Source organism: Thamnophis sirtalis, unplaced genomic scaffold (assembly GCF_051295495.1).
Source record: "Thamnophis sirtalis isolate CommonGarterSnake01/CBP01778 unplaced genomic scaffold, rThaSir2_p1.2 scaffold_7, whole genome shotgun sequence".
Lineage (NCBI taxonomy): Eukaryota > Metazoa > Chordata > Lepidosauria > Squamata > Natricidae > Thamnophis > Thamnophis sirtalis.
In genome coordinates this window covers 24,561,279-25,089,603 of record NW_028261387.1, presented here as the reverse complement: position 1 = coordinate 25,089,603, position 528,325 = coordinate 24,561,279, and the positions used below count along the sequence as shown (strand labels likewise).

Genomic DNA, 528,325 nt, shown 5'->3' with positions numbered 1-528,325 from the left:
GAATTGTCCAGGTAACAATGGACAATGCTTGGTGACATGTGCAAAAAATGTATATCAAGAGTATGACTTAATTTAATAACAAGAAGGAGACTTCTGACTTTACTGCCTATATTTCCAGCATCTCCTCCTTTCCTTGCTAATTGCTTCATCAGCATCTGACTAAGACGTTAAGAGAAAGCTTTGGAGATCTATCTACTGCAGGTGTCAAAGTCACGTTATCATCACATGACATATCAGGACTTTCCCCCCCCTTCGCTAAACCGGGCATGGGCAGCGTGTGACGCATCCGGCCCATGGGCCAGGAGTTAGATAGCCCTGATCTACTATGAACCTATTCCTTAATATTCATTCTGCTTTTACAATGTTCTTCTTGAGTTTATATGCTGCGATGGTGCAGTTAATGTGAGTATTGACCAAATTCCTGCCAGCCGATTTTAAATCAACAGTTGAATAGATATATTTAACTTGTGGTGTGTTTGTTCAAACTTATCTTTTCTCAAGGGATCAATTTCTACTCTGCAATGAATATGAGAAAACTGGGGCGTTGCTGTAGGAATCTTTACAGGATTTGTAGGATTCAACATTTTTTTTGATAGATGGTGCTAATGATCTTTGTTGGCCCATGTTAAGTCCTAAAAAGGTCTATAGGAGATGTAAAAACAGCATAACTTTGCTAAATTGTGGCAAGTTGCCTTATTTTATATAGTAGAAAAGGGATGAGGTGAGGTGGAAATGTATTTGAACAAATTAGTCTCTTACAGCGTTGTTATTTTCTCTTGATGCTTTTGATATCAAAATTATGTTTCTGATGCAATAGAATTAACGTCTACATATAATGCGATTTTTTTTCTGCATTCCTACAAACATACACTATACATTACCTGATACTTGGGGGTGGGGGTGGGGAATGGCAATTGCAATTAATATTTTCAAAATTGAATTGGCAAAGCTCCAGTGTTAGTATAGTACATTTCAAACTGTTAACTTTAAGAACTTTGTGTAGTTATTTTGTGACCTTTCTGCATAAAGTTTATGCAGGAAGATATACTACTACACAGTTCATTTTGTATATCTTTACAAGTTTAGGATGAAGATCTGAACCAAATCATATACTGTAAGCATATTTTTAAGTACATTTACAATTTTTCCCGATTGGGAAACTTGTTCCATCTATGTCGGTGATTAGCACCCTTTTAATAGGCCTACTAGAGATTGGTTGCAATAATTAAATTATCATTAGATATCAGCTGATGAAGAAATTACAATTACAAATCCTTGCTGCCTTCTAGTAGTAGTGCACATTTTTGAATCTAGATCTGGTAGCTTTTCCTGTGAAGATCTTCATATTGACCTTGTAATGATATACCACTCATTTTAAAGAACATACATTACTACATGATAAAAGACAATAGAAAGAAATTGGTTTTCATTTTTGTAAGAAATTTATTTTTACACAAAGCATTAAGAGGGAGAACCAGGCTGCCGTCCTAGGTCCATACTTGCCCAGGAGCAAATCTTCTTGAGTTCTGTGGATTTCATAAATTGTTACCCATGGGCCCACTTGCCTTTTTAAACTTTACACACAGATATTGCTACCAATGCACTATTTTGTTACTTGTTAAAATTAGATTTAAATAAGTACTCTAGTACTTACTTATGCGTGAGTGTGCAAATGCAAGTTAGTTACTCGCTGTTGCCTTTGTTGTTTTCACAGAGCAATTGAAGTAGATGCCAAAACATTAAGACCCATTGCATCACAGTAGAGTATTCTCAAACATTTAAAATATGAAGCTTGTGCTCATTGCACAATGTGCATGAAGTCTCCTAGAGTCATGTATATGTCAAACTTGTAGTATGTTCTACTTTAAAAGCAAAGACTTGCTTTTGGCTGATAGCTACTTCAGCATATCACTGCAACCATCATACTTTCATTTATTATTACTCTCAAGCATACTGTTGGATTTGTTTTATCTGTTGAATCTTTAAAAACGTTGCCTGCTGCATTGCCATTTAATCTTATTTTTTAATGATGTATAAGTATTTATATGAAGCAATACTTGTTGTCATGTTATTATGGAAGAATGAACATGTCTGAAACCAGCCCAAGGTTTTTACTTTGTAATGAAAAATAGAATGCCGTTTGGATTGGTTGTTCTGAGTGCTTCAATGTCTCTGACAATTCATTAATTGAAGATTCCATATATGTAGGTGCAATCTATCTACTGTATTTTAGCATGACTGGTTTTAGAACTTCTTAAGAAAACAAATTACCGATCACAGTATATATTTGGAAATATAGCTTTTCAAAGGTATTTTGGCATTCTTTTAAAAGACCTTGAATCATTTCCACCAAATTCCATTAACTCTCACTATTGATACTTCCTTAATGCTAACAATAAGTGAAATTCAAAGCATCACCCTTGTTGCAGCTTTATAAAGTTTATAGATTTCAATGTAACAGCATATTTAAGAGGAAAAAGAAACCATGTTAAATATTATATATATCTTAACTCTTTTGAAGATAACAAAGCATTGGCACAATAAGAATATTTTATGCACATTATGATGTAAGATGGGCAGCTATAGCTACAGCTTTTCATTGTAGAAAGAAGGTTCACTTTCTCCTAACCTATTTCTGCTCAATGTCTAATGTCACCAAGGAAGAAATGATAAAATCCTCTCTAGTTTCTAGAGTCTAGATTTTAGTTACTGTTTCTGGAAAAAGCTCTCTTAGTTGGTTTCTGTGATGGGTATATACATTGCACTAAATCAAGATATAATGGCTTGGTTCGAATGTAACGAACCCTAAGTCATAATGGGTGAATTCACATATCTTAGCCCCAAGCAACCATTTGGTTTAGCTTTCTACTCTGCCACAAACTTTTTTCTGCTTGGTGTCTAATTAGTGTCAGTTGATTATGAGCATCGACCTTAAATGTAGGGTTGGGTATGAAAAGCAGGTCTGGTTTTCAAAATTATTTAATATGGTAGAAAATTAGGCTGAGTTTATACAAGGGTGTCAAACTCAAGGCCTGCGGGCCATATCCGGCCCATGGGGTGATTAAATCTGGCCCATGGGGCCAGCCTGGATATAGCAAGGGACCAGCCTATGGTGCTTCTGGCAGCCAAAATGGGGCACAGGGGTGCATGTGCATAATTTAGCCAGCAGAGTGCTGTTTTGGCCAGCAGGGAGTCCATTCCATCTCCCCCCCTGCCTGGCCCACAGAAAAGAACTACAATGCTGATCTGGCCATCAAAGAAATCCAGTATGACACCCCTGGTCTCAAACATACTGTTGTTGAAGTCTGCATCTTTAAGCATCCTGCTTTTCATTGCAATGAACAATAAAAGTCATAAATGACATGGTATTAGTTGGTATAGTGGATTAAGGCATATGGTCAGAAACCAGGAGATTGTGAGTTCTAGCCTTGCCTTAGACACAAAGCCAATTAGATGATTAGGGGTCATTCTCCTTTCTCAACCTTAAGAAGCAAGCAATGGCAAACCCCTTCCAAAATATCACTAAGAAAATTGCAGACTCTTGTCCGGGCAGTTGCCAGAGTCAACACTGACTTCAAGACATTCACATAAATCTTCACCCGTCTTACATTGCAGCCAATGATCTAAGGAGGAACAAGTGATTACAGCAGACAACATTTGCTTATGTCACTTGGTCCATCCCAATGATCTGGAGATGTGGCCAAGAAAGATATATCAGTTGTAAACAAGTATCATTTTGTATCTTTGTGAAAAGAAAATGAACCTGAAAAATAAATACATATGCTGTATGCAAAGATAAACAATGACAAATCATGGTAGACAATGGTTTTCCAAATTCAGAATTGGACCTTTGTTGGAATGCTTCAGTTCACTTTTCTGATAATTACACTTAATTACACTTGTACATAATAAGTCAGTATGGATCCACTAATGGCTTAAAATAGCAGTGGATAATTGAATTCTTAGTATACGATGTACATACTAAAAGAGGAACATAGATTTTTCAGTTAAATGTTTACATGATTGTACGGGGGAATTAAGTATGAAAGGGCTAAGAACCATTACAGACATCTGAAATCAAAACAATTTGAGAATGGATTGGGAGGATCCAATGTCGTGACAATACAACGTGCAGTCTTGACAGTCCGAGACTGCCATTGACACTTTTGCCACTGGACGGTCCAGTTGGACCTAAACCATCCCGTAGAGATGGTGAACAGGAAGACAAAGCCTTGCTGGTCTCAGGGACATCGCAAAGTCCCTGATTGACCCAAGGGAAGAATTTCAAGCTGGCGGCAAACAGGCAGCCCTAGGCTGATGAAGTCGGAGACGGCTCCGGAAGGAAGGAAGTGAAAGTGAGTCCATTGGGTGAGGTTTTTTTTCCTATTCTGAGAATGATTGCCCAAAGAAACTTTTTTTAAAGATAAATTAGTCCTTTAAATAAAAGAATAAAGGAGCGAATTTAATTTTTATTGGACTGCCTTGGAAAGATTTTGTTTTTTTCTTTGTAATGATATTTTGTAGATTGAAGTGACCGTAATGTTTCCTGTTTCTTTTCTTAAAGTGAACGGATTGATTTTCCCCCCTCTATTCTTTGTCACCTTATTTTTTGGCTTGAACTAAAACTTTCTTTTTTATTTTAACAATTCTTCCTACCATTTGTTTTTAAATTCCATTAAACACAATTAAAGGCCTTTGTTTTTCATAAGCTTGAGACAAGTATGAAAAAGTGGAATCTGCCACTCGGAAGTCAGAGTCTGGAGGTTTTTTTTTAAACAATGTATCTTTCGTTCTTTCTTCTTTGATCTCACTGACTTTGTAACTGAAGGGTTTGCAACTTGCTTACAAAATCTGATAAAGAGCCAAGGGCACAAATTGTTCTAGCAGGTGCTTTGGAAAATATTTTGGCAAGGGAAGGAAAAGGAAAGAAAAAGATAGAACCCTTCTTTGAAGAGTACAAAAGAACTTGTGCTTAAGTCAAAATATATATAGCCACCAGGTGGCACCTGGGCCTTGGACCAGTGGGGAGGAGACAAGGGAGAGTGATCCAGAAACCAGGAGTGAGTTGTTCCTGGATGCATGCCATCGAAGAGCTACTCGGTGTCAGGAGCAATTACGCAATTACAGGAGGTAATTGCGCTCAGCTGATGGCCATTAGGCTCCTCTCCAGACTATAAAAATGACTGCTTGTGACACACCCTTCTTGCAGAAGTCTGACTAAAGAGAACGTAACTAACTTTGCATGCTGGATTGCTGCCAGGTTTTGTCTGTTAGTCTTGTTATTAAAGGACATTCTAATTAAGCTTGTCTCGGCTTTTGTTACTGGATGGAGGAGGGGGTCAGAATATATCTATACCTATATCTATCTATCTATCTATCTATCTATCTATCTATCTATCTATCTATCTATCTATCTATCTACACACACGCGCGCGCACACACACACACACATACACACACACACAAAAGGCTTGGAAGACTAGAGTGGCAGTAGCTATCAGATTCCTTTTTTCTTTTTCTCTCCTTTTTTTTGGAAAAATGGATCAATATGCAAATGAGGAAACCTTAAAATTTTTGAAATATCCTGGCTGGAATTCAAAATATATTGGAAGGATTTGGGAGATTTGAGAAGAAGTTGAATAGACTATTGTTTCTCACAGCAAAAGATGATGGGACCCAAAAAAATTAAAGAAGAGAATGAAAATATAGAAGATAAAGACAAGACAATAGATGAACTTATTAATGGAGCAAACATGGGTGAAAGTGGAAAGAAGGGAAGATGGAAAAGTGAATTTGACAATTTGAAGCTTTATCCCAGATTTCAAGATCTAGGAGAAAAAAAAGGTGATAATGATGGAGTTAAGAAGAGAAACCTTTTCAGAAATAAGTCTGACAACCAAAGACAAGCTAATTTCAATAACAATTCAAGAGCAACGAGATTATCTGAGAGATCTTTCAAGCAATAAAGTGCGGAGAGAAGTTTATAAAAACTTTATAAAGGAGTTAAAAAGACAATTGACACAACAACTGGCAAGAGAGATAAGACTGTTTTGCCACTGGAAAGATACAGGTTGATAATGAAACTTGATGATAGAAAGCTAGTTAATTTTTGGTGATTAATAAATAGGAATTTTAGTATTTTGTAGATTGTTTTAGATTGTTATTAAATATTTATTCATTAACATAATTAACTACGATAACAATAATGAAATGATAACCTTAACTAGTAAAAGTAACAGGGATATAAATTGTAAATTGGGACTTGGAGAAAAGACTTATAAATTTTATTAATAATTTTTTATTTAGATCTTGTTATAAAGGTGTGATTTCTTTTGGGTCTGATGAGAGGAGGTGTGATATAAATAGTAAATAATTTTTAGCTAACTACAACAATAAGAAGAAAATGTTAATGGATAATGTTTAATGATATATACATGTGTTGTATTGGTAAATGCAAATTGGATACAAGCTTTAAATAGTGAGTTGAGGAGAAAAGGGGGGGAAATGCTTAGATATCTTATTAATTGATTTTTTTTCAGAATATGTTATAAAGGTGTAATGTTATTGGAGGTTTATTGAAATTGCGAATGAATGCCAGTAGGTGGTTGTGTCTTTAAATACAAATGATTTCAGATAAAAGCACATTTAAATAATTGTAGTTAAATGAGAATTGTGGTACATTGATAGTTAAATTCATAAAGATTTTTGATTTAAAATGTACAATTCAATATGAATGAAATATAAGTAATGATTGTGGAAGAAACGCACGAAATGTATTTGTAACCAATCGACACGCTTTCTACAAGATGTAGTGAAGGATGATTCTTTTTTTTGTGTTTTTGTTCAATTAAAACAATGAAAAAACTTTAAAAAAACAATTTGCGAATGGTACTTTGAATGACACATTCTCTTATTAGACTCATATTTATCTCAAGTCACAAATACAGAAAAAGGAAGGGGAAAAAAGGAAATCAATATACAGTACTGTATTTTAAAAGTTGGATTAAATCTGCACTTGACAATACTGAGTTTAAATTCTAAGGATGAAATATTAAGTTTTCAATAGTCCTATTTTAACATAAGAAATTTTAGATATCTTGGTGAAGCCTTGAATATTAGATGTCCTCGCTGAGAGGTGTGGAAATTATAAAAATGTGCATGACACAACTAAAAGGTCAAGAGTCAAGGAGGGTAAAGGAAGAAAATAGCATAAATAATCTAGCTGGGAGAATTACGGCCAAGGTAACACATGTGACCATCTGCCAAGGGGAGATTCATGGCATCACATTTGCTAAAAGTTGACTCCCTTTACATGACTTACTGAAAGTCTGAGGACTAGTGAATATCACCATTTGTCTCTAATAACATAGAAAGTTTGTTTTTATTTTTGGAAATTTTGTTAATCCTGGCTTTCTAGTCATAGAAATAAAGCATGACTTAATACCAGCTTCATTTCTTCTACTAGAACAGCTTTAAAACTATAATAGACACATCTCCTAATACAGGTAGTCCTTGACTTACAACAGTTCATTTAGTGACCAAAGTTATAACAGCACTGAAAAAAGTGATTTATAATTGTTCTTTACACTTTATGACCATTGCAGCATCCTCATGGTCAAGTAATCAAAATTCAGATGCATGCTATTTAGCCAGTTCTATCCAGTTTGGGTGAACTGGTAGCGGTGGGAGGCTCCGCCCACCCACTCAGACATCATCATGTCCTGTTTTTAATGCTCTGCACATGTGTGGAAGGTCCTGTGCATGCACGGAGGAACTGTGTTACTAACTTAACAACTTCAGTGATGCACTAACAACTGTGGCAAGAAAGGTCGTAAAATTAGGCAAAATTCAGTTAACTGTCTCACTTAGCAACAGAAATTTTAGGCTCAATTGTGGTTGCAAGTTGAAGACTACCTGTGAATGACAAAGAGGTGAAAGTATGTGAATGACAAGGAAATATTTATACAAACAAGCTTTGAATCAATAATCAAATTTACCTTAGAAACTTTATATAATCAAATAGCATTGACTTCAGTAGTACTTTGTATGTACTGCTATGTATCTGCAATTTTTTAAAAAATGGAGCTGAAAGAATTTTATTTCTTCACCATGTAAAAAACCCTTTCATTTTGTAGTATTTATTAGGCTATCTATGGTTTATTAAGAATACCCATATCTAATAAGAAAGAGAATTCTCTGTAGAAATGTATGCTCTTCCTATCCATAAGCAAGAAAAATGTAACACTTTAATCCTGCAAAATTCTTTAATTTTTTTACTGATTTAGGAAGATGCATAGCAAATGTAACTTTTTTCTCTCTGCTACTAGACTATAGTTGCTAAACATGCTAGTTATTTTTTAGGCCCAGGTACATTTTAAAATGTTTTGGGATAGATTTATGAGAAAATAACAGAGAATAGCATCATGATTTCTAAATCATAACTCAGCATAAGTGAGAATTTGATCAATCTTGACGCAGCAAAGTCTTAGGGCTCCTTTTCCTTTATCTGATGTTTTTGTTGAAATTAACTAAATGAGCCAATTATCATTTTCTTCTTAAACGAACAGAAACAGCATCTATTGAAATGAACTGAGAACATCTTTTGACTCCAGATCCTGTTCCATGCCAGATTTTATTAAATATGTTATGTCTTCTTGCATCCCATTCTTCGTCTGGTTCTCTATAATACAAACTATAACCCAGGACTGTGCATCTCTCCCTACAAATTAGCATCGCATCGCTACCCTGGATGGAGAAACACAGCCTTTGTGACCTATGACTGGTTGTGAATGACAAATCAAAAGTCAGCATTTTAGAAATCAGCTGGGTTTTTCTTTTTTTTCCCCCAACTGAACTGCAGCAAGGAGAGGAAAGGGAGCATGAAAAAGTCAGAAAATAAAGGTAAGGAAAATCTATAACTGGGTACATATCCGATGTTGCAAACAAATGTTTGAATGTACGTACTGGATTATAGTGTTGGCTGTTCGTTCTGCTGAGTAACCTTTTTTAAAATGGCATTTTAGAATTCTACATCATCTTGAAAGCAAAACAAGCCTGGTTTAGAAATAAATGCAGTTATATAATATACAGTATAGCAGAGAATAGCCTGTGTATGGTGTCTTATCCCAAATCTTTGCATTTGCTATCTTGATGGACAAATTAGTACCATTTATTATCTATTTTCACATAACTGAAAAAATTTATGTTACTGAAGATGTCTTCAATCTGAGTTTGTTTGTACTTTAATGCTATCTTTATTACTACCAGCTGAGAATAATTGGATGGCTTGAAGTTTAAATAGTAACGGCAGCGTCGGATCTGCTGGAGATAATGATACTTCTTTTCCCTTTAAAAGGAAAAAACACAAATGATAGCAATGCTAAGGATTTTAAAAAAATACATTATGTCTGGATCATTTTTTATAATTGAATCAGTGAAATACTCTGAGATCAAACATCTTCGCTTTACAAAGCGTATCCTTCATTCCAAATCATAGATCATTTCAAAATGCAACCTACATTAATCCAGCTCTGAAATTCACAGCTGCTAAAAAAAGAGAGTGAAGGAAGAGGCTGCTTAGCAGAACGTAGATATGCAATGATGTGAAATAACAGTTCTAAGGCTAGATGGCTGTTCCCAAATTTGGTTAGGAAGAGCTGGGCCTTTGCCTTTGTAAGTCTTCCTATTTATAAAAATTAAATATTCCTCTAGCAAACAAAGAAATCTTATAAATTGAGATAATCAAGGCCTCCATCTTCTCCTGTTCCTTAAAGGGGAAGGGAGCTGTGAATCTCAACCCCAGCTTTATTTTCCTGATAAAAGCTCTGTCATTCTGGTAATTTAAAGGCTGCAAATTGCAGCTTGAAGGCAATGCAGAGATATGCTATATTTAGCCATCTGTGTGTTTCTTTTTTTTTTTAGGGGGAGGGAAAGGGAAGAGGAAGGTGGCATGATGTGCCACACAGCTGAGACAGTCTGCCTTTATAAATCTCTTTAATGAGGAACTCTAGCATGTTGCCCTTGATGCTTGTTTGTTTTCCTGCATGCCGATGGATGTGCAAGCAAATTGCTGATCCTTTCTGTGCAGAGCTTTTATTCAGCTGAAAATTAATCCACAGAGTAATAAGAAGGCCTACATATCATCCACTGTGGGAATCAACTAGCAATTGCTCTCCCCTCCCCACTCTTTTTCTAAGCAGATCTCTTCAAGTCGTTTGTCTTGGTCAAATACTCCCCCAAAATTGATTCTTAGCTTGGGATGGAAAAATAGATTTGAAAGTGTGAGTGAAGGAAATATCTCTCTGGTGACGATGATCTGAATATAGGTAAGTGAAGGGCAAATGGTTTTCTTATGAGATAGCTATCAAATGTCATGCCCTCAAATGTATTGGGACTGCATCTCCGGGCTGGAGGAGGCTGAGACATTGCAGGACAGCTCTGCTGCCCATTTGAGCAGAATTGAACCAGGAGTCTGTCTTCTTCTCTCCCAGGCTTAATAATCTCTCTACCTGGCCTAATATCACATTAACGAGGTCAGTGAAGAGGGTTGCTTAAAGAGTTAAGGCAAAGAGTACTGGCAGCCAAATCAAATGGCAGTGCTTTTTTGGAGTTGTACCATTTTAGTTGCCAGGGGTGCACCATGGAAGATTCCTTCCCAAATTCTGAATCCTTTCAGCCTCTACAAAACCATGGCATATTCAGAGAAAAGCCTCATCTTCTTTTGCTTTGCACATACGTTTTCATTGATAAGGCTCATCTTTCCCTTGTGATTTTTTTGGCAAGGATTTATGTGCAGCCTCCTCACCCTCTCATCTGTAGTGGTACAAACTCAATGGTAAACATAAAGGTAAATGCTCAACTTTTCCATGTACTTTTCCTGGCAGCAGTACAAGAAGATTAACAAGGATCTTTCCTCCGTTTTATCAGCCTCGGCTATGTTTCCTTAGCTTATAGGCTTGGAATTCCATCTTTGTCACTCCTTCAAAAATTAACCAAGCCTGACAATGCTTAGCTTTTCAATGAAAGTCAACCAAGTGCTACTTTTCTAATGGGGCATTGAATATGTTAACCAACCTAGCTCTTTTTCGGGATTTCCAGGGAATCTTCCCTGCTGGAAAGGCAAAATATTTAGTATTTGCGTAGGAGGGGGTCATTTTATCCCTAGCATGGTATGTGACTCATGGCTGGTTTAACAGAAACTTTTCCTAGGATTCTGAGAGGTGAGTCATTTGCTTAAGCCATCTGGTTGCATTACATAAACCTATTCCTTTTTATGGATGCCTTTGATAAGATAATTCCCCCCCCCCATTTTGTTAGGGTCAAAAGCTATGGTATTGCTATATCACTTGAATTATATAATTAATTACTGAATATATACATGAAGATGATACTGAGTAAATGCTCCTGGATTATGCACCTGGATGCTGGATTATCTGAACTTCAAATTGCATTTAGCCCCATAATTCTTTAGGGAAGTCACTAACAGATGCTATTAACAACTTATAGTAGTAAATGATAGATACATTTTACTCTTTCCTTTTACTTCTCTAAACATTCTAGTTAATAATGAATTATATTGCATCTCAGTTTGTTCTTCTGCAGGCAAAATATATGCAGTTTCTAAAATCATTCTTGATAGAACTTTTTTTCCCAATCTTCTCAAAATATTGATAGTCTTTCCTCTGAACGTATTGTGGTGGTAGGTTGCACAGTCAGATAGATGTTTATACTGGATTTGATTATTATTTTATTTTTATCCTGCCTTTATTACTGTTTATAAATAACTCATGGTGGCAAATATACTTAATACTCCTTCCTCCTTCTATTTTCCCTACAATAAACCATGAGGTGAGTTGGATTGAGAGAGAGTGACTTGCCCAAAGTCACCAGCCAGCCTTTATGTCCAAGGCAGGACTGGAACTCAGAGTCCCCTGGTTCCTATGCCAGCATCTTAACCATTAGACCAAACTGGCTCTCTTATTCCAATTTGTCAGTGTCTTTTTAAAGTTGCAGTATTCCAAGTGGGGCTTGGCCAAGGCAGAATAATAATATGTGATCGGTATATTGTGTCAAGTGTACTTCCTGTGATCTGGATTCTATGTGCCTGTTAATACAGTTAATAGATCTCAAAATAGCATCTGCCTTTTAGCAGCTGCATCACACCACTGTCTTATGTTCAACTTGTGATTTATTAGAACACCCAAATCTTTTTCACCTGTACTTCTGCAAAGCCAAGTCTCCCTCATCTAATATTTGTTTCCTGCATGTTTTTCTCCCCAGGTGCAAGGTTTCATGCATCTCCCTCATATCCTTTTCAGCCCATTGTTTAACCCTGTCTGAATCTTGTCTTTCTCTTCTGAAGCGCTAGCCACTCCTCCTATGTTTGAATCATCTGCAAATTTGATAATCATCCCCTTAATCACTTCATTCCAGGTCATTAATAAAAATGACAAATGGCACTGGGCATTGCACTTAATCTCTCTCTCTGCCCCCTCCATCTGTTTAGTTTTCACCTGTATCTCAGAAATTATAATAGTGCTTTGTAGTTTTATATGATTAGTTTTCTCCATTCTTTCTAATACTTTACAATTACTTCCATAGAATAGTTTCATCATATAATCTAAATCTTATATTCTGCTATTTCATTTTGCTTAGTTCAAAGTATATTATATCCACAGGGTTTCTCAGGCCATGATGGCAAAGTACATTATATCCACAGGGTTTCTCAGGCCATGATGGCATCAAGTCTTGGGGAATACACAGATTTATTTATTTAGAGAATTTATATAGCTGCCCAACTCATTTTCAGTGACTCTGAGTGGCTTACAAAAGATAAAACCCTTGTACAAAAACCAATAACTGATCTGTGACAACAATCAGACTAGCCACGTGATAGGTTCCATGTTATTCTGTGCAGAACCATATCTTAAGGACCTTGTGAAAGAGTGTCAAATTAGGGGCCAATCTTATCTCTGCAAGGGACATGGTGGCTCAGTGGCTAAGACTCTGAACATGTCAATTAGAAAGGTCGGCAAATCGGTGGTTCGAATCCCTAGTGCCGTGTAATGGAGTGAACTCATGTTACTTGTCCCAACTTCTGCCAACCTAGCAGTTCAAAAGCATGTAAAAATGCAAGTAGAAAAATAGGGACCATGCATCTTTGGCATTTAGTCATGCCAGCCACATGACCACAGAGATGTCTTCGGATAGTGCTGGCTCTTCGGCTTTCAAATGGAGATACACATCCCCCAATCAGGAATGACTAGCACATATGTGCAAGGAAAACCTTTACCTTTACCTTATCTCTGCAAGGATGATGTTTCATAGGGAGGGAATCATATCAGAGAAGGTTCTGTTTCTTGGTCATTTAATAAAATATTAAGAGCTTAAACCAGAGATTGTGGACTTCTTAACTAAAATAAATAACCTGACTTGACTCTTGGCTTCAGTAGTTGAAGACTGGAAGATGACTAACATAACTCCAGTTTTTAAGAAGGGCTTTCTAAGAAATCCAGGACATTATAGGACTGCCAGCTTAACATATCTTTCAGGGAAGATAGTGGAAATTGCTATTAAAGGTAAAATTTCCAAATAGTTGGAGAGAGAGCCTTATTTATTTGGGACAAATCTGTGGTAGCTCTTGTGGTCTGTTCTTATGTATGTATGTATTAAGTTTATATGTCACCCACCTCACTCTGAAAGATTCTTCTCCAACCATTCACAAATATATTGGAGACTTTGCTTGTATGAATGTCAGGACGGTAACTTCTCAGGTTATGCTTCTCTATTTTTTAAAGAGTAGGGATAATGTTTGCTTCCCTCTGCTTTTCTGAAACCCTGCTTTGTAGAGGAGGAAGAAGTGTTGGATATGTTTGCCGCTTTGAGTGATTTGTAAAAATAATAAAGACGGGATGCAAATAAATAAATAAGTAATAAGCTATAAACTGCTGTTAAAAATTCCCTTTGCTGGTTCTTTCACTTCCCTAGTCTGGCCCTGGGAATGTGAAGCTAAAGGACTTGGGGGTACTACGACACTGAACTTGTCAGAAAGCTGACAGCCTGGATTTGAGGCCTGAGTGCTATATTGAAAAGTTAGTGCTTTGTTTCCCTCCTGAGAGAAGACAGATGTAAAATAAGGTATTTTGTCTTCTTACTCTATATTACCAATTCACTTCTTTTTCCTCACAACATACCTCAATTTTATTTTTGATAGAAGTAAAAAAACCTTTAAAAAATTTTTGGGTACATTTTTCACAAGTCTTGGCTCATTCCACACTTTTAGCCCCGTGATGGCAAACCTATGGCATGTGTGCCACGGTTCCACCACAAAAGCGCGTAGGACAAAATCGCGCTCGACAAAAGCGCGCTGTGACGTCATCACAGCGCGACGAAAAAGATCGAAAAATGTAAAAATAAAGCGAAAACCTTACCCTAAGCCCCCCAAACCTAACCCTAAACCTAACCCTAAACCTAACCCTTAACCTAACCCTAAACCTAACCCTAAACCTAACCATTAAAGTAACGAAAAACCTAACGCTAACCCTTATCCTAACCCTAACGCTAACGCTAACGCTCTAAAGCTAACCCTAACCCTTAACCTAACCCTAACCCTAACCCTAACCCTAACCCTTACCTTTATGTGAATCGGCTTGCTTTAATTTAATTTTTATTAATTTTTATTTGAATTTTTCGATCTTTTTCGTCGCGCTGTGATGACGTCAAAGGCGCGATTTTGTCGATCACGCTTTTGCCGTCCGCGCTTTTGACGGGTCACGGTGTGCCACAGGCGGCATGCAGAGCCCTCTCTATGGGCACACATGCCGTAACCCAGCTCAGCATCACCCAGCTCAGCATCACCCAGCTCATGCACACACCTCCTGCTGGCCAGCTGATTTTTGGGTCTCTGCCATGCATGCATGAGGGTGGGGCGCATGTGCAGGACATGCAAGCACATGTGCAAGAGACATGCGCATGCACAGGGTGAAGGGGTGTAGTGCTCTTAAGGGTCTGTAGGGAGGTCTACTAGGCCCAAAACAGAGCACAAGGGAGTGGTGGTGTGGTATGGGTCCCCTGCGGCCTGATTTTGCTCTCAGGAGGATGGAGGGGGTGATGGCTTGTGCATGCATGGGTGGAGCACAGGGGGGAGCATTTACATGTGCAGGTGGTGGTGGGAGCATAGGGAGTATGTACACACATGCACATTTATAGGGGGCAGGGCACGTGCATGCTATCGCATGCACACGCTATCAGCATGTGACAACAAAAAGGTTAGCCATCACTGCTTTAGCCACTGTAATATAATCAATACAATTTTTGACAACTGCCTTATATCATTTTTTTGATTGCACATCACTATACAAGTCCCCTTTCCTTTGCAACCTTTTAGAAAGCTATATCTTCAGTATTTAATGGGATTTCTCATCCTTTCTAGACATGTCTCTCCTTTTGAATTTCATCAGTTGACCTATCTTCTACTGGAGTTCATTAAGTTCTAGTCTTTAAATTCTGATATACAAGTTTGATTCTTCTCTTGATTCAAAGATAACATGCTCATTCTCCCTCAAGATTCTACTGGTGGTCACCTTCACTTCTCCAAACCAATTCCTCTTTTTTTGTAAAAAAAAAATTAGGTCAGATAGCAGATTACCCTTTTGCTTATTCCATTTTCTGCCAAATGGAGTTGTTAGCAAGAGTAGACAGGAATGTGTTGGGTCTCTTGGTTGTTTGATTTCCACTCTGGCAGAACAGTTGAATCTCCCATTCACATGCTCTTTTTTTAAAAGCATGTCATCTGATGCATGTGAATGGGAGAATGAGGGAGAATGAGCATGTTATCTTTGAATCAAGAGAAGAATCAAACTTGTATATCAGAATTTAGGCCTTACCTATATTTTCTGTTGATCCGGCAATCAATAATAAACTCTTTAGGATGTAATCATTTTTGTTTCTCTTTTTTTCCACCCAAACACTTTCACTAGATTTGTGCTTTGAGTCATGCTTTTTTAACATAGAAGAAAACACCATACCTCCTCCCTTTCTCCTGAATTGTTCCTGTTGTTCAAGTTGCAACCTTCCAGGGTTATGTTCTGATCATGTGGGTCAACCCAGGAAATTTTTGTTATCTGTTTTCCTGCATTAGGATTTCCTCTTGATTTCCAATAATTGTGCATTGGAGTAGAAAACTCTGAGCTTGTAAATGATATCTCTTATTTCATGAGGTGTAGCCTTTACGTCATCAGGACTTCTCCACATTGGTAGCAAGGTTCATAGTTAAGAAACCTAAACTTACTTGTTAACTGTCAACAGCTCTCTTGTAATCCTTACCTGGAAGGATTGACAAAACTCCCAATTGTAATTCCAGATCCTCCACATTCCTGCCTCTTCTGGCAGTGAGGTTCGTGGATTTCTGAAGCTTTGGTTGTTTGATTGCAGAATTTTCATTACCCAACATCATCAGTGAGACTTCACCTTTCAACAAGTCAAAAGCCCCCTTTCCCCCATCTATCATGGCTTTTGGAAAACAATTTTCTTATCTGGTCAGCAGGACTCTCTTTTTCATCCACTTGGTCTAATAATGGAACATAATGAGAGAGAGTTTGGTATAGTGGTTAAGGTACTGGTCTAGAAGCCATGGGTTTGAGTCACGCCTTCCAGTCTCAACCCAATCCACTTTATAGGGTCATCTTTGAGAGACAAATAGGAGAAGGAAGGACTATTTTGTATCTTTGCCACCTTGAATTACTTATAAAAGTAATAAAGGAGGGATAAAAAATAAAACCACTCAATAAATAAAGTTGATAGTATAATCTCTTAACTAACATATTTTCCCCAGTTCTTCTGCCAGAATGTCTCTGTTGTTCTTACAACTTCTAGTAGACACTCTTGTGGTTACTACCTAGGCTGAAAATTGCCTCACATGTAGGTTGGACAAGGAGATCTTGGATGATATATGAGAGCGGTTTCAGCAAGAACCAAGTAATAGTTCTGTTCTTTTGCTTTCTGAATCTGCCCTATAACAAATATGTCTTGGGTACGAATATAACTCTATTGATCTGTTTTTCACATTTCATTGAGTTGCCATTTTGCTTGGCATTGTAAGGCTTGATTTAAATTCCTTGGTTGAAAGTATCTGACAAACGTGAGCAAATACAGCAGTGTTGTAAGACTAGACCATAGATAATCCATTTTGTGGCATGTTCTTGAGAGGGATCTGGAAGTATGCATGTGTGTAAGTATTTATAGTAGAAAACAGGCTTCAGTATAAAGTTCACAAATTGTTATATGGTGCTCTTTCTACTTTCTTTAATTTTGTTAAAGGAATTAAAGTTCTATCCTTATTATTTTTATAAATAACTCAAGCAGTGAACATACCTAGTATTCCTTTCCTCTGTTCTGACCTATGCTTCCTTAAATAGCATGAAGCAGAGTCTTGGTCCTGGCAAAACCTCTTTTATTTATACGACTGTGAATTCCTTTCATTCACAGTCAGCAAGTCTTGGCAAACAGTATTTCAGAGGAATATTTATCAACACAAACCTTATCTCGCTTGGAAGGCTGCCAGATAACTAGTTCCCAAATGCAGGGCAAGGCAACACTTGACACAGAGTCTCTTATAGTCACAAACAGAACTTTCGACTCTTGAAACGACCAAAGGAATGGATTGTTTCCTGCAAAAGTCCACTCTCCATTTTTCTCATCTTTTGTTTCCTATGGGAGGGGCCAAACAATTTGGGCTTTACTCCCAAGTCAACCCTGCTTTCTTAGTTCTTGTCTTCTGGCAGATCTGCGTATGCGCACACTGGGAATAGGCTCCAGCTGTTCCTCTGCCTCACTGCTGTCTAGCTCCCTCTCTGCCTCTGACAGAGAGCCCTCATCTGAGCTTTCCTCAGCCTCCAGGACTGGCCCATATTCCTCCCCAACCTCCTTACTGTCTGACTCTGTTGCCAGCTCTGCTGGCTGCCAGTGAGCCGCAACATCCTCCTCCTATTTTCCCCAAAAGAACAACCCTGTGAGGTGGGTTGGGTTGAGAGAAAGTGAATCTTTGGTGTTCTCTGAGCTTGGTTGTTTTCTTGCAAACATTTCATTATCCAAATTAGGTAACATCAGTACTAGTCACAACCAAGCTCAAAAAGCACTCTTTTCAATCCTGAGCTACAAATATTCTCGCCGGTCTTGTGATTCAATCAGTCCTGTGATTCAACCCGTCACAAGACCACCCGACCACCCAGAACCTATATAAACGAACAAGACACATCACCCCAAACCCTGCTGAAAATATTACCTAGTTTGGTAATAAAATGTCTAGGCGCCAAGCTGCAAAACTCAGAGGACAAACCTCTGCCTACAAATAATCTCCTTTATTAGATTCCCTCTCCTCCATGCATTCATGTTCTTGGAAAATAACTTAGCCTTAGTGCTATACTTGGAGATACAGTTATGTGGGACATTGTATCTATCACAGACTCATTTAAAGGCACTAAAAACCTAGTCATCACTTTAACAGAGAATCAGTTGGAATTACTGGAGAGGAGTCAGTATTCCACTCAAAACCACAATCGTTTTCAATCTTACAAAGCCATGTTCCTAAGTAAAGTCCCACAGTGCAATTTCCTCCAAGTAAACATATGGACCAGACTTCCCCAAACTGACTGGAGATAATGAAATAATAATTTACCACATCTGGAAGCTTTGTGTTGCTGAAGAATAATGCAGAGGAGGTTCCAATAGGCTTATAAGAAAGAGTTGTAAGAAAACCAAGGAAAGGGAAAATATTTTTAACTATAAGAGAACAGAAATATTTAAAGAAGCTTTCCTCAGTGTGTCCATAAATTACATATTCCAAGAATATGTGAAGAGGAATAATTTGCTAATGTAATGGGTAGATAAAATGTAAAAAACCTTTGGAGAATGTTTTACCTAAATTATACGGCTCTCAATCTATCTTGTGGCTTATCTTGTATTTTCTTGTTAGACACAGTTAAAGCAAAATAAATCTGAAGAAACACCATAAGTTCAGACATTAGTTGTTTTCCTCCCCTGCATATTTTGTCTATATCCCTTTTATTTTATAAGAACCAATAATTCCTTTTCCATGTTTAGTTAATTTGGATTTTGGGATAGTGCACATCAGAGGTGGCATTCAGCAGGTTCTGACCAGTTCTGGAAAACCGGTAGCAGAAATTTTGAGTAGTTCGCAGAACCAGTAAATACCACCTCTGACTGGCCCCGCCCCCATCTATTCTCTGCCTCCCGCATCACAGCTGATCGGGAGGAAATGGGGATTTTGCAGTAACCTTCCCCTGGAGTGGGGAGGGAATAAAGATTTTATAGTATCCTTCCCCTGCCATGCCCACCAAGCCACGCCCACAGAACCACTAGTAAAAAAATTTGAATCCCACCACTGGTGCACATTATATCAATATAGCAATCTTTAAAGAGTAAAATGATTTGGCACCAAAATCTTTTGTAAATTGCTGCTTCATGACAAAATTTCCAACAAAATTAATTTTCATCTATATTTAAAAGAATGAAACTAAGCCATTAGTACAGCCTTATAATGAGCTATAAAATTCAATAGTGGAACAAAATGGTTCCATTTAATAATTCTTTAAGAATTTATTGACACCACTATTAACACCCCCCCACACACATACTTTCAACTTGCCTTTCCTGGTATACTCCTTACCAAATTGCATTCTTTTGAATGAAGAGGAGAAATGCAAATTGAAATTACACTGTAGCGCTGGCAAATTTTAAACATTAGAATTCCTCTGCCTCACTAGAATGGCCAGATCTAAACGGCTTATGTTCCTTTAATAATTAGGAAAAGGGACCTGCAAGTGCTGTAGTTTCATGATAAGCTACATTTGGTGGATGGGTATCATACTCTGCCTCTATGTTTCTCTTTCAAAACTGCAAAAAGCTCAGGAATCCTACTCTTATTTAAAAAAACTTTGCCTCGTTGATTAAAAAAGAAAGAAAAATCTTGGTTTGGCAAAACAATGAAGACACACTAAAACTGGATGGGATGTTGATAATATTAGAAAAGAATTTTAGAAGAAGATTATAGCTGTTTGAAGAGGGAAAAGTCTGCTAGATAGCCAAAATGTTGGTTTCGCTCTCATCCGTTTTTCATGGGTCTATTCATCATAAGATGTCTGTAATATGGATTGTTTTTTTTTAATGGTTCAGAAATACACATCAAATGCTTCTTCTTGAAGTAGTTCAAGTTCTCACATGATCGGAAAGCAGCCTCTTCTAAGTTGGTGTAGTCCACATAAAGGTTACTATTTAGCATGGCTAAGTGTGGTATTAAAAGGAGTAGTAACCCAAAACATCTGAAAAACATGAACTTTGGAAAGATTAAAAGAATGTGTATAAAAGACCCATTTTTCTACAAGGATAAAACACCATACCTTGAAGCTCATGTTTCTTTAATTGCCTTACATTCTCATAATATGAAAATAGTAAGCTTCTTGGGGTTTCTAATTAGGACTGTATCAGTCTCACTGTGTCACTAGGATAGATGTCAATCCGGGGTGGGTAACTATGGCCCCTTTACGACCTGTGGACTTCAATTCCCAGAATTCCTGAGCCAGCCATGCTGGAATTTTGAGAGTTGAAGTCCACAGGTCATAAAGGGACCAGGAGTTGCCAATCCCTTTAGCCAGTAACAGCACTAAAAATTGTAATGTGGTTCCTTGCCCAAGATATACCATATTTTCAAAACAATTAAACCCTGACTAATTCTAGAGCAAGTACCACTGAATCTAGAGTAATTAACACTGAACAGATAAAAATAAAATGTGTAGTTATAGTGATCCATTCCCTGAGAACCCATTTCTAGATAGAATAGAATAACAGATTGGAAGGGACCTTGGAAGTCTTCTGTCCAACCCGGAAACCCTGTACTGTTCCAGACAAATGGTTATCCAACATCTTCTTAAAAACTTCCAGTGTTTGAACATTCACAACTTCTGGAGGCAAGTTGTTCCACTGATTAATTGTTCTAACTGTCAGGAAATTTCTCTTAGGTCACTTCTCTTCTTGATTAGTTTCCACTCATTGCTTTTTGTCCTGCCCCCAGGTGCTTTGGAGAATAGCTTGACTTCCTCTTCTTTGTGGCAATCCCTGAGATCTCGGAGCATGCTATCATGTCTCCCCTAGTCCTTCTTTTCACTAAACTAGACCTACCCAGTTCCTGCAACTGTTCTTCATTTGTTTTAGCCTCCAGTCCCCTAATCATCTTTGTTGCTCTCTTCTGCACTCTTTCTAGAGTCTCAACACCTTTTTTACAGTGTGGTGACCAAAACTGGATGCAGTATTCCAAGTGTGGCCTTACCAAGGCATTATAATGTGATATTAACACTTCATGTTTGTTAAAGAAAACCCATAGTTTTGTTGGTATGAAAATCATACAATACAAAAATGCCTCTGAGTGTGTATAAAATAGTAGATCCTATATAAGAGTTGAATATAGGGAGACTAAGCCCAGACTCAGATTATTTTTTTTCTGTCTGGATCTGCCAACTGCATTGTAAAAACCTGAATTTTGAAGATTGTATGCCATCTTTAATAATATTTTATTTGTTTCTGTTGCTAAAAATATTGATAGAAACATGGGAAGGGACTGGATTTGGGAGTGTTAACAGCTGAAAGTTTGGAAGCACAACTGGAGAGTCTTTTAAAAGTTGGAGGCAAAACTATCAGGTTATTTTTGTTAAGGTGCAGCTTGGACAATTATGTTAACAGCTGAGAGACAGAAACAAGTCTAGTCTGCAATTGTCAATAATGTGATATAAACGGGTCCTGAAATTGAACATTTGTAGACTGTAATTTTCAGGGAGCTGAATTCAGATTTTACATCTTGTAGATTAGTAACACCACTAAATAAATTAGTCCAGTCTACTATCCTACTTTGACAGTCCTCCAGATGACTGACCTGCCATAACATCTCCAACTGGAAGTCTATACTATAGAAATCTGATAGAATAGAGTTTTACCCAAGATTTTATACATGTTTATGAGAACATAAACTGCAAACATATCAATTGAATACTGAAATCTGATTGTTGTGCGTTATCCTCTCCCATTTAAAAATGTTAATATGAGCAGGGTTGAATCAAGCAAGGATAGGAGAAACATGAATGTCCAGAATGTCCCAGTGCAAAATGCCAGTCAATAATATTTTGGGACACTTTTTCTCTCTCTTAGAATCCTATGCAGAAACAGTGGATTTTTACCATGGGTATTTAAATTGTGCCTGCAGCTTGTTTGAATTCTACAGTTGTAAATTTCAATAAAAGCAAAACAAAGCACCTCTGAAGGTTTTCTAAAAACCAATTTTAATTAAATGTACTAGAATTTCTGACTGCATGAATGGGCAGGATTGGAAATGGATTAGAGATGAATTAAGCTATTATTATCAAATTTATTTTCTGCCCATCTTGCAGTTTGAAGTAACTCTGATCAAATATAAGATATATAAATTTATACAAATCCTAGGGATATAATTTTAAAAAATCCAATTACAATTAGTGAAACAGAAACCATTCCTTGGAAGATGTACTAATTATTAGAATAAAAAGACAGCATATATAGACCTTATGTTATTGCATCTTCTATTTACCCAAGCTAGCCCATCTGAGTAAAAGTTTGGATCTGCATTCCAGGTAACAGTCTCTTGCATAGACCACTAGCATTTATTGTGTGGATGAAAATGCTGTAACATTTTGAATGATATTAGTATAACTAACGAAAGTGACTTATAAAGAAAGCTTCAGTAGATACTTCTATTGCATATATTCACTGTATCTTCTATGTTTCTGGCTCTGATGATAGTGATAAGGAAAGACTAGATGGCAAAGAGTTGGCCAATTTCCCACTTTTTCTAGGATTCAAAGATAAAGGAAGCTTAGGCTATAAGAAAGGAATAGGGCACCAGTGAGGTTTTGAGACTTGATTATGTCCTGTCAAATTAGTGTTGACCCTCAGTGATCACATAGTTTTTCTCCAGGTGGATCTGTCTCAACTTGGTCTATAGGGCCTCCAGTAGTGCACTCATTGCTGCTGTAATTGATCCAGTTTGTTACTGCTCATCTTCCCTTTCCTTTCACCATTGAAATTATTATAGATTTCATCAGAGAGTTTGTCCACCGAATAATTTGTGCAAATTATAATAATTTGAACCTGGTCATGTGCACTTCAAGTGAAAACTCTGGATTGATTTGTTCAACAATTCTTTTGTTTGTCTTCTTGGTTATCAGTTGCATTTTCAAGATTCTTCTTCAACAAAAAAATTCAAAAATGTAAACAGCTCTTTCTACTCCACTTCTTCAAAGTCCAATTAATGCTTCCATAGAGTGGGGGGGGGAACCATTGCCTACTTGATTCCGACCTTGGATTTTTGAGTGGGATAGATTCTATCCACTTCCTGCCTGTGCCTGCTGCCTTTCTTTAACCTTGAAATATTGATTGCCTTGAATCGGGATGAAGATGATCTGCAGGGGGCCATGCCGCTTTGCATGCTGCCTGATCTTGCTCCTTTCTAGATCTCTAGAAGCAGCGGGACTGTGTGGAAGCCAAGCGGTAGAGAAGCGTGCGCAGGCACGCTGGAGGCCTTCTTACATTGCTTCCGGGCATCGCTTCCTGAAAGCAGTAGGCATTAGAGACTAAAGGGTCGGACTTCAGTGTCCGTAGCAGCAGGCAAGGTGTGCCTCCCAAGGCTGCTCCAATAGCTGCCAGGCAGAGGCGGGGACGGGAGACGAGAGGCGGGGAGGTCGCTTGCCTCCACCGCCTGCGCTCACACCCAGTCAGCCAGCAAGTAAGGCCCTTCTGGGGCTGCAGCCCCGCTCTGGGTGTGTGGCTGCTTCCGCCTCTAGGGGAAGGTGAGCTGTTTGCGATTCTCCCGCCTTTTATGTCCGCGGTGACACTCACTCTGTCTGACTCGCCCATGAGTCTCCTCGGGAGCTACCTGAAAAAGACCAACAATGATGGCTATGAATCTTTGCAGCTGGTGGACAGCAACGGTGACTTCTGCAGCAGCCGGGAGCGAACCGGCGGCGGCGGCGGCAGCGGCAACCTCGGCAAACAAGGGGTGATCCCCGCGGTGGTAGCAGCAGCCAGGAGCCCAGCGCGACAGCATCAGCATCAGCCGCTCGACTGCAGCACCATGGACAGCTCAGGTAGCAGGTTGACTGCCTCTCCGCGGGGAAGAGTGGGGCGGGAGAGGGGAGAGATGTACTTAGGGCCCAACCTTCCGGGCGAGGTTGGTGGGGGGTGGGATTGGAGCGGACTTGGCCGGGCCAGTCCGCCCTTTCTAAGGCGACGGCCTGCTTACTAAAAACCTACAGAGCTTTTAAGAACAGTTAATGAAGAAACCTGCTCATTCTTCTCACACTGTTCCGTTAAGTGCAAGGGGGGGGGGAGGACGGGCGGGGCGCAAAGGAACCGCGCCGATCAGTGTATTGTTCTCGGGCTGCGTGTGTGCTTGTGAATAAGTGGGTGGGTGGGAGAGAGGGAGGGAGGGAGATGCAGAGAAGACTGCTTCGGGCTATTTTGCTAGTGTGCCTTGGTGTGAGACGAAAACTATTAGCAATGACCTCTTCAGGGAAATCCTAGAAAAGAGCAAAATGTATATTTTCAAAAGTACTTGGTCTTTGGCAGTACATCTTCTACTTAAAGGGGTTTTTCTTTCATTGAGATTTATGGAAAGAAAGAAAGTGAATGTCTGCTCTGGGAAACTATCTGTATATAAAGCTGATGCTGCTTATACTATCTTGAAAATAAGGGTCATTTATTTGACTATTAGGCTCAGCCCTAATAAAAAGCAAGGATTTTTCTTTGTTATATTTAAAAGCTAACTGTCAGCCCCAGTTTTTAGTTTAATAGAAACTGAGTGAAGCTTAAAACCAAAGCAGCATGTTACTTTAAAAAAAATCCATCAAGTGACACACCTTTTTTCCCTCACTGCAAAAACGGAAAGGCATATCTGTCTTTATGGGAAATGGTGATAGACTTATAAAAATGTGCTGTACATCCAAATCTTTTATCTGTTTTAAAATCTCAGTTGGACAGTTTACAGAACTAGTAATAAGCTAGTCATTGTGATGTCCAACCTCTGATCAACCTGGATTGCTGATCGATTGCATCAATAAGCTGGTAGTTATTGATGGATTATCTGCTGTGTTCTAAAATTGGTTGATGGGCATGTTTTGTTAAATGACATGATTTCTTCAATGCCACGAAAGCTAGTACTGTAGAAATACACTATATTGCCAAAAGTATTCGCTCACCTGCCTTTACTCGCATATGAACTTACAATATTTAACCTGTGATTATGTCTTCCCGACTGAATTGCTGTTAGTATTTCCCCCCTGCCTTTGGATTCATTGTTGAGTCACTGACACTGCATTAGTGCCTATAATGTGGCTAGATATTTCCTTAGTCTACTCCATGCTTCATTCATTTTTATTATCCTACAGATCCATATCAGTTATAACGTGATGTCTCCAAATTAATGACTTTTTTCATTATTCTTTGTGCTAATTATAGTTAGTCTGGATTTTATCAGACTGATTTCCATTTATCTGTTCTGTATTAATATGAGTATTGGATAGATAATTTGTAACAACATCCATTGGACATCAGTCAGCAGAGATCTGGAGCATGTGGCATGTCCATATGGGAATGCATGGGGCAGGCAGAGGTTGAGGGGAGCAGGTAGTCCTGCAAGTCGCTCGGTTCTATGGTAGCTAAAGCTTTAAAGGCAATAACCAGGAAACTTGAATTGCACCTGAACATCTATTGGGAGCCAATATAAGTTCATATGCGAGTAAAGGCAGGTGAGTGAATACTTTTGGTAATATAGTGTATATTCATAGTTCTGTTTCATTTTTGATGAAGTCTTCTTTTTTCCTGACTAGAGAACATTTTTTGATGTATAAGCATTTTCCATCAAATGATGTGCTGCTGCTACATTAAGGGGGAAAAAGAGTGTCTTGGGGAGTTGAACCTCAAAGTTATCCTGGTTAGACTGAGAATTTTATAGTATTCAGTTATTTTAACATAGTGCCCAATCTTGTTGAGCTGTTAGGGGTATGTGCATGAGATGGAGGGAGTCTCAGGCTTTCTCCAAATTCTGAAACAGTAGGAATGTTGAATGAATTGCTTTATAAAACCACTCTTTCCTGGATCAGTTTCAAACTCAGTGAGAAAGAAATCGTACTGCTTTTCAAAATTTTGGCAACAAATATAAGGTTACTTCCCAATGAGCTGAGAAAATGCTACAAAAAGTTACAAGGAAAGCCAAATCTCATGTTCCATGTATAGCATTTTAAAGGATTTGATATTAACATTTATTTATATTGAAATAACTGTGATCTACAATAGTTACATTTAGTTTACTCTTGTAGAGGAAAGGGGTATTCTGTCACCTACTAATCATGATTTAAATGTATCTTTGCTTGCTAACAATTAAGCATTATCTTCTCTTTGAAATTTTATTTCCTTCCTCTTTGTTTGATTTGAAAAAATAGCGACAAACTAGACTTTGCAAATTCAGCAATTATGCAGACTCTACTAGTTACAGATTTTGAATTGATCTGCTACTTCAAGAAGGAATAAGATTAAAATAACTTTTTAAAAATCAAAATTTTACTTTGAAATGTATAGATTTTGCTTATTTAAAGATTGAAAATATTGATTGGAATTTTGAATTGCACAATGCTGTTTTGCAGTTTATAGGCTAAATGCTTGTATGGACATCATGGACAGTGATATCTGTGCTTATTTTCATATGTATGAGTCTGTTGTTATCATTCTTGATTTAAAGCTTTCCATGAAAAGGATAAAAATTACCTAATGGGTTTTAATATTCTTACTAGATCTTGTTATCTTTGATTATTTTTTGCAAATCCAGAGTTGCTGATTTCAACTCTTATCAAAGTTAACAATATATGCAGGGGAATTGTTGTTTAGCAACATCTAGAAGGTGACAGGTTCCTAAGGATACAGAAGATGATTGCCTAAGGACTGTGCTAATTATTTTAAGCAAACAGTCCTCCAATATTGATCCATAGTTTTTTTAATTGATAACAGTTAAACAGCTTCATTTAAAACAATTTGCAAATATTTTATAAATAATATTTTATAAAAAACCTGCAACTATGTGTAATTTTGAGTGAATTTCTTAAAACTACCAAGGGGATGTGTTCCCGGATGTTTACACTTTTGGGTAGATTCCAGTTTTAGTCATTTTGGCAATATTGGAAGACATGCTTTTGTCTACTTCCCTGGAACTTCAGGAATAAGGACACTCATTGGATGTTAGCTTTCACATTCTCATCATTACATAATTGTTTGTGTGTGTGTGTGTATCTGTGTGTGTGTACACCTTTGAGTCAGTGTTACTCCTGCTGACTGCCTTAACAAGTTTCCTTGACAGGTTTCTGGAAGTGGTTTGCCATTGACTGCTTCCTAGGCCTAAGAGGCAAGAATAGAACTCATATCTCCCTGTTTCTAGCTCAATGCCTTTAGCCATTACACCACGTGGACTCACTGGACATCTGTATAGTGATAAAGAAGAATCCTCTGTAAGGATGGGCAATCTTTGGTGGCCAAGGATGACATTTTAGGAAGAGGCAAGGGTTGCAGATTGTGTGGAGCAACCTCACATGTGTTGGTGAGATGGGTTTGAGGGAGAATTGAGATTTTTTAATTTTTAATTAAGATAGTTCTTGACTTAAACCACAATTGAGCCTAAAGTTTCTGCTGCTAAGAAGTTGTTAAGTGAGTTGGACCCCATTTTATGACCTTTCTTGCTACGTGTATCACTGCAGTTGTTAAGTGAATCATTCAGTCATTAAGTAAATCTGACTTCCCCCATTGACTTTGCTTGTCTGAAGACAGCTGGGAAGGTTACAAATGGTGATCATATGACCACAGGACAGCGCAACTGTCATAAATACATGCCAGTTACCAAATGCCCGGATTTTGATCGCATGACTGTGGGGTTGCTGCAATGGTTGTAAGTTTGAAAAACCACCATAAGTCACTTTTTTCACTGCCTTTGTAACTTCGAACTGTCACTAAACAAATGGTTGTAAGTTGAGGATTACGAAAATATACCAAAGTATCAAACCGTTCATAATGTCATAATATCAAGAATATGCTACAGTATTTTTGCAATCGTGGATAAAGGCACTTCCCAGGGCTGCACATACACCTCAAGGCATGAGTTGCCCAGCCTTGCTTACTCTCGCTGTTCAATTTGTAGGAATGCCAAGGGAATAAATGTTTGCCTTTGCATTTGCCTTTGCATTTGCCTTCCTGAATGTTTTCTATGTGAATTCTATGGTTGGTAGAATTCAAAAATAGTCATAGTGAATATGCAGAATAATAAAAAGATGTTAATGGTAGGAAAGTTAGCAATTTTTATTTAAAAATAGAAGCCTAGTACTGCATGTAGTAAGTATTCTACAGCTGAAATTGCTGGAGTTTTTCAGAGGTAGCTTATGTATCACTTGGGTATTCCTGCATTCATTATGCATGAATGTAATCCCCATACTTCCAAAATTAATGTCTATGATAACAGCAGCAGCAAAACCCTTTTCCAATTCTCAAGACTTATGTAAAAACTATTATAGATTTCAGTAACATTCACACTTAATAAATATGATGACTAAGAAGCATTTCTAAGACTGTAAATTGTTCCTCGTTCAAGCGTTCGTCATTGTAAGATTTATCACTTGAAATCAGATGAGGATGCTTTCACTTTTTAAAATTATTTCCATTTATTTAGCTCCATTCTCATTTTAGAGATGTCTGTTCTGAGCTATTCTATAGAGTTTATAGGCACTGCAATTCCAGCACTAATACCTAATATAAAAACTATTAATCTTTCATTTTATGATGTAGACACACATTTCCAATCACTCTTTTATTATATCTAATAACATGATTTCTGCAAACTGAAGGCAACACAGAAATAATTCAGTTGCTTAAGCTAGGTATCCTCTTACATACCGAAGTGCTTATTTCATTTTAGGCATGAAAACTGAATATTTCCACTGATAGCAGTGATGCAGTTCTAATGCATATTGACAAAACGCTTTATAGAATTGTTCCTCGGGAAAATCAATTTAGTATACTGATTAGATGAGATCCTCATATATTGGATTAAATGAACCTATTCTGATCTTGTGCTCTTCAAATATGTTGGATTTATTGATTGTATGCCATGAAACTGATGTCACCTCTTAGCATCACATAGCACACTTAGCACACCACCAAGATGATCTTTTCCCAACTTTTTAGGATTTCCCATGGTGCATCCATTGCATCATTGTAAATGAGTCCATCCATCTTGTCTTCTTCTCTGTCCTTCCACCTTTCCCACCAAATATGGAAAAGAGATTTGGGAATTAGAAGAATTAGATTTAAAAATGTATTGAGAAACTTACTAGCATATAAGAGCCACTGTATTTACTATCTTGGGATTGTCCTTTTATGGCGAAGGAAGACATATAATGTCTTCGTAATAATTGCTTTATTTTCAAGTATAAGTTATATAGTAGCAATTGTCAGCTAATAGCTCATCAATAGGTGTGTGACTTATAGTCCAACATAGTTGAAGGTATACAGGGTTGGAATAAACTGAGTTAGACCAGTATATCAATATTTTTCAGAACAAGGAGTTCTGATACTAAAAGTGCATTTCAGCTAAATCATAAACCCAGATCCTTGACTGTCCTAAAGTAAGCTGCTTCTAAACTCAATTCTTAAGTCTTTCTCAGTTTGCACCCAATTTTCCAAATTCTGCTGTGAATTACATTTTAAAATCCAGACAGAGGATTTTACATTTCTTTTTATTCTTGAAATTGTGAAGACAACCTCTTCATTGTAAGGATTCAGTGAAGTGAACTACTTTGAAGTGGTCTAGGATATTTTTTTTAAGTTATGGTCCTGGAAAAAGTCTTCGTTTAAAGTATGTCATTGGAAAGAGCCAGTATAGAGAGAATATAAAGAGAGCGTTGGTGGCATAGTAGTTAGAATGCAGCATTACAGGCTAATTCTACCAACTGCCAGCAGTTCGATTGTCCTCAGCTCAAGATTGACTCAGCCTTCCATCCTTCTGAGATGAATAAAACGAGGACTCAGATTGTTGGCGGTAATATGCTGCCTCTGTAAGCTGCTTAGAGAGAGTTGTAAAGCACTGTGAAATGGTATATAAGTCTAACTGTTATTGCTATTGTTATTGAAAAGCTTCCCAAACACTCTTATCTTTGAAAGTGAACATAGAAAGCATGGAAGAAGTGGCTGTTTTTAATGTTCAAGCAAATTCTCACAGGAGCAAGCTCTGTTTAGTTCCTCTCATGGAACCAACCCCTAGTCTATGAATTATGAACAACTCTTCATATTAAACCAAACAAGTAGTATTTCAGCATTGCCTTCATTTTAAAAAAATTCCTAGAAATATTAAGGTTAATCAAAATAGATTCAGAACAGGAAAATTACCAGATGATGGACTCATATTTAGAAAACATTACACTGAAGAACTAATGTTGACTAACTGAAATAGCTTTCAATATACTAAGGTGCATTAACTTTTCTTAAAAGGCCATTTCTAGAAGTTAAAATCTCTTCTGTCATAGTAATTGTTTATGAAGAAACTGAGAGATATCTCCATGAAAACAAAAGGCCTCTCTTAGACACTATCTCGTCTGTCTGTTCTCTTGGATAATTTGAAATGACAAAAGTCCATTTCTGAAGCCTCTTTGTTTTTGGAGCTGAATAACATTATCAGCTCATCCACATAGTTTTGGTCCTAGCAGCATTCTCATTTAGGTTCATATCACCCTTGAGTGTGTTTTATATTATGGCAATTTACACAGCATTTTTAAGCACAAAGAACGTCAGGTTTTTCTCATAGTTGCTATTTTGAAAATGTGTTTAAGGAAAATGCAGTTGTCCATTTTGAGAAAGCATAAAGGAGAGTTAAATAAGAGCAATGTTTGAGGAAAAAGTTAGTGAAAGGTTACTGAAGTGCAGAATTAGAATAACAAGTACGATCGCTAATCTTTCTAATTTTTTTTCCTCTGAATAATTTTTCCAGTAAGTTGAAACAATAAAATATTTCTGTATCTAAACATCTTAAATATTCATCACAAAGAATTAATATAATTAATATGGTTTATTCTAATTTTATAATTTTTACTCCTATTTACTCCTTCACTTTTATCTTTGTGGGCCATGGACAGTTTTATAATAGGAGCAGCATAGGAATTATATAAAGTGAATGAATGAATAAATAAGTTAGATGGCCATTGCAGCTATTATAATTCTCTGGAAAAAAGTTGGCACACAATTCTTCCTGAAAAAACTACAAGAGTCTCAGTTTTGTTCTCTTTTGTAATGAATGCCCAAATTCAAAGGTGCATACTCACTTGGATATTTGGTTATATTTTTCTCCTTTAGAAGGGATAAGGTACAGGGGTGGGCTTCAAAAATATTAGCAAGGGCTTCTCTGTCTGGTTGCTGGGTGGGCATGGCATGGTGGGTGTGGCCTAGCCTCCTGCAACATGGTGGGTGAGTAAGGTGACCAGATTTTCAGATTGGTAAAAAGGCACACCTTTGACCGGGGTGGGGGGGCTTGATTAAAAATTTTATACAGAGCAACAAAAATTTTCATACAACGCAAAAATAGTATTGTAATATTTTTTTATTTCAACATAACTACAATTTACAAATATAAATTGTAACTGTTGCCAAACATCAAAATTTTGATCATGTGACCATGCTGCTGCTGCAATGGTTGCTAAGTGTGAAAATGGTCGCTAAGTGTGAAAAATGGTCATCAGTCACTTTTTTCAATGCCATTGTAACTTTGGTCACTATACCATCTTTCTTGCCACAGTTCTTAAGTGAATAATTGCAGCTGGTATTTTGTATTTTGGATAGAATCTTTTTTAAAATAGTCTAAGACAATTTTAAAAAAAGAATCCACACAGAATAAATTGAAGTAAAACATTTCAAACTATTCCACAAAGAATAAATTGAAGTGAAACTATTTTTAAAAATTCTATGCACAATATATTTCAAAATATTGTCCGTAGAATTTTTAAAAATGGTTTCACTTCAATTTATATTGGATAGAATCCTTTTTTAAAATTGTCTTAGACAAATTTAAAAAAAGATTCTATCCAAAATACAAAATACCAGCTGCAGTTATTCACTTAAGAACTGTGGCAAGAAAGGTGATATAATGGGCTTAGTGACCAGTTACAATGGAATTGAAAAAAGTGACTGATGACCATTTTTCAAACTTAGCAACCATTTTCACACTTAGCGACTGTTGCAGCATCCTCATGGTCACACGATCAACATTTTGATGTTTGGCAACAGATTTGTATTTATGATGGTTTCAGTGTCCTGGGGTCATATAATCACCTTTTGACGAAGTCAAATGGGGAAACCAGATTCACTTATGTTACTAACTTATCAACTGCAATTATTCACTTAAGAACTGTGGCAAGAAAGGTGGTATAATGGGCTTAGTGACCAAAGTTACAATGGCATTGAAAAAAGTGACTGATGACCATTTTTCACACCTAGCGACCATTTTCACACTTAGTGATCATTGCAGCATCCTCATGGTCACGTGATCAAAATTTTCTTTACTGAAAATCTGGTCACCTTGCTTTTTAAGATGCTGTCTAGATTTGCCATAGCTTTCCTCCCCAGGAGCAAGCGTCTTTTAATTCCTTGGAATTGGGTATGTCTAGTTTAATGAAAAGAAGGACCGAGGTATTGTATTGTGGTTGCTGCAATTAATATACTTAATAACTCCATTTTTATTCTTTATTTTTTAATAATAATTTTCATAACAGTTGCTCCTGTTTTTGTAATTACTGTTTTATATTATTATTTTAGTGGATTGTTGTCACCCCTGAGAGTCATTTCTATTGAGATGTACACATTTGAACAATAAATGTATTTATTTTCATATTTAAGGAAAGGCATCATCTATAAACTAAGCAAAGGTGTAGCTTCCAAGATGTGCCCTTGGGATCTTGAAGTTGGTGGGAATCTACTCAGAGATTAATTGAGGAAAGCTTAATAACAGGGAGTTCTTAACTTAAATCCACACAGAATAAAACTATTTTAATAAATCCTATGCACAATAAATAAAATATTATTTTAAAATACATTAAAAAATAAAAGAAAAAAACCCACTTACCAGCAGGCTTGCACTCCAAGTAAACCCAGAATGATATAGATGTTAATTCAAAGAACTGAGCAAATTGAAATGGTGAAATTAGTCAGGGAAATATTTTTCAAAGAAGCTTTGCCACCATTTTTCGGAGCAGACCTCCAACCTCCGTGCCCCTCCCCTATGGAAAATCCAGGAAGTAACACTCGCGACCGCTCTAGCCATTTCCTGCAGCTCTATGGTACTAGATCATTTTTTTCTTATAAAATGAGGTAAAAGCGGCGCGGGGGGGGGGAGGTCCATTTTGTTGCTTTAATGTTTTAATATCTTCAATGAAAGTACTGAGACAGAGAGAGGGATTAGACAGGGTGTCTTTTGTCTTGTCCCGGTTAGGATTCCTTAAGCAAATCCACTGGGCTGTCAACATGAAGCCAGAAAATCAGGACTTTTTAAAAACGCGGCGGGAAACGAGACAAATTGTTATAAAGTGTGATTGTCACGCTGAAATCGGGATGTCTGGTCACTTTATGGGTGGGGGTGTTTTCACCTCCCCTCACTTTTCTTGAGCCTCCAGGAGGGCGAAAAGGGGCTCTGAAGTTCCTGAACGTCCAGTAGGCCTGTTTTTCATCCGCCCCGAGCCTCTGTGCATGCCCTGCACTTACCTGCATCCAAACCAGGCTGTATGGGGACTCCTGAAAGGGGAGGGGTAGTCAGGGCCAGCCAGGAGTGGGATTTGGGGGTTCTCTAAACTGCACAGAACCTTAGCTAGAAGTCATCCCGAACCCCTGCGTAAAACTGCAGCAAGTCTCTACATTATAGTTCCACCAGAATGAATGGCAGAGTCTTGTGCAAACAAACAACAACAAAAGGAATATTAGAGATATGTTTTAAGGATTGGAGTTGACAACTGCAACTCCATATTGTATAAATCCATGAATGATTGATAATTATGTCCCATCAACTTGATGTCAACTACATACGATTTTCTTAGGATGGCCTGCCACAACTTGGCCCTTTAGGTCTTCAGTTGCAATATTCTTTTTTTAAAAAATATTTTTTATTTCCATTTTCATAACATACACTCACATGTATACTATACATAGCCAGTATCATATAGTATTAAATAATAATTACATCAGTTCCTCTTGTCAACAATGCCCAGTAAAATAAAAACCCATTATAGCTCTTCTGCTCTCCATACACCTCTTTCTTCTACCTCTCTCCAACTTTCTATCTTCCCTCCATCATCCTTTCCTACTCTACTTCCCCTTCCTTTCTCCTTCTTCTCTCTCTCTACATTCCACTCCTCCTTATCCTCATCCTCCTCATCTTCCTCCCTTACCCTCTCTCCTATCCCTCTCTTCCCATCTTTCTTCTCCCTTCTGTTTCCCACTCCTCCTCTCATTGGTGTATTTCCGCTTCATGTCAATATGCTTAACATATCCTAGTTTTAAAGAAAATAATAATAATAATAATAGTAATGAAAATATAAGAGAAAACAGCATACATGTGGAGTCAAATTACATTAAAATCCAACACGTCTCATCAAACCTGATATATATCCCTCCCCCCTCCCCCCAACCCCCCCAGCCTCCCCCCCCCCCCCGACTTCCCAGAACCCATACACAGTATAGATTTTTAACAAAAGCAGTCTAAAATATATTGGAAAAAAGAATAAAAAATTGATAACATCTTTACATTGAATTTAGCTCCTCCTTGCTAAACTAACTTTAAACAATTTAAATCATTGCAATATTCTTCATTGATGCAATCAAATCTATCCTCTTTGTTGCTGATCACCCCCTTTTTTTCTTCCATCTTTCCTGACATTATAAACCTCTCTAGAGAGCTATATTTTCACATAATGTGTTTTAAATATGACATAGTGAGGCATGCATCAAGCAAGTTTTTCAAAAGCAGATAAATGAAGCCATATTTCTATTCATTTGTAGCGCAGAGGGGCGGGGGAGAAATTTGTCCTGCCAAGAAAATTATTATCATAAAGACTTTTTTATTCTGAAGTTTTTGGAAGATTTTATCTCCTTTTGCTACTTGTCTTTTGACAAAAAAAAATCCTTCACACAAATCATTTCAAAGTGATAACCTGGAAAGAAATCTTCCTGTAACAAAAACCACTAAGGGAGATGAAATATTATTATTCTCATCAATGAAGCTAGTGTCTGTGGTGATTCAGTTTCATGTTCATCCAGCCAAATTTTTGCAAATAGCAATCTATCCTTGATTTATAGAGGCAAAAAGGGGGTCTAAATATATCCCAGAGCAGTATTTCTTAACTTAATTCAATTGGACAGTATTTCCTAATGCCCTGAATAAATAGTGATTTCATTTCCTGAAATGTGTGATGCCACAGATATGGTGTATGTCTATGGCCTGATAGACAGAGAGCTATTTTCAGCTGTTTAACTTTGCAGACTGATAATTATTTAGTATTTATTTCCTTCATCCATGGCTGCTGTTTCACAGACAAGTGACTGAGTGGTATACAACAAAGCTAAAAGCCATGTATGCTGACAAATATTAACATTGTTATGTTTAAAAATGTTAAAATTATAAAAGGCAAAAAACTATATAGATCTACTATATATAGCAAAAAGCAGCTGTTAATTACACTGGAGCCATCTCAATATTTCACCAGTCCCCTAAGGTCCTTAGACTTGATGACATAACCACATCTTGAGGGACTACTGACAATTTAAAATGAATAAGGTCAGACTCTCTTTTCAGGAGAAGACTGTTCCATAAAGTAGGGATCCACCAAGCAAAGCTGCCTATTTGATGGGACCATTGCAACATGCCTACTTTGCTGGATCTAGAGCAGGGGTCCCTAACCCCGGGCCATGAACTGGAACCAGTCCGCGGCATGCTAGCAACCAGGCCACATAAACATATGAAGCCCCCTCTGTGGGACACAGGCAGCACATGAAACCACACCCTTTCCTGTCTGTGGCAAAATCTCCCTCCACAGAACCAGTCCCTGGTGTCCAAAAAGTTGGGCAGATAGAATCAGGGATATGGCCTCATATCATGGCTTTAAAGAACAAAACCAGCACCTTGAATTGGACCGAGAAACAGAGGAGAAACCAATGCAGCTTGTAGGCTAGCAGTGTGACTTCTTGAAACACACATAACTGCCCATGTGATTGTAATCTGTACTAGTGAAGTTTCCAGATACTCTTCAAGGGCAGCCCCATGTATATTCCATTACAGTAGATCAGCTAGATGGTGATTAGCATAGTATAAGTGACTGTGAGTAGAGACCATTGAGCTGGAAATGGGCACAATTGTTGCACAATGCAAAATTGTACCAATTCCCTTGTAGCCACTGCTCCTTGAATTGTGAGTCCAGGAGAACTGCCTGATTGCACACAGGGTCTGTTTGGGACAGTGCAACCCCATCCAAAGCAAAGATAGTATAGTCTCAGAACCAATGGGCCCCAAGGCCAGTCAGTCTTGTTGAAGCCTGTTGTTTTCCATTTACAGCCTCCAGGCAACAGTGTATTTCATCCAGAGCAGTGGTGAAATTCATTTTTTTTACTACCAGTTCCATGGGCGTGGCTTGGTGGGCATGGTAGGGGAAGGATATGCAAAATCTCCATTCCCAACCCACTCTGGGGCCAGCCAGAGGTGGTATTTGTTGGTTCTCTGAACTACTCAAAATTTCCGCTACCGGTTCTCCAGAACCTGTCAAAATCTGCTGAATTTCACCCCTGATCCACAGTATTATTTAGTTTGCTAGGGACAGAGACCTATAATTGAGTATCATCAGTGTAATTATACCTCAAATGACGACACCCAGTGGCCTCATGTAATTGTTGAATAGAAGCACAGAGAGCACCAATCCCTGTTGCACTCCACACAGTATGGGACGAGGGTGGAATCTTTCCCCCCAGTCACCACCAATTGGTTCAATCTAATGGGTGTGGCCTCCCTTCAATGGATGGCAGAGTGGTATCCATGGTAGGGAGCCGAGGTGGCACAGTGGTTAGAGTGCAGCACTGCAGGCTACTTCAGCTGACTGCAGTTCTGCAGTTCGGCTGTTCAAATCTCACCGGCTCAGGGTTGACTCATCCTTCCATCCTTTCAAGGTGGGTAAAATGAGGACCCAGATTGTTGTTGGGGGCAATATGCTGACTCTGTAAACCGCTTAGAGAGGGCTGAAAGCCGTATGAAGCGGTATATAAGTCTAACTGCTATTGCTATTGCTATAATCAAGGGCTTGATCTGACCATGACAAAGGGGGATCCCAAAAGCTCCCCCAGTTCCAGATCACTCCATCGGACTTCTGTTTATTGTAGGAACATTTTGCAAAGTTACTTGCTTGTGATTCAAAGCCACTGTCAAGTATTACAGTTTTTTTTAAAGTAAGAAAGTTCAACTTCACTTGAGATGTGAGGTTCTGTGGATAAAAATCTCTACCTTGGGATGTTATGATTCAAATGTATCCATTTGTCTGGGAACTCTCTCAGGACCTAAAACTAATGCGATCTGTTGACAGATGTTCTTATCTAAACCTACTCCTGCTGTGCCTGTTTCCTGTTGTTGCTTATTCTGTCTCAGATCAGTTCCATCTTTTTCAGCTCTAACTGGAAAAGAAAAACAAGAAAGAGTCCATGTCAGTACATCTTGTTTTAACAGGACAATTATGTTGTTGTGCTCTGTTTTCTCATACTATGGGTTACCCTGCTTGCTCCTAATGCCTCTGTTTTCTCATCTCTTTCTAATAAGTAAATCAGTGTAACTGATCTAAAATTTGCTGCAGTGGTTACATTTCTTGTTTTTTTGCAATGCCTTTGGTTTATTGAGTCTCCTTTTCCTTCTTTCAAGGTGCCTCATCTCCTGACCTGGAGTCTAGCTATGGGGGAGGACTATTGGACATGATGAAAGGTGGTGCAGGGAGACTCTTCAGCAACTTAAAGGATAACTTGAAAGACACTCTAAAAGATACTTCTACTAAAGTGATGCAATCTGTTGCAAGGTACTTTGAAACACACCTGTCTGAAGTGCTCAGCAAGCAACACAGTCCCTGTTAAGATGCCTTGCTATAGAAAATGATTAGATGTTAATAGGCTTGTGGAAAGGGAAATTTGATTATTGAGCAATAGAGTAGTGAAATGAAAAGCATTTTAATAATTAAACTCAATTAGCTAAAGTGAAACAGAATCTGTAACATGGTTACAGACAACTTAACTGTCTTACTTACTTACTTACTTACTTACTTACTTACTTATTTAACTGGTTGCTTTGTTCGGTGACTGTTTAAACTTAGGAAAGAACTGAAAATGTAGGTTTACTTTGGGTCTTCAAACTTGAGGCTATTGCAGTGTTCTTCTATTTCTCAAGTTTTTTCCTTTTCAGGACTGAATTGGCATTTATTTTCTCATCATGTCTCAGTGACTCTTGCATACCTTTTGTCAAAGCCATCTCTGCACGTTGTCACAATTAAGTTGTCATATTCTAAATCCATAGAAATACATGGCATAATTAATTCAGGAATGTTAGGCCCATGCGATTAGGTTTTTGAACAAGAACTGACAGCTCTAAGTGGTGAGAGGTTCCACTCTACCTCCGTGAAACCAAGGAGACACCCTTTGGAAATAAGACACTTTTCACAAGAATATATACTTAAATGAATGCTGGATCAGGACACAAAGACCCCTGTAGTCAAGGACAAAAATATCAACGTTGCTGCATTATGAACCATGTTGCCATTCTCAACTGTCACTGTTTCTAGTGGCAGATTGGGATCATACAAGCTCTTCCCTGCTCACAACCACCTGCCATGTTCATTCATTGATTATATGCCATCAAGTCAGTAATGATTCTTAGCAACTATATGCATAGATTTTCTCCATTACATATCCATCACACTCATAATATAGTATACCATATTTTTTGGAGTACAAGACACACCTTTCCCTCCCGAAAAAAAAGTGAAAATCTGGGTGCATCTTATACACTGAATACAGCATTTTTGGCATCCCGAAACCCCACCCCATTCACAAAAATGGATGTGCATAGCCTTTGAAGAGGCTTGTAGAGGGTTCCTGGGGGCTGGGGGGCAAAAGTGAATGAAAAAGGGGCTGTTTTTTGCTCATTCTTGCTCCCCAAGCCCCCAGGAGCACCCTACAAGCCTCCTAAAGGCTATGCATGCCCTTTTTATGGCAAAAGCCGGGCCATTTTTGCTCATTTTTGCCCTCTCCAGCCCCCAGGAGCACTCTACAAGGGTTTTAAAAGCTATGCCCTTTTTAAGACAAAAACGGGCCCATTTTTGCAAAAATGGGCCATTATTTGCTTGGTTTTGCCCCCTTCCCTGCCTCCAGGAGTACTTCACAGGCCTCTCAAACTGTCTGCATGCCCTGTTTTCACATAAACTGAGGCATGCAGAGGGTTTGAAAGGTCTGCAGAGTGCAAAAACTTTTTTTTTAATTTACCTCTTCAAAATCTAGGTGCGTCTTATACTCTGGTGCATCTTATATTCCCAAAAATATGGTGTGTGTGTGTGTGTGTGTGTGTGTGTGTGTATTCAAAATGTTGGTCATTACCAATTCATACCATAAGCCCCACTTATTTGAGACATTACCTGTCTCCAGTTGCTTCTGCCTATCCGTGGTATTTAGGCAGAGCAGGTGCATTTTAGGTCACCTCAATTAAAAGCTGTCATCTTGTGGATCAAGGAAACACACCTTCTCTGTCACTGCCTCTATCTTATGGTACAGCATTCACTCACAGAGACAGAAAGCTCCTGTTCTCTATGACTTTCAGAAGTACCTTAAGACCTGGATCTCTCCCCCTCTCTCTGTATCTTTGTGTGTGTCTCTCTCTATATCTCTTTCTCTGGCCAGTTGTGGTTGTGAGAGAAAAAGGAGTGGGAGGAGGTGAGTCCTCTTCTGGATGGCAAAAGTCCTTGGCTGGCAAATTTTAAAGCCATGACTGGGCACTGCGGGCCTGGGCCCCTTTCCATCATCCCCGCCTCCCGGATCCCATTCCCACTGCACCAGCCCTCGTGTTAGCAAAGATGGTGTCAATCGTGGTTGGGTTAGGCCAGTATCTCGGGGTGAAGAACAGGTTGTGTTTCTCTCCAAGTGATGGAAGCATGCCCAGCACAACAAGGGCCAGATGAAGCTCCAGCAAGAGTGAGGTGCTGGAAAATCAGCCCTGGCTATTTCTCCATCCCTTACCTTCTCAGGCCAGACAAAGAGTGACTGGGAGGGAACTGCGAGGGGTGGGGCTAGCCAGTGGTGGGATCACCTGACAGGGAGCCACAGCAGAGGGCCCAAAGAGCCTCATGCGGCTCTGAAGCTACAGGTTGCAGACACAGCCATAGGACATCAACAAGCACAACCAATGTTGCTCTACTGAAAGTTGGCTTAAAACCTGACTGGAAAAGTGTGGAACTTAACAGAAACAATGAATTATTCTACCATAGATTTTCAATGTGTCACAAATGGAATGGAGTGGAGTAGAGTTGAGTAGAATGGAATAGGCTGCTGAATAGTGCAATTAATATAGAATTCTATTTTTTTTCTCTCCTTATAAATGGAGATTTTTTATTAGGTAAAAAAATATTATTTATTAGGTAAATATTACTGTGTTTAGTCTTGATTGTAATAAGTATGGGAAATATGATTGGTCCCTAAAATATCCAGTGAATGTAAAAAAAAGGTGATAATAAAAGTGAATTCTTGATATTTTTTATCCGACAGTTGTATACGTCTGCATTAACCAGAATTTACTTTGCTGTTCTCTTCTGTTTCCTTTTATAGCTATGCCAAGGGAGAACTAGATATTTCTTATATTACCTCAAGAATTATTGGTAAGTGATCAATTATTTGAGTAATAAAGCAATGCAGCAATCTCCAACTTCTCATTGCCCATTTTATTTGGGTTTCACTTCAGAATATATGTTTGTCGCCCCCGCCCTCATTTCTTGATAGTGATGTCATTTCCGGGTGAAGGAGTCGAACTGGGATTTAGGAATCATATTGATGATGTGCGGACATTTCTTGATTCAAGACATCCTGATCATTACACAGTTTTCAATTTGTCACCAAAGTCTTATCGTACTGCACGTTTTCATAATAGGGTAAGTTTTGCTGGTGCAGTGATGTGACAAAGACCACGGTAAAGTTGTGATATTAAAATAATGTGTAGCTGGTGCCATGTCGATCTGCCTTCGAAAAGAAAGAAATGTCATATTGATGATCAGAATCAAGACAGATTGGGGCAATCTCTAAATTCCATCAATTTCATCCATCTTTGGATCAATATTTATTAAGACACTGTACAGCAAAAGTTAAAATGTAAAAAAAAAGATCAGAGTAGAATAATAATAAAAGAATGTTACTACCACCGATTTCAAATTTACAGTAAAAATAATTTTTTAAAATATACTTAATTTATTTCACTGAATGGTTAAATATTAGTGGCTAATCTCAATTCTGCAAACTATTTCTGAAATATATTGCCAAGAAAACTGCAAGGACAACTGCAGTTAAGTCACCAAAAATCAGGAATCAAAGGTATGCGTGCAAAACATGCACACATGAATCAGTTCTGAAGGTTAACTCCAAGGAATTCTAAAACTACTGTATTATAATAGCTATAGTAACAGAATCTTGAAGGTTTGATTGTTTCCTATGTAAGGTATTCCTGTAGAGAGGCCAGATTGTTTAATCAATAGTCATTAAGAGACATAAATGTTCACAAAAAATCTTTTTCTACTCTTTTGGGTTGGAGGGAGGGGACTTATCCATTTTTCTCCGACTCATGGAAGAATATCATTATACTAAAAAATTGCTATACTCTGGATCTTCACATAAATAAGGAGGTTTTCTTTCTTTCCACCATGTATAAGCAAAACAAGTCACATAACTAAAAAAAAATAAACTAATCAAACAAACACCTTGAAGTATTAATTAGCAGATGGAAGTTGCTAAAGTTGAGACTGATAACAGAATTTTAAAATCTTTACATTATCATTTTAATAGACACCTTACTAAATAATATTTCTAAATTAATAACCCATTTTCTTCATATTGCCATTAAATGGATTATAGTATGAAATCCATGCATTGCCTGTTCCTCTTTATGTCACTGGTTTGATTTTTGTTGTTCAGTTGCTTTGTCATGTCCAATTTTTCAGACCTCATGGACCATGGCATGCCAAGCTCCTCTGTCTTCCCCTGTCTTCCCAAGTTTGCCCAAACTCATGTTCATAGCGTCACTGACACTATCTAACCATCTCTGTCATCTCCTTATATTTTTGCCTTCAATCTTTCCCAACATCAGAGTCTTTTCCACAGCTTGCTAAATTTCTGAATTCACATAATGTGCTGTGATTAGGTGTAACAGCAGGGACAATCATTTGTTTCAAAATAGTAGGTGAAACCAAGGTGTTACAGCAAAAACCTTATCCTGTTTTACATTTGTGTAAAGGCCTTTTATCTCCTGCATTTTGAAGGTCAGGAGCAGGGGTGGGCTGCTGGGGGTTTAGACGGGTTCGGACGTTCCTCTAGTGAAGGTTCTGTGCGGTTCGGCAAATCCGCAAATCCCACTCCTGGCTGGTCCTGCCCATTCCTCCCCGCTCCTCCCACCCCTCCCCTTCCTGGAGTCTCCAAGTGGCCCATTCACCATGCCAGGTAAATACAGGGCCTGCGCGGAGGCTCCGGGCGGGGGGCAGAAATGAGCATACTGGAGGTTCTTGGAAACTCCATTTCCAACCCTGGGAAAAGCAGTTTGTGCTCTCCCAGAGGCTCGAGGAAAGCATCCGGAGTCTGGGGAGGGCAAAAAATGCCCCCCGCCATGGTGCAGGAAACCGATTAGCCCATGCCCACCATGGCCACACCCACCCAGCAACGGGGCAGCGAACCCAGGGCTGCAATTTTTGAAGCCCACCCCTGGTCAGGAGTTTAATCACCCCTGCTGATGAGCCTGATCATGCATACATAAATCATATTATGTGATGATATGATTTATAGAACATACTTGGGTCTTAAAATATGCCAAACTCAAAACTACCTGACCTTTTTCTACTTTCTTTTATACTGTGCAAACCCAGAAGATTGTTACTATTGTTCTGACTTGTTTTCGCTCTGTGCTTCTTTAGGTATCTGAATGTAGTTGGCCAATTAGACAAGCACCAAGTCTCCACAATCTCTATGCTGTTTGTAAGAATATGCATAACTGGTTGCAGCAGAATCCCAAAAATGTTTGTGTCATTCACTGTATGGTAAGTCAAGCAGTAAGTAACCATTTGTATGTAGATCTATATAGAAAAAAATATTTGAAATATAAAGCTTGACATAAATTAATGTCCTTTTAACGAATATAGACTGTTGATTTTTGGAAAAATACTGATGTAGAGTACAAACGATATAAAGAAAAACTAAAAATTGAAAATTGACTTGTGGCAACAATATGCGGAGGGCAGTGCTAAAGTCGACAGACACTGCAACATTTTGAGATATTTCTTTGTCAAATCTGATAAGAGCCTGTAATGCTTTTGAGTTTTCTCTTAGCTAGATATTTATAGCTTTACTGATGAAAAAGTGGAAGACATGGAATATCATGTTCCTGTAATTTTATTCCTGCAGTTTTTTGTATTTGATCCACATTTGTCTCTAATAAAAAAATCATCAATTTTCATTTCAATGGAAGATGTATTCCCTATAATGGTGTTTGCAGCATTTTATTTTTATAACTATTGTGAATAATAAATATTTTTTAAAAATGGACTGCTTAGTTTATAGGGTTGTGTTCTTAGAGAATTTAGAAGTATCTCAATAGTGCTTTCAGTATGGTAATTGGAAAACTTGGTATCATTTCCAACATCTTGCCAATTACATCATGAAACTCATGATACTGGTTTTTCATCACTGCTTTCTTCTGGAATGCTCCTTATTACTTTCAGAAAAGGTGAAAGTGCTGTGTCAGCATCAGCAATGGATCGTATCACAAATGTTATAGATGAAGAGAGACATCTTGAATGCATTGTATCAAAGGCACCACCACAATGCAATATCCATAATATGACTGGGTTTGGAGTCATATTATAGATACTGATGATCAATGTATCTTTGGGGAGTTTTATGTGGCTGTTCCTGGAAACTTTACAGATATTACTGGAGGAACAATTGTCCATCCTAATCCCTCTTTCAAATCTTATCTGAGAATGTTAGGAATGGATTTCCAAAGTGGCAATTCATTTGTTTATATAGAAAAAAAAGCAGCCTGACAGTATTTTAATACTTTATATTTTTGAACACATTAGAACTAAAGCAACGGCTGCTTAAAGTATTTACCACCTACTCAGTTGCATGGAGAGTCTTTGTATCAGACCTTTTAGTTCCTTGGAAAATGCAGTGTATTATAGACGTTCTTTCAAAAATTGGACTGGCATTTGCACTGAGTCAAAAATACCATGATCCATGTGGAGTGCTACTATATTAGAACATGTTTCCATAACTTTATTTTAGGTCTGAAAATGGCATCGCACCCTGCATGGGCAACACGGAATGTATGCACATTAGCCCTGAGCAGTACTTTAGATATCATTCTTCCTTTTACGTCTTACATAAACATTTGATATCAGGAGATGACTAGCAATTCTATAACAGTCTTGAATGTTAATTCTAGTAGGATCGTTTAAGTTGTTAAAATTAAAATCCAAACAATAAAATTCATTAATTCAATTTATGCCTTAATGATTGCATAGAAAGCAATCAGATGACCATTGAACTGTTCAATGGTTACAATTAACAGTTTGCTAATTGCTAAGGTCAGGATCTTAAGCAATCTGTAGAGAATTCAATACACTTAAAGCATTTATTTCAATAAGATAGGGGAAGTAGAGTATTTAGAGAAGTGATTTAATGGCGCCCACACAAAAGTTTGCTTGGAGTCTGAAAAGCAGAAAAATCAAAATAGAGACTAAACCCACTGTAAGGCTTCTTGCCATAATAAAGAAGAGATAGTATAATAGTGTACCATTAAGAAATAATTTATCCTTTTCTTGAGGATTTTAGCCAATTCAGAGAAAATGAACACACATATCGGGCAATGCACAACTACTCAATGTAATAGAGAATATAGCACTTTCATATAACTATGTATAATAGAGAAACTCAGGAAACCTAAACTCCAGGTAAAAAGTGTCTTCTGAAAAGGATCAGCAGCACTTCCAATTTAGGTAAAACATGAAAAATTAGTGACCTGTGCTAAACTGATTGTGCTAATCAGTTTAGCACAGGTCACTAATTGCTCATGTTTTATGAAGTTATTATGCAGTTCTTGATTTTTCTAATTTAGATAATTTTTGCTATAATGAGGATGAGAAAGAAGGTTTTTAAGGCAGAAAGAACATATTGGAAAGAGTGGAAGGAAGTACCAAGGGTTGTGCTGGTGAATGGTTGTTTAAAATAATATCATATCCCACATGTGAACACAAAAACTAAAATGATTTTTTAAGAAAAGATTAAGGAAGGAAAGCATTAGTTAAATAGCAGCACCCCTATATAATCCCTTGGCTTGATTGTTAATATCTTTCCTGAACACAATTTCAGAAGGGAGAGACATTTGCAGTTCTCCTATACTATGAATAAGGATGTTCAGATACACCAATACTTTTTTTTGCTAACTGATTTGCTAACTCTGTCAGTATTTTTCAAATTTCCCAGCAATCAATAATGCAGATTGGAAGGTTGAACATACCATTTTAGAAGTCACATCTACTCGCCATGGATTACTCTTCTTTTATACCTTAATGATACCAGAGGTTTCTGAGAAAAGGGTGTCAGAATGAGGGCATCCCATTTCTTTGCAAACTAAGATGACTTTGCAAGCTGAGCAAACTTCCCTTCCATCTTCATTGTAGAACATGGTTTTATTGTTGTTGTTTTGGCTTTATGGCTTGACTAGAATATTGAGACTAAGGAAATTATGGGTATAATTTAGGCCCTGGGGAAGCAAATCAGGTAACAATGGTTTACTTCCCTAAAACACAGTAAAGGCATTTTCATGGGATTTGGATTTTTGAGTGCAGGCTTCATAAAATTGTGTGCCACTTAGTTCTTCACTTGGCATATCAGGTCCTGCTCATCCATGATTCAATATTTTTTTCTATCCTCCTAAACCTGGAACCTGGCCTTTGTTCTCCAACAACAGTGATAATAGGAAGTTATTTTTAGTGAGCCAGCTAAGACCAAGAATAAATTTCAGTTGTCTTCAATCTCTGCACCCCTAAGTGATGTAAATATAATAAATATAGAACAATAATGCTTTCTCTAAGTAAGATCTCATATGCTTTATTCAGTTCTTCAGTGCGCTGCTTGGGGAGTTCAAGTAAATTTAGTCTATTCAACCAAGGACTGAGTTAATTTTCTTAACCATGCCTCCTCTCCTCATTGAGGTCAGTTTAAAAACTCAGTCCAGCCCAGTTCGGATGCGTGTTTGAGAAGTTCTCAGTTCTTGTGTGAATAGACTGAAAACCCTCCCTTAATCAGAATAGATTTTTTTTATTTTGGTCTTTAGTGTTTAGTCAGGTAATTATCTTTCATTCCTTTTGTTCAAAAATTGCTGGTGAGGAAATTTAGGGGCTTTTAAGCTCCGTATTGCTCGGAGAGCTTGCGATTGCCAGGGCGCTTGTCCAGCGGCTGCTGGCGAGCGCGGGGAAAGCAGGAGGCTTCCTGCTTCCACAACTGTCTTTTCCACCTTAATTGCTGGTCGGGGTCCTCGGCAGAGGTTCCGTTTTGTGCCCGACAGTTCCCTCATTGCCTGAAAAGTGTGGTGGCCATTTTGGGAGGCATTTTTTTTGCGCACCTTTTTCCCTGGCTGTTTCTGTTTGCTGCGCTTTCCTCCCAGCCAGTAGATAGCCGCGAGGGAGTGCTTGGCCTTAGCTCGGGCCTCCGGCGAGGCCTCCTCCGTCAAGAAGAATCCAGTGGACAGCCTAGGAGAGCTTTGGCCCCCTGGGCCATACTCCTGTCCATCGGACGTATCTGTGAGGCACCTTGAAACCACAGTTCATGCAGGTGTCAGGCCTGCTGCTTTGACAAACCCTCCATGCAACTGCAGACTGCGAGCCTCCTTCCCAGCTGAAGTAACCATGGCGGAAGGAGCCAAGAGGGCACAAGAGGAGCAACCATTCAAATGCACTAGGCCAGATCCCCCTGAGATGGAGGAGTGCAGGAAGGGGAAGGGAACTCCCAATCCCAGGGGCAGCAAAGCTTTATCCAAGGCCGAGGTCTGCAGACATTGAGCCCTTGAAAACTTTTTTGAGAGGGCCCAGAGGCCCTCTCTCTCTTTGGGCCATCAGTCCAGGGATCCTAGTCCTTTACACCACTCAGGAGATCCCAATTCATCCCTCCCCACAAAGGGACATATCCCCTTTTCTGGTAGATGAGGGGTCCCAGCCTGCTTCTCCAGTAGCCTCTCTGGCAGCTCTATTGGTCCAACAAGACCTGTGCATATTTCAGGCTGACGGGGTTATCCTCAGGTTGGATCCGGCGTTTTTACCTAAAATGAACTCCTTGTTTCATAGGACTCAAGAAGTGATTCTTCCCAACTTTTGTCCTCGTCCTCGCTATCCCCAGGAATGCACCTGGCACAAACTGGACATGCAAAGGACGATTCTCAGATACATCAAGAGGACGGAGGAGCTTTGCCACTCCGAATCACTCTTTGTTTCTTTTCAGCCTGGATCCATGGGACGCAAAGTGTCTCCGTCAACCATTAGCCGGTGGTTGAGGGCCTGCATTAAGTTGGCTTACCAGTACCAGGGCAGGGCGATATCACCTAGAATCACAGCCCACTCCATGAGGAGTGCCGCGACTACACCTGTGTGGGCAATGCAAACTTCAGTGGAGGAAATTTGTAGGGTGGCCACCTGGTCGTCTCCAACTCTGTTTATTAGACATTATCGCATTGACTCTTACGCTTGCGCCGAGGCTTCCTTCGGGAAGAGAGTTTTGTAATGGGTAGTTGCAGCTCCAGACACCCTGGGTAATTTTTCTTCCCTTTCTGGGATAGCTTGGATATGTCCCTTGCTTGGAATCTCCAAGCAGCGCACATGAGAATGACCATTGGCTTACCTGAATGGTTGTTCTTTGAGCGCTGCGGGAGAGTCCAACCCCGCCTTGGGCTTCCTTCTTTTCTCTGGATCGCCTCAGGCTGTGTGGAGCAATTCTTCTGTTGGCAGAACATATTGTAACGTGCGTGGGTTGTTGTTGTGAGGGAATTGACACGCAGGAGCCATGTGCAAGACAGATCTTTATTATAACACAGGTGACAAGCGATTCACGTGGGGGCACAACATAGAAAAAGTGTCCCAAGAAAGAAGGGATTTTGATGAGCCGGAGTCCACTTCCATCTGACACGGCTTCCCTTCAATCAGTATTTTAATATTGATTTTGTCCGTACCCTGTGAGGATGAGTTGATGGAGGTGTCATGCAGGGACGAAGAAGCTTGATTGATGTTAAAGCATTCGTCTTGACGCTGAGCAGGTTTCCGCTGCTGCGAGCTCTTCGGCGGGGGTGGAGGAGGACCATATGGAGGAGGTGGCTCGATTGCTGCAGAAGGAGTAGGAAGTGAAGCCTTGCAGACATGGGCTAAATGTCCTTTCTTTCCGCAGCGGCGGCAAACCGCTGCCTTGAAGGGGCAATTAGCCCGGGCGTGCGCTCCGCCACAGCCAATGCAAGCAGAGGAGTTTGAAGGGAAACGGCTGATGGCTTGACTCTGTCGAGGCTGCTGACGGCGGGGTTGTGCTCCAAGTCTATCTACCTGAAGTTGTTGTAGATAGTCAGGCAGGGGGGCTAGCTCATCAATTAGATTTGTAATGTACGTTGGCTGCTGGAGCGGAGGAGGAGTTGGAACGGTTGAGGCTTGAGTGGCAGGTAACCCTCCAGCAACCGTCATCTGCGCGAGGTAGCATTCTATTTCGTTGGAGGATGAATCTGCCAACTCCGCAGCGCGAGCCTCGTCTATGGCATAAGCTAATGTGACCTTAGGCTTGCCCAAAAGTCTACGCCTGAGAAAAATATCCTTTAGGCCACAGACGAATTGCTCTGCGAGATTTGCCTCAAGATCTGGGAACTCACACTGCGCTGCAGCAACTCTCAAGGCTTGCAAAAATTGATTTACCGTTTCTGCAGGCTTTTGGACTTGCCTGCGGTAAGCGAAGCGTCTGGCTATTTGAGATGGAGTAGGTGCGTAGTATGCCTGCAATCCGTCTGTTAGTTCTTGCCAGGTGAGGTCGTACACCGCTCTAGGGGCAGCAAAGGACCTTGCGGTGGCAAACATTTCTGGGCCACAAGCCGTAAGGAAGAACCCACATTTCCTCGCTTGAGACTGACCTTGACGGTTGTTAGCGATTAAAAGCATTCAAACCGTTCAAGAAATGCCTCCCAGGTTTCACCTCCAACCCCAAAAGGGGCAAACATTGGCATTCCGGCCATAGCAGTTGGTTGGAGAAGTGGCAGTTGGTTCCTTTTTCTTCTGGTTACAGGTCCCCAGTCCTCGTCGCCAGTATTATATCTTCAGGAATGAGACAGAGGCTCGTGTCCGGTAACTCTGTAACCAATTTATTTTAACACAACTTGTAACAGTAACAGGTAACAACCAGGCAGGGTGCTGGTTTAACAATGTAGCAACAGAAGGATGATCTGTGTAGAGAGAGAGGCAGAGAAGCAGCTCTAGCTGGACTGGAGTGTTCGTCTGCTCTGGTGCTGAACAACTGACAGTTTGAACGAGTCTGCCTTTTATAGTTCCTCAGACTCGCCCGGCAACTGACAGGTGCGTCTGATTGGCTAAGACGCGCCTGGCTGCTGCCGAGCTGTCATTCGTAACAGCGAGGACTAACTTTTACTATACAACAGAACACACAACATGGACAATTCCATCACAGGCTACCGCATTCATTTTTAAACTGATCTCAATGAGGAGAGGAGGCATGGTTAAGAAAATTAACTCAGTCCTTGGGCGAATAGACTGAATTTAACATTTGCTTGGACTCTCCTGCAGCACCCAGGTAAACCAACGGTCATTTTCTCTGGGGTCCCAAAAGGAGAAATAATGTGTGGGCCATCCTTGATTGTTAGCGCAACAAACAAGTATCTTATAATCCACATTTTTGTATACATGTCATTAAAATAATCAAAATAATACATACAATAACTCTTCTGTCATATTCCTGTCATTCCTATTTTCAGATTCCCAATTTCTAATATTTGATTATTAGCAGCATCCCCTCTTACCACTATGGCACCTACTTCTAGAGATTATCAAATCTGATGATGTCATAAGCAAATGACTCATTTGAGAACCATGACAGACGCATCAAGCAAGTTATTCCCCTTCTCCACCAACAGAATTTTGACAGCTGGCCATCAGAGTCCACCAGATTGAAGAGATGATACACCTGACATATCCTAGAATTGAATTACCGTATTTTTCAGAGTATAAGACACACCTTTTTCCTTCAAAAAAGAGGGTGAAAATCTGGGTGCATCTTATACAATGAATACAGTCTATCTGGCCTCCCAACCCCTCCCCCTTTGCAAAAAATGGCCATGAGTAGCCTTTAGGAGGCTTCCAGAGTGCTGCTGGGGGTTGGGGAGGGCAAAAATGAGTGAAAATGGGGCGTTTTTTGCTCATTTTTGGCCCCTCAGCCCCAGGAACACTCTATAAGCCTCCTAAAGGCTATTCATGTGCCTTTTTGGACAAAAACCAGGCCGTTTTGGGGAGGTCTGCAGAGAGCAAAAACTTTTTTTAAAAATTTGCCTCTTCAAAATCTTGGTGCGTCTTATACTCCCAGAAATACGGGACATTGGCATTGTTGCCACTTTTAATGGATTCTCCTGATTTGCCCCCAAGCAATTTCAAAGATGGTCACTTGCCACCAGAGGTAAGGCTGTCCCAGCTGTTGATGACTTTTTGTAAACCATATGAAGACATCCTGTCCCAAGGATGCTATTAACCAGATAAATAAATTTATCTGGAGGGACCTCTTCAATGCCAAGTGGTATAGGAATGCTAGTATACAGATCAACTGCCATATCCATGGAATTCCAGGTGGTCAACCTGGAGTAAAAGTCTGTATATTTATAATTCAGTTCATAATATTTCTATTTATTAGATTTCTAGTAATCAGCATTTTTTCCCCAAATACCTCTTTCTTTACCCTTCTGATTCATGTTATTGATTCATAAGGTACGTCCTAAAATAACAAAGAATGAAGTAAGACATTTTCTTCTATTTCTCCAAAGGCGCAACACTGCAACAGAATGATGATTCATAGAGTTCCATGTAAGGGAAACATCATTATTTCCATTTTGTAAACAGCCTTTTGACACTCAATTCTTTCTTGACTACTTGTGTAGTCTTGAAATTATAATATGGAGATCAGACAATCATACCTCACTGCCTTCTAGATACAGACTTTATAGTAAAGACGCTATAAATCAGAAGGTGCAGGGAAGCTCATTAATAATAAGACACTAGCTCTTAAAATCTAATCCAATTTGTATAGGGAAGCTGTTAAGACTCAGATATAGGCAGGTAGATTTGATTTCTCACTTCAGTATTGCCCATAGAAACTCCATGATATAGTAGTGTAATTGATGGAAGAGAATATTTGTAGCTCAGGATGCAACTGAGCAGTCCTTGGTCTTGCAGAAAACAACTAGGCTCGGAGAGCACCATGGACCATACAGTACTGTAATGATGACAAAACCTATATTTAAACACTAAAGAACATCTTACTAAAAGTTTATTCCCACAAGGTAAATTCTCATGGATAAAAGCTAGTCAGAACTATATCAGGATAGTGAGCACATGTCTATCATATTCCATCTTTATTTATTTAAATATTTTATCCCACTATTTTAAAAAAATGCACTTAAATTGTTGTATATTCCATACTTGTTTATTCTATACGACAGGCACAGTCTTCCCTATTTATCATTTCATATCAAACGTAAACAATGGCAAACTTCATATACAGTATCATATACAGGGGAGATATTCACTTACCTTCACTGCAAGTTTGCAAATGTGAGTGCACGCACCCCCTCTGTACATACGCACAGCCTTCCGCACATGCACTTTTGGTGAAAAACAGCCTAAATGGAATGCCATAGAACTGGGATGGGGGGAGGGGTGCACCCACAATTTCCGGTTCAGGCAAACTGGTCTGAACCAATAGAATGCTATCTTTATCATTACTCGTAAAGAATGGTTTGTGGTTTGGTGTGATGCGTGAATCAGACTACAATAATCTTGCTTGAGTGTGATGTGTAGCCATGGCCTTTCATAGGACAATGGAACTTATTTTATTTTACCTTTATTTTTCCTGAAACTCTCACAAATCCCTAAAATATTTTGTTTGTTTAGCAAATTTATATAGCCACTGATCCACCTAAGGAACTCTTGGAGGTGGATAGAAATAAAATAACCAGTGTACAGATCTACAAAAAATAAACTGGGTTGAAACTCCTAAAAATTATATTGTCAACTCATCAAACAAACCACATACACAGCCAACCTCCAACAACTTTCTGGCAGGGGAAGTACTGTAAAATCTCCATTCCCTCCCCACTCCAGGGGAAGGTTACTGCAAAATCCCCATTTCCTCCCGATCAGCTGGGACTTGGGAGGCATAGAATAGATGGGGGCATGGCCAGTCAGAGATGGTATTTATCGGTTTTCCGAACTACCGTATGTTTAGGACCATAAGATGCACCTTTTTCCCTCAAAAAAAAAAAAAAAGAGTGAAAATCTGGGTGTGTCTTATACACTGAATACAGCATTTTTTGCCTCCCGAAACCCCGCCCCCTTTGCAAAAATGGCTGTGCAAAATTTCTGCTACCGGTTTTACAGAATTGGTCAGAACCTGTTGAATACCACTTCTGGTCCTAACTCTGTATCAGCAATGCAGCTGAAGCATGCATTGCCTCAGTATGTAAGGGACAGCTCTTTAAATCTCTTTGAGTTGCTGCTTTGTTTATTGGGGAGAAACCACATATTCATCCTTTTCTGCATATGGCTTTCATGCAAATTATATACTTACTAAATTCTACAGCGGCTATATCCATTCTGATGCCCTCCAAATATAATTTTTAACTACCAATCTTATAATTTCTCACAGTTGACCATGAAGCATGGAATTCAAGAACATTGTAATCCTTCACATTTGAAGGCCATGAAGTTGTTTATCAGATTGCTCTGAAGATCAAAGATTCATGGAAAGGAATGTTACAGAATTATCTCCTTAATAGCGATATTAGATTACTCTGACTACATCCCACAGCTGGGAGCTTTTCTCTATCAAACTGATTATTGGAGTATTGGATACTTACTCTCTGTAATTTGAATGCTTCTGGTTTGTTGTGACGGACACACTCTAAGTACACTTTAATCAATGATGACTCACTTCTGGCATAGCTGGGAACCATTGGTAGGATGCTGTTTTCTTCCGCTGCACCTCTGGATTACAGTAGAGGAAATGAGAGAAATATTCTACCCTATTTGTTCTTCATCTTCTATTTGATGGACTTGCTTTGTTATAGTCTATCTCCAGCTGAGCCACAGTGCCAAATATAATCCCATTCTAGTTTTTAACTCGTTGTTGTATGTTTCCATCACACCACATAAGAAGGAAGTTTCACTGTCAGTGTCTAATGGTCTTTCCTTTGCATAGGAAGCACTTGTGTATTTCTAAATCTTTTTACACTTTTTTAAAAAAATCCTTTGATGCATTAGAATTGACCTAAGTCAAATGTTTGTTTCTGTTTAATCAGTGTAATAATCCTATGAACATTTTTTTCCCAGAGGGAAGCATCTCAAAAGAGCTTCTGCTAAGTTTCTGTTGTAGTTTTAGTTTCAAAGCATCATTGAGAAGATCTTGTTTATAAGGCTTTGTATGTGTTTAACAACAAAAAAAACCAAAAACCATGGCTTATTTGCAAGGTGAAATTTTCCTGATTGAGGGTTTTGCATTTTGTCTGACAGGATGGTCGTGTGGCATCAGCAGTCTTAGTCAGTGCAATGTTCTGTTTCTGTCATCTCTTCTCTAATCCAGCTTCTGCTGTTCAATTGCTAAATTCAAAGAGACCTGGAGTAGTACTCTGGCCATCCCACAGAAGGTATAGTAAATGTGTTTTATGACTGACAAATCATGTACAATGCATATTATATCAGGGGATACTAATTCACTTAGCAATAGCAACAGCACTTAGACTTACATACCGCTTCACAGTGCTTTACAGCCCTCTCAGCAACTTGCCCGCAATAATATGAACTTGGAAGGATGGAAGACTGAGTCAACCTTGAGCCTGGTGAGAATCAAACTGCTGGCAGTCAGCAGAATTAGGCTGCAATGCTGCATTCTAACCACTGCACCACCACGACTCTTAGTTCCTAGATCCAGATTTTAGTCAACCTCATCCCTCTTTGTGGTGAGTCAGTGGTTAGAATACAGTACTGGAAGCTACTTCTGCTGGCTGCAGTTCAGCAGTTCAAATCTCACCAAGCTTAAGGTTGACTCAGCCTTCCATTCTTCCGAGCTGGATAAAATGAGGACCCAGATTGTTGCGGGCAATATGCTGACTTTGTAAACTGCTTAGGGAGGCCTGTAAAGCACTGTAAAGTGGTATGTAAGTCTAAGTCCTATTGCTATTGCTCTTTAACACCAACAGCTACCTTTATTTTTGTTCCTTTGAATGTTGACTCCTAATGACTACCTAAACAAATCTCTGTAGTTTTCATGTCAAGATTTTTTGTCACTGTCTTTTCCCAGGGTTGAGATAGAGAGTGACTAATGCCAGGTCATCCATTTTGTGTTGTGCCTAATGCAAGAGTAGAACTCATGGTCTCCCGGCCTGGTGCCTTAACCACTATACCAGACTGGCTTTCTAACAGCTTCCTAACTGCACTGAAGTCAATGGGAATAGTTTTATCACATTTGGCTGAGTGGCTAAAGCTTGGCAAGTGTTTTAAAAAGTTTTTCAATGATAGTATGAAACATTCAATGTTATTGAAGGTTTTTGTACTTCTGGATGCATTCTCAAACATATATCAAGAGAGTCCTGTTAAAGTAAGGTTCTTCTAATTACGTGGCGGCAAGAATCCAGTTGTTCCCAAAGAATATAAATATTTGGTTTTAGACAGGAAGCCATCACCTTTTCAAAAGTAGAAAAATGTGTATTTGGACAGAAACATCTAGATCAGACTGCCTCAGCCTGATTCTATCTTCCCAAGTGGAACTCATGATGGAAGTCAGGGGTAGGCTTCAAAAATTTCGGCAATGGGTTCTCTGCCTGGTTGCTGGAGGGCGTAGCCATCGTGGGCATGGCCTAGTCAGCCTCCTGCACCATAATGGGGGGTGTTTTCGCCCTCCCCAGACTCCGGAGGCTTTCCTCGATCCTCTGGGAATGCAAAAACTGCCTTCCCCAGGCTTCAGAGGCCCTCCGGAGGCTGGAAATGTTTCTGGCCTTCTGAAACTTCTAGGAGGCCCACCCCCCCTCCTCAAGCCTCTGCGTGGGCCCTGCACTTACCTCGCATCCAAAATGGGCCATGTGGAGACTCCTGAGAGGGGAGGGGAGGGGGTGCGGGGCCAGTCAGGGGTGGGATTTGGAGGTTCTCCAAACCGGGCATGACGTTAGCTATGGGTTCTCCCAAACCCAGGCCAACCTGTAGCAGCCCACCCCTGATAGAAGTTAGGCTACAACACACATGGAGTGGGGACAATACCATTGGGAAAATTGATTCTATGTCAAGGCTGAACATGGGCTACATGCAATTTATTTTGGGACCAGTACTCTTCTGGGCCACTTGTCACCCAGCTTGTTGATGGATAGCTGAAAATAGGAAAGGACGGTTTCCAGAAAAGCAGCAGCAAAATGAAAATGAATTTATTTTGCCACTTTTGTATATTAAGTACTAATTCTCTTAGAGGCAGGGAGAGCTTGCTTCTGTAGTTTTTAAGTCAAATGTATCAAATCTATATTTTTATTTGTTTTCTTCCTTGATTAATTCATGATTTTTCACTGGATTTGCTCTTTTGACATTAATATTTGCAAGCATGCATTAGAAATTAAATTTTCTTGACTGCTGTTGAAAATCTTCATTATGATAATCAACCAAGTTCCCTGTAGAGCCAAAGTACATAGTCAGCAGAATTTTAGACATGTAGAATTTTATGAATCCCATTTTTCATTGCAGGTATTTAGGATATATTTGTGATCTAATAACAGACAAACCTGTCCAGCCTCACTGCAAGCCTATAACCATCAAATCAGTCCTTCTTAGCCCAGTGCCCTGTTTCAACAAGCAGAGAAATGGCTGTCGGCCTTTCTGTGACATCCTTATTGGAGAAACTAGAATATTTACAACATCACTGGAATACGAAAGAATGAAGTAAGCTCCTCTCTGTTGACTGCGCAGATAAAATCCCACTTTGGTTGTTTAATATGTACCTATCTATGGTAGCACAGGTGAGCTAATTCCACATACCTAGGCACCCTGGCTTTCAGTCAATTATGATTGATGTTGATTGGATCTCAGCAGCTACTGCTTCCTTCAGGGAGGTAGAAATCTCAGTTGCCTGAACTGCTTTGAAGGATATCCTACATCCAACCATCCATACACTCCTCCCTTTAGACTGACATCAATTAGCCAACCCTTTTATGCATCTAATGTACATGGATTCCGTATGATATTTTGTGTCTTCCTCTGAAGTTTTGCTTTTGCTTCTGAGCAGCTTGATTGTTACACATCTGCTAATACTATTGCAGTATACAATAATGTTTGATCATAAACAGCTTACATGCAGATGCAGTGAAAGTCATATGAGTTGTATAGTATTTACTATAGGAATTGTTGTCTGTATAATCTATGAATTAAACAGTTTTTAAGAATAGCCAGATCATTACATTTAGAAGTTGGAATAAATATGAACAATATTTTTATTTTAATCCCAGCACTGAGCTTTTTGACTCCACCCAACTTAACAATACTGAAGTGCAAGGTTCAACTGCTGGTTATGACGCTTTGTTCAATGTGAATTCTGTTATGAGTCTCATGAATACCACTTTAGGCAGAATGTTCTGCTTGCTTTTTTCCTTAGGGAATTCCGTGTTCAAGAAGGAAAAGTTGTTATTCCACTAGGAGTCACTGTCCATGGTGATGTAGTTGTTGCTGTCTACCATATGCGATCCACCATTGGGGGACGACTTCAAGCTAAAGTATGAATTGATATATCTTTTAAGTGCAAGGTTGAACATTCAGGCTGATCTAAAATATTTTAATAGTATGGTATAAAAATTGGATTTAAGCATATTACTCAGAAAAACTGTTAGAGTAATGAGTAGTTTCACCCTAGTTAAAATGGTTGGATATGAAAAAGCAATTTTGAAAAGTTGTGATGTTTCTTACTGAAATCCCTTTGGTAGCTGAAGGAATAAATTTGCTTAGTTAATGGTGCTAAAATATTATTAATACCAGTACTTGATGTCAGCAAATAGGAAGTGGGCAGATTCATTCATTACCATGGTTGCTGGAGAAAGAACACACATCATGCATATAGCAAGGGTTGTGTCAACAGTAAAATGAAAAATACTGCTTCCACAACCAGTCCAACCATTAAGTAAAATAAGAATGTGCTTATGGCATAATAGTATATCCCCCCCACCCCAGCTATCATGCCCTTAACCCTGTCACTGTCAAACTCAACTTTAGTTTTTAATCACTTATTGGGTGTGTTCTCAGTTAAGCAATGGAGAGGCCAATGGACACTGTTGTTGGGCTGTGCTTATTGCATCTGTTGGCTTTAATTCAGCTCTGGATCAATCAGAAAAATCCTATGATTCCTAGTTAACAGACTTAGAGAATAGTTATTGAGATACCTTGATCCTAAATTTAGGGAGAGGGGAATGTGTAGATGTGCCACTAGTCTGAATTTAACCATTAGCAAACAAATTAATGATTTACTGATTTATTTCCCACTTTTTAATAAATACCTCAAGACAGCAAACATCTCCAACACTTCTTCCCCCTCCTATTTTCCTCACAACCACAACACGGGGAGATGTGTTAGGCTGAGAGAGAGTAGACTAGCCCAAAGTCACTCAGTTGGCTTTCATGCCTAAGGTGGGGTTTGAACTCTGGGTTTGTAGCCAGATGCCTTAATCACTAGAGCAAATTGGCTCTCTAGACAAAATTTTTATTTCTTTATTGCGTCAATATGTTTTTGTTTAATCTCTCTTTAAAAATAGGATAAGCCAAGTACATTGACATACAGTGAAAATACACCAAGGGGAGGAGGAGTGGGAAAGAAGAAAGATGGGCAGAGAGGGATGGGAGAGAGGGTGGGAGGGAAGGGGAGAAGGAAGGGGGGGAGTGGATTTGGAGAGAGGAGTGGTAGAGGGGGAGGGGAAGTAGGGTAGAGGGGGATGATGGAGGGAGATAGAAAGTTGGAGGGTGGTGGAAGAAAGAGGTGTATGGGGAGTGGAAGAAGTATATTGGGTTTCTATTTTCTGGGGTATTGTTGACAAGAGGAATTGATGCAATTATTGTTTAATACTGTATGGTGTTGGCTATGCACAGTATACATGTGAGTGTATGAAAATGAAAATGAAAAAATAAAAAATATTACTCAATACAAAAAAAAATATGTTTTTGTTTTGTTTTGATGCCTATAGTAATAAAATAAAGTGAATTACAACTTTCTTGATAGTTCTTCCATGATAAAATATCTGAATTTCGTTATGGTTTTGTTTTTTTAATTTTAAAATTATGTATTTAACAATTCTTACAGATGACAAATACACAAATGTTCCAGATTCAGTTTCATACTGGATTCGTACCTCTGGGATCAACAACATTAAAATTTACTAAGTAAGTACTTCTAGGACATCAAACTGAATGAAAGTGGATATCATGAGATCTTATTGTAATAAATAGCTCACAAATCCAACAAGTGGAAACTGTAGATTTGATTTATTCAAGAAATATTTACTTTACCTTCAAAACAGGAATTTTTGAAAATAGGATATAGAATATAATTGTATAAGAATAATTACAACACATTAATGAAATAAATTGAACTGCAAAAAGTGAGTAAAAGATCCAACATTTCAAAATTAATTTTTAATAAATCAAACACAAGCAGATTCTAATAGACCTATAGTATAGTACCTAATTACAAGAGATATGGTGGCTCGGTGGCTAAGACACTGAGCTTGTCATCAGAAAGGTTGGCAGTTTGGCGGTTCGAATCCCTAGTGCCACATTACTCGTCCCAGCTTCTGCCAATCTAACAGTTGGAAAGCATGTAAAAATGCTAGTAGAAAAATAGGAACCACCTTTGATGGGAAGGTAATAGCATTCCATGTGCCTTCGGCTTTTAGTCATGACCACAGAGACGTCTTCGGATAGCGCTGGCTCTTCAGCTTTCAAATGGAGATGAGCACCACCCCTAGAGTCGGGAATGATTAGCACATATGTGCAAGGGGAACCTTTACCTTTATAGTACTTAATTATTGAAAAGTTTAGACCACATGGGAATTTAAAATTAATTTCAACTTATTTTTCTGCATCACGGTTGGATATCCTACATGATTCATGTAATATATGAGTAGTGAGCAAGGTTCAGCACTCAGAAGCCTGAAAACCAGTCCTTATATAGAGATGAATTTAGGTAATTAGAGAAGCTAACAGTGCTAACTCAGCCAGAGAATTCCACTTAAGTCCTTTCAGCTGCACTAATAATTCTGTTTCTCTTTTCTGTTAGCCGAAGAAGTCTGTCAGTGCTCAGGAGATAGTAACTGAGTTGTATTGGCAGAGGTGTTGAGTAGGCTACAAGGATCATAGCTTCTTCTGTGAATGCTTTGGTTGGAACATGGGTTTCTATAAAACTATCTCAAGCTGAACTAGGTTTTCATCAAAGAAAACATTAAATGTGAATGAACCTTTTTATTTGCTTTTAAAGGAACCGTATATATCTTTTCCTTCAGGCATCTTTGAAATATTTTCTGCATTTGGAGTTTAGGAATACATGAAGTCCAAAATACCCTTCTCTGTTTCCAATGAGAAATGCACTCCAAGGTCCAGATACTTAAATGTTAAATTAATTTTTATTGGGAAGTTCTATAGGACTTCTTGCTTATCACATGACATTAGTACTTTATTTAAAAAAAGAATTAATCATATTGTATAAGTAAATTGTCATTATTATATTCAGGCTCAAACTATGATTTAACAGGTGATCTTCAAACCATTTCTTTGAATTAATTTGAATCTTTAGGCCTGAGCTGGATGCATGTGACTCACCAGAAAAATATCCCCAACTCTTCCATATCATTGTGGAAATTGAAATTGATTCTGCTGATAGGCAGACTGACTTAACTCCTCCATGGGAGAATTTCACCACAAAAGACATCAACCCAAGCATTCTTTTCTCATCGCATCAGGAGCATCAAGACACCCTTGCTCTGGCAGGTAAGGAAGGTGTTTGTTTTATCTGGGGGAATAATCCCCAACCTGGGGCCCACATAGATGATAGTTCCACTTCATAAAATCCCCAGTCAGCATGGCCAAAGACTGGAGATTTCAGCTTTCATGAAAATATCAAGCTTGGCTACTTTAAATTCACTCATCTTTGATTTATTTGGACTCCTTTTACATTATAGGTAGAAGTTCTGTAGATGCAGTGCAAGATAACCTAAAGAATGTTGGCCAGGGTGCATTCTTGTCATCTCTCAGCTGGCAAGGTACATATGATTTCTCCTCAAGTAGTCTATCTTCCAGAATTCACAGTTCATTTATTAGTTTCCTTTCCTCCTTCATCTTCCTGCCTCTTTTCAGGGACCTCGTACATATTATGCCATAGTCCAGACAGGCATTCTTTAATTTAGACCAAGTTCCTGCATGTGCATGAAATTCAGTTCACATTTTTTGAATCAGCTAGATTTATTCCTGCTATTTGCACGCAGCAATGTATGGCTGCAAAATGAATGAAAAACACCATACATTCATTTATATTTTGGATATGCTCTGTGCATTGAGAATTAAGCAATATTACTTACCATATTTTTTTGGAGTATAAGACTCACCTTCCCCCCCAAAAGAGAGGGTGAAAACCTGGGTGCGTCTTATACACTGAATACAGCATTTTTGGCCTCCCAAAACCCCACCCCCTTTGTAAAAATGGACGTGCAGAGGGTTTGGGAGGCCTGCACTCTACAAGCCTTCCAAAGCCTATGCATGCCCTGTTTTTTGCAAAAAGGGCCCATTTTTTGCTCATTTCTGCCCCCCCAGCTAGCAGGAGCACTTTGCAGACCTCTCAAACTCTCTGTACACCCTGTTTTTCACTAAAAAACGGCATGCAGAAGGTTTGGGAGGCCTGTAAAGTGCAAAAACTTTTTTTATTTACCTCTTGATACTATCGTCCACAATCTGGTGGATTCCTTAGTCGCTGCCTGGAATACAGCGGCGGCGGGGGCTCTAAACTGGATTGCGCCTTTGCGACCTCTCCGAGGCAGCGGATCCAGGAGGGCCCCTTGGTTTACCGAGGAACTCCGGGAGATGAAGCGCCAAAAGAGATGCCTAGAGCGCCGCTGGAGGGCCAGTAAATCTGAGTCAGACCGAACACTGATGAGAGCCTTTATCAGAGCTTATCTTGTGGCAATACAGGCGGCGAAATGTTCGCATTTTGCCGCCCTTATTGCATCCGCTGAATTGTGCCCAGTCGCCTTGTTTAGAATAACCTGCTCCCTCTTGAAAGGGGGGGATGCGGATGACCCTTTACAAGGTAGAGCTGAGGAATTTGTTCAGTATTTAACGGATAAAGTCGCTCGGATTCGGACAGAGCTGGACTCCAATTGCATGGTACCAGCCGAGGTACCGGGGGAAGGTCTTGAGCATACATTATGGATTGAGTTTCAACTTACTTCTCCTGAGGAAGTGGACAAGGCCATGGGAGCGGTGACTGCCTCCACTTGTATACTGGACCCATGCCCCTCCTGGCTGGTCTCGACCAGCAGGGATGTGACACGCGGCTGGATCCGGACGATAGTTAACACCTCTCTCCAGGAGGGAATTTTCCCGCTCCTCCTAAAGGATGCGGTGGTGAGACCCCTCCTGAAGAAACCATCTCTGGACCCAGCCATTTTGAGCAACTATCGTCCCGTCTCCAACCTTCCCTTTGTTGGGAAGGTTGTTGAGAAAGTGGTGGCCTCTCAACTCCGACGGTCCTTGGATGAAAGCGATTATCTGGACTCCTTTCAGTCTGGCTTCAGGCCTGGTTATAGCACTGAAACTGCTTTGGTCGCGCTGATCGATGATCTCTGGTGAGCCAGGGATAGGGGTCACCCCTCTATCCTTGTGCTCCTTGACCTCTCAGCAGCTTTCAATACCATCAACCATGGTATCCTTCTGCGATGGTTGCGGGAGGTGGGAGTGGGAGGCACCGTCCTTTGGTGGTTCTCCTCCTACCTCTCGGACAGGTCGCAGTCGGTGTTGGTTGGAGGGCAGAGGTTGACCCCAAGGCCCCTCAACTATGGGGTGCCACAGGGTTCGGTCCTGTCCCCCCTCCTATTCAACATCTACATGAAGCCGCTGGGTGAGATCATACACCGGCATGGGATTAAGTACCACCAATATGCGGACGATACGCAACTGTATCTGTCTGCCCCGTGCCAACTCAGTGAAGCAGTAGAAGTGATGTGCCAGTGCCTGGAGGCTGTTAGGGTCTGGATGGGAGCAAACAAGTTGGCACTCAATCCAGACAAGACCGAGTGGCTTCTGATGTTCCCTCCCAAAGATTGGCCAAGTATTCCATCTCTCAGGCTGGGGGGTAAAATTATACGCCCCTCAGAGAGGGTCTGCAATTTGGGAGTCCTCCTGGACCCCCAGCTGACTTTAGAACACCATTTGTCGGCTGTGACCGGGGGACCATTGCCCAGGTTCGCCTGGTGCACCAATTGCGACCCTACCTGGATCAAGAGGCCCTTCAGACAGTCACTCACGCCCTTGTGACCTCAAGACTGGATTACTGTAACGCGCTCTACATGGGGCTGCCCTTGAAGAGTGTTCGAAGACTTCTGTTAGTCCAGAATGCAGCCGCGCGAGCGATTGTGGGTGCACCCAGGTACACCCACGTCACACCTATCCTCCGTGAGCTGCACTGGCTCCGGACCCGCTTCAAGGTGCTGGTCATCACCTATAAAGCCCTACATGGCATCGGACCTGGGTACCTGAGAGACCGCCTCCTGCCGATTACCTCCCTTAGACCGATCAGATCTCACAGGTTAGGTCTCCTCCAGATTCCATCTGCCAGCCAATGTCGGCTGGCGACCCCCCTGGGGGAGAGCCTTCTCTGTTGCAGCTCCAGCCCTCTGGAATGACCTCCCCGTGGAGATCCGGACCCTTACTACCCTCCCAGCCTTCCGCAAAGCCACCAAGTCCTGGCTGCTCCAGCAGGCTGGGGGGCTTGTGAAATATCCATCCCCATGGTAACTGTGAATGTTGCGTATTTTAAAGTGTTTTGTCTATTTATCCCCTTCCCTTGTTTATTGTAAGCTGCCCGGAGTCCTTCGGGAGTGGGTGGCATACAAGACCAAATAAACTAAACTAAACTAACTAAACTCTTCAAAATCTTGGTGTGCCTTATATTCTGGTGCGTCTTATATTCCAGTGCATCTTATAGTCCGAAAAATACAGTAATTATTATTGCTGGTATTGTCTGCTTTCACATGTGGCTGTTTTCCCCCCAAGGATTGTTTTTTTCTGCCTTAGAAGAACCACAAAGTTGCTAGCTAACATTAAGCTGTTTTTACTACTTAGATCAAAAGGCAGAAAGAACCAGTTCTCATCCCAGCTCTGAGGACAGGGCAGCACTGGTCCATGAAGAAAGCGAGCAATCCGATGATGAACTCTTATCCCTCTCCAGTCAGCACAGTGGCACTAGCACTGACAAAATTCACGGCACTTCAAAGCACAGCAAAAAGCCGCAAGAGCAGCCAGGCCCCCCTCCACAAGAGGATGCAGATCTTCTAGGTTTGGCCGGTACTCCTATGAACTACTCAGCAGCCCCCAGTGCACCACCATCTAACTCAGACTTGCTGAGTGACCTTTTTGGGGTTGGAAATTCTGGAGGATTAAACCAAGGCAGTCAGGGACCTGTTGAAGATGTCTTTCAGATGGGTGGAACTGGTTCAGCACAGTCAACTCCACGGCGGTCTGCAACTTCAGCATCCCCATCGTTGTCCCCAAGAATAGGAGAAGGTAAAAAAAAAAAATCTTAACCAGAATCTTAAAGTACTTTACAAACAAAATTCACTTTAAGCAATTGATGCTAATCAAGAATCCTCATGAAAAAGAGTTGTGTCTTCCTTTGGATTTATAAATTACTTTTCATGATTATTAGTTTGGACGGCTACTAACTGCTAGGTTTTAAGACATGTGGATAGAAGAATTTTTTGTATGTCTCCTCAGAACTCAGATGTAAATGCCTCCAATTAGTGCTGGCCAATTTTCCCTATTTTCTAGCAGTTTCTTCACTCCCTCTCTTTTATGCAACTCAGGAGAATCTGGATTTTTTTGTAGGATAAGCATAGTATTGCACTGGGAGGTAAGAGAACAGGAGAGTTTCCTTATGTGGATTTTCAATGCTTTCTAGCCTAGTTGTATATTTTAAGAGAGACACTATGAATATGTGCAATATAAGATCCAGTCAAGAATCACACATTTGGTTGTTTTCATCCCAACAAGTAATTCTTTAACAGTAGGAAGATAGCTAGGAGACAATCAGGACTGCAAGATGAAAAAAATCCATCTTTAACAAGGAATGATTTATTAGGCTCTTGCTGACTTTATATATTGCTACTCTGGTCACTTGGTTTCTGCAAAGAATTGTGAATTCTATTAACTAGAGGTAATGCTAACCAGGTATTATTTACCTGGATGCTTTCTCTAGCCTGCATGTATATGCCAAGGGAGCAGCAGGACATGTTATGACACCTACTGGCGCATCCTATGCCCTGCACATGTAATCATTCACCTTATGCAATTTGAATTGTCTATTTACATTGTGACAACAGCCATTCTGGATAAGTATTTGCTGAAAGCTGTGTGTCATCTATCATCACCACAGCATGGGTCTAGTGTTGTTTTCCTAATGACTGCTATGATCCCTCTTCTCCATTTTTAAAATTAGATTAAAAGAATTGTGACTCTTGCTTTGGCAGTGGTTCACCTTAATGACACAGTTTATGTAAAGTTCAGAATATTACACTATTCCTTTAAAATATAAGTATATTGCACAGTATTGGAATAGAAAGAAGAAGCATGTTCTTAGAATTCACTTTTTCCCCCCAGCATCTGCCTTTGACCCATTTGGGGGTAGTCCTAAGCAACCTGTCCCAGATCTTTTAGGCTCTTTCCTTTCATCAAATGCCAAAAGTGATCCTTTTCTTCAAGCAACAAGGAGTCCTTCACCTACAGTGCAAGGGGATCCTTTTAACATAGGTATGATGTTTTTTTTATTTTTGAATTATGATAAAAACAATTAATGGTGCTAGCCTTTTCCCCCTTGAAATGTGGGTTATTTGCAAATGGAAGGAATAAGATGCTTTATTTTCCAATTTCTTTAAATAGTACCCTGTTTCCCCGAAAATAAGATCTCCCCAGACAATAAGCCCAATTGGGCTTTTGAGCACATGGGCTAAAATAAGCCCTCCCCCCAAAATAAGCCCTCCCCTAAAATATTTAAATGCATGTGTAGCCAGTCCCCGCCATGCACCTGCCATCCATGTGGAACGGCCTTGCGGAGGCGGCTCCTGCAAACCCTAGCTACTACACCCCTTCTCTTAGTGGCAGCCACAAAAAGAGCAGCAGGCCCAGCAACACTAGGGCTGGCAAGAGTGTGCCAAAAACAGAGACAGAAGTTCTGGCCCTCTCTGGATCAGCTGTTCCGTAGGCTGTGGGCCACGGTTAAGGGGCCTCCTGCACCTCAAAAATAATAAGATCTTCCCGAAAATAAGGCCAAGCGCTTATTTCAGGGGTTTTTAAAAAAAGAAAATAAGACCCTGTCTTATTTTCGGGGAAACACAGTATCTGTTCACGAATGAAGGCAAATATATGTATCCCAGGATAATGTTGCGGGATCTAATCTGGGTTGGTCATTGGAACCAGAGGTTTAGTCTTCCAAGCTGTCAGTCTCGTGCTGTAGCCTGTTCTAAGGGAACTTCTGTCTCTGGTGATTGACCCAGATTGGATCCTTCAGAATCTGTTCAGCAGGAAAATATCCATGTTCAGAATAATAAACTATGCTGTTTGCAGGTCAAATAGCATAACATTATTATGATTATTAGTAATCCTTTTGGGAAAACACTCATATTTTTTTTAAAAAAATGTGAATAAGATCTTATTTACAAAAAATATGGAATCTGTTCAACCCCAAGTGATCTGGTTCAATGTTGGTAGATGCTTCCAAGCACTCAAAGTGGCATGGCTATGTGAGAAATTATTTCTTACATTAAGTCATTGACATTGTCTGTTGACATGAAGTAGAGGCCTTTTTCATACTCACAGTATCCAGTGCTTATTTCCCAATTTTCCCCAATATTTTGCTTTCTGCTTTTCACTCAATGTCATGGAGAAAATCTATGTGGTGGCAAATAATATCAATTTTCACCCAACAATCTGCTGCTCATTGGCACAACTGATATGTCTATATTGAGAACTACAGTTCACACATGAGCCATTCTTTGATCCTTGACCTTGCCAATATTTTAGAATGAGGTTATGCACATATGATCCCCTCCAGGATTTGTAGAAGACTATCATAGCAAGGGTTATGCATCCACAGCTAAGGACAAGGAAAGGATTGAAAAAATAAAAATCTAAAAGTGTCTAAGGTCCAAAAATACCTGAACACAATAGTCAACACTATTAGGGAATTGTGTTCCCTCAAAAATTATTGCAGAACGTTTTTGTTCATCCTCTTACTTTACACAATGGGGAAGATGCAAAAATGGTTGAAGGAGACAACATATTTTTCTGAGTAAATAAGTAGAATTTTGGCTTTCATGCATTCTAAGAAATAAATAAGTTGGTAGAGGCTAACGCTTTGCTTTGCAGCATGGAAATTTGCATTAAAAAACGTACTATGGAATTGAGAACATAGTAGTGCACTGGTATTCATTAGGACAGGGGTTACCAAACTTTCGGACTTTAGGGACCATTAAATTCTTAATTTTAAATCCGGCGGACCACTAATATGATCTGCCTAATGACCGACTGGGTGGGCATGGCTAGGTGGTCATGTGACTGGGTTGGTATGGCCAACTTGATGTCACTCATGTCAAGGGGTGCCTCATCAGCCTCTATTCATCCCTCCTCTCCCAGCCACTCTTTGCCTCCCTGCCTGGTTCCTTGGGCCCCAACAGGAAGCAGTTGTTGGAGCTAAGCAGCCACCATGAGAAAGAGTTGGCAAAACAGCTCAGTTTAAATTGAATCTGACCAAGGAGGTTCAATAGAAGCACCTCACTGAGGACTAGGAGCATAGGCTTTCCAAGCAGAGGGAAGACCTGCGGGAGTGCAAGGACAGGTACGGTGCCTGAAGGCTCAGCGGGCTGAGATGGTCAGCCAGTTCCAGGCCATGATGCAGTCCCACTGGAACAAGGACCTCCAGCTCTTTGTAAGTACCAGCGGTACTTCCCTCTAGCCTTCACCCAAAGCAGTGCACCAGGAGGCTGAAGCAGACCCCAAGTCAGAATTTCTGCTCCCCTCCGACCCACATTCATTCATTTATTCTAAAATGAATTTAGAACATTTTAAGTATTCATTTCTGGTGAGATTAGTACTCACAAGCTACTTATTCTGAGAAAGTTGTATATATATTTATTTAATGAGAAGACATGGTGAATTTCCCACAAACAATTGAGAAAGGCTAAAACAAATGAATGGATAACTGTTTATACTACTGTTTTAAAAATATTGCTAAATGGCAATGTTTATCTTTTAAGGTTCTTCGAATACACCAACTGTTTCCATTCAGCCAGATATTTCAGGAGACTGGGAATGGCCTAGTAAATCAGGTTTGTCTGACATTAATATCTGTTTAAGATGATTTATAGCAATAGCAATAACACTTAGTGCTTTATAGCCCTCTCTAAGCAGTTTACATAGTCAGCCAGTTGCCCTCAACAATCTGGGTCCTCATTTTACCACCTCAAAAGGATGGAAGGCTGAGTCAATCTTGAGCCGGTGAGACTAATATCTAATATGTTTAAGATGATTTATGTGAAAGGTGTTCAGCTAAGAACTGTGACATTTATCATCAGTTTCTAAGTAGTTGTTTGTTTGTAAGATTTATATTCCACCTTCCCTTCAATAGCACAAGATGACATGCTTAGCAATATTTGGGGTGGAGGGTGCCTTCCAGGGGTGGGTTCCTGCCAGTTCTAACCTCTTCTATAGAAGAGGTTCCACAAATCTACAGTGCCGTTTAGAACTGATTTCAGCTCCCTCCCCCCGCCCGTCGGCATATCATCAAGATGAAGAGTGAGAGGAGGAATTCTGGGAGTTGAAGTCCACAGGTCTTAAAGCTGTCAAGTTGGAACACCCCTGGGTTTTTTTTCTAAAGGGTTAGGGGTGCAAGGGTCTTCTAACTTGGCAGCTTTAAGACTTGTGTGTTTCAAATGCCAGAGTTTCTGAGCCAACATTTTGGTTGCTAAGGAAGAGCATTGTTAAGTGAGTTTCACCACATTTTACAAGTTGGCCATGGCCACCAAGTCACATGGCTGGAAAGCCACTCCCACCCACCCACATGGCTGGCAAACCACTCCCACAAAGCAGGCCACACCTACAGAAGAGGTTCTAAAAAAGTTTGAAACCCACCACTGGTGCCTTCACATTTGTATTGATTCCTGGTAATTGCTGGGAGCAGTCATTGCAATTTGCTTAGTAAGATTTTTGGAAGTGTTTTGCCATTGCTTTCATCCCAGGCCTAGTTCTTAGCCTGGTGCCTTCACCACTACACCAAACTGACTTTCTCTAAATGAAGTGGCAAAATAGGTTCCTATCAGGGATGTAAGAGGGGATCAGCCTCCAGCAATTGATATTGACGTTTTGAAAATATGCTTTTTCAATGGACACAACATATTTAACTTTAATATCTTAAATGTTGAAGAAGAATTGCCCAAGGGTATTACAGGAGTGCTAATGAAATAGAAAAAATATGATACCCAAAGAAGTATTGATGTATTACAGAGATTTTACAAAAGCATGTGTACTACAAGTTATACATGCTGCTATTTATAGTTGTCAAAAGCATTTTATAGTATATGAGCTAAGTTAGCTTCTTTATTCTCTTAATAACATGATTTAATGAAAAAGTAACTTGGGTGTTATTTTTTTCTACTCTAGTTGGCCAAAGGTTTTTTGGGTGCTTGTTGAGACTTGTTCTATGCTGTTGATTGAATATATCTTCAATACAGACCTAGAAAGACATATTCCCAAACTACAATTCTATAAATGATATGCTTTGCTTATGTTGAGTTAACCAACTAGTTTATGCAGTTGGATTGTGCTACTTTTAGCTTTGAGGTCATTCAATTGTATTTCATAAACATGCTTTTTCTCTTCTTACATCATCTAGGTATGGTGAGCAAATCAACTGCTTCCAGCCCTACAGGATCACTGCACAACACCCCCACACATCAAGCCAAACCACAAACTCTGGATCCTTTTGCTGACTTGGGAGCTCTTGGTGCAAATCTAGCAGGTTGACTGATGATTGCATAACCAAAACACATGTATATTCAGAAGTGCATGTTCATATAACAGTCTGCTATTATTAATGTCTGTTGTCTGCTTCTCCAGAATGAATAACCAAGGTGTATCCATGAACGACAGATAATAAAATGCTGCCACTTTCCCAGCTCTCAGTATTTCACTGAACTCTTCTAAATTTTAAATAAAACTATCATAAGCCATAAAGAGCCCAAAAAAGTAAAAAGAAAAGTGAAAAGTAGAAAAAAAAATCAAAGAACAAAAGAAATAAAGAAAAAGAAGTAACTTCCCTTCTTCGCAGCAAATATATACTTCAAAAACATATCACCACTTCTTAAAATATTACAAACCTCTTCACCTTATATCTCACCTCATTCTCAATAAACATAAAAATCCTCATCATTCTTCCTAATCAGTAAAAGTCCAGTAAGGTTTATCAGAAACAATCACCTATCTATTATAAACTTAATCTAATAAAACTAATAAGCCCACTTAATTTCTTACTTTTATATTTATATCTCCTTGTCTGTTCTTAAGCAAATCCCCCAAAACCTCACCAATCAAATACAACCAATAAAGGTTACCAGAAATGATACCACAACTATTTTAAACTTAATGAGAAAAAAAATTAAATGTAGCAAATAACCTCTTATCATTAAAACAAAACTTTGAAACATTATTTTCCAGTTCTAGTAAAAAAAAATCCTTTCAAGATTAGTAAAAATAACCAGAGCCTATTATATCATTGATCAAATAAGCCCATTTTATATTCTTTCCCCTTACTCCCCAAATCTTGATCTTAATAGGTCCCCTCAAATAATATCCCAGCATATGGTTTATTTTCATTCATTTTTCTATTCTCACAAAATCACCAACATTAACAAGCCCCTCTTGTAAATCCAGTATAAAAAGATTATACAAGTCATTCTTTTGGCCTATTATTCTCATATCCTTTTTAATTATTAAACATCACCTAGCTTTATTTGTAGGTTCAGTTCATCTTGCTCCATATCCTTCTTATAGACTGTCATTTTTTAAATCCATATTTAAGTCAAATTCATTCTCCAGTAAAAGTTATTTCACTTTCATAGCAGGGACGTGCAGTCACTAGAGGCAAGGGAGGCGGAGCCTCACCAGTCTCCTCAGGAAAAAGAAAGAAATTTAAATATTTTTTTTTAAATAATTAAAGCCAAGATAGTTGCTACCAGATTCCAGCTCACAGTGGCTTGGTGTCTGCTTAGTGTTAACCAAAGCAGGAGGCGAGAGAACTCGGGGCCTCTTTTCCATAAGGAATTTTTCGCTTTCTAAAAGTTAATAAAGAGTTAAAAGGCAAAGAAGTTCAGATGGAAAAGAGGCACTAATTCTCCCGCCTCCTGATTTGGAAGCAGCCAATCGTGTCTTCTTGAGCACGCTTACGTTGGGCGGGGCGTGCTTCAGAGGAGAGAGGAGTGGGCGAGAAGGAGGAGGCTGCCTCTTTGCTGCAGACCTGGGTGCTTGGCGGCTCCCGCGATGCAAAGTGCCCCGCTGCCCCCCCGCTGTCCCGGCCTGCGTCCGCTGCTTCTCCAAGCTCTGCCGCTGGAAGTCCCGGATCGCCTCTGGGGAAGGCTGAGTGAAAAACGGAACAAAGCTTCTCCGCGGCCTCCCAGCACTACGCAGAGGCTCTCACAGGAGCAGGTGTCAGCGGCTGGCGGCCTGGAGCGGCCCCGGCTGTGAGACAAGGGAGCACTTAAAGCAGCCGCTGCCGCCGCCGCCACCACCCCTCCTTCGCCCAGCTTGGAGAAGCAGCGGATGCAGGCCGGGACAGCGGGGGGCAGCGGGGCACTTTGCATCGCGGGAGCCACCAAGCGCCTTTGCTGCAGACCCGGGCGCTTGGTTGCTCCCGCGATGCAAATTCTCCCCCCCCCGCCGAGGCCGACCGCTGCCCTGCTGAGCCTCACCAGGTATCAACCTCACCGCACGTCACTGTTTCATAGCATCATCTAGCCTTTCAATTACAGCAAAAATGTTTTTTAAAGGATCTGCTGAATATATTTTTTCCACACACATCTTGCAGTATATCCATTATTTTATTTGCTTTTGATGCCCTCAAGTTTCCAACCTTCAAAGACCAAACTTATTACATTGTATGTTTTTTCAAGGAATGTAAATATCCACTGTTTCCCATGGGAAGGATTTTATAATCAATTTCAACGTTCTATTTCAAATCCTTCTGTTTTTTGCTATTTCCAAAAAATAACATTTTTTCAAGTCCTTAAATTCATATTCAAAACACTTCCTTCACTAAGGATAAAGAGACTTACCCAGTGAATGTAGTAGAAATTTGTCAGTCAAAAGGGTCTTACTATTTCTGCAACAGTAAAAAGATAATCAAAACATTGATTAAGAAATGAGACTCTGTTGAACTTTTGTCCTTAAAAGGCTGCATTACAACTGTAATCTACCCATCTACTCCCAACCACTCAACTCATAAACCATCTGCAAAATTGTGGTCCCTGTGGTCTACTCATGAGAAATGGTTATCCAGAATACATGTGGGTTATTATCTCATGATATCTCCTTTTTCTGGAGAGATTTTACCAGTGCAGATACAGCCTCCAACTATGATCTCCATCATAAATGCCATCCCATGTTGGCAAGACATCTGGCTCTGCATGGCATTCACCAGAAGTCTCAATTCTAGTATACATTCTAAGGAGAACTCTGAACAATTATCTTGTTTTGTCAGGCTTCTTGTCCATTCAAATGTCAATATAAAGTGCTTATGTGTTAGATACCCAGGACACATTGGGAATTTTGCATGTGTGTTGCACATAGGAATTGGCGGTATTGGACTTTGTGTTAAGGATTCCACAAATGATAGCTTTCAGGAGATAGCATTGACTATGCTGGGTTCTTTTGAAGCAACTCAGAATTTCCTGGGTCTGCTTCAATCTGTTATTTTCAACTTTAAGTGCTGAATTTTGAACAATATGCATGGGAGATTTTTCACCAATCTGTTTATTTATCTCTTGACATCAAGATATTATGTTTAGTTAGAAGTAAAAAAAAAACCAATTTCTTAAGGGCATCGTTTGTAATTAATTTACTGCTGGAAAAATAATTGAATCTAGAATATCCAAATAATTATAGTTCTATGACTTATTCCCAAAGAAGAGTCTAAAATGGGTGGAGTTCATTTTACTGGATTTTGACACGGATTCCCTTGATGATTATGCTAAGAGAGATAGAGAGTGATTATGATATCCTTCTATGTGAAGTGTTGTCTGAATTTGGCTTTGAAGTGATTTCCTTCAGATTTATATGATTCACCCCAAAATCTGTGATCATTAAAGTCATAATATCTAGTGGGAGGAATTCTCATTCGTTCATATTTTCAAATGCTAATAGATTATAACATATATATGAATAGTTTGATTAATGATCTTCACCAGTACATTATCTAAATGGTGAGCAATTAGGAGTTACATATCTCATTCTATATATCATTGTAGCTTTGGTTTTGTATGAGAAAAATTGCCCATCTTAACCAACACAATTAAAGAAATAAGTAAGCACATATTAATGCAATTAACAGATCATAAAATGTATGGAGTTATCCATTGTTCAATATCTTTCCAACCCCTTTTATAAAATGCTTTGCCCCCCTTTTTTCATTAACCTTTAAAGTCTACTATGATCATAACAACTACATTTATACTCTTCTCTGCTGTTTGCTGTCTTGTTTGTTTACATTTCCCATTCTTGTTGAAATAAGGGCCTTCTTTCCCGGCTTGGTTTTTTGCTGGTTTGCAGAATCAAGGCCAAATAGATAATTGATGTGATGTGGCATGGCTATTTGTAGTTATTATCTTTTTTATTTATGTCACAGTGTCATGGGGTTCTTTTACAACTGGAGGTGGAGATGGCACACAGAAAAAGCTTTATGCTTTTTTACTATTTACAGTGAAGGCATTTATAGCAGTTATTTACAGCAGATATATACAGACCTTTTCAGTGTTCTCCCCAATGTCAGGTTTCCTCCTAGTCTCCCTCTCTCCTCCTTCACTACCTACAGTAAGAGAGATGACCCCCTCCCTCTAGCTCTCCTGCTTCCTTCCCCTTTTCTGGGGTTACCAAGAAAGAATGAAAATAAAGGAATGGGCTGGATTTACTGTAATGTGCTCAGTATGGCTTGACTTTCTTCTGGATCTACTCAGCTACAGTACTACTACTCCACTGGTAAAAGAACCTTTCTCAGGATCCTCTACCTATCAGGCCTTCCTCAGAGGGCTTTGCCAATAACCCACAAACCTCTTACTTCCTACTTTGAGCCTTGTGTCAGGGTTCCAAGTAATGCACCCATAGAAAGTAGAACTCTGAGGCAGGCAAATTCCTCAAAGAACATCATATTGGCACAACTGGTGAAAGTCAACTCTAAAAATTCCCATGGCTTTCACCCAATTAAAAATAAAAGTTCCACATTTCCCCCAAGTCACTGGTCACACTGTCCAATCCAGGTGCTGGCTGGTTGCTTGGTTACTTCACTCCTCCCCTGGCCAACCACCTGTGAGAATGTCCTTGATTCCCACAGGAAAGCTTTATTGTTTTGGCTACAAAACCTCATCTAATTATCTCCGCCCTCCCTCTGTTTTGTGGCAACCCCGAAGCCTCCAAGTTGGCCTCAGCCATGTCCACTCCAGGGTTGACACCTTGGTGAAGATGTCTTCTCTCTGGGCCCTCATTTCTTTTCTTTCAGGGAAGTCCCCTGTGGATTTTGTCTCTCTCTCCCCAATTGGCAACTGCTCTGCACAAAACTTCACTGTCCAACTTCTGTCGCTAACTACTCTATTTTACACCACATTTCTCTCTTGTTTTCTCCTCTATCTCTCCCTCCCTCCCACTCCAGCAACATGTCCCTCAGAAACTGAGCAGGTGGGTACTCCCCCCCCCCCAGGGCTGCAGTCCCCAACACCCATATATCAGACTTGACTGATGGGCCTGCTGTCTCTACATCTCCTCACATCAGCTCCGGCTAGCAGTAGTGACAACACAGATGGCCTTCAAGCCCAAGGTTGAGCTGCTTCTCCCTTTTTCTCATTCCCTTTTATTGACTCACACCAGCAGCTACGCCAGGTCATATGCCACAAGTCAGTAATAGGGAAATGATACAAAGATGCAAGCAAAAGTAAAACATTAGAATTGCAAGTGGTGATGTCTTAAATATATTCTTAATGAATAGAATGATGCCTTAAATATGATGAACAAGTCTCTTGATTATACAGTACATTCAAGTTGTTTGGGTGACTTTAAGTTTCGCTCCCCACCCGCACCCCAAGCAGTCAATTAATCACAACTTCACCCTGCACTTGAAAGTAACAGGACATATCATTTTATTTGTTCTGGAGAAGCTGAAGGGTACAGCCATTCTCTACTCCTACTCCCAAATCAATTAGGAAATTTGCCTTGTAAGATCTGTGTGCCTATGTATTATTGTGGAGTATAATAATTGTCAGCATTTATAATCTTGGAAATGGGTTTTATTTACAGTTCCCATGACTTGATACTTGGTTATAGGTGTAACAATTCTCATTCTGGTTTCTTGCTAAGCCAAACATAACATTAATACACGTTGCTTTACTTCACATTCCAGGTTGTCCTTCCTTGGCCAGCAAACCCAATACACCTACAGGAATGGGAGGGGTTTTTCCTCCTATGGGATCACCACAGAAACCATCTCCCCAGCCAATGGGAGGTGGCAGCTGGCCACAGGGCCCTGGATTCCCTAGGCCTCAAACCCAGACTAAACCTCAACAAAGCATGCCTCATTCTTCTCCGCAAAATAGGCCGAATTATAATGTGAGTTTTTCTGCAATGCCTGCTGGTCAAAATGACCGTGGAAAAGGATCGGGCAGTTCTGGTAACTGAACTTTTAATTTTTTGAACTATGTTTAAATGCAAATAGTATGTTGCTTGATAGGCTACAAAGTGCAATATTTTCATGGCCAAGTCTCTGTTAACTATGATATAAGTGACATGTCTGAAATTAAACTAGACACTTCAGTGATGGCTACCTTTTTGGTACAGAGTACTGAAAGCATGCAGAACTTGCCCTCCCATGTATGTATGTGCGACCCCTGCGCATGCATCCCACCCCCTGCATGCGTGCATGTCTCCCACATGCGCTCCACCCCTGTGCATGTGTGGCAGAGACCCGAGAACCAGCTGGCCAGTGGGAGGCGTATGCCCATGCGTGGCGGAGCCAAGCTGGGGTGTGGTTCATGTGCCTGTAGAGAGGGTTCTGCGGGTCAGCTGTGGCATGCGTGCCATAGTTTACCATCATGGCTCTAGTTCTAAGAGTAGCTGTACATCAGCTTGCTCCAACCAGATGCCCTCTATGAGTTTTGGAAATACAACACTCCAAATTAGGAATTGTTAACAGGGATCTTGGAAGTAGCAGTCCTAACACATCTAAAGGGCATGGGAAGACTGAATTGCAGAGATTGTACTGCTGCTTATTATAATAAACCAATATTTCTCCTTCTTCCCAATGACTTGTAAGTGAAGAAACAGCAACTGATAGATTTCTGGATTTTAGATGGTAACTCTTAGCATTCCTCATTGTTGGCAAAGGCTGATGGGAATTGAATTTTAACAACATCTGAAGGCCTACCTGTTGCCCATTATTTTGAAGTGAAACTCAGTGAAACTGCTACCAGTTTTCCTATCTGCCAATGATATGGCTTTCATACACAGGGAGCTCTCATATTTGATAATATTATGTTCTACAATAAATTTCACTAGATGTGGAAAGAGAATAACAAAACCCAGGTATACCATTTTTACAGCAGTATACATGTAATTATGATTTTTTAGTTACCACATGTTCACATGAGTTTAAAAGAGCTGAACTTTTCAAAGACAAATGAAAATTAGATTCATATTATTTGAACTGCTGAGTGAGTTTAAGTTCAAAATGGGCCTACCTGATTAACCAGGGGTCTCCAACGTTGGCAACTTTAAGACTTGTGGACTTCAACTCCCAGAATTCTTGTCTAAAGGGAGTTCTGGGAGTTGAAGTCCATGAGTCTTAAAGTTGCCAATGTTGGAGACCCCTGTGATAAACCAAAGAAGAGGGATCTTACTCAGATAGATAGGCTAGATAAGGCAATATACGGAATGCTAAACTACAGGCAGTCCTCAACTTATGACCATAATTGAGACCAAAATTTCCACTGCTAAGTGAGACAGTTGTTAAGTGGGTTTTGCATTTGATGATCTTTCTTGCCACAGTCACTGTAGTGAATCACTGTAGTTGTTAAGCTAGTAACAGTTGTTAAGTGTATCTGGCTTCCCATTGACTTTGTCTGCCAGAAGTTCACAAAAGATGATCACATAACCCTGGGGCAATGCAACCATCATAAATACATGCCAGTTGTCAAGCATTTAAATTTTGATCACATGACCATGGGGATGCTGCAACAGTCATAAGTGTGAAAACAGTCATAAGTCATTTTTTTCAATGTGGTTGTAACTTTGTTCACTAAATGAATGGTTGTAAGTCAAGGACTACCTACATTACATAAAAGTTCTGTAATTGAATTTCCAGTGACATGCTGTTGTGGAAAGCTCTGCTAACAACATTAGCACTGAAGGAGAAAGTATAAATTCCCATATTTTTCTGTGCTGTAAATGCCTACACGTTATCTTGTTTGGCTTAAGTTTTGTGATACAGTAATTTGATCGTGTTAGAGAAATATTGAACTATATCAGATCAGAAATAATAATACTTATTTTTATTTTACTGTTCAGATCCTAAGCCCAAACTGTCTGCTGATTTTGAGGATCTCTTATCTGGCCAAGGTTTTAATGCGCATAGAGACAGAAAGGGCCCCAGAACAATAGCAGAGATGCGAAAAGAAGAAATGGCCAAAGAAATGGATCCTGAAAAATTAAAAGTACGCATTGGGATATCTTAGACATTTTTAAAATAAAGTTTCAAAGATGTATTAGGATGCAATATTAATTATGTATGTTGTACATAAATAATGTCAATATGCTATAGCAACTTATCAGGATATTTTGCATTGTTGTTGTTTTCCTTTTAATTTCAAAATCTTAGCATCCACATGGTGACAATGATGGTAGAAAGGAGGGGATAGAAAATCCCATTGAGATATTCCGGCTTCAGGAGAGTAGTTTAAGATTTCTATATGATGAACTAATCATGGTTGTTTTCTGGAATTTTGAAACAGTCTAAGCAAATTTAGTCTAATACAGAGTTCCCTGGAACCACCCAGATTGGCGGCTCAGAGGGGTGATTTCGTTGGAAGGGCAGGAACAGGTGTGCATGTGTGGCTGTGCACGTCCACGACATTCACAGTGATACCTGTGCGAGTGGGGCTGCAAGCACTGCAATGAGGCTCGTGCAAGCGTGGTGATGCTTGCACAAGTGGAGCCCTGTGCACACACACACATGCATATGCACTTGCTGGCCACTCATGCATCCCAGTGGCAATTAGGCCATGGGCCAATAGAGGGCCATGGCCCACAGGTTGGGGACTTCTGATCTACCGTAATAGGAATAATTACATCTGCCTGCTTAGCTGTTTGATTCAGGATTATATCTCTCTACACAGATCCTTGAATGGATTGAAGGGAAGGAGAGAAATATAAGAGCATTGTTATCTACCATGCATACAGTGCTATGGGAAGGAGAAACAAAGTGGAAACCTGTGAGCATGGCCGATCTTGTAACTCCAGAACAAGTGAAAAAGGTTTATCGGAAAGCAGTACTTGTTGTTCATCCTGATAAAGTAAGAAACAATGTCTTGGGATTTATGTCTTACAAAACTAATATTCTAGTTCTATGTATTGCTGCAGGCAACTTCAGATGCACAAACAATTATACATTGTTGTTACCATTATTACCTTAAAATATCAAAATGTTCTACATGAGAGGTTGTTTCTTACAGTGTATTGTCAAATGTGACTCATCTTGATAATCTTTCATTCAAACTAGATCTACACAGTCCAGGGAGAAGACTTGAAATCAATTGAGAGAGGTGGTTTAGGTGTGAAATCTCAGGATAATTTGCAGTATTTCTCTTTTCAATATTAAAAAAAGTCTAAAAAGTTCCAGTAGGTTTCATTTAAGTAGGAAAAATAAAAATTAGATTTCTTGTGTTTTAATCCTCACAATGAGTTTTTTTAATTAAAAAAATCGTGATTTGAAAAAACAATAGCCCCAGGTTAGAAATAAATACATAAAGCACTCCATAGATCACTAGGATTAAGGTTTGATTTTGTGATAAGCAACATTTTTTGGCCAATTAAGTCAACGTTGATTGGCAATCATTAGCCAACTGACAAGAGAGTTTTATATTGCAAGTACTTCTTTAGAATAAATGAACATGTACAACCTATATCAATCCCACTATAAATGAACATGTGCAACATTATTTTATTGTCATTTCTTTGTTGCTTTGATTAGTAAGACCTTCCTGAGATAATCAAACTTGATAAAATGTGCACTGTTCCACAAATGTATAATACAGCTTTGTGGTTTGATTTGTTTCAAAAACAAGATTTAGCCTATCTGTTTGTTTGTCATGGAATAAATCTATGGGCTTTTCTGCATTGCCTAGTTGTCCAATTCTTTTTGGAGGACAGAAATAGACAAGGTCACGCTCTATGAATCCTTACTCACTTTCACAGTGACCTTTGAGGCTCTGCTTCTGAAATAAACTTTTTCCTATTGCCTTGTTTAGAGGGGTTCTGTCAGTTTGGGATGAAGGCTTTAGTTGGCTTCAGGTTGGTCTTCATGGGGCACTTTAGCGAGGAAGGAAGGGCTTCAGCTGAGTATTTGCTCTTATATCATTTAAACCTTTCTGCTACTGTAACTGAAGCAATACCACAATCTATTACTCTTGCCTTGAAAGTCAAATTTTACTGGTTCATACCCCAACAAAACATTTTTAAAAAATTTATCGTTCTCTCTCTCTCTCTCCCTCCCTCTCTTTCTGTCTCTCTCACACACACATCCTCCTGTGAGGTTCCTAATTATCCTTTGGCTTTATTATATATATTTAAAAATAAAATGAAGTGTCACCATTTCACAATTTCCCACCTCCATCTAAAAATCTTTTCACTTCAGGTGACTGGTTACAAAGCTAAGCCCTAGACTTAGTGTTGTTGTTTTTGTTTTTAATTAAAAGCCCATGGAGAAAAATGGATTTGCCTAAGCAACCCCAAATTTCTGTTGGATATTTCTGTGTGCATGTACTTTACAAACGGATCTTTGTACTTATTGAGACCTGTTGTTTTGCTTTTCTTCCAGGCTACCGGACAGCCATATGAACAATATGCAAAGATGATTTTTATGGAGCTCAATGACGCCTGGTCGGAATTTGATAACCAGGGCCAGAAGCCTTTGTATTAGCATTTGTCCTCAGACGTTGCTGTAGATCTGTGCTAGTGCTTGTATTGTTCCTTGCCACATGATTTTCACAGCTGAACTGATGTCTGGCTGGAGATGTAAAAGTATTAATACTAGCCCAATTTTTTAAAAAATACTCTTCATGGACAGGAACAAAAGAGAAGGCTGATCTTCATGAATTACAGATGCAAAAAGAAAGGAGTTCTTGGGACTGATTTATAATGTTCTTTCAGATTTAAATAGGCATTCTAGTAAATTAGGATTGTTTGCCTTGGAACAAGTGAGATGAAATTGTCTCTTTGCCTTTAGCAAAAGGGACACTACCACTTTGGATGTGGCTTGATTTTGAAGTTTGTATCCAGAACTAACTGAAACTACGGTACATCTTCATTCATATGCAGTTATTTAAAACACTCTCTTTCTTATCCCAATTGGCCCTTAAGTTGTTTGTTTTCTTATGTTTTGGATATGTCAGATAAATAAGTTAATTATGTTGCTGGTAACTTATTGCAGCCTTAAGCGTAGTATTGCATTTCAAGTTTAAGATTTAAGCAGACATTCTTCACAATAGTTGAATTGGGAGCTGCATCTTTAAATAATCTATTATGTTAAATCAGAAACCTCTTGGAGATGATATCAAAATCAGTAGCACGTTGTGTTGACTGTTCTGCACTAATAGAAACTAAGGGTGTGATTATATTGCAAGCTTTTAAAATTCCCCATTGAATTATATTATCTTCTTACATACAGGTGAATCCTTGATTTTTCCTTTAATTTGTGTTCTTCCAAAATTTTAATTGAGTTCGATCAAACATAAGCTTCCCAGATCATTTTTAATACAACTTGAGTGCAACATAGGCTCACCTTCTAAGCCTCTGGAATTAATTTATTTTGTAAATTATTCAAATGATGGAATCTTATCTAGAATAGATATATTGGTTCAAAAAGCAATACAAACATCTGTATGGTACTTATGAAAATAAAAGTGGTTTTTTCCCACCTTCTTACAAAACTAATTTTACATAGTACTCTTTCCGCAGAGACACACGTAATGGCAATTTTTATTTAGGGGTATTTCCTGAATGAAATCCAATCACAAGCAATTATGCATTATTTTTCCTCGTAAACAACTCTCATTAAGTCAGCTTAAGTCAGGAACAACCGTGTAGACCTGGACTGAGTATTATTGATCTTGAAGTGACATTTGAAAATTGTATTTCTCATTTATTGAATGCATGGTAGCACTGCAGTCCTGTCACACACTAGAATCTATTATACAGCCTATCTTCTCATAAAGCTGTCCAGAGATAGGCCTAAAAACACTGGGTGGAGGAAAATTGTCTGTATTTTCACTAGGAGGCCAGTGGATAGGCAGAAGTTTTCACTCTTTCTTAAAGGAAGGAATTTCAAGGTAATGTGAAAATCTTTGTCTATTTAGTGTTTTTAAGACAATCTGTTTTTCTGTTCTGATTTTTTAGTGAGAGAAACCCTTTTCTGCAGATACAGCATGTCAACCAGCCTACATTTATTTTTATATTACATGCCACCTTTTTGTTGTATTGATCCATTATTTATTGCCATTTACTGCCAATGTGAATCAAAAACATCAAGTTCTCCTTTTATATATATATACAAGACATTAAGATGTTTGAAAAGTATAACAAACTGGATGTTATTTATTAACATATTATGAAATGTTTTGATCAAATATGTGCTGGTCTATTAAAAACATTTTGGAATGTGAATTATGTTCCTGTGAATGTTTTTACTCCTTTATTTTCCTCTGTAGATGCTTATGATGCTGTATATAAATAGATTTAATTAATATAGAAAACATTTTTTGAGATTATACCAATGATTAGCTTAGTGTATCAAATTTATTATTTTTATAAATCCAGCTAACTCAAGTTTATGTGAAACACAAAGCAATCCTTAAGTTTCATCTAATTCAGAATCATGAAAAGTTAATCCAGTTTCAACATTCCTCTAACTGCTGTGTTTTATGCATGAAGATGAGACTTGCTATGCGATCAAAACGATGGAGACCAGACAAGGTTTCCTCTTCTGTCTTTTTGATGCTATCAGGAAATAACACTTTTATTCAGGTGTATCAAGAGTTCTTTTTTTTCTTTTTGTAAATCTGCAGTAAACCCATTGAACTGTGAATAGTCTGAAAGATCTGTATATATTAAAAACTTCAAAGAACTCAGTCCATTTGATTTGTATTTATTCTTTGTGGAATAAAAGTTTGAAGATGTGGAAGGATAACAAGATGTACAGGTACATCAAACATGGAAATGGTCAATTTGAATCCATTTTCTTTTTAAACAAGCCCATAAAAGTCTGTGGTGATTAATCCCTCTCTACAATTTTCTGAATTTATATTCTGGGAACCTCCAAACGACAGTTCCTTGTTCAATTATTATTTCATGTAATAAAAATGATGCTGTCTTCTATCTATAGCTTTCCTGTGCTTTAACACTTTTTTTTAAAAAAATATCTTCCTTATGAAATAAAGGTTGCAATTTAACCAATGTCCACTGGGTATAAATGGTCAAAGCAGCAATAGATTAAATCAATATAAATGAAGTATTAATTCTTCTTCACAACAGTCTAACTCTTGAATATTATGCTGTCTGCAAAAAAGCGGGAAGTGAATGGACTTTTTTTGTTGAAGCCACTTCATTTTGTTAGGAGACAAATTATGCTGATGAAGTGCTTTTCTTATGTAGGTGTGGACATTTAAGGCAGGGAAACATTCACAAGCATATGTAATATTCATATTACAGGACCAGTTTAAAAAAAAATCCCAGGGTAAAATAGCCGTAATGCACAGATAGTACTGAGAAATAGATCAAAAAGTATAAAACGGGCATTTATAATTCAGGGATTTATTCTCTACAGCAGCCAATGGTAAGACTAGAACCAACCAATGGAAGCTTTATAAGGACAGATCTAAATTTGAAATAAGGAGGAATCTCCTGACTCTCAGAGGCATTAATAAATTGAACAACCTGTCCCTTTGAAGTACAGAGAGATCAGTGGACATTTTAAAGAGATGATTGCACAACTATTTGTCCCACACTGGACAGGGGTTGGATTAGAAGACCTCCAAAGTTTCTTCCAACTCTGAGTCTGTTTACTGAGAACACCCATCATCCGAAACTTAGTGTAACACTTCAAACTGATGGCATTGCCACATTAAGATCTTCACACTGCTCTAGAAGTAATCATTTTTCTTTCCCTGTCCTATCATCCTCTTCAACTGGGAAAAGAAAAAAATCTCTTTATGCTTTTCTAAACATTTTGATCATGGGTTAAACTGCTTTTGAGGAATCCAAAGAATAAAAACTGGAATTTCATTTCCTGTGCCATTACATATTTTTGCATAGGTATAAAAATACCAAATTATTTCTAAATATCAGCACGGGAGAACATAAGAATCAAAGTATTCTGTTGACATGGTGGCTCAGTGGCTAAGACACTGAACTTGTTTATCACAAAGATCGGCAGTTCAAATCCCTAGCACCGCATAATGCGGTAAGTTCCCGTTATTTGTCCCAGCTTCTGCAATACTAGCAGTTCTAAAGTACGTAAAAATGCAAGTAGAAAAATAGCAACCACCTTTGGTGGGAAGGTAAAAGTGTTCCATGTGCCTTTGGCATTTAGTCATGCCGGCCACATGACCATGGAGACGTCTTTGGACAGTGCTAGTTCTTCGGCTTTGAAACAGAGATAAGCACTGCTCCCTAGAGTTGGGAATGACTGGCACGCATGTGCGGGGGAACCTTTACCTTAACCTATTCTGTTGTACGTTAATAAAGCCCTGGGTGATTTTTTTCCCCAGACAAGGTTCCCCACCCCTCGACAAATTATCCCCCCAAACAAATACTTCTTAAAATTAAAACGAGACGTAAATTTATTTTTCTTGAAAACTCTGAGCTGACAGTAAAGCAAAAACCAGTTTCAAGAGGTAACTAGACTTTCTGGTTTTTCTTCAGCTCTGGCTGGATGGTGGGGAATGGAGGATTCATTCCCCACAATCCAGCCAGAGCTAAGAAGCTTCTTGGATGAGAAGCAAAACATCTTTGAAATAAAACCACTTGCCTCTTGGAAAAGCACCTTTGGGACAACCGTGACCTGGATGACTGAGAATCTCCACAGATAATTCATTTTAGCTTGCAAATTCTCCTTTCCTACCAAAAAGATGCTCAGACAAAAGTCAGACAGCTGGTTCTCAACCCAAGGGCTTGGCTGCACTTTAACAGAATAACAAGAATAAGAGAGTTGGAAGGGACTTTGGAGATCTTCTAGGCTGACCCCCTGCTCAAGCAGGAGGCCTTATACTATTTCGGACTTTAGTTCTGTCCTCTAAGCCAGTGGTCCCCAACCTTTTTATCGCCGTGGACCAATCAGCCTTTGATAATTTTACCGTGGCCCGCTGAGAGCGCGCAGGGGTGGGGGGGCGTTGTTCGCGGTTTCGGTGGAATACGTCGATGACCAGCGCTAGTAGTGTAGCCTTGTGCAGGCGCAGTTCAGTATGGCTAGCGTAGATAGCGTAGCACAAACTGCGCCTACGCAAGGCTACGCTACTAGCGCTGTCTACGCTAGCCCTACGTAGCTGCGCAGGCGCTCTTAGGTTTTTTTCAGGAATCGGCCAGCGCTGAAGCGCTGAAAAGGAATGAGAAGGGCGGCGCTGGACACAGGGGGGCGGTGGGCCGCTGGTGACGTCAGAGTGCCACCAGCGGTCCAGTAACACCCCTTGTGCCAGTTAGCCCTAATTTGCATAAAGAAAGAAACTATGGCCCCCGGCCGCTGCAGTGATCATGGCCCCCGGCCACTGCGCGGCCCGGTGCCAGGTACTCCACGGCCCGGCACCGGTCCGTGGACCGGGGGTTGGGGATCACTGCTCTAAGCAGATGCTAGATCCAGAGTGATGGCTGTTAACAAAGCAACCTGCACATACAACACCTGGTTTTATACTTTTCATGTATTATTACCAGTTGCATGATTGTTAAGTTACAAAACTCCCCCCCCCCCCGACTTCCACAGAACAGCAGTTTTATCTGTGGGCTGTCAGATTCCTGAATGTGAAATAACGTCATAAATACATAGTACGATGGACTTGCAGGGCCGGCGCAATGTGTAACATGTTCACAGGGGTGCAATAGGACTGGGTGTCTGTTAATATGATTTATTGGTTTAGGGATTTTCTGTCTCCACTGTGTGGTGTTGGGGGTGGTGATGCACTGAGGGAGCTCAACCAATTTCACTATAAATATCTTGTGCACTGAAAAATAAAGTATTATTATTATCAAAGGTACTAATTAGAAACTTTACCAAAGACATAACTAAGCCAGTACAATAATACCTACAAATGATAAAATGACAAAAAAAATCGTATTTCCTTAGGTAACACGATCTGTCATGGAGAGCGCCCGAGAGAAACAAACAATACAAGTAGAATTTATTTCTAATTTCTGGCGCGGTGGAGAAACAAGAGCTTCCTACTGAGAGAATTCCTGCCTCAAAACCAATGGAAAGGAGGACAAAAAAAAAACCTGCGAGATTTACTCGCAAGCTGGTGCTGTTCGAACACGAAGCAGCCCATCCGAAAGATTTCATCTCCCGAAAGATCTCACTCGATCCCCTCAGATCCCCGAAGCGGATCTAGGGATCATCTAGGGCAGTGGTCTCCAACCTTGGCAACTTTAAGACCTGTGGACTTCAACTCCCAGAGTTCCTCAGCCAGCTTTGCTGGCTGAGGAACTCTGGGAGTTGAAGTCCACAGGTCTTAAAGTTGCCAAGGTTGGAGACCACTGATCTAGGGGATTTGGGGATTTTTGTTACTGTGAAGCAACTTCTTCGCGTTTCTCCCTCTTTTTCCTCCCTCCTTGTGGGAAGGGGCAGGCGTTCTCAGTGGACCACGTGAAGAGAAGGCGGAAGAAGCTTTCCTTACACTCCGCCTCCGCTGCCTCGAAGTCCGGAAAACGATCGTGAGAATCGCCCCTTCAAGGAAGGAGGCATGGCGGGGATCAAAGGTACGAGCCGTTCCCCCCATTTCTCTGGGAGGGATTGTCTTGAGGAAGTCGTACGTTTCTCCTCATAGCGACCATCGCTGGGGCAACCGCATCTCTTCCCCGAGAGATCCCAAGATCTCTTTCCCTTCCCCATCTTCTCGCCGGCTACTCAGGCGCTCTTCGTAAAGGATTTTTAGTTTGGACGGCTCTTTTTTGCTATTCTGCTGTTGTTAGTGGTGGTGTCGCTTTCTCCTGCACCCTGCCCGGGGGGTTCCCCAAGGACATTACAGTCCCGCAGAAAACAGAGATCAAAGGAAAGAAGGATCCTCCCTCTGTCGTGCTTATTTAGCTGGTTCACGGGCAAGTGCACTATGGACCTTTGGGTGCCAGGCAAAGTTTCTTTGTTGATTTCTCCTCTTCGCCTAACTGGCTGGAGAATTCTGGGAGTTGAAGTCCACAAGTCTTAAAGTTGCCAAGTTTGGGGATCCCTGCTGTAGAAGCACTCCCTACTGCTCCCTTGCCTCATCTCCGCAGACTAAGACCAGTTTGTCCTATTTCTGTTCCACTTTGCAGAACTCTTTCTGTTCGTGGTATAATTAAAAAAACTCAAGCCAAAATCTAAGAAGAGACGTTCCCAATCAAGAAGGATAACTTTTTGCAAGCGTGGTCAAAGTTTGCTCCTTTGATCATCTGTAGTAGGTATGAGAGGCAGGATTTTTTAAGGAAAATATGAAATCATTCTATATGGTCGTTAACGGGATCATTTATGTCTCTGCTTAGAACTTCCATGATGCGTGCTAACATTATTTTTAAAGAATGTCAGCAGCCAGTGATTTTATAATTATGTTCATGAGAGTTGGTTATTAAAATTGAACTGAGTGACATTCTTTTTTATTTCCACTTTTACAGCTTTGGTTGGTTTATCATTCACTGGAGTCCTTGGTTTGACATTTCTTATGTTGGGATGTGCCTTAGAAACATATGGGTAAGAACATATTACTTTGAGACAATATCAGTTCTTTGCTATCAATCATGTAAATTCTGAACACATTTATTTGGCATAAAAGTTTATAAATTTAGTAGAGGGATACAATTTAAGTAGTAATGGTGGGATTAATACTTGGAAATGGTATGAAAAGAGAAAACTGAATTAGTCTGGCAAAAATGTATCAAAAACAGTGGATTGAATAAATGCATTTCATATGTGGATCAAAGAGGTGGGAATTGGGGAAGCAGTACAAAGTGACATATATACTGATAGTGCTAGGCTTAAAATAATTCATTTAGTGACCAACATTACAACGGAATGGAAAAAAGTGACTTAAGATTTGCATTTACGACCATTGCAGCATCCCTATGGTCATGTGATCAAAATTTGGACCTTTGCCAACTGGCATGTGTTTATGATGGTTGCAGTGTCCCAGAGTCATGTGATCATCTTTTGTGACCATCTGACAAGCAAAGTCAGATTCACTTAACAACCAAGTTACTAACTTATCAACTGCAGTGATATGCTTAACAGTTTTGGCAGGAAAACTCATAAAAAGGGCAACACTCATTTAACAACTGTCTCGTCTTAGCAATGGGAATTTTGGGCTCAATTGTGGTTGTACATCGAGGCCTACCTGTATTTATCACATGTGTTGAGATAGATATGTGAATGTGTACAGCTGCATTTTTGTATATGACAAAAGAAGTTGATATTGCATATGCATTTATTTTAAACTTCCTTAATCTCCTTTATCATTCTGCAGTACCTACTGGCCCTTATTTGTCTTGATATTTTATGCCATATGCCCTATTCCTCACTTCATTGCAACAAGACTAAGCGATGATACAGATGCAGCAAGCAGTACTTGCAAGGAACTGTCATATTTTTTCACAACTGGAATTGTGGTCTCTGCTTTTGGACTTCCTATCATTCTTGCACGTGTTGAAGTGGTAAGTCCTGTAATAAGACAATGAGAGTTTACATGTATGCCCGTAGAATTCTTGCTGTGTGGAAAGATTCTTAACAAATGATTTCTGTTAATTAGCACATTTATAACATTGTCAGTGAAAACATTGTATACCAGGTTCTTGATGATACAATAGGATGGGTTCTGAAAGACATTCATTCCCTTCATAAGTGACAGGAGACATTGCACAAATAATAAAGATTTCATGGTTGAAATTGTATTGCTGAGTTCATATTTTGTGCTAAAAGTATGGTTTAACAAATCACAACTTCAACCAAAAACCACAACATGTAAATCATGGTTTGAAATCATGGCTGGGTTTGTGATCAGACAATCAATACATTTTATTGAGAACAATATAACATTGCTTCAGGCAATAAGAAAGAAAATAACATACAGTATTAACAGGAAAAAAAATGACTTTCTGCTGTTTCTTGTAATATTGCTGTGTCTGGCAAACTGCAAAACAGAATTGTATCATTTGTTACTTTGAAACTTCCTCTGCAAGCAAAAGTTCAGTTAAAAGTTGTCTAGATTTTTGTATTAAGGAGGTGCTGTAGATAATCATTATAGTGTATGTAGTACAGAAAAACGGGTTACTATTTCAGTTCTGTCCCATGAATATTTGCTAAGAATTGGGAGGAATTGCTGAAAGGATGATATTAAAAAACGCAAGAATGAAAATTCTCTGATGCTTTTGAAGAATAAGTTGTTTGAGATGTTTTCTGTCTACGGATTAAATAACTAGTTCCTAGTTAGTATATTTGCAAAGATTCTATCTTGATGAGCAAAACTAGTGATATGTGAATCAACCTGTTTTTCAGCAGTTAAACTCATGCAGGCCCCACCTGTGGTTTATTGCATTTCATTATTTGCTAAATCATATGCCATGACTTGTTGACTACAATGGCCGATTTCTGCATTATGCTAAATTATAATCTAGCATACTACTACAGGAAGAAGAGTAAGAAAAGTATTCACATATTTACATGGTACAGTGTATATTTCTAAAGAGGTGGTGTTATTTATTTTCTTTAATTTTGGACTTTGAAATTTTTTTCCAGAATTTATATTGGAAGTTGCAAAACTTGATTTTGATATGTACTATCTCTTTCCCCCCCCACCAGTGGGAATAAGTGTACTGTATGAAAGGTCCTTGGTATTCTCTGAGCTTTGTAATTTTCTTGCAAACGTTTCATTAGCCAAACTAAATAATATCATCAGTGCACTGTATGTGTATATGTATTCATATACACTATATTGCCAAAAGTATTCGCTCACAACTGATTCTGATTATTTGGATGGGTGAGCGAATACTTTTGGCAGTATAGTGTATACATTATGTATATATGTATATAAGGGCATGGTAGCTCAGTGGTTAAAGATGCTGGGCTTGTCAGCTAGAAAGCTGACAGCCCATGTTCGAGACCCGAGTGCCCCTTGATGGGGTAAGCTCCTGTCCTTGGCCCAATTGCTGCCCACCTAGTAGTTTGAAAGCATGCAAATGCAAGTCGATAAATTGGTACTACTTCTATGGAAAAGTAGCAGCATTCTGTGTGCTTCAGCATATTGTCATGCTGGCCACATGACCACATGTCTTCGGACAGCTCTTGCTCCCACAAGAAACAGAGATGAGCATTTGTCCCTTCCCCAAATTGTACATGAGTGGATGGGGGAAACCTTTGCCATATATGTTTGCATGCATATATGCAGTATACAGTAGAACCTCTGGTCATGACCATAGTTCGTTCCATAACTTTGGTTGCAAAGTGATTTGGTCGTGACCCGAACCTAACCAAAATTAATGCAAAATTAATGCAGCGGCCACACAAGGTCACTATTTTTTGGTGCTTACAAAAAAAAAATGACACGGAAGGGGAAATCGGCCACAGCCATGTTTGATGGCCACCCGAGTATGTGTTCATGACCAGATTCAGAAATGTGAATTTTTTGGTTGGAACCCGATTTGGTCGTGGTCAGAAGCATTTGTGACCAGAGATTCTAGTATACTGTGTTGTGTTGCTATACACAACGATAGCCCCGATAAATTTTGGTTACATTTAGAATGAATGGAAAAAGCAACATAAGTAAAAATATATTTAGCATTGTTGCATTCCATTAATTTTACATATCCTATTATTCTTGGTTGTTACATTCAGTGATGAGTCTTCTTCCAACCCATTCACATTCTTTTCAACATTAATTCTGTGTATCTTTATTCATTTGTTATTTTTCAATGTTTAAAATCCTGCCTTTATTGTTTTTATAAATAACTCAAAGCAACAAACATACCCCTTCCTCCTCCCATTTTACCCACAATAATAAGACTGTGAGTTGAGTTGAGTTGAGCTGAGAGAGAGATTGATTTTAATGCTATTGATTTTGTTTGTCGTAATTTATTGAGTGCCCAATGGGATCATTTAAGCAATAAAATGCCCAGTAAAACAACCTAATAGATTTCTTCAGAGTTTTTTTAGCCAGTCTTGATGATTAAATAATGGCTGTTCTTATTAAAACGTAACTATATAAATGTATCTATACTTCTCATCTTAGGTTATAGGGTTGTTTCTCAATTTCTTCATTCCATTTTCTTGGTGTTAATTCTTTGACTTGTTGCAGTTTTAAAATGTCTCAGAGAATATTAACAATAACACCTAATATTTTCTGCTATACTTTTTGGCTGAGTGTATTTTTTTTTTCTTATGAAAGATACAATAGAAGAAAAACAATTCCACAGTCGTACCACTAGAGGGAGCTCTAATTCTTTCCTATTATTACTAAAATAAATTTAGTTCCTGGTTAAAAATATAAAATGGAGAAAAACATTTTCGGACAATTTTCTTTGGAGAGGAAATGTAAGCTCTGTCATATCCATAGAGCTTAAGATTCATCATAAGAAAATAAATTAATAAGGCATAACTTGATATAATGCTGTTTCATTGATGCATTTCTAAATCTTAAAAGCACATGTCATTTAGCTTTTACATTTTACAAGTGGAATGGAATACAGAATAACAGACTTGGAAGGGATCTTAGAGGTCTTCTAGTCCAACCTGCTGCTCAAGCAGGAGACCTATATCATTTCAGACAAATGATTGTCCAATCTCTTAAAAACATCCAGTATTGGAGCACCCACAATTTCTAGAGGCAAGTTGTTTCACCTATTTATTAATTGTTGTAACTATCAGGAAATTTCTCCTTAATTCTAGGTTAGTTCTCTCCTTGTTAGTTTCCATCCATTGCTTCTTGCCTTGCCTTCAGGTGCTTTGGAGAATTGGTTGACCCCCTCTTCTTTTTGGCAGTCCCTGAGATATTGTAACACTGCTATCATGTCACCCCTAGTCCTTCTTTTCATTAAACTAGACATACACAAATCCTGCAACTGTTCTTCTTATGTTTTATCCTTCAATCCCCAAATCATCTTTGATAAAGACGATAAAGCACATTTATCAGATTGGTATCAATGGCAGGCAAAGGACAATCTAAAACTTCCTATTTTCAATTAAAACTCCACTATTAAATGAGGTTTTCTCCGTACTAAGCATGTTTTTTATCCTTTTAGTCTCATAGATAAGCAGCGTCTCAGCTGTACTATGAAAAATAATTATGAAAATACCAGGAAAACCAGGTACAATAGCACAAAGTATTTAACTCTATTTCAATTTTGACCCAAAATATTAATAAAATAAAAATGGGGACATTGACAAAATCTTAATAAATAAATAAAAATGGATTATCTGGTTGAAATAGACAATATGTCAGGCTCTGTTTTGCTGCTTGCTTTTTGGGTGCCATTGAAATGGGGAGGGGGGCATAGTATTTGGGTGTGGGAAATATTCTGTACAGGAGAGACTGTAAGAAGGGAGTTGTTCTCACCATCTACTGTACATGTAGTGGGGAGAGGAGTTTCCCACCAAGGCCAACTGTCCGGCATACCAACCTGTTGTGACTCAGCAGAAGCTTGCTGTGAGTTGCGTCGGGATGCAGGAATAATGAGCAGCTGTTGCTCGTTAGGGTCATCTTCTGCAGATAAAAGACGGATGGTGCCACGCCTTAGGGGCAGAAGTCAACGTTCATGGTTCGTCGTTTGTCGTGTGTGGTTCATCATTTCGAGATTCAAAGAGGCACTTGGATAAGTGATTTGCTTTCTGTAAACTTGGTTTGCTGTAAGAGCTTTTTGTTTTTGCTTTTGCTGTGTAACTTTTTGCCAGAGGCTTTATCTACGTTTATTTTTGGGCTCGCAGCCAGCTTGAGCCAGGACTGATAAAGATATTTCATTTGAAGTTCTGTCTGGCTGTCATTTGTGAATGAGCGAAGAGGGGGGTCAGAACACCAACCTGATGATGATTTTTGAAGATGTCTCCCACATGACACCTGTGGAGTAATTGGATTGGACTATGGGTTAGAGTTACCAAGGGGTGGGGTTACCAAGGGGTGGGTCATACATTGATATCTATGCTTGCGTGCGCTTTTATCTCAGATCCAGATTTGCTTAGCTTCTATTTACTTATAACCAGTAAAAGTACTCTTAATTCTGCAAAATGGAGTTGAGTGGTTTCTTTCTTGGTTATTAAGTGAAGCAGCCCTGACATTAAGCTGGATCTCATCTCGCACCCATCCCGGAGCTGACACCTTCCGAGGGGGGTGCACCCAAAACCTAAAAGATGTCCCACCAGGGCAGCGATCAAGAAGAAGATATGGGAGCAGCTGCATCCTCCTGCCCTTTAGAGACGGAGCAAATGGCTGGCCTGCATTTGGAAGAACGATCCGTTAGGCCCAGGTGGACATGGGGAGTGGGACAGAAATATGACCCTGAAGAACCTCTGGCTGGAATTACTATGAGGAGACCGAGACGACAAGCGGCTGACTGGCGTGACCCCAAAGAGGAGAACCTTATGATGTCCCAGGTGATGAAACTCTTTGAAAGGGCCTGGGAGAGGCGCCGGGCCCGTGAGAGTGGACTGGAAAGAGAAGCCGATCTCCATGAAACAGAAAAGTATACAGAGCCTTTGTTCAACCTGAGAGAAGTTGAGGGTGGGGGGAGGGTATAATGCTGATTCCCCCCTACTGAGAGACTACAATAGATTTATGGCCACCCCAAGAAAGCGCTTTGATGATCCACTCACAGAGCGTAAAGCAAGAATCAAATTGAAAACTCTTACCCAGGGGAAGAGACCAGTAGCTGAATATATGTAAGAATTTCGTGAGGTATCAGCTTTTATGAGGGGTTGATCTGAAGAAGCATTGTTAGACTGTTTCACTGATGGGTTAAACAAAGAAATATACCAGCACTGCGTGAACCGGAGCCCCCCCCGTAGACTGCAACCCTGGTATGAGGTGGCTGCTGATGTGGAGATTGACTTAGCCAGAGAGAATTACCAGGAAGATAGTGGAAGCAAGAAAACTCCGCCTGCCAACCCCCCCCAGGAGCCCCCAAAAGAGGGAAAAGTGGATCTGCAAGCAAACCAAAACCCTTCGTGTGTTTCCGCTGTGGGAAGGAGGGGCATCGCGCCACAAATTGCCACACCAAGATGACCAAAAAGCCCCTTCCTCAGAGAGAGAAAAAGCTGGAAAAACCTCCCAGCAAGAGAAAAGAACCTGCCATGAAGGGGGAGGAAACTTCTCAGTGATTCCACCCTGTTGAGAGGGAGGAGGATTCACCCTGCTCTTTGGAAGAAAGCGAAACCGATTCTGATGACGGACCCCTGGTAAGTTCCCAATCGGGACCCATGACTATTCCAGTTGAGCTAAGGGTGCCCTCTTCTGGTGCACAAGAAAAAATGCTGGCCCTTTTAGATTCTGGATGCATACGCTGGATTGTAAGCCCAGAAATAGTAGAAAAACTGGGTTTGAAACTTAAAACTCTAAAAGTCCCAATTGCTTTTTGCCAGCTGGATGGGTCAATTGCAGGGGGGGGGAGCCCTGCTCATTTTGTAACTGAACCTATTGATATGTGGATGGGAACCCACCAAGAAATAATAAGTTTTATTGTGGCCCCAGGAATGGACCGGCCCCTTATATTAGGATTGCCCTGACTGCGTAAATGGAACCCACACATAAATTGGAGGAAGGGTTGGTTACGCATCCGGTCTGCTACGCCCCCTGAGAGAGAAGGAGGGGCTCCCAAACTGAATAATGCAGACCCCAACCTGGCAGCCAGAGGGCAAGAAAAAATTGAGGGGGAAGAGAAAATCCCGAAAGAGTACTGGGACCTGAAAGAGGTTTTCAGTGAAAAGTCTTCTGATAAATTACCCTCACACCGTGCCACTGACTGCTGCATTGATATTCTCCCTGGACTGAAACTCCCTAAACCTCAGATTTATTCAATGACCCCTAGGGAAATGGATGAATTGAGGAAATTTATTGACAAAAATTTGAAGAGGGGATTCACTGAACCTGCTAGGCCCCGAGTTGCTGCTCCTGTCTTGTTCAGAGAAAAGAAAGATGGCTCCTTTCGTTTATGAGTTAATTACAAGAACTTGAATGCGGTATGTGTCCAGAACCTCTACCCGCTACCGTTAATGAAGGACATGTTGGCTCAGCTGGGTAAAGGAAAATTTTTCACAAAATTAGATCTACGAGAGGCCTATTACAGAGTCAGAATTAAAGAAGGGGATGAATGGAAAACTGCTCTCAACTGCCCCCTTGGCTGTTTTCAATTCCGTGTGCTGCCATTTGGGCTACAGGGGGCACCAGCCGTTTTCATGCAATTAATTAATGAAGTTTTGCATGACCACCTTTACAAAGGCGTGATGGTCTATCTTGATGATATCCTTATTTACACGGAAATAACACGTGAAGAACATGTGAAGCTTGTCCGTTCAGTGCTAAAAAAACTCTGAGCAGCAGAACTATATGCTAAATTGTCTAAATTGTCTAAATGCGAATTTCATCAGGAGAAGGTGGATTACCTGGGATATCGCATCTCCCACAATGGCATAGAGATGGACCCAGCAAAGGTCCAAGCAGTCACTGAATGGGCAGCCCCTCGCACCCGCAAACAATTGCAAAGTTTCTTGGGTTTTGCTAATTTCTATCATCAATTTATTCCTTCGTTCACCAGAATTGCCCTCCCAATTATGAACCTCCTAAAATCAAAGGGGGAGGCCAAACCTAGACCAGGCAAACCCTTGAATTGGACTATGGAATGTCAAGCTGCGTTCGAGAAATTAAAATGACTTTTTGCAGCTGAACCAGTTTTAAAACACCCAGACATGGATTCGCCATTTGTGGTCCAGGCGGATGCTAGTGATGTTGCAGTGTGGGCGGTGTTGCTACAAGCAAATGCTAATGGAAAACTACAACCTTGCGCCTATACTTTTTGAAAGCTGAGACAGAGAGGCGATGGGCTATATGGGAAAAGGAGGCTTTTGCAGTCAGGTGGGCCTTAATGACATGGCGACATTTCTTGGAGGGAGCCAAACGTCCATTTGAAGTGTGGACTGATCATAAAAATTTGAAGGCGTTAAAGACTCCCCGGAAATTATCTCCCAAACAAATGAGATGGGCACAACATTTCAATAGGTTCGATTTCACTTTGAAGTATATCCCAGGAGGGAAAAACTTTATGGCTGATACTTTGTCCCGGCTTCCTCACTATAACACCTCAAAGCTTAGTGTGGTCCACCCAGTCATCCTGGCGAAAAGCCTCGCTGCTCCGGTTGTTACCAGAAGCCACAACAGTTCTGATTTGGAGGTCACAAAGGACCTCGTTTCTAAACTCAAGGAGGGCCTTGAGTCTGATGAATGGTTTAACCAACATTCGGATGAATGTACCATAAAAGATGATCTAGCTTGGATTGGGGCTAAATTGTATGTTCCCGCGACCATTAGGAGTCTGGTTCTTCAACGTGCCCACGATTCACGCATGGCTGGTCACTTTGGTTTTGTGAAAACCCTGCATCTCATTAAAAGACAGTTTTGGTGGCCCTCATTAAAGAAGGACATTGAGTCTTATGTGGCCAGTTGCCCCATATGTGCTGCCGCAAAACGACCATTGGGAAAACCCCAGGGTTTGCTCCAAGGCGTGGCCCAACCTTGGAAAGAAATATCTATGGACTTCATTGTTGAATTACCGGAGAGTCAAAGAAATACTGTAATTTGGGTCATTACAGACTTGTTTTCCAAACAAGTTCATTTTATTCCTTGTTCCAAGATCCCATCTGCTAAATCCTTGGCTAAGTTGTTCATTACACATGTATATCGTCTAGAAGGTGTGTCGGACCACATCATCTCTGATAGAGGGGTCCAATTTACCTCCTTGTTTTGGAAGGAATTTTTGAAGTTGATAGGCTCCACCCAGGGCCTAAGCTCCGCCCACCATCCTCAAACTAATGGAGCTTGTGAAAGGACTAATTCTGTTTTGGAACAGTACCTCTGATGTTTCATCAATTACCAGCAAGGTAATTGGGTGGAGTTGTTGCCTCATGCTGAGGTAGTTTATAACATCTCAGTGCACAGCAGCACAGGATTTACCCCATTCAAAATAGTGTGCAGTCATGATTTTGTACCCATCCCCGAGGTGCCACGGGAAAAACCACAAGTTCTGTCTCTCTCCAAGTGGAGTGACCAACTCTGAGGAATCTGGCCCTTGGCATACCGAGTGCTAGATGTGGCTCATCGGGTGCATAACAACTAGGCAGATAAGAAGAGAACGAAGCCGAAGAACTATAAAGTTGGTGATCAAGTATATTTGTCTACCAAATTTCTCCAGATCTCGCAGAAGTCTAAGAAAGTGGGTCCCAAGTATGTTGGCCCGTTCCCGATTGTGAAGGTCATAAATCCTTTGTTGGTATGTCTGGAGTTGCCTAAATATCTAAACCATGTCTACACGGTGTTTCGTGTCAACCTTCTGAAACCGGAACACACTTCTCTGTTGCGTGCCCCTTTGGCAGCTCCACCTGCCCCTCTTCTGATTGAGGGAGAGCAACATTTTGAGATTAAAGAAATTTTGGACTCTAGGAAACAGAGAAACTGTATTTAGTATCTTGTTTCATGGAAGCATTTTCCTCCCTCGCATGCTGAATGAGTCGATAAGTCTCATATGCAGGCTCCTTGGCTTCTACGTAAATTCTACTCTGCCTACCCCGACAAGCCTTGACCTCGATTGATTTTGTCCTTTTCTCCCTTTTCCCCTTCCTCTTGTGTTATGTTGTTTGTTTGTCTGTTTTCTTTTGTTTCTGCAGGGATGATGTCCTTTTCCTGAAGGAGGGCCGAATGTCAGCCTCTGTTTTGCTGCTTGCTTTTTGGCTGCCATTGAAACGGGGAGGGGGGCATGGTATTTGGGTGTGGGAAATATTCTGTACAGGAGAGACTGTAAGAAGGGAGTTGTTCTCACCATCTACTGCGCATGTAGTGGGGAGAGGAGTTTCCCGCCAAGGCCAACTGTCCGGCATACCAACCTGATGATGATTTTTGAAGATGTCTCCCACATGACACCTGTGGAGTAATTGGATTGGACTATGGGCTGGGGTTACCAAGGGATGGGGGTTACCAAGTGGTGGGTCATACATTGATACCTAGGCTTGCACGCGCTTTTATCTCAGATCCAGCTTTGCTTAGCTTTTATTTACTTATAACCAGTAAAAGTATTCTTAATTTTGCAAAATGGAGTTGAGTGGTTTCTTTCTTGGTTATTAAGTGAAGCAGCCCTGACATTATACTTGGGGGACTAATCACAGAAGCATAGGCTTCCCAAGGGGATTAACAATGTAAAAAGACTGAAAGCCCTTTCCCTTTAATGTGTATTACATGCATCTCATGCAGGTAAAAAAAGGGCAGGATTTTGATTATCTGGTCTTGTCTGCTATTTAGTCATTTTTATCTGCCCCACAGTACCCTGGTTCAAAGTTGTTTCTGAGATATATAGTTAATAAAGTACCACTGTTGTATAGACAAATACTTCTCATCTCTCTGTGATGGAGATGGGTGGATGCTAAATAAGATAGATGGATGATGAATGGATGGATGGATGGATGGATGGATGGATATATAGATAGATAGATATAGATAGGCAGGCAGGCAGACACCATGTTTCCACCAGGTCTTATACTAATTTTTCTACAAAAGATGCATTAAGGCTTATTTTCTGATTAGGTCTTATTTTGGGGGAAATACAGTATTAAAATTGTCTGGTTGACAGTCTTAACTGGGGCTTATTTTTTGGGTAGGTCTTAAATTATGAGCATTCATCATGCTAGGACTTATTTTCTGGTTGGGTCTCATTTTGGGGGGGAACAAGATGGATGGATGGATGGATGGATAGATAGAGGCATTGCTTTGATATAATTCATCCTCTTTATCTGTTGTCTGCCTCCCCGTTTCTTTCGCTTCTCTTGTCAGACTTGCCAAATTTAATAAATTTTCGTGGGGGGGGGGCGTTGTCCATCATCCCTGGAGGATAAAATGCTTCTTGCTTTAACATTTTTGAATCTTTTGAAATAATAGTTCTTTTATTTTGCTTTTTCACAGAAAAGTAAATGTATATCTATAAAGAAAAACTTGTTCTCAGGACAGGAGTTGATTCATGTGTTGTAGTGTGTTTGATTCCATGATACTCTTCATAGTATTTTGTCAAAGCATTAATGATTTGAACCTAAGTGAGAAATCTGTCATTTAAAAAAATGCTCTTGGTGCACTTTCTAATTATGGTATCCCAAATCCATTATGTCACATAATATCTTCTCCATTTACTTGTTTGATGTGAAAACAGAACATATGTCCATGTTTCCCTTCTCCCATTTTCTCCTGCCTTTGACATCACTTTGTTTGTTAAATTGCAATTTTCCGTGACATCTGAATTAGGGAATTATAGTTTAACAAAATTTGGAGGTACTGAAGTATGAAAAACAGAGATGAAGGATCAAATACGCACAGCTTGCTCCTGATCAAACAAACAAACAAACTAGGATAATTATGTCTGAATTAATGTATCTTTGACTAACCTACTCACACTTTTCAGAGTTTCTTCTTTTATAATTGCTGGCTGAAAGATTTAAGGCTTCCATTTCTGAAATTTTCCTTGAAGTATGGAGAACTGTTACGATCTGAAACATGTTTCCAAACTCTGTGGTTTTCCTATAACTACACATGTCTTATAACACATTATTACTGTATACCGCTAGAAACAAAACATAATATGATGAAACAATGTGACTGACCTCTTAACTTCCCCGTTTAACAGTTTGAGGCTTGGCATATTAACATTCTTGCACAATATTTAATAAAAGTTCTTCTTTTTCATGGGGATTGTTGCATTAGTTACAAAACCTTTAACTTTGGCACAAATATACATTCTCTTTACAGAAATCATGCCAGGCCACCAATAGATAAAAAAATTATAAGATAAAGAAAGATAAACAATGTCATGTCCTAAAATGATAATTGCTATGTTTTAAGAGTAGATTGAAATTCTTTTTTGTTGTTGTCTTTTAACAAACAACTAATTAATTTCTAAGTGAGTAAAAAATTGTCCAAAATTTCTAGCCAGTTGTTAATTTTGGGTACCATATTCCAGTACTTTATTTGTGTCCACTTGTTCTCTAAGGGCCTTTAAACTATCACTCACGGGTATTATTTTCTTCAACATATAGGTAGTCCTCAACTTATGACTCCAGTTGACCCTCAAAATTATGTTGCTAAGCGAGACATTTGTTAAGCAAGTTTTGTCTCATTTTACAACCTTTCTGGCCACAGTTGTTAAGTGAATCACTGCAGCTGTTAAGTTAGTAATACAGTTCTTACTGTAGGTGAATCTGGCTTCCCCATTGACTTTGCTTGTCAGAAGATTGCAAAAATTGATTACGTAACCCCAGGACACTGCAACCTTCATAAATATGAACCAGTTGCCAAGCATACAAATTTTGGTTATATGACTATGTGGATTTTGCAGCAGTTGTAAGTATAAAAATAGTCATAAGTCACTTTTTTCAGTGCTGTTGTAACTTCAGCCACTAAGTGAAAGGTTGTAAGTCGAGGGCTACCTGTTCATATATAACAATGGCAGCTCCACCTAATAATTTATAACATGCCAGCTTGATAATTCTTTCCCATAGCACAGGGGTCCCCAGCCCCTGGGAGGTCCACTACCAGGCCATGGCCCATTCAGAACCAGGCCACATGAGCAAAAGGCCAGTGTGCATGCACGCAGCTTGACTTGTTGAGCAGTGGGCTGGCACGCATGCACACACCTCAACTTGCACAAGCAGTGGGCTGGTGTGCATGCGCACCCCCCAGCCCATTGCTTGAGTAGGCCAGTTCCCCGCCCCCCCCAATTACTGGGCCACCAAGCCATAAAGGTTGGGGATCACTGCCACAGCAGCTATAGGTTGGAATCATGGAGAAAATGTATGCTATCTGTCCTCCATTTGATTGAAAAGTAGTACAAATTCTGGTGACTTACACTACTATTATGTATTATTGTTATGTTATTAATTTGTGTGTGATATTTACTGTATTTTACAGATTTGTACTGATAATAGGAAACTTCTGTTTTATGTTGTGGCTGATAGTTTACAAATAATTCTTCACAATTTGCTTTATGCTTTGGTGGATGAGCTTTCTTGTAAATTTTCATTAATTGCTCTCTTGAGCCATTCAAGGACTTGTAATTGTTTTCATGTCAAGTTTGTTTTAGAAAATTAGATGATGAGTTCTATAATGACTCCTAATTACATAATTAGTAGCTCTTTTGGTTCTTAAAGTTTGGTGTTTTATCTTAAGTGCTTTTACCATCATGATGTTGTATTTCTTTGGACTTCTCTAATGCTTAAAATAGCCTATATTTTGTATCAATGAATGAAAGGTTAATTTTATTTTATTTTCTATTTCAGATCAAGTGGGGAGCCTGTGGCCTTGTGCTGGCTGGAAATGCCGTAATTTTTCTTACAGTTTTAGGCTTCTTTGTTCTGTTTGGAAGAGGAGATGATTTTGCCTGGGAACAGTGGTAGAATTTACGGAGATATGAACCTACAGTACATATGTTATACAGGACATCCTTGATCTTTGTTCATTTACTTATTATTATTTTAGTGTATATATGGATATACTATGTATACATGCGCACATGTCAATGCATTTAGTGTATGAATAATTTGATCAGTATTAATATAAAGGAAATGTACCTTATATATTAATACCTTTATTTTATGGGATGTAAGTAAATTTCCACAGTACTGTGGGTGATGTTTTTATAATGCAAGAAAAACTATATAAGTAGGATTGTTTTATAATAATCGTGGGTTTTTGAATTAGGAATCACATTTGCAATTTGGCTTTAAAGCAGAATATTAAAAGATATTAATTTGTCTTCAAGGTAAACACATCATAATTCTTCAATATAAACTGTTTGCTATTCAAAGAATCAGCATATTAAATCACTCCGGTTTCATAAAGTTTTAAGAAGAAATTGCCAGATCAACTGAATATAGAGCAAAAAGTCATCTAGATATCCTTTTATCTTCTGCATGATTAAGAAAATGGGACACAATCTTGTGTATACCTGGATTGGATCCAAATTCTGCCACCAGTGAACAGAAAAAATACTTTCCTCCACTAGAAACTTGTGTTCCAGCAGAAGAACTCCACTTTTGCAATATAAAAAGATGCAGGAATCTTGCTTTATTTCTCCTGCAATCTCTAATCCCGCTTCTCACAAATATGTTCTAGAAGATTGAAAAGGTTTTCAGAACATTGGGAGATAAACACTTGGGTGGGTTATTGGACGAGATGACCTACAAGGTCCCTTCCAATGCTCTTAATCTGTTAAATGCTCCTATGGTCTCAGGGTCAGAAAACCTGTTCCCAATTTAATAATATCGCTGTTTGAGAATCCATGTATTCCTTTAAATAAGCCAGTTTTTATAAGAAGGAAGTTGCTAAACCATGGGTGCCTATCTGGTAGTAGGTTTCATTTAGTATAACAAAGCATATTTCTGAGTAAAGATGTGCCTTATAAATATTAAATAATTAAATAATTAAATTAAATAATCACTTTGCTTTGGTCTCTGTTGCACTGTAGAAAGCTACAGGGTATTGTCTATCCCCAAATAAGAATACAATTTGTACAGTGAAATGATCTATAAGTTTAATAATATTGTAAAGTAATTATATCACTTTTTAGTAGGTATTAGACTACTGGGTTTCCCTCCCCCCTTTTAAAATCGGAATATGCTCTTTTGAAGATGAGGGAAATCTGTTTTGTTTGTTTCTGGTATAAACTTAAGTAACTCCTTCGTTCCTGTGGATAAATTGTTTGAAACAAAATTGTAAGGTTCATAAAGATTCACAATAGCTTTAAGTAACAATCTCCAACTCAGTCTTCCTGCAACTATATGTAAGCAAATATGTATTGTAGTGGTTTTCATTAGATGATAGAAAAGCAAACTTCAAATTTGCGCAAGATTATTGGGGTCTAGGGAGAGAATGCTTAAATAATTCCCAGGAATTTCTCTATGTTGGAAGATATTTTGTTTTACCTGCAGTAAGCAAGAGGTGATATTCAGCCAGTTCTGACAGGTTCTGGAGAACCAGTAGTGGAAATTTTGAGTAGTTCCGAGAACCGGCAAATAGGCTGGCCATGCCCCTGCTGCCTCCCAGCTGATCTTTTGCTGCCCTGAACAGGAGAATGGAGCTGGAAAGCAGATTAGTGGGATGGGGAGGGAATGGGCATTTTGCCCATGCCCACAAAGCTATGCCCACAGAACTGGTAGTAAAAAAAATTGAATCCCACCACTGCAATAACCAATGCAGTTTTGAGTAGCCTTTTTCCTTTGGAGAAACATTGAACATAAAGAAATTTACGTAGTTTAAATACTCACATCTTAACCATCCCAGAAAAGAATGTTCTCCTCCTCCTTATTCATCTCATCTCATTTTCCTGTAAAAAGTCCAAAAATAAAAAGCCCTCTGTTATATTATTATTTTTTCCTTGATGCCCCTCCCCAAAAAATCCCACCCCCTGCCATTGGATGCCTTTCTGTATAGCCACTACATCCAACTTAATGGAAGAAACGTGCAATTCTTTACACATATGTATGAAAACTGCTTTGCTTTTGGGGTCTGATTTTGAAAAAATACGTTTTGCATTTTCAGACTTGGTGCATATAAAAACTTTATAATGATATTATAATCTGCATCATGTGAAGTACTGTGCAATATGTTTGTGACCTGAAACACATCTTTTTGATCTTTAATAAAATAAAATTTTAACATTTTTGTCGGGTATCCTGAATTACTTTGTGTCAACTTGCATCTGATTAGAAATGGCAACTAGTTAAAAATTACATTGGTCTTATGTAAAGTATATGCCAATAAAAACACCTTCTGTAGCATTTTTTTTCGCTATACAGGAGAGAAAATATTTTGAAACATTTCAAAGTCAACTTATTTGCATTTTCCTACCTAAAATGTGTATTTAACAAGAAGTATAACAAGTATATTCCATTTAGCAATGGTTGTTGGCTTTAAAATGATGCTCCTTTTTAATGTATCGTAAAATGGGCCAAAATTCACTTAATAGCAATAGCAATAGCAGTTAGACTTATATACCGCTTCATAGGGCTTTCAGCCCTCTCTAAGCGGTTTACAGAGTCAGCATATCGCCCCCACAGTCTGTGTCCTCATTTCACCCACCTCAGAAGGATGGAAGGCTGAGTCAACCCTGAGCCGGTGAGATTTGAACCACCGAACTGCAGATAACAGTCAGCTGAAGTGGCCTGCAGTACTGCACTCTAACCACTGCGCCACCTTGACACTTAAGAAATGTCTTGCTTAGCAACAGAAATTTGGGGTTCAATTGCAGTCATATGTCAAGGACTACCTGTTGTCAGGGTTCCAAATAGTATCCAAAATTAAATCAGAGTCCAAGGCAAAAGCATTGCTCCAAGTTCCAATTTATTAAGAGAGCCATGTTGGCACATCTGGGAAAACCTGAATCTGAAAGCTTCCCGATTTTCCCCACCCAGTTGAAAGTTCAAGATCCTGCCCCACACCCATAAGTCCATCACATGGTCCAATCTCGCACTGCCATGCTGGCAGTTCCACCCATCCAATTCCGGTCAGGTGCAGAGACAAAGGATGACCTTGGCTTCCTGGAAAGAATTTTGCTATGGCTACATAGTATGCAACTTCTTACAATCCCACCTCCCATTTTCCCACAATAGAAAATGCATAGCAGAATAATAGAAAGCGTGGCAGGCCTAAGATCCAAAAGAAAAGATGTCTGCAGGCCTGACACTAATAGGACTTGGATTGCTTAGTTGTGTCTGACATTTTGAAGCTAGTGACAATTACTGGGGATGCTTCTGGCTAGGCATACTTAGGAATATTACTTCTGTAACATATCGAGAGCCATAATCTCTATTCCTATTTAACATATTGATCAAATGTGTGATTTCTTTTAACATACAGCTTTCTTAAATGTAATTGCATGGAATCTAATGACTCTTAATATGCTGATGCACTGAAGTTGTTGGAAATAATCGTGATTTGAGATTTTTTCTTAGTCATTCAGTTGCTGATTTTAAAAGTATTCCAAACCTGTGATGACTAAATGATAATTATTTAAAAAATGTTTTTTTTAAATGGAAAATGCATGTTACTCTGGCTGTTTGAATAGACACTCTATGGGTTGCATTATTCAGATAGCCTTAAGACTAACAATTCAACAGTAATTTTTTAAATAAAGTAACTTGGCTGTTCATGTATATTATCAGTAAAATGAAGCCATGCCTCCTTTGGTTTTTTCATTTGGCATCTTGTGAAAGATAAGTTAATCATTTTTAATATTATAAAATCATTATTCTGATGATGAATTTATAAAATGTGTGCATTTCATGATGTGGCTCAGGGTGCTGTGAATTTGGTTTATAATTGTGGATTATTGGTTTTTGATTCAAGGTTTCCAGTCTCGGAAATAAAGTTTAAATACATTTTACAAGGTTTGAAAAGGAAGTCAAATGACAATTTATGTTTTCAAACAATTTACTGAAATTCCAAATATCACTCTTTGATTTGAACATACATTATATCTTTCAACATGTTTATTACGTTAACTGCACTCAGCCAATTTTACTTACTCAAGTATACCTCAATCATTTCCCCAAATAAATATTTGTTTTAACCTTGTAAAGTTGTGCCCTTTCCACTTTTATCTGCCTATACACATATTTATTATCTAATCAATTTAAGGGTAAGTAACGTTACACACAGTGCAAAACTTTAATAAAAATAGAAAGGTAAATTGAATGCAACTACCTGCTCCAATATTTAACTATTTATGAGTTTCTTACAAATATAAATAATAGAAAAAATGTAGCTAAAATTCATTTACGCCAACAACATTAGAAAGTATACATTTCCATATGCTTTTATTTTTGCAATTCATCCTTATGCTCATCACAATGTTACACTGCTTCATATATTACCCTCTTTGTTCTTTAAACCCCAGATATTGTATTTCTTTTTGAGTATTCCATTTACACTATCCAAATGGGATTTTCTTGGCGTTTCCTCTCAACCAATTGGTCTTTCTTCATACATTTATTTTGCAATCTAATCATTCATTTTTTTCTGTGTGCCAAAACCACATTCAAAATATGTCTTCCTTAATGGTGACTTGATTTCTGCCCCAATTTATTCTTGACCCAGTTTCCTCTTACTTACCAAACACATTTCTTAAGTGTATTAATCCCACCGCATCGTATATTAGGTTTCTCCTGCCATACCCAAATCTCACTTTGAAACAAGAAAGTGGACAGAACCAGATTATTATAAGCAATCATGTTTCCTTTGTTCAGACGACCTTCATTCCTTGCAACAGCTCACCCTTTCTACCATTATTTTTACCTCTTAAAGTTTCTCCATTTACTTTCTTATAAATATTCTGCTAAGCTATTCAAATTATCTACCTGTTTAGTATTTCGCCATTAATGTATTATTTGTGGTTTGTCCTATGTTACCTGTCAAATATAAGCATCTTGGTCTTTGATACATTTTTTTTCCAGAGCCATGATTTCCACCAAATAATCCAATATAACATTTGTTGCAAATAATTTGGGTTCTTCACTAAAAGCACAACACCATAAACGTACAAAAGTTCACATAACATGATCCCAACATATGATATGTATAATGTGACTGCAAGCATTTCTATATTTTCATCCATAAGTACATTAAAGAACAAAGCGGATGTCACATTTTTCACTCCCTAACGGTTGAACTGTTTGCAAAATTTTCCATTCCCATGCATTTATTACTTTAATAATTTACTATACTCTTGTCAAATTTAGCAATTAATTTTCAACTGCATATTCTATGGAGTCAACTTCATGCAAAGTATTCTATTATTCAGTCCTATTTGTGTGTGTGTGCTTGTGTACTTGCGCATGCACTTTCATGTCAGTCTCGACTCCTGGTGATTTCCTTGACAAGTTCCTGCAGTTTTCCTGGTAAGATTTGCAGACGTGTTTTGTCACTGCCCTTTCCTAGAGAGAGAGAATGACTGGCTCAAAGTCCCTCAGCTGGCTTTGTGCCTAAGGCAGAACTAAAACTCCGTGTCTCCTGGTGCCTTAAGGCACTCAGTATCTCCTGGTGCCTTAATCCATTATAGGCAAACCTATGGCACATGTTCCACAGGTAGCATGTGGAGCCCTCTCTGCAGGCATGCGAGCCATTGCCCCAGCTCAGTTCCATCGCGCATGTATGTGCAACTCCCACCAGCCAATTGATTTTCGATCTCTGCTGTGCATTTGGGAGATGTGTGTGCATGTGTGTAGAGAGGGTGTGGGAGGAGTGCATGGGGTGTGTCGCACCCCTGCGCCCTATGTTTGGTCCCAGGAGGGTCCCTTTAGGGAGGCCTGCTGGCCCAAAACAGGCCTGTGGGAGGGTATGGCATGTCCCCCTCCCGCCTGTTTTTCGTCCCAGGAGGCTGCAGGGAAGCCTGCTAGGCCCAAAACGGGACATGGGGGGGTGTTCATGTGCACATGTACAGGAAGGCGGGTACACGGGGGATTGCATGTGCATGCACGGGGGGGCGAGTGCAGGGGGGTGCAGGGGGTGTTGCACATTGCATTATGGGTGCGGGCACACGCATGCACACTTTTGCACACATGCATGTGCTTTTGGCACACAAGGACAAAAAGGTTAGCCATCACTGCACTATACCAACTAGTTCTCCGTATGCATTTTACAATATACTTTATCTAAAACAACAAATACAATAAATTTACTTTCTGAAGCATTCATTCCTTAGTTACCCACTGAATAGCAAACTTTGCGTATCTGTTCCCTGGCATAAAATAGACAATAGAAGCCAAAGCCAAGAAAGACAAATTTTTTAGAAAGAAACTGAACAGAGTTTCAACCTACAGAGGTTTCAAAAGGGACAAGAAGCAGAATTCAACATCTATTAAGATACTGAAGATGGAAACAGACATGGAAAAAGAAGAATGGTCTTCTAAACAAACACAGATGGAACTTCCAACCTCAAATTCATATGTTAAAAGTATGCTAATGGACAGATAGTAATTGAATCCCTCCTTAAAAGAACTTGTAGTATTAGAAATCTGTCAACCTTTACCGTCAGGTAAATAGAAAGCAGGACTAAATTAACTAATTCTACTTTATTATAAACCTACATCAATAGAATTTTGCAAATCTGACAGTAGAAACTTTCTGCCCGCCACTTATAACTCATTAGGACAGGTCCTTTCTGTAACCATTAAGTGGTTTTGGGCTCCTGCCTTCTTATTGGATTATTCCATCTCTCCTTATCTTTCCACAAGGTTACTCCTGCATTCCATAACAAAGACAGGTGGACTACAATGCTATGACAACAGTGCTACATTGGAACATCTGAAGAAATATTATTTGCCTGCAAGTTAGAAGAAACTGGGACACTAGAATTCAAACAGACAAGCATTTAGTACGCAATTATCTTAGACTTAACAATTGTTGAAAAGAAAGATAAGAAAACCTGAATATGATTTGAAATCTGCTCCAGTAATTGAAGACAGCAGAACTGAAGAGAAAGAACTGGAGAAAATCACAAAATATAAAGATGTTCAAATAGAAGGTGAACCACTGTGGCAAAAACAGCAAAGATACTACCAATAATAACATATACCTTGTGTCCAATTCTAAAGCAACTGAAGCACCACTTGAATACCACTGGCATTGACAAAATCATCATCAGTCATTTGCAAAAGGCAATTTTACTTGGAACAATTTTTACAACATATAATTGTGACTAAAAAGCAATTTATATAATCTTTTCCTCCTTTTGTTTTTCATAACTCTATAGATAGAATTTCATACACAATGTCAGATATTTTAAGTAATCAATTACCAAATATCTAGAATTTTTCTTCATCTTCTCAATGTTTGCATGAGATATTCTGATCGTCTGGTTACAATTCATATTCTAAATATGTCTTGTAAAACCTGTTTGCTACATGACATAAATATTCCTGTATCTGGGCAATACAAATAAATTCTATATTATCTATTTTCTTCAATGTCAAAAAAGATTTAGTTAATATAGAAGAAGAGCAAAACATTATCAGTACGTCAAGTTGTTAACACACGTCAAATGGCAAACCTCAATGATCTTTCTGTTTTGTTTCTCTGACAGAGAAATGGACATTTTGTTGTACACATCTCTAGAGAGCTAAAGTAAGAAATTATAACTTGCCAAAATGAATGTTATTGCTTACGCTAAATCTCTTTTGTAATGTGTAGATAATGAGGAAGTCTTCTAGTTAAACTCATTATTAGGAAGTGTAATATGTGTTTCCCTGTAGCACTTTTTGTAATTTCATTAAATCTGTGGTATTTACATCAGCTTTTTACACACCGTAGGTTTAACTAATCCTTCTTTTTTTAAAAAAGCTTTTAATGCATGTAGTATTGTACTATACCTTTTTCCAAGAAGAGCAAACATGATAGAGTAGTAAAATTTCCAGTAACCGAAACTTATTCTCTTCACAGTAGAATGTCAGGGTTCCAAATAACACCCCCAACGAAAGAAGACTCCAAGGCTTGAAGTTCTTCAAAGTTCCATTTTGTTAGAGATGTCATATTGGCACATCTGGGAAAACCCGAATCTGAACGTTTCCAGGTTTTCCCCACCCAAATGAAAGTCCAAGCCCCTGCCCAGCACCCACATGTCCATCACATGCCCAATCAGACATCTTTTGAATTGGGCCTTCATGCCTGTCATAGCAGTTATGGCCTTATCTTATAAAATACACAACCCTTCTATTCTGACAGATATTTAATTAGCTTGAAATGTTCCTTCTTCAGAAATTAATGTGTAAATACATGTACATGTACTATACTGTATACATTGGGTTAACTTCTACAAATTTTATATTCTAAAATGCCAGTAGTAGAACCAAAAGAGTAACCTAATAATGCACTGATGTAGTTCCTCTTCTGTCCACGTCTACAGTTAGGCTTGGAAACATGCCCAATCAGACATCAGTCTTATTCCGGATGCTCTGGCTCCAGAGCAGTCATTTGAAAATGGCCACCATCCCCGCCGCCGATCTTCAGAGAGCTTTGTTTCCAACCTGCTGGGGAACTTGCCTCACCCCCCCCCGCAGTTGCCCAAAATACTTCTCCTTATTCTCCGTCCTTTCAGGATGGTTCTGGTGCAAGAAGGACCTTTCGACGGTGGTTTGCCGGCTGGGTTTTCGCGTAGCTTGACGGAGCTCGCTATTTCCCCAGCCATTCTCGCTGCGAAGCTTCCAGGATCCTCCCTTTCTGATAAGCAAAGTCAATTGGGAACTTTGTTTCTAATTTAACTGCAGCCTTTCCCTTAACTGTGGCAAGAAAGATTGTAAAAATGGGGCAAATCTCACATAACAACTGTCTTGCTTAGTAATGGAAATTTTGGGCTTAATTGTGGTCGTAAGTTGGGGACTACTTCTATTCCTTATTTGAAATAAATGTACACGAAGAATTCATAAACTATGAGATTAAGGGACTCTTTTATAGGTGAGATATGCTAAATATTTTTCAATCTGCAAAGCTCAAGTATTAATATTATCACATACGTGCTGAATCCTTTCCTATCATAGTTTACACATGTGCCAAGATGGGGGTCAGGAATTGGTTGAGAGGATGACAATAGTGCAAATCTCTTTACAACAAGGAGTACTCCATTGAACCCACCATCGTATACAATTGTCTGTCCTTCTGCAAGATGCTAAAACATGTTCTGATGGCTCAGCTCCAAGATATTTGGAAAAAGTGGATTATTTAAATCCATTTAACTTTGGATTTAGGCTAAACTACAAACCAGATAATTATTTCAATGGATAATTGGAACCAAACAGAAGGAACCAAACAGAAGGAGCTTGATCCTGTTACACAGATGAACTTTCAACATATTTCTGTGTGCATATTTATGTAACACATAAAGGATGGCAATCAGCACCTTTGAATGCCAATGCAGATTAAAATGGGCCTCATGGGTTCTTAGCATATATGTTATATCCCTACTGGAGATTGCCTGCCTGGGTTCATGGTAACTTAAAAAATATAATATAACAATAATTATATAATAATCACTTCTCGGCCTTTTGGCTAAGATCAAGTGTGGATAACTGAGAAAAATAGAGAGTAGGAGGCAAGAGCGAGGTGAGTAGAAGCATCAAAGGAAGTAAAAATGAATATTTTTTTCTGAGTGTTGGGAAAAGTCACTGCTGTCCCACCTAGAGACTGCTTGAAAAAGCAATTTTGTGAGCTTTAAGAATTTAGCAAGGAAAGAACGAATAAATGTTTATGTAGGCTAACTACAATGCAGCATAATTTAAAAAAAGAGTCACATTTTTCCCAGAATGTTTCAGGATGTTTTATTTATGAATGTGCTGTTTTAAATTGAAAATTGACATCTCAAGGTTTCATTGCTCTCTTCCCCCCTTCCATCATTCCTTAATGTTTCATATGACAGTTTCACATAGTTAATTCTGCTTTGAAGACTATGATTGGAGTAAACGTTACTTTCCATGATTGGATTTTGTACTTTTAGTTTTTAAATGATCCAATCCCATGTGTGAGTACGTGCATGTGTCGTCATTGTATATTTTTAAAACTTTGCCCTTGATTTTTATTGTCCTTACAAAATGTTAATTTTATACAGAAATGGCTTTGCATTTTGAAAGGAAATGGCTTATTGGAAAGAAATAAACCCAATTTCTGAAACAATATTTGAATCTCAGCTACTTTAATCACTGCAATTGGGGACACCCAAATGGGGAACTAAAAAGGCAAGATTGCCCTGACTGAAGGCCCTTTTCAGATTTGAGGCTTTGATTGTTTTGATCACCATCTTAAAAAGCAGATTACACTAAATTTCTTAGTATCCACAATGAAAATTATAACAAAAATGTACTTAGGCATGTGTGTATATGAAATGTCCCTTTCCAGTATAAGAAAGGCTGGCTTTTCAATCACAATATCTTTCCAATAAATCTTTATTTTCAAGAACATCTGTTAGGAATAATATGGAATAGACAGCATTTTTCAAATTTACCCTACAAACATATGAGAAGTCAGGATACAGAATAGAGAATAACAGAGTTGGTAGGGACCTTGGAAGTCTTCTAGTCCAACCTGCTGCTCAAGCAGGGGACACTGTATAATTTCAGACAAATGGCAATCCAATCTATTCTTAAAAACCGTAGTAATGGAGCAACCACTACTTCTAGAGGCAAGCAATTTTCCACTGACACAAAATTTCTCTTTCATTCTAGGTTGGATGCCTCCTTGATAACTTTCCATCCTTTACTTCATGTGATTTACAGACTCATATCTTGATTTGAAGCAGATGGACTGAAGCTGATTGCTCTAATCAGAAAATAAATAACACAAATCTAGCCTGTCTAATCTCTGGACAGACAAGGGAAAGAAAGAAGCAGACAATTTATAAGATCGCATTACACAAAAATGTGAATAACTATTGCTGTGAAAACAATCCAAAATTTAAAAAACAAAAAACCAAGCCAGATATTTGATTTTAAGTAAATGCCTGCCAGATGAAGAATATGAAGACAAGTCTTCCTTTTGCCAGACATTTAGTAACCATGTTTGAGTGGGATAATTTGCAGGAGAGGAGACAGATGCAAGATTTGTAACTATAAAGGTAAATACAAACACAAGATGCTTGTTAAAGGGTTTAAACACCGCAGATCTATTGGAGTATAGAAAAAGGGAGGAAGTTAAAGCTTAGATGCCTACTTACTTTTTTCCATGCAACTCTCCTTTTTTCTTTTCCTTTTTTTCTTTTCTTTTTTTCTTTTCCTTTTTTTCTTTTTCTTTTTTTCTTTTAGTATTCATAAGTAACAAGGCAGTGAACACTTGGTATTAAGCTAAAAGATAAACATTTTCATGTTATAAAATAATACAATGTACTCTGCAACCTTTTATCAATCTCATATCAATGTCAACACTACCTGTACAATTTATGTAAGTACCATTTGTATTAGAGAACCCCCCCTCTCACACACACATCTACCTACCTACCTACCTACCTACCTACCTACCTACCTACCTACCTACCACCTATCTATCATCTATCTATCTATCTATCTATCTATCTATCTATCTATCTATCTATCTATCTATCTATCCATCCATCCATCCATCCATCCATCCATCCATCCATCCATCCATCTATCTATCTATCGATCTATCGATCTATCTATCTATCATCTATCTATCTAGTGTGTAAAGAAAGAAAGGAAATTATTAGTATATTTGCTTCATTAGGGAAGCATTCACTTATATCTATTCCAATTTTGTCAAACATTTTCTCAATAAAACTGATGCAAGTAAAAAATGCAAGTAAAAATGAGGTGGACACCAAGGCAACCTCAGGAATGAGACTGAATGGCTGTTACTTATAAGACAGCCTAGATTGATACATACTGACTTATGGTTTACCTTCAACCAGATAGGTACTAATGTACTCATTTGTATCAATTGGGAAATATCAGTATCATGTCCCATGTGAGACAAGTTTTTTCCCCTTTCCTGCTTCGACATCAGTAAAAAGAACCATAAGTACTTTGTAAGTGAGAGAAAGAATGAGTTCAAGAGGCTTGAGGAGTAATATGAACCAATAGAGAAGCAATCTTATAACTTGAGTTTCACAGAGAGGATAGGCAGATGTGGTCAGAACTGGTCTCAGCCAGAAGATACACCAAAAAGCAAGTCAAGCATACACAGGTGTGTCCTCTATTTACGGATTGACATGAATACCCATATGAACAGACAAATGCTTGAATCACATCCCATAAGCAGATATGTAAGATAACATAGTAGACTTTCTATGCAGTGCTTCAGTTAAATGGGGAATTATTACATCTACTGTATTTCCAATATCAAATAATAATCTTTAAAAAATCAAATGAAATATCTTTAGATTTATCTTGGACATAACATACAAGACAGGATTCAGTTCCAGAAGAGAAAAGCAATTTGAATGGTGCAATAACAGTAAAGTACTGTTTCCAATTCACCAGAAATTGGATAAATTATTGTCTGTTAAATATGGAATAAAAACAACTATGGAAATGGCAGGTTGTGAATTTTGTTTGCCAATTAGGAAAAACTGACCAGAAGAAAATATTATGTAGATAATTATGTATAGGCTTAGAGAATAAAATAAGTGGAAGAGACATAATTAAATGGGATTCATTCTAAAGCAATGATTCTCAATCTTCACAACTTCAAGATGTGTGGACTTCGACTCTCAGAATTCCCCAATCCATACATGTTAATGTTGCCAAGTTTGAGAAAGTGTGTTCTAAAATAAGAGCAACACAAAATATTTTACTTGACATATACCCAAATGCATGTTATGAATATTACACTGCCCAAAACACATGATACATTTTTAAAAGTGTAGAATAATTAATTTCATCTTGGGATCTAAGGTGTCAGATGTTAATGTTTGAAATTCTTTGCTTTTCCAGAATAAATACTGTATCCTTTTCCTTAGGACCACAAGTTTGTAAAGAAGTTACATAGCACAAATGGAGACAAGCATTGGAATTAACTTATTTTTTATTTATTAATCAAATTTATATAGCTGCCCATGTCATGGAAATTGATTCTGGCCAGCATACAATAATGAATTAAACAATAATTATTGAAAATAATTAGAAATTATAAAAGCAGTTTTAAAACAGAAAAACAGAATAATAGACTGAGGGATGTTAATAATAAGGGCACTATAATTGATGCTTTTTCAAGATAACTGTAAATGCAAGGCAAATAGATTTCTCCAAGCAAATGATGCAATAAGATAATTTGATAACAAAAAATGGAGGAAAAAGATCACCTCTCAAATGGAGGTGAGAGTTTAGGTACAAGAATGGAAAGAGAGCTAGATTAGGTTCTATGTATATCCTCCACTTTTGTCCCTACGCATTTACAGGAAAATAACAAGAAAATGCAAGTTAGCCCATTATAGTACTTACATTTGTCTGGAATTTCATTGCCATTTATTCTCATTAATTGAGATATGTTCTGTTAAATTGCCCAGTAACTAATTCATGTCAGGTCCTGGAGATTTTTTTTATTGGCAAAACTTTAAAAAATGAATATTTTTTTCATGTTATATACAAATTACATGCTTATTTGTTCCACAGTTCTTTCCATATTTTTCTGCCCAAACAACTTTCAATCCAGCACGTACATCTTATTAAGTCACAAGCAGTTTGTGTACAGCATGGACACAGAGTCTGCTTTTTCTACTACATAGCATGAAAATGCATATGAGGTGCAATGCTGGTTGAGATATGCCCCATAATTAAAGAATAACTTCCCTATAACAATAAAGCAAAAGACTACTAAGGATAAATGTTAATTAAAAATGGTTTCAAATTAAGAATGAACAGTGATTTCTTTGCTGGACTGCAGAAGCTGTACACTACCAAACTAAAAATTAAAGCTAATAACTACTATAAAGATAATAACCAGTAACTACTATTCTATTCATAAGTGAGGAAAAAATGATGGGGCTTAGTCTAAGGAGTAGCTAAGGGATTTGTAGAAGGCAACTTTTGTTACTCATCTCTCTTTTCTGGTTTTATTTCACTTTTCGTGAAATTTCTGAATCTAATCTTCCCAAACTTTGGAGCCTTCCTGATGGGTGCACTTTCACTCCAAAAAATCGAAGCAATAGTCACATTCTCTAGGAAATTGTGGGTGATGACATTTGGATGTTGCCTAAACAAAGATTTTAACCCATTTTGGGGGAACAATTTCCCTCAACATGTTCCCAGTTTGGTTTTGGTTTATTCAGAATTACATCTTTGGAGAGAATGGCCCCATATAACATTTACAGTCAGACTACTTAAGAATTCTACAGTCATATGAAATGAATAATTGGAAAGAAAAACTGTTGTACCATGAAGTGGGTGTCCAGCAAATAAGTCAGATGATTTGATTCTTTCAGGAAATGAGGTTTTGCAGGGAGGTTGGGCAATGTATAAAGTTAAGGACTGTAATACAATCTCTTTTACAGGAAAGCTTCTAGAAGCAGCATAGAAGAGATGGGGTTATTTTGGGGGGGGGGTGGCTTTTGGGGAAGAGGAAGATATTGGAGTGGAAGTCTAAGACAAGTGCTTCAAACCATGCAAGTTCCTAAAACATCACATTGCTGAAATTCAATATTTGACCATTGAATTTTCACAGCCGTATCTTGTGGTTCTAGAACAGTGGTAGTCAACCTGATCCCTACTGCCCACTAGTGGGCATTCCAGCTTTCATGGTGGGTGGTATGGGTTTTGTCCGATATTTAAGGACTTCCCTTTTTAAAATTTAATTGACTTCCCTACTTTATAAATCACCATTACTGTGGAATCTGTGGGCGGTTAGAAAATTTTACTACTAACAGAGATACAAAAGTGGGTGGTAGGTATAAAAACGTTGACTACCCCTGTTCTAGAAGGACCAGTAGTGACCTATAGGTAGCAGGTTGCCTTCCATGGTGTACAATATTATATCTAATAATCAGCATCATAAACAATCTAATTTGAGGATTGCATCAATTTGATCCAATCACAACTTTTTCAGTTTCTTCTTCTTGACTCATAAACTCAAGTATTTATGTTGCCAATTAATCATTTTGTCTTCATGACTAAACCACTCAATAATGGGTTTTCCCTTTTGCATTTAATTTATGTTCATTCTTGAGCCCATTGCCTTCAGTTTATTTTTATATTTCTCCTAATGTACCAAGTTGCCTTCTCTATTTAACAAAGTGGACAGAATCATACTCTTCTACGCTTCTTGTAGGCATAACTGGTCACAGAAATTACCACTTCTTTATATTGTGACTTATGAATGAAATGAAAACAAATCCCAGAACAGCAACAACAACAAACAACCAATTATATTATATAGAGAGAAAGAAAGCCATTTGGGCCAATTTCACATTAGACCTTAATGCACAAAATCAAATTGATTAGTATTTCCATTAAACTGACAGTTCATAGGCAGAGAGTAAACCAATGGTGGGATTCAGCCAGTTCGCACCATTTTGGGAGAACTGGTTGTTACCATATTTTTCAGAGTATAAGATGCACTGGAGTATAAGACGCACCAAGATTTTGAAGAGGCAAATTTAAAAAAAAGTTTTGCACTCTGCAGACCTCCCAAAATGGCCCCTTTTTCAAAAGAAAAAGGGCATGAATAGCCTTTAGGAGGCTTGTAGAGTGCTCCTGGGGGGGGTGCTCCCTCCAAAATGAGCAAAAAATGGCTAGTTTTTTTGCCACAACGGGCCCATTTTCTGTAAAAAAAGGGCCTGCATAGCCTTTAGAAGGCTTATAGAGTGCTCCTGGGGGTTGGGGGGGGGGCAAAATTGAGCAAAAATGGTCTGTTTTTCGCTCATTTCTGCCCTCCCCAGCCCCCAGGAGCACTCTGAAAGCCTCCTAAAGGCTATGTACGGCCATTTTGGTGCAGGGGGCGGGGTTTTGGGAGTAACTTTCATACAGTAACTTTCTGAGCAGTTTGGTGAACTGATTGTTGGAAGAAATCATTAGGGCAGAGAACCAGTTGTTAAATTATTTGAATTCACCACTGGAGTAAACACATATAATTGATCCAAAAATACACTCTTGGCGTGACGTACATTACATTTACCTCAGGGAGTAATCCTTTCTACTGCACACATGCTCAGTAAAAAAGGGGATAAAACCCTACTGCTTAAGCCCACACAAACAATATAAAACAAATATAAAACAGAAGCTATACCCCACCCCATCCAGTCAATTTCAAGCTTGCCTAGCAAAGTCATATCCCTATCCCAAAACAGCTTTTCCTTTGAGTGATACTCTCCAGATTTCAGCCTCTGGAGGTGATCAAGAAAGGGATCTCATCACCTTTCCAGCCCACAAGTATTACTCCAAGTTGCTGTCAGATGCCATCCATGGTTTTGCTTGGTTATCTATGCTGGCAGTATAAGTTTCAGTTTCAGTTTCAGTTTTATTGAGTTTGTATGCTGCCCTATTCCCGAGAGACTCAGGGCGGCTCACAATAAAAAAGGGGAGGGGATACAAAAAATAAAATAAAAACAACGATTTAAAATTCTACAACAGCCGTAACCTCGAATGGGGCTAGATAGTTCAACAGCCCCAGGCCTGCCGGAACAGCCAGTTCTTAACCGCTTTGCGGAAGGCCGGAAGGGTAGTAAGGGTCCGGATCTCCATGGGGAGATCGTTCCAGAGGGCCGGAGCAGCCACAGAGAAGGCCCTCCCTCGAGGAGTTGCCAGCCGACATTGGCTGGCAGATGGAATTCGGAGAAGGCCTAATCTGTGGGATCTAATAGGTCTTTGGGAGGTAACTGGCAGGAGGCGGTCTCTCAAGTACCCAGGTCCGATACCATGCAGGGCTTTAAAAGTAACGACTAGCACCTTGAAGCATGTCCGGAGACCAATGGGCAGCCAGTGCAGCTCGCGGAGGATAGGTGTAACGTGGGTGTACCGAGGTGCACCCACAATCGCTTGCGCGGCTGCGTTCTGGACAAGCTGAAGTCTCCAAATACTCTTCAAGAGCAGCCCCATGTAGAGCACATTACAGTAGTCCAGTCTTGAGGTCACGAGGGCGTGAGTGACTATTCGAAGGGCCTCCTGGTCAAGGTAGGGTCGCAATTGGTGCACCAGGCGGACCTGGGCAAAGGTCCCCCTGGTCACAGCCAACAAATGGTGTTCTAAAGTCAGCTGTGGGTCCAGGAGGACTCCCAAATTGCGAACCCTGTCTGAGGGGCGTAAGAGATGGAGTAAGTAGCCAATCTTTGGGAGGGAGCATCAATAGCCACTCGGTCTTGTCGGGATTGAGTGCAAGCTTGTTCATTCCCATCCAGACCTTGACAGCCTCTAGGCACTGGCACATCACTTCAACCGCTTCACTGAGCTGGCACGGGGTGGACAGATACAACTGTGTATCATCCGCGTATTGGTGGTATTTAATCCCGTGCCGACGTATGATCTCACCCAGCGGCTTCATGTAGATGTTAAATAGGAGGGGGGACAGGACCGAACCCTGAGGCACCCCATATTTGAGGGGCCTAGGGGTCGATCTCTGCCCTCCGACCAACACCGACTGTGACCTGTCCGAGAGGTAGGAGAAGAACCACCGAAGGACGGTGCCTCCCACTCCCACCTCCCACAACCATCATAGAAGGATACCATGGTTGATGGTATCGAAGGCTGCTGAGAAGTCAAGAAGCACCAGGATAGAGGAGTGACCCTTATCCATGGCTCGCCAGAGATCATAGATCAGTGCGACCAAAGCAGTTTCCGTGCTGTAGCCAGGCCTGAAACTGGACTGAAAGGGATCCAGATAATCGGTTTCATCCAAGGACTGTCGGAGTTGAAAGGCCACCACTATAATACCAATAGTTAAAACCATTAAGGTTTTTAAGTCATTCTTGACCAACCCATCATTTCTCGTATCTTGCCTTTTTTGGATGATGGAATTTAAGCCAGGTATGCCTAATCAAAGACGGTAAATTGGTCTTTAGGGTGGATACAGGAAATAGATATCAGTGCCAAGAAGAACTTTCAGTTCCCAAATATATAGGGCAGTGGTGACAACCCTTTTAGACACCAAGTACACAAACTGTGTGCACACGCATGCCCAAATGGAAAGATGTGCACGCATGCATGCATGGACACAGGCATGCATGGACACGCACAGATGTGCACATGCCCAGTAAGACTGAACACCAGCTGGCTGGTGAGAGGCAGGGCATCCCAACACTGGCAGCGCAGCAAGAGGTAAGATCTTTTTCTTTTGTGAGCTTCTGTTTCGTTGTTTGCAGGGAAACAGAAGCTCACGAAAGAAACGTCGTGGAGATCTTACCTGGGGCAACAGTGTGCGTGCCAGCAGAGACGGCTCTGTGTGCCACCTCTGGCAGGCGTGTCATAGGTTCGCCATCATGGATATAGAGAATACCTCTTCACAGCTGAGATGAAGAGGCTACTTAGAGAAAGTTCACACTCTACTTTTGTGGTTTCAGCTCATTTAAAATGAATTCATCAGTTCATATGATGAAAATTACAACAATTTTAAGGAAAGAAAGTGAACATACAATATACCAGGATTGTTAATGTTTTCTTGGTTGTGTTGTTATGTTATCCTTCCTTCCTTCCTTCCTTCCTTCCTTCCTTCCTTCCTTCCTTCCTTCCTTCCTTCCTTCCTATACTTCGTATGATCTTTCCCCTCTTTTCTTTGTGATTGGTTTCAAAATATAGCCAAAATACACCTTAACTAATGATCTGAAGGTTGTAAACTTTCAGAGGATTTTTTCATTTATTGAAAAATGAATTTGTTCTAAGAAAATATAAAAATTCATAGGCTAGGAATCTCTTTCTATATATTTGACTGCCAGCATAATTGCAACCTGTGATGCAAATGTTACTATAGAAACTGATTTCATTTAAAACACTGTAAACAAGCCTACTAAACACATGCATTATGAAGAGTTGTAAAATGAGCCTGGCTGGCTTTACGTTTTCCGTGCATTTTCCTGAATGACGTGGCCATCTTCTTTGTATTATAAAACTAGGTATTTATTCTTCCATTGGTGTTATATTACCCTTAATTAGGCAGGGCTTTTCACAAGTAAAGTAGAAAGAAAAAGTAATTTTCTCTGTAGCATTAGCATTACTGCAAGCTTACCACTAAAGCTGTGGTTTCTTCTTGTCTGAGGCAGACTGCAATTGCAGAAATGTGCCGAAAAATAATGTAGTTGTAAGAAATGATTCCCTTTGTAGGATTCTCCCTCACCGAATATATAGGGACAATTTTCATATTGACAATTTTCTTTTTCCTTAAATTCAAACTTGTAAATTTTCTACTTAAGAAAACTTCTAATGGTGTGGCATTTTTGGCAAGATAGATACAGCATTCAGACATAAGAATAGGGTGCCATCAGGAAGAAAAGAAGAAGATGCCATCAGAAAGAGTCAGAAATCAAGCAAAATATATGTATATTTTCCTTCTGGTAATTGACTGAATGATCTATTAAATAAAATAAATGTATACATTTACATGTTTGCTCTAATAGGAAATTGCTTCAGATACTCTGCGGTACAGAGACAGATATTCCTTTTTTAAAAATTATATGTTTCAGAATTCCATAACTATTAAAATTTCACAACAGTTAAAAGTATATGACTTTTGCAAATTTCTTAAAAGGGGAAGGAAGGAAATAGAAGGAAGGAAGGAAGGAAGGAAGGAAGGAAGGAAGGAAATGGAAAAGCAGAGATGATTATAGAATGAAGTTGCAGAAAATGTATGACAAGCTGCTATAATATGTTTAATGCTTAATATTTCAACAAATGCTGTCAGAAAGAAGACAAAGAGCAGATGAAAATACCTTTCTGCCTAGACTGTTTGGCTTCCAGTAGCTGTCATAGAAGTACACTGATTTTGAAAACTTAAAATGTCTGACTTTATCTATTCTTTGATAACATTCTGCTTCATGAATGAAGTCCTTAGAAAAACTCATAAAAGCTAAAACACTATAGTAAAGAACATTAGCATATATTCTTTCCATGAAATGAGTCACATACTAACACATGTGTGTGCACATTACAATAATGACAAAACATGATTGTGACATCACAAAGTAAGGTCTGCCCTTTCATATTTGTATCATGATATCACATGTACATAAGGACTGTTTTCATTGCAATATTATAATACACCACTTGCTTTCACCACTTGCTCCACTTTCATGAACCTGTGACTACCTATATAAAACAACAAGGAGTTTGTTTATCACATTTATATAGCTGCCTGTCTGGCAAAATACAAGATATAACCATATCTTGGCATCTCCCAATAAAAACAACACAAAACCATAACAAAGCTCAATTGGGACTAGAATGCTGGATTTTGAACAGGGATGATAGTTATGATCAATATTTTTAGCTGAGCAGAAAAATATATAAAGATGGGAAAGTGCAGATTCAGAGAGCAGTCAATAGCCAAAGAACAATATGTCAGGAAGCACTCACGGGAGAATAATTAGGAAGGCATAATCACATTCTAATAAGAGGTAAAATTAAAAGGGTTGAATTGGAAAGAGTCCAGGGAAAAAAATAGGCAGGCAAGCTTGGAGGAAAACTATCAAAACAATTTCACAGAATGTCTCCAGCATTTCTAGTAGTCCTAAGCAGAAATTTAAATACTGAAAACTCCTATTCAATCACACCCTGCTAGTGCTGTTCACAATTACAGGTAGAGTGGACCTCAATTTACAACCATTTGTTTAGTGACCGTTTCAAGTTACAGCAGCATTAAAAAATGACATAACTATTTTTCACAATTATGACCTTTGTATCCCCATAGTCAAATACCGTAATCAAAATTCGAATGCTGTGCTATCATTCCTGCACCTTCCTGATCTTTGAGTTTCTGTGAAGCAGCAGCAATACTGATTTGTTTAGGTGGCCAAACTATGTACCAGAGAATCAGGAAAGATGATGCTTTGTTGCGCTATGATTCTGATTTGAAGATCTGTCCCTCTAAAATTACCTGAGCTTACTTTTATTCTTTTTCTTCAGGTGAAGGTCTTCCGAAAAGGGCAATGAGCCCTGTCACCACCACCCAGGGGTGGGTTTCTCGGCCCGTTCCAACCGGTTCGATTGGAATGGGGCTGGCGGCATCCTCGTGCACGCGCGCAGTGCACACATGCGTACTAGTGTCTGTGTGATGCTCCAGCTGCTCCTGGAGGATCGCGCAGGCGCTGTATGCGTACTGCGCATGCGTGGAAGTGCAGAACTCATCAAAACCAGGTAAGGAGCGCGGGCGGGCGGGTGGGCCCTTCGCCGTTCCCGGAAGTTACTTACTTCCGGGTTCGCCGACCAACCAGTTCGCGGGGACCGCCGTGAACCGGTTGAAACCCACCCCTGCCACCACCCCATAACATTAAATTTGCACCATTTTTATGGAATGGAATAGAACAGAACAGATTTGGCCAAGTGTGATTATATGTACAAGGAATTTGTCTCTGGTATTAAAGCTCTCAGGAGAAATTCTCTGAGAAAAAAACTCAAACTCTTTTTTCCCTTTCTTTGCCATTCAGGTGCTGAAGTTTGGGTTGGTTTCTCTACCAAGTCACTCAAGGATTAAAGATCTCCAAAATTGTATAGTATTAAGAATTGGTAGAGTCTTAGTCAGACATACAGAGGCATGTTAAATAACATTCTTGGGCTGAAACCACCAATATATGTAAATAAGAAACATTACAGAGTTCATTTCATGCAATAAAATTCAAATTGTACAATTTACATCAGCTAATCCTTATCCTAACCCGATGTAGATTTCTCTTCCAATAAGATTTTTCCATATATTTTACCAGGAAACCAAAATAGGTCAGATTGAAAATGGAAAGTAAGTCCTAAAAATAATGAACTTCTCAGAATCTATTTCTGCCATTTATTTTACTCTTCAAAGTCATGGAGGCCTAAACCTAATCATAAATGGACTTCCATCCCACCCTAAGTCTAACTGTCTTCATAATGTTTGATTTCCCTGTATCAGCAGTCGCCAAATTCTCTGGCTTCATGGACTAGAGAGGGAGAATAACTAGAGTCCATGCCAGAGGTGGGTTTCAGTGGGTACACATCAGTACGGACAAACTGGTTGGTGAAATTTAGCATGCCTTCCCATACCTGATCTTCTGGCGGTCCCATATCGGAATGCTCCTTCCCCTGGCCTGCCCCCCCACTTATTCCCCCTGCCCGTCACCACTCACTCCCCCTGCCCATCCAGACCATGCTTGCCCCGCCCACCCACTTCCTTTACCCACCCACCCGAGGCTCCGAGGCTGCAGGCGGCCGGGGAGGTGGGAGAGAATGCTGCTCGTCTGCCTGCCCCCTCCAGAAGCAACCAGGCGGGCCCTGGGATGGTCAGCAGCCCACATGCCACTGCCATGTGACCACTCTGGGTGTGCAGCACCTGCCCAGCTGTGGCTGCAGCGAGCAACAGGATGCGAAGGAGAGGGCGTCCATCAGAGTATTCCAAGGTCAGTGGGTTGGTGGGGAGGTTGTATGGGGCTGGAGGCGGCAGGGAGGTAGGACATTGAGGCCACCTTGGGTGGCTGCAATGGGACGCAGCAGCTTCTGGGCGGCTGCTCCTTTGTGCCACGTTGCTGGCAGCAGTTGGCTTTCTACTGCCGATCCTTTCTCTCTGGGCATACGGGTGGGCCCTGGGTCAGTAAGCAGTCCGCATGCCATGTGGCGCTCTGGGGGTGCAGCCAAGAAGGATCACTAGGAGAATGCCAACTGCAGACGGGATTGTCCTCAGGTTGGTGGGATGGCGGGGAGATTGTGCGGGGCTGGACTGGAGGTGGCAGGAAGGCAGGTGTTTAGTCCTCGCAGTTACGAATGACAGCCAGCAACAGCCAGGCTGCACCTGATTGGCTCTGGCATGGCATGGATGAGCGCAGGCTGTCAGACGCGCGGCTATTGGCCTCCCTGCTTGACAGCTCCATATAAATATAAATAGGTCCCTGTCTACCGCTAACTTGCTTGTTGTACAGTTCTGTTAATAAAGACTGCTGTTGACTTACCTCAGGGGCCTCCTGCCTCATTCCTTTAGGGAACTTATTACTGGCGACGAGCTGGTGGGATCTACAGGCCCTGAGCAACACCCTAAACAGAGACAGACAAACCTATTATTGTGGCTCTCCGCGCTGCTGAGAGATCTAATCACGTCAAACTATGGCTGCTATTCCTCTGGGACCCTTTGGGACCGCCAGCGAGTCGTGGGCCGGGTTCCTGGAGCATTTCGAGTGCTTTTTGATAGCCAACAACAGATAGGGGTACTTGCAGGCATGGAAGTGTAGTTTCTTCCTAAGTGCCTGCGGCCCCAAAATGTTTGGGGGCCAGTGCGTGCAGAAGGAAACTGAGTCAGTCAGTCAATTCCTTCAATCTCTCAGAGTTGCCGCCATCCAGTGCGAGTTCCTTGATGTGGAGGACAACTTGGTTGAACAATTTGTTTGCGGCATGAGGGACATTCGCCACAAACGGCGACTGCTCACCAAGGCGGACATCACCCTGCCTCAAGCAGTTGACGAGGCTAGGGTGGCGGAGCTGTCAGAGCAGTTGACAGTCGAGATGGCCAGATTCATGCCTCCACCTCCAATGACATCCCCGCAAGCCTGCCTGATCGACGGGCTAGCCCCAGTGCCTGACCCAGACGACGAAGACCAGGTCGACTGCCTAAGAGCCATTCCTTGGCGGCAACCGCTATCTCAAGCCTGAGCCGCTGTGCCAGCCACCGCCTGCCCTTTCAAAGCACCAGTGTGCTGCCGCTGCGGCAAGAAGGGGCACCTGGCGCAAGTCTACTGGGCCACCCTGCCGCTGCCTTCACAGGCCGAGCCTTCTCTACCTGCCTACGGCCCACCTGCCCAGCTGAGAAACCAGCAACACTGCCGTCAGCAGCGCCACCTCGACAACTGCTTCACCATCGAGAAAGACCTCCCTGCCACCCCTGCAGAGTCGGTCAGTCAGGCGACGGCCGGCTCGAAAAAGATTACTGTGACTGTCCGCATCGAGGGGTCACCATGCCTGATGGAGGTGGACTCAGGGTCCTCCCGGTCCCTACTCTCTTGGGCCACCTTCAACCGCCTCTGCCCCGGCATCCCCAAGTCACAGCTGTCTCCTAAGGACACTGTACTTAGAGACTACCTGGGGACTCAAATTCCAACCCTGGGCTGCTGCGGGGTGTGGGTGCAGTATGGGGGAAAATGCTGCTGCCTCCCGGTCTTAGTTGTTCAGGAGCCGCTGCTGGCTCTCTTGGGCCTGGACTGGTTCACCCCATTGGGCCTCTCCCTCTCCGGGGTGCACCTTGCGGTAGACACACCCCCTGACATCGAGGGCATCCTGGCGGACTACACCGATGTGTTTGATGGTGAGCTGGGGAGGTATAAGGGGACGCCTATCTCCCTCAACCTAGACCCCCAAGTTGCCCCTATTAGGCTGAAGGCCCTCAGGGTGCCTTTTGCCTTGAGGCCCAAGGTTGATGCCGAACTTGACAAGCTGTTGGTGCAGGGACTCCTGGAACCTGTTGACCATTCGCGATGGGAGACCCCAATTGCGGTCCCTGTCAAGGCCGACGGGTCCATCAGGATTTGCGCCGACTATAAGTCGACCAGCATTGTCCCGTACTTCTATGACCTCCTGATCACTGCTACCAGCCGCTCAGGGCTCATCGAGGTACTGCGGAAGGTCCTCAACTGTTTCAGGGGCGCGGGTCTTAAATTGAAGCGCAGGAGGTTTTCCTTTGCTGTGCCAAGGTGGAATTCCTGGGCTTCATACTGACGCCCAGGGAATCCACCCCACCCCCTCTAAAGTCGCGGCCATCAGGAACGCCCTTGCACCCACCTCCAAGGTGGAGCTGAAATCATTCCTTGGCCTTTTAAATTTCTACGCGCCTTTTCTGCCAAACAAGGCATCACTAGCCAAGCCACTGCATTGGTTGCTGGACCGATCCGTGGCCTGGTGCTGGGGCAGCCGCGATGCACATGCGTTCGTGGCTGTCATAGCCATGCTGACGTCAGAGGCAGGCTTGGTGCAGTATAGCGACAGAATGCCACTGACGTTGGCATGTGACGCCTGCCCCGTGGGCTTGGGGGCAGCCCTGAGCCATGTCCTTCCCAAAGGCTTGAAGGCTCCCATGGCTTTTTATTCCCGGACACTTTCCTCGGCTGAGAGGAACTACAGCCAGATTGACAAGGAGGCTCTGGCTGCAGTGTCCAGGATTAAAAAGTTCCACGATTATTAGTATGGTCGGTACTTTACTCTCTACACCGACCACAAGCCGCTCCTTGGGCTTCTGGACGGTGATAGGCCGACTCCCCCCATCCTGTCCCCCAGGATGACCCGCTGGATGGAGTTTCTCGCAGGCCCTGGTCCTGCGTACATGCTGAGATACCATCCTGGCAAGCAGCTGGGGCACGCAGATGCCTTCAGCTGCTGCCCTCTACTCTGCTCTGACCCTCAACTGGTCCCTTGCCTCTCAGTCCTCTCCATTGCTGAGTTGGACCTTCCACTCTCAGTCACTGACGTGGCCGCTCACTCTGAAGCTGACCCTGTCCTATCTCAAATCATGGCATGGGTCCTGAGGGGCTGGTCTACAGGGGGCGTCTCTCTGGAGTTCCACCCCTTCAAAATTCATCAGCTGGAGCTGTCATTCCATTGCGGTTGCCTGTTGTGGGGCAAACCGGGTGGTCATTTTGCCCTCCCTCCGGTCCCAGGTCCCCACTCGTCTCCACTCAGACCACCCCGGGGTTGCGCGCATGAAGGCGCTTGCCCAGAGTTATGTCTGGTGGCCCCGCCTGGATGACGAGATCGAGGATTGGGTGGGGAGGTGTGTGCCCTGCCAGGTGCCCCACCCGGTGCCCCCCTCCACCTCCTCTCAGGAGTGGAAGTTGCCTCGCGGGCCCTGGTCCTGCCTACATCTTGATTTTGTGGTTCCCTTCCATGTCCAGGTATTCCTGGTTGTTGTGGATGCCTACTCTCGCTGGGTAGGGTTGGTCCTTATGTCCTCCACCACAGCGGAGAGTATGGTGTGAGCCTTGCGGCGCCTTTTCGCCACACACAGCTTGCCGGACATTGTGGTGTCTGACAATGGCCCACAATTATCATCCATGGCATTCCAGGCCTTCCTGGCTGCCCAGGGGATCTGCCACGCACCAGTAGCCCCTTACCATCTGGCCAGCAATGGCCGGGCAGAGAGGGCGATCTGATCGGCCAAGGAGGCTTTGGGCCGAATGGACCGTGGCGACTGGCAGGCTTACCTGATGGCCCAGCACTCCACTCCTTGCCCCATCACGCGGAAAAGTCCCACGGAGCTGTTGATGGGCTGGCACCTGCGGACTACCCTGGATAGATTACACTCACTCTATTCAGGGACACAGCCTGGCAACCTGGGGGCCCCTTCCCGTTCCTTTGGGGTGGGGGATTTAGTCTGGGCCAGGAATTATACAGGGGATCCTCAGTGGGTGCCTGTCACCATCACTGAAATAACTGGCCTCTGATCCTACACCACCACTCCTATAGCGAGTGGTGGTGCCATATGGACCAACTGAGGCACTGCCACCCTCCAGAAGCGACTCCTTCTGACATGCAGAGGCCAGCCGTCGTCGCCTTGCAGCCAGCCCTGGGCCAGCCACAGTTGCATTCCGATGCACCGATGATGGCCTTCCCCGAGTCAGGTCTCCCCTACCCAGTTGCCAGGTTCCAGCAACCCATTGCACCTTTTCAAGCCATTCCTGCAATGCCCAGTTCCTCCCAGTTAGTCCTTCCACTGTCAGGCCTCTCCAACCCCCCTGCTGCCTACCAGCCAGTTCATATTTACCCGCCTGTTCAGGCTGCGCCCCCTCTCTGCCCGGCCTATCTCTTCCAGGGATTCTGCCACCCGGACTAGGCCTCGGTGACATCACCCAGAGCTCCACTCCCTCCAGAGAGGAGCTACTATGGGGATTTCTTACCTCTCCAGCGCCACCTCTCAAACTGAGGCGTTCTGGGTGTGTCTGCCGTCCACATGCCTATTTACAGAAGTACGCCTGCGCCACGCCCAGCACATGTGCCCTCGCTGGGGGGGAAGAGGTGTTTAGTCCTTGCAGTTACGAATGACAGCCAGAAACAGCCAGGCCACGTCTGATTGGCTCTGGCGTGGCATGGATGAGCGCGGGCTCTCAGACGCGCGGCTATTGGCCTCCCTGCTTGACAGCTCTGTATAAATAGCTGTCAAGCAGGGGGGAGGTCCCTGTATACCACTAACTTGCTTGTTGTAGAGTTCTATTAATAAAGACTACTGTTGACTTACCTCAGGCACCTCCTGCCTCATTCCTTCATGGAACTTATCAGCAGGGCTCGAGGCTATAGCCCCCTGAATATCCTGCTGTCCTGGAACTGCACCGTGAGGTAAGTCAAGCAGGTCTTCCCTCCCCCTTCAGAGAGCCTGTGTGGGGAGAGAGGAGGCAGCCTGGTTTGAACGCAGGTTGGTGGCAGTGCCTCCTTCACTTGTTTGGGCGGGCAGAGAAAGAAAGAAGGCATGCGATAGCCAAGGGTGAAGGTGCTCCCCTTTGCCCTTAGTGGCGGGGGTGCTTTATTACACACCTTCTTTCTTTCTTTCTCCACCTGCCTGAATGAGCAAAGCAGGCACTGGGCCCAAACCACCCACTCACCCGCATTCAAACCAGCCCGCCCCTCCTCTCTCCCAGCATGGGCTCTCTGGATGGGGGGAAAGGTTCTTTCAAAAGACCGGCTTCTTTCCTCCCTCCTGCGGCTGGCAAAACAGACATTTTCACAGTGGCAGCTGAAGCACAATCCCAGGCAGTCAGTTCCAGTTCTCCTTTATTCAAGCATGTCTGGTTGCTGTTGGAGCCGCTTTGTTGAATGCGGCGTGACAGCGATGGCAAGAAGCGGCTGCCAGCGGGGAGGGGCCGATGCCGTGACGAGACGACGTGCAATCTCAAAGCTCTGAGATCACACTCGACACTTTTATTACTGGATGGTTCCAACGGACCTAAATCATCCCGAAGAGATAGTGAACAGGAAGATTACATCTTGCTGATCTCGGGGATATCGCAAAATCTCTGAGAAAAGCAAGGCAAAGTCTTCTGCTGGCAGTAAAAATTCCAGTCTATCAAGGCTGACAAAGTCAGGGCAATATGGAGGAGAAGTGTTAAGCTGGTGAGAAACTTTTATTGTTTTTAGAAAAATGGACTGCCTATAAAATTTAAAAACTAACTTAAGTCAAAGAATAGAAGAACTTAGTGGCGAATTTGATTTTTGTAATGGTTCTGGACAGTGGTTATCTTACTTTCTAAATGTTATTTACATGGATTGATTCTAAGTAAACCTTTTCAAATGGATGGATTACCCTAACATTTTTTCTGACTGTCTGTAAGCTACAAATTGGCTGTTTACATCTCGACACTTTTATTGCTTGGCTGTTCTGGCTTAAGATCTGATAAGATTGTACAGCTGTTCCTCTGTAGTTTGTTTTTGCTTGTGAGTGTGTTTCAATCTTGCTGAGCTTCTAAGAAAAAATACAACTGCGTATAAACATGGTGTCTCTTCAAGCGATACTTTTTGCTTTGAAGAGGGTGTTTGATACAGAGGAAAGAATTGAGAGAAAATTGGACTATTTGGTGCATTTGGCAACAAAATGTGATGAAAAAACTGAGGATGTTCATCAAATACAAAATAAGAAGATGGAAATTCAAAAAATTGAAATCGAAGACCAATATAAAGAGTTTGAGCCTGTTGATATTCGTGGCAATTGGTTTATTTCTGAGGGAGGAAAGAATGGAATATTTGAAGAGGAATTAAATGGAGAGAAAACTTATTTCAAAGGACAGGACATGGAAGGAGAAGAAAGCATTAAAGAACTTATGGACTATGAAATACTATTTGCAAAATATTTGATAACACTGCTGAGAATTAAAGACAAGCTGACAAAGGAAACAGAAGGAGGGCGTTAACATTATATGAGAGATACTACAAACAAGAAGGTGCAAAGAGGACTCCGTAAAGACTTGTTTAAAAAGATGTTTGGAGAATTGGATCCACAAATGGCAGTAGATATAAGATTGTTTTGCTATTGGAGAGATACAGGTTGATAGATGGAAGAGTATAATTCAAAATTAGCTAATCTTAGTTAAATCCAGTGATAATAGGTATAGTTAAATAAAAATTGATAATGATAGTAATGTATACAATGTTGAGCTGTTATGATAAGTAATAATTGGATATGAGAAGGGAAGATTAGAAATATTTTTGGACTATATATAAAAATTATTAATAACAATAATAATAATAAAAAACAAAATTAGACACAGTTAAGTTTTAACTAATAGGGGGAAAATGTTATGATATAGGATATAGTTAAATAAAGAAAGGATAATGATAATAAATTATACACATGGAGGATTAGAAAATTTTGGTATTAAATATTATGGATGTTTAGCTAAAACAGGATATGAGGATTTAATGTTAATGGAGGATTTTATAAATAAGTAAATGAAATGCCAGCATGTAGTTAGGTATTAAATAATTATAGTCAAATAAAAGTGGAGGCATAATGATGGTAATATAATAAATATTTGAGTTAAGATATTTGAATTAATATGAATTATATTTGATGACAGTGGAAGAGATGCACAAAAGCCTTTTGTAACCAGCTGATACACTTTCTACAGTATGTAAAGAAGGAGGATTTGTATGTTTGTTTTGAAAATAAAAATTTTTTTTACAAAAAAGAAAAGAAAAGAAGTGGCTACCAGCAAAGCTCTCAGCAATGGCAAGAACCCCGCCATCACACTGGATTCAGCAAAGCAGCTGCAGCAGCAACGGGACATGCTTGGGAAGGGAGAGCCAGAACTGACTGCCCGGGATTGTGCTTCAGCTGCCACTGTGAAAATGTCTGTTTTGCCAGCTGCAGGAGGGAAGGAAAGAAGCCGGTCTTTTGAAAGAAACTTCCACCCCTCCAGAGAGCCCATGCTGGGAGAGAGGAGGGGCGGGCTGCAGGCACCAGAGACTCCTTCCTCACCGCCGCTTTGTTTCAGGCTGATAAGTGGGAAAAAAGAGCAACTCCACTCTCCCCTCTCACTTTTCTCAGCCTACACCCTATTTGGGGTGGGGGTGGGGGAAAATGCCTTTTGGCTGCCCCTCCAGGAGGACCACCAGGTATCCTCCATGGATGGGAGGTTGAAAGGGCGACCTCAGGTGAAGAGCGCCAAGGAGTTTTAGCAGTGTGATACTGACTTCAAAGTCAGCGGAGGTGGTGTGTGGCTTATGTGCCATTCCAACTTTCCCGGGTGCAAAATGCTTTAAAAAATAAAGTTTTAGTTTTTTGGGGGGGGGGGTTGAAGGGTTAGGGGTGCAAGGGTCTTGTAACTTGACAGCTTTAAGTCCTGCACACTTCAAATGCCAGAGTTCCTCAGCCAACATGACTGGAAAAGGAATTGTGGGAGTTGAAGTCCACAAGTCTTAAAGCTGTCAAGATTGAACACCCCTGGTTTTTTTTTCTAAAGGGTTAGGGGTGCAAAGGTCTTGTAACCTGACAGCTTTAAGACTTGCATGCTTCAAATGCCAGAGTTTCTGAGCCAACATTTTGGTTGCTAAGCAAGAGTGTTGTTAAGTTAGTTCCACCACATTTTACAAGTTGGCCATGTCCACCCAGTCACATGGCTGCCAAGCCACTCCCACCTGATCAGATGATCACCAAGCCACTCCAATCCAGTCACATGACACCCAAGCCAATCCTACCCGGTCACATGACCATAAGCCATTCCCACAAAACAGGCCACACCTACAGAATAGGTTCTAAAAAATTTTGAAACCCACCACTGTTCCAGGCATGCCCAGATGAAGTTCACCAGCCCCATGCATGGCCCAGTTCCCAGCAGGCTGAGGACCTGTAACATTCTGCAGACCAGGTGTGGGGGAGACCCCTGCCCTTTATGAATTCATGGAGGCTTAACCCTAAAACTAAATGTATTTCTACCCCAATAGGATTTTTCCATGAATTTCATCAGCAAAGGAAAAAGAATTTGATTGCAAATTGAAAAGCCTCAGATAAACACATAAATCCATAATATGTTTTTGTCCTCTCCAAATTTACAAAGAGGCCACCAAAGCAGAATGAACTGTTTAATTGATGATATGTATTTTACATTCTGAATTCATGGAAATCGAACCTTAAAAGTGAGATCTAGGGCTAGTCCTAAAGTTAAGGGTAGGGCTAGTATTAGGGTTAGGATCAAGGTCAGGGTCATCTTTATTGTTAGGGTTAGGATTATCCCTGGGATAATTATGGAAATCTTTTTAAGATTGGTTAGGACTCTTATAAATTCACTAACAAAAAAAATCTTATGGAAAGAATAGAAATATTCTTTATGCTTAGAAGACCTCTTCCATTTCAACTCTACCTTATTTTGTTTTCCTGGTAAAATATATGGGGAAAAAATCTTATTAGAGTGCAAATCCACTTGGGCTTATTCTATGTTTTGGGCTTGGGTTTGGGGTTAGGGTTAAAGTTAGGATTAAAGTTAGCTTTCTGTTAGGATTAGCATTCAGGATAAGGTTAGGTTTAGGGCTAGGATTAGGCTTAGGCCTCCATGAATCCTCAGACTAAAATGGACATCTCCAATAGATATTAAATGCATTGGTATGTTTAGGAGACCAGTAACATTTTGATACAAATTTATCTTCATTTCCTGGTAAAAAGTATGGAAAAATCCCATTGGTGTGTCATAAATCAATTTAAGATTAGGGTATGGGTTAGGTTTGTGGTTAGAGTTAGTTTTTGGATTGAAGTTTGGCTTAGGGCTAGGGTTAGGGTTACGAGGGTGGGGAAATTTTATAAAGACAAAACAGAAAACCCCAAAAGGAGTTTTTCCAAAAAGCAAGTGGAATGTCTTTGTTTTTTCCTTGAAAATGTTTCATTTCTCATCCAAGGAGCTTCTTCAGTTCAATTCATTGGCGAGGTCCATTTTGCTCTCGTAATTCAGGGAGACATAACCCTGTGGATTTTTTCACAAATGGGGTTGTCCCATGTATTTTGCTAAGAAATGTAGATAAGGCAGGCTCAAAAAGTTTGTATACTCCTAAGCATACTGATGGGCTCCTAATCCAATGATGAGGTCCATTTTGCTTTCTGAATTCATGGAGACCTACCCCGAAAATAAAGTGTGGTTTTCCACAAATGGGATTTTGCCATGTATTTTTCCAGGAAATGCAGATAAGGCAGTCTTGAAAAGAGTGCACCCTCCAAACCATAATCAGGGGATCCAAATGCAATTGTGATGTCCATTTTGCTCTCAGAATTCATTGAGACCTAACCCTAACACTAATTTGATTTTCCATGAGTGGAATTTTCCCATGTATTTTGCCAGGAAATGGATCAAAAATACTTACCATCCTAACCCTAACAAACGGGCTTAGAATCCAATGGTGATGTCTGTTTTGCTCTGTGAATTAATGGTAGACCCTAACCCTAAGTGGAATTTTCCCGAATGGGATTTTCCCATATATTTTGCAAGGAAATGTACATAAGTCCAACTCAAAAGGTGTGCACCCTCTTAACCATACTGACAGCTCCGAATCCAATGGCAATGTCTGTTTTGCCCTGCGAATTAATGGAGAGCTAAATCTAAACCTAAGTGGAATTTTCCCAAATGGGATTTTAGCATGTATTTTGCAAGGAAATGTACATAAGGCCAGCACAAAAAGTGTCCCCCGCCAAACAATACTGATATAGATGAGGCAGGCTCAAAAAGAATGTACTCGCCTAACCATACCCAGGAGCTCTGAAAACATTCGTGATGTCCAAGGTCTGAGTTAACTCATATTGCAAAATGGAAATTGACATTGGATTTGGAACCCATCAGCATGGTTAGGCACATAAACACTGCCTCATCTACATTTCCTGGAAAAATACATGGGAAAATCCCATTTGTGGACAATCCAGATAGGGTAGGGTTAGGTCTCCATGAACTCGTAGAGCAAAATGGATCGCCAATGGATTCATAGCCTCTAGGATGGTTAGGAGGATGCATACTCTAAATCAATGTTTCTCAACCTTGGCAACTTGAAGATGTCCGGACTTCAACTCTCAGAATTCCAAAGCCAGCGAATGCTGGCTGGGGAATTCTGGGAGTTGAACTCCGGACATCTTCAAGTTGCCAAGGTTGAGAAACACTGCTCTAAATAATACAGGAATGGAAAATCCTAAGCTCTATTGTAGACCCATGTTTCTCAACTTTAACAACTTTAAGGTACATGGACTACAATTCTCAAAATCCCAGGCAGTATGAAGTTCACCCATCTTAAAGGCATTCTCAAAAACTTTGTATATTACTAACCATACTGATTGGCTCTGAAAAAATGGTTTTCAGAAACTTGCTTAAGCAACTTAAACTTGCCAAGATTGAAAAATGCTGATCTACAAATAGGGATTTTTCCATTCCTTTTGTACTAGTTCTTACTTACTTATGAGCAATAAAAATGCAAAATCCTCTTTCCCACTCCACCTCAGAGTAATGATAATGCAAAATCCTCATTCACACTCCATCCCAGAGTAATGATAATCCAAAATCCTCCATCCCAGAGCAACCATAATTCCCTCACCAACTTGATTTCCAACTCCATTCTCCTGTGTGCAGGGCAACAAAAGAAGACCATGTGACTACTAATTTTAAAAAAGTGCAATGAGACCTTCCAACTTCTCAGGAAAAATATATGTTAGTTAGAAAGTCTGATTGATTTTTTTTAACTGGTAGTCTCATGCCAGAGAATGGAGCTGGAAAGTGAGGGAATTGTGGTTGCTGCAGGATTTAGCAGGAGGCCATCCAGGCCAAAAACAGGTCGCAAAGAGTGTCCCAGTCTCTCAGATGATTGGCGATTCTGGTCCATTCACTGCCTCCCAACCTCCTAGCTGATGGGCATGGCTGGTCCATTTGCTGCCTCCCAGCTTCCCAGCAGATCGGTGCAACCGGTCCATTCACTAGAACTCCTGGGAGGAGCAGGGCCAGCCAGTGGTTGGATTAGCCAATTCTCTGAACTGCGCAAATCGTTAACAACCAGTTCGCCTGAACTGGTGCAAACTGTCTGAATTCCACCTGTGGGGTTAGCTCTCCATTAATTTAGAGAGCAAAATGGACATTGCCAATGGATTCGGAGCCCATGGGTATGTTTGTGCATGGTTTTTCAACCTGCCTTATCTACGTTTCCTGCAAAAACGGAACCCAGAAGAGAGCAGCTGGTCAGTGCGCATGTGCACAACAGAACCTGGAAGAACAGCTGGCTGCTACGCATGCCCACAGAGAGGGCTCTGCATGCTACCTCTGGCACGCATGCCATAGGTTTGCCATCATGGTTCTATAAAATGTCCAGAGAAGAACAATTAAAAAAAAAAACACCAAGGAGACTAGAAAAAAAATACTTACCAGGATTGGCTGTATGTATTGAATGTACTTAACCTGTGCCTATCATCTAGATTTTGATTTGACATCAAAAGAATTTCCTAAGAATAAGAACTGTTCAACAATAGAAAATATTGCTTGGGAGGGGTTACGCTGGAAGTATTAAAAAGAGATTAAAGCAGAGGTGGTATTCAGCAGGTTCTGACCAGTTCTGGAGAACTGGTAGCAGAAATTTTGAGTAGTTCAGAGAACTGGCAAATACCATCCCCATCAATTCTCTGCCTCCCGAATCTCAGCTGATCGGGAGGAAATGGGGATTTTGCAGTAACCTTCCCCTGGGGGGAGGTGGGGATGGAGATTTTACAGTATCTTTCCCCTGCCATGCCCACCAAGCCACGCCCACCAAGCCACACCATGCTTACCAAGTCGTACCCACAGAACCGGCAGTAAAAAAATTTGAATCCCACCACTGCATCCAAAAGCCACATTTTGGGGGTATTGAGATAATGGAGTCCTGTACTGGGGAAGGGGCTGAACCAGATATTTTCCAGGCTTCTTTCAATCCTTGTGTTGTATGATTTTATGATGTTTCATTGATAGTAATACAGAAGAGATTTGCTATTGCTTTCTTTTAGGATTCATCCTTCCTTCCTTCCTTCCTTCCTTCCTTCCTTCCTTCCTTCCTTCCTTCCTTCCTTCCTTCTCTAATGTATAGCCCCTGGATCTCTTGCTAAATGCTGATCCACATACTTGACTAGGTCTCCTGCTTATCTTTTGGGAAGAATAGCTAAGATCATCTAAACATCAGTACTTAAAACAATAAGTATAATATACCTCTCTGGGTTTGCTATGTCACATGTGTTTGAATTACTCAAACTGATTTATCGCCCACTTGTTCTGGAAGCAAAGATAGTTTCCCCAATATTTCACCTGGCTGTACATCTTGATTGTATCCTCAGTGGGATATTTGTGGCACTTCTTCAATCTACTCCATGTACAGAATTACTAAGAAAAATATTTGCTAAAGTGAAATGTAACTTGAAGGAATTGCAAGCCAGAATAAAACTGATTGTACTTATTACCTGGAATAAGTACAGCTGTTTATTATTTAGTATACAATTGTCTAAAGCTTTTTTTTCTTCCCATGTCTTCAACTGTGTTCAATTCTCAGAGACTACTGGGACAAGTCCCTGCAGTTTTCCTGATAAAGTTTTTCAGAAGTGGTTTGCCATTGCCTCCTTCCTAGGACTAGAAGAAAATGACTGACTCAAGATCATCCAGTTGGCTTTGTGCCCAAATCGGAACTAGAAATCATGGTCTCCTGGTGCCTATATTTGGGGAGTGCAGGGGATACAGAATGTTTAGATCATTCAGCAGCTGGAATCGGTATTGAATTCTGAATTTGTGCATATCGAATGTCCTGACTTGGTTTTGGTCATTTTTATAAACTTTGTTCCACAACTTAGTTCAATAAACATCAAACTATTGGAGTCTCTATATTTCAGTTGTGTCCTGTGGATATTTTTGATCTACTCAGCCAGATTATACTTTCCTTGTTGCTTTTCCATCCAACCCTTATTAACACATCAGTAGATATAGCTATTGTGATTGTGCTCCTGGCTCTGAAATAATGGTCATATCTAAACCAGGCTTGGTACTTTCTGGTAACACTAAAAGTGTAAAAATATGACCAAGGAATAAAAGTGCTAATTGAAGATTTAAAACCGAAACAGAGTGAAGAGCTTTAACATTCTTTTTGGACACCTTACTTTTGAGATAAAACTTTTAAGCATGATTGGTATAGATTTGTATGTATTTTTCATAATCAGTTACACTAGGTTAAAATTATTTATGATGACATTAAGTGTTAAAAGCTTTGGTTTGCAGATCTAGTCTACCTGCCAGTAATCTGATAATTTTATTTATATGAATGTACTAAGGAATGGGATTTGAACACTTCAGCCTTAGTATTTGAAACTCATGCATACATACAGGAATAAAGAGAGAGCAAGATTTCCAATTAGCCATAGATGATTAGACTCTATAAAATAATAAAACAACAGAATAGAAATTCAGATTATAGAAAAGCCTAATAAATACTTAAGCCAAGACAATGATGTTTATCATGCAGATTTAAAACCTTAAGAACTGTTTTGTACAGTTTATTGTAGTTGCCCGTTGTAAAACCGTGTCCGATCCATTGTGACCCCTTGGACAATGTTCCTCCAGGCCTTCCTGTCCTCTACCATCCCACGGAATCCATTTAAGCTCACACCAACGGCTTCAGTGACTCCATCCAGCCACCTCATTCTCTGTCGTCCCCTTCTTCTTTTGCCCTCAATCTTTCCCAGCATTAGGTGCTTCTCCAGTGAGTCCTTCCTTTTCATTAGGTGGCCAAAGTATTTGAATTTCATCTTCAGGATCTGGTCTTCTAAAGAGTAGTCAGAGTTGATCTCCTCTAGGACTGACTGGTTTGATCACTTTGGAGTCCAAGGGACTCGCAGGCGTCTTCTCCAGCACCATAGTTCAAAGGCCTCAATTCTTTGGTGCTCAGCCTTCCTTATGGCCCAATTTTCACAGCCATACATTGCAACTGGGAAAAACCATAGCTGTGACTATACACACTTTTGTTGGCAGGGTTATATCCCTGCTTTTTAGTATGTTGTCTTGATTTGCCATAGCTTTCTTCCCCAGGAGCAAACGTCTTTTAATTTCTTGGCTGTAGTCCAGAAGTGAAATCCAGCAGGTTCTGACAGGTTCTGTAGAACGGGTAGCAGAAATTTTGAGTAGTTCGGAGAACTGGCAAATACCACCTATGACTGGCCCAAGAGTGTGGTGGAAATGGAGATTTTGTAGTATCCTTCCCTTGCAACACTCACCAAGTCATGCCCACAGAACCGGTAGTAAAAAAAATGAATTTCATCATTGCTGTAGTCCCCACCTGTGGTGATCTTGGAGCCTAGGAAAATAAAATCTGTCACTACCTCCATTGCTTCCCCATCTATTTGCCAGGAATTGAGAGGGCTGGATGCCACGATCTTAGTTTTCTTAATGTTGAGTTTCAAGCCAACTTTTGACTCTCCTTCTTCACCTACATCAAGAGGCTCTTTAATTCCTCTTCACTTTCTGCCATTAGAGTGGTATCATCTGCATATCTGAGGTTGTTGATATTTCTCATGGCAATTTTAATTCCAATTTGTGATTCATCTAGCCCCACCTTTCTCATGATGTACTCTGCATATGTCAAATTGGAATTTGATTGTTCTTTCCCAAGTATTCTAATGCATTAATAACTAATCTAACATTACTTTTCATTTGTCTCCCTTGTATAAAACCTGTTTGGTCAGCGTGTATCAATTGTTGAATAACCAGCATTAACCTATTTGCTAATATTTTAGTAAAAATTTTATAATCTACATTAAGTAATGAAATAGGTCTATAGTTTTTGGGTTGAGTAGTATCTTGATCTTCTTTGGGTATCAAAGATATAAAAGTTGTCTTCCAAGATGGAGGCACCTTACCTTCGGTTTGAATCTTATTAAATAATTCTCTAAGAGGTTCTACCATTTCTAACTGTAAATTTTTATAGTAAGCCGCTGTCAAGCCATCCGTACCTGGTACCTTCCCTGACTTTAATTGCTTAATTACCTGTAAGATTTCCCCCGAGGTTATTAGTTGATTCAGTTTTTTCCTGTGCTTTTCTTTAACTAGGGGTATTTTCTCTTTATCTAAATATTTGTCTATATCTAAACCATTAATTTTATCCCCCTTATACAACTCTGTAAAAAATTCTCGAAATGCCTTTTGAATCTCATCCTGTTGAAACACTTCCTTCCCTCTATAGGTAAATTTAGATATATTTCGAGATTTCCTTTTTTTCCTAATCTGATAAGCTAACCATCTGCCAGGTTTATTTGCGTTGCAGAAAGTATTGTGTTTTGCATATAACAAACTAGTAGCTACCTGGTCAGAGATCAACATATCAAATTGAGATTTTAATATGGCAATTGCTTCCTTGACTTTTGTATTGCCTGGATTCAATGTTAACTCCAGCTCTTTCCTCTTAATTTCCTCTTCCAATTCTGTTCGTTTTACCCCTTGTTTATATCTATGTGCTTTATTTATATTTATCAGTACTCCTCTCATATACGCTTTGCTTGCATCCCAGCAAAGCAAAGAAAGAGGCTTTTGGCCGCTCTGGCACTATGTCTGCCATAGACGCGAGACGTGGGGAGTAGATCGGGCGGGCAGGGGGTGGATGGGATGGCTGGCTGGAGAGGGAGGATCATGGCCACTCAGGTGGCCCCCACCACCGCCGCCAGCAGCTTGGGTGTTCCGGCTCTGTCTGAGCTGAAGAAAGCGGAGGATTGTTCATCAGAGGCCACCGCCGCGCTTTGCTGCCTCGCCCCCCGCCTCATCCGATGAACAATCCACTGCTTTCTTCAGCTCAGATGGAGCCAGGACACCCAAGCTGCTTGCGGCGGTGGAGGGGCCATCTGAGCGGCCATGATCCCCCCTCCCAGCCAGCCAGCCCACCCATCCCCCGCCCAACCTACTTCCTGCCTGGCCTCATCTACATAAGGAATTTTTCAGCTTTTAACCCTTGCTTAACTCTGCTCAAGTGATCATAAAGATAGACTAAATGAGGCACGTGGTTCTCTCGCCTCCTCCTGCAGAGGGCACTTTTTTAGAGGCTTTTTTAAACATTTAAGCACTAAGCAGAGTCATCCACGGTGACTCTGGCAGCAACTACCTCAGCCTTTTTCCTTTTAATTATTTTTTCTTTTCATGATGACAGTGGTGAGGCCCTGCCTCCCCTGCCTCCCCTGACTGCATGTCCCCTGGATACTGCAGTACACCAAAAGTAAGTTTATGGGTAGGAAGGAGACAAAAGGCTTAAATCGTAAGTTGTTCTACTCAGTGTTTTCCATCAACTCTCTCTGTCTGTTGACTGTTGATCAAATATCATTTTCATGGGTCAAAAGTAGAATATGTGCATCAGGGGGTTTGAGTTTGAGTTTGAGTTTATTGGGATTTATAGGCCGCCCTTTTCCCTGAGGGGACTCAGGGCGGCTTACAACCACAAGGGAGGGGGGTGCAGTGTCAAAAAAACAAAACAAAATGTGAACAAAGAAAAATAGTAAAAACACAACTTTCGTTCAGCAATCAAACACTCGGGCGGGTGAATTGGAAACCTATCCCCAGGCCTGCTGGGAGAGCCAGATCTTAAGGGCTGCGCGGAAGGTCTGGATGGTGGCGAGGGTACGGATCTCAACGGGGAGATCGTTCCACAGGGTCGGAGCTGCAACAGAAAAGGCTCTCCTCCATGTGGTCGCCAGTCGGCATTGACTGGCAGATGGGATTTGGAGGAGGCCCAGTCTGTGCGATCTAATTGGTCGTAGGGAGGTGATCGGCAGAAGGCGGTCTCTCAAGTACCCAGATCCACTACCATGGAGTGCTTTAAAGGTGGTCATCAGTACCCTGAAGCGCACCCGGAGACCAACAGGTAGCCAGTGCAGCTCGCGGAGGACGGGTGTAACGTGGGCGAACCGCGGTGCGCCCACTATCACTCGCGCGGCTGCATTCTGGACTAACTGTAGTCGCCGGATGCACTTCAAGGGCAACCCCATGTAGAGCCCATTGCAGTATTCCAGCCTAGAGATCACAAGGGCTCGAGTGACTGTTGTGAGAGCCTCCCGATCTAGGTAGGGCCACAACTGGCGGACCAGGCGAACCTGGGCAAATGCCCCCCTGGTCACAGCTGACAGCTGGTGGTCAAAAGTCAGCTGTGGGTCCAGGAGGACTCCTAAGTTGCGGACCCTATCTGAGGGGTATAAAATTTGACCCCCCAGCCTAAGTGTTGGAACATTAGCCAAATTGTTGGGAGGGAAACACAACAGCCACTCGGTCTTGTCCGGGTTGAGTACCAGTTTGTTAGCGCTCATCCAGTTCTTAACGGCTTCTAGACCCTGGTTCATCACGTCCACCGCTTCATTGAGTTGGCACGGGGCGGACAGATACAGCTGCGTATCGTCCGCATATTGGTGGTATTTTATCCCGTGCCTCCGAATGATCTCGCCCAGCGGTTTCATGTATATGTTAAATAGTAGGGGGGATAAGACCGAACCCTGGGGCACCCCACATGTTAGGGGCCTCAGGGACGATCTCTGCCCCCCGACCAACACCGACTGCGACCTGTCCGAGAGGTAGGAGGAGAACCACTGCAGAACAGTGCCTCCCACTCCCACCTCCCGCAGTCGTCGCAGAAGGATACCATAGTCGATGGTATCGAAAGCCGCTGAGAGGTCAAGGAGAACCAGGATGGACGCATAGCCTCCATCTCTGGCCCTCCAGAGATCATCGGTCAATGCGACCAAAGCGGTTTCTGTGCTGTAACCAGGTCTGAAGCCAGACTGGAAGGGGTCAAGATAACTAGCTTCCTCCAAGGCCCGTTGAAGCTGGAAGGCCACCACCTTCTCAACAACCTTCCCGATAAAGGGGAGGTTGGAGACAGGACGAAAGTTGTTTAAAATGGCTGGATCCAAGGATGGTTTCTTCAGGAGGGGTCTCACCACCGCCGTCTTAAGTACGGCGGGGAAGTGCCCCTCCCGAAGGGAGGCGGTCACGACCGCCTGGATCCAGCCATGTGTCACCTCCCTGCTGTTGGCAACCAGCCAGGAGGGACACGGGTCCAGGATGCAGGTGGAGGCACTTACAGCTCGAATGGCCTTGTCCACATCCCCAGAGGCAACATCCTGGAACTCAACCCAGAGATGATTTGCCAAGTGGTCCTCCTGTGTCTCGGCTGGATCTACTGCGGTGGAGTCCAAGTCCGACCGAAACCGAGCTATTTTGTCCGCCAAGAATTGAGCATAGTCCTCAGCCCTACCCTGCAAGGGGTCTCCCGCATCCCTCCTATTAAGGAGGGAGCGGGTTATCCTAAACAGGGCGGCTGGGCGTGACTCGGCGGACGCAACCAAGGCAGAGATGTATGATCTTTTGGCAGTTCTTAATGCCCTAACGTAGTCCTTGGTGCAGGTGGTCAGAAGTGCTCGGTTCGCCTCGGACTTATCGGACCTCCACAGGTGCTGTAGGCATCTCCTCCGGCGTTTCTTCTCCCGGAGCTCCTCGGTAAACCAAGGAGGCCTCCGGGATCCACTGACCCGGAGGGGCCGTAGTGGCGCAATCCGATCAAGAGACTCCGACGCCGCCGAATGCCAGGCGGCAACCAGAGTCTCCGCCGAACTGTGGGCGAGAGTATCAGGAATAACCCCAAGCTCCGTCTGGAACCTCAACGGGTCCATAAGTTGCCTGGGGCGGAACCACCTGGTCGGTTCCTCCTCCCTACGGTGGGGGTTTGGCCTCCAGAAGTCAAGCCTCAGTAGGCAGTGGTCTGACCACGACAGGGGTATGATCTCATTACCCCTCAGACCAAGATCACACATCCACTGCTCCGAGAGGAATACGAGGTCGAGCATGTGACCCGCTGCATGGGTTGGGCCCCGAATTACCTGGGTCAAGCCCATGGCTGTCATGGAAGCCATGAACTCCTGCGCCCCATCAGAGCGTTCACCGAGCGATGGCAAATTGAAGTCCCCCAGAACTATAAGCCTGGGGAACTCAACTGCCAGCTCGGCTACTGACTCGAGGAGCGAGGGGAGGGATGCTGCAACGCAGTTGGGAGGCAGGTACGTTAGCAGCAAACCCACTTGACCCTTGAGGTCCAACTTTATCAGCAGGGACTCACACCCGACAAGCTCCGGAGCAGGGACCCTACGAGGTAACAAAGACTCCCGGATAACAATAGCCACACCGCCACCCCTTCCCTGGGCTCTCGGCTGATGAAGCACCTGAAATCCCTCTGGGCACATCTCTACAAGGGGGACTCCTCCTTCTGTGCCCAGCCAGGTTTCAGTAATACATGCCAGGTCTGCCCTCTCGTCAACAATTACGTCCCGGACGAGGGGAGCTTTGTGAACAACAGACCTGGCATTTAGCGACAACAGCCTGAGACCAGGGTCCTGACTGCTCGTGCCATCTGGTCTTGGAGTGGGACTCATAGGGCCGGAAGGAGGGATCTCTGTGATGTAGCGAACCCTCCTTCCCCGGTAATGGCTTGCCCTAAAGTCCCCGCCATATCTGCCCCTCCCTGTTATGACCGCAATGCTCCGACCCTCTCCCGTGGCCGTAGTCCCCCCAACCACCCCGGTGACCCCCGCAAATCCCGGCAGGTCCTCCGAGTCAATCATACCCAAGCTCTCACACAAGCAGTCCTCACGAGTAGTTAAAAAACACAGATTACAACAATAATAATAATAAAAGTGAGGTCATTCACACCATCCCAGACAATCTCATGCACTCAACATACCAATTTAAAAAATTAAAATTTAAAAATTAAAAGTTGCGCAAGTTGGCAAGTCCGTACTAAGCTTGTGATAGTCCAAGGCGTCCTCCACCCTCCCCTAGGGGGGAGGGGGGGAGAGGTACTCCACTCCTCTCCCTTCCTCTGGCAATTAATTGGCAGGATGGTTAAAGGCCCAGTTCCAGTCCGCTGAAAATACATAGAGGGGGGAGGATGGTGCTTCTCTCCCTCTAGTAGGATTGAAAAGTCCCAGGAGTCTAGATGGTTTAGGGGCCTGCCAAAGATGTTAAGTCCGGACTGCCAAACGTTTAGTAAAAGGCAGAGTCTGAGTGGCTGCAGTAGTGACACTGGAGCAGAAAGAGGTGACACTGATTGAACAGGTGTAGTTCGTTCATGCATATAAAAATCCGTATAAAAATCCGAGGGCTGCAGTTGCAGTAGTGGCCACTGGGGGGAGTCCAAGCTGCCAGCTCGTTGTCTCTCCGGAGTAATGGCGTCTAATACAAAATGATGATGACAATAGTGGTGACTAGTGCGATACTCCTGGAGTAGTAGCAGCAGTGGATGGCACTGGTCACCACAGGAGGCCTGTTGTTGGAATCCTTGAGTCCCAGTCTGAGCAGAAAGATGGTCAGGCAACGTGGAGCCTCGTAGGGACAGCGGCAAAAGCGGAAGAAAGCGCCGCGCCAGGAGGGAAGGGGGGGAGTCCACAGGGCTATGGTGGGGGCAAAAAGCCAGTCCCCCAGACCCGATAGACATCTCTCCTGGGCTCCCCACCCCCTCTTCGGGACACACACCAACGCCTCGGCACTGCTCATTTAAAGGGAAAATCTTCAAAGGGAAAGTCCAACGATTCCCAGGGCAACGAGGCTGAGACCGCCGCCTCTCGTACAAAGCCGTCTCCGCCGCTGCCGCCAGCCAGCTGTTTAAGTAGGTCAGCGAAAGAAACGGGGGAGGTAACGCCGTCCAGGAGCCGCTCAAATGCAGCCCCCTCCTCAAATAGTTACCTCCCTGGAGAGCCCAAACGTCCGTGCTCTGCAGGAACCCCTCTGCTTCCATGTCCGGGGTCCTGATCATCTGAATTATTTCTTTGCTGTCTTTCGGTAGTCGGAGCGGTAAGACTCAGCAGCCATTCTCATAAAAACATTTTTTTCCTCATAGGATCTGAATGCCAGTTTCCATCTGCAGTTCTTCTTTGTTAAAAGAAGTGCAAGAGCAAATTGCCTAGTAATTGTATTTGGACAAAAAAATGGACGCCAGTCATATATGAAACCCATAGACTTATTCCCTTCTCTTGCCAAATGCCAATGAAATTTTCTATGGGAAAAATTCAGGTTTGATACACCAGAAATAATTTCCATCAGATAAACAAATTACGTTGATTAAAAGAAAGAGGGAAAATCAGTGAATGCACAGCAGTTTTTTAAAAAGTTTTCAGGGAATAGTGAATGTGTTTTCAGGGAGTAGTGACAGTATAGAATGTCCACTATACTATGAAATGGATATTTTTTAAATAAACATGATCAATCAGTTGCCAAACCCTTTCAAAGCTCTTTCATTTGCTTGTCAACTTTCACTGATCTCTTCATTAGACAAATTAAGATTTTTGTATGCTTCATAGTTAAACTCATTGTTTTGAGTTTAACTATGAAGCATACTTAAGGGAATGTTTGTTTTTGTAGTTCTGCTCTGGATAACAACAGAATGTGAATGACAAAGATAAAAAGGGATGGTATTAAATTGGCAAAGATAAGTTACTAGTCTTCCATCCAGTGCTTGTTCTTTTGGGGTTGGTAAATGTCCTACCCTGTAACAAACAATATTTGAATTTATGTTACCATAGTTTTGTTTAAAGCAGCCTTCCTCAAATGTGAAAACCATTGGACGTGTTTGGACTGCAATTCCTAGAATGATGCCCACATCTGGAGTGTACCTTATTATAAAAAGCTGCTGTTGCTTGCTAATTATATAATTTAAAGTGCTCTCATTAAAGAATCCCAATTTTCACAAGAAGCCAAATATTCTAGGAACATGTTAGCTAAAATTGTAATGTTGAGTAGTTCGGCTATGGGACTGCTAAAAAATAAATGAAAGAATTTATTTAAAAAAAGCTTACCACATTTTTAAATATTAAACTTTAAAAGTGGTAATTCCTTCTGAAATGAAATCCCTTAAATATATTTCTGAGTGAATAATGTTATATTACTTTAAACAATTTCAAACAAGGGTAAAGTAAAATACACGTTTAAACATATTGTGTATCAACAGATAAACAACTAACAAAAGGAGAAAGGAAGAAGTTTATAAACTGTGGAAAAAACTGTTAGATACTAGAAACACTGGTAATGGTTTACACCAAGGTGCTCTGTTCCGGCGGGAGCAGAGATTCAATCTGACTGGTCGAAGGGTCTGACAGTTCCCTATAAAAGGACAGCTGTCAGACTGAACCTTTGCTGGATTGTACATAGTGGACTTGTGCTAATAAAGAGCTGTTTGTTACTCTGAAGCCTGAGTGTGCCTTCATTCACCCGATTTAACACTGGCGACGAGAATGGGATCGGAAGGCAACTAGGCAGACAAAAAGAGCACGACAATCCACCAAGTAAATCCAGCCCGGAGCATGGCACGGCATCGAGCAGCCATCTTTGAGCGGCAAATTCAAATGTGCTCAGGAACACAAGATGACAATGCACACCCCACTGACTCCGTACAACCCAGCCACCGAGCACTGGGAATCCTACATGATAAGGTTCGATTGCTTCCTCGAAGCCAACGACCTCATGGGCCTTTCTGAAGACTGGAAAAAGAATATGTTCCTGTTCCTGGACCAGAGGTGTTCGAGATGGCAAACGATTTGTCCGAGCCAACGCCACTCCAATCGGTCACTTAGTCAGTTCTACAACAGACACTTAGGACACACTACGCTCCAGACTGTCTAAATATGTCCTGAGGCACGAATTCAACATCCGTAACCAAAAAGAAGAGGAATTCATCAATGAATACATTGCAGCGCTCAGAAAGGTCATAGCGTAAGGGGCACATCACCAAGGTCTGCAGAAGAGATCGCCCCGCTACAACCTGGAAATCCAGAAGCATACTTAACTGCCAGCAGAGGCCCAACCAAGGGGTTGGCAGCTACCACCATGGTGAACAGAAGGCGACACTAGAGTCACCTACCACACCTCCAAGGGCCAAGTCCACACAAAGCGGCCAAAAAAGTTGAAAGTCACAGTCCTCATTGAGGACTCTCCCTGCAATATGGAGATTGACACAGGGTCATCCTTGACCATAATGTATTGGGCAAGCGCTCAAACAGGCTAATCCTAGCCTTAAAAAGCATCAGCTGCAGGTTCCAGACATCCGCCTTCATGATTACCAGGGGAACCAAGTCCCCATCGTGAGCCAGGGGACCTTCCGGGTGAGGTTCAAGACCTTCTGCAGCCAGCTACCAGTGACGGTAGTCAACCGAGACCTGCAGAGCCTTCTGGGGTTTAACTGGTTCGAAGCCCTGGGCCTAGAAGTGACCAGAATCAATGCCATACGAGATGAAAGCACTGAGGAATTCCTTAAGGATTTCGAGGATGTCTTTGGCACCAGTCTAGGTAAGTATGAGGGGACTCCAATATTTTTTTAATTTGGACCCCAATATAGCCCCCATCTCCTAAAACACAGGAGAGTACCTTTTGCTCTCCGCCCTAAAATTGATTTGGAACTAGACAAATTGATTGGCCAGGGAATCCTAGAGCTGGTAGATCACGCATGCTGGGAGACTCCTATAATGACATCTGTCAAGCCTGAGGGGTCTGTCCACATCTGCGCAGATTACAAGTGCACAATAAACAAAGCTTTGCAACAAAGCACTTATCCTGTACCCATTGTACAGCATTTACTGCACTCATTAGGCCTCAGAAAAGTTTTTGAAAAATTAGATGTGGCACAGGCATACCAGCAGTTGCCTGTAGATGGTGCCACGGCAGAGGGCCAAACCATCGTGACGCACAGGGGTGCATTCAAATGCACCCGCCTTCAATTTGGAGTTAGTATCACCCCTGGACTGTTCCAAAGCATCATGGAATGGCTTTTGCAGGGGATTCCAGGAGTTGTCCCCTATTATGATGGTATCGGCTGCAAATAAGGCACACTTATTTAAAAGATTGGGAACTGTTCTGACCAGAATCAGAGACAAAGGCCTCCGCCTCAAAAAAGAAAAATGCCAAATTAACGTGCCAAGGGTTGAATTCCTAGGGTACCTCATCAATGGCTCTGGGATTCACCCGACCAACAAAAAGTTAAGGCAATCCAGGATGCCCCTACACCTTGCAATCAGACCAAACTGCAGGCGTTCCTCAGGCTCCTTAACTTCTACAGTGTTTTTCTCAAGCAGAAAGCCAGGTTGCTGAGCCTTTGCATTGGCTTCTCAGCAAACATGCAAGTGGTCCTGGGTCAGAGCTGAAGCAGCGACATTTGCCGTGGTGAAGAAACTGCTGTCAGCAGACACGTTTTTGGTCCAATATAGCCAGACCTTGCCACTTGTCCTAACGTGTGACGCTTCCCCGTTTGGCGTTGCAGCCATCCTCAACCACTGCATGCCCAATGAAACTGAGGCGCCCATCACCTACTACTCATGAACATTGTCTGCTGCCGAGCGGAACTATAGCCAACTGGACCATGAGGCTCTGGCTGCAGTCGCCAGCATGAAATGGTTCCACGAGTACATCTACGGCCGTGATTTTGAACTTATCACGGACCACAAACTATTGCTGGGATTGCTGGCTGGGACCAGCCTATCCTGCTCCTTTGTCATCGTGAATGAACAGATGGACAATCTTCCTCACGGTCTACAGTTATCGCCTCGTCCATCGACCTGGTTCTACGTTGGGGCATGCTGACCCCTTGAGTCAATGCCCACTTCCTGAACTGCTTGCAGACCCTACCCTCAAGATGCCAGTCCTTCTCATTGACTGTCTTGAGGCTGGTCCTGTCTCATCTTGTGATGTCACCCGCCACTCAGCAAAAGACTCTACATTCCGATAGGTTTTGAACTGTGTGTGGAGGGGCATGTGGGGTCTGAATTTAAAATATTTTACTGCAAACGTGATGAACTGTCAGTAATAAATGATTGTTTACTGGGGGGGGGACAGACCGGGTCGTTGTTCCACCCAAACTGCGCATTGCAGTATTAGAGGCCTTGCACGTAGGGCATCCTGGAATTGTCAGGATGAAATCTTTGGCCAGGAGTAACGTGTGGTGGCCTAACATGGACAGGGAAATAGACGAATGGGTGGATACCTGCACACCATGCCAGGAGTCCAGACCAGCTACTCCAGAGGTACCCGCTAAGGAGTGGGAGCGACCTCAAGCACCATGGTCTAGGGTGCAGATAGATTTTGCTGGCCCTGTTCATGGCCAGACCTTTATGGTAGTTGTGGATGCCTACTCAAAATGGCTAGAAGTAGTCCTCATGACCTCTACCATGGCAGAAGCGGTCATCAAGGCACTACAGAGACTTTTCTCCACTCACGACCTGCCCAATGTTTTGGTCTCTGACAATGGGTTCCAATTTACAGCCATGCAATTTGAGACCTATTTAGCAGCATAGGGAATCAGACATGCCTTGGTTGCTCCATTCCACCCAGCTTCCAATGGTCAGGGAGAGAGAATGGTGAGATCTGCAAAAGAAGCCCTATCTAGGATGGGCCCGGGAAATTGGCAAACACGGGTTGATCAACTCCTCCTCATACAGCACATCACGCCAAGTGCTACCACTGGTAGAAGCCCTTCAGAGCTTCTAATGGGTTGCCGGCTAAGGTCCCACTTAGACTGGCTACACCCAAACTCTTCTGTCATGTCGCCCCCAGATTTGACCAGCAAAATAAGAAACTTTAGCATAGGGGATCAAGTTTACGCCCACAACTACGCTGGGGGAACTCTTTGGATTCCTGCCACAGTAATAGGCATCATCGGGCCTCGCTCTTAACTATTAGAGCTCGAGGACGGTCGAAATTGGACACGGCACATTGACCAACTCTGTGGCCACAACTCCAACTCCAGTTTTAGGCAACCAGAGGTAACTCCTGCACGAGTTAGCCAAAGCCCTACACAAAAGGAGCATGAATTCACTCCTTCCACAGATAACTCAATCCCGAAGGTACTAGGGCACTTAACTGTAATTGTTGCAGACCCACAGCGAGTTCCAAGCGAACCAGCTCCAGAAACTCCAGCCGCCGCCTGTGAGAAGTTCCAGGAGCTTCCACCAGGCAAAGCCGTGGAGACAACAGGTCCATCTGACCTGACTGAAGAACACCCACCAATTAACTGTGAAGGTCTGGACGAGCCACCAGAAAGCCCGCCTACCTGTGTGATTATGTCACAAGTCGGTTGAACCCATCTAAGAGGGGAGGGGTGTTAGATACCAGAAACATTGGTAATGGTTTACACCAAGGTCCTCTATTCCAGTGGGAACAGAGATTCAATCTGATTGGTCAAAGGGTCTGACAGTTCCCTATAAAAGGACTGCTGTCAGACTGAACCTTTGCTGGATTGTACATAGTGGACTTGTGCTAATAAAGAGCTGTTTGTTACTCTGAAGCCTGAGTGTGCTTTCATTCACCCGATTTAACAAAAGCTATACTTGCTTAGACAATCTGGTCATATTTTGGTTTTATTGAGGTTGACAGTTTTTTTTCTGCCCAAAGAATCTCTTCACAAAATAGAGTATGCTGATAGTATTTCAATACATTAAAATATAACTAGTTGAATCTCAAACATGATATTTGTAGTAATTCTTTAAACCATTTCAAGCTGATATCTGCCCAGAATCACTTTGAATAATTAGATTGGGGGGGGGGGATATAAACTTAATAAATAAATAATAAGGTTACAATTTCTTGTGAAGGGTCCCCGTTTCCTGTCATAAATTTAATAATGTGTAATATATAATTTTTCATAATTGTTATTGGTCTTTTGGTTTTAACAAAATTCTAAAAATTATCAGAAGATGCTTTTTCCACCCAGGAGTTATCCTAATTTGTTCCTTCCTAATTCATTTTAATAGATCTTAAGCAAAGCAGAGATATTTTATATTTCTCCTATTTTTTGGGGACATAAATCTAGAAAGCATTATAGGACTTTATTTTGTTAATAAACATATTTATTTTCAGGATGTTGACATGCGTATTGTTTGTTGAAGTCTTCTTCATAGCCTTATATTAGTATCACCACAAATCATGCAGTCACAAATTTTGTGATTTCTTGGAGCCAATGCTAAATTGAAGAAGCTTCAGCTCTTAAAGTTATTTTTTAAAATGCCATATTGTACTTTTGCATTCATTAACGTCTTGAACATTCAGAAAATAAAATTTTGTTGATTGTTCATATGCAACTATGAATAGGCTTATCTTGCAATACAATACTTGTTTAAAATAATGTATAAAATTGAAACATTATTAAGTATTGGGTTTTTTTATTTAAAATTCAATATACCCAAAAGCTATCAAAATAACATTTGTCCATTCTCACTTCCTCTAGATGGCAAGAAGTTATGTGTTATAGTAATAATTTCCTTCTCCTGAGGGATACAGAACACTACTTTTATTTTTCATTGTAACCCACTGAGAGATTTCAGTAATTGAAGAAGTTGTGTAAGGACTAAAACATACTAAAGGTTTAAGTTGCTGCTTGTGTGTATCTTTTTATTTGTGGATATAAATGGAGATGAAAAGTAAATGCAATTTAACATCAGGCACCAACACCTCTGATCATATTTTGAAGGAAACAAATAATAACTTCTGGACTGTTTCCTGTCATGTTCAATTTCTCCACACAAAGCAAAGAATTAGAACAATCAGAATTGATAGATCTAGAAATTTATTAATGAAAATTAGCGTTCAATTTATAGATAACATTTTCAGGTCTCCATCTTTTTTGCCAAACACATTAAAACTCCTTCCAAGTGTGGCATGGAAGCCTTCCGTGAATATGTTACTACAAAAGGAAATTAGAGTACACTCCTTAATTAACTTGGTGTGTGACTTAATTTAAACCTACTCAGAGCATTGCACCTATCATTAGGAGAGCATCTAACTATATCCAATGCCTGCTTTGAAGTCTTGGTAAAGGTAACAGGAAAAGTGACAGAAAATTATTCAGCATTTGTTTTTCAGAGTTTATATAAATCCTGAATACATTTGGTAATTTATCTTGTCCATTTTAAAGCACAATCTAGCATTCATTAACACAAATATAATTCACAGGAATTAAGTTTACTTTTTATTATTATAAATTTTATTTCCAGAGGCCTGACATGCTCCCTCATCATAATAGTGATAGGAGCTGTTTCAAGATGTGTGTTGGGATGATGAGTAAAGAATGTCAGGATGCCAATGTATATATGCCATGTTATGCCAGTATTATATAACCCCAGTATGATGGTAATCTTAGCTGTCCAGCTAAAACCAAGCAGGGATCTATATTAGGCAGTAGTGATATAGGAAGATGGAGCAGATAAAAACTTTAGTGACAGAATTACAGTGGAAACATGAAACCTAAGAAGTAAGAACTTGAGAAAACTGAACACAGTGAAAGATGTAATGAATTGACATCTGTACACATTGACATCTTAGGTACCAGCAAATTGAAAGGGAGAGGAACTGGATATTTTCAATCAGAAGATAATATTGTTTACTAAGGCCATAAAAACAAAGAAGAAACAGTTTTGCTTTTTAGGAAGGAGATAGACTGCTTGGATACAATAAAAATAATGACAAAATAATATCAAGTAGACTTCAGGGACCACTGTTCAATATGATTATCCTAGTTTACACTCAGTCACTTAATCACTGATGCAGGAAAGAGGGGTTGATGAAATTTATAGCTAAATCAACTAAATTCAACTGATAGAACATGTAAGCAAGATGTAGTTGGAAACTGGGGGTCAGAATAGATGTTGGAAATCACCAAGAAAATAAGGGAAGCCAAACAAAAAATACAGAGATCAGGAAAACTCTTAACAAAGAATTCCAAACTTCTGTTAAAAGGTACAAGGGACAGTGCAAGAATAACATCTGTAAAGACATTGAAGAAGGAAACAGATATGGAAAAATAAGGGAAGTCTTTCAAAAATTGGTTCTAACTTCAAGCTGGTATTGTAAAACATGCCAATGGACAGATAGATTCAAAGAAGATAGATGGAAGGAGTATGCTTAAATTCTGTGCAGTTGGGATATAACCTTTCTTAGAAGATATGTGCTATTTAGAACATCTTCTGGTTACATTTTTCTATTTGAGACTCATGCACAACTGGTGGATCCCCCTTACAGCTACTCCTTGATGACTAGGTGGCAGCTGTGGCCTGGAGGGCCCTTGCATAAGTTCATCTTCACAGATAATTTTATTCTCATTGATCTTGTGTACCTTTTGTTACCTAAGATTGTCTTTCATACCCTGGTTACCTCACAACTGGACTACTGCAATGCAGTCTACATAGGGCTATCTTCAAAAAACTATTAAGAAGTTAATCAGTTCAGAATTGTATGAGCAGAAACAAGCTGTTCTTTATGTCCATGTGTTACCGTTTCTTCACAAGCTGCATTGGCTGCCAGTAACCTTGTGAATGCAAATCTGGATACTGGTTGTTATTTATAAAGCCCTTTATGGCATAGAGTCTGTCTATTTGAAGAATCACCTCTTTCTAGTCATTCCTCTTAACAGTTACATTTGAGAAGAGTACATTTAGTCCAGGGATCCTGAGTTAAATGTTGTCATACTGTGAGACTCAGGAAACATGCCTTCTTTGTTGTTACCCATACGCTCTGAAACCATAACCTCCCATAGAAATATATGGCACTCATTCTTCTAAGATTCCCGGAAGACTCTTATGATGTGTCTCAGTTCCCAATTCTTGGAGTACTTTACTGTGAAGCCTTACCATGTTTTTATTGCTCTTGCTTTTAGTGGTATGTATGTTTGCTATATACCATATTTTTCAGAGTATAAGATGCACTCCCTCCCACGCTGTATAAGGTGCACAGAAATGTCTGTGCGCCTTATACAACGAATAATGTGATGGGGTCTGGGGGCTGGTGCAGCACCAATCAGCTGTTCTAGAATGGGCCAGGGCGGCGGTTGAGATTGGCCTGTGGTGAATGGGTCACGGTAAAGGGGCAGCAGCGGCAAATGGGCCATGGGAAATGGGTGGCGGTGGTAATTGGGTCATGGCGAACAGGCCAGATGAATACCTGATGGATGCTGGAAGGCAGAGATAGACTTTTTTTCTTGTTTTCCTCCCCAAAAGCTAGGTGTGCCTTATAGTTTGGAGCGTCTTATATTCAAAAAATATGGTAGCTACTTAATTGAATCATTAATTGATGAAATGAAAAAAATATACTGAACGTTCTTTCCTTATTTATTTACTCTGTATAGGGAGAAAGGCTCTATTGGGAGAAGATGTGATGACACTAATTGCTGAAAATGCAGATGATCTGGAAAATCTGGTAATGGAAGTCAAGGAGCACAGTGAAAACTTCTGATTAAGATTAAAATAAAAAACACCAAGGCAATGGCAACAGGTACAGCAACTTGTCTACAAATTAACAGTAAGATATTGAAGTGTTGGATAACTTCTGATGTTTAGGCTTGATTATCAACCAGCATTGAAGAAATAAGCTTCAGACTAGGATTTGATCTTGGCAAAGCTATTCAGATGCTGTGTCTACACCAGTGGTGGGTTTCAAAAATTTTTGGAACCTACTCTGTGGGTGTGGTCTCCTTTGTGGGATTGGCTTGCCGGCCATGTGGCCTGGTGGGAGTGGCTTGACAGCCATGTGTTTCCTTTCTTTCTCTCCTTCTCTCTCTCTCTCTCTTTTCTTCCTTTTGTCTCTCTGTCCCTTTTTTCTTTTTTTCTTTCATCTCTCTCTCACACTCTTTTTCTTTCTTTTTCTTTCTTTCTTTTTTCTTTCTTTTTCTTTCTTTCTTCCTTTCTTTCTCTCTCTCTCTCTCTCTCTCTATGTCAGTCTGTGTGTGTGTGTGTGTGTGTGTGTGTGTGTGTGTGTGGCAGTGGTGGGTTTCAAAATTTTTTGGAACCTCTTCTGTAGGTGTGGCCTGCTTCCTGGGTCCACTGGTGGAACCTCTTCTAACTGGTTCGGTAGATTTGACGAACCGGTTCTACCAAGTAGGTGCGAACTGGTAGGAACCCACCTCTGGTCTATATCTACACAGACACTAGTCCTTTAACTCATGCTAGGAATGCTACATTATTGTTGTTGAGCATAACAAAAGAAACTTGAAAGCTCGCTTTATCCATCCCTTCTTATGCCAAATAGATTCAAAGGTGGATTAATTTGAATATTTTCTGCCTTAAGTATTCCTGAATATCTTCTACAAGGTTGCTTTGCATTTATCTACAAAAGATCAGAATTGTGCAGTTTTGCCCTGTAGCATTCAAACAAAGTGAAAGTTTGAAGAAGTGTAGAAAGAGTATTGATGCTTTTAAATTTTGGTATTGGAGAAGGTTTCAAAGATAAGTAAGATAACAAACAAATTAATGACTGAAAAGGTCAATTTGAGGCTTGAAACACAAATGGCCTAGCTCAAACTATTATATTTTGGACACATTATATGAAGACTTATTTTAGAAGCTCCTTTAGGAAATCCATAATTCTTAAAACAGCAAGTTGGACAGACTTGATTACAGCAGCAATGGGTGCACTGTTGAACAACCTGAGAGGCCAAGTTGGGGACAGATTGTCCTGAGTTTGTCTCCATATGGGGTCATTAATGTTGATTCTGACATGATGGCATATAACCAATCGATGAAAGTTGTTATATGAATGGCTCTAAGTGATTATGGACCTATACGAACATCTTCAATTCATAATCACTTTCCATATTGCCTTTGGTAAGAAAGCAGTATGCATTTAAGTTCTTACTTATATATGCAAATAAACACTATCATGTGCATATAAATTATGCTATAAATTATTCTGCATTGCCTTGTTTTTCCAGGAAATTCTCTGTATGCTATAAATACATTAATAGATATTTGCATTGCATGTGATCTGTTCCTGGCTACAGCAGTATCCAAGGCATGTATTTGGCCTAAAATGACATGAGTTTCTGGGCACAAATGTGGAACTCTAGACAAAGATGTAGACATTCATTGTGCAAGAGAATAAACAAAAAGAGAGAAGGAAAAATGTTTAATATTTTTACTAATAAAATAATGTATGTGTGTGTGTGTGTGTGTGTGTGTGTATATATATATATATATATAATCAGCATAAATATAATATTATATATATATATATATATATATATGTATGTATGTATGTATGTATGTATGTATGTATGTATGTATGCTGAATTTGATTCTCAAATTATCCAGTATTTAACCAAAAATTTATCTAATCAGCATATCTTTATTATTATTAAAGTTAGTAATAATGTCATCAGTTTCATTTTACTTCATTTATTTCATCTCCATGGAGCACAGTGTTATAAGAAGCACTTCTCTTCTCATATTACTCTAGTAACATCTGCTTATCAATATTGAACGTGCTGGTGGATGAATAACCCAGCAATTGCTCCCTATTTATTTAACTTTTCTGATCCAGGAGATACATCTTAAAACCTATTGTGATCAGATAAGAGTTATTTGTATCAATGAGAGATAAGCAGGTAAGACCTTCAGAAAAATCAAAATCAGTTAAAATTCTATAACCCTCAATTTTCTGGGCAAGAATATTATCAATGGAAGTCTGCTATGAATCCAACTCATTACCTGTTCCAAGAAAAGAAGCAGAGTTGACTCCTATATTTGAATTATTAGTTAGTAATCTACGAATTGGGCTTAGGTTTCCACAGTTGAATATATTTAGAATTAGAGGCAAGGACTGTGGCTTTTAGATAAATATGCTAGAGTTGACAAATTTTGAAGTGATAACTAAGTTGATTAGTTAGCTCACTTATCATTTATTGAACATTACATTTTAATGACATGTCAGCTGTATTAAAGTGGTGAAATAGAGTCTCTGATATTGGTAGTATAGTCTATGTTAATAAATACTCGCCCTACAACCATCTGAACTGTGGTCATGTTAACTAGAAATTTTGTACTTTCAGTATATTTGGTGGATGTCAGAAATGAGAAGGCTGGTTTATATCTTCATGAGGCTCATGGAGTATCAGACTAATGATAAGAATAATGTACCACTACAATTCATTTGAAGAAAAGTGGTAAACTGTAAATTGTTCAAATTACCTTGTTATACAAAGTACTCATTTTAAACAGATTGTTTATATATTAATTGCATTTACAGTCAAACAGCAGGGTAAATAAAACAAATTGTTTACCTAGTGTGATGCTACAAGATGCATTACAATTTTATATAAATTACTGCATAATTTATATTTATTTTACCTATATTACAAAAATTAGATATTCCCTAAATAATGCAGGGAAAATACTGAATCATCCCACAATGACATATGATTTGAGAGAAGCAATATTTTAATATTTTCCATTACACTATAGTATTTTTGAATACTGCACATTGTAAAGTTATAAATAAAAATACTTGAATAAAGTACAATTTAATTCTTAACAAATGCTATGGATTTAAATCAGTCCATTTTGTTGGGGAATGAGATCTTTTGGGAGTAGAGAAAGAAACAGCATGCATGCATTCACAAGATATACAAGATGGTTCACCGACAAAAGGGCGACCGACAAAAGCGCGACCGACGAAACCGCGTTGACAAAACCGCGAGTTCTAAACCGCACCGATGAATGAGCGCTGAAGCACACCGACAACAGTGCGCCGACAGAAGTGCGCCCTAACCCTAACCCTAACCCTAACCCTAACCCTAACCCTAACCCTAAACCTGACCCTGACCCTGACCCTAACCCTAACCCTAACCCTAACCCTAACCTTAACCCTAACCCTAACCCTAACCCTAAACCTGATCCTAACCCTAACCCTTACCTTAACTTAAATCACACTTCTGTCGGCGTGCTGTTGTTGGTACGCTGTTGTCGGCACATTGATGATGTCGCGGTTTTAGCACCATGGTTTTGTTGGCGCGGTTTTGTCTGCGCGGTTTTGTCGTGCACGCATTTGTCAGGTCACGATACAAGACCTAGTGATTAAGGCATCAGGGTAGAAACTGAGAGACCTTGAGTTCTGGTCCTACCTTAGGTTTGAAGTCTTCTGGGTAACCTTGGCCCATTCTCTTTCTCTCAGTCCTAGGAAAAAAACAATGTTAAACCACTTCTGAAAAATATCAGAGGAAACTTCAGGGACTAGTCCAGGAAGTTGCCAGAAGTAAAACAAATGATTCAGAGGCACAATACGCCCTTTCTTCAATCATTTTGGACTGCAACTCCTTGCTTTGTGCAGTATACAACTTTCTTGTGTTGTTGGAAAAACTTCTAGTGATGGGGAGCCCATTACCTCCATTGATACTTTCATTATTGTCCTGATATTATTATTGGTAAAATTTCTCTAACTTTTCATCTGAATCTGTTTTTCTGTAAGCTATGGGTGTCAAACTCACTGTGTCACTTTGCTGTCATGTTTTGATGATGTTTTTCCCAGTGGAGCTGGGGTGAGTGTGGCCTGCGCATGACATATCTGGTCCGCAGGCCATCAGTTTGCTGCTATAAGCTAAGATCTTGTTTCCGGTTCCACCACAAAACTGTGTTCGACTAAAGCGCGCTCAAAGAAACTGCGTACCTGACATCATCACAGCGCGACGAAAAAAGCATGCTGTGAGCGCTAAAGCTAAAATTAACCCCTAAACCTAAACCTAACCCCCCGAAACCTAACCCTAAACCTAACCCTAAACCTAACCCTTAACCTAACCCTAAACCTAACCCTAAACCTAACCCTTAACCTAACGCTAAACCTAATCCTAACCCTTAACCTAATGCTAAACCTAACCCTAACCCTTAACCTAACCCTAAACCTAACCCTAACCCTTAACCTAACCCTAACCCTAACCCTAAACCTAACCCTTACCTTAACTTGAATCGGCTTGCTTTCAAAGCGCTTTTTAAAGCGCCCTTTTTTTCTGCGGTCGCTGTTGTCGCGCTGCTGATGACGTTAGCGACGCGCTTTAATCGGGCACGCGGACCGCGGTTTTGTCGTGCCACGCTTGTTTCCATGCCTAAATACAGTTTGCAATAATATTTGTACATTATTCCCCCCCCAAAAGACTAAATTAGTTTAAGACAATGAGTAGTTGTGTTCAAGGTACATCATTATCTTGAGAAGAGCTACATACTTTTAGTATTAGTTTCTACTGAGCTGTTGCAAGGTTATCTTTCAATGCAGCTTCTACAGGGTTACGCTATACAAAGGCTAGTCATAGAAACTGACTTTCTCACCTACTGGGTGAGAAAGTACTGCTGGGCAGCCTGAAAGGACCTAGACCATCTTTTCTGACATGTGAGGGCTATTCACTACAAAGAGGAAGTCTTGGAGCAAGAGGCCCAGTGGGAGAAAGAACTTCTAAAATCAAAACCATACATTCCCCAAGAAAGAGGCTTGATAGTGGGATTGTTATAACTGAATATGATGATACTGGATACTAGAGTGACACTTGAGTATTTTTGTATATGAAAGCCAGTTGGGTGACTGAGCCAGTCACTCTCTCTCAGCCCAACCCACCTCAAAGGGTTGCTGTTGTAGGGAAAATAGGAGGAGGAAGGTGTGCCGGATTTGTTCTCTACCTTGAGTTATTTGTAAAAATAACAAAGCCAGGAGATAGATGAGGAGATAGATAGATAGATAGATAGATAGATAGATAGATAGATAGATAGATAGATAGATAGATAGATAGATAGATATAGATGATAGATAGATAGATGGATGAATGGATAGATATAATGATAGATAGATGTTAGGTAAGATAGAGATAGATTAGATACAGTAGAGAGATAGTTTAGATAGATAGATAGATAGATAGATAGATAGATAGATAGATAGATAGATAGATAGATAGATAGATAGATAGATAATAGATAAGATAGATATACATAATGATAGATAAGATAGAGTACATAGATAGAGTAGATAAAAATAGTAGACAGATACAGTAGATATAGTAGGTAGAGATAGATAGATGGAGGGAGGGATGGAGGGATAGATAGATGGATGGATGGATGGATGGATGGATGGATGGATGGATGGATGGATGGATAGATGCAGACAGTAAGCTAACTACCAGGGCTCCAGCTTGACGGTTTCCCCTCTTAACAAACTTTTCGCTTTGAGGGACACACATACTTCATTTGTATATCATATCTGAAGATTATTAGATGGCCATATGAGGGATGAACACTGCTTCTTTTCATTATAAACTCAGAAAACTAACTCAAGCTGAGCATAAGACTTCAACGATTGCCTTTTCCATAGAAGAAACTTGCACACCTTAGCGTACGCGTTAGCAGCAGGTGCGCGTCAGACTCCGGAGGGGAGGGGAAGGCACACCACGCTCGGGTTCTCTGCTTTGGTATCGCGCAAGGGCCCCAAAACACAAATCTCTCCCTCGCTTTCTCCTTGCCGTCAGGAGCGAGTGAGGGAGCTGCCCAGGTAGCGCGAGCAGCCGCCGCCACCGCCGCTTTTCCCGCCCGCCGCTCGAGAGTCGAGCGCCCTCAGGGCTGTCTCAGCAGACGGCGCCGTCGCTAAGCTAACTGGCTGGGATAAAAGCCGGCGGGGGCTTAAGCAAAGGGGAGCTGGGGGGGGGAGATCCAGTATCCCGTGGCCCAATGGCGTGGCCATTGACAGGGGGAAAAACATTAGAAAGCGAGGAGGAGGAGGGCTCAGTCTCCTCAGCCTTCCCTCCCTTTTTCAGGAAGCCCCCTCCCGTGGAGGAGCGGTGGAGAAATGAACTGACCGTCGCAGCGAAAGGTACGCGTTGTTGCTCCCCCCTGCTTCCTTTCTTCCAGCTGCAGAAAGTCAGGTTTTTTTTTGTGGTGGGGGGGTAGAGACTGCGCTTGGGAGAAAAAGGACATTAAGGGGATATTTATATGTGCGTCGGTGCAGCCGCATCTTTTCCTCCGAACAGTTCAGGTAGCTTTCCAGCTACTTTTAAGCGAACTTTGTGTACCTTTAAAGAAAAGACCGATTAATCGATTATGAGACGATATGGGCCAGAAATCGTGGGGTAAGAGTGGTGGGCGTGAACGTATGGGTTTTGTTTTTATGGGTCTTTGGGCGTAAATAAAACTAAAACTAATATCTTTCTTCTAGAAAGGGAATATGCTCAGCAACCTTCCCTCATCAATCAAATGAGATGCGCATGGCGGGCTTTGGGAGACCCTCCTCCCAGATAAATGTGCTCTGATCTGACATTTGCCACGGGAGCCTGGGCATTGTCCTTTAATTTTCTTCCACAGGGCAGGCTCTTTCCTGTTATTTTGGAAAAAAGGAGGGAGCGGAGCGGGATGCTTTCTGCTCTGTCGTAGCTTGTTCATCTTAAAGAAGCACTTGACTTGCGGGGGGGGGGGGTGAGGGAAAAAGTTTTAAAGTTGGGCGAAAAAAAGGAGAAACAAACAAAGGGCTTGAGAAAGAAAGAAGAAGGAAGACAGGCAGCAGGACAGAGGTTTGGAAATCTGAGCAGGGCTGTTAAAGCTGATGGCTAGGTTGCTGTTTGAGTGGCTGATTTGGTTTACATCCCGTCCTTTCTCCAAGAAACTTTTCATAGTGTCTCTGTGTGGATCATTTGTTTATGTGTATGTGCAGAACTTTATGTTTATGTGTAAGAAGGATGAAGAGTTGAATGTGTGACATGGTAAACTCAAGGCTTTAAAATTCATCACACCTGAATGGTTTTTGACAGTAAATGTAAATCAATATTCATTTGACTGATGCTCAACCAAAGACTGAAATTTGGGTGTTTTTGATCCACATTTAAAAAAAAAAACCTAGATTGCTCTTGATTAGAATGTACTGTTGATTTTACATTGGTTTTGCCATCTTGTGCCAAACTGTTCTTTTTCATATATAGACATGTAATGCAAGAATCCATAAGAATGCTGAAATATTAAGGGTGACGGTACTTTCGAATTACTTCAGTTCAGAGGACTGAATATTTGAGCTCAAAAATTTTATAGATCCTTCACTGTGTTGTCAATCAGAGCTGAAGAAAGCCTATGTTGATTCTGGCAAACGTTCAGGGTTGAATAGTTTTCAGAGAATAAGTTGGCTTATATACATATATAAAATGGTTTGTTAATTAGAAAAATAACTTTTTCAGATTTATTGCAAACACGTTACATTTAAAACTGCCCTTCCTTTTGTCTAAGTAACAATCATATTATGCCAACACTGCCAAGTCCAGGGTCATTTAAAAAATGACGTATCACTGATTTACAAGAATGCTACTTATCACTATATTGATATTCCTTTTACCTTTTCCAGGTAGGTGGGCATATTTACTATGTAGTAGCTACCCATTAACATTATGGGGTTTATTTGTAGCCCATAGACATTCTTGGAAATGAAGATGATGCTGAAGGATGACATTTTCCTTTGCAACTTTAATAAAAATCTTTCTGGTATAACCTTCAGTGAAAAAAATCTATCCACAGTTTATGGATGCCTTAGATGCCATCTTGGAAACACTTACACTAGCTTTGGGTGAAAAAAAATAGATTTGACTAGTGAAAGATTCTTATGAGTGCTAATCATTTTGAGGTTGCTTGGGATGTTTCTATGTAAGTTTGTGTTCTGAGTTTGCCTCTTTCCGGTAGCCTTTAGTAATATTTTTTGATGCAATTAGCTCCTTCATCTCCAATGCTGAGATGAAACTGAATTAAAAAGGCAACCAAGGAATCGAAAGGGCTGTCCATTGTACCTGTTTTACCCATGCCTACTTCTAATGAGCTATGTACAACCCTGTGACTCACGTCAATGATTTATGGTATAAATTTGACAATTACATTATGTTTTTTGTTGGATGCAACTTCAGAAACATGGAGAGATTTATAAAATGTAAAAATATTAATATGAGTGCAATGTCATTGCTTGGAAGACTAATACTACAGGTACTTACTATCTTGTCTGAATGTAATTGGCCCTATTCACAGAACATTCTTGAACAAGTCATGAGTTATTATAATTCATACATATGTTCTGACCTAGCTAATTAACTCTGATAACTAATCCAAAAACTGTTTAGGACAAAACTATCATTCTCTGGTCAACGACATTGGGGGAAATGATTACCAGGAGATTAATTATCCCTTCCTACCCCTGAGACCAAAGAGAGGCCCCATGAAAATGGGGCTTCTCTAGGCACTCTATCCCTCACTTCTGTTTGTTTCTTACATCTGAGTAGAAGAAAATATGTCAGATATAGCCTCACAATCTCTTTTGCTGTGATTGGGAGGATTTATAAAATGCCATTTCCTAATTGACTGAATGATCCATGATTGCATGTCACCAGCTCATGGGAGTAATAGGATGAGTTGGCCAGTTGTGTTATACAAACATAGCAATAACGATTATGTTCTAGATATCTCTGTGTAGATAGTTTTATAAAGATACTGCAAATATTTTTTTTAAAAAAATAGAATAGCTTAATTAAGTAACAAGACTGTAAGATTTGAATGCTTCTTTGCACGTCTCTTTATAATATTTTTCATCTTTAAATCTTGTGGATCACAGATAAGCAAGTCATGTTAAGTCCAGTCAAACTTTATTACAAGTCACTGATCCAAACTTCATTAAAAAAATTAAAATGTAGCACATGAAAGGCTTAATAAGGTTTACTTTGCTATCAACAACACAAGAATTCTACAAGCTACAAATACAAAATTTGCAATAGCTTAGGATTGTTTTGTTATCTTGGAATATTTATCTAACAAAAGAAACCACATAAAGAATTATTTTGTCTAATGTGAAAATGAGCTTGGAGTACATGCAAGTAACACATTGGGATTACCTTGGTAAAAATTACCATATGGCAGATATGATCCCATGATCCAATGCTCCCATCTTTGCAGGGATAAAGTATAGGGCATTTTGAGGTCCTCCCCACCTTGCTATTACACAACAGTGTAAATGCCCTTCAAAGTTTGTAATTTGTAAGTTGAGCCAGATATAATGTTGGTTTAAAATGAGATTTGCTCTGCTCCAGTTAAGGTATAAGTGACATCTTGGAATAAGCAGCCACTTTTAATTTATTTTTAACAATATTAGAAGTTTATATAATTATTCAATAACATTGTAAATTATTCTTATATATCATAAGTTCTAAAATAATTGTCAAACGGTAAATTAACATGTACTATGGTTTGTGTATGCCCTTATGTTTATGTGATGAAAGGAAAATTCTTCTTCATTAGAAGAATTTTAATAATCTTAGTTGCCTGCATCTTTGTATGATAGTGCTGTTAGTGAATTCTTTGTCGGTTAATTTAAATTAATTTAAATATTCCATCTATTTATGACTTCATTATGGAAGAAAAAATCAGGGATGTTACAAACTATTTGTGCTTTGTATACATCTTTTTAGAACAATTAATGCATGCTCAACTCATTCTTCCCCACATTATTTTATCTTGGAAAATAAGAGTATGTTTCCTGATTGCTTTTATGCTTGCTCTTTTGAGCAATCACCACTTCAGTCTGCTGCCAAATAAAATGAGTTTCAAAGGAGTGATACTTCACTTCTGGGACGTTGTTGGGGAAAGCACATCCTTCTTATAAAAGCAGGAAAATGAAACAGGGTAATTTTATGTAGACATTGCGAAACATGGAACATATGAATGATTAGCTTTCAAAAGTCTTGCAGTCATATCACAGTGTGATGTTGACTATTAGAACATAACAAGTTCCAATTACTAGAAAAAGAAACTACTGGATAAAATTCAAGGGATACAGTGAGGAAAGAGAAAAACAACCCTTTCCCTCCCTTTCTGACCCAAAATAAACTGAGTAATTACAGTATAGACCAGTAGATGAAGTGTTCAATGGGGTGGTGGCTGATCTTGGTTGAACTGGACTCCTGGGCTTTTGTGGCTTTTGATGCCATCATCTATCAAATTCTTCTGAAGGGCTTGCCAGAGTTAGGTTTTGGCAGTGCATCTGCATAGTTGTTCTCTTTAACCTTGCTAGTAGGGGGTTTGTGTATCTGGCTGAATGATGTTCAAAGGTTAGAGTTGTTTTAAAAGAATCACATTTGGTGTCTGTGTACAGGTTCGCACATGGATCCATTTCTGTTATTTAGAAGCACAAGAATATTGTTTGGTCTGGAATGCCTTATACCAGTTTACTAGATATATTTTGCCACATAGTATTGTTACTTGAATAGAAACAGTCACTGAACATGGTTTGGGCACTTAAGTTACAACAAAATATGGCAACTGATTAATTGAGTGAATTTGGGTATCAGGATTATCTTATGCTACTAATATATTATCTTCATTTGCTCCCAGCCTTTATAATCTAAAGACTAATTTAAGATATTTGTATTAATAATGACCTTAATTGCTTGGAGACAGAGTATTTGAAGGAATGCCTCTTCTTGTATATTCCTGTCCATTCCCTGAAATTACCACTGGAGGTCTTGCATTGATGTCCTTCCATGCTGAAGCACTGGGGATACTATCATCAAGTATATTAGATTCCTCCTTTACTCTTTCCCAGATATTTTTTTTTTGCTATCATGTTGTCTTTTAAAATAATGCATCTATCTATGACAGTTTTATATGTTCTTGTGATTCCTTTTTTAGTTCTAATTGATTGCTGCTTTCTTATGTGCTGCTTTATGATGCTGCTTTTGTCCTGATTTATATGGATTTTGGATTCCATGATACTTTATTGTACAGCACATTAAGAGATGTTAGCTATAAAATGAATACATTTTTTGGTAAAGAAATGGAACAGGTCCATGATAATAGGCATAAAAGTACAGACACTTGTAAGCTTTCTGTAACCCAGCTTTCTGACTGGTTTGAACTGGCTGAGACAAAACAGGTGACCAGATTTGAGAATTAATAGATTCTTCATTGAGTGAATAATTGTCTGTGTTAGCTTCATCCTTATGGATGAATTACTGAAATATGTTCTAAATGATTCTGTTTTTAAGGTTAACTGGAAATTAAAATTGATCCTGCTATCACCTTGCTGATGGGTGTAGTAATTTAGTCAAGTAACACTGATATTGTAAGAGTTGCTTTGGTCATCAATAGAAATAAATAAAAATGGCAATCAAAGTAAATAAAAGTGGCAATCATTACTTATAAGCACCTTTATGGTTCATGTTCTTATATACTCTGGCCACAACAAGCTGGTTGGGTAATTAGAGTTACAGTTAGGGTTTGTTGATGTTATATTTGTATTGTTGAGTCTACATCTGGGATTCAATTTGGTGCAGTTAAGTTATCAGCCTAAAAAACTTGGGGAATTGTGAGTTCTAATACCTCATTACAGGTACAAAGCCAAGTGGGTGATCTTGGGCCATTCAATCTCTCTCAGCCCTAGGAAGCAAGCAATGGTAAATCATTTCTGAAACCTTTCTAAGAAAACTTCAGGGAATATTCCAGGCAGCAGCCATGAGTCAACACTGACTTGAAGGCACCAAAACCACAAAGCAACAACTACACCTGGGACAGCATATAAATCACATGAAATAATGATAAATTAATAATAAATACATTCTGAAACAAAATTTGCTATCTATGCTAACCTGACTCTGAACAGCTTCTGAAGGCAAAGGAACAGATTTGCAAGTGAATCAGTGCATTTCCATTTTTTATTATTATTGTATATAGTATATTACTCTGCATTTTACCGTGCCACTTTTTAAAAGTTCTCTAAATCCTAATGTGATAAAGACATAGAGAAAATAGTCTCTAAAGTTTTCTTGTATTGACTCTTTATAGTGTTTATAAGAACAAATTAAACCAAGAGAAAATTATAGCTTAATGAATCAAGATGACACGTTCCAGAGACTAAAAGAAAAATGGAAATGCAGCAATTAACAATTACTAGAAAGCAATTTTACAGAGAATAAAAAGAAAGAATTGGATTAAACCTTAAATTTAAATGTAACTCTTAAATTTAAACCTTATATGCACTACCGTATATTTGTATGATCATTTATTTATTTTTCAAGTGTATTAACCACCCAACTCTATTGTACTGATAGAATTTTGCATACCCAGCGAGAAATGGATTATATATTTCTCAAACAGAATCGACTGTATAGCAAACCATTTTGGAAGCAAAGAGAATTATAAAGCTGTTTTTCATTTGGCATGAAGATCTGTTGTTGAAACACAAATGTTATTAATAAAATCAAATGAACAAGCCTAAGCTCCTAAACCTAAAATAGATTTTGGATTCTAGACTTTGACTGATTAATTAAGAGTATTAAAGCATCATTGGATACAGCTGATTTTAACACTATTTCATACTGTTATGGAATATTGTATAATATTTCATATTTAGCACTGCAGTTCCACAAATACTAGATGAAGAGGATTACTGTTGAGTTTGAATTTATAGTGTAAATTGGCTCAATTATTTCTTAAGAAACGGGTGCTTAGTGGCATTGTTGTAGGAAGTTGAAAAGTTAAGATGATGGGCTTTTCAAGGCAGTTAAATTCCCGCTCCATTTATGCTGGTATTGATGTTGCACTTACATACAATGAGGTTTGTGCACCTGCCATCTTTTGACTTTTCTTTGCAGACCTACTGCCAGATCCAAATCTCCAAAATCATCAAGAATTGATTGTTTTTCAGAAGTAATCCAGGCTGATACATGAAATTTAAAGTTCAGTAATTAGCAATTTAAAATAATGATTGCATGAACAGAATTCCAATCATCACAGACTTGTAAACATGACCAAAATAAAATCTTACGGACTTGTAATGAATATTAAAATAGATGCTGATGCTGATAAAAATATTGATGCATTCAGAATTCGAATAACTACAACATCTTCATATATAAATTAAAGAAAACAAAGGAAATAATTTCTCATGCTATCTCACTTTTGAATCATGGTTATCCATGATTTGAAACTTATCCCTGAATGTTTTCACTGTTTATCAGTTGTAGTTTTTCTCTTTTGCTTCTATTTTCATAAAGAACATAATTTGCAATTATATCCAAACACGAAAACATTACATTGTCAAAACTAGAAATGCAAATCAAATCAAATTGGAATTTGACACTTGAATTTTCTAGAGACGAACAAATAGGAGTTTTGAGATATATATGGTTTTCATTATAGAGCAGAAATAATTGGAATATTATATGAAATAGAGGAAGGGAGGGAAAAAGTTTGTAATTACAAATATTCTTAATTGAATAACAAACTGTTAAAACTTTCCATTTAATATGGAAATGTGCAAATAATGCATTCTTAAATGAAAGGGGAAAAATTATGTGGCCAATTCCAGTCAATATTGAGGGAGGTAGAACACAGGGAAATAATGAAATTCAAGATAATGATTCCAAGTCCTTCAAGGCTCATGAGCCAACAAAATCAAGAACTGTTTATGTCCAATAATTTCTACCTGACCTATGATCAAGCAAATTGGGTGTCTTTGAGTTTCCATAGATTAAACAATGTTGTCTGCTCTAATTGAGGGCTGTAACTTTTCTGTTGCAGCACTTGATCTCTGGACCCTTCCCTTCCACAAGAGACCCATCCACCAACCATAGAGCTTAAAATCTGGCCATTCACCCAGGTGCTAGAGTGGCAATAAGCTTTTAGTGTTTATATATACTCTGGTCTATAAATGTCTGCAGCTGGCCATGATGGCACTCAAATGATGAAGCATGCATTGTGATGACATGATGAGATCACTGCCCTTTTATATATGTTGGAATCAAATATTAAGGAGAAGAATTTGCATTGTGATGTTGTGACACTTTTTTTTGTTATTTCACTTGCCACTCTCTGGATGCCTATGATCTGACATTGTTTCAGGTTCCCAGAACTGAATAAGACAAAGATTAAACTATTTATTGGCAAGATGCATCAGATATAGTAAACCTTTCTATTATGACAAGCTTGCTTTTATAATTTGTAGTTTTAAACTATTCAAAGAACTTTTCAATACTTTTTGTTATGTTGAGAGAGAGAGAGAGAGAGGCGGGGGGAGGGAGGGAGAGAGAGAGAGAGAGAGAGAACTAATAATATGGAACAGTCTAATTCTTGGAAGTCTGGAGTGACTCCCAGTTTCTGCAGAAATAAAACAACACACTCCCACATGTATTAGGAGTTGGATTTTATGTTTCAGAATTATCTATTTAATATTGAAAAACAGCTGTGACATAAAATTTGTTTTTCATGATAGCTTAGATGCTCACATTACTATGTTGCCAATCCATATTAACTAACATCTGTTAATATATTTATTTCATTAGTTGTAGGTAAATGAAAACATAATACAGTAGTTTTTCTGGAAATTGACTGCTAAATTCTTGCTCTTGTAAAGGTTGCATTTGATTGTGGGGAGGGTCCCCTGAGAAAGTGCTGTTCTGGTTTATGTGCTTTTAAAAAATAGTTCTGAATACAATTATTTCATTCAAACTTAGCTGAAATAATTGGTTAGCACAATTATATGAAAGTATGCATATGTTTTCTCTAAATAAAAAGGTGTATAGATTTTAATTAATTTATCAAATTTATATAGCTGCCCATCTCACCAAAAATGGCTCTGGGTAGTGTCCAACAACCAAATAAAACAATAACATAAAAATAATCATTATAAAAACAACCATCATAAAATATGAACACTCATTATTAAAAATTAAAATACTATTAAAAATATAAAAGCCATAAATGGAGAGAGTTAGTATATCAGCCACATCAACCACAATAGGGGAGCCACTTTAAAATGTCACCAGTTCCCTGAGACCTCATATCTTGATGACATAACCAAGTCTTGACTCTACTGATAAATCTTTTTATCTTGCAAAATTGTTTTGTTAGGGAAAGATCAATGGAACTAACCTGACTTTGGGAGGCAGGCCATGTTCCATAAGGCGGATGCTACAGCAGAGCAGGCATTCCTCTTGAGACCCATCAAATATAAGTATCTTGAGATGATACTTGCAGCATGCTCTCCTCGTCTGATCTACTGGGATAGCTCCTTAGATAATGGCCCCAGGCCATGAAGAGCATTCAAAGTCAAAACCAGCATCTTGATTTGCACCTGGAAGCAAATTGATAGCCAGCACAGTTCACAGAGCAGAAGTGCAAGATGTGCCAGCTTAGAGTGCATGTGCCACTGCATTTCATATCAGTTGAAGCTTCTGGATACTCTTCAAGAACAATCCTATGTTGAACACATTACAATATTCCAATTTGGAGCCAACTCGTATATGAGTGACCATAACTAGAGCCTCCCGATGTAGGAACAGGTGCAATTAGCTCATAAAATGAAGTTGCAAGGCCCTCCTAACCATGACTTCCACCTGCTTTTCTAGTTTAGGAGTACTCGAATATTGCACACTGGGTCTACAGTATCTGAGGCAGTACCACTCTATCCAACACCAAAGATAGTCCTAGAACAAGTACCAGTAGATTCCAAAACTCAAAGCCGTTCACTCTTGCCATGGTTCAGCTGAAGACCAATGTTTCCTCTCCAGACCCTCACAGCCTCCAGGCTCACTTCATGACCAGGTACAATACTGTGCCATCCATCCCCATCCTCTGAGCTAATCCAGAAGGATACCAAGTTGCTTAGAGGTCCAGTAATGCAAGGATGGGGGCTTAAAGGCCTTTCCATCCTCCCCAGAAATCATTCCAAAAGTATGACCAAAGCTGTTTTCATACCCTTTCCTGGTTTGAATCCTGACAGGAAAGGGTCCAGATAATCTACTTCATCCAAGGTCCTTCCACAAACACAATCTCAAATTTAGCTAGTTTTTGTCTTGATAATGGGAGATAAACTTAAAAATGTAAAACCATAGTTCCCCAATTGTTATTGATGTAAAGTACAGGATTAGATTTGACTCTACTGGTAAATCTTTTTATCTTGTAAATAGTTTTGTTTGTAATATGAAAAGACATCTAGGCATTAGTGGGTTATTTGTTTTCCTGCACTAATATCCTCCAAAGTATATACATTTTTGCAAATTAAAAATGTGAATTAATTTGAAGTAAATTTTACTTTAGCTTTTCTAAAATATTATATTAGGGATTCAGGACAATGATAATTCATGACACATCAAATCACTGCAATCTGTTAAAAATTCATTCAAATCAAGGTTTTTTTTCATTTTCTAATATTTATTTGTTGACATTTTATAGGTTTGTACTGAATTTTTTTAAGGTTTAAAATGTTCATATCCTTTTGTTTCAAGTCTCAATAACTGAATTGTAAATTAAAAACCCTTATGGCTCTGTTGGGGAAAACAAATAAAATACCTTTCATAAGATCAGATTTCTCTGAAGAGAGAAAAAGTTACTTCTATTATAAAAACGTACAAATGAATATATATACATGTACACACATACATACACACACACACACACACAGACACACACATTCTTTTATCAAAGAGTCTAAAACATATTTATAACAATCTTTTTTTCTGAAATTACAGTGGAAAACTTTCTGTTAGAAGTATAATCTTAAAGAAAGAAACAGAACATTTTGTCAATTTGGATTCAGGTTTAGATGCTCTGCATTTCCTATTATATTTATGCCAATTCCAGATACAGGTAGTCCTGGACTTATTGTGGACCCTTCCAAAAGATACTTATGACAGACTTCCAAAGTTTTGATGGCTGGGGGATGTTGCAGCCATGTGGCTACATTTGTGGCATATGGTAAATAGCGCTGATTTATGGCCGTTTGCAGCATCCTGCAAACATGTGAGCATGATTTATGATATATTTAGCAATAGCACTTAGACTTATACACCCCATAGTGAAGAATGGGTTTGCTTAACTACCATGGATTGACATAATGACCATAGTGATTTGCTTAATGACCACCACAGAAAAAGCTCATAAAATTGGATTAATCATATAACCAAGGCAGTGTGGTGGCTCAGTGATTAAAAGCCGGCAGCCCAGGTTTGAAACCTGAGTTCCACCCGACAGACTGAGCTCCCATCCTCACCTCATCTGCTGCCAACCTAGCAGTTCGAAATCATGCAAATGAGAGTAGATAAATAGGTATCATTCGGTGGAAAGGTAACAGCACTCCATTACATGCTGGCCACTTGACTATAGAAATATCTTTGGATATTGCTGGCTCAATGGCATTGAAATGGAGATAAACATCATCCCGCCTAGAGCCAGCAACGACTAGTGGAATAACATCTGCAGGGACCCCATTTGATGATCCACTTTACAACCACTGTGACTTATGACCATGATGGACAAGTATTTTTATTTTACTTGTAAATTGAGATGGTGTTAAAAATGGAAATTTTTTGGTGGTCTTTTTTGTGCTGTCTTGATATTATTATTGTTAAGAGCTTAAGAATTCCAATTTTAATCACTTATTTGATTAAGGTTATATTGTTAGCACATAATCACATGTAGCTTTTTAATTATCACTGCCAGAATCTGTGGAAACACCACTAACAAACACCAGTGTGTTGACATAATTTTTATATTTGTCCCTAACATGACAGAAGTTTGGCTGAAAGACTAAGGGAAATAATAGCTTCCTGAAAGCTAAAATGTCAGCAAATGCATTATTTGAGGTTTCAGAAAATACCTATTGATTTTGTTAATTTTAAGAATTCCAGTATTCTAATATATGCATTATTGTTACATAGGCATAATGCATATGGCCCATTTGGTATGAGCATGAAAATGATGCCACTAGCTCAAGGAACCTGTAATCTAAAGTTGACAATGAATATAAACCAAAGTTAAGTAGGAGGAGATGTGTTCTTTAAATAACTTGAACTTTAAATTATCTGACATCTCCAAGGTAGTTGAAATGAAACGAGAAACATTTTGTGAATATTCTGAAACTCAAGCAATGCTGATTAAATGCCCTTTGGATCAGATGATGTCATAGAGCCCTTAAGTTTCTTCAACAAAGCTAAAAAGATACGTTGCCTATTTGAGTAAAATAAATTTGCTGTCACTTTATTTCACAGTAGGCCGATGTGATTTACTCATTTTGTCCTTTTTTATTCGTTCTTTTCGTAATCTAGGCTTCTATTCCATTTCTGTTACTCCACATATGGCAGTGAAGTTCAAACTTCCTATTTTCAGAAATATTTCCAACCTAACTTGATTGTTTTATTTATTTATTAAACAAATGTATATTCTGTCACAATCACTGAGGTGGTCAGTGGTTCTCACAAATAAGCATAAATAATAATATGTAACATCATAACTACAATTTAACGTGACCCGTCAAAAGCGCGTTCCACAAAAGTGCGGTCGACAAAATCGTGTATGTGACGTCATCACAACGCGACGAAAAAGATCGAAAAATTGAAATAAGAATTAAATTACAGCAAGCCGATTCACATAAAGGTAAGAGTTAGGTTAAGGGTTAGGGTTAGGGTTAGATTAAGGGTTAGGGTTAGGGTTAGACCATTAGCGTTACGTTTAGCATTAGGTTAAGGGTTAGCGTTAGGTTTTTCGTTACGTTAAGGGTTAGGTTTAGGGTTAGGTTTAGGGTTAGGTTAAGGGTTAGGTTTAGGGTTAGGTTTAGGGTTAGGTTTGGGGGGGTTAGGGGAAGGTTTTAGCTTTATTTTTACATTTTTCGATCTTTTTCGATCTTTTTCGTCGCGCTGTGATGACGTCACATACGCGCTTTCGTCGACCGCGATTTTGTCGTCCGCGGTTTTGTGGTAGAACCCAATTTAAAACCCAAACAATATATGGTATAACCCACCCTAAACCTCTCCAGGGAAGAACTTTATTTTTAATGGAAGGGAGATAGTTTTTGACAACTATTCACAAAATAATAAAACTTTGAAGGCTCTTCAGCTGCAATCTCTTTGGAATAAAAAGTTGAATTAGGTGTATTAAAAGCTTTTTCTGTATATGTCTGTGCGCACAAGCATACACATACATACTGTAACCTTGACCTTTACTTTTTATATTAGAAGAACTGACTAGAAGCAAGTGGATGATTCAAGACTTTACAATTTATTAGCTTTACAATTAGGATAGCATAGAGATTTAACCATTTTCTTGTTTTTGTCGTATGTAATATCCATTTATTAAAGTATTCTGAATTTTTCATATTCCACTTTTCAGACAAGTGTTATTGTATGCTATTCATCTAGTCCTTCATAGCATAAATATGAATTATTATAGTTAGGCTTTGGTTGCACTTTCACACATACATTGTTCTATAAATTATTTAAGCTTTTAAAGAAATAAATGGGACTGTGCAGTACTGTAGAAATAATATTGGAAGTCTGTTTTAGAGCACACTGCAGTATGAATGTGCATCCATCTATAACTCTTTAAATTCTGATTTTAAGTAGATGTGATTTTTGAAAATTATTTTTCCATATGTTAGGATATTTTCACTCTCACCTATTCCATGATACTTTGTAGGGCAGATACTTCTATAAGGCAATCTGGCCTAATATAAAGAGGTAGGGTGCTGATACCTCCACCAGTAATTTTATAAATGTTGAGAATCTGTGGAAACCATCAAAGTTTAGGGAAATTAAAAAGAAATTGAGTAATCTCCCCGAATGCTCATTTTCATCTCTGAGGAGAGGAAGTTAAGAAAGGGAAGATGATTGATGTGGAAGTACAGTCAAAGGACCAATCCTTTGTACAATCCTTTGATGGATGTGGAAGTACAATCAAAGCACCAATCCTTTGTGGATCATATCACATGCTGATAGAAAAGAACAGTGCTTCCATCACATTGCTGCAAATGACTTTTTTGACCCTCAGTCCCTTTGCATGCTGGTGTTTCCACTGGTTTTCACTGCAGATTTATGTGTATTTGTTATTATATTAGTAGTCACTGATTGTGTTATTCTGTGCACTTTTAAAATTTCTTTTAAAAGTGAAGTAACAAAAGGGTTGTGAACATAAATTTGAGCAATACATTCCATTAATTATGTGTTGTATGAATACAAATTTTTAATGTTTTGAGATTGTACTGTAAAACATATCATTGAAAAACTTGCTACTCAGCAATCCAAAAGGGGAATCATTGGGATCATGTGTGAACACCCCCATTGCACCTGTTGGTAACATCTTAAAGAAAGCACATATTTTCCTGCATTTGGTTTAAGATGGTGCCAATAGATTCTCTCTCTCTCTCTCTCTCTCTCTCTCTCTCTCTCTCTCTCTCTCTCTCTCTCTCTCTCTCTCACTCTCACTCTCACTCTCACTCTCACTCTCTCTCTCTCTCTCTCTCTCACTCTCTCTCCCTCCCTCCCTCCCTCTCTCTCCCTCCCTCCCTCTCTCCCTCTCCTCTCCTCTTATTATATAATATATCTCTCTGTACTTTTATCTTTATGCTAAATCTATCTTTTTCAAAAATACCCATTCTATATTATGGCACGATATCATGGGCACGATATCATGTGATGATAGATATGATGTTATTATATTCATTTGGTTCAAAGAAAAAAATTCTGTTGCAGTGTTCATCTGTTGACAGGAAGCCAGAGTCCCTGTCTGGAATCACAGAGTCTAGCACAATGGGGGCAATGGAAATCCATTGCTCTTTACTAAGTGTGGATATTATTTTGTGACACTGCTCATGGTTTTCTGTCAGTTTTTGATGGCACCCATAGCACAAGGCTTATCACTGGGTTCTGTCACAAGCACAGCGTCTGGATGTCACAGTGGCACAGGGTTTCTTTCTCAGTGTTTTTTTAGAGCTTGCATGATTGCCCTCAAAGTGTCTTCTTAGATTCCCGTATACTGTGGAACAATTGGCAAGGAATATGGCAGACATTCATTCTGATGACATGTACCAAGTCAGCTCATCAGAGCTTTGATAATCAGGGAGTACATGCTGGTGGACTCCACACAAGCCAGAATCTCCAGGTTGGAGACACAGTCTTGCCAACGAATTCCAAAGATGGAGCAGAGTGTATGCCTGTGAAAATTTCTTTGTTGTTTGATGTAGAGTTGAGAACTCACATCCATATAGAAAGGAAGAGATACTCAAAGTTTTGTAGATTTTAGTTTTGTTGTGATATGAATGTTGTGTTGATTGAGCACTCTAGTACATAGCCCTCCCCATGCCTGGTTAGCTTTACTGAACCTGGAATCAATTTTGTTGTCCAAAGACTCATCACTCACAATGATACTTCCCATGTATTTGAAGTTGCTTACATTTGTCAGTTGGGTGCTATCAACAGTGGTTCTACAGGGATGGTATTTGGCACTGGCTGGTAAAGTGTTTCAGTTTTGTTCAATCTGATTGTCAGGTTGAAAAGCATAGCAACTTCTGAGAATTTGTTCAGCATCAGCCATGGCTCACTGTATTAGTGCACCAACAGCACACAGTCATCAGCAAGGAAGGCTTCTTGAATTGCTGTATGGAGGCACTCATTTGCACATTCAAGTGGTGAAGGTCAAAGAGAAAGCCATCCATTGGATACCTGAAATGCCCATTCCTTCTAAGACAGTTATTTACCTCATTATTGCCTTTGTCTAATAAAAATTCCACTAACTCCCCAAGTCTTTGGAAAAGTTGAATTTTTTTTGTAAACAAAAAATTAGCTGGTGAAACATCCTTTAGATTGTATAAATGTAAATGATCTTTCTCCCCATTTCCCTCCAAGATCTATTAAGCAGAACAAGATGAACTGGAACAACATTTTGACTGGATTTCTACAGTTAAGTAAGTTGAAATATCTTGTCTTTGCTTCTCACTTGTAGGATGGATTCCTTTTTAAATTGCAGATGCCATAATCTGTGCAAATGTTAAAACTAGTGCTTAAGTTCAAATATATTTTATGACTTTATAATTGCACTAACAGTTAAAACAAATAAATCATACTTATTGCTGGAGTATTTACTCCTATTCCACTGCAGAAACTGTAATTAGAAGATTTGTTTGACACATCTGTAGTGTAATTCTACCCCCTAATTACAGGGGGTATCATATATGATTTCTTGTTATAGCTAATTTTCTGTATAAATGTATACTGTGGGTTAGATCCAGCTTCTTCTTTACCAACTGGACTTTTTCCTGAATATAATATAATGGTAAAGGCATACTTTTGCTAATTTTTACTACCCCAAGTTCTTCAATTTTCCAGAACAATTTTAGCAGCAGCACTCGTTTTAAGCTGAGAGTCAGTTTAATGTAATGGTTAAGACACTAGACTAGAAACCAGGAGACTATCAGTTCTAGTTCCACTTTAGGCATAAAGAATGAGTGACCTTGGGCCAGCTCTTCTGTCTAAGGCCCACAAAGGAGATAATGGCAAACCACTTCAAAAAAAAAAAAAAAAAAGAACAACAAAAACATTGCCAAGAAAGTGGCAGGGATTAGCCCAGGCAATCACTAGGAGTCACCAGAGAGTTGAAGGTACCAAAGAAATACATACCGGTATATAATTTTTTTACAGTGGACTAGAAGTATGCAGTCCCCGAGTTAAGAATGTCCGACTGATGGATAACTTGTATTTACAAATGGAAAACTCCTTCCTCTGGATGATGAACCACTGAACCACAACATTTTCATGAACTGCTGAAGCAGCAAATTTTTAATATACAGCTGAAACGAAAAACACTATCCACCATTTTTAGGAATAGGCAATCAATTCGTATGCGTAATTTTGAGTTAAGGACAGATAGGAATGGATCTCACTCTTAACCCAGAGATTTCTGTAAGCTCTGTTTATGGCAGGTAGGATTTGCATCCTATAGATATTAATAGAATGTTAGAATGACACATTAAGCCATTCTGAATACTTATTAGGATTATACCAGCTAATCTTACTAAAATAGTTATAGATTTAGTCTACAGATTTTAAATTATTTAAGCCACCAATGGTAGTTTAAGAATTGCAACAGATAAGAAACTGTGTGACAATGAATGTTATTTGGCTATTTGTGTGTGTGTGTGTACGTACATGTGTGTGTGTGTGTGTGTGTGTGTGTGTGTGTAATTTTGTGTTTTTGAAACATTGTTGATATTAAAATTGTTGCAATCAAATTCTATTGATTAATGTAACATATAACATATATCAATATACCTTCTTATCAATATTCAAACTTCTTTTTTTTCTCTTTAGATTTCTTTCAAGTGGTCATTTCTCATTGCATGGTATATCAGATTCCTCCACAGAGCTTTGAAATGCCCTGTATACCAGCTAGAATGGCAGAGGATGTTCCTACTTGGCAAGATGTGCATGGTACAATTGGAGCCAATGCCACTGTATTTGTGGCTGGAGATAATGTCTTATGTTGCCATTGGAGTGATACATATATGAATTGTTTGGCACACACTGCAGAAATGGAAGCCAAAGCACTTATTTCTTCAAGAATTGTCGGTTCAACACTTCAGCAGATAGGTGTGCTTGGAAAATGTGCTTTTAATTTATACTGAGATTATTTCATATACAATGAAAATATGAGCAAAGAACATAGATAAATGAAATTGTATGCAGTAAAATAGATCATGAATAAAATAGTGACCAAACTAAAACAAATTACAATAACTTTAAAAAAAAATATTTTCAGCAACGGAATTTTGACTACTGCTTGAATGGAGTTAAAGTCAGTGTCAATGGAGAAATTGTATATTCCAGTCTTGCCTAAAGGTATTATTGAAGGGATAAATAAATATGCATAATACCGGTAGTAGTTGTATGGGATTGCCCATGAGATGGGGGAGAAGTGGGGGTTGATAAAATCTGACTTCATGACACAAACTCCACCATTTTTGTATTTGCAAAAATGATTTGATGTAATGCAGTGATATATTATAATTTAATTTTTACATTTATAGGACCGCCAATGAGAGCATGATAAATTATTTCAAGAGTTCGGGGTTACAGGGATGGGAGTTTTTGGGTGTTTTTTTTTAAATGCTTAACTTTCTATTTAGATTCAATTTGGAATCTGCAATTTTGGACTAATGAAACCACAGAAGAATTGTTTTGTATTGTGAAATTATCTACTAAGTCACCATATTTGAATGAAGACTTTACAGTTAATCTACTGCATGCATTGTAAGTATATTCAAAATCCAAGTTAAAATTTGTGAGGTTTACGAATTACAGGATTACCAGGTACCAAGCTGAAAGAGGAAAAAAGGACTGACATGGAATACAGAATACTAAAAGCAAAATATAGCTTCTTACCTGTGTTCTGCATTTTAAGAACAGTTTTTAAAAAGTTGATTTAAGGCAAAGATTCACTCTGTTTTGGAGTGAATGAGATCTTGCTATCTTCAAAATAAATTTAAAGATTTCAGTAATTATTCAGTAAGCAAGCCTATTCTCCCTGTTAAATTATGATTTTAAATGTTATTACATTTCAGGAATATTGTCCATGGAACAGTTCTATTTTATAAAATTATAACATTATATTGTTTTATTAAATAGATTAAAATGTACTTATGAAAAGTTTATAGTCCAACCCTAACCCAATAAAATTATTCCTTTTTTTGGAGATTATATATTACACTAATTCATTGTATTGTGTGATGAGATCATAGTATCATGGCATTTAAGAACTCTGGAATTAGAGCTATATTCCAAACATGAAAAATAAACTGTTAACATTCCGTCCTCTCTACTCTGTTATTTTGTAAAGTGGCATGTTTATTTTTTGGCACGTGACAGGTATCTTCTATCAACACATTTCTTCAGCAATATCTTTTTAAGACTTAAAACAGGAATAGCAATCAGAATAACAATCAATATTGTAGAGTGCTTTGTATTGTCATCAGATATTTCTGTTAAAGTTGTATAATCATGCAGCCTCTTTGAAATCTTTAAAAATGTTATTTTGTATTCCACAGTTTTCTGAATAGCAAAACATTTTGTTGACATAGTTCTTAGTTTTACTGAATGGAATACAGAAATACCTGAATATTATGTTCCCTATTGGGAATATGTATTTTTTCATTAGAAACACTATATCAAAAAGCTTTCTGCTTTAAAATTCACAGGAGGAAAAGGCACATGCATGTATCATTTGTGTATTTTTTGCAGTGTTTATGTATCAAACTAAGCCATGATTGGTTTTAATCATGGCCAAGTGTCCAGGCATGCTGAACTCAGAAGACTTATTCTGGAATGTAGAGTTGGCTATTAAAATATCAAAAATTGAAAACTCACAACACTGGAGAATGCAATATTTGTGGTTTTATTGGCTGTCTTGTTCAGAATGAGAAGAAAATTCTCTCATTTAAATAGAATGAGCTTCCATCCTTGTGTTTCTTCAGATTGTCCAAGGGAATTTGGGAATACATGGCTAACTAGTTGGCCTTAATTCACATTGTATGACCTCTGTAAGATAAAAGAAACAAGCATAAATAGTCAGGCACCAATCATAAGGATTCCCACAGGCATGAAAATATATTAACTTGTAAGGAATGAATAGTTTTGAGAATCCAAAATTGATTCACTTTTAAAGTCTCTCTCTCTCTCCCTCCCTCCCCCCTTCCCCTCTTCCTCCAGATTTTACCATTATTTTTACCCCCTCCCGAAATATTGCTTTTTCCAGATTTCTAAAAGAAATTGATCCTAATGTAGTATGTTTAGTTAATTTTTTGAGAGAAGTAAAATATTCATAATTGCATCTGAATTCTCTTAGGAATTTAGAGAAAAATAGCAGTCAATGGAACAATGAACACTTGCAATTAGTACAGCACAAACCTAAACCAGAGTATTCCCCCCCTCCTACACTTCATTTACCAGAACTGTGATCCAAAAATAGGAATTTATAACTTAATTTTTTAAAGTTCCCAATATGATTTATTTTTATTTTTTAAAGTTTCCAATTATAGTTTCTCCTTGCATTGATTAGCAATGCAGTCTTAATCACTGTGACCTCTGTTGTGATTCAGTTTTATAGTACAATAATTGTGAAGATACTTGAAAATGCAAAATAAAACATAATTGTCATTAAGTATTTGTTTGTTCTATTTTTCTTAAAAATCATTAGAATTATCATAAACTACAAATGAAAATAAAGATAGTATAGAAATGGGAAAGGAAAATGACAGAGAAGTTTAAGGTAAAAGGAGAAAGAAAGAAAGAAAAAAGAAAACTTTGATTTCCAAATTCTTTCAGCACAGTAGAATATAAAATAGAATTGTACTTTTACTTTACCAATTTAGCAAGTATTAGTTATTCCTTCAACAAACTAACTTAATCAATCAGAAAACCAAAACCAAGATTTCATTTTTTTTACTCAAATGCAAAGTCCAAAAGTGGACAAAGTCCAAAAGCTGGATGTATTCTTTTCTCTAATTAAAACAGTCAATTTTGCTCTCTCTGCTAGTGCTCATCTCTTTTTCCATCTATTATTCTATCTTGGGATTTAACATACTTTTCTATTACTGTGCATAAAGAATTCTCGCTGCAATCAACTAAACAATAATGAAGTTCCAGATCTTTTTTCCAACTCCTTATTGAATAACCCTAAAAGAAGAACTTCAGCTTTGAATTTTATGTTAATTTTAAAGATCTTCTGTATTATGACATGGATCTGTTCCCAATATCTCTTTTCTTCAGCATAAGTCCACCAAATATGATACAATATATCTTTAAAATTATATTTCCAACATATATTTGAGACACCTTTATATATCTTTGACAAGTTACCAGGTGTTAGATGCATAATTTTGTAACAATTTTTTTTCAAATGATAATTTAGTATAATTTTAAATCATTTGTCCACATTTCCCCATTACTCAAGCATTATATTATAACCAAAATTCTTGCCCACTGAATCTTACACCATTTCACATGTTCATTTTCCAGATTCAATTTCAACAACACATGGTCATCATTAGCACACAATGTATTCTATTTCTCTACATTGTTTTTGGCTCCTTCACTGCAGTATTTTTATGCTCTAATGTAACAAGTGACTTATGTGAGACACACTTGAAGGCCCTCTTTGGATATGAATTGCTTTCATGGTCTAATTTTTCCCTAATTATTCAAGGGTGGAAACAATAACGTGCAGCATCACAAACCTTTATTCCAATGTAGTGCAAAAAAAGTTCAATTACCAATATTAAATTAGTGATATTTGATACTGAGAATGTGGAACATCACTGAATCCATATTTGGCACTTATTATTAACTAAACTATAAATTAGGGCCATACATCATATAGACTATCACTTCATTTGAATGACACAGATGCTTTACCCATAGTCTAGCTGTGAGGTTGCCTGGAAGTCAGTTCTAGGTTTTCCATTGCTAACCAGAAAGAGAAGATATGGGCTTGAATTGTGCTATTTCTGTTATGGCTTGCCACATTGCTGGAACATAGAAGAAATATTTACTTTCTTTGAAATGTTAGGGAGTAAGACTGATGTGCTTTACATGTTTCTATGGAGTGTTTACATGCTGTCTCAGAATATTGGCAGTAGAATGCAAAATACAGACCACAGAATTTATAAGCTTGGAGGAGACTGGGGATGTGACTTCCACGGGAGGAAATTATATCCTGTTCAAGCCACAAATCCTTCAGATGCTTTTAACTTTTAAGAAGAATATTCTGGGACATTTATCTTGGTCTTCCTCCATGTACTTCTATCATAACCATTCCTATGAAAAAAAATGTCTCATTTAGCATAGATTGCATTGCAGAAAATGTTTGCTTCTGAATTGATCTTATGTGTTTTACCTGCCTATGCTGGCGCGTGGGCTGGCACTTTTTTTTAATGTTGGACATAGGGGCAGGGCTTTTGGACATAGCAGCAGGGCTTTTGGACATAGCAGCAGGGCTTTTGGACATAGCAGCAGGGCGGCTTTCGCCTCTAGCGCCGGGGCGGCAGGCATCCAGCATTGATTCTTTGAAGCTTTCCATAGGTCCTCTCTGCTTTTAAAATCTTCTGTTGGTCTAAGGAAGTTTTACCTCTATGGCGGACACAGCGCCGGGGCGTCCAAAAGCCTCTATGGTGGACATAGCGCCGGAGCGGCCAAAAGCCTCTTTCTTAACAGCGGCCAAAAGCCTCTTTCTTAACAGCGGCCAAAAGCCGCTTTCTTTCTTTTTGCCTCACCAGCCATAAACCTCACCGCACGTCACTGGATTTTAATATATTAAATTCAGCTTGGCATGTTAAAACTTTGAATCGAAATTCAGAGGCAGAGGAAGCTCTCATTTTGTGAAATGTGGTCACCTTTCTCCTTCAGAAGGGGAGAAAGGAAATGAAAAGAAAATAAGTGATCGTTATTATCTGCACCATTTGAGCAACCCTATTTAAAGATTGATTGTCCCTAGAATAAAAAGAATAGAACAGTGGGGTTCTTGGTGCTCTCTGGGCCTGAATGTTTTCTTGCAGACATTTCATTACCAAACTAGGTAACATCATCATATCAACCATAGTTGATGCAAGAAAACAACCAGCTCTGACTGCACCAAGGACCCCACAATTCTATCCTGAACTACAAATATTCTTTTCTATCAAGAATAGAACCGTTGTCTAAGAGAAGATAGTAACCATAGAGATCATCCATGCCAACTGACAATTCTCCTACATAGTGTATGTGTGTGTGTGTGTGTGTGTATGTATCTATGTATGTATGTGTATATATATGTTATATTTATGCTGATAAATAAATAAAGGGAGACGAGTATAGATCTATTTCAAGCTATTTAGCTCTCATCAGCTAGCCATACCCTTGCTGGGAATCGAACCTGTGCTCTATTGCCTTTTTGTTACATTTGTTATATTTATGCTAATAAATAAATAAATAAATAAATAAAGGGAGACTAGTATAGATCTATTTCAAGCTATTTAGCTCTCATCAGCTATATATATAATTCAACAAATATATATATATATATATATATATATATGTATGTATGTATGTATGTATGTATGTATGTATGTATGTATATGTATATATATATATATATATATATATATATATATATATATATATATATATATATATATATATATATATATATATATATATATATATATATATATATATATATATATATATATATATATATATATATATATATATATATATATATATATATATATATATATATATTTGTTGAATTATTCATTGTTGCCGGCAAGGAAATGATCAACTGCCTTGGCCTTGCCCTGTTGCTAAACTTATTCACTGCTTAATTTATGTGGGTGCTTAGTTTATTACTTTGACAATCTGCCACAAGGGCTAAGGTGTTTTGTTAGTTACTGCTTCTGTTCACACTGACACTGTTGTTGCCAAGGGCTAATTTGGTCTTTTTATTACACTTCATCTAGTACCTTCCATTTTTGATGCCAAAAGTTAATATATATTCAAAAATGTTTGTTTCATCTGAGAAGTTTTCTAAAAACTTCTCAAAAAAAATATATTTAGAGATGCCAGCCAAAGAAGATATTTTGAACTAAATTTTTTAAAGGAAGGAAAACAAAATAGTATACTGTCAAATTAAAAAAAACCCAGACTTTCCATAATCTAGTCCAAATAATGAACTCAGAAGAGTTTGAATTCTTTTTTTGTAAATTTTTATTTTATTTTATTCAGAACATTAAAATACAAACTCCTAAAAAGAAAGAAAATACAAAACAAAGCAAAACTAGACAAAATAAAAAAATAGATGTGATTAAAAAAATCATACACACAGATCTCATACACATTGATTCAAAAGAGTTTGAAATGAGAAAAGCATATTATATAATTACTTAATAAACTACAGTGTTAGATTTAACACCATGAAGATAACATAAGAATATTTGAGGGATATTAATTTTGATGTTTTAGTGTAATTTTATATTTTGATGGATATAATTTTGAAGAAAAAGCTGAAAAGAGGCATAGCCTTTTAAAAAGCAACAGATGCAATTTTATATTTCTCTTTGCAAGCCTTTTTCCTTGCCTTGTTGCATGTTCTGTTGACATTCTGTTGGTATTATATCTGTACAGACTAAAAAAAAAATTCATCAAGAAAATTATACCTTTTCATTCTGAAAAGATTTCAATAGTATTCGAAGGTGAATAGATCTAATATTATACCAAAATATTATACAAAGGCAACTGTGAGTTTCAGATCCTTCCATTTGTTCCTTCCATTCTTTACCTTTCCCTGGAATTCATTTTCCAAACAGTATGAACTTGTTTTAACTTACTTACATTAAAAAAAAAACACAAAATTGTAATGTACGTTTTGGAGTGCCTGCTCCAAAAGCATGATTTTATGGTTTCAGTCTTTAAAAAGTGTTTCATTCACTCCAGATTTGGTTCTTTAAAGCATCAAACAAACACTTTTTTTTTTGCAGAAAAATAATTTCTCCTTTCCTATAGGATTTTTTTTTAAAAAAATTATATAAAATTTTGTAGTTTTCAAACTTTGCTGTGTAATGGGGGAATTCATCCAGAAAATTCAACCATATGAAGTTTTCCTTTAATACACAATAATATTTTGCAGGAATTTTTGTTTGTGCAAAGTTTGCCCAAATAATTGCCACACGGTGGTTATACTTCTTGGATTCTTTCAAGTTTTTCTACACAAGTGAGTAATAGCAGTATTGGATTTCATAAACTCCACATTTACACAACAACACAATATGTCATCCTCCAACCATGCCTGCTCTATAGTTGAGGTTTCTATCTTCTTACTTCTGTCTTGTGGTTTTTCCTTGTAAAACAATTCAACTTCTGGCCATCTCCAAATTCTTTTCCCTTTGTTAAATGGGGACATTTAAAAATCAGATGTAAAAAAACACTGAAGCAGATTCAGAATTATGTTTTCTCTCCCCGAGTCAAGTTTTATAATTATAGAGAGTTTGTGTTGCCTTTGGATGGTTGGTGGGAATTTTAGCGGGAAGAAGAAGCCACTAAGGTTTGTAATTGTCCCCCCTTGTGGAGTTGCCTGGGCACTCTGCCTCCTTTCTTGTTTCTCAAATCTTTTTCCAAAAGGAAGGTTTTTTTTGCAAATGTGTAGCTGGCCTGCAAGCAAGCATATTTACCCCTTACAGGACAAGACGGGGAGTTCCATTGACTGATCAGTTTGAGACCAGTGAAGATTTCATATTGTGAACATTTTCTTCTAATAAAATAGATGAAATGACTAAAAATGGGATAGTTGCAATGGTACAGGTACACCATCATTCAAATGTTTGTTTTCCATCTGCCATAGGAATCGCTTGATAGTGCTTATAGATATTGATGTAGAAATGAATTTTAATAATACAATTATATAAAATGGCTGCACATTTTTATCATGCCTTTGTATAAGTAAAAATGCTTTGTGGCATTTACAACAGTTTTTTTTCCATTTCTTGCATAAGAAAAATAATGCAAGCAATTTACAGAATTTCTAATAAAGTCCTCTGTATTATCTAGTAAAAGAAATAACAAGTAAATGTCTGATTTTATTTTATTTTCAGAACAGATACATCACTGGAAAATGCTTCCACAAATTTATTAAAGGAAAATTCTACAGTCATTCACTGTAATACTCTAAAATCCCAAAAATATGAATGTCAGGTATCTTCAATAAAACTGAATCATATTTACATTATATGGCTGAAGATCACTAATGGAAATATATTACTGCAGTCACCATTGATGTCAGTCAAGCCTATAGATATTGGTAAGTTTTGATCTATTAGCAAAAACATCAAGCATGCTTGCAAAGCTCTGACAGACTGAGCCAGAATTATTTTTGAAATTCCACAGTAATGAATACAATCTTCGTTTATAGGTATAGATATTATATCATGGCTAAGTCATTCTAAAGGGTAGATTCTCTCAGAACTATGAAGTAATGGGAAAGGCAGCACATAAATCTTTATGTTAAACCCCCTTTTTTTTGCGTTCCAACATGCTTTAATGAGAAGTAAAACAGTCATTCTGTTTAGTGATACTAGTCCTGTATGAATTCCCTAAAATGTTGAATTAGTATTATTTGTTATAAATCTAGCATTCATTGAATATTGTGATTTATATTTTGACATTTCATAATTCTGACACTTAGACTTAATATAAGTAAATTTTAATTATTTAAATTCATAGTATGTTATAAATAAAATTGTATTTTATATTATATTCAAGGAAGAATATATTATTTTTCATAATCCATGATGTGTCACAAAACACATAAATGAGTCTGAAGACTTGACAAGTCAAAGACACCAGTCTTTTCTAATAAAACAATATATTTTCTACTACCTTCTCTTATTAGTATCTTATGATTATATTACTTTGTTGTTTGTATATACACTGAAAACCTATGCACTGGAGACAAATTCCTTGTGTGTCCAATCACAGTTGACCAATAAAATATTCTATTCTATTATAGGGTACCCTTAGTTCAGTGGTGGGTTTCAAAATTATTTAGAACCTCTTCTGTAGGTGTGGCCTGCTTTGTGGGAGTGACTTGCTGGCCATTTGACCAGGTTGGAGTGGCTTGCTGACCATGTGACTGGGTGGGCGTGGCCAACTTGTAAAATGTGGTGAAACTCACTTAACAATGCTCTTGCTTAGCAATCAAAATGTTGGCTCAGAAACGCTGGTATTTGAAGCACGCAAGTCTTAAAGCTGTCAAGTTACAAGACCCTTGTACTCCTAACCCTTTAGAAAAAAAAACCTCAGGGGTGTTCAAACTTGACAGCTTTAAGACTTGTGGACTTCAACTCCCAGAATTCCTCCTTTCGTTCTTCATCTTGATGATGTGTGGACAGGCGGGGGGAGGGAGCTGGAACCGGTTCTAAATGGCACTATAGATTTGTGGAACCTCTTCTATAGAAGAGGTTAGAACTGGCAAGAAGCTACCCCTGCCTTAGTTATACTGCAACTACAACTCCCGGAACTGTTTGTTAGCAATTGTGGAAATTGTAGTTTCAACATATCTTAATGGAATAAATATGGGGAAGTTGATCTGCATTCCTATGAAAAAAATGATGTTTTAAAACATACAATTTCACTATGTAATGCTTTATTCCAAGTGTGAACAGGAAAAATGGGGGGGGGGGACTTTGAGGAGATGCTGACATTCTGAAAGGTTACATTTTAGTAGCTGTGTTAGTATAATGCTTGTTTCATTAAAATATAATTTAGTTTTTTAAATTTTACCTCTATATTATTAAATCAGTGCTTTATATAATCAGATGATGCTTGCATTTAATCTTTCGATACTTTCTGGCTTAATAAGTAGCTGCTTCAAAATTACTCATTGTTTGAACTATTTGGTATTTTATTATAATCAAAAATAGATAGACAATGTTTCTTTATTATATTAGTTTAGTAAATTATTATAAATGTTTTAGAATGAGTGTTTTATATTAGTTATAATATAGTTTAATGTTTGGGAAACATGGTGGAATTACAGGAATTACACAATGTTTCTGTAAATCATGTTATTCAATAGTCAATATTTTAAATCTTCTACTTAGCAGAATAAAAATAGAATTTGTTATAATTCAGTTACATCACTTCAAATGATGCAAGGTTTGGATCTATTTTTAAAAACACGGATTAAGATAACTTTGTTGTGGAATGGAATTGCGAAAGTGAGTTTTGTGATGTTAACTTCTACTTTTAAACTCACTCTTCCAAGGCACAGAATTTCTAGTGGTAGTTAGTTTTTAAAAATAAGTCACATGAAGTGAGATTCTTTCTTTAATACAAGATGTAGATTTGCCCTTGTGTACATTTTTTCAAACAGTAGCTCAGGAATGTTCATATTATAAATCAGTGTGTACTGAATTACTAGAAATTATATGTTACATTAGTTATTGTACATCATTTAACTCGTTTTACAAATACCTTGAATAATTTGTAAATGACTAAATATTTTAATAACATGAATAATGTTTGAATTATGTCAGTTGTATTTTCATATTGTTTGAATTATATTGCTTTAGTATGCTTATTTTCAAAGCAGGATTCTTCAAATAAAGAAATGTAGTTATAGATAAAATTGTAAAATTCAAGAACAGTGATAAAAGTTTAATATTCAAATCAGTAGTACAGAATTATACATCATTTTCTCATAACAGTGATTCAGATAAAATATATATTATATAAATATAATGTATGGAAAATAAATGAAATTATTATAATAAACAGGCCAACTAATGAGATGTATCATACAATATTTAATATTGTAGCTTCTTAAACAAATACTATCAAATTCCATGATTACTTATAAAATAATCTGTATATTGCTTGATACTTGATCTTCAATATCTATATTCCGATTTCAACCTAGCCAGGTGGTAGTTTTAGGGTCAGCATTAATATAAGGGCATATTGTTAAACTTTACATCCCATTGAATTAGAAAAACAGTCATTTATTTGTATTATTCATCTTTTTTTTTTTAAAAAAAAACCAACTTTTGTTCTTTTTCTACCAAATCTATTGCCTGGTATGGGAAATCTTCCTTCCAAGCTTAGATATAGTAAATAATATGAGAATTTTAATTATTACTTTGCTTCTTTTGGCTATTGAACAAACTCCAGCCAAAACTGTTTCAGACCACAACCACAATTCACTGAGGCATATTGTATGTTGAAATTGTTTTGTTTAACTAGAACGTTCTTTCTTGCTTAAGATAAAATTGATTGAAAAAAATGCTCTAGATATTAACTGTGTTATTTAAAAATATTTGAACTTATGCGAATAAAATATTTGTATACACATATAGAGATGATCAAATTAAAAAAAACATTTTAGCAAGTTTCAAATATTACTTTAAATGGAAGTGTTTAAGGCATATTGTTTATCATACTATTTTGCAGTAAAACCTGACCCTCCATTATGTCTGCATGTTGAAATGGCAGATACGGGACAAATAAAAATCTCTTGGTCTCAGCCAGCATCCAAATCCAATTTATTTCTATACGAAGTGAAATGTTTTACAAACTCAACTAAAAGTTTTCAACAGGTGAGACAAATTCGTTATTCTGAGTCTCTTATAAAATAGGTTTAAGAGTTACTGTAAATTTGGCAAGCTTAATTTAACAATCCTACATTTCTTAGAAACTGAAAAATGAACTATGCAATAAAAATGGTTATTTAGTAAATGGAGAATAACACATAGTTTTCTTGAACCTTTGAATTTACATTTGGGAGCAGCAAGATAGAATTAACAGGAAATACATGTTGTCAGATCACTACACAAACCACATGTTTTAGATATTTGTAGCCGGCTTCCATTATGTTTTCATTATAATGGTTTGTACTGGATACCTGTGCATTGAAATGATTAAAATCAACAAACCTAATACTTCAAAATAAAAGGAATTTAATTATGTTTCACTTTCATTGGATTATACATGTAGTCCTTGATTTACAATAGTTCATTTAGTGATCGTTCAAAGTTACAGCAACACTGAAAAAAGTGACTTATGACTATTTTTCACACTTCTGACCATTACAGTACTCTTATGGTCATATTATTTACATTTGGATGCTTGCCAGCTGGTTCATATTTATGATGGTTGCAGTATCCTGGTGTCATATAATCACCTTTTGCAACCTTCTGAAAAGCAAAGAAAATGGGGAAGCCAGATTCACTTAACAACCATGTTAGTAATTTAACAACTTCAGTGATTCACTTAACAAATGTGACAAGAAAAGTCATAAAATGGAGCAAAACTCATTTACCAAATTTCTCACTTAACAACATAAATTTTGGGCTCAATTGTGGGTCATAAGTGGAGGACTACCTGCATTTCATTAGCTCACAATGCAAGCACTAAAGCATACTTTTAAGTGAGATGCAATGGGATTACAATCTACTTTCCCAATTGCGTGCACAAAATACTACTCCTTAGATGTAGTTTAAACCTGTTTGAGATTTGGCATGGAATTGTCTAGGAAGCAAGTTTTATGTGCATATGTGAAAGGTTGCACAACAGAGGTGGTATTTAGCAGGTTCTTACCACTTCTGGAGAACTGGTAGTGGAAATTTTGAGTAGTTTGGAGAACTGGTAAATACCACTTGACTGGCCCCGCCCCCATCTGTTCTCTGCCTCCCGAGTCCCAGCTGATCAGGAGGAAATGGGGATTTTGCTGGAGTGGGGTGGGAATGGAGATTTTACAGTATTCTCTTGCCACGCCCACCAATCCACTCCTACAGAACCGGTAGTAAAAAATTTTTTTGAATCCCACCACTGTTGCACAATCCTCTCTATTTTCATTTTGTATTACTGAATGCATTTTCTATGAACCAAATTGGAAGGGGACAATATCCCCATGAAGTGTATGTATATAACTTTTGCATTCTGGATACATAAACATCAGGTGTTAAAAACAAGAAATAAACCCTTTTTTGTTTTTTATTAGCTTCATTTTATCATCTCTGATTTTATTTTATTTTTAAGTTAATTCAGTGAAAGAATGGCATTATTCTTATTATATTATTTTTTAAAAAACAATTTAATAGGTGGCTGAAATTACCATGGGAACATCGCTGACCATAAATAATGAATTACTCGCATCTTCATATATAATTCAGGTTCGGTGCAAGAACCATAAGGAATTAGGTCTTTGGAGTGATTGGAGCTCACCTTTTATCATGGATCTACAAGGTACATTCACATTAAAATGTTATTAATCCAGAATATTAGTTAATTTTTTGACTGCTTTGAAAAATATAAAGCCACTTGTGTGTGTGGGTGTGTTATACAATTTGAAGTACCTATAGTAAAAACAAAAGTTTAGGTTCAAATTTGCCACGATATAGGCAATTTTATGCATGGAATTATAGTCCATAGTATTTGAAATCAGAGTATCTTTCTTGTAAAAATACCATGGACTATGATTCAAATGAATTTTCAATGTAGTCTTAATTTGGATAAATAGAGATTTTATTCTAAATAGTTGAAATATTTAAAATAAATTTGTATTTGTATAATTTTGAAAATAGTAATAAGTTTGGGGTATTGTCTTTTATAACAAAGGAGGAAGAGAATATGTGATTCAGGGATGTCCAACCCATAGCCCATGGCCTTCATGTGACCCCACAACTTTTAATATTATTATGTGATTTTATTTACATCAACTATATTATATATTTTGTATGTGGCCCAAGATAATTCCTCTTCATTCAGTGCAGCCCAGGCAAGCTAAAAGCTTGGATGCTCATGATCTAATCTGAGGGAGGAGTGGCTTTTTATTGTGTTGAAATGTGAAACTTGATTAATGAGGAAAGAATTATAAAGTAGATTACAAAGTAAGTAATAGCAGTAGACTATTAAAGTAACATGGGAAACGAGTTGTTAAAAATCCCAACATTTGTGGTTGTTTTTATAAAGAATAATGTTATAAGAAATATTTAAAATATTATAATGTTTGTTTCTTTTGTTTGTAATAGATGTCATGTATTTCCCTTCTAAACTCCTAGCAAGTGTTGGAACAAACGTTTCTTTATATTGTGTTTATAAAACCAAAGACAAAATGATCTCATCAAAGAAGATAGTGTGGTGGTTGAATTTAGCAAAAGAAATCTCAAGTAGCCAGTACACTTTTGTGAATGACTACACTAGCAAAGTTACACTTACCAACTTGCCTGCAATGAAGCCTGGAGGAAAATTTCTTTTTAATGCTTTATACTGTTGTAATGAAAATAAGGAATGTAATCATCGTTATGCTGAACTATACATAATAGGTAATATATCAGATTGTTTCTACAAATATAAATGTTAATGACCTCTTATTCTTTGTTCGCATATTCACTAATGCTGTCTTTCAAATAGATGCTAATATCAATATCACATGTGAAACTTATGGCAACTTACAAAAAATGACCTGTTCCTGGTCCATCAACCCAGATCCAATACTTTTGGAAAGTACTTTGCTGTTAAGATACTACAGGTATACGTTCATTTCAATATAGTATTTTTGAAAAGCTATTTCTTTCAGAGCTTGTTAGTACAGGGTTGAGGAAAATCTTATACAGTGATACGGAACTGTTCATTGAAAGAAAGGTTGGATATGATTTAAGTGGGAAAAACTGAATTCTGTGCCCTTTCAAAAAGACTTTTCAAATCTGATAGTCTGAGGTGAGTTCAACTCTCAAAATTTCAGAGAACATGGTTAAACATAATTTAGAATTATCTTGGAATTACAGCATCACTAATTCTAATGGAAGCTTGGGCTAGAAATTGTAGCTTTGACCGGCATTCTTTATTATATTCCCTCATCACTTACAGTATTAGAGCTTAATAGCAGTTTGAGAGCGAATATATGATGCACACATTAAGTTCCCAAATTTTGATTTTTAAACAGCAGAGGTAGAGATATTTTGTGACCCTTTTGATTTTGAAATTCAGCCCTATAAATACCAACATACATTACAATTTTTATTCATGATACTGCTTCTTGCACTCTGGCCATAATCCTTGATGTAATAGTGCTAATTTTGTTGACTTTCTAGAGTAAGGTGACTAGACGTCCTGCTTTTGTCAGGACAGTCCCGATTTTTAACAATTTGTCCCGCATCCCGCGGTGTTTTTAAAAAGTCCTGATTTTTAATCAAGAACACCCCCCCCCCGGTCAATGGTGTCCCGCTTTACCAATGTTAAAATCTGGTCACCTTATTCTAGAGGTGAAAGATATTAAAAAGTATTCAATTTAATAAATTACTAATTGGATTGCAACCATCCACTGCTGACATGTTCCTCCTATCAAGATAATTCATTGCATCTTGGGACATGTCCATATAGTTTCCATGCAATTAAAGATGTGTTTTGCCATTACCTCCTGCAGTATTTTTTTAAATATACCAATCTTGCTGTACCATTGATATTCCATGTAGGTCAAACCAGACACAATCTTGCATAGGTATTGAACCAACAGCAGGTCAACTAGGTGCTACCACTTGCTGAGGCAGTACTTTCCTTTGGGCCAACAAAAATGGCACCATCAAGATATTATAAAATTATTACAAGCTCCATATTAACTTTTTGGTCAAATGGTGATCAACTGTACTTAATCTTATGGAACTTATCCTACTACCCATTTGCAGTTCTCTCTGTTCCTTTGGAGTCACATATTGGCTTTAGTGAAAGCAGTGCCTCGTCAACTTGTATGTAATGGATATGATTCTGTAAACTTTATAAAGTTCTCCACAGGTTTTTGTGCAAATATATAACTCATATGTAAATTTAATGTATGGATATCAGTTTAAAGAACTATCACTTTTTAAAATAACCAGTTTACCAGTTTGGGTAACGAGTTTAATTGTCTGGGGTATGAATTAAGCTACCAAATTTTGTGTTACTTGCAGATTTGATAACCCTAGCTTTATTAATTCAATTCAGTCATGAACATAGTTTGCCAAGATTATTCTTTGGGCTTAGGTTACTTAATCCAACTTTTCTAGGGGAACATAATCTATTAAAGAATGTAACTTACTGTAGTACCCAATGTCCTTGAATCCTCAAGTCTTCCTCTTATACAAAACCTGTCCTTTCTGAAAAATAGTGTTTATTTGTATTTATTTATTAGGAAATGTATTTTTTAACATTTTATGTTGTAAGCCACCCAGTGTCATTGAACACAAGATGGTGGCAAATATATTTCATAAATACATAAATAAATAAATAAATAAATAAATAAATAAATAAATAAATAAATAAATAATCATTCCCTCTATCATCATCGAAGAAAAGGATGAGGAGAAGTGACCCTTGGGTATCTTAATTCTTAATTTATTCTAATGTCAATCAATCCAGTAGTGTGCTTCCTCATCTGCTACTTGTTAGTTCTAAACAACATCTGCTGACCAGAGCTCCTATATAATGTATTCTGGGGCAGATAACCTGGTGGTCAATCACGGAGTGACACTTTTAACAAATAAGTCATATAACATGGTGACCAGAAGCATCCACAGGATCTAATTCTTTCTTGAAAATATTGAAAGCTGCTTTCATAATTTGCCTTCCCTTGATCTCCCTGCGGACATTTCTGGTAGTAACTAAGTGTTGTAAATTCAAATCTGGCTTAACTGTGAAGACCTCTGAACTATCTTGTCTTAGTCATTGTCTCGCAGCCTAATATACTCATAGTTTTATTGTTAAGCTTCAAATACAATTTTGAGCATCTTAGAGGAAAAAAATGACTTTCATTTAAAATCAATAAATTTAGTCTGAGGTCTTTGCCAGGGAAAGGAGTGCGTATTACATTTGGCTTAAGGCTCCTTGGCTCAGTATTGTGGCAGCATTGGATATTAGCTTTTGCAAAGTGCTGTTCAAATCACCTTCCTTTCCTCAATCTCTGTTTCCCATTCTCAAAATGAGATTAATATTGAACTGTTTCTTAGAGTCATTGTGAAGATGAACAAGAATAAGTTTTACAAAGTTCCTTGTGTGCTAGAAGTGATCTCTGTCTCTCTTTTCTAATGGCAATATGGCATATACCCCTTAATTATCTTTATTCATGTGTACACTTTCACATAGAGTGATTATGTCACCAGTCAGTGCTATGGAACCAATAATTCAATTTCCCACCCCTCCATCCCCAAAGTCTACAAAAGAAAGAGAAAACATGAATGAAAGCAAACATATTATGTACCTGTCACTTTTAGTTTTTCATTAACGCAGAGAGAAACTAGATTGATAACAGCAGTTCCTTTCTTTAGTGTGTAGTATCTTGTAGAGACATTTATTCATTTCCTCACAGATCCTATTAGTTATCAGTATCAGCATTCCCACTGATTTTAGCAGGCTTTACATCAAACTGTGAGGCTTATTTTTTTTCCTGGTGAATTGCCAAAAAGTAAATATAAAACTGGATGACCTACCTATTTTCAAAGAGACTCAAAATCTGTGGCTTGGTTAAAGAGGCAATATCTTTCATGACTAATAACAACAATCAAGTAATCAATCATGAGTACACCAGCTGTGTGTACTCAGATTCTGGTAATATGACACATGCCAAATGTCTTCCAGTACTTCACATAATTGACTTCCCATCTGACTGAAATGGCAGTATGGAGAAACTCAGCCTCAAATGTAATGATGAAGCCAGTAGCCTCAGACTTTATAACAAAATGTGTATAGTTAGAATGAGCTTCAGGCTTGTTAGTTCATTAGACTTGATACAATGGTGCTGATGATCTAAAATGAGAAATTCTGAGATGCAAACAGATTTTCCAGGCATTTGCCTAAGGATGTTGTTTACATCTTAATATACTATAAAATATAGCTTTATTTCAGGGAGATATGCTGAAATAACATTTAATGACATATACATTTTATAATTTTACATAAATAAAATTATTTGTTCTAGCTGAGTAAGCTGAAATAGTTAATTCCAACTTTTGTAATTAAAAAATTAATAAACTGCAGGTTATGTGAAGACTACTTTTTATCATTTACATTCTTTTTTATGAAGAAGCTATATTACAGTATTTATGTGATCTCAAGTGCCAGGTTTAAATAAGTACTATTTTTTTGTTATTTTAAGGAATGACATATACTGTTCAGAATCTCCGAGCATGCATTCAGATTCAGAGGTGAAAGAATGCAATTTGCTGAGGAATAATGTTTATGAGTGCATCTTTCAGCCCTTTTATCTTCTGTCCGGATACACTATGTGGATAGAGATTAAGCACTCACTGGGAACAGTTACATCAAGGCCAGTATGTGTCCTTCCAAAAGAAGTAGGTAAGTGAAAGGGATTTCCAACATTGGACTATGGCCTAAATTGATTTGAAGATATCATGGGTCTCCTTCTCCAACTCTTCCTCCAACTCCTCCTTTTTCTTCTTTTTTGTTATCTTCACAGTACAAGAACCAGGGGGAGGGAAGATTGACACGGGCTTGTGTTTTTACATCATACCCCCTTTTTTGGGGGGGGGGGTGCTTTCAAGTCACAGTTGACTCTGACTGGTGCTTGAACAAATCTCAGTAGTATTTTTGTCAAGGCTTTCAGAAGTGGTTTGCCTGTGTCTACTTTTTAGGGCTAAGAGAGAATGACTAGCCCAAGGTCACCCAACTGTCTTTGTGCTTTCTCTCTCCCAATTTCTATCCTGATAACTTAACCACTACACCAAACTGACTTTCTTGTGACAAAGACTACTTTACATATTATAACATACTGTATCCCAAAGAGGCAGAGCCTGAGTTTTGATTTTGAGATGATGGCTGCTATCGTTGAATCTGCATGTTATACTGTACATGTTCAAATATAACTCTTTAAGGGCTTGCAACAAATTTCATTTCCAAAGAAAGGCAGTTTGCAAAACAGCTTTTTAAATGTATCAATGAAAGGGAAATAAAAACTCTAGGTTTTTGCCTCCCTTTTAAGATGTATGTAATGCAGCTAATGCAAGCTGCAACACAACATTCCTTTTAATATGTACCCTGTATTTCAATCTGTAATTATAAAAATGTAATTGCTGCTGCTTACATATATACTATTGGGTTGAATTTTTTCCCTATTTTTTCATATTCCACCTCCAAAGTATTCCTTTCAATTGGCCATTTTAATTATTTGGTCAGTCTATGAGATAGCTGTTTTTATTAAAACTGAAATAAAATTAAATGCATATGAAATTGCAATGAATTATCAGGCCTTGTAATAAACATTTAAAATAGGTTTTCATTTTTAAAATGTTTATTTTATTACATTTCCATGTGGATAGATAGGAAGGTGATGTATAGAACAGATTATTCTGGCTCAAGAATCATATTACAGGATTCAATAACAAGATCATAAGGCCTTGTATAGTCATTGGTTTTGGAGATTCTGTTTGGTTGCAGCTACATATAGGACAAAGGCTGCAGTGTTGTTTGCTCCTTCCACCTTTAAGCAGCATATGAAAGATGCCTCATTTTAACATCAAAAAAGAGGTGTGTGTGTGTATAGGAGTAATTAAACTTCTCTTTGTCTCCAGCTTTACCTGCCTACAGTCCTTTATTCTGAGCATTTTCCTTCTTATGGATCTCCGGTATTATGCATGAGTCAGTCTGCTGGGAAGGTGGTGAAGAATGAGAAAATGGGAAAATGATGTGTTATAAGAGGGGGGGGGGGAGAATACGTATTTACTTTATAAATCTATCCCATTGCCCTCAACAGGCCTGGGATTATGGTTACTTTCTAGTATTGCTGAAGATTAGCAACCATTGCTGTGATTTCCTGAGCAGTTGGAACCAATCATCTTTACTGAACAGGTTTAAACATGTTGCATTTCTAAAAGCCACAAAAAAGAATTGGCTTCCTTATTAAATTATTGTAAAATTTACTTAAAATTAACTTGAAAACAAAATGATTTCTAATTAGATCTTGCATAGGGTGATCAGACGTCCCGCATCTGGTGGAACAGGCAAGCCTTTTCATAATTTTTCCCATGTCCCGGGCTGTTCTAGGAAACCCCTGCTTTATTTTTGGGCTCGCTTGCTCCCCCGCCCATCAGCTGCCGCTAGCTCGCTCGTTAGTTCCCCCATCTATTTCTAAAAATCTAAGCCACCCCATCCTGCCGCTCACTGATTGGCCTGGACTCCAGCCAATCAGTGAGCTGGCTGGGATGGAAAACTTTGAGCATGCCGCATCGTGCTTAAAGTTTTCCATCCCAGCCAGCTCACTGATTGGCTGGAGTCCGCTTAGCACGCCACATGAGTCGCAGGAGTCTCCATTTCATTTCGCCTTCGCAGCCATTTGCTTCACTGGTGAGTAACTGGGAATTAGTAACCTGCGCGGGGTTAGTGAAACAGCCGCCGCTGCCCTCCTCCCCTTCCCTGTCTGCGAGAAAGGGGCCCGCTCGCCAGCCCGCCCACCCTTGGGCTCCGGGGGCATCACCTTCCCAGCGCTGCCGCGCTGGTTCCTTCGCGCCCCTCCCACCTCTCTGCCTCCTAAGACCTCCACGCAAGAGCAGCGGAGCAAACGAGCGGCCACGGCCGTCATTTTAAATGAGGCTCCGCTTGCTGCTCATCCTGCTCCGAGTCTGGAAAAGGGTGCTTTGGCAGGGCTTCCGCAGCGCCCCCAAGGACCACCGTGTGAGGTCGGCGGCAGCAGTGGCTGCTGCTGCTGCTGCTGAGGGCCCTGCATGGGGTTAGTGAAACAGCCGCCGCCGCCCTCCTCCCCTTCCCTGTGTGTGAGAAAGGCACCCGCTCGCCAGCCCGCCCACCCTTGGGCTCCAGGGGCAGCACCTTCCCAGCACCGCCGCTGCCATGCTGCTTCCTTCGCGCCCTGCGGAGTTTCCCTGTGTCTCCCAGGTCGCGCCCATCCTGTGTGCGAGAAACTCTGCAGGGCGTGAAGGAAGCAGTGCGGCAGCAGTGGCGCTGGGGAGGTGCTACCCCTGGAGCCCAAGGGTGGGTGGGCAGGCTGGCGAGCGGGCGCCTTTCCCTGTGTCTCCCAGGTTGCACCTGTCCTGTGTGCGAGAAAGCCGTCCGGGGCAGCTTTCCCAGCCTCCTTTCTGTGCCCCCGCCCCGGTTCCACCTCCTCCTGCTGGTGGCCAACGGGAGAGAAAGGCGGGAGAAAGAGCGAAGGCGACAATGGCGCAGCTCTTCTCCGTCCTCCGCGTGGTTTTGGGCCTTTCTTTCGCCGCCAGCGGGGGATCGCCGGAGACGCCCACTAGTCTGGGCCGCCACTGGGTGAGGCAAGTCGGGGCTGCAACCATCCGGGCCGCCCGCACCTCCGTGCCCACCCCAGACTCCCGTTCAAGAAGTTTTTGCTTGTCCGGGTTGCTCCACAGAGAAAATGATGGGTCTGGGCGGACAGGCGACCTAGTTAGAACTTATTTGGAGTCTGACAGCGCGTGGCTGTATCGTCGGAATGGCGCAAGGACAGGTTGGTTTTTGCTCTTTCTCCTTCACACATTTGCCCGCATTACCCTTCTTTCTTTGCAGGTGTTCCAGGCATGCGTGGCAGTAAATTTAGCTTTTTAATCTTTTGCGTGCGTAAAAGGTCTGAGGAAGAGCTCATTGTCTGTGGGAAAAACTTTGGGGCAAATTCTGTTTAAGCGGTGGTCTCGAGATGCGCAGAAGTAGGGTAGGGAGGGAGGGCAGTGCTAATGGATGCTCTTTCTCCATCGTGATCTCCTCTTTTGATCTGTGACCATGAGCTGTTCCTATTCGCCGTTTCCTTTGTGACGTCTGTATCAGGCGCCGGGCTTAGTTTCCATATCTTAAGAGAGACCGGAGATCACAGGGTTTCTTGTATGCTGCAAGGAGAGGCAGAAGCCAAGAAGAGCCGGGCCCGCCTTTTCGCTACCCCCGTTCTGCCCCGGTCACCGGGGATGGGGACAGCTCTCCGCTAGACTCGCTGCCAAACTGGATGAGGAAAGGGGAAAGCTGTTCCCACCAGCCGAAGTCAGAACCATGCTGTGACCAAAGTTTGGAGAAAAATGGTTTTGTCTCTCTGTGTGTGTGTGTGTGTGTGTTTGATTGAGCGCGGGATCCGGTAAGTGAACTGCGCCTATTTAGAAAAGGTAAATTATTGCAAACATGATCAGTCAAAGATAAGTATGGGGACAGGTTGGGTGGTAGAGAGAAAGTGATAAAAGAGTGGGAGAGAGGAAGAAAAAAGAGGGGAGAGAGACAGAAAGAGACAGAGAAGGAGAGAGAAAGTGACAGAAGAGTGGGAAAGAAGGAGAGAGAAAGAAAGAAAAAGAGAAAGAGGGTAAGAGAGAGAGAGAAAGAGACAAAGAGGAGAGAGAAAGGAGAAGGAGAGAGAAAGTGATAGAAGAATGGAAAAGGAGGAGAAAGAGAAGAGAGACAAAGAGAAAGAGGGTGAGAGAGAGAAAGAGACAAAGAGGAGAGAGAAGGGAGAAGGAGAGAGAAAGTGACAGAAGAATGGAAAAGAAGGAGAGAGAAAGAGAAGAGAGACAAAGAGAAAGAGGATGAGAGACAGAAAAAGACAAAGAGGAGAGAGAAGGGAGAAAGAAAGAATAAGTGAAGGAAGAATGGAAAAGAAGGAGAAAGAGAAGAGAGACAAAGAGAAAGAGGATGAGAGAGACAGAGAGAGAAGAGAGGAAGAGGAAAGAGTAGGAGAGAACATTTCATTTCAACCCTGAGGTGCAAATATTCTCTTTGATTGGTAATTTTATTTGCCCATTTACTATCCAATACTCTCATTTCTCCTTAAGTTCATGAAGAATTCCTTCTTTTTATTGAATTTATCACAATACCTTGAGAACAACTTTTTCAGCATAGCTTTACAGCTATTTAAAATATATAGTAATTTAGGTCAGGTTTTTATTTATAAGTCAATGGTTGCGACCATTTTTCACACTTAGCGACCGTTGCAGCATCCTCATGGTCACGTGATCAAAATTTTGTTTGGCAACAGATTCGTATTTATGTTGGTTTCAGTGTCCCGGGGTGACCTTTTGACAAAATATAAAATTTTTAATCAAGCCCCCGCCCCCCGTCAATGGTGTTCCTCTTTACCAATCTGAAAATCTGGTCACCTTAATCTTGCATCTGCATCATATAGAATAGAATAGGAATAGGAATAGGAATAGGAATAGGAATAGGAATAGGAATAGGAATAGGAATAGGAATAGGAATAGAATAATTAGATAGAAAATAGACTTGGAAGGGAACTTGGTGATCTTCTAATCCAACCCCCTGCTTAGGCAGGAAACCCTACACCATTTCAGACAAATGGTTGTCCAATCTTTTCTTTAAAACTTTCAGTGTGGGAGCATTCACAACTTCTGGAGGCAAGTTGTTCTAACTGTCAGGAAATTTCTCCTTAGTTCTAGGTTTCCCTCCTTGATTAGTTTCCATCCATTGCTTCTTATCCTGCCTATATGTTAATATTTTGGTAACCACTTTTCTTTATATATTACTGTGCAATGCCTGACTGTTGGTCCTGGAAGTATAAAATCAGAAATCCAATGGATTGGCAATTTAGTATTTTTCAGCCAGCAGTCTTTACCAGATTATTATTTTTTAATATTTTTTTTATTTTTTTATTTTCAAAACAAATACAACACATCCTTCTTTACATACTGTAGAAAGTGTATCAGTTGGTTACAAAAAGATTTTCGTGCATCTCTTCCATAGTCAACAAACATAATTCATATTAACTCAAATATTTTAACTCAGATTTTTATACATGTTACCATCATCATACCTCCATTTTCATTTGACTATAATTGTTTAAACGCCCTTCATCATAAAATATACCAAGATTTAATACATAACCACAAACTGGCATTTCATTTACTATTTCTAAAATCCTCCATTAATACTGAATCCTTATGTCCTATTCTAGCTAAATATCCATAATATTTAATAACAAAACTTTCTAATCCTCCTTTCCAAATCACTGTTTACAATTTACATACAGTTTCCTTATGTTGTACCCATACCTATATATACATTGTTATCCTTATCCCTCCTTTATTTAACTATATCCTGTATCATAACATTTCCCCCCTAATAATAAAGACTTTAACTGTATCTAACTTAGTTCTTTTTTATTAACCTTAGTTAGAAGAACATCCACAGTAATGAAAGAGGAGAATTTAAGTCCATAGGTTACAAAGAGTAATAAAAGAAAAAAATAGAAGAAAACTTAATCCATTCATTTTTAAAGCTTGCATAAATTCCATCCATGAAGATAGCATTTAAAAAGTAAGATAACCCACTGTCCAAAAGCATTCCAAATTTAATTCCACCACTTATTTCTTCTGTTCTCCAATTTAAATTAATTTTAAGTTTTTTATAGGCAATCTTTTTTAAAATGGTAAAAATTCCTCACCAGCTGGAAACACTTTCTCTTTCCATATCTTTCGATTTTGGAGCCGCCCCGACTTCATCAGCCTAATGGCTGGATTTTTTTGTTTCCGGCTTGAAGAACTTCTCTTGGATCGATCAGGGACTTTGCGATGTCCCTGAGATCAGCAAGATGTTTTCTTCCTGTTCACTGTCTCTGTGGGACAGTTTAGGTCCGTTTGGACCACCCAATGGCAAAAGTATCAATGACAATCTCAGAGCATTGAGATTGCACATCGTCATGACATTGGCTTCTCCTCTCCAGTCTTTACCAGATTATTGAGAATCTAGAGGTTATATTTCTTCCAAAAATATAAGTACACCAGAAAAACCTTGAAGGAGCCATGCTTTCCTCTGGATTTCAGGACAACTTTAACACAGTGGTTGTGAATTGATTTTAGATTGGGTGAAAAAGAAATACAGATGGAGTTTTTCCATGAAAAGGAACTTTTTTAGGCATTACTGCAATTGCTTTACACTTAAAATATGACAGACATATTTTTATAAATTGCAGGATACATTGCTTTAGTGAAATGCAATAGGGAAGAACCAATGCATAGGTATCCAATAGAGATATTCAGTAAGTCAGCCCAATTTCTTTTGTTTACCTTTCTAGTGAAGCCGTTCTCTCCCTTCAGTGTCAAAGCTGAGATTACAGCGGACACTGGGCAACTGAATGTGAGTTGGAAGAACCCTGAACTTCCAAAGAATGACCTTCAGTTTCAAGTTAGATATGCGACTAGTGGAGAAGACATTAGTTGGAAGGTATGTTCTGTTTTAATGCAAACTAATTAATGCTTTACTGAGGATTCTTCCATTAGTTGTATTAGTGTCTGGTTCATCTTGGGAGGAAAAAGAACAATTTTGGTGTGTGCTTTTTTTCTAGAATATGTAACAGATATCCAATCTTGGCTTTAACCACTCAGAAATTATTTTATTATTATTGGTTAGGTTTTTTTGGTTTTTTTTATAGATTCAGGAAGTTTTGGCTGTATCGGTTACCTCTTTGAGTATTGCTGTACAAGATCCCTGTATAGTTTACATAATTCAGGTGCGCTGCAGGATGAGTGAAGGAATTGGCTATTGGAGTGATTGGAGCAGATCTGCTTATACAGTTGTTAAGGATATCAAAGGTCAGTATGTTACTTATATGCTTTTGGCTATTTTCATTTCGAACAAGTTGCATGTAAACAATTTGAAATATGTGTTATTTTTTCAGCTCCTTTGCGAGGACCTGAATTCTGGAGAGTTATTAATGAAGATCCCATTATGAACCAGAAAAATGTCACTTTGCTTTGGAAGGTAATTCTGAGAATAAGATGCTCAACATCTAATTTTTTGTAATGTTCTATTATTCCTTACAGTTAGATATATGAAACTAGCTAAAAGTGCAATTCCTTTACTGTTAATGTTGGTGGGGTAATAGTCAATATGGCTTTCTCTTTCAATTAGTAAAAATATAATGAAGATATTTTATATATTGTCCTGATTGACATAATTCTTAACATATATTAATCAAGAACCTTTTTTTAAAATAGAAAAGGGGATGTTTTTAAAAATTTGAAGTTTCACAATGTAATTGTTATTATTTACATGCAACTTTCAGAAGTGTACCTTTTTTCCAGGACTATTTTTTGATTAAGCTTTGATTCAGGAAAAAATAAACCCTAGTAGACTTTAATGCTGGAAGTTGCCTTGAAACAGAATTTCTAAATTTGTTTTCAAAAGAGTTAAAGGTAGAATTTTTTGCATTTCTATTTGTGATAGGACTAATTCAGGTTTGCATTGCCTTTCAGGTATACATAATCCAAACATTTTTTTTAATTATCAAAATCAGTGCATTAGCAAATTTATAGCATGATTCTTTAAAACAACCTTTTAAAAACAGATACAACCGTACTTGCAATGTCAACAGTTAATGCAAATAAAACCTAAAGCCAAACAGTTCTTCCTTCTCTTTGCAATATTCTACATGATTTCAAAACTTGCTCCAAAGGATTCCCAGGTCTAAAGATTAGGATACATGGGCTGTTGCAGAGAAGGAGAGAATATTCTCTTGTATGAGCAGAAGTTTGTTTCCATGTCACTGGATTCTACCCAATGCCTTAAACCAAAAACAGTCTGTCTGTCTAAACTAACAAGTGTTTCCAATCAGAATTCTTAGAAATATGGAACCAGCACAGATAGGTTACTAAACTAGAAATCCATCTAATTGCTTTCACACTTTAAAAACTTCTAGTGCACTTTGAAAAAAATCAGTTTAAAATTCTTGATTTCTAAGCAAATTAGTTTAATTTCTGACCTAATTGGCTACATAAGACTGTGAAAGTTAACATTTGTAGGAATTGAATCAAATATCTTCTCCTGTATGATTATTATTTTAAATCTAAACTTTAGTTTCAACCACAATACAAAATATTAGATATATATGTATCTAATATATATGTATCTTTTTACAGCCACTGATGAAGAATGTTTCTTTATGTAGTGTTCTGGACTATGTAGTAGAACATAATACCTCAGAAAATATTGTTTGGTCTGACTATATAGAAAATGACACTACTTACACTTTTTCATGGTCTGGAGATACACATTCTGTTAAAATTCTAGCAATCAACTCAATTGGACCTTCCTCTGTAAATTTTATTTTAACTCTTTCACAACAAATAAGCACAGGTAAGAGCAACCATTTTAGATTCTTGCTCCCACTTAACTCTTTTAATGTATGACTATACTTTTAATAAAGAAGGTATTTAGAAACTATTAATCTTTTGGAAGGTCCTCCATTCCAAAAAGAGGGTAGTAGTATTTCCAACCAAAATCTTGAATACATTTATTTTTATTTTTTTGCATGCTGGAATGCTGATACATGTACTGTATATAAAATAGCCAAAATATATGGACAGTGTTCTTGTTAAAATTATGCAGTGATCTGCATTTTCCTCAGCCAAGGACCATATGTCACTTTTGGATGGCATGCAGAAGCCACAGTCCAACATTGTGTGCAAAGTGACAATGGAGTCATAATACATTAAAAGAATGAATGCAGTTGGATGATAAAGTTTTTATCACTTTATCAAGCAATGCAGATATTAGGCATTTTATTTGGTTCCACCACAAAACCGCGGAGGACAAAATCGCGCTTGACGAAAGCGCGCATTTGACATCATCACAGCGCGACGAAAACATCGCGCTGTGATCAAAAAATGTAAAAATAAAGCGAAAACCTTACCCTAACCCCCCCAAACCTAACCCTAAACCTAACCCTAAACCTAACCCTTAACCTAACCCTAAATCTAACCCTAAACGTAACCCTTAACCTAACGCTAAACCTAACGCTAACCCTTAACCTAACGCTAAACGTAACCCTAACGCTCTAAACCTAACCCTAACCCTTAACCTAACCCTAACCCTAACCCTAAACCTAACCCTTACCTTTATGTGAATCGGCTTGCTTTAATTTTAATTTTATTTCAATTTTTAATTTTTTTCATCGCGCTGTGATGACGTCAAATGCGCGCTTTCGTCGAGCGCGATTTTGTCCTCCGCGGTTTTGACGGGTCACGTTTTATTTGATTGTCAAATTGTACCCATCATTTTGACATGTTTGATTTTCTTCTCTCCACTGATGCCCTCCAGAATAGTGGAGGAGGCAAAGCGAGATCTACATTTTATTTATGAAATTATATTTATATTTAATAAATATTAAATATTGTTGACTATAGTCTCTGATTATGTTTTAATACCATTTAATTACAAAAAACAATGAAGTATAGCTATTTGTACATGTGGCCAGGGAGATTAAAGGTTTGCTGATCTAAATTTGATATTTTTTTATCCAAATAAATTTACTTGTATTATACATGCAAATTAAACTTGTTTCCCCTAATTGGAAATCTAGTAATATTATTCTTTTCTTTACTTATGGAGTTTACAATATTTCTAATCTACAAAGTAAAATGAAGTAATTTTGTATTTTCTTTTTAAGAGAGTGTCAGTGAATTCTTTCTAATTTTCTATCTGATTACCATTTTTTGTTTCTTTCTTGATTGATTTGAGTTAGTAAACATTGTGCAGTCTCTGAATATTTACCCAATGAACAGCAGTTGTGTAATAATGTCCTGGATACTTTTGCCTATGGATTATGTGGTTACATCCTTTGTAATTGAATGGACCAATCTAAATGGAGAAGAACAAATTAAATGGATAACAGCTCCTCCTAATGTTAGGAGGTATCATATATTTGGTGAGTTTGAATATGAAAATATATGTTTCTGTGGGTTTTTTTTGTTGTTGTTACAACAATACTTACGTTGGAAGAAAAAAGTTATCTGGACATGAGGTAAAACATAGAAGGATAAGGAATGTTGTGTGTATATTGAAAACCAATTAAAATGAAAATTCCTGAAAAGGTCATGTTAAGTCATATTTAATATAATTGCATTGATTTTTTTAAAATAAAAAATTTAAAAACCTTCCTTCCCTAATTTTTTTTGCAACATTATTTTGCAATTATTGGGGAACCATATATAAGAAGTTAAACAATTGCGGATTGCCTCAACTTAAATTATAGTAGATGAACAAGAAGAGTATTATTGTTATATGTGGTAACATTTTATTTGTGATTTTGAGAAGCGATTTGTAGCTCTCCAATGTCAAAATAATGGAATATAGGAAAGTGCCAGTTTTCCAAACTTGTAAGTCTCAAACTGGTGCTTGACTTTCCTTAGCTCTGAGGCTTTATGCAACTGTCTCTTCTATGAATCTGACCGATTTTGAGTTGCTGGTACTTGTACATTAAACATTATTGTTTCATTCCAGATAACTTCGTACTCATTGAGAAATACAGATTTAGTTTATATCCGGTCATTAATGAAGGAGTCACAAAACCTGCAATAACAGAAGGATTTTCCAAAGGTGACTTTAGTGAACTGTTATCTTAGAACTTCTTAAATAGTAATGGGAAGACCAATAATACTAGGATATAACATAAACATAACATAAATGAGTGTGTTTTAAAAACTTTTTTACAGAGTTTAACAGAATATATTTATATTCCAGTTATGTTTATATTTAGTATTTATCTAAATTGCTTATCTGTCATATCTGCCATATGTCCTTCAGTTAAACTCAGAAGATGACACTATAGACACAGCTAATTTTGTTGAGTTTTTAAGCAGCCAAAAACATATTAGTAAGTCTACTGGACTGAATTCTCTACCTTGTCCCACCTGAAAAAAAAAAGATAAATCTACAGGCAGCAATAAAATAATATATATATTATCCATGTGTATGATTCATAGCTTAATCCTCATAGGAAAATGCTTCTGTGGTAGCATTTTTTTAAGTTAAAAAGAGGGTGGCTAATTGTATTTAATGTTTCAAATATCACAAGAAAAAAATGTGGCAAGCCTGATATTGGCTGATTAAATACAGAACCAAACAGGAAACACGGCTCCTTCAATATTTTAAGAAACAATTCATATGAAAATGTGAACTCTTTCAGGGGCAATAAGTTCTCCTGATTATTTTGATTAAGCTGAAGCGAAAATGCTGCTCCTTCAATCGGTTCTTCAAAATTGCCTAGTTGAATGCATATCTTCTCTGAGAAGATGGGACCAAAATAGGATTTAAGTAGTACTGTCTTTTCTTTGTTATCTGTTCTGACCTCCGCAATGATCAGCTGGTATATCGATTGTTTTCTTTGTTACTCTGAACATCTCTAAATAAGCCCTTTTGCTAATCTCAGTACATTCTGCTCTTTAGTTTTCCTGGCATCTCTCTATCAATCTAGGTATACATGTACTGTTTCTTGGTAATATGTCTCTCATTCTAACTCTTATATGTGCCTTTTCTTATATGTGCCTTTTCAATTTTTTCACAAAGGTTTATGAGCAACCCCATTGGTTTCTTCTGCTCCTTTCTTTTTATTTCCACATTTTAATTATTTCCAAATGACCTTTTTAGAACATGAGTTTTCAAGAATTCCCATTAATCTGTGCATACTTTTTCCATTTTTCTCCTACTACTATGGAGTCCTATATATAATCATTAAAAGTTTTTACAATCAGTTTTTTTGAAGTCTAAGATATGTGTTTCACTACACTATATTTTCTGCCACTACTCAATATTCTTACTTTTGTTTACATTGTATACTGAATTATTAGTTACATGTTAGTAAAAACAAGGCAAGGAATGCTAATTCTCCCTTCTCTGAAGAAAAATATGACCCACCAAGCTGATTCCTGGGTGTTTTGGAATGATTATTTTGTTTCCTAACAGATGACTGAACAATAAAGTGTCCATCAGTTATTCCTTCTCTCTTTGAAGACTCAAAAATTGAAAAACTTCATGTTTATGAAAACTTCACTTATGATTAATATTATTGAGTCATTTGTAGTAGGTTTTCAAAATAACTCAGGTTTTATTTCTTTTTCCATTTATTATCCCTATATTTCAGTACCACAACCAAGTTCTTTGCACTGAATTTCTGTGACAATGTGGATATTTCATGTTAATGTGATCACAAAAAAGTAATTGAAAGGATGTTCGTGCTCAATCAATTGTACATGTTTATGGGGAGTGTAAAAAGCATGATAAAGTGAAAGAAGAGGCTGTGGATGAGAAAAAGTTTATATAAGAGAATGACTGGCAAAAGAAATGAGAATGATAGAAATAATATAGAAAAAAAGAGTAGTGAAGAATATAATCAACTAGAGCAAGAAATGGTTAAATTTAAAAGGTACAGAGAAAAACAAAGTAGTTAAATTGGTGGAAGTGAAAATTGTTAAAAGAGTCTCCAGCAGAGCTAATGAAATTAAAAGTGATTAAATGTTTTGTAATGAAAATAAAATGAGGGAATGCTAGAATATTCTAGAGGTCTACATGGGAATAAGTAGTTTTTTGTCATTTTTCAGAAAAAACATTGCTAATCAAAATGTTTGGTGGTAAAATGGTCATAAAATCAAGTTGGCTCCTTGACTTGTGATGACTTACAAATGAAATTGTGGTTGTAGATATAAGACTACTTGTAGTCAAAGAAAAAAAAGTGAAAGAAAAAATTTAGTGAAAATATTGACAAATCATGACAACAGAAATGTTAAAATACCAAGGAAAATAAAAATACAGACATGGTTTGCTTATGAAAGGCTGTACGACTTACTTAAAACATTTGACTTTAATATGTGTGCATAATGATTGTAAGACTCTACTGTGGCTCTCCTATAGAAAAGGCAAGGTGCCTAGAGTCTATTTAAAAACTACTGGGGTACTAATCTGTTAAGTGTTCCTGAGAAAGTGTTTAACTGAATTCTGGTTTTGAAAGAATGATGGTGTGACAATGAACAAAATGTAGGAAGTACAGTGTATCTTTCTACTGGGCAGGGGAGTCTGCAGATCTGATGTTTGCTCTTCAGCAGGTCATTGAAAAATGTATGAATGTTAGATAATTTATTTTTATCTTTGCTGATTTAAAGGAACCACATGAGAACATGAATTGGCTTTGCTATGAAATGTTTTGTGTGAGCTGAGTTGCTGAATATGTTAAGAACACTGTAAGATGAAGCTATGATTATTATTTTTATTATTTCATGTGACATAACAGAATACAAGCATTAATGCAGAAAAACTCACAAAATGTGTATTAAAATATCAGAACAATGAACCATTAAAAACATACAGAACAAGTAATTAATAAAATTGCAAATAAAATTAAATTATATAACAACAGTTACTGGAGTGGTTAAATCTACAGGCGAGATATCTAGATCGTTTAGCTACTTGAGAGAATGTATTTCATGCAGGGATCAAGGGAACCTTCTGAGGAGCCATTCCATCACAATATAATGTAAAGTTTGCAAGAGGTATGATGGAACTAAATGGATGACAATAAATGGAAAGTTTATGCTTGTGACATTAGAAGTATATTGCTGGGATGAAATGCTACCAGTTTGGACCGGTTCACCCGAACTGGTAATAAAAATGCTATTGGTTCGCCTGAACCTGTAGTAAAATAAATGAAACCAGTTCAGGCAAACAGGTTTTTCCAATGATCAGCTGTGCTGCGCTATTTATATTAGCTAGAAAGCAGGATTTCTTGCTTTCTAGCTAATATAAATTGTGCGGCACAGCGGATTCCCCCCCCTCGCTGTTTGCTTACCTTACCTTTTTGAGGCTCTGAGTATGCGCGGGAGGTACGCAAGCGCTCACATTGCACCGAACTGGTAGCAAAGGTACCGTAAGTGGATTTCACTCCTGGTATATTGGTTGTTTTCACATTATACCTCAGGACTTGGAAGGTAATTGTAGCTATCCAGTCACTGAGCACCTTATTTGGTCCCTGCTGAGCGGCAGAATCTTTACCTTTGGCAGAAAACACTAAAAATGACTTAGCTAGTTTATAATCTTTATATATAATCTTTACCGCAGACAGGAATAAAGCCTTAAACACAACAGTTGATTAACCAGTTAAATATAATGAAATCAGAAACTTTTAATCCATATATGAACTGCAGGGTTTAAATTCTATTTTTTTTCATCCTTCACAGTTAATGGATTCTTGGCAAGTCTTGTGAAGGCCTTGGGAGGTAGCTGAAGGATGTTTATATAACCCTTCTCTTTATTGGCAGAGAAAACAGTTAGTTCTCTCACCGGTATCAATTCAAATAGTTGGGAATATATTTTTCTAAGTAGATGATATGTTTTATTCAGAATCCAAAGAATCTGAGACCAGTGGTATTTAACAGAAAAATAACTTAAATACTTGAAAGTTATCTATCTATCTATCTATCTATCTATCTATCTATCTATCTATCTATCTATCTATCTATCTATCTATCTATCTATCTATACACACACACACACACAGAGAGAGAGACAGAAAAAAACTAGACTAGGTTGATAAAAAAACTAGACTAGGTTGATAGAATCTGTGCTAAAGATTGTTAAATGGAGAAAAATTTAAAACATGATAATTCTGGTATAAACATAGTGTGTGGTCAATTTTGAGTAGTGATTATTTGTCAGAATAAAACAGTTACATATAAAATACTTCTGTTCTATTTATATGGAAGTGAGAGTTTGGTAGGTGAAAAGAAACTGAATGTTGAATACAAGAGTAAGAAGTACGTTAAAAATTTAAAAGATAGTAATGAATAATTAGTAAAAAAAAAGAAATATACTGTGGCACTTTGTGGTATAAAGAGCATGATTGAGGATTTAACTACAGAACAAAAATATGGAAGAAGATTGAGAGAAAAGAGAAGGCCAAGAAAATCATGGTTGCATGATACTGGTAGTCCTTTACTTACAGCCACAATTTCAAAATTGAGCTCAAAATTTCCACTGCTAAGCAAAGATAGTTGTTAAGTGAGTTTCCCCCCTTTTTACATCCTTTCTCGCCACAGTTATTAAATGAGCTAGCTTCCACATTGACTTGTTAGAAGATCACAAAAGGTGATAAAATGACCTGGGGATATGTTCATAAATATGAACCAATTGCCCAATGTCCAAATGTTGGTCACATGACCATGAGGACAATGCTGCAATGATCATAAGTGTGAAAAACAGTAATCAGTCAATTTTTCCAGTGATACTGTAACTTTGAATAGGCACTAAATGAATGGTTGTAAATCAAGGATTACCTGTACTCAAAATAAGAGACATTAAGTTGAAAGAACAAAAGGCAATATATGACGTGATATATGGAAGCAAGAATGATTGTTAGGGTATGAATTGTATGAATTGAATGAATAGTGACTGATTTGATGGTTAGATTTAACTAACATTTTTTCTTATATCATGCATTTTGGCATTTTATTTTTTATTCATGTTCTGTGCTTATTTGCTTAGTTTGAAGCTGAAGATTATTTGCTTGTTTGATTGATTGGTTGATTGATTTATAGAGGCACTCATCTTAACAGTGGTATGTATGTTTGTACATGTTATTATTAACTTTTAATTCTAAATAATCATGCCATGAAATACAGCTTCAACCAAAATTTTAGTTTTTTTCTTTTTTTGGTTCAACTCTTTATATTGAAAATGCAAAAGAAAACAAAAAATCCAGTACATTCAAGGAAGATTTCTGGACACAACCAAACCTTCATAATAGATAGCAGTCTAGTAATAGTTTACATTTAAGTATAGAAATGTTTTTATTTAACGTATCATTTTGCCAAGTACAGTGGGATGAGATTGCTATACAATGGCAGAGCAGGAGATTGTATCTGCCTTAAATATTGTTTTAGTTCATATAATATAATTTTGTATACTATACATTATTAATACTTTTATATAGAGTTAGGATGCATTTGATTTCCGCTGATATATGTTTGAAGTGCCTTTGAATGCTTAGCCCTATTAAGTATGCATTACTTAATAGGGGTGTCAAACTCAAAGCCCATAGGTTGGATCCAGCATGTAGGGTGCTTAAATCTGGCCCTCAAAGGACCGGCCTGTGGTGCCTTTGCTGACTAAAACGGGCCATTTTTGGCCAGCAGGATGCTGCTGGAGGCCGGGAAGGCTGAAAACGGACTATGCAGCCCGTTTTTGGCCAGCAGAGTGTTGCCGGAGGCCATGGAGGGCAAAAATAAAATCACACATTGTCATGCTTTTTAAGCAGTATTTCCTGCCTGTTAATGCTGTTTAATGCTGCTTCTTTTTGAGTACTCATACAGGGAATTGGGATGCATAGCTAATTTAGCCAATCAATGTATTTTTAACTATATATTCAAATTTACTTAAACACATTTTTAAAAAAAACTGATTAATTCAAACCAATCAAGATTTAATTTTAAGGAAATAAGTACTCAAGATTTAAAGCCTTTTAATCTAATTCTGTATTAATTAAGCTGGAGGCCTGGTGAATTTAATAGGACTTTCCTGCTCTGTAAACAGGGTCTGACTTGAAAAATATAATCTAGTGTGTCTACAAAGATATTCAGTTTTGATCTTAGGATCCTTCGTTAGGCATACTATCTAGAATAATCTTCACCCATTCAGTTTAATGTCACTGAAGTAATATTTTGCATGTGTATTTGGATTGCAATGGTAATGACTTTTTAAAATAAATTATTATTTTTCCAGGTGGGATTGAAAAGCAGCATGATGTGAACTTCTATGTGATTCTACCCTTAATGATTTCATGCTCATTTCTGCTGCTTGGAGCATTGCTGATTTTGCAACATAGGTAAAGTTTTCCTTCATGAAGGCTTGCAGAATCTGTTCATAGTAGGAGAATATTAGATACAATAATCTATATGATCATCTATTTGAATGGATGAATAGAGAATAAATTAAATTTAAAAATTAAAATTATAAAATATTTTCCAATTATTAGAGTTTGCATTGTAGCATTATTCTTTGCAGCAACCCAGAAGCTGTAATATTTTTTCTCATCATTATTTTGTTGGATTTATATCTTAGTTTCTGTTAAAGGCAATACAGTATACATAGCACTGCTTCTTTTATTTTTCATTTAGGAAAGAAAGAGCAGAAAGAAAATACCTGGTACAACTATAGAGTATATCTTCATAGCTGAGCGTAGCCTTGAACAGGATCTCCCAGGTCCTGGGAGATCACACCAAATTTGCTTTTGCTTATCCTTTGAACCAAATCAATTCATTATCTGTATTTTTTTCAGAATTAAGAAATTATTGTGGGTTGATGTCCCAAACCCGAAGAATTGTTCCTGGGCACAAGGAGTTAATTTCCAAAAGGTATGGAACTCTATTTTAATGCATTTCATTGTTATATGTTACTTGGAAACTGAGGCTGATTATTACCATTAAATTACTAATGGGTCTTCAGGTACACTGACAAAAATAAATCCACCTGAATAAGTATCCCTTCAGAGATAGATGTACATGTACATTCTAAAAATATCCTTCCAGTTTTTATTATTATTATTATTACAGAATACTATTATTACTATTATACAAGGTCCAGTGCTCAAAATAAAATATAGATATTCCATGCTCTGCTAGGACAATATGCCACAAGCATTCAACATTTCTATTGGAACCATGGATCTTCAATCATTGTCTAAGAAAACTGGTCATTCTGATAGAGCAAGTCATAACGTCTACAAAGCTTTATGAATGTATTTAATCCACTTATCCCCATCTCATCCCTCTCTATACATCTTTCTGTAGATTTCTTGATTCTGACATGGTACAGATGGCAGTTTTATTAAGTTTACCATTATATACTTTGTGAATGAAACTATAAAAGTTGAATTAAATGTTATAATAGGTAGAAACATTTGGGGAAATGATTTTTTTTAAAATTAATATATTATTTTCAGTTTTCATTTCCATTAAACTTTTACTTTCTCATCTTTATTGTTAATTTTATTTCATTTCATTTAAACAGAGAATGGACATTCTTTGAAGTCTAATCTTGGTCACTGCCCGCTGAACCATTGTTCCAGCTCCCAGACTTCCTTTACAAGTTGTTAGAAGAATTATCTATTTGAATTCAGAAGACAGAATTACTTTCCTATCATTTCATTGTCTGCTGACTTTGTTCGTACATAATAGTGTTGGAAATAATTTTGTACAAAGGTTATATTAATGGTATATCATTCTAAGAATACTATTTTTCAGCAAGGACAGGTTTTGTTGTGTAAGAGGAACACTTGAGGATTCAAGGACAGTGGGTACCTATGTTATATTCCTTAATACATTAAGTTCCCCTAGAAAACTCTGATTAAGTAACCTAAGCTCAAAGAATAGTCTGGGCAAACTATCTTTATGACTGGGTTGAATGAATAAAACTGGGATTACATGGTAGCCAGGGAATGTTCCCAGCACCTGATTTAGAATGACAGATATAGATATAAAGCATCATGTACTTAAAGCCAGTGATATCAAGGTGTCTTTAATTCTACACATTTTCCTAAAACTATTTTGTTTTCTAAATATGCAGGGCTAATTATGAAGCATGTTTCTTACTCGGAGCATTATATGCTGAATGTTTATCATTTCATTACAGCCACATATATGTATGTACCTAAGACATCCTCAGTGTAGATGCTTTTCCTGATTATAGGCAGTCCTCGACTTAACAATTCATTTAGTGACTGTTCAAAGTTATAACAGCATTGAAAAAAGTGACTTAGGACCATTTTCCACACATTTTCCATTCAAATGCTTGACAACTGGTTCACATTTATGACGGTTGCAGTGTTCCAGGGTCATGGGACCATCTTTTGAACCCTTCTGACAAGCAAAGTCAACAGGAAAGTCAGATTCACTTAACAACAGTGTTACTAATTTAACAATTGCAGTGATTCAATTAACAAATGTGGCTAGAAAAGTCATAAAGTAGGGAAAATCTCACTTAACAATTTTCTCACTTAGCAACATAAATTTTGGGCTCAATTGTGATCGTAAGTCAAGGACTACCTGTAATTTAGTCTCTCAATTTCACATTTGCTGCACCAGTTTGAAAGCCATTCTGGATCTTCATATTCTCACTGTGTCAACAGGATTGGAGAATTTAGCTTACTATTTTCTTGTGAGAGGAAACACTTACCTCATCCCTCCTTCTGATTCCTGACAGAAATTAGTTACAAAGGGAATGCTGGCTTAATGATTTTGCAGCGAATAAACAAAGATGACATTGACAAGAGATTAATCAGATTTCCTCTACAGCCAGATGGAAAATGCCTGCAAAGTACTGGAGGACTGTAGCAGCTTGGTCGGGGCAATATTTGTGTTTCATATTAGCAGAAGGAAAGACAGCTAGGCCTACAAATTGCTTCAGGGGTCTTTGAAAGCGAGAACAGTATGACTTTGATGTGCCTTTAGTTAAATTGTGCCAAGAAGCAGGGAAGAATAGAGTAAATGTTTTTGACAGAAGAGACAATGAAAATTATTATCAGGAAAAACAACCCCTATTTAGTTTATTTTAAAGTGTGTGTAAATGGCCTTCTGAAATTCCTTCTATATTTGCAATCAGTGGGAGAATCATCATTTTATCAGATGTTCCAATAAAAGTGAAATTGTATAATAATGTGAGTAGCTCTATGCCAGCAGTCTCCAACCTTTTCAACTCAGTGGAGAAACAGAAGGAGTGGAGGCTGCGGTGGCAGGAGGGAGAAGAGGGTATGGTTTTGTGTGAGCACATCACTTTCACAAATGCAGTGGTGCACCCACAAGCTTGTCCATAATTCCACAACCTCATTCCAAATGCGCTGTAGCCCAGCACATTTGGTGTTTTCAGAAGGTCATGAACTTTGCATTGTTTCAGGTTACTGTTGGTGAAATCTACCACCAAAAGTTATGAATTACACTATGTCATCCATTATAAAGTGTCTTTTCCCCTCTAAAATGTTTAGGCAAGGGGATAGAGGCCAAAAGATCAAGTTAGTAGAAACTGTCCCTAAGATTACAGTCAGAGAATGGGAAACAGGAAATTCAAAGGAATAGAACACCTACATAAAATTCTATAAAAATGCACTCAAGTTTCATGTGCTAATGGAATCTTTTATATTTTATGAATTTTCAATCTTAATATAACAGAAAGTTTGAAAACTCAGAAATATTTAAAAGCTTATTTAGAAGGTACAAGCTTATTCTGTCCAATTTCGTGCTAAATGCAATATGTTCAAGGGCCATGTAGCTTTTGCTGAGACTATTCTACTACATATAACGTCATATTCAAATTATTCTTGAAATGAAAATTATGAACATTTGGAAAGCTTTTTTTCTGAACATTTTAGCTTTTATTTAGTCTAATTCCAGTGATAATTTTATCTTCTGTTTTAGCTCATCTACTTCATTAGAGTCCTATCATATAAAAAGGAAGTGTTGACATATAAATGAGCAGGATTTTTCTTGTCCTGATTTCTAATTTGTTCAGGGCACTTGGAAAAGAGATGTAACTTTTGAAGTAACTTCCTAAAGCTATAAAAGAAAAATTATTAAAGTATTTATCAAAAGACAAGTATTCTTCCTAATTTGGAAACAATACTTATTATCAGATGAATAATAGAAACTCAATACAGTCTTTTGTCCACTCTCACTTTTCGGTAGACTTGACAAACACAAGCAGGCAGACCACCAGCAAATCATAGGCAGTAGGAAATCTATCCCTATTTTTAGGAGGAAAAAAGGGATCTCTGTTGTTCACTTGTTGTTTAACCAGTTAGTCATGTTCAACTCTTGGCGATTTTATAGGCAAGTGCTCTCCATGCCCTTCTACTAGAAAGACAAAAAAACCTAACCTGGATATTATAATTCCAAATAATAAAAAATGCAGCATAAACAAGAACGACAGAAATTATTCCTTGATACATATTTGATAAGCTCAGAGGGATAGTTTCTGGAATTTTCTCAACCCCATTAGCAGCAATGGCCATAGGTATGTGTATATGTTCTGTGTAATAAAGTATTGTGTGTGTGTGTGTGTTTGTGTATGTGCACTTTCTTCCCAGAAACTAATCAGGGTATGTGCACACCACTGTTGTATGCATGGGACAAGGGGTTGAATGAGGAAGTTTTACAAATTGTTTCTATGGAACGCTAAGCTCTGAAACAATTAGGTGAGATTCCATGAGAAACTAAGTGCAAAAAGGAAAAGACATCATTCAAACACAATGAATTTCCTATCATGAGCTTTGCTTCTTGATCAGAGATTGCAGGAATTTCTTTAGAAAGAAATGACAGCTTCTGTGAAAAGGTTTGAAAATCTTGCACCAAAGCATTTCTGCTTGATCATGCCTAGAGTCTCTTTAGCCATATAGCAAAGAGTTTACCACCTCACATGGCTGTCTGTTTCATGAGCTGACAGTTTATAAATCAAGAATTTCCTCCTAATGTCTGGCTGAACCTACTTCCTTGCATTTTAATCCATTGGTTCTCATCCTGACTTTTGGAGCAATAGAGAATAATTCTATTCCTTCCTCTATGTGACAACTCTTCAGGTATTTGAAGACTGCTTTAATATCCACTCATCAGCTGTGTGTAGGTCAAACATACCCAGATTCTCTAGCATTTCCTCATAAAACTTTGTTTTAGATCCCTGACTATCTTAACCTTTCTATGAATTTAATTTGTCACTGTCCTCTCTGAACTGTGGAGCCCAGAACATGACACAATATTCAGATAAGGCAGTGTTGGCAAACCTTTTCGGCATCATGCTGAAACGGGAGCGCACACATTCAGGAGAATACCTGAAACCAGAAGAGCAGCAACCTGGTGTGCATGTGCGTGTCAGGAAGCTGAGCTTCCAGTTTTCAGCATGTGCATGCACACCAGTGGTCTGGTCTTCCAGTTTCTGGTGTGCATGCACATGTGAAGACCAGCTGGCCAGCGCATATGTATGTGTCGGAAACCAGAAGCTCAGCTTCCCAACACGCACATGCCCGCCAGGGAACTGCTCTTCCAGTTTCCTCCACTCCCGCACATGTGAAGAGCAGCTGGGAGGAACCCAGAAGAGCAACGGGCAACAGCTGGCATGCTCAGAGAGATGGCTCTGTGTGCCACATGTGAATATGTGTGCAGTAGGAAGGAAAGGACAGGCCACACACCCTCTTCTGCATCGTGTGACCAAAAGGAGGACCTTAGGTGAAGGGCTGGCCAGTATTCTGACCTGCCTTTCAAAATGAGATCCATTGGAAAATTTTCTGGAGTCCTTATATGAGCCGAGGTGGCGCAGTGGTTAAATGCAGCACTGCAGGCTACTTCAGCTGACTGCAGTTCTGCAGTTCGGCTGTTCAAATCTCACTGGCTCAGGGTTGACTCAGCCTTCCATCCTTCCGAGGTGGGTAAAATGTTTTGGCGGATTGTTGTTGGGGGCAATATTCTGACTCTGTAAACCACTTAGAGAGGGCTGGAAGCCCTATGAAGCAGTATATAAGTCTAACTGCTATTGCTATTGCTATTGTCTCCACAACCCATCTTCCATTTCATTCTTTATCTGGCTAAATTTCCCCTGCTGCAGATTTGGTTTCATCCTGTTCAATTTACAGATAATTATCCTGTTGACAGACACAAGGCTCCGAACCTCTTTTATGTAAGGAATAAAAAGAGTTTATCTATTTTCTTAATATTTGTTTCTTTGTGTATGTTTGCATGTGCCACATACACGTATACATACATGCTATAGTCAGATCTGGGTTGCTCCCAGTTTGGCCCAGTTCAGCTGAACTGGTAGTGGAATTCAGGCCTGGGTTGCAGAACTGGCAGCGACCCAGGCCTGCCACGCCCCCGAACAGCATGAACGAAGAACAATTTACATTGAACAGGGCATACGTGCGTTGCGCGTGAGTTGAGAACTGGTAGTAAAACTGGCAGCAACCCACCCCTAGCTATAGTGTGTATGTGTATTTCAGACATATAAATAGAATCTTATAGATTCTTTTGGCTGCCTCTTGCAAGTATGTTTCAGTTGTCACATTATAAATGATTCCACAATCAAATTTCAATGGCAGGTAAACCTAAACCTATTTTGTAATCAAAGTATATTTTATCAGCAATTAATTTCTCTAACATGTAAGGTTTTCATTAATGAATTATCTCCAATTCAACAGAATATTGGAATCAAATTCTGCAAAGAAAGCCAGCGTTGGGTCTGTCAGTCCATTCTTCTGTCAGTAGGATAACTGAAAAAAACCGCAGAACAGGACTTAAATTTGAATAAATATAAACATTCCTCTTCATTACAATGTTGTACTAGAATACTGTATGTTATACCTCAGCCACATTAGCTGTTGACAAGTCTCAAAAACCTCAGAGTCTAAGGTATTTCTGAAAGTCTTACAGTATAGCCCTCTTCACCCATTCCAGCTGTTTTGAAAACTTTGTTAATCCTCCCCTTCTCTCTCTCACTCTCATTGTGCACTGCATATTTTTAACTGCGTATCTATGCAGGGTTGTAACAAACAGAATTTTAAAGACACTCCATGTGGGTGGTATGCAAATTCCCTGCTGTTAGTTCAGCACCAGTTTTTCAAAGATCCATGAGTGTCCATTGAAGCATTTTCCAAAATCTTTACAGCTAGGCTGAAAACTTTCTAGTTGACCAGTAAAGAAACAAAGAAATCAGTATCCAGCCTGCATCCATTCCCCTCCCCACATATTAATTTCCTCACACAGGTTTGTGACAAAGAAAAGCAGATAACTGGTATTGTTGCAAGAGCCCCAGAACCCTATACAAGGGCACATGTTGCTTTAAAGACATTGTGAATGGTGAGGGGAGAACAAGAACTTGAAATGGAGCACTAATAGAAATTCTTTTGAATGAAAAAGCTACCTCCAAGCATTCTAGAACTCAATTTAAATCGCAACGATTCTCTTGATTACCCAATAACACTAATGCAACTTGGAAAGAAAGATGTGCATTGCTACTACAGAAGCTGCATCAAATCCTCAGGCCTTCTCCATCTCAATGCATGCCAATTCTGATATGGGTTAGGCCACTGGGAACTAAATTTCCAGCAACAAAAAATATATGAAAGGTCAGCTCCATAACACATTTTTAATAAAGTTCAATAAAGCTAAGTTAAGAAATTGCCTAGAAAAATGTTTTCTGGGGAATGGCGACAGAAGCAATATTTATGAAATGCAAAACATCACCTACAGTTTTGGAAATCTCCTTAACCACTCACAAAGAAAGGAAGAAAATTTTGCCAGTAGTTGATCTGAACAGGATTTTAGCATGACAGAGAGTATTTTGAACTTTGGGAATATCACCACATGTTGATGAAGTCTACATGAGAAATACACTTAACTTCATCCTGGATGTTGGAGAGGAATAGCAAAACCTGATAAACACTTGCATTGCATATCAATGAGTGATGATTTCTGGAGACAAAGCTGTACCATAGAATATATACTCTGGCTAGAATAAAATATTTTCAGTAGTTTTATTGACAGGTAAGTGTGCATAGAATTGCAGGATTGCTTTGTGGTTATTTTGATTATGACTCATTTTATTTATCAGTTATTTTTAGAGCCACTGCATTTTTAATTTACTCTTTATTGAAAGGAAGATGCATTATATCCATAATTCTAATTGAGAAGACAGAAATCTAGGGTTCAAACAATTACTTTAAAGCATATAAAAATTAAATATCTAAAATGGTATATTTAAAACTTGCAAATATATCTTTGTTTACTTTAGCGTGTATGCCTTATTTTGGCACACTTTATTTAATCTGAACTAGATTATAACTGATATCTAGATTCAATACCATAATTTGGTTCCCTCCCCCCAAAAGAATTATTTTAAAAATGTAATTCATCTGGCTTTGAAAATGAAGAACCTGATTCAAATATAATAAAATATTCATTTGCTTAATTTTTCCTATTCTTGTATTTTTTTCGGTATGAAAAATTAACTGATAAATGAGCTTTACAATGTGTCTTGTTTTTCTAGCCTGAAACCTTTGAGCATCTCTTTCTCAAGCATCCTGAAGCGTTGTCATTTGGTCCGCTACTTCTGGAATCAGAAATAGTATTGGAAGATATCAATATTGATAAAGCAATGAAACATGAAGATAAACAAGAGTTACTAGCAGTTGACTCACTGTTTTCAACCATTCAGGACTTTGAGCATAACTCAACTTGCTTTAGTGGTCATTTCAATAGCGATAGTCTATCTGAGAACGTCCAAGATGCAGAAAATAAAAGAGGCATGTCAGAACAATGTAATGTAAAATATGCAACTATTTTAAGTGGCTCCATGTCAAGTGGACTTTATGAGCCTCCAAAGGATTCAAGTAGTCCTTCTGACAGAAGTTTTGTGAACCTTAAGTCTTTAGTTCCAGCTTCTTTCTCTAGCATTTCTTGGGCAGTAGGAAATCAAGCATTTTTGATATTACCTGAATATTTTCAAGACCCTCCCAGGAAAAGTCACTCTCTCTCTGTTGTTTCCACTGAAGGTTTCTTAGAATCTTCAGAACAGGATAAAACGTTCACTGAAGGTGACAGCCCAGAGAGAAGTTTGTTCTACTTAGGCATGGGCCCACTCAAAAATAATGAAAATGATATATTTTTAACAGAAAATTCAAATGTGGCACCATGTAATTTTCATACCAATACTCTCATTAGAAGCATGGGGATTTCTCAAAATGTAACACCTGATCTAAATCCTTTTATCTGTAACTGTGAGAGGCCCCTTCAAACCTTTATACCGTATATGCCACAGTTTCAAACACTGACAGTTAAAATACATGAGACAGCTAGTAGCAAAGCTTAATTAATCCATAGTTCTAATTTATTTTAATTATAATGTTGTATGTCCAACAAGTTTTCTTCATGTAGAACATTTGGCAAATTCTGTGTTTTGCAAATGAATAGCTAGATGTTCAGGTTTTATTAATAATCCATATTATTTAATTCCCAAGTAGTGCAATATTGTGTTTTCCTGAAGGAAAACAACCAGACAGTTTTAATACATGCTTGATTATCTGGAAAGACAAAGTAAATTATATCTTTCCAAATAAAAAGGTTCTTTTTTCATAGTTAACTTGCACTTATGAATAAACTGCAATTGTATTGTTAAATTTCTGCAATTAATTGAGTGATAATCGAGCTTCAGCGATATTCTCAGGATGATGTTTTTACTATTTTCTGATTGAGGCTTCAATGAAAGTTGAAATAACCAAACTTGTGCACATGTTTTAAGTCTCTAATCTTGCAAGTTTAATATCAGTGTATTATTCTCTACTGACATAGGAACCATAGCAGATCAATGGGCATGGCTACAATTATCCTATTGCATAGAGGAAAACCTTGTGCAATACACAAATACTGACACAGGTAATATATTTATGCAGCCCTTGAATGCACTCTTTATGAATGAAACTGCACTTGTTCATCCTTTGACACAGCATTATATCTGAAAGATTTTATTTGCAAGAGAATGAACAATATTGTTCTCATCAGAAACAGATTTAGAAAGTTGGCATGCTTTTATTCACGATTTGCATACAAAAATGAACAGCATTTGTCCATGTACAGTTTTGTGACAACATCTAGAAATTTCCTAGGTAATTTTCCATCATTAATTTTGTTAGAAATGTTTCTAGTTTCAAATTAATTATTCTAATTAAATTTTAACTGTTAAGTAAACAGTGATAGCAAAGTTTCCGAGTATTAGATGATAGACAAAGAAACTGATGTCAAAGAGTAATAATCTTGAATGCATTAAATTGGACATTTGTGGTATGTATTCCTTTTATAGATTAATACTGCTGAAAAATATTAGAAACAATTCAACTGTATATAAATGGTTAAAATGTGTTTGAATCACTGCTTTAAAAAGTATGATAGGAAAAACTGAATGTGGTCAAACTACGATGAAGCAGAATATATCCATTCTGCATTATATATTACTTAACAGATTCTGTTCTTATATAATTCACATACATCCTTTAACTTTTACTTTTGGGTTTCCTCATGCTGGACAGAAAAAAACCATAAAAACATTTAGTAGAGAAAAAATATTTTTGTTCACTTCTTTTTTAGGTTTTACAGCTTGGGAAATCCAAATTCAAACATATTTTAAAGTTTTATGTTCTATAATAATAATTAGAATCAGATTAAAATAATGAATTACATGCAAAATTAATATTCTAAATTAAACATTATTAGTTATTAAGTGTATACTATAAGGAGGGGGGAGGAGAGGAAGGAGGAGGAAAAAATAATACTCAGATACATTTCCTAATGTTATGCAAACTCCTGGAGAATTATCTCATTTTCTTTCTCAGCTTAGTTTTAACCATCAACGTGCAGTGTAAGTTTGCTTTTACAAAGGCTGAACAGAGACTGCTATTATCCATAAAAAATACATACTATCCATCCTGGAAAATCTGTGTATCAATAGTCAGTGTCACGTATTTGAATGTATAAATATGTTTTTGATGTAATCTGGATAAATTTAGCTATATGCTATGTGTTATGTCACTGCAATTATTTTGGAATCTATTGATTGTAATTGTACTATTTGTTAGTAGCACTTTAAATGTTCTAACTGCTGTTGTCTCTGAATGCTTACACTGTGCCTTATGATGTGTTTGTTTGCCAACTTCATTATAGTATTTTGAAATCTAACTTACAATAATGTAGGCATCAGTTACTGAAGTGTACAGTACATATACCATGAAATTTATGGTACAATGTTTTATGCTATGATAAACCAGAACCCTATTTCTGTAAGATACTGTATATAAACTATTCATTCAATTACAACCCATTTTTCTGAATATGTTCTCCTTCAATGTGCTTCTGAAATATTCTTTAAAAAGTATTTAGATAAGCTTACAGTAGTTTTGCAAGGAGTCCGTTTATCAGAAAGATGCAATATAGCAAGCTAGATTGTCATAGGTGCAGTAGCAACTGGATACATTAATGCTGGTTACGTGAAAATGGCAAGCAATTTTTATTTAAATAAATTTTCTATGAGTGTGCATTGATCCCAAGGAAAATGCACTTGATCCAAAGGATAGCATGATCTCAATAATACGTTTTACACTATTTAGCTGCATGCTTATTCAAATTTAGCCTTGATATCCATGGAACATAATACAGGGTGGGTCAGGAAAATGCAGATATTGACTCTTCACTATAGCAGTGAAATGTATATTACTGTTTTATACTTTTAACATAACGGAGGAATACTATTAAATTCCTAGAGGATAATCCATTAACTGTATTTAAATGGATATATGGAATAATAAAGTGAGAGTCATACATTTGAAGGAAGCTACTTAGTTTGTCCATCAGATAAAGTCATTTGCCCAGTCCAAGAATCCAAAGTATCCATCTAATCTCTGCTAGAATTGCTGAAGAAATTGGTTCCAATGCAGAATTATTCTTACTGCTAGGAAGGTTTCCATAATATTCAGCTGGAGTTTGTGTTCTTTACATTTACTTAAATCTGAATACACATAAAGTCTTTCTCTCTCTCTCCCTTCCCCTCGGACTTAGTTTCTAGATTCCTACAGATACTTAATGTCAGCAAGGCACCCTGACATAAGACAAAACTTTTCTAGCTGACTGTACAGTCTATTGGTAAATAACTTTGTTCTAATAGTGTTTATTCTAGTTTACAGAGCTTCCCAAAGCTTAAGCAAAAACCTTTCCCAGCCTTTAATTTAGCCATGGTAAGTTGAGGATAAGATCTGAGAAAAATGTCCCACATGCTAAACAGAATAACGCTGACATTTTCTCTCTGGCACTTAAAACACAAAACACTTCTGAGACTAGTAAGAAATGGGAAAAATGAATGGAAGCTCACCAAACATGAAATCCCAAGCTAAGAGAGTTATCCATATGATTTCTTAAAGATAGACCACTGCAGCCTTTGTGCGCAGCCTTTCGTTACAAAATCTTGGTTGGTTCTGGGAAAAACAAAGAGGGATTGATCTGCTAGCATTTGGTTGAGGAACTGCATTGCTTAGTAACAGAAAGTCCAGTCCCAATTTCCATTATAATCTGAAGACTACCTGTAATAGAACTTTAGGCTAGAATGGTACATTGAAAACTTTTCTGGAAGATAGCATTGAGAAGCCACTTCCAAATTCTCAGCAAGAAAACTAGATGTCTTCATGCAGCCAATTTGGGCAAAATCTGAATGAAATATTATTCCTCTATTTCCACACTTTTAAATTCATATTATCTCATAGGTCCATTATTAATTGCTAATGGTTCCCCCATCTTCTGTTTAACCATGTTTGATTTTGGATACTGTCTGGACAAGTCTTTGCAGCTTTCTTGGCAAGGTTTTTCAGATGGTTTATCATGGCTTCTTTCTTAGGACTGAGAGGATAACTGGCCCAAGATCACTAGTGGGCTTTGTGTCTATGATGGAGCTAGAATTCACAGATTCCCACCTTCTACTTTGGTGTCTTAACCCAGTGTTTTTCAACCACTGTGCTGCGGCACACTAGTGTGCCTTGACATAGTGTAAGGTGTGCCGTGGGAAAAACACTTTATATATAGTCAATATAGGCACAGAGTTAAAATTTTTTAACATTTTCTAATGGTGGTGTGCCTCGTGATTTTTTTCATGAAAAAAGTGTGCCTTTGCACAAAAAAGGTTGAAAAACACTGTCTTAACCACTACACCAGATCCACTCTTTGCTAACGTTTAGGACTTAATCACTAGTCTTCTCTTTCACATAATACTTATTAATTTAACAGGGATACTGTTAGGTTAGGATATACTCCCTGCCCTACAAACACACTTGCATACAGTGTGTGTGTCTGTCTGTGTGTGTTCTATTTATATTCACAGAAATTAACCAAAGAGCTCCATGCATTAGTCGTCCAATGTCTGATTAATTACATATTTATGTTTGGGAAAGAACCTTTGTGCAGATTAGTAAGCTAATGATCCTTGAAAATGGCACCTTTACAATAGCAAATAGCTTGGCTAATTTGAGTCAACAGGTGCTATTTTTTTCATTGGTACAGCACACTGATTTCACAATAAAATTAGTAAACTGATATTATTATTTTTGCATTATATAAATAGACCAGATGCTGGTAAAATGGTTCATACTTGTTTTGGGCTATATTCACTTTGTCCAACTCACCCAATATATTCTGATATTTACTGATTAATGCAATCAGAAATGATGGCAATACCACTATCAATGGTATTCATGGAACAATAGCAATAGAAAGAAGTATGCGAATAGTTTACCAGTCCGCTCCAATATTTCCTTTTAAATTTAATCTCTATTTTCTGTAGACCTTATAGTATAAAGAGGTTTCTATAATTTCATATCCTTCATGTACATTGGGAATACTAATATCAGAAATATAGAAAAGGAAATGTCTATTTCTATATCGATATGAATATAATTTATATAGCTTGTTCTTGCAAAGCTTGCTCTTTTGCTTGTCCAGTGATTGTCCATATGATGTTGCTTTGTTGCTAACTAGTAGATGTTAATTAAGTCTACTTACTGATAAGTTGTAAGACTTTAAGCATCAAAAACTCTGGGCTGTGTAGAAGGATTGAAATATGGAATGTTTTTCACCAAATGATAAATAAATTATTTTTTCTGAATGCAAAAGAGATAGGTATTTATGATTTTGGTAGCATAGTTGTCATATTTGTGGGATGATATAGTATATTTACCATTAGATTCTGCTTGAATATGCAGTATATATAGGTGGTGGAACTCATGTTCAAAATAACTTCTGCTATCTTCAAAAACAGAGCTCAGTTTTAATTTATATGTGCTTTTGAATTCATGAGTGATATTTAATATTAATGGATCGTTTGAAAAAGCTTTTATCTGGATGAATTTAATATATACTATTTTTTTAATGAAAATTTTGAAAAACAAACTTTTACAAATATTTATTTCCGTCCCCCAACCCTCCCCCCAACACCCCCCCAGCTTCCCAGAACCAATACAGGGTATAAATCTTTAATAAAAACATTCTAAAATGAACTTAAAAAAAGTTAATAACATATTTCATTTGAGCTTTAACTCCTCCTTGCTAGGCTAGCTCTAAACAACTTATATCATTCCTAGTTTCTTTAGTCATAAGCTATCTGAAATTTCTTAGTCCCATATTTATTTTGAGTATAATCAATCCATCTTTTCCACTCCAGTTTATATCTCTCGTTTGAATGGTCCTTGAGATATGCAGATATTTTAGCCATCTCAGCTAGGTTTGTTACTTTCAGTGTCCATTCTTGAATAGTAGGCAAATCTTCCTTCTTCCAGTATTGCGTCACCAGCAGTCTAGCTGTGGTTATTAAATGCAAAATCAGGTTAATCTCTACAACTGTACAATCAGTAATTATACCTAACAAAAATAACTGAGGGGTAAACTTTATCCTTTTTTAAAGAACATTTTGCATAATACACCATATTTTTATCCAAAATGCTTTAACCTTTTTACAAGTCCACCATATATGAAAGTAAGCAGCATCAGCACAATCACATCTCCAGCATTTAGGTTGTAAGTTCGGATACATAGAGGCCAATTTTTTAGGATCTAAATGCCATCTATAAAACATCTTATAAAAGTTTTCTCTCAAATTTTTGGCTTGTGTAAATTTTACATTTCTTACCCAAATCTTTTCCCATGTATCCAACATTATTGGTTCTTCAAAATTTTGTGCCCACTTTATCATACAGTCTTTAACTAATTCTGTTTCCAAATCCATTTCTATTAATGCATTATACAGTCTCTTTATATGCATTGGACTTGGATCTCTAATTTGTTTTAGTAAGTTATCCTCGACTTGCATAAAACCGATTTTTTGATCTTTTTTCCATCTGGCATGTAACTGCCCATACTGAAACCATGATTGAATCGCCTTTTCTTCTTTTAGTACATTCAAGGTTTTTAGCTGTAATACACATTTTTCTAAGGTAAAAAGCTGTCTGTATGTAATTACATTCTGTTTTTGTACTATATTTATATCAGTTTCAGTTTCAGTTTTGGTTTATTTGTATGCCGCCCTTCTCCAGGAGGGACTCAGGGCAGCGAACAACTCAAAGGGGAAAGGGAACATAAACAACAGTACACATAATTAAAATACACGAAAATCACACAGCCATATCAGTCGAGAGGGGAGGGAACTCATCAACCCCAGGCCTGCCGGCACAGCCAGGTTTTGACGGCTTTCCGGAAGGCCTGGAGAGAGGTGAAGGTCCGGATCTCCGCGGGGAGTTCATTCCAAAGGGCCCGAGCTGCTACAGAGAAGGCCCTCCCCCAGGTAGTAGCCAGATGGCATTGGCTGTTGGACGGAACCCGGAGGAGGCCGACCCTGTGTGATCTGACAGGTCTTTGGGAGGTAATTGGCAGCAGGCGGTCTCTCAATTTTCTATTGCGTGTCTAGGAATTGCCCACATGGGTATCTTATCAAAAGTAATAGAGGACCATTCTTGCGGGATGGCCGCCAGCCTTTTCTGCTCTGGCCTGGGTGAGCGGAAAACGCCAGAAAAACTAGTAAATTAGCTCAGATACCATGCGGGAAGGGGTCCTAGCGGTGGAGTGCAACCTAGGGGACCCGAGCAGGTGGTTATTTGGGGGGTCGCCACTATCGGGCGGCTCCCGGTTCATGCGGCCACCTGTAACAACTCTTACAGCACTTGGCAGCGAAAATGGCGAGAATGGTGGGGCTGCACTGATGGCGCCATTCCCAGCGGCTTTTCACAGTCCTAGTCCTGTTTCCTTTTTTGACCAGGAGGAGCCCTGGAGTGTATCGTACTGTTGGAGTGCTATCGCTCTCAGAGAAGAGGTGGATGGTTTAGAACAGCGCTGGACAAGGTCGGGCTGTTGGTTTGTTTGCCGCTGCTGCTGCCTCCTTAGGTGCCCCCCCTCTGCTCCGTCGGTTTGCGATACGCGGCGTTCCTGGCATCTCCTGACATCTTCTGTTCTCGCTTTTGTGACTTTTGGACTGCATTGGACTATTCCAGAGAGGGGGTGGTCAGCCTGGCATGGCACTGGATGAGATCAGGCAGCTGGCTTTGTTGCCGCCACCGCGGCCTTTCAGGCACCCTCCCCCTCCGTTCCACTTGACTCGGCCTTCCCTACGGTGCGGCCTCTCCTCTGTTTGCCTTCATGGCTACAGGGCCTTCTTTCTTGTCATCTGGCTCCCTCTGCTCAGGGCTGCTGGACTTTTGGACTTACGACCTGGTCTCATTTGGTGTGATCACTGCTGCCTGTCAATGCCCAGAGATGCCTCTTTGGCCCCTCCAGACTTTTTGGACCCCTTGCTGCACCATCCTATTGCACAGGAAAGAGGGAAGACGAACTATTCTCCCTCCATATCACCGCTAATCTCCATCTATTTGAATTTTTACGAATCCGCCTTTAAACTTTGCACAATATTAACAGCTGCGCAACTTTCTGTATGTAGAGTGTATGTGGTATGTATGTGATTGAGTGATTCCACATTTTTTTTTAAATTAATTTAATTCACTTTTCTATTTTTATTGTATTGTTGTATAATTTTAAAGTTATAGTGGGGTATGCATGTGGAGAATGTCTGGACGGTATGTATGAGGGGATTGAGAATGCGTCCTGGAGCCCCCTCCACTGAGTGCAGAAACAGAAGTGGATGGGGGCCCGGATCCGCCTCTCATCCCAGAGCGCATGATATGAATGGCCTGCCGAGAGGAACAAGGACCGTGAGAGGAGGGGAGGGATCTATGGGGATGGGGCAGGCTGGAGTATTGTGGTTACGACTGAGAGGGCAGGTACGATGGGAGCTACAGGGCTAGCCATTACCGGGGAAGGAGTGTTCGCTATGTCACAGCGATCCCTTATTCCAGCCCTGTAAGCTCATCTCAAGGACCAGGTGACAAGGGAAGTCAAGGCCCTGGGCTCAGGTTGCTGTTGCTAAATGCCAGGTCTGTGATTCATAAAGCTCCCCTCGTCCGGGACTTAATACTAGACGAGGGGGCAGACCTGGCATGTATTACTGAAACCTGGCTGGGCCATGAGGGAGGAGTCCCCCTCTCAGAAATGTGCCCAGAAGGGTTTCAGGTGCTCCACCAACCATGACACCAGTAAAGGGGTGGGGGAGTGGTAATTATTATCCGGGAATCATTAGTTCCTCGCAGGATCCCTGCTCTGGAGACTGTCGGGTGTGAGTCCCTCCTTGTGAAGTTGGACGTGGGGGGTCAAGTGGGCTTGTTTTTGATGTACCTACCTCCCAGCTGCGTCACAACAGCCCTGCCTGCGCTCCAAGAGTCAGTAGCCGGACTGGCGGTTGAGTTCCCCAGACTTATAGTACTGGGGGACTTCAACCTGCCATCTCTTGGTGAATGCTCTGATGGGGCCCGGGAGTTCATGTCTTCCATGGCAATCATGGACTTGACCCAGGTAATTCAGGGTCCGACTCATATGGCGGGACACACGCTCGACCTTGTGTTTCTCTCAGGGCAGTAGAGACGTGATTTGGAACTAAAGGGGATAGAGATCTCGCCCTTGTCATGGTCAGATCACTTCCTGTTGAGGCTTGATTTTTGGAAGCTGCTCCCCCACTGAAGGGAGGTGGAGCCAATTAAATGGTTCCGCCCCAGGCACCTGATGGACCCATTGGGATTTCAGACGGAGCTTGGAGAGATACCTTTTTTGTAGTCAGGGCTCTGGTCTCAGGCTGCTGTTGCTAAATGCCAGGTCTGTGGTTCACAAAGCTCCCCTCATCCGGGACCTAATATTAGATGAGGGGGCAGACCTGGCATGTATTACTGAAACCTGGCTGGGCCCAGAGGGAGGAGTCCCCCTCACTGAAATGTGCCCAGATGGTTTTCAGGTGCTTCATCAGCCATGACCCCAGTAAAGGGGTGGGGGAGTGGCTATCATCATCCGAGGGTCTTTAGTTCCTCGTAGGATCCCTGCTCTGGAGCTTGTCAGGTGTGAGTCCTTGCTGGTGAAGTAGGACCTTGGGGGTCAAGTGGGCTTGTTGCTAATGTACCTTCCTCCCAACAGCGTTGCAACAGCCCTCCCCTCGCTCCTCGAGTCTGTAGCTGAGCTGGCGGTTGAGTTCCCCAGGCTTATGATACTGGGGGATTTCAACCTACCCTCGCTCGGTGATTGCTCTGATGGGGCACAGGAGTTCATGGCTTCCATGACAGCCATGGACTTGACCCAAGTAATTCGGGGCCTGACTCACTCAGTGGGTCACACACTTGACCTTGTATTTCTCTCAGAGCAGTGGAGATGTGATCTAGGTTTGAGGGGTATTGAGATCCTGCCCTTGTCATGGTTGGATCACTTCCTATTGAGGCTTGACTTTCGGAGACCTATCCCCCACTGTAGGGAGGAGGAACCGATTAGGTGGTTCCACCCCAGATGCCTGATGGACCCTATGGGATTTCAGACGGCGCTTGGGGTAATACCTGACACTCTCATCCACAGTCCGGTGGAGACCTTAGTCGCTGCTTGGAATATAGCGGCGGCGGGGGCTCTAAACCAGATTGTGCCTTTATGGCCTCTCCGAGGCAGCGGATCCAGGAGGGCTCCCTGGTTTACCGAGGAACTCCGGGAGATGAAGAGCCAAAAGATATGTCTAGAGCGCCGCTGGAGGGCCAGTAAGTCTGAGTCAGACCAAGCACTGATGAGAGCCTATATCAGAGTCTATCTCGTGGCAATACGGGCATCGAAATGTTCGCATTTTGCCGCTCTTATTGCGTCCGCTTAATCGCGCCCAGCTGCCTTGTCTAGAATAACCCACGCCCTCTTGAAAGGGAGGGTTGCGGATGGCCCTTTACAAGGTAGAGCTGAGGAGTTTGCTCAGTTTCTAGCGGATAAAGTCGCTCGGATTCGGACAGACCTGGACTCCAATTGCTCAGAGCCAGCCGAGGTACCAGGGGAAGGTCTTGAGCAGAATTTATGGATTGAGTTTCAACTTGCCACGCCTGAGGAAGTGGACAAGGCCATGGGAGCTGTGAGTGCCTCCACTTGTATACTGGACTCGTGCCCCTCCTGGCTGGTCGCGAACAGCAGGGAGGTGACACGTGGCTGGATCCAGACAATAGTTAACACCTCTCTCCAGGAGGGTTCCTTCCTGCCTCTTTTAAAGGCGGCAGTGGTGAGGCCCCTCCTGAAGAAGCTGTCCCTGGATCCAGCCATCTTGAGTAACTAATGTCCAGTTTCCAACCTCCCCTTCGTTGGGAAGGTTGTTGAGAAAGTGTGGCCTTTCAGCTCCGGCGGATGAAACCAATTGGACATCTTCGGGACCATCTTCTGCCACATACCTCCCAGCGTCCAATAAGATCTCACAGGATGGGCCTTCTCCAGGTGCCGTCAACTAGACAATGTTGTTTGGCGGCTCCTCGGGAGAGGGCCTTCTCTGTAGCTGCCCCGGCCCTATGGAACGATCTACCCCCAGAGATCCGGACCCTCCCCACTCTCGCAATCTTCCAAAAGTCTATTAAGACCTGGCTTTTCCGGCAGGCCTGGGGCTGTTGACCTCTTGAATGAGGTCCAGCCCCACTAAGGTTGAGTGCATGTTGTATCTTTTTAACTTGCCTTGTCTTCTACTTTTTAAACTTCTTTAAAATTCTTTTAAATTATTTTTATGTAAGCCGCCCGGAGTCCTTCGGGATTGGGTGGCATATAAATTTATTAAACATAAACATCATTTAATTTGTACTGATATTTTTTCCAGACCCGCAGTAGAGCATTCCTTAAAATATGACTTTTAAAGTTTTTATCTACCTTTTTGTTATATAGCAAATAAGCATGCCAACCATATACCAAATCATGTCCTTCGATATTAAGTATTCTGTCATCTGTTAAATTAATCCAGTCACTAATTACCGATAAAACTTCTGCTTCATAATATAGTTTTAAATTGGGTAATTTCAAGCCTCCTCTCTCACGCACATCTTGCATTATTTTTAGTTTTATTCTCGGCTTCTTCCCTGACCATACAAATTTATTAATGCCCTTCTGACATTCCAGCAAATTCACATCTTTTTAAAGTATTGGTATAATTTGAAAAAGAAATAAAAATTACATACTATTTTTCAAACTGCGAATAACATTGGTATCAAGAGTGGCTCTGCTTTTTATATCCTATGTGCGTCCATAGAATTATTACCTCTCACATTATACTATTTGATTAGTATTAGTATTTGAATTTGAATGAAAAATGGGTTTTGAACTTTATTCCTGCCAAATGTTGGACTTAAGATATCAACCATAATTTCTTAACTGTTCAAGCACAATTTGAGTTCATGTTTCAAAAGACTTGCCAAAGTAATTTTGTATCTACTTTTGTGAATAAAAGGTTCACTGTTGAAGTTGCATTGCAACTGTATTTTGCACATGGGATCTTTGAATATTTTCAGCAAAATGTAATTTGAGAATTATAAAAAAGAACAGAAGCCAATAAAGATAATGAATTAGCATATGGTAGTATAGGGGAACATAACGCCCTGGCCAAAACTGAATTGCTATGTTGCAAATACCGTGTTTCCAAATGGTATTTACCAAATTGTTGGAATATGATTCATAGCATATTTATGAAACTGTAGTTGAGGAATAGGATTAGGCCAAGAGAATGAGAGACACAAGAAAGGAAATAATATAACATTGTACCAAACCTTTTTTTCTCAGAAGTGACCTTCCTAGTATTGTTGAATCACAACATTCTAAGGCCATAATTTGTGGGTCTTTTGTCTGAAAATCCAGCCCTCCCCAACATGGGAAAAGCCTCCAGTCATGTTTTTTCACTGATTACTTCATGCGTTGCATTTTTTCTTTCCTATTAAACCATCAATAGAACACACTTTAATTTAAAAAAAACACACGACTTTACTAGTCAATCATATCAATTGTTAGGTGGCAATGAAGAGTGACCTTTTTTGCCTGTCTTGACTGCCATCTAATTGCCATCCAGATATTTGTATCTGAAACACAACCAGGGAATAAATCCTATTGAACAGGGATCTGAGGAAGGGCTTTCACTATAATGATTGGTGTGGAAGCTATAAATGACCCTAAGAACACCATGCAGACATGTGCTTAAGAAAGGGATAGTGTTAATGTTAAGCTCTATTTTTGCTGGAAATTTCTGGGCCCTTTCATTCAGAGAAACCTCGAATCCAGTGGAGGATTCAGTCCTGTAGTGCTGATGGTTAAAGGAATATAGGAATATGTAGGGAGGGAAGGGAGAAGGGAGGGAAGGAAGGAAAGAAGGAATTCCTTCATTGCCAGCTTTCCACAAACTCACAGATGAAATCAACAAGAAGTTGGAATTCTCTCTTTCTCCCACTGGTTTTTGCCCACCTGTTGTTATTCTGTAATTTGGCACCTTTGTATATAAACAGGAACAAAACCCAGACTCATGATGACATTACTGAGTTGGGTAATGAAACATTTGCAAGCAAACAACTAAACTCCTAGAGCACCACAGACTCCACCATTCAGCCTTGAACTATAGATATTTACTACTATTGTAATTTATGAAGTTGCCTTGTATTTTTTGCCAGTATGCCTACATAGGTTGTGTATTTACATTTCACTCTGCTAAAATCAGGAAAGTAGATGTGGCTGCCTTCCCACAACTGCCAAACCAAACCAACTGTACAGTGACATTTTAGTTTTTACCTTTTTGTGTGTGTCTGCTATGCCTTCATGGCATTTGTTTTTCATTCAAAACTTCCTAAAGGAGCAGTGATTTATTTCAGTGGCAGATATTGGATACATTAATTATGACCAAATGCCACATTGTCTTTTATATCTCAGCTGGAGCTTAACACTCTTTATAAATAAGCGCAGGTCAAACAACAGGAGCTTTCCAGCAGAGGAATCATTTAAGCAAGTTTCGAGTCTGAGCTGCTGTAATTCATTTTCTTCCAGAGTTACTAAGCAAAAAAAAAAAAAAAAAGGGTTTGTGTGTTTGTCTTTTTTACCTGTTTTTCTTCTACACTGGACTGCCATCTAGTGGACTCTAAAAGATGTGATTGTCATCTATGCTGAAATAAACAGGAACATGTTTTAATCCTGTGAAAATAAATTTCTTCTGGTCTGCAAAAGGCAATGCAGCAAGCTTTTGTGTGAAACACATTTCAAGTGTGTAGATCACTTGAACTATTGTATTAACTTATTCTTATCCTGAAAACTGATCTCAATAACAATTATGCCAAACGGGAGATTCAGAATTGCAGTCAAACAACCAAGTTTATAAAAAGAATGATTCCTTTTTCAATGAGATAAAGTGGAAAACAGCATTATGTAAGGTAGCACCACTAAAAAGCTTTAGATTTGTGCCTGCACTTCAAGAAATAATGAAAATGAATTTTAGGTGATAACAAGATGCTGTTAAAAATATTGGGGCAACATTCATATTTTAATGTACAAGATTCTCAAGATTTTTAAAATAAATATAAAATTTAAACTTTCCTTTTAGGTTTATTGGATAAGAATCTTGAAAAAAATTATGTAACGTTGTTGTATATACTGACTACAGCGAGAAAGCTTTATGTGTAAAAATGAAAAGATATGCTGATTCCTATGATGGAAGAATGGAATTATCAGAGATGATTAAATTAATGGTTTTAATCAAAGAAAAGAATATATCCAACTTTGATTCTATCTGGAAACTGCTTCTAACTTTTGGGCTTGAGACAGAAAAAAATGAAATTCTGGCTTTGTGATTTCCTGATTACATTTATTATTTTTGAAATGGCTAGTATATACAAAGTAAAGTAAAAAGTTTTGTACCTGTGTCCCAGTGCCTAGTGCCAGTAATAATTCACAGCATTTGCACGATGATGCATATTTTTTAATATTTGCTTTCCACACAGATGCTCATGAATGGAGCTCGTAAATACCCCAGATTATAGCAATTTAAAGTATTATATAACCAATGATCCATGCTTACAATGAGCACAATTCAGCTAATCTAAGAATTAAAATAGCCAGACTCCTTACTAAAGATGCACATTCCAGATTCTTTTCAATAGCATCCCACTGTAGATTGAGTCACACAAATGACTATGTCAAAACCCTGAATTTGGAAAAGGTAGCCTTCACAGTCAATGTAACTGGCAATTATAGTAAGAGTACAGTGTCTATTATTTATTACAAAAGACATAACCATCATCATTGATGCCCCAGCATTAGGCATTTGTACTAGGATGGGGCCCATGACTTGCATGCTGTTCTAACAGTCAATCTGAACTTCCCAACATCCTCTAACCATAAAACATGGTAGCAAAATAGCAATAAGTGCCTTTGGCCTTTATACAACATGAATTATTTGGAATAATTCACGCGTGGCTGCAACTTTAAGACTTCTAATTTTTAAAATGCATCTGGTTCTCTGTGCCCCATTCTCTAGTGCATTTGGTTATACAGTTTTTTTGATTGCAATTCTTTGTTGCTCTTGCTGCATCTTCTCACAATTTAGTTCAAATAGATCTAAGAGTACTGTTCATGAGCAATTTTCAATTGTTGATTGTATAAAAATGATTGTTATTCAGTCTTGAATCACAGCTGACTTAATACAATACAATAGCAGAGTTGGAAAGGATCTTGGAGGTCTTCTAGTCCAACCCCCTGCCTAGGCAGGAAACCCTATACCGTTCCAGACAAATGGCTATCCAACATCTTCTTAAAGACTTCCAGTGTTGGGGCATTCACAACTTCTGGAGGCAACCTGTTCCACTGATTAATTGTTCTAACTGTCAGGAAATTTCTCCTCAGTTCTAAGTTGCTTCTTTCCTTGATTATTTCTACCCATTGCTTCTTATTCTACCCTCAGGTGCCTTGGAGAATAGTTTGACTCCCTCTTCTTTGTGGCAACCCCTGAGATATTGGAACACTGCTATCATGTCTCCCCTAGTCCTTCTTTTCATTAAACAAGACATACCCAGTTCCTGCAACTGTTCTTCATATGTTTTAGTCAGTGATGTGCGGTGACGGTTACCGTTGGTGAGGCAAGACTGCAGCAGCGGCGAGAAGCAACGTCCCTGGCACTGTGTCCGACAGGCGTCTCGCATTTATGGCGGACATAAACGTGAGACGCCTGTCGGACACAATGGCGGGGGTGTTGCTTCTCGCCACCATCGTGCTCCACTGCCTTGCCCCCCGCCTCCTCCGATGAACAATCCTGCAGCCAGCCCACCCACCCCTCGCCTGACCTGCTCCCTGCCTGGACTCACTGGTCTCCTCCTCCTCCTCCTCCTCCTCCTCCTTGTCCCTGCTCGGTGCTGGGCTGGCTGCAGGCCGGGGCATCAGGATTGTATGTATGAGGAGGCAGAGGGGGCAAGGCGGTGGAGCGCGACGGCAGCGAGAAGCATTTCAGATGGAGTCGGGACACCCGGAAGGCAAGCCGGAACTTCGGCATGCCTTTAAGTGCTGGCTTGCCTTCCAGGTGTCCTGGCTCCATCTGAGATGCTTCTCGCTGCCGTCGTGTTCCACCGCCTTGCCCCCCCCGCCTCCTCATATGAACAATCCTGCTGCCCCAGCCTGCAGCCAGCCCACCCACCCACGCCCGACCTGCTCCCTGCCTGGACTCACCGCTCTCCTCCTCCCCGTTCGGTGCTGGGCTTTAAAGGGGTCTCCCCTCCCCAGCCATCCAGCCCACCCAGCCAATTCCTCCCCCCACCACTGTGTCCAACAGGCCAGGTGTCTCGTGTTTATGGCGGACATAAATGCGAGATGCCTGGCCTGTTGAAACACAGCGGTGAGAACGTCCCTGCCGCTTCCGTGCTCCGCCGCCTCGCCCCTCTGCCTCCTCCGATCCCACCGCTGTGAAGAAAGAAAAAAAACACACACACACAAACCTCACAATAAAAAATTAAATTTTTTATTAAATTACAAATTACAAATTAAATTACAATAAATTTGAACCCCCCCTCCCTCCATCTGATCCACCTTTTCCAGCTGTGGAAACTCTCTCAACTCTCCTCTTGTCCGGCCAACGTAAGCATGCTAACATAAGCTCTTAAGGCATGATTCGCTGCTCCCCGATCAGGAGGCGGGAGAATCAGTGCCTCTTTTGCATATGAAAGTGTTCACTTGTTACCTCCGCCTTAACTTTTAAAAGGCGAACAATTCCTTAGGCAAAAGAGGCTCCGAGTTCTCTCGCCTCCTCCCATAGTTAACACTGAGAGCAGACACCAAGCCACTGTGACTTTGAATCTGGTAGCAACTACCCTGGCTTTAATTATTTAAAAAAAATTATTTAAAATTCTTTCTTTTCCTCAGGAGACTGGTGAGGCCCAGCCTCCCCTGCCTCTAGTGACTGCACGTCCCTGGTTTTAGTCTCCAGTCCACTAATCATCTTTGTTGCTCTTCTCTGAACTCTTTCTAGAGTCTCCACCTCTTTTCTACATCATGGCGACCAAAACTGAATGCAGTACTCCAAGTGTGGCCTTACCAAGGCATTATAAAGTGGTATTAACAGTTCACGTGATCTTGATTCTATCCCTCTGTTTATGCAGCCTAGAACTGTGTTGGCTTTTTTGGCAGCTGCTGCACACTGCTGGCTCATATTTAAATGGTTGTCCATTAGGACTCCAAGTTCCCTCTCACAGTTACTACTGTTGAGCTATTCCCAGTGATCTATTTTATTGAGGGCAGATCTGATTCCAGATTTGAAACATATAAAGGATCTTTGATTCTTAAAATGAGCATCTCTTCTTTGCCTAACGGTAGAATTTTACAGAGCTTCTTCTGGTTGAGGTGATCTTTTGTTTGTTTAGCCAAATAAAAGATAGATTTACAATCATTCTGTTCAGCAAACCTGTCTTTCTCTTTACTAAAAACAGAAGTTTCTGCAGATTCAAAACAGACACCATCTGGTGGCCCATTTGTTCCTGCATTCATTGTTTTATGTTCTTTCTAGCCTTTTTCTTATATTGAGTTACATGAAACATCACTTTTGGAATGTAATCTTCTCTTGTCACCTTTCCAAGGATAACTGAGGTGCAAATGGCCCATGCCTCTCTAAATGTAGCAGTCCTTTCTTTTCCTGAAACCAGCAATTTCACAGAAAATAATTACTAGTTATCTCTCCCAGGAATGTAAACCAGATAGGCAACCTGAATAGACAAACTAATTCTACTTTATTATAAGGCTACATTTCCAGATTTCAAGATTTAATGAATTTGTATGCCGCCCAATCCCGAAGGACTCCGGGCGGCTTACATAAAAACAGTTTTAACAGAATATTGCAAGTCTGAAAGCATAAATTCCTTGCCACTAGTGTTAACTGCTTGATCAACTAGGGTGGGTTCTTTTTATGTTTCTTTCTCTATCCACTAAGCTACTGGGGATTCCTGTGACTCTTGTCTGATTGTTTCCTAGGTAGCATCATTCCCCTTCAAGGCCATCTACATATTCTATTACAGTAGTGAAGCAGATTTTATAACTCTAACAGAAATGACATTTATTTACATGGAATGTGTGATAAGCAAAGCTAAGTATCTAGCTGTCAAGAGAAGAATAAAAAAGAATAACTGTGCATGTACCTGAATGGGAAAGCAGAAGAAGAAAGTCCTCAGATTAGCACTCTTAAACAAAGAGTTCACTGGGTGATAGGCAAAGAGGGGATGCAGAGTAATTACTCAACTCTTTATTTAGGCTCTAATGTTCCCTTATGATCAGTAAGTCATGAAAGGCTAAAGAGTCTGTGCCACTGGATTCAACACCTCCAATATAAAAATACATAATATGTGAGTCCTTAATTATGTTGTTGATTTGAACTCTTGAGTTTCGCGATTTGCAAACATTTTGTCCCCATTCAGGGAGACATCTTCAGTGTGCTTTGGATTGTGCTTGTCTGGGGGGAACACTGGCCTTTAAATACCTTGCTGAGTCCTCGTCTGATTTCTGGTTTGTGATTGGCTGGCTGTAGTTGCTGAGTCATATTCCTTGGTTTTAAGTTCCATCTATGTCCGTGATGGCTAACCTTTTTGTCATTGCCTGCTAAAAGCACGCGCTCAGACACGACAGCGCCCCCTCACCCATAATGCAATGTATGTGACCCCCCTGCATGTCCCCCTGCATGTGCATGCAACCCCCCATGTGTGCCCTGCCCCCATGCAACCCACTGCCCTCCTCCATGCATGCGCCCCCCTCCCCCTCTCCCTTTTGACTTCCAGGTTCATGCAGGAGGCCTTCCAGGCCCAAAACGGTGTGCGGGAGGGTTGCGTGTAGTCCCCTGCATGCTGTTTTGGGCCTGGAAGTCCTCCTGCACCAACCTGGAATCCAAAATGGGGTGCAGGGGGTGCCTGCATGAGCCCCCAAAATGCAAAGCAAGCACCCCCGCACATGCATGCATCCTGCCCCACACACGTGGGCGGCAGAGACCTGAAGAGCAGCTGGCTGGCGGGAGGCGCGCATGCATACATGGTGGAGCTGGACTGGGGCAATGTCTGCCGTGCCTGCAGAGAGGCTTCTGTGTGCCACTTATGGCACACGTGCCATAGATTCGCCATCACGGGTCTATGTAATGTAAATTAGTGCTGGTATTGTTGTTCAGATGTCTTCTGATGACATCATGGTCATGGACCTAGAGCAACTACAGGTCATATACTTCAGCAACTACAGCCAGTCAATCACACAACCAGAAATCAGGCCAGTGCTTCCCCAGGCAAGCACAATCCAAAGCATAGTAAAGATGTCTTCTCAAATGGTGAGGAAACATTTGCAACCAAATTGCCAAGCTCGGAGATAATAATTCGAGACCATTGAACAATTTCATATGCTGTGACTGTAGAGTCAAAATAAACCAAAAATCAAGAAATCCACTGTAGCTTTTATTGAATAACCAACTATGTGAAGGCTCATCCTAGATTAGTCATTTACTTTATAACCCACTCACATATACCTCAAAATGTAAGAGACTAGAATCAACACCTACCTAGCTGCCTCTGAGTCACCTGCTACAATAGTGTTCTTGAGCTCATAAATGTTCCTCAGTGATCCTGATCTGTTGAATACATTAACTTGCTTTCAAATTCTATAATAAGACACTACTGACATATTCAATGAATAAAAAGAAGCCTGTCAGGTTGTCTTTATGATGGCTTATCTACTAGTTTAGTTTTTAGAACAGAGGCAAGCATTCTGGCATCCTCTAGAAATATGGCCTGTTCTTCCTTGTTCCCTTGCCTTTAGGTGAGTTTGAGGATGGGTCAAACTTCAGATCATCAAGAGGGCATTAATTTCTTGGCTTAGATCTAATGGTTGAAGACAATCTAAATGCTAAAGGAAAAGCATAATGTTTTGAATCATGTAAAACTGGGGCGGGAGGGAGACAAAGATTAGGAATAGGAACACCCACATTTCTAGTGAACTTTCAGGGTCAATATGACACATCAGTCTTATAAGATTTCAAATCACAAAGAATACATTGTTAATTAAAATTAGGGGGAGGAAGGGAGAGAAAGAGAGCATAAAAGAAAATCCTATAACTGCATGTTGCTCTTTTGTTTCTTTGTGGTACTTGCATCAGTTTAGGGTGCCTGTTAACTCAATAAAAATCATTCAAGTGTCATCATGTTTTTTGGGCTGAAATAAGAGATTCTTAATTCTTATTATGGCACATCACTAGAAGGGGATGCCATGGGCTGCCTTGGGCTGCCTTGACTAACAACCACAAGTCAAGTTACCTACATGATTTCATTACAGTTATCACTGAAATAGCATGTTACTGGACCATGAGGATTTCAGGAAATTAGCCCACAAGTACCCTAACCTTTTTTATCTGCAGCAAAGTAATGGAGGTTTTGTGTTTTTAAATACTATCCATGGGATTTGTTTTGGCCTCAGGAAAATAAGTCCAGAAAGCATGTTGGTGGCTGCAGGAATAAAAATGGCACAAAGACATAATGATAAAATATGTCAAATCTAGTCTAAACATCTGACTATGCGATTAACCATAATAATAATAATACTAACTTCTATATACCAGGTCTTTGGGAAGGACTCAATAGGTGGATAAAAATACCAAATCCAGTCTAAACATCTGGCTAACTCTGTGACCAACCATTACAAAGGTGCAAGAAATACAATTTGCCTGCAAAGCAATAGAAAATGAAGAAGTTAAGGTGCTCTGGAACTATAGAATTCAAACAGATAAGCATCTGTCACATAACACTCTAGACTTAACAACAATTGATAATAAAGACAAAAATGTCTGGATGGTGGACATGGCAGCATCTGGGAATAACAGAATAGAAGAGAGATAAATTCACAAAATATAAAAACCTGCAAACCTGCAAATAGAAATAAAATATCTATGACAAAAGAAACCAAAGCTGGTACTAATAGTTATAGGCACATTGGGTGCAATTACAAAATAATATTCTGAGCACTACTTGAATACCTCTGCAGTGACTGAATCACCACCAGTCAATTGCAAATGTCACTTTTACTTTGAACAACTCACCTGTGTGCATGCACTATTCAATGGAAATTGTACTGCATGCACATGTGCAGTCACTAAAATCCAACATGGCGGCAACATCAGTGGAGGCAAGGGAACTGGTTCAGGGGTGTAGCAGGCCTCTGTCGCTGCCAGTTCTGCGACTCAGGCCTGAATTCCACTACTGGTTTGGTCGAACCGGGCCGAACTGGCAGCAACCCACCTCTGCTACGATGGTACTTTTAATACCATCAACAACACCTGACTTTAGGTGGATAAAAATGCCACATTGGTTGCTGTGTGATCAACCATGATAATACAATAGCCCTGCTTTTACATTAGACTACGACTTTTTATAACACTGATTTAACACTGATTTTAAGCCATACTGGCAGATTTGTATGTTAATGATACACTACGATTTAAAAATTATAAAGGTTGGGTCAATATTGCATGCTAACACAAAGTCAACCATATTATGTGAACCAACTGTGGGAACTGTACTAGCAGAGTTCATGCTAAGGCTGGGTCCTAATTAGCTCTTAATTAGAGCACAACCTTTTCCTGACAACTGCATTGGGATTTGGTTTAAACAAGATAGTGGGAATAAAAAAATTAATTCCACTGTTGTTTGCTGGGAATTTAAGGATGGTTGGATAATATTTCAGCAATGAAAAAAAGTCCTAATACTGAAAGCTAATAATTAAATTGTACTTTGAATAATTGTATTATTATTTAATCAGCAGGGACAAAATATTGAGTTTGCCAAAGAACCTACAGTAGTTAGTGCAAAGCTACCTATCAAAGATGATGGAGAATCACCGAATGCACCGAAGTCATGTATATGCTACTTTAGTAAGATCCAGGCATTATTTCTGCTAGAAGATTGATCTATCCTGTTTCAGTTTACATGCCTCCCAGCTTTTCATTAGATTAGGAGACTTTATTGTGTTGATCAAGTAAGGTTCACCTTATTTTCTGATGCAATTTTGCTTTATGGCATTTTTTATTTTACCAAGGTGATTAGGCTTGATCAGTTTGAATTATAATTTAATCTGTTCTTGCAGCATTTTCCACTACTTTCCATAAAGTGTTTGCAAGAGACCAGTCTAGGGCAGAAGCTCCAAAGGAGAGAGCAAAAATCTCTTTACAATACAATAGCAGAGTTGGAAGGGACCTTGGAGGTCTTCTAGTCCAACCCCCTGCCTAGGCAGGAAACCCTATACTCTTTCAGACAAATGGCTATCCAACATCTTCTTAAAGACGCCCAGTGTTGGGGCATTCACAACTTCTGGAGGCTGATTAATTGTTCTAACTGTCAGGAAATTTCTCCGCAGTTCTAAGTTGCTTCTCTCCTTGATTAGTTTCCACCCATTGCTTCTTGTTCCACACTCAGATGCCTTGTGTAATGATGTGTATGTTTTATGCTATATTTCAAGTTCAATTGTTATGCCTAGCTCTTTAAGAAGGTTAGGAAACAGTTAACTTTTTTAATGACATCACTGGGGCAGAAGGTAGTTTTTAAAGATGGCTGCCGCTGAATAAAGACAAGCCTCTAGTTCAAGCTCCTTGCTGTCTGCCTTTATTTTATGCCAAATCATCACATGGTACCAGGAGTGGGGTGAGAAGAGTCATGGCAGCAAACAGCAACACAAAGAACATTCCTTCCCTGGATTTGGAGTCAGGGAACATATCTGAAAACTGGTCAAAGTGGAGGGAGCTGATAGAGCTTGTGTTTGCAGAACCTGATGCAGACAAAGGACTAATCAGCAGAAAGCAGCACACTTTCTAATATGTGTGGGACAGAAAGGGCGAGATGTGTGCAGAGCCTGGCAAGCAAGTCGAGAGAGATCACTGGAGAGGACAAAAAGAAAACAGAAGTACTGTTTGCAAAGTTTGAAGCATACTGCAACCCGAGAAAAAACTCCACAGTGCAGAGAAAACTGTTTTATGAGAGAAACCAGTGTGGAGGTGAATCTGTGGATGAATGGGTGACCCAGCTGCACTTGCTTGCCAAAGACTGTGCTTTTTATGATGCTGGAGATATGATTAAAGACCGTATACTGATGGGCAGTAAGTTTCAGGAAGTTCAGTAAAAACTGCTGCAGGAAGAAGATTTAAATCTTGAGAAAGCTGTAAGGATTGCCAGAGCGTATGAAATATCAAGAAAGGATATGCAGATACTGGAAGGAATACAGCACCAGATCATTTCTATAGAAACTCAAAATAGTAGATATAATCAAGAAAGGGCACACAAAAGAATAAAAGGCACCTATGGCACTGGAACAAGTAACAGCGAAGCAGTTTGTGGATATTGTGGAAATATGCACCACAAAAACAGTGTCTGTCCTGCAAGGGGGCAAATATGCAACAAATGCAAGAAAAGAGGACACTTTGCCAGGGTGTGTAAACTGTCTTCGCAAACTGGAAGGCCACAAACACGGGCTGTACACGCCATAAAGGACAATGATGACAATGCAGGGTCAGACTCAGACTGCTCCCCGATATATCTTACAGCGATACAGAAAGCACATCAGTTTGCATAAAGCCAATGTAGCATTACAGATAGGGGCCAACAAAACTTCAGTCACAGTCAAAATAAATACTGGAGAACAAGTAAATTGTGTGCCAAGCCACATATATCTGGAACATCTCAGGAATGAATCCCCCTTAGAGACTCTGGACCTACCAAAATTAATGGGATATGGTGGTGAAAAGCTGAAAGTAATGGGTCGCTGTCATGTAAAATGCTCCTACAAGGGATCTGAAAGGGTTTCACAATTGTTTGTGATAGAAACGCAAGCCCCAGCCATGCTAGATCTCAAAACAAGTAAAGAGATTGGACTTGTGAAAATCATAATGAGTGTGGATGGTGGGCATAGAGGTCTGACAGAAGCTGACATTAAACATGAGTACTGTGATCTATTCAAGGGCCTGGGGTGTCTCCCAGAAATAAGCCACATACGTATAAAAGAGTGTGCACAGCCTGTCATCCATGCCCCAAGGAAAATACATCTAACTCTGTGGATAAAGTTAGACAGGAACTCACTAGGATGGAGAAGTTGGGAGTAGTAAAGAAGGTCACTGAACCATTGGAATGGGTCAGTTCTATGATTGTGGTGGAGAAGAACACAGGTGCAATTCGCATATGCATTGACCCACGTGATTTGAACAAAGTAATAATGAGAGAACACTACAAACTCCCCACCATGGAGGACATAGCACACAAGCTAGTAGGAGCAACAGTGTTCAGTGTATTAGATACCCAGTCCAGTTACTGGCAATTGCGTCTTGATGAAGCCAGCAGTTACCTCACTACTTTCAACTCCCCTGCGGGTCAATGGCCTTCACAAGGGTGCCCTTCAGCATAGCATCGGCACAGGAGATATTTCAAAAGAAATCACACAAACTGATTGCTGGTCTACAGGGTATTGAAGTAATAGTTGATGATTTGTTGGTCTATGGAAAGGATCAAGTAGAGCATGATAGAAACCTTACTGCTTTGCTCAATCGATGTTGTGACAGAAATCTTAAACTCAATCCAAATAAAATGCAAATTGTGGTGGTAGAAGTAACATATTTTGGACACCTACTAACTAAAGAGGGCTTGAAGCCTGATCCAAAGAAGATTACACCAGTTCTTAACATGAAGGCTCCAGCCTCCAGAAAGGAACTGGAGACGTCATTGGGCATTTTCAACTATCTATCTAAATTCTCTAAGGGCCTCGCTCAACAGACAGCACCGTTACGTGCATTGCTGCAGAAGGATGCCATTTGGTGTTGGGATGCAAACATGGAAAGGACTTTTGACAAAGTGAAGAAACTGATCACTAAACATCCAGGGCCAATACTGAAATACTTTGACACAAATGCTGACACCGTGCTTCAAGTGGATGCATCCCAGTTTGGGCTAGGTGCTGTAATGACTCAACAAGGACATCCTGTGGCATATGCTTCATGTGCACTGACCACGACATAAACTAATTATGCTCAAATTGAGAAAGAGATGCTGGCCATTGTGAATGGATGTGAGAAATTTCACCAATACATATATGATCACCCAGTAGTTGTAGAAACTGACCACAAGCCATTGGAGTACATACTACAAAAACCGCTAGCTTCTACACCTCCACACTTGCAGCAAATGGTTATGAACTTACAGCAGTATGATCTCACAGTGAAGTATAAGCCTGGGAAGGAAATTCCAATGGCAGATTGCCTGTCAAGGCTGTTTCCAGAAGGACATGAAGCCAGGGATGAATCTGAGTTGGAAGAGCAGGTACATACAGTACTAGTGAACATGCCAATATCAGATGTATGGCTGGAGAAAATAAGACAAAAAATAAGACACCAAACAGGACAAAGTACTAGAGAAACTAACTCATGTCATGTGCAATGGCTGGCCAGAAAAATGCAAGAAGCTGTGTCCTGAACTGCAGGAATTCTGGCCTGTGAAAGATGAGCTATCCATTCATGAGGATATCATATTCCTAAGTCACAGCAAGCAGAAGTAATGGAACAAATTCATCAGGGACATTTGGGCATTACTCTGTGTAAGCACAGTGCACGGGAGGGGGTCTACTTGCCTCATCTGGACTCTGATTGTAAAAAAGCGTGACACCTGCCAGACATTTAAAAAAAATGCGAAAGAACCTCTTACACCGTGGAATGCTCCTTCATGGGTGTGGCAGAGATTGGCTACAGATATTTTTCATTTTGAAGACATCCATTACCTGATGATAGTAGACTACTACAGCAAATACTTTGAACTAGTGCAGCTGGGAAATCTAAAAGCGTCAACAGTCATATGGGCTTTCAAGACAATACTTTCAAGATATGGAGTGTGCGAAGAACTTGTGTCTGACAATGGGCCACAATTCTCATGTGCTGAATTCCAGTGCTTCCTGCGTGAATGGGGAATCAAGCACAAACCCACAAGCCCTTATCACCCACAGGCCAATGGCCTAGCAGAGAAGTATGTTGGCATAGCCAAATCCATTATACAGAAAGCACAATTGTCAGGGCAGGATGTGTATTTAGGCGTATTAAACTATCGTGCAACACCCATTGAGGGTTTATGCTCACTGGCGCAGCTGCTAATGGAGAGAACACTGCGGACTACAGTGCCTACTGCTCCACATAAATTGCAGCCTCGTTCCAGAGGAACATAAACATGACAAAGCAAAAACTGTATTTTGATAAATCTACCAAGCCTCTTCATCCACTGTGTGCCGGGGTAAGCTGTGAGACACAGAGTCACTGGGAGAACATGAGAACCTGCTCGAATTGTCAGAGAAGGCAATTCACCAAAATCATATGCAGTTGAAAACAAGTGTGGACAGCAATTGAGAAGAAACAGGTGTCATTTTCACCCACCTGCTGCTGCTGATACTACATTGGAAGAACATTGGAAGGGCGGCATACAAATAAAGCAAATTCCAACTAAAGAAGGAAAATAAAGTGCAAGCGCATGATGGCACAGAATTCCTGAACACGGATATACAGCCTACCAAGAACACCAAGGATAATGTAAGCATATCAGTATGTGACAATCCTGGGACTGACTCACAACCTGACAGCAATTTTACTGATGATCAGACAGCGGTAACTTTCTCTCACTATGGTCTACCTATTAAACCAAAAATATGGAAAGACTTCGTATCATATTTGTTTTATACTTAATAGCAGTAGACTTATATACCACTTCATAGGGCTTTCAGCCCTCTCTAAGCGGTTTACAGAGATTCAGCATATTGCCCCCAACAATCTGGGTCCTCATTTTACCCACCTCGGAAGGATGGAAGGCTGAGTCAACCCTGAGCCGGTGAGATTTGAACCGCTGAACTGCTGATTTAGCAGTAGCCTGCAGTGCTGCATTTAACCACTGCGCCACCTTGGCTCCTTAAGTAGTGAGATGTAATGATGTGTATGTTTTATGCTATATTTCAAGTTCAATTGTTATGCCTAGCTCTTTAAGAAGGTTAGGAAACAGTTAACTTTTTTAATGATGTCATCTGGGGCAGAAGGTAGTTTTTTGAGATGGCTGCCACTGAATAAAGACAAGCCTCTAGTTCAAGCTCCTTGCTGTCTGCCTTTATTTTATGCCAAATCATCACACCTTAGAGAATAGTTTGACTCCCTCTTCTTTGTGGCAACCCCTGAGATATTGGAACATTGCTATCATGTCTCTCCTAGTGCTTCTTTTCATTAAACTAGACATACCCAGTTCCTGCAACCGTTCTTCATATGTTTTAGTCTCCAGTCCCTAATCAGCTTTGTTGCTCTTCTCTGCACTCTTTCTAGAGTCTCCACATCTTTTCTACATCGTGGCAACCAAAACTGAATGCAGTATTCCAAATGTGGCCTTACCAAGACATTATAAAGTGGTATCAACAGTTTACGTGATCTTGATTCTATCCCTCTGTTTATGCAGCCTAGAACTGTGTTGGCTTTTTTGGCAGCTGCTGCACATTGCTGGCTCATATTTAAATGGTTGTCCACTAGGACTCCAAGATCCCTCTCACAGTTACTACTATTGAGCAAGGTACCACCTATACTGTACCTGTGCTTACATTTTGTTTTTCTTGCCTAAATGTAGAACCTTACTCTTTTCACCATTGAATTTCATTTTATTAGTGCCCAATGTTCAAGCATTTAATATCTTTAAATGCTATTTTGTGTAAGCCAATTAATATATCTGCTTGTTATTGCTAGAAACATTAAAACAGGGTTATAGAGCATATTCACTAAACATTATTTTCCTTTCCCATGAGTCTACTGAAAAAAAATGGGAAGGTATGAAGTTAACAAAATATGGCAAAGTTATAGCAGAGACACTTGTCTGAAGAGAGGAAAGCAATGAAGCCACCATTCTTCTGAGTCAGGGTTTCTCAATTTTGGCAAGTTGAAGATGGGTGAACTTCAGTTCCCAGAATTCCTCAGCCAGCTGAGAGATTCTGGAAGTTGAAGTTCCTCCATCTTTAATTTTCTAAGTTTGGGAAAGACAACTAAGTTGTGTAGTGCAAACCTAAAAAAGAAAAATTGAATACTGCAGCAAATAGAGCTATTCCAGCTTATCTTTCCTTAAAATCAATGAACCTTTTCCTGGAAGTGGTCTGCAGCTTAGCCATGACTTCTCAGGAAAAAAAAATGTAATTGGCAGGTGTTACACAAATGACACTCAAATTCTTAGCAAGGTTTTTTTCCCCTTTGAATCCAAAGTACTGAAAAACCTAATGCTTGCTGATGCATGGCTTGCCTTCTTTACTCTTGCCCTGACCCAGGTACTAACTGGACATTAATAATTGAATTTTCTCTCCCAGTTACTAGCATCACTGACTTCCACTTCTAGGAATCTCAGTTCTTGGATGAAAGCTTCCATATGACATTGTAATAATTCCATCCTTCCCATCACTGTTTATATATAAGAGATATACAAAAATAGTCTTTTTTCTCCAACACCACTTTACAAACTACATCACAGGCCGGATGCTGCCTAAAAGAACATGTTAAAAATCCCTTGAAGCTATCCTGGCTCAAACATCTGTTTTTGATAAGTTGTGTTAGAAGGGCCATAATTTCATTACAGTGGAGCTTCCAATTTAATAAAGTTTGACATAATGTTGGCATAAATGTTCTTTCATAGATTATAGTCTTCTGGAGGAGAAATCAGTTAGCAAAATCAACAACAAAATTAGACAACTATTGTTTTTATTGCATGAAGCACAGAATGTATTGGATAAATAATCAAGAATCATCTGATCTAAGGAAAATTTATTATACAGTACTTGGCCTGTATAATACATTTTAGTACTTGTGGATAATTCTTGTTATTATGCTTTGACATAGATCGTATAGAACCAAAAAAGATAAAAAACAATCAACAGTTAGCCAAAATTATCACAAGTTTAGAGCAATTTTCTGTGGTGAAAAGTTTACATGTCTAGAACTGTGCAATTTAGAAAAAGGCAACAGGGACGAAAATAGAATAAAAACATACTAAAACATAAAATGGTGCCTTCCAGGCAGGCTAAACAAATATATGCGCATACCTATAAAGTATCGGCATAACTCCAATATTTAAAATAATTTGTATTCTTAAAGAAAATACTTTGGCATTTAAAATAACAGATGGGTTGTGTTACACAGTATTTTTAACATTGACAAAACAAATGATTGAACTTGGTCTGAAATACAGCATTCAGCTTTGCATCTGAATGCTTTTGGGCCTTGGGAGATTTTTGAGTTTACTATTTCAGTAATATATTAAAGAAAGCCTATTTTGCAAGATTGCTTTTCTTACTGAATGCTATGATAATTCTCCCCCCCTCTTATGTCCTCCCAGACTGTGGGGGTAGGATGGATGGGATGCTCCTGCTGTTGGATGAACTTTTGTATGTGTTATGTTTTGACTGGTCAAAGGCTAAGTAGCACAATCTAATAGCTGAGCCAAAACCTTTTAGAGAAGACTATCTTCACCTGGGACACAAAATAAAAATTGCATGGTTTTGCTTTTTAGTCATGATTGCAACTAATAATTCCATCCCTGGTTGGGAAAAAAAACCCAATATGACTTGGCCTATAGTTAGAGATAGTGATGTCATTATCATTAAACTTGCACACCAACTTTACTTCTGCCTATGTAATAAGATTTTTAAAAGCTTCTCTTATCACTGTCCTTTTCAAATGGAATGACTGGCTGGCACAATCCATTCTATAAGTACAGAACTGTTTTCACCAGCACTCAGGAATTCACTAAAGTGAGCTTTGTCTGATAGCAATGCTTGACGAGTGTTATTTGGACTTCTTCTCTCTTCACTGACTGAGACACACAATATGTGATTCTCTGTTATACAAGAGGACAAGGAGGTTTGAGAAGCTCAGGTAACATTTGGGGAACATTGGGTTTCCTTCTGCTTTTGACTCTCTTCTTCTACCTTCTGCTTTGATGTTCTTTCTTCTCTTTCTCAGCTGTTATTCTGTGTACCATTGTGAAGTTTGCAGCTTTGCATCTCTACTACTTGGTGTTATTTGTCTGATTGTTTCTCTTAACTTTTTTTTAAACAACTTCTCAAAACTGGAGTTTATTTAAACCTCAGTACTTTAATGGAAATTCAAATATGTGTTGTTCTGAAGGTTTATACTTTATGTCTTATCAGGCAATTATTAGCTAACTCTGGGTTATTTGATAATCAGCAGTTAAACAAAGTTGCCAGGATCATACAGTATATAAATCTGTACTGAGGTCACTTTTGCAGTGTGTGCAATTTTTGCCAAGCTAATTAAATGATTGATTGCAGAACTCACATAAAATCCTAATAATACAAATATGGGTTCACTTTCCAATTAACAATATTAATGTGCGATATGATATACTATATAATTTAAATAAAAAAAGATATACATATAATTAAATTATGTCTTACAAAGAGAAAACTAGGATTTAGTTTTATGTGAAAGATCGATCTGGCTGATATAACACTACAATTCAGGCCACCTGATGAAATTAACAAGAGAAAGTTATTCCTGCTGTAGAATATATGTAAGAATATAACTTATTTATGGAATAAGTTAAGACTAAAGGGCTTGCTGGTTACTGGCTTAGATGACGCTAAAAGAGATTAGACAAATCAAAGTAGAATAAGACATAAGGATCAAAGGTACTGTTTCTCGGAACACTAGATTTTGGAACATTCTTTTGGGGGGAATTTTTATTTGATGTTCAGTTTGTGGGACTGGGAGACAATGCATTTGGTGGGTACTGCTTGAGAGAGAATAATGGCAAAATGGAATATTCCAAAGTTGGAGACAGTGTCTTTGAAGACTTCATCTGCCATAGCTTGAACACTTTAAATGGCAGGAATATTATTCTTTTACTTTATCAAATTCTGTGGTGAAATATACACAGCCCATGCTGGCATACTAAGACAACCAATTAAAGTATTGTTATTCTCTGTGCACAACAAATTATATAGAATGTAATAGTATAATATAAAATTATAAGCAAACTAAAAGCAAATAAATTATTTTTCAAATACATACAGTATTTTTTTTAAAAGGTGACATCCTCAAATAAACATTTGGTCTATTGTATTTATCAACATATAAATACATTTACTTATCAACAGGACTAATTGGTGCTAATATAAATGAGCATAACTTGCTCTTAATAGCATGACTTCCAGAATTGTAATTATGATTCAGTTTGTTTGCTTATTCACTGATATACGTAACCCAGATAACCACAGCAGGGTTTCACTTGGGAAAATTAGTGAGAATCTGTCTCACAGCTTCCAATTAAATTATTATAGAGACAAAAAAGATGTTTGTAACTAGTTAAGAAGTTAATTCAGTGACTTTTTCTACACTGTTATAATTTATTTGCCTTTTTGCATCCATGTCATTGTAGATATAATCTCTCTCATATTGAGTGACTGCTTTTGAGTGCATAGATATGTTCAGATTTTTCTCATTGTAATAATATTGAAGTGATTTGCCATTGATTTCTTCTTAAGTCTTGTGAATTTCTAGTTTAATCCACAATCCTCAGATTTTTCTGATTGTCTTCTGTTTTGAAGTATTAACCCAATGTGACCTATTTTTAGATTTACCAATAAAATAAAATCTAGTTGGCCCTCTCCAGATTGGTATACACAAACAGCAAATGATTAAATAAATTTTAGATGAACTCAAAATGAACTCAACATTTATTTCACTTATACTTTAAACCTATACCTGTTATACTTCCTTGATTCATATCTAATGAGATAAACTGAGGGCCTGGTTTTGAATAAGTGAGACTTAAAAGATGTCTCCCAATTTTATAATATTCAAGGAGAAAATTAGTTCGTAGATTTTATAATAATATGCATGTGCTTTTTAAAATATTTGTATGTTGGCCTGGTCATAGTTTGCTGTTGATAAATACATTAAGTACAAATATATGAAATAGAATTATGGCTAAATCACACATTGGTAAAATATTATTATGAGTGGAAGTTAGGTTTCCTTGTTTTCATGCCAACATAAAACATCAGACTGATTATTCACATTTAACACCATGGTGTTTTGCAGTTATTTTGATGGCAGTAAATCTGATGGTAATTTGAAGTGTATAATCATGTTGGCTGGTTAGGCCGTAATAGGGGGTAATCATGGGACCAGTATAAGAAAATATTTTAGTATAATTATAATCTTTAATAATATCACAGTCAGGTTTCACATATGCATATCGAGAGAAAGACTTTGAAGTAAGAATTATATTAAGTACCAAGGAGCATAATCCAATTAAGGGACTATAGTAAAACTACATGAGCTATAACTGCAAGATTGTACACTCCCCCTCTCCACAAACTTAGGTATGCTGCATAATCTCCTGTGTAACTTGCCATCTCAGTTGTAATTTTTATAAGAGAACAGGCAAAGCATTAAAAGAATATGCTTGCAATTTCATGATTTGCATTGAATTACCAGTAATAACATTTAAAAGTAACAGAAAATCTGATGACTTTATTTTTTGCCATAGCTCCCTTCTACTTCTTGATGTTGTCTTTACTCATTTATGGCAGTTCAGGGTTTGCCATGCCAATGGGAAAAAAAACAAACTTCTGTGGCTGGCACAAGTATGGATTCCCTTCTTTTAGCAATACTGACACACTAGGATGAAGCTACTGTAATTTCTGTTATGCATTTCTTCCAGGTCCAACTCAGCATCCAACCACAACACACTGCATCTACCATTCAAATGATATAGCAGTCTTCTCCTCATAAATCCATATCACTCCAACCTCATTTATATTCAGAATGCAAAAGGGGGAGACCTAATAATGAACACTATAAAGGAAGAGTCCATGATGTAAGACAAATTAAAAAGAAAAGGAATTTCAATTGCTGTCTTTGCTATATCAGCACCTCTGGGACTGATTGATTGATTCATATCTCACCTTTGTTATTCTTTATAAATAAATCAAGGCAATGAACATACCTAATATTCCTTCTTCCTCTTATTTTCCACACAACTACTCTGTGAGGTGAGATGACACCAATTTGGGAAGAGCTTTCCAAGGACTGTGCCTTTCTTCTTTCTTCTTCTTGTGTTGTAAGATAAGACAGATATTCATGCCAGTATAATGTGATACATATAAGACCCCATCCCAATTCTTCCAGAATAAAATGGCATCTGCTCTCCCATGAAACCAGAAAGCTTTTGAAAGCTTTGTTTTGGTCTTAAATCAAGGTTAAACGTGTTTGTTATTTGTTTAATAGCCCTTGTTTGTGTATTTTCTTTTACTAGAATATGTTAGCTTGGGCTGTTTGTTGATTTAGTATTTTAGCTATTTTTATACCTCTTTCAGTTTATTGTGTCATCCAGAGTTCACTGGAAATTGTCAGCCCATAAATGTAAACAAACAAACCAACAAACAAATAACACCAATCTATGAAAGTAGGTAGTATTGCATTTCAAGCAGTATCTTCTTTTAGTTTAGAAATTGAGATCCTTGTTACTTGCTGCACATTTTCTTCACTGCTGAGTGAAGTCAACGTTGAACGCAGACAGTTTTCAACAACTTTCCCTTAACTGGTTTTCTATTTCTTATTAAGATTGAACTACATGTTCCTCTAAATGTATATGATGCAGCTAAATCTTTGTTTTTATCTTTTATTACTTAAAGTCACAGAAGAAGATTTGAAGTATATCAGTGAAATAATCTTTCCACTCCAACATTTGGGAACATACAATTGCTTTCATATTGGATGAAGCAATGCACAGTAAAGGAAAAAAAAATCTTTTTAATCTCTGACCAGTATTTTTTTAAAAAATATCCTCCCTTCACAACTATGAGACTTATGGGGAAAAAATTCTCCACTACATGGGACTGGGATGAGTAATGGCAGGCCACCATTAAAAGGCCACCAGGTATGTTTGTGAATACCATATCTCCCATGTGTAATTCTGATTACTTGGAAAAAGGTAACCAATATCATAAAGTAAACATTATAACATGAATATGTGGAATTACATGGAAAATGAAGATATTTCAAAAATTGTCTTGCTTTTACAATATTAGATTTTGCCACTGAAACTAAATATAGGTTACTAAATGTAGAGAGATTCAAGACCAGCAAAGAAGAGAATACATATTTAAATGACTAAATATACATAATCAATCAAGCAAATAATATTGGTAATTGGAATAGGAAAAACAGAGAATATAAAGCCAGCAATGTCTTCTAGTTATTACCTATTATCCTAAATGAATTAGCAGTTGATTTTCAATATTTTCAATAGTGGCTAACAACAGTGCGGCAAACTCTTGTTTTGCTTGTGTCTTTCCCAATATAACTTGATTGGCTACTGCATAACATAGAATATTGAATTAGATAGAATATAGAAATGAATATTTTTCAATTATTGTTTTTATGGTGCAGCAATAACAGATGGGGCCAAAAGTGATATCATGATGAGGCTACATGTGTTCTTTTTCTTTCTGTTTTCATCACTACTGGAAGACCAGTTGACTGCTTGGTTCAAATAGCTGCCCCAAGATTTGTGCCAAGACTGTATACAGCTATATAGATAGGATTGGAAATATGTACTGTATAGTTGACTTGCTCAGATTAAAGTATAGTAAATCATTATTTGTTAATTCCCAGTAAATCATGTTACATGTGATATTACTTTTAACATATCTTGGCTAGATATATTATTACATGCACCATAAAAATATAGAAATAGAGCCGCCTTGCCAGGCATAAAGCATCACCGCCCAGAGTTTTTCTGAAAATATGATTTGATAAATGCATCTAAATTTGATAAATAAATAAATAAATAACTATCAGAAAACAAAGAAAGTTAGCCTCATCATCACTTCTAGCTTCCTCATGGTCTCAGCCACTTCAGTTTGCCTTTGGGAAGATATCATATTTCCTAAAGCACTGGACAGAAACTTCCCTGTGTGATTTTTTAATTTTTTTTATCAAAATGAATATGAAGCCTAGATCAACCTGGAAGTTTCTTATAAATAAATAGCGATAGCCCTTAGACATATACTGCTTCACATCTCTAAGCAGTTTTCAGAGTCAGCATATTGCCCCCAATAATCTGGGCCCTCAGTTTACCACCCTCATAAGGATGAAAGGCTGAGTTAACCTTGAGCTGGTGAGATTCAAACTACTGACAGTCAGCAGAATTAGACTGCTATACCACATTCTAACCACTGAGCCACCACAGCTCAATAAATAAATCTAATTTTGATAGTTGGTGCTTCACTTTGCAATATCCTTTTGAAATCAGATCCAGGTAAGACCTTCAAGTAATCCCTTGATTTTATTCCAAAGTAATACTAAAAAAAACCTATGTCACTGATAAATGTGCCTAGTTCTTTTTGTACATTGATAAAAACAACTAAATTAGATTTTGCTTTGACATAATTCACAAATATACCTTTAATATCAGCATAAAACTTAGAATATGGATTTTTTTGATCTGAAAACTCAAATTTGACAATTTCACCCCAGGACTGATAGAATAGTTAAAAGATGAATCCCCCCCAAAAAATATTTTTCCTCCTGGAAATAAATATTTTTATCTCCAATTATGAAATTCATGTGATTTTTCATCAAATGAAAGCCCTAAGAATAGTTGTATAATGGGATTAAAAAAAAACTAACAAGTAATATTCATATTCCACACCCAACTACAGGATTTCATTTATTAGAAATATTTTGTCTCAGCATTTGTATTGAAAAATGTCTTTTTAAGAGTATCTTATTAAATGTAACATTAGGAGAATTCATATTACACCAGATATTCAATTAGGAAATAATATGCTTTCAATCCCATAGCCTGCCCAATGGCCATAAAACAGTGTTAGATATAAAAAAAAGGGTCTGCAGATGTTCTTCAGATGATACTCTAAAAGAAGCCCAGTTTAATACTGTTTCATTGTGATAAATCACAGAAGACCTGGGAAATCTTAATGCTATTGCTAATATTATCTGTGGGGGCTTTTTTTATAGAAAAGCAGCAGACTTTCAAACGTGGAGAAATTCTTTTTTAAAAAACCCAAACGTGTTTAGGTCAACGTGGCTAGATGTTAATATTGGATAGCATCATAAAGGTCCTATTTTATAGCTTCCTTTGTGCGATGGTGATGTTCAGGCTCTTTAAGAAGAATGGGAGGAGTGGGGACGGGGTAGAAGAAAAGAGACTGATGTGGGTCGTTTCTTTTCCACTGATCTCCAAGTTTAATCTTTTCATTTCCCCCCACACTCCCCAAGAGATTAATATTCTTTATTTCCCCACCTCTCCATTCCCTAGAGATTTATGCTGCCTTCCCGTTAACTAGGGCATCTGGCGTGGGGTCTGTTTATGCATGGAGTTGCCTGGGTTAGCTGGACAGCATCGACAGGTGGTCGCCCGCGTTTTTTTTCTCTCTCACTCACACACAACACGAGACAGAGACAGAGAGACGACGCAGGCATACACACACAGACACAGACACACACACTTAGTCAAAGCAACATTGTCATTCAGAGCAGGAGGCAGAGCTCCCGGCCGCCTGCCTGCCTGCTGCTGCTTTTGCAGGCGGAAAGGCGCTGAGGCAAGCGGAGACGGTGGGCTAACCCATCTCCAGGCAGCTACAGGTTGGTGAGAGCTGCAATCAGGGGAAGAAAAAAGCCCACCCGTTGCCCGCGCCTCCTTTGGGTGAGGAAGAACAAACGCCGCTGACGGGCTACCGGCAAAGGTAAGAGCGCCCCAAGGGCCAGGGCCGCGGCCGAGTGGGGGGAGGAGGTGCCGTCAGGTGTCTGCCTTTGAGGGAAAGCAACGTCGCGGGGTACCCTCCTCACTTCGCCTTCGTCTACGGAGGCAATGGCCGCGCGTTGGGTCCTGTAATAGCCAGCCCTTCCGGGCAGAGGTGGGAGGGAAGGCGAGAAAAAAAGATACCTCGTCGGGGGAAATGTCAGGTGGGGGACGTGACCAGCGAGCGTTTAGGTCGCAAAACGCGATCCAAAAAGGAACTCGCGTTTGTGTGAATCCTTTCTCTCCTCCCTCTCCCCCCTTCCTCCCCCCAAAAAGTGACCGGTAGGTTTGTTTGAATCCATTAAAGAGAGAGAGAGAGGAAAAAAATGCCTCCCCATCTGCGCGGAAAACGTGCCTCGGCGGCTGGAACGGCGGGTGCCTTCTCTCCGCCTGGGCTTTCTTGGCGAGCGGCAAACTCCTTTCTCGCCTTTTTCAGCGAAGCCCCGGCAGGAAGAAGATCTCGGTGAACTTTGAGGCGTCGAAGCGACCCCCGCTTTCTCTTCCACGGATCCTCTGAGAAGAAGAGGAAGAGGAGGAGGCTGCCTTTTCCAGGCGCTGACAGGTGGGACGAAGCTCTCGCTCTCTTTTTTAAATTAAAGCGGGGGTTGGAAAGGGAAAGGGGACCTTTGAAAGGGGACGGTGGAGGCAAACGGTGAAATTGTACAAACCGGGAGCAGAAACAAATTCTACTGAGGGGAAATTTTAAAAAAGGATTATTTTGGAATGTCAATTTAAAAGTAAACATGAGGCATTTGATGGTGCTCTATCTATGGGAGTGCTGTTATTATTATTATTTTTTAGAAAAACCACCTGGTGTTTTACCTATATTTTATTTTACCTATAAATGGAGTGCAAATAACTGGGGAATTGTGACATTGCTAGTTAATATATTCTAGGTTACCATAACAGATGTTGCAGGTTTTAATTTAATTCTGGTTTTGTGTGTGTGTGTGTGTGTGTATAGTTAGATATAGATATAGATACAGATGACTGAACTTAGTTTAGACTTTGAGCTGGAGCCAAAATATATTTATAAAATGGCACAATATATCATGGAATAGATCTTATTTTTGAGAGTTTCAGTTTTGCATTTATATACTTTTAAAACATAGCAATATTCATAATTTCCTCACAATAATGCACTAGGAGGTTTTTTTGTTTTTTGTTTTTTGGTTTGGTTTGAATAGAACCAGAAAACTATTCAATAGTTAACATCTCTTCTGCTATCTTCTATCTATCCTTCTTCTATCCTTCTGCTAATACAAGTTTATAAAAGAAAGATATGACATTGGTTTGAGCATTGCCTCCAGCAATATTTAGGGAAATAGAATATATCTACCTTGGTGAAATAGAATATGGTATATTGCCCCCAAATTGTTCTCTTTATTTCTATATTGGCTTTCATTTTTTTTCATTTTATTGTACAATAAATACTGTTTCCCCCATTGTTGTGGATCTTGTTATATAAACAAAGTCTAGTTGACTCTTTCATTTTTTGCACAATGTGAAATATTCTTTGGATGTAGGAAACAGTTGGGGATTTACATCTGCTGATTTATTAGGTGGACAATTTTATATGTATAATTACTGCTTTGTGTGATTGGTTCATGGTAGAGGCAATCAATAAATGATACTAGAAGTTTGGATCAATTCAATAGATATTCTCCCGGCCCCTAAACAATAATGATGTGTGATCAACTAAATTGCTGACTATGTAATAATAGTTGTACAGATACCCAAAATAAACTCTTTTATTAGATCTTTGCTAAAAATAATATACCTCAGAATGTTAATGGAACTATAGTAAATTTATACTTTCTAAATTGTATCACATAAACTCATATACACATCATTTGAATATCTCCAAATACATCATATCCAAAACGTCTAAATTATAGGAATTATTTTTATATTAGATAACAAATTAGCATAGATTAAAACTACTCCACTGGTTTTTATTTTTAAAAAATCAAATCCCACTGTATATTGTAATTTTTTTTTGAAAATGTAATCTGATAAAGACAGGGAGTGATTTCCCATGACATATTATGGGAAAATATATTTTCTGAATCTTACTTTAGATTTAATTTGGTCTACTTCTAGAGGAATTCTAGATCATTTGTGGAGTTCTGAATTGAATCCTGAATCCAGTTCTGCTTCAAATGATGTCATTTCATAGGAAGGTCACAAGAAAGAAAAATCCAATAATATTAAAATGTCACCCTCAAAGCTAAATCGAGGGGTTATCTATGTAAGTAATCTATTGCATAAAATCTATGTTTTTAGTTCATTTTTTAATCTTTATGTAGGAATATTGCTTGATCTAAAAGGTAATGGCATTTTAAATTGAACCTGTATTGAAAAATATTATTCACGTTCTCTTGCTGTTGCACTGTGATTTATGAAATGCTACATTTCCCCAATGTATTGCTTATAGCATCCAGGGCATCTGATTTTATATATATATAAAATATATATATTTAAAGTCACAACCCCTAGTATGCCCAAATATGGCAGGAAGGTCACACTTCCATTCTCTGTCCTTCGGCTCGTCACAAGAGACCATCCAGACAGAAACTTTACTGTTGCCTTTTTGTTACATTTGTTATATTTATTTTTATATATATATATGTATGTATGTATGTATGTATGTATGTATATATATATATATATATATATATATATATATATATATATATATATATATATATATATATATATATATATATATATATATATATATATATATATATATATATATATACACACACACACACACACACACATACACATAACAATGCATTGATATGGTTTCCTTCAAATAAATACTATTATTCAACTACTGGATTCACAGTTATATAGTCACAGAAATATTCAAAGCATTTAATTTTGTGCCAATGCATAGATCTCCCTTGATTGAGGGGAAGCAAACATTGCTGACTCCTCTTCCTCCTCACCACTTTTCATTCCCATTGGAAGGGTTCCCTCCTGTGCTCTAGATCAGTGGTCCCCAACCCCCGGTCCGCAGACCGGTGCCGGGCCGTGGAGTACCTGGCACCGGGCCGCGCAGCCGGGGGCCATGATTGCTGCAGCCGCCGGGGGCCATGATCGCTGCAGCGCAAAGGCTCCTGGGCCGTGCGCAAAAGCTCCTGGGCCGTGCGCAAAGGCTCCAGGGAAGAGAGCCCCGCGCAGGTACGCAATCAATGTGTCGTCGCGAACAACGCCCCCCCACCCCTGCGCGCGCTCAGCAGGCCACAGTAAAATTATCAAAGGCTGACTGGTCCGCGGCGATAAAAAGGTTGGGGACCACTGCTCTAGATAAAGATTTTAAGAGATGGTGTTAGGTGTGAACAAACAGACTCACAAGTACAGAAGTCAAGCCAGCTACTTTATTGTGACTCTAGTCTAATTCCATGCATTACCCTTCCCCTTTGCCAGCCTGGAATTCTCCAACATATGGGTATTTCACCAAGAGACATTTAAAAGACTTCTCCCTAGTCCCCAGACTCTAGCACAAATGGAAAGCTTCTAATGTATTCCTAATCAAAACAGTATACTCTGAAACAGCATGAATTCTAGGGTTAATAACTACGAGCATCAACAAACCATCAATTACTTGGTGACAATATGACTTTGAAGTAAGATATTGCATATATTAAAATATTATGCATGTCTTCTATTTTACTTAGGCTTTTTTAGATGTTTGAATTGATATATTTGTGTGTGTGTGTGTATGTGTATGTGTATGTGTGTGTGTGTATATATATCTGTATATATGTTTTAATAAATTTTCCCCTGTCCCATTGCAACTGTAGTGAGGTTGAGGTTATCTTTAACCAGTATCTCTTTTCAATTTCCTGGTGGTTTCTTTAAGAACTGCCTCATTTTAAAATTTAATGTACTATTGAGATTTTCCTTTTCCTTTTCTTGTTGTCTTTTCTCCAGGCAATATGCAGGTCTACAGGGTGCTGGATTCAGATTTTGTCATGTTTAATATATTGAAAACAATAGGATGAATTGATTATGACTATGTTAAGTCACTCTGATTTTTGGATGCCTTTTTGAAACATAACAGGAAGCTTATCTTTACAGAATGGTCAGGCTATTTCAGCAACACTAATAAAGGGCTGTATCAAACCTATTAAGGTGGGAAAAAGGGAAGATGTTATTTTAAAGTTATTTAAAATAAGAAGTTATTTTATACTTCTGTATATTCACATATTGTTGTCTTGTACCTTGTTCATTTAAACTTTGTTTGTGTGTGTATCAGAGGTGGGTTCCTACCAGTTCGCACCTATTCGGTAGAACCGGTTTGTCAAATCTACCGAACCGGTTAGAAGAGGTTCCACCAGTGGACCCGGAAAGCAGGCCACACCTACAGAAGAGGTTCCAATTTTTTTTGAAACCCACTACTGGTGCATGTATAATGTCCCACAGTTATCTACGCATTAATAATGATCTAGTAATATTTCCTTATACATTTTAGGGACCTTTCCTTACATAATTGGTGTAATTCCTTACATAATTGGTGTTTTATTTCATACTTTTGGATTTCTAATTTCTGTTTCCATTAGTTGGCAATTGCTAAAACCAATCCCACGTGAAAAAGTATTCAAAGCCTTCTTGATTTTAATTGTCAATTTATTTATTCCTGCACATTGTAATATTTATTCATTTACATATCTCTGTTTTTCCACTGTTGTGCAAACACAATTCCAGCAGCTGCTAACATGTGTAAAATTAAATATATATTATACTCCCTTTCAAATAGCCAACAAAATATTTCTGGTTTTAATTCCATATCTTGCTTTACAATTGCTTCTAACCACTAACTTCTGAATAGCTACTTGGACTGACCTAAGTACTAATTTCATATCCGATCACATGGGCAGCAAGCCACTCCCATCCAGTCGCATGGGTGGCAATCCACTCCCACAAAGGAGGCCACACCCACAGAGTAGGTTCCAACAATTTTTGAAACCCACCACTGGTGTTTATGTACATATATTATACATATATACACACACAACATACACATACAGACATATACACACACACACACATATATATATATATACATACATATACATATATACACATATACATGTGTATGTATAACACATGTATATATATATGTGCGTATGTGCATGCACATGTATATTTATATATGTATACACTTACACATATACAGGTATATATGTATTTTTAGAAAGATTTGCCTACAAAAAGAAAGAAAAATGGAAAAGAAATGGGGGAAGATATAGCAGCAAGGGGATTTTCCAGTGAGAAAATAATAGGCTCTTCTCCAAATTGAATATCTTGCAAGTTATTGCTAAAGTGTCCTAATCTGGATAGTATTTTCTTAAGCTGGCTTTGAATTAAACTGGCATGAACATAAAACAGAGCAGCTTAAATTTTAAGTGCTTTTAGTCCTAAATCTGATTCAAACTCCATATGTAAAGGTATTATGTATTTTTATGCATATTTTAGAGTAGATAGTTAAAATATAACCTTAAACTAAGTTCAAAACTTGATATTTTCCAGTGCAAGTTGCTCACATATACAGCTGAAAGCCATTCACAGTCTAATGGTATATATCATTATTCATTTTTTCAATTTACTGAAACATATATTCACATTCCAATTAGAATAAGATGGCACAATGATGATAAACTACAAAAGGAATAAAAGTGCATCTTCCATTTTTAACACAGCAAGAGTAAATTATATTTATTTCTAGATATCTTCTTCAATAAAATGTTTTGATCAGAAACTTTTATGTATCATTAGAAGCGTGACTTCTTCAAATTCAGCTTTTCTTAGGAACTATATAGAAATGATTTGTGCCTTTTTCTGATATATTGCTTTGACTTTCTTATACATACTGCAACCTGGAGTTTCCTGATATCCTGATCCTATTTAGTTACCTAATCTGGTGATGCCAACTTTGTTGCCAGAATGAATACTTTACAGAAAGGTAGGCACTTGAAGATGACCTGAATTTTCAGAAAGTTGTAGAGTAAGGAAGATGACCTTGACAAAGATATGCAAACTCCATTGCAAGGATGATGGGGGATGAAAAATAATTAAAATATGCAATAGACAGATAATAGTCAAAAGTGAATCAGACAGGCAGCTTCCTAATTCATTGAACTATAAGCAACAGAGAGAAGTACAATATAATCAGACTTGCAAGACTAATATCAGCCTTACTAGGCAGCGCAGACCGAGAAATCAAGTATTCATTTATCATTTGGATAAATGGACAGATCATTCCTTCATTGCTGTGGAGTTCAATGGTGCTATGAATTCCTACCATAAACTTCTATTTGATCAGTCCTAATAGATCAATTGGTTTCCAGAAAGTATTTGGGGTTTTCCCTGCCATTATGGTAGACAATTCTGCTAAGAACTTGGTCACTTCCTATAATATAGCAATAGTAGCATCCTTGGATATGATTACATCTGGATAATCTCTTCCTGTATGCCAATATAGAGGAATCTCATTGGTTTAATAAAAAGCTCTGAGAGATGAAGAGAACCTAAAATGACACTGACAGAAGACAAGGACTGAATCTGATCAAACATGGAGGTAGATCTGAACCTACAGTGTGGTGAAAGAAAAGACAATATGTTCATAATAATGACAGTATGTCACTTTGGGAGAAGAAATCCTGAGGTTGGTGTGGAAATACCACTAGGAATTTTAGGATTCCAACAACGCTACCTACTCAGATTCTCTTAATCAACTTGTTTCAGACTGAAGCTACTTGGATGGGCAGTGAAATATCTCAAGCCAACAGGAAAATAAATCCAGTTTCCATGATTCAACTTCTAAATAAAAGGAAACATTTCTCTGCTCTTAAAGCAAATTGCCACCACTGATCCTATGCAAGGTGATCCAGACCCATTCTAGGAAGAACAAGTCAGACAAATGGTTATTAGGCCTCTGTGAGAAATTTGTTGAATATCTGGAGGATAAAATTGCTGGGCTAAACATGAGCCTATTGGTACTGAAGAACAATACAGGGTTATCCATGACTACAATCCCATCAATTTATGCTCCATATTTCTTGTCTGTTTATCTGTTATGGTTTAAACGGGCTCCCTTTGGCCCTATATTTAGGGAATGTCATCTACAAGAACTCCAGAGGTGGGCATTCTCCTTCACTGGCCATGTTCTATGGTAATAATATTCCTTTACAAATCAGGTTGTTCTCTACACTTTGGATATTTTGTAGCACAATCAAGATTTGTTAGTTTCAACAAGCATTTAGGGTCTCAAAGATAGAATGTTTCCTTTCTTAGTGTTTCTCAACCTTGGCAACTAGGAGATGTGTAGACTTGAAGTGGCTTGGAAATTCAGGGAGTTGAAGTCTACATAGCTTCGGGTTGCCAAGGATGAGGAGCATTGCTTTTAGGGGAATGATTTTTGCTTATGTAATTCTTCTGGTACTATATTATTAATATTCTTTGTCTTTGTTATTACGATTTTGTATTTTTAAAACTTGATCAGTGAACGAGGCATATTAGCTCTCAAGTTACTTGAATTGGCCAGTAAATGCTGGTGAGGCTCATTTAGTCACTGCCTTGTACAATGACTATTGCCAATGAAGATGGTGATGGAGAAATAAATTTGTGACCAATTTGCGCATTTACAACCATACATGGAAGCGAAATCCTGGAGCTACAAGATTTCAACTACCATCAGTTACCTCCACTGGCTTCTCAATTGACTTTTTGGGGAAGATGGCAGAGAAGATGGCAAGTGGTGATCACATGATTGGCACTTGGCAACCAGCTTACAATTACAACCAATTGCAAAGTGCTCCAAATGTAGTCATGTGACAGTTGGAAGTGCTTTACCGGCAATAAAGCTTGTCATAATTTTGAATGGTCATTAGATGACTAGCTACAACTTGAGCACTACATGTATAGAAATGCACCACTTGGTGCTACTCATCTTGACTACTGTGATGGTGCACAATATACGGAAGCTGCCAAAGGAAAAAATGTGCTCTCCATTTCAAAATTGAACAAAAGCTGATAAGCTTTATTCATGAGCTTCCGGAGGAGATGGTGAATAGTGAAATGTGGGATATATCACACAAACACTATGACTGACTTACTTGAGTCAGGCATCAGAATGTGTGTACTTAATCATAACATTTACATCATGACATCACTATGTATGTCATCATTTTGGGGTTTACCTAGGTAGCATCTGGCTATGTTCTGCCTGTAGATTTGAATAGTAAACTTATAGAAAGTAAGTGCTATAGTTTCACTGTTTATGGAGGGCTGTATTATATATTCCCAAAAGTGACAATGTGTGATTGCTTAGCTATTTATATGCATTTATTAATCTTTCCTGGCATGACTGCTAGGCTACTATCTGCAGTCAGTTTTATGATTTCCAGTATCATTATTGTTAGGGATGATGTGACATATATCTGTGGGCCTCCTGTTAGCTTTTTATTTATTTATTTATTCTACTGCGACCGTGCATAGATTGATTGTTTATAAGGTATATAGGCTGTTTAGCCTAAGATTTTTTATGTACTTATACATATCACACACACACACACACACACACACACACAAACAAACAAACACGCACACACACAAGACAGTCATTTATGTGAGTACTAAGATTTTTAGCGGGAGAAAGAAAACAGTAGATACTGAACTAGCTTTTATGGCAGTGGTTCTCAACCTTCCCAATGCCATGACTCTTTAATACAGTTCCTCATGTTGTAGTGACCCCCAACCATAAAATTGGTGTCTCGGTTCCTAAGACCATCGAAAATATGTGTTTTCCGATGGTCTTAGGCGACCCCTGTGAAAGGGTCGTTCGACCCCCAAAGGGGTCCCGACCCACAGGTTCAGAACCACTGTTTTATGTAATGAAAAACTACATTGTTGTATGAGTAGTTTAGTTTCAGGATAGTTTTATCTGTCTTGTCTTTTTATACAGCAACTAATTTTCGGATTGTCTTTTTTGCTCCCATTTTAAGCTAAACAAGTTTGATTTCTTTCATAAAACCCAATAAGCTATTGAAAAATTCAATTTTAGTTTAAGGAAATAATGAAGATCACTTTCTATGATACTTTTAATGTTAATTGTCCATCTCTATGTATTGTTTATAAATCAGATTTTGAATGTTTCATAAAAAATTTTAAACAGTCTTTTAATTTTTAATGTAATTGTATAATGCAGAAATTCTGTGTTTTAATTTAGTTTTGAATATCGCTCAACAACCATTTTTACTGCTTTTATTACAATTCATTTTTCTACAGTATATATGGATATGAGTGAAACATTCTGATATGAAAATGGAGAATTTTTATTATTAAAAGCTTATAATAGTTCTGTGCATTATGTGTGACCATTTATAGCAGAGACTAGTATGATAATTTGCTACAAATTAGAAAACTGTAGAATTCATTGTGCATAAATATAACAACGTTAAAGACTAGAGAGAAATTTCATTGAGCATCTATTACTCATACAAAATGCAATTATTTTTACATTGTGACTAATCTTTATAGCAGATGACAAGTAGAACTGACTAATGTATTTTTTAACTAATACATATTTTTCTATCAAGGAGTGATAGAATTGTTCAGAGATCACATTTTCTGTATTTCAGTGTGCTCCTAGTTTCACAAAAGTATATTGATCTTTAAAAAATTGAAGAGAAATTACTAACTTAGAATAATAGAAACTGTTCTTAGCTCCTCACAAATAAAACAAAGAAAACATTAAAAAGTTATTATATTTATGTAGTTACTTACCAAACAAATCTAAATTATATTAAAATTACCAAAATATCTTTATAATCCCCAAGACACCCCTAATGTTTGGAAATTGACACACCATAATTATTGTCTGTTCTAAAATGTGCTAAGTCTATAGCTTTTTCTGTAATTTATAATCAGTTTATATATTATTGGCTAAATATCATATTATGTACACACATATGCACACACATACATATACAATATATATTATAATTCCATTTTGCTTTTTCTTGAGAAAGATATATTCTTCCTTCCAAACAGCTGAAAAAACCAAAGATATTTAATATAAAAGTATTAGATGCTTTTCCTGATAACAACAGAAAATGAACAATTAATGTAAATATGTTTTAAAAGCCATGCAAAAGTTTCCCTGGAATAGAGTGTATTATTCTGTGTTTAATGAACTCATTTTACATATGAAAAACAAAGAACTAATGGTTTTTAGTAAATTGAATTGTTCTTAACACAAGAATTATTAATTTCAGTAGTTCATCTTGGACACCTCTAAGTAATTATATTGTTCTTTAAATACTTGAGTAGCTTCCTCTAATTTGTGCCTCCCTAGTAAGTCTCACTGTGAGTTATAGATTATTCAATAGATCATGTAACCTCACTGTGGGGTGCATGCAATTATTAGAAAGTTAACTTTTAGTTCCATCATATTGTCCATTGAGTTGTCAATGGCTAATATTACAAATATAGAATCTGTTACTTCGCAAATGAAACTTTCTTATGTAAACATATATCTATAATGGCTGGAATCTTGACTTTACATTAGTAGATGCATTGGTCATGATAAGGGTACTGTCTTACAATATTAACTGGATTATTTTTGCGCTGTAAACTGCAAGGTTGTAAAAAAGTTGCTGTCTAGTTTGTCCTTGCTACCTAATCTTTGGAACTCTACCTGTCCTGTTTAGTCTTGGGAGTGGGTGAGGAGGTAGCTATTTGGTTCTGAGATATTGCCAATGCCTCTTTATGAGAAAGGAAATTACCATATTTTTCAGAGTATAATACGCACCAGAGTATAAGACACACCAAGATTTTGAAGAGGCAAATTTTAAAAAAAGTTTTTGCACTCTGCAAACCTCCCTTGTCAAAAAGGCATGAATAGCCTTTAGGAGGCTTGTAGAGTGCTTCTGGGGTGGGGGCAAAAATGAGCAAAAAATGTCTCATTTTTCATAAAAATGGGTCCGTTTTTTTGTCCAAAAAAGGGGATGCATAGTCTTTAGGAGGCTTATAGAGTACTCCTGGGAGCTGGTGGGGGGGGGGGCAAAACCAGCAAAACGGTCCATTTTTTGTTCATTTTTGCCCTCCCCAGCCCCCAGCAGCACTCTGGAAGACTTCTAAAGCCTATGCATGGCCATTTTTGCAAAGGGGGTGGAGTTTCGGGAGGCCAAAAATGCTGTATTCATTGTATAATATGCACCCAGATTTTCACCCTCTTTTTTGAGGGAAAAGGGTGTGTCTTATACTCCAAAAAATACGGTATGAGCAGTTGTGCCCTCTGCTAAAGAGGTCAGTCATGTCAGAAGACAACTTGGTCAACATCGTAACTAGATTACCTACTTCTTTGTAGTTATTTCCCTTTTAGGGGAAGGTTGTTGAGACAATGGGGTGGAGCCAAATTGTAGTACCCTAGAAGAAATGCATTATTTTGACAAGTTCCAATCAAGATTCTGTATGGAGCAGACAGTATTGGTTGTTCTCTTAGTTGGCATCTAATGAGCTGGATGGAAGCATTGTTCCTCTTCTTGTGGTTTGGACCTCTTGCAAGTTTTAATATTATTGACCATGCATTGTTCTGTAGTGGTTCTGTTTCATTCTCAGTGGGTGGAGGGGGGCGGGAGGAGGTCATTCTTGTGCCTCTTGATATATTCTCTTTCCCTTGCTTTTTAACATGCATATGACACTGCTAGGAAGAGGTCATATGATGGTTCCATGCCATCACAAGCTGTAGGGGAAATGCCATTGATTCCTGTGCTGGTGTCCTGGAGGGTGTAAGAGTCTGTATGGGAAAGAACAAGCTAAAGTTTTGGAATGAATGAACATCCAAACTGATTCAGGATAGTTTCTACTTGGTCTTTGGGGAAATATTGAAAATGTGTGATTCCAGAGATTTTTCTTGCTGTTACTGTCTTTACTAGAGGTTTTATGTTATTATTGCAATTTTAAACATATTGTGATTATTTTAAATTTTGTTACATACTTTGTGGGCAGCCAAAATAATCATTACTACAGCTGATTATGAGTTTAATAAACAAAAACTCCTATGAAGAAAGAAAATAACTAGCATTATAATAAATGCTTGATTTTAGGGATGTCCGTTCAGTGGTATTCAGATGTATCAGACAGTTTTAATTTAGACTTGACTTCCAAATTTCCAAAATTAATTCCATTAATTCTAACACATTACAAATAGATGATGTAATATTTTCCATTTACATAAGTTTACATAATCTGCATAGTTTCATAATTAGTATAAATTTCTGTGAAATAGTTACATATTTTCTGTAATTAAATGAATAGGTTGATGTTAATGAATTATATATCAGTAAAATACATCAATTATATACATTTGGATTTATTGGATATGTAGATTTAAGATATACCTGTCTTCCCTGATTGTTCTGCAAAATCGAGATATTAATTTATTTTAGTAACTGCCTCAATTAGATAAGTTCATTTTAAATCAAGGAACATCATCAGTTAAGACATGCTCTATAAAATAAATATAAAATATAGTTCTAAAATTGAAATACATAAATATCTGTAGAAAATTTGGTATGACTGTGATTCATCTTGGAATAATCTCCTAATGTGTTTCCTATGAGGTGACTCATTGAAGTGGTATGATTAAAATAATTGATTTAAACCAAATTCAGGGGGTGGGAAGAGATTAGTATAGTAAATAGGATTAACAATAGCAATGCTCACAGCATCCAGAGGATCTCATGACCTTTTATTTTGCTACTGATTCTTTAAAAAGTACATTAGCATGCCTAGGAACTCAGATTGCTTTTGGGCTGAAGTGGAATTTTAGAGAAATATAATTGAGTGACCATAGTCTTAAATAGTGCATAAACATTCTTCATGAGAAACATGCATACAAACACATTTTAAAGCAACTGTTGTGGAAGATGTACTTTTTAAAAATGAATGTAATTCTACACTAGTTGTTAGTGATGTCATAATATGTATATTATTTAAAGAAATTCTTGCCACTGCTATTAAGTAAATCATTGCACTCATTAAGTTAGTAACATGGTTACTAAGTGAACCTGGCTTCCCCATTGACTTTGCTTGTCAGAAGGTTGCAAAAGGGGATCACATGACCCCAGGACACTGCAACCATCATAAATATGAATCAGTTAGCAAGCACCTGAATTTTGATCATATGATCGTGGGGATGTTGCAACGGTGTGAAAAATTGTCATAAATCATTTTTTTCAATGCCATTGTATGGCATTGAACGGTCACTAAATCAACGGTTGTAAGTCGAGGGCTACTTGTATAAGTAAAATATTAACATATAAGAATGAAGTTTTTGGTGGAGTTAACTGTTCCTGAATTCAAGCTCTAAATTTCTGTTGATATTTCTAAAAATATATCTTAAGTAATGTCTTGTTATCAAACTTCATCCAGATACTTAAGATAGAAAACATGTAGGTGGAAATTCAAGGACATAGCTCTTGATAAGCCAGTTTTATTGCAGATGTTAAAAAAAGCATAATCACAGCAAAAAATGAGCAAGTGCAAACTATAAGCCATTTGCATTCCAGTCCCAAAGATCAGACCGTACGTGTCTCTTTTTACTTATCTATGTCTCTCAACAGGGCAGAATTAGCTGCATATTTGGGGTGGGGGGGAGCTGTTTAAATTGGTACAGTATATTGTTACAGAACTGTCTAGTCTTAGGTAATCTCTGTTTTTGACTGCACCTGTTCTTACCCTCAGACATACATCATGATAATGCTACATCGAAAATTATTTGAAGAAGCTTGAATTTTAGAATAATTTTAATATGAAATTATAAAGTCAGAAAAGTCATCATGTTCAATTCCCTATTCACTGCAGTAGGTAAACAAAGCACTAATAACAGCTGTTTGTTTTAATTGAACACATTAAGTGAAAGTGTTTATCACCAACAATATATTATTTGTTTTAGGACATAACGTCAAAAAGTAGAAATATACTTTCTTGTAATTTAAATTAATGATCATGTGTCTAGCCCTCTAGCTGACAGAACCAATTCTATATCCTGCTCCTTGATTTTTTTTTTTAAATGGAGAAATTTGAATTTGTAGTCCCAAATTATCCTCACTGGTCTTCTCTGTATCTTTTCTAGCTTGTTTGACTCCTTAATGGAGTACTGCAATGTGCTCTACATGGGGCTGCCCTTGAAGAATATTCGGCGGCTTCAGCTAGTCCAGAATGCAGCCGCGCAAGCAATCATGGGTGCACCTCGTTTCACCCACGCAACACCTATCCTCCGCGAGCTGCACTGGCTACCTGTCGATCTCCGGGTACGCTTCAAGGTGCTACTTGTCACCTACAAAGCCCTTCATGGTATTGGATCTGGGTACTTGAGAGACCGCCTACTGCCAATTACCTCCACTTGACCAATCAGATCCCATAGATTAGGCCTCCTCCGAGTTCCATCAGCCAGTCAATGTCGACTGGCAACCACGCGGAGGAGAGCCTTCTCGGTGGCAGCTCCGACCCTATGGAACGAACTCCCCATGGAGATTCGTACCCTCACCACCCTCCAGACCTTCCGCATAGCCCTTAAAACCTGGCTGTCCCGACAGGCCTGGGGCTAAAGACCTCAACCCCACCCGAATTGTATGAATGTTGTGCTTTTAACGATGTATTGTCTTATGTGTTTAACCTGGTTTGTCCTCCCTTCCCCCTGAACTGTGAGCCGCCCTGAGTCCCCCCAGGGAAAAGGGCGGCATACAAATAAAATACTTATACCTATACCTATACTCTGAACTTGGCACACTTCTAGGTTTGAATAAAATAGAATAAAGTAGAACTATTATTCCTTGCAATTTAGAAACATAATTGTATAAATGCAGCTAAAATGTCATTTTTTATTTTTTGAAGCCAGATCACATTTAGTGATGTATATTTAATATAAGTCAAGTATTATTTCATTCCCACCCCCAAATACAATCGCCATGCTAGGAATTCCTGTATATTTTGTGTCCATACTTTACATTTATTTCTATTAAAGTTCATTTGGTTGTTTTCAACCCATTTCTTTTTCTAACTATACTGAATTTTAATATATTTTATAGATTATCAGCTATCCCACTTCTATCTACATATCTGTATATTTATAATGATTTCCTCCACATCCTCACCCAAGCCATGAATAAAAATAATAATAAGGACCCAAGACCAATCATGTAGTAACCTACTTGATATCTCTTCAGTTGAATCATTTATGAGCACTCTTTGAATATGATTTTCAAGCCAGCTGTGTCCTGTTATTCATCCACACTTATCTAACTTGATAATTAGAATATTATGAAAATAATTTGTTGAAATCAAAATACGATGCATCTATAGCATCTCCACAATTTGCTAAAGAAATAACATAGTTTTAAAAAATGAGATGACTTATACTTGTCAAATTACCTTACTGTTTTCAAGGTGCTTCTAGATCATTGGTTTTATCTGTTTAGAATTTTCCCAGGAATCCATGTCAGAAAGCCAACAGTTCTTGGGTTTCTTTTTCTTACCCTCTTTTGAGGACAGATACCACTTTTGCTCTCTTCAATCATCTGGCAACTAGCCTTTTTCCAGCGTTTCAAAAAAATAATATATAAAGGTTCAGTCTGACTACAGTGTGTTCTTTTTGTGCTATAGGAGAGACATTATCTTACCTACTGTAAGTATATAAGCACAGCCAAGAAAAAAGGAATCCATCAGTGTATTTTTATTGGCATCAAATTTTTATTCTACCCTTTCTGCAATAGTTGAAGAACTGGTGATTACTTGCAGTTGCTCAAATGGATTCAGAATTTATCTGGGATAACAATATAATTTTAGGAATTATAAGCTTAGAAATGCTGTTTGGCAATAATGCTATAGTGCTTAATATTATATAGACAACTGACATTGAAGTGGATTTGGTGTGCAACATAGTGTGCATGAATGGGTAAAGAGTAATTCATTTGAAAAGGATTTAAGTAGAGACAAAATGTTTTCCTTCTTCAACCTTAGAATAACTCAGTTGTTGATCCTTGAATAAGAAAAGATTATCTTCAAATTCTGAAGAGCCTTTGATGGATTAAACTCAGACACAAGCTAAGAAGAGACTTTTTGCTCAGAGTTACTGCATTCAATATGCAATTAAAATATTTTGCGTAAATGCCTTCATGTTACCTAAATGATTAGTTTTTCTCTAGCTATTAAAATATTGTTTCAGTAGCTTCATTTACTTCACACAATGCTGTTTATTTACAATGCCTAACAGTAACAGTATTATAGAGTTGGACGTGACCTTGGTTTTATTCTACTCCAACCCCCTGCTCAAGCAGGAGACTCTATTCCATTCTGGACAAATGGTTGTCCAATCTCTTATTTAAAACCTCCAGTGATGGAGCACCCACAACTTCTGGAAGGCATTCCACTTATTAATTTTCTCAGGAAATTTATTCTTAGTTCTTGGTTGATTCTTCCTTGATAAGTTTCCAACTGTTAACTTCTTGTCCCAGTCTCAGGTGCTTTGTAGAATAGGTTGACTCCCTCTTCTCTGTGGCAGCCCCTCAGATATTGGAAGACTTCTATCAAGTCACCTATAATTCTTTTAATCCCTGGGTTAGGAATGTCCGACTTAAGGACAGCTCCTAGATATGAACTGTTTGTTAGTAAAAATAGTGGATGACACTGTCCTTTCTTAAGTCAACAAAGTGCTGAAGCTGCACAATGCTTTGAGAAAGTACTGAAACCTCACATTTCTATGTTCTATTGCACTGCTTCTCAACCTTTGCAACCTTTGTGTGAACTGGCTTCACACAACTGCGCACACGTAGCCCTTACACGAGTGGAACTGGTCAGAACCTGCTGAATTCCACCTCTGGGCTGCGGCCCAGAAGTTAGTGTCGGGATAGCATGTTCTGATCCTGATGGACAATGCTACCACTAAGGCTCATACAAACTGCCTAGGAGGTACCCAGTCAAGACCCCTCATGCAAGAGACAGTCATAGGGCCTCTAGGCGGAGAGACACCTTCTGTTCCTGCGGGCAGAACATATTTCAGGGGTGAGCAACGTGACAGTGGACTGGCTCAGTAGGCCCACAGTGGATCAATCAGTGTGGTGTCTGCACCCAGCCTTATTCCAGGAACTGACAAATCGCTTTGGGTCTCCAGTTCTGGACCTGTTTTCCACCCCAGACAACACACAACTGCTCAGGTTCTTCACCAGGTTTCTGGCATCAGGGGCAGAAGGGATTGATGCCCTTAACAGTCCTTGGCCCTAGGGACTCCTGTATGCCTCCCCCCTCTTCCCCTGATTCCGGGGGTCATCAGGAAAGTCATCAAGGAGAGGGCACACCTGCTGCTTCTTACACTACATTGGCCCAGAAGCCGTGGTTCGCCAACCTTGCGAGTCTTGTCAGTGGAGCGACCCTGGAGGATCGCTCAGGACAAAATCTCCCTCAGCGAGGGTGCCCTGGTTCATCTGGACCTTCAATGGCTCCAGTTGACCACCTGGAATTTGAGCAGGGATCCTGAGCCAGGACAACTTCTTCTCCAGGGTAATTAGGACAATTCAGGCTTCTAGGAGGCCTTCCACAGACATAATATATAATGCAACCTGGACTGCCTTTTGTAGCTGGTGCTCCAGCAAGGACTTCGACCCTTATTTGGTGTTAGTCAGTCAGATCCTGGAGTTCCTTCAGGACAGACTGGATATGGGACTGAAACTAACACCATCCATAGACAAGTGGCTGCATTGTCGTCGATCTTATCATATGGGAGTTGTTTCACAGCATCCAACCATATGCAGGTTTCTCAGGGACGCAACCACTTGAAGCCACCAATGGTACACAGGTACCCTACCTGGAACTTATCGAAGGTTTTAAATGCTCTCACGGGAGTCCCTTTGAACTGCTGAGGTCAGCTACACTGTGTTTCCTGACCTGAAGGTAGCCTTCCTGGTTGCCATCACATCAGCCAGATGAATTTCGGAGCTGGCAGCCCTCTTGGTGAGGGAGGACTTATGTATCATTCACCCTGACAGGGTGGTACTCAGACTGGATGCCTCCTTCATCACTAAGGTGAATTCTTGGTTCCATGGGGCCCATGAATTAATCTTGCAAACTTTTGTCCAGGGCCATCTCATGCTTTGGAGAGGAGGTGGCACACCTTAGATGGTAGGAGGGCTCGCTTTTATCTCGCTTTATAAAATGGATTTCCTCTCACCGGAGGATGGAGGCATTGTTTGTCTCCTTTCCGCCTTCGTCTCTGGACTCCATAAACTGTGGGATGGTCGATTCAGGTGTGTATCACCAAGGCCTATGAACCACAGGCCCTTCCAGTGCCGAGGCACATCACAGAACATTCCACCAGAAGTGTGGCCACAACAGTGGGGTGGACCACACAGGCCTTTATAGAGGAGGTGTGTCAAGCAGCGACCTGGTCCTTTCCATTTCCGTTTATACACCATTATAAGCTGGACACCTTTGCATACGCCATGGCAGCCTTTGGCAGGCAAGTCCTCCAGAAGGTCCCCATGTAGCAGAAGACTGATTCCCACCTGCAAGACTGACTGACTTTGGTAAGCCCCAATCCTGGCTGATCCTCCCCTACACTATAGAGAAGGGGCATTGGTCCTACCTGAGATGCCTATTCTCATAGGAGGGGAGGATCAGCCAGCCCCACCCTAAAGACCATGTGGTCCTGCCTGTATCTTTCACAGGTCACAGGCCTTGTCATTGCTACACATCACCAAAACTGGGAGGAAACCAGTAGCAAGGGGCATCACCAAAAAGATGACAGGCTCGGTGTCCAGGCAGAAGAAGAGAGCAACACCCAATCCTGGCTGATCCTCCCCTCCTATGAGAATGGGCGTCTCAGGTAAGACCAATGCCCCTTCTCATTTAGTAACCATGAGGATTAGCAAATTTGTGATTAACTGGAATGATTGCTAAATGAAACTTCAATTCTACTTATGAATAAAATAATCACAAAATGAGGATTACCTATATTAGATAGCCCACTTAGGTTTCTTTTTTTTGCAAACATACATAGTAGATTATCAACAATTATGTTCTTCTGGCTATCTCTGTTTATTACAAATTATTAAAAATTTCCAAAAAGATATTTTTCTTTAAGCAAATGTGACTTGGGAGAACATTGCTTTCATTTACTATTCAAATGAAGTGAATAATCAGTGAAACAGGCTTTCTTCCATTAATGAAATGTTGATTAACAAAAAGAGGGAAAGAAACAATAGCAACAAAAAAAAGATCACTTTTGTTTTAATCTGTTGCAAGGGAGAAAATAATTGTTCTTTGACATCTTAAAGAGTAATGCATTTGCTGCTGCAGTGTTGAATAGCCATCTATGACACAAGGAAATAAATTAGCTGATCTTAAATACAGTAGCAAATTTTTAGGGCTGTGGTTATGATGATGGTAAACATCCCCTTAGCATACACTTTTGAGGCACAATATCATTTGTTCTGTCATCCATCCATCAAATAAATAAATAAACAAACAAATAAACAGCTTGAGATAGTTGTTAGGCATAGACTAGGGATGCACAAAAATTTGCACTTGCCTTGTTAAAAGAAATACAGGCAGTCTGCAGGTTAAAAATGAGTTTCATTCCCTAACTCTGTCTTTAACCCAAATTTCTATTTAAGTCAGAATTTGTACTTACAAACAGATTGCCGATTACTAAAAATGGTATTTGGCATCGTCCTTTCTTAAGCTGACAAAGTGCTGCAGCCATACAATCCTTTTAGAAACTGCAGAAAAAACCTGTATATTGGAATAACAGGTTGGAAGGAATCTTGGAGGTCTTCTAGTCCAACCCCCCTGCTCAAGCAGGGGATGGATACACATACATACATGTGTGTGTGTATCCACACAGAGAGAGTATAGGAGGTCCTATATTAAAGCATGACTTTAATATTTTCTGTGTCTCATTGTGATTTGCAAAGAATGTTCAAAGCATTGTGAACAAAGCAGTGGGGAACTGGAGAAGAGGTCTGCTATAGCAGATAAATTATATAGCTTTTAAGGAACATTGTAAAGAAGCAAAGCAAAACTGGCAGCTTAATAGGCAAAGGTATCTTTTAGTGTTCTTATATTTACATTATTTAAAACATTGTTGATTATGATTAACGTTACCATCTGGTTTATTTGAGATTCACTATAAAAAAGGAAGAAATACAGTGTTCAAAAATTTATTGCTGAGAGGAATACTTATGGTAGATCAGGATTATTTTTCCTGGATCCAGCTTCTTGAAAGCTTGGCATGTTTTTTGGCATGCTATTTTAGATTAAAACCCATGTTATCACAACAATTTTGAAGGCACCAGAAACCTTTCAATTATTACACAAAGATATCTGGGTCATTACATAAAATATTGTTTTGTAAGTGTTCTAGGACAGACTGTTCCTGTCCATAATAAAATCATAATGCTGTCATCTCTGTCATATTTAATATAGAATGAAAATTGTTTCCCTGTCTTCAAGTAATTGGAGTAGAAAGGCATCCACAGCCAACTTACTGTAGATACAAATATTGTTATAAATATCAAATTAGACCTTTCATCTTCATCATCTTTAATTTTTGTTAGCTTGACACTGTAGATAAGCTTAGTATTTGGGATATGAGTTTTTAATACATATTATGTAAATTAGGTATTATTTACTTCTTATATTAGTGTAAGGTTTTCTAACTTGTTTGGACCCGAGAAGTTTCAGTACATTCTCATAAGTATATACAGCACCTTTCAATTATTTTAGATCATGTTTCAAACAAAGCAATCTGGGGAATAATTCTACAGAGTATCAGACTGAGATCTTTCTCATTCTGCTACCCAGGATCCTTTGTAATGATGGTATGAAGGATTAGACCTGCCATTTCCTTGAAAGCAGCATGCCTTACAACTATAAATATCGACCTATTTAACAAAGTTAATCAGATATATATTTACAGGTAGTCTATATTTTCAGGAATGTACTACACTTCCAATATGTAATGTCACCAATGGGATAAAAAGTCTTTTTTGAATATTTGATGATGAAAACTTGCAAAATTATGCTCTATAATCTTCAAAGGAATTCCACACAATACAATGCTTGGGTCTTCAGAAATCTATAATGTATAATCTCTCTCTCTCCCTCCCTCCCTCCCTCCCTCCCTCCCTCACACCCACACACATTCAAACCAACTAATAAAAATGTAGCTGCATTAAGAAATCCAGTTATTAAAATTAATGCAATTCTTAAAGCAGCAGCAGCCTTTTACAGGCTTCCATAAAAGCATGAAAAAGCAGGCTAGCAAATCTATGCTGTGTTTATGTGAGAGCTGTATCCTATACAGTAATAATTTTCAATGAATAATTTCAGTACAGTAACTTTTAGCACTAACAAAGCTCTGTACTCCCATCATATAGAATAACTAATTACTACTGGTGAATAAAATAATTGCTATCATTGTGCTGTACATTGGGCAGCCTGATGGCTCAGTGGTAAGATGCTGGACTTGTCAACAGCCCAGGTTCAAGACCCAGGTGCCATGTGATGAAGTAAGCTCCTGTTCTCACCCCAGCTCCTACCCATCTACCAGTATGAAAGTATGCAGATGCGAATAGATAAATAAGTACCACTTCAATGGGTACGTAACAGTGCTCCATGATGTCATGTGGCACACATGACCTTGGAAATGTCTTCAGGCAGTGTTGATTCAATGGTCTTGAAATGGAGAGAAGCACCACCCCTAAAGTTGGCTACAGCTAGCAGAGTAAAGTCAGCAGGGATTCCTTCACCTTTTTATACATTGTACCATCCATGTGTTGTTTTGATTTGATCCATGGAATATTTTAGGATTTCTTTGTGTATCCTGAAAAATCTGTTCATGAAATTTCTTAGCTCAGTTTCTGACTATTAAGAAATAACTGTATGCTATATGTCTACCTGACCGAAATTCAATATCTGGCAAAGCAATATGTGTACATCACATTCATATGCCAAGCAAAATAACTTCAGGGTACATCCTGTACAATGGATTTTTTTATTTCTTTCCTTTCTCTTGAGCAGCTACGGAGCACATATTTGCAGGAATGAAAGCAAATCTGTTTCCAGAAGTACAGTATAGACTCTATTCGATATTGCCCATTCTTAGAATTTGAATACCTGCAATTTTATGCCTTATTACCTGTGACTCAGTCCCCTTTAGTTTAATTTTAAATGCTTTCACTTATAAAACACATTGTAAAATACATTGAATAAATTTTTTTCAGGCTTTTCAGTATCGTCTAATTTCCAATGTTTATTATGAATAATAGAAATAGAATGCTTTTAAATCAGGTTAAGTACCAGAATGATGGGCAGACTATGGACATTTCTTATTTCTTTCAAATAAGACCCACCTTAAAACATTTATATTTGAGGGATCCTTGGGGCTCTCTAAGCTTGCTTGTTTTCTTTCAGACATTTCATTATCCAAACTAGGTAACATCATCAGTGCTAGCCCATCTGCAAAAAAACAAGCAATCTCAGAGAGCATCAAGGACCCCACATGTCATGTAGCTCATATTTGAGCTACAAATATTCTTGTTTATTTGTAACATTTTTAGCTACCCATAAAAATGTTCAGATTAAGAAAAGCATATTTTATAATTGATAATATTTCAGGAGTACTAGTCACAGCTAATGCATTTAGATCAAATTGGTAAACCAATATTGTTTTAAATCACTCAGACATTCTACATGCTTTAGCAATCCAAATTCCTTCTGCATAAACTTTATAAAATTTGAACAGCAACTTTATGATCTAAAGTTAACTAATGGGTTAATGCTAGAAATAATCCAAATGAGGACCTGAACAGTTGAAGATGTCTTATGTGCTCTTACATCATTGACACAGAAGAACAATCAATGTTATTTTTGAATACACAGGTGGGCAGAGCAATTCTTCAGAGTTTCCCCCCTTTCCAGGAGTAGTAATGATTTAACAGTCAGAAACTCTGCATAATTAATGGATCTTCTTTAATAGGTAAGGGCAAGCTACTTTTTACAGAGTGTGAAATCATGGTATGGTTATGAATAACACACAGTGTGAACTTGGATCAACAGCTAACTTAAATTGAAAAGGAGTACCCACAGTTTGTTAAAGTTTACTTATTTCAATCATGGCTCCCTGAGTCATGTAAATCTGGCTAGGATTTTCATCTATGGTTAACTCCCCATTTGCCCAACAGATTACAAGGGCAGTAAAATGGATGTATAAAGAGGGTAGAAAAAAACTCAGCTTCCTGCGAATCTTATGTTGTAGCTCTGATTGCTAATAATCCTCTGTAGAACTATTACATTTTTCACAAAAACAGTAGCATCAACCAGTCAGACATATAAAAGATGGGATCTATTATTAGCTTGCTTTCAGGCACTGCAGTCCATTGGGCTACTCTGCTGCTGTCACAGGCTATCCCCTTGCTGGATGATTTCCGGGGTTTTTGTGACCATCTCAGGCTGATGTATGATGACCCCATTAAGGAGAAAACAGCCAGCAGACTACTTAAGACGCTGCAGCAGGGCTGTGGCTCCTTGCAGGAGTATATCAGCGAATTCCGGCTGCTTAGTCAGCACTCAGCTTGGAATGAGCCCAGCCTTCATGGACGCTTTCCAGGATGGGCTGTCAGATGACCTGCAGGATGAGCTGGTGAGGGTGGACAGGCCACCCATGTTCAACGCGTTGGTCCACCTGTGTCTCCGGATAGACGCCGGGTTGCAGAGGCGGAGGCCTCACCGCATGTCCTAGGAGACCAGTGGGGTGCCGATCCTGCAGGAGACCACAGTTCTGGCAGACTACCATCAAGTTCCTGGGGCACCGTATCTCCCATGAGGGAATTGCGATGGAGCCGGGCAAGGTGGAGGTGTTGCGCAGTTGGCAACCTCCTTGGCGTATGAAGGATGTTCAGAGACTCCTCGGGTTTGCCAACTATTACCGGACCTTCATCCCCCGCTTTGCTTTCTTGACCGCGCCCCTCACTTGGCTCCTACAAAAGAAAGTGCCATTTTGCTGGGGGTCCATGGGGCAACAGGCATTCATGGTCCTGAAGCACGCCTTCACGAAGGAGCCAATCCTGAAGCACCCTGATCCCCATCGTCCATTTGTGGTGGAGGCAGATGCATCTGTGTTTTAAAACTGTTTATTTCATTTCCATTTTCATTTTATACAATCACTTATATACTGTGCATTTAAAAAAAAAGGAAAATCAATGAACACAACTCATCTTCCACCATAGAAAACCAACATAGCACTTCAATCCCCCATACACCCTTTCTTCTCCCCCTCCAACTTTCATTTCTCCCCTCCAACATTCCCCTCTTCTACTTCCCTTCCCCCTCAAACATTCCTTTCTCCCCTTCCCTCCATCTCACCCTCCTTACATTCCCCTCTCACTCCTTCTTTACTTCTCCCTCTTCTTTCCCTCTACTCCTCACTTTGGTGTATCTCTACAATTCATTAATCTATTCAGTTTATATTTTACTCTAAAATTAAGAAAAATGAAAAAAAAGAGAAAATAAAAGAAAAAAAGAAAAAAAAGAAAAGAGAGCAACAGTATACAAGTGCATTCTTATTGTTCTGAAAATTGAGACTGTATTTCCACCCTCCCCCCTCCCCCCATAAACCCCCCTCCCTAACCCCCTTTCGACTTCCCAGGTCCCATACCCGGCATAACTCTTTATCAAGCACAGTCTGGAGTATATTAAAATCAAATAACTTTAGAATTAAAAAATAAAAGATAAAGGAAAAACAAAAAAAAAGGAAATAGTAAAAAAAGAAAAAAACCACACACACACACACACACACACACACAAAAGGAAAAACGGGAAAAATCAACAAATTCTCTACATTAAACTCAGCTTCCCATCATTTTTAAATCTTAAACAATGTACCTCATTCCTAATTTCAGTTATTTTATTACTTGCAGGATTTCAAACTATATTGAAACCAAGTAAGTTAATTAAATGGAATTCCAGCTAAGAGCCTTATCTCTTTATCTAAATATCCAAACCTTTGATTTATCTCTTTTACCTCCTTCTCTATTAAACCATTTAAACATTCAAATACTTCTCTCGGTTTCCTTTTCCAACTCCTCCCATCCTGCCTTTACCCGTGTCCATATATATATTTTATTTTCATCCATACTCCTCTTATATTTGCTTCACCTTCCTGCAGACTCTATGGGTATATCTTTCCAAACATTATATTCAAATAACAATTTATACAAAGATCAGCTTACTTTCTGGCTCAAAATAAACTCTACTTAAACCTTCACTACCCTCCCATCTACCCCACACTTCCCAGCTCCATTCAACCCGAACCACAATCCAAGAAGATCACGATCTCCGCTGTCCTCACCCTAAAGAATAAATCATGAACAATTAAAGATATATATTCCAAAATCATCGCCACTTCTTTCAGTCTCTTTCAGTCTCAATGTCTCTTCAGTATGTATGCGGCTATACCGTTTTACCCAAGACAGAAATCACAAAGTATTATTCAAATTAAAAATTAAGCAAATGTTTTAGAAGCATAACTAAGTCTTTATTCTCTACTCTTCTGCCCTTCCGGAGGGGGAAAGCAATGCCTCTCACCTTGTAGCCACGTGTTCCGCTGTTTCTCTTCTCCTTCTCCTTGTCTTTCTCCATGTCCGGGTGATTCAGGAAGTCCCGCCTTCAGAATCTTGTCATAGAAATCTCGGGCTTCCAGTGGTCTCTGTTCTTTGGTTCAATTTCAAAGTGACTTACATTCCTAGTGCACAGAACCAAAGGGTGGATGCCCTGTCCAGGAAACCAGAGTACTCTGACCCTGCAGATTCGCTTCCACCCCGGATTGTTCTACCCATCGAATCCTTCACTGCAGTTCATGGGCCCATGGACTTCCAGTCTCTGATACAGGATGCACAGCAGTGTGGGTGGAGCAACGGAGGGCAGAGGTAGGGCCGGCTTCCCCGTGGACCTTCGACAATGACCTTTTGAGGTTTCGGGACTGGCTCTATGTGCTTGCTGGGCCCCTCTGTGGACTTGTTCTCTCCCAGTGTCATGACAATCCAGTGGTGGGACATTTTGGCCTTTTCAAGACTTTCAACCTGGTCTCCCGTACTTTCTGGTGGCCCCGCTTACGAGACGATGTGCAGATGTACGTCATGTCATGTGTACAGTGTCGACAGGCCAAGTCAGCGATGGGAGCTCCTCCAGGTTTATTGCAGCCCTTGCCGACCCCGAACAGACCCTGGGGAGCCGTATCCATGGACTTCTTGACAGAGTTGCCTCCGTCTTCAGGGTTTACCACGGTCCTTGTAGTGGTGGACATGCTCACCAAGATGGTGCAATTCATCCCTTGTCAGAGATTGCCGACAGGCCATGCCACTGCCCGCATGTTCATCCAGCACGTTTTCCAGTTGCACGGCCTACCTGACCAGGTCGTATCGGACTGTGGGATGCAATTCACGGCCCAGTTTTGGAAAGGGCTGATGGCAGCTCTAGATGTCCAGGTGTGTTTGTCCTTGGTGCACTATCCCGAAACCGATCGGGGTATGGAGAAAGTGTTTGGGATCCTGGAACAGTACCTGCGCTGCTTCGTGAATCAGCAGCAGAACAACTGGGTGGAGTACCTGGCCATGGCGGAGTTTGCGTTTAACAATTTGCAGCATACCTCCACACGGATGACACCCTTCATGGCTTCAGGTATCACCCTCACTTTCCCCCTCTCATCCCAGTGGACTCCCCGGTCAGGCAAAGGAGGACTACCAAAGGGTGGCAGATAAGTCTCGGCATGTAGTGATGGCTGTGGGAGATCGCATGTGGCTGTCCACGCGGCATCTTCTATCCCATCGGCTGGCTAAGAAGTTGGATCACCGGTATCTTGGGCCATTCCCTGTGGACGCCATCATCAACCTGGTGGCCTATCGCCTGACCCTACCTTGCTCGATGCGAGTGCGCCCGGTGTTCCATCGCTCGTTCCTGATCCCTGAGCAGTCGGCTTGTCTTCTTCGCCAACCCTCTTCCCCCAGCTGTCATCGTGTGAGGTGGACATGTGGCCACTGCATGAAGTGGCCCGGATCCAAGACTCGAGATGGCTAAAGGGACGGTTCCAGTACTTGGTAGACTGGAAGGACGAGGGGTGGGATGGGGGGACCTGGACTAATGCGACGGATGTGCATGCCCCTGCTCTGGTGCGAGTCTATCATGGGCAATATCCCTTGAGGCCACATCCCGAGCGTTAGACCCGAGGGAAGGGCCCTGCGGTGAAGGATAGTGTTGTGGCCAGGCAGGAGCCATTAGAGCTGCAAACAGACTCCGCTAGCGAGGGTCTTATGAATCAGCTCTGGAAGAGGTGGAGGGTCCTGGACAGGGTTCAGACTCCGAGCAGGGCGCAGAGAGGCTGGTTGGCCAACAGGAGGTGCCTGATGCATGGAGCAGTGGTGAAAGCCAAAGGGAGTGTGCTCCTGATGTCATGCCTTGGAGTAGTGACGAAACAAGGGAGGTGGTCCTGGATGCCCGGCAATGCCGGGCAGATCGACGGAGAGAACAGCTATGCAGTTACAAAAGATAATTAGACCAGGTGATCATAATTAGGCTCCTCTCAAGATTGTATTTAAGGAGCGACTGGGAGGAATCTGGTTTTGCAGGATTCAACTTCATTTGTAATGCTGGAGAAGCTGTTATCTGTCTCTGTCAAAGTCTGAGTTGCTGCCAAGGTTCTTATCTGTTTGTTGTGCTTGCCATTAAGCCACTGAGGTTTTGGTTTCCTGCTAATAAAGTGCTATGGAATTCCATTTAAGCTTGTTTCGGAATTCGTTACTTGACCGAAGAGGGGGTCAGAACAGCTCACTATTTTTTTAATTAAGATTTTTTTTTGAAAAAAATCAGAATAGAGACTGTGGTAAGGTTCCAGCATAACTTCATTATTATCTATTTTAACTTCTGAAACATCAATATTTTAGACAGTCTAACAATCATATAACATAATATTTAAACATTTTGTTTGGGAAAAGCATATTTTTCATCATTCTAGTATTGAGAACTATGCACACAGTTTAATTCTCACCAATGGAGTGGCTGAATTATTTTTTCTTTTCAGCTTAACTCTGCACTTGAGTTTAAACTACCATGTTTTCCCCAAAATAAGACAGGGTCTTATTTTCTTTTGACTCCCAAAATAAGCACTTGGCCTTATTTTCAAGGAGCTCTTATTATTTTTGAGGTGCAGGAGGTAGTGAGAATAGTCACCTCATGGCTGCTGCTGTGTTGCAATATTTTGGGAAGGGCTTATTTTAGGGAGAGGGCTTATTGTAGCGCATGTGCTCAAAAGCCCAACTGGGCTTATTATCCAGGGAGGTCTTATTTGCATGGAAACAGGGTATGCAAAGAGAAGTAATATAATGTGGTTGCATTAGTATTGATTTTCTCATCATAGTTGAAGGAAATTAAAACTGGTGACAGTATAATTATACCTTCTGTAAGAGATCAGAATTACTGGAATGCATAAAATATTATATCTTGGCTTATGCAATCCCTTTAACCACTATAAAATCATTGTAGAGAATATCTCAATACAGCCTTTTGCAACACTCTCCTGATGTGCTGGATTTCAATTCCCACATTATTCAGCCAGCATAATTGCATAATTGCCAACTGATTGTATTTACCAATACTACATTTATATGTATATAATAATTTTCTCAAGTGTTTGTCTTGTTAAAGTTTCTAAAATCCACTCTTTTAGGACTAATTGAATATCTGATGGAATTAATGAAATAGGATTTTTCATGGATATGATTTATGAGCTGTGGATCATCCGGTTCTTACTGATCTCTAATAAGATAAATCATAACTATCTTTTTAAAGGTTGAAAGAAATAATTGCACTGATTTGAGTTGGTTGAATAATTTATATTTTTGGATAATCCAATAAATTAGTTGAGACCAAGTATCTTATCAGATTTGTTACATGTTTTATCTTTAGGAAAAATTGGTGAAAACAAAAAGCAGTTTGGTTCATTTTGTATTTTTATGAAAATTGTACAAATTCACACTTGCTGAATCAGTGTATGAACTGGCACATTTTAGAATACAAATTACAAAATGCAAGTATATTGTACAGTATTCATACTTTTAATAAGTTTATAGAAAATCATATTTTAAGAAGTTTTTATGTGTAAAATTGTACAGTTACAATTAGTACAATATAGAACTAACATTGCTGAGGTGGAAAATGTGGGGACTTTCCTTTTTCCTTCCTTTACATCTTATCCTTTCACATGAAACATCCAATGCCAAAAGTTAAAATTGTTTTCTCTTTATTTATATATCTAGGCAAAACTTCAACATACGATTGTCATGGGCTACATGTATGGAATCTGGGAGATTTGATTGAAATTCAATTCTTTTCAGCAGTACAATACTGCCTAATCCAGTTCAGTTTTTCCAACTCACATTATTCTTTAATAGCCATTTGCCATCTATGTGAAGCCTACAGTGATTAGATGAGTGCCACAATTATTTTAAAGAACAAGAAATATACTAATTTACATAATTATAGAATCATAAAACTAAAATTTTGACATGATAATGATCATATTTTAGGATGGCGTAGTACAAAATTTTATGTAATTGCTTTTATATAGGAGGTTCCATCTTGACTAAGTAAATCTGGTTAAATATCATGTATATAATACTATTCAGTTTATTTTTAGAAAGTTATTTAAGAATACAAATAAATCCTTCAATACAGTTTGTCTTTTCCTTACTAGATTTAGAGAATGGGAGTGAATGTCTAAACTGCAATGCTTCTCAAGGAACTGCTGATAAACAGCTTGTTACTATACTCCTTTTAAAAATTCAATTTGTATTATCTTTATACTAAAATAGTCAAAAGATAATTTCCTTGAAAAAGTACAAAAAAGTGTGTTTGTGTTAAAATTAATTAATTGTTAACTGCTTAACAATTTATGTGCTCTCTATCTACTGAAGGTGTATAAAAGCCCAAGTAAATGAATAAATAAGTAACAATAAAATGAACTGATAATTAAAAGCTAGATGTATTAAATACTGAGAGACAGTAGATCCAAGTGAAATTCTTCAAGCAGATCATCTGTGAGCATAGTAGAAGAACATTCTTTCCTGTATATTTATTTCCTAGATAAGTAAGTCTGGCATTAGACCAGGAACATCTTCAGAATGATTTATTCTGAAGATCTTAATGCCTACACAGTTGGTTTTGGAAAACAAGGTCCCTCAATAGTCAGATCATAATCCATTAAAAGCTGTAAAGGTTAATATCAACAACTTAGATTGATTGTTGCTTAGATTGTAAGCAACTGACATCCAGTGCAGCTCTTCCAGGACAAGCATCAAATAATCCTAGTATGTTGAACAGTTGTAGCTACCAAGTGTAGCTACCATATTTACACCACTTGTAACTTCTAGATTTTTTTCTCAGGTGGCCTGAGATGCATTACAATGTTCAAGATGGGATAGAACTAATAGAAACCCTAACCTGATGTATTTGTAAACCTGTATGAATATGGTGGCTCAGCAGTTAAAAACGCTGAGCTTGTCAGCTGGAAAGCTGCCATCCCAGGTTTGAGACCCAAATGCTACACAATGGGGTGAGCTCCCATTACTTTCCCTAGCTCCTACCCCACCTAGCAGTTTGAAAGCATGCAAATACAAGTAAATAAATAGGTACCACTTTGGTGGAAAGATAATAGCTTTCCATGTGTCTTGGTGTCAGTGATGTGCAGTCAGGTGTGGCAGGTGAGGCACAGCCTCACTGCTCTCATCATGAAAAGAAAAAAAATGTAAAAGGAAAAAGGCGAGTGCTGAGGTGAGGCTAGCTAGCTGCTGCCTCACTGTGGATGACTGCCTAACTGTTTAAAAAAGCATCTAAAAAGCGCCCTCTACTATGAGGCAGGAGAACTGCGTGCCTCATCTAGTCTGACTTTTTAGGCGTTTTATGATTGCTCAAGCAGAGTTAAGCGAGGCTTAAAAGCCTAAAAAGTCCCAAGGTAGATGAGGCATGCAGTTCTCCTGCCTCAGAATAGAGGCCGCTCATTCGTCCTGTGACTCAATGGCACCGCCGTTACCCCTCTTCCCTTTTTCTTCCCTTCTTGCTTGTGATACAGTGACAATAAAGGGGGAGTGCAGAGACATACCTTCATCTCTTCATTGATTTCCCTTTTTACGGGATGAGCCAGCTTCCTGCTTCTTTTATTTTATGGAGGTCTCACTTCTTTCTCCATTTTTTATTTTATTATTTTTTTGTTTAGTGTGCTTGCATGTATGTATGTGCACATGCGTGTGTGTGTGTGTATGTATCTACTTTGGTGGAGATGAAATGGCTGCTGGTATTATTTGGGAAAAAGCTTTTGGGGGAAGGTTGTGGAGAGGAAGGGAGGGAGGATGGGGTGGCTTTTAGCTCTGGGCAAAAGCGCCAACGGGTGTCAAAGGAGAAAACAGCTCTGGGAGGATTGGGGATGTGACTCCAGCCCTTTTCTTGCACTTATCTCTTGTGTGCACGCACACACAAGCAAAATATCCTCCTGGGCCAGGATCATGGCGGTGGGACAGCGATTCCTTCCGCTGCCGCCACTGAGAATTGAGTACTTGGCTGCACTGCAGAGGAGAGCCACACTATGCAGGAGACTCCTCCACTAGACTCAGGTCAGCGGGAGCCACGGTCCCCTTCATGTTGGCTTAGGAGGAAGGGAATGGGGAGCAGCAGCAGCAGCTGGTTGGGTGCAGGCAGGGAACACAAAGCCAACATGAAAGGGACCGTGGCTGGCACTGACCTGAGTTTGGCGCTGAGGAGTCTCTTGCACAGGGTGGCTCTCTTCTGCAGTGCAGCCAGGTACTCACTTCTAAGTGGCGGCAGCGAAAGGAGTCGCTGTCCTCACGCCGTGATCCCAGCCCAGAAGGGTATTTTGCTTGCACGTGCAAGAAATAGATGAAGGAGAAAAAGTGAGAAAGATATTTATATATATAGAGAGAGAGAAATGAAAGAGCTGGAAGGAGAGAATGAGAGAGAGAGAAAAGAGATGGAAACAAATCAGGGGGAAAGAAAGGAAGAGAAAAGAAAGAAAGAAACTTTCCCAGACCTATTATGAAAGCAATGGCAAGCTAGATCTCTTGCCAAGAAAACTGCAGTTTGCCAGAAGGCACAAATTTGAAGCAAGTCTGATTTTTTAAAAAGAAAATAACCGAGATGGCAAAAAAATGCATCTGAAAATAAGATTTTTTATAATTTTGGATAACGTATTATATTGTCAAACTCAAAAGGCTTTTGATAATTGTCATCATCATCATCATCTCTCTCTCTCTCCTCCCCCACCTCGGAGGGACTGTCGTCCCTTGTGGAAAACACAACAAGGAACTCCTCGGCTCCTTGCTCCCCCCCAAAAAACTTTTTTGTTGTTGGTGTTGGCCACTGGTGGTCACTGCATATGGTCCTCGGCGATACGCTCTTGCCCGCCACCCCTTCGAAATGCGCAAGGGTAGGACAAAACAGCATGGATCCTTTTATTAAAATGCCCTGTATTACAAAGGCATTTTAATAAAAAGATTGTGATGACGTCAGTGCCTCACCAGCCATAAACCTCAGCGCAAGTCACTGGCCACGTGACTATGGAAATGTCTTTGGATGATACTTGCTCCCTCGGTTAAACCTAGAATTGGAAGCAACTGGATAGGGAAAAACTTTAGTTTTATGAATAATTTCTCATTAAATCAATCTTAATTACTGTCATAAATCAATATAGGGAAAGTGGGATATAGTCAATTATAAAACATAGAAAATACATGACAGTCTAAAATATTATAAAAAGTTAGAAGGTATTAAAACAGAAAGTAGATATAAAAAGAGAAGTCTAAAATAATCTAAAAGGAGGAGTAAGAACATTAAATATAATAGATCCATTCTCCAAAATCTATCTATTTTCCCAGAGATGAAACTCTTTTGCAGTTGAATATAATAAAACCATTTCCCAGTCTTCTAGTCTTCTTAAAGGAAACCATTTATCACTTATCCACTCAGTCAGTTCTAAGTCTGTAATGTCCATATTTCTTTCAGTCTTCTCCACCGAATCCACCAATTTCAAACCAAGTTTCTTTGTAAATCTGATTTAACTGCAGTTACTTGGATCTGGGCATTCTTTGTAGCCATTATTATATTGTCAAACTTTTTATAAATATTTTCAGATTGGCTTTAAAAAACAGTATTTTCTCAAATGTCATTTACAGTATCTTTTCTGTAAACTGATATATTATTTGCTATCTTGTAAGCTGGCAACTGAAGATAAGAAAGCTTTTCAAGGTCGGGAACAAAGAACATTCATGTAATTTCTTCAGAGTTAAAAAAAATGGATCAAGAAACAAGGAAGAAATTTGGGGAGTATTTTGATCCACAATTAAAAGAAAAATTTAAAAAATAAGCTCCAAACTTTGCAAATTAATAAAATGCAAAATCCCTATAGTGAAAGTGCAATATAAATGTAAATGAAGTCAGGATATTTTTCATTATCCAAAAATGCATTGTGTTTTCACAGTTATCTGAAAGTTGTATTGGGTCATTCTTAAGGGTTCCTGTTTGAATCCAGAAAGTAGCACTGCCAAAAAAACGTTGGCAGCAAAATCAGCAGATCATTGGCAGGAGAGAAATATTCTCCCACTGTTCAGCAGTCATCTTGGCGAAGGATTTCCGAGGAATATTTTCCAATTAGACAATATTTACCTGGTAGGGAAAATATGTTAATGAATAATTTGTCAAACATTTCTACCATTCTTGGTAATGTACAAGCCAGACCTTGTTTCCATGCTTACATTTGAAGTCAAACACTGAAATATGGTTTTCTTCTTCTTTTTTGACCAGGTTTATTGGTTAGGCAGAAGCACAATTGAAAAGGTTGTTATAATTGAAGTGATTTTCTAATACCATCATGAAGAAAAGTAGGAGTGTAATGACTGTCCCTACAGAAGGTGTAAGTATAAACACACATATGTCTATCCATCTGTGTTTCAGAAAAAATATAACCCTGTATTGTTGTTAGATACAGGTAGTTCTTGACTTAGAATAGCTCACTTAGTGACCATTTGAAGTTACAACATCACTGAAAAAAGTAACTTATGACTGTTTTTCACACTTGTGACTGTTATTCATCCCATAGTCAAGTGATTTACATTTGGATGCTTGAAAACTGACTCACATTTATGACAGTTGCAGTATTCTGAGGTTAGGTGATCACCTTTTGTGACCTTCTGACAAGTAAAGTCAATGAGGAAACCAGATTCACTTAACAACCATGTTACTAATTTAACAGCTACAGTGATTCACTTAACAAATGTTGCAAGAAAAGTCGTAAAACGGGGCAAAACTCACTTAACAAATTTCTCATATTTCTTATATTTTAACAACATAAATTTTGGGCTCAATTGTGGTTGTAAGTTGAGGACTACCTGTATTAAGGCTTTAATGCAGATTATATTGATGGCTTTTAACTTGTATGTAATGTCTTACAGTGCTTCTGATGCAGAACATTGTCCACGTATAAATTCATTGAATAAATAAATGCTTTATGAAGAAAGTGTTAATGAAGAAATTAATGCTTTGTTATTATAAAATGGTGATTGAAAATAATGACACTTTCAGAGAGGGCTAAAGAAACTTTTTTACATAGAGAGAAAACAATATATTTATGGCTGACTGGAAATCCCTTATATACTGTTTGCATCCAATGGGCAAAATGCACTTACCATTTGTGGCTTTGATGAACTGAAAAATACTGGATAATAGAAAGTAATTGGCTTTCTCTTCTAATCATAAAATAAGATATAATTTTGTAACTATTTATTTTTGCTGCAAAGGACATAGGAACCACCTTCATTTTATTTTTGTTTTTTCTTTCTGCATTTTTGTATTTTTTTCCTTTCTTTTTTGTCTTTTTCTGCTTAGTTTGTGCTAATTTTTATGTTCTTTGTAAATCTTTTAATAAATATTTGTATAAAAATAAACAGTATCTATAAATGTTATTTATATAAATAGTCTATTGTGTCAACTAGAATAATCTTCAAATATAAGCGGCAACCCTAATATGTCTGATGTTGATCAATGTTCTAATCCTTTTTTTTTTATAAAAGCCCAAACACTGACGTATTCTATTCAGGGTATTGTTCTATCCTTGATAATTTTAGGTAATTTTGTGGCATATTTTCTAGCTCTACAATATTGTTTAAAAGAAGAAGCAGGTGAAGTGTTTGAACTTTGAAATATGGTTATCCATAAGATCTTGGCATTTTTATTTCCAATTTTTTCTCCTTAATGACCAATAACAAAGAATTTGGCTTTTAACAGTGTCTGTACATAATGTCAACAATTTCACTTAACTTAGCACCCTATCCAAACTTTTTTTCTGATTTGTATGTAAGTGAAATTAAAATTTTGTTTTTGCCCAGTGTATATCTTTTTAGATATACTATATTCAATGCTTCCAATTTGGTTGTCTGTTACCTCAATTTGGGCAAATTTTTCTTGTCTTTTTTCAAGCCCTTTTAGTCAACATTACTTTCTTACTGTTGTTGAAGGGTTATTGCCTCCATTCCAATGTACCTCTTTACTTATATTTAGCTGAAATACTGTTTCTAATAATTTCAACATTACAACCATATTCAATTTCAATATCCTGGCCATTACATGGAAAGAGAGGTGTATGTGTGTGTAGACAACGATAATTCTTACATCCCAGTAGTACAAATTTCATTTAGTATCTGAATAGAGTTCAAAATCAATGGGATTTGCAAAAGTTGAAATGAAATTTTGGGAGGACATGGAATAAATTAATGCTTTGTGAAGAAAGAAAACAATTTATTATAAAATTAACACTGCAATCTATTGGGTCATATATAAGAGTTAATGTAATATAAGAGTTTAACGTTTGCATTCAGACTAATGGCTGAATTGCCATTTCATTTTTCTTCATTTGTAACTTTTCTTTTTAGTATGAAATTTAATGCTTATTTTAAGAATCTCTTTTATAGGAACTGTGTGCATTCAATTTAGTAATTAAGTTGTACTGCAATTCTAAATTTTTATATTTAGCTTTATGAAATTGTTTCTTATATAATTCAGTTTTCTATTTGTTCTTTTAGATTGCTAAAGATTATTTAGAATGTCATCTCAGCAAGTCTTATAGTGCATCCAACAACACCCTTGGCATAGATCTCTGGAGGGGAAGAAGGTGCTGCTCTGCTAATTTATTATTACCACCATTATCTCAACGACAGAGTGAAAAAGCAAGAACACCAGATAACATTTCTAGACCCACAACTTTGCCTTTATTGATTCTTCCTAGTATTGCCATCACTACTTATCAGGATAGGTAAGTTGCATGTTTAAGAGTTAATTGTAGAGCTCTCTTCCTAGTACTGAAGTTGTAGATATATTTAATAGGGGCTACTCTACTATACACATTTATTTTAAACAAATAATAATTTTCCTAATATTGAACTAATCATGATGGGAAATACATTTTTCAGTGTGGTAAGTATAGTTTTTTGAGCATATGATCACAAAATGGCTACCACAAATAGGTTTTGCCTAGCCATGGACCTCAACGTTAATTTATCAATCTGTCAATGACATTTTTATAGCCTTCTAGGATGTCTCTATTTTACAGTTCTCTTTCTCTTTTGTCTTTCTGATTAGCTGGGCTCATTTCTCTTTATTGGGTCTAGAGACATCTAATAAAGAAGATTCTAGAGACTATTAATTTATTTTTGCAGCATGTTACCCTCTTACATGTTTTTTAAAACAAAAATAAGATTATTTCTTTCTCATAAAAGTCATGCTGAATAGAGTGTCTGATGTGTACAAAGGCCACAAGCAGAATATTAATAAGTATAAAGTTGCTTCTTCTTAGCTCAATAAGTTAGATTTATTTTGATTCACAAAAGGTGGAAGAATTATTTCTTTTTATCTTTTTTTTTTCTGCTCACAAATGATGGCAATTTTACTAATTCTTCTACCTGCAGTCCTCTTTTCTACCCCCACCCAGTGGTGGGCTCCGGCCAAACTGGTAGTGGTTTAACGGCCTGGGTCATTAAAACCGCCACACCCCCAAACCGGTTCTTTGGGTGGTGCCATAGGCACTGCTATCTTGTTTTTTGCTTCTGCGCATGTGCAGAACAATTTGAATTGCATGCTGTGCCCATGAGTGAACCAGCCTGCCGGAACCCACCCCTGCCCGTACCCCAATTGTTCTGAGCCTATTAAAGCACAGGAGATTGGCAAATACTAACAAGCACTGCATTGTGTGAATGCATATGTGTGCATGAAGAGAAAGAGAAATTATTGCTTCTTGTACACAATAACATTGAAGTTCAAACATTTGCTTGTATGTTTTAAGGAATAATATAAACATATTATGAATGTGTAATTATATAAAACAATGCAGAGAAAAAAGCAAGAAAGTAAAAATAATTAAATAGTATCTCATGATAAACTGTGGCACATTGATTAAATCATTATTTGATTCCAGTGAAATATATAAGAATGATTAATAACATTGTGAATGTGAAGAAATCATATGGCAAAAAGTCCTGGTGTTGTGATGTAGATTATTGCCTCAGTAGATCTTTATTCCTTTATTGTGGACCAGTTACAATTTCCCAGGACTTTGTGGTCAGATTCCATCTTTAATTTTAAATGTATATCACATGTCATGGTCACCTGAACTCATCAGGAATTAGCATATTTTGTGCTGTATCTGATGAGACAGACACAGTCATTCCTAATTGCCTTGAACCTGATCATCCTGATGGTTCTAGAAACATTCCTTCAAATATAAAACACCATATGGGTACAGCAACAGCGATAGCAAACTACAATTATGCCAAAATAATAACATGATGTTTAATGCAAATACATAAGTCACAGAATGTATGTGATTACATCGTCGTGCACGTTATTTATCCCAGGTGCCCGTGTACAGTATGAGGATAATACAAATCCATGAATATACATTCTGTAACTATTGATGTAATTTGTTCCTTTGCAGTAGGCACATGGGAACATATTTTGAGTTTGTCATCTTAAGACTTTGGAACTGATTGTGCATAAGAAGTTTAAAATGTTCTTATGGCAGGGATGCACAACCTGCAGCCAGCCACGTGATCAGGCCCTGTGTTTCCTCAACTTCTGTTCCCTACTAGCCACAACGTTTCAATTTCATATGGTCATATACTTTTTAAGGTGATATCTGAGAATCGGTTAAAATGTAAAGGCTGCAGATCACTGTAAATCTACCTCTGTGTTAAATTTTAACAAGTAAATTCAAGGTAAAAATAAACTTTTGAGATCTTGTTATGTAAACATCTTTGACATATATCAAAGTGGTTTGTCTGCTTCTTGACTGAGAAAAAGTTTCTCACTCCTACTTAGGAGAGAAACATTAGCACATTTCCAGGGCAGTGAACTAGTTTGTACAAAAGCAGTCAGTTTGCAATTTTCCCTGAATTTCTTTAGTACCCTTTTGACAGGTTTTTTTTTCATATAGTTAATAATATGTATAGGAGAGTTTTCAGTAATCCGGGGAAAAGGCAGAAGGAAAAACTCAAGAGAGTTTGAAATATAGATACCTTACACCCTCTTTATTTTTTTATGATGTTGTTCAGTTTTTGACCACTTTTCAACATGTAAAATGAAAACTTTATTTCAATTTATTATTCCAGTAATACTCTATATCCCCAAAAATATTCAAACTTCAATGTTTTTATGCTTGGATATCTCTTACTGTCTATAACCTGAAAATAGGTTTGTGTCAAAATGTCCATTATATCTTTGATGGTATGAACTAATATTTTTATTAGATGACTTAAAATGATTTCTATTAAATGAAATTGATTTCTTGTTACAAAAAAGGAATAGAAAATCCCATATTTATTTGTTCTTACAACTTCAAAATAAATAACAACAAAATTGTGCATTTTAACTTACATTTTCTAACAGATTATGATTGAACAGATTGTCTCCATTTTACTCTTTAATCTTTATAGGTTTCTGTTATTCTGTGAAATGGTCTTTAAACACAATACTTCTGTGTATACATTTTAAAAACTCAAAACATATTCAACTTAAAGGCATATACCATCCAGGCAGTAAAAATTAACAAAAGTACTTACAAAATTCCATATGTCTCATGTGGGTGGATAAATATGTTTTTAACAGCCTCTGTGTTAGAAATATAGATATAATGAATTCTAGTCTAAATTTTATGATGAATTTCTTTTATGGTAACATTTGGTGTTAATTTCCAGGAATCTTAGGTTATAGGAAATTAGACAAAAAGTTCAGATTTTGATACATTTTTGAAAAACACATTATTTTAATAAAAACTGAGCTTTATATATAATTGCTTCATCATCATTATGAACAGATTTTTGGGGACATAACCATATGCAAAAGAATTTTCAAGTTGTTTTTTAAACATATTTTTGTACTTATCTGAAAAAGGAAAAAAGAGAAAAAAGGGAAAAGTGCCAAAATGAAAATATTCATATATAAATCAAAGCTAATATTACATATACTCATTTTACCCAATTCAACTATTAATGTTTAAGTCATTTATTTAACAATCAGAGAAGGGGAATTTATATGATGAGATATGCAGTTCACGTTTTTAAATTGTCTTCAGCTAGGCTTATCAATTTGAATTTGTAAAATACTTGTTCAAATCAGTGGTGGGTTCTGGCAGAGACTACTGCCAATTTCCTTGGGGGGGGGCACCCTGTGTGCGTGCATTAATAGTATAACTAAAATTGCTCTGCGCATGCGTAGAAGCAAAAAACAAGATGGTGGCATCTATGGCGCCGCTGAGAGAACTGGTTCAGGGCATGGCAGGACTGGGTCACTGCTGGTTCCAGCAACCCAGGCTGCCAAGGTACTACCAGTTCGGCCGAACTGGTCCAAACTGGTAGGAACCCACCACTGGTTCAAATGCAAAAGAAATATTTAGATCAAATACAATTTGATCTAAATACTAATACAATACAATTGTCAGCCTCTGTTTTGCTGCTTGTTTCAGCTGCCATTGAAACTGGGGGGGGGGACATTGTATGTGGGTGGGGAAGTGTCAGCACAGGAGTGACTGTAAAAGGGAGGTGTTCTCACCATCTACTGTGCATGCTACAGATAAAGGATTTGCCGCCAAGGCCAACTGTCCAGCATACCAGCCTGATGATGCTTTTTGAAGATGTCTCCCACATGACATCTGTGGGGTGTACTGATTGGACTATGGGCTGGGGTTACCAGGGGGAGGGGGTTGGGTCACATATTGATATCTATGATTACACGCGCTTTTGCCTCAGACCTTGCTTTGCCTAGCTACTATCTACTCATGACCAGTAAAAGTACTCTTAATTCTGCAAAATGGAGTTGAGTGGTTTCTTTCTTGGTTACTGAGCGAAGCAGCCCTGACAACAAGACTGATACAATACTAATCTGAAGATTAGTAACTGAATGTGCAATATAGTATCCAATTCAATTGTCTTTCTGCTAGTTTTAAAACTATTTGTCAATGAAAGTTCATTAACATTTGTCAACTCAATTAATCTTGCAGACCAAAATTAATCTGTACAATAACTATTCAAATGTATGCACTATATCACAAAGGCACATTATATGAATCAGTGTTAAGATGTTGAAGATGATATCTTCAGCAGCTAGCTGAACATTTTTATCTAGATATTCAAGACACTAACATGATCATAAAGTTCAAATCTGAATTAGCATGCTATTACACAGCCCATCTGTCTAGTAGCTAATATAAAATATTGAAAATTCCATATTTGCAAAAATAATTGGACTGTAACAGATTTCAACTTTTTAGAGGTGTCAAATAAGGTGTCAAATACCATTCCAAGATGGTATTTGAAGGGTAATTTCCTACATACAAAATTTCCCATTCATTATTCTGGGAAAGAATATATGCTTTACAAAACAATATGAAACTGTAAAATTATTTTCTGTCTCTAACAGCTTATAATATCTATATCTGCATAATCCGACTCTATAGGAAAATAATTTGACCTTTAAATTTGCTACGAGAGAGAGAGATGGAGGGGATTGTGTGTAGGTGTGTGGGTGTTGGTAAGAGTTTGGAAGTACTTTGCCATTGTCTCTTTCTTAGGGCTCCTTAGGGCTGAGAGAGAATGACTAGCCTAACAAGCACCATATGGTTTGATTATATTCATAGAGTTAGAAGGGACCAATTAGGTCACCAAGCTGAAACCCTTGCTCAGCACTGGTATCCAAAATAACACATCCATAACATGTGGTTCTTTAGTCTCCACTTGAACATATCCAGATAGTGATTGGCTCTAGTGTCCAACTATTCTCACTTTTAGAAAAAGCGTGTGTGGTATTTATTTTTCAGTTTGAAAATCCATTGGAATCCATTCAATTGGAAACTGCCATCCTGTAACTGAAATTAATTATAATATATCTTTGCTCTGGTCTTATGGCCAGGATGTTTTGTCCTTTCATGTGACATTTTTCATTACTGCTTTCTTATTTTCTCTCGGGTCTTCTTTTCTAGATAACATATAGACATTTCCAACGATATTTCTTCAGAACTTAATTTTTAGACCCCTCCTTCTCTGAAATGAAGTGAAGCTACTGCAATTAGCTGGAACACATCAAGAGAGGTGCATTTATCTAACTGGCTAGTTGAAATTATGCTGACTTTAGCTTCTATATTGAGTTTATGTTCAGAGGACAGTAATACATAAAGCATCTCCTTAAGCACATATGGATAATTCTATTTCTGTTTCCTTCTCCCCAGAATATAAATAACCAGACTGTTTAGCACTAAGGGATTGATGTTTGAATTTCTGATGTGTAGATTCTGAAATGTGAATAAGTGCAGAAATAATAGCATGTCATTCAATGAAATTGCTATGTTGTGGTAATTTTGGGGCCTAAGAAAGACATTGGGATGTGCTTATTTCTGGGGTAATTTGCATTTGCATCTTTTCACCACAAAGACTGTGTACTTGCTTTAAGGCAACTATGGTCTTCTGTGATTATATGATGACAATATGTTCAAGAGCTCTACAATTTATTTTAGTGTCTGCTGCAGGGTATTTAAAACTAGAACTACACTGTTTTTTAAATTCTGAACATCTGTGGCGCTTATGGGTGGTCAGTTTTCCACTGGCAGAATCTTTGCCTCTGTGCACTATGCCTCCTTGCTCCTAGACTTCAGGAGATAATACAGTTTGAAACATTCGTAGCTCCTTTTCATAGGAACCAATAGTCACACAATTAGACAAATGCATACACCCCTAAGCAAGAATATTAGAGTAGACAAACTGCAGGGGTGCCTGCAGAAGGTCTCAAAATATCAGCATAGCAACTGTGGCCACACAATTGAAGCCTTGCATGTTTTCCACATGTTTAAATATCATACAATGAAGCAGCATTGTGTTCATGCAGTTGCAAATGATATTTTTATGCTTTGACCTTCCCCAGCCTATGGAGGCTGCTGAGAGAGAATTTTTTTTTGTTATGTCAGGACCTGGAGTAGAACAAGTGAGACAGTGATTTTTATTCCGTGTTTCAGCAGTTTTGATTACAGACTATCTTCAAACTATTTTGAAGAAGGGGGCAAGCAAGAGTAATAACAGTATGAGGTTGTTCTCGGAATATTATGTTTGGTATTAGATCTGTTTCATGTTCTGTTCCACAATACAGTGTAGGGTCAATCCAAGTTTAAAAAACAGATATCATATAATCTGTGTTTATATCATTTAGATTTTAAGGTAGAAAAAAATTAGTGAATTAGATTAATCTCAAATTCCCCTTGAGATTATATACACTTAAGTGTATGGTCAGCTCCTTAATTAGTTCTACATTTAAAATCTTTTCTTGCCTCTATTAATTTATTTCAACTGATTGAAACAGAAATATATATCAATAATTGTATACAGTCATTGGCTTTGGACAGCCTGTTCAGTCAGTCTTTTGTTGCTATCCTGGCAGTAAAATATTCAGTTGCTCATAGGGCTTTCTGGAAGATGCAATTATTGACTTTTTAAAAATGTCGTTCTTGAACAACAGGTAAATAATTCTCCATAGTGGTGGAGATAGCACTAGATTGATAATATGAAATTTTACATAAATTGTAAGTGAGGACTATGGACATGATGTTGAAAAGCTTTGTTATAAATGATAAATAATTCTATGTAGAATAGAATATAAAGATGTAATATTACTGGATGATTTCAGGATGATGTGCCATAATGCCATAATATAAATTTATTTTAAATTTAGAATATTTCACATAAAAAGGATGTAATAATAGCTATAGTCAATGAATGTTTAATAATCATAATAATTGTATACATATATATTAGATTGATGATATGAGACTTTATCTAAATTGCAAGTGAAGACTATTGTGAGGAGGCACAAAAGCTTGGTAACCAATCAATACACTGTAGGAAATTCAAGGATGGTTTTTATACTTTGTCTGTGTCTATGTTTGCTTGTTTTATGATTATTTAAAAATAAAAAACTTTAAAGAAATAGACATACACAGGCCCCACGCCAACAGGGAAATCTTAGAGCCCGAGGGGCTCATGCTCACCCAGAGCCTTTTCCTTCTGTGCCTCCCAATCAGGCTTCGTTGTCAGGAGAAGAAGCACATAGAGATTGAAGCTGTTGGATGACAAGGGCTTAGCCCCCGATCAACCTGCCTTTGACTTTCCTTATTCAGGTCACTCCTGTTCAAGGCCAGGAATATTGCCAATATGGGAGCCAGCCAAGCAAGGCAGGAGACTGAAGCGCCAGGCTCAGCATACCAGGCAGGCCCTCTCTTCTCTGAGCCTGCAGTAGAGAGAGAGGTGCTCCATCCCCCAGGTTATTCCTGGATGTAATGCAAAGGCAGTTGACCTTCCCAGGGCTGGAACCCCTTCCCAACAATCAGGACAAACAGCTCTACAACATAGGCCCTGAATCTATCTAAAGCCTCCATAGAGGCCCCCATAGTCGACACCCCTGTGGCAGCATTGTCAGTGTCATCGGTTATGAGGGGTTCCAGGGAAAGCCCTTCTCTGAAGGATAAACTGTCAGAGCAGACCATAGTGAAGAGCCACCAGGCCACCACCTGGGCAGTAAGGGTGTCCACAGTGGCCTCCTTTTTCAATAGAGCTTCATTACTTTGGCTGAAGCAACTTCAGGACAGGATTCCTCTTGGGGACACTAGATCACACCAGGATCTTAATAAAATAAAGGGGGCAATGGAGTTCTCTGCAGATGCATCTCTGAATTCAGCAAGATTTGTATCCAAATCCATTGCCTCGTCTATAGCGACTAGACATATCCTATGGCTTCGCCAGTGGCAAGTGGATGCCAGACATAAGTGGAGAGTTGCATCCACCCCTTCACAGGGGATCAATTGTTTGGGGACTCCCTAGAGCTACTGCTGATTGAGTCCAGGGATAAATGCAAGATTCTGCCATCCCTCTATCGACATGCTGAGGCTTGACCTCCTTCCTACTTTCGCTGCTCACCCTTTTGAGGATCAGATGGGGGATTCAGCCTCCTCTGTCCACAGAAACAACTCCCTTCCAGGTAGGGTCAGCAGCAGGATAGGACAGGAAGAAGTGGCCAGTGCTTCCTACCCAAGAGATCCTTCAGGAATGGGGGAGGTTGCCTCTTTTGGCGTCAAAAGTAACTGCCTAGACAACCTTCCCATTGGAGGCCAAGGTAATCCAGCCGGATCCAGAAGAGCAATAGGGCCAGGGATTCTACTCCCTCCTGTTCATTGTCCCAAAGACCTTGGGGGGTTGGTGGGAAATTCTAGACCTCAAATGTCTAAACTGCCACATTGTCTACCAGTGGTTCAAGATGCACTTGCTCCAGACCATCCTTGAGGATGTCAAGAGGGGTGACTTCGTTACATTGGTGGATCTCACAGGCATACTTGCATGTACCCATCCTTCCTGCCCACAGAAGGATGCTTCTTCTTCTTTGGGGGAAGCATTTTCAGGACAGAGCCCTTCCTTTGACCTCTCATCGTCCCCCAGGGTGTTCACCAAGCTGCTCCCAGCATTAGCAGCCCATCTCCATACCAGACCAGTCAGAATCCAGTGCTATCTGGACGACATCTGACTCCAGTCCAGATTAGCAACCCAGGCAGAGACAGAGACGTGAGAATCACCCTTCAGGTTCTACAAGACCAGGGGTTTTCCATAAATCTGGGCAAAAACCACCTCAACCCGATGACTCACCTCCGCCAACTGGGGGCAATCATAGACACCTCAGAGGCATGGTCTATCTCTCCCAAGAGCACCAGTCTAGTCTTCAGGACCTAGCAGACCATGTAAGGAGACAAAAGTGGGTCCTGCTGCTCCTACTCTCCCAACTGCTGGGGAAGATGGTGTCCTATTTCTCCATTGTACCATGGGCTCGGATCCACAGCAGACGCCTCAAGTGGTTTCTTCTCCTGCATCAGAGGTCAGCAGGAGCTGCTCATTAGTCAGAATGCAGGTACCACCAGAGGTAATCGGATCTCTGGGGTGAGGGAGTGGTTGTCCCCCAACCACCTCCAGGGATTCACAATTCAGGGAGCTGGACTGCCTCACATTGACAATAGATGCCAGCTTCTTTGGGGAGCATACTTACAATCAATGATGCTCAAGGCCAGTGGTTCCAGCCAGACCTGAGCCACAACATAAATTGGCTGGAACTTCAGGCAGTCCATCTGGCTCTCATCCACTTCCAACGAACACATCTTGGTCCTCACAGACAACACAGCCACAAGGGGCGGATGCCTCATGCATGAGGCCGAACAACTGGGCCTCTGGGCAGAGACACATCTACTGTCCATGTGGGCAGAGCACATCTTGGGGGTGGCAAATGTACAGGTGGACTGGCTCAGCTAAACTCCAGTGGATCATGCAGAGTGGCACCTGCACCCAAACCTGTTCCAGGACTTGACCGAATGGTACGGACTTTCAGTACTCGATCTCTTTGCCACCCCAGACATCAGCCAGCTGCCCAGGTACTACACTAGGTACACAGTTCCAGGGACAGAGGAAGTGGACGCCCTCCACTGCCCATGGCCTCCAGGCCTGTTGTATGCCTTCCCTCCTCTTCCACTCATCCAGAGGATCATCAGGAAGATGCTGGAGAAGGAGGCAGAGCTCCTACTCCTGGTGCCCCACTGGTGGGAACCTTTCCGTTGCTTTCCCCTGGAGGATCCCATCAACCAAGATTTTGCTCAGCCAGAGGTCTCTCATCCATCAGACCCTCAGGGGCTCCAGTTGACTGCCTGGATATTGAGCAGAGGGTCCGGAGCACGGGCAATCAAATCCACAAGTGTCATCAGGACAGTCCAGGAATCAAGACAATCTTCGACCAACTGTATATACGATGCCACCTGGAGGGCTTTCAGCTGCTGGTGCTCAACCAAGGGCCTCATACCCTCCGAGGCTTCCATCCCTCGAGTCTTGAAATTTCTTCAGGAAGGATTTGGCTTGTCTCCTAATACTCTAAGGAGACAGGTAGTGGCCCTCTCTACTGTTCTAATGTGTGGCTATCTAGAATCCCTGGTCCACAACCCTTTGGTCTGATGGTTCTTAAGGGGTGCCATCAACCACAGACCTTTGGTTGTCTACAGATATCCAACTTGGGACTAGACCGAGGTGCTGAACTCCCTTACTGGGGAGCACTTTAAAGTCTTGCAGACTACCTGTCTATGCTACCTTTCCCTCAAGGTGGCATTCCTGGTGGCCATCACATCGGCCAGGCAGGTATCGGAACTGACAGCCTTATCGGTGAGGCAAGATCTCTGTGTGTTTGATTAAGAGAGGGTGGTGTTGTGGCTGGACTCATCCTTTGTCCTGAATGTAAATACATGGTTTCATAGAGCCCAGAAGCTTGTGCTGCCCAACTTCTGCCTTGAACCAGTCCATCATCTGGCACATGCTGGATGTGCGGAAAGTGCTCTGCATCTACATCAGGAGGACCTTTTTGCTGAGACGCACAGTATCCTTGTTTGTCTCCTTTCAGCCAGCCACGATAAGCAATAAGGTAACCCCATCTTCTCTGAGTTGTTGGATCAGGGCCTGCATTGCGAAGAAATACTACTACTGCCTACTACATTACTACTGCCAAGAAATATTACTGTCCACTCTACCAGGAGTGCGACCATGACTGTGGCATGGGCAATGCAGGCATCAATAAAAGAGGTCAGTCAAGCCGCCACATGGGCCTCTCCGTCCCTGTTTAGCCGCCATTACAAGTTGGACAGTTACACCTCGGTGGAGGCTGCCTTTGGCAGGCGGGTTCTACAGAAAGTACACACTCCTCAGGAGACTTCGGCCCAGACAGTGACCCACCCATAAGGACAAGCTAGGCTTTGGTATGTCCCATTCCTGAATGCTATCTTCACCATCACATATCAGTCTGCAGTGACACCTTCGTCAAAACCTGTGAGGAGCTACCAGAGAAGGTGTGTCATCACAGATTGCAGACCCAGTCTGATTGGATGACAGAGTTAACCCATTCCTGGATGCTATCTCCACCGCCCATAGAACAGGCGTCTTACGTAAGACCAATGCCCATTTTCTCAATAATTTGACATGACTGCCTTTCAGCACATTTCCTTGTATGCACTTTGTTTATTGTTTTCTTTTCAGTTTATTAGCTCATAGTGTTATGAATGTTCATCCGGCTAGTAAATGCTCAGCTCAATTTAGTTGCTGATTCTACCCTGAATTAAGGGATTACAGGGTTGTAAAAAGGGATTTTTTTTTTAATGTTATGAATGTTCATAAACATTCCATCAAATGTTTATTTTTACTTCGTAGTTTTCTTTTGTCAAATGTTTGATTGCAGAGTGGGCAAATTGACAAAGGAAACCTGGGTTTATGTAAGTAATGTTAAATATGCAGTTTGGTAATAATTTATTCAATTGTATCAAACAGTTATTGCTATATAAATAAATTCCTCTTTGTATTATAAAGAAACTAGCCACCATATTTGTTATTATAACAATAAATATAGTGGCTAGTTTATTCATAACACAATTATTATAGATTAAATAATTCAACCATCAAATCATTAATTTCCTCCCTTTGTTCAAGTATAGTATGGAGCTATTTCAATGTAAATGTAGATAAAAATGAATGTATTGCTGAACATATGGGACCTTGCCTCTCAGAAATGATACTACTTAACCATTGCTATTCTTAAAACAACTTTTAACTGAGCAGCCACTTTCACTGGACAGACCATGTAAACTGGGAATGTTATCTGAGAATTTTGAAAGTTTCAGTCCCAATTGATCTGGAAGAGCTGAGATTGCAGATAGCTGATCAGGAAGATCCAACACAAAACAGTTTTCCTGCTTGAGTGATTATTTATCTATACACTATAGATAGAAATTATGTTAATTTTTAACATAATTTCTCTTTTTAAAGATGCAATACAACCCCCACCCCTATTTGTATCTTAAAATAGTTTTATTGTGAAATGTGAGATTATTTGAGATAAAAATTTACTGCTTTACAACACAAGAGGGCATTGGTGCTTCTTTTTTTGTATGTGGTAAAATGGTATTGTTCTTAATAAAATATTTGTTCCATAGATTATAGTCATGATGTATAAAATGTTTATGAAGCCATCTTTTTAAAGCATGTTTGAATTTAATGTTAGATGTTGTACTTAGTATAAATGTATATACTATTATACTGCAATGTTTTAATAACAAAATCATTATCCTGATCGATAAGGGGAAAAAAAATAAATGTTCTAATTAGGCATTACTTGCTTTTTTGAGATCAAATATATATAATACTGGGAGTTGGGTGTTATAAAAAGTGAAGAAAAGATGGGGGGAAATCTGATTTTTGGTTGAATTCATACAAAAGGATAAAAGACACATTTAAACATAAGAACCTTTTCACATGTAGCATTTGTACTAGTCCAGGATAAGCACCATGCCTTTTTCTTACAGCATAAGGCCTTTCTGAAGTTTTCAATTATCTTTTGGTTTAGCTGTGATGCTGCCCAAAATACTTGTTTAGGTTGTTAAAACTGGAGTTGGGAGATTGATAGTTTTCCACCAGTTCTCAATTTGTGCTGCTTCTAGATTCTTTTTTCTCATCTTGGCAAAATAAAAGGGCTTGACATCTTATCCAATTTCACCTTGTTTTTTAAACTGAGTGACTGCTTTGCATAGAGAAATACTAAGTGGGAAATGAAGAGAATGAAAACAGAGATACTAATCATGATGCTTTCACGTTGCTGGAGATGAGATGGTGAAAAACTCATACTAAATATTGTAAGGATGGCAACAATGAGGATAATTGCAGGGCAAAATGAACAGCTTCTGCAAGAGACTTTGGGAATTGAACTTGGCAACGTAGAAGTGGTCTTGAACAAATAAGGCTCTCTTAAGTAATATTTCAGTTTCAAATTACACTTCAGATTGTTGAGACAAATATGCAATAGGTGAAATTCTCTGATTTTGAACATTTTAATCTCCAATTTTATTTGGCGATTTATTATTTGAAACATGCAATTTTTTAAAATAACAAAACAAAAGAATGATAGCAACTTCTTTTAAAATTTACGAAGGAAGGAATTAATTTCGGGTAGTGAAAGTTGTTTAGTTCTTCATAGATAAAGGAAACTTTTCAGTGCAACACGAAAGTCAGTTTATTATTATTCATATTTTCACTTTTTATTTTATGATTATTTTGCTATATTTGCTTCTTGCAAACAATGGTGATAGTTTAAAATTTCCAATAAAAGATAATTATGGTAAGATGCCCTATTGGCTGAATCTCATAATATCCCTCTTAGCTTTTTTAATTGGGGAGTTCTTAGCTCTTTTACCAATAGCTTCTCCCTTCAGCCAAGCCCTACAAAATAGAAGGGAAAATCCCTTGTATCCTCATATAAATATAATACTTAGAAACCTTATGTCAGTGATGTAACCAACCATATATGAGAAAGGTTTATATGAGAAATTCCTTTATTAAGTCAATGAAGCCTCTGTATTTTTTAAAAAAAAAATTAAAAAAAGAGAAAAAAAGAGAAAAAAGAGAAAATCAACAAAGATATAGAATTTCAAATAAAGAAGCTATAGTTACCACAGTTACAAAAAATCTGTGATCTTATCTTTCAATATTTGTTTTAAGAACACTTCAGAGAAGATGGTTGCAGAGAAATACTCAGGTTGTTCCTTGTAAATGTTGGTAGATAGCTCTTCCTGGTTCTCTAGCAGGATCCTTGCTTTCATTGGATGCAGAGATAGAACGTTCCTTTGCAAACAAGAAAAATATTCTGTTTTTCATGGCCTGAGTCTAGCCAGCAAATCAGAAATGATCTAGGGCTAAACCTTCCTTATTTGGTGGAATAATAAAAGGCCAACCTGGTTGTCATCGGCGTAAATGGGATTGCATGGCAGAAGGTTTTAGAGGAAAAAAAACTGAATTCCATTTCTTTAGATTTCTCAGCATGGGATTGGTTAAGTGGGTGTTTTATGAACACAGTTGTGCCATTCTAAAACATGGGTGTGTGTGTGTCACAACATCAATTAATTCTGTCTATATATTTATTATAATTGTTCTTCAGTATTTGAGGAACTGCCACAAACAAGAGGAGATCTACTCCTCAAGTTGCATTACTGAAATAAATGAACTTTTGCATGATATTCTAATTTTTTGAGTTTCACCTGTAATTGTCCCACACTCTAGTTCCTTTTTCCACTTACTTTTCCCTTGCCCTTTACCCTAACTCAAAGCATATCAGTTCTTTGAACCCGGTTTGCATATTTTTTTTATTCTTATTGGTGCATTTTTAAAACACCATTTTTAAAAACAAGGTGGAATTTCTAATGACTGGGAATATTCTAACAGAAATTCCACCTTGTTTTTAAAAATGGTTTTAGAACAAAATGGATTATTCTAAAGCATGAATGTCAAACTCGATTGCATCACATGACATCACGTGATGTATCATGATTTTTTTGCCTTTGTGGAGCCATAGTGAGAGTGGCCATTGGGTGATGCATCTGGCTGATGGGCCACCAGTTTGACTCCCCTGTTCTAAAGGCTGTAAATCAAACTTGCAGAATTCCATGGTGAAATAATTCATTTTTAAAATGAAGAACTAAAAAAGGGTTCAGTATGTTATGTACGGATGTACGTTGTTAAATTTGCATGCTCCCTGCAGATTGGTTGCCCAAGCCGCAGGAAGTTTCAACCACTGTTATTGGCTAGTTGGTCTGCCGGAGCTTCTTAAAGGGCAAGCTCCGGCAGCACAGCCGGCAGAGCATATTACCTAGCCTTGCTAATAAAAAAAGTGCTGAAACTCACTTGCACCTCTCGTCTGCTGGTTTCATGCTGCTCTAACACTGATGACAAAGGACAAAGGGACCTGAGAACCTCCTCGTGGACCACACAGCCATTTTTACACCAAGGGCAAAGAACCCCAAACCCCCAGCACGAAATGGCATCGCAAGCATTCCCAGCACCGGTGATCTTTGATCCGCAAGCAGAGGATTAGCACAAATATCTGGGGTGATTTAGAATGTTCCTGGAAGCCAACGATTACCAGGACTGGCCAGACAACAGAAAGCCAGTGTTGTTCCTAACGTATTGCAGCACCAAAATCTACAAGATGGCACAGACACTGATTACCCCAGCAGACGTGGAAACTGTCTGTGAACAACTGTACAACGCCCCTTAGAGGACCACTATGCACCATCCGCCAACACCATGGTGAGCCAGAATGAGTTCTACCACTGGTGCAAAATGGAGGGTGAAACCATCAACGACTTTGTTGCCAGCCTTAGGGAAATCGCCACCAGATGCAAATTCATAAACCCTGAGAAGACGATGAAAGACCACATCATCTTGGGCATGAGAGACCTTTCCCTACAAAAGAAACTGCTGATCAGGAGAGGGGTCTCATTTAAGGATGTGGTCGAAGAAGCCAAGAAATTTAAACTGCTGTCATTGGCCAGCTGGTCAGCTGGAGCTCCTTAAAGGGTGAGCTCCAGCAGTCCAGCTGGCAGAGCGTATTATCCAGCATTGCTAATAGAAAAGTGCTGAAACTCACTCATACCTCTTGCCTGCTTCTTTCACGCCAATCTAACACAGTAATTACTTGGTAGAAAAGAAATTAAAGTTGCAGAGCATATTTCAAATGTTAACCTTGGAATATTTTGCTAATGGTAGGCAAAGAAAAAGTGGGCAAGGAGAGCTCATTCAGCTCTTAAAGCCAAACACACAAATGCTGTGGAAGGAAGTTCTACCTTTAGCAAATAGTGGCTTAATAGATTAAGGAAAAACGGATGAAAAGGATTATAGGATTCAGTATACTGATCTGGGAGATATATGCATTTCTCCTCCTTAATTTGTAATTAAAGAAATACATACCCCCAACTTGTCTGGAGCATTAGATGAATTAGAAGTTCTCTGAAAGGACAGGCTCAAGAAGGTGATCTGCCAAGTTAAGGATAAATTTCACTTTTTTTTGGTAAATAGTGCAAAACCTATCCTTTTATTCTACTCAAAATAAAGTTTTTGTTTTTTTCATAGCACTTGAAACATAAGAAATAAAGTGATAAGGTAAAGGAGACAATGATTGTCCGGGCTGAAAATTTTGGATACACAATAGAATTAGATAAATGGCAGAAAATCTGGGATAGAAATGTTAAATTGACTGTGTCAACTACGTATAAAGAAAATTTATGTAAAATGTCATTTCAGACTGGCAAGATTGGCAAAAATGTTTAAAGATAGATCTGCTAAATGTTGGAAGTACAATCAAACATCTTGTTCCAGAGACGTGCGGTGAGCTTCATGGCCGGTGAGGCAAGTGCGAAAGCCCCGCCAAAGCCCTAGCGCCGCATCCGCCATAGAGTGGGACTGGGACCCACTCTGGTGGATGTGGCGCCGGGACTTTAAAGCCCTGCTGCCAGGGTTTTAAAGTGGCAGCAGTGCCCTGGCAGGGTCCGCCATAGAGCGGAACCGGGTTGGGAATTTAAAGTCCTGCTGTCAGGGCCCTGAAGTGGAGGCCTGCTCATCTCGCTGATCGGTGTGCGCATGCTCCGTGAGGGAGGAGAGAACGACTGCTCAGGTCCTCCCTGGGGAGCGGCTGCAGCGGCTCCTGTGGTCCCCTGGCTGAGGAAGCGCTTGCTCGGCGGTGGTCACGGCGGCAGCTCTTGGCACCCATTGGCTGAGCTAGAGGGGCAGGAAGTTTGGGAAGCATGGCCTCTTCCCTAGCATGGCCCTCCAGCTGCGCAGGGTGGGGGCAGGGAGAAGGGTAGGTGGGTGACTGCCACTCTGGGCTCTCCTCCACCCGCACTCACTCACTTACACACTCATTCCCTCACACACACACACACTGAGCGCACCCAAATAATACAGGCGTGCACCTCTGGCCACCCTCAGTCATCCCAGTTTCTCGCTTTTGCACTCCACGCAGGCAGGCAGGCAGGCAGGCAGGCAGGCAGGCAGGCAGGCAGGCAGCCCCTCCCTTCCTCCCTGCCCCTCGCGGTAGGCAGCCACACCATCCGAGTGCCTACAGAGGGCCACCCGTGACTTGACACGCGCCTGAGGACCATAAAGGCAGCACGCCGTTCCCTCCGGCTAGCGCTCCACTTACCTTCCGCTCAGGCAGTGGGGAGGACACCGTGTTTTCAGCCTCAAGAGTCAAAGCCCTGTTGCTCTGAAGCCTCCAGGACCGCCGGCTCCTTTGCAAAAAAATAAACCAAGCGGCGGGAGGGAAGGCGATCCCTCGAGCCTGAAGTTTGCTCGAAGAATTGGCTCCTCCCAGACTCGGCTCTCGTGTGGCCTCTTCTGACAAGAGCGAGCCTCCTCCTTCTCCCACACTCCTCTCTCCTCTGAAGCGTGCCCTCCGAAATAACCCACCCAACGTAAGCGTGCTCAACTGCAAGGCATGATTCACTGCTCCCAGATCAGGAGGCGGGAGAATCACGTGCCTCCTTTACATATAAATTTTTTCGCTTTTTAACCTTTGCTTAACTCTTAAAAGGCGAAAAATTCCTTATGCAAAGGAGGGCCATAATTCTCTCACCTCCTCCTATAGTTAACACTAAGCAGAATCCAAGTCACTGTGACTTGGAGTCTGGCAGCAACTACCTTGGCTTTAATTATTAATTTAAAAAATTCTTTAAAATTCTTTCCTTTTCCTCAGGAGACTGGTGAGGCCCCGCCTCTTTTGCCTCTAGTGACTGCACGTCCCTGTCTTGTTCATATTTCCATATATGATGGACATGCCCAAAAGTTAAAAAATATTGGATGAAAATACATACTTGGTTGGAAAAAATGATAAAACAACACATAGACTTGAAACCAGAAATATTTTTATTGGGCGTTTTACCAGAAAAATATGATAAAAGGACTATATATTTGATTTTACATGTACTAACTGCAGCCAGAATTGTATTTGCACAACAATGGAAGAATGATGAGATCCCAACAGATGAGAGTGTAATTAAGAAAATATTAGAATGTGCGGAAATGGATAGACTAGCGCTTACTATTAAGGATAAAGAAGAAACTGAAATTTTTTTTTAATATGGGACTTATTTTATCAATGGTTAGACAACAGAAACAGAAGTTAGAAATGGGGAGACTTAAAAAGAGGAAATGCTGAAGTGGAGAGTTGTTAAAGCAAATAATGTTAAATATTATTTTTATTATATTATCAATGTTATTGTGATGAATACTACTGTAAACATTTGGATTATGACTGCTTAAAAAACAATTGTACCCAGACTACGCACTGATGGAAATTGAATTTTTATATGTTATAAAAATAAAATAAATAAAACATTAAAATAAAAGAAATGTAAGGAAGAAAGTGCTATCAATGTAAATGAAATAACTTAGTAAAATAAGAGGAAAAAATTGCCATAAAGGAAATGAAAACCATTGTAGTATAAAACACATTTTCAGTTAGATCTTGAATCCAATATTATTTATATGATGAGATGTAAAATATATACAGAATTGAATATATTTGGATTTGGGGGAGACACAGAAGAATACAGAGTTGTATGTTGAAGAAATGTCTGTACAGACTGAACAAATAAATAAATGACATGAAAAATTCTAGAAAATTTGAATCAAGTTTACCCTGTCCCCCTCCGATTTTTGATATGTGTGTTTGATTTTTTTGTGCAGAAAAAAAATCTGTGTAATTTGGATCTAAAGTGCTTAAATAATAAGCATATTTTAGATCAGTAAAGGATATGGAACATTTTAACTTTCTTTATTGATCTAAAGTATGCTTATTATTTTAGGATCATATAAATATGTTTTGCTCATAAAATATTATGTGGAAAGTTAGATATTAAAGTATCATTCTTAAACAACATTTTGATATGTTATATCCAAAATACATACAGTATATTTCATGCAAATAGTATACCATTATTTCTTTCAGTTGCCTTTTTCTTTTGTTCTATGAATCTAAAGAGCCAACAAAAGAAATTAAAGTTCAACATTGTTCAGTTAATATTTTTTAGTAACAATTTTATAATACCAGCTATTTTTAACCTGATTTTATTTATTATTGGATTTTAATCCCACCTTTATTATTTTTATAAATAGCTCAAGGTGGTGAACACACACAATACTCCTTCCTCCTATTTTTTCCCCACAGGGTAATGTTGTAAGGTAGATTGGACTGAAAGAGCCTGGATAAAAGTCGACCAGCTAATTTACATGCCTAAGGCAAGACTAGAACTCAAAATCTCCAGGTTTCTAGACCTTTTCATTAAAGGCCTTTTCATCTTACCTTAAAAACACTCTAGAAATGTCCATAGTTCTTTTTCTATTTTTTTAAATTCTACAAAAAAACAATGAAATAAATGATTCAATATTTTTACCCCCCCATTTTTATCCAGTAGACATAGAAAAAAATTATTTATTTATCCAATGTTCATATCCATTCATCTCACAAAACAAATGATTCTGAGTGGCATACAGCAAGAAATTTATATTAACTATTTTATTATATACTGAATATACTGAGCTTATACAATATATGAGAAACAACCTGAATTGACATCTGTAAACACTATTTCTTAATTAATCAATGATTTTAAAATGAATATGCATAATTACGTTTATATATTTTTGTTTTTTATCTGATGGAAGAAAGAGAAAAATAGCTCTTGGCTATTTCATCTTGTGATATTGAGAGATGATGCAGAATGAAATTGACTTGCCTTTCTATAAGATTCAAGAGTGTCAAAAAGAAAATGAAATTTAAAAACCTCTTGCATATGGACTGTAAGAATCATTAACTACTTCTTAAAACTTTTTAATTTCTATTTTTTATACAGGTAAGTTTTAAAATTTACATCAAAATGACTCATTAATCACTGACATCTTCAGAAACCTACCAATTAGTCATGTTTTGAATCATGACTGTAAGCTTTGAAATGTGACTTCTAACTAAAGTCATGACAGGTCATTTGTTCTCACATCATAATTCTAAAATATGTTTTTCCTTGTCCTTGGAGTTATTTTTGTACTATCATTAACTTTGGCTAACTAAGATGGGCTGGGAAAAAAAGCAAAACAATCCCTAACGGTCAGGAAAGCATTAGAATTTTTCAAGGTGCTTTGCTGCAAATTTATAGTTGCAGTTCAGATCTGGTAGTGCTACATTTGTTAAATTTTCAATTAGCAAAAGATTTTTTTAAAAGAAATATCCCATTAGCTTATTTTTAATATATAATATTAAATCCCCTGAATAAATGGTGCATGAAGAAAAAAGATTTCAGGTGCATTCTGTGGTGCACCCTGAGTTACATGGGGCAATAAGGAAGCTCGACCAAAGTTTATATCAATTAAAGTCATATTATTTTAAATGTTCAGTTTCATTTATAATACATTGGAGTGTAGTAGGAAAAATATATTAGTATATAGTGCATAAAGGAAGAAGTGGTATCCTTTTGGACAGTCTGTAAGATGTAGCACTGGTTCAGCTTCTTTCTTCAAAGGTCTGAATTAACCAGTCTCCTGTTCAAAGAGCAGGTGACAGTTGTGGTTAGTGTTGCATGTTTTCCCGAATCGTGAGACCCTGTACACAGTTACTGATGCCCTGGTCATCTCCTGGTTGGATTACTATATGGGAGATCTAAATACCCTTAAAGTGTATTTGGAAGCTACGATTGGTACAGAATGCAGTGATACAGACAATTCTAGAAGCCCTTTGGGTGACATACTTGCTGTTATGTGAGCTGCACTGTCTGCCAGTTTGCTTTCAGGTACAATTCAAGGTGTTTATCATCACCTTTAAAGCCCTTTATGACATGGGTCTATGGTATCTGAGGAACTGCCTTTCCCTGATGGAACTAACCCACCTCGCTCATTCCAGCAGAAAGGAGCTACTTTGCATCCCATCAACCAAAGAATTTCAGATGGTGGTATTGATGAGAAGATTCTTTTCTGCTGTGATCCCTTGCCCTTTGCCCTAGCAGAGGTGAGGTCAGCCACCACATTCCTAGCCTTCTGAAAGAACCTAAAAACTTGGTTCCACCCCTTGGCCTGGGGCCCCAATAGGGGCCTGCTACATTGGGGTTGCTGATGAGGTAGAGAAGAGTCTCACACCCAGGCGACCAATCATCTTGGTTCTTAATTTTTAATATTTTTTATTCTAATTTTCATTGTTGTTTAACACTTTTAAACTTTTTATTATATTGTAAGCTGCCCAGAGTTGCTGTATGAGTGAGATGGGTGGTATAGAAATTTAATAAATAAAATACATTTTAATAAAATTATTCAATCTGTATTGTTTCCATGATCACATTAGAATATTATTAGTCTATATTATATAAGGTATATTTTATAAAAGTATAATAACAAAGGTTTAATATTTTTACTTATTCATCAATCTTGCCCTTAATATTTATAACCCTTTTCTCCAGAGCAAGCATGCATTAAAACAAAGGTTAAAAAGAGACCAGAGCTGTTTATAACATCCAATATAGTCTATAGGAAAATAGTTTTTAATTACAATCTACTGTTTCTGGGCAATATAAATGATAGCTTAGTTTGGAAAAGAGAATTACTATGATTAAACACAAGTTTCCTTGACAACCAGCTAGATGTCATGAATGCTGAATTGTTTGGGAGCTGTATATAGTCTTCAAGATTTCATCTAGAAAGTGATCTTTTTATTTGCTTACATTTTGGTATGATATTACTAACATTTTGTACGAAAGGTTTAAGAGCCTTACAGAATTTTAGAGCCCAGCTCACTAAACTACTGAGGATTAACTAACTGCATTGTTTTTTTGTTGTTTGTGCATTTATTTAAAGACTGGTTTGTTTGTCCATTGAACCATGAGAATATGCCAACAATACTGGAAAGGGGTTATTTAAGGCCATATGCCTTTTAGATAAGCTTCAAGTACTTCGTTGCAAGAATATATTACATGCACATATACCCATGAAGTTATTTTCTTCCAGGAGTGGAAAAAATTATGCAGAATATAGAAAAATAATAAGAAATAATAAGCCAAAGGAAGTACCGCAGGAACTACGGAGTATACGATGCACCTTCCCACTCCCAAAAGAGGGTGAAAATCTGGGTGCGTCTTATACACTGATTACAGCATTTTTGGCCTACTGAAATCCTGCCCCCTTTGCAAAAATGGATGCGCGGAGAGTTTGGGAGGCTTGCAAAGTGCTCCTGGGGGCTGGGGACGGCAAAATTGAGCAAAAAATGGGCCCCCTCCAGCCCCAGGAGCACTCTACAAGCCTCCCAAAGCCTCTGCATGCCCTTATTTTTTGCATTAACTGGCCTGTTTTTTGCTCGTTTTTACCCTCCTCCAGCCCCCAGGAGCACTCTAAGCGCATCCCAAAGCTCTGCATGCCTTTTTTTCTATCTTTCTTTTGCAAAAAACAGATCCATTTTTGCTCCCCCTTCCCTCAGGAGCAACTTTACAAGCCTCCCAAGCTCTGCATCCCCCCCCCCTATTTTTTTGGAAAAAATTATTTGTGCAAAGGGTTTGGGAGGCTTTCAGAGGCTTGCAAAAACTTGATTCAAAATCATGGTGCATCTTATACTCCAGTGAAGCTTATAGTCGAAAAAATACGGTAAAGACATGAGAATAAGAAGGGAATATAGATAAATTTAGTTTTTGCTCATACTATTCACTGTATTTCTCCATTTCTTTCTGTCCTTGCAAACTATGGTTCTACTGATACATCCATACACTGCTTCATACTTTCATACAGTTATAATTTCTACTATGAAAAGGTTAAGAATAAATATTAATATATATCATTTGTCATTATTTTGGGATGGAGTGGCATGGACATGAAAGAACATGAGTTTAATAATAGCAGACAGGCAATGAGTTAATTCTAGCATTTGTGCTTGTTCCATACTTTCTGCCTGTTTGCAATATATATTTTGTGACTTTAATGTTAATTTTTATGACAATCACTCAGAGCTTACATGATAACTGTGGGATGAGTAACTGTGTAAAGTACAATAAACCAAACTCAAAATGTAAAGCTACCATATAAGCCAAGAAGAAAAATGTTATAGTAATAAGTAGAATGACAACAATGGGATATTATAATGAGCTTGTCACACTAAGAATATTTATTTTCAAGAACATATCCTGGCAATAATATAGAATCAACAATGATGTGCTTTTCAAATTTCACCATAGAAACATATAACGAGCCTTGTGATCTACAGATTGCAGCGAACATAGATTTAAAGGAGCTGGACTGAAGCTGATTGCTGGAATTAGAAAATGAGTTAAATAACAAAAGTCTCTTGACTTATGAGGCAAAGAAAAAAGCGGACAATTTATAAGATCATAATAGCCAAAATTTTGAATGACTACTGTTGTGAAAACAGTCCAATTTTTAAAAAAAGATACTCAAAAAGCTAAATGATATTTGATTTTAAAGCTAAGCCTGCCAGATAGAAGAAAAGAAGACAAAAAGGAAGACATCTTGTCTTTTGCTGGATGCCTGGTCACCCCAGTCTTAACAGGACAAGGAAGCATTGATTTTGATCATCAAAATAATATTCAAACTGTTATCATTCATAAACTTAGATGAATATATAGAGAAACACTCTTAATCAGCAACCTCTAGCTAGGTAGAGCATTATTTGGTTGTAATTGTTAAACAATAGCTATGATGTGTAATGGTGTTCCTAATGGTAGATTACTTTTTGTAATAGTTGTTAATGTGATATCCCACTATATCCATTTAGATGCAGACTCTAAAGAAACATATTTCGGGAGGGGAGTTTTTTTCTAGGGCGGTAAGCCAAGAATCAGAATATATCTATCTGAATGATTGCTGCTTATATTCTTCTGCTTTTTTACTGTAACTTTAGTTGTTCTTAGTCTAAAGCAGAGATTGGCAATTAATTTTTACAAGGGGACACATGAGGAACTGGGACTGTTGTGGAGGGCCATTGCTGAAACTGCTGCTGCTACATACTAATGTCAACTACTGGCATATTACCTTATGTCCACTAATATGAATAGCTTAAGTAGCAAGTTATGTTCCACAAGTCAGACTGGAATTTTGTTTGCAGTCACTGCATTACAGACCCAAGGGGTTTATTTGGTACTATTTTTACTGCAAATAAATTGCCAAGTATCTGAATTATCACCACATAACTAGGGAGTGGTACAACAATTGTAACTTCAAGAATGGATCACAAGTCACTTTTACCAAGGCTGTTGTAACTTTGAACTAGTATACAAATGGTCATAAGTCAAGGGCTGCCTGTATTGCTGTATAGTGCAGATGCAAAAAAATATGGGCATATATTTAATTTATGTCTTATTGTCTGTAATTTAGACTTCCTACCTACATAGTTTAATCACATTCTTATCCAAAGGCAACTAGAGGTATTCTGAATGTTAGTTCTCAGTTATTCCAGATAATTATCATTTCCTTAAGGATGAGTTTCTCCTGCAACCCTTTCATTATAATTGCCTTAAACACAATGTCTTGGATAAACAACTTGGAATTGAAAAGTATCTTCTATATGGTTCTGCTTTTTGTAACTCTCATTTTAGGTAGTGATGCACTGGTAATAGATTTATCAGGTACAAATATTTGGCATTACACTGATTTATTGTGTATAAAATATTATCAAATTTGACCATCTAGCATTAGGCTGAAAACTATTATTAAATGGAATTAAAATTAAATTAATTGGAAATTACAGTAAGACTGAAAACTATGAGTTCTAGTCCTGCGGTTGGGTCAGAGCAAGGAGGTAGGACACACAGCATTGTAAACGTAAAGGCTTTCATTCGTTCCGTTAAAAAGAACAGTGGCTGTGGAGCCGGCAGCTCCTATTATACAGGGTGCTGTCCGGCATTTCAGCCACTGACATTTCATTTTCCTGCCTTGGAGAATGGACCAATGAGAGGAAAGGTATACATCATAGCTCATTAATATTCAATACCCGTCCCCTCCTGGTAAAGTCTAACCAATCTTAGGACACGTGGTTGCGTAGGCAGGCAGGTCTTCGGTGGGTGCGACTAGATCTGTGCAGTCCATTTGACTCCATAGCAGTGATTTGAGCAGTCGAGCCTATGATTGCTCCGGGGTCAGCTCTTGGAAATGCCTTGAACAGCACTGGAGGCATGGCTGGCTCTGTGGGCCTGGTCTCCTTGGAGAATCTTCATTGGACTCCCCTTTCTACAGATAAGTGATTGTGTTTATTTACTGATTTTTTAGTTAGGTGTCTGTTGACTCTATCCCTCCCCCTGTGAGGCTGGGCTGTAGCTTGATTTGTCCTTGGTTACGGTTGTTGGTTTCTGGGATTATCTGTTGTGTATTTTTGAATTGTTTCCAGGTCCGGAGTTGGTCGATATGTCTATTCGAGATCTTGCCATCATTTAATTCTAGTCTGTATGATCTGGGTATGGTGATCTGAGTTATTACTGGCAGTACCCACTTTGGGTCTCCAATGTAATTATGGGCATACACTGCGCTCCCCACTTGGAATGATTGGCATTTGCTGGTTGAATCTACGGGTATCTCTGCACTGTAATTTGAGTGCAGCCTGTCCAGCTGGGACCTTATTTTCTGGCCCATTATTAATTTGGCTGGGCTTTTGTGTGTGTTCACGTTTGGCCTAAGGTGTTGGACTAACAGGAGCTTATCTATTTTTTCTTGCCAGTCTCCTGGGCCCATGCGGGCCAGTGTTTCTTTTGTTGATCTTACCATACGTTCAGCCTGTCCGTTGGCTGCCGGATGTGCTGGTGCTGGCAGTGCATGTCTTATCCCCTGGTGGGCTAGGAACATTTCAAATTGGTTGACTGTGAATTGGGGCCGATCTGGTATACCATGGGTGGCAAATAGTCTCCTCAAAACCCTAATGACTGCTTAAGCTGTGGTGCTTTTCATGATAGCCACTTTGAGCCTTTTGGAGTACACATCTACCACTAGGAGAAAGGTTTGGCCTCGTACAGGGCCATCAAGGTCGATATGTATGAGGCCCAGGGTGATTTTGGGATTTTGGGGCATAATGTTCCTGCAACATTTCTTGGAGCTTTCCCCAGTCCATGGTTTCAATATTTTTTGGTGCGCCTAGGGTTTGAGCCATCTAATACAAATGGTTTCCGCAATAGCTGAGGAACAGGGCTCTCTTCCTTTCGTCTCGTGCTCCTTGCAGAGTATTTGCTTCTAGGAACATCCTGAATTGTCCCATATACGTGAGCCAATCGTGCTGGCTTGGGTTGAATGGTTCGGGTGGAGCGTGGGTCATCATTTTGATGGCTGGCACTAACATTTGACCTTGGCTGTGGTACTGGTCCTTTGTTATCCTCTAGTATCCCATCCTCGTCACCAGTGTTGAGGTCAGGAGGCAGGGCACACAGCATTGTAAACATAAAGGGTTTTATTCCTTCCGTTAAAAAGAACAGCGGCTGTGGCACTGGCAGCTCCTATTATACACGGAGATGTCTGGCGTTTCAGCCACTGACATCATTTCATTCTCCTGCCTTGGAGAATGGACCAATGAGAGAAAAGGTATACATCACAGCCAGAAGTGTGTTCCTACCAGTTCGACCAAATAGGTAGTAACTCAGCCGGACACATGACTGTATTGGTTCTATCCTGGGCACTGCCATCTTTATTTTCTGTTCTGCGCAGAATAATCTTCATTGAAAAATGTATTTTCTCCCTTTTTTAATGGTGTGCTCATGCCAATCCCAGAGAGGTCCCAGAGATGGGCTGTTTTTTGCAAAAAAAGAAGGCATTTTTGCCTTCCCCCAGCCTCCAGAAGCACTTTGCAGGATTCAGCAGGGTTGGGGGAAAGGAAAAATGACCCAGTTTTTGTGAAAAATGCCCAGTTTTTCTGCCCAGTTTTTGTAAAAATGGGGGCATTTTTGTCTTCCCCCAGCCCTGCTGAAGCCTGCAGAGTGTTCCTGGGGGATGGGGAGGACAAAACCTTTTTTTCTTACTGGGTAGTTTGCAGGTGCTCCCTTAGCTCCGGCCATGCTGGAGGACACACACACACCCCCGGTCAAAACATTTCACTAGCGTTTCGGTAGGCATGGCTTGGTGAGGGGGGACATGTTACTGAGTGTGTGTGAGTGATATCAAGTTGGCCACGCCCACTCAGTCACATGCCCCCATCTAGCCATGCCCACCAAAATGGTAGTAAATGTTTTTGAAATCCACCCCTGGTCACAGCTCATTAATATTCAACAGTATGAAAGTCACCGGGGGGGGGGGGGTTGAGCCAGTCAGAAATGTTATGGGGAAAATAAGAGAAGGAAGGTGTATTAGGTACATTTGCTGTGTTGAGTTATTTATAAAAATAAGAAAGTTAGGATAGAAAAAAAGAAAAAAAATGAATTGTACTGCCTACAGAAAGAGGCATTATCATTCCTCTTTGCCTAAAACACTTTTTCTCCAAGTTAACTATGAAATACTTAATAGGGGAGAAAGAGAAAGCTTTTGGAATGATGTTTACAGGTTCTATATTTGAATATTACTGAAAATCTGTAGGGAGATCTCGAACATAAAATAAACACAAAGACATAAGAATGTACTTAAGTTAGAAGACTTTTGCAAGGAACAGAAAGAAAGACTTTTGCAGCATGGAAAAATTCTTAGCTAGATATAGGAAATGTTTGAAAACTGTTATTTCTGCCAAGGGTTTTATAAAGTACTTATTAAAACAGTGTACAAAGATTTGCACCTACTGTAAAAACCATTTTTAAATTTTTACTATGTAAAAAACTGCACACAGTAAATATACATTCAATTTTGAAGATATCATATTTGAATTTCATACCAGGTTGTGGTTGTACCAGTTTCACCAATATATTTTTGGATATAACTGTATCTCAATTTATCTGCATGAAATTTGACACAGATATTTTACACTTGCATTTTTTACAATCTCCCAAATGTCTCTAAATATCAAATGGGTACTGAGAAAAAAATTTAAAGGGACATAGATCTTTTAAAAATCCCATATCAATTAATATTGCAGAATTTATTAAGTCATAAAGCTGTAGTTTGTCTACAAACTTTATTTCATTCGGCTGGGGCAAAATGGCATTAGTCTTTTTTTCATGCTTCAAGTATTGGAAGACTGTTTTTCTAAAATTTATTTTGACTTTGATATCAAATAAGTTTGGGTTACTTCCAGAACAGCCCAGAATAGATTGAGTCCAAACTGGATTGCAAGGCCTCTGTACACACCTAATAGTGTATGAATAATTTAGTGTATCCTAATTAGCAGCTGACAGAATTACATGCATTTAGTTGTGTTTCAATCTAATGTATTTGAGTTAGTTTGTACTGAGATAAACTGACAAGAAGTTAATTTATGCTGTTTGTGGTTACCAGTAATGTAATTTCAACTGAAAATATATTGAGGAGTATTTTGGCTGTCTATATTTAGCTTTCATCTGTTGCTGTTATAGTTTTTAAATATCTTTGATTTCAGTTGCACATAATTTTTATATTTATGATTCACCTAAGCCCTATACAACGATTATCTTTTGTAATGATTGTAGCTCATCATAGCCAATGCAGGTGGATTATGTATTAATAACCACTGGTTCAAAATATTCACTATTTTTATACAGACCCCTATGTTACAATCCGTGGTTACAACAACAAACTTTCTTATTTTATAAATGCAGCTATCCTCTGCATTTTGTTTTGGGAAAGATGAGTTTTATTTTGGTGGGCGGGGGGGGGGGAGGTTGCAGATATAAAAATTATTTTTTTAATGTTCAAAATGTTACTGTATGTGACCTTAAATTTTATTTTATATACCAAATAAATCCATAATTCTGTAATGGGTAGCATACGGGTAGCATTGGGTAGCATTGTTTCTACAATGTTCCAAGACATGGCTTACTTAATCATGCTTTTATCATATAAAGCTGTCTGAGGGAATTTTTCTCAAATATCTGCTGCCCATAGAAGTATGTTGCTCTAGCTCTAAGGCCCCCTTTGAAACTGTTCAAACAAAATTTCTAAGTGCATTGTTAGGCACATCCCATTGATTTTCTAATTATCTGTCAGACTACAGATGGGCCTAATTTTATTTGAGGCATGAAGGTGCCTTTGACACTTAAAATATAAGCTCGAATTGCTATATTAGGAGAGTCTGTAACTGTCCATTGCAACTCTTTATTCATATAGATAATCAGAATAAATGTAATTCTAAGAGACTTTGAAGACTTCTGTTCAATATCTAACCTTGGTTAGAATCAAAGAACCTGTATGGAAAAGAAATGGTAGGTGTTTTATAGATATTCAGAAGGATAATCTCTAGCCTAGTGTCTTACCACTTCATTTAACTCAATAGACTTCATCTATGCCCAGAACACAAGGAAAACTTTATCCTAGCTGGAGATGACATTTGGTCATTAGCCTAGTTAGATTATACATTCAGTTCTCCTTTGCAGAAACATCTCTGTTTATGTTTCATAGAGAAAACTGAATCTGTAGGCCACATTATTCTCCTCTACCCTTTTTACTTACCTTGACATAATGATTCAATTATGTTGCTTTTATTGCAGAAACCTAAATGACAAAGATTGTTTGTTTCCTGCTCATAGATACATCAATAAGGATTTCTTAAAATGTCAGAATATCTGATGTAATTGCCATATCAATCCCTCACAAGATTATTTAGACTAGGAGAGATTGCATTTATTTTTTTCCAATTTTTATAATAGCCAATAAAAAATATGCATATGTGTGGTTGGTTATTACCTATGAAATATAATGTATATTGACAGATTTTACAGATTTTATGTTTTCATTGATTGCTGTGGTATAAGAAGACAATAAAGTCTTATCTATTAAAAATGCCACACTTGGTTTTAGTCATGCAGCAAGTTAAATTCTAAATCAGGGATGTCAAACTGGTGACCCATGGGCCAGATGTGTCACATGCAGGCCATGTCCATCCCAGTTCCGTGAAGGGAAAAAATGTGGCAGAATGTCACATGATGGCAATGTGATGCTGCGACTTTGCCACCCGTGTTCTAAATGATGCTACAGATGATAGTAACTAGGTTTACACAACAACTTAAGCTCCATAGATATTACTTGAATATTGGAGTGTAAACAATATGATTTAGTGTTTAGTGTTCCTCATGACTTGTTCAACGTCATAGTCCAGGTTCAATTAGCAGAAAACATAAATATCTTAGAATGCAGAATCATAAAAATATGATTAATTATAACATGGTCTTGTATATTCAGAAGTAAACCAATGGAAGTTACTCTCATGTAAGTGGCTATAAATAGTTTACTATTACTGTATTACTATTGCATATTCTCTGCTCAAGTAAAGTAGGGCAGCTTGAAAAGTATCTAAAAGTGGGAGAACAGCATCAGCAGCACCAATTAGCAAGAGAATTTGAGGCTGTTGAAAAAACTGCAATATTTTCAGCGTACAAAATTCTAAAATAGGACTAACCATATTTAGGATTATGATTAAAAAAGAAGAATGTTCTGAAAAAGTCCTAAGTTAAAATATTTCCCCAGTTTAGTGGGGAAAAGTATATTGATATTCCTAGGTTTGAATCAAATGATAGCTTTCTAAGAACCAAGCATTTTAGAACATTAATTTTAGTAATTTTAGTAAATAATAGCCTCATCCAAAAAAACCAGTTAAAATGGTTCAATTATGTTATCTAATATAAGAAAATGGTATATCAATTTAAAACAAAGTATCTTACTTTGGTCAGAATTGCATTTTAATGCCATTTTCAATGCTAAAACCTCTGTCAGTGAAAATATTTATAAAGAGCAGATGATGGCCAAGTATTTATCTATCTGGACTATATATAACAGAATTGAAAGAAATATGTATTGGTTTCTTCTTACATACTTTAAGAATGCAGCTGAAAGATATTTTATGCATTTTTTTGAAGTTTTAAGAGTTCATGCAATTTAGCCTACTCTGCCTATTAAGTGTTTATCTTATATTTTAATCTTATAGAAGCTGACCTTTCCTCATTTGACTGCTTAGGCTAGGTTACATATTAGTATCTTAGTCCAATTTTCTAAAAGCTTTATTGACTAAAAACTGAGATCAACATACACTGTTTCATTGCAGTAAAGTATTATAAAAGATATTCAGGATTTAAAATAATCATTTCTTCTGGAACACTGCCTGAAATCTACATGTAGCCAAAATTATTAAGAAAACATAATATCAGAGAGTTGTTTATTGGCAATAACAAAATAAGCTGAATCCAATAAATTGTCCATAAGATTCTTAATTTGTGTGCTTGCATCTTGTACATATGTCAAAGCTGTTTCATTTGTTATTCATTATTGAATAATGATATCACAAGGTATTAGCCTGAAGTGGTCAAGGATCAATATAACTGTAAAAACTGAGTATCAATGAACTGGCTATTTGCCCTTACTTTTGGTGGAATAATGGAACTTCCCAATTATTCAAGTTTTTCTACATACTTCTCTGTAGAAAGATTTCTTGGGTTTTGAAATCATTAATAAAATATCCATCTGCGCACTTCAGAAGAATATTGCTAAAGCAGTTCACATCTCATTTTGCCAACTGTGATTACCCATGAATAATAGAGCAACTGTTAAATATTTTTGATAAATATACTAAACTGACTAGATTTAAATACTGAAGAAGTTCTCAATGAGGAATCAACTACAATTATTTTAACTACAGCTTGCTTTATGGTTCATAAAATACATCATATTTTATCATTCATTTTATCTAATGTGCTGTACAAGAGTATACTTGATGTAATTAATTATTTGTATAATATATATATATATATATATATATATATATATATATATATATATATATATATATATATATATATAATATATATAATATATTATATTATACATATATATATTATAATATATAATATATATATTATACATATATACATATAAACATATACACACACACACACACACACACACACACACACACACACACACTAACTAACAGCAGTGTAGGGTGTCCCCCCAAAAGTATTTGATGGTCTTTAACCCCATTTATGGAGGTCCTGGAAAACAATATGCTGGCTTGAAGGTGTTTTTTTTTTTTTTTGCTTTTTGGAGGCCCTGAATTAAAGATCCAGCATTAAAGTTAAAATACTTAGAACTGATCATTACTACTACTGGTAAATATAGTTGAAATATTTAAATAGTTGCCTTTGGCTTAAATATAGTACTTTTAAAAAACATAAATGTGGAACAAATACTTTGCATTTTTTTTCTGTATCAGCCTGCTATTCACTAAAGTACCATGATGACTCCTTATAATTGCTAATCATTTTAGTTTTTGGAAAGACTTCAGAGACATTCAATGCCGCATGTGATAATTTACATATAAACAATTTAAAATCCCAAATCTATTGTTTGTTATGGAATATAGCACCGTAGTTGAAGGAATGAAAATACATTTAAATTTTCCATTTGAATATTCAAGTGTTATTTTCACTAAATCATAGAATTTAAATCACATTCTGTGTTTTCTGGTTAATAGATCATCTTACAAATTTCAAGTAAAACATGAGGACAGTTTCCAAAATATCTGCCTTTTTAAAAGAACATCTTAGAGGTTAGCTTCTGGAAGAATTCATCTGTGAAATAGCTGATGTTACCAACAACTGGGAAGAGAAGAATGGGAGAATTCTTTCTCATAAAATATAAGAAACAGGTGCCACTTATTCCACAAATAGCCTTCCTCCTTCACCAACAGTGTACTGCATTAGGAGCATGTTGTTTATGCTTCTTTTTTCTCTGCATCAATCAACATTTTTCTTTGTCTGGATTAAAACTTCAATGGATTTTTGAGAGGGACTTTGTAACATTGTTTGCACATTTGTACAATGACTTGGTCCATTGTAACAAAAAACATCTAGTTTGGTGGCACAATGATGCCTTTTAAAGTATCTAGCGACTTGATCCCAAACTCAAAACTTAAAAACAAAATAGATTTTTTTCTTGGGAGTGTTGTCTGCTACTGGAGATGAAGAAACCAGGACATGAGAGAAGGATCTGTAAGTAGAACTGGTCTGAATAACCTAAGATTGCGAGCAGAACACAATCACAAGATACCAGATACCCAATTTCCCACAACAAACATTGGTTGCCTATTCACCACATATTTAAAAAAAGGTCCATAACCTTGGAATACCTTAGGAATAACATGTGAAATACATTTGCTCTCAAATTACTGTGGTACAGAGATTTGGCAGATTGATATAATTAGAGTATTGGACTTGAACTAAGAAGACCTTGGTCAAGTCCCCAATGAAAAACTGAGCTTGTTGGATAAATTTAGTCTGCCTCAGATCTACCTATCCCATAGGAATGAATGGTGATTAAATTAAGAGACAAACCATGTAGGATGCCTTGAGTTTCAGAGATGTGATATAAATGCTATGAATGAATTAAAAAATATAACCAGTATTTTAATTAGTTTATTCAGAGTATAATCCTATGTATGTATGTATGTATGTATGTATGTATGTATGTATGTATGTATGTATGTATGTATGTATTCGTAGATCTTCATGGGTACAGATATGCAGGTCTTGGTGTATTCGGGTCCTTTCCCATATAAGATGAGAGTATCTTGGCAATGTTTCGACGAGGTCCCACTCGCCATCTTCAGGCTGGTGCCTTCGGCTTCATGCTTGTGCGAGCAAAGCATGATCAGAGCTGCCATCTTTCTATAAATATTGGTGGGGGTGTATGGGGTGCTGGCTTTGTTGCTGTAAGCAGGTTGCTTAGCTGTGTTGTTACATCTTGATTAGTTGATGGAGTTGATGTATGCAGATTAGTTGGCCGTTTTGTAACATCCTGTGTGGCTGAGATACTAGCTGTGTGCCCATTAGTTTAGGTTTAGGTTTATTGACTTACATGCCGCCCTTCTCCCAAAGGAGTCAGGGCGGCGTACAACATAAAAACACATATTTTATTATAAATAATAATTTATTTTATTCAGGCCAGGCTGGCTTGCTGGAAAAGCCAACTTTTTAGGGCACGCCAGAAGGACTGGAGGTCAGGAATTATGCAAAGCTCCGGGGGCAGCTCATTCCAAAGGGAAGGTGCTCCCACAGAGAAGGCTCTCCCCCTGGGGGTCGCCAGCTGACACTGCCTGGCCGATGGCACCCTGAGGAGGCCAACTCTGTGGGATCGTAATGGACGGTGGGAGGCTACCGGTGGCAATAGGTGGTCTCGCAAGTACCCTGGGCCTAAGCCATGGAACACTTTGAAGATCATAATTAACACCTTGAATCGCACCCAGAAAACAACCGGCAACCAGTGCAGGCCACCTAAAAGGGGTGTAACATGGAAGCACCTAGGTACCCCCATAGCAACCCGCGTGGCCGCATTCTGGACCAGCTGAATTCTCCGGGTGCTCTTCAAGGGCATCCCCATGTAGAGAGCATTACAGTAGTCCATGCAAGAAAGGACGAGGGCGTGAGTGACTGTGCACAGGGCATCCTGATCCAGGAAGGGGCGCAACTGGCGTACTAGGCAAAGTCTTTTGTGTTGTAATGACCTGGGTAATGGGCTGTGTGATGACATCCTGAGCTCTAGTGTAGTGATATCCTGAGTCCTGTGCTGCAACCTCCCAGGATTCCACACCCACCCACCTATATTTATAGAAAAACGGCAGCTCCGATCACGCTTTGCTCACACAAGCACAAAGCCAAAGGCACCAGCCTGCTGATGATGAGTGTGACCTCGTCGAAACGTTGCCAAGATATTGTCAATCTTACATGGGAAAAGACCCGAATATGCCAAGACCTGCATACCTATACCCGTGAAAATCTACGAAAACGAATATATATATATATAGAGCAGATAAGGAGAACTGAGAACATGTTGACTTGCCCATCCAATTAGTGAATTGAGATTTCCCAAGGTGGATCCAAACTCAACAGCATTTTACCATATTGGTTGTAAAGAGTTGTTTATACCAAAATGTGATATTTTTGTACAGAATAGAAACATCTGTTAAATGGAATTTCCCAAAATTCCATTTTTGTTTTTTTATGTGGAGGTGGGGGAACTAGTGCCAGTTTATCTGTAATTTGTTGAAATCACGCTTTTTAGTTAAGTTGGCAGGGTTATCATTATCATTTGACTTTTAAAGTGCATTGTGCTAAGAAGATATAGCATCTGTTTATATGAAGTTTTCTTTTCTTTCTTTTGGTTTGACTCATTGTTGCTAATCCTTTTTATATGGTACAATAAACTAAGTGACAGAAAGAAAAATCTTGTAACTAATTTTATCCAAATAATGTGCTTTCATAGAATGTACCTTCTGGGAGAAGCATCCAATTACTCTGCCATTAGTATTATAAGGAAAGAATCAACCAAACCTCCTATACTTTGTAAGCAAGGAATATAAAATGCACCAATTTTGTACTATGCCCTGTCATTATACTGACAATTTGACTTCTAGAGTGCAGATAGTCCAAAACATTTTAGTGTTGAAAATCTTAATTTAAAGGCATATTTGTTAATAGTAATTCAAAGTGATCTTAAAGAGTTTTTAAAAATAAATCTAGTCTATTCTTAAGGATCACGACCAAAATATAAAGTCATTATTGGTATGAGAAAGATTTTCTTTCTTGATTTTTTATTTTAAAATAAATCACTTTCGTATTGATTCCATAAGCTGATTTGGGACTGTACACATTTAGTATAATTGCTGAGGATAATTAGTGTATTTATCCTTTCTGCATGGTTTATGTACACATGTAATAAGTAATAGCCTGAAGAGTGGGAGATATAACTTGAGTCTACATATGTTTATTCAGACAGTCAGCTAATTTGGGTTACTACATTAAAAGTCAAGTAGTTTATGGATAAGTCAACACCAGTGTATTGCCTTCTATTTGTATATAGCAGAGTTTAGGCCTTAAAATATTTATCACAATATTTTATAGGGAGTTTCCATTATTAAAAGACAGGACATTTTCTCATACATAATAACTACGTGATTGCAAATCCTCCAATTTTAGGATTTAGGACAATCTTACAATTTTAGCAGTTTAACAAAAAGAACTTTAACTGGATTTGTTTTCTCACTTCAGGCAGTGAAGTGAGAAATTTTCCTCAAATTTCTAACTCACTTAGAGAATAAGTAGTTTGATCTTTTTCTTTTATGTTCTAGGTGTTCACCCTAATCATCTCCTCTCCCTGAGCCTACCTGCATACAATTCAACCTAACAGTAGCACGGCTAAGTCAGTTGGTCAGTTTAATCAGTTCCAGCTTTCATCACTTCTGCCTTAACCACTGTCCCCTTTCCCTGTCTGCTTTCTATTTGCCTCTATCTCTAGTTCTTTCCACTTTTTCTTATATTGACATTCTTCTCTGGTTTTGATTTAAACTTTCTTCCTCTCTTCTGCTTTGATACTATTATTTGTTATCATAGTTGTCACTACTTTTAAAACAGCACAAAACAAGCATATGTGCAGCCTTCTGGAGCCATTTTGAGCAACACTAAAAAAACAATCATCTTAGGATACTTGCTCTTCTCGATTTCTGAAAAGGCTAACAAGCTGAGATTATAATAACTTCATGAGGAACTGACATTCTGAGAGATTTAAAAAATCTTGGTCAGCACCATTAAATGGAAAAGTAGCAACAAGAACTTCAGAACTAAAACACATCCCCAAAACAAAAATATATAGGTTATCAATCAGGTAAATTGTGCGGGAAGAAAGGTAGATAGCCTTGCAAAATATTGAATTGCTACTTAGACAAAGTGAGTGCTTGCAGGATTTAAATCCTGGGAAAGCAAGATATCTGGCAACAAGCTGCTCAAGCAAATGCTTCAATGATTTACTGGAATATAAGAAAAAGGGGAAGTAAGACTCAAAGTATAGTTCTAGTCTAGTGACAGCAAGTGACAGGATTCCAAAAAGCTACATAAAAAGTATAGTTTTCAAATAATATGAATAATATTACTTCCATTCAGTTTTGACCTTGAATACTCTGTCCAAATGGGATTTGGACAAAGTGGAACTGGTTCAGAGAATGGCAAGAATAATAACCAGAAGACTAGAAACCAGGTCATAAAAAGACAGATGGAAAGAACAACGAGTTTGGTTTTGTGAAAAGAAAATGGAGGACAGGGGTATCTCAGGGGCAAATGGCAAAAAAAGTCAAGATGGTAGTCATGACTGCACCAACAAAGACATTTTACATGGACTTAAAAAATCAAATGGGCTACAGAGCTGTGTTTTGGATGTTTTGATCCTCCTGTAAATACCTTGATGCAGAAGTGGGCTGCTACCAGTTTGCACCATTTCTTCAGAACCAGATGTTAATTTTCTGAAGCAGTTTGGAGAACCAGTTGTTGGAATAAATAAATCCTGCAAGGGAGGCAGGAAGGAAACATTCTGGTATGCCTGTATTTCTAGCCTAATCCTTATCTTAATTGCCCTGCTGCTTTAAGTGTTTTCAGAAACTTCCTCTGGGTTAAGCTTGTTACATTGTAAGCCTGAAGCCCAGACTTTCTCTGGAGTCCTCCTATCCTCCCTCCTGAGTTTTTTGTGGTACTTTTATTCCTGGGGCATGACTTTCTTAAAGATAGTTAAAGGGTTCTTTAAAGCTTTTTGGAGTATACGTCCAACCTTGCTGGAACAGCTATTTACAGAAGGGTTTGCATAGCCATAGAAGAAAAGGCTGCGGCAGGATGCAAGCTTGGCATTCTATCTGCATTACAGTCATTCCTTGTTTAGTGGCTACCTTGTAAGTCACAAATATAAATGTAATACCGGTAGTAATAATAAATCATTTTCTGATCAATGGTTTGGTTTGGTTTATTAGATTTATATGCCGCCCTTCTCCCAAGGACTCAGGGTGACGTACAACATTAAAAGAAACACATAATACAAAAGTTAAAAAAAATTAAATAGAATATCCCAAACAAACCCAATTAGAATTGACAATAACATATATTTTTTTAAAAAAAATTCAAATTCAAATTAACAATGATCAATAATTTATTTTGTTTTGTTCAGGCCAGGCTGGCTTGCTGGAAAAGCCAACTTTTTAGGGCATGTCGGAAGGATCGGAGGTGAGGGATTATATGAAGCTCTGGGGGCAGCTCATTCCAGAGGGAAGGTGCTCCCACAGAGAAGGCTTTCCCCCTGGGGGTCACTAGCTGACACTGTCTGGCCGATGGCACCCTGAGGAGGCCAACTCTGTGGGATCGCACTGGATGGTGGGAGGCTACCGGTGGCAATAGGTGATCTCGCAGGTATCCTGGGCCTAAGTCATGGAGCGCTTTAAAGGTCATAATTAGTAACTTGAATCGCACCCGGAAGACAACTGGCAACCAGTGCAGGCCGCCTAAAAGGGGTGTAACATGGGAGCACCTAGGTGCCCCCATGATAACCCGCGCAGCCGCATTCTGGACCAGCTGAAGCCTCCGGGTGCTCTTCAAAGGCAGCCCCATGTAGAGAGTGTTACAGTAGTCCAGGTGAGAAAGGACGAGGGCATGAGTGATTGTGCACAGAGCATCCCGATCCAGGAAGGGGTGCAACTGACGTACCAGGCGAACCTGGTAAAAGGCCCCCCTGGTCATGGCTGTCAGGTGTTCTTCTAAACTAAGCCGCGTATCCAGGAGGACACCCAGATTGCCCTCTCTGAGGGGGCTAGAATTTCTCCCCCTATCATCAAAGATGGAACAAGATGCACAAATCAGGATGACAGAAACCACAGCCACTCCGTCTTGGAGGGATTGAGCTTGAGCCTGTTCCTCCCCAATCAGATCCGCACAGCCTCCAGGCATCGGGACATCACGTCGAGGACATGTTTGGGTGGTTTGGGGTAGAGATGAAAAGTTGGGTATCATCAGCATATTGATGATACTGTACCCCAAAACCACGGATGATCTCACCCAGTGGTTTCATATATATGTTGAACAGGAGGGGTGAGAGAACCGACCCTAGGGCACCCCACAAGTGACTCACCTCGGGGTCGACCCCTGCCCTCCAGTAAACACAAACTGCAACCGATCCAACAGGTAGGAGAACCACCATAAAATGGTGCCCCCCACTCCCAACCCCCCGTGTCATCGCAGTAGGATACCATGGTCGATGGTATCAAAAGCCGCTGAGAGGTCTAATAGGACCAGGACAGAGGAGCAGCCCCTGTCCCGGGCCCGCCAGAGATCATCGACCAACGTGACCAATGCTGTCTCCGTGCTACATCCAGGCCTGAAACCCAACTGAAATGGATCCAGGTAGACAGCTTCATCCAGGTACTGGGGAAACTGACGTGCTACTGCACTCTCGACAACCTTCGCTACAAAGTGAAGGTTGGAGACCAGAAGGCTTCTTAAGGAGCGGCCTCACCACCGCCTCCTTCAAGGTGGTGGGAAAGAACCCCTCTCTCAACGAAGCATTGGTAATCGCCTGGAGCCAGCCTTGTGTCACCTCCTGGGAAGCCGAGACTAACCAAGAGGGACACGGGTCCAGCGCACAAGTGGCAGCACTGAGTCTCCCCATAATCCTGTCTATGACCTTGGGGGTCACAATGCACATATTTACAACTAAATTTTATGTTCTTGACGATAAAAGTCTTCAAGGTGAAACAGTTTAAGATCTGGTCAGTTTCAAGATGCTGCCTCAGATGGCAGGAAGATTCTAATCAACTAATTAAGGTCACAGATATTAGCTCTTTTTAGGAAAGCCTTGTACCATGAGAAAAGCAGCTCAAGAAGAGAGCTTGTTTAGGCGGCCTCTCTACTCTGTGAGGGGGCAAAACAATTAAAAAGGCATAGGGCACTCAATGAGAGCACTTTATCTGAGTCTGCAGCAACCTGTGATCTTTGCAGTCTCTTTCTCCAAGTCACATGTTTGGTTAGTGACCATTTTGCTTCCAATTGAAGGAATGTGGAGATCTTCTAGTCCAACCCCCTGCTCAAGCAGGAGACCCTATACCATTTCAAACAGGTGACTGTCCAGTCTTTTCTTAAAAACCCCCAATGAAGAAGCACCTACAACTTCCAAAGGCAAACTTTTTCCACTGATTAATTGTTCACTGTTAGGAAGCTTCTCCTTAATTCCAGGTTACTTCTCTCCTTGGTTAGTTTCCATCCATTGTTTCTTGTCTTACCTTCTGATGCTTTGGAAAATAAGTTGACCCTCTCTTCATTGTGGCCCCTCAAATACTGGAATACTGCTATCATGTCATCCTTAGTTCTTCTCTCTAGACTAGCCATACCCAATGCCTGCAAACATTCTTCATATGTTTTTATCTCCAGGCCTTTAATCATCTTAGTTGCTCCCATTCCATCAAAACTAACCAAGGCAATTTTGTAGCAAAGAGGTTATTAATTCTACACTCTTAGAATTATGGTATGAGCAGCACAACAAGACATGCATGACAGATTTAGCTTCCCCATTGGGTAGGGTTTTAATCAATGTTGTATAGGGATGTTGTTATATCTCCTTTCATTAGGTCAGATGGGAATACACTGAAGCAGGGAGAAATGGGGCATGTGTGGGTGTTTGATAATAGTTAGCTGGAATGAAAGATCTTCAAATTTCATAGCTACACAATAAGGAGAGATTTTACTACTATCATTCTGAGATAACTTGCTTCTGTTAGAAAATTTCTCTCACATGTCCAAGTGGGATTAAATATTGATCTGGATGATCCCAGTATCTGGGGTTTTGTTCAGTGCTTTTTTTCCATAGTGACTGCAAACTAAGGCCAAATACCTCTTGCTGAAGGTGAGTTTTGATCAGAATTCGAAGTGGAAAAGCTTCATCTAAACCTTTAAAGGAACTCGTCCAGATTGTAAGCATAATAAAATGTTGGACACACTCTGAAGAACTGAGCAAAGCTTTAAAACATTTGAATTTGACCATTTTAAGGAGTTTTGAATCTTTGTAAATGCAGTTTCATGAAACCACAGCAGAAGACTAATCACCTTAGCTTTTAAAATGTGCATAGCTATGAGCTTATGATTGCTGCCAGCAAAATGCAGAATTTTGTTGGCAGTGCTAGGGGCCCAATAAGTGACATTTCTTATTTATTTCTTCCAAGCAGCGTAAAAATGAAAAATAATTGTAAGATATTTTAAATCCTTGATTTATTTTATGTTGATCTAATTTATTTTTACATGATAATTACATCCACTAAGCCTTTTAGTAAAAAAATGCTACTTTTGTCTTGAAAGGATTGATGCAGAGTTTTACCATTTCATAGACCAAGGCAAAGATTTGGAGACTCCACCGTTAGCTTTTTTGCTTGGTGGAAAGATTGGATGAATATGTGACATAAAGAAGAATTGAAACAGGAATGCTTGCTGGCTTAGGGGGATGAAATTCATTATTTTTCATTATTTTTAATAGCTTGAGTTAAAGAGTTAATGTAAATGTTGAAAATAAGGAATTTTACGAATTGTTGCAGAGAGACAGCCTGAGGCAGACAGGACTTGCACTGAAATATTATTATGCAGTTTCATAATCCAAAGTATTGCACTTTGACTGATACAGAACACTTCACTTCTACCCAAAACCTATCTTTGAGAATTGAATCAAATGCCACTTTTAGGCTAATAAAAGCAACAATATTTTGATTATTTCTCTCATTCTCCTTAATAGCTTTGGGTGGCTTTCAAAGAACAATAAAATGTAACTGATACACTCTGTAAAAGGTAAGCATTAGTATTAAAAGGCCAATGGAAATAAATATGATTTGAACTCCCCTGTAAATTGGCTGCTGCTTCAAATCCAATAGAAATTTATGCCATAAAATCCAAGCTGCCACAGAGAAATATGCAATGATTGGTGATGTCAATATATCACATTGCTAGAAATATTTATACTGTAACTGAAACTAAGGTACAGGAGGGATTTTTTCACTCCCCTCCCCCGGACATAATTGTGGGGTAAGAAAAAAATATATATATAAAAGGCCAGATAGTGGACATTGCTATGGTTGGAGATAGAAATAGAAAAGAAAGAACAGGAGAACTTAACAAAATATAAAGACCTGCAAATATAATTAGAATGACTGAAAGAACGCAAAGATAGCACCAATAGCAAAGGCTCTTTGGATGCAATCCCAAAACTTCTGGAGCATCACCTGAACATTATCAGCATTGACAAAATCACTACCAGTCAATTGCAAAAGGCAACTTTACTTGGAACGGTTTACACCCTGTGACGATATTAAACATCATTATCTGCCTATCCAAGGACCTAGGATAGGCGAATAATAATGTTTAATATTAAAGGTATCATCATAGTCCTTTCCAAGGACTCAAAGCTAGAATAAAATGTCACGTACAGTCTAAATATCTGGCTTACTATATGACCAACCATAATTTATTAAACTTGTATGGTACCCAACTCGCAAGGATTCTGGGTTTCTCAGGATAGCATATTAAATAGGTAATATTGGATATTAAATTGAGCCAAGGAAAAAGTTGTTTGATACAGTATGCAAGCTGGATTTCACAAATGCCTTGCAAAAAATGAGTATTCCATTCACCATCTAGCTTTCAGTATCTATGGGTTATGGCAGGATCCTTTCAATATCAAATATTCAGTGTTTGATTTTTGGCTTTCTTCTATTAAATCCCAGCAACATTACAAAATTGACTTGAAATATCACACTTTTGAAAATACCATTCTGTGCCCCCCCCCCAAAGCTGAGATATAATTTTGAAATACCAATGCCAACAAAATACCAGAAGGGAAAAAGAATCTGATTAAGAAGGCTTGTCTCTGCCAAAAGGGAAAATGTCGCTAGCCAGTGTGTGCCTTCAAGCTTGCACCTCTAAAGACAGCATCTTTGTTTCCAGAGATATGGGTGCATTCAAAATACATCTAGAAAACTGGAAGATGTCTCTCAAAATAAGCTAAATTGTTCCCTGATAGTGCATATATATGCTTGAAAGCCACATATTATATGTCTGATTAATTTTCCTTAAAGTTCATACAAAAATTGATATACAGTTGTCCTCTCTGTTATACAAAACCTATTAGGATACACATAAGAGAGTGGTGTGGTGGCCTAAAGATGAAGCCCTTCACCTTCCACTCAGAATGTTCAGAGTTCAATCCTAGGCAGCAGCAGATATTTCTCTATCAGGGCACAAAGAGAAAATATCTGCTGCAAACTCCATATAGGCATCAGGAAGGACCATCCGGCCAGTAAATCCTCATCTCCAATCAGTTGCCCGATTCCACCCCGAAACAAGAATTTAAAGAGTCATAAAAAGAAAAGAAAATAGGGTGCACACCAGGGGTGGGTTTCAAAAATTGTTCGAACCTACTCTGTGGGCGTGGCCTCCTTTATGGGAGTGTCTTGCTGCCCATGTGACCGGATGGGAGTGTCTTGCCACCCATGTGACCGGATGGGAGTGGCCTGCCACCCATGTGACCTGGTGGGGGTGGCCAAGACGATGTTATTACTAGATATTACTAATTACTAAATATTATTAATATTACTAGATCATTATTAATGCGTAGATAACTGCGGGACATTACACACCCACCCACACCCACCCACACAAACTATGACAGTGCTAGGAAAACACCAAAAAAATAAGATTCCCCCCCCACAAAAGACTGCCAATGAAACCAGTTTTTTTTCCCTAAGCCTAAGGACAGGAAAGACAAAGTCACTGGAATAAAAACCATCAAGGCAATGTGGAAAATTATAAAGGACAGGCGCTCACAGAACCATCAATCACCTCAGAATTATCTAAACAAGGAGGGTGAAACACACTGCCTTGCAACAAACCTGCCCTGCTCATAGAAAAGCAGCCACTTTGAGACACATAAACCTGGTCTAAACACTTAAAAGCAACATATTGCACCACAAATAAAACATTTGCAAAAAGGAATAACATTTCTTGTAATAAACATTCTATAAACAATAAATAAATAAAAATTCCCTAAAATAATTAAAAACTACCACGTTCAGAGAACACCAAAGGACCTCACAGTCCTCTCCCTCCTTATCTTTTTCTTTTTTGTCCTAACTTTCTCCTCCTTCCCCCACAACCCCACTCCCTTCTAGCACTGATGAATTTACCAAACTAGGAGTGCTGGAGAGGAGCTCTCACAGGGCGAAGAGCTTCCCGCTACAGGCACAATCTATCTGCAGCTGTAAATGACTGCAAGCAGCAGCTTCAGGCACCTGCTCACAGCTGACAGTTGCGTTTGGGAGCGGAGGTGGCGGCAGCAGAAGTGGGCACAGACGGGATGTCCCCGCTTGCTGAGTAGAACGAGGTGGCGAGGATGCGTTGTTTCATGGCGCCCCAAGCGCCGGATCCTCTGAGTGAAGCCCATTCCCCCTCCCAAGAACACCATTTTCTTTTTAAAAACACCTCTGCAGACGATCTTGAAAACCTGCGAGGCAGCATTCCCCCACCCCATCCCTGGTTGCCTGCAGCCTCGGAAGCTTCTGCAGAGAAGCTTCTGCAGAGGCGTTTTTAAAAAGAAAACCGTCTTCTTGGGAGGGGGAATGGGCTGCACTCAGAGGAGCCAGCGGGTTGCGCTCCTGGTTCTGGGGATTCCCTCCCCCAAAAAAGACCAGCTGCCCATCTCTCCAAATCCTTTTCAGGATTTTCTGCAGAGGCGTTTTTAAAAAGAAAACGGTCTTCTTGGGAGGGGGAATGGGCTGCACTCAGAGGAGCCGGCAGGTTGCGCTCCTGGTTCTGGGGATTCCCCCCCCAAAAGACCAGCTGCCCATCTCTCCAAATCCTTTTCAGGATTTTCTTTTTAAAAAACGCCTCTCCGGATGATCTTGAAAACCTGCAAAGTTGCTTTGGAAGAGGTTGCTTTGGAAGAGGTTGCTTTGGAAGAGGTTGCTTTGGAAGAGGTTGCTTTGGAAGAGGTTGCTTTGGAAGAGGTTGCTTTGGAAGAGGTTGCTTTGGAAGAGGTTGCTTTGGAAGAGGTTGCTTTGGAAGAGGTTGCTTTGGAAGAGGTTGCTTTGGAAGAGGTTGCTTTGGAAGAGGTTGCTTTGGAAGAGGTTGCTTTGGGAGGGGGAAGACAGGCAGCATTCCCCCACCCCATCCCTGGTTGCCTGCAGCCTCGGAAGCTTCCGCAGAGAAGCTTCTGCAGAGGCGTTTTTGAAAAGAAAACGGTCTTCTTGGGAGCAGGAATGGGCTGCACTCAGAGGAGCCGGCGGGTTGTGCTCCTGGTTCTGGGGATTCCCCCCCAAAAAATACCAGCTGCCCATCTCTCCAAATCCTTTTCAGGATTTTCTTTTTAAAAAACGCTTCTCCGGATGATCTTGAAAACCTGCAAGGTTGCTTTGGAAGAGGTTGCTTTGGAAGAGGTTGCTTTGGAAGAGGTTGCTTTGGAAGAGGTTGCTTTGGAAGAGGTTGCTTTGGAAGAGGTTGCTTTGGAAGAGGTTGCTTTGGAAGAGGTTGCTTTGGGAGGGGGGGAGACAGGCAGCATTCCCCCACCGCATCCCTGGTTGCCTGCAGCCTCGGAAGCTTCCGCAACTTGCACAGTAAAGGCAATTAAGAACTTCTCTCGCTTGTGAGATTTTCTTTACTGTGCAAAGGCTTGCTTTAAGGCTGCAGGTTCCCAGGGAGGGGGGCAGGGGGAAATGCTGCCCATCTGTCCCCTTCCAAAGCAACCTTGCAGGTTTTCAAGATCATCCGGAGAGGTGTTTTTTAAAAAGAAAAACCCTGCAGGCACCCAGTGACAGGGACCAAGAGTGGTACCGGCGTTCCGGAAGTTAATTACTTCCGGGTTCACTAACGATCCGGTTCGTGCAAACCAGTGCGAACCGGGAGGAACCCACCCCTGATGCACACAACACTTTTGTATGCCTTTCCATGCATTGGTTTAATTTGTTCCTTCCAGGCTACTAAAATCTAAGAAGATAACCAAATAAGTTGCTGTACTTTATGCTATCTGCTGTTGGTATCCATAGCATGCTGGGTCTATGCCATTATTTTTAAACTAAGCATGTTTAATTTACTTCCTTACAGTATGTTATCAATTTATTTATGCATGCCCCTGCAAGTAAGTACATAAGGAAGCAAATAATTAAATGTATATTGTGTTTTTATTTCTGTAGTATTGGAAATTTGATTAAAGGTAACTGAAAAAATTTTATTCAGAAAAATGTTGATGAAGATTCTTAATCATCCAGGTAAGGTCTGAAGGTTAAATCACAGAAACTGGGTATATTTTTATTTTAAAAACAATTGGTTTCCCCCCCCCCCCGCGCCCCCCAAGTGCAATTTTTCAAGTCAGGATTTTAGTGTTGCTGGATTTATTCAGAAAAGCATAATTTAAAGCCTCCAATACAGTAAGAATAAAAATCAGTATATACATTACATATTTTGAAGGCTGGCACAGTTTCTGCTGATCGTGAAAGTTTGTCACCTAATTTCTTTCTCAATGTTGATGCCAAGATTGTGACAGTGCCCCTAGCACATAAGCTAGAGAAAATATTACCTTTGTGACTCCATCCTGTGCAATCTGGTTTTATAAAGAGGAAAAAATCTTGGGGGATGTGAGGTTAGTAATTGGCATTTTATTTTATTTTTTATTTTATCATTTCTTTATTAAACTTTCTTGCTGCCCATCTCACCACGAGGTGACTCTGGGTGGCTTACAACATTAAAGGCAATAAAATCATTAAAATGCATATTACTAATCACAATAAAAATGCAAGTTATGACTAAAATATGGGGAGAGAGAGAGCAGAATGTATGGGGGAAGAGACGAGATCTGCTATTGATCCATCCACTACTCCTGTGTGATACATCCCCATTGGGACCCTGAGCCAACTTTCAGAGCCAGATCTTCAGGCCCTTACAGAAGGTTAGGAGAATGGGAGCCAATCTCACCTTAGTGGGCAAGATGTTCCAAAACCTGCCCAGCCACTCCATGCTGCACTGGTTGTAGCTTCTGAATGCTCTTCAAGGTAGCCCCATGTAGAGTGCACTGTAATAGTCCAGACTGACAGAGCACAGGAACTCCTGATCCAGAAGAGGCTGCAACTGGTGCATAACCCAAATTTATGCAAAGGCTCTCTTAGCCAAAACTGCCAGCTGCTTTTCAAGTAGGTGCTGTGAGTCCAGGAGAACCCCAAGTTGCAGACCAGGTTTGTCTGGGATGTGCCACCCAATTTAGAATTAAGGATGTTAAATGAATGTATATTCATAAAAACAGGAATCATTACAGAAGTGATTTTTGTGGAAAGAGTCTTTCATATAGAACAGTTCAAATTCATGGAGAAAAATTTGGCTGAATATGAATTTGTTTATTAATTGGATTAAAATGTGCTGTTCATAGTCTCTATCAGCCTTTGTACAAATGGAATTATTTCCACATTTATCAAGATATCTTACTGAAGATTTCTTTATTTCATCTTATGTTTAATACAGGAACAGTCAAAGAATCAAAAGGCACTTTGGACACAAAATTCAAGTGGCGCTGAATTTAACTTATCCTTATATGCTGAAATACAGTTGGTCCTTGACTTACAACCACAACTGAGCCCAAAATTTCTGTTGTTAAGTGAGACATCTGTTAAGTGAGTTTTGCCCAATTTTACATCCTTTCTTGCCACAGTTGTTAAGTGAATCATTGCAGTTGATAAGTTAGTAACCTGCTTGTTAAGTAATCTGGCCTCCCCATTAGCTTTGCTTATTAGAAGGTCACAAAAGTGATCACCTGACCCTGGGACACAGCAATGGTCATGTATGAATCAGTTGCCAAGCATTTGAATTTTGATCACAGGATCATGGGGATGCTACAAAGATTGTAATTGTGAAAAATAATTGCATGTCACTTTTTTCAATGCCATTGTAACTTTGAGCGGTCACTAAATGAACTGTTGTAAGTCGAGGACTACCTGTATAATGACATATAAATAATTATTAATATTCTGTGCCAAAATATATTGATAAAATACCACTGTTTGGTAAAATGTTAGGTAACTAATAATTAGAATAAGCCTCATATGATAGAGACTCTGATGTATCTATAAAAATGGAAACTTCACTTGGTATTTGAAATCTTTTAAGTATCTTGGAATATTTATTCCAAAGGAAAATATAGTAGTAAATATTTCAAAGTGATATTGAATAAATAAGAAGTTAGAAGCACCAATTAGCTTATGGCAAAAGATTAAAAAATGGAAATGAGTATTAGTTTCAAGATGCTTATATGTACCCAGATGAATTCCCATATTAATATCTTTGAAATAATTCTAGCAGATTGACAAATTATTTTCTTAAAAATATTTAATAATTTTAGATTTAGATTTATTTTATCTGATGCATATAATCTGAAGATAAACCATTGAATCTGTTAAATCAGTCATCATGTGATTGTGCTATTGTTAACTTTCTGAACTTTTTGCTTTATTGTTGGACATACTTTTGTGAAATGTATACATCTCATATATATATATATATATGCATAAGTATATTTTAACTTCTTTTTCTCTATGGAATTCAAGCAATGAACTCCCAAAACAGTTATAGAATTTTTTTTAAAAAATACTATGACATCAGCCTACAATAGAGACACATTTAAATGATTTTGGGACAAAAGAAGAATATTCACCTTTGTTCACATTTTAAATTCATACTTTGGGATAAATCCAGTGTGAAACATGTAGGGTTTTTTTGGGGGGAGAGTGGAATATGTAAGAATTTATGGGCTAATTGTGTTAACACAGATCAGCTAATTACTGATCAAGCTTCTGAGTTGTTGCAAGAGGAATCTGGATAGTCTTAAACTGTCCCACATAGCACTTTATCCACTTTAATGGCAACAGTCCACTAAGTACATTCTGATTTCACAATTTTGTCCAGATGCATTAGCAACATCTAAGCCTTCTAAATTATTCTTGGCACTGAAATGTCTTTTAGGCTATTTCAAATGTACAACCTTTTTTTGAATGGCAATTAAAAGCACTGTTAGGGTGAATATTAATTATTTGGAATAAATAATAGAGATATACCATATTAAAAATGCATCATTAAGGGCTTTAAAATATATTCAGTACTTTTCTTAGTAAAATGAGACTCATTCAACAAAATGTTCTTTTCCCACATTTATCGGACACTTCAGAGGATGTTGGAAAAGGGTTGACTGTCACCTTTGTTATATTGGAAGTCAAAATGATGGCGAGAACATCATGAACTTATCCAACCATTATTCCATTTCAGTTTAATATCTATTTATTTGTCAATGTGTTGTTACAGAAATCAAGACAATTTAGAGATATGAATATGCTTTCAAATTATATACCCCAATTTTGGAATCAGTTAATATATGAAGGACTGTAATTATAGTGCAGACTCAAATTATATAAAGACCTACGTCTTGGTAAAGGCTCAGGGAAAGGAAAAAGCAGAAGACAAAGACCAGCAGCAAAGTAGATATAATACTCTATTACAGTGGCAATGTTAGAAGACCCAAAAGGCCAGGTTATTTTTGTTTTCCAGAAAATGAAAAGACACCTGCTGGATCTCAAGAGGAAGGATGCTCCATAGGACAGGGGCCCAAAACACCTGTCAGACCCAAAACACAAGAATGACACATGGTGATACTTCTAAGCTGAGTTCTTTATTGTTTCCATGCCTATAGACAGAATCTTGCCAGACTAAGCACTCTACTATTTGCATTGATCTATTCTTGAGAACTGTTAGGGAAGGAACTGTCCTTACCCTCTTTCTCTTACACAAAATATCTTGACTGAGCTGCCTCTTATTCTCTGGAATGTACCTCCCCACCCTTCCCTGGGAATCTAGCCCACTACATTCCGTCACAACCTGCAGTCAAGAAAAGATCCTGCTTAGGTCTCACAAAATGGAAACATTTAAGGAATGAGATCTAGAGCATGTCTATCCTAACCAATCTGATGGAAAGAACAGATGTCCCGAGTTCCACAAATAACCTGATCCCATGCTATATAAGATTTTAAAGATGAAAAGGAATAACCCTCATTGTAAATTGCCCCTGAAGAAAACTAGGAGCCAATGTAGTTCTCTTTTGCCACCAAGAAAAAATACATAATGTAATGTTTGATTAGCCACAGCTAGGTGATAGGACTGAAATTTGCTGATGAGTATCCAAGATGTAAGTTCCAAAATGTAGTATACTAGATAAAACGGTATTCCTGTTTCAGTTAAAAAGGTTTGATTTAAGAATCATTAGAGTGAGTCAAGCACTAACTCACCATCTCTGTGTTGCATTTTTTATTATAAAGTTTTGAAGTTTTCTGCCTAATTTCAGAAGTTGCTATGTTAATTGTTTTTTTGCAAGATTTTAGCAATCATTTAATTCTTAAATGTGTTTAAGTGCTTTCTGCCTGCCTACCCTACTACTCTAGGTTTTCACCCTAACATTGACATTTCCGTTCTGGTCTTAAAGTTTTTAGGAAATATAGGATTAGTAAAGCTATAGTTCATTATTTATCTTTTGTTGTTGTTGGTGTCAGACATATTTCAATTTGCCCTAAATTCATAGCAAGTCTAATTTCACATTCTTATGATAGCTTTTGTATTTGTTCAAAGATTATAAAACCGGTGTCTTGTATACAATCTGTTCTGAAGCTGTCAGCTTGATAAAATGTTTTGCTGTTTTAATGTATAGGGAAGAACAAGCACCCAGTTGTCAAAATAATTTTGAACCAATCAGCATGTCGTAGGAGGAGCAGTTCCAATCTGAGCTGTGAACAGATAATTCTGAATGAAAACCTTTTCAAACAAAACAAGCTGAATATCAAGTAACCATTTTCAATTAGGTCTGATAATAGGAAGGGGAACAGTCATTTTTTAGGGATCAGGGAGAAACAACATCACAATGTTCTATTTCTGTTGATTAGGTATTTTAATCCGAACATTATCTGGCAAAGGACTTACGGGGAGTCCTTATGAATTTTTCATGAGCTGCATATGCTGCTGAATGAATTCAGTGAGTGTCACACCATGTAGCTTGCAGACAACCCACATCCACAAGGAGGCTACCGAAACAGAAAGCACTTTGGTGCATTTTCAGAGGCAAAGCCAAGCCTGATAAAGCTCTTTTCTGACAGGATTGATTTATCCATTCTTCGACTATGCTGCCCTTTCTTTAGGCAGCCTTTTCATTCAGATCTACATGCGATGAATGGTCAGCAGAGAGCGTGTCGATTTATCAGCATTTGAATCCCCAGCAATGTCTCTGGGCTGTGCTATTGTTGTGTTTTCTATATGGTGAGAGCTAACATAATCTCCAAGCTATGACAGCAAAAGATTCTTCTAGGGAACCTGCTGCTCCGGAGACCGAAATTTATATAAAGACTTTCAAAGAACAAATGCATTTAGAACTTGGGCTGCCCAGAGTGTCCGGGAACAGAACCACTTCTCCAAAAATATCCCCCCGCAGTTCTCCAAGGAACTCTCCATGCTTTTTCAGAAAGTTGCTGGTGAATAAAAGCATCCGTCAACGTCGACGTTTCACAGTGGCACATACATGGTAAGATGACTTTGGTATTGATATTTATTTAGCAGGGGAATTCTGTCCTCTTGCAAAGCCAGCTGCAGTAATAAAAATGTATAATTGGATCATTTGTGCAGCTCTTGTTCATATAAAAACAAATACTATATTTGTGAATTCTGATTAATTTTTGCTATTTTTTTTTAAAAAAATCTTGGAATTATTCATTTTCTTAGTTTGATATAATCAATATTATCCTGCTTTGGGGTGTTTTGAGAACTCAAGACTGCTATATTTTGATTTTCAATTGACTGTAGGGTAAAATAACCCTCTGTGAAGCATCTTGAAGGAAGATCTAGCAGTCAGATAGCTTAGATTGACCATTCTGGGCATTTCAGCTCCTTGTGTTTTTGATTGAAACTGACCTGGTCAGAATTGCATTAATTAAAGTCTAAAATAAAGAATGAGTGTGTTTTTTCTATGAATTTTTGCTTTTTTATCTAAATATCTGTTCCATAGTTATGTCTTCTGTTCCTACATAATCATTTAAAACTCCTAATATATTCATTTTTTAAAAAACTTCAGTTATATTTGCAAATAAAAAAACAAATTATAAAAGGGTTAGTGTTAGGAAGAGAAACAGAATCTCAAGTATGTAGATAATAGATGTTCTACTATTGTTGAATTAGGATTTTTGTCCTCCTTTGGCATTATAACAAACTCTGGAATTGACTGAGTTCTGCCCAATAGAAAGACCATTATGAAAAGAAAGTGTCACATGACCACAGACTAAAAAAATATCCATCATGGTCTGTAGACTATAGCACTATCAAGTTTGTCTAATTTGGGACAATTTTTAAAAATATAAATCATAAAATCTTTGAATGAATTCTTTTGAATAGTTTACTATTCCAAATTGAAATATGTCACAGTATTAGAAGTATTACTGGTCTATTCTCAATATTTCATAGTTTTAAATTTTTTTACACCTATCAATTATCTAGTGTTGCAATGAATATTGTTCAATTTCATTTCCCATAAATGTGAGCTGATAGTACGCATGTTTTAAAGGAAGGAACTGGAGACAGATATGCATTAAAGTATAGATAAGCATGGGGGAAATATATATACTTGTTTTCTTCTGAGATTGTCCAAACATTTTCATTTAGACTAAACATTTCTATTTGGATAGCAAACATTTCTATTTGCTATCTGTATTTTCAATTTAATATTCTACATTGTAAAGAGATAATAGAAAAATGCAATCTTCCAAAAAATTCTTATATGCAATAAGAGATATGAGGAACATACATTTATTTTGTTTTAGCAGTGAAAGATAGTTACATCATTACATCTGGAGTGGTCTTTGAATATGGTTCAGAAACTTCAGTGTAAAATATGTTATTCCTTCCTGTTTATCACTTGATGGAAGCATGTGCTTAATTTTATAGATAAAATTTAATGAGATTGGAATGCTTAGTTTCTATAGAAAATAGTTACACCTTGGATACGAAACATCAACGAATTGACAGTGTTATCTTGATTTCACTACTGTTCACTGTTTCCAGAACCTGGTATACTACTCCAATGGCAGATCTGAATTCTTATAGCTGCCTCTAAAACTACTCAGATCCTCCCAAATCAAGCAAACATTGCACAATTGGAACTTGGATAATTTTTTATGGAATTCTAGTGATACCATTTGAAAGGGGGGCTTTCAATATGCAAATGGGTTGCTAGGGACTATGGTTCAGAAGCTATGAGTTATCCATCTCTGCCACAGAAAATATGGATAACTATTTTTTTATATTCTGGGAAAGCAAGAAGAACTGTGTTAAAATCCAGATTTTTTTTAGAAAAAATTAAAATTTGATCCTTACTGTTTTCATTGATTTGAAATATTTTTTAAACTTTCCCTTTAGAGCATTTGGTCCAGAAAGAACTAACAAACTCATTAAAATTAACTACTCAGTAGAAATTGTTAAGAAAGCAATAATAGTAGGTAATCATAAATTAAATTGGGTAGTTGAAAAATAACCTGGAATAAGATAATGATAAACTATTTTCATATTACTGCCAAGAAATTTTTTTGAAGGAAATTCGTCTTTAAAAAACCATCGGTTAATAATACAGTAGATTATTTTACTACAATAATTAGTAAACACACAGTACTTCATTACATAGAATGGCTTCCTATGGCCACTGCCGGAAAAGGGATTGGAAAGAATTCAAGAAATGCTGCTCTACATGTTTTCCCTGTTTGTTTTAGATCTTCATGTCCCGGTTCTGCTAACAATGGCATTGGAACTAGATAGGCAATCCCTTCCTGACAATACTATTTTGTTTGATTGTTTTTTTTAAAATGTGGAAAAATAAGTGTCAATCTGTTAACATCTAACAGATTGACACTTATTTTTCCACAACAAACATATAAACTGCATTTGTGCATAGAAATGGTTAATAATACCTATCCTCACTGATTGCAGTGGGAAAATGGCTCAGAGCATACGACTAGGTTGGATATGCTTGTGTAAGAACGAACTGACCATACTTCCACTTAATACAAAACCTGAATTCAAAGGTGATTGGGACAATTTGATTCATTTGAAGCAGAGCAAATGGCGTTCATACTTCCAATCTCCGATTCAAAAATTATTTTGGATATATTGCTTTTGATATATATTTCAGGGATTCTACCACATGTTATATCATATGCTATTTGATTTCTAAAACAGTTGGAGCTTGGTCTTACAAAACACCTTGATGGGAAAGAAAAGAAGATGGGTTATTAAACTCAGGTCACTGACATTCCTGCCCTCAAATCAGAGCACCTTGGGACAGGAGAGAATAATTTCCTGGAATGCTAAATGTTATAATCACTTGTTCCTCTCACTACTTTCCCTTCTCCCTTCCATAGAAAAAATGAGTGTTGTCTTATCTACTTGAATGGGTTAAGGGCTACATTTTAAAGAAAAAAATACATTAACAATTTATCTTTGCCCTTACTCTCTGACAATAAGTTTTATCATATCTAAGAAGGGTGCTATAGTTTGTCACAGGGTCTTCCATCTCCATCTGTGAACACTTTGAAAAAGACCACATCACTTTGAAAAAGACCACATCTTCCTATAGAAACACTCTATAGGAAGACTGAATATGCTTCATTGAAATAGATTACAAATTTTGCAAGTCTGATTATGCTTCTCCTGCTTTCCTGCTTAACTCCCAGTGAGTCAGGGAGGAGTCAGGTTCTTAATACTATCTTCTATTCCAGAGCTTTGGAATACTTCTTTCCTTCTTATTTATGTAACAGTTTCTGAATATTTGTTTCCAGGTCATCTCTCTCACTCTCTACATCTAGCTAGCTAGCTGAAAATTGCTATATACGTTCTTCATTATAATGTTCAATCTGGGTGGCAAATTTCATTGTTTCTCAAAACAAAGGATTCATGGGCATTAACCTGAAATACTTAATGGAAAGAGTGTTGTTTTAAAATCTTTCCCTAAATCCTAGTTACTGTGTGAACGGCTATTAGGATTTCTTGTTCCATCTGCCGTGATATAAAGTAAAAGGTACTAATTTCCAAGGAATTTGGCATGTTTCATCCACTTACATTGTTTCACAAATGTTATTCCATTCTATGAATAAAATTATAAACTTTTATTTATATTTTTCTCAATATTCATAAGGTGAGGGATTTTCAAAAGTTAGACAAGCCGGATGGACAATTCCCTTAATAGACACAAAATGAGATCTGTTCCTTTAATATCTGAGGATCTGGATTCAATTGATTGGGAAGTGCTTGTCACACTCTAGAAATTACTTGTTTTGCTTTATTTCCTTAATTATGAATATTGTATAAAAATGACTAGCCTTGGTGAACAAATATAGTTTGAGAATTATTACTACTGCTGCTTGAAGCAATATAGAAATGTATTAAACTGATCTGACAGGCAACCATGAGAGAAGACAGTGTATTCAGTACTGGCAAAGACATCCATATTACCACATCCAATTTTTGTACAAGTGGTCATTTATATAAAACAGCTTTCCAATTTATCCTATTTTAGCTGTTTGCTTTTCTACTTCAGTTAAATGTCTACAGGAAGTGTTTCTCCCAATATTATTTTTTCATCACTGAATTGAATGCTGAATTTTTTATTATTATTATTATCTCTTTTATTCATTAAACATGAAACTCATTCAACTGAACATATTAAAATGTATCATCAACATCATCATCATCATCATCATCATCATCATCATCATCATCATTTGGTTAATCTTTGGTGAGATTCACAGCCTTTGGGGCTGATTGGTAGCTCAACAGCTCGAGTCCTAATCAAGGACCTAGGAACTGTTAAGGTAATATCAGAGGATATAAGTTGTTCCAAGTAGGTTGGGTTTTTGTAGAGTCAGAATGTTCAAGTCAGGTAAATTTAGAATTTTCAAATAGCAAAGTAGCCCTTTAGGTATTGCTCCAAGGGCTCCAATTACAATTGGGACAACACATGATTTTGTTTTCCACAGTCGATTTGCAAGTCCTGGTATTTTGTGATTTTTTTCTTGCTGTTGATCTTCAATTCGTGCATCACCAGGTACTGCAATGTCAATGAACCATACTTTTTTCTTTTCAATTATTGTTATGTCAGGTGTGTTGTGGGCCAAGTACCTGTCAGTCTGGATTCTGAAGTCCCACAAGATCTTGACTTTCTCATTCTCTAAAACTTTCTCAACCTGATGGTCCCAGTGGTTTTTGCTGTACTCAAATCCAAACTTTTGGCACAATTTCCAATGAATAATCTTAGCAAGGCAGCCATGGCGTTGTAGGTAGTCAGTTTGTGAAATTTTGCTGGACCCACTGATCAAGTGGTCGACTGTCTCATCTTTCTCATTACAGAGGCGACATTTGCTGTTGGTGGTAACATGTTGAATTTTTGCCTTCATGCAGTTTGTGGCTAAGGGTTGTTCTTGAGCTGCCAAAATAAAGCCTTCTGCTTCTTTTTTCAGTACTCCTGATCTTAACCAGTTCCAAGTTAGTTTTTGGTCAGCTTTTATATTATTATTACTGTTGTTGTTGTTGCTGTTTATTGATTTGATGTTCAATTAGATTCACAGTCTGGGACTGGTAAAAACTTAATATTTCAAGTCCTAACCAAGGATTTAAGGTAGCATCTGAGTATATAGGTGTTTTTTTTGCAAAGTCAGGATCTAATAAGTTCAAAATTTCCATGTATCTAGGCAGCCCTTTGTGTATTGCTCCAAGGGCTCCTTTTACTATTGGTACAACCATTGTTTTCTTCCTCCATAGTCACTTGTTCTGATCCCCCCTCGTCCTACACCAAAACACACCGAGACAAAGATACTTCAAGGACTTTATTAACAGACAGACAGGCCCTTGGCAGCACTCCAGCACAGTCCAGGCATTGGCAGCAATCCAGCACAGACAAGACGTGGCAGCAATCCAACACAGACTAACCTTGGCAGCAATCCAGCCTGCCAAGCTAGCCCCAAAAGTTCTCCCATTTTAGTGCAAACGTTGACTCCTGCAAAAGGGCGTGTGCACAATCATTCCTTTTATAGTCTTGAGAGGAGCCTAATTACCACCAGCTGAGTGCAATTACCTCCTGTAACTGCGCAACTGTTCCTTCTGCTCTTCTGTGCCGGGCATCCAGGAACAACTCCCTTGGCTCCTCCCCACTGGTCCAAGGCTCAGGCACCTCCTGGTGGCCAACCAGCCTCTCTGCACCTTGCTCGGAGTCGGAACTCTGTCCAGGGTCCTCCACATCCTCTAGAGCTGACTCATAGGGCCTCCTGCTGGGCCACAACAGTCACTCAACTTCAGTTTGCAATCATGATATTTTTTTCTAGTTGTGTCAGTTCAATGCAATCATCTGCATTGATTGCAGTATCAATGAACCAGACTTTTTTTCCCTTTTCTACAATAACAATTCACGTATTTTGTGGGCCAGATGTCTGTCTGTTTCGATCCGAAAGTTCCACAGGCTCTTGACTTCCTCATTTTCAAGAACTTTGTCAATTTGTTGTTCCCAGTAACTTTCACTGCATTCAAACCCAAACTTCTGGCAAAGCTCTCAATGTATGATTTTGTCAATTTGATCGTGATGTGGATAATTAGTCTGTGAGATTTTGTTGTAGCCACTGATAAAGTGATCCACTATTTCATTCTTCTTGTTGTATAAGCAACATTTGTTGTTGCTATCATGTAGAATTTTTGCTTTCATGGAATTGGTCTGCAAGTCTTGTTCTTCAGCAGCCAAAATGAAGCCTTCAGTTTCTTACTTCAGCACTCCTGATCTCAACCAGCTCCATGTTAGCTTTGCATCTGCCTTTCCTTCAATTACCTTCAGATATTGATTGTGCATAGGCTTCTTTCTCAAGTTAGAAACCCGATGCTCAATTGTTTCTTTTTGATCTCCTGCTTTTAATTTTGTTGTTTTCAGAAGGTTTATCTTGTTCATCTCCTTCAGCAGTGGCTCCTTTGCCATTTTTATGAAGTCATTTAAGCTGTGTTTTTCCTCTTCTACAGTTTGTTTCACCTGTAAGAGACCTCTGCCATCCTGAGATATTGACAAATACAATAAATCAAAATCACCTTTTGGGTGCTGAGCATGGTGCATTTTCATTAGTTTACTTGTTTTTAGATCCAAGTTATCAAGTTCTAGTGGAGTTCAATGAATTATTCCAGCTGAGTAACATATTACAGACACTGCCCAGGTGTTAATTGCCTTTATGATATTTCCTCATTTCAGCTTTGATGTCAAGATTTTCCAGACTCGCTTTATGTATTTTGTTCTTTGATTTCTTTGATTTGGTTGTGCAATAGGTCCCAAGCTTCTAAATCCCATAAGTACTTGTACCATTATTATTATGTGGTTAATCTTTGGTGAGATTCACAGCCTTTGGGGCTGGTTGGTAGCTCAGCAGCTCGAGTCCCAAGGACCTAGGGACTGTTAAAGTTGTTGTTGTTGTTGTTGTTGTTGTTGTTGTTGTTGTTGTTGTTACTGGGGTGGATGGCTGCTAAATAATGTTCTGTCTTCAGCATATTTGACGCTGAAATGCATTGCATATTAGGCAGAATAGGCAACCTGCATGTTGACCCTGGAGGTAAGGAGACACATAATAAAAACCAATGTTTTTCATGATGAGAAGGAGATCATCCCATTATGTTGTTATCCCCAACATTCCTGCTCATAGGTCATATTATAAATTATGTTGCTTTTGTAACTCTTAGGTAGCATTTCCAGAATTATATTACTTGTAACCTTGTGAGCTTTGAGGCTGTTCTTCATTCCTTTGGTGGAGAGCTCAGTGATCTCTATAGTTATGGATTCCCATAAAAGATACTTTGTTGCATCTATCTCCAAATGCTTTGGTTTCTTATTTAAGTGGGCATTTTTCTAATTTATATTGGCTGTCCTTCTCCCTACTTCATCTCTAAACCTTGATAAAAAAAGAGGATAATTATTGCTTAGGCCTAATTAACCTAGCAAACAGAGGCTAATCAGAAAATCTTTCTTACTTCAAGACCAGCCTGGAGAGTCTACCCTTTGGGAAGACTGTTGAATATTCATAGCTACTGTATTTGTACTTCACTTTTCCACATAGTTCATTAATCCAGAGTACTCTAGCCATTTATGGGAAACTTGTTTTGAACTCAAATCTTCTCAGAAAGTTGGAGATCTTTGCTTTAATTTGCAAATTACTATTCTATTTCATTCTGAAAATTGTTATATAAATGTAAAATATTTTTTCAATAATGTGGCTAAGTACAGTAATGGTGTATTAGGTTTATGCCTCACAAACTGAAGCTTCACAAGAATGAAATACAAGAGTTAAAATTGCAACTTGCATTTTCCGGTGAAGTAGAGGGAGGGGTCACAGCAGGGTTTTATCACAGCCTGATTGGTCCGTTAGACTGAGAGAAAACTTCTTAGCCTTCTGCTATCCCATTGGCTCCCAGTTTCCTCTCAGTTTTTCTGGTCCTAGGACTGTTAATATTGGCTCTCTAGGTAGGAAACGTTATTTGACTAATATAAATTTATTCCTTTTCTCTGAATTCAATTTATTGGCTACTATTAAATTCCAAACACCTTGAAACACCTTGGTGCGCCCTAATGGGCAGTTTTTCTGCCCTAATATGGGGGGAGGGCCCGTAGGGCGATCCCTCTCTCCCCTCCATGGGCCAGGGGCCCTGTACTGATCCCCAGACTGTTTTTGGGGGTGACGGGCTTCAGTTGCAGCCGCGGAGCCGCCTTTTACATCAGACAGCTAGCACAGGAGATTCGCAAGCGCTGGAAGACCGAGGAGCTGCTGAGCACGTTAATCCTTCCCTATGATAGCAACAACCAGGCTTTGCAGGCATTTCAGCACAGTCAAATCTCACTCTGTGACTGTCCCGAGGCAAGTCTCTCTGTCCGTCTATATGAAGACAGGCACCCTTGGAGCAGATCTTCAAGAAACGTGAGTGCCCCAAAATTGTGGCCAGGGCCGACATTCAACAGGTCGAGGCCACCCTGCTCCCTGAATGGAAGGAAGGCCTCCCGGACCAACCCAGGGCCAGGTCTACTGCTCCTAAGCCTCCTTCTAGTCAGAGGCCCTCCCAAGCAACTGAGAAGGATGAGATTAGACGCCAGGAGGCCCTGGAGAAGACAATAGCAAGGGCAGAGAAGCAGGCCCAGTTGAACAGACCCAGCTCTAGGTCTAGGTCCCCATTAGGGCCCACCCGGTGCCATTCACCTGCACCTCGGGGAGGGTTCAGCCCCTCTTCTCCATCAGGGTCACCCTCTAGGTCATACATCAGCTCCAGGAGGGCGGGGTCCCCCTCTTCTCTACCAGGGTCTCCTCTGCCACTGGGGAAGGACCCTGAGGACCCCCTGGAAGGCTCCTCTAGGGGTTTCCGCTCTGGGTCTCATCATTTGGATCCAGACCCTTATCAAGACATGGAAGACCTAGAACATCTTCCAGAGAGTATAAAAAGACTAATTTACGCCGCCATCTCCCATGGCATTGCTCAGAGGGAGCGGTCATTGCACCATAGCAAATCCCTTTACACCTCTAAGACCCAGCCCAGGGACACCTCCCCATCCCTTGTCAGTGAGAGTTCTATGCGAGGTGATGATAATCGTAATGACATGGGATTCTCGGAAAATGAGGACTCCGCGCCTCTGGACTCCCCCTCCTCCTCTAACCTCCTCCCACCTGCCATGTTCAAGACATTGCTCCACAAGGCATGAAAGACCACTTAGATAGGGACTGGGAATCCCACGGTTCCCCCTCCCAGGGACCCTGACATGGCGATGTTCTCCAACACCGCTACCAACAAGGAGGAAATCCCTGCACCTCTCCTTTTTCTGGAGGTGCTTAAAGGCCAGTGGTCTCACCCATCTAATTTCTCCACACCGGGAAGCACGACCATAACGGCTATAACATGGAAAAGACTTTTGCTCAGGCCCTCCAGCTACCCGCCATTGACACACCGATTGCGGCACTTGTCTCTTCTTCCCCGGTTGTATCAGGGGATGCAGCAGACAAGATGAAACTCAAAGATAAATGGACGGAACACATCCTCAGGATAAATTTCAATGCCTCTGCCTGGGCGGTCAGGGCAGCAGCCACGGCATCATACTTTAACTGTACTATGGTGATGTGGCTACGCCAACTCCAAAACCGTATCCCAATACAAGATGAACACTTCCATCAGGACCTTACAAAAATTATGGCAGCCTCACAATACTCGGCTGACGCTACTCTTCACTTCCAGCACCCTTACTACATCTGTCACTTCTCGCTGTTTACTTTGGCTCAGAAGTTGGCAAATGGACAACAAGGCAAAATGGAACCTGGCCGCTGCACCATACTCGGGCCTGAACCTCTTTTTAGAGGCTCTGGACCTGATCTTGGTAGAAAATAAAGACAAGAAGAAGGTACTACCTTCTATGGCCAAGAAGCCAGAATCCTGTCCCCATCCTTACTGCAGGCCTTCGTTCAGGGCCCCAGACCATGATTACCAGACTAGATACCAACCCTTTAGGCAGGACAGGCAGTTTCAGCGGTCCACATACCAGGACCACAGCAGATACCAACTGCAGTCAAAGCGGCCCTTTCGTGGGGGGCAGGGCGGTCGTCCCTTCCGCAGGGGGAAATGACTCGAACCCGAGTCACCCCATAGGTGGCCGCCTCGCTCTTTATGTGGATCAGTGAGACAGAATCATCACAGATGTCTGGGTCAGGGCCATGGTGCGCCACTGCCTGAGACTGGAGTTTCTCTCCACCCCTCTAAGACTCTTTCGGACATTCCCTCCATCCAGGAACCCGGAGTGCAGCCATCTAATGGATCTCGCGGTAGACCACCTCCTCAAGATCAGTGCAGTGGAAGAGGTTCCTCCCCGGGAACCTGTTCGTGGTCCCCAAGAGCTCGGGGGGTGGTGGGGTTGGAGAGCCATTCTGGATCTCAAAAGTCTGAACCAGTACCTGGTCTACAGATGGTTCAAAATGTCATCTCTAAAGACCATTCTCCAGGGCATCCGCAGGGGGGACTTCCTGGCCTCCATGGATCTCATGTAGGCCTTTACCTACATATTCCGATACTTCAGGCACATCACCGATACCTGTGGTTCTCCCATGGAGACCGCCATTTCCAGTACCGGGCCCTTCTGTTCAGTCTGGCCTCGGCCTCCCGCACCTTCACGAAGGTCCTGGCGGCATTGGCGGCTCACCTACGCTCGAAGCCGGTGAGACTCCAATGCTATCTAGATGATGGGTTGGTTCAGGCAGGTTCCTTCCATCAGGCAAACTGCAGTCTCCAGCTCACCATCCATTGCCTCCAGTCCCTGGGGTTCTCTGTAAATTTTCTGGAAAGCCATCTGTCCCCCTCCACTCAAATTCTTCATCTGGGGATGATCATAAATGCAGAGACAGGGATAGAGCAGCTTTCCCCAGAACGCCTGGCCAGTCTTTGCCAACTAGTAGCTTCGGTCCACAGAAGGTGGTCCGTTTCCATCCTGACTTTGTCTCAGCTACTTGGCAAGATGGTATCCTAAGTAGGAATAGTTCCAAGGGCCAGGCTACACCTACGTCCCTTCCAGTGGGCACTGATCCCCTTTCAGAAGAGGCGATTGAGCAATTCTACCCGGACCTTGAGATTACCACCAGAGGTCTGTTCATCCCTCCTGTGGTGGCTGTCCCCAGCAGTGCAACAGGGGGGACCCTCCTGGGAGCCAGACAGAGTGACTGTAACAACAGATACAAGCCTCTTCGGCTGGGGAGGGTAATGGACTTATGGACTCCAACATGGCCCAAGGTTGATGGTCTGCCGCAGATCTCCACCACAATATAAACTGACTAGAACTAAAGGTGGCACGGCTAGCACTCCGACAATTCCAGCATCACATCCAAGGCAAACACGTCCTCCTCCTGATGGACAACGTGGCCACAAAGGCGCATATAAACCGTCAAGGGGGAACGCATTCCCAGGCCCTGTGGCAGGAGGCCCTGAGACTGGGTTCGTGGGCAGAGCGACACCTAGCCTCCCTAGTGGTGGAGCACATCTCTGGAGAGATGAATCATAGGCAGACTGGCTGAGCCGGGCGACCCTGGACAACAAAGAGTGGCAGCTCCTCCCTGAACTCTTCCAGAAGGTCTTCCAGAAATTTGGCACCCCAGTGATGGACTTACTTGCCATGCCCCAAAACTCCCAGATGCCGTGCTTCTCCCAGTTCTGGTCCAGAGAGGCGGAGGGCACAGATGCTCTTAGGAGCCACTGGCCAGCAGGTCTGCTTTATGTATTCCCTCCCATTCCCCTCATTCCCGGGATGGTCAGAAAGATAGTCAGGGAACGGACCCAGGTCATCCTACTCGCCCCTTACTGGCCCTGGAGACCGTGGTTTGCAAACCTAGTCCAAATGTCGGTTTCCCCACCATGGAGAATACCTTGGGAGGAACTCGCCTTGTGTCAGGGGGTCTTGGTACATCCACAGCCCCAATGGCTCCACTTGACCGCCTGGCACTTGAGCGGCAACTCCTGAGGAGCGCTAATCTGTCCAAGGGGGTCATTGCCACCATTGAAGCATCTAGACGACTTTCCACCACCAGAATATACAACTCCACTTGGACAGCGTTTGCCAGGTGGTGTTCCTCCCATGACTTTGATCCCTCTAGGGCCTCAGTCTCCATGGTCTTGGAGTTCCTGCAAAAGGGCTTTGAGGACGGTTTGTCCCAGAACACTTTACGCAGGCAGGTGGTGGCTTTAGCCACAGTTTTGAATGGGGAGGGATCTCATATTCTTGCTCATGCGCCCCTCATTAAGTGTTTTCTAAAAGGGGCTGCAAACCTTTGTCCGCCCCCTATCCATAGGTTTCCCACCTGGGACCTTTTGCTGGTCCTTAGGGCATTGACAGGGCACCCTTCAAACCACTCAGGATGGTTCACATGCGACTGGTCACCCTTAAGATGATGTTCCTGCTGGCTGTCACCTCAGCCAGACGCATATCAGAGCTGGGAACTCTTTCTTCCTGGGACAACCTTTGTCAGTTCCATCAGGACAGGGTGGTCCTACGCCTGGATCCCACCTTCCTCCTGAAGGTGAATAGCCCATTTCATAGGGCGCAGGAGATTATTTTGCCCAATTTTTGCCCGGATCCGTCACATGAACGCGAGTGACTCTGGCACAGGCTGGACATTTGCCGGGCTCTCTGGATCTGCTTAAGGCGGACTTCGACAATCCAGATATCGGAGGCCTTATTCGTCTCCTTTCAACCGGGGTCCCTAGGATCTAGGGTTTCGTCATCCACCATCGGGAGATGGCTGAGATAGGCCATCATGTCAGCCTACGAGGTAACGGGTTAGGTTCCCCCTGACGGCATTACTGCCCACTCCACATGTAGTGCCGCCACAACTGCAGCCTGGGCCACAAGGGCACCATTCAAGGACATCTGCCGAGCGGCCACATGGGCTTCCCAGACTCCTTTTATATGACACTACCAGCTGGACATTTATGCTTTGGCTGAGGCATTATTTGATAGAAGGGTCCTTCAACAGGTGGCAGTTGCCCCTCCCCCGGGGGCTCAGTCTTCCCTCCCTGGGACTTTAGCTTAGGTATGTTCCTGCCGTGATCCCTCCCTCTACTTCACTGGAAAAAGAATGTTGGTCTTACCTGAACGTGTCTTTTAGGTGATGTAGAGGGAGGGGTCACGTTCCCACCCTAGCTAGTTAAGATAAGGTGCGGGGGATGGCTGGGAGGTCTCTCCCGGGGTCTCTTTTGCTCTTTTCGCAGATTAGGAAACTTTTTGCCATCGAGGAAACTGGGAGCCAATGGGGTAGCAGAAGGCTAAGAAGTTTTCTCTCAGTCTAACGGACAAATCAGGCTGTGATAAAACCCTGCCGTGACCCCTCCCTCTACATCACCTAAAAGACATGTTCAGGTAAGACCAACATTCTTTTCATTCAATAACATGAATAAGGCCCAGATCCCTAAATGAGTCAGATTTCCATGCTGAGTTGGTGATACCACCCAAGTGAATGATATCCAAAATCTCTTTGTTAAACCAAGGCATAATCATTTAAATGTGAATTACCATCATGATAAGAGGGCCGCAACAAGAATCTCTGCCAATGCAGTGAGGCTTCCAGAATTAATAAGACTAAAATATCCATCCTTCTTTTGGGATGAAACGTTTGAACAGTTTTGCCATAAATACCAATTCTTTAAAGCAATTCATTGTTTCATTTATAGATCTGTATTGCAATCATATATTTCAATTAGTTTGCTTTACAAAACCATATTTTGTAAAATTGGAGAATAGGAAAATGGGAAAAGCAATGTTCTGTTCTCTGTTCTTATTATTCTTTCCCAAAAGATGTTGTGATAATGTAATACTCCTTTAAGGAATTACTGCAAAAATTCTTAAGTATGGTTTTGCTTGGTTACCATATGCCAGTGATGTGCGGTGAGCTTCATGGCTGGTGAGGCAAGCGCGAAAGCCCTGCTGAAGCCCCAGCGCCGTGTCCGCCGTAGAGCGGGACCGGGACCTGCTCTATGGTGGACGGCGCCGAGACTTTAAAGTCCTGCCGCCAGGGCCCTGCCACCACTTTGAAGCCAGGCACCAACTGCTCCAGCGAGGCTTCCAGCTCCATCCCGGTGGGTGGAGAGGGTAAGGGAGGACTGGAGGCGATGGGCGGTGAAGCGAGACTGCTCGGGCGGCTGAGCCTCGGCCGCCCCTTGTCCCCCAGGTTGGCTCTGCTGGTGCAGCAGCACTGCTTCACCGCCTGCCCGCCTCCAGTCCTCCCTCGCCCTCTCTGCCCGCCAGGATGGAACTGGAAGCCTCGGAGCAGTCGGCACCCTGCCGCCACTTTAAAGCCATGCCTCAGCTGCCAGAGCAGCCTCGCTTCGCCGCCCACCCGCCCGTCGCCTCCAGTCCTCCCTCACCCTCTCCGCCCGCCAGGATGGAGCTGGAATCCTCGTTGGAGCATTTGGCGCCTGCCGCCACTTTAAAGCCATGCCTCAGCCGCCTGAGCAGCCTCGCTTTGGCACCCGCCTGCCCGCCCGCCTCCAGTCCTCCCTCACCCTGTCCACCCGTCAGGATGGAGCACATCAAGCATGTCCTGCTGAATGGCCGGCCCGGAAGGCATGCCGGCACTTTAAAAAATAAAAAAAATAAAAAAATAAAAAATAAAATAAAATAAAAAATAAAAAATAAAAAAATAAATAAAAATAAAAAATAAAAAAATAAATAAAAATAAAATAAAAATAAAATAAAAAATGAAAAATAATGAAAAATGAAAAAAAATGTGCCAGCCCGCCCGCCAGCAGAGGCGGGTAAAAAAACAACAACACACACATACAAACATAATAAAAACAAGTTACAATTACTTACATTACAAATAATTTTGAATTCCTCCCCCCTGCCCCCTCCCTCTCACCCACATACCTTCCAGCTGCATCAAAAATGGAAGATTTGGTCTAGCCAGGCCAGGGCCAGGCAGGCTAGGATAGTTGCTGCTAGAATCACCACGTGGATGATTCTACTTAAATGTTTTAAAAAAGCCTCTAAACAAAGTGCCCTCTGCAGGTGGAGGTGAGAGAATCACGTGCCTCATTTGCATAGGAATTTTTCGCTTTTTAACCCTTGCTTAACTCTTAAAAGGCGAAAAATTCCTTATGCAAAGGAGGCCCATAGTTCTCTTGCCTACCCCTACAGTTAGCACTAAGCAGACTCAGAGTCACTGTGACTTGGAGCACAGTGACTCTGGCAGCAACTACGTTGGCCTCTTTAATTATTTTAAAAATTCTTTCCTTTTCCTCATGAGACTGGTCAGGCCCTGCCTCCCCTGCCTCCAGTGACTGCACATCCCTGCCATATGCATCTATGTTATTACACTTTTTTCAAAATTAGAAAAAGTAATTAGCTTTTAAATTTATGGTTTTGCCAGATATTCACTGTATGAATATTTTATTCATGTATTTAGTTTTTTTCTTCTGAGAGCCCAAGGTGTCATACATGGAATTCTTCTATAATTTTCTTAGCACCAAAACAATTCTGTAAGTTGGTTGAGCTGACATAGGGTGACTGGCCCATAACCTCATAATCAATTCGGAGTTTGAATAGGGACAAACGTAGAGCTTCCTGATACAAATCTAACACCTTAACAACTACATTTCATTGTCAAATTAACTTCCCACTATGATTACATTTATTGGTAAGTAGTGGAATTTTTTAAAAATCTGTGGGAACAGAATGAAACTTTCCACACATAGAAATCTGTTTAGTACTCCGTATGGCATCTTTAGTTTTTATTCTCACCAGGAACTATTGTAATGCTACATACATTTTGCTTTTCCCTTCAACATTAATTTTTAAATATTGTTATTTTGAGTTTGATTTTTTAAAAATCATTATTTTGAGTTCTTTGCTGGAGTTGGATTAAATTAAGTAGTTTGCCACATTTGGACTCGCTATGCTTTCCGGGATTCACTTGTCCCTGCAGATAGAGATTGTCTCTTAGTATTAAATTTAGATCTTTCATAGCTAATTATAGGTTTCTTTGGTGAATGCTGTTTGCTGCCTGCAGTTTAATACATGAGTGAAATCAGCATATTATACAAATGGACAGATGTAGTCTTCCCACTCTTTTTTATAGAGTAGTAAGTTTTGAAAATCTTCATGGGAATTTTTACGTAGATTTGTCTTCATATTTTCCAGGAATGTCAGCTTTTCCTTTTCCTCTACAGATTCCAAAGAGTCAATCCTACTATAAACATCACTTACAGAAAGCATAGTATCAGTAGCATTAGAATAAGTCCAGAGATGGATGGGAACAAAATCAAAACTGATCATGCTTAGGGTCTGTGAAAACTGTAAGGTAGAGATGAAAATAAAAAGAAAATTTGTAGGAAATGGAATTGTTTTAAGAACAGTCATAAATAAATCTCTCTTTACCCACTAAACGTCTCACCAAAGCAGGACAACTTAAGGTGATGCATCACTCATTTCCTTTCAGCTGGTATTTTCTGCCACACTCCTTTTTCCTCATTGGAACCAGGATTATAATGATATCAAATGAAGAAAACATTTTCCTTTTTCTTGTAGTTGAAAACATATGGCAATTTAAAGGAAATTTTAATCCAGAATCTTGATAATGAATTTGGAGAGTCCTAAGCTTACTGAAGCATGTTAACTGATGATATTTCCCCCCAGACACATAAGCTGTCACAAAATGTCAATGTAAAATAGCATTTAGACTTTTTTTAATGAATAAACAGGAGCAAAGAAAATACAGAAGAGCATCAGATTTATGGAAAAGGATTAGGCTTGTGTCAGACCCACTAGGTAGACCAGATCAAGGAATCTACTCTACAGGAAAGCTAAAACGTTTGTTGGGATTGGCTATAATAACAGAATCTTGCAAGTATGATTGTAGTGAATCTCTTCTTATACTTCAGTAAATTAGTAAGATGTCTGTCTGAGTCACTTGAATATTATTTCTGTGTTGTAGGCTTAAATATGTTTCATCTTATCCCTCTGACATATATCCATCAATGTCAGCTTCCTTATGATATAAGGTGAACAAAAGAAACAATGGAAAGTGGAACAATGGAAGGCCAAGGTAGATTATAAGCTTTAGAGGAAGAAAATTTGACTTTGAAAAAAAAATCAGACGAACAGAATATACAAAAACAAAATAAAAAACTTAACATGCCCTGATTGCCAACTGCATGTGGAAGACGATGTACAAATGTAGATAGAGATTTAACCAACTGGCTATCATAAACCTTTTGACTTCAGGCAGAAGTGTTTAACCTGTAGATCAGTTGTGTGTATTTTATGATCAAATGAACATCTCAAAAACTTGTATCCTCAAGAGTTGCCCATTACATTTATGGGATGGAAGATTTTGAAAAAAAGTTGGTTGATAAGAACAATGAACTGCTGTTATTTCACATTACCATTTTTAGGGCAATTTTTTAAAACATTGTCTTCACATTTTGAAATTTTGTAATTTTAATTATATATTCAATATTTTTTTGTATTAATCTTGCCAATTTTAAGGATTTCTGCACAACTATAGTATATAATTTTTCCAGGAAGCAAAAAAAAAAAAGTTGAGAGCACCACCTCCAAAATATAAAGAAAGATTTTAGTTTGCTAAATTTGCTATGGTTTATGTGCTCAGAATGTATTAATGGCTATTTCTGTTTTGCTTCTGAACATTTCAGAAGAAAAGGAGTGTGAGCAGTTATTTATTTAAACTGATAAATCACATTTGGAAAGTTTTAAATGTATTGTGTGCTTAATTTATAGGGACAGGTGGGTAGATAATTGTCAGATATTTGTCTTCCCAATTTGAATTTGCTCTAAAGACTTGATAGGCCTTTTTGAGTAGAATGGGATGAAAGTAAAAGAATCATCAGTAATTAGGTGCTTTTGCCTTCCTTGTCAGATATTTCTACTGGATCAAAGAACTTTCTGACACCAAATAAACCAAAGTGATCTTTCTGTTTTGCTTGTGGATTTCTCTCCCCCCCCCGCCCCAGAATACAGAATGAATTCATTTTTTTTCCTGTTCAGCAAAGAAGTGCCAATAAAAAAAAGAATTAACAAAATGATGGTAAGAAAATATTTAGGAATTATTATATAGCATCTGGTTCTAATAAGATAAATGGCTTATAAAATAACAACTTTTATTTAGCTTTAGTAGAGAAAATTAATATTGAAAGAAGTAATTTTTAACAGAACATATGTTATGGAGTCATAAGAATATTATAAAGGGGGAAAATGGGTGCACTGAACAAAACATTTTAGAAAATCCAGATGTCTGTTTTCAAATTATTTCCATAATTCCTCCCCAAACATATTTAATGTCTTTTGATGTTAGAATAACATTTGTCAGTTGTACCACCCATCAGCCTAGGAAACCTTCTCCAAACTCATTTTTAATAGCAAAACTACCTGAAGTGAAAATATAAACCATTTAAAAATTGTTCACCCTTTTATCAAGTGAACCATCTCCTTAACTATCTCCTGTTTGAATTTTCATTTGTTTCTGGAAAACTGAATGCTGCACAGTTTTGACATCCACTGACACTTAAACATTTCTGTAAGATTCAATAAGTAGATATGGTAAGTAGACATGTGCCTTACCCACTGCATTCAAAGCTTCCAAATGTATTCCTTCCAGAATTTTCAATAGTGTTTAACGACAGTGCTAACCTATATTATGAACTTAGTTCTCTATAGTTTCTTCTAAGTTGCTAGGATCTCTATAAGATTCAAAATTCACTAACTCATGCTTTTGTGGTTAGATTTTTACTTTTATCTCTTATTGATAGTAGTAAGTAATTATTTTTTTTATTATATTTTTAACATAATGTAATATTTTTTGTCTATTAAAGTAAAGGTAAAGGTACCCCTCACACATATGTGTTAGTCATTCCCGTTTTGTCCCATTCTGTCTGTTATATTTTATCAAAAAGCATACAACCAGCTATTCAATAGAAGTTGTTTAAAGTGAGGAAATAAATACTTCACGTGCCTATATGGAAATTTAATTTTTGTTAATGCACAGGCCATTTAAATTACTCTTTCCAATATACACACATTATAGATTGTCCTCATTTAGTGATTGCATTTGGGACTGGCAATTCAGTCATTAAGCAGAGCAGTCGCTGAGTGAAACCGTTATTGTGCTTATGATCTGACTTCAGCTTTTCTTTGCTTTATAGACCAGTGAAGGTCATAAATGGAAGGGTTGGTTATTTTTCCTCACTGTTGTAACTGTGATCAATTATTAAACAAGACAATTGTTAAATAAAGACTGAATTCACATTCATCTATTAGATGATAATTATCCAAAGAGCGGAATACGTTTATAATATGCATCCATTCTGTTCAATACACAGAATGTCTTCCCTTCTTAGCCTGTGTGTAAAAATCAATTATCATTAGGTTTAGATATTTTGCTAATAAGAAGCTCTCTATGTTTATCTGCAGAAACACTATTGGAAATTTCAGTCATAACTTTCTATTGTCTGTCCTCCAGCTGATGTCTATAGAAAATGGTGGTTTTAGATATTTTGCTCACTGAAACAGAGGACTTAAGGTTAGGATGAACTAACCAAATAAAGATAATACCCAAGTAATGAATTAATTTTTGGAAATTCTATAGGACATCTTTTTCCCTAAGTGTAAAATAACACTAATAAAATGATAAATTTCTTCAGAGATAGTTGCTTACATCAAAATGATGGCCACAGTACAACTCTATGTGTTCCTGCAAAATGAAATTAGTATACAATGGTCTTTTGTTTTTAGAATCCTAAAATGGCTCTCAAAATAGGACAATAAAAATGTTATAAATTTTGGTTCATATATTATAATACTTTGGTATGTCTTAATTCATGAAGTAGTGGGTAAATAAGTCTGTCATATGATAATTTTTTCTGACATAGTCTCTTTCCCATCCATTAACAATGTCATCAAATAAATTAAAATCAGAGACAAGGTAAAATATAAAGTAGGCTTTCTTCAATCAAACATGCATTGATCTATTTTAATCAAACATTGTGCCTTTGCCCAGTTGGATAAATCCTAGTCTGGAAAAATTATAACCAGTCTTTGTTGTGCAAATGGAGTGGCTATTCTGACAATGTTTGATGCCATAATTTAAATGGGCTTATCCTTCTGTTGGTTGTGAACCAGTGTTTTTGTTAACTTGATAAAAGAGTTTTCTGCATGCTCAAAATGAAGCTGCTGCTGTCAACATTACACTAACTGGTTGCAAAACACTCAGGATACTGCTATTCAGGATGCTCCTTCATCTTTTTTTTCTTGGCAAAGAAGACTATATAAACATTAACAGATGTAGTCACCATTGAACACAGATTGGAATTCCTGTGTTATTACTCAATTAAAGTTCTTGGAGACACCAAGGTTTTCGAAAGGAGGGAAGAGAAGTCCAATTATTCAGATTCTTCACTTTTTCTTCAGAAATGGCTGTAATAATATTAAATTGGAAACCAAGTAACATATATTAATCAGAAGCTTGTTTACATGACACAATCATGCACAATACAAAATGTAATTAATCAATAGATTTTCCCTTTCTGTTCTTGTATCAGTAAATTGGCTAATATATTTTATTAGTATTTTTTACATATCATATCTGTCTGTTCATAAAGATAGTGCACTTTGGTAGAGTACATATTTTAATGCAAAGATTAGTTGGTTTAACACTGAATTATTGATATCCAAGAGAATAGACTGGATATGATTTCTCTGCAGCTTTGCTGGCACCTTATTCTGTAAATTATAATTGGTTCAGTTACAGTAGTTTTCTGCTCTATATAGTTGTTTTCCTTTACTTCTTTACAAGAATGATATATTTTAGTTAATAATCCACTGAGCAAACATAGTAAAGCTTTGATTTGTAATTAAATCCCTTTAAAAAATAGATGTAGTTTGTGATCCAAATGACAGTAATAGTTTTGCAGTGTGTTGAACTCTTTCCTTCTATCCCAGGGAAGATCTTAGGGCAAAACCAACAAGTTGAATACATATTATGAGCAGAAAATTCCTCATCTCATCTCGTTTTCTTCATTTTTCTGTTCATTTGCTTCTTTTCACTTAGTTTTTTCTGTATATTACCACTATTAATCAAATTAAATGACTATTCATTCAAACATGTATTTATGCACATAATTCATGAACTTAGTTTTTCTTTCATAAGAAGAAACTTCATCACTTTTTACAGTATATGCCATTTAAACACAAAATTACATGTCACTTTTCTAGTGCAAGTGTCTTCTAAATCTGAGGACAAATATTCTGCAGCTTGCTTCCTGCAAAGACATTGGACTTTTATTATTCATTTATTCATTTCACCTATTTTATCCTTCACATTTGCTTCTTGGCTGTTAAGAAAAGAACTATCTCTTATGGTACTCTATTTTTTATGGAAACGGCCTTCTGAAATCTAATTGCACTTACTAATCATATAGGGAATATGTAATATTACATTTTTAAATGATAGATAAACTAGTACCAACATTTTTTTCAATATTCTAAGTTCACTTAAAATTATATTATCAGAAAAAAGAGAATTATTATACAATGGCAAAAATAACTATTTCTGAAAACCATTCATCAAAATAAATTTATCGAAGCTGATAACTGAAACTATGCAGAACCTAATGAAAAAATGATGCAAATAAAATATAATAAAAGGGAATCAGATTTGTCTCTTCAGTATGTATTTATATTATCCTCAAATTGATCATTATAATTTAAGTTCCTTGCTTTCAAATAGTTGAGGTCACTTTCTTTGATAAGATCAAATTCTACTTTCCCCAAATGATTTCTGCCCAACAGGTCTGAGGCTGACTGTAATGGATTGTACTATGTTCAATGAAAGTTTTTTTTTTGCATATTAAGTTTTTTTATTTTTCCATTTTCATAGCATATAATCACATGTATACTATTACATAGCCAATATTACATTGTATTATTAAATGTTTACATCAATTCACCTTACCATCAACTCCCCAAAACAATTATTGGCTCTTCTGCTCTCCATACACCATATTTGTACCTTATCCATCACTTTCTTCTCCCTCTTTCCTCCCCCTCCCTACCTCCTTTCTTCCCTCCCTCATCCTTCTCTACTTCCCCTTTCTCTCTCCTTATCCTCTCCTCCATTTCCACTCCTCCTTTCTCTCCTCCTCTTCCCCCTCCTCTCTCCTATCCCTCTCTTCTTCCCTTACCTCTCTTCATCTCATTTATTTGGTGTATTTCAGCTTCTGAGTGAGCACCATTTTATGTTGATGATATTTATAATACCTTTTCAATATACATATTTAATTTTAACATATATCTTCTTCCTTTTTTTAAAGAAATAGAACAAAAAAGTATACATATATAGTCGTTGTATTTTTAAACCACCACCACTCCGCCTAATTTGGGCCCAGATGTAGACCTGGTTACAATTCCCAGCTATTCTCATCATTATATTTATATAATTATACATCCTTACACACCTAATTTGTGATTCTGTCTTTAAATCTCAATAGTTTCCCATTGTAAGTATATTTCATGTTCCGTCTCCATTTTTCCATATCTTGGATTAGATTACCCATAATTGTCTATAAATAGCAATCCTTGCTATTTAATGTTCATTACAATTCCCTTAGTCTACTATATAGAATAACAAATGGTACACATCTCACTTTATTCATCATCTTAAAGGTTCTATATATATCCATGTTTCGTATATTTTAACCCATGCTTAATTGTCCTTCTATTGTCATATTCAATCAATTAGCAACTCAGTTTAATTATCATGTAAAAAAGTGAATCACAAACCTCTGCTTTACAATCTCCCCATATCAGTTTCATATTTATCCATATTCCATGTCTTTTGACCTTTATTTAATTATCTTTCCATTATCATATTCAACCAGTTAGCAACTCCATTTTATTGTCATATATAGGAATAAACCCCTTATCTTAACTTTATATTTTCCCATCTGACAATTTCTAGTTGTCTGATTTTTTCCTAGTAAGTCTTTTGTCCCACTTCTCTGTTCCTACCTTCTCCCTTTTCTTCGTTTTGATACATCCACCCTCTTCAATTTTCTCCACTCCACTGTCTTTTATATTTCTCTTCGGTGCGGCATAATCTCCTAATTCAATTTTCCTTATGCCACTGTAAACCTCCAAAACATATTTTGTCTGCTTTTTATTTCCTTTTGTTGGGACACATCCCTCCCTTTACCATTTTCCTTATACCACTGTCAAGCCCAATGGAGTTTTTTGTCTGCTTTTTATTTCCCACCATTTCTATCCCTTCATTATCTTTATTATCTTTCCCCCATTCTTCTTTCCCTTCTTCTTTAAATCCCTGCTTCTCTGGGTTCAGAATTCTATTTAGGCTTAATTTTAATGATTTTAATGATTTATGCATATTTTTTATGATTTCACGTAGCTCTTCAAATTCCCACCTTTCCATGATGCCCAGTTCCAAAGTTACAGTTAGTTATACAATTCTTCTTTCATAGTTCTAGTCCACCTTAAATTTATCTACTTCAGTTGCTATGGGGAAGAACGATGGGAGCCATCTTGGTCTTTTGTTCTTCCTTAAATGTCCAGTTCCAAAATTGCAATTAGTTACGGAGATCATATTTCGAGGTTCTGGTCCACCTTAAATTTAGCTAATTCAGTTTACGTAAAACCGGAAGAGAAGCTGCAGCCATCTTGATCTCTTGGTCTTCTGCTTTTCCAAATTCTGATTTATGGCAGTTGGTTAATTAAAACTTCCTGCACAGTCAAGATTAGGTTATTAGTGAGAAGGTAGTGCTTTTTTCTTGATTTTTCTCCCTAATTAGAGTTGGAAGTTCAGATGAAGACCCTCGGAATGTTTGATTTCTATTTCCAAAACCAAATTTAGAGTTTATATTTTAGTGGGTTTGTCACTTCTCTGCTTTCACCATTTCTGTCCTAATTATTTTAAAGAAATAGCTTTTTTGAGGGGGTGTGTGTGTTTCAACCCTCCATTTTCCTTTTCTTTCTTTCCTTTTGCCAAAATCCAGATCTGTCTATTAATATTATTTGTACTCTCAAGATTCTTTGCCTTTTCCAAGTTTTGATTTATGACTGTGGGTTAAATTAATCTTCTTACCAGTCTTTCATCTCATCTCCTGTATGCTCCTGCTCAGTGCTTTGGCTGGAAGCCAGTTTCTGTGCCACTGCTCCAATTCAGAGGAAAAATCTCTGATCTGCAAGGGGCCTGTTGACTTCCTCTGGGTCTGATGAGACGCTGTCCCTTCTTCGCCCTACCCCACTCCAAGGAGGTTCTGATCCAAAAAGGAGAGCTTACACACACCCATGTCTGTTCAGCTGGAGAACATCCAGTTGAATCCCACGTTCAATGAAACTTATTGGATAATCTCATTTCCTCTAAACAGATATAAAAGAAGGAATGAACACTCCAGAGAACAGAATATTGTGATTTGTCACAATCTCTACTGATCACAACACATGTCCCAAAACTTTAGGTAAATTAAGCATTTATGTATATATCTACTCAGTTACTCACTCTTCCTCCAACATCAGGGAAGAGTATGAGCAGTATCGTGCATTATACAATGATTAAATGCCAATAGCATAGTCAATTCTCAAAGATGAGCAAAAGTTTACCTAAACTATTGCTTATGTTAAAGATATTCCACATAGGTTTCTAGGGAGCAAATATATTTTTAACCAGTAAACAGGGGGAAAGCAAGAGAGAGAAGAGAGTGACCAGAGAATTGGCAAGGAGTAGTGAGCTATATGGAGTGAAAAGGTTATCTCCTGAATAGCTGCTGATTGTGAAAGGTTCAGCTAACAGTTGCTGATCAACTATTGTGAAGATGGTTTTTTTCCCCCCTGCTGTTTTCTGTTGAGTGAGTAAGTAACAGAATTGAAGGGGAATTTAACAGTCCATTGGAAGACAGTCAAATATAAGAACAATTGCAGAAGAAACTATCAGAAGCACAGAACACATTCTTCATCACTGAAACTAGATTTTCAGGTCCTTGCAGAAGAAAAAGGGGAAAGAAAAAGGGTCAATGTAGAACAGGAAATAGAAGAATGCTTCTCTAAAAGGCAGAGTGGATATAGTTGTGGCCTGCAAGAAAATGAAAAGATGATTTGTAGTAACTGGTGACCCATTAAAACAATGCCAATCAGTCCCACCAATTCATGAAGTGTGATGGCTGTGCACAGCAATAAGAAAGGATATGACATAAAAACTTTAAAGACTTATCAGGTTCCTTGGCAATTATGCCTTTATTCTAATCAGTGAAAGAAGAAATGATACCAAAAAATAACAGCTACAACCATAACACTAGATATAACACTAACACTAACTCCTGTGTGCTACAGGAGAAAAGGGAATAGTAGTTATAGTATGTTACCTACATTCTTAGAGTATCTATTCTACTTCCTATGTAAGTAATATTATACAGAGTGTGGGAAATGAATAAAAATTGTTAAGACAAAAGCGTAAGAAGATAGATGAGGGTACCACAATGAATTTATACCAACACTGTTTCTATAAAATACTAAAATTTGCTGTTTTATATTAATGAAATGGCCAGAAAACCCCTTTTATTATCCAAAGTCATTTCTTTCAATTATCATTCTTTACAACGTACCATAATCTACTTATCAATTTTCTATTAGTATTTGCAGACCTTAACATTTCTCCATCAATTTTCTCATCTTTATTAAATGATGTAGTATGATAAATTTGTCTACTTGCTCTAACATTTGACTATTTATGTATAACTTGTAGTCATCCACTCCATTTTCTTTATAAAATACATCTCCTTTGGTATGGTATGTGATACATTACTTTTCAGATCTATACTATCTGAGCCTCCACTGGCAGTCCTAAGAAAATCTTAGCCATCTCTTAGGATTGCTTTAATTTGAATTCCTTAATTGAATAGGCAAAAAGAAAAGGTTTCCCCTGTCCAGTCATATCCAACTCTAGAGGACAGTGTTCATCTCTGTTTCTTAGCAAAGGAGCCAGTATTATCTGAACACCCTTTCATGTGGACAGTATTACTATACACTGAGGCACACAGAAGATGGTATATTCCCACCTAAGTGGTACCTATTTATCTACTTGCATTTCAACTGCTAGGTGAGCAGAAGCTGGGGCAAGTAAAGGAAGTTCACTCTGTTGTGCAGTGTTCAGGTCTTGAACTCAGGTTCTTCTACCTGACAAGCATTTTTAATTGCCATCACACTCCCTCACTGAATAGGAGACAGAACCTAATGGGGTAGAGGCCACTTTTGAATATTTTGATTCCATATTGTTGTGATTCTATAATTGGAAAAAAAAATCATCTTCCCAGGATGGATTTTAAAGCAAAATTGTAAAAATGATGATTTTTGTGATTAAAATGATAAAAACAAAATCAATCCATTGACTAATGTCTTTATGGATAAAAACTACTCTTCAAATTTTGTCAATGGGTTTACAGCATAATTTTTAGTTTAAAAAAAATAACTAAATTTGATTATCATGATGATTTTACACCCTCTCCACTTACAAAGGTTTATTATTGTACCTGAGATCTCAAATCTAAAAAAGATATTTTTCCATAACTAGTTAAACTTCATGGAAGATTAAATTTGGATGCTCTAAAAGAGAAGAAGGTTTTTAAGGCCATATTATGAGATCATCATAGTTTAATTTCTTCACTTCTATAGTTGATCAGAAGGAAAAAACATTTTAAAAACCTTTGGGACTTCTGTATAGACCATGGATATATGGAAATCTTTAATAAGGAATATATTCCAAACAAGAGGTAAAAAGAGGTAAAAAGAGGTACAAATAAAAAGGGAATTGGACTTGCCTTTTAGATTTAATATTTTTTCTATTTTGGAAAGCTAGAATCTTTATCTTGGTAATGTTTTCCATAAAGAATGGATGCTTGCTATAATTGTGACTAGTACAGATTGGTCCAGAAAAAAATAAGGCAGAATTATAATTTCATTGTATTTGCTCTCTTAGCAACAATAGTTTTAATCTTTGCCATTTGTAAATATCTGTCTTTATCTGACCAACACTGGATTTTAATTTTTATGAACTATTTTACTACCTCTTTCATTATAAAAATGCCAAAATATGTAAATGAAAAATAATTAACCTAGAAGCCTGACATTCTTGAAGTTCATGCTGTACAAAAGATAACCAGTTCGTTTTTGTTTACCTTGAAATCAAATACCAGCCAATTGTTGCTTGAAATACTGTGTGCATTAATAAATTATGAATATTGATCACAAGGATTGAAAAAGGTTGCAAACCTATCATTTGAAAAAACTATTAAACATGCTTTAATCCCACTTTATGGTCATGGTCGGACCACTTCCTACTGAGGCTCGATTTTCGGAGGCCAATCCCCCACTGTAGGGAGGAGGAACCGATTAGGTGGTTCCACCCCAGGCGCCTTATGGATCCTCAGGGTTTTCAGACAGCGCTTGGTGTTGTGCCTGATACTCTCGTCCACAATCTGGCGGAGACCTTGGTTGCTGCTTGGAACTCAGCAGCGTCGGAGGCTCTCAACCGGATTGCGCCTTTACGGCTGATCCGAGGCAGTGGATCCAGGAGGGCTCCTTGGTTTACTGAGGATCTCTGGGAGATGAAACACCAAAAGAGATGCCTAGAGCGCCGCTGGAGGTCCAGTAAATCCGAGTCAGACCGAGCACTGTTAAAAGCCTGCATCAGAGCTTACCTTCTGGCAATTCGGACTTCTAAGAACACATATATTGCTGCTCTGATTGCGTCTGCTGAGTCGCACCCAGCCGCCTTGTTCAGGATAACCCACTCCCTCCTGAATGGAAGGGATACGGGCAATCCTTTACGAGGTAGAACTGAGGAATTCGTCCAATTTCTCACGGATAAAGTTGCTCGGCTTCGGACAGACCTGGACTCCAATTGTGCAGAGCCAGCCGAGGTACTGGGGGTGGGTCTTGAGCGACATATTTGGATTGATTTTCAACTTGTTACTCCTGAGGAAGTGGACAAGGCCATGGGAGTGGTGAGTGCCTCCACGTGTGCGCTGGACCCGTGCCCCTCCTGGCTGGTCGCGAACAGCAGGGAGGTGACACGGGGCTGGATCCAGGCGATAGTTACCGCCTCTTCTTTCCCCCTCTATTAAAGACAGTGGTGGTGAGACCCCTCCTGAAGAAGCCATCTTTAGATCCAGCTATTTTAAATAACTATCATCCAGTTTCCAACCTCCCCTTTGTTGGGAAGGTTGTCGAGAAAGTGGTGGCCTCTCAGCTCCGGCGGTCCTTGGATGAAACCGATTTTCTAGATCCCTTTCAGTCTGGATTCAGGCCTAGCTACAGCACAGAAACTGCTTTGGTTGCACTGACCGATGATCTCTGGAGAGCCAGGGATGGGGGTCATGCCTCCGTCCTAGTGCTTCTTGACCTCTCAGCGGCCTTCAATACCATCGACCATGGTATCCTTCTGCGACGGTTGCGAGAGGTGGGGGTGGGAAGCACCGTTCTTCGGTGGTTCTCCTCCTACCTCTCGGACAGGTCGCAGTCGGTGTTAGTTGGAGAGCAGAGGTCGACCCCTAGGCCCCTTAAGTACGGGGTGCTGCAGGGTTCGGTCATGTCCCCCCTCCTGTTTAACATCTACATGAAGCCATTGGGTGAGATCATTCGGCGACACAGGATAAAATATCACCAGTATGCGGATAATACACAGTTGTATCTGTCCGCCCCGTGCCAACTCAGTGAAGCAGTTGACGTGATGTGTCAGTGCCTGGAGGCTGTTAGGGTCTGGATGGGGGTAAACAAGCTTGCACTCAATCCTGACAAGACCAAGTGGCTTGTGTGTTTCCCTCCCAATAATTGGCCAGGTATTCCATCTCTCAGGCTGGGGGTTGAAATTTTATGCCCCTCAGACAGGGTTCGCAATTTGGGAGTCCTCCTGGACCCACAGCTGACTTTAGAACATCATCTGTCGACTGTGACCAGGGGGGCATTTGCCCAGGTTCGCCTGGTGCACCAATTGCATCCCTCCCTGAACCGGGAGGCTCTCGCAACAGTCACTCATGCCCTTGTGACCTCAAGACTGGACTACTGCAATGCGCTCTACATGGGGCAGCCCCTGAAGAGCATTTGGAGACTTCAGCTTGTCCAGAATGCAGCTGCGCGAGCGATTGTGGGTGCACCCCTGTACACCCACGTTACACCTATCCTCCGCAAGCTGCACTGGCTGCCTATTGGTCTCCGGATACGCTTCAAGATGCTAGTCGTCACTTATAAAGCCCTTCATGGTATTGGACCTGGGTACTTGAGAGACCACCTGCTGCCAATTACCTCCCAAAGACCCATCAGATCCCACAGACTAGGCCTCCTCCGAATTCCATCTACCGGCCAATGCCGATTGGCGACCATCCAGAGGAGGGCCTTCTCTGTGGCTGCTCTGGTCCTTTGGAATGAACTCTCCATGGAGATCTGGACCCTCACCTCCCTTCAGGCTTTCCGTAAAGCCGTGAAAACCTGGCTGTTCCGACAGGCCTGGGGTTGACGAGTTCCCTTCCCCGCTCGAATTGTGTGACTGTTGATTGTTTTTAAATTTTCTCTGTATCCTATTTGTTGTTTTTGCCTTATTACTCCCTCCCCTGGGTTTGTTAGCCGCCCTGAGTCCCTCCGGGAATAGGGCGGCATATAAATGAAATAAACCTAACCTAACCTATAACCTTTACACTTTTAGAAGATAATTAATATTAATGGTATTCTTGTGCAGAATGACAACGATTTAAAATTAATATGAGAGGATTTTATCTTGTGATTGAATTCTATATACGTATATATATATTTGAACAATTCAAGTTGCCTAAAGACCTTTTATTCAGGTTCAATAAACATAAATAATGTGTTAAAATGTACATTTCAAAACTATAAAAATAAAAATAATCCAGTTTACTGATCTAAATACGATCTGAGCTAACTATTTTACCAATCTGAATATTAAACTACCAGTATTGGTTATCGTTATACATACAGTTGTTGGTAATTCAAATATTTCATTCACAATTTCCAGAATATTCTTTCTAGTTGAATGATATAGTGTGACCTATAGCATATTGGAAATGGTACACAACTGCCACAGATTGTCTCCTGGAATCCCAAATTAGTGGCTTTCAATAATGGCCTCTATTTTCTGTAGAAGAAGAAGTTGGCAGAACAGTGACATGCGGTCAGCTTTATGGCTGGTGAGGCACTTTTTAGACTTGTGGTCTTCAACTCCCAGAATTCCAAAGCCAGGCATGCTCAGTTCCGATTTAAAGCGACAGCATTTTTCCCCCTTGCAAAATAAGTTTTCCCATTTTTTTTCTTCTCCCTCCCCCTCCTTCCTCCCTCTCTTCCTCCCTCCCCCCTCTCTCAAACAGACACATGCACACAGAGAATTGGATCCCTCTCTCACTCACACAATCACTCTCAAACAAACACAAACACAGAAGTTGGATTGGATATATTTTCCAAAGGCTTGAAAGCAGCTCCTCTGCCATACCCCCCCTTCCCCTGCTGCCTTCCGTGGAACCTTTGATTGCAGGTGAATCACGTTGTAATCAGTGAAGCTGGGCTTATGTACTTTTATCCAGGTGTGTGTGTGTGTGTGTGTGTTTGAAAAGGCAATGTGGTTCTGCCAGAGCTCTGAGTCAGACTGAGCTAGTTGCTCCCAGAGAACTCTAAAAAGCCTCTAAAAATGCCCTCTACAGGAGGCGAGAGAACACGTGCCTCCTTTGCATACAATTTTTTTTGCTTGTTAACCCTTGCTTAACTCTTAAAAGGTGAAAAATTGCTTATGCACAGGAGGCCCCTATTTCTCTGGCCTCCTCCTATAGTTAACACTAAGCACTGTTCCAAGTCACTGTGAATCTGGTAGCAACTACCTTGGCTTTAATTATTTTTTAAAAATTCTTTAAAATTCTTTCCTTTTCCTCATGACTGGTGAGGCCACGCCTCCCCTGCCTCTAGTGACTGCACGTCCCTGTGGCAGAACCCATCTTATGAACATTTTGTAAATTGTTCAAAATGGGGTTTTTCAAAAAAAATATGTATGGGGATTAACAGGATAGGCAGTGTCTTTGCTTTATTCTATTCCAAGTGCTTATTGCTGTTTTATGTTCTGATATATTGTTTTATATTCATGTTATATTATCTGTTGAGGTAGGAATTAGAGCAGTGTACAGGTAGCTATTTAGCAACTGCTATTGTAATGTTATTCATTTAACAGAAGTAATTTCTCCATGTATATATGATATGGCTGTGGATTTTTAAAAAACCTAATATTAACTTGCTAAATGTATTGTTTATTTTGGGAATGTGTCTATTGCTTAAAACCAACTGGACTGTAAGCAATTTACATTTACAGAAGCTACATATAAAACAACCTCAATATAATAATTAAAATAGTAAATCCAAATGTAATAGCTAAAAATAGTAAGCTAGACTTATCAAATATGACATCACTGTTATAATTAATCCATGAAGACCATTACAGAGCTCTGTTTTACCTGGTTCCAGAAGGTCATGATAGTTGAAGATACAGCTGCTTGCTTCAGAGTGAGTAGGTTAACAAGAATACTCACTGTACTTCTTGGTCAATCAGAACCCTTGGAAGATAGATCCTGATTTTTTGCATAGGATGAACAGAAACTGTTGAAAAACTAGGTCTCGAGATAGCCAAGTCCCAAGTCAAATTTTTCACTGCATTGTTTTGCTTAATTTCTTTTTTATATATCATAATTAAACAATAATTAATAGCAATTGGCAGTACATTCCTCACAGAATCAAAGATTTTAATTGTTTCAAATGCATTATTGAATAGATTTTGTATGAAGATGTTCATACAAACTAAACTTACTAAACTTATTACAAACTTAAAAAATGTTTCAGTCTATCCTGATATTACCAATAATTCCTTCTTACTCATTAAATGCTCTGGAAAGGAATTCTGTCTTCAAGGCTCAATAGAAAATTGTCAGGGTAGGTATCAGAGGAGGGTTCCTACTGGTTTGCACCTGTTCAGTTGAACCAGTAGTGGTATGCTGGCCTGGGTCGCAGAACTGCTAGTTACCACTGGCTGGCCACCCCCCTGAACTGATCCACCCATTCAGATGCTCCCCCTGCCTCACCTTCACCACATGCCTTCTCCTGCCTACACACAGGTAAGCATTGCAGCGGGGATGGGGGCAGGCCAGCAAGCTTCACATGCTGGAGAGGGTGGCAGCAGGAGAGGGCAGTGGTGGTGGCAGGAGCCACAGCAGCAAGCAGTGCCCCTATCCCCATCCCAGTTGTGGCAGTGGGGCATCCCGGAACTCCTGGGGAGTTGGCACCGCCTATTTTGCAGAATTTGCAAAATCAATGTTTAATTGACAGCACCATCAGGTATCCTACATCAGCAGGTTTTCAATTAAATAGAGCTCATAGCAATAGTTGATGAAATTACATGGGAATGGAGTAAAAAGTACTAGTCTTTGAAACTTTTTTATTCTGGTCATTCTAAAATGAAGTGGGAAATATTGGCTGAAATGAAATTATGCTTATTTGTGCAGGTTTTTTTATTCAGAGATCAAGAAAGTTGGATGGGCATTTGGACTTCTCAGACACCTGTCCCTTTTTAGCTATAGGGAGAATATCATATGCAGCTAAATGAGAAACATTTTCAAGGAAATAATATTACAGTTTTTATTTCTTTATTGAACTGATTTAAATCCAGTTTTAAGATATGAATAATTTTATAATTTAAACAATCTTACACTGGAGAATCAATCTGAATTCAGTTTCATAGATAATTATTATTTTCCTGGAAACCATAGATTACATACATTTATCACAACACACACATACACACACACACACTTATACTCTTTCAAGGTATGTATGTACAGCTGCCAAGCAATGAGAATTTTTCAGCTTTTTTGTTTTGTTTTGTTTTAAATGTTGAATTGAGAGTTCAGTGCTGGAATCATACAGCTATACTGAAAAAAAAGCTAATGCTCTTTTTTTCTCTGGCAATGCATATATATCTGTAAATAAGTCTGATTTTAGAAATAATAAGTTGCTGGTGTTTTTCTTTCTAGTGCTTGTTGCAGGAGCCACATCTTTTTGCATTATGCTTACCCAGTTCTAGTGAAGCTATAAGCCAACTTATCACAGACCCTGATACTGAGTAGGATTTCACTGAGAGGGAGTGACTGACCCCCCCTTCACCCACCTGGCTTCTATGCCTAAGGGAGGATTAGAACCTGGATCTTCTTGTTATTTGCTCAGCACTTAAACCACCATATAATGCTGGCTCTCTCAGAAATACTACATTCACTAATACTCACTGTCTGCCAGTCATATACGGGAATTCAGTGGCTGAAGATGAATACACATTGAGTTTCTATATGGAGCAATGCTAAGGTTAATAATAGAACATGTTTCTCTGCTGATTTTTCTTTGAAAGTTTTAGAATCATATATTTCTATAATGGAAAGATTATTCTTATTTTATAGTTTGTAAATGGATCTCTGAACTCATTGGTGTTTGAAATTATTTGGTGTTTGAAATTATTTCTTATATCAGAGACAAGAAGCATGACTGACATTTCGTACAGCAATGTTGTAACCATGGCACTAATGACGTCATTCAAATCGTTTGTGAAACAAAGCTAATGCTGCTGTGTTCTTTGTGCTAGTGAAGGATCCTTTACTAAATTTTACCAGTGAAATGTATACATTTCATTTATGGAGAGGTCAGCAGTTTTATCATCAGTTTTTCCACATCTGTTTTAAATAATTTGGAAATTTAAGATTGCACTTGAAAATATTGTATCACTTTCAGCATTGTTTATTTTCAGCAGGAAGATCCTTATTTTTTTTTTTAACTAAACAGAAAGCCAAGACCTGGACAGGCTTTTTAATTCAATGCCATCTGTTTATTTAGTTGACTGCAACTTGCTTCAAATGCTGGAGGCAGGAATACTGAAGCTTTCTTTTCAGTAACTTTTCTTGAATTGCAACTTCACTTATTCAAGAGTACTAAGTTTTATCAATTCTTCACTAATTGGAAAGAAGGGAAGCTAATGAAAAATCTACATCAACAATAGTTAATGCATGAAATATATAGTTGAAGCAATTTTCACTGTCACTATAGCAGGAAACATAGAAATCGTATATAAATATAGAAAAAAATGAAGTAGCAAAGGAAGCAAAAAAAATTAAATTTGTGTGCTCAGAGATGGACGACATGATAGATATGATAGACTGGTCTAAGTTAAGAAAATCCTGAGAAATAATTAAAATGTTGTTGCTAATGATGTTGCTGTTTTGTTAATCTTCATGCATTCTATTATTTTACTTTAATAATTCAACTCCTGCAATTGCTTATCATATTATTATTATTATACAATTGTATCACAGCGGCCAGTTGTTTCACCGGATTTGGCATTGGTTACTAGTCGGGCCTCACCCAGGGGCCTAGGACGTCGTAACGTATTTTGTAATATGCGTGCAGATCCAAGCAGTGCGGCTTTTTGCATTTGACTAATGGTGATTTTGTCAATTTTTAACTGTTTTAAATGTAATTCCAGTGCTTTTGGAATAGCACCCAGTGTGTCAATTACCACTGGAATTACCACTGCTGGTTTGTGCCATAATAGTTGAATTTCAATTTTTAAGTCCTGGTATTTTGCGATTTTTTCATGTTCCTTCTTGGCGACCCTGCTATCACCTGGTATTGCGATGTCTATGATTGTGACCTTATTTTTCTCAATCAGTGTGATGTCTGGTGTATTATGCGCCAGTATTTTGTCCATTTGTATACGGAAATCCCACAAGATCTTGACCATCTGATTTTCGGTGACTTTTTCAGGCTGATGTTCCCACCAGTTTGTTGCTGTTTTAATATTATAATTTTTGCACAAATTCCAATGGATCATTTGTGCTACTGAATTGTGCCGCAATTTATAATCAGTCTGCACGATTTTTTTACAGCAGCTGAGTATGTGATCAACAGTTTCATCAGCTTCCTTGCAAAGTCTGCATTTGGCATCATCAGAGGATTTTTCGATTTTGGCCTTAATGGCATTTGTGCGGATAGCTTGTTCTTGCGCAGCCAGGATTAGTGATTCTGTTTCTTTCTTTAATGTACCTGTTGTTAACCATAACCAAGTTTGTTCACTGTCCACTTTATCTTTTATTTTTTCCAGAAATTGGCCATGCAGTGCTTTGTTCTGCCAACTCTCCATTCTTGATTTTATCACATCTTTTCTGTATTCTTGTTTCGTCTGTTGGGCCTTTAGTAGATTTTTGTTCTTTACTTCGATTAATAGATGTTCTTGACTTTCTTTTAAATAATCAGCCAGTGTATGTTTTTCTTCTTCAATGATTTGCTTCACTTGTAATAATCCTCTGCCACCTGATTTTCGGGGCAGGTACAGTCTATCAGTATCACCACGTGGATGTAAACTGTAGTGCATTGTCATTAGTTTCCTGGTTTTTCGGTCCAAAATGTCCAAATCAGCTTGTGTCCAGTTAACTATACCAGCTGTGTATCTTATAACTGGTATTGCCCAGGTATTTATGGCCTTGATTGTATTTCCACTATTCAATTTAGATTTCAAAATTTTCCTAACTCTGTTGGTGTATTCTCGCCTGACAATAGTTTTTACTTCTCCATGCTTGATGTTATCCAACTGCAGAATGCCTAAGTATTTGTAGGCTTCATTTTCATTGCATTTAATTAGTTGGCCATTGGGCATTTTAATTCCCTCACATGCGTGATTTTGCCCCTTTTTATGGATACAGTGGCACATTTTTCCATGCCAAACTGCATTGGAATATTGGTGCTGAATACTCGGACTGTGTTTGTCAATGATTGGATTTCTATTTCTGACTTTCCATAGAGTTTCAAATCATCCATATGTAGTAAATGCGAAATTTTTTCAGCTTCTTTGGCTGTTTGGTAGCCTAATTTCATTTTTTTTAAAGATTACTGATAGTGGGATCATTGCGATGATGAAGAGAAGAGGTGAAAGTGAATCACCCTGGAAAATTCCTCGCTTGATATTAACCATTCCGTAGTTCTCATTCCCTACTGCCAACTCAGTTCTCCACTGTTTCATCACCTTTTCAGTAAAGGATGTAATATTTTTGCTAATGCCAGTTGTTTCTAAGCATTTTATGATCCAACTATGTGGCACTGAGTCGAATGCCTTTTTGTAATCAATCCAGACCATATTCAAGTTCGTTTTTCTGTTCTTACAATTTTCTAATATCATTTTATCAATTAGGAGCTGATCTTTTGTGCCCCTGCTCCTTCTTTTGTTGCCATTTTGCTCTACTGGCAAGATGTTGTTTGTTTCCAAATAATCCATCATGTTATCTGCAATAATGCCTGTGAGTAATTTGAAGGTTGTTGGCAAGCATGTTATTGGTCTGTAGTTTTCAGGTGTTGTTCCTTTAGTTGCATCTTTCTGAATCAAGTATGTTTTTCCAGTTATCAACCATTCATCAATTTGGCCCTTTTGTAAAATTTCATTCAATTGCCTGGCCAATATTGCATGTAAACTGGTCAGATATTTGAGCCAGAAACCATGTAATTGGTCCTTTCCAGGTGATGTCCAATTCTTTACCTTTTTTACTCGATTTTTGACCATCTCAGTTGTTATTTCTAATACTTGCATTTGTTTGTTGCCAATGTTTTTCTCAAAGTCATGTATCCACTTTGCTTCCTTATTGTAGTCCTTTGCATTTTCCCACAATTCTTTCCAGAATTCAACTGTGGCCTGCTTTTCTGGTTTTTCACTTTTGGTGCCACCATTCACATTAAGACTTTGATAAAAATGCCGTTGGTCTGATCGAAATTGCTGTTTATATTGGATGATTCGTGCCTCATATCTTTCAATTTTTCTGGCTGTTGCTGTTATCTGCTGTTTTACAATCTCTACAGCTTCATTGATGTTTCTTGTATCCAATCTATATCTTCTGATTAGCTGATCTATGATTTTGTTGTTTTTAAGCCGTTGCTCATGCATGTTCTTTAAGTTACTAGCATCTGCCCTTAATTTTTTTACTTTTTGTTCTAATCAGATTTTCCACTTTGGCTTTGATGCTTTTTCTGTTGTGTGACTAGGTACTTTGATTTTAATACCTAGTTCATTAGTGACTATTACAGCTGCGCTGTACATTAACTGGTTCATTTCCAAGATGGATCCTGATTCAATTGTTGAAAACACTGCATTAAACATTTTCATGATAGGGCCCAAAATTTCCTTAGGCACAGTTTTTAGTGATGGTAAACGTTGCCTTTCCTCATTAAGCAGAAAATGCTCCATGATCTTATCCTTCAATTCTTTTTGTTTTTGAGTTAGTTCATCAGTTGGTTCATTATTATTATTGTTGTTGTTGTTGTTGTTGTTGTTGTTGTTATTATTATTATTATTATTATTATTATTAAGAATGGACAGTTTATGCTTTATAACTGTGATGTACCCTCTTGCCAGCAGCCTATACTAGAAATGTTGATTTCCATGTGCCTCTTTGATTTGGATGTGTAATTTAAAGCCCAGGAAAATTTTGCCCATCAATGCATGTTCTTCCTAGATGAAAATTCTAAAATCTACCCATATAAAAGAAAACACACAAAATGGTGTTGGTATAAATTGCTGTATTTGTAAGAGCAAAGGCAATCCACAGTCAACAGAACAGCTCTGTAATCATTTTAGAATCATCTAAATCTCTGTATGAGAAGCAAACATACATCCTCTGTATGACCAGAATGACAAAATATTTGTGATATGAAATTAATCTGTAATAGATCAGCTATACTAGCATAATACAATTGCACAATTGAAAGGGCCATTTAGGCCAACAAATAATCATCCTGCTCCATGCAGGAATCCAAATTAAAGTATCCTCGACAAATGACTGATCATTTGATTTGTTCTATTATGTGCCTCTATTTTTTTTTTACATACAGTGATGTGGAATTGCACTGCAAAATATAGATTGTCCTGACTTTATAAAATATTGCATATTTTATATTTTTATATTTGTCAGTTGATTCTGAATATTAAACAAAATGAATTGTGTAAGATACATGTGTCTCACATACCCTAAGTTTAAAAAAATTGCAGTATGTTAGTTTGTTTTCTCTGTATTTAATTAGTAGTTTACTATTGAACAGAGAAAGCAATCAGCCATTTAATTTCTATTTCAGTTTGGGAAAATTTAGGCAGCACAAAGCTTAATAGGAATCTCTAGCAACTGTGATTCCAGCTAATATTTAAATCAATCCATTTCAGTTTATCTGGAAGGTTGTATCTGTTTAATATTTGTTTTAACTGTTCTTATGTAAAATGCAATATTAACTTTTCAAGTGGCCATACAATAATATAATAATGAAAAACAATAGAATTCTGATAATATTGGCCATGCAGGCGAACAAATAGTTCTTTATTTGTTGTAACATTTGGGAAGCACCAGAGCATGAAAACAATGGTGAATAGTAAGGCTGTGTAATCTTGTTTGTTGACTATATAAGGTATTTTCTTATTGAATAAATAAGGCCTGGTTAATTTTATTTCTTTTAGAATAGAATTACTATTACAGTAGACATTGGTCAACTCATATAGAAGTATAAGTTGGTTCTTTAAGTCCAGTAGGTTTACAATTGGTTGAACAGCAATACTCATTTATAAGGTGCTTATTAATTCTGTTGCATCCAACTGAAAGGTATTGTGAAACAGGATAATTCAGGGTTCTTTCCTTAACTCAAAGCTAGTCAACATTTTCATAAAAGATGTAGAGGTTTGAAGGGATATTACCAAATTAGCAGATGAATTTAAGTTATGGGTATTAAATGATAGTTTAATGGACAAAATTGGACAATAGTTTAGACATCAAAATTCAAATCAGAAATAAACTGGAAAGCTTCAGCACTTAGCCAAATACAATTGGGTATAAACTGATAGCATAAGGTTCTGTATCTGGGTAAGGAAAATTAAATGCATAAAGTAAATACAAGATTTAGGAATGTAGTTTGTTGACATGTTTATATAGAGGACCTAGACTTATTAATGGCCATCACATAAGTTTTAGCAGGTTGATATTATAGATTAAAATTTAATCTTGGACTTAATTAATAAAAACATTGTTTCTAGGTCCAGAAGACAAAAAAAATCATTTTACTTTGCACTGGTTGGATTCAGTTTTCTGAATTCAGTTTTAGGCACTACATTTTTAAAAGTACCTAGAACATCTGGAGTCAATTCAGAACAAACAAGCTACAGATTTAGTAACTAAATCAGTAAAGAGGAATTGGGCACGTTCAATTTACAAAAGAGAAGACTAAAGTAATAAATGATAGTGGTCTACAAATATCTAAGATTTTCATGTAAGTGTTCTCTAATAAAAGTGGGAAGATACAATCACAGTAAGAGATGTGAAGCAGTGGGAGTTTTCACAATACTATAAAGGGCTTCTCATCCCTGGAGATTTTCAAATGTGAGCTGAGTAACCCAGTACTGGAAATGGTTTAATGTATTTCAACAATGGATGGACACCTGATGGGTGACCTATAAGTCCTTTCTTATTCATCGTACACTCCCATTCAAACCTATAAATCCTTTCTCACTGTCACAATATGTGTTAAATGTTACACATAATAATGAAGCAGATGAGAGAGAGAGAGTGAGTTTTGGAACTCAAGGAGTAGTTATTCAAATGTATAAGATAAATAGTGCAGACAATGGTAAACATCATGTTTATATTTTTAATTTGCATTCAAATTTGAAGAGACATTTCGGAAGCTTAAATAACTTTTTGCATACATGTAACCTTTCCAGGATTTAGGACATAATTTGGATTCTATTTTTTAAAAATTAAGTATTTTCTGATGTGGAATTATATATAATATCTGCATTTTTTTTCATTTTACAATCAGGTATGTCACATTTAAATAATTTAATCAGTTTACTCATTGGCAAACCAGATGCAGCTTGTTTTTTCACTCAGGTAGTTAAGAACCTGAAAATATAGAAAATACTTTCAAAGTTCTTGCTTTTAGCTTGTGCAGACTGCTTTATATTTCTAAATGTTTTCTATATTCCTACCCAGATGAGAGGTCAAAAAAAATTCTAAGGTAATTCTACCTCTATTCATCCCAAGAGAATACCTGACTGAGGTTGACTTAACAACCTGAATTTTGGCTTCAGTTAAATTGCATTCTTGAGCCAACTGGCATCTGTGATAATGAACAAACACATACCATTATCTTATATTTTTTATTCTGTTAAGAACTTTACATTTTATTCTAAAATGTTATTTTTATTGAAAGCTCAGTACCCAGCAAAATAGACATATTTTTGCATATAGATATCACTATGTAAATATAAAATTAAATAAATAGGAACGTCAACAATATTTCTACTCTGAACTCAGAAGAAAAATATATTAACAAACATATTTGGAGTACTGAAGCATACGATCTTAATGTTATTTTCAAAGTTCAACACCAATACATTTCTATATAGCAGCCTCGAGCAAAATGTTTTGAAGATAACTTATGTCACATGAATGTGTCCTCTTGACAAAAATATTTTTGATAGATAGATCATGAATAAAAATAACAAAAAAACAAACAAAAATAAGTTGCTTCTTTTGGAGGGAGTGCTTTGAGTTATGGTAACGCCTAACATTTACCTGGACTAATCCCTGCAGTTTGCTACCCAAGATTTTCAGAAGGGATTTGTCATTTTCCTCTTCCTAGAGCTAAAAGAAAATGACCCAGCTGGCTACATCACTAAGGCAAAACTAGAACTCATAGCCTCTGGGTTTCCAGCCTGATGCTTTGAATTACTACACCAGACTGAATAACCTGTAATTAAGCTGTTAAATATTAAAAATGCTTTGGGTAATTATAATAGCAAAAACATACAGATTAATAATGTGACAAGGCTCTCTTCTTTTTTAATCACACAATAAATATTCTCTTCCCAAATCACCTTGTGCACTTATTTATTTCTGAAATTACTTAGCTGTTTTGGTGAATGTTTTATTGTAAAGAATTAAAGCCATTTATACTAGGGTAATTTCAATTGACTTTGATATGATTTAATACTATTTTGATTTATGAGCTGATTATTGTTGCAGTCTAAAAATAAAGTCTGAACTAAGTTTGGTTATAGATTAATTAAGATGACCATTGAATATAATCATTTTGAGAGCTCTCTTGGAGTTCTGCTAAATGTATACCATAATCACAGATAGAGATTGTATTGATTTTAGTGGAGTTAAACTTTTAGCGAAATACTATTAATTATTGGTTGCCTCATATTATCAAACTATTATTAAAATAGTAAATGATAAAATCAATATCATATTAAAAATTAGAATGGATATTTTAATAAATTTAAATAAAATGATAACTTGATTATGACTAAGGTGACCAGATTTTCAGATTGGTAAAGAGGGACACCTTTGACCGGGGGGGGGGGGGTGATTAAAAATTTTATACGGAGCAACAAAAATTTTCATACAATGCAAAAATAGTATTGTAATTTTTTTTTATTTCAACATAACTACAATTTACAAATATAAATTGTAACTGTTGCCAAACATCCGAATTTTGATCACGTGACCATGAGGATGCTGCAATGGTCGCTAAGTGTGAAAATGGTCACTAAGTGTGAAAAATGGTCATCAGTCACTTTTTTCAATGCCATTGTAACTTTGGTCACTATACCACCTTTCTTGCCACAGTTCTTAAGTGAATCTTAAGTGAAGATGTTATATCTTAAGTGAATCTTAAGTCTTAAGTGAAGATGTTATACAGTAGAACCTCTGGTCACGAACACTTCTGACCAAAATATTCACATTCTCCCCCCTCCCCCCCCGCTGCTGATTTCCCCTTCTGCACCATTTTTTTTGTAAGAGCCAAATTTCCAAAATTAGGTTTGATTCATGACCAAATCAGTTTGCGACCAATGTTATGGAACGAATTATGGTTGTGACCAGAGGTTCTACTGTATTCATGCCTTTACATACTCTATATCACTTCAAAATGTTGCACAGCCTTCATAAGTTTCTAATACAGATAAAATTAAATGCAACATCAAAACCATAAAAAAGTAAAATTAACCTGGCTGGAAAATCCTATTCCTGTCTTGCTATTATTACTGACACACTTGCTGCAGTATTTGATGGCTAAAAGAAAAAAAAATATTGTTAAAGTGTGTATTATGTTCACTCCCATGTCTTGTCTGCTGCGTTGATTTTGAATTCATTAAAAAAGCTTATTTTATATCAAATCCCTCTCATATTATTCTCCTATGTTCAATAAACCTAAGAGACAGCATACTATACATGAAATTCCTGTAACTGTATATTTAGTAAATTGTGGAGCTGAGTTTATCCAATTAACTCAGTTTTTGGACTTGAGTAATCACATACAATAAAGGAAATAAAACTATTTAGAATGAAGTGTAGTTGGCTATTTGTGATTAAGGGTGTCATGCAGAAACAATTATAGTTTTGATCAGGAAAATACCCTAAAAAAAACCTTTTGTTCTTTCAGGGTTTTTTTTTATAATGATTTTTCCATGGCATATCACATATTGTTTTGAATAAAAAAACAGCAGCTGCACATTTTTAAAAACCTACATTATTTTAAAATGCATTAAAAAATAAAAGAAAAAAACCCAGCACACTTACCAGCAGGCAGAAACTCCAAGTCAATATTTTTCAAAGAAACTTTCCCACCATTTTGGAGCAGTCCTCCAACCAGAAAATCGGGACTTTTTTAAAAGGCGGAGGGACATGGGAAAAATTGTTATAAAGCATGCTTGTCACGCTGAAATTGGTACGTCTGGTCACCCTAATTATGACCTACTTGATAATTTATTTTAAAACCGTAAATTCTTTAAGATATAGCATGATGACAATTTACGTAGCTTGCATTTAATTGTATGTAGTTGTAATACTGATTGTTGTTGGTTTTTGATTATATAGAATGTAGAACTCTACTGCCTGTACAGAAAATGAACTTTAATTATAAGCAATTTTTTCAGATTAACAAGGCATAGAAGTTTTCAAATTAAGATTTAGGTATAACATTGAATGCTGCATGTTGGGCATTAATGTCCAAGGATTCCTTTCTTTTCAGTTTAGTAGAACTAAATGAGCTTTTCAACCCTTAGAATGCTTACAAGAAAACGGATATATTTTTCTTAATCTTTTGTTCTTCTCTCAAATGATTATCAAAAGGCGTAATACTAGTTCTCAGTAGCTACATATTGAATGAACTGTGAGTTTCTCAGGGCAGAAAAGCCAAAACCATCAATAACTAATAACTGGCTGCCGCCAAATACAAAAAGGTGTCAGTTAAGTTGTGAATAATGCAGAAGAAAGAAGTTCAAACCCAGTAAAATAATGTTTACAGTGACTTCAGTCTAGTATGCAATAAAATTCTTACCTGGTTGTGTCAAGGCTGGGAAGAAGTAATCAAGCTGAAGTCAATTAAAGAAGAGAGCCTGCCTTTAGAAGACAAAAACAATGGAGAAACATTTTTATTGACATAGCATGAAAAAAATGTGGGTGTTTAGTGTGTGTGTGTGTGTGTGTGTATATATATATATATGTATATATATATATGTGTGTGTGTGTGTATACAGTATATATACAGTATATACAGTATATACAGTATATACAGTATATACATATATACATATATACATATATACAGTATATATACATATATATACATATATATACATATATATACATATATATACATATATACACGTGCATGTGCATGTGCATGTGCATATACATATACATCATATACATATACATATACATATACATATACATATACATATACATACACATACACACACACACACACATATACATACATACATACATACATACATACATACATACATACATACATACATACATACATACATACATACATACATACATACATATATATATATATATATATATATATATATATATATATATATATATATATATTTCTTCCATTCAACACCAGAGAGGCTGTTTGGACAAATCCCAGTTTTTTTGATAAGGTTTTTCAAAAGAAATTTTCCACTGCTTCCTTCCTAGAGCTGAGAGAAAGTGACCGGCGCAAGTTAATCCAGCTGGCTTTGTGCCAAAATCAGAACTAAAATTCATAGGCTCTTAATTCTAGCCTGATACTTTATCCACTATAGTACACCAAACTGGCTGTCAGGCTTATCTTATTTGAAAGGAACTGCTATTTATCATTTAGAATTTGATTAACTATTGAGATTCGTCATCTAAACATAATATTATAGTTTAATTAATTTTGAAATATGTAAGAAGTAAATATTAATTTAGAAAAAAATCAAATTAAACATTAAAAGTAGTAAAAACTAATTAAAACTGTTAAATGTATATTTGTTGCATTTCCTCATAAAATTAGTATAAAACTTTGGAGCAATAAACCAATTCAAAGCTTACATAACTTAAGTCTTTTGTACTATTATTATTGAAGATGGTGATGATGATTGTCAATTGTTATACATGATATGGTATCATTAATATTAATATAATTTTCAGAGTTACAAAAATAAAAGCTTGATCTAGGAACCCATTATTAAAATATTAGTCCAAAGGGGGAAGTAAACAGAGAGAAACGGAGCAAATAGTTAACAGAAGGGCATATAGAAAAGAATGAGAAGATTACTCCAAAGCTTTCATGCTCAAAGTAGGATTTGAAGGAAATACAAATATTTGCATCCTAAGCCTAGAGAAGTGTAGATTAGTATGACTATGTCAAGCCCAAGGATCACACGGTGAAATCCAATTGAGTTCTATTTGCTTAAACCTAATAGACAGAATCATGCCAAACTAAAACTATACCCTTCTACCCTACTAGATACAATATATACTGAGAGATTCTAGGATGTGATTACCCTGAACCTCTTCTCCCCTCCCCTATTTAGCTTGGAATTGGGCAGTCCCTTAATCTCTCTGGGAAAGCTGTAGGTGGCCTAAATGATCCCCAATTCTCCTCCGTGTCTGAAATAATATCCCAATCTATTTTATTTGTATTTATAGATTTTTTTTAAAAAAAAGATCTATTCAATGTTTGCACAAATGTTTGTTTTCAAATCTTCCCATTCTACATAACTTTTATCTGCCCCTATTTTACAGTCACTAATGTAAAATTCTTACTATATATTGATGTATACATTTCCCTGAACTTGATTCATGTTCTTTCCCCCAGGACCCTTCTGTATAGATAAGTATGGTTGTGCAATTCCTTCTGTGTATCAAATTTATTTTAGCTATAGGGGTCACTTGAGTTTGTAATAGATAATAATAGTTTTCTTACTTTGAACTTATCAATTCATGATAAATGCAGTTTCTTCCAAGATGGGTTATTTTTAAATAATCTCTTTACTTGGATAGAGTTTTACTCTTTAGTTTTACTGTATTATTTTGGTTTACTTCTTTAATATTCCCAAGCACTAGTTAGCATGCATAAATAATTAAGTATTTACACAAATAAACAAGCTGAGGTGATCAATAGGAACTAGATTAACCTGGTAGGTTGAAACATTGAACAGGTGAGGATGATTAACTAAACCAACCTAGCATAGACAGATATATTCGATAGTAAATTTGTTAAATGTTTGGCAAGAACATGTTTACTCTATTTTTAAAAAATCCTAATTAAATCTTGAGCTAAACTAGTACTTTACCTTATAGTTAAGAATAATGGCTTTCCCTAAGATGTTTGATTATAGCTCCTATTAAAATGTTGGACTTTATCTTTGTACATTGCCTTTACATAATGAATTGCTATACACATTTATCATGGAAACAATTACCTTAAAGTTTTGATTTGAAGCAGAATAGATTATACATAGGAGGACTAAGTTTGTTGCCATAGAAACTTAAATATTTAGAGAAAGAAAATGCCTTAATTCTTGTTGTTTAGTCATAGAACAATTCAAAATAACTTTGTTCCTTGTCATAATATTTTTTTTACAAAGAGTTAGCTAAACCAATTATTTATTATTTTTTTAAAAAAACCATTATATCAAACATCATGAAGGAAACTATTATTTTAAAGCAGGGGTCCCCAACCCTGGGCCATAGACTGATACTTTTAGGAACCAGGCTGCACATCTGGATGAGAGCAGCAGGTGAGCAAGCAAAACCAAAACAATCCCCCCCCCCGCTAGTCTTGAGAAAAATGTCTTCTACGAAACCAGTTCCTGAAAAAGGTTGGGGTTTACTGTTTTAAAGGAATTATCTTTGGTTGGAAAAGGAGCATATTTTAAATTTTTTGAATATTATGGCTGAAAATTTTGCTAATTTCTCCAAACACATCTTCTGAAATCTAAGTGTATTATGCATAGGCTATTGGATTCATCTTTTTTTCCTTTAGTTGGCATTAATTGGAATTCTAATGCTGACAAAAAATGTCCTTTTTCACTCAGTGAATATTCTCCCTGTCTCTGAATTTAAAAAGAATTGGAAAGAAAAGTAGTTTTTAATAGCCCAAAGAGAAATAGAAAACATTTTTCCGGGATAACTGATTAAGTAAATGTATTTCCTTTCTTTATTCTATTAAAAACCTTTTTAATTAAATTATCTGTGGAAATCCTTTGTGTCAGCAAACCTATTTAAACAGAGTTTAAAGTTATTATAGATCTATTAATGTACACTGCTTTACAAGGATGAAAAGTTTTTCTTTAAAAAAAATAACAGCAAGAAATGTTGGCAATGTAAGCAACCTGAAGGAATATTTTATCATGCTTGGTTAACATGTAAAAAAGTTTTAAAAATTGTGATACAGAGGATTTTCAAGATCTGTCAGCTTCTACCTTGCTTGCTTGCTGTCCGCTGCCATAGTAACAGAGAGTGAGGGGGCTCGTGGTATTTCAGGGGGAACTGCTAGGTGCTGGAAGAGTTATCATGAAGAGAGTTTGTTCTCACCATCTTCTGCACATGTTGGCTCATATTTGGGCTTGGTCAAGGTCACACATCTCTGCATACCAGCTGAATGAGGCCACTTGAAGATGCACCCCACATGACACCTTTGGGAGTTGCAGATTGGACATTGTGTTGGGGTAACTGGGGGGGGGGGTTCCTGGGTAAACATTTGATATGTACATGTTCACGCTTTTTTGCTTCAGATCTTGCTTCACTTTAGCTGTTTTCATTTCATGTCCAGTAAAAGTACCTTTATCTCTACTTAAATAGAGTTGGGGTTTTGCTTGGATAGTGAATGAGGCACTCCTGACAAGATCAATATTCATTTGAAACTAGAACCTTTTCTTTTAGGATTAATGGATAAACAAAAAAACCTCATGGAAGATTATTTCAATATATGATTATTATTGATTAATATATGCGCAGAGATGGAAAGATGTTACACAAGTGGGCTAGTTTTGCAATGCAACAATTATAAATTATCAGGATATGGCAGTATCAACAATAAAAAGGTGTTTAAAAACAGTTAAGGTGTAGTCAGATTATATCTGACTCAGATATGTAAAAGTTCATATTGTTCTGAAACAATGCCTGAATTGGTGCAAACCAAGATTACCTGGGAAAGATTTTTAAACATCTGTCATGACAAGGAAAACTCTCTGATTATGGCTTTGAAGAAGAATCTATATGGAACAAAACAACCCAGAAGAAAGTTAGTGTTAATATGTTGCTAATATGAAAAATGAGTATGCAATATGTAAAATAGAATTCATTTGGAAATAACAGCAATAATAGGTTGGGAGGAAAATATTCAGCTTTAACTAAAGCCTTACTGGTACTCTGCCCACAGTAAGCTTATTGTAACTGTCAATGAGTATAAATAAGTTGTTATGATCTTAATGCTTCATAGTTATATCTGTCAGCTTACATATTAGACAAGAAGATTCAAAAGGTCAGTTTTTTAGGTCATTTATGAACAAACATATTGTTGGATCTCATTGGTTCACTTATAAGCCAATGAACTGGAAGATGTAGGTCATTTACAGAGGAGGGATTAGTGCTTTAAAAAGTCAGCAAAGCAGCCTATTTATCAATGGAAGAAGAATCAGTTTCAGTGAACCTGAAAACAAGCTGAGATTATCAAAAGTAGAGGTTGTGAAAACTGTTAAAACAAATGAGATTGTGTACAGAACAAATTTATCTTCACAGAAGACTTCAGAAAGCAGAATAGAAGCTTTCACTGCTCGAATTTTAGGTTTCCAGCTAGTCTAACAGTCAAAGAATGTCATTACAGCTAAAAAAACAAATACATATATTTTAACTGAGAAAAGCAAATTGTTAAGAATTTAAAATCTACCTTAAGTAACTGGGTAGATATGATGTGAACCTTATTTAAACCTATTTATACTCTAATATAATACTAATATATGCAAATAATTAAATAGGTTATTAAAATATTCTACTTTTATGCACAAGAGCAGCTTTGAACAAGTAAAACAAATACAAAGTTGCTTAATTTTTAACAAGCCTTAGAAAATGTATAAATCCAGGTAATTATGTGTAAATCACTGTCCAAAATGTTAAAAATTATTTTTATTTTGTTAAAGAGCTGTAATCACCCTTTAATTCTTTAAAATGATTTTTTGTTAGAAAATCAGAACAGGCAGGTCACTCAATAATTTCCCTCTGACATTTGCCAGATTGTATAAAAATATTACTGCAGCACATGTATTTAATTGATAACATGAAGTCTATTATTTACGGGGAATATCTTGCTTGCTTTCCTATTTTTCACTTTTCATAAATACACTGGTTTCTAAATTTTGCAATCTGGTCTTGACTTTATTTTTGTTATTAATTAGTATGTTTGTGAATGTTGTTATGCCATATGGACAGAACAAAAATAAAACAATGTTGTTGCTTGCATCTAAAAATATAACTGGCATTTGTAAAACTAAAATTCATAATAATAATTAATCTACATGTACTAAGCACTATAGTTTTAAAGTAGATGAAAAAGGTACTGGCAACAATGGAAATCCACAGTACTCCTCTTGTACATGAGATAAATATTAGTAATCCTCTGGTTAAGAAGTCCTTGCTCTTCCATTTACTGAGTAATTGGTTATAAGCTCAAAGCACAGTTAATAAAAGTGAAACAGTGGTAAATGTCTGGCCTACAGTGACTCATGAGAGCTCTGAGATGGAAATGTTAAATGGCCTAAAAGTTACTATTGAGAATTACTGTCCTACTTTGGGGCTAGAAACTAAATATTGACACACAGGTGATAGACCTTATTTTGTGATTTTTGTGGGTGGAATCTAAGGCATAATTATGTTTTTGTGAGCATTATCCAAGGAAAAGTACAGTTTAAGGCCAAAGAATTATATCTGAAAATAATGTAATATCAATAAGAGGTGTTCTTTACCTTTACTATATCACACTTTTGTCTTGTGTGCTAGCAAGACTTCTAATATGAAAATACTCAAATAATCTTCTCTTAAATTTCTTTAACTTGAAATTAAACTTTCTTCCTGGTCTAGCATATCTCACTAATTGGCAAGTTTTGTTTTGTCCACATGGCTCTCACTAAAAACACGCTTCATAAAGGAGGGATCCAAGAAAATAGTTTTCCATTTTGGAGATGGGGTTGCTGATGTCTGGAGCTATACATGAGGCAAATCAAGATTGCATACATCTTTTAAATCTCTTCTCCATAATGGACTGTTGATTTCTGTGTGCACTCCTTAGAACTTTCTTCCTTATCTTCCAACTTGTCACTGTAACAACACACAGCTTTGGACATACCTCTTGGAAATGTTCCAGTTGTCTATTTGACAATCTGTTAGTATTTCCCCCTTACAATTTACCAGGGTTTTAAAATATTATTTATTTTATTCAATTTTCTATAGTTGCCCAAATCAACAAGGTGACTCTGGGTGGCTATATAATAATGTGAGAAATGCAAGTGGAAAAATTTGTACGGTGTCAGTGGTTTTGTTTACCTTGTTTACAATTGACTTTTCCTCATAGAGGAATTCAGGGTTTTTTAAACTATTTTTGGTGATTTCCATCTCCATCCTCACTCAAGTACATAGAAGTTCATGTATTAAAAGGAAATCAGAGGAAATAAACCAGAAATGCATTTACTTTCTGTGAGGAATGGGATTCTGGGATGCGATGAATAAATTACTTGGCATTTTAATGTTCTTTTATTAGTATATTCAGTTGGAGAGAAAGGCTATTATATACACTGTTTTCTTCATGTTGATTTTCAAAGTCAACAAAACATAATAACCTTTTTTGAACTCTTTTGTGAGAAACTGCGGAATGGACACATTGGTATGTTGAACCAATGTATAATCACCTTTCTTGCATCTTGGACTCCAAGGTAAGATAATTTTCTGTCCCTGAGGCAAAATAGGCCTAACTGAGAATCAGTCTCACTCTTGTTTTCAGGCCTGCATTTATATTCCTTTTAGAATTTTGGCCTGCCACACTTTCTCTTATTTCATTATGCTTTTTCATTAGTATAGTCGATGGGAGGGTGGAATAGAAGGAGTAGGATTGTGGAATGTATTGTTTTTTATTCTTTACTAGAAGCCAAGGTCATCCTTTGTCTCCACACTTTCACACCTGACCGGAAGCAGCTGGGTGGAGACGCCAGCGTGGAAGAAGAAGATTGGATCATGTGATGGACTGTGGGTGTGGGGACAAGATCATGAACTGTTAACTGGGTAGGATTCTGATGTAACTTCCAGAGTTGGAATCCCACAGCATGATGCCAACATGCCTGCCTTATTAAATTGGAACTTTAAGCATAGTTTTGCCTTCGACTCTGATTTAATTCTGCATGGTATTTGGAACGCTGACACTTGTATTCCATGATTTTCTTATAAACTAAGCTAACCTCAGAAAAGTAAATCTGTGATGAATTTTTACAATATTCTTACTCCATTTAATACACCTGAAATATACGTACTAGTATCTGAATCATACATGACCTAAATTTTAATTATCTTGACGCAAGGCTCCAGTTGCTAACTTTCACATTGTGGAATCGACTGAGGTTACTAATAGGAGAATTCCATTAGTATTAACGTTCTACATGATAAATTTGATACTTCTGCTTTTCTAAGAAAAATTTCTATAGTGAAGAATGTCTTCTGTTTTTTAATTGTTTATTCTCCTTCTGTCTAGTTTTTTCCCTTGTACTTTGAATGGCTTAACCTGCTATCCTATTCAATGCATCATGCAGCTGTTACCGCGGAGATCATTGATAGATTTGGCATTGCTCCCATCCTCTAATTAGTTACTGTAATAGCTATCCCTCAAGATGGCTTAATGATTGTAGTCAATTGTCTTGAATAGTGAAAAAGCATCTACACCCACACTATGAAGATCAAACTTAAATCTTAACTATCTCAAAGTATCTACTTCTGACTGATTCTTAAGCCTTGGTATCCTGTTTAAGTAGAGTCCTTTTCCCACAATCACATAACCCTGGTTATATGGTTGGATGATGGTAATGGGTACTGATTTTTAGGGAATCTCTAAGATAATAAAATTCTAATCTTATATCGTCCAAGGAATTGTAAGATTTATCCACATAGTTGCTAATCTGGTTCATGTGATAAATTAAGCCTTTATATGGCTCTAATTAAATTGGCCCATTCATTACAAAACTGTTCAATCACCAGTAAGTGTCCTAGGTTTTCACTTAGTTGAGCAATATTTTCCATAGTCAGGTTTTGTGTGTCTGTGTGTGTGTGCGAGAGAGAGGGGGGGAGGGAGGGAGAAAGAGAGAGAGAGAATTGTTTTTGTAATTTTGTTATTCTCTTTTGTTCCTAGAATATCAAGCTTAGATTTTATATAATTTTATCTAGAGAGTTGTATTATTCACACTCAGTATATGCCAGGGACCCACAAATAGAAAAACAAACAAACCCCAATGTACATCTGATATTCTATCAGCCATGTATGGCAGAAGCATTAACCCATTCTTTCTCTACCATTTTCTTCTTGCTATGATTAAGGAAATATTTTAGTTGAGGACAAAAATACATCTAAAAATCTAGAAATAAACTAATCAAGCATGTAATTTGAAGAAATTGAATAGTAAATGTCTTCTTCCAAGTAGTTTTTCTATGAAAACTTTATTTCTGTTACTTACAGAATGGACTGTATTTTGCAAAAAATAAAATAAAATAAAATAAACCCAACCCTTCTGTTTCGTAATACTGAGGAAAATACAAAAAGTATATAAAGATATGAATTGGGAGGGACTAAATATTTTCTTCAGGCAAAACTCATAGAAAATTAGGTTGTTCAGTTAATTATTACCAACACAAAAGTAGAATAAAGGAATATCACCAGTTTAAATATAATTTTGTGGGCCTTCAAATGAAAACATCTGTGTTGCACTTTCCTCAGCAAGCTTTTATTAATATTAATATATAGATATAAATGAATGTGCAATGACTATGAGGAAGGAAGAGTGTACCCTCAACTTCATCTCCATGTATTTTGTGCTGATGCTGAAGCAAGTCTTAGTAAAGATTATAAATGTAGTTTACCATAATAATTTTATAACAATAAAGACCCAAACCTATAAAAACAAGAGTAAAACTTCCCTAATGTCACTCCCTATATTCTTATCCCACTTTGACTTCACCCTATCCCAATGCATGCATGCAATGCTGCAGTAGAGGAGGCATACTTCCAAGGAGCTACAAGATGGCAATATTTACAGGAATGAACTGAGAGTGTGCCTAGCCTATCCTCTCTGGTGAAGCAGGTAGATAACCTCAGGGAGACATAATCCCACAGATAACCTGGTGTTGGGCCATTTAGGATTTTAAAGATGGTAACCTGCACCTTGAATTACACCTGACAGGAAACTGGGAACCAATGCAATAGCAATAGTAATAGCAGTAGACTTATATACCGCTTCATAGGCCTTTCAGGCCTCTCTAAGCGGTTTACAGAGAGTCAGCATATTGCCCCCAACAATCTGGGTCCTCATTTTACCCACCTCGGAAGGATGGAAGGCTGAGTCAACCCTGAGCCGGTGAGATTTGAACCGCTGACCTGCTGATCTAGCAGTAGCCTGCAGTGCTGCTTTTAACCACTGCGCCACCTTGGCTCTTGAATGCAGCTCATTCAACGGGCATTGTATCAGCAGACTTAATTATTTTAAGTTGGAGGCCTTTTTAATTACTCAAGTAAGCAAAATCAAGTTTGTATTATATGACAACATTCTAAATATAATTAGTATATTTTGAGGTATAGAATGAATAATGACCCTGTTGCAGCCATCCATGTATTTTGAGAAAATATTTAATTAATGATTTTTACTAATAGTTTAGAGAGAATGTCTGCTTTATACAGTACTTTATCTATAGACATTCCAATCTCTTAAGTCAAGGATAGTCCCCTTTCTATACCTTTCTGGAAGACTGCAAAACTTAGGTGCTTGAAAGGGCTTTGGAGGCATTAGTACTGTAGTTCCTGATATCAGCAATATTATCTTAAATGTAATTTTAAGTCATAATATATGTTGTGTTCCTTATATCATTGTACAGCATTGCTGCCTATATCATTATATTTTATTATTATTACATTGACTATGGATGTTGCTCTTGTATGCCACTTATGTTAACTGAAGTACTTTGTAGGTAGGTTGGTAGATAGGTAAGCAGGCAGGCAGACAGAGAGACAAACAGACAGTTGAACCTGTCGAAACTCTCTGATGCTGTTTGTCTGATACATTTTTGACCTTGTAGTTTTCTATGATTTGTAACCCAGCACCTTTGTCATATATTTACCATCTCATTCTGCTAATACAGTTAGAATTAAACTGTTCTGTTTATTTTTATTCTGCACTGGTGTTTAATAACTCATGCTTTCCACAGTCCCATGAAATAGATATACATTTTTTATATATAAAAACAGGTTTCTTCCAGAAAACTGATTAATTCATTATATTACTAGCAGAGGAAAATATGAATATCACTCATGCCTCTATATTCCCTTCATAATAAAATATGAAATTAACTTTCTGTGGGATCAGTGTTCTAACATTTACCATTGATAAGTATATCCCAGTCTTATGTGCTAAAGCCAATTTAAGCCCTCTTTTTTCTTCAGCATTTGCAGTACAACCGCAGCAGTCAAATAATTGCCTTCTATTATATTTTTAAAAAAATAAGGAAATCAAGCTACAGTATCTTGATTGCTGCATAAATTCTACTGGTTCTAATGGATTTAGATGTGTTTTCCTAGTTTACTATTGAATCAATTTAGTTATTATGGAATATTTATTTATAAAAGAACATTGACAAACCATCACTAGTATTTTTTTAAAAAAGAGCATCTTATTTAATTATATGTTCTTTTAATGAACTATTTGTCATTTATTTCATTTGAAATTTCCCAGAAGCAATGTACTTCATAAGGGTAGCAAATTATAACTGATAATAATAAACTAGATAATTTTTCTGAAACATCTAAAGGTTACAACTGTCCCTTGGGTTGTGACTGTTAAAATCAATAAACTTTAAAGCAAATATCCATTTAAAATTGAAGTCCCATGAATCTTCTCATTATTAGCAATAATCCAAAGCTTAGCTCTTGGATCTTTTGAAGGAAATCACATCTCTTTAGGATTTGAATGAGAAGTCATTTATTCTATAAAAAATCGTTTGCCTCTTCTGTCAACATGAAAAAAAGGAATCTCCCTGTGCCCCAACATTTACAAACTTTTCTCTAGAGAACAATGTGATTAGCTGTCTACTAACCAAACACACTTTAGATTACAAATGTTGTGCAAGAATAAATATGTGTCTTTGAGATAGCATGGCCATATATTGTACAAAACATCATGTATTATCTTTTAAATACCACAATCTTTTTGGTTATTAGTATATTTTGAGGTATGTTGTTGTTAGTTGCGAAGTCATGTCCGATCCATCACGAACCCATGGACCACATTCCTCCAGGCCTTTCTGTCCTCTACCGTCCCCCAGAGTCCATTTAAACTCATGCCTACTACTTCGGTGACTCCATCTGGCCACCTCATTCTCTGTCCCAGCATTAGGCTCCAGTGAGTCCTTCCTTCTCATTAGGTGGCCAAAGTATTTGAATTCCATCTTCAGGATCTGGACTTCTAAACAGCAGTCAGGGTTAATCTTCTTTAGGATTGACAGGTGTGATCATCTTGCAGTCCAAGAGATTCGTAGGAGTCTTCTCCAGCACCATAGTTCAAAGGCCTCAATTATTTCGTGCTCAGCCTTCATTATGGTCCAGCTTTCACAGCCATGCATTGCAACTGGGAAAATCATAACCATACATTTTGATATATAGAATGAATAATGATCCTGCTGCAGCCATCCATGTATTTTGAGAAAATATTTAATTAATGATATGGCAAGGATGTAAAAGAGTAGTCTATTGTGAAATATTGTAATATTACAATTCTATTTATCTCATCTTAACAGTAGTAATATCAAATATTTCTATACTTTAATTGTGCTTTTTTTAAAAAAAAAGTCAGACATTGATCTTATTGGGGGAGACCTTTGAATTACATAATCATTGAACCGTATGTTTCTATTTGTTATGTATATCTGAAGTCAGTTAACATTACTGTTGCCATTTATTGCAAGATATTTAATACAATAGCTAGAGAAAGGTCTTGCTTAGGTGAATGGAATTATTAGAGACAACTTTAGAGTTATGATGAAGCAAGGATTCCTGAATAGAATAGGGAGGAACTTCTCCTTGAATTAGTTATAGACTATTACAAGTGATTACTGATTACTTATTAAAGGGAACATACTCCGTTTAATAAAACCAACTCTATTTAGAGGTCATCTTCCAGGGTTACCCTAACCCTTTTCTGGCAAACTCTGTTGCTAATTCTAATGCTTAATAGTCAAAATATTTAATAGTTTAATTATTCCTTGATGTTGGAAAAGAAGACACAGAGCAAACTGTAAACATATATTTTCAACCAGAAAAATATCTCACATTCTCAGTCAGAGAAGCTCTCCTAAAGCTCAGTAGATAAGCTCCACTATTCATTATTGGCACATTCCTGTTTGCTCTTGTTTGTTCCTTCACTCTGGTCACCATCTCAGAGTTTCTTGTCCTATTGCTAAAGAGTATTGGCTATGACTCTTGGCATTTTCTATAATAATCATCTTATTAAACATTACACCTACAGTGATTAAAAAATGAAATATATACTAAAAGAGAGAAGGTACGGAAACAAGAAAGCAGAAAATAAATGAAAAGTAAGAATATAGTAAAGAAAAAAATTATAAAGACATTACTTCCCCCTTCATCACAACAAGTATAAATGATTTCAGAACTTTATCACCTTCTCTTAAAGGACAGCAAATGATCTCTTCTTCCCATATCCCATTTCTTATCTATAAACATATTATTAAAATCTTTGTCATTTCAATTATGATCAACAAGAGTCCATTAAGAGTTACTAGAGATAACAACCTACCAATTTTAACCTTCCTTTTACTTTTAACAATCTTAATCTTCAGTTCCTTCAAATAATGTCCTAGATCTTGATTTATTTTCCTTTTGTTCTTCTCATAAAATTATTCAAAACCTGTTTCCAATATAGGAAAATTATCTAGGTCACTCACCCCCTACTTCCTGCTTCCTCCTTCTTAAGAAACACTTCACAGTAGTCTGTCACATCACTTCCCTCTTCATAGACACAATCCATCACACCAGTTCACCATTTCTTCTGCAGAAGTGCACACTTGGCATTTTCAAAAAGGGAAACAACAAGTAAGGACAGAATAGAAACCTATAAACCTTCTCCTTCAAAGGATGTTTTCAAAACAAAATAAATATATCAGAACACTCTTGAATTGCATATTAGTTGTTGAAATATTGGCAATATGGTTCTTGGGATGTTATGGTAAAACAAATGTTCAAACTATATTGAAGAAGTGGTAATTTTAGGAAAATGTGTCACATTTTGTTTTTAACTTGTCCATCCCAAATATAGTAGCCAAATTTCTCTGTATTTCTCTTTGAGAAGACTTTTTTATTTCTTTTTTAAAGAAAAAAAAAGGAAAATTCGTGGGTCGGGCGGGGGGGGGGCTGTTTACCATAAGAACCATCTGAAAACTAATGCAAACATTCCCATTCCCATGCCTTGCCTTGTACTTTCTGGATAGAATCTCTGAGCTCATTAGCAGTTTATCAGGCTGAGGAAATTGCAGTTCTAATTATACATATAAATTGCAGCTGAACATCAAGAGAGAAAGGAAGGAGGCTTTAAAAAATAAGAAGAAATATTGAGGAAATAGATGTTTTTAAATGACAGTGTCTATTCCAAACATCAATAATCATTCTTACATTAGAAATAGTAAAGAACAGAATATTTCCAAAAAAAGCATTTTAAATTCCTCTCTCATGAGTACGGTTGAGAATTAATCAGCTACAGTGCAAAGGTGATTTTAAGATAAGCTTGTAGTCTCTTTGATCTCATATAGAACTGCATAATCTGCTGCTTTTACAAATGTAATCAGAGGGTTGCATTTTTGTCCCCCAGTTGCTTTATTTAGCAAGATTTAGCACCCAAGAAGAACTGTGAGTCATTATTATGTTACCTTGAAAACCTTCTCATTATAAGGGCTATAGAACTTCTCTCTTTTTGGTCTGTTGGTGGAAAATGTTATGTAAAATCACCATTGTCCCGTGATGCCGACATTGTTTCTGCAAAATTATTTATTATATTTCACAAAAATGCAAATAAAAATTAGTCAAATGAGTTTTAGAGAGTAAAGTATCCATACCTCAGTATAAATGCTATTATATAGTTCTCTATTGAAAAATGTAGAGACATCAAGAGATTTGTTTATGCTATCATGCATTTTCTGTGACATTGTCATAATTCAACTCTGAATAACTGTCAGAGTTTTCCATGAATTATTTTAACTTTAAAAAAATGATATCTTAGTTATTGGGAATGAGTTCACATTTTCCAGAAGCCTTGATATCATATCTCTGTTTTACTGTTAGGAAAATGTGAATGTTTGTGTTATAATACAGTGCATTGATTTGGAAAAGTGGACCTTTTATTTATATTCAGAAACTCATTAAATTAAAAAAAAAACTTTTAAATAATAACATTAACATTAAATTTCCAGCAGTACCACTATGTTTCAGCAACTTTGATTTTATTCTCCTTCTGGTGATTATATGTTAGGTATACTAACAGATGCTTATTAGTCATATTGAGTATGGTTTAAGGATAATGTTTCTGTTAATAAGATAGGTCTTGAAAAATGACTGCACTAAACCATTCATTAATATCTTGATATTTAAGGACATTCTGACAGCCAGCTCTTATTTCTAATGACTACTCTTGCTAAACTGACTATGATACCAGCTGATGTATTTTCTGATACATTCAAGGCAGGAACGGCAGTTTTAATCACTAATGCTCAAAACATTATTGGCAAAGAATTGGGAAAAAAAATAACTTCTGCTTGTTTCACAACAGTTTGCCCCAACAACCGTTTTAAGCCTTTTAAATAAAGCATTTTAAAAGACTAGGTGTCTTCTCTTTCAAGAGTAGAGTAAAGCCTTGGAGGCAGAAAGGCATGCAGTATAATGTATAATATTATTTTTGTAGCCAATGTTTTAATCAGTTAATTTAAAAGAAGTACAATAAGTTTATTTTGCAGTGAAATATATTAATCTGGATTTAAAGTTTGAAAAAGTATAAATGTCATATTGCTTATGTAACAGAATAAAACTAAACTATAAATTGCTTGCAGGTGGAAAAGACTGTATCTGTGGAGGGGGGAGGAGGGTATTTGAGTTACACAATCCTTTCCCACATGTGATTAATGAACTACTGCTGGACCATATATTATTTCTGTTTAGTTACTCTTCCTACTTATAGTTACACCCACTTGGATAAGTAGGCAAAAATTACTGCTATAATTATATGTATTCAGTATACTAAATGTGGATATTTATCTTTCCAATAATTATCTGTCCTGCCCTGTTGCCTAATTATTTTGTCTTCGCCCCTTCATTTTAAAACTTTTAAAAATTATTATCACTGTTATTATTGCTGTTGCATTCAGACAGAAAAAGATAAGCTACACAGTACCAAACAACACAAAAATAAACCAAAGGTGTGAGGGGAAAAAAAGACAATAAAGACTTAAACAAAGGCTCAGTTTAAATATAGAGATAATAGCAGTTATTTCAGATTTTTATATAGACTATTAGAGCTAATATAAAACACAAGACAACAATTGTTCATGTGTAGGCAGACAACATTGTTTAACCATAGTGATAAACAGCAATTATGAAAATACATGCTAATCAAGGGAGGCAATGAATTCTTTCTCTTCTCTCTCTCTGTCTCTCTTTTTATTGTATGTTTTATAATATTGATAAATCTTAAACAAAAATAATGTAATTAAAGTAAAAATAAAATCAATGTTACAAAAAGCATTTAATTTAGACTTCTGGCTACTATACAAGCCTTCTGCTCAGTTGTGCTCTACATTGATGTTGTATGTCAATGTCAAATGGGAAGTTAAAATATTATTAATCTTTTTCAATCTGTCTAGTAGAGATAGAACTATCACCATATCCATTTTGATTAATGTTAATCTACAGATTGTGATTTACATTAGCAGAAATGATGTGCAGTTTGTTTTTTGAAAAGGTACCTGATTAAATGATAAATGAGTTGAATTTTCAGATATAAATTGTTGTAACTTTTTTTATCAATTTCTCTTTCCACTATGTTGTTTACTTTCAAATGCACTTTTTAATATTATAGCTTCAAGTTTAGAACTGAATTGAAAATAATAGCTTCTATTTACTGTCAGCAAGACAAATGTGAGCAAATAAACTTTGTGCCATCACTGCATTTAGCACAAACAGCTGGAAGAAACTAATCAGCATATTTAACTGAAGACACTCAGGAATTTTCCATGTTTGGGAATACAAGTACTAGTACATATACTATACAAGTACTAGTACATATACTAGGGTAACCAAATCTTGTACAGATCTTCAGGCTACACAAACAGTAGGATGTGTAGGGTGGGACTTGCCATCCCCAGCTTAACTTTCCGCTATTGCAAGTGAAACTCACGTAATGTATTTCTTGATCACAATCAGGCCATTTCCCTGGCTCTTCCCGTAAGAATGAGATTTTCTTTCTGGTAATTTTCACTGCATCTGATTCAAATTGATTTACTTCTGATTGATCACTGGTAATTAAAATAGGGAGCCACCCAAGTTTCTTTTATCTAATGAATTAATGATTTCTGCACTTTAGAAATTACTATAAATAAATGATTATAAATTGACTATAAAATAGAAATGGTAATAAATAAATATCTCATATTCCTGATGTTTAAGAAATAAACATCAAGCTGTATTTTTGCTCGTTTGTAATGTCATTTCTGCTTGCTGTGATCTGGCTATAGGGACTGACATATGCTGAGTGCATATGCTGAATGCAAAATAAACTGGAAATTATTCAGAGTCCAATAAACCTTATAATAAGAACTACTATGTCTGTGGCATACAAGGAAAACCAGTAAAAAAATGTTTTACAGATGGCACTACCTTCAAGATTAGCAAAAATATCACCAACGATATCTCCAAAATGCTGGAAATGTTAAAAAGCGCATGGAACATACTATCACATATGGTGGACTTGTGACGCGACCAAAAATATTAGAAAAAAGTTGAAAGTTGACTGGAATCTGTGATAGGAAATCAAATTGATTGGAAACCCGAGACATTCCTATTAGGTATAATGATGACTAAATATAAAAAAGAGACCCTATATCTGATTTTACATATAATTACAGTGGCTAAGATTGCATTTGCACAGAGATGGAAGAATAAGTCAAAAACAAGTGAAGTTGAAATAATAAGAAAGATTCTTGACTGTGCTGAGATGGACAAGTTAACAAAAGAAATACAAGGAAAGGAAGAGATGGAATATTATTTGGTATGGGAAAAATGGTACAGATGGCTGGAGGAAAGAAACAAAGATTAACGATATGTACCTAAGAGAGATAAAAATTACAAACCAAGGATAAATGTTATATACAAAAAAGAGGGATAAAGTTTGTTTGAGGTAATTACCCAAAATATAGGTAGATAAGTAAATGATAATGAAATAAGAGGTGAAACTCAATTATAAGGTATTAGGAGGGAAAATATTGTATATAAAAATATGTACTGATCTAAAACTGCTATAAGAAGGAACATGAAGTTCTGGTGTGTTGTATAAATGTAGTCTATGTCTTTGTATTTGTGTGTTTAAAATAATTTAAATTTTTTTAAAAAAAAATACTACTTGTATATTATAGATTTGGTTTTTTGTTTGTTTACTATTTTCCTTTGCTGTATAATTGAAGTTCTGTGGGCAGACTGTAAAGTTACTAGTAAAAATTTATTAAGGACCTTCATTATAAAATTAAGTTAATAAGTAGCAAAGTAGGTTTACTAAAATGCTTAGATATGATTTATTGTGAAATTTCAAAATAATTTATCAGATTAGGAAGATAGTTTTTTGCTAATTTAGTAAAATGCAATCATATTGATTATTAACACAGGTAAAGTAGGCTATAAACCCTATGGAACGATCTCCCCGTGGAGATTCGTACCCTCACCACCCTCCAGACCTTCCGCACAGCCCTCAGAATCTGGCTATCCCGTCAGGCCTGGGGCTAAGACTGTAACCCGCCCGAATGGTATGAATGTTGTGTTTTTAATTATGTATTGTCTTATATGTTAAAAGTTTGTCTCCCCCCTCCCCTTTGGGTTGTGAGCCGCCCTGAGTCCCCCCAGGGAAAAGGGCGGCATACAAATAAACTTCTACATTCTACATTCTACATTTTCCCCAAAATAAAACCTCCCCGGATAATAAGCCCCTGAAAATAAGGCTAAGTGCTTATTTCTGTTGTCAAAAGAAAATAGGACCCTGTCTTATTTTCTGTGAAACATGGTGTTGGCAACAATATTTTGAATTGTAGAAGCATTTTTAATAATGTATGTTGTTGCATCACTTCACTATTTTGTCACAATAGAAAACTAAACTATAATTCAATTATAGTCATTCAAGCAAATAATATTTTTGTACTCAATTGGTTGTCTTGTTTGGCTTATTGTCATGAGAAAATTGTTTCAATGAAGATATGATCCTCCTAACACAAACATATGCACATCGGCATGTGTCTATTATAAATGAAAATAACACGGCATTATATTATTAATTTCTAGTGATGAAGTTTATTCAATAAAGGTGAAAGGTGTTCTTTCCAAGGAAACAAAATATATTAAGGTTTTCACTGCATATAACATTTTTGTAAGTATATTCCAAAGCTATACTCAGCTAAGTTATTTGCATGAAGCATAACTGAATATAATTAATATAGTTATATATAGTTACATTATATAGACATATAGTTACACTATTTGTCCATCATCACTGATGAAGAACGAAACACCATTTCATATATTAAAACTACCTATGGTGTGTCAAAAGATCAGGCAAATTTGGGCACTGAATGTTAGACAGACACTCTGGGTATACATACTGTATTTGGTGCTTATGTTATGCTTCAGCATTGTGCCTTGCTTAGTAAGCTTTACATTCTTGTGGATGAAGCCACGCAAGGTACAGTGGTTGTGTTCCAGTATTTCCCAGATGGTTGTTTGTCTATATCAGTGATGGTGAATCTTTTTGTAAAGACGTGCCAAAATTGTGTCTGTGTGCGCTCCCTCATGTGCGTGCCCACACCCACAATTCAATGCGCCCTGCCCATCTGCGCATGTGTGTGTAACCCCCCCACATGCACGGGGGAGTTTTCCCCCTCCCCAGGCTCTGGAGGCTTTCCTGAAGCCTGGGAATGGTGAAAACAGCCTCCCCCAGCCCTCTGGAAGGCCAAAAATCAGCTGGCCTGTGCATTTATGACAGCTTGTGTGGCAGCAAATATGGTTCCACGTGTCACCTGTGGCACGCATGCCATAGATTCGTCATCACGGGTCTATATCAAGCAACTTCAGGGAGACCTTTAGTCTGTCTTTCAAACGTTTCTTCTGCTCTCCATTGAGTTATCTTTCAGAAGAGATTCTCCAAAAAGTTGCTGCTTGGGTATGCATTTATCTTCTTTTTGAGTGACATGACCTGCCCAATCATTATATGTCCAAAATATTGAAGCTTCAGTTTCTCTGTTAATGTTTTAGTAAACTTCCCAATTTACTGCATTTACAGAATAATCTGTTCTTGTGATCCAAGGTGGTCTTATTTTTTTTCTTTGTCCAGCCTTTTTGACAATTTAGAATTCACAGACTGATGTGACTACTGGAATCGAGACTATAAAAAAGAAATGGCATTCGCTTGAAATATAGCAGGAAACCAATTGTGGAGATCATTTAATTGTGGTGAATAACCAGAGTTGTCCTTCATTGAGGAATACATGTGTGAATATTTGCTTGCCTGATAGAAAATTTCATCTGAATTTCTAAGGTGCAACAGAAACATAGGAAGCTGCCATACCATTTTTTGTGCATGCACAGTATGCCAATGCTGATGGCAGTTCCAGCAACTGCCTGATTTAATTTACTGAAGTTTTATGGGAAGAATGACTATGGTAAAAAGAAGTAAATATAATACTAGAAGGAGTGTTGATATGTTTGCCACCTTGAATAAGATGAAATAGAAAAAAAACAAATAAATAGGCACCTTGGTGCAATCCAAAACAGCTGTATCACCACAGGCATTGATGAAATCACCATCAGTCAATTACAAAAGGTAGCTTTATATAGAACAACTTACATCCTGTGTTGATACCTTTAACACCATCCAACACATTTACCTGTTTCAGGTCCTTGGGATCAATAGGTGAATAAAAATGCCAAATCCAAAACAACTGGCTGTGTGATCAATCATAATAATTACAATAATTTGCTCATTTTCATTTTGATTTTTTTTTTGATAGGCAGCATGGATGCAGCATCCCCATCCTCTGATTTAATATCAAATATGACTGCAAAATAGACAGAGGTTTTATCTACATGGTTCAAAAAATAAACAACAATTAGTGGTTTCCCCACTCCCAATGACATGACTTTCTTCCCAGGGAAGCAGAACATAGCAGAATATGGCAGACAATGTTCTTAGTAGGGAGAAACAGTAGCAATGCCTCGTGAAAACTATCTGTTGATGCTAGGCCAGAAGCTCCAAGAACTAAGCAGGTAGCAAGGTACTACCCCTTAGTGCCAAAGACACAGCCAAGGAAAAGGAGGGCAGATCCTGCTGCTGCTGCTTCCCTCTATTTGGCTTGCCCTGACTCTGAGCTCCTTGGGAACTGGCTGTCTGTTTTAAACAGGATAGTGTCAGGGTTCCAAATAGCATCCAAAATTAAATCAGAGTCCGAGAGAAAGGATTCCTCCAAGTTCCAATTTATTAAAAGAGCCATGTTGGCACATCTGGGAAAACCCAAATCTGAAAGCTTCCACGTTTTCCCACCCAGTTGAAAATTCAATACTCTGCCCCAACACCCACAAGTTCATCACATGGTCCAATCTTCCACTGACATGAAGGCAGAGTCCACCCATCCAGTTCTGGCCAGGTGCAGAGACAAAGGATGACCTTGAGTTTCTAAGAAGAATGTTATTATGGCTACATATCACCCAGCTCCGTATAATCCCCCCTCCCGTTTTCCCACAATAGAAAATGAATAGTAGAAAGTGTGGCAGGCCTGAAGTCCAAAAAGAAAAGATGGCTTGCAGACATGACAGTTTACTTCTGGTTTCCTGAGTTTGTTTTGTCAAAAGTTCCCAAGATGCAAATTGTTGTTTTCTCTTTTGATATGAAGCTCTTAAGTGTAAGAAGCATCCAATATTAGAAAAAGAAGAAACCCCACAATATTACATAAGGTATATGAGCAGTGAGGTGGGGGGGAAGAGATATGGGGGGTTGACTATCTTCAAAATATTGCAATATTTAAAAAAAAATAGTTTGGGAAACAGTTATGTTTTACATTAGTTTGTGTTTGTGTGTGTGTGTGTGTGTGTGTTTGAAGTAAGATGTATGAAAGCTGCATGAAAATAGTGATTAAATATTCATACATGATTTATCTAACTAAACCAAAATAACTCTGAAGTGGAAGAAATGGCAATCCTGTGAGTAAACCTCATTTGCATAGCTAAGTGGCAGCAACTAGTTGACCTTGACTAACTGGGAGTGAAAGGAAAGAAGAGCCTAATGCTGGGAAAGATTGAGAGTGAAGAAGAAAGGGACGACAGAGAATGAGATGGCTGGATGGAGTCACCGAAGCAGTAGGCATGAGCTTAAATGGACTCCAGAGCACGGTAGAGGACAGGAAGGCCTGGGGGAACGTTGTCCACAGGGTTGCAATGGGTCGGACATGACTTTGCAACTAACAACAACTGGGAGTGCTTGGATAGAAGAATATAGAGAAATGCCAAGCCTATAGATTTGGCTGGAAAGTGACCCTGAAATAAGCTGATGGCAAACCACATCACTAGAAAAGCCTATTATTGTATCCAGGACATAATCAGGTGTTAGCTATAACTTTACTAAACCCCATTTAACTCAAAATGACTTATTTCAGCATAGGATTCATATTCTATAGCACTCCATGTACTTTTGTAAACAAGGAAATCAAATGTGTCAGAACTTCTTGGGAAATGTTAAAATAAAAGAAGATCTTCCAAAAATGGCAACTGCATAACTGATAAATGTTATTTCATGTAAAAGTATGATAGACAGACAGATTACAATTTATTCCCATTGTAAAATTTATCTGTTTTGAGACAGCTCTACGGACTATTCTAACAGAAAATGTTATACTGATGGAGATTTTTAAAATATTCAGTTATCATGATGTTTTAATATTTTGATGTTCTGTCTTCAGTTGTGGGTGTCATACTACAGTAGTTTGTCATATTTAAAAGAAATAATAATATGCATAACATTAAACAAAATTAGATTTCATTACTAATGCAATTTTTGATTGACTGATACTGAAAACTCTTAATATTTATTGAATATAATTATTTTATATCTCTTGTAAGATTTTCTCCAAATCTACCTTCTTTCAATACATTTAATATTCTCTTTTAGTATTCCATAGAAACTATATATTTTTGGTTTTTCAGACTTGTGGTATCTGATATTTTATGCTGGTATAGTACTAAAGATTTCTGTTTCCACTTTTGTCTTTTTTTCCTAGAAAGGTAAAAAAATATTGTTGTATCAAATCCATAAATCCATAAATGCAGTACTCTAACCTAAAGACTTGCCAGATCAGGATATATTTCCAGGGATTTTTAGAAGTTATTGCAATACAGTAGCTAGCACCATATATAAATTGATGTTCACCAACTTAAACTTGTGAAGTGGATTTCAGCTCTTTTCCTTTGAATAGTGTTATTTATCAAGCACTGATTTTAAAATTTCTTTGTTTCAAAGCAGCTTTTCCTTAGCAGCCTTCAAAGACAAATTATAGAAATATGTTGTTTGAAAAACAAAAGTTTAGAGCAGCTTTTGACACACACAAAAAGTCAAACTTTTTGGGGACTAAGCTGCTTCTGAACTACTTTAGGCATGTCATGATGAAAGATGCTTATAAAAACACATTTAGATATTTAAATAAAAGGACAAAAGTATTAAGACATTTATCTTGAATGAGGCAAGGCTTTGTGGGTTTTTTAAAAGTATCTCTTTATTGTAAAGATGTATACATGTGCACTAAAACTTGGCATATGATTGATTGGACATTATTTTCCTGGAACAAAAGAAAGAAAGTGCAGCAACAGGAGAAGTATCCATTGGAGTGATATTTTGCAGCCCAAAAACCATGTGAGCTCTTAGTCCATACAACATTTGTTAAAGCCAGATTACCCTTAAGTTACCGTAAGGGTAGCACAGTAGCAGCTTAAGTGCACATATAGTGTTAGAATCTGATAAATCTAGTTGCTGAAATAAAGTGCATGGCAGAAGATTTTATCAGAAAAAAAATCACAGCAGATTTGCCCTGCTTCCAAAGCTTTCCTTTTCAATTGCTAGCATTGTGGTAGCCATTCAGATTTGCTATGATGTTGACTGCAGTGGCAGTAAATTGTTGCTGGTGGCATTTCATCAAAGCAAGAAAGGAAAAACAGTAAAAAGAATGCAGTGATCATGATGGGCGTAAGCTCCCCTTTATGCCAACAGAGAAGTCATGATGTAAGTCACAATGATCTATCTGCTCAGTATATAAATGATCTCAGTTAATTGCACTTCAATATATTATGAATCAAACAATATTTTGTCAAAGGGTCTTTGGTTCACAATATAAAATAATATTTAGCTTAAGTACAACTATGTAGATTGTTCAACTTCACTGTCATATCTTGCTAATGAAATTCTTAATGATTGCTGTGCACAGAATGACCAAATCTATTAAACCAAATTATGTTTATTTTCTTTATTGGTGTATTTTCTTTCACTCCCATCTTTTTCTCTCTATAAACATTTAGCTATCAATATTCCCATTTTACTTTCCCCCCCCCCCCAGAGGTAATTTACTGTTGGTCATGACTAAATTCTTTGACTTTGGTTGCTAGGTATCATTTTCAGGATCAATACAGAATACACATGCAATTCCACGAGGAGCATGAGCCTGCATTACAAGCTAGGATAAAAATCTTACATATTCTGGAAACCTTTCAGAGAATTCACAAATAATTATCAGGAAAAAAGCCAATTAATTTTGCCAGCCCACATGTAAGAAGAGGTTAGCAGCTAATAATGTTCAGTGGTTGAACTTCAACATATATGTATATGTAGATATTGTATAGGTAGATATACTGTATGAAATTGAATGCTTCCTCCCTTTATTGTTTATTCTGGCAATTTGGACAGATGTCACAAAGCTACGAGAATTGAAAGATAATATCTTCACAAGTGCTGCAATTTCTATAACTGTTAAAAGATACAGATGTTCACTTTTAAGTTGCACTATAAGTGCAGATAGTGCAGATAGTCTTGTTGAGTTCTGTATATGAATAGGTATGGTACATATTAGCTCACAATATTCTTTTATATCCTTTCTTTTTTAAAAAAATGACCACCCAAAAGAGTTCAGTGAAAGAAAAGCCAAACAAAAACTGACTTAATTATTGCATTTTTTAAAAAGCTGACTCTTCTGTTTGTCAGGTTATGTTAAGCCAATCGTACATCTGTACATTATTAATTTTGATCTTTTTAAAGGAAAGGTAAGTATAGGAAGCTTTTTTGACTATACCAAGCTGAATGACTTAATTAAGTGGCTAGGTGAATGAATAAATGTATTTATATGTTTATATATATGTATATGTATTACAATTAAGCTCAGGAGAGAATAGTTTCATAATCATAATATATGTATATTTCTTTTTGTCTGTTATTCTTTTGCACCTATTTCTAATGTTTGTTTTCATAATGACACTTCTAACAATGTCTATAAATATGTCTTGTATTCCTGAAGGAATTAAAAACAGCTAATTCTTTCTCGTGTTTATTTTTAATTCTAATTCCTAAAAAGTTTTTCTCTGCAAAATTTACTGATGTAGACTTAAGAAACAAACCAATACATTAATTCACTTTTTGTTGCTGAATAGTAAAATATGTGCATATGTATGTATATGTGAATGAGAAAGAGACACAGAGAGATGGAACTTACAGAGTTTCTGAATTAAAAGAATTTTTTTTAAAAAAAATAAATTATTGATTTCTAAGATGTAATACTATTGATAAATTACCTTTATGTGCTGCTTTTACATGTATGTCACATATTTAAATTTACCAATTTTAAAGGTCAAAGAAAAGAGTGAATGGAAATATTAGGAAAAGAGACATTTAAGAGAATGGTGTGTATAAATATGGAAAGCATATGTGGTAGGCACATATGAAGGATGTTCATCCCAAATTGAAGGATGTTCATCCCAAATTGTATAGCTAAGAGTCTGTAGAGATTCTCAGTCATCCAGGTCACGGTTGTCCTAAAGGTACTTTTAAGGAGGCAACTGTAAAGAAACTGGAAAACAAGAAAACCCCGTTGCCTCCTGAAAAAACACCGTTGGGACAAAGTGCTACTGTTGAAATCATCGTTTATTTCCCTGGCAATAGATATTAATAAGTAAAATATAATTTAAACCCTCTGCAGTTTTAGCAGCAATATTCATTAAACAAATTTGGGGCTCTATGATAGGTTATTAGCTAACAAGGTCAGCATATAGAATCAAAATGGGAGGTGTTACAGCTACATGAATAATACAAAGTAAGAAAAGATGAATGTAAGTAATATGAGGCTTCAGAATATACAGTGGATATTACATTATCCATATTTGAATTGCATCATGGCTTAACTTTGAAGCTGTTGCTGGATTCTGGATAAATTTCCTGCTTATAGTTCTAGTTTTATATTTCATTACCATTGTGAAGATATATGAATGCAAACTGGAAAGCTATTTTGTGGAAGAAATAAACATAACTTTTGAAGAAAGCTGAGCAGTTTTGAGTAATATTTTGCTCTTTACAATAAGAAAAATTGGAAGTATTGAGAAATGGAGGCTATCTGCCACAGTAGTTAGAGAAGAATTTGTTTTACAGAAGATAAAATATACGATGGCATTAAACAGAGGCAGACAGAGAGATACAACCAATATTTTGTTAAGGGGAATCACCAGTTAGTTGTATTATGTTTTATTGCAGTAAAGGTATGTTTCTTCAGTTTTCAAAGTTTGTTATTTCTATGATCACAAACATTTAGCTCCTCATTTTACCCATTTTACCCATTTCAAGAACATCTATCCATTCAATCTACATTATATTTTTTAACATTTACATATATATTTTACATTTAATATTCTCAAACTTTATGGTGCCGGGAACACCTGCATTAATAAACGAATTTGTGTGATTACTCCCTCCTTTGAATAATATATACAGATATACTAGATACCATACCAGAAATCACCAGCTGCCAAATTGCTAATCATTAAAAATAATCAGAGAGCAAAAGAGAGAGAGACAGACAGACGGATAGACAGACCAATGCAGTGTCTCTTTCCTATTCCTTATTAACCTTAAGTTGCCAACTCTAACTGAAACCAGTCCAAGAGAAAGTAACACAGGCGCAAAGACCATCTTTCCTCACCTTCCTAAAATGAAATAAAGTGCAAAGCCCAGCCTGAAGTTCTTCGACACCCAGCTTTGGGAAGATCAAATAACAAAATATACTTTTGCTGTTTGTAGCAATAAAACTGGCTTGACTGTCCATCATGTATGATAAAATAAAACCAGTGTTACAGTAGGACACAACCATTTACACAGATACAAAAAATGGGTGCCGTTTTCATCGGTGCCATGTAGTGGTAGACGTATGTAAACAATATTAAGTAATTGGCTTCCTTTTTTTGGTAGGTTATCTGGAAATAGTTTGAGCCTGTTAATATGAGGGCCCTCTGTGACAGCAGCAATGCCACCTAAGATTAGATAACTGCCTCACTGGTTTTGTGAAAGCTGGTAAGGAGATACCAGAAGACTGATAAGGGCAGTAGACAATTCTTGGGAGGAGACTATTGTGTCACTCAATTTAGCTATTTTAAGCAACTGTTTCCAACCTTGCCTTTCTGGGAAGTGATGATCCTTTAGTTATAGAGACCCCTGGTCATAGAGATTATCTAGAGTTTTTCAACCAGCTTTTAGGCAGTGAGATGACACTGATCACTTTTGTGAATGACCTGTGATGGAATTGGAGTGGATGTGTGCAATCCTTTGGTCTTGCTAGATTGGACAGCTGCCATCGATAGAATCAATCATGGTATCTTTTTGAGCCCTCTGGGAAATATCTTAGGAAGTATGGGCAATTTTGGCAAGCAATTCCATGGTTGCCTCCCCTCTAATTTGGAACAGCACATCCTGCATATTTTTACAGTATACTTTTATATCTTTGTGTGAGATGGACAGCCATATAAATTTGACAAAATAAATACATAGCTTTATATGTATATAAATACATAGAGATAGGGGAAGGATTATTCCTGCTGTTGTTTCAGAAACCAGTTAAGACTTCAAGAACATTTCAATAACATCTATCCAAGATGATTATATGACTCTGGGACATTGCAGCTGTCATAAATATGAACCAGTTGCCAAGCATCTGAGTTTTTATGATGTGATGATGGTGATGTTGCAACGGTTGTAAGTGTGAAAAAATGGTCATAAGGCACTTTTTTCAGTGCTGTTGTGACTTCACATGGTTACTAAATGAGTGGTTGTAAATTGAAGAATACTTTTTATCAACAGGTAAGGGAGTATTATTTCAGCACTGGCAACAGACAAATTGGATTAACAAGGAAGTAGATGTTTTTCAAAGGAAATGTTGCAAACATCATCTCTCATTTTCTTTCTCATTATGACTAACGCTACAATCCCCATTCATAATGGATAAGAGTATTGTTTCTGTACATTCATACTGTACAGTTCCTAGATAATTATAAACAAACATAGGTGAGAATTATCTCTATAACAACTTAATATTGATTATCCTTAATATCAGGTAAAGGGTAACTTGTGCCCTATACATTTGGGAATTTTTTAAAAATGTTATGTTTAGTATCATAATAATTAATTAAAAATCCTAAATGAATAATCTCCAGATACCAGACTCTGAGATTGTGAAATGTGATTAAGTTTTAGCATCATTGTATTTTGCCTGAACTGCCTGTAATTCTAATAACATTTATTATGACTTTAAAGAGAAAATAAATTGTATAAAGCTGCCTTGTTACAGATAGTAGATTAAAACCTAAAATTCATTAAAATAATTTAAGTTTTGTAATCTTGTTTTCTTCTTTAATACATGCACACAGGGGAGACAGAGGAACAAAGAAAGACAATTTATCCTGTGTGTAAAATAAATAATAGAGATTTATATAAATCTAGATGAATACAGAATTAATTGATTAATGCCACAAAAAAGGGGGGGTCAACCTATTCTCCAAAGAACCTGAAGGCAGAGCAAGAAGCAATGGATGGAAACTAATCAAGGAGAGAATCAACGTAGACCGAAGGAGAACTTTCCTGATAGTTAGAGTCAGTGGAATGACTTGTCTCCAGAAGTTGTGTGTGCTCCAACACTGGAGGTTTTTAAGAAAAAAAATGGCCTGAAATGGTATAGGTCAGTGTTGGCGAACCTTTTCGGTACCAAGTGCTGAAACCGGAGCACACGTGCATACGCGGGAGTGCCAGAAACTGGAGGAACAGTTCCCTGGTGCACATATGCGCATCGGGAACCTGAGCTTCCAGTTTCCTGTGCGTGCCAATCACCTGGTCTTCTGGTTTCTGGCATGCATGCGTGCATGAAGACCAGCTGGCCATCCACATGCATGCTCCTGAAACTGAAAGCTCAGCTTCCTGGAACGCGCATGTGCGCCAGGGAGCTGCTCTTTTGGTTTCCAGTGCTCCTGCATGTGCAAAGACCAGCTGGCAAAGGAAAAGCAATGGGCAATGGCTGGCGTGTCCAGAGAGATGGCTCTGCATGCCACTTCTGTCACACGTGCCATAGATTCACTTTCACAAGTATAGGTTCTCCTACTCGAACAGGATTAGAAGACCTTCAAGTTACTTCCAATTCTGTTATACAGAAAGCAAACCTTGAACTCTGAGTTTAAATTACACATAAGGTAAATTCTGTACAGAGTTAGATTTGTGGTGGGTTTTTAAAAATCAGTTTCATTTTCCTAAAAAATAAATAAATTACTTGGGCTAATTCTTCTATTCCTTCAATTTTACTCATAACTGGCATATTTGCAAATACACACAAAATAGGATCAGATCCTTTCTCCAGGATCTGGTGCAGCTTAGGACACCTAATACAGATGTCTATATTACACTAAGAGATTGTGTTTCCTACATCTCATAAATTAAACTCAATTATAAATACTGGAGATAAAGTTTTTTTTTTAAAAAAAATCAGTTTTATCTCCATGTTTTAGAGGCAGGAAGTTATTCATTCTTTTAAGACATCACTAAAAAAAGTCTTCAGTTATTCTTCCCCCCCCTTTTTTTTTACTTTCTATTTAGGACAGAGAAAGCAGGAATTGAAAGTATTTTCATAAACTTAGAATTTGTGTTAAATGAAGACAAAGAATGCATATTTAAATGAAGACAAAGGATGCATGAATTACTGGTTTTAATTATGAAAAGTTCATAGAACAAATCAATCCAGAGTTCTTATTTGGGGCACTAAATGACCAAGGTCAAACTTGCATATTTTGAATACATACGTGAAAATCTAAGTCTTTTGAGAAGTCTTGATGCTGGGAAAGATGGAGGAAAGAACCTGCTGCAAGGTGAATGGACTCAATTATTGAGTGAAAAAGGCTGCATTGTAGGCAGACCTCAAGAACCAGGTTAGGGAACAATAATTCTGGAGAGCTACAGTATCTATGTCATCACTAAGTAGCAACACTAACTTGATGACACATCATCAAATCAAATTATTATGAAAAGCAACTAGAGAATTTATTCTGAAAAAGCTTCAATGCTTTTTTAATGTCTATAATTTTTTTCAATATAAGATAATTGTCTTCTACCATCAGTTACAAATTTTACTAATTTGTAGACAATATGTAGCAAATAGTATATACCTTGCCATTATTGTTGTCTTGCCATAATATCAGAAAAAGGGGGAAATGGTGTGATTTCTTGAAATGTGTGCAAAAAATTTTTCATAAGCATAACAATTAAAGTATTTAATAACACCTAAATGCTGTTTTTACTGTTTAAGGTGACTCATAGCCTAACACAGAAAGAATGATTTCACTTTAAGTAGCTGAGGTAGCTTTACAAGACATTTCCCTCACAAAACCATTTGCATTTGCTTAGTCAGGTACAAGTGGAATAACTCGAGTCAACTGGAATGAAGTTATCTGGCATTCTATTGATTGTGTAGTGTTTGAAAATGTGTACATAGTTCTTCATGGCAAGAATTTTGCCAACTGTGGGTTAGGCACCTGTCCTATCTGGCTCCTTTGAGTAGCTACAACAGAATATATACAGTTGGATTTGGGATGTGGTAAATATTTTCTGAAGGGGAGGGGGTTATATATCTTGATTTGAACGATACAGTGATATACAATCTGTGTGAATGCTGTGAGAGATCAAGTGTCCATTTCAGATGAGGTATCATCAGTACTTGATGAAACCCACTTTTGTATGATCACTCTGACTGGACAGCAGATGAAGTGGGTGATGCCAATAAGATGAGACAAAACTAACTGATATTGAATCGTAGCAAGAAGAATGTGTATCTAGTCAAGAAATCTAAGATAGCTGGCACTTGATGAGGCTTCTGAAAGAACAAGTTCATGATTTCGGTCTTCTCCTGGATTCATGGCTTCTGCTTGATTAGCAAGAGGGGGGCTCTTTGCTCAGCTTTCACTGGTATAGACAGCCAGTTTTGTGTAGTGGTTAAGGCACCAGGCTAGAAATTGTGAGATTGAATTCTAGTGCTGCCTTGGGCACAAGACCATCTGGGTGATCTTGGGTGAGTCACTTTCTCTAACTAAGTCCTAAGGAGGAAGCAATGGCAAAGCACTGCTCAAAAAAAACCTTGCCAAAAAACTACAGGGATTTGTCTAAGAAGTCAGTGGAAGAAAGAAAAAACACATTGACTTTGATATCAGTCATTCATGCCCTTGTTATCCCAAAATTGGAAGCTAGGACTGCTTCTGCATAGAAACTTCAACTTTTTTTACAGGCTGGCAGGTCAGAGCCATTTCTGTAATGTTGTATTTATATTGTGAGAGCTGCACTGGCAGGTATTATGTTTCTGAATTCAATTCAAAGACTGATTTGACTGGGTCTGTGTTACCAAATATCTGTGTGACTGTCTTTTCCAAAATAGAGTCCTTTCATCTTGTTCCCAACCCAGGAAACAAAGGTGAGAACTGAGAAATGTTTTCCCTCTTGCAGTACTCTTTTGCTCTGAAGCACTTAACTTCTAATGTCCAAAACAGCTCAGCACTTTTACAATTTAGGAAGGTGGCATAGTTTGAGGGAGGAAATGCTGGTTTTAATAAGGCTTTTTCTAGGTGGTATTATTTTTGTGGAATTTGTGAAATTTTGATTAACAATTTGCTTTAATTGCTAAGAGTTGCTTCAAATTGCAAGATGGGTGGCTTATAAATGTAACAAATAAATAAATAAATAATTTTTATACAAGCTCCCAGAATCTGTTAAATTGAGCCGATGAGGCAAATAAGCAATCCTGATTAAATATAAATATGCAAATCAAATATATTTGGTCATAGCCAACTTCCTAGTATCTCCAACTTCTTCAGTGAAAATAATCCTAAAAGAATGTCACTGTTGTTATTTCTCCCCAAAAGGGTACAGAATGTCTGGCTTCAAAGACTTGAAGATCCTTTCCCTATCAATTTAAGAATTATATGACTGCCCATTTTGTAACACACAACCCTGGGCAACTCTCACAACAATAATTAATCCAAGGATTTTTTTAAAAGCAAGAAAACCAAGATAATTGTGAGCCAGTGCAGCTCATGCAGCAGTGGTATGGTATGGACATACTATAATATGTCCATTGCCCTGCGGCTTCCAAATGCTCTTGAAAGGCAGTCACATGATCCAAAAGGGAGGTGACAATGATCCAACCATCTCTGATCTTACCTGGTTTTCATAAGGTGTTGATGACCAGGCTCTTTCCCGAAGCCATTGACTGAGATTAGGAAAGCCTGTTCTAAGAGTGTAATTATTATGGATGCATCAGCTATTTCTGGTGGGATATGTTTTAATAGTTGCTACGTTCTTTGATTAATGTTTTTAGTTGGGTGTTAACTGCCTAGAATCACATAGTAGATGAGCAGCCGTGTATATTGAATAAATGAATGAATAAATTATGCAAAAGCATATTTAGAAATATATCTGTATTTATATGTTGTGAATGGGCAAGAGGCAGGGTGCTTTTATGTAATCAATATGGAAACTGTTTACCCAAAATTGGCAAATACTTATGACTCATAAAAAAAGTTGTATATCTCTGCATTCAAAAAATTTATTCAAAAAAAAATTCTAATTGATTTCTTTATTGAGTGCTCAGTTTAATGAGTAAACAATAGGACTCAGTTTGGCTGTGTTTGTACTTTAATGTTGCTGAACCCCACAGCAATTTATTTGACTGGCAAAACTGGGAATACATCATATCATTGTATTGTCTTGAAGCAAAAATAAAATAAAATAGCAACAGTGACCTTCAGATGTTTTTCCCTATGGCTCATATGTAATTACTCATTCTAAACATGGGGAAAGCTTTTAACTGCAAACTCAAGAGAGCATAAGCCATAGGCAGTTAAAAAAACACATGGGTTTATATTAAATAGTTGCTTGAGGAGAAAATCCAAATGATTATGTATCGTATGCATGCATATATATGACTAGAGAAATATCTCAGTGCTACACAAATTGTTTGTTCAGATTTCCCTAAGTTTTTCCAAACATGAATTTTGTTAGTCTCAGATCCTTGAAAGCAGTTGATTTTGATTCTTTTAAGATGATGTGTGAGCCTGTGGCATTATGGTTCAGGTCTTTGGGGGAATCCGACCATATGGCTTGTTAATTTTTGTAAAATCCTGGTTTAGTTTAATATATGAACTAACCTGTTTTGCTACGCTTCCTGATTTACGAAAGAAAAAATTTGCAGGCAAAGTCTTAATGATTAGGAAAAATGTGGAAAAAGATGGCTCTTCAGGTATCTCAGCTGAAACAATTTGTGTAGCACTCAGATATTTATGTAGGAATTGACAGTATTATAGGAATTGATCCGTGCATTGGGCAGATGGTTGGATTGAATGATCTCCAAGTTCCCTTCTGATCTTCTGTTCCTGTTTTATAGATTTAGGTTTTGCAGAGCAGAATCAGCCCCTTCACTAGTGCAAGAAAACAAATAAAAGAACAGTGAACCAAATCCCCAAATTTGGAATTGTTCACAAATTTTCTGCATTTTCTATTTTGCACTGTACTTTATGAACACTTTTCAAGGTCTGCCATACATTCAGTAATCCAAATGAGATATAATTAATAAATGTGACCAATTATTTTCCCATTAAAAAAAACTTAGCTGAAATGGCCAGGCAAAAGGGTCTTGGCCATTTTTGCCAATTAACTTTCTAAAGCCAGCATTGGATTCAGGGAACTAGAACAAGTCTTACTGGCAATTAACTAACATAGCCAAATACAACTAGACATCAGTTCTAATTCTCCTTTCTGAGAAAGTTCTTCTACAAGAAACCATAGGGGGAAACTAATCAAAGGGAGAAGCAACCTGGAATTAAGGAGAAACTTCCTAACAGTGAGAATGATTAACCAGTGATTAATTGCCTTCAGAAATCATGGGTGATCCATCACTGGAGGTTTTTAAGAAGAGACTAGACAGTCACTTGTCCAAAATGATGTAGGTTCTCCTGCTTGAGCAGGGAACTGGACTAGAAGACCTCTAAAGTCCATTCCAGGTTCGGTTCTATTTTATTCTATTCTTCCAGCATAATTCCAGGAAACCCAAGAGAAGAGACAGTTAGAGAATTTCATTTATACATTGTCAAATACTGTATATACTGTAACATATTGTATATGTTGAATTGTACCCTTAAGTGCTTTGTTTAAGTAGAAAAGGGGGAAGAGAAAGCTAAGTAGACTTTTTAAATTGTGCCTTCCTTTACATTCATAGATCTGGAAAGGTTTACAGATAGCAAATGCCAATATCTATCATTCATAGTCCCTTTGCTGGAAGCTACAATTGGAATTTGAATTGAACATCCATACTTCACATATCTATTGTGCCTGTCTGTCTATCTATCTCAGTATATGCATTTACAAGCTTCTTTAACATATATAAAAAAAGAGTTTGTTTCAGAGTTGCTGAAGGATTGCAAGTGAATTTAATTGTCAGAATTAATAGTATGGTTACTAATCAAGCTGCAGTTCCCCTCACTTCAGAATGCTTCATGTGTATTTATCTTCGCTTTATTAATTTTTTATAATTTAATACACTACAACGTTTTAATGTGAGTACAAATTTCATTTCATAAGTTGTCACCCAATACCAATAGGTGTTCTGTCCTCCTTCCCTATCAGTCTTGACTCCTGGCAATTGTCTGGACAAATCAATGCATTTTTCATGGCAATTTTTTTCAGAAATGGGTTGTCATTGCCTGCTTCCTGAGACTCAAAGACTCACAATCTTGTGGTTTCCAGCCTGGCATCTTATTTACTACTCCAAACTGGCTGTCACTAATCTAATATAGAGGCATAATTTCCTTTTTCTTTCTTTTCCCTTTCCCTTTTCTTCTTCTTCTTTGGTTGACTTGGAAACTAAACATGTACACAGCCCCAGGGAGTAGAATCTCTGAAGCACCGTCCAATTTCTTACAGAGAAATCCCCTGTTTCAATCATGCATTTTCCTAATCAGAGATGCAAAGGTGTTTTATTGTTATTTCCTGGTTTATTTGTTCATATTTTTCCTTCCTGTAATAAGGAGACAATGAACATGGTGATATTACAACTGCATGATAAAGTCATATGATGCCACTGTAACATTGTGTGAATCAGGGGCTGTGACTGCATATTAAAATCTTTTCTTGGAATCATCCTTGGTCGTGAGTTGAAAAAGGTTAGGAAAAATAAGGGGGGACAGGAATTGTGTGTTGGCTGCTTGCTAAATTCCCTGTCCATAGTCTGAATTTTCTTTCACCTTGTATGGCCTTAAAATCAGCAGCTGCATCCGATAATATGGTGATGAACACTCTTCCATGTGGAAGGTACTGTTCTTGGAAGACTGTTCTTCTGGGATAGCTTTTCTTAATAGTCCATCTGAAGAAGGAGCAAATCTCTCCTACATCTCATGAAGCCATGCAATTTAATAAGATATACAAATCCTCACTCCTATATTTTACACTATCTTATGTAATATTTTCTGATGATTTCCCTAAAGTCAAGTTTAATACATAATGCAAGGCAGGATTCCGCTAGAAAAAAATGTGATCAGAGAATATTGTAAAATCAATATAAGTTGTAATAAGCCGAAAAGAAATAACTAAGAGTACTTGAGCGGGATCAATTTGCTTTCCACATATAGAGTTAGTACTATTTTTAGTAGCCAGGAGAGGCTAGAATGCTTTGTAGGAATGTGTGAATTACTGTATATGTTGTATAATTGGTCCATAATTTATTGGTGTGTGTGTGTGAGTGTGTGTGTGTGTGTGAGAGAGAGAGAGAGAGAGGGAGGGAGAGAGAGAGAGAGAGAATTTGTATCCAAGATCTTCTTTTTAAAAGTATATTTTCTTGAGCTACTTGTTTATTGGGCTTTTAAGTTAACGCCACAAAAGAACAAAGGTATATGTTATGGAAAGAGAAGTAAATGAAAACCATCACTTTTGTTTTCTATATAAAATAGCGCTTGCCCTCTTGAAAAAAAAATGTTAGAGATCAGTAATAAGCTTTTGCAGTGAATGTCTGTGCAGCTTTATTAAAGCAACTATTTCTTTTGTTATTAATAATCACAATGTGCAGCAGAATTTCGGAGATTCTCTGACCTGTTTTAATTGCAGCCATTTCCAGATACTGAATGTGGAAACACTGTCATTTTGGTGCTGTTCCAGGAGTGTCTGGTGGATAATATCTGTCTTGGGTGTCACCATGAGAGAAAAGAATAAAGCCTCTGTAGATTCAGTGCATTGCAGCTGTCTAGCTTAGCTCTAATTTCTCTGGCCCATTGACGTCATTAGGTGGTTTCAAACCAATCCAAGACGTCTAGTAAACTTGCTCATAAATGAAATGAAGGAATAAAAATGCACTGATTGTATAACCCGGTGCTCAGGAAAAGCTAAGGATTTTGTTTTCTCATTCCAATGTGCTAATTCCTATGGTAATTATTTTCTCTTTTAAAATATTTTAGAGCTACAGCTAAAAAAAGGGAAATGCATTTAAAACAAAAAAACAAAAAAAATCCCAGTGTAAAAATAACTGTAAAGGGATGTGAAATAGCACTTTACAAGAAAGCTTTGCACATAAGTCTAAAAGAACATGAGAAAAATACATCAATGAAGATATTAAAAATAATAGGATGCCATCTTTATGTTTCAAGAAATACAAGGTTTGGATTTAATCTGCTTGTATTTGCTTGTATGGTATTTTAACTTTATAGAAAATCATCTTGTTAACAGTAATGTACCTTCTGGTTTATCTATGTTATTTTAAAAATTAAAAATATTCACAGTTCATAATTAATATTTCATTTACTGAGGAAACTTTTTTCTTTCTAAAAATATATTTGTCGTAAGCACAATCTTTTCAGTAATAATTCATGCTTATAGATCTGGTATTAAAATAATAAGGTTTATTCCTAATCATTTATAATGCATTATTACTGAAAAGAATTCATAATAAAATCAGTGTTTCATCAAACTGTTTAGAATGTAGATGATATCAAATTAGCTGTCTATTGATTTCTTCTAAATAGCAAAGCTTTACTCTCTGGTATAATATAGTATATGTGTTTGTGTGCATATGTGGAGAGAGACAGACAGACAGACAGACAGACAGACAGACAGACAGACAGACAGATACCTTTCCATCTCTAAGCTATATAAGCAATTGATAGAAAAATATAAAACCATGTAAAAGAGTTAAAATGAGAAATGCATGAAACATTTTATCCTAGAACATTCTGTCCTTTAAAAGAGTCATTATGATTCATTCTGGATGTGGTCTAACCTCAAAATGGGCCATTTCCAGAACAATTGGCAGTTCTGGAACATCTGTTTCAGAGTTGCAATGTTCTAGGATGGAACATTTTGCACAATTCTAGTTAAAGCCATCGTTTAAAGACTAGACCACATAAGAGCTAAAGTTATCATCAACTAAATCAAAGATAACTTAAGAAAATGGAAAAAAGTGGGAACTAAACATGATTCCTATAAAAATGTGTTCCATAGCTTCAGAAACACACAAACACACACACACCTTGCTTTAGAATCCAGAATCGCTTTAAATCTCACCAGTTCATACAAAATATGAAAAGGGAATAATTTCTAAACAATTTAAGCAGCCTTCAATATGTTTTCTCCCAAGCCATTTACAATAAGAAGGTATGTGAGATTAAAATCAACAGATGCCAGTAAAACAGATAACAAAACAACAAAAATAATTAAAGCTAACTGTAAGGCAGTTTAACATAGTTCTGTTATGGTTCAGGCTTCATTTTTTAATTGAAATAACATGTTAAAAAACCATACATTTTTTAGCCTCCTCATCTCTTTTCCCCATAAACTTTCTTGGAAAAGTTAGTTACAGAATAGAGTTGGAAGAGACCTTTGAGGTCTCCTAGTCCAACCCCCTGCTCAAGTAGGAGACGCTATCCCATATAAGACAAGTGGCTGTCCAGCCTCTTCTTAAAAACCTCCAGTGATGAAGCATCTACAACTTCTGAAGGCAAGCTGTTCCACTGGTTAATTGTTCTCACTGTTAGGAAGTTCTCCTTGATTCTAGGTTGCTTCTCTCCTTGATTCACTTCTACCCATCGTTTCTTGTCTTGCCTTCTGGTGCTTTGGAAAATAGGTTGACCCTTTCTTTTTTGTGGCAGCCCCTCAAATATTGAAATATTGCTATCATGTCACCATAGACTAGCCATATCCAATTCTCTTAACCATTCTTCATATGTTTTAATCTCCAGGCCTTTAATCATCATAATTGCATAATTGCTCTTTTCTGCACTTTTTCCAAAGTTTCAAAACTTCAAAAACCAAAGATTTTTTTTTTCTAATGTGGTGACCAAAACTGGATGCAATATTTTAGATGTGGTCTTACTAATGTTTTATAAAGCAGTTCTTATACTTCAGGTGATCTTGATTCTATGCCTCTGTTTATGCAACCAAGGATTGCATTAATTTTTTTTGCTGCTGCCGCACACTGCTGCCAAAAAAGCTAATGAAATCCTTGCACTCCTGCATTCTGCATTCTTGTATAGTCCTCCTGTACTCCTTTGTGGTTAACAATATGGCTTCTACCGTACTCTTTTTCCAGGCCACCTTCATAGTCCCAGATCAGACATACAGCAAAAGGATAATAAACTGCATTGTGCTTCCACATGGGACAGAGTGCCTATTTTACATCTCTGTGTGACCCTGTAGAGTAAATAAAGTTTGAAGGTAATATGGATAAAATTTAAGGTGGACCTTAAAGATACCTGAAATACAAGCAAATGGAAATTAGTTTTGTTGTTCCAACAATGAGTTGTATATTTATTAACAGGTTAATCCAGATGTTTCATGCTATATTCTAGTTACTTGATCAGGAAAAATGTGAGATCAACAAATATCGCATATAAGTAATATCTTGTTTATTTAAAATTTAGTCCAAGGGACAAGTACTCAGGCAAAAGCCTGCTAATTCTTATATCATAATATTTCTTTATTTCAGTCCAGCCTATCATAAAGAATTGTATATATTTCATTTTTATGCTTTTATGCTTAAAGGCTAATAAGATAACAATTAGGATGAAGCTCCGCATCATCATTTTTGTAATAGATTGGAATAATTATTACAATTCCCTAATCTTTTGGAATGTGTTGTCACCCACAAAAACAGATTGTTCTAAATTGCTTCAGCAGAGATAAAATCAATACCAAGTGCCTTATCTGATTTAAATATCTTGGAAACGCCTGCAGTAGCAGAAGTTGTGACAGGGACACACTTAAATGACAGTTCAAGTGCAGTTGAAATTCAAGGTCTAGAGAAGGCTACCTGCCTTTCTGTTTGATATATAATTTACAAGAGTGGTCTTCCCACACAACTGGGAAGATGTGACAATCTTGATAGGAAAATTACCAAGAAGGTAGTTGTCAACTTCTTACTAGAATAAGAAAGAGTAATTTGAGCATGGAGCAAAAATGCAGAGGTTGTCTTCTCTGTTTACTTTTGAAAAACTGGTTATAAGATTTATTTTGCTGTAGCAAAATAATTTTGCTGTAGCAAAAACTGTGATCAATACTTAGTCAATTTTATATTTCTAAGATTTTGTATTTCTTACCTTTAGCAACGTCTTTTGGAGTAGTCAAGCAATCATAATCAAAATGTAGTTATTTATCTTTTTTTTAATTTTGACTCCTTGATTTGGAAGTCTTCAGCAGAGGACAATAGGATCATTCAGAATGATCAAGTTCCAGAAATAAATTGGCTATTTTATTTTATTTATTTTATTCTATTATCTATCTATCTATCTATCTATCTATCTATCTATCTATCTATCTATCTATCTATCTATCTATCTATCACCAATTTCATTAATGTGAAATCTCATAGGTATATGAGTCTAAAGAATTTATTATCAATAAATATGAACTACTAATTCTGGTTCTATTTGTATTAAATATACAGAAGACAAAGGAACTTTTCTTGGAGATCTAAGATGAGTTTGAGAATAAATTTATTCCCAGCCATTCTATCAAGACTCCTTAATAATTTCTCAGAATCTATAAACCAGGGCTATATTTGTTTCTCTTCATTGCAAGTCCTTCTCAAGAAGCTATAAAGAATCCTAGGACTAGAAGGGAGGTCTTCTAGTCCAATCCCCTGCCTGAAGAGAGACTTTATGCCTTCCCAGACAAATAGTTGTCCAATCTTTTCTTGAAAACCTCTTGTGATGGGAGGACAATGTTCCATTGATTAATTGTTCTCACTCTTAGGAAATTTCTCCTTAGTCCCAGGTTGGACCTGTTTGTGATGAGCTTCTATCCATTGCTTCTTGTCCTGGACTCAGGTGATTTGAAGAACAAACAGCCCTTCAAATGTTGAAAGATGGCTAACATGTCACACGTGCTTTCTCTTTTATAGGCTAAACATTCCTAGTTCCCTTGTATGGTTTAACCCCCGGATCACATTGTTGTTCCTCATCTTTGCACTCTTTCAATGGGTCTCAGCATTTATTATGGATTTTGATTTTGAACCAGAATTGGATGCAGTACTACAAGTGTGGTGTCACAAATGCAGTAAAGATTAGTACTATCAGATTTTAACATCTTGATGCTATCCTTCTGTTGATGGAGTCTAGGACTGCATTGGCTTTTTTGGGCAACTTTAGCACTCTACTGGCTCATACTTAAACAGTGGTCTACCAAGACACATAGATCCTTCTCACAGGTAGTATTATTGAGTCAAGTACTGTCTATATCCATGATGGTGAACCTATGGCATGTGTGCCACATGTGACAACTGGAGCCATTTTTTAGGGCACATGAGGTGTTGCTGGCCAGCTGACTTCAGCCTTCCTTTTTGGCCATTTTTTGCCCACAAAGAAGTCGGAAATGGACTTCCAGTTTGCACGCTGGACCGGAGGCTTCCCCCAAGCCTCCAGAGTGCAAAAAATGGCCCTATGAGCAACCTGGAAGTTCAGGAATGGTGACTTCCAGTTTGCCCGTAGGGTTGTTTTTTACCATCTGGAGACTTCAGGGAAGCCTCCAAGGAGGGCGAGGAAGGCTGTTTTCATCCTCTCCCGGCTCCTAGAAAGCGTCTGGAGCCTGGGGAGGGCAAAAAGCATGCCAAAAGTGGGGGGAGGGCAGGGGTCGCATGCGTATGTGCATGTAGGGGGGTCACACTCATAGCCCACACACAACCCCCTGTGCTCCCTCCATTTTTGGCACACAATCCAAAAAAGGTTAGCCATCACTGGCCTATACAGTACACGTGCATTTGACTTTTGTTGTCTAAGTGCAGGATTTTACTTTTCTCACCACTGAACTGCTAGAGCCCAACATGGTCAAGATCCTTCTGAATCTTGAGTCTGCGTTTCAAAATGTTAGCAATTCTTCCCAGTTTGGTGTCATCTGCAAATTTGATGAGGTCCCTTTCTATCCCATCATCTAGATCATTTATGAAGATGTTGGAACACTGAGCCAACATCACTGCATAGTTATCTCAATGTAGATGCCTCACTGCATGCTTATGTAGATGTAGTTCCATTGAGGACCATATTCTGAGGACCACATACATTTGAAGAAGGCTCTTTTTTAACCATATTTAATGTAACACAGCCTAAGTTTGTTTAACAGAATAAGATAATAATAGAGTTCAAATAAATAATAAATAATAATGATTCAAATATAACTTGCTAGAGGACTTATTGAAAATCTGCTCTTTAAAGCACAGCTTTGGTAGGCTATATGAGTCCATTGCTAGAATATTCAGGCATTAATTAAATTCTTTAATTATGGGATTCTGTGCATAGATATAGATAGCTAAACTGACTGACTGACTGACTGACTGACTGACTGACTGACTGACAGACAGATAGATAGACAGACCATTTAGGGTAAGTTTTAGACTGGAAAAGATTGAGCCTCAATGAATTTTCTAGTAAGTCTGAAGATCAAACAACAATGAGAAGTATGTCTACAATCATGGTGATTGTATTTTTTGAAGAATTGATTATTTTGAATGTTTAGTTTCTATTTATTGAAGTAAAGCCCTTTTTTGACAAATTGCAAACATTTTACAGTCCAGTATAGTTTATTTCTCATAATATATGAAAAGAAACATGCTTTGGGACATAGTTTTACTAATGTTGTTGAATTATCCGCTGAAGCACTATAACAATATGAGCTTATTCCTAGCATTTTCTCGTGTGGATAAAGATTTTTCTCCTGCTTAGCTACACAGCTGTTTCCAAGCACTTCGCATTCACCAAAATTTCATCTATTTATTAATGTAGCCACTGCAGAAAGAAAGAGTCAGATGAATAGGGCAGTGAAGGCAGAGAGCTTAGTGCCGCAGTTGAGTCAGCTGCCTGCCTGTTCAACTTGTTATTTTTACCATTATCAACAGTGATGTGCAATCAGGTGAGGCAGGGAAAGTACAGCCTCACCACTCCCATCATGAAAAGAAAAAAATGTAAACGGAAAAAGGCGAGAGCTGAGGTCAGGCTGAGTTAGTTGCTGCCTCACCGTGGATGACTCTGCTTAACTGTTTAAAAAAGGCTCTAAAAAAGTGCCCTCTACTATGAGACAGGAGTACAGTGTGCCTCATCTAGTCTGATATTAGGTGTTTTATGATTACTTGAGCAGAGTTAAGCAAGGGTTAAAAGCCTAAAAATTCATGATGTAGGTGAGGCACGCCGTTCTCCTGCCTCATAGTAGAGGATACTCGTTTGGGCGGGGACCCGAGGCAAGAACAGAGTTGAAATGCTCTCTGAAACAGCTGAAAAAGGTATGTGTGGATCGGAGGGAGGGGGAGGAGTTCGAACTTCATCCTCAAGTGTAGATCCCTCCCCAAGTGTAGTCTGATTGCAGGCAGAGCCACGTTGCCTTTTCAAACCTGTAATCAGTGAAGCTGGGCTGGATCCTTCCGGGGCTGGGGGAAAGTATGTGTGCCCCACCAGTATGGCTCTTTGACTGGCTTCCTACCTCCTCCTGTGGTCTCCTCGCTGGTGCTTTCCCTCTAATCCAACGTGTGTGTGTGTCTGTGTGTCTGTGTGTGTGTTTGAGAGAGGGGGAGGGAGGGAGAGGGAGGGAGAGAGGGAGGAAGGAGGGGAAGGGAGAAGAAAAAGAAAAAGAAAAAGAAAGAAGGAAACTTATTTCGCAAAGGAGAAAAACAAATGCTGTTGCTTTAAATCGGAACTGAGCATGCCTGGCTGTGGAATTCTGGGAGTTGAAGTCCACAAGTCTAAAAAAATTTGAAACCCACCACTGTGTCACTGCCTCACCAGCCATAAACCTCACCGCATGTCACTGATTATTAACATAATGATATTGAATTAATCATACACAGAATATACACACATATGCACGTACACATACCTCAAAACTTTTGGATTAATTTCCAATAATAGAAGTGTTACTTTTTAATTTTATCAGTACAAGTTCTACTAATAACTGGATAGGCTCTATGCAACCTTAACATGACCTCTATATATTGAGAAACATATAGCAAAATCAAAATACAAATTTCTCTCTTTTTGTGTAGCTAAGCCTTAAAGTCCATTGACGGCCCATCACATTGTACTTAAAATAGTGATCCAATATTTTATGTACTAAAACATTGTAAATGGAAGAGTTCTTAGATTTTCATATTTTTTTCTTGGATTTTATTTGAGTAGAGAAACTCGAAGCCTAAATGACTCATTCAAGCCTTAAGGGCAGGAGCCCTTCAACTTTTCCTAGAAACTAAATTGATTAAGTGCTTTAAAAATGCAGTCCATGTTGCTTTCTTTCCCAAAAGGCAAACTGTAGTAGATAACTTTCTGTTCTTGCTTTTCAAATGTATATGGTTTTGAAACATTAGTTGGGCGCATGCTGTAGTTACACAAAGTAACACTCAGCTGGTTGAGGCTAATGGTTCTTCATCACAATGCACCACCAACAGATAATGGCATGCATTTATTCTTTTTTTTCCAGTAATCATTTTAAAGTATTATTTAGAACTACCTTCGGTTAAGAAATAATCTTTTACATTTTATTATTTTCAATAGTTCACCATAGTGGATGAATGGAAAATTATTTGAAGAGCAACTTTTATGATTGTATGAAATGGTTTTATTGAAAAAGACTACCCTTTTTATGCACTTGACTGAACCTTTTGAAAGATTAGCTAGATTCTGCTGTATTTAGATATTTCAAAATCAGACTAGAGCTGGAAGGAACCTTGGAGATCTTCTAGTCCAGACCCCTGCTCCAACAGGAGACCCTAAACCATTTCAGACAACTGCCTGTCCAGTTTCTTCTTAAAAACCTCCAGTGGTGAATCACTCACAATTTCTGAAGGCAAGCTGTTTTTCTACAACTTTGTCCAAGAACTGACCATTTCTTTTACCATTCAGTCCACATCATTTAATCTTAACTGGATGTTCTTTTGCTTCAATCCTATTAGCAAGACTCTGTGAGTCTTAAGGAGATATTTATTTTATGGTGTTTATATACTGCTGAAGAGTCTATAGGGTGGTTTTATATACTGCTGAAGAATAGACATATAACATGGAGAGGGGGGAAGCAAAACAAGTTTTCAGCTTGAATGGGATTCATGTAGGCTGGTTTTATGTCAATTTCCAAATAGTTATTTCTGTAATATAGAACTGCACAAAAGTCACATTTTGATGTATTTCTGGATAATAAATTTGCAACAAGCTTTTGTCCTATGACAAGTACTTTTGGGGAAAATAGAGTGCTGATTCTGAACACAAACCTAGGACCTATCAGGAAGTCCCAGTTATTATCCAGCTTACAACTGATACATTGGGGGAGAGTGATTCAGTTTAAGAAGAGGGATTAGTTAAAATGACAGCAGCAATTGCGGTAGCAGAACAGACAACAAAGCAAAAGAAAGAAAGAAAATCAGTATAGGAAAGGCAAGTAGAATGAATAAGATAGAAGTTGAAGGAGAGTCATTAATGTGAGGTTCTGAAGGTGGATGATAAGACAAAAAAGAGGCTGTGGCCAGTCATGCATGGTATTCGGCTGGTTCTCTCCGGTTCGGGTGAACCGGTAGCGGCGGCTGCGGAAAGCTCTGGCCATGCTAACATTTGTGAACCAGTAGGTAAAGTAAGTGAATCCCATCACTAGCTGTGGCCAAGTAAAGCCAAAGACATGAAAAGAAAAAAAGGACGTCAGAATATAAAAGCTGAAGCTAAAAAAAGCAGAATACATATGTGGTTCTGGCCCACAGTAGGTCAATCTTATTCAGAGCACTAAGTATTCTCCATTTAGCCAATTGTTCTTGGCCTACCAGCCAAGTCTCTTGACCCACACTAGGGCTGCTGACTTTCCCGCAGTTGTGATTGCAGTGTCCAATAGACAGCCATCACTCTCCTATTGAATCCATTGCTTGGCAAAACTAAGCACTGTGTTTTTTCTGAACTGTGGGAATGTAATTGCAAATAGGAATGTTTTAATTTGGAATTTTAATTCTGCAATGGAATTAATGAATGAGACAAATTTGTTTTGCCTCTATTTCCAACACAAACTAGTTGAAATATCCTCCCAGTTCCTAGATCAATTGGTCTCCCTGTGTTTTTTTAACTAATTTAGCTTCATATGATTCCAATTATGCTGTACAATGTACCTTCAACATAATATTCAAGTTAACATCAAAACATTACTTCTCTCCAAGCATATATAATTAAATATGTCATTGTCACTCAATAACAGGGCATGGTATTCTTTTTAGGAGATAAACTCATAAAGTCTAATCTGTGTTCATTATAAACTAAGTTAAGGCTGCCAAGATAAACCTGCAAGCCAGCCATTGAGTTTTGCTGCCTGCCCTATAGAATAATTTGAAACTTTAAATATTTCTGAACAGAGAAATGAAATAATAGCCACCTGATTTTTTTCCCCAATGTCAGTTATAGGACAAAATAATAGCTTCTCCTATATTGTCCAAATTAGATTATATTTTTCACAAACCAGGCTCATTTCTAGATTTAATTAGCAGGTCATATCTCATTTTTTTATTTCATGGCATGCCAGTAGTTACTTGAATTCAGTTCATAGAAACAAGGATCTGGCCATGTTCTTGTCCAATATATAGCTCAGAACTGGCTACTTTGAAAGGCAGCTCTTCAAATATTAATAACCTCAACAGATAGGCTTATGAGAAAAAACATGGTTTATACATATTATAATCTAAAGCTAAGTTGAACTTGATTTTTAAAATTTGATCATTTAAACTGCAAATTCCTTAAGTAGAATTTGTCTTCTAGGAAAATGAATAAGATGGTAAAATATACATTAATATTCTCAAGTATACAACTAAAAATAGAGATTTTTTCATTAAAATAGCAAAATAATTGCTAAAAATTCATTTTCAAATCTGACTGAAACTGTACAAATAAAATAAGTATGCTTACTATATAAAGTATTCACTATTTTTGTTTTGGCTCTATTAGAGGAGAGGTGTGTCTTTTCTACAAAGCTGCAAATTGAGGGCCTGAGCAGACTTCTCCGGCACTGTATGAAGGAATATATGCATCTGTTGTTTGGGAACAGTTCATAGATGTTCCTTTTATATGTTAGTGAATGTTAATGTTCTGATTAGGGTGTCACTCAAAGCATAGAACAGGAAGTTTGCTCAACCAATCAGCACACAGGGCATGCACTTCTGCACAATGTGCTGTTGGGATTTGGGAGGGGTTCGTGTCTACAGTCATCTGCAACCTCCACCTACCCATCAAGCCCTTTGAAGCAAGATATGCAACAATGGCTATAGGAAGTAGTGGGCAATTCTAAATTAGCTTTAAATCTTATGAGAAGAGGGGGAAAAGTGTTATGTACAAATTAAAATTATGGCCAGAGCAGGTTGCAACTTTTTCAAAGGTAGTGTAACTCATTTGATAATAATTTTATCAGATTTTGCTAATTGCTCTGAGCAATCAATTTTTCAAGAATTGCTCATCACTGTGCTACTATTGTCTTTCTAAATCTATGCAGAACAGATTATTTCTAGGGGTATACAGTTTATCTTTTAGTATAGTTTGTTTTATCAGGTTGGTTTTTTATCAAAGATCCTTGTACCTGATAAGAAAAAAACACCAGGCTGAGTACTTAGAAGATGATCTAAGGCAGTGGCATCAATCTTCATTTCATTGAGGGACACATGAGGGTCGTATTTGACCTCAGAGGGTTGGGGGGCGTGGCCATGGGGACTTGGCCATGGTGGACAGTTGACACAGGTTCAAGATGCATTTTCCCCCTTTGCATTCAAAACAGCTATTCCAGACAAAGGGAGATTTACTTTCTGGCACAAATATTAAAGTCATGTAGAGTCCCCAGCTGCTATGGGCTTGACTCTTTTGTATAGGAGCGGAGCATAAATGAACTGACAATTTCTCCAGATGTGCCTAAAAACTTTCTGTCCAACAGTTTATCAATCTTTGTTACTACCTCTGACACAGCCCTAGAGGAGGACTTAATATTAGTAATAATTTACCAAATTGATATACCACCCAATTCTCAATTTCCCTGGGTGGCTCACAACAATAAAAAAATACAATTAAATCAATCACAGATAAAAGATGACTTAACTCAGTGATATGAGGGGGCTCACTCTCTCTCATCAAAGACCTGGGTGAAAAGCCATATGTTTTGGTTCTTCTGAACAGCAGCCATCCAGATCTTGGAGGGTACCTAGTTCTAGTTAACAGTTGCGATTAAAAGAAGGTGAACAAGGTGCTGCCTCCTGAAGCACTTTGCGGGCCAAAAGGGCTGCAGGGTGCCTCTGCCTCCTGCAGCATTCTGCCTCCTACTGGCCAAAACAGGGCATGGGGGTCACCTGCATCCCCCGCAGCCCATTTTCAGCCTCCACGACCTCCTGCAGCACTCTGCCAGCCAAAAATGGGCTCCTGCAGCACTCTGCTGGGCGAAAATGTGCCATGGTCCCCCACAATCCATTTTTGGCCATCAGAATGCTACAGGAAGCTGAAAATGGGCCACAGGGATATGTGAGCCACTCCCATAACCCGTTTTGGCCATCAGAGAAAATGGGGAATCCAAATATATGCATTTGGGTTAAATAATCACACAAATGCTGAGCTAATGAAGTATCTTTCTAAATTTTTTGATTCTTTAAAATTGGTTGAGCTTTCTCAACATCATCTCTCATTTTAAAGATGTGCAGTTGCAATACTTTTAAGAAAGAAACATAAACTCAAGCAATGGCTTAATGAATAAAACATGACTGCATGTTCTGAATGTGCAGGAAAACAGTATGGAGCTCAAAATAATTATAGGGAAATATCTAAAACTCAAATACTATTTGCAAGTTAGGATTTAATTCTTCAAGATATTTTTTATTTCACAGTATAAAAACATAAAAAAGAAAGGGAAAAAAGCAATTTTATTTCAAAAGCTTATGTGGAAAAAATACTGGAAAACATATATAGAGTATGGATTTGTGCAAAACTTCATTAATACTGGAAAACATATATACACATACACATACACACACACAAACACACAAACGTATGTATGTATGTATGTATGTATGTATGTATGTATGTATGTATGTATGTATGTTGTATTTGTGCTGATAAATAAATAAAGGGAGACTAGTATAGATAGATTTCAAGCTATTTAGCTCTCATCAGCTAGCCATACCCTTACTGGGATTGGAACCTGTGCTGTATTGCATCTTAGGCAGATGTGTTAACCATTAAGCCACAGAGTTCCTCTCCTTATCAGCTAAGCCAGGGAGAAAGGTATATATTTAAAGTCACAACCCCTGGTATGCCCAAATATGGGAGGAAGTTCACTGTTTCCATTCTCTGTCCATCGGCTTGTCATAAGAGACCATCCAGACAGAAACCCAATATTTTTACTGTTGCCTTTGTTATATAGATAGATAGATAGATAGATAGATAGATAGATAGATAGATAGATAGATAGATAGATAGATATCGATATCGATATCGATATCGATATCGATATATAGATATAGATGATATAGATATAGATATAGATATAGATATAGATATAGATATAGATATAGATATAGATATAGAGATATAGAGATATAGAGATATAGAGATATAGAGATAGAGAGATAGAGATATAGATAGATAGATAGATAGATAGATAGATAGATAGATAGATAGATAGATAGATAGATAGATAGATAGATAGATAGATAGATAGATGATAGATAGAGTATGGATTTGATTAGATATAATCTGTTCACATCTGAATAGTTCTACAAATGAATGTCCATGTAGAATTAATTCAACAACCTGAAAAAAGGAGCATTCAGCAGAGGAGAATATCTATCTTGCAACTTTGCAAGTTCCCTTCCTCTTTGAAAAAGGAGGAGTTTTTAAAAACCTTATTCTTGGGGTGCTTGAGAATTTATTTTGATTTTCTCTTGATGCTGATTCTGAGATCACTTTGTTGTGATGATGGGTACTGCTGCTCATAATTTTGTTTTCTATTGCCTTTCAACTACTGTGAAGCTTCTGGACCTATTTCTAATTCCAATGAAATGAAGTTCATCATTATATATAATGATACTTAATACTTAGCATCATATAGTTTCACAAAGGATAAGTGGTATTTCTTGCTCCTTTCCAGGCATTCCCTGAAGCTCCGTTGTAGACAGATAATTCTTTTACTACCTCATTGTTGTTTAGTACTTTGGACAGCACCCAACCTTAAATGCTAAAATTGTTTCAGAAAGGTCCTTCAGAACTTGTATTTCAGCGAAGCATGACATATATGTAACACAGACACATATTCAAAGGCACTTATTTCCAGACATTTTTATGTGGAACAAGAGTATCTCTGTACAGTGGTTGTTAACTTGGAAAGGTTGTTGTTTGTAAAATACATATAATCAATGGCACAAGTAGTTTCTGAGTGTCTGCAAGAATTTGCTTGTGGTCTTCATTTTGTATCTGAAAGGAACTTAGATTATTTTGGAAAGACTGTGATACTTGCCTCAATGAAACTCAATTTATTTTACTCCAAAACAGAGTTTACCCAATATTTCCATCTTACAATGTGCAAAAATGCAAAAACAGTGCTGATCTATTATAGAATTTATTTTAAAAGGGTTGTAATAAAATAAAATAAAAATCAATGGGTTTTTTTTAAATCTCTTTAATGCTATGGTTGCTTCTAAATTAGTATTTTGTTGTAAACTTGCCGTTTCCGTGGTCTCCTCCTTTTTCAAAGGCTCAGGGAGAGGAACTGTACTGGGAAAATGTTAGGATTTGGGGAGCAATCAACCCCCTTAGGCTGACTCTAATCATCTGGAGCAGGTACAGGAAGTAACAAATGCTGAAAGTCTCAATCCAAAATGACCACCAGCCTAAGAACACCTGCCTGCTTAACTTGCTTTGAAAAAAGTCTGAGTTGAGATGCTCTGTTTAGCTTCTCGAGAAACAAAAGAGTTACACGTTCACATCCGTGCCAGCTTATACCAGTGCAATCACCAGACACTGCATCTTTTCGGGAAAAGCCACTTCAACCTCAACTCTGTGCTCTCATGTCCAGGAGTCCTGTGCACTGCTTGTACCTTGTATATTAGTTTTAATCTCAGACCATCTGACTACCATTCTGTAATGTCTAAACTCCTTGACTGCTTATGGACTACACTACTCATAAGTTCATTGTGGTTTGGGCTATGGAGAAGCATCTGGAAAAATCATTTTGTTCTCTGTAATTCATTCCAAAGATTGTGTTTGCCCAAGATAAATACAACATATGACTCTGAATTGTAGAGCATAAAAACTTCACCACAACAATTCTGGGTTTTTGCATCGGGTGGACCATTGTATTTACTTCTATACTTAACAGCATTGCACCCAGGTAAACCAGGGAGTGACCCGAACAATCTGAGAACATGTATGTTATTTTCCATTTTTAACGTCAATACCTTTTAATTATATCTTAATGTCAGTATTTTTTAACATGGTGTAAAAACTAATGTATATTGCTGGTCTTTGACCATAATAAAGATTTACTTACTTACTTGCATTGGGTGGAAATGGAAATCCATACAAAAAGCACTTTCAATTTCCACTTTGTCTTCTATTTTCATTGGAAAGATCTCGTGAAATTCTCCATAAACATTGCTATACATTTATTTTACTCATTAATATAATGAATAGTTTAAAGTCATTATTATAATTATTTTTAGAAAGTGGACACTGTAAATGAATAGCTTCATCTTGAACATCTTTATATTTAATACTCTTTCAACTTCTATCAGAATTGCAAGATTTATCAGAATTCCCAAATTGGGTTATGCTTTCTCATGTGATTCAGTCAATAAGGTTTTTAATTTCACCATTTTTCTGATCAATCCAATTTATATTACGTTTCCAGCTGAGGTTATTTTTGAGATTTCACCTACTCGTTGAGGTTATTATTTGCATGAAATATGCTTTTCTAAAAATATTGTAAATCATGTGAAGCTTTTAAAGAGATAAGGAAACTATTTTCTTTCTGCATTACTACATTCCCTTTCTGGCCTGGAATAAATTCAGGTTTTCAGAGTTCAGCTGAGGAAAGGTAATTTCTTTATCTTCTCAACTTCAGACCCCCATAATTTATTACCCTATATCAGTAATTAAAATAATGAAAAAGGGCTTCTCTGTTTATGAATTAAGAAATCAAGATACGAAGAGGCAACGTTTTAACTCAGCAGAGGACCAAGTTTGCAAATTCCCATTAGTCCTTTTCTTCCTTTTGTTTTTATCATTAAAAATCACATCAAAAAAGAAAACCAGCTTTGTGCTTTCTGAAATCGAATGGATTAATGATTGAGTTAATCCATTGAATTTAAATGATCGAGTTTTATGCAAATTGATTATCAATTTCTGTTGATTGTTAGTGGCTTTATAACATATCATGTATCTGGTGGTTATATTATTACTCTAGAAATGTTTTATCCCTTTTTTACTTCTGCTGAACAGCTGAAAGTTGCTGAAAGTAAGCCAGCACTAATGTGGGTGGTTAACAGATTCCGTTGTTCATTTCTCTGTTAGCCAGTCTCATTATATAGCTAAGTCATGGATTGGACAGAGCCTTTGTTGTTTTTCAGATTTTGCTGTTTTGGAATAAAGATAGTCCATATCGGTTGCCAATATGATTTATATTTCATTTTTTGATTTGTTTTTATTTTTGATAGTGTAAGTATACTCTATGTATCTTTTGGCATGGAATCAGGTCATTAAGTTGGAATACGATTTTCTCTTTGGATGACAAGGTATATGATGAATGAGTTTTTCTGCCACTTCAATACTCCTTCAGTTATTTTCTTCAACATTTTTCCTCATAAAACATTTCTTAAAATATCTCCTAAGGTCAGATTCATTTGGTGCTTTATTCCATTGGTCAGGCCTTCACTTTCAAATGGCCAAAATGATCATCTCAATTTTGGAATGTAAGCTTTCCATAGGATAGGGAGTGACAGAGAAAGCACAAGAAAATGAGATTATCCAGTGTCAGATTATTCCATATTATCCCAAATTTGGAATCAGAAGTACAATTATGAAACTGGAGAGAATTTCATTGCTATTAAGAAACAAGAGAATTTGTAAACTGTGCCCTGCTGATCATTGTTTTCACCTAAGAGGTATACATCCCCCCCCCCAAAAAGCTTCATAGAGAACCTCAAATATTTCCCTGCAACCAGGAATTGCATCTCTGTTTCATAGTAGATTGCTCTGGATATTTTTTTATATTGAAGTATGTTTTCTCAAAAAAAAAACTATGATAATTTTTCTTAGCACCTGGACAGTTAAAGTTACAGAAATATAACATGTTTTACATTATATAATGCCTAGAAAATGTGGTGGGGTTTTTAAACCCAAGCACTTTGAATGAAAAAATATATATGAGACTTAATTAGTGCATAATTTGTCTTGACACTGCATCTTATTTCTCTATTTTCTAACATATATTGCTTAAACTTCCTTCCTTCCTTCTTTCCTTCCTTCTTCATGCATGTTAGTTACCCTACAGACAAGCAATGCTACAGAGCCACCTACTGCCTTCGCTTTGATTAACAACCAAATAATGGAAAAATAACTAGCATGCTGGCTTTATTAATTTTACTTTAGCTGTAATGAACATAAGCACCAGCTGATCGATGTTATTCTGTTTAAGCTTTGGTTTCTTATGCAAGCAGTTTTATTAAATATGAGTTCTAGCTTCTAAACAGTCTCATTGTATAGGTGCTACTAGCAGAGGTAGGATTAGATCTTCAGTTCTGAAAACAAAAGCAAGGAAGCACAACTTTGGTTCAAATCTAATAAAAGAAATTTAATTCTTTCCTTTCTATTTCATTCTCATATTCAAATTACCTCTGAAGCACTTCCCTGCTCCTGCCATCAAAATCCTGTTTATTGTTCAAGGCAAATAATCCCTAGTTTGTAAGGCAAAAAGAAAAAAGAAAAAGGATTTTATTTGAGATGTCTTTAGCTTTTCAGTATTTCCTTGGATATCACTATTACCTTTTGAAAAGTGGGAGCAGTGGTTGACATTTTGTCAATACAGTACAGTATAGAATTCTAATCTATTATCCTATATTATTATCTCTTTTTCTTTGTTATTCCAACATTGCCAGAAATCAAATTTTATATCTCCCAGACAGTCCTGCTGATTCCAATGTAAAATGCCACTGAAGCTGATTCCAGTTGTTTTCACTTTGTAGATCATTTCTTATTTTCTCTCCCTTGCAGCTCTTTCCCTGTAGCCCAAAAGAAGTGAATAGGAGGACACTTGACCTAAATTAATTAGCTTTAGACCAGGTATTAGCAAACTACAGGCTGACTGAGGCCCTCATCTGTAGAAATAATAGGGATCTCTTGAGTGTTTAGGTCATTGTGATTTCCTGTGGCTGGATTAGTGAGCTGCTTTTCTCAAGTCAGAATTAAGACTGCCCCTTTGTCTACCATTCTATCTGCAATTATGCATAGAGCGCACACACAGGCATTATGGAAGCAGATGGTAACTTTGCACCCATTTTGGAGTCAGGATGGAGAAAGGAAGAGAGAAAAAGGTGTTTAAATTTTGTTTTTCTGCTACTAATTTCACATTGGCCTGTGTTACAACTATAAAATAACAACTGTATTTATAATCATGGAGTATTATTGATGTACTGCAATCTCATCACAACAAAAAGAGCAATTAAAAAAAAACCAGTAGTGATTGGGAGTGGGCCATTAAGAGGATCAAAGCCTTTAAAAAATGTTCAGCCATACTGCTCACCTGATACTTCAGTTGTCCTTTTAGATTGACTGACAGGTTTTTACATGTTTAAAGTAAGCTTTACATTAATGTGCTGGAGTGATGTAGATTCAGTTGCCAAGCTAAAACATTTTCAAAAAGTTTACAGACTGACTATCAATGAAACTTTATCATAATTCGTCTTTCTCTGCCTGAGAAAAGGGACAGTTGTGTATTAAGATTTAGACTAGATGACCTCTGAGGTCCATTCCAATTTTATGGTTCTATGATAAATATTTAATGACAATAGAAACTATCCATATATGTACATATGGACACAATTTAACTGTATTCTTAACAGCTGGTTAAAGATAAGATTACCAATCCATACCTGAAACTAGAAACATATCATGATGTCATAGCTGAATAACTTTGAATACCAAGGCTATCAAAATTGCAGCCCATGGAGTAGACGCATCATGCCCTGGCCACGCCCACCTCCATTTTAGTGAAGGAGGGCGAAAGTCATGATACATCACGTGACAACAACGTGATGACGTGAGTTTGACACCCCTGTTGTGTACTGTTTGAATAACATATGATCTGATCAACATTTATAAAATGCAAGTGACTGAAAATGACATATTCTCTAGAGTGAATCATCTGTTGAAGGTGTAGTTTTGATAGATCAATGATTAAGGCATAAGGTAGGGATATAATAGAACTGCAGCTGGAAGCATTCACTCAGGCAACCAAGAATTTCAAGGCAAACTATCTGAATGCTTGAAAGGCCAGCTATGGCTGAGAAGTGTTATTTCAGTAGATGTCACTACATTACTTGGTATCTGCTTGTTTCATTCTTGTCAATATAGCATTGGTTTCCTGTTGATCTTAAAATGTTTTTCTACTTGTTACTTTTCAGCTGACTTTTTCACTTAAAATTTCAAAATACATGACAGTTTTCAACCCCAGCCTAGGGCTGATGTTTTATTATTCATCTAGGGCTCTTTTTTTGGGGGGGGGCTATGAGATTATTTCAGTCTGGGCTGTCTGCTTGGTTTAATGGTTTTATTTTTGTTATGGTTTTTCTAGTTTTGTACACCATCCTTTGGAGTTGGGCATCTGATAAATTCAAAGCAATATGGAAGTAAATATCGACATCAACTTGATTCCTTTACACATGGTTCTTTACCTGTGTCCTTATGATGAACAGATAGATGGGAGGCGGCAAGACAGAAAAGAGCAGTGTGCATTTATAAAAGCTGCAGCAATTCCTTTATTTTTATTTATTTTTATTTATTGGATTTTTATTCTGCCTTTATAAGTAACTCAAAGCAGCACATATACATCATTCTCCTTCCTCCTTCTGTATTCCTCACAACAACAACTCTGTGAGGTAGGCTGGGCTGAGAGAGAATGACTGGCCCAAAGTCACCCAGCTGGCTTTCATGTGTAACACAGGACTAGAATTCACAGGCTCCTGGTTTCTAGGCTTTAGATTTTTCTATTTGTCTCGTTCCTTAATTGGCTGCAAAAGCTAAGACATTTGTAATTATTGTTCAAATCCAAACTGCCCTGCCAATGGATGTCAGATACGTAATAGCATTAACAACATACAGTATTTCTCCAAAAAGGCAATAGTAGAGATAAAAAGGAGGGTAAACCTAACCTCCCCAAAATGACAAAAACACTCTGGGTTAAGAAAGAATGCTGCTTCTAATCAACTTACAATTGAAAACTTTCTACCTGTCAATACCTGTGTAGGTGAGTCAAATTCTTCTTTCACCAGCCAGCACTTTGTTATATTGGGAAAGCAAGGAACTTACACTCCTCCAGGAAAGAGAGCGATTTGAGACCGCAAAAGAAAAAAGATCTGAACACCACCACCCCTGCACCGAAGCTGATGTGGAGCTGCTAACTACGATCTGTCTGTTAACAGCTCAGATGGTAATCTCAATCTGTGACAAGCTGCTGACAGTTAGTAACAAGATGAATGAGCTAAAATGTCTTCTGGACCAGTGACTCTTGGACCAGAGAACCTGGTCACATGAAGACCAAGACTGGTTGAGAGCACTAAGACCCAGCTATATGAGAAGGATGGGGGGGTGGGGGGGCTGAGAATCAATGCTGCTATTGATCAATCCCTTGACATTTAAGTTTTCACTTTTACCAGCTCAGACAACGCATGGTTCTTACAACCACACAGGCTCAGGCTTTTGATTGCTAATAACCAAATTAATGTTGGCAAATGTCAGACAAAGAAGGCTGCAATGCACTCCATCTCATGCTCCAATGGAATTTATTAGATTAGGACTGGCTCTCCTCTTCAGCCCCCAATATATTAGATTAGTGCTTTAACATTAAATCCACCCTCTATGCTTTCGTATTAATCCAAATTAAGGACTTTCTGAACAAATTTGAAATAATCCCCATTACAGTTTTTAAAGACACCTCTTTCCACTATTAAAGCATGAGAATCAGACTCCAACAAGTGGAATTGGTAAAGAAGCGAGCTCATAAAACTTCAACACTGACTCCTGGTAACTGAGAAGGAAGATTGATCAGCTGGACTGCAGTTACTCTTTTTTTACTCAGAAGGCAGATGAGGTACCTATTCCCTCCATATTTAAGAATGAACTCATTTCCCACTTAAATGAAGTCCAAAGCTCTTCAATGTCTTCCACGTCCTCACCAAGGACCCTTTTGACCTGACTCCTGGCAGAGAAGTTCAGCCAATTGATTTATTCATCTCTGGGACTTAGTCTTACATAAACAAAATTTCAGTTGTTCTTTCCACCCAGCCAGATACCTCAGTTGCATAAGAACCCATAAATTTGAAGGACTTTGTTCTTGGCTACATTCAATGCCTACACAACAGCAGTTATTGGAAGGGAGATCCTGGAACATCCCTTTTGAGTAGAGATTTGTGTTCATGCAGTGAAGAATATTGCTCCCTCTATGCTGATGTGTACCGGAAGTTAGTAATTCAACCATGACCAACCATCCGGTCCACACAGATTCTTTCTAATTTAAATTTCTACTATTAGTCTATCTCAGTGGTTCTCTATCTCAGTGGTTTGCAGACCCCTGGGGAGCTGCAATGTCATCACAGGGGGGTTGTGCAGGCTTAAAGAAATGATAAGATTTAAATCTTAAGTCTTCAGGGTCCATGGCCATGATCCATCACCACAAAAGGTATTTTGTTGTATTTGTGCTGATAAATAAATAAATAAAAATAAAAAAATAAAAAAAAATCTAATAGATATAACATAGATGTAACAAAAAGCCAAGGTGGCGCAGTGGTTAAATGCAGCACTGCAGGCTACTGCTAGATCAGCAGGTCAGCGGTTCAAATCTCACCGGCTCAGGGTTGACTCAGCCTTCCATCCTTCCGAGGTGGGTAAAATGAGGACCCAGATTGTTGGGGGCAATATGCTGACTCTCTGTAAACCGCTTAGAGAGGCCTGAAAGGCCTATGAAGCGGTATATAAGTCTACTGCTATAAAAAGGCAACAGTAAAAATATTGGGTTTCTGCCTGGATGGTCTCTTGTGACGAGCCGAAGGACAGAGAATGGAAGTAGTGATCTTCCTCCCATATTTGGGCATACCGGGGGTTGTAAAAATCTAATAGATACCTTTCACCCTGGCTTGGCTGATAACGGAAAAGAGCCTGTGGCCTAATGGCTAAGATGTCTGCCTAGTATGTAATATAGCCCAGGTTCAAATCCCAGTAAGGGTATGGCTAGCTGATGAGAGCTAAATAGCTTGAAATAGATCTATACTAGTCTCCCTTTATTTATTTATCAGCACAAATACAACTATATATATATATATATATATATATATATATATATATATATATATATATATATATATATATATATATATATATATATGTCTCTAGTTGTTAGGGTTTTCTCCCGCGTAGAATTGGAGATGTCTTTGCGATGTTTCGACGAAGTCACATTCGTCATCTTCAGGCTGCTGCTGACTACTTCAGGTTTGGTGTTTCCAGGAGTAGTTTCCACTACTCCTGGAAACACCAAACCTGAAGTAGTCAGCAGCAGCCTGAAGATGACGAATGAGACTTCGTCGAAACGTCGCCAAGACATCTCCAATTCTACGCGGGAGAAAACCCGAACAACTAGAGACCTACATACTAACACCCGCGAAAACCTCAGAAAACATATGTTTTCTGAGGTTTTCGTGGGTGTTAGTATGTAGGTCTCTAGTTGTTCGGGTTTTCTCCCGCGTAGAATTGGAGATGTCTTGGCGACGTTTCGACGAAGTCTCATTCGTCATCTTCAGGCTGCTTCAGACTACTTCAGGTTTGGTGTTTCCAGGAGTACTCCATCCATCCATCCAGGAGTACTCCTGGAAACACCAAACCTGAAGTAGTCTGAAGCAACCTGAAGATGATGAATGAGACTTCGTCGAAACGTCGCCAAGACATCTCCAATTCTACGCGGGAGAAAACCCGAACAACTAGAGACATATATATGTATGTATGTATGTATGTATGTATGTATGTATGTATGTATATAAAATTGATCATTTTTCTATTCTATTATGCTAAATAATCATTTCCTTATGTAAATTGTGTGATACTTTATATGTTAATTTTTGTACCCTAAATGCTTAAACCTTAACTTACAATTTTGCACGTATTGTTATATGGTTTAATAGCATTTTTTTTACCCTAGTCAAAATAAAATGACTAAGATAAACATTTTTATGTGCAACTTCATTTGCTCATATTTACTCAATTATTAAACTGTTATTATCCGTTCTCTTAAACTGTCTTAATTATTTATTATAGATAGTCTGTGTGAGAAAGTTATGCAGCTATATCTCCCTGTATTTTAAAGTTCACAATTGTGGATCTCCCTGCCACATCATTTAATAAAGTTCCCACACACAATGCACTGTGAAGCAATATTGATTCAGTTATAAAAACCCTATTAATAGCAATATTTCTAACATATTCTTAAGGAATACAATCAATAAAATGCATGTAAGTGAGTAATAATAACTCACAAATAAGCAACAAATAAAATGTTGCTATGGTCAATAAAACTTACGTGGCTGGATAGACCTATCATGTTTCAACTTTTCTTTTGTTTGCTTTTAGTTATTGTAAACCTCTAAAAATCTGAGTGGAGTGGGTATAGTTGAGATGGATGGATGAATGAATGAATACTTGGGTTACAAAACTCCAAAATTAAAGTTTTCTCTACTTCTTAGTTGCTTCTTTGTACTTGTCTAAATTTTTGTAGGTCAGACATAGTAAACTTATGGTAATAATTATGTCTTAATTTGGCAATGAAATGAAACCAAGCAAACTGCTGTTAAGAACATATTTAAAAATAAATTTGCCCAAAGTAAAGTAGTAGCTCAGTTTCCCTCACTTCGATATGGCACTAATTCCAAATCAATTGGTCAACAGATTTTTTTTTCCTCTAAAGGGCCTGCTCAGGGATTATCTTTCTAAGCAAGGAGCTGTATCCATATTTTGTAATTGTTTACTCACTCATATATTGCTCACTTCTAAGGACTCAGAAAAGTTTGCAAACAAATAAAATACAGTTTAAAAAATAAAATAAAGCAATAAACTAACAAAAATAAAAGAGAACAATAAGCCAGCAATAGTTCTACAAGTAATTCCGTATCATTGGAAGAATGTAGTTTTCAAAAACCTTAAAGATAACCAGAGTGGAGTCTATAATATGGGCCTTCCATTCAGAAATGAGGGGCCATATTATACATAGAACATATAGACATAGGACAAGTCTCTATGTCCCTACTTTTCTCTCCTCCTGAAGAGTGACAATTTTAAGTAGCTCCTCAAGGGATGCATGCATGAACATTGAGCTAAATTTGGATAGGAAAGGGGATGTTAAATCTCATGGTACCAAGATAAGTAAGATAGGTGATATCCTTCATTTTGAACTGGTCCTGGAAATCATTAGCAGCTAACGCAGCAACCAAAAAAAGGCGTAACACAACTCAACCCAATCCTCCCAATTGGTAGTCAAGCCAATTGGACCAATTGCAGTTTTCAAGGGCACATTACATGTGTAGCAGGGGTAGGTTCTAGCCAGTGTAACTGCTGGTTTGCTCATGTGCTCGCTTGGCACACACGCACTGGATGTGTGCAGTTCATTAGAAATTGTTCTGCACATGCGCAGAACTCCAAAACAAGATGGCGGCGGTGATCGGAGAACCGGTTCAGAGACATGGTCAGCCTGGGTCACTGCCGGTTCTATAACCCAGGCCGGCTTACCACTACCAGTTCAGCCAAACTGGTAGGAACCCACCTATGAAGTGTAGCACATTACAAATATAAGGTGATCATCATGTGAATTGCAATTCATGATGTTTTTGCAAACCAAGAAATGCCTGGCACTCACCTGCTGTTTTGAGTATGAACTATGAGTCAAGAAGGACACTGATCTGCACCTTTTAAACAAAGGAATAGTATGAATCCAGATTCATCACTTCTGAACACCAATTCCATCATGGAAATTTAATCTAATCAAATTTCAACCAACTAGCCCAGAGATGTCAAACTTGCATCATCATGGTGTTGTCACGTGATGTATTGCAACTTTCCCCCCCCTTCGCTAAACCGGATGTGGGCATGGCTAGTGTGTGACACATCTGGCCCTTGGGCAGTGGTTTGACATCCTTGATCTAGCACCTCATAGGCTCCAGATGTTGAGCCAGAAAATTTCACAGCATCTTCAGTCCAGGCTAGAATGATATATGATTGAGCATCGTCATCATGATACATTCTTTGTTTTCTGAAATCACATCTACATATCCCTTTTATTTTGTACCTATCAGGTTGAATCTCTCCCCCCCCCATATTCTTTCTCTAATACTAGGTTTATAAAATAACTTTATTTTCTTTCATAATGAAGAGAAAGTAGTATTTATATTAGAAAAATGATCACAAATATCTAGCCAGGTATCAGAATAACTTGATGGCTGACTTAAAAGATGGAAATGTTTACCTGAATGATGATGGAAATTATCACTTGGAAAATATGGCTGAGTTCATTGTAATTGGAATGACTCTAATGAAAGCTTGGTCAATTATTACTTACTGTTTCAAGTGAAGAAGGAACTGTAACAATAGCTGAGACTGGCCATAAAAATACATTATTCAAATTGTTATCTGTCATTTCAATACATTCTTTCTGAGACTTGAAAGAGGAAAATAATTCCAAACAAATGCATTGGGATTAATAAAATGTACAATATGGCTGTATGTTTATGTTCAAAACAAAAAGGGAAACAATTTGTTTTGTACTAATCAAATTATTTGCCATACAACTTAATCTCTTCCAAAATAAATGTTTGTGGAAGCTTCAAAGACTCTTTTTAAGTACTCTGAAGTTCTTTCAAAATTGGCTATTAAGAATTATAACAAAAACCATAAGGAGTTTTGTGCTCATACTGTGTGGTCATATATAAAGATAAATTTTCCCACACCCTCTACAAATAATATTACTACAGAATTGGCTGCAACGAGAGCAGTGTAACAGAAAAGCTAAGTGGGTTGATGTAGCATATGAATCTTATGTATGTATGTATGTATGTATGTATGTATGTATGTATGTATGTATGTTATAGAAACTTTAGCTTTAAATAACCATACCTCTACTTATAGAAAAGCTGAAGCTGGATATATCATAAGCTTTATTAGAAAATCATGGATATAAGCCCTCATACTCAAGAGGATTACTAAAATTCTGGAGAGAAAGCTAAATAATGAATAATTTTTCACACCTTCTACTGCCATAAGGATTACAGTGAAACCCAGTTTCTGCCCTATATCTCAAGAAATGTTATGGAGATAGTTTTGGAAAAACTTCATTCTCTAACATTTCTTGGGAGGTGAAGTGGAAGCTAAGTTCAGAGTTCTGCAGCTGTGAAAACATTCTCTGTTGGGCTCATATTAGATTTCAGATGTCATCCACCGATTCTCTGAGCAAAGTAGATTCAGATTTCTCTTGTTAAGAATGAATTTTGTGAAGATTGATATGAAATTCAGTTGTGGTTCTTAAAACATTATAATTATAGTAATTAAACGTGAATAATTGTTAGAATTAATCATCTGCAAGCATTATCATATAGTTGAAATTTTGTAACTTAATGTGATGTTGAATGAAGAGTAATGGCCAGCAAAGAACAACTAAATTTGAAACCGGCAAAACCAGCTATGTAAAGAAGCATCATTGACAAGAGAATAAATAAATAAGCAAACAAACACACCTTCTCAGACCTTATTATATAAGCAGCAAAAAGAGAGATGTTATTAAGAAGTCAAGCATTAGCAATTTCAGTTCAGCTCAGAGCCATTGTTATTATTTAAATTCCTAGTTTGAATCTGATTTTGATATTGAATAAGTATAGTCCTGGGTGTAAGGAGGAAGGGAGACAATTGACATGTATGTGTCTGAAACAGATTATATAATTCATGACCTTTGTGAGTTGACTTTACATTACATGTGGAATCATTGTGGAGTACCTTGATGTTAACAAGAGAAAAAAAGAAAATAGAATCCTTATCTCTTGAGTGTAAGGATTTATTACATTACTCCAGAACATCTGTTTTATATAGTGTGTTTTGAATGCATGAATGCATGATGTATAATAGCTGTTTTTCCTGTTTTGCTAAATCTGCTGAATTCTTAAATTGTTCAGATTACCAGAATTTAGTTACTCTTCGCCATGTTGAATAATCAGTGACAAATGTAGTGCTCACAACAAACTCATTGGAACGATTTCCAAGTAATCAACGGTACTCCAGATGAACTGTAACTCCAAACATCTCCAGCTACACAGATGCTGGGAATCATAACTCAGCACCATCTGGAATGTGACAGCTTTTGCACTGTATCTCTGTTCTAAGTGAGTGCTGAGCTGAGTTAATAACATTGTTAGTGTATGTCAGCCTTCCTATGCTGGTACCCTCCAGATGTTTTTCTACTTCAGTGACCAGAAGCTGTCAAAATAGCAAACTTTTAATACATGATTTAGCGGCTATTTTGTTCTTGTTCTGTATTTTTAGAGGTATCAGAAAAGTTTATTTTTCTCAGTGGTTTACGGGCATCTAATGCTTTTCCATTAATGTAGAGCATGAGTGACAAACTCGCCATGTCACATTGCTGTCATGTGACATATCACAACATTTTCCCTTTGCAGAGCTGGGGTGGGCGTGGCCTGTGTGGGTTGCATCTGGCCCACAGGCCACCAGTTTGACACCCCTGATGTAGAGTCAATCAGCCATAAATGAAATTCGGTTTCATTATGATGGATATGTTTAATGTCAAAAATTTGCACGGCATTGACTAAATCATGGACACTGAAAAAGATTATAGTTCAGTGAACATTATATATTCTGTGCATGTAAGACCTTAAATTTTAATTTCAGGATCTGAAAACACCATAGGTGATTTATAAAACTTTTGTTAATATGAGAGAAATCTAAGATAGTGTTGAGGACAGAATGATGGACTTGATCCAAAGACATGTGATCTGATTTCTGCTAATTTTTTTTACATATTTATAATACTATAAGGCCAGACTAATATAATTAGTTTGCAAGCTAGATGTCCTAATGTCGACTCTTGGGAGTTGCCCAGAAAAAAAACTGCACATCATCTTGTTCTTTTCTCTTGCAAATTTCTGGGGGCATTCTAGTAACCTTTTTGATCCAGTCAATCCATCTTGTCCATTTTCTTCTACTTCCATCATAAAGTAATCCATTTTTCTAATCCATTGTCTGCTTACACTACATGTTCAAAGAATGTAATTTTTAGGTTTGTTCATTGTGCCAAGGCAGCAAGTCAGACTTTATTTGGATGAGAATTGATTGATTAGTTCTTCTTACAGTTTATATTCCTGTCCAAATCTATAATTCAGAGGCATCTATTTTCTTTGTCTTTCATGTTCAGGGCCTTTCACAAGCACACATTAATTCTTAAAGGACCAAATTATCCTTGTATAAATTATATTTTAACGCATCTATGGCCAACTTTTCTATAGAAAATTTAACTCAGGAGGGGTGGAAGTAAATATGAGAAATTAGAGAAAGGAGGATAACTATGCAAATGCTGTATTACTGAGTGGAGTGAAGCAGCTGCTCCACTGCATTGCATAGAAACTATTTTGGAATAGTTTCAAAGAAATGCTACACTTGAGTCAACAAAGTAGGAATTCTTTCAAAGATCTGGAAGGTCCTACTGATTTGCATTGTATTTGACTCAGAGCAGGAAGGATATGAGTATGAGAGGCATATATTTAGGTAATGTTCTGTATTCTAAATCTACACTGCAGGGAGTATTTCATTCTCTAGGTGAGAACTGATGAAACTACTTCATAAATAAAATCCTTCCTATAAAAGAAATAGGTTGGAAAGAGGATTCATGATTCATTTTGTTTCAAAATTCCTTAGCTATCATTATATACAATTTGTAAGAGAAGATAGTAAATACTATATATTGTTCAGTTGGGCAATTTATCTGCAGAAATATATTGTTTTTAATTGCTAGACTTAACAGTGAATGGAAGAAAGCTGATGAGCCATATGTTTGCTATTGCAATTATAAAAGCTGCCAGAGGTTATTCTTGATGATAAAATCTATGAAATATAAAACCTGAATTACTTAATTATTGATAATTTTTCAGACTTGCAAGATTGATGTCAGCTTTGCAAGGCAGTCCAGACAAGAAGCACACCTAGAGTACTAATCTATCTGTACTATAAGATTAATGGAACGTAATTCTCTTTCTTTCCTCCCACTTTTAGTCCAAGAAACTAGAGGTGGTTCCTTCTGAGACTTTTGCCATTCTTCCCCCCCACACACATACATTTCTTTTGCACACTCAGTTGATTTTTGTCCAATCTGGCGCTCTTCTCCTGTCTTCCAAAGTCATTTCCACAAACCATTAGAGTAAGATCAGATGGAGAAAAACTGAAAAGAATAGAGTTGTTTAACTACAATACTTTTTGTACAACCACTTTGTTTTTACAGATTCCATTCTTTCAATAACTTCTTCATTATAAGATTTCTGAGGAAAATAAATCAAGTATTCTGGTATATCTGTTAATCTTTACATGGATTATATTCTGCCATGACCTACATGATGAAAGGTTTTGACTGTTGTCAGTGAAGCAAATATGAATCTCCTTTTATTCTCTTCCTTTTTTGTTATCCATTTTATATTAACTACCTGATTTCAGGCCTCTTTGCCTCTTTGCCTTTTCAGAAATGTCCCTGTTCCTCTGGCTTGTCTTTCTACATCCATGGATCAATCTTTGTAAAATGTTAAACAAATATTTTCTGGTTTAAGAAATTAATGGGTTTTTTTCTATTTGCACCACTTTTTTCAGTATAAGTACATATACTGACCCCCCCCCCCCCAATTTCTAGCCATATAGTTTCGTTCCATATTGTAGACAAAGAAATGGTTGCACTTTATGGGATTGTTTATAAATATCCTATAATGCTTCAGTAACTTTAAATTACTTGAAATCGGGGTTCTTATAGATAAGTGCCAAAAATAGACATGCTTTTATTTTTTTAACAACTGTTTTAGGAAATAAATTTTCAAGTCCATAGTTTTCTTTGTACTGTAGATCTCTATAATACTAATTGCTATCTCATTTCTCCCCCCCCAAAAACACAATTATAATCAATACTTTTAAGGGATACTCAAAAGTGTCATTAATTTCACAAATAGATGCTTGTATTTCTCAGTATCTCTTAGGATCCTAAGAACTATGCTTGGAAAATGGATTCTGGGAATCATTAAAGATTCAAGATGCTGGCAAACAAAAACTAAACAATAGCAAATGCCTTTAAGAATATAAAGGCAGTCAGCTTTCAAAAAACATTATTCTGATTAGGTGTTTGCCTACTGTTTTCCAGTTGTGATAAGCGGGAATTAATGATATTGTAATTTTTAACTTTGAAAATGTAAAATGAAGTCATAATTAAGATGATAAATATGCAATGTTGGTCATATCCATGAATTTCTTGTTCACAGCTTTGATGTCGAAAATGGCCCTTCACCTGGTCGTAGCCCACTTGATCCTCAGGCCGGCTCTTCTTCAGGGCTTGTGCTTCACACCACATTTCCAGGGCACAGCCAGCGTAGAGAATCATTTCTTTATCGATCAGACAGTGACTATGACCTGTCACCAAAGACCATGTCACGGAATTCTTCTGTTCCAAGTGAACAGTAAGTAGATCTATTATATCCTAGAATTTCTATTGAGCAGACTGTAATTATAATTTCAACAGATCTGAAGGCAACAAATTGGAAAATGTTGATCTAGAATAATCCTGGGGCCACTTCTTAAAGGAAGAATTTTCTCAGAAAAGTGAAACCAGTTTTCAAGCTGATAATTGCAATAGCAATAGCAGTAGACTTATATACCGCTTCATAGGCCTTTCAGGCCTCTCTAAGCGGTTTACAGAGAGTCAGCATATTGCCCCCAACAATCTGGGTCCTCATTTTACCCACCTCGGAAGGATGGAAGGCTGAGTCAACCCTGAGCCGGTGAGATTTGAACCGCTGACCTGCTGATCTAGCAGTAGCCTGCAGTGCTGCATTTAACCACTGCGCCACCTTGGCTCTTTTTTGATAATATCAAAAAAGTATTTGTGTCTAATCATCATGTGGGTAGTTGTTGCTATCAGCTCCATGATATCATCATCAGGCAAACAGCAGCAACCTCTTTCTAGTAAAAAAATTCAGTACCTCCATATCATCAGGTCTGAAGCGTAACAACAGAGGGAACAGAATATGCCAACTTGAAAAAGAAAAGAAAAATGTTTGTATATTCTGTGGAATCCAAGGGAACATTCTCCTTCTGCTTGCCAAAACCACAACCCCATAAAGAATGAGTTTTTAGTGATCATCAGGACTTGGGAGAACAAGGAGTGGAATGACTGGGAAGCTGGAATTCTGGACAACTTAGAAACTAAGTATATAGAGCCACATTCTGTTGCACTCTTAACTTCTGGAACAACAGTGGTAATGGTGGGCTTGAATAATCACAATTTACATGAGGAACACCTGTTTATTTTTATTTCTTGCATACTTATTATCTAATTTTCCATATTGAAAATCCAGACAAATTGTCTGTGTTTAAACAGCATTAAAAGCAGGGTATGTCAACAAAAGCCAGGAAATCCAAAGCTGGCCTTTTCTCATAATGTTATGCCCTTTTTCCAAATGAGAGTTAGTATATAAACCTAACTGGAATTTCCTAGTCTTTATTGCCTTACATTACAAGAAAAAAATGATAATGTCTGCTTGGATTTATTTCATTTCTTTGGATATACATTCTGATTAGAGAACCATTTAGATTAGCAGCAATTATTTATGGCCAAATAAAATAGAAAACTACCAGAGTGATTTTTGAAAAAAAAAGTTTTTTAACAAGGCTATTGTTATTCCAAAAGTTTGTGCCACGTGATTACTGGATCTTCTCATTTCATATTGCATTCATTGTAATTCTTCGAGCAATATCATCAATGCATGATTCAGTTAGGTGTTTTATTTTTCAATGGCTTGTTATACAGACCAATATTGGTATGAACTGAGAGGAACAACTTGCCTAAGGTCACCCAGGTGGCTTATGTGCCTAGAGGGAGTTTGAGCCTGGGTTTAGACTATCACTTTATTATAATAATATATTTTTTTAAAAGTAAAAAGCATTTCAAATCAGCAACATATATTAAAATGATTCACTGGACTCACTTTGTAATTAAGTAGGACATTTAGAAAGAAAATATTTCAATATTAAAGGCAAACAATTCCAAAACTTCATGGTTTAACTTGATATACAATTTATCCATACATTTTAAATATTAGGATTATGCATGCTTAAAAATAATTTGCAAGGGATACTTTAAAATGCACAGAAATTACATTTGCCCAAAACCAAGAATGACATGTGGCAATCTTTCCAAGCTGAGTTCTTTATTGCTATAGACAAAATCTTGCAAACTCTACTATCTGCATCTACAATATAGTCTGTAAACTATCAGGAAGGGGCTGTTTCAACCACTTTCTCTCACACATAAAATCTGGGCTGAGGTGAGTTGCCTCTTCCTCTTCCTTCTGTGGAAATCACCCCTTCCTCCTGGAAATCAAGTTCCTCACTATCTTCCATCATCGAACCCCACATCTCTTTAAGGCAGCTATGTTTTTTTCAGACCTCAAACAAGCTTGAACAAAGACATGGCTGCTTTAAGGACCCAGTTGAAAGAGGTAGCTGCTATAATCAGTAAATTCACTAAGGCAGCAATGGCTTTTCATGTGGAAAGCTGAAAAAAGAAATGCCTACATAAAAAAGGTACTGAATGCCCATTCTCATACTTTCTGAGGTATCTCTTAAAATCATTTTTAAAATGTGCATAGATCTACTAAAATGCATAAAATGCTGAATATTTATAATTTTTTTTTAAAATAGAAAGGCATCTCTAACCTGTATACTGAAAGTTGCCATTTCTAATACATATGCTCTGGAAAATGTATATGGGATCAAATGAAGAAACTCTTTTGAATCAATTATAAAAATAAGTCAGAATGCACAAGGTAGACTCCTGAACAGGATGCACAAGGTAGAATCCCGCTCCAACAGAGAGAAAAACTATAGAGCAATAAATGACTTCATTTCCCATTCTAATTTAAAATCACTATTCACGAGTTTGGCTCTATATAATCTTAATTTGTGCATGGACATGAAAGTTATAGCCATTAACTTAAACTTAGCCAAAGTCTTAGAACAAGATATTGTGATGATTCTTAGTTACACAGTTATTTTTCAAAATTGTCTAAAACACATGCTCCTTTTTGTTTACATTTTTATTAGACATGGAGATGACCTGATAGTGACACCATTTGCACAGGTATGTTCCAAATATTGTAATACAGTTTCTATCACTAACAAGATTGAATTAAAACATTTGAAAACCAAACTGAATGTGTAAATACTGTTTGTTGTTTCACTTAGACCTGGCTTCAGGATCCCTACACTCATCACACCTTCCCACGTAGTCCTTCTCAGTTCCCCTAGGCACATTAGAACTCAAAGGCTTTAAATGCTCCACTCGTTCTCTAAAACCCTATTTGAAAATGTTGAATATGTGTGAGGGAAAGACGCAGGAGCCATGGAATCAGAGAGTAAGATGTTTATTAGTAGGTGACAAGCGATTCAAAACGTCCCTGCAACTGTCAGGGTATTTATACTCGAGCCCAAAGCAACTGTCAAATGACCAGCCAATCAGAGAGCTGGTAACAGGGAACATTTGCATATATAACAGAAAACTTACCTGATAAACTGCTACAGTTGTTTTATGCTTTTAAGAGCAACTACCAGTAATTTAGATGTCAGATTATCTCATAATGTCACAAGGAAAGATCTGGTCAAAATATTCAGAAAGACAACTTTCTTATGACCTCACAATAAAAGACCTGGACATTCCTATTTCAATTTCCAGGTTCTGTATTTACTACAGATTAGCATTAAATTTATTTTACTGAAATCTGTGTAAATCTTTGCTTCCTTAATCTTGCCAGCTATGTTATGCTAAATTTACTTCCATTTTGCTGCTCATCGTATACTTTTCCTATAGAAGTACCGTACTAAAAGCCTAAAGCCTAAATATGGATTTTAAAATTTTATTTTATTTACTTATTTGTATCTTACCTTCATTGTTTTTACAAATAACTCAGGGCGGTGAACATATCCAACTCAACTTGTTCCTCCTATTTTCCCCATAATAACAACCGTATGAAGTGAATTTGCCGAGAGAGGGACTGGCCCAAAGTCACCCAACTGGCTTTCATGCCTAAGGTGGGATTAGAACTCATAGTCTTCCTGTATCTAGCCTGGTGCCTTAACCCAGTGGTTCCCAAACTTGGCAACTTTAAGACTTGTGGACTTCAACTCCCAGAATTCTCCAGCCAGCAGGGAGTTGCCTAAGGTGGGATTAGAACTCATAGTCTTCCTGTATCTAGCCTGGTGCCTTAACCCAGTGGTTCCCAAACTTGGCAACTTTAAGACTTGTGGACTTCAACTCCCAGAATTCTCCAGCCAGCAGGGAGTTGAAATCCACAAGTCTTAAAGTTGCCAAGTTTGGGAACCACTGCCTTAACCACTGCCTTAACCACTAAACCAAACTGCCCGTCTTTATCTCTTTACTGTGGCTAATAGTCCCAATAACAATGCACAATTTATAAATGCCAGAGTTGGAAATAGAAAAACTAATTTATTTCAGGAGAAAATAATACAAGCAATAGATTATTTTTGTGATGTTGCCAAAGCAATTACGTTTCTTTGTGTTTTGCGGCATTGCTGCTCTTTTCAAGATTTCAGTACTTCTATGGCCTATAGTCTTGTTTTAACTGTTAAGCTATTAACAACTTTTTATAGTCACACAATAAACTTTTATTCTCTTTTCCAGTTACTGTCTATTGTATACCTTCAAACTATTATTGGTAATAAATAGACTGTGATATTTTTTTTTATTTTCAAACATATGAATATAAAATTTAGTTAAATATTATATAAATCTGGACTGCCAAAAGTTTATATGGCCATTAAGAAGCAAAGAATTAGAATTTTTATTATCTCTTTGCTGCCATTTAGTAATTTTCCAGATTTTTGCAACCGAGTTTTAGTATTACAGGAATATGAGGGGTTGTGATATATGATTGTTTAATCAATTTGAATAATATAAGTCCTGGTTACTTTATGGATTTAAGCATAATTTTAAAAACTGAAACCAATTTGTTTTTTAAAAAAAATATTTTTTCTTAATTCTCTTCTGACATTTGTGGGACTTCCAAGAACATCTGCATATTTATATAATTCTACATTTTGAGTTCTTCCAATATATTATGTTATTCAGTGTACATTTTACATTTTAATAGGTCTTGGCAAGTTTGAGAAGTGTAAGAAATAATTTTACAATACTGACTAATCTGCAGGGAACATCAAACAAGTAAGCTACTTTTTTCATTTTTCTTTTTAATTAAATGTTGTAATCAGACCTTAAGATTGTAATACTATGAATTATCTATTCAGAAGTAGGTCCTGTTTAAAATCAGTGGAAGTTACAATCCAAATATTCATTGGATTGAAATACAAGCTAATCCGCAAAGCAGTCATTTTGAGTTTAGATTTGAATTGCAGAAGGATAATTATGGCTTTGGTCCTCATGTAGGAATGTCAATTTGGTTCATCTTGGTTTTTCATTTTTTCTATTGTTAGTTTATTCTCTCTCTTAGGTGCAACAACTTCTGGTTTCTTTACAAAGACAAATTCTTAATGAAAAATCATATGTATATCATTCACATTTTTTCCTAATATATTTATTGTGTTTAACGTCTATTTTAAAAATAGTTTTTTTCCTAATATATTTTGTGTGTGCATGTGTCCTATTTTTGAAAATCACATATTGGAATGAATTATGAAAAAAATAAATTCTTCAAAAATGATAATATTTGTACTGCAATTTTCACTATCTGTTAATTAACAGATTTTGAAAGTGCCCTGTCAATGGTCAAATATAACAGAAATTGTACAAACATCTGGTACAGCATTTGGGGAAGCCTCCTTAAGATTTATAGTTATCCTCATGTGACTGGAACCAATTTTACAGCATTTTTGCAGCAGTTGTTAAATGAGCCACTGTGTTCATTAACCGAATCTATAGTCATTAAGCAAACACCACAGTTGTTAGTGCAAATTCATTCTTCTGAACAGACATTTTTGCCAGAAAATTACAAATTGCAGTCACATGAAGGCAAAGTGGTTGTCAAGCACCTAAAATGTGGTCACGTGATTGGGGGGGAAGTTGGTGTGATGGCCAGAAGTGCTTTGCAGCCTGTAAAAGCACCTGTTCCAAGCCTGTCATAATTTTAAATGGAAATATTTGTAAAATATTTATTACTTTTCACTGTCCATTGTCCAGATCTGCTATTTAGCTGTCCAGTTTACTTAATATTTATTTGAGGAAACTAGATTTTTCTTCCTTGTGAAATCTCATGAGGGTAAAATCAGAAGGATGATATTTACATGTTTAAAAGTACTACCATCGGTTTGTATCGACTGATCAGAGTACTTTAATGCAGATGCACCCGTCCCCTTCACATTTCCTCTTAGTCATGAGAATGTGCAGTATGATTTTACATTCCTAAACAAGCAGTATGGAAGCTCTTGACACTGAATCTGGGTGACAGCTGCTTTTTGAGGCAAGCAACTTGTAGGCATTGACTTGCCAGATGGATAGGCCAATGTTTGAAGGTTCCTCCACATAAAAAGATGCACTTAGCTGCTTTAGACTGCATGCAGAAGCACTTCTCAACTTTAAGAAACATGGACTTCAATTCCCAGAATTCCCCTAGATGGTATTGCTGATTGTGGCTTTCCCAGAGTCAAAGTCCAATTGCCAAAGTTGGGAAAAACTAGCATGGATGAATCACCTCACTAGCAGATGATGTTAAACTTACATATTTACATATTTGAATGGAAGATACTATGTGGCATATCCTCCATTCAGCTACCCATTACTCTTATAGAGTCAGTGCTTAATCTATATTAATAAGGGGGAAAAAACCTGCATTGTATTCACAGGCGTCTCTGAATCCCAGTGAAGCCATATAATAAACTTCAATTCATTCCTCTACAGGAGGTCTCCAGCAGCAAGTCAGCTACCCATCTCCAAAGTAAACATTCAAGGTATGTGTTCTGTTGGGGAGGAAAATATTGCTTTGTTCAATTACAGGGCCTGTCCTGTACATTTACAGCATCAAGCAGAGAGATACCATTAAACATTTTTATAATGGATGTTTGCTGGTCGAGCATGGGTTACTCAAGCCGTTTTGTCATTAGTTGTGTTTTGTAACATAGGTGAGTAGCAGAGATGAGAAAGAACCTTTGTGAGGAGAACAGAAACAGATGTTAAGATATGTATGCAAAAAAATGCCTAGAAGATTGGTATAGGGGCTGACAGGAAGAGGATGGAGGAAATGATTCATTGTTGAAATGCAAAAGGTTCATTGTTGAAGACTTTACAGTAAAGGGGACACAAAAAACAATTGTGAGCAACCATTTCATTTAACAAAGGGATGGATTTCATTGCTCAATATACTCTTTACAAAAACAATATTCCTAACTATTAATGGTATGTGTCAACTGAAATGCATCAATTCTTCATACATAAACCTCCTAGGTCACTGCAAAAATCCTATGAATAAATCTTCCCTTTTTTGGTAATAATTTTATTAAAGATTATATTATACACATAGAACAAATACACTTTTCCTAGAATAAAAACATATAAAAAGAAAAATTGTAGAAAGAAGAAGAAAGAATCTCTTCTAATCACCTCTTTATGCCATATCCTTCCATTCTATATACACAAGTCTTTAAAACTTCTTCACTCCATCTCAATCAGAAAAAGTCCATTAAGGGTTATCAGAAATGATGACATATTATTACAAATTACATTAATAAACCCACTTTGAATTCTTTCCTTTTCTATTTAAACAAATTCCTCTATATCATTTTAAATAAACATTTTAAAACATTGTCATACAATCCTAATAAAAAATGCATTAAACTTCATCAGAGATAAGATCTGATTTATTCTAACCCTGATCAAATAAGCCAATTTTATCTACTTTCCTCTTTCTCCCAGCAATCTTTAATCCTCTCAAATAATAGTATTTTCTTTCTTTATAAGCCCTCTTCATTTTTCCTCCCAGACTTATTAAGACTTCTATCAAGCCTTGTTATAAATCCAATGTAAAATAGTTATCCACATCATATTTTCACTATTTGTCACAAAACTGTTAACTTACCTGGTGATCAAATTTGCAGTTTTGAAAGATAAAAAAATAAAATTCAACATGATTCTCAGGTTCAGCCAGAACTTTAAGTTCTTAAAGGCTACATTGACAGCTGTGAGCTCAATGTAATCTTGTGACCCTTAGCTGCCTACAAGCCAACCACAAAAATGCAGTTTATGCCATCTACATCAGTGTTCCAAGTATCATGTAGAATTAAATCAGAGTCCAGGGCAAAATGATCCTTAAAGTTCCAATTTAATAAATCAGACATCATAGCACATCTGTGAAATCCCAAATCTGGAAATTACATCAGAATCCCACCCAGTTAAAAGTTCATGATCTTGTCCCCAGACCCACAATCCATCACATGGTCCAATCTTCTTCTTCCATGTTGGCATCCACACCCAGCTGCTTCCGGTCAGGTGTGAAGGTGCGGAGACAAAACCTTGAGCTTGTAGAAAGGATTTTTTTATTTTGAAAACAACACATTCTACCCGGTGCTATCCCCCCCCCTTAATGAGAGTGTGGCAGGCCAAAGATTCTTAAAGGAACAAAGATTCTTCAAAAGGGAAATCGTTTCTGGAAAAGAAAATTACAATAAAGGTTACCATATATAACTAACCTCCACTGCCTCCCCCAGGGGTACCCTTTGGCTTATCAGGGAACTTCTCATGGAATTGTTTCACTAATTTATCTGCTTTTAAATCCCAACTTTTCACCCATGTAGCTTCAGACAAAGGGTACCCCTTCCAATGCACCAAATATTGTAAGCGACCCCTATACATCCTGGAATCTAAGATTTTTTTCACCTCATAATGTGTTTCCCCTTCTACCACTACAGGAGGAGGGGGAGCTTGGGTGGATGGCCTTATGCTAGACCCCATTACTGGTTTCAACAAGCTACAATGGAATACTGGGTAAATTTTCCCTAGAATTCTGGGTAGGCTGAGTCGAACTGTAACTGGGTTAATTATCTTTTCTATTGGGAAATTTTGGACCTAATTTCTTGGTAGGCAGCCTCAATCTTATGTATTTTGTAAATAAAAAAACTTTGTCCCCCACCCAAAAGGGGGGTTGGAGGGAGCGATGTTTATCAGCTTGCTTCTTGTAGGCTTCTGCTGCATCTGTTAGAGGCTTCTTCGTATTTTCCCATCCCTTCTTTAGTGTGTCCATCCATTCATTCAGAGACATGGAGGAGGGAGGTTCTTTAGGCAGCTCAGGCATGGGAACAAATTCCATGTCACTGGTAATCTGAAAAGGAGTTAATCTGGTACTGCTGTGGACCGCATTGTTGTATGCCACTTCGGCGAAGGGTAGCAAGTCTGACCAGTTGTCTTGCTGATAGTCCACATAACACCGGAGGTGTTAGCATCCCATGCAGGCGATAAATGTGTTTCCCAAACATTTTCGCTAATTTCTTTGCAGATGGCAGCCCTGAGCAAGCAATGAAATGTGCTTGCTTGGAAAACAAATCAATAACTATCCAGATTACTCTATTACCGCTGCTGTTTGGAAGCTTGACGATGAAATCCATGGCGATCTCTTCCCATGGTAGGCTGGGGCTGGCCACTCATTGTAGTAGTCCAGGGGGCTTTCCCGGCTGGGTTTTCATCGTGGCACAAGTAGCATAGCTTTTTACATAATCTTCCATCTCTGATTTCATCTTTGGCCACCAAAATTGACGCCTGGTGAGGTGGAGCGTTTTTAGGAATCCGAAGTGGCCTCCTAGCTTCACATCATGACTCCGCTGTAGCACTTGCAGCCTCATCCCTGCAGGAATGTACAGTTTGGACCCCTTCCAGGCTAAGCCCTCATTCACTGTTAGGATGTCCTTGTTGTTGTTGAACCATGGGTCCATCCGGAGAGCTGCTTTCAGCTCAGTCGTCAGCTTATCTTGGCTTCGAGTGGTGACTTGAGCTGCCTTTTGGTGAGAGAGAGATATGATGGGGTGGACAACTTCTTTCTTCTTACTGTCATATTGCAGTTTTCTCGACAGAGCATCTGCTAACAAGTTCTTTCCTGCGAGGATGTGTTTAATTTCAAATTTGAACCTTTGGAAGTATTGTGCCCAGTGAACTTGCTTGGGGGATAACGTCCGATGGGCTAAAAGAGCATAGAGGTTTTTATGATCAGTCAGACCTTGAATGGTATGTCCTGGATCCATTTCTACTCCGTTGGACATATGATACCCCAGGTAATCTAGCGAGGTCTTGTGGAACTCACACTTTGACAATTTTGCATACAGCTTGGCAGCTAGAAGTTTTTTCAGGACTTGCCGCACCAGTTTCACATGTTCTTCTAGGGTCTCAGAGAAGATCAAGATGTCATCTAAATAAATGAGTACTCCACGGTACAGGTGGTCATGTAGCACCTCATTTATGTACTGCATGAAGACTGCAGGTGCTCTTTGTAGTCCAAAAGGCATGACTTTGTACTGGAAGCTTCCCAGGGAAGTGTTGAAAGCGGTCTTCCACTCATCCCCTTTTCGGATTCGTATGCGGTAATATGCCTCTCTCAAGTCCAGCTTGGTGAAGATTTTGCCTTTAGCCAAGTGGTTCAACATATCTTTCATGAGGGGGAGGGGATAGGTGTTTTTTTTCGCATACTGCATTCAAGGCTCGCAGATCTACACAGAGGCGAACTCCGCCATCTTTCTTTTCTCTGAAGAGCACTGAAGCCACTACTTTCGACTTTGCTGGTTCAATAAAACCTCTTTTCAAATTGGTGTTAATGTACTTCCTCAATTCAGTCATCTCCTTGGGAGTCATAGAGTACATTTTTGGCTTTGGTAAGGCTACCCCAGGTTTGAAGTCTATTGCACAATCTGTGGGACGGTGAGGTGGAAGGTAGTTTCCGTCTTCCTCACTGAACACCTCCACCAAGTTCCCGTAGATCTTTGGGACTCGTTGGATCCCCGGAGGTTTGGTGTCTGCTGCAGGGGCTGCAGGTTCTGGATGGTTTGGCCTGTTGGGTCTTATCGTTCCTGGGTGGCCTTTAGGCTCCACGGGTGGTAACGGCCCAAAATCAATAATCAATTTTCTAACACCATCCTCCCACTTTATAATAGGTGCCCACTTGTGAAGCCATGCAAGTCCCAAGATAATTGACTCCTGCATTCTAGGAGCCCCAATGAATCAGAGAAACTAATAGTGGTGGCCTATCATCAACTTTACTAATTCGATGATCTTTGTGGCCAGAGCGCCCCCAGTTAGGGTTCCATCTACTTGCTCAAACCGAATAGGGTGGGTTAGGGGTCTTGTGCATATACCTAGCTGCTCCACTATTTACATGCTGATTAAGCATCGGGTGCAGCCCTTGTCTATGATCACCCCAACTTCCCCTTCCACTCCCGTTCTTGGCACTTGGAGTTTGGATTTTATCGTAAAGGGGGGAATAGGTGCACTCACCATTGGGTCGTCTTCAGTATTTTCAGCCTCCTTCTCCTCCTCTGAGGTGTCAGGGGATTCTCCTATAGCAGGGCTCTCCACCTCCATTGGCTGCTGTTCTAAATGACTCTTTTCTGGTGGCTTTCTGGGTTTTTTCTTCATTGCGCTGGCAGGTGGTTGGCACTGTTGTGGAACAGGAGCTGGAGCCAGGCATTCTTGTTGCTCTGTGGCCCATCTGACCGCATCGGTAGCACTTTATAAAGGGCCCTGAGGAAGAGGGGTTGGTGGAGACTTTTCAGCCCGCTGCAGGCCTGACACCCTCACACACACAGAGAGAAAGACCACCTGTCTGGAGTACTTAAGGATGATCTCAGTATCTCTCCTTACTCCAGAAAGGTTTTAATAGTCCGAATCCCGCATTCAGCTGCCGTTTTTAGCTGTACTGACAATGAGATGTCAGTTATAATTCCTCACCAGAAGCAACTCCTGAAGACATAAATCTTCCTGAAATTCCTGCTTAGCCTTATTTCTCAGCATGGTAGTGCAACTGTGATTACTGGGGACACTGTTTCAGATGTTTGCTCTCTAGAATAGAGGAATACAATGGAATCAAATATATTGTCCCAATTTTTAAAAGTATCCTTTTAACATTTGCAAAAGCAAATTCAAATTTTCTCCAATATCCTTTTGTTACTTTAAATAGGCCAATTTTCTGTTCAGTGGCAGCCCCTATCCACCACTGATGATCTCAGAAAGCTAAACAAGATCATATCTGATTAATGCTTAGATGGGAAGTTGGAAAGCTTTTAGATGAAACTGAAAAGTTGAAACAGCAAATTCTCTAATGTTGCCAATAAAATAACATGGATGTTGAATCAAATTAAACGAAGGAATATTTATTTCTTTAGCATTTATTTAAATATTCCCAGACCTGGGATAATGTAACCATTCTGAATTGTCTTTCTTTAGCTGTATGATTCTTAGGTTGCACTCATATCACTTGATTATTTAGTTTTTTCACTATATGACACACAATTGTCTGTCTGTCTGTCTGTCTGTCTGTCTATCGATCTAATTATCTATCTAATTTAGAAACTACGCATCTCCAGGAACTCTGCCCTTTGTACAATGAAAATAGTAAAATGTTAAAAATATAAACAAACTGAATATAAAAATATAATATTAGGGACAAGGGTAATAAACTTAAATTCTGTTGGAATTTGGAGAACATTGGTAACTAGGGCAATTTTCATTGTAGTAATGAAAGCCAAAGGTAACTAGAATATTAGAATTTTTTTTAAAAAAATATTTCCTCTCTTACACAGATTTGGAACAAAATAATATTCAAATTTAGTAAGCATAATTGATTTGGAAACAGATGGCCACTAGAATTCCAGCCAGTATCCCTGACGTTCAGAAAGACAGCTTCCATTCATTTTGAGAAATGGGTCGCATTTTATTTATTTCATCTGCATTAAGTAAAAAAAGACTAAAGTAAAATTAATTCTTGGCAGTGTCTTCAATGTGTTCTACTTCTTTTCATTATTTTTATAGTATTAAATGGATTTTTATTCAACAAAAGGCAGGTACCTATTTAAGAGTCCCTTGATACAAATGAATCTTTGAGCAGATATACAGTATTCCATTTGAAGTATATTCATTTTCTATCAGCCTGCAATTTTGTTGTGAGGGTATAGTATTATTCTGAAATAAGCCTACTACATTTTAGCATTAGAAAATGTTGATCATACTTCATAGGTCATGCACTGTTTTTCTAGACTCTCAAATATTACCTAGGTTAGTCATTGGTATTGGTTACTCAATGTTATAGTGCATATGAGTATTAATATATCACTACTTCAAAACTGCACAATTCAGCTTCCCTTCTCTAATGATTCCTGTTCTTTGGGTTTCTTTATTTTTAGAAAAATACAAATGGTCCTGTGCTTAATTGCAGCATCAGTTTTCTTACCCCTTTTGGTCTCTGCTTTCTTTTAAAGTGGAACCTAGTTTTCAGATACACTATATTGCCAAAAGTATTCGCTCACCTGCCTTTACTAGCATATGAACTTACTGTAAGTGACATCCCATTCCTAATCCATAGGGTTCAATATGACGTCGGTCCACTCTTTGCAGCTATAACAGCTGCAACTCTTCTGGGAAGGCTGTTCACAAGATTCAGGAGTGTTGTTTATGGAAATTTTTGAGCATTCTTTCAGAAGTGCATTTGTGAGGTCACACACTGATGTTGGATGAGTTTACGTGGCCTACCACTTCGTTGCTGCCGTTCCCAAACACTTCCACGTTCTTATAATACAGCTGACAGTTGACTGTGGAATATTTAGGAGTGAGGAAATTTCACGACTGGATTTGTTGCACAGGTGGCATCCTATCACAGTTCCACACTGGAATTCACTGAGCTCCTGAGAGCAACCCATTCTTTCACAAATGTTTGTAAAAACAGTCTGCATGCCTAGGTACTACATTTTAAACATGGCCATGGAAGTGAACTGATTCTGATTATTTGGATGAGTGAGCGAATACTTTTGGCAATATAGTGTATCTGCCCCAATCCCAACAAGATTTCTCTAGAAAATGTAAGCTTGATCTAAACTACAGCAACAGATGCTAATTAGATGTTGAGAAATATTTAACTGACACCACTACTTAGATGACTCATTCTGTACAGAGAAAGGAGTAAGTGAATTTGCTGACTAATGTGACAAAATTCCCTTGTCTTGTATGCTAGATTAGATGCCTTGAATTTTGCCAAGACTTAAACAGACTTAATGTACCTTCACAGGTTATAGACAACAGGTTATAGACTTATGACCACAATTGAGCCCAAAGTTTCTCTTGTTAAGTGAGACATCTGTTAAGTGAATGTTGCACTTTTTATGACCTTTCTTGCCTCACTGCAGCTGATAAGTTAGCAACCTGGGTTTTAAGTGAATATGGCTTCTCCATTGATTTTGCTTATCAGAAGGTTGCAAAAGGTAATCACATGATCTTGGGACATAGCAACAGTCATAAATATGAACCACTTGCCAAGCATCTGAATTTTGATGACATGAGCATGTAGATACTACAAAGGTTGTAACTGAAATATGGTCAAAAATCTCTTTTTTCAGTGCCATTATAACTTTGAACAATCACTAAATGAACTGTTGTACTTGAGAGACCACCTCCTGCCAATGGTTCCACCACAAAAGCGCGTAGGACAAAATCGCGCTCGACAAAAGCGCGCTGTGACGTCATCACAGCGCGACGAAAAAGTTCAAAAAAATGTAAAAATAAAGCTAAAACCTTCCCCTAACCCCCCCAAACCTAACCCTAAACCTAACCCTAAACCTAACTCTTAACCTAACCCTAAACCTAACCCTAAACCTAACCGTTAAAGTAACGAAAAACCTAACGCTAACCCTTAACCTAACCCTAACGCTAACGCTAACGCTCTAAAGCTAACCCTAACCCTTAACCTAACCCTAACCCTAACCCTAAACCTAACCCTTACCTTTATGTGAATCGGCTTGCTTTAATTTAATTTTTATTAATTTTTATTTGAATTTTTCGATCTTTTTCGTCGCGCTGTGATGACGTCAAAGGCGCGATTTTGTCGATCGCGCTTTTGTCGTCCGCGCTTTTGACGGGTCACGCCTGCCAATTACCTCCCTAAGACCTATTAGATCCCACAGACTAGGCCTCCTCCGAATTCCATCCGCTGGCCAATAGACTGTCGACTGTCGACTATTCCGCCGGCCAAGTAGACTGTCGACTACTCGGAGGAGAGCCTTCTCTGTGGCTGCTCCGGCCCTCTGGAACGACCTCCCCGTGGAGATTCGGACCCTCACCACTCTTCAGGCTTTCCGCAAAGCCGTTAACACCTGGCTGTTCCGGAAGGGCTGGGGCTGATGAGTTCCCAGCCCCACTCGAATTGTTGTGACTGTTGCGAGTTTTTTAAATCTGTTTTTTGTAATTTATTTCTTGTCTTGTTTGTTTTTGTATTGTTCCCTTCCCCTCGGTTTGTTAGCCGCCCTGAGTCCATCTGGGAATAGGGCGGCATACAAGTTTAATAAACCATAACCAACGAACCATACTATCCCCTTATTTCTACACAGACACACATACACCACATTTTTAAAATTATACTTCAGGAATCTTACCAATGAATTTTTCTCATACACTCTTTAGGCTGTAGCTTAGGTTTCAATTCCTAATTCAGGGAGACTTAGGAATTCTGATCATTACAGAATAATTAGATTGGCATTAGATTTGATATAGCTGAGGGGGATGGAAAATGAGCAAATATCATTTCTCTTTTAGGCTGCCATATTTCTTTCGCCACCCTTGTTCCATTATGTTCAATTGGAAAATAGATCTTGGTCTAAATTATTTTGAAGAAAACTTTTGAATAAGTGTATATCAAGTTGCAGTTAGTCAAAATATTGAATAACAATGATGATGAGTCTTTAATTTATATTCAGTCTTCCAGGAGCTTGTGGTGTTCATTTCACTCTTTCCTCTACTTTTTCTCCAAAAGTGGTGCAGGTTGGACTGAGAGTGACTGGCCCATAGTCACCCAGTAAGTTTCCATGGTTGAAGGTGGACTTCTTGGTCCTTAACACCACCACCAAATTGGCATAATGAATATACAGAAGCAATGTTATGCCTAACTGAACAGTATACATTGATTCAATGTCAATGCAAACTGAGTTATGCCTGAACATAAATAACAAGTTGTAATAAGTGATTTTTAAAAATATTTCTCTAGTTATATTAATAAGATTTAGTCCCAACATGAAATGTAAAGAAAAAAAGTAATCATGATAGCAGTTTCAGTATTTGGCATATATTACATCTTATCTATTATATCTTATTAGCTCGATGTGAATTATTGTTCTTAAGTCTTATTATTTTAGGAATAATATACCGTATTTTATGGACTATAAGACGTACTGGAGTATAAGACGCACCTTAGTTTTTGGGGAGGAAAATAAGAAAAAAATATTCTGCCTCTGCCTACCAGAATCCATGGTATTCATCTGGCTAGCATCCTGTATGAGAGAGTTGAGGGCTGTTTGGAAACAAACAGTATTTGCTGTGTGAGCAACAAGGAAGGAGACAGCAAGGAGACAGGGCGTGTCTTGTTCTATACTAAAGCTGCATGCTGTGCTGATATCTGAAACTAAAACTGAAAGTGAAAATTCTCTGCTAAACTATCTGTTGGGAAACCTTCTTTTGGTATTGTTTATTTACTTAATGTGTTATATTATATATAAAAGAAGTTATTTAATCCTGCTGAATCAGTTACTTGTGTGTGCTTTCTGAATGTGATTGCTGCTGCAAACTCTGACATGTCCTTGTAGCAAATAGCAAACAGCCAGGTCAGCTTCAGCACATTATTGCAGCCTGATTCAGCATGAGCAGCTGATGGTGGGTGGATCGGCCTCCGGAATACCCCCAATCAGCTGTTCCAGGCTGCAGGGATTGCCACAGACTACCATGTCCTCCGTGCCTTGGCTACGATTGGTGTATAAGAAGCACCCAAATTTTCACCCTCTTGGGGGAGGGGGTGAGTGTGTCATACTCTGAAAAATAAGGTACTTTTTTTCTAATTTGAAACATGATCCTTTACTATGTGCCCATTTCTCCAGTACAGAGTTTGAAATATATTTTGATGTAATATATGAAATGTGGTTTTCTATCTCTTAGTAAGGAGGCTTGTGCTCCATTTACTACACTATTATACTTTGATTCATAGCACTGACAAAGTAAATTAATGTATTCATTCTGCGATCATTTTCTTTGTTTTAAAAATCTGATTTAGACTTCATTTAACATTTTCAGTGTAAGTTAAAGGACTATATCTGATTCTAAAAGTCAATTTAGCATAGTAAATAAATGGCATTCAGTCAGCAATTAAACAATTGCTTAAACAATTATCTAGAATTACTTTTGCCCACAGAGAACTTCTGACACTGAAGGAATATATTTTTAGGGTTGAAAAGACTTCACTTCCACTGTCTTTTATGAGACTGATCCCTTTATATTACATTAATATTATGGGCACTATCTTGTCAGTGTGGCTATGAGAAATTTGGCATAATAAACAGTTATTTCAAGTGGAGTACTGTGTGCTGTTAAGTTGAGCTGAGGTTAAGAAGGCCAGGTTGAAACCCTTATGGTATTTCCTTGTGAATGCCTTCTCTGAATGACATCCAGCCATTATCTCTCAATAAAGTTGTTAAGAGATTAGGGGTTGGGGGATAAAATGGAATAGAAGATGTCCACATGTATGTGTGTGTGTCTTTGCACATCTGGATGTATTTATTAATCCAACTTGTTGAACTAACACATTTTGAAATTCAAAACAGGATGAAGTTTTACACTCTTCCACAGTAGGTTCTTTTGAAGCAGGGACGTGCAGTCAGGGGAGGCAGGGCCTCACCATTGTCATCCTGAAAAGAAAAGAAAATTAAAAGGAAAAAGGCTGAGGTAGTTGCTGCAGAGTCACAGTGGATGACTCTGCTTAGTGCTTAACTGCAGGAGGAGGTGAGAGAACCACGTGCCTCCTTTAGCCTATCTTTATGATCACTTGAGCAGAGTTAAGCAAGGATTAAAAGGCGAAAAATTCCTTATGCAAAGGAGGCATGTGGTTCTCTCACCTCCTCCTGCAGAGGGCACTTTTTTTAGAGGCTTTTTTTAAACAGTTAAGCAGAGTCATCCATTGGGACTCTGGCAGCAGCTAACCCAGCCTGACCAGCAGCTTTTGCCTTTTTCTTTTTACATTTTTTACATTTTCATCATTGCACACAAGATGTTGTGTGAGTTGAAATCCTCTGTGACACAGCTGGAAAAGGTATGTGGGTCGGAGGGAGGGGGGAGGAATTCAAAATTATTGTAATTTGTAAGTAATTGTAATTTGTATTATTGTAATTAATGTGTGTGTGTGTGTGTGTGTGTGTGTGTGTTTTACCTGCCTCTGCTGGCGCACAGGCTGGCACTTTATTTTTTATTTTTTAAAACTTTAAAGTGCATGCTGCCACGCCAGCCATACAGTGGGACGTGTCCCATTCTATGGCAGAAAGCCGCACCGGCACTTTAAAGTGCATGTTGCCGCGCAAAAGCGGGGAGGTCCTCTGGGCGTGTGCAGAGTACCACCTTCATTAAACCCAAGTCGGGCCGAGTTTCCTTTTTTTTTAACTGTGAGGTGGTTTAACAGGATGGAGTGGTTGCACTAAATTGTGAGGGTGCACACACACTGCTGTCTTTAAAGTGCTTGCCGCTGCGCAAAAGCGGGAAGATCCTCTGGGCGTGTGCAGAGTGTCGCCTTCATTAAACCCAAGTCAGGCCGAGTTTCCTTTTTTTTTAACCGTTAGGCGGTTTAACGAGATGGAGTGGCTGCACTGAATCATGAGGGTGCACACACACCGCTGTCTTTAAAGTGCATGCTGCTGTGCTGGCCATATAGTTTAGACAGTGGTTTGTGTGCACCCTCATGATTCAGTGCAGCCACCCCATCCCGTTAAACCGCCTCACGGTTAAAAAAAAGGAAACTCGGCCCGACTTGGGTTTAATGAAGGTGGCACTCTGCACACGCCCAGAGGACGTCCCCGCTTTTGCTACCCAGGAGGCATGCTGGAGCAGGAGCAGCAAGTGGGCTCGTCATCACGTGACGGCTTTCTCTTTCGACGCCCACTGGTCCCTTTAAACCCTCTTTTTACCACACGAATTGGGAGGAGACAGATGGAGGGAGGCTGGAAGGCGGCAGGACGCCCCTTGTGCTGCTGCTTCTCGGAGTGCTGTGTGCAGCTTGCTTGCCCGAGTCTCTCCGGCCATCCTTCTGCCCTGGCTCAGAGGCTGCTGAGGGAGGAGGACTGAGCCAGGAGTCCCCCACCCCACCGTCCATGCCTCTCCAAGCCGGGTAAGAAGTGCTGTGCCCCGCTCCTCTCCGGTCCCTCGCTTTCTCTTTAACCCCCTCAAACCGCCTTCGGGTCTGGCTCTGCTTTCCCCACTTTTGCTTCAACTTTGCCTTTTTGCAAAGGGAGAAGTGTGGGGGCACGCATGTATGAGCAGGCTGCCTAGCCGTGGATTTTCCCTTCTTTCTCCCCCCCCTGCGGAAGCCACCCCCGAAGCCCTGACATGGCACGTGTTAGGGCTTCGGGGGCGGCTGGCGCTGGCAGACATAGGGCGGCTTTTGTCCGCTTGCCTCACTGGCCGTGAACCTCACCGCACATCACTGTTTTGAAGGTAGCTTTAAAAGCAAACAAAATATTACACATTTATGAAAACAAAAACATTTCTTGGTAGTGAATTATGTTTTACATTCAAATGGCAACAACCTAAGAGCCTTGAAAAGTGGCAAATCACTTGCATGAATACTGTCATGAAAACTGCATCATTTGAAGGCATCTTCTACCTTAGTGTAGCTAAAATAAAACCTTTATTTTTATTTTTAAAAGAGAGAATCCAGTATTAGCTAGAAACTGAATCACAACTCTGAATTACAAGCTACTTAATACAGTGTTATCGTACTTCCATCTTGAAACTAAATGTTTTCTGTTCTGTGTATATCCCCACATGCTTTGTCTTCCTTTCCCATTATTTAAGCTCTTTGAATGTCTTTACATGAAAAATATGTATAATTCATGTTTTAGATCATTGCGTTTTTGTGTACGAATTACCCAAAAAGTGATTAGATTGTCAATTAGCTACCATAATCATTCAAACTATTCATACAGACATCTGTAAAGCATTCTAAAGATTGTTCCAAAGGTGCTTTTTTCAAGAAACAACTGGACTTTCTGGTTTTCCTTTGAAGACATTTTGCTTCTCATCCAAGAAGCTTCTTCAGCTCTGATTGGATGGTGGGAAATGGAAGGATTTATACTCCTTGCAGATAGCTGGACATTTGCATTCTTTTATCAGTTAAGTCACCTGGAGGTTTATCTGTATCATCAGGGTCACCTGGAGCTTTCCTGGAACTGTTTAAAGGACTGTGTTGTAGATTGGAGATAAATGATGTTGTATCCCTCCCTCTCTGTTGAGAGAGGGCTGTTCAATTTCAACATAGAGGGCCTCTTTAACCCCAAAGATGACCTGGATGACTGCGAATCTTCATAGACATTCTCAAGATTGCTATGAGATGTATAGCTTTCGCACTAGAACCTCCTGGCTAGTTTACAATTACACTGATTAAATAAATTAGCCATGAGGAACTGGTACCATTGCCCATAATCTCATGAAAACCCTGAAAATTTTCTGACCTACCTTAGGGAGTAAGTAATAATGCTTTATGTAGATAAGTTGTATTACTTTAACAAGCAGTTTATCCGGTTTTGGGATATGGTCAGAAGCTGTTTGGTCACAACATTAGATGGTTTTGAGAGCTGCTTTTCTCTTTATATTGCTGACTTTATGCAATTAACTATTTTCTCATTGAAGATTCATCTGCTTTTATCTGCCTCCTGGATTGGAACAGTCAGTATTGTCTCTTAGCAAGATTCAGCATCCTACTCCTGAATTATTTAGCATTTCACTTACCTCTCTACCATTTCAGCACCTTAGCAATATGAAAGTCTGATTACTGGTATCAGGAGAAAAAATGATTGCAAAATTGCCAGCATGTTATGATTTCACTTTCACAACTAATCATGAATTTGAAATGCAACATAGGGATGGTGGTTTGATTGTTGGGATAGCTTTGCAGAATTTCAATCATTTCATTCATTTTTTTATAACAAGCTTTTCAGTTTGGTTTTTTTTTCCAGAGTATCAGTAAAATACACACAAAGGCATGTTCTGAGAAATGTGGGTTTGTGATTGCTAGCAATTTATTTTATTTCTCTTTTGGTGTTATGAAAAGTGAGAGAATTCAGGGTTGCTGTTAAAAGTGCTTTTCAGGGTATTGGGGAATGAAAACATTGGAGGTATGGAAGTGTTCTGTCAATGCCATTATCCATAAAGGGCTACCAAACATCTTTCAGCAATCACTAGAAAAGGAAGCCAAAGCAGACTGGAATTCCAGGGTGCTATTTTTGCTCTGTAGATTTAGCATATGGTGAAAAACTAATTGGGCCATTAGTGTAGAATTCCCGTGGCTGCTAATGAAATCAGGTTTAAAACCTTGCATCTTTTTTCTAGAGTCATGCTCAGGTTTTACTTTTGATCTTGCTAGAACTAATTCTCACAAAGACTTCCTAAATTTGTATTACTATTCTTGCACAATTATGTCATGAGATATACACCAAATCCTTTCAGGCAGTTGTTTAGATGCAAGTACATCTTTCAGTACTAGTCGAGTCTCAGATCACATGGAGAGCTTTCAGGTCAATGTGAGCAATCAAGTCAATGTGAGTGTATTTCACATTCAGCGAGACAAAGCTCTGTATACACCACCTCTTTTTTTAAAAAAAACTGTGAACTCTTCCTATGTTAATGTGGACCCTGAAAACAGAAGTATAATTCAGGCAGAAGGGACTATTCTGTCACCAACAAATAACAACAAGCACTGTATTTTGCTATCTAGCCTAATTTTTTCTTAATACAAATGTAATGTTTGTATTATTATTTGCAATGAAACTGGATGATGCAGACAGCTGGAACCAGCAGATATGTTAGCTATTGTTCTGTGCCAGAAGTCAGTAAGAGCACTCTTTATAATGCAACAAAAGTATTATTGAGAAAAAGAAAGTAATAGTTCTAAAATCGGCAGAGATAAAAGAGTTACTTGGTTTATGCCAGTGCATCTTCAGATTCTGTCCTGCCACACGGCTAAAGAGTGAATTGACTAGTGTTTCAAAGATACTGCTTACAACCTAAATGTTATTTCCTGCATTGCAGATGTAGTTCATTCCCACAGCGAATCCACTTCTCATTTTCCTATTGCTTAGAAACAAGCTTCCCCCTGAAAGTTGGAATCATGCATCTTAGTAAGTATTTCAGTTATGCTATTGACGTCAATGCAGTCATTAAATAGATTGTCTGCCCTCCTGACAGTAAGCTTATGCTGAAGACCTAGAGGCAGACACATTTTACAAGAAGAACATCAGGTTTTCTTTCAGCAGTTTGAGAGAATAAGGAGGGGGGATTCTTTCTTAGTATTTCTGTACAATTTCTCTGCGTGACAAAATTGCATTGCTGAGAATCACTAGTAAGCTCAGATGTTTTTGTTCAGTTCTTGATTCACAAACAATTTTAAATGAGTGACTCAAGAATTACTTCTTATGATCAGCTTCAATTGGGAAATGCCACAAATTTTACGTCTTGGGAGTTCATTTATCTTGCATGCATCATGTAACTTTAATCAACTAAACCTTTTAGCCGGTGACTCCAAACCTTCTGGGATTGATTTCATGAGCCTATTAAAAAATAGCTGCCGTGTCTCCTGTGGACTCTGAAGACATGTCAGCCAATCATGTATCCATAGCAACCGATGTAAACTGTTCCCCCTCAGCCACACCTGTGAACTTTCATGTTAGACATTCCACACGTGCTACACTCATCATGCGCTCTGCCATTCCATCCAGTCCAAATGCCATCTATGGCAGCTGAGCAAGTTATGATGATGTCAGTGGGACTCCCCAAGTGTAGTCAAGGAACCCTTCTGAGGTTCCAGGAGGGAGGGGACTTTTTCCGGGTGAATTACTGACAGATTCATTCATTATCCTGACCAGTTGCAGTCTAGAGCTTCCCATCTTCTGTTATGCACAGTAAAGGATATGCAGCTGTCCGAAACTGACAGATAAGATTTTTCTTTAAAAAAGCTATTAAAGATTCACAGCTGAGGATATATGGCAGCTATAAATATGTGGCAGACAACTTTGCCCTTTGATGAAACAATCAGGTATGTTTAAGAGAAAATTAGATCATTTTCCAGTGTTTTCTTATTGGTTGCTTTTTGTTAGGTTTAGAAATGTTCTTCCTACCTTGTTATTATAGCTTTTTTCAATCTTCACTTATTAACCCCAAGCACTCTAAATATTTCTCTATAATCCATAATTTAGGTTCATAAAACTGATATTTGACCTGCTTTACAAGGAGAAAAAAGTTTATGTAGATAAAGTCAGCTTGAACGACAATTGCAATTTTAACTAAGTGTGTTTTATTACATTACAAATAGTACAGTTCTGGTTTGGGGATGATTTCTATCATTTTTATTTTCATTTCTTCATCCAATTTCATTTGAATCTGTAATACAATATTGTTTAAAACTTTATGGCAAGCTCTCCTGATTTCATTTACGTCAATTGAGAATGGGAAAGATAAAAGCTAAATCTCCACAAGGTTATGGATACATTTTAGGTATAGAAGATTTGCACATATTGAACAATTAAATAAATCAAAAGTTAAGCTGTGTGCAACTTCAAAAGATCATATTTATACAGTATTTTGCAGTTAAGCTTCGGAAAATGTGTTGCCACTAAAAAAAATTCATGAATCAAGAAAGCATATGGCAAGAATTACTCTTAAAGTCTTTTATTAACTCTTGTTCTTATGGAATCCATCCCATGTCTTATGCTAATGTCAGTCTTTGTAAGAAATATCATGAAAAAGACTAGAAACCATAACATGAAACAATTATGGAAACATTAAAACATTCTGAGGCAAGTCAGAGAACTCAAAAAATTGAAAGCTAATACTGCTTTCCATAATGTAGTGCTTTCCAGTACATTCCCTAATAGGAAAAATAGTTTTTCATTTGCTTTACTTAGCTGTTTGATAGGAACTTTTATTTTAATTTTTTACCATGTGTATAAATTACATACATTTTTTTTTGCCACGTGTATAAATTACATGCTAATCCTATAAGGAATCTTAAGGTAATTAAGATAACTATAAGGGAAATGAATTAAAGTCAGGCCAATAAATAAGAATAACAATAAAAATATAGTCATAAACTCAGTAAGTGAAATAGCTATAGTGAGAATTACCAGCACCTCTTAATCATATATTTTGTTAACACTTAAAAAACACAAATTATACTTTTAATTGATTTTGCACTATATTATGCCTAAAGTTTTCAAAACAAAGTATTTTAATATTTAATGACCACAAAATATACTCATGTATGATTTATACAAATGGAAATATTTTGTTTTACTCACCACAAAATATACTCATGTATGATTTATACAAATGGAAATATTTTCAGGGTATAGAAAACATAGCCATAAATATTAATTTATCACTAATGTTAGAATTTTAATCAAGTGTCTCAATAACATCTATTCTGAAGATGTTTTCATTAAATTTAAAATAATTATCTCTCCTTAATTTGTTTAGTTAGGCGCTCTTGGGATGTTTACTCAGAAACAAGTTTTATTCTGTCAATAGATATTTAGTCTCAAGTTTAGAATGACCTTAAACATACAAAAATAACCTTTAATCCTTTCATCTTTTGGATTAATTTTTTCATGTTTTAAATAAAATTGAAGGGTTTAGTGTTGAAATAAATTCCATTACTCTCCTGCAAAAATGCTTCATCTCTGCTATTTTTTCTACAAAAAATAAAAATGAAACCTCAGATGCACTCAAACACATTTTATTGGGAGACATTGCTGTAAGAAATATTTAAAAATCAGAGGTATCAAAGCTTTTTTAATAAATGCATTGATAAAAAAATCAAAACCCTGGAATAAAAAGTAGAGGCAGATCTTTTTTTCTTTTTGTTAATATTCATTCTTCTTATTTTCAATATAAGCATATTTCTAAATATTAGACTATAGGCAGACATTTAAAGTTGTTCCCAACTAATGATTCTCAGGACAGCTTCACTATCCTCACCAGTAGTCTGAAGGTAATCAGTGATGGCTGATTCTGGCCAACTTGAAATCTTGAAAATAAGGAATGAATATAATTGCTCTGCTCCATGCTGTTATAGATGGAGCAAAAATCTTGGTGACCCCCATTTCACTGAAAAGAGAAAGGGACATAGCTGGGTTCTTTGCTGGCTTTTGACCCCCTGTAGAAAAGAAAGGAGAAACAAATGTTTCATCTCTGGTTGTTTTACCTGGTATGCTAAGTAGATGCAAAGTTACCAAGTTAACATTTTCTCTACAGGATCTTGAGCTCAAAAACCAGAAAGGAAAGCTGGGTACAAGTTCTTTCCAACAGGGAAACTGAGCCACATAGCATCCCAAAGAATAATAAGATGCAAATAAATTGAGTCCGTTCTCTAATACCTTGAAGATTTGTCAGGGCTCAGAGAAGCCCAGAGGTTTAGAGTGCTTTCCAAGTGGCTTTGAATCTTTATTTCAAAGTGCTTACTAGTAAATTGCTACCCGCTCAAGAGTCTAAAATGGATGTACAATTTACATCTCTTTCATAAAAAGAAACCACCCTGCGTAAGTCTTAAATAGCTGTGATTCTTAAAGAACTAATAACAACTATTTAGAAAATCCCCCCCCCCCAATATATTATAGTACAAGAAACCATTTAACAATTATGGCTAAATAAGGTAGAAATCCTCAGAATGATATACCATTACTATTATCCTTACACCGAGTTACATTTTTTCCTTCTTAACTCTTTCAGGTAGGGTGTGAAACATTTGTGGGTTGCATGGGCTTTTATGAACGGAAGTACAATTGAGCTAAAGCTACACTCTTGTTGATAGATGATTCAGGTAGCTATGGAAATGGTTTCTTCTAGATCAACAATAGTCCCATTAATATTGGGACATGTTAGATTTATAATGCTTGTATTTTATTCAGTGGGATAGTATTCTGTGTCTCAAATACGTTGCTGGGTATATCAAGATTACCATGTCAAGAAATAGCTCTGTGTTCACATAAAAAGAGAATGGCAAATAGATGCAAATCTGTATTGTATTTTACTTCTGATTCCCTGGAGCTGATTGGCATTATAGGACTAGTGTATACAACTTAATAGCAAAAGAATAATGCCAACAATGGGTTTTTAGAAAGCCATTAGCCATGCTTTGGGTTCCCGTTCTGAGTCAGGCATTGCTACAACATATCCTGCTACCATTTCTGACCACTGGTCTTATCAGTTGGTGATTATGAATACTAAATTCAAGCAACATTTATGGATCGCTGTTTTAATAGGATATAGTACATTTACATTGTCTTTTTTACCTACCTGTTATAATATTGTTGAAGGTGGTGAACAATACGCAAATCAAATAAGAGTCCAAAGGTGTGCAAAGAAACAGTTTGCCAAAATATTAGGCATAAAGTATTTCAATGGACAGAAATTAGGTGCTGGGGAGAACAAAAAAATAGGTGAGCTGAGAATAGTCTTTGATTTAGCGCTGAGCTATGGCTAAGTGAAACATTTATGTTCTTCTCTTCAGTATTTCATTTCAGTCCAAGGGCCAACAAATAAATGCTGCTGTACAGGAGAGACATAGTCCTGATAGACCTCTTGTCTTCCCTTGCAATTCAATACTCCACAATACCAGTCATTTGCAGACCAAATAGATAGCCTTAAATACCTTGTCTCTATAGGACTCTGAACTACACTTGTGAACATATAGAGGATATAGGGAGGAAAAGGCAAGGGAAAATATTCTTATAAACACACATCTGTAGAATATGATCTATAATATGTAAAAATGAATAGTCTTTCATATAATCATAGGCATATTAAGATGAAAATATCCAGATATTACAACATTCTGTATCTTGTTGCTGTTATCTCATGGTCCTCTCAAATTTTGTAGGCTGTATATGCAATGCCTACATACAAGCATGTATGCATATGCCCCTTCAGTTATTCCCTATTTTGAGTGACATACTGTAGATAAACCCCACAAAAGGAGAAGTAAAAAGCCAAAACTATTATAAAATAAAAGACTATATTTCTCTCATCTTCATTTTTTGGGACAATCCATTTTCACACATGCATTCTTTTTCACATCCAAAGTCATGTCATCCTCCCACCAAACTTCTTTTTCATACTTTTCTCAGGCGTAACTTAACTTATTTTCTTGATATTCTGTAATACAATTTTTTCACTGTATACCAAGCAGTTTCCATGTCCTTCTTCCTTATATCCCTTTTGAATTCATTCTATTGGGAGATTAATCTAACTTCCAGTTCTTTTTCTTAAATAGTTTAGTTTTTCTTCCAGCAGTTTTCCACTTTCACTGTTCTTTCAACATTTTTTCCTTTCAGGTCCATTTCTCCCTGCAATTCACTCTTGAGACAAAAAAAACACCTATGTTTGCCTAACATAGACTATGTTTGAAATAAACAAGTCTTTTCTAAGCAGATAGAAAAGACTTCGTTCTTATTCATTTTGGGTCTCTGAATGGCTCAATTATTTTTTTTCTGAATTCTCATTTTATTCCCAGTTATTCATTTGTGCTGCATAACAAAATAATTTCTTTTTTAGACTGCACTCGTTCAGAATGCAGCACACTTATTCCAGACATATCTGATTCCTCCATTATTATTGTGGAATGTAAACTTCACTATCATTAGGCTGTAGATTTCTATGTTCGTATGCATCTACAACAAAGTTTTGTCATACATTTTAGCTCTTTGATTCAGAATTAAACCTACACCTTCATTTCCCTGTCTGTATTCATTATCGACTCAAGATTAAGTGACTGTCTACCAATCATGACTTTGGTCAATAGAAGCTTTCATATAATACTTTATATACTTTACTCTGAGAAGAAAGAGTGGATTAGTCTACCATTTTTAGTTATGCCCTTTCCAAGAGATAAGGATGTAAGGTTCAGTTTTGGCATATTCTGTTCATTAAAGCACGATCGCAGTCAAAGCCAAGTTTTACCCCAAGCATGCTCTATTTTAGGCAATTTCAGCTTCAAATCTAGACAACCTTGGAAGCCATCATACTATTTATTTAATTTCTATAGTCACCCATCACAACCAATGATTCTAGGTCACTTACAGTTAAAAAAATATACTACGAATAAAAGAATAAAAACAAATAGCAATAGCACTTAGACGTATATACCACTCCATAGTGCATTAGAGCAAACTCTGAACAATTTGCAATGTCAGCATATTGTCCCCAACCATCTGGGTTCTTTTACCGACCTCGTAAAAATGGCTGAGTCAATCTTGAGCCAGGCAGGATCAAACTCCTGGCAGTGGGCAGAGTTAGCTTACAATATTGCATTCTAACCACTGTGCCACCACGGCTCCTGACAATAAAACAATACAGTAAAAACTACTTTTAAAAAACCATCCCAAATAAATATAGCCAGCAGTCGAGATACTTGGCATACTGCTTCCACCCAATTAAGACAGAAACATGCAATGTACTGAGATACGCCTAGTAATTGGCCAATCAAATTGACAAGACTTGGATATGACTGACTGGATATCATCATCATCATCATCATCAATTATTACCGTATTTTTCAGAATATAAGATGCACCCTTTTCCCTCAAAAAAGATGCTGGAAAACTGGGTGTGTCTTATACACTGAATACAGCATTTTTTGCCTCCCAAAACCCCACCCCTTCACCAAAATGGCCGTGCCTAGCCTTTAGGAGGCTTTCAGAGTGCTCCTGGGAGCTGGGGAGGGCAGAAATGAGTGAAAAACAGAGCGGGTTTTTTTGCTCAATTTTGCCCCCCCCCCCCCAGCCGCACTCTATAAGTCTCCTAAAGGCTATGCATGCCCGTTTTTGGCCCATCCCCCTCCAGGATTCACTCTACAAGCCTTCTAAAGGCTATTCATGCCCTATTTTTGAAAAAATGGGCCCCTTTTTCATGAAAAATAGACCATTTTTAAGAGGTCTGCAGAGTGCAAAAACTTTTTTAAAAAATTTGTCTCTTCAAAATCTTGGTCCGTCTTATACTCCAGTGCATCTTCTACTCTGAAAAATACATTATTTACAGCCAAATACCATTCCTAAATGTAAATTTGGGTTGTGTATAATGCTTTACATTACATTTCATTCTGCCTACAAAGCAGTGTTAGTGCAGAGCATTTCATGTTCTGACAGAGTTACATTTTCCAGAACTGCACAAAGCAAACATATATACTAAAACTACCACAAATCATTAAAAAAAATAATCGTAATTTAATGGCACCTGGTAGAAATCACAAAATGCAGGAAATATATCAAATGTCATTTCACATTAATATGTTAGAAAGTCTTAAAAATGAAATTTTCCTACATACTTAGAAGTATTCTGATCACTGAATAAGCAGGAATAGCAAGAAAAAAAGAAACTTATCTTGGAGCATGAACTGGAAGGAAATCTACACAGATCTGATTCCTTGAGGAAATGATGATTTCACATATACTCATTTTATTGACTAACCTTAGTTCTTTTATGCCCAGTGGAATTTTTGCAAGCATTCATGAATCAGTGAGAAAATTACCATTTGCCTGAAAATTCTATTAAGTTAGAGCATTGTGGGAAGTCCCTAACAGTCAACAAGTGCATCTTTCAGGATAAAATTTTAAATGAAGTAATTAGCTTCAGAAGACAATACTCACAGAGACAATATTACGCAAAATACATTACTGTTGCGTAATTCCATGTGAGAAGCAGCATCAACCAGTTCAATTGTTTGTCCTCCAAAAGTCTCATAACACTCTGAATTCTGTTGATTATATATATATTTATAATACCTATGTGAAACACATCCTGGTGTAATTTTTTTCCAATTAAGAGTTTTGCTAAATGGAAGGACGCTTCAATCGCCACAATGGACAAATGGCTGCAAAAGATGATTGGAGTTAGCAGAGATGGCTAAACTGGCTGCTTTGATAAAAGAAAAAACACAATTACTTTTGTTTCTACTTGGAAACCGGTTCTGGACTTTGTGCTTGAGGTGGAAAAAAATAAAACTTTGATTTGGGGTTTTACCAATTAGATAGATTTGTTGTTATAGAAATGACTAGTTTATTCTATTATGTAAAAATAAAAAAGTTGAGGTTTGATATTATTATCTTATTCTACTGCAGGGAGTAAAAAAATCAACACCATTTCTTTCTTTTTTTCCTTCCCCTTTCCCTCCTCTCTTTTCCTATTATTTGTTTTTGTGTTTTTGTATTTGTATTATAAACTTATAAAATGGACAACTCTAATAAAATAAAATAAAAATAAATTAAGGGCTATACTATGGATTTAAATAGGATGCACTCTATAAACAAACATGACCAGAACAAAATTGAACTTGTATCAGAAAACAGTGTGATTATAGCACATTGTAATAAGAGCCAATTATGTGAATCATAATATTTGAACAAATGTATGTAAGAACATTCAAAGATGGCTAAGGTAAACAGTTTAAGAAATTAACAGCCTGATGCAGGAGCACAAAGAAACAAACCCCTTTCCCTCCTGTTATAGATATGTGTGATTGGGATGAAATAAAGCTACAGTATTATACACACATTTTGCTTTTATTCAATATCAACAAAAGAAATGAAATATTTTGGAAAACATTTATCCTAAAAACATTCAAATAACAGCTGCATAGCTTTTAGACTAACTTCTAATACATTTCAGGTTGATGTATTTATTTTTTATATCTGAAAGTAAGTATTATTTAATGGAAGTACGAAGTCTTAGATGCATTCACTACTGAAAACCCAGAACTGATGTCGGCTATTTCATATACTGTAATTTTATTTCATGTTTTGGCATGTCAAAATAGTAAGATGCAACTCTTTTGGCTTTGAAAGTTAAATGAAGGGTGTTTCTCACATACATGTTTTAAATTGGGATTATTGAATGATCACCTGAACCCTGCCCAAAAGTCTGCCATCAGCTGCTGTAGATTATTTTTCTCCTTCTCTATTACGTCTCTAAATGCCAGCGTGACTTTCATGCACATGGCTAGTGCTCAGTAAACATATAGACACATTTTTCCTGGTATTGGGGCTAACTTTGATTTAATTTTGTTCTTTTATAACAATTATTTACATAAGAAAAAAACGTGGTTAAAGACTAATGATAGGCTATACTCACTTAGCCTTTTCTCATATTTATACATAGCTAAAGGAGCCACACAAATAACTTCTTCCCATTGGAGAATCAATCAAATCAATTAATATCCTTATTTCAGTTTTTAATTTTCATGACATAAAAAACATAGTGTATGGAACAATCCATATGCAGGTGCTTTAAGCATAGTATTTACAGACTTTAAAAGATTGTAAGAAAAAAACTGTAAGGTAAACTGATTACAATTAAGCCAAATATACATGTCCCAGGATAATGTAGCAGAATCCAATCTGGGTTGGTGACCGAGACCAGAGATTTTGTCTTCTGAGCTTTCAGCCACTTGCTAGAGTCCATCTTCAGGGAACTTCTGGCTAGCTGGAGAATTCTGGGAGTTGAAGTCCACAAGTCTTAAAGTTGCCAAGTTTGGGAACCACTGCCTTAAGAAATCTGCAGTGCTATTGTAGAAATAGTTAAAGGAGAGGAAAAGGAGACAACAGCAGCAAAGTGGATAGATTCAATTATAGTGGTAATGGGTACACCATTAGAAAACCTGAGGGACCAGGCTAAGAACAAATCACCCTGGAGAAATTTTAATTGCCAAGAGTTTATGCTGACTTGATGGCACATTGTAATCATTATCGGGAATAGGAAGCTTAAGCTCATTTGTGTGGGTGGGTGTCAGATGTTCCATCTTTTTTCAAAATTATATTAAATAAAAAGTAATTTCATTTTGCTTGTTGGGTTCAGTAAGTTCTAAATAAACTATTGCCTTACACCAGGGATGGGTTTCAACCGGTTCGCGGTGGTCCCCGCGAACCGGTTGGTCGGCAAACCCGGAAGTAAGTAACTTCCGGGAACAGCGAAGGGCCCACCCGCCCGCCTGCGCTCCTTACCGGTCTTTGAAGGCTTCTGCGCTTCCACGCAGGCGCATGGCACATACAGCGCCTGCGCGATTCTCCACGAGCAGCTGGGTGGCACATACAGGGGCTGTGCGAGTCTCCACGAGCAGCTGGAGCATCGCGCAGGCGGTAAGACGCATGCATGAACTACGCGCGTGCATGAGGACGCCGCCAGCCCCGTTCCAACTGAACTGGTTGGAATGGGATTAGCAACCCACCCCTGCCTTACACCCAGAGTTCTATCACTGAAATTCCTTATTCAGACATAATGAGAAACCAAGCCTTTTTTTGATGATTGAATTTTACTCCACCCTAAACTTTTAACTTACTTAGTGTTACTTCAACCACTAAAGGGGAATGGGTGAGGAATGCCATGCTTTCTCATAATAAGATGGGAGCCTCCATGCTATTTAAGTGAGATTCCCCCTTTAATGATGATACACTGAGACTTCTGCCAATAATCTCAGAACCATCAAGAGCTCAGCACAAAAAAACACTCATGTTATCAAACAACTAGAGGCCCAGTTAAAACTTTTTCTTTCATTGTTGACGTAAGATTTGCATAATTACTGGTTTGAAGTTGATTTGACACAAGTGTGGTCAATATGGCTTCAGGTTAAAAAAAGAGTGTGCTTTCATAGGGTTGGGATCATAAAATTGGAACAGAAGCTAAGTCCTTACTGTAATACATAGATTTTTGCTAATACATCTCCGTTGAATGTGAAACCGCTACTACTTTAAAAAAAAAATCTTGGAGAGGCATGTCATTTAACCCCTGGTTTTGTAAGAGGTGGTTTCTCAGATTTGCCAAATTTCCTCTTGCTCAATTTATAAGGCATGTTTAAGTGAAATAGCTCAAAACTAAGATATCTAATATTTTCAGGAAACACTACTGAACTCTTAACTTTACTTCCCCAGAATGCATACTTTGTGATTGCAGTAAGAGTGAACAGTAATTTACCTCAGACCAGGACCATCTTTGTAGTCCTTTCTATGTTTTTAGCCTGTGCGTAGTTGATTAGCTATCAGATTGAAAAGAAAGTGTAGAAAAGATGAGAGTACACTGGCTAGTATCATTCTTTTTATTACAAGGGAGTTGATGATGAAGCTGGACCAAGAATGGGGAGACCCGGGTTCAAGTCCATTCTTATCTATGAAACTCCTTGAGTTATTTAGGGCCAATCATTCTCTCTCAGCCTAACCTACCTCACAAGGTTCCTGGGGACATAACAAAGGTACCATATAAATTAACTTCTGCTCTTGGATGAAGAGCAAGTTGCAAATCCAGCAAATGTACAAAATAAACTTATTCAAAAAAACCATATTAAAGACTGCCAAGAGTTGCAAATATTCCAAACCAAGTCTGCTGAAAACAGTGATCACAATCATGATTTCAGCCAAATGTATTTACAACCCTTCTGGAGACACTAATAGCTATTAATATAATTGAAGATAAACAAACCTATATGTGCCTAGAATGTATTATGAACATTAGCATCATCTAGCCTCATTGTTAGGATTGCTGGTTCTGGGGTAACATGAAGTTCCAGATCTTAAAGAAGACTAAGAAATATTCTGGCCTTACAATCCAGAGATTGTAAGCCACTGAAAATCTAAAATCCAGACATATGTACAATAAATCTACCTTACTGCTGTCCTTATCAACAGGAATTCTCCTGGTTGTACCATTTTGTACATATCCATTTGATATTAATCAAAAAGGATGTTTTTGCAAGAAAAAAAAATCTTTAAAATTTCACCTTTGCCATTACTTTAAATCTACTGGATCTGGGTTGCAAAAATCTTAATATCCACTAGAAAGTAGCAAAGGGGGTCTAGAAGTTTGGGATTTTATAGCCCAGCTTTGGTAGCTTTTCCAAGGCTCTCAAGCAGCTTCCCTAAACATTTCTTCCAAAAGGGATTTGGTAATCAATCCGAGCTTCATAAACCTAGCCAATCCTAAACTTAAGACTACAACTTTAGAAAATCTTTTGAAAAATTCTGTTTCTAAAGGGAAGAACAACTGACAGAAAGAGTAAATATTTTGAAAATCCCTTCTAGTAATTCAGTCTAAAATTTCTTTGTGACTTCAGCATGAACAAAATGGAAATTTAATAATTTAAGAAAAGCCATAATTTCTATTTGTTTCCTAATTGTTAGATACTTCAAAAATGTAATGAACTAAACAATTAAATAAGGGGTGTTTGTAGCACTTATGGAAATACTCTGAAACAGATAATCTAACTTGAACAAGCTTAAAAACTTAAACACAATTATTTCTGCATTTCTTTTTTCAGAAAAAAATCAGAATCTGTTTTCTAACAAGGGAAAAAAGACAAATTACACTGATGGCCTAATCTCCCTTGATGATGTTTTAAATGTGTTATAAAAATGTCATCACTTTAATAGTAGAAATGGTGAGATGAGTAATGTTTAGGTGGAACTTTGCTTTTCCTCTGCTGTTCTGTGAGTGCATATGCAGATGAGCCTGTCAGAGAGTATCCCTCCTCCTACACCACTTTTAGAGGAAGTTTGCTGATATATTACTGAAACCGATTCTTCAAAGCCTGCAAGGAAGGACAAAAAAGAAAGCAAAGAACACTCCCCCACACACACATATACACAAAACCACAACGACCATTCAAAAGCTTGGACGTGCATTGATTTGTTCTACTAGAGAGTGGAACAGCAGCCTGAAGAATTTATGATGAAAGAGCACTGCAGTCCCTACAGCAGTGTTGGACCAAGTCGGATCAACAATTCCACCATGGAAAGCCTGCCGTCACTCAAGCCTAACTACATGTCCATGTGTTTATTTGCAGAAGAATCTTATCAAAAATTAGCAATGGAAACTTTGGAGGAATTGGACTGGTGTTTAGACCAACTTGAAACTATTCAGACTTATCGATCTGTTAGTGAGATGGCATCCAATAAGGTAAGAGAGAAAAATCACATGCAAACAAATGCATTTTAAGAACAAAGTGAAAAGTTATGAATTTTTCTGCCTTCCCTTGCTAGGTCAGGTTGCTGACCTATTGTAAAAAATTAAAGCAATAGAAATGAATGAGTCCAAATTTTTAAAATCCTTACCAGAATGCTATTGAAGTTAAATCAAGTATTGCTACTTTTAATGTTATACAGTTAAATATAACATGTGCTATTATTAATAAAACAGCAATTTAGAAAGGTGGAAAACAAATTCTAGCATATAACTGTAATGCCAAAAGTAATTCTAGAAACATTCTTACATTATTTCTACAATGTATACCAGCAGTAGCAATCATCAGCAAATCAACTGAAAAGAATGAGGTAGATAAAAAGTACAAGTATCCTTATGAAACTTTGGCTAGTTTTTTTTCCCCCTTCAATAAATTAAATTGCTTATAATGGTGCACATTTCAACCAACAATCTTTAGTTACCATGAATTGTATACGTGGGACTTGTTTTAATTTTAGTTATATATTTTATGTATATTTGTGCATATGGTAGCAATTCATATAAAATACTGCTTCATCAGTGGAAATATTTCTAAACTGTGTAAGAAGGTATAATGAGAAGTTGATTTTTAGACTTGAATTATCTAAAATATTTTATTCTTATTATAATTTAGTATTGTGCATGTGTTTGCATTCTAAAGTGTTCATTTTTTTTCTAAAGAGAAATATACTTACCTCTTTTCCATGTATTTAATATCTAAGAGTTGGATATTACTTAAAATTGAAACCACTCCTTAGTTGGCTAGCAGCCAAACTTTTGGGTAACAAAAGGCCATTGTGTTTCCTGACGGCATGGGTATCCCCTGCACTATAATCTCAGGCATTTTTGAGAGAAAACATGGCTTGTGTTTGACTAAATAACTTAACAAATTTTTGCCTGATGTTAAAGCAAAGATTTCATACTCTGGTTTGATCAGTGAAAAATATGTATACCTTTCTTCAGAGGCTTTCAATTGAAGGCAAGAAAACAGTCCCCCTCCCTCCAATTTACTTAGAACTCTATTGTTAACGCTCTTTTATCAGTCTCATCCAAAGTGTGCATTCATATATACTTATAAGTATAGTCTGGAAGTCATTTACAATGGCCATTAAAGGATGGTCATTAGGCTGGAGCCTTATGCAGATACTTGCAGTTTGTTTCTATTATTAAGTAAAGAAAAATCAACTGCAATGAGATGAAGATGATACAACTCCATAGGAGTTGTAGTTCTCCATAGGAACAAAGCTATACAAGCAGATATTACATCCATTTTTGAATACAAATAAAATTTAAAAATAGATTTAAAAAAAACATAAATAAAATTGAAGTCCCAATTTTACTTCTAAGATCTAGATCCTACATATATACTGTATATGAAATGAGATTACATTGCCCTTCTCATTTTGTCTCTACTTTGTCATATTTATTGTGTTGCAATTTTTGAAAAACCTCTTGAAATTTTAATGCTTACAGCTGAACTTTTCAGAACCCAAGAAGCCTTTTGAAATATGCTGAGTTATTATCAAATTTCCCACATCTGTGAAGTATCTGAATAATCTGTCTTCCTTCCGTCAAAGACTTCTGCATAGAAATTTGCTAATTGCAAAACAATCAAATGTTTTGAAAACAGGATGTTTCTAGGTCCCCATAGTAAAGAACAGAAAAACAGAAGAGAAAGGAAGGCAGCAAGTGAATCCTGCAGGATTCCAAGTGTGAGGGCTGTAAAAACAGTGACCTATCTTCCTGACCTCTGCTATTGCTAAGTTCCTGGCTCCGTGCCACTGAAGCCCAAACTACGTCATTTCAGAATGATAGTGGGCATGGCACAGCTGTTGTAAGTGTGACTCGAATTTCCTGTCTCCTTCCTGACAGACGTAGTTTTAAAACTACAGCATTGCAAAAACAGGAGACAACTTTTCAGAATTGCTTCCCAAAAGATGATTCTTCATATTGATAAATGTCAACAGATCCTACGTGAAAATATTCAGGGTTTTTTTCTTTCTTTCAGTAAACAAGGTGGAAATGTTTAAGTAAAACAATTACTTAGAAATATGAGGAATTTATTCCCTGCCATTCAGAAGAGAGATTCAGAAACTTTTAAAAACAATTGTGAAGATGCAAAAAGCAAACACTCTCAGCAACCACTTCCTCATGCAGCAGAGCAATATATGTGGTTTGGCATATTTTTTACTAAAATGATAAACAAATCTTTTCAGTTCTATTCAATCACATGATATCAAGTAAAAATTTACTGCTGCTAGCCCTACAGTTTCATGATGTTTTTCTGATGTAGTTTCTACACTGCCAAAGTTTCCAATTTCTAATTTGAATTAACATTCATTATGCTCATTTCTGAATCCTATCTAGAGTCTTAGTCACCTATTACCATAGGTATAGATCAAATAATAATAAGGTATTGTATTCATTGGGCAGATAAGTCTGCTTTTGATATAACGGGGTCTCTCTAAAAGCAGGCAGAGACTGAGGGCGTCCTCATGTTACAACATTATAGGTATTTCTAGATAATTAGTAAGCATTAATCTATATCAATAGTTCCCAATGTGGGGCCCACGCCCCACAGGGGGGCAATTTGATTTTTAATGGAGCAATTTGAACCTTGTTTAAACCAAGTTAATGGCCTTTTAAGCTTCCTCTGCATGAGTAGAGTTCACTTTTTGAGTAAAGTAAGAATTATATGTCACAGGGATGGCATCAGAGTTTTAAAGATGCTTACATGGGGCATGGCCAAAAAAAGGTTGGGAACCACTGATCTATATGATCACTGTATTAACGAATAATAATTGTTATTTGTGACTTGCAACTTTGTGATTTTATAGCATGGCCTCTTAAATAGACCAAACATTGGACCAAATAATATTCCCAAATATTTGTCTGTCTGCTAGTATGTAGGGTTTGTAAATCCATGTTTTAATATGACTTTATATGCAATTGAGATTAGTGAATTTAAAATATTATGTTCCAATTAAACATTTTTTGTTATAAAATTAGGACTTCACTTTGCCAGGATAGCATGTTTTTAGTTCTCCTGGACAATAATTTTTATAATGTTGACTTTAATATCAGTTTGCTTGTACTTAGGTAATTATATTGTATATTATGTTTATAACTGAAGAATTTACCAAGCTTCTTTTTCCACATGTGAATCTAGCTATTTTATATATGGCGTGACTGATGTAAGGGGAGCAGCAGCAGCAGTCACAGAATGAGGCAGGCTGAGATTTATAGTCACTCAAATGACCCCAAGGGAGATGCATCCTTCCATCACGTAGGCACTTTCTGAAATGTCTCATTATACCTCCTCTCCTTTGTTAGCAATGTCACATACTAGACCATTGTCCTCCTTATCTGTAAACTAAAATCTATTGATGTATACAAAACTTTCGCTACACTCCTTCCAAAGGGTTTTCAGTCACATAGAACACTCACGTCTTGGTTTTAGGAGGCTAAATAAACTAAACACGAGTACTCTAATGTAAACTTTGGAGGTAATTCCTGGCTGTTTGCCCCTTGCCTATGTGCTTCATTGCACAATGTCCATATTGAAAAATGGGGGGGACGACCTGATATGAGTCTGCCAGGACTGAATCTAGCTCACTTGGTACGTGATGTTTTGCTTAAGGTGTGCCAAGCTGTTCTTGCTTTTGAGTTTACTGTAATTTCCTTTGTTTATCTGCATTACAAAATAGTCATACATCTCTAAAAGATTTACTTGGATTAACTGCTGGCAGTCAACTAGAAAACCTGCTACTTCAATTTTCTTTGTTTCTTAGAGAGGGCTTTAACAGCTGTGAATCATAGAATTCTTTGGGACTCCCTTTTAGTTGATTGCCATTTGACCTTAGGGACTGTGGTCTAGAAAAGAAAGACTAATAAGCCATAAGAGTTGACTCAGAAGTACCTGCGGTTTTATAAAAAACGTAATAAACATATGATAAATTTCAAGTAAACTCAAGCTAGAGTAATTCAATGCTTGCAAGTATGAGGTGGTTCAAAAATAATTATTTAATTTAATTAATTTTAAATTTGATGTTACAGTGTAAAGACTTGTTTCTTATTGAATCTGAGGAACATTTAAATGTGATAACCTCTGAACCTCATCATTTAGTTTTCAGGTGGAATAAGAACCCATGCTGTTTCTTATTCAAAGAAGTGAATTGTGCAAATATTTGGATCTGTTTGAGGTCATGTTTCTCAATCTGAGCATCTTTACAATATGTAGTTTTCAACTCCCAGAAATCCCCAAACCAATCAGAAAAACACTGATTTAAGATACCGAACACAACCTAACAATTGTTATTGGTATGATTAAATAACTGCCTGCTATTAAACAACAAACTAAAAAAGTGTCAGAAAAAAATTGCTAATATTTCTATAGTTGCTTTACTTGTTTACCCACTCTGATATTTGCTGGATTCAATAGCTATAAACTGTATATTTTTTTTTAAAAAGAGCATTTTTATAGAATCCATAAATTTTGCTTTACTACTGTTATTTACTCATAGATCTATAGGTCCAAAGGCCTTTTTTTACTGGTCTTTATTCTTTATAAAGATCTTAGATCTCATCAAAATGCATCCTTTCAATTTCCTGATTTTGTCCTTATCCTTAAGGGCTTTACCCTTTTTGTCACTGGATACCTTTCAGAATATTCTTTTCATGTATCACTTACCAAAATGGAACTCCCCTAACCTCATTTAACAGTAACCCCACTGTTCACTTTAATGTCCCAGAATGTGGAGGATGGAGGATGTCTACAATCACTGTGAAATAATGGTTGCCTGATAAAATGTGTAAATAGCCTACAAGCTGCTAGTTGGTTATTTTAAGCTGTTTTCTAAAAGACAGAACAACCACTAAACATGTCTTTGAAATAGGATGCAAAAAGATCTAATTGTGTCATAAAGTTTCCTCCAGGCAACCAAACTCAGGGTTTCTACCAAAGGGTGTTGTAAATTAGCACAATAAACTTAGGAAAGCATAGTCAAGAATGCTGAAACTTCTGGAATGGATGTGATTGAACAAATTAACCATTTGTATTCTTGCCCGATATGTTTGGATACCATTCCTCCTCTTCACAAATAGGTTGAAAGAGTTTTGTCATGACTCATTTATTTCATGTACAACCACATGTGTAATATGACTTTTGTTTGTCTGCATGTAAAGTACCATATTTTCAGCAGCTCACCTTTTCCACATGATAGGGGCAGGAGGTATTAAAGATGGTTTTAATAGTGGAAGCACTTGATTGATTTTTCCTGGGCAGGAACCTAAGCAGAGTTGGACCTGATAGATGGGAGACCCTGAGGGAATACCAGGGCTGTAGGTCAGACTGGGAAGCAAAACAAAAAAGAAACATTGGAAGAAGGCAATAGCAAACTATTTCACTCTTGTCAAGAAAACCAAATGGATATTATGCATATAGTACACAAGAATCAATCTTGATTCAGAGGAGACTTGTTTTTCATGATATATGAATAGAACAATTTAGGACAACATTATGTGAGCTGGGAAGTAACTAGTGATTTAACTATTACGGTCCATGATTGATGATTTATTATGGATGGTTATTATGATTTAATTATTAGGCTCATTATAAGTGTTTCCTTATATAAAATGTGCACTTACTGATTGTCTGAAAACCATTTGAAAAATATTAGCAACAGAAGAAACACTTTTGGCCCTTGTTGCCAAAATGATTTTTTAGAGGAGAGGGAAGGATAGATTGGAAGGTGATATTCAAGGAAATGTACGCTTTAAAAATATTTTTGGTCTTGAGCCAGAATTTAGTGATGTGCATTCGTGCATAACTTGTCTCTAGCTCTGTACTATTTATTATCCTTTGTTTAAACTGGATTATAGGGCCAAATAAAGCATTTAATAGAACTAAGATTTCCCAAACATACCATCAGCCGATGCCAACTTTTCCTGCACCTTTTCCTGCATTGTGTTTCCATATCATATGAATCTTTATGCAGGTCTTTGTGCCTGTATCTCTTTTTATAAGACATATATTTAAAGGCAGGTGCTAAATTAAGACTGCTAAGTTCGCCCTTTGTTTTTAGAGAAACAGAAGAGAGGTTTTATTCTGACAAGATTCCTAATGCTAGTAGACTTGACATTGGCCCAAGCATTCATACAATATAGTAAATTCTACCTAAAAATATATTCTAGTTTTCTAAACCAATATTGGAAGAAAAATGTGTACAAGAGCTAAAATAGGTTGCATGTAACTACATACTATTTTGTTATATTTTGTTAAAGTGGCATGAAACAAAGCATTTGTATATACATGTTGGTACTCCATTTTAATCTCTTTGCATGATACTATGCTTTTTCACCCCAGAATTAATCATAAAGGGAGGAGGTCAGGGAAGAAATTTTGTTCCTTTTCTTTTAAAGGTTTGCCTAAAGTTAATCTAATAAACCCAGCCTTTTCAACTTGGTCTAGCTCCTGGAAATTATCATAAGGGAAAATTATTTTATTTTAATTTAGAAAGAGAAATAATTCAAACATACATTTAATGGGAAGCTCTTGTGAAGTACAGCTTTCCAGACAGTTTCCAAACCTATGGAAAAGAAAAAAATAAGAACAAAGAGCTTTTATGTAATTAAAGCTGCTTGTGCATATTCTGGCTTTGTTGGGGAAGTATTTTCTTAACTTTATTACGTGTGAACATGAACCAGCAATGAGCCATAAAATAAGTACAAAAAATGGAAACATGAGAACAGAGACTACGGTATGTACATTACATACATTTACATTTTCATATGGGCAGTCGCATTATCTTATTTCATCTGTAGATGCACTCATGATATAAACTACACCAATACTATTTTTCTTTTATATATTATCTTTTGTTGAGGAGTTTAGAACAGAGGAGACGTCAATCCCTCTATCTGTTATTCTCATAAACACCACCCTATGTAGTTGGTTGGGGTGAGAAACAGCTACTGCTGTAAGTGGCTTCCATGGAAGAGCCTGAATTTACTGACTCTTTAAGGAAAACTGGAAAATCTTTACTTAACCCTTCTGACGCAGATCCCTCCAACCCAAGACATATTTTTTGTTATGCAAGTTATTTTGATGCAATTGCAAATTACTGAATAGGGCTTGACAAACCTGTAAGGAAAAGGAAAAGTGCTATTTTGAAATAAATGTGCATTGTGTAAATAAGTATTGGCTTTTGTCTGTAAAGAAATGCTGCAATCAGTGGTGCACTAAAATCTTCAAATTGAGATTAGCTCCAGGTGAGACGTCCATGCAGTCACACTGAACAAATATCATGTTTTTAACAATCTGTGTTTTTAATAATATTTATTTACTCGGAAGGTTTTAAAGCTAATGTTAATGGGACATACTCAACTATTTTTTTCAGAAATTAAGCCTTACCTAAGTTTAAATGGGATTTTATACAAAACCAATTCAAGATTTTTAGGTATAAATTAATGTATTCTAGATGAAATAACAATTAGATTGTAATTTCATGACGTTAGAAGGATGAAAAGGACTTTGAAACTAGCCCACAGTTGTAATTTTACACTTTCTATAAGGAGATTTCAAATATGATTTCAATTGTCATTAGGATTTTGCTATTTGATTTTTTTTTACATCCAGTACTTTTTCCCTATACTAATCAACTACACCAAGTAGATTGTGAATCTTTCTCTTTCATTCATAAATTCCTCAATTAATTTGGCAGATATCTTTGCCCCTGAGAATGTTCAGATATAACAGAAACAACCAAGTTTAATTTCTTCAAAAAGAACCCAAAACCATCTGGGAATTGAATTATAGGGGATATTATATACTCTATATAATCCAGGCAAGGAATATAGAATTCTAGAAATGCTTCCAAACAACAGATACTATTTTACGACTATGAAGAAAAGAAGTCTTTCCTTTTATTCGGAGAATCATATTGGATGCCTTTTTTTAAATTGAACCAATTATTTCTCACAAATGTGTATAAATGAGCAAGAGAGGGGATAGGCATGATATAAATTCTATCACTTATATACCAACATGCAATGTGCAACAGAAGTATAGAAAGGCAAGGTTTTTGATGTTTAATGTACATTGCATCATTTTGGCATCACTGTGTCAGTAAATAATGCCTACAGTGGATAAGAATATATTATATATTGCTTGGAATCTTTTAAAATCATATCACACAACTGTTTATCTATAATCTATTTCAGTTTACTGTATTTACTCATTATCAAAGTGTCAGTTTGAAACATAAAAATATGTATCAGTTCTTTCCTATAAAATTAGCTTCCCCAAATGGCTGCTTCCCTGACACATTGTATCTGTACCTTTAATCATTCCTAGCAAATCACTGACTGCTGGCTGATTTAATGAAAGTTGCAGTCTATCATGTGCGGATAGCTTCTAGAAGGCAAAATCATCAACAAGACTGCAAAAATGAAAAATGAAAGTTTACCTACCATTAATGTAAATCTAAAATAGTAACAACCAAAGATGTGACAGTAAAAAATTGTCACAATGTTTTTAAAACAACAACCAAAGCAAGGCCTCCATCACACTTAATCCCTATTACAATAGGCAGATCAATTTGCTGAATGACTCAATGCTAGGAAAACCTAATTAGGTCACCATTATTTTATAGTAGTTCCAAAATATGCATTATATTAGTTTCAAAACATGTATAACAGGAAACTGACACAACTAGAATCTGTTTTTCATAACTTTTATGTATACTTCAACCATTGTTTAAAGGTTTTAGAATAATTGTCTAATCAGGTGTGAAACATGATGTGTAATCTTGCAATACATCATATGTGCAGCATTGTTGATTAAAATATATAATGTAATTTGATTTTTAATGAAGAATAAATATCATTCAAACCTGCATATTCTTTTAAATACATGGTGCTGCATTTATATGAGTCAATGCAAACTACTGTTGGAAGAAATGTCATTCTGGGTTCAGCTCCAAGTGGGGAAAAAGACACTGGAGGCATGGAGGCTGCTTAGAAGGATGGTTTAATGTTTTAATGGTGGACAGGACCGTAGAGCTGGAGGTCCTGGGAAAAAAGGTGATCACATGCTTCCAGGTGTTGGGCGAAGAAGAAGAAGGGTCAAGGGAGGGGCTTGCAGGGCTTTTTATAATCTGTTCGGCCCCACCTATCTATTTCCTGCTCCTGTGCAAGAAATGTATTCTGATTGGTTGTCAGACTCACATGGGGCCATGCAGGGGCAACTTTCTAGGCTGAGTTTTGAATCCAGGTTTGGTTGAGTTCTCAGATGCCATGTGGTCAATTGGGTAAAAGGCTTATACTAGCATGCCTTGATTCCATCCCCCTGGAGCTGAAGGGGAAAACTCTTATTATTATGTAAAGGGACTGGCTTGGCCTTCTTAATGGCCCATTTACGAAAGGGGGGGGGAGGCAGAAAATTGCAAGGAGAGTCACTTTGTCATTTTGAAACATGTTTCTTCCTTTTCACATCCAGAGAAACATAATATTCTGCCTTTTCAATATTTCCTTGGATATTTCATTTTTCTGGGAGAGGGCTGGGTGATAACTTCCTACAATACTCAATCCAAAATATTTATTTTCTTTGCTTTATTACCAATTTTACAATTTTACACTTCAGAGCATTGATGGCTTTATGTGATAAAAAGACATTGTTCAATGTATAGGCATTTATCAGAATTATCACCTGATAATCAAAAATAGGTAGCTGTCAATTGTTTTTTCCTATTCCATAGAACTATATAATGGCAGTGAAATATGGTCCTTTCTTGAAAAAAATCACTGGAAACAGGATTTATTTATTTAAAATGTTTCTATACTACTTCCCATTAAATAAAGTTTAAATAATTAGTTTTTTAAATTAAATTATTGATATAAATAGGCAATAAGCATGGTGTAAAATGTACAAAATAATAAATTAATATATAGTACCAGGGAAGTTACTAATGCATTCCCAAGCAAGAAAGAATAAAATGAAATTCTATTTGCTTGCTTTACAAAAATATAACTAAAGTAATGCCAGACATTTATCACTGAACTGAGCCTTTCACAAGGAGGCAGCTACTATACTCAGCAGACTCCTGTGAATCTGCTTGAGCAGGTCCCTGGTCCCCCCTTTAGATTCTCTTAAAATAGGGCAGGAATATGGTGGAAGTTGTTCTTTCAAATACTATGGCACAAGCTGAAAACATTTGCCTACATTTTGAAAACAGTGGAACCTTGTGTTCAATTAAGCACTTGTCTGAATTCAATGAAATCCCTAAGTTGTTTTCATTTGGATTGGTTTTCCTTTGAATTGCTACATCCTGAAGGAACCTGTTATTGTCAGGCTCAGTGTCAAGATAAGAATCTTTACTGCATACTAAAACCACTAAAACAGTTAAATGTTCTCTGTCAGCCTGAAGGTGCAGTTCCCAGCTTTATATGCACTATGGTTTAATTCCAGACCTTATTACTCCCACCTACATTGTTTAATCGTCTTTTCGGGTTGCAGATCTTGACTGTAAAGCTATATGTGGATATAATTTGCATCTCTACGCTGACAAATTCAGGATCTCAACTCTCACTATAATGAGTAGGGCAAATCAATTACTTGGAACATTCATGCTGTTTTCATAGAAAACTTTGTGCCAGTTATTATTATCTAGGTCAGGGGTGTCAAACGATGTATTGCAACTTTTCTCCCCTTCGCTCTAAACAGGGCATAGGCAGCGCATGACACATCTGGCCCACGGGCCACAGGTTTGACAGCCCTGATCTAGGTAGGTAGCCAGCCTCACAAAAAATGAATAAAATGAATTCTCCATTATCAAGTTTTAACCTAAGAGACAATCTCTTCTTAATAATGTCAGTCACCTTTTCAGATTTTTAACATTTATATCTCAGTGATTTATTTTATGATTACAAGTATGAAACTATATATATTAAGCTGAATTTTTGCTCCATATTTCTGGGATACTTTAAGTTTGTCCTTTAATGTGAGCCTTAAATGAGATTCAGCTGCTGAAAGTTATCCTCCCACGTGCTCACACAGCTAAGATTTCTGACTTTTACATTGAGCATCATTTACACCTTTTCCTGTCTATATTTTATGACCCTTTCAGCAGTAAACCTCCCTGAGCTAGAGGAGAGTGACGCAGATCAGAAGTTACCTTTGTTCATGTGACTGCTTCTGTAGAATCTTCTTTGAAGCAGAAATTCAAACAGGCAATTCCAAAGGTTCCTATTCAGCTTATCTATCCTTGTAAGCAGCTGTCCATTTAGCACTTAACTTGCCAGAGGTAATATTTTATAAGCATATTGCAGTTTATATTTCAAAGCCTCACAGTTATATGTAGCTGTTATTAAATACAATGACTGTGCTAGCGTTTTAGCATTTCAAATTTTGGTTGTGGGTGTACTTAAAATTCAAAGCATTCCATATTCAATATTTAAGACACAAATAAAAATAACAGAAACATTATTAACATAGTACACTATTAACATAAGGTAGCCATGGTAGCCATGTAGCTCTGCTTCAGAGAGGTGTTTTAACAGAAAGCATGGGTCACAGCAGAATTAATAGGAATAATAACCCAAGGGCACCAAACATGGATGTTCTTCTAAATCACATCCTGACACCTTGTTGTTTTTTTTTTTGACAAATCATAGATAAGCTGGATGTTCTAGGATTTTTTTATTCATTCATATTGAGGTCACCTAACTCCCAAAATTTTACATCATTATCAATATATCAATAATTCCTATTAGCAAAGCAGTTTTGGCATTGAGATATTTATTGGCTTGATTTTCCAACTATTGAAGAATAGGTAATTAGTCTACCATATAATATCTTTATATGCCAAAGTAAAATGAGATAAGTGTTAAATGCAGGGTGCTGAAGTTTTTGTTCTGATCAGATGGCTACAATCACTTGTATCTGCAGTCTCTGTCTGATGGATATTTCTGAGATCAAAATACTTCTTAGTTTTTGATCAGTTGTTTACAGAAGATCCATAAAAACTAAAACCAGTATTAAATTTGACAGACTCCTATATAGTTCTGTGACTAAGATGAAGCATCACCGACTTTTATGTGTTATGATTCATTGGAACATTGTTTCTAGTGGTTAGAAAGAAGCAAACTTCCAAATAATTTGATAATGAGTGATCATACTTATTTACAATGTAGGGTGTTTTTGGTCAGGCTTCTGCAAAATAATACAATTTTAGATTGAGTTACTAATTATGAATACTCTCATACCACATTGATTTTAAAAACCCTAGTCAAGCATCCTAGGTACCTTTTTCAAATTTTAGAAACCAACATTTAGCAAATTAAAATAGGATATTCTCACTTTATATTAGGCAATTTGGGTATAATTTGCATGCTATTCATATAACTCATGAAAATACATTGATTTCTGAATGTACTGGTTTCTTACTGGTTTTGAAGACAAGAAGCTGGTTGTTTTCCACATTAACAGTGGCTAAAACATCTGCACCTTATTTTTTTAATTTTTGATTAAACACTAATTTTAAAAAGGGGAAGAATCTTTGCAGTGTTTTAATAATCTGCTCTGCCTTCTCTCTGTCATGAGTTGGATAACAGGAAACCCTTAAAATGAAAAAGGCAATAAAGATATTAGGGTTGCCAAAAGTCCTTGCTTCAAAGAGTCATTCTCATTCCAGACTATAAAAGCTGCAGGAAATTGAGTACCACATTTACAAAATGGTTAGAATCCTTTCAGCCCTTCATTTTTTCATAACTTTGTTAGTTATCCAAAGCTGGCATTTTCATGGCACAGAGAGGAATAATGTAAAAATAAGCAGGGATGAGGCCAGGCTTATTCCACATAGGCAGCAGGCATACAGTTGCTATCACACTGTTGGCTGCCCTATCACTTGATCTCCCTGAGGTATTCATTCCATTGATTTCTGAAAGGGGAAAGGCATGCTGTTGGGCAAGGCAATGATGCAAGAAAGGGGGCTCATCTGTGACTATGGTTAAAAAAGGCTAGCTTAAGAGCAATTAAGGTTGCAGCTGAATAAGAAGACATATACACATTCAGGAGGCAAGATAAGTTAATATCAGGGCTCTCTGAGATTAATGCATTCATTAAACTGTTCTGAGCTCCTAAATTAGGGTGCCGTGTGTATTATTAAGATTTTAAAAGAGCCCTGGTGGCAGAGTGGTTAGAATCCAGTATTGCAGGCTATTTCTGCTGGCTGCCTGCAACCTGGCAGTTCGAATCTCATCAGGCTCAAGGTTGACTCAGCCTTCCATCCTTCCGAGATCGGTAAAATGAAGACTCAAGATTATTGTGGGCAATATGTTGACTCTGGAAACCGCTTAGAGAGGCCTGTAAAACTATGAAATGGTACACGAGTCTCAGTGCTATTGCTGTTATTAAGATTTTAACTGGCTTTCCAGTTAAGGAGATGATTTCCTCAAAGCAGCTTTTATAGATCCCGTTCGGATCTGCTAATCAGCTAATTAGTCCTTCTCCCCCACCCTTCCTCTCTTTTTTTAACCATAAGAAACTTTATGTCGGGCTACCTCTTTTTGGCTGGGCTCTTTAAGGCTGCGAAATTAGCTTCTAATTGGTTTCCACCGCTTGCGGGTTTTTTTCAGCAGAGCCGTCATCGCTGCAAGACGGGGACCGGGAGGGAAGCCTTCCAGTAAGATAGGCAGGCGGTCACGTGGTCCTGTTGCCATGGCGTTCTCTTGACCCGATGAATGGGAGCGCTTAACAAGGGACAGGCGGCGGCCGGCAGGGGGATCATCACGTTATAAAACAACTCTGGCTGCTAATTAGGAAAAGAAGCATTTGTGCCCCCACTTGTATTCATAGGAATGTCCTGATGGCTGAAGGTGGAAAGGGAAAGAGAGTAATTGGCGTACGTTTTCATTGGCGATCATTATTTCATCTTGGATTATCTCCCATTTAGTGGTAACGCACCTTGCTTGACGCTTGGCACACACAGGACACACGAAAAATACTCCCCACTTTGGAAAAAGTCAGGAATCTCAAGTTGCATTGTTTAGACTGCAGTCTTTAACAGACGTAAGGGAAGCAATGTTTTAATGAAGGTTGGAAGGCTTGCTTCTCCGAACGGATGTTAGCAAGATAATACGAAAATAATCTCCGATTTCGAGCTGCATGAATAACATGATGCAGGAATGAACATGATTTGGTACTGCCCGTTCGTACGTTGGCTAATATCTCGAGATGCATTCTCCATGATTTTTAAAAAAAAACCTAAGAAAATATGAAGTACACTAATAATAGGGTAGAAAACATATACCATGTGGATGGATTATAATGCAATCATAAAAGCCCTGGTGGTGAGAGGAACACTGATTGCTCTCTTCCTTTTTTGTTGTTTGCACATACACAAGGAATTCCTCTGTTTTATCTTTAGATGAGTCTGTTGCTAAAGACAGCAATTTCTGTGGAAAGCTATTGCTCGTCCTATTTTTCTCTCTGTGTTCAACTGCACAATTCTTTCTGGATGGGGATACCCCTTCAACCTGCCAAACATCAAAGTGCTTTAAGATAACTTGCTGCAAACATTTGGATTAGATCTTCTGGTTCCTTCATGCAGCCAGTCATACCATTTGTGTGCGTGCGTATGCGTGTGCGTGTGTGCGTGCAATTTCCAACACCACAGTCTTCGTGCTAGGCTGGAGAGCATTGCTCGCTGATGTGTAGTCATGGGTAGCCAGGATTGCTGGAATTTTAGACTTTCACTGACAAAGGCTCCAGGCTGTTCTTGCTATTGAGAGATTCCTCCTTCTGATCTGCAAATTCTGCATAGGAGATTTCTTGTTTTGCTGTGCAAAATCTTCCCAAAATGCCTGAGGCAAACTATTTGTTATCTGTATCTTGGGGATACATCAAGGTGGGTTTAAATAATAAAAAAGAAATAGTGAAGTTGTTCCATATACGTCAGATTTAAGTATACTTTGTGTTGCTATATATCATAAACAGAAAAACAGGTTTATCACTAATCAGTAATAAACTCATACTGGATTAAAATCAACTGTAAAATGTTAATAGGATGGCATGCAAATTGACAGCATTGTTTAATGATAAATAGGAATGTATATATACTATATATGCATGATATTGTATTAATGATCCTGTCAGAAATATCTGCAAGTTGAAATTGCCTTTATATTATAAATAGAAAAATGACAGACTTACAACAGGTCTTTAAAGGACACCTAAAAGTATGAAATCAAAAACTGCTATAAAATCTAAATAGTTTTCCAACGTTATGTAAAATTGTAATTACCGTTTTTTTAAATGACATTTTTAAATCTTAAACTTATGTAACAGTGAATGATTGCATACAATTAGAAAATATTTTTTATTTGTTGTAATGTATTTCTGACTGTCTTGTTTAGTTATGTGGTATATGTTCTAATTAATATGGATTGTAATGCATTGTATCAGTAAGCAGACTCTTAACCTGAATTTTTATGTTCTAATTACCAACAGTTCAAGAGAATGTTAAACCGGGAGCTGACACATCTTTCAGAAATGAGCCGATCAGGGAATCAAGTCTCTGAATATATTTCTAATACTTTCCTAGGTATGTTAGTTAACATTGGATCGGTTCCTTGTAAAAACTTTTTGAGCAAACCATCACACCAAGCCAACCTCAACATTTCAGTATCTTTAAGGAAACAATCTCTGTGATAGTGAAAGGATCTCTTTTCAGAGAAGGAGATTGCGGAAACAGGAAGTTATCTAGGAAACTATAAAATTAAGAGGGCAAAATGTGGTAGAACAAATTCTTTCATAAACTTTCTTCATTTGCATGCTCTCCAGCTGAGAGTAATTCACCTCTCTGACTTTCAAGAATTCTCAGCTCTGGCCATGGAGGCTAAGGAACGCTGGGAATTGAAATCCTCTCTAAAGAGTACAAAACTAGGGAAAGTTCTCCAATGTCAGCATTACAGATGTGCATATCATAACCACGTGTCCATAAGCTTGGGCGGTAACGTGCAGAATTAATCATAACGTAACATTAGTGCAGGCAAACATTTAATTTGTTAAATTTATACAGCTGCCTATCTCACTTCCATGATTCTGTGTGGCCTACGGTATTAATAGTATTATTGTTAACAACAATAATATTTACAAGTAGAGAAATATTGACAGAGATTGTTACTTAGCAACCATTAATGCTTTCCAGAATTCTGGAAGGAGTAGAGAAGTGCTTGCTTGGCAAAAGAGTCTTTTCTCAAGAAATTTTACTCTAGATGGATCATTTTGGGTTAGTCATGGTCTCTCAGCTTATCTTACCTCACATATTTATTATTGGTCAAAATAAGTGGAGGGAACAGTCAGTGTTCTGCTGAGTTTCTGAATAAAAAGCAGGATATAAATTAATTAAAAAATAACGAAGGAATGAATGCATTTCTCAGTCTGTGTCTGACAATTTGAAAACAATTCTGAAATTCTATATCTGCCCATTTTCAAATAATAGTACAAAATAATATATTTGGATCTAACCCAATGTGTTTAATAAATATTAGAATTTTTTATCCTTTTTTTAATACAGACAAGCAGAATGATGTGGAGATTCCTTCTCCCACACAGAAGGAAAGAGAGAAAAAGAAGAAACAACAGGTTATGACACAGATCAGTGGTGTAAAAAAATTAATGCACAGTTCAAGCTTGAATAACACTAGTATTTCGAGATTTGGTGTGAAAACAGAAAAGGAAGATCATTTAGCTAAGGTCAGTGTGATTCATTATATTTGTATTTTTTAATGAAGACTGCAAATACATACAGTGTGTAAACTAGACATATTAGTCATACTCCACAAATCCTTTTTACTTTTCCATCTGTTTTGAGGAGACTGCTTTTCAAGACAGAAATGTAATAGTAACTTCCTCCATGGAATATGTTGCTAATTACTGAAAATAAAACTGTTGAAATTAATTTAGCTAAAGGGAATAGTTTAATCTGCCCCTCCTTCCCACCCCAATGATCTTGGCAATATTTTGCTGTGTTATGATGGGGGAAAATTTACTCAGAAGTTTAGATACACCTTTGGAAAATAACAATGCAAGTGGCTTAGGATAAGTACGTTCTTAAGAAGAAACTTCTAATCCTAAAGTATTAGAAACTATTGGTAAGAGGAAAAATATATATTGATACAATTACCTGGAAGACTTCAAATTAATTTCTGAATTATCCCAGCCCTGAAACTGATATAGATCAACTCCCAATTAAACAGTTTCAATGGGAGGGATAAGGAAAAATGGGAGATAGGAAATGTCACACTTTCAGAAACTAGTTTATGTAATAAATTATTTCTCCTTCCATATGTCATATATTTGGGATAACTGTAATTCTAACTGTAGTTAGAATTTGTATCCTTAGGATTTAAGGAAAAAGTGATTTGATATCTCTATATAAATGCAATTATAATCTACATATGGCCCTATTCTCCTTGTGATGACATTATGCATTCATTATTTTATATATATATATATATATATTTTCTTTAGGAGCTTGAAGATCTGAATAAATGGGGATTGAATATATTTAATGTTGCAAGATACTCACACAGTAGACCTCTCACTTGCATTATGTATGCAATTTTCCAGGTTAGTAATTGTGATGTTGTTGTTGTGGTTGTTGTTATTTTCATCTTCCAATTGCTATATCTTTAATCTAATTTAATCTTTTCTTAGTAATAAAGATTTTGGATTTTTAATCATACTTCGACTACTTGTAATTTCTATTACTCTGTACAGGAAAGAGATCTACTGAAGACATTCAAAATCTCATCAGACACCTTTATAGCTTACACAATGACTTTGGAAGACCACTACCATACAGATGTAGCTTACCATAATAGTCTCCATGCAGCTGATGTAGCCCAGTCTACTCATGTTCTTCTGTCCACACCAGCTTTGGATGTGAGTTGCTTTCCCCTACCCCTGACACCCTGACAAACAATGCTTCCAAAATAATTTGCTTGCACTTGGTAATTTGCCATGGCCTCATGCTTTAATTAATAGGCCAAATATAAAAATAAGTAAAATTTCATGCACCATTCATTTGCTTTGATACTTCTGGCACAACCCAACTGTTTCTGCAAGTTCCTTCACACAAGGCATTTGCATCAATTAACCAATTTCCAATCTGTTACATAAAGAAAATAGGTGAGTTTATAGAATTTCACAGTGTAATCTGTCATCTTGATATAAATCCATGGATTGCTTGAAGTGAACAGTACAGTATAGATTGTCCCATAATATTTTAGAAGATTACAAAGCATGCGATGAGAAGTAGACATCCATTTGTCAAATCTTCTGTTGTACCCCATTTAATGTTTCTTTGTTTATTCTCAGCAATCACACCCTTCTGCAAGCTCACCTCATTCCCAAATGTATGGAATCTTATACTCCTTAATATGCCTTTATGTCATCTCACTAATATAATAGCTAAATTTTCACTAAGGCATATTGTTTAGTTCACATTTATTTATTTCAAGTTTATTGCTAGGAATATAAATGTAGGGTTACATTTTTGAGATAAGATTGTATTACTACAGTAGCCTCCTATGCAATATTCTGCATTTTTTTATATTTTAAAAAATTGCTTGAACGTGAGTTTCAAAACATATGTATTTACTTTTTTACTGTTGTCGAGGATGTATTGGAATTACTGCATCCCCACAAAAAAACATATCAAAACACAGATTCATAGCCAAATTAATTGGCAGTAGCTAATAATTTCTTGAAAAAAGATTTCAGTTCTTTATGTAGTTTTAATTGTACAATTTCTTTTTTCTATGGAGGTTGTTAATAAGTTAATAGATACGATGAGCTATATTTATAATTGAAGCCTATGTTTTAATCTTTTCTGTTTCTAGGCTGTATTCACTGATTTAGAAATTTTGGCAGCAATTTTTGCAGCAGCAATTCACGATGTAGATCACCCTGGTGTCTCCAATCAGTTCCTTATTAACACAAGTGAGTTCTGTGTTCATTTAATATGCACGCACATACACATACAATGGGCATGATTAATTCTCATGAACTCTCTTATTAAGAATAAAGAAAATCTAGAATACTCATTAAAAAACGAAGTTGAGAATATCAGAGTTGACTTATCAATAGAGGTGACATCTGCACATTACAAAGGTTTTCCAATTTCCATGCTACTTAATAATAGTGCACAGAAACAATCATAACTAACCAAGCACATAATCAGTAAAATTATGCTAAACTTACACACTGGGAGTTTATCTAAAGTGATGTGAGAGTATCCTAATGGATTAATAAACCTGTGGCCTTTTATTTTGGCTACCATTGAATTCTTTTTAACATTCTTTTAAGAATTTTAAAGAATTTTTTAAATTCTTTCATTAATTTTATTTACAATCTCTTTTAAAAATAAATTATTTCAAACATAATGAAGGATATTGTAGCTATAAAAGCCATTGCTTATATATAAAAATCACATATAGTACTTAAAGGAGTCCTTTTAAATACATGACAACTTTTTCATTTAGATTCTGAACTTGCTTTAATGTACAATGATGAGTCCGTCTTGGAAAACCACCATCTTGCGGTTGGTTTTAAGCTTCTACAAGAAGAGCATTGTGACATCTTCCACAATCTGACCAAGAAACAACGTCAAAGTCTCAGGAAAATGGTGATTGACATGGTAAGAATGTGATTCTGTATAACATTCAAGCTGTTTGTTAAAACAGAAAATGATGCTTTGCTCCCAAAAATAAAAACTAAAAGAATCTTTCTCCTTTCACGTAGGTCTTGGCAACGGATATGTCCAAGCACATGTCGCTTCTGGCAGATTTAAAGACGATGGTAGAAACTAAAAAAGTTACTAGTTCTGGAGTCCTCCTACTTGATAACTACACTGATAGAATACAGGTCTGTTTGGGAAGCTTTCTTGCTGTCATAACCTCTCATTCAACCCTATGAACTTCCCATGTGATACGTTCTTGTTCTAGTCTTTCTGTAGCACATGTATATTTCTTTTAAGGAAGGCCACTTTTAACATAGCAGTGAATAAGGCAGGGTTTGAAGAAAGGAAAGAGGATTGGGGAAAAAAAGAGTTTGGAATTTTAGAGGGTATCATCTGGATACTTCTGAGGCTCTCCCAATATAAATGTCTGCCTATGTTGGTACTATTGTTAGGGATGGGACTGAACCGATAAGCACTTTTGTGTATTGTAAATAATATAATCACACAAATTATTCCTCAAGTTAATTATTTAATAGTCTGTGGTGGCTTGAATTCTTCTTTCTTCCAAACTATTTGGAGGAAAACAAGATCTTAAAGCATAAGTAATACCATTTATAATTTACAGTTCCCTTGGATTAATAGTGTGGTAAATGTGCAATTTACACATGTTTCTTACATGTTATGGATTAAGTATTTAGCCCAGGCATGGGAAAATATTAATAAGGATATTTTACTTAAAAATAGGGAATTCAGTTAAATATTTTCTCTACTTATTTGCCTATTTAATGGTGATAGACATAGGAACATTTACCTCATTATTTTCCTGTATTGAATTTCTCTATATTTTTAGAATAAGATGCATAATAAGATGTCACTTTAGGAAAATATTTAAAAGTGTGTTTAAAATCGTCAAATAGGACATAAAGCAGTGCTAATATTAGAACAGATTTCTTCTCTATGAATCCCTTTTATTCTATGGTTATGCAGATTTTAATTCTTTGTGCTTCATGTATTCATGCCACAGAATACAATTTCCAGAACAGGAGAAATTAACTTGGTGGCAATATTTAGTGTAGAAGATACTTGTTCTCTCCTGTTTAATGGTAACCTGACTGATACAGATTTTCCATTTCAAACATGGCAATAGTTAATCATTAAAAGCAAATCCCTTTAGTGTGATAATAGTTACTCTTTTGTTCATAAAAATGTCCTCTAAAGAAAGAATTAAACTGGAGAAATTTGCACCAGCCTGAAATGCCAATCCCACCCAAATATCTTTAAATTATATCTTTTCATTAGTGTGGCAAGATGTCTTTGGGGCCCTTTTAATGCTTAGTTAATGTGACAGTAATTTGGCTCTTCCACAGTAATTTGGCTCTTATAATGCTGTTGGGCAGAAAAAACTACCAGGTTAAAGAAGAAATAAGAACAATGTCAACCCGTAGCAAGCCTCAACCCTGAAGCAGAACAGAGATTCTGTCCACACTCAACCCCCCCCCCCCAAAGTAGAGGGAAGAGAGAGGGACTGAGGGAAGTGCTTTCTTTGGCGCTAGTGGCTAAACATTATGGGATCAGAGTTCTGGCACTAAAAAAGCTATTTTCTATTGCTTCTCTCCCCTCACTTCTGCCATTGATGGCAAGAGAAGCCAAGGGAGAAAAGATATATTTTCCCCAAACCTAGTATACCCACTACTTTTTGTTACTAAGAGGGAGCAAATTGATCTTCTGTATCAGTTCTCCAATCCTAGGGCATAATTCCTTAGTGGAATTGGAGAATTGATGGCAAGGGAAGCATGATGCTCTAAGAAAGTGGGCAGTTGTATTTGGAGGTGCTGTTCCTTATGCATAAGCTTGCCACCAGCTGGTTGCAAAGATGGAATGTCTTTTTGGCTCTGCTTTTTCCATGCCAAGGGGGGACACGGTGGCTCAGTGGCTAAGACGCTGACCTTGTCGATCAGAAAGGTCAACAGTTCAGCGGTTTGAATCCTTAGTGCTGTGTAAGGGAGTAAGCTCCCGTTACTTGTCCCAACTTCTGCCAACCTAGCAGTTCGAAAGCATGTAAAAATGCAAGTAGAAAAATAGGAACCACTTTGGTAGGAAGCTAACAGCTTTTCATGCATCTTCGGCATTTAGTCATGCTGGCCACATGACCATGGAGAAGTCTTCAGATAGCACTGGCTTTTCGGCTTTGAAATGGAGATGAGCACCGCCCCCTAGAGGCAGGAACGACTAGCACATATGCGCGAGGGGAGCCTTTACCGTTACCTTTTCCCATGCCAAAAAGCCAATGGTTCTGAAAATCAGTAGCCTGCCATAACCATGGTCAACAGTAGCAAAGCAGGTGCTCATCCTAAAGTTTCCTCAGAGTTTACAACTGATTGACCCTTTAGCATAGCTTCTGCTGGCAGAAACTTTTTTTTAACATCACTTTTGAAGCAAAGGAAGAAAGGTGGAAGCTTTCTTTCAGAGTAGATCTGAAGAAGACATGTCTTCATGTCCTCAACAAAAGGCTTGTTGTAGAAGTATCTTCCCCCTCCTGCAAGCAGAACATTTGAGTTCTAACAATTACTTCAGGTAATCCTCCAGTTTAAAGAGACTTGCTAGGACAAAAGAAACATAGCTAGGTAAATACTTTGCACAGACTTCAGTGGACAATCAGATACTATTTTATCTATCCCTAACCTTGAATCTGGACCTTCATCAAAGTCATGAATGCTACATGTACTTATTTTTCATTATATTTTTTTATTTTATTATATATTTGTTATATTCCTTATTATAGTTTTCTGATTCTATTTTGTCTTCACATAAGACTGAGAAATACTGACAGCCCATAAGCACTGAGATGAGATGAAAGTAACCCTAAACTATCTAGTCATAATCCTAACCATTTGTTGCTAGATTACTCTGACTCTCGATAGGAGGTGCCAGTGCCCACAATTGAAGCAGAGACATTTAAATCTTCTGTTTATCTCCAGTTCATTAATCTCCTATGTGGACTTGTACAATAAGACATGAGAAGAATAAAACTATTCAAAGCAGTTTTCTGCTAAAGAAAATGGTAGATACCTTAAATTGGCTTGAAGTTATGCTTGGCTAATTCAGGTGACCAGTACAATTTGTAACAATTTATTCTGCATATCTGCAGTTAATCTTCCTTCAAATAATTTAATATGTCTCTTGATGAAAGTGTACTTTAGATATAGTTCATATTTTTTTTCCTAAAACAAATCTCTTTAATCAAAAAGTGCAGTAATGTAAAACTGCTTTCAAAGTACCAGTAAGTACAGAACAAAATGTTGCCCTGTGTTACTTGATTACATGAGTCTTCATGTTATAATTCTTGCATTGCAGGTTCTCCGAAATATGGTCCATTGTGCTGATTTAAGTAATCCTACAAAATCTCTTGAACTCTATCGGCAGTGGACAGATAGAATTATGGAGGAGTTTTTCCAGCAAGGGGACAAAGAACGGGAGAGGGGAATGGAAATCAGCCCAATGTGTGACAAGCACACAGCTTCTGTGGAGAAGTCTCAGGTATTTGACTTTTCTCTTTTTGATCTGTCAGGAATGCTCCAATTTAGGATTAATAATGTAGATCTGTTGCTGGTAAGTCTTAAAGAAAGACATCCTTTGAAAAATGTCGTGCTAAATTGCCCAGTAGATTCCTCTCTTTAGCGTACCTGATGGATTAATCTCACCTTTTCAAACGCCTTTCGCACTTTTATAAAAACATACCTGCAGCATTATACATAATCCCTCTTCCAAATTCCACTGAATGATAGAGAATAATACAGACATTTTCTAACATCAGCACAAGGAGATTTTGTCAATAGAAGGCGATCTGTTTGCCATTAATCCTACATTATGCTCCTGGAAAACTCTGAAAGGCTACCTGCAGGGCATTTCAATAATGGTGCTGCTTCACATAAACTGGACCAGTATCAGTGGTGGGTTCTTACCAGCCTGGACCGGTTCATCCAAACCAGTAATGGTTTGGCAGCCTGGGTCGCTGGAACCGGCAGCGACCGAGGCCTGCCATGCTCCCGAACTGGTTCTCATCTTGTTTTTTTGGTTATGCGCATGCGCAGAGCAATTTTAATTGTACTGCGCATGCGCACACAGTGCACAACAAGCATGCATGGCACACTCTAGTGCAGTGTTTCCCAACCTTGTCAACTTGAAGATGTCTGGACTTCAACTCCCAGAATTCCCCAGCCAGCATTCGCTGGCTGGGGAATTCTGGGAGTTGAAGTCCGGACATCTTCAAGTTGACAAGGTTGGGAAACACTGCTCTAGTGAATTGGAAGTAGTGCCTCCCGGGGCCCACCCCTGACCAATATGTGTTCTTAGCAAGGGCCAAGGTTATCCAAACATATGCCAGTTTCTGGCTTGGCACCATTGTTTCTTCTCTTGTAATATAGTCAGCAAGTAGCAGAGATTTCAAGAATGGAAAAAGTAGGTCCTCTTACTCCCACCACTTACGTGTTGCAAAGAAACAGGATGCAGGACCTTTCCTCCGTTAGCTGATAGGATGTGGATTTTCAATTCCCAATTTTTTCATTTTCCAAGGAAGTAATCAGTGTTAACTGTGAGCCCTTCAGAGCCATTTTCATGCTGTGGTTAAGGTTTCAGGGTTAGACTGCAGGGACTTCCTTTGTTTGAGCCACCGAGAGACCTTTCATCAGCCTCTAATGCTCCTTCTATCTATATACTACTAAAACTAGAGCCGAGGTGGCGCAGTGGTTAGAGTGCAGTACTGCAGCCACTTCAGCTGACTGTTAGCTGCAGTTCGGCGGTTCAAATCTCACCGGCTCAGGGTTGACTCAGCCTTCCATCCTTCCGAGGTGGGTGAAATGAGGACCCAGACTGTGGGAGCGATATGCTGACTCTGTAAACCGCTTAGAGAGGGCTGAAAGCCCTATGAAGTGGTATATAAGTCTAACTGCTATTGCTATTGCTATAACTCTCAGGTCTGTAACCTTTCCCTGGACAGAACATTCACGATACAGCAAAACTCTGTGAGCCAAGCTATCTCAAATGGACTAACGTATAAAATGCATCCAAAATCCAGGACTCACATGGAATTCAAATTTGACCAATTGTATAAAATATTTTATGACATTAAAATGATCATGAAGTATTTTATGACATAATGCAAAATGTTGCAAAACGTTCCCTGTGGGCTCAGTTCCTCAGGTTTGACTGCTGTACCATTCAGCCTGGGCTTCTTTCAAGACAGATGCATCTCTGAATAGCTTTAATTTTAAAGAGTTTTTCCAGTACATTAGAAGCTCTGCCATTGTTAAAGGCGTTGAGGAATCTGATAAGGAAATATCTCTGAAACAATGACCCAGTTTGTTTGTATGTTTGTTGGGGGTGGGGAGTTGGACCTGAGCTAATACTGTAAAAATTAACTCTCAACTTAGTTGTGGAGGTTTCCTTAAATGGATGTAAAGAGCCAACGTTCTCCATGTTGTGATAGCCAAAGTGATTTCACTAAAAAGTCTCCATTGGGTATAGGTTACAGGAACTTTCTGCCACTTTTTGGCTTAAAGTACCTTAGCAGTTACAATAGAATTGTACTGGCTTGTTCAACATCCTGTTGTGTCTGGAGGAGTCAAATGTGATTTCCAAACCAAACATCCTAGCCAGAGATGGATTCCTTTGAGAGCTATTTTCCTGTTCCGCTGAATTGCCACCCAGCGGTTTTTGGAATTAAGCAAGGAAATCCAGTCAGATAAGAAACTTTTCCATAGCTTTTATTGTTCATTCACTTTCCTCCATCCAGTTCATCCTGCTTGTCAACTAAGAATTTATGTTATTCCCAAGCTTTATTACATAATGGATAATACCAGGAACAGTCTTTATTTCCCCTTAATGCCATACATTTCTCCATTGAATGATATTGTATCCAAGCATGTTAACCATAAATAAATTCCACAAAGTAGCAAAATAACATGAAAGTTCTAAACAGATCCCAGAAAAAGTGAGCTTTTTAATGCTAGCCCTAAAAAAATCGCACCAATTCCAAAGTTTTAGTGAAGTAAAGATTTTCATCAAAATGTCAAAGCGTACCAGCACTTTTACCTACATTGTTTAAGTGATACTTGGAGGAGTCATATTTCTCCTTTAAAAAACAAATAGATGCCATCAGTTTAGTAAGACGGCAATTTTCATTGAAGGGCATTGATACAGTAACCACATCCAATAAGCGTTTCTTTTATAGTTACACCTCTTTGATCTATACATCATACCAAATAGTTTAAATGTTAATAGGTCCTTTCATAATACACTGTTTAAGGTGACGGGCTGTAACAGCTTTTTCCCTGAGTCCTGATATCTTAAAAAATAGTTACTAACCAGTTTTAATTTTGGAACAGAAACTTAAGAACTCCTCTGTGTTCTTTCTCCTCGGAGGAGGAAGGCATCCAAGATTCACTTCAGCTCAAGCAGGCAACAGATGCCATGATTTCCATTACGTCTGAATACCCTAATAATTAAAAATAGCTCCCACTGACAGTACCTTATAGTTCCTTCGTATGCAAATACTGCTATACAGATGTTTCTTATATAATTGCCATAAATTATATAGCAACAGCGTGACATGATTTAAAAAAATAAAACAAACTTACTGAGCAGATACTTGCTGCTAAAGTAGTGGCAGCTTTTTATTTATGAATTTTGTTAAAAGTGTTTTTTTAGGGCGAAGCTAATTATTTGGGCTTTGTCTAACCCGATTATAGGATAGAAAAAGCCTTGCTCTTGGCCTACGCTGAGATTTAGATGAGTGGGAAAATCACTGTTAGTTCCACTGGACATTTGATTCTAATGTTAGACTACCATTTTAAGATTGAAGATTGCCAACCCAGAGCTGCATTTGTAGGGGGACTCTACTCTCAAGTACTCTGGGTACTGATCGGGAAAGAATCGTGGCAATAGGAGTCAGTCAGGAATGCTTTCATTTAGCTTTGCTAATGCAATACCTGCATCCTTCCCTGAAGAAAACAAATCTGAGCCACTCATGCCTCTGTCACTCCAGATTGGACCATTTCAATGTGCTCTATAATTGCTCTTGAAGAGTACCCAGAAGTCACAGTTATCTGCACTCTTAGACTGCACTCTGCAAGTGCGTAGATTGCCAGTTTACTTCCAAGTCCAATTCAAGGTGCTGGTTTTGACCTTTAAAGCCATTCATGGCCTGGGGCCAGGCTGTCCGAGAGACCACCCCAGCCCACCCCATTAGATCTTTCAGAAAAGGTGTCCTGCAGATGTTATCAGCTATGGATCTTCATTTGGTGGGTCCTAGGAGATGCATCTTCCCTGCCTTGGTGCCAGCTTTATGGAACATTTCTCATCCTGGAATTTGATTATCTTCATCGTTTTTGATATTCCAGAAGACCCTCAAGACTTAGTTATCTCATCAGGCTTGAGGCTCCCAACAAAACCAGGACCATGCTTAGATAGCTCCATTGCTAGGCTATTCTTATCCTTTCTTTACCCAGGGTTTGTATTTCTATTTTTATAATATTTACTTTTATCGATGAGTAGCTACATAAATTTGAGTAATAAATACAATAAATAAATCTGGCCATAATAATCCATGCCCAATAAATTTCCCCAAATGCACAGAAAGCAATCTTCTTCTTTAATATCAGCATTCTGGTTTTGGCAATTCCCCTCTAAAAAGGTTAGATCGCTCATTCTTTTCATATATGGTAAAAGCAGAGCTTATACAATCCCATCTGGTTTTTAATGGTTTTTAGTATTCACTCTGTTTTATCCTTTAAAAAAATGGAGAGGTTTATTAGATCAATCGCAGCACGAATGAATACTAATATAATTTCTAGTTGCTTTAAATGTAAAGCTGAGAGAAAATGCATAAATATTGAGTGTAAATAACATTTCATTACAAATTGATTGTCTTTGCATTGCAGGTGGGATTCATTGATTATATTGTTCATCCACTGTGGGAGACTTGGGCAGACCTAGTACAGCCCGATGCTCAAGATATTTTGGATACCCTGGAAGACAACCGTAATTGGTATCAAAGTATGATCCCTCAGAGCCCTTCCCCTCCCCTTGAAGAACGCAACCAAGACTGTCAGGGCCTGATGGAGAAGTTCCAGTTTGACCTTACTCTTGAAGAGGAAGACTCTGATGGGACCGAGAAGGAGAGTGACAGTATCCATTATTACAGCAGCACCAAGACACTTTGTGTCATTGACCCAGGAAAAAGGGATTCCCAGCAGGACACTAATATAGAGATTGTGACAAAAGATGCATCGCCGATTGATACTTAACACACTGTATTCGTCATGGTGGTTTTATTCATGCACGTGCAGCTTGTCTCATGTGCTATAGCCTGAAAGTCTGGCTCTTAGGCCAGCACCTGTTATTGGCTAGAAGACTTTCCAATTACTCGAGATTGGAGTCAGGGTTAAAGAGTGTGTAATGACTGCTCAGGAATTAACAGGTGATATCTACTGCAGCTTCAGTTTTATCAGCCAAAAACAAAATGAACCTGGCGATAGGGAGGCAGTGTGAGCTGTTACTGAACAAGCCCACTGGGGAATGACACACAATCATAATATTTTCTATTCCTAATAGATTCTGACATCCGGTTTGGTCCAACAGCTCAAAATACGGTTTCGTGATTTTGCATTTAAAAGTTGTGCACCTGTCTCAGACCCGTGTGCCTTTTTTATAAATACTTCCACATCTTTTCGAGACGCCTAGTAAATACACAACAAAACTTGTTTGATACCAATATATATTTTATATTATTATTAATCCTGTTTAATGAAGAAAGTCTTCCTCTCTACGGGCAATACTTGTGTTTTACCGCAGTTTAATTGTTTTGACTCACTAAATAAAGCAGGGTGCCCTCCTCCTTGCATTGCCACATCACTGGTCACTTTATTAGTCCCACAAAATCTAGGTTTCTCCTGTGTTACTTGCCACACATGAACAAATGGCTTTCCACGCTACTGTTTTTGACTTTTGTTGTACACAGGATAAAGTAGCTTTGCATTCTCATTAGACAATGCAGTACATATAAAAACCAACGTGTTGTAATATGATGGACAATCTCCCCTTAAAAAAAAATTAATACAAAGCTCAGTGGAATTTTTGTGTTTGGTCCTACTGTGGTTTCCCCCACCCCCCACCCCATTCTTCATGTTCGCAAGACTGAGTCTCTTTTTCTCCTCCTCAACTTGCCTTGAGCTATTACACGTCCAGTACTGTTTATAACAGTGTATTTATTATGTATTGTATATAATGTAATGTTTTGTAAGTATTAATTTATATGAATTAACATTGCCAGTCAGTGGTGATGTTATTTGTGTAGAAGACTCTGAATGAGAGTTGCCTTTCTTGTAATTTTTTTGTACTGCGTAAAATGGAAAGAACCTGAGCACAGTGAAAGAGACATATGGAACCCAGCAAGGGCATTCAGACATTGGCTCCATTGGATTTCATTTTCATTTGCATTCTGGAAATCGGGGTTTGGTAACTGGTGAGGATTTAGGATGGTTTGTTTAGCAGAATTGAAACTACTGAAAGGTTGAAAAGGACGCACCCCAGTAAATGCCACAAAACCTTCTGTCATTTTCCAATTTTTTAAATCAGCCAATGTGAGTTTCTATGACAAAATGTGAACTGATACTATAATTGTGCTGTGAAACCTCTTCCAACAAAGCTTGTGAGGCATGTATACGGTGCCGATTTGTAAAGCTATTTTTCAAGCTTTCGGTCCAACTTGTGACTAACTAGTTGATGAAAATAGCACAACTGTGCATGATACATGGGTTTATATGTCTGTTGAACACTGCATTGTTCCAGGTGGTTATTTTATTGTTTGAAAGTTTCACACAATGTATGTTGTTATAGTATTATATATTGTGTTGAGATGCATTCTGAAGAGATTTTTATATGAAGTGAATAAATGAAAGCATGATTTAGTCTGGATTTTCCTGGATGATCTTTTCAGGTAAACAGAGACACACGTCCAACTTCCTTCAGTCTACCTTAGTTTTTATATGCTTATTCAAATATAACATAAATACATTTACTTGAAACTAAATTACCTATGTTCTTATAATAATGATATTAAAATAGTAATAAATAGATTTAAAATGAAAAATAAAACTGACATTTTAAAAATAATTTTCTATATTTTTGGAAGAAAGTCTTAATGTAACGAGACATAATCTGAATTAAATCGATGGTAGGTCTTATCTTTAACGGTTCCACCACAAAACCGCGGACGACAAAATCGCGGTCGACGAAATCGCGTATGTGACATCATCACAGCGCGACGAAAAAGATCGAAAAATGTAAAAATAAAGCGAAAACCTTACCCTAACCCCCCCAAACCTAACCCTAAACCTAACCCTTAACCTAACCCTAAACCTAACCCTTAACCTAACGAAAAACCTAACGCTAACCCTTAACCTAACGCTAAACGTAACGCTAACGCTCTAAACCTAACCCTTAACCTAACCCTAACCCTAACCCTTAACGCTAACGCTCTAAACCTAACCCTTAACCTAACCCTAACCCTAACCCTTAACCGCTTACCTTTATGTGAATCGGCTTGCTGTAATTTAATTTTTATTTCAATTTTTCGATCTTTTTCGTCGCGCTGTGATGACGTCACATACGCGATTTCGTCGACCGCGCTTTTGTGGAACGCGGTTTTGACGGGTCACGATCTTTAACACTCCATGAACCTGTTTTATTAGTTTTATTTGCAAGAGCTCCTGATTTAAAATAATTAAAATCAGTTACAAAAAGCAAGTGTTTCATTTGCCTCAGTTTCAAAGTATATGTTGTCAGTTATTAGAAAATAAATTGCTTCAAATATTTTTCTAGATTTTTTTAAAATTCCACCTTTATGTTTATAAATGATTCAAGGTAATAAATATACCTAATACATTTTCCTCCTAACTTCTGCACAAGAACCTGTGAGGTGAGTTGGGCTGAAAGGGAGCAACTGGCCCAAAGTCGATCCAGTATGTATTTTATACATACATACATACATACATACATACATACATACCAGTGGTGAAATGCAACTTTTTTTATTACCAGTCCTGTGGGTGTGGCTTGGTGGGTTTGGTGTGTCTTAGTGGGCGTGTCTTGGGCATGGCAGGGGAAGGATACTGCAAAATCTCTATTCTCACCCCACTCGGGGGCCAGCCAGAGGGTGGCATTTGCCAGTTCTCCGAAGTACTCAAAATTTTCACTACCGGTTCTCCAGAACTTGTCAGAACCTGAATTTGGGCCAGTCATGCTTCTCTCTCTCTCTCTCTCTCTCTCTCTCTCTCTCTCTCTCTCTCTCTCTCTCTGTCTATCTCTGTCTATCTCTGTCTCCCTCCCTCCCTCCCTCTCTCTGTCTCTCTCTGTCTCTCTCTCTCTGTCTCTCTCTGTCTCTGTCTCTCTTTCTCTGTCTCTCTCTCTGTCTCTCTCTGTCTCTCTGTCTCTCTCTGTCTCTGTCTCTCTCTGTCTCTCTGTCTCTCTCTGTCTCTGTCTCTCTCTCTCTCTCTCTGTCTCTCTCTGTAATGTAAAGAACTATATTAGCTATATAGCTTGTGAACAAGGTCTAGGAAGGTTATTAATTGTAATTTTGGGAAATCTGAAGTCTTCTACAGCTCCTATTACTGGCCTTTGTAGAAGCAGAAACTTTCTTAATTTATATAACAGTGTCATGTGTATACTTCAGCTATAGGGATAGAGATGTGTAAGCCTGTAAGTCCATGTTTGCAAGGTAGTAAACAGTAGAAGACAAATACACAATTCTTGCAGATAAACTGGCAAACCTATTTCACTTTTTAAATATATTTGGTAGCTTTAGGTCATCTATTTCATTGATAAGAGTTCTGGGCTGGAAAGCTGCAAATAATATAAAATGCCATAGCACAATTAAAGTCACTTCCTTACCCCAAATTGGTTGTTTTTACAGGTCTCAGGACACAGAATACATCCAGACTACTATGAGCCAAACATTTCCCTCTCTGGCTGAGGAATAAGCCAAGGCCAAGAATATAATTCTACCAGTACTTCAGCCAAGGTTATCCCTGGTTCTGCCACAATGAAAATCCTCTTGGCTTCATTCCACACAAAAGAAACTAAAATAAATTACCAGCACCTTCCACATTTGTCATGTTTAGCCAATGTTCTTGTCTGCATTTGTCCAGTCATTTGCAAAATTTAAAACAATAATATTAAATATGCACAGTTGTTGCAGGAAAATGCCTCGACTGCAAAGCCTCCCTTCTTCTGCATATTAACATACCTAGTAAGCAGTCAGGGTGAAACAAATGCATGTTGGTACCTTTGAAAGCAGATGCTTTCCCCATTACTAGAACCAGAGCTGCACAGAATGATGGGTTTTGGAGACAGCTATTAATATCCATCAGTAATCAAGTGACAGTAGTGTTCCAATATCATAAGGACAGTGGTGGGATTCAGCCAGTTTGCACCTATTCGAGAGAACCAGTTGTTAACTTTTGAAGCAGTTTGGAGAACTGGTTGTTGGAAAAAATCTCATTTTGTTTTTTTCCACTTTATAGGGCTAATTCTTTAAGGAAGGCAGGAAGGAAAATTCTGGTGTTGTTTCTAGCTTAATCTTCATTGCCCTGCTTACAGAAACTGCCTCTCTGGTTAACCATTATTACATTGTAACAGCTAAGGCAAAGTGTCCATCGACGTGAGTGATGTTGAGTAGGCCATGCCCATCCAGTCACATGACCACCAAGCCACGCCTACTGAGCTGGTCATTGGGACAGAGAATTGGTTGTTAAATTATTTAAATCTCACCACTGTTTAAGGAGCTACCACAAAGAATAGGAGGGTCAATCTATTCTCCAAAATACCTGAAGGCAGGACAAGAAGCAATGGATGGAAGTTAAACAAGGAGAGAATTAACCTCCCAAGTCTGTTATTCTGAGTGTATGGCAAGCAGAGCCAATAGGTAAAGGTTGCTCTGAGCTAAAGAACCAGGAAGTGGTGTGAGGACAGAGTTCCTATCAATGAGAAAATATCCACAGGCTCTGCAATGATGCAGCTTTGTAAGGGAAAAAGCCAACTTTGTTGTGGTTTTCAATAAAACAACATTGAGCTTGAAAGAATTCAATCCGTCTCCCAGACAAATCTGTGTCATAAAACAGAAGTCTATAGTTACGGTACTTCTGGCTTGCTATAGAGTTTAGAGGCATAGTATCTTCAAAAATCCAGCAAAACAAGCAAATCGTAGCCTCTCCAGAAATGGAGTAAAGTCCCACTCATTTTGCAGCATCTTTTTGACTACTGTGGTCTCACCCCTTCTCCATAACCAATGTTTGCACAACACTAAATCAACACAAACTGCAATGGCAGCATTCATAGGTAAAGGTTTCCCTCATACATATGTGCTAGATATTCCCACCTCTAGGGGGTGGTGCTCATCTCCGTTTCAAAGCCGAAGAGCTAGCACTGTCTGAAGATGTCTCTGTGGTAATGTGGCCAGCATGACTAAAGGCTGAAGGCTCATGGAATGCTGTTACCTTCCCACCAAAGGTGGTTCTTATTTTTTTACTTGCATTTTTAAATGCTTTCGAACTGCTAGGTTGGCAGAAGCTGGGACAAGTAACGGGAGCTCACTCCGTTACGGGGCACTGGGGATTTGAACCGATGAACTGCTGACCTTTCTGATTGACAAGCTCAGCGTCTTAGCCACTGAGCCACCATGTCCCTTTTTGGCAGCATTCATTCAACATGCTAAACCAAAACCAAACCCCATTATGCTTAATGTAAAAAGGTAAATTTATACAACATGGCAAGCAGGCATGTGTTTACTTTTGCAGGAGACATTAAGTGTGATCCTTACCAGAAAAAACAGTGCCTACTACTGCGTGTGTAGTCATGGATAATAAGCTATCATGGCTATATTCACACAGGAGGTCAAAACCAAATTAGATTGTCATTATCCTGTGGGGCGAGGAATGTTGTGTTGTATAAGAATGATAACTTTGAATTAGTGTTTAGTTTGGATAAAATGTGAAAAGACCATACTTTGAGCAAGACTAACCTTGTAAATACAAAATTAATGTGAATTCACGTAATTAAATGAACATGTACATAGGGTGTAATTTCACTCATTTAGTAGTAAGTCAGTCTTCCTGAAAATATACCGTTGTAACAGAGTAAATTCACTTATCTTTGTTCTATCATCCTACCAGGCTAGCAAAAAATGTTTTATAAGGTTACTTTAAAATTTTCACTGAGATGGAAGGAAATGATATCTATTTCATGGAGGTTAATTAAAGGCATTATACCAATTGCATAAAAATAGGAAGAACCATTCAGGTTTCTTTTGCAATTTCTGTTTCCTCCATGATCAGAACAGCTATTATACTAATAGTTATTCCTTAACAGCAAAGTAAATCATGACTACCATTTTTTACATGTATATTTTCATATTTTCAATATTGGCAAGGTCAAAAAACAGGCACAACAGGGACCCTAACAATTCTCTTTTTTGCTATAGAGCTGTCAAACTCATGGCCCACAGGCCAAAGGCATAGCAATAGCAATAGCAGTTAGACTTATATACCGCTTCATAGGGCTTTCAGCCCTCTCTAAGTGGTTTACAGAGTCAGCATATCGCCCCCACAGTCTGGGTCCTCATTTTACCCACCTCGGAAGGATGGAAGGCTGAGTCAACCCTGAGCCGGTGAGATTTGAACAGCCGAACTGCTGAACTGCAGTCAGCTGAAGTAGCCTGCAGTGCTGCATTTAACCACTGCGCCACCTCGGCATCATGCCCTGGCCACGCCCACGCCCGGCTTGGTGAAGGGGGAAAAGTCCCGATATGTCATGTGACGACACCATGATGACACGAGTTTGACACCCCTCCTATAGATTATAATAACAGAATATTAAATCATTTCTCTCCACTTCCTCTTACAGCAAACAAAATTAAGGCAAAGTTGTTTTGATTTTCTTTCTCACATTCAGAACTAAGGTTTTTTTTTTTTTTTAAGTTCCTCTTTAATGATTTGTTCATTTCTTCCTTGGTCAGAGGTCTACATCCCTTCATCTACACTGAACCACATTTTAGTTAATATGCTGTGTGAAGCCAGTTTGTGATTAATTGACATGCAGCTTGAAGTAATGGAATATTCTGAGCTTAAGTGACCCTAAGTAAGTATATCTTTAAACACTATTATTATAAATAGAAACCCAGTTGTACAGTTACAGTAGCACAACTACTGTATAAAATAGGCTTCTCCAAACTAGTATCTTCAAAAGGAATTGGATTTCAACTTGTGGAATCCCCCTATCAATCATAAAAGGTTTGGAATTATGGGAACTGATCCAACACATTTGGAGGTCATCAGCTGGTGAAAGCTTATATAAAGTTTAAAAAATTAGTGCTATTTACTCTACTCACCTCAGATAACTTCGATACATCTTTCTCCACATTTTCCATTCTGATGGAAACACAGTTCTACTGATACTTAATAGTGTTACATTCTTCTCCTGCAGTCATAGCAATGTTTGACTGTTCATCTTATCATCTTATTATCAGTAGATGTTCCTACTATCAGCAGCAGCAGCCAGATAATGTTGAAGGACATAACTGGGTATACCTCATCATCCATCTTACTTTCTTGGTTGTCCTCAGGTGCCCTGTTGTCAAGATAGAAGTAAGAGTCAGGTGTTGATCGGATTAGCTTCCCTACTTGAGAGTAGGAGTGCCAATTTGGTATTCATTAAGAGTAGCAAATGCCTCCTTGGTCCTGACAATACAATGGTGGGTTTCAAAAATTGTTGGAACCTACTCTGTGGGTGTGGCCTCCTTTGTGGGAGTGGCTTGCCACCCATGTGACCGGATGGGAGTGACTTGCCGCCCATGTGACCGGATATGAAATTATGAATTAGTACTTAGGTCGGTCCAAGTAGCTATTCAGAAGTTAGTGGTTAGAAGCAATCGTAA

General features: G+C 38.0%; 4 protein-coding genes and 1 long non-coding RNA gene across 15 annotated transcripts; 4 read left to right on the top strand and 1 right to left on the bottom strand.

Moving 5' to 3' along the window:
- The first annotated feature begins 8,745 nt into the window (after positions 1-8,745).
- Positions 8,746-82,633, top strand: DNAJC6 (DnaJ heat shock protein family (Hsp40) member C6). Of its 4 annotated transcripts, XM_087719524.1 has the most exons (20): positions 8,746-8,901; positions 24,011-24,182; positions 38,054-38,204; positions 40,993-41,042; positions 41,164-41,312; positions 43,335-43,469; positions 54,228-54,361; positions 56,439-56,633; positions 57,343-57,460; positions 59,032-59,111; positions 60,520-60,713; positions 60,905-60,985; positions 64,059-64,499; positions 65,592-65,741; positions 68,243-68,314; positions 69,877-70,002; positions 75,640-75,906; positions 77,799-77,944; positions 78,626-78,802; positions 80,326-82,633. In XM_087719524.1, the coding sequence occupies exons 2-20, from the start codon at positions 24,170-24,172 to the stop codon at positions 80,425-80,427; spliced, it is 2,781 nt and encodes a 926-aa protein (XP_087575650.1). In that variant the 5' UTR covers positions 8,746-8,901; positions 24,011-24,169; the 3' UTR covers positions 80,428-82,633. The 4 variants fall into 4 exon arrangements, with proteins under 4 accessions (XP_087575650.1, XP_087575647.1, XP_087575649.1 ...); XM_087719521.1 differs by lacking the exon at positions 8,746-8,901 and having other exon boundaries at positions 23,818-24,182; XM_087719522.1 differs by lacking the exon at positions 8,746-8,901 and having other exon boundaries at positions 23,820-24,182; positions 43,335-43,457.
- Positions 82,634-86,320: 3,687 nt separating this feature from the next.
- Positions 86,321-103,615, top strand: LEPROT (leptin receptor overlapping transcript). Its single transcript, XM_087719520.1, has 4 exons — positions 86,321-86,465; positions 87,354-87,429; positions 88,199-88,385; positions 101,233-103,615. Exons 1-4 carry the CDS (start codon positions 86,450-86,452, stop codon positions 101,347-101,349), a joined length of 396 nt encoding a protein of 131 aa, XP_087575646.1. The 5' UTR covers positions 86,321-86,449; the 3' UTR covers positions 101,350-103,615.
- A 73,347-nt stretch (positions 103,616-176,962) lies between these two features.
- Positions 176,963-223,203, top strand: LEPR (leptin receptor). Its single transcript, XM_087720785.1, has 18 exons — positions 176,963-177,002; positions 178,405-178,683; positions 179,220-179,343; positions 186,711-186,916; positions 190,066-190,211; positions 191,715-191,859; positions 192,645-192,938; positions 193,027-193,144; positions 196,739-196,938; positions 203,615-203,763; positions 203,972-204,131; positions 204,218-204,300; positions 205,458-205,674; positions 207,062-207,244; positions 207,820-207,915; positions 214,084-214,186; positions 214,640-214,715; positions 222,382-223,203. The coding sequence occupies exons 1-18, from the start codon at positions 176,963-176,965 to the stop codon at positions 223,201-223,203; spliced, it is 3,441 nt and encodes a 1,146-aa protein (XP_087576911.1).
- Positions 223,204-259,389: 36,186 nt separating this feature from the next.
- PDE4B (phosphodiesterase 4B) lies at positions 259,390-522,311 on the top strand. Of its 8 annotated transcripts, XM_014052784.2 has the most exons (19): positions 259,390-259,565; positions 260,058-260,183; positions 293,229-293,416; positions 293,552-293,660; positions 295,825-296,054; positions 457,608-457,802; positions 460,447-460,483; positions 462,510-462,580; positions 464,270-464,319; positions 492,444-492,556; positions 508,104-508,197; positions 509,173-509,351; positions 510,129-510,227; positions 510,378-510,542; positions 511,502-511,601; positions 512,144-512,298; positions 512,403-512,525; positions 515,695-515,877; positions 520,278-522,311. In XM_014052784.2, exons 4-19 carry the CDS (start codon positions 293,619-293,621, stop codon positions 520,641-520,643), a joined length of 2,202 nt encoding a protein of 733 aa, XP_013908259.2. In that variant the 5' UTR covers positions 259,390-259,565; positions 260,058-260,183; positions 293,229-293,416; positions 293,552-293,618; the 3' UTR covers positions 520,644-522,311. The 8 variants fall into 8 exon arrangements, with proteins under 8 accessions (XP_013908259.2, XP_013908260.2, XP_087575653.1 ...); XM_014052785.2 differs by lacking the exon at positions 293,229-293,416; XM_087719527.1 differs by lacking the exon at positions 259,390-259,565 and having other exon boundaries at positions 259,892-260,183.
- LOC106538329 (uncharacterized) lies at positions 497,645-507,925 on the bottom strand. The gene is made up of 3 exons (XR_001312716.2): positions 506,156-507,925; positions 499,136-499,185; positions 497,645-497,948 (listed from the first exon to the last, which is right to left on the bottom strand). It is a non-coding gene; the product is annotated as an uncharacterized LOC106538329 (long non-coding RNA).
- Positions 522,312-528,325: the final 6,014 nt, after the last annotated feature.

Coding starts and splice junctions, on each gene's coding strand:
- LEPROT (XM_087719520.1), top strand. Junction 87,430..88,198: donor TGTGCCTTAGAAACATATGG/GTAAGAACATAT, acceptor ATCATTCTGCAG/TACCTACTGGCCCTTATTTG. Junction 88,386..101,232: donor TTCTTGCACGTGTTGAAGTG/GTAAGTCCTGTA, acceptor TTTCTATTTCAG/ATCAAGTGGGGAGCCTGTGG.
- LEPR (XM_087720785.1), top strand. CDS start 176,963: ATGAACTGGAACAACATTTTGACTGGATTTCTACAGTTAA. Junction 193,145..196,738: donor TTGCTGTTAAGATACTACAG/GTATACGTTCAT, acceptor TGTTATTTTAAG/GAATGACATATACTGTTCAG. Junction 205,675..207,061: donor TTCACAACAAATAAGCACAG/GTAAGAGCAACC, acceptor GATTTGAGTTAG/TAAACATTGTGCAGTCTCTG.
- DNAJC6 (XM_087719521.1), top strand. CDS start 23,915: ATGTCCGCGGTGACACTCACTCTGTCTGACTCGCCCATGAGTCTCCTC. Junction 56,634..57,342: donor CTGGAATACGAAAGAATGAA/GTAAGCTCCTCT, acceptor TTTTTTCCTTAG/GGAATTCCGTGTTCAAGAAG. Junction 65,742..68,242: donor AGGGGATCCTTTTAACATAG/GTATGATGTTTT, acceptor TTATCTTTTAAG/GTTCTTCGAATACACCAACT.
- PDE4B (XM_014052785.2), top strand. CDS start 293,619: ATGAAGAAAAGTAGGAGTGTAATGACTGTCCCTACAGAAGGT. Junction 460,484..462,509: donor TAGTGACACCATTTGCACAG/GTATGTTCCAAA, acceptor ACATTTTAATAG/GTCTTGGCAAGTTTGAGAAG. Junction 508,198..509,172: donor TATTTCTAATACTTTCCTAG/GTATGTTAGTTA, acceptor TTTTTAATACAG/ACAAGCAGAATGATGTGGAG.